At 27.6% G+C, this 475,465-nt stretch overlaps 63 protein-coding genes and 6 long non-coding RNA genes across 114 annotated transcripts; 26 read left to right on the top strand and 43 right to left on the bottom strand.

Moving 5' to 3' along the window:
* Nucleotides 1-17,135: 17,135 nt before the first annotated feature.
* LOC149032133 (uncharacterized) lies at nucleotides 17,136-18,878 on the bottom strand. Its single transcript, XM_089173992.1, has 2 exons — nucleotides 18,110-18,878; nucleotides 17,136-18,048 (listed from the first exon to the last, which is right to left on the bottom strand). The coding sequence occupies exons 1-2, from the start codon at nucleotides 18,876-18,878 to the stop codon at nucleotides 17,186-17,188; spliced, it is 1,632 nt and encodes a 543-aa protein (XP_089030118.1). The 3' UTR covers nucleotides 17,136-17,185.
* Nucleotides 18,879-40,470: 21,592 nt separating this feature from the next.
* On the bottom strand, nucleotides 40,471-40,874 carry LOC149032132 (uncharacterized). The gene is made up of 2 exons (XR_016176987.1): nucleotides 40,808-40,874; nucleotides 40,471-40,714 (listed from the first exon to the last, which is right to left on the bottom strand). It is a non-coding gene; the product is annotated as an uncharacterized LOC149032132 (long non-coding RNA).
* An 11,998-nt stretch (nucleotides 40,875-52,872) lies between these two features.
* LOC107067231 (uncharacterized) lies at nucleotides 52,873-56,825 on the bottom strand. The gene is made up of 6 exons (XM_089173991.1): nucleotides 56,820-56,825; nucleotides 54,970-55,113; nucleotides 54,718-54,873; nucleotides 54,470-54,628; nucleotides 52,955-54,382; nucleotides 52,873-52,881 (listed from the first exon to the last, which is right to left on the bottom strand). Exons 1-6 carry the CDS (start codon nucleotides 56,823-56,825, stop codon nucleotides 52,873-52,875), a joined length of 1,902 nt encoding a protein of 633 aa, XP_089030117.1.
* A 1,631-nt stretch (nucleotides 56,826-58,456) lies between these two features.
* Nucleotides 58,457-60,847, bottom strand: LOC107067247 (trehalose transporter 1-like protein). Its single transcript, XM_015322573.2, is given in 4 exon segments — nucleotides 58,457-59,262; nucleotides 59,364-59,700; nucleotides 59,703-60,239; nucleotides 60,658-60,847. Coding segments are annotated over 4 exon segments (1,530 nt in total). The 3' UTR covers nucleotides 58,457-58,796.
* On the top strand, nucleotides 59,847-61,187 carry LOC149032131 (uncharacterized). Its single transcript, XR_016176986.1, has 4 exons — nucleotides 59,847-59,986; nucleotides 60,066-60,182; nucleotides 60,763-60,946; nucleotides 61,050-61,187. It is a non-coding gene; the product is annotated as an uncharacterized LOC149032131 (long non-coding RNA).
* A 2,480-nt stretch (nucleotides 61,188-63,667) lies between these two features.
* pyd (zonula occludens-like protein polychaetoid) lies at nucleotides 63,668-82,115 on the top strand. 4 transcript variants are annotated; one of them, XM_089174021.1, is made up of 16 exons: nucleotides 63,668-64,163; nucleotides 71,496-71,665; nucleotides 72,209-72,411; nucleotides 72,536-72,964; nucleotides 73,041-73,107; nucleotides 73,195-73,345; nucleotides 73,460-73,611; nucleotides 73,726-74,020; nucleotides 74,111-74,282; nucleotides 74,369-74,594; nucleotides 75,233-75,407; nucleotides 76,869-77,078; nucleotides 77,161-77,502; nucleotides 77,570-77,811; nucleotides 78,084-78,330; nucleotides 78,417-82,115. In XM_089174021.1, the coding sequence occupies exons 1-16, from the start codon at nucleotides 63,972-63,974 to the stop codon at nucleotides 78,855-78,857; spliced, it is 3,714 nt and encodes a 1,237-aa protein (XP_089030147.1). In that variant the 5' UTR covers nucleotides 63,668-63,971; the 3' UTR covers nucleotides 78,858-82,115. The 4 variants fall into 4 exon arrangements, with proteins under 4 accessions (XP_089030147.1, XP_089030149.1, XP_089030148.1 ...); XM_089174022.1 differs by having other exon boundaries at nucleotides 63,678-64,163; nucleotides 78,398-78,558; XM_015322695.2 differs by lacking the exon at nucleotides 63,668-64,163 and adding an exon at nucleotides 69,964-70,101.
* On the bottom strand, nucleotides 65,292-70,327 carry LOC107067308 (uncharacterized). Of its 5 annotated transcripts, none has more exons than XR_016177045.1 (5): nucleotides 70,241-70,327; nucleotides 69,999-70,149; nucleotides 65,978-68,488; nucleotides 65,652-65,848; nucleotides 65,292-65,573 (listed from the first exon to the last, which is right to left on the bottom strand). It is a non-coding gene; the product is annotated as an uncharacterized LOC107067308 (long non-coding RNA). The 5 variants fall into 5 exon arrangements; XR_016177046.1 differs by having other exon boundaries at nucleotides 70,222-70,318; XR_016177047.1 differs by lacking the exon at nucleotides 70,241-70,327 and having other exon boundaries at nucleotides 69,954-70,014.
* Nucleotides 82,116-82,863: 748 nt separating the features above from the next.
* CycA (cyclin A) lies at nucleotides 82,864-88,112 on the bottom strand. Its single transcript, XM_015322562.2, has 6 exons — nucleotides 87,763-88,112; nucleotides 86,973-87,452; nucleotides 86,645-86,868; nucleotides 86,336-86,540; nucleotides 86,021-86,268; nucleotides 82,864-85,873 (listed from the first exon to the last, which is right to left on the bottom strand). Exons 1-6 carry the CDS (start codon nucleotides 87,919-87,921, stop codon nucleotides 85,801-85,803), a joined length of 1,389 nt encoding a protein of 462 aa, XP_015178048.2. The 5' UTR covers nucleotides 87,922-88,112; the 3' UTR covers nucleotides 82,864-85,800.
* A 620-nt stretch (nucleotides 88,113-88,732) lies between these two features.
* On the top strand, nucleotides 88,733-99,468 carry LOC107067360 (nuclear FMR1 interacting protein 1-like). Of its 5 annotated transcripts, XM_089174020.1 has the most exons (9): nucleotides 88,733-88,915; nucleotides 89,147-89,552; nucleotides 90,070-90,261; nucleotides 91,040-91,063; nucleotides 93,344-93,463; nucleotides 97,113-97,432; nucleotides 98,219-98,466; nucleotides 98,575-98,793; nucleotides 99,065-99,468. In XM_089174020.1, the coding sequence occupies exons 1-9, from the start codon at nucleotides 88,911-88,913 to the stop codon at nucleotides 99,430-99,432; spliced, it is 1,902 nt and encodes a 633-aa protein (XP_089030146.1). In that variant the 5' UTR covers nucleotides 88,733-88,910; the 3' UTR covers nucleotides 99,433-99,468. The 5 variants fall into 5 exon arrangements, with proteins under 5 accessions (XP_089030146.1, XP_089030144.1, XP_089030143.1 ...); XM_089174018.1 differs by lacking the exons at nucleotides 91,040-91,063; nucleotides 93,344-93,463 and having other exon boundaries at nucleotides 88,734-88,915; nucleotides 98,575-98,790; nucleotides 99,068-99,468; XM_089174017.1 differs by lacking the exons at nucleotides 91,040-91,063; nucleotides 93,344-93,463 and having other exon boundaries at nucleotides 88,734-88,915.
* l(1)G0020 (RNA cytidine acetyltransferase l(1)G0020) lies at nucleotides 99,455-104,916 on the bottom strand. The gene is made up of 17 exons (XM_089174016.1): nucleotides 104,721-104,916; nucleotides 104,265-104,528; nucleotides 104,019-104,177; nucleotides 103,701-103,937; nucleotides 103,419-103,623; nucleotides 103,210-103,331; nucleotides 102,990-103,126; nucleotides 102,603-102,884; nucleotides 102,451-102,532; nucleotides 102,267-102,380; nucleotides 102,021-102,197; nucleotides 101,779-101,932; nucleotides 101,123-101,267; nucleotides 100,799-101,016; nucleotides 100,434-100,606; nucleotides 100,083-100,331; nucleotides 99,455-99,934 (listed from the first exon to the last, which is right to left on the bottom strand). The coding sequence occupies exons 1-17, from the start codon at nucleotides 104,826-104,828 to the stop codon at nucleotides 99,695-99,697; spliced, it is 3,066 nt and encodes a 1,021-aa protein (XP_089030142.1). The 5' UTR covers nucleotides 104,829-104,916; the 3' UTR covers nucleotides 99,455-99,694.
* Nucleotides 104,917-105,301: 385 nt separating this feature from the next.
* LOC107067304 (uncharacterized) lies at nucleotides 105,302-136,677 on the top strand. 4 transcript variants are annotated; one of them, XM_089173785.1, is made up of 13 exons: nucleotides 105,302-105,445; nucleotides 105,517-106,003; nucleotides 108,129-108,277; nucleotides 108,364-108,519; nucleotides 108,642-109,054; nucleotides 109,134-109,611; nucleotides 109,727-110,067; nucleotides 110,277-110,482; nucleotides 110,623-110,908; nucleotides 111,031-111,167; nucleotides 111,253-111,402; nucleotides 113,467-116,439; nucleotides 129,351-136,677. In XM_089173785.1, coding segments are annotated over exons 2-13 (5,445 nt in total). In that variant the 5' UTR covers nucleotides 105,302-105,445; nucleotides 105,517-106,002; the 3' UTR covers nucleotides 129,506-136,677. The 4 variants fall into 4 exon arrangements, with proteins under 4 accessions (XP_089029911.1, XP_089029908.1, XP_089029910.1 ...); XM_089173782.1 differs by having other exon boundaries at nucleotides 108,349-108,519; XM_089173784.1 differs by lacking the exon at nucleotides 129,351-136,677 and having other exon boundaries at nucleotides 108,349-108,519; nucleotides 113,467-126,075.
* A 1,048-nt stretch (nucleotides 136,678-137,725) lies between these two features.
* Nucleotides 137,726-141,292, bottom strand: LOC107067368 (uncharacterized). The gene is made up of 2 exons (XM_015322817.2): nucleotides 141,029-141,292; nucleotides 137,726-140,945 (listed from the first exon to the last, which is right to left on the bottom strand). The coding sequence occupies exon 2, from the start codon at nucleotides 140,930-140,932 to the stop codon at nucleotides 140,135-140,137; it is 798 nt and encodes a 265-aa protein (XP_015178303.1). The 5' UTR covers nucleotides 140,933-140,945; nucleotides 141,029-141,292; the 3' UTR covers nucleotides 137,726-140,134.
* Nucleotides 141,293-141,376: 84 nt separating this feature from the next.
* LOC107067240 (Phosphatidylinositol glycan anchor biosynthesis class K) lies at nucleotides 141,377-142,851 on the top strand. Its single transcript, XM_015322558.2, has 4 exons — nucleotides 141,377-141,585; nucleotides 141,670-142,275; nucleotides 142,353-142,463; nucleotides 142,550-142,851. The coding sequence occupies exons 1-4, from the start codon at nucleotides 141,517-141,519 to the stop codon at nucleotides 142,784-142,786; spliced, it is 1,023 nt and encodes a 340-aa protein (XP_015178044.2). The 5' UTR covers nucleotides 141,377-141,516; the 3' UTR covers nucleotides 142,787-142,851.
* Nucleotides 142,852-142,977: 126 nt separating this feature from the next.
* Nucleotides 142,978-146,427, bottom strand: LOC107067370 (acidic mammalian chitinase). Of its 4 annotated transcripts, XM_089173796.1 has the most exons (6): nucleotides 145,890-146,427; nucleotides 145,209-145,237; nucleotides 144,746-144,809; nucleotides 143,973-144,640; nucleotides 143,607-143,899; nucleotides 142,978-143,513 (listed from the first exon to the last, which is right to left on the bottom strand). In XM_089173796.1, the coding sequence occupies exons 2-6, from the start codon at nucleotides 145,215-145,217 to the stop codon at nucleotides 143,084-143,086; spliced, it is 1,464 nt and encodes a 487-aa protein (XP_089029922.1). In that variant the 5' UTR covers nucleotides 145,218-145,237; nucleotides 145,890-146,427; the 3' UTR covers nucleotides 142,978-143,083. The 4 variants fall into 4 exon arrangements, with proteins under 4 accessions (XP_089029922.1, XP_089029923.1, XP_089029921.1 ...); XM_089173797.1 differs by lacking the exon at nucleotides 145,209-145,237; XM_089173795.1 differs by lacking the exon at nucleotides 145,890-146,427 and having other exon boundaries at nucleotides 145,209-145,540.
* Nucleotides 146,428-146,573: 146 nt separating this feature from the next.
* mRpL54 (mitochondrial ribosomal protein L54) lies at nucleotides 146,574-147,457 on the bottom strand. The gene is made up of 2 exons (XM_015322578.2): nucleotides 147,298-147,457; nucleotides 146,574-147,101 (listed from the first exon to the last, which is right to left on the bottom strand). The coding sequence occupies exons 1-2, from the start codon at nucleotides 147,377-147,379 to the stop codon at nucleotides 146,806-146,808; spliced, it is 378 nt and encodes a 125-aa protein (XP_015178064.2). The 5' UTR covers nucleotides 147,380-147,457; the 3' UTR covers nucleotides 146,574-146,805.
* A 141-nt stretch (nucleotides 147,458-147,598) lies between these two features.
* LOC107067250 (uncharacterized) lies at nucleotides 147,599-152,025 on the top strand. Of its 2 annotated transcripts, XM_015322574.2 has the most exons (7): nucleotides 147,599-148,085; nucleotides 148,180-148,334; nucleotides 148,432-149,070; nucleotides 149,145-150,448; nucleotides 150,515-150,888; nucleotides 151,230-151,469; nucleotides 151,542-152,020. In XM_015322574.2, the coding sequence occupies exons 1-7, from the start codon at nucleotides 148,056-148,058 to the stop codon at nucleotides 151,776-151,778; spliced, it is 2,979 nt and encodes a 992-aa protein (XP_015178060.2). In that variant the 5' UTR covers nucleotides 147,599-148,055; the 3' UTR covers nucleotides 151,779-152,020. The 2 variants fall into 2 exon arrangements, with proteins under 2 accessions (XP_015178060.2, XP_089029913.1); XM_089173787.1 differs by lacking the exon at nucleotides 147,599-148,085 and having other exon boundaries at nucleotides 148,207-148,334; nucleotides 148,440-149,070; nucleotides 151,542-152,025.
* Nucleotides 152,026-152,391: 366 nt separating this feature from the next.
* Nucleotides 152,392-154,032, bottom strand: LOC107067251 (uncharacterized). The gene is made up of 2 exons (XM_015322575.2): nucleotides 152,918-154,032; nucleotides 152,392-152,739 (listed from the first exon to the last, which is right to left on the bottom strand). The coding sequence occupies exons 1-2, from the start codon at nucleotides 153,405-153,407 to the stop codon at nucleotides 152,477-152,479; spliced, it is 753 nt and encodes a 250-aa protein (XP_015178061.1). The 5' UTR covers nucleotides 153,408-154,032; the 3' UTR covers nucleotides 152,392-152,476.
* Nucleotides 152,780-160,047, top strand: LOC107067254 (uncharacterized). 5 transcript variants are annotated; one of them, XM_089173792.1, is made up of 10 exons: nucleotides 152,795-152,813; nucleotides 152,879-152,985; nucleotides 156,338-156,374; nucleotides 156,474-156,536; nucleotides 156,719-156,748; nucleotides 156,852-156,893; nucleotides 157,009-157,095; nucleotides 157,225-157,277; nucleotides 158,122-158,828; nucleotides 158,898-160,047. In XM_089173792.1, the coding sequence occupies exons 6-10, from the start codon at nucleotides 156,869-156,871 to the stop codon at nucleotides 159,583-159,585; spliced, it is 1,560 nt and encodes a 519-aa protein (XP_089029918.1). In that variant the 5' UTR covers nucleotides 152,795-152,813; nucleotides 152,879-152,985; nucleotides 156,338-156,374; nucleotides 156,474-156,536; nucleotides 156,719-156,748; nucleotides 156,852-156,868; the 3' UTR covers nucleotides 159,586-160,047. The 5 variants fall into 5 exon arrangements, with proteins under 5 accessions (XP_089029917.1, XP_089029918.1, XP_089029916.1 ...); XM_089173791.1 differs by lacking the exon at nucleotides 156,338-156,374 and having other exon boundaries at nucleotides 152,780-152,813; XM_089173790.1 differs by having other exon boundaries at nucleotides 156,338-156,536.
* Nucleotides 160,048-160,192: 145 nt separating this feature from the next.
* DNAlig4 (DNA ligase 4) lies at nucleotides 160,193-169,931 on the bottom strand. The gene is made up of 12 exons (XM_089173789.1): nucleotides 169,830-169,931; nucleotides 165,232-165,405; nucleotides 165,002-165,159; nucleotides 164,634-164,908; nucleotides 164,221-164,535; nucleotides 162,790-163,099; nucleotides 162,577-162,706; nucleotides 162,263-162,511; nucleotides 161,995-162,183; nucleotides 161,607-161,930; nucleotides 161,288-161,530; nucleotides 160,193-161,212 (listed from the first exon to the last, which is right to left on the bottom strand). Exons 2-12 carry the CDS (start codon nucleotides 165,391-165,393, stop codon nucleotides 160,880-160,882), a joined length of 2,688 nt encoding a protein of 895 aa, XP_089029915.1. The 5' UTR covers nucleotides 165,394-165,405; nucleotides 169,830-169,931; the 3' UTR covers nucleotides 160,193-160,879.
* On the bottom strand, nucleotides 166,123-169,937 carry LOC107067255 (general transcription factor 3C polypeptide 3). The gene is made up of 5 exons (XM_015322580.2): nucleotides 169,830-169,937; nucleotides 168,872-169,311; nucleotides 168,601-168,801; nucleotides 166,711-168,506; nucleotides 166,123-166,561 (listed from the first exon to the last, which is right to left on the bottom strand). The coding sequence occupies exons 2-5, from the start codon at nucleotides 169,303-169,305 to the stop codon at nucleotides 166,281-166,283; spliced, it is 2,712 nt and encodes a 903-aa protein (XP_015178066.2). The 5' UTR covers nucleotides 169,306-169,311; nucleotides 169,830-169,937; the 3' UTR covers nucleotides 166,123-166,280.
* Nucleotides 169,938-170,073: 136 nt separating this feature from the next.
* Nucleotides 170,074-175,201, top strand: S1P (membrane-bound transcription factor site-1 protease). Its single transcript, XM_015322582.2, has 14 exons — nucleotides 170,074-170,318; nucleotides 170,621-171,180; nucleotides 171,262-171,393; nucleotides 171,466-171,675; nucleotides 171,744-171,928; nucleotides 172,009-172,306; nucleotides 172,386-172,537; nucleotides 172,625-172,905; nucleotides 172,964-173,075; nucleotides 173,176-173,434; nucleotides 173,529-173,803; nucleotides 173,886-174,178; nucleotides 174,277-174,553; nucleotides 174,618-175,201. Exons 2-14 carry the CDS (start codon nucleotides 170,635-170,637, stop codon nucleotides 174,967-174,969), a joined length of 3,372 nt encoding a protein of 1,123 aa, XP_015178068.1. The 5' UTR covers nucleotides 170,074-170,318; nucleotides 170,621-170,634; the 3' UTR covers nucleotides 174,970-175,201.
* Nucleotides 175,202-175,594: 393 nt separating this feature from the next.
* ND-39 (NADH:ubiquinone oxidoreductase subunit 39) lies at nucleotides 175,595-177,719 on the bottom strand. The gene is made up of 7 exons (XM_015322583.2): nucleotides 177,555-177,719; nucleotides 177,212-177,420; nucleotides 176,719-177,012; nucleotides 176,465-176,631; nucleotides 176,251-176,379; nucleotides 175,999-176,188; nucleotides 175,595-175,894 (listed from the first exon to the last, which is right to left on the bottom strand). Exons 1-7 carry the CDS (start codon nucleotides 177,592-177,594, stop codon nucleotides 175,715-175,717), a joined length of 1,209 nt encoding a protein of 402 aa, XP_015178069.2. The 5' UTR covers nucleotides 177,595-177,719; the 3' UTR covers nucleotides 175,595-175,714.
* Nucleotides 177,720-179,680: 1,961 nt separating this feature from the next.
* ctrip (E3 ubiquitin-protein ligase ctrip) lies at nucleotides 179,681-199,506 on the top strand. The gene is given in 27 exon segments (XM_015322585.2): nucleotides 179,681-180,183; nucleotides 180,733-180,957; nucleotides 181,786-182,124; nucleotides 182,247-182,552; nucleotides 183,748-183,834; nucleotides 185,400-185,760; nucleotides 185,894-186,087; nucleotides 186,185-186,358; nucleotides 186,513-186,889; nucleotides 187,235-187,519; nucleotides 188,233-188,613; nucleotides 188,752-188,924; nucleotides 189,004-189,178; nucleotides 189,259-189,481; nucleotides 189,566-189,803; nucleotides 189,926-190,331; nucleotides 190,429-190,617; nucleotides 190,728-190,913; nucleotides 190,978-191,169; nucleotides 191,360-191,518; nucleotides 191,520-191,566; nucleotides 191,986-192,408; nucleotides 193,319-193,571; nucleotides 193,671-193,916; nucleotides 194,309-194,638; nucleotides 194,977-195,295; nucleotides 195,991-199,506. Coding segments are annotated over 25 exon segments (6,231 nt in total). The 5' UTR covers nucleotides 179,681-180,183; nucleotides 180,733-180,957; nucleotides 181,786-181,814; the 3' UTR covers nucleotides 196,188-199,506.
* A 1,404-nt stretch (nucleotides 199,507-200,910) lies between these two features.
* LOC107067288 (transmembrane protein 256) lies at nucleotides 200,911-202,763 on the bottom strand. Its single transcript, XM_015322659.2, has 4 exons — nucleotides 202,540-202,763; nucleotides 202,048-202,201; nucleotides 201,818-201,933; nucleotides 200,911-201,232 (listed from the first exon to the last, which is right to left on the bottom strand). Exons 1-4 carry the CDS (start codon nucleotides 202,627-202,629, stop codon nucleotides 201,089-201,091), a joined length of 504 nt encoding a protein of 167 aa, XP_015178145.1. The 5' UTR covers nucleotides 202,630-202,763; the 3' UTR covers nucleotides 200,911-201,088.
* Nucleotides 202,764-202,933: 170 nt separating this feature from the next.
* On the bottom strand, nucleotides 202,934-203,869 carry RpS29 (ribosomal protein S29). The gene is made up of 3 exons (XM_015322660.2): nucleotides 203,709-203,869; nucleotides 203,200-203,299; nucleotides 202,934-203,113 (listed from the first exon to the last, which is right to left on the bottom strand). The coding sequence occupies exons 1-3, from the start codon at nucleotides 203,768-203,770 to the stop codon at nucleotides 203,105-203,107; spliced, it is 171 nt and encodes a 56-aa protein (XP_015178146.1). The 5' UTR covers nucleotides 203,771-203,869; the 3' UTR covers nucleotides 202,934-203,104.
* Nucleotides 203,870-203,967: 98 nt separating this feature from the next.
* Nucleotides 203,968-206,686, top strand: TTLL15 (tubulin tyrosine ligase-like 15). Of its 3 annotated transcripts, none has more exons than XM_015322663.2 (5): nucleotides 203,968-204,540; nucleotides 204,644-205,824; nucleotides 205,910-206,114; nucleotides 206,198-206,310; nucleotides 206,548-206,686. In XM_015322663.2, the coding sequence occupies exons 1-4, from the start codon at nucleotides 204,433-204,435 to the stop codon at nucleotides 206,297-206,299; spliced, it is 1,596 nt and encodes a 531-aa protein (XP_015178149.1). In that variant the 5' UTR covers nucleotides 203,968-204,432; the 3' UTR covers nucleotides 206,300-206,310; nucleotides 206,548-206,686. The 3 variants fall into 3 exon arrangements, with proteins under 3 accessions (XP_015178149.1, XP_015178148.1, XP_089029920.1); XM_015322662.2 differs by lacking the exon at nucleotides 206,548-206,686 and having other exon boundaries at nucleotides 203,968-204,229; nucleotides 204,312-204,540; nucleotides 206,198-206,385; XM_089173794.1 differs by lacking the exon at nucleotides 206,548-206,686 and having other exon boundaries at nucleotides 206,198-206,385.
* Nucleotides 206,479-207,025, bottom strand: LOC107067292 (tRNA-specific adenosine-34 deaminase catalytic subunit ADAT2). Its single transcript, XM_015322665.2, has one exon. It carries the CDS (start codon nucleotides 207,023-207,025, stop codon nucleotides 206,525-206,527), a length of 501 nt encoding a protein of 166 aa, XP_015178151.1. The 3' UTR covers nucleotides 206,479-206,524.
* Nucleotides 207,026-207,086: 61 nt separating this feature from the next.
* On the bottom strand, nucleotides 207,087-208,562 carry Smug (Single-strand-selective monofunctional uracil-DNA glycosylase). Its single transcript, XM_015322664.2, has 3 exons — nucleotides 207,760-208,562; nucleotides 207,509-207,658; nucleotides 207,087-207,367 (listed from the first exon to the last, which is right to left on the bottom strand). The coding sequence occupies exons 1-3, from the start codon at nucleotides 208,432-208,434 to the stop codon at nucleotides 207,257-207,259; spliced, it is 936 nt and encodes a 311-aa protein (XP_015178150.1). The 5' UTR covers nucleotides 208,435-208,562; the 3' UTR covers nucleotides 207,087-207,256.
* A 318-nt stretch (nucleotides 208,563-208,880) lies between these two features.
* Nucleotides 208,881-229,810, top strand: LOC107067293 (RNA helicase aquarius). The gene is given in 16 exon segments (XM_015322667.2): nucleotides 208,881-209,307; nucleotides 209,466-209,991; nucleotides 209,994-210,101; nucleotides 210,346-210,524; nucleotides 224,320-224,433; nucleotides 224,522-224,625; nucleotides 225,482-225,593; nucleotides 225,701-225,914; nucleotides 226,003-226,051; nucleotides 226,159-226,394; nucleotides 226,484-226,871; nucleotides 226,963-227,211; nucleotides 227,294-227,651; nucleotides 227,730-227,992; nucleotides 228,077-229,211; nucleotides 229,334-229,810. Coding segments are annotated over 16 exon segments (4,458 nt in total). The 5' UTR covers nucleotides 208,881-209,223; the 3' UTR covers nucleotides 229,673-229,810.
* mthl5 (G-protein coupled receptor Mth-like 5) lies at nucleotides 210,734-213,017 on the bottom strand. Of its 2 annotated transcripts, XM_015322670.2 has the most exons (3): nucleotides 211,739-213,017; nucleotides 211,402-211,653; nucleotides 210,734-211,323 (listed from the first exon to the last, which is right to left on the bottom strand). In XM_015322670.2, the coding sequence occupies exons 1-3, from the start codon at nucleotides 212,532-212,534 to the stop codon at nucleotides 210,998-211,000; spliced, it is 1,374 nt and encodes a 457-aa protein (XP_015178156.2). In that variant the 5' UTR covers nucleotides 212,535-213,017; the 3' UTR covers nucleotides 210,734-210,997. The 2 variants fall into 2 exon arrangements, with proteins under 2 accessions (XP_015178156.2, XP_015178155.2); XM_015322669.2 differs by having other exon boundaries at nucleotides 210,734-211,653; nucleotides 211,739-213,015.
* On the bottom strand, nucleotides 215,144-219,923 carry LOC107067296 (G protein-coupled receptor Mth2). Its single transcript, XM_015322671.2, has 7 exons — nucleotides 219,691-219,923; nucleotides 217,817-218,081; nucleotides 217,299-217,597; nucleotides 217,134-217,212; nucleotides 216,906-217,066; nucleotides 216,159-216,396; nucleotides 215,144-215,761 (listed from the first exon to the last, which is right to left on the bottom strand). The coding sequence occupies exons 1-7, from the start codon at nucleotides 219,749-219,751 to the stop codon at nucleotides 215,563-215,565; spliced, it is 1,302 nt and encodes a 433-aa protein (XP_015178157.2). The 5' UTR covers nucleotides 219,752-219,923; the 3' UTR covers nucleotides 215,144-215,562.
* Nucleotides 229,782-231,231, bottom strand: LOC107067348 (uncharacterized). Its single transcript, XM_015322776.2, has 3 exons — nucleotides 231,090-231,231; nucleotides 230,765-230,997; nucleotides 229,782-230,648 (listed from the first exon to the last, which is right to left on the bottom strand). Exons 1-3 carry the CDS (start codon nucleotides 231,123-231,125, stop codon nucleotides 229,946-229,948), a joined length of 972 nt encoding a protein of 323 aa, XP_015178262.1. The 5' UTR covers nucleotides 231,126-231,231; the 3' UTR covers nucleotides 229,782-229,945.
* A 590-nt stretch (nucleotides 231,232-231,821) lies between these two features.
* Nucleotides 231,822-233,887, top strand: LOC107067349 (mitochondrial inner membrane subdomain organizer). The gene is made up of 5 exons (XM_015322777.2): nucleotides 231,822-231,963; nucleotides 232,037-232,096; nucleotides 232,185-232,383; nucleotides 232,457-232,566; nucleotides 232,645-233,887. Exons 1-5 carry the CDS (start codon nucleotides 231,889-231,891, stop codon nucleotides 232,903-232,905), a joined length of 705 nt encoding a protein of 234 aa, XP_015178263.2. The 5' UTR covers nucleotides 231,822-231,888; the 3' UTR covers nucleotides 232,906-233,887.
* Nucleotides 232,696-237,105, bottom strand: LOC107067309 (adipocyte plasma membrane-associated protein Hemomucin). The gene is made up of 4 exons (XM_015322698.2): nucleotides 236,575-237,105; nucleotides 236,273-236,478; nucleotides 235,867-236,149; nucleotides 232,696-235,770 (listed from the first exon to the last, which is right to left on the bottom strand). The coding sequence occupies exons 1-4, from the start codon at nucleotides 236,682-236,684 to the stop codon at nucleotides 234,309-234,311; spliced, it is 2,061 nt and encodes a 686-aa protein (XP_015178184.2). The 5' UTR covers nucleotides 236,685-237,105; the 3' UTR covers nucleotides 232,696-234,308.
* A 147-nt stretch (nucleotides 237,106-237,252) lies between these two features.
* LOC107067310 (uncharacterized) lies at nucleotides 237,253-238,164 on the top strand. The gene is made up of 3 exons (XM_015322699.2): nucleotides 237,253-237,409; nucleotides 237,550-237,668; nucleotides 237,761-238,164. The coding sequence occupies exons 1-3, from the start codon at nucleotides 237,379-237,381 to the stop codon at nucleotides 237,983-237,985; spliced, it is 375 nt and encodes a 124-aa protein (XP_015178185.2). The 5' UTR covers nucleotides 237,253-237,378; the 3' UTR covers nucleotides 237,986-238,164.
* On the bottom strand, nucleotides 237,983-242,072 carry LOC107067234 (uncharacterized). The gene is given in 6 exon segments (XM_089173788.1): nucleotides 237,983-238,534; nucleotides 238,536-240,595; nucleotides 240,677-240,792; nucleotides 240,900-241,149; nucleotides 241,237-241,367; nucleotides 241,808-242,072. Coding segments are annotated over 4 exon segments (2,694 nt in total). The 5' UTR covers nucleotides 241,046-241,149; nucleotides 241,237-241,367; nucleotides 241,808-242,072; the 3' UTR covers nucleotides 237,983-238,162.
* Nucleotides 242,073-242,793: 721 nt separating this feature from the next.
* Rab1 (RAS oncogene family member Rab1) lies at nucleotides 242,794-246,877 on the top strand. Of its 2 annotated transcripts, XM_089173722.1 has the most exons (4): nucleotides 243,509-243,637; nucleotides 243,928-244,324; nucleotides 244,480-244,685; nucleotides 244,875-246,877. In XM_089173722.1, the coding sequence occupies exons 1-3, from the start codon at nucleotides 243,540-243,542 to the stop codon at nucleotides 244,678-244,680; spliced, it is 696 nt and encodes a 231-aa protein (XP_089029848.1). In that variant the 5' UTR covers nucleotides 243,509-243,539; the 3' UTR covers nucleotides 244,681-244,685; nucleotides 244,875-246,877. The 2 variants fall into 2 exon arrangements, with proteins under 2 accessions (XP_089029849.1, XP_089029848.1); XM_089173723.1 differs by lacking the exons at nucleotides 243,509-243,637; nucleotides 244,875-246,877 and adding an exon at nucleotides 242,794-243,064 and having other exon boundaries at nucleotides 244,480-244,711.
* Nucleotides 246,060-255,844, bottom strand: LOC107067314 (proteasome activator complex subunit 4B). Its single transcript, XM_015322706.2, has 12 exons — nucleotides 255,327-255,844; nucleotides 254,743-254,883; nucleotides 254,459-254,630; nucleotides 253,962-254,357; nucleotides 253,732-253,880; nucleotides 253,321-253,640; nucleotides 252,226-253,225; nucleotides 251,343-251,997; nucleotides 250,681-251,247; nucleotides 249,026-250,597; nucleotides 248,733-248,960; nucleotides 246,060-248,581 (listed from the first exon to the last, which is right to left on the bottom strand). Exons 1-12 carry the CDS (start codon nucleotides 255,560-255,562, stop codon nucleotides 248,438-248,440), a joined length of 5,580 nt encoding a protein of 1,859 aa, XP_015178192.2. The 5' UTR covers nucleotides 255,563-255,844; the 3' UTR covers nucleotides 246,060-248,437.
* A 395-nt stretch (nucleotides 255,845-256,239) lies between these two features.
* alpha-Man-IIa (alpha-mannosidase 2) lies at nucleotides 256,240-261,642 on the top strand. Its single transcript, XM_015322711.2, has 7 exons — nucleotides 256,240-256,919; nucleotides 257,017-258,371; nucleotides 258,450-258,788; nucleotides 258,960-259,268; nucleotides 259,335-259,866; nucleotides 259,938-260,090; nucleotides 260,175-261,642. Exons 1-7 carry the CDS (start codon nucleotides 256,791-256,793, stop codon nucleotides 260,754-260,756), a joined length of 3,399 nt encoding a protein of 1,132 aa, XP_015178197.2. The 5' UTR covers nucleotides 256,240-256,790; the 3' UTR covers nucleotides 260,757-261,642.
* On the bottom strand, nucleotides 260,609-262,957 carry Naa40 (N-alpha-acetyltransferase 40). Of its 3 annotated transcripts, none has more exons than XM_015322714.2 (4): nucleotides 262,817-262,957; nucleotides 261,873-262,269; nucleotides 261,576-261,734; nucleotides 260,609-260,907 (listed from the first exon to the last, which is right to left on the bottom strand). In XM_015322714.2, exons 2-4 carry the CDS (start codon nucleotides 262,244-262,246, stop codon nucleotides 260,817-260,819), a joined length of 624 nt encoding a protein of 207 aa, XP_015178200.1. In that variant the 5' UTR covers nucleotides 262,247-262,269; nucleotides 262,817-262,957; the 3' UTR covers nucleotides 260,609-260,816. The 3 variants fall into 3 exon arrangements, with proteins under 3 accessions (XP_015178200.1, XP_015178199.1, XP_089030161.1); XM_015322713.2 differs by having other exon boundaries at nucleotides 262,778-262,822; XM_089174035.1 differs by lacking the exon at nucleotides 262,817-262,957 and having other exon boundaries at nucleotides 261,873-262,505.
* Nucleotides 262,802-265,035, top strand: LOC107067319 (uncharacterized). The gene is made up of 2 exons (XM_015322712.2): nucleotides 262,802-262,940; nucleotides 263,347-265,035. Exon 2 carries the CDS (start codon nucleotides 263,372-263,374, stop codon nucleotides 264,305-264,307), a length of 936 nt encoding a protein of 311 aa, XP_015178198.1. The 5' UTR covers nucleotides 262,802-262,940; nucleotides 263,347-263,371; the 3' UTR covers nucleotides 264,308-265,035.
* Nucleotides 265,036-265,342: 307 nt separating this feature from the next.
* On the bottom strand, nucleotides 265,343-269,636 carry LOC107067359 (uncharacterized). 3 transcript variants are annotated; one of them, XM_015322797.2, is made up of 6 exons: nucleotides 269,498-269,636; nucleotides 268,974-269,107; nucleotides 267,729-268,527; nucleotides 266,981-267,621; nucleotides 266,758-266,878; nucleotides 265,343-265,618 (listed from the first exon to the last, which is right to left on the bottom strand). In XM_015322797.2, exons 2-6 carry the CDS (start codon nucleotides 269,104-269,106, stop codon nucleotides 265,399-265,401), a joined length of 1,914 nt encoding a protein of 637 aa, XP_015178283.2. In that variant the 5' UTR covers nucleotide 269,107; nucleotides 269,498-269,636; the 3' UTR covers nucleotides 265,343-265,398. The 3 variants fall into 3 exon arrangements, with proteins under 3 accessions (XP_015178283.2, XP_015178282.2, XP_089030155.1); XM_015322796.2 differs by having other exon boundaries at nucleotides 269,233-269,632; XM_089174029.1 differs by lacking the exon at nucleotides 269,498-269,636 and having other exon boundaries at nucleotides 268,974-269,194.
* Nucleotides 269,637-269,832: 196 nt separating this feature from the next.
* Nucleotides 269,833-271,286, bottom strand: LOC107067243 (uncharacterized). 2 transcript variants are annotated; one of them, XM_015322566.2, is made up of 4 exons: nucleotides 271,161-271,286; nucleotides 270,412-270,557; nucleotides 270,177-270,336; nucleotides 269,833-270,090 (listed from the first exon to the last, which is right to left on the bottom strand). In XM_015322566.2, exons 1-4 carry the CDS (start codon nucleotides 271,171-271,173, stop codon nucleotides 269,894-269,896), a joined length of 516 nt encoding a protein of 171 aa, XP_015178052.1. In that variant the 5' UTR covers nucleotides 271,174-271,286; the 3' UTR covers nucleotides 269,833-269,893. The 2 variants fall into 2 exon arrangements, with proteins under 2 accessions (XP_015178052.1, XP_015178051.1); XM_015322565.2 differs by lacking the exon at nucleotides 271,161-271,286 and adding an exon at nucleotides 270,643-271,153.
* Nucleotides 271,287-273,186: 1,900 nt separating this feature from the next.
* Tmem131 (Transmembrane protein 131) lies at nucleotides 273,187-284,110 on the top strand. Its single transcript, XM_015322719.2, has 23 exons — nucleotides 273,187-273,375; nucleotides 274,008-274,072; nucleotides 274,161-274,189; nucleotides 274,383-274,469; nucleotides 274,554-274,677; nucleotides 274,769-274,882; nucleotides 275,020-275,142; nucleotides 275,589-275,752; nucleotides 275,902-276,088; nucleotides 276,324-276,432; nucleotides 276,535-276,794; nucleotides 276,891-277,307; nucleotides 277,420-277,608; nucleotides 278,557-278,785; nucleotides 278,908-279,292; nucleotides 279,377-279,592; nucleotides 279,664-279,803; nucleotides 279,992-281,268; nucleotides 281,362-281,695; nucleotides 281,802-282,244; nucleotides 282,357-282,564; nucleotides 282,655-282,839; nucleotides 283,125-284,110. The coding sequence occupies exons 1-23, from the start codon at nucleotides 273,282-273,284 to the stop codon at nucleotides 283,212-283,214; spliced, it is 5,469 nt and encodes a 1,822-aa protein (XP_015178205.2). The 5' UTR covers nucleotides 273,187-273,281; the 3' UTR covers nucleotides 283,215-284,110.
* Nucleotides 283,211-285,903, bottom strand: LOC107067342 (uncharacterized). Its single transcript, XM_015322761.2, has 2 exons — nucleotides 284,949-285,903; nucleotides 283,211-284,462 (listed from the first exon to the last, which is right to left on the bottom strand). The coding sequence occupies exons 1-2, from the start codon at nucleotides 285,687-285,689 to the stop codon at nucleotides 284,379-284,381; spliced, it is 825 nt and encodes a 274-aa protein (XP_015178247.2). The 5' UTR covers nucleotides 285,690-285,903; the 3' UTR covers nucleotides 283,211-284,378.
* On the top strand, nucleotides 284,873-289,668 carry LOC107067340 (transmembrane protein 245). Of its 3 annotated transcripts, XM_015322760.2 has the most exons (10): nucleotides 285,925-286,065; nucleotides 286,150-286,783; nucleotides 286,871-287,303; nucleotides 287,433-287,827; nucleotides 287,942-288,106; nucleotides 288,198-288,396; nucleotides 288,469-288,653; nucleotides 288,756-288,856; nucleotides 288,953-289,255; nucleotides 289,354-289,668. In XM_015322760.2, exons 2-10 carry the CDS (start codon nucleotides 286,268-286,270, stop codon nucleotides 289,535-289,537), a joined length of 2,481 nt encoding a protein of 826 aa, XP_015178246.1. In that variant the 5' UTR covers nucleotides 285,925-286,065; nucleotides 286,150-286,267; the 3' UTR covers nucleotides 289,538-289,668. The 3 variants fall into 3 exon arrangements, with proteins under 3 accessions (XP_089030154.1, XP_015178246.1, XP_015178244.1); XM_089174028.1 differs by lacking the exon at nucleotides 285,925-286,065 and adding an exon at nucleotides 284,873-285,013 and having other exon boundaries at nucleotides 286,871-287,827; XM_015322758.2 differs by having other exon boundaries at nucleotides 285,927-286,065; nucleotides 286,871-287,827.
* Nucleotides 289,669-291,597: 1,929 nt separating this feature from the next.
* On the bottom strand, nucleotides 291,598-294,548 carry LOC149032130 (uncharacterized; the record flags this gene model as incomplete). Its single annotated transcript, XM_089173990.1, has 5 exons — nucleotides 291,598-292,202; nucleotides 292,319-292,381; nucleotides 292,478-292,915; nucleotides 293,303-294,109; nucleotides 294,185-294,548. Coding segments are annotated over 5 exons (2,073 nt in total), but the record flags the coding sequence as incomplete, so codon positions are not given.
* Nucleotides 294,549-295,925: 1,377 nt separating this feature from the next.
* On the bottom strand, nucleotides 295,926-307,231 carry LManII (Lysosomal alpha-mannosidase II). Of its 2 annotated transcripts, none has more exons than XM_089174026.1 (17): nucleotides 307,053-307,231; nucleotides 306,636-306,738; nucleotides 305,965-306,046; nucleotides 305,696-305,881; nucleotides 305,403-305,608; nucleotides 304,789-304,925; nucleotides 302,250-302,383; nucleotides 300,286-300,499; nucleotides 299,821-300,020; nucleotides 299,520-299,716; nucleotides 299,225-299,427; nucleotides 298,882-299,095; nucleotides 297,882-297,999; nucleotides 297,501-297,777; nucleotides 297,150-297,395; nucleotides 296,421-296,570; nucleotides 295,926-296,322 (listed from the first exon to the last, which is right to left on the bottom strand). In XM_089174026.1, exons 1-17 carry the CDS (start codon nucleotides 307,176-307,178, stop codon nucleotides 296,098-296,100), a joined length of 3,018 nt encoding a protein of 1,005 aa, XP_089030152.1. In that variant the 5' UTR covers nucleotides 307,179-307,231; the 3' UTR covers nucleotides 295,926-296,097. The 2 variants fall into 2 exon arrangements, with proteins under 2 accessions (XP_089030152.1, XP_089030153.1); XM_089174027.1 differs by lacking the exon at nucleotides 302,250-302,383 and adding an exon at nucleotides 301,363-301,496.
* LOC149032129 (uncharacterized) lies at nucleotides 302,398-304,344 on the top strand. Its single transcript, XR_016177049.1, has 2 exons — nucleotides 302,398-303,416; nucleotides 303,461-304,344. It is a non-coding gene; the product is annotated as an uncharacterized LOC149032129 (long non-coding RNA).
* Nucleotides 307,232-308,843: 1,612 nt separating the features above from the next.
* Nucleotides 308,844-321,231, bottom strand: LOC107067313 (uncharacterized). Its single transcript, XM_089174036.1, is given in 12 exon segments — nucleotides 308,844-309,461; nucleotides 309,584-309,826; nucleotides 310,565-311,079; nucleotides 312,234-313,062; nucleotides 313,874-314,048; nucleotides 314,126-314,244; nucleotides 315,144-315,303; nucleotides 315,407-315,447; nucleotides 315,624-315,803; nucleotides 315,973-316,057; nucleotides 316,634-316,910; nucleotides 320,849-321,231. Coding segments are annotated over 11 exon segments (2,574 nt in total). The 5' UTR covers nucleotides 320,872-321,231; the 3' UTR covers nucleotides 308,844-309,461; nucleotides 309,584-309,656.
* Nucleotides 321,232-322,644: 1,413 nt separating this feature from the next.
* Nucleotides 322,645-327,859, bottom strand: Noc2 (Nucleolar complex protein 2). Its single transcript, XM_015322704.2, has 12 exons — nucleotides 327,215-327,859; nucleotides 326,793-326,999; nucleotides 326,483-326,703; nucleotides 326,006-326,121; nucleotides 325,795-325,904; nucleotides 325,549-325,706; nucleotides 325,222-325,446; nucleotides 324,945-325,133; nucleotides 324,748-324,867; nucleotides 324,535-324,666; nucleotides 323,682-323,897; nucleotides 322,645-323,587 (listed from the first exon to the last, which is right to left on the bottom strand). Exons 2-12 carry the CDS (start codon nucleotides 326,980-326,982, stop codon nucleotides 323,000-323,002), a joined length of 2,265 nt encoding a protein of 754 aa, XP_015178190.2. The 5' UTR covers nucleotides 326,983-326,999; nucleotides 327,215-327,859; the 3' UTR covers nucleotides 322,645-322,999.
* A 2,093-nt stretch (nucleotides 327,860-329,952) lies between these two features.
* LOC107067364 (alkylglycerol monooxygenase) lies at nucleotides 329,953-334,299 on the top strand. 2 transcript variants are annotated; one of them, XM_015322805.2, is made up of 9 exons: nucleotides 329,953-330,456; nucleotides 330,939-331,069; nucleotides 331,298-331,449; nucleotides 331,565-331,668; nucleotides 331,773-331,935; nucleotides 332,220-332,365; nucleotides 333,113-333,247; nucleotides 333,389-333,502; nucleotides 333,608-334,299. In XM_015322805.2, exons 1-9 carry the CDS (start codon nucleotides 330,328-330,330, stop codon nucleotides 333,851-333,853), a joined length of 1,320 nt encoding a protein of 439 aa, XP_015178291.1. In that variant the 5' UTR covers nucleotides 329,953-330,327; the 3' UTR covers nucleotides 333,854-334,299. The 2 variants fall into 2 exon arrangements, with proteins under 2 accessions (XP_015178291.1, XP_015178292.1); XM_015322806.2 differs by having other exon boundaries at nucleotides 330,316-330,456; nucleotides 330,973-331,069.
* Nucleotides 334,300-334,547: 248 nt separating this feature from the next.
* On the bottom strand, nucleotides 334,548-378,327 carry LOC107067261 (uncharacterized). Its single transcript, XM_089174024.1, is given in 30 exon segments — nucleotides 334,548-336,673; nucleotides 336,844-342,757; nucleotides 342,760-342,918; nucleotides 342,921-346,373; nucleotides 353,122-353,271; nucleotides 353,637-353,916; nucleotides 354,647-354,785; nucleotides 354,873-355,062; nucleotides 355,858-356,062; nucleotides 356,284-356,492; nucleotides 356,604-356,749; nucleotides 356,930-357,154; nucleotides 357,570-357,587; nucleotides 358,578-358,665; nucleotides 359,568-359,687; nucleotides 359,829-360,015; nucleotides 360,370-360,666; nucleotides 361,053-361,208; nucleotides 361,469-361,609; nucleotides 362,054-362,203; nucleotides 366,128-366,274; nucleotides 368,150-368,347; nucleotides 368,878-369,174; nucleotides 369,818-370,015; nucleotides 370,566-370,694; nucleotides 370,829-370,984; nucleotides 371,186-371,349; nucleotides 371,467-371,599; nucleotides 372,117-372,218; nucleotides 377,041-378,327. Coding segments are annotated over 29 exon segments (13,725 nt in total). The 5' UTR covers nucleotides 377,089-378,327; the 3' UTR covers nucleotides 334,548-336,673; nucleotides 336,844-336,917.
* LOC149032128 (uncharacterized) lies at nucleotides 348,662-353,108 on the bottom strand. Of its 2 annotated transcripts, none has more exons than XM_089174030.1 (2): nucleotides 351,630-353,108; nucleotides 348,662-350,716 (listed from the first exon to the last, which is right to left on the bottom strand). In XM_089174030.1, the coding sequence occupies exon 2, from the start codon at nucleotides 350,537-350,539 to the stop codon at nucleotides 349,193-349,195; it is 1,347 nt and encodes a 448-aa protein (XP_089030156.1). In that variant the 5' UTR covers nucleotides 350,540-350,716; nucleotides 351,630-353,108; the 3' UTR covers nucleotides 348,662-349,192. The 2 variants fall into 2 exon arrangements, with proteins under 2 accessions (XP_089030156.1, XP_089030157.1); XM_089174031.1 differs by having other exon boundaries at nucleotides 351,634-353,108.
* LOC107067235 (uncharacterized) lies at nucleotides 374,365-388,618 on the top strand. The gene is made up of 26 exons (XM_089174025.1): nucleotides 374,365-374,992; nucleotides 375,718-375,831; nucleotides 378,322-378,435; nucleotides 378,544-378,722; nucleotides 378,803-378,926; nucleotides 379,050-379,171; nucleotides 379,312-379,444; nucleotides 379,524-379,703; nucleotides 379,844-379,983; nucleotides 380,025-380,075; nucleotides 380,201-380,279; nucleotides 380,371-380,429; nucleotides 380,620-380,735; nucleotides 380,824-380,997; nucleotides 381,106-381,164; nucleotides 382,448-382,744; nucleotides 382,847-383,187; nucleotides 383,324-383,416; nucleotides 383,513-383,660; nucleotides 384,496-384,868; nucleotides 385,082-385,216; nucleotides 385,621-385,755; nucleotides 386,237-386,371; nucleotides 386,839-386,973; nucleotides 388,340-388,379; nucleotides 388,453-388,618. Exons 1-26 carry the CDS (start codon nucleotides 374,978-374,980, stop codon nucleotides 388,529-388,531), a joined length of 3,570 nt encoding a protein of 1,189 aa, XP_089030151.1. The 5' UTR covers nucleotides 374,365-374,977; the 3' UTR covers nucleotides 388,532-388,618.
* Nucleotides 388,619-389,042: 424 nt separating this feature from the next.
* LOC107067277 (Jumonji domain containing 5) lies at nucleotides 389,043-391,933 on the bottom strand. Of its 4 annotated transcripts, none has more exons than XM_089174032.1 (9): nucleotides 391,846-391,933; nucleotides 391,707-391,758; nucleotides 390,861-391,029; nucleotides 390,632-390,773; nucleotides 390,287-390,467; nucleotides 390,055-390,216; nucleotides 389,758-389,975; nucleotides 389,504-389,662; nucleotides 389,043-389,418 (listed from the first exon to the last, which is right to left on the bottom strand). In XM_089174032.1, the coding sequence occupies exons 3-9, from the start codon at nucleotides 391,004-391,006 to the stop codon at nucleotides 389,161-389,163; spliced, it is 1,266 nt and encodes a 421-aa protein (XP_089030158.1). In that variant the 5' UTR covers nucleotides 391,007-391,029; nucleotides 391,707-391,758; nucleotides 391,846-391,933; the 3' UTR covers nucleotides 389,043-389,160. The 4 variants fall into 4 exon arrangements, with proteins under 4 accessions (XP_089030158.1, XP_015178123.2, XP_089030160.1 ...); XM_015322637.2 differs by having other exon boundaries at nucleotides 391,707-391,756; nucleotides 391,843-391,932; XM_089174034.1 differs by lacking the exons at nucleotides 391,707-391,758; nucleotides 391,846-391,933 and adding an exon at nucleotides 391,345-391,486.
* Alg14 (ALG14, UDP-N-acetylglucosaminyltransferase subunit) lies at nucleotides 391,079-391,739 on the bottom strand. The gene has a single exon (XM_015322555.2). The coding sequence runs from the start codon at nucleotides 391,737-391,739 to the stop codon at nucleotides 391,098-391,100; it is 642 nt and encodes a 213-aa protein (XP_015178041.2). The 3' UTR covers nucleotides 391,079-391,097.
* Nucleotides 391,934-392,336: 403 nt separating the features above from the next.
* Stat92E (Signal transducer and transcription activator Stat92E) lies at nucleotides 392,337-401,606 on the top strand. Of its 5 annotated transcripts, none has more exons than XM_015322627.2 (9): nucleotides 392,337-392,477; nucleotides 393,424-393,589; nucleotides 393,679-393,835; nucleotides 393,999-394,345; nucleotides 394,437-394,580; nucleotides 394,662-395,130; nucleotides 395,231-395,903; nucleotides 395,993-396,380; nucleotides 401,020-401,606. In XM_015322627.2, the coding sequence occupies exons 2-9, from the start codon at nucleotides 393,462-393,464 to the stop codon at nucleotides 401,195-401,197; spliced, it is 2,484 nt and encodes an 827-aa protein (XP_015178113.1). In that variant the 5' UTR covers nucleotides 392,337-392,477; nucleotides 393,424-393,461; the 3' UTR covers nucleotides 401,198-401,606. The 5 variants fall into 5 exon arrangements, with proteins under 5 accessions (XP_015178113.1, XP_015178111.1, XP_015178115.2 ...); XM_015322625.2 differs by having other exon boundaries at nucleotides 392,339-392,481; XM_015322629.2 differs by lacking the exon at nucleotides 401,020-401,606 and adding an exon at nucleotides 399,943-400,409 and having other exon boundaries at nucleotides 392,339-392,481.
* A 942-nt stretch (nucleotides 401,607-402,548) lies between these two features.
* On the bottom strand, nucleotides 402,549-409,948 carry LOC107067276 (uncharacterized). The gene is given in 7 exon segments (XM_015322636.2): nucleotides 402,549-406,367; nucleotides 406,438-406,706; nucleotides 406,824-406,949; nucleotides 406,951-407,074; nucleotides 407,613-407,936; nucleotides 408,018-408,295; nucleotides 409,134-409,948. Coding segments are annotated over 7 exon segments (1,404 nt in total). The 5' UTR covers nucleotides 409,215-409,948; the 3' UTR covers nucleotides 402,549-406,165.
* Nucleotides 409,949-410,343: 395 nt separating this feature from the next.
* Nucleotides 410,344-413,886, bottom strand: Pi4KIIalpha (phosphatidylinositol 4-kinase II alpha). Its single transcript, XM_015322635.2, has 6 exons — nucleotides 412,826-413,886; nucleotides 412,607-412,725; nucleotides 411,905-412,397; nucleotides 411,300-411,565; nucleotides 411,023-411,162; nucleotides 410,344-410,939 (listed from the first exon to the last, which is right to left on the bottom strand). The coding sequence occupies exons 1-6, from the start codon at nucleotides 413,112-413,114 to the stop codon at nucleotides 410,846-410,848; spliced, it is 1,401 nt and encodes a 466-aa protein (XP_015178121.1). The 5' UTR covers nucleotides 413,115-413,886; the 3' UTR covers nucleotides 410,344-410,845.
* Nucleotides 413,887-414,232: 346 nt separating this feature from the next.
* On the top strand, nucleotides 414,233-418,816 carry LOC107067274 (armadillo-like helical domain-containing protein 3). 2 transcript variants are annotated; one of them, XM_015322631.2, is made up of 12 exons: nucleotides 414,233-414,428; nucleotides 414,536-414,588; nucleotides 414,935-415,120; nucleotides 415,230-415,515; nucleotides 415,594-415,727; nucleotides 416,226-416,436; nucleotides 416,532-416,826; nucleotides 416,924-417,141; nucleotides 417,235-417,467; nucleotides 417,528-417,654; nucleotides 418,172-418,446; nucleotides 418,528-418,816. In XM_015322631.2, exons 3-12 carry the CDS (start codon nucleotides 414,968-414,970, stop codon nucleotides 418,618-418,620), a joined length of 2,025 nt encoding a protein of 674 aa, XP_015178117.1. In that variant the 5' UTR covers nucleotides 414,233-414,428; nucleotides 414,536-414,588; nucleotides 414,935-414,967; the 3' UTR covers nucleotides 418,621-418,816. The 2 variants fall into 2 exon arrangements, with proteins under 2 accessions (XP_015178117.1, XP_015178119.1); XM_015322633.2 differs by lacking the exons at nucleotides 414,233-414,428; nucleotides 414,536-414,588 and having other exon boundaries at nucleotides 415,069-415,120; nucleotides 415,230-415,307; nucleotides 415,453-415,515.
* A 60-nt stretch (nucleotides 418,817-418,876) lies between these two features.
* Nucleotides 418,877-420,251, bottom strand: Hmgcl (hydroxymethylglutaryl-CoA lyase). The gene is made up of 2 exons (XM_015322638.2): nucleotides 419,974-420,251; nucleotides 418,877-419,897 (listed from the first exon to the last, which is right to left on the bottom strand). Exon 2 carries the CDS (start codon nucleotides 419,890-419,892, stop codon nucleotides 418,897-418,899), a length of 996 nt encoding a protein of 331 aa, XP_015178124.1. The 5' UTR covers nucleotides 419,893-419,897; nucleotides 419,974-420,251; the 3' UTR covers nucleotides 418,877-418,896.
* Nucleotides 420,252-420,487: 236 nt separating this feature from the next.
* On the bottom strand, nucleotides 420,488-425,996 carry AspRS (aspartyl-tRNA synthetase). Of its 2 annotated transcripts, none has more exons than XM_015322734.2 (12): nucleotides 425,859-425,996; nucleotides 424,714-424,748; nucleotides 424,529-424,613; nucleotides 424,260-424,443; nucleotides 424,079-424,181; nucleotides 423,695-424,016; nucleotides 423,440-423,611; nucleotides 423,202-423,349; nucleotides 422,933-423,122; nucleotides 422,768-422,848; nucleotides 422,524-422,635; nucleotides 420,488-420,795 (listed from the first exon to the last, which is right to left on the bottom strand). In XM_015322734.2, exons 2-12 carry the CDS (start codon nucleotides 424,746-424,748, stop codon nucleotides 420,632-420,634), a joined length of 1,596 nt encoding a protein of 531 aa, XP_015178220.2. In that variant the 5' UTR covers nucleotides 425,859-425,996; the 3' UTR covers nucleotides 420,488-420,631. The 2 variants fall into 2 exon arrangements, with proteins under 2 accessions (XP_015178220.2, XP_015178219.2); XM_015322733.2 differs by lacking the exon at nucleotides 425,859-425,996 and adding an exon at nucleotides 424,977-425,247.
* Nucleotides 420,635-421,488, top strand: LOC149032127 (uncharacterized). Its single transcript, XR_016177048.1, has 2 exons — nucleotides 420,635-420,772; nucleotides 420,871-421,488. It is a non-coding gene; the product is annotated as an uncharacterized LOC149032127 (long non-coding RNA).
* On the bottom strand, nucleotides 425,889-428,166 carry Phb2 (prohibitin 2). Its single transcript, XM_015322736.2, has 6 exons — nucleotides 427,924-428,166; nucleotides 427,548-427,810; nucleotides 427,140-427,457; nucleotides 426,984-427,061; nucleotides 426,576-426,672; nucleotides 425,889-426,285 (listed from the first exon to the last, which is right to left on the bottom strand). The coding sequence occupies exons 1-6, from the start codon at nucleotides 428,051-428,053 to the stop codon at nucleotides 426,095-426,097; spliced, it is 1,077 nt and encodes a 358-aa protein (XP_015178222.1). The 5' UTR covers nucleotides 428,054-428,166; the 3' UTR covers nucleotides 425,889-426,094.
* On the top strand, nucleotides 428,126-429,936 carry LOC149032126 (uncharacterized). The gene is made up of 2 exons (XR_016177050.1): nucleotides 428,126-428,261; nucleotides 428,439-429,936. It is a non-coding gene; the product is annotated as an uncharacterized LOC149032126 (long non-coding RNA).
* Nucleotides 429,937-429,991: 55 nt separating this feature from the next.
* LOC107067355 (sialin) lies at nucleotides 429,992-435,585 on the bottom strand. The gene is made up of 9 exons (XM_015322791.2): nucleotides 435,447-435,585; nucleotides 433,306-433,493; nucleotides 433,087-433,217; nucleotides 432,897-433,002; nucleotides 432,572-432,656; nucleotides 432,135-432,502; nucleotides 431,903-432,035; nucleotides 431,564-431,805; nucleotides 429,992-431,455 (listed from the first exon to the last, which is right to left on the bottom strand). The coding sequence occupies exons 1-9, from the start codon at nucleotides 435,469-435,471 to the stop codon at nucleotides 431,222-431,224; spliced, it is 1,512 nt and encodes a 503-aa protein (XP_015178277.1). The 5' UTR covers nucleotides 435,472-435,585; the 3' UTR covers nucleotides 429,992-431,221.
* On the bottom strand, nucleotides 435,447-453,585 carry LOC107067311 (putative Rho GTPase-activating protein CG5521). The gene is given in 26 exon segments (XM_015322701.2): nucleotides 435,447-435,604; nucleotides 438,803-443,073; nucleotides 443,456-443,581; nucleotides 443,765-443,901; nucleotides 443,997-444,283; nucleotides 444,388-444,847; nucleotides 445,138-445,313; nucleotides 445,411-445,559; nucleotides 445,644-446,007; nucleotides 446,081-446,260; nucleotides 446,352-446,510; nucleotides 446,606-446,716; nucleotides 447,362-447,529; nucleotides 447,619-447,744; nucleotides 447,830-448,000; nucleotides 448,002-448,115; nucleotides 448,202-448,300; nucleotides 448,404-448,594; nucleotides 448,983-449,213; nucleotides 449,676-449,807; nucleotides 449,905-451,643; nucleotides 451,752-451,923; nucleotides 452,055-452,072; nucleotides 452,222-452,303; nucleotides 452,305-452,333; nucleotides 453,252-453,585. Coding segments are annotated over 25 exon segments (5,691 nt in total). The 5' UTR covers nucleotides 453,358-453,585; the 3' UTR covers nucleotides 435,447-435,604; nucleotides 438,803-442,909.
* Nucleotides 453,586-454,411: 826 nt separating this feature from the next.
* LOC149032125 (uncharacterized) lies at nucleotides 454,412-455,105 on the top strand. Its single transcript, XM_089173989.1, has 3 exons — nucleotides 454,412-454,577; nucleotides 454,645-454,888; nucleotides 454,979-455,105. Exons 1-3 carry the CDS (start codon nucleotides 454,412-454,414, stop codon nucleotides 455,103-455,105), a joined length of 537 nt encoding a protein of 178 aa, XP_089030115.1.
* The last annotated feature ends 20,360 nt before the right edge of the window (nucleotides 455,106-475,465 follow it).

Here is a 475,465-nt window from a genome sequence, read left to right as displayed (position 1 = left end):
GAACCAGGTGATTGGGATTATTTGGACACTGAACAAGTTCTTCGTCGCTCATCTTTATTTCTATAAAAAGAAATTAATTAATTAAAAATACAATGAAAAATTAATAAAACTAAAAAAAAATAAAATATTGTAGATAATTTCAAAAAATTACCTTTTTTATATGTTGTATAAAAGTATATGATATATATGTATATGTATTTGTTTATCTCACACTCTTTTTTTTTAAGCTTTTAAGTTCACAATAAGCATCGTATAATAAATATATATATAATATATGTATTTGATTCAATATACATGCATATATATATACTCAAAATATATATACATAAATATATCTATACATACATGTATATATATATTTATTTTTTTAAATAACTTTTCATGGATCTATATATCATATGAAATAAACCTAAAATGTGATAAAAGTTATTTAAATAATATTAAATAAAAACCTATTTGAAGAATAATATTAATTATAATTACTTTTTGTCACAGCATTAACGGGAGTTTTATGAAAGATAACTCTCTCAACTTTATTCCGCGTTTTTTGGTTTTTTGTTAACGTATTATTTAAAAGAGTACGAAAAATGAGAAAAACAAACAAAAATTAAAAAATTTTATACATATGATCAGATATCGTAAGATGAAACACGTATTTTAAAATGCTTTTTTGTTAATTGAATTTGAATAAAATTAAATTTGCACATTGTAAGTAATGCTTGTCTGTCAAATAAGCCCACCAACTGACAAGATCGAACAAAGAGTGATTGTTCAGTTGAAATTCATATGAAAATAATAATAAATTCAAATTAAAAAAAAATCTCGAATTTTTCGACTCTCAATTATCAAATCTCGAGAAACGATATATTTACAGAGATTATTTAAGAATAAGGTCATATTACAAATTATAACATATTAATTCGTTAAAAGTTAATCATACCATGTTTATATGATTTATTCGATAATAATTGGTTTAAAATAACAAAACACATATTATCGTTGAAAAATTACTTGAGAAAAGTATAAATTATTGTTTTTTCTTTATATTATATCTCGAGTCTAGAGTTTAGTATCGATTATTTGAAATACATCGAAATTCGTAATTAAAAACATTAATTGTGATATTGGTAACAATAAGAATAAACATTTGTTTTTATAATTAAATTAAAGTTTCGTGTAGTTTATACTCAAAATAAATAAATTCATATAATTAACGGCTTTGTCCATTAATATTATTATAATACATATATTTAATATATTTAATAAATATATATAGTAATATTTTATATTTAATTTAAAATTTTACATCATAAACATAAGGTGTTTAAAAAGGATATAGTAACTGAGGAAAGAAAATAATTAAAATATTCAAATTAAAATGTTATATAAAATAGTTTATTTAGTTCACACAGGTTACAATTGTATTTTTTTACAATAAAGAATTTTTATAAGAATATAAAAGCAAGACTAACAAAAAAAAATTAAAAATCAAACAATTAAAAAGTGTTGGTCAAATTTTTTGTATTCAATAAAATGTTTTTAATCGCTAAGTTTCATATAATTTATATTATATTTCTATATATATATATGTATAAATATAAGCCCATTTATATATCTCCTATAAAGTTGTTTCTATAATTTGTTCTTTTGAATAAAAGACAGTTTTTTTATATTCGAAGATGATCGTACATTAATTATCTTATAAAAATATATTATTATTTAATAATATATTACAGTTATTATCTAATAAAAATATAATTTACAATGTAATTGTTATAAATATATAAATTATATCTATATAATTAATGACAATATTCAATACATTTATAAAAACATTAATTTATCTAGAAGTATATATAATATATAACATAATTTAAACAAAACATTAACGCTTTAGGGGTATAATTTACATAGAAGACATTTAAATCTCCCGGACAAAAAATACGATCTACATTGTCTTTCTTTTTATATTCCTTACTTTTCATTTTAATCTTCATCTGTTTTTGAAGAAGAATCATAACGTCTTCTTTTTTCTAGATGTTTTTTTCCTTTGTGAACCATCTGCCTCTAGTGAAATATCTGATTCTGGTGAGCTACCTGCTTTTTGTAAATCACCTGAATCAATATCTGTGCTTTCACTTAAGGTTTCATGTGACCTTTTCTTTACTCCACTTGCTTCTTGTGGAACATCCAATTGATGTTTTGTCTTACGACGAGTAACAACTGCTTTTAATCGTTTTTTTGGAGAAGAGGAAGAAGGTTTTTTCAAATCAATCTTTTTACCTTCATCTTCATCCGTTGATGAAGAAGAATGATAACATCTTTTTATTCGTAGATATTTTGTTTCCATTCGTGAACCATCTTCTTCTGATGAAATATCTGCTTCTGGTGAGCTCCCTTCTTTTTGTAAATCATCGATATCCGTGCTCACACTTGAGCTTTCGTATGACCTTTTACTAACCCGACTTTCTTTTTGTGGAACAGTTAATTCATGTTTTGCCTTATCGTGAGAAACAACTGGTTCGGATTGTTTTTTTGGAACAGAGGAAGAAGGTTTTTCGAATTCTATCTGTTCACCTTTATCTTCATCTGTTGTTGAAGTAGAATCATAACGTCTTCTTTTTTCTAGACATTTTCTTTTCCTTGGTGAAACATCAGCTTTTGGTGAAATATCTGATTTTAGTGAGCTACCTGCTTTTTGCAAATCACCTATATCGGTATCCGTACTTTCACTTGAGGTTTCATGTGACCTTTTTCTTAGCTTACTTGCTTCTTGTGGAATATCTAATAGAGGTTTTGTCTTACTACGAAAAACAACTGGTTTGGATTGTTTTTTTGGAACAGAGGAAGAAGGTTTTTCGAATTCGATCTTTTCACCTTTATCTTCATCTGTTGTTGAAGTAGAATCATAACGTCTTCTTTTGTCTAGACATATTTTTTTCCTTCGTGAACCATCTGCTTCTGATGAAATATCTGCTTCTGGTGAGCACTCTTCTTTTTGTAAATCATCGATATCCGTGTTTTCACTTGCGCTTTCGTATGACCTTTTATTAACCCGACTTCCTTTTTGTGGAACAGTTAATTTATGTTTTGCCTTATCATGAGAAACAACTGGTTTGGATTGTTCTTCTTGTACAGATGAAGAAGGTTTTGAAGATCCAGTTTCTATTGAATCCTGATAACTCAACATATCTGACGTTTCTTCCCCCCAGATTTCTTCTAGTTGTTCAATATCTTCTTCTAGCAAACTACCTCCTTGTAGCAAGCTATCTTCTTGTGGCGAACTATCTTCTTGTAGCACAATACTTCCTTCTAGCAAACTATCTTCTGGTAGCGAACTAAATTCTTGTTGCGAACTATCTTCTAGTAGCGAATTACTTTCTTGTAGCGAACTACTTTCTTGTTGTGAAATATCTGCTTGTGGTGATTCATCATTTGTTGTGTCACTATGATCAGTAGCTATTATGTCTGGAACAGCTCTAGACGAAGAAGGTTCTTCCGTTTTAATCAGTTGTAAATTCGTCTCTGTTGCCAAAATATGTGACACTTCAGCATCCGCCATTTCTTCTTCAATATTTTCTGCATATTTTTCTTTCATAGAACTAATGTGCCGTTGTAAATCATCCGAATCATGTGTTGTTGCAGCTGGGAAACTAAAAGGTTGTGATTGTTGTTGTAGAACATCTCCAGTTGATGGAAGCTCTTCTAATTCAACTTCTGATGGAGTAGTCACTTCTGATAAAATATGTGACTCTTCAGCTACCATTATTATTTCTGTACCTATTTCTTCATGTTTCTTTTTGATTGTCTCTTTTGGCTGTTGTGAACTAACCCTATCATGTGTTGTTTCTGCAGGTACACTAAATGATTGCGATTGTTCTTGTAGAACATCTCTAGTTGATGGAGGCTCTTCTAATTCAACTTCTAATGGAGTAGTCACTTCTGATGAAAAATGTGACGATTGAATTACCCATCTTTCAACATCCATTTTTTTATTTATCTTTTCTTTTGAACTAGATTCTTGTTGTGGACAATCTGTTTGTTGTGAAGTAGATGCCAATTGTGTCATAAATTTTGAACCCATATCATATAGAATTTGTTTCTTGTTATCTGGCATAGTATCTACAAATGATAATGGAGATCCACTACCTGATGAAGAAGCTTCATCAGAACCACTGTCTATTTTTAGTTTCTTAAGTTCCTATTATATCAAATGAAATGATTTTTATTAAAGAAAAAGAAGAAAAAAAGAAATAAATTTCAAGTCATTCAAATTGATAATTACTACATTTACCTTCCTTTCTTTATTCAATCTTTTATAATATGATTGTATTCGCATTTCTGACTTCTTTGAACTTGACTTTTTGTCTTGCATTAATTTTGGTTTCCAGGATTTATCTGGGATATCTCTCTTTCTAAACGACTTCGGGTTAAGTCTTGGCTGTTATTAAATACATTTTATGTAATATATGTCTTATTTCATTTTAACAACTATTTTCATACCCTTTTTAATTTAGAAAGTGATGTTTTCTGTATTTCTGCTGGTTCTTGGGATTTTCTCCATTCTTGAAAAGATGGGCCTTGTAAATTTGGAAGTTCTGCTATTTGACTCTCCTCCTGTTGTGAACTCTCCTCCTGATGAGAACTCTCCTCCTGAAGTGAACTCCCCTCCTGAGATGACTCTTGGTAAGATGTTGAGGGTCTTGACTAGTGTTTGAAATCAATAATAATTAATATTTGTCATATATCACTTAATGAGAACGTAATTTTAAGAAACAAATCTAATATATTACCTCGTCGTGGGATGAAAATGTAATTTGAGTTTCTTGAGTAGGATCCATCAAAAATTTACATGTATTTTTATGCTCGTCTATTTGAGACCTAGGAACGTGGTGATTAGGATTATAAGGACATTGAACAAGATCTTCGTCGCTCATCTGTATTTTTACAAAAAAAAAATAAATTAATATATTAAGAATTCAATGAAAAATTAATAATAAAATTAAAGAAAGAAATTATTGTAGATAATTTCATAAAATTACCTTGCCTTTATGTTATATAAAATTATAAGATATATATGTATATGTATTGGTTTATCACACACTCTTTTTTTTTAAGTTTTTAAGCGAACAATAAACATTTTATAATAAATATATATATAATATATGTATTGTAGTCAATACATGCATATATATATATATATTCAATATATATATATACATAAATATATATCTATATATATATGTAGTTATTTTCATGGATTTATATATCATATGAAATATACCTATAACGATAAAAGTTATTTAAATAATATTAATTGGAAACACTGTGCATAAAAAAATTAATTATAATTACCTTTTGTGACTACATTAATTGTAGTTTTACTAAATATAACTTTCTCAAGCTTATTTTGTGTGTGTTTTTTTGTTAAAAAGGTCCCAAAAATTTATAAAAGCAAACAAAAATTAAAAAAATTCCATATATATGATCAGATATCGTAAGATGTAACACGTATTTTAAAATGCTTTTTTGTTAATGGAAATTGAATAAAATATAATTTGCACATTGTAGGTAATGCTTGTCTGTCAAATCAGGATCCTAACTGACAAGAACGAACGAGATTTGATTGTTCAGTTGAAATAAAATTGAAAGTAATATGAAATTCAAAATAAAAAAAAAATTTTCGAATATTTCAATTCTCAATTATCGAATCTCGATCTTCGATATATTTACCAACATCATTTACAACTAGTATAAGGACATATCATAAATTATAACATATTTATTCGTTATAACATTAATTATACCGAGTTTATATGATTTAATCGATAATAATTGTTCTAAAAAAAACAAAACACATATTTTCGTTGATAAATTACTTGAGAAAAGTATAAATGATTTTTTTTTTATTTAATTGATATCTCGAGTCTTGAGTTTAATATCGATTATTTGAAATAATTAATTCATATTTAAAAGCATTATCTGTGACATTGTTAACGACAATAATAAACATTTGATTTAGTATTAAAGTATTAAGAAGAAAATAATTTAATATTATTATGATATTTAAAGTATAGTGTAGTTTATATTTAACATAAATATATTCATATAATTAACGGCTATGTCCAATGATAATAATGTACTATATATATTAGGGTGGGTCAAAAAAGTTTGATGATGATTTGGTGAGAATTTTTTTAAGGTGTCTAGCAACCCATTTTTTCATGGAACTTGAAAAAAAAAATAAGTCATTTTTTTGACCCACCCTAATATATATACATTCAATATATTTAAGGGTTCATTCTGGTTTATACGCTAAAAAATGGCTATTTTCACGATTTTTTTTTAGGCATAGTAGGATACATATACATATGAAAGTTGTTGGGTATGATAAATACACTCTAGAAGTACGAGAAAAAATTTTTTTTTTATTATTTTTAACATATTTTGACATTCAAAATGGCTGACAAACGTGAACCCTTAAAAAGTAGGTATGCTGTTAGCGGGCATCGAAATTTGAGAACGGTTGATCTAAAACAAAAAAATTAAACGGTGTTAAATTCAGTATGACAATAGCTATCGGGTATGCTACAACTATCAATTTATATGAAAACAAAACAAAATGACGGCCATTTTTTGAAAAATAAAAAAAACGTTGATTTTTTTCGATCTTTTATACAAAAAAAATATAGTAAAAATTAATATTTTGACTTAGTTGTAGCATGCGAGATAGCTATTAATGTGTAGAGTATGTGGTTAAAATTTCAGAAGGAACGGTTGAGTAGTTTCGGAGAAATCATGCCCGCCAACCGAAAAAACGTTGTTTCGAGAAAAACGCATATAAAGTTTTTTTTTTTAAATTTTAAAAAAGTCTGACTTTACCTTATTCTGCGATGCCTGCCCCATACGGTACGCTTTCTGCTACTTCAAAGTACTCATTACCTTCTACTCTAACCTTTTTTCGTTGTCTTGGCCTTTTTTAAAGATTTGCCGCTCAAACGATTGGTTGAGCGCACACGCGTGTTGTGTCGTGGTTGCTAAAGTAATTAACTGCAACAAGGCCAAGTTTTATCCCCAAAATGTGCATTATTTTAAGTATTGGATCAAAACCTTCGTTGAATATACAACATGTCAATTTACAAGCTATTTCAACAATTTTTTTTACAATTAAATAGGTGTTTAAGCACAATAGGACAGACGCATTTGTTAAAGCACTCATTATTATTTTGAGTGTGGCCACCTAAACACCTTTCAAGTGATTCTGTTTTTGTCAGGTCAAAATCAACCTTTTGTTTTTTGCTGCTATATTCATGCTGAGACATATCCACTTACACAACCGCCAATGGTTTGTCTTCTCTATCAGTAATATCTCTATGTGTTTGGATCGCAAAATAATATACTTAAACTGCTCGGATCGTTCTAAAATGTTTGTATGATAATTCTACATATGTCTACTTTCGAAAAATGCACAAAAAAAGAATTGATTTTTTCAAAATGATAAACCAGAATGAGCCCTTAATGAATATATAGACTAATATTTTATATATAATTTAAAATGTTAAATCATTACCATGGATTCTATGAAAGAAGATTGGAGCTTAGGAAAGAAAATAATTTAAAAAGTCAAATTAAAATGTTATACAAAATAGTATAATTAGTTCACACATGTTATAATTGTATTTTTTACAATGAAGAATTTTTATAAGAATATAAAAGCGAGACTAACAAGAAAAATTAAACATTCAAAAATTGAAAGATGTTGGTCAAATTTTTTGTATTCAATAAAATGTTTTTATTCGCTAAGTTTTATTTAATTTATATTATATTTCTATATATATGTAAGCTATCATATATATCTCCTTTAAAGTTGTTTCTATAATTTGTTCTTTTTAATAAAAAAAGAAAAGATGATCGTACATTAATTATTTCATAAAAATATATTATTAATTAATAATATATTATAATAATTACATTATTATTACAAATTATAATGTAATTATTATAAATGTATAAAAAATATTTCTATCTAATTAGTGATAATATTCAATACATTTATAAAAACAATAATTTATATGAAAATATATATAGTATATAATATAATTGCCATAATACATTAACGTTTTAAGTGTATAGTTAACATAGAAGACATTTAAGTCTCCTATACAATAATACGATTTATGTTGTCTTTCTTTTTATATTCCTTTCTTTTTATCTTTATCTTCATCTTTTTTTGACGAAGAATCATAACGTTTTCCTATTTTTAAAAATTTTTTTCCTTTGTGAACCATCTCCTTTTGGTGAAATATCTGATTTTGGTGGGCTATCTGCTATTGGTATATCATCTACATCGATATCCGTGTCTTCACTTGAGGTTTCATATGACCTTTTCCTTAGTCTACTTGCTTCTTGTGGAACATCCAATTGATGTTTTGTCTTACCAGGAGAAATAACTGGTTTTGATTGTTTTGTTGAAGAAGAAGTAGAAGGTTTATCCAAATCAATCTGTTCATCTGTATCTTTATCTTTTGTTGAAGCAGCTTCAAAACGTCTTCTTATTTCTAGAAATTTTTTTTCCTTTGAGAACTATCTGCTTCTGGTGAAATAGCTGATTTTCGTGAGCTACTTGATTTTTGGAAATCACTTACATCGATATCCGTGTCTTCACTTGACGTTTCAAGTGACCTTTTCCACTGTCTACTTGCTTCTTGTGGAACATCTAATTGATGTTTTGTCTTACCACGAGAAACAACTGGTTTTGATTGTTTTTTTAAAGAAGAGGTAGAAGGTTTTTCCAAATCAATCTTATCATCTGTATCTTTATCTTTTGTTGAAGCAGCTTCAAAACGTCTTCTTATTTCAAGAAATTTTTTTTTCCTTTGAGAACTATCTGCTTCTGGTGAAATAGCTGATTTTGGTGATCTACCTGATTTTGGTAAATCACCTGAATCGATATCTGTGCTTTCACTTGAGGTTTCATGTGACCTTTTTCTCTGTCTACTTGCTTCTTGCGGAACATCTAATTGATGTTTTGTCTTACCACGAGAACCAACTGGTTTTGATCGTTTTTTTGGAGAAGAGGAAGAAGGATTTTCCAAATCAATCTTCCCATCTTCATCTTCATCTGATGTTGAAGAGGAATGATAACCTCTTTTTATTTGTAGAAATTTTGTTTTCCTTCGTGAACTATCTGATTCTGATGATATATCTGCTTCTGGTGACTTCCTTTCTTTTTGTAAATTATCGATATCCGTGCTTCCACGTGATCTTCTGGATGATCTTATCGTTAACCTATCTCTTCCTTGTGAATCATCTGTTTCAGGACTTGAACATTCACGATGAGTAAGTGGTTGTAAATCTTCGTCTTCTTCATATAGAGTTAAAATAGGTTCTGGAGAATCAATTCCTACTGAATGCAGAAATTTCCAAATATCTGATGTTTCTGGCCTCCTTCTTTCTTTTAGTTGTGAACTATCTTCTTGTTGCAAACAACCTCCTTGTAGCAAACTATCTTCTTGTAGCGAACTACTTTCTTGTTGTGAAATATCTGCTTGTGGTGTCTCAACATTTGTTGTTTCACCATGATCAGTAGCTATTATGCCTGGAACAGCTCTAGACGAAGAAGGTTCTTCCGTTTTAATCAGTTGTAAATTCGTCTCTGTTGCCAAAATATGTGACACTTCAGCATCCGTCATTTCTTCTCCAATATTTTCTGCATATTTTTCTTTCATAGAACTAATGGGCCGTTGTAAATCCTCTGAATCATGTGTTGTTGCAGCAGGGGAACTAAAAGGTTGTGATTGTTGTTGTGGAACCACTTCAAACAAAGAAGATTCTTTCGACTCAGCTTCTACTTGAATAGTCACATGTGATAAAGTATGTGACTCTTCAGTTTGTATTTTTTCTTTAGTATCCATTTCTTCATGTTTCTTTTTATTTATAATTTCTGACTGTTGTGAATCATCCGAATCATGTGTTGTTGCAGCAGGGGAACTAAAAGGTTGTGATTGTTGTTGTGGAACCACTTCAAACAAAGAAGATTCTTCCGATTCAACTTGTAGTTGAGTAGTCACTTCTGATAAAGTATGTGACTCTTCAGTCTCCATTTCTGCTTCAGTATCCATTTCTTCATGTTTTGTTTTACTTATAATTTTTGGCTGTTGTGAAACATCCGAATCATGTGTTGTTGCAGCAGGGAAACTAAATGGTTGTGATTGTTGTAGTGAAGCATCTGCAGCCAAAGAAGGTTCTTCTAATTCAACTTCTAGTTGAGTAGTCACTTCTGATAAAGTATGTGACTCTTCAGTCTCAATTTTTGCTTCAGTATCTATTTCTTCAGGACTCTTTTCCTTTGTCTTCTTTGGCTGTTGTAAACGATCTGAATCTTGTTTTGTCTCAGTAGAACTTACTGATTGTATTTGTTGCTGTGGAACATCTGCAGTAAGAGAAGGTTCTACCAATTCAACTTCTAATTGAGTAATCACTTCTGATAAAGTATGTGACTCTTCAGTCTCAATTTTTGCTTCAGTATCTATTTCTACAGGGCTCTTTTCCTTTGTCTTCTTTTGCTGTTGTGAACGATCTGAATCTCGTTTTGTCTCAATAGGAAAACTAACTGATTGTAATTGTTGTTGTGGAACATCTGCAGTTAGAGAAAATTCTCCCAATTCAATTTCTAATTGAGTAATCATTTTAGAAAAAGTAGCTGACGCTTTAGCCTTTTTTTTTTCTTCTGTATCCATTTTTTTAGGTATCTTTTCCTCTGTCTTTTTTGGCTTTTGTGAACGATCTGAATCTTTTTTTGTCCTAGTAGGAGAACTAACTGATTGTAATTGTTTTTTTGAAACATCTGTAGCTAGAGAAAGTTTTTCTAATTTTATTTCTATTTGAGTAATCCTTTCTGATAAAGTAGGTGAAACTTGAGCCTTATTTTTTTCTTCTGTACCCATTTTTTCAGGTATCTGTTCCTCTGGCATTTTTGGCTTTTGTGAACGATCTGAATCTTTTTTTGTCTCAGTAGAAGAACTAACTGATTGTGATTGTTTTTTTGAAACATCTGCAGCCAGAGAAAGTTTTTCCAATTTAATTTCTATTTGAGTAATCCTTTCTAGTAAAGTAGGTGACATTTGAGCTTTATTTTTTTCTTCTGTATCCATTTTTTCAGATATCTTTTCCTCTGTCACTTTTGACTTTTGTGAAAGATCCGAATCATGTGTTGTTTCAGTGCTTACACTAAATGATTGCGATTGTTCTTGTAGAACATCTCCAGTTGAAGGAGGCTCTTCCAATTTAACTTCTAATGGAGTAGTCACTTCTGACATAAAACGTGACGATTCAATCACCCATCTTTCAACATCTGTTTGTTTATGTATCTCTTCCCCTGTCATTTTTGGCTTTGGTGAACTAGATTCTTGTTGTGAACTACCTGTTTGTTGCGAAGTAGATCTCAGTTGTTCTAGAAATTCTGTACCCATATTATATAGAATTTTTTTCTTTTTATCTGGCATAATGTCTATAAGTGATAATGTCGACCCACTGCTTGATGAAAAATCTTCATCAGAACTACTGTCTATTTTTAGTTTCTCCAGTAACTATCATATCAAAAGAAATGATTTTTATTAGGAAAAAGAAAAATTAAATGAAGAAAATTTTTAATCATTTAGATTACTAATTACAACATTTACCTTTATTTTTTCATGTAATATTTTATAATATGATTCTATTCGCATTTCTGGCTTCTTAGAACTTGACTTTTTGTCTTGCTCTAATTTTTGTTTACAGGATTCTATTTCTGATTCAGCTAGGATACCACTCTTTCTTAACGACCTTGAAATAAGTCTTTGCTGAAATTATATAAATTTCATATAATATCTGTCTTATTTCATTTTAACAACTATTTTCATACCATTTTTAATCCGGAAGATGATTTTTCCTGTAATTTTGTTGGATCTTTGGGTGGTCTCCATTCATGAAAACATGGACCCTGTAAATTTGGAAGTTCTGCTATTTGACTCTCCTCCTGTTGTGAGCTCCCCTCCTGAAGTAAACTCCCCTCCTGAAATGAACTCTCCTCCTGAAGTGACTCCTGGTAAGATGTTGAGGGTCTTGGCTAGTGTTTTAAATCAATATTAATAATATTTTTCTTATAACACTTGATGAGAACGTAATTTTAAAAAGCAAAAGTAATATATTACTTCGTCATCCGATGAAGTTCTAATTTGCATTTCTTGATTAGGATCCATCAATAATTTACATGTATTTACATGCTCGTTTATTTGAGATCTAGGAACCTGGTGATTGGGATTATTCGGACACTGAACAAGTTCTTCGTCGCTCATCTGTATTTATAGAAAAAATTAATTAATATTAAAAATTCATTGAAAAATTAATAAAACTTAAAAAAAAGAAAATATTGTAGTTAATTTCAAAAAATTACCTTTTTTATATGTTGTATAAAATTATAAGATATATATGTATATGTATTTGTTTATCTCACACTTTTTTTTTTAAGCTTTTAAATTCACAATAAGCATCGTATAATAAATATATATATATAATATATGTATTTGATTCAATATACATGTATATATATGTATACTACAAATATATATACATAAATATATCTATACATACATGTATATATATATTTATTTTTTTAAATAACTTTTCATGGATCTATATATCATATGAAATAAACCTAAAATGTGATAAAAGTTATTTAAATAATATTAAATAAAAACCTTTTTTAAGAATAATATTAATTGTAATTACTTTTTGTCACAGCTTTAACGGGAGTTTTATGAAAGATAACTCTCTCAATATTATTCCGCGTTTTTTTTTTGTTAACGTATTATTTAAAAGAGTACTTAAGATGAGAAAAACAAACAAATATTAAAAAATTCTTTGTATATGATCAGATATCGTAAGATGAAACACGTATTTTAGAATGCTTTTTTGTTAATTGAATTTGAATAAAATATAATTAGCACATTGTAAGTAATGCTTGTCTGTCAAATAAGCCCACCAACTGACAAGATTGAACAAAGATTGATCGTTCTGTTGAGATTAAATTGAAAGTAATATGAAATTCGAAAAAAAAAAAATTTTTGAATTTTTCGACTCTCAAGTATCGAATCTCGAACAACGATTTATTTACAAACATCATTTACAGCAATCATACGGACTTATTATAAGTTATAACATATTAATTCTTTAAAAATTAATTATACCAAGTTTAAATGATTTATTCGATAACAATTTTTCTGTAAAAACAAATCATATATTTTTCCTGAAAAATTACTTGAGAAAAGAATAAATTATTGATTTTTATTTAATTTTTATCTCGAGTCTCGAGTTTAATATCGATTATTTGAAATACATCGAAATTCGTAATTAAAAACATTATCTGTGACATTGGTAACGATAATAATATAAACATTTGTTTTTATTTTTAAATTAAAGTATAGGAAAATAGAAAAACATAAAACATTATTATGATATTAAAAGTTTAGTGTAGTTTGTATTCAACATAAACAAATTCATATTCTATATATATATGTATATCAAAAGATATTCAGAGACAGAAATCAGTACACGTGAAAGTTTGATGATGAATATCTTTTGAACGCTTAATTTAATCGCCAAAACATAAGACACCATTTTTATAGAGCAGTTAATTTCCTACAAAAATTTATATTGTGTACTTTTTAATAGTCATGTATTATCGAGTTATAAAATTCATAATCAAAAATGAAATTTGTCTTTAAATAATCAAACTTAAATCTTCAATATCATTCAAATGGTGAGGTTTACGGAAAAAATATAAGATACCTTTTTTGTAGAGCATTAAATTTCCTAAAAAATTCATCTAGAACATTTTACTGTAAAATTAATTAATGATGAGGTATGAATTTTATTCTATTGGACTGAGAAAAATAAAAAAACTGCGATGCGGAGGATCTTCCTATTAAAATTAAGAGCTTATATTTGATGAGAATTGTTTTAAGGTTTCTAGCAACCCATTTTTCCATGACACTTGAAAAAAAAAATAAGTCATTTTTTTGACCCGCCCTAATATATATACATTCAATATATTTAAGGGTTCATTTTGGTTTATACGCTAAAAAAATGGCTATTTTCACGATTTTTTTTTAGGCTTAGTAGGATACATATACATATTAAAGTTGTTGGGTATGATAAATACACTCTAGAAGTACGAGAAAAAAATTTTTTTTTATTATTTTTAACATATTTTGACATTCAAAATGGCTGACAAACGTGAACCCTTAAAAAGTAGGTGTGCTGTTAGCAGGCATCGAAATTTAAGAACGGTTGATCTAAAACAAAAAAATTAAACGGTGTTAAATTCAGTACGACAATAGCTATCGGGTATGCTACAACTATCAATTTTTATGAAAACAAAACAAAATGACGGCCATTTTTCGAAAAATAAAAAAATCGTTGATTTTTTTCGCACTTTTTTACAAAAAACATATAGTAAAAATTAATATTTTGACTTGGTTGTAGCATGCGAGATAGCCATTCATGTGTAGAGTATGTGGTTAAAATTTCAGAAGGATCGGTTGAGTAGTTTCGGAGATATCATGCCCGCCAACCGAAAAAACGTTGTTTCGAGAAAAACGCGTTTAAAGTTTTTTGTAACAAATTTTTAAAAAGTCTGACTTTACCTTATTCTGCGATGCCTGCACCATACAGTATGCCTTCTGCTTCTTCAAAATACTCATATTCTTCAACTCTAACCTTTTTTCGTTGTGTCCTGGCCTCTTTTAAAGATTCTCCGCTCAAACGATTGGCTGAACGCACACACGTGTTGTCGCGGTGACTAGCGTAATTGACTGCGATAGGGCCAAGTTTTATCTCCAAAACGTGCATTATTTTTAGTATTGGATCAAAACCTTCGTTAAATATACATGTTGCCAATTGACAAGCTATTTCCACAATTTTTTTACCATTAAATAGATGTTTAAGCACCATAGCCCAAACGCATTTGTTGAAGCACTCATTATTATTTTGAGTGTTGCCACCTAAACATCTTTCAAGCAATTCTGGTTTTGTCAGGTCTTCGTACACTGGCTTTAATACTTCTTGGACATCTTTAGCGAGAGGAGAAGGATGTTTATAAGTATCAAGGGTTTTAGCTGCCTCAACTTTACGATACTTACACCAGTTGCTAGAACAGTATGTATGTTGCGGGTCATCATCAGTAGAAATTTTGTGATAGTACCCCGCCCAAATTTCCTTTCTCATGTTCTCAATTGAATTTTTATTTCTTTGAACAGCTAACCCATAGTTAGTTGACAATTCCTTCATCAACTTTATAGTCAATCGTTGAGTTTTAATCACTGGAACACTTTTTTTAATAACTTTTTCTTTTTTACAACTTTCTTCGGTCCTTTTTTTGCAGCAGGTTTCTTGGCTTTTGCTTGTTTCAGAGCTTTTCTCTTTTGAATCAGTGCTTTTCGTGCTTCATTAGCACGATTGGAAACTCGTTTGGCAACATGTAAAACACACTCTAATTTTTTGATAACAAAATCTTCGCCGTAGGGAAAAACATTTAGCAACATTTGAAAAGTTTTCGTGTCGCCATCGCCGATATAATAACCATATTTTACGGAGAACTTCTTGAGTGATCGAAGAAACATCTCCACGATACCATCAACCTCCATCTTCCCGGCACTACCTTCATGGTTTATCGTACAATGCGTTTTATGCTGTTCGTACCAGGCAAGATAGTTTACTTCCTTCACTTTTTTTTCCACATCTCACATCCCTTACAGTAAGTTGACCTTATAGAAACGTCGACAATTTTTCCACTATATTTTAAAATTAGAGAAACTATTCCAATCACCGAAGAGAATCCTCTTTTGGCCCAAGAGCCGCCGCCAGAAACAGACAGAATATCCTCTGGTTCTCCTCGTTTCTTGTTTTCGAGTTGCTCTTCGGTGACGGCTTTATGCGACACTACGTTAAAAACAGCATTGACCGCGATTACTATAGAGTCAACGATTCCATAATATGCAGAGATACTTAAACCTTTTCTGAGGTCCATAAGGTTGCAAACCATATTTATACCATGCACACCAATACCAAGTAGCCCTCCTAAACTTTCCTTTTAGTCTCTGCATAGAGTTTTCCTTTCCAAAAAAACAATATAGCGAAAAAAACTGAATACTAGTTTTGTTTTCCTACAGCATTCTGAATAATATGCAGAGACATTTCCACTTAAACAACCGTTTATGGTTTGTCTCCTCTCTCTGTAATATCTCTGTGTTTGGGTCGCAAAATAATATACTTAGACTGCTCGGATCGTTCTAAAATTTTTGTATGATAATTCTACATATGTCTACTTTCGAAAAATGAACAAAAAAAGAAATGATTTGTTCTAAATGATAAACCAAAATGAACCCTTAATGAATATATAGAATAATATTTTATATATAATTTAAAATGTTAAATCATTAACATAGATTCTAAGAAAGAAGATTGTAGCTCAGGAAAGAAAATAATTTAAAAAGTCAAATTAAAATGTTATACAAAGTAGTATAATTAGTTCACACATGTTATAATTGTATTTTTTACAATGAAGAATTTTTATAAGAATATAAAATCGAAACTAACAAGAAAAATTAAACATTCAAAAATTGAAAGATGTTGGTCAAATTTTTTGTATTCAATAAAATGTTTAATTCGCTAAGTTTTATTTCATTTATATTATATTTCTATATATATTTAAGCTATCATATATATCTCCTTTAAAGTTGTTTCTATAATTTGTTCTTTTTATTAAAAGACTTCATTTTAATAAAAAAATAAAAGAAGTTCGTACATTAATTATTTCATAAAAATATATTATTATTTAATAATATATTATAATTATTACATTATTATTATAAATTATAATGTAATTGTTATAAATGTATAAAAAATATTTTTATCTAATTAGTGATAATATTCAATACATTTATAAAAACAATAATTTATATAGAAATATATATAGTATATAATATAAATGCCATAATACATTAACGTTTCAAGTGTATAATTAACATAGAAGACATTTAAGTCTCCTAGAAAATTATACGATCTATATTGTCTTACTTTTTATATTCCTTTTTTTCATCTTTATCTTCATCTTTTTTTGACGAAGAATCATAACGTTTTCCTATTTTTAAAAATTTTTTTTCCTTTGTGAACCATCTCCTTTTGGTGAAATATCTGATTTTGGTGAGCTAACTGCTATTGGTATATCATCTATATCGATATCCGTGCCTTCACTTGAGGTTTCATACGACCTTTTCCTTAGTCTACTTGCTTCTTGTGGAACATCCAATTGATGTTTTGTCTTACCAGGAGAAACAACTGGTTTTGATTGTTTTGTTGAATAAGAGGTAGAAGGTTTTTCCAAATCAATCTCTTCATCTGTATCTGTATCTTTTGTTGAAGAAGCTTCAAAACGTCTTCTTATTTCTAGAAATTTCTTTTTCCTTTGAGAACTATCTGCTTCTGGTGAAATAGCTGATTTTCGTGAGCTACTTGATTTTTGTAAATCACTTATATCGATATCTGTGCTTTCACTTGAGGTTTCATATGACCTTTTCCTTAGTCTACTTGCTTCTTGTGGAACATCCAATTGATGTTTTGTATTACCAGGAGAAACAACTGGTTTTGATTGTTTTGTTGGAGAAGAGGTAGAAGGTTTTTCCAAATCAATCTGTTCATTTGTATCTGTATCTTTTGTTGAAGAAGCTTCAAAACGTCTTCTTATTTCTAGAAATTTCTTTTTCCTTTGAGAACTATCTGCTTCTGGTGAAATAGCTGATTTTCGTGAGCTACTTGATTTTTGGAAATCACTTACATCGATATCTGTGCTTTCACTTGAGGTTTCATGTGACCTTTTCCTTAGTCTACTTGCTTCTTGTGGAACATCCAATTGATGTTTTGTCTTACCAGGAGAAACAACTGGTTTTGGTTGGTTTTTTGAAGAAGAGGTAGAAGGTTTTTCCAAATCAATCTTTACACCTTCATCTTCATCTGTTGTAGAAGAAGAATCATAACGTCTTGTTATCCCCAGAAATTTTTTTCCTTTGTGAACCATCTGCTTTTGGTGGAATATCTGATTTGGGAGATCTAACTGCTTTTTGTAAATCACCTTTATCGATATCCGTGCTTTCACTTGAGGTTTCATGTGCCCTTTTCTTTGGTCCACTTGCTTCTTGTGGAACAACTAATTGATGTTTTGTCTTACCACGAGAACCAACTTGTTTTGATCGTTTTTTTGGAGAAGAGGAGAAAGGTTTTTCCAAATCAATCTTTACACCTACATCTTCATCTGTTGATGAAGAAGAATCATACCGTCTTGTTATCTCCAGAAATTCTTTTTTCCTTTGTGAACCATCTGATTCTGATGATATATCTGCTTCTGGTGACTTCCTTTCTTTTTGTAAATTATCGATATCCGTGCTTTCACGTGAGCTTCTGTATGATCTTATCGTTAACCTATCTCTCCCTTGTGAATTATCTGTTTCAGGAGTTGACAATTCACGAAGAGTAAGTGGTTGTAAATCTTCGTCTTCTTCATATAGAGTTACAATAGGTTCTGGAGAATCAATTTCTACTGAATGCAGAAATTTCCAAATATATGATGTTTTTTCCCTCCTTCTTTCTTCTGGTTGTGAACTATCTTCTTGTTGCAAACTACTTTCTTCTTGTAAAATAACTACTTGTAATACCTCATCATAAAAAGTTTCATCAGGTTGTGCTACTATTATTTCCGAAGCATCTCTAGACAAGGAAGGTTCTTCCGTTTCAACCAGTCGTGAATTCGTCTCTTCTGCAAAAATATGTGACACTGCAGCGTCCATCGTTTCTTCTTTTTGCGATTCAACTTCAACTTGATTAATCACTTGTGATAAAGTATGTGACTCTTCAGTCTCCCTTTTTTTTCATTATCCATTTCTTCATGTTGCTTTTTACTCATAATTTCTGGCTGTTGTGAAACATCCGAATCATGTGTTGTTGCAGCAGGGAAACTAAAAGGTTGTGATTGTTGTTGTGGAACCACTTCAAACAAAGAAGATTCTTCCGATTCAACTTCTAATTGAGTTGTCACTTCTGATAAAGTATGTGACTCTTCAGTTTGTATTTTTTCTTCAGTATTCAACTCTTCATGTTTCTTTTTACTTATAATTTTTGGCTGTTGTGAATCATCCGAAACATGTGTCGTTGCAGCATCAAAACTAAATGGTTGTGACTGTTGTAGTGGAGCATCTGCAGCCAAAGAAGGTTCTTCCAATTCAACTTCTAATTGAGTAGTCACTTCTGATAAAGTATGTGACTCTTCAGTCTCCATTTCTGCTTCAGTCTCCATTTCTTCATGTTTCTTTTCACTTATAATTTTTTGCTGTTGTAAGCGATCTGAATCTCGTTTTGTCTCAGTAGGAGAACTTACTGGTTGTATTTGTTGTTGTGGAACATCTGCAGCCAGAGAAGGTTCTACCAAATCAACTTCTAATTGAGTAATCACTTCTGATAAAGTATGTGACTCTTCAGGCTTCATTTCTGCTTCAGTCTCCATTTCTTCATGTTTCTTTTCACTTATAATTTTTTGCTGTTGTAAGCGATCTGAATCTCGTTTTGTCTCAGTAGGAGAACTTACTGGTTGTAATTGTTGTTGTGGAACATCTGCAGTTAGAGAAAATTCTCCCAATTCAATTTCTAATTGAGTAATCATTTTTGAAAAGTAGGTGACGCTTTAGCTTTTTTTTCTTCTTCTGTATCCATTTTTTTAGGTGTCTTGTCCTCTGTCATTTTTGGCTTTTGTGAACGATCTGAATCTTTTTTTGTCTCAGTAGGAGAACTAACTGATTGTATTTGTCTTTTTGAATCATCTGCAGCCAGAGAAATTTTTTCCAATTTTATTTCTATTTGAGTAATCCTTTCTGATAAAGTAGGTGACACTTGAGCCTTATTTTTTTCTTCTGTACCCATTTTTTCAGGTATCTGTTCCTCTGTCATTTTTGGCTTTTGTGAACGACCTGAATCTTTTTTTGTCTCAGTAGGAGAACTAACTAATTGTGATTGTTTTTTTGAAACATCTGCGGCCAGAGAAAGTTTTTCCAATTTAATTTCTATTTGAGTAATCCTTTCTAGTAAAGTAGGTGACACTTGAGCTTTATTTTTTTCTTTTGCATCCATTTTTTCAGATATCTTTTCCTCTGTCACTTTTGACTTTTGTGGAAGATCCGAATCATATGTTGTTTCAGTGCTTACACTAAATGATTGCGATTGTTCTTGTAGAACATCTTCAGTTGAAGAAGGCTCTTCCAATTTAACTTCTAATGGTGTAGTCACTTCTGACATAAAACGTGACGATTCAATCACCCATCTTTCAACATCTGTTTGTTTATGTATCTCTTCCCCTGTCATTTTTGGCTTTGGTGAACTAGATTCTTGTTGTGAACTACCTGTTTGTTGTGAAGTAGATCTCAGTTGTTCTAGAAATTCTGTACCCATATTATATAGAGTTTTTTTCTTTTTATCTGGCATAATGTCTATAAGTGATAATGTCGACCCACTGCTTGATGAAAAATCTTCATCAGAACTACTGTCTATTTTTAGTTTCTCCAGTAACTATCATATCAAAAGAAATGATTTTTATTAGGAGAAAGAAAAATTAAATGAAGAAAATTTTTAATCATTTAAATTACTAATTACAACATTTACCTTCATTTTTTCATGTAATATTTTATAATATAATTCTATTCGCATTTCTGGCTTCCTAAAACTTGACTTTTTGTCTTGCTCTAATTTTTGTTTACAGGATTCTATTTCTGATTCAGCTAGGATACCACTCTTTCTTAACGACCTTGAAATAAGTCTTTGCTGAAATTATATAAATTTCATATAATATCTGTCTTATTTCATTTTAACAACTATTTTCATACCATTTTTAATCCGGAAGATGATTTTTCCTGTAATTTTGTTGGATCTTTGGGTGGTCTCCATTCATGAAAACATGGATCCTGTAAATTTGGAAGTTCTGCTATTTGACTCTCCTCCTGTTGTGAACTCCCCTCCTGAAGTAAACTCCCCTCCTGAAGTGAACTCCCCTCCTGAGGTAACTCCTGGTAAGATGTTGAGGGTCTTGGCTAGTGTTTTAAATCAAATTAATAATATTTTTCTTATAACACTTGATGAGAACGGAATTTTAAGGAGCAAATGTAATATATTACTTCGTCATCGGATGAAGTTCTAATTTGCATTTCTTGATTAGGATCCATCAATAATTTACATGTATTTACATGCTCGTTTATTTGAGATCTAGGAACCTGGTGATTGGGATTATTCGGACACTGAACAAGTTCTTCGTCGCTCATCTGTATTTATAGAAAAAATTAATTAATATTAGAAATGCAATAAAAAATTAATAAAACTAAAAAAAGAAAATATCGTAAATAATTTCAAAAAATTACCTTGCTTATATGTTGTATAAAATTATAAGATATATATGTATATGTATTTGTTTATCTCACACTCTTTTTTTTTAAGCTTTTAAATTCACAATAAGCATCGTATAATAAATATATATATAATATATGTATTTGATTCAATATACATGTATATATATATACTCAAAATATATATACATAAATATATTTATACATACATGTATATATATATTTATTTATTTAAATAACTTTTCATGGATCTATATATTATATGAAATAAACCTAAAATGTGATAAAAGTTATTTATATAATATTAAATAAAAACTTTTTTGAAGAATAATATTAATTATAATTACTTTTTGTCACAGAATTAACGGGAGTTTTATGAAAGATAACTCTCTCAAATTTATTTCGCGTTTTTTTTTTTGTTAACGTATTATTTAAAAGAGTACTTAAAATGAGAAAAACAAACAAATATTAAAAAACTCTATGTATATGATCAGATATCGTAAGATGAGACACGTATTTTAAAATGCTTTTTTGTTAATTGAATTTGAATAAAATATAATTAGCACATTGTAAGTAATGCTTGTCTGTCAAATAAGCCCACCAACTGACAAGATTGAACAAAGATTGATCGTTCTGTTGAGATTAAATTCAACGTAATATGAAATTCGAAAAAAAAAAAAATTTTTGAATTTTTCGACTCTCAAGTATCGAATCTTGAACTACGATTTATTTACAAACATCATTTACAGCAATTATACGGACTTATTATAAGTTATAACATATTAATTCTTTAAAAACTAATTATACCAAGTTTATATGATTTAATCGATAATAATTGTTCTGAAAAAAACAAACCACATATTTTCGTTGATAAATTACTTGAGAAAAGTATAAATGATTTTTTTCTTTATTTAATTTATATCTCGAGTCTTGAGTTTAATATCGATTATTTGAAATAATTAATTCATATTTAAAAGCATTATCTGTGACATTGTTAACGACAATAATAAACATTTGATTTAGTATTAAAGTATTAAGAAGAAAAAAATATAAAATTATTATGTTATTTAAAGTATAGTGTAATTTATATTTAACATAAATATATTCATATAATTAACGGCTATATCCAATGATATTAATGTACTATATATATTAGGGCGGGTCAAAAAAGTGACCTATTTTTTTTTTTCAAGTGCCATGGAAAAATGGGTTGGTAGACAGCTTAAGAAGTTCCATGGGTTTCACGGATTCAACAAATCGATTTTTTTTTGTTGCTTATTAAAACCTACAACATCTCTAGAATATTATCCGAAAATTTCAACTTGATCCGAGTAATAGTTTCAGAGATACAGCCTTTTAAAGTTGCGCGCTCAAAGCTACCTGCTGGGCTCCGCTTGCCGTAGGTATAAAAGAGCAGCTGCTCGCCTATTGTTCATTCGTCCTTGGTTATTTTTCTCATCTTCTAAGGATAACTAGTTGAAATACTTCATTTGGTGATTACTTGTTGAACCACGAGGTTTATTTTGAGATTATAAGTGTCCAAAGTAAATTATATGAAAAAATGCCTAAAGTTTCAAGATCTCAATTAGTGGACGGTGCTAGTAGAAAAGATCAACCTAAGAAACGGAGACAGTCGTTCAATCCTAAAAATCCAGGTTCAGATTCCTGGTGTGCCTGGCAGCGAGCATCAGCAACAAACACTGTTTCATCGTTCAAACACGATTATACACCATTACCAGATGATGTTTTGACTGCAATAAAACCTATTTACGAAAATCTGAGTAAGGATAAGCTTTTGGAGCGATAAGTTCGTGGTTTTATACAAAATAGCAACGAAAGTTACAACCAGTTGATCTGGAAAATTACTCCAAAAATACTTCCAGCTGGTTCTAAGATCGTTGATATTGCTGCATTGACTGCTGCTTGCATTTTTAATGAAGTAACATCATCATTATTATTAATCATGCACTGTATGGACTTAAAACTTGGCCCAAATTCCCACGAATATGCCCGAAATGCTGACGAAAACCGTATCTGTGCCGCCGAGAAAAAATCTGCGAAAGAGACTCGTGAAGCCAGGATTCGTCATAGACAGGAACAAAAGGATGCCGAGGACATTGCAGATGTAGCAGATTCATTAGTTTATGGCCCAGGAATCGACGATTCAATGTAAGTCAAGAAAAACAATTTTTTTTCCTGTTCTATGGTCACTCAAAACTTTAAACGTGTTTTTCTCAAAACAATGTTTTCAAAGTCGGTTGTCAAGATTTCTCGAAGGCTACTCAACCGATCTCGATGAAATTTTAAACAGGTCTTCGAGATACAATTTACAAGGACTTGGACGAAGGATTTTTTCTTTTTTTTCAATTACAACAATTTTTTTTTTTTTTTAAATGCCGCGGAATTTTTACTGAATTCTGCATGTTTTTGTAAAAACCGCTGTCAAACATCCAATTTTCATTTTTCTTTCCTTCGTCTAATTTCTAGTTTAAAGCCTTAACTAAAACAAGTATTTTTTTTTTTTCACTTCAGATGATCCTGCTTGGAGTTCTGCTGTCAACGCGAATACACCTTTCTTCCGAGGGCTCGCCGGGAATGACATCACAATGGCGGAGTTTTTAATATATTTTTTTTTTAATTTCAGAAAATGTTTATTAAATATGTATCTTTAGGATAATAAAAAATTTGAATCAAATATTTCATATATTATATGAAAAAAAAAATCTTGAAAATACGCCGTTTTTACCCGGATGAAACCCATGTAACCACTTAAAACAATTCCCACCAAATCATCATCAAACATTCATGTGTATTGATTTGTGTTTCTGAATATCTTTTGAACGATTAATTTAATCGCCAAAACATAAGACACCATTTTTATAGAGCATTCAATTTCCTACAAAATTTGTCTAAAACATTTTTCTGTACAATTAATAAATAATGAGGTATGAATTTTAATCTAATGTTTCGAGGAAAACGAGTATACAGTATTTTTTAAAATTTTAAAAAAGTCTGACTTTACCTTATTCTGCGATGCCTGGCCCATACAGTACGCCTTCTGCTACTTCAAAGTACTCATTATCTTCCACTGTAGCCTTTTTTCGTTTTATCCTGGCCTTTTTTAAAGATTTGCCGCTCAAACGATTGCTTGAGCGCACACACGTGTTGTCGCGGTTGCTAGCATAATTAACTGCGATAGGGCCAAGTTTGATACCCAAAACGTGCATTATTTTCAGTATTGGATCAAAACCTTCGTTGAATATACAACATGTCAATTTACAAGCTATTTCAACAATTTTTTTTACCATTAAATAGGTGTTTAAGCACAATAGCCCAGACGCATTTATTAAAGCACTCATTATTATTTTGAGTGTGGCCACCTAAACACCTTTCAAGTGATTCTGTTTTTGTCAGGTCAATATCAACCTTTTGTTTTTTGCTGCTATATTCATGCAGAGACATTTCCACAACCGCCAATGGTTTGTCTCCTCTATCTGTAATATCTCTATGTGTTTGAATCGCAAAATAATATAATTAAACTGCTCGGATCGTTATAAAATTTTTGTATGATAATTCTACATATATCTACTTTCGAAAAATGAACAAAAAAAGAAATGATTTTTTCAAAATGATAAACCAGAATGAACCCTTAATGAATATATAGAATAATATTTTATATATAATTAATAATGTCAAATCATTACCATAGATTCTATGAAAGAAGATTGGAGCTCAGGAAAGAAAATAATTTAAAAAGTCAAATTAAAATGTTATACAGAATAGTATAATTATTTCACACATGTTATAATTGTATTTTTTATAATGAAGAATTTTTATAAGAATATAAAAGCGAGACTAACAAGAAAAATTAAACATTCAAAAATTGAAAGATGTTGGTCAAATTTTTTGTATTCAATAAAATGTTTTTATTCGCTAAGTTTTATTTAATTTATATTATATTTCTATATATATGTAAGCTATCATATATATCTCCTTTAAAGTTGTTTCTATAATTTGTTCTTTTTAATAAAAAAAGAAAAGATGATCGTACATTAATTATTTCATAAAAATATATTATTATTTAATAATATATTATAGTTATTACATTATTATTATAAATTATAATGTAATTGTTATAAATCTATAAATTATATCAATTTAATTAATGACGGTATTAAATACATTTATATAAGGAATAATTTATATAAAAATATATACAATATATAATACAATTTACATAAAACATTAACGATTTAAGTGTATAATTAACATAGAAGACATTCAAGTCTCCTATACAATAATACGATTTATATTGTATTACTTTTTATATTCCTTTCTTTTTATCTTTATCTTCATCTTTTTTTGACGAAGAATCATAACGTTTTCTTATTTCTAAAAATTTTTTTCCTTTGTGAACCATCTCCTTTTGGTGAAGTATCTGATTTTGGTGAGCTAACTGCTGATGGTATATCATCTAAATCGATATCCGTGCCTTCACTTGAGGACTCATATGACCTTTTCCTTAGTCTACTTGCTTCTTGTGGAACATCCAATTGATGTTTTGTCTTACCAGGAGAAACAACTGGTTTTGATTGTTTTTTTAAAGAAGAGGTAGAACGTTCTTCCGAATCAATCTTTTTATCATTATCTTCATCTTTTTTTGAAGCAATTTCAAAACGTCTTCTTATTTCTAGAAATTTCTTTTTCCTTTGAGAACTATCTGCTTCTGGTGAAATAGCTGATTTTGGTGAGCTACCTGATTTTGGTAAATCACCTGAATCGATATCTGTGCTTTCACTTGAGGTTTCATGTGACCTTTTCCTCTGTCTACTTGCTTCTTGTGGAACATCTAATTGATGTTTTGTCTTACCAGGAGAAACAACTGGTTTTGATTGTTTTTTTAAAGAAGAGGTAAAACGTTCTTCCGAATCAATCTTTTTATAATTACCTTCATCTTTTGTTGAAGCAGTTTCAAAACGTCTTCTTATTTCTAAAAATTTTTTTTCCTTTGAGAACTATCTGCTTCTGGTGAAATAGCTGATTTTGGTGAGCTACCTAATTTTGGTAAATCACCTGAATCGATATCTGTGCTATCACTTGAGGTTTCATGTGACCTTTTCCTCTGTCTACTTGCTTCTTGTGGAACATCTAATTGATGTTTTGTCTTACCAGGAGAAACAACTGGTTTAGATCGTTTTTTTGGAGAAGAGGAAGAAGGATTTTCCAAATCAATCTTCTCATCTTCATCTTCATCTGATGTTGAAGAGGAATGATAACCTCTTTTTATTTGTAGAAATTTTGTTTTGCTTCGTGAACCATCTGCTTCTGATGATTTATCTGCTTCTGGTGACTTCCTTTCTTTTTGTAAATTATCGGTATTCGTGTTTTCACGTGAACTTCTGTATGATCTTATCGTTAACCTATCTCTGGCTTTTGAATCATCTGTTTCAGGAGTTGACCATTCACGATGAATAAGTGGTTGTAAATCTTCGTCTTCTTCATATAGAGTTACCATAGGTTCTTTAAAATCAATTGCTACTAAATGCAGAGGTTTCCAAATATCTAATGTTTTTTCCCTCCTTCTTGCTTCTGGTTTTGGCCTACCTTCTTGTAGCAAACTACTTGCTTGTTGTGAAATATCTGCTTGTGGTGACTCATCATAAGAGGTTTCATCAGGTTGTGTTACTATTATTTTCGAAGCATCTCTAGACAAGGAAGGTTCTTCCGTTTGAACCAGTCGTGAACTCGTCTCTTCTGCAAAAATGTGTGACACTGCAGCGTCCGTCATTTCTTCTTTTTGCGATTCAACTTCAACTTGAATAATCACATGTGATAAACTATGTGACTCTTCAGTCTCCATTTTTTTTTCATTATCCATTTCTTCATGTTGCTTTTTACTTATAATTTCTGGTTGTTGTGATACATCCGAATCATGTTTTGTTGCAGCAGGGAAACTAAAATGTTGTGATTGTTGTTGTGAAACCACTTTATACAGAGAAGATTCTTCCGATTCAACTTCTACTTGAATAGTCACATGTGATAAAGTATGTGACTCTTCAGTTTGTATTTTTTCTTCAGTATCCATTTCTTCATGTTTCTTTTTAATTATAATTTTTGACTGTTGTGAATCATCCGAATCATGTGTTGTTGCAGCAGGGAAACTAAAAGATTGTGATTGTTGTTGTGGAACCACTTCAAACAAAGAAGATTCTTCCGATTCAACTTCTAGTTGAGTAGTCACTTCCGATAAAGTATGTGACTCTTCAGTCTCCATTTCTGCTTCAGTATACATTTCTTCATGTTTCTTTTTACTTATAATATTTGGCTGTTGTGAATCATCCGAAACATGTGTTGTTGCAGCATGAAAACTAAATAGTTGTGATTGTTGTAGTGGAGCATCTGCAGCTAAAGAAGGTTCTTCCAATTCAACTTCTAATTGAGTAGTTACTTCTGATAAAGTATGTGACTCTTCAGTCTTCATTTTTGCTTCAGTATACATTTCTTCATTTTTCTTTTCCGTTGTCTTCTTTGGCTGTTGTAAACGATCTGAATCTTGTTTTGTCTCAGTAAGAGAACTAACTGATTGTATTTGTTGTTGTGGAACATCTGCAGCAAGAGAAGGTTCTACCAATTCAACTTCTAATTGAGTAATCACTTCTGATAAAGTATGTGACTTTTCAGTCTCAATTTTTGCTTCAGTCTCAATTTTTGCTTCAATATCAATTTCTTCAGGTTTCTTTTCCTTTGTCTTCTTTGGCTGTTGTAAACGATCTGAATCTTGTTTTGTCACAGTAGGAGAACTTACTGATTGTTTTTGTTGTTGTGGAAGATCTGCAGTTAGAGAAAGTTCTCCCAATTCAATTTCTAATTGAGTAATCTTTTCTGAAAAAGTAAGTGACGCTTTAGCATTTTTTTTTCTTCTGTATCCATTTTTTCAGGTATCTTTTCCTCTGTTATTTTTGGCTTTTGTGAATGATCTGAATCTTTTTTTGTCTCAGTAGGAGAACTAACTGATTGTATTTGTTTTTTGAAACATCTGCAGCCAGAGAAAGTTTTTCCAGTTTAATTTCTATTTGAGTAATCCTTTCTAGTAAAGTAGGTGACAATTGAGCCTTTTTTTTTTCTTCTGTACCCATTTTTTCAGGTATCCGTTCCTCTGTCATTTTTGGCTTTTGTGAACGATCTGAATCTTTTTTTGTCTCAGTAGAAGAACTAACTGATTGTATTTGTTTTTTGAAACATCTGCAGCCAGAGAAAGTTTTTCCAGTTTAATTTCTATTTGAGTAATCCTTTCTAGTAAAGTAGGTGACAATTGTTCTTGTAGAACATCTCCAGTTGAATGAGGCTCTTCCAATTTAACTTCTAATGGAGTAGTCACTTCTGACAAAAGACGCGACGATTGAATCACCCATCTTTCAACATCTGTTTGTTTAAGTATCTCTTCCTCTGTCATTTTTGGCTTTGTTGAACTAGATTCTTGTTGTGAACTACCTGTTTGTTGTGAAGTAGATCTCAGTTGTCCTAGAAATTCTGTACCCATATCATATAGAATTTTTTTCTTTTTATCTGGCATAGTGTCTATAAGTGATAATGTCGACGCACTGCTTGATGAAGAATCTTCATCAGAACTACTGTTTATTTTTAGTTTCTCCTGTAACTATCATATCAAAAGAAATGATTTTTATTAGGAAAAAGAAAAATTAAATGAAAAAAATTTTTAATCATTTAAATTACTAATTACAACATTTACCTTCATTTTTTCATGTAATATTTTGTAATATGACTCTATTCGCATTTCTGGCTTCTTAAAACTTGACTTTTTGTCTTGCTCTAATTTTGGTTTACAGGATTCTATTTCTGATTCAGCTAGGATACCACTCTTTCTTAACGACCTTGAAATAAGTCTTTGCTGAAATTAATTAAATTTCATATAATATATGTCTTATTTCATTTTAACAACTATTTTCATACCATTTTTAATCCGGAAGATGATTTTTCCTGTAATTTTGTTGGATCTTTGGGTGGTCTCCATTCATGAAAAGATGGACCCTGTAAATTTGGAAGTTCTGCTATTTGACTCTCCTCCTGTTGTGAACTCCCCCTGAAGTAAACTCCCCTCCTGAGGTAACTCCTGGTAAGATGTTGAGGGTCTTGGCTAATGTTTGAAATCAATAATAATTAATATTTGTATTATAACACTTGATGAGAACGTAATTTTAAGAAGCAAAAGTAATATATTACTTCGTCATCCGATGAAGTTCTAATTTGCATTTCTTGATTAGGATCCATCAATAATTTACATGTATTTACATGCTCGTTTATTTGAGATCTAGGAACCTGGTGATTGGGATTATTCGGACACTGAACAAGTTCCTCGTCGCTCATCTGTATTTATAGAAAAAATTAATTAATATTAAAAATACATTGAAAAATTAATAAAACTAAAAAAAAAGAAAATATTGTAGATAATTTCAAAAAATTACCTTGCTTATATGTTGTATAAAATTATAAGATATATATATATTTGTTTATCTCACGCCCTCTTTTTTAAGCTTATAAGTTCACAATAAGCATTGTATAATAAATATATATATATATATATAATATATGTATTTGACTCAATATACATGCATATATATATACTCAAAATATATATACATAAATATATCTATACATACATGTATATATATATTTATTTTTTTAAATAACTTTTCATGGATCTATATATCATATGAAATAAACCTAAAATGTGATAAAAGTTATTTAAATAATATTAAATAAAAACCTTTTTTAAGAATAATATTAATTGTAATTACTTTTTGTCACAGCATTAACGGGAGTTTTATGAAAGATAACTCTCTCAATTTTATTCCGCGTTTTTTTTTTGTTAACGTATTATTTAAAAGAGTACTTAAGATGAGAAAAACAAACAAATATTAAAAAATTCTGTGTATATGATCAGATATCGTAAGATGAAACACGTATTTTAAAATGCTTTTTTGTTAATTGAATTTGAATAAAATATAATTAGCACATTGTAAGTAATGCTTGTCTGTCAAATAAGCCCACCAACTGACAAGATTGAACAAAGATTGATCGTTCTGTTGAGATTAAATTGAAAGTAATATGAAATTCGAAAAAAAAAAATTTTTGAATTTTTCGACTCTTAAGTATCGAATCTCGAACTACGATTTATTTACAAACATCATTTACAGCAATCATACGGACTTATTATAAGTTATAACATATTAATTCGTTAAAAATTAATTATACCATGTTTATATGATTTATTCGATAATAATTGTTCTGAAAAAAACAAAACACATATTTTCCTTGAAAGATTACTTGAGATAGGTATAAATTATTGTTTTTTCTTTATATTATATCTCGAGTCTTGAGTTTAGTATCGATTATTTGAAATACATCGAAATTCGTAATTAAAAACATTAATTGTGACATTGATAACGATAATAATGTGAACATTTGTTTTTATTATTAAATTAAAGTATAGGAAAAAAATAAAAATATTATTATGATATTTAAAGTTTCGTGTAGTTTATAGTCAACATAAATAAATTCATATAATTAACAGCTTTGTCCAATTAAATTATTATAATACATATATTTAATATATTTAATTAATATATATAGTAATGTTTTATATTTAATTTAAAATTTTACATCATAAACATAAGGTGTTTAAAAAGGATAAAGTAACACAAGATAGAAAATATTTAAAATATCCAAATTAAAATGTTATATAAAATAGTTTATTTAGTTCACACATGTTATAATTGTATTTTTTACAATAAAGATTTTTTATAAGAATATAAAAGCAAGCCCAACAAGTAAAATTACAAATCAAAGAATTAAAAAATGTTTTTCAAATTTTTTTCATACAATACCTTTTTTTTATTTTCTAAGTTTTATATAATTTATATATATATGTTTCTATAATTTGTTCTTTTTAATAAAAGACAGTTTTTATATTTGAAGATTATCGTACATTAATTATTTGATAGAAATATATTATTATTTAGTAATATAATTTAATATAATTAATATATTTAATAATATATTACAGATATTATAATAAAATTATAATTTATAATGTAATTGTTATAAATATACAAATTATATCTATATAATTAATGACAATATTAAATACATTTATATAAACAATAATTTATATAAAAATATATACACAATATATAATATAATTTACATAATACTTTAGCCCTCTAAGTGTATAATTAACATAGAAGACATTTAAGTCTTTTAAACAATAATACGATTTATATTGTCTTTTTTTTATATTCCTATCTTTCCTTCTTAATTTTAATCTGATGATGAAGAAGAATCAAAAACTTTTCGAATTTTGTTTTGTGAACTATCTTCTTTTTGTGAACTATGTGTTTCATATGAGCAACCTGGATCGTCTAAATTAACTATTTTGGACTCTGTTGCTTCATATGACCTTTTTCTTAACCTACTTGCTGCACTTTGTTGAACATCTGATTCATGTTTTGTCTTATCACAAGAAACAACTGATTTTGATTGTTCTGTTGGAACAGACAAAGAAGATTCTGCCAATTCAATTTCTGATTGAGTATTCACTTCTGTCAAAAGATGTGACACTTTAACCTCCACTATTTCTCCTGTATCCATTTCTTCATGTTCCATATCCCTTCTCATTCTTTGATTTTGTGTATCATCTGAATCATCTGTTGATTCAGCATAAGAACTAATTGATTCTGATTGTTCTTGTGAAACCTCTTCAGACAAAGAAGATTCTTCCATTTGAACGTCTAATGGAGTAGACACTTGTGGCGAAAAATGTGAGAATAGATCCATAGAACTTTCAACATCCATTGTTTCATCTTTCTTTTTTAATGTCAGTTTTGGCGGTGATAAAATAACTGCTTTTCTTGAACCAGCTACTTGTTGTGAACTAAATTCTTCTTGTGAAGTAGATACCATTTGTGCCTCGTATTCTAAACCAATTTTAGGTATAATTTTTGTCTCTTTATCTGGCAGAGTTTCATGAAGTGAAAATGTCGAGTCAGTGCTTGATGAAGAAGTGTCATCAGTACTACTGTCTAATATAAGTTTTTTAGGTAACTATCACATCAAAAGAAATGATTTTTATTATGAAAAAGAAAAATAAAAAAGAAAAAAATTTCAAATCATTCAAATTATAAATTATTACATTTACCTTGCTTTTTTTATTTAACATGTTATGATATCTTTTTTTACATATGTCTGTCATCCGTAATCTCACCTTATTGTCTAAAGAACATTCTGAACCACATAAGTCTATATCTGTTTCATCAGAGATTTCACTACTTTGAGGCGGCTTTGAGTAAAGTTTTGGCTGATATTAAATCATTTAAACTTATTACATTTAAACAATTATTTTCATACCATTTGTTATCTATTTTGTGATGTTACCTTTTTTTTTGGTTTGTCTGGTGATCTCCATTCTTGAGAATATGTACCCTCAGAAATTGGAAGAGTTGCCATTTGACTTCCCCCTTCATGAGAACTTCCCTCCTGAGATGACTCCTGGTAAGATGTTGAGGGTCTAGACTAATGTTTTAATTTAATATCAATTAATATTTTTCGTATATTACTTGATTAAGAACAAATGTAATATATTACTTCGTCATCGGATGAAGTTGTAATTTGCATTTCTTGATTAGGATCCATCAATAATTGACATGTATTTACATGCTCGTCTATTTGAGATCTAGGAACCAGGTGATTGGGATTATTAGGACACTGAACAAGTTCTTCGTCTCTCATCTTTATTTAGAAAAAAATAAATTAATAAATTAAAAATACAATGAAATATTAATAAAATTACAAAAATGAAAATATCGTAGATAATATTAAAGAATTACCTTCCCTAAAAATTGTTTAATATTATAAGATATATATATATATATATATATATATATATATATATATATATATATATATATATATATATATGTATATAGTTGTTTATTACACACTCTGTTTTTTAAGCTTTAAAAAGACCAATAAACATTGTATAATAAATAAATATATATATATATATATAATATGTATTTGATTCAATACATGCATATATATATATATATATTCAATTTATATATACATAAATATATCTATATGTATAAATATATATATATATATATTTATTTAATTAACTTTTCATGGAACTCTATATCATAAAATAAACCTAAAATGGTAAAAGTTATTTTAATAATAATAATTGAAAACACTTTGCAGAATAATATTTAATTATAATTACATTTGTCACAACATTAACTGTATTTTTATAAAAGATAACTTTCTTAAATTTACACCTTGTTTTTTTTTTTGTAGACGTATTATTTAATAGGTTCAAGAAAATGCATGAAACAAACAATATTTAAATAGTTCGATATTTATTATCAGATATCATAAGATGAAACAGGTTGTTGAAAATGCTTTTTTGTTAATTGAAATTGAATAAAATATAATTAGCACATTGTAAGTAATGTTTGTCTGTCAAATAAGCGCACCAACTGACAAGATCGAACAAAGATTGATCGTTCAGTTGAAATTCAATTGAAAATAATAATAAATTCGAATTATAAAAAATTCTCGAAATTTTCGACCCTTAAGTATCAAGTCTCGAGAAACGATATATTTACAAAAATCATTTAAGTATAAGGTCATATTACAAATTATAACACATAAATTCGTTAAAAATTAATTATACCAAGTTTATATGATTTCTTCAATAATAATTGTTCTGAAAAAATAGAACACATAGTTTCTTTGAAAAATTACTTGGAAAATGTATAGATTAATTTTTTTTTATTTAATTTATATCTCGAGTCTCGAGTTTAATATCGATTATTTGAAATAATTATAATTCATAATTAAAAACATTATTTGTGACATTTGTAACGGTAAGAATAAACACTTGTTTTTATTATTAAATTAAAGTATAGGAAAATAGAAAAACATAAAACATTATTATGATATTTAAAGTTTAGTGTAGTTTATTGATAGATATATAGATTTATTTATTGTTTCTCCGAAGGGTTACACTCCTTTTACAATTATATCCTTAACCTATCTTAACACTACCCTCTCCCTTATTTCCCCTTCCTCCCTTCCCCTTTCACCCATTCCAAACCACCACTTCATCCTCCTTTATTCCCAACCTTGTCTCTCCTTCCTCTCTCTCATACTCCCAATCCTCTTCATCCACTCCTCCCCCATTCCACTCTCATCCAAAATTTCCTTTATCCTTCTTCCACTCCTCTCCCCGTCCTCCTCACCTATCGCTCTACTGCAGCCCTGCAACACATGCTCCCATGTCTCTCTCTCCCATCCACATACCCTGCATCTTCTCTTCTCCTCCTCCTCCCAGTATCTCCCTTCCCTCATCTCATTCCCCAATCTAAATCTCGCCACTCTTCTTTTCCTCTCTTCACTCCACTTTCCTACCCAATATCCTGGCACCCCTTCCGCTACCACCATCTTGAACCACACTTTATACCTGGAATCTTGTATTTTCTCCCATCTCTCTACCTCCTGTCGACTTCTTTCCTCCTTCTCAATTTCTTCCTACCTTTCAACCACCTCCTCCCTGCCCTGCGCTATCCTCTCTTTTTCCCATTTTGACTTCTCTACTTCCTCCTCCCGTTCTCTCTCCTGCGCCTCCTTCCAACACTCTCTCGCCAGCTCACTTCCCTCTCCTCTCCTTAATTTCTCCTCGTACTTCCACGCTCTCTTCGCAGCCTTTATTCCCAATTTGTCTCTTTTCCCTTCTTCTCTAATCATGTATCCTGGTGTCCTCCAGTCTACTCCCAGCGTCCACCTCAAAAACCTTTCCTGCACCCCCTCGATCTCCTTCCTCTCCTCCCACCCCCCATATCTCCGCTCCATAGCTTAAAACCGTCCACACCAGTGTATCAAAGAGCCACAACCTCCTCACCCAATCCTTGCCGAACATCCTCCTTCCCAATCCCCAAACCTGCCTCATTGCGACCCCTGCTTTCTTCACCCTATGCTTCACGTGTGCATCCTGACCTCCATTCTTTTTAAGCACATAGCCCAAATACCTGAATTCCTTCACCTCCTCTATTCTCTTCCCCTTTCAATTCCAGTCAATTTCTCTATTTCTTCCCCCTCCTCTCCTAAATCTCACGATCTTCGTCTTCTCGACATTGACCTCCAATTTCTTCCTATCACAGTATCCCTCCATTCTCCTCAACATACTCTCCATTTCTTCCTCTCTTTCCGCCAACAAAACCACATCATCTGCATATGCTAGTGAGCCAATCCTCCTCCCTCTCACCTTTACCCCACCCCGTCTTCCTTTCATCAGTTCCTCCTCTAAGTCTGCAATCAAAAGGTTAAAGAGCATCGGACTAATTGGGCACCCCTGCCTGACCCCTCTTGCCGTCCAGAATCTATCCCCCTCCTCCTCGCCAGCCTTCACCCTACTCGCCGTTTCATTCAGCACTTCCTTCACCCTTTCTCTGAGCCCTTTTTTTATCCCTCTCTTCTTCATCCCCCGCAGCAGCACCACCCGATCCACCGAATCAAACGCCGCCTTCAAGTCTAGGAACGCCACCACCAGCTTCCCCCTCTATTTCTTGCCTTGTCTTCCCATAAGATAATTTAATGTAAATATATTATCTATCGTTCCAAGGCCTCTCCTAAATCCTGTCTAGTTCTGCGGCACCAGTCCCTTCCGCTCCACCTCTTCCTCAATCCTGCCCGCCAGGACTGCTGCGTACACCATATACAGTGACGGCATGAGTGTTATCCCTCTATAATCCATAGTGTAGTTTATATTTAACATAAATAAATTCATAAAATTAACGGATATGTCTAATTGAATTAATATAATATATACATTTAATATATTTAATTAATATATAGAATAATATTTTATATATAATTTAAAATATTAAATCATTAACATAAATTGTATGAAAGGAGATGGTAACTAAGGAAAGAAAATAATTTAAAAAATCAAATTAAAATGTTATATAAGATAGTTTATTTTGTTCACACATGTTATAATTGTATTTTTTACAATTTTTATAAGAATATAAAAGCGAGACTAACAAGAAAAATTAAACATTCAAAAATTGAAAGATGTTGGTCAAATTTTTTGTATTCAATAAAATGTTTTTATTCGCTAAGTTTCATATAATTTATATTATTTTTCTATATATATGTATATATATATAAGCCCATTTATATATCTTCTATAAAGTTGTTTGTATAATTTGTTCTTTTTAATAAAAGACTGTTTTTATGTTTGAAGATGATCGTACATTAATTATTTCATAAAAATATATTATTATTTAATAATATATTATAATTATTACATTAATATTATAAATTATAATGTAATTGTTATAAATGTATAAATTATATCAATTTAATTAATGACGATATTAAATACATTTATATAAGGAATAATTTATATAAAAATATATACAATAGATAATACAATTTACATAAAACATTAACGATTTAAGTGTATAATTAACATAGAAGACATTTAAATCTCCTAGACAATAATACGATTTATATTGTATTACTTTTTATATTCCTTTCTTTTTATCTTTATCTTCATCTTTTTTTGACGAAGAATCATAACGTTTTCTTATTTCTAAAAATTTTTTTTCCTTTGTGAACCATCTCCTTTTGGTGAAGTATCTGATTTTGATGGGCTAACTGCTATTGGTATATCATCTACATCGATATCCGTGTCTTCACTTGAGGTTTCATATGACCTTTTCCTTAGTCTACTTGCTTCTTGTGGAACATCCAATTGATGTTTTGTCTTACCAGGAGAAACAACTGGTTTTGATTGTTTTGTTGAAGAAGAGGTAGAAGGTTTTTCCAAATCAATCTTTTCATCTGTATCTTTATCTTTTGTTGAAGCAGTTTCAAAACGTCTTCTTATTTCGAGAAATTTCTTTTTCCTTTGAGAACTATCTGCTTCTGGTGAAATAGCTGATTTTGGTGATCTACCTGATTTTGGTAAATCACCTGAATCGATATCTGTGCTTTCACTTGAGGTTTCATGTGACCTTTTTCTTCGTCTACTTGTTTCTTGTGGAACATCTAATTGATGTTTTGTCTTACCACGAGAAACAACTGGTTTTGATTGTTTTTTTAAAGAAGACGTAGAAGGTTCTTCCGAATCAATCTTTTTATCATTATCTTCATCTTTTGTTGAAGCAGTTTCAAAACGTCTTCTTATTTCTAGAAATTTTTTTCCTTTGAGAACTATCTGCTTTTGGTGAAATATCTGATTTAGGAGATCTAACTGCTTTTTGTAAATCACCTCTATCGATATCCGTGCTTTCACTTGAGGTTTCATGTGACCTTTTCTTTAGTCCACTTGCTTCTTGTGGAACTTCTAATTGATGTTTTGTCTTACCACGAGAACCAACTGGTTTTGATCGTTTTTTTGGAGAAGAGGAAGAAGGTTTTCCCAAATCAATCTTTTCATCTTTATCTTCATCTGTTGATGAAGAAGAATGATAACATCTTTTTATTTGTAGAAATTTTGTTTTCCTTCGTGAACTATCTGATTCTGATGATATATCTGCTTCTGGTGACTTCCTTTCTTTTTGTAAATTATCAATATCCGTGCTTTCACGTGAGCTTCTGTATGATCTTATCGTTAACCAATCTCTCCCTCGTGAATCATCTGTTTCAGGAGTTGACCATTGACGATGAATAAGTGGTGGTAAATCTTCGTCTTCTTCATACAGAGTTACAATAGGTTCTGGCGACTCATTTACTACTGAATGCCGAAATTTCCAAACATCTGATATTTCTTCCGACCACCATGCTTCTGGTGGTGGACTACCATCTTGTAGCAAACTACATGCTTGTTGTGAAATATCTGCTGGTGGTGACTCATCATAAAAGGTTTCACTAGGTTCTGCTACTATTATTTCTGAAGCATCTCTAGACAAGGAAGGTTCTTCTGTTTCAATCAATCGTGAATTTGTCTCATCTGCAAAAATATGTGACACTGCAGCGTCCGTCGTTTCTTCTTTTTGCGATTCAACTTCAACTTGAATAATCACTTGTGATAAAGTATGTGACTCTTCAGTCTCCTTTTTTTTCATTATCCATTTCTTCATGTTGCTTTTTACTTATAATTTCTGACTGTTGTGAATCATCCGAATCATGTGTTGTTGCAGCAGGGAAACTAAAATGTTGTGGAACCACTTCAAACAAAGAAGATTCTTCCGATTCAGCTTCTACTTGAATAGTCACATGTGATAAAGTATGTGACTCTTCAGTTTGTATTTTTTCTTTAGTATCCATTTCTTCATGTTTCTTTTTACTTATAATTTCTGACTGTTGTGAATCATCCGAATCATGTGTTGTTGCAGCAGGGAAACTAAAATGTTGTGGAACCACTTCAAACAAAGAAGATTCTTCCGATTCAACTTCTAGTTGAGTAGTCACTTGTGATAAAGTATGCGACTCTTCAGTTTGTATTTTTTCTTCAGTATTTATTTCTTCATGTTTCTTTTTACTTATAATTTTTGGCTGTTGTGAATCATCCGAAACATGTGTCGTTGCAGCATCAAAACTAAATGGTTGTGATTGTTGTAGTGGAGCATCTGCAGCCAAAGAAGGTTCTTCCAATTCAACTTCTAATTGAGTAGTTACTTCTGATAAAGTATGTGACTCTTCAGTCTCCATTTCTGCTTCAGTATCCATTTCTTCATGTTTCTTTTCACTTATAATTTTTTGCTGTTGTGAGCGATCTAAATCATGTTTTGTCTCAAAAGGAAAACTTACTGATTGTATTTGTTGTTGTGGAACATCTGCAGCAAGAGAAGGTTCTAAAAATTCAACTTCTAATTGAGTAATCACTTCTGATAAAGTATGTGACTCTTCAGTCTCAATTTTTGCTTCAGTATCTATTTCTTCAGTTTTCTTTTCCTTTGTCGTCTTTGGCTGTTGTGAACGATCCAAATCTTGTCTTGTCTCAGTAGGAGAACTTACAGGTTGTATTTGTTGTTGTGGAACATCTGCAGCCAGAGAAGGTTCTACCAATTCAACTTCTAATTGAGTAATCACTTCTGATAAAGTATGTGACTCTTCAGTCTCAATTTTTGCTTGAGTATCTATGCCATCAGTTTTCTTTTCCTTTGTCGTCTTTGGCTGCAGTGAACGATCCGAATCTTGTTTTTTCTCAGTAGGAGAACTTACTGGTTGTATTTGTTGTTGTGGAACATCTGCAGTTAGAGAAAATTCTCCCAATTCAATTTCTAATTGAGTGATCATTTTTGAAAAAGTAAGTGACACTTGAGCCTTATTTTTTTCTTCTGTATCCATTTTTTCAAGTATCTGTTCCTCTGTCTTTTTTGGCTTTTGTGAACGATCTGAATCTTCTTTTGTCTCAGTAGGAGAACTAACTGATTGTATTTGTTTTTTTGAATCATCTGCAGCCAGAGAAAGTTTTTCCAATTTAATTTCTATTTGAGTAATCCTTTCTGATAAAGTAGGTGACACTTGAGCCTTATTTTTTTCTTCTGTACCCATTTTTTCAGGTATCTGTTCCTCTGTCATTTTTGGCTTTTGTGAACGATCTGAATCTTTTTTTGTCTCAGTAGGAGAACTAACTGTTTGTGATTGTTTTTTTGAAACATCTGCAGCCAGAGAAAGTTTTTCCAATTTAATTTCTATTTGAGTAATCCTTTCTAGTAAAGTAGGTGACACTTGAGCTTTATTTTTTTCTTCTGTATCCATTTTTTCTGGTATCTTTTCCTCTGTCACTTTTGACGTTTGTGAAAGATCCGAATCCTGTGTTGTTTCAGTGCCTACACTAAATGATTGCGATTGTTCTTGTAGAACATCTCCAGTTGAAGGAGGCTCTTCCAATTTAACTTCTAATGGAGTAGTAACTTCTGACATAAAACGTGACGATTGAATCACCCATCTTTTAACATCTGTTTGTTTATCTATTTCTTCTTCTGTCATTTTTGGCTTTGGTGAACTAGATTCTTGTTGTGAGCTACCTGTTTGTTGTGAACTACCTGTTCGTTGTGAAGTAGATCTCAGTTTTTCTAGAAATTCTATACCCATATCATATAGAATTTTTTCTTTTTATCTGGCATAGGGTCTATAAGTGATAATGTCGACCCACTGCTTGATGAAGAATCCTCATCAGAACTACTGTCAATTTTTAGTTTCTCCAGTAACTATCATATCAAAAGAAATGATTTTTATTAGGAGAAAGAAAAATTAAATGAAGAAAATTTTTAATCATTTAAATTACTAATTACAACACTTACCTTTATTTTTTCATGTAATATTTTATAATATGATTCTATTCGCATTTCTGACTTATTAGAACTTGACTTTTTGTCTTGTTCTAATTTGGGTTTACAGGATTCTATTTCTGATTCAGCTAGGATACCACTCTTTCTTAACGACCTTGAAATAAGTCTTGGCTGAAATTAAATAAATTTCATATAATATATGTCTTATTTCATTTTAACAACTATTTTCATACCATTTTTAATCCGGAAGATGATTTTTCCTGTAATTTTGTTGGATCTTTGGGTGGTCTCCATTCATGAAAACATGGACCCTGTAAATTTGGAAGTTCTGCTATTTGACTCTCCTCCTGTTGTGAACTCCCCTCCTGAAGTGAACTCTCCTCCTGAAGTGACTCCTGGTAAGATGTTGAGGGTCTTGGCTAGTGTTTTAAATCAATATTAATAATATTTGTATTATAACACTTGATGAGAACGTAATTTTAAGAAGCAAAAGTAATATATTACTTCGTCATCGGATGAAGTTCTAATTTGCATTTCTTGATTAGGATCCATCAATAATTTACATGTATTTACATGCTCGTTTATTTGAGATCTAGGAACCTGGTGATTGGGATTATTCGGACACTGAATAAGTTCTTCGTCACTCATCTGTATTTATAGGAAAAATTAATTAATACTAGAAATGCAATGAAAAATTAATAAAACTAAAAAAACAGAAAATATTGTAGATAATTTCAAAAAATTACCTTTTTTATATGTTGTATAAAACTATAAGATATATATAGATGTATATATTTGTTTATTACACACTCTTTTTTTAAGCCTTAAAAAGACCAATTAACATTGTATAACGAATAAATATATATATATATATAATATGTATTTGATTCAATACATGCATATATATACATATATATATATTCAATTTATATATACATAAATATATCTATATGTATAAATGTATATTTATATATACATTTATTTAATAAACTTTTCATAGATCTATATATCATATGAAATAATCCTTAAATGGTAAAATTTATTTAAATATTATTATTTAAAAACACTTTGCAGAATAATATTAATTACAATTACTTTTTGTCACAGCATTAACGGGAGTTTTATGAAAGATAACTCTCTCAATTTTATTCCGCGTTTTTTTTTTTTGTTAACGTATTATTTAAAAGAGTACTTAAGATGAGAAAAACAAACAAATATTAAAAAATTCTGTGTATATGATCAGATATCGTAAGATGAAACACGTATTTTAAAATGCTTTTTTGTTAATTGAATTTGAATAAAATATAATTAGCACATTGTAAGTAATGCTTGTCTGTCAAATAAGCCCACCAACTGACAAGATTGAACAAAGATTGATCGTTCTGTTGAGATTAAATTGAAAGTAATATGAAATTCGAAAAAAAAAATTTTTAAATTTCTCGACTCTCAAGTATCGAATCTCGAACTACGATTTATTTACAAACATCATTTACAGCAATTATACGGACTTATTATAAGTTATAACATATTAGTTCGTTAAAAATTATTTATGCCATGTTTATATGATTTACTCGATAATAATTGGTCTGAAAAAAATAAAACACATATTTTCGTTGATAAATTACTTGAGAAAAGTATAAATGATTTTTTTTTTATTTAATTTATATCTCGAGCCTTAGTTTAGTATCCATTATTTGAAATACATCGAAATTCGTAATTAAAAGCATTATTTGTGACATTGTTAACGATAATAATAAACATTTGTTTTTATTATTAAATTAAAGTATAGGAAAAAAAAAATAAAATTATTATTATGATATTTAAGGTTTCGTGTAGTTTATAGTCAACATAAATAAATTCATATAATTAACAGCTTTGTCCAATTAAATTATTATAATACATATATTAAATATATTTAATTATTATATATAGTAAATTTTTATATTTAATTTAAAATTTTACATCATAAACATAAGGTGTTTAAAAAGGATAAAGTAACACAAGAAAGAAAATATTTAAAATATCCAAATTAAAATGTTATATAGAATAGTTTATTTAGTTCACACATGTTATAATTGTATTTTTTACAATAAAGATTTTTTATAAGAATATAAAAGCAAGACCAACAAGAAATATTAAAAATCAAAGAATTAAAAAGTGTTGGTCAAATTTTGTTAATAATAGCATAAAAGATTTTTTCATTGCTTTAAATATGAAATATAACAAATGCAATATTATATTTAATACAGGATAGTTGTTAATCATTGATATCATATTATATTTTTTAATTATGATGTATCATATTTATCCATATTAAATTTATCTATATCTAATATACTTTTTTTATTCGCTAAGTTTTATATAATTTATATTGTATTTATATATAAATATGTATATATATATATAAGCTAATATATATATATATATATATATATATATATATATATATATATATATATATATATATATATATATATATATATATTCTCTTTTAAAGTTGTTTCTATAATTTGTTCTTTTTAATAAAAGACAGTTTTTATATTCGAAGATGATCGTACATTAATTATTCGATAGAAATATATTATTATTTATTAATATAATTTAATATAATTAATATATTTAATAATATATTACAGATATTATAATAAAATTATAATTTATAATGTAATCGTTATAAAAGTATAAATTTTATCTATATAATTAATGACAATATTAAATACATTTATATAAGGAATAATTTATATAAAAATATATACAATATATAATACAAATTACATAAAACATTAACGATTTAAGTGTATAAATAACATAGAAGACATTTAAGTCTCCTAGACAATAATACTATTTATATTATATCTTTTTTTTATTTTTATTTTTTTTTCATCTTAAATTTCATCTGATGATAAAGAAGAATCACGAACTTTTCTCTTTTTTTTGGGAACTATCTTCTTCTTGTGAACTATGTGTTTCATATGAGCAACCTGGATCGTCTAAACTATCTAATTTGGACTCTGTTGCTTCATATGACCTTTTCATTAACCTACTTGCTGCACTTTGTGGAACATCTAATTCATGTTTTGTCTTACCACAAGAAACAACTGGTTTGGATTGTTCTTCTGGAACAGACGAGGAAGGTTCTTCCAATCCAATTTTTTTACTTTTATTTTCATCTGTTGTTAAAGAAGAATCAGAACGTTTTCTTCTTTTTATAACTTCCCTTTGTGAGCTATCTGCTTCTTCTGAACTATCTGCTTGTTGTGAGCTACCTGCTTCTTGTAAACTACCTATTTCAATATCCGTTCTTGCATATGACCTTTTCCCTAATTTACTTGCCTTTTGTGGAAAATCTAATTCATGTTTTGTCTCAGTAGGAGAACTAACTGTTTGTAATTGTTGTTGTGGAACATCTCTAGACACAGAAGGTTCTTCCCTTTCAACCTCTGGTAAAGTTGTCTCTTCTGCAAAAATATGTGACACTTCAGTCTCCACTGTTTCTTCTATAGTAATTTCTGCATATTTCTCTTTCCTAGAACAAATTTGCCGTTGTGAATCATCCAAATCTTGTCTTGTCTCAGTAGAAGAACTAGCTGGTTGAGATTGTTCTTTTGATACATCTACAGACAAAGAAGGTTCTTCCGTTTCAACTTCTAATGGAGTAGGTTCTTCTGACGAAAGATGTGACCTTTCAGTCTCCTTTTTTCCTTTATATTCATTCTTGAATATCTCTGTTTAAAAGACTTACTTCGCTGTCGTGGTCTAACCGAATCGGTCTCCATTAGTTCTTCCTTTTTCTTTCTCCTAGACCTACTTTGACGAACTGAACCAACTGATTCTTGTGTTTTCCCAGCAGGAGAACTAACTGGTTTTGATTGTTCTTTTGGAACAGACGAAGAAGGTCCTGCCACTCCAATTTCTGATTGAGTAGTCACTTCTGATAAAGTATGTGACGTTTCAGCCTCTATTTTTTCTTCTGTATCCATTTCTTCATGTTTCTTTTTACTTATCATTTTTGGCTGTTGTGAACGTTCCGAATCTTGTTCTGTCTCAGTAGGAGAACTTACTGATTGTAATTGTTGTTGTGAAACATCTGCAACAAGAGAAGGATCTTCCAATTCGACTTCTAATCGAGTAATCACTTCTGATGAAGTAGGTGACTCTTCAGTCTCTATTTTTTCTTTTGTATCAATTTTTTCAGGTATCTTTTCCTCTGTCATTTTTGACTGTTGTGAACGATCAGAATCTTGTTGTGCCTCAGTAGGAGAACTAACTGATTGAAATTGTTGTTGTGGAACATCTGCAGCAAGAGAAGGTTCTTCCATTTCAACTTCTAATTGAGTAACTACTTCTGCTAAAGTATGTGACGCTTCTGCCACTATGTTTTCTTCTGTATCCATTTCTTCACGTTTCTTTTTACTTATCATTTTTGGCTGTTGTGAAACATCTGAATCAGATGTTGAAGCAGCATGAAAACTAAATGGTTGTGATTGTTGTAGAGGAACATCTTCAGACGAAGAAGATTGTTCCAATTCAACTTCTAATGGAGTAGTCACTTCTGCCAAAAGATGTGACACTTTAACCTCCACTATTTCTTCTGTATCCATTTTTTCATGTTCCATTTTCCTTTTTCTACTTAGCCGTTGTAAATCGATTGAATCATCTGATGTTTCAGCATAAGAACTAACTGATTCTGATTGTTCTTGTGGAACATCTTCAGGTAAAGAAGGTCCTTCCAAATTCGATGGATCAGACGGTTCTGGCGAAAAAGGTGACGATAGATCCACCGAACTTTCATCATCCATTTTTTCATCTTTCTTTTCCAACGTCAGTTTTGGCGGTTGTAAAATAGCTGCTTGTTGTGAACTTGCTGCTTGTTGTGAACTAGCTGCTTGTTGTGAAGTAGAAGGAGTTTGTCCCTTAAATTCTAAACCCATTTCATATAGAATAATTTTCTTACTATCTGACATAGTATCTTCAAGTGATAATGCCGAATCAGTGCTTGATGAAGAAGTTTCATCAGACTTACTGTCTATTCTGAGTTTCTTAAGATCCTATCATATCAAATGAAATGATTTTTATTAAAAAAAAAAAAGAAAAAAAAAGAAAAATTTCAAATCATTCAAATTAAAAATTATTAAATTTACCTTTCTTTTTCTACTTAATATTTTAAGATATGTTTCTTTACGCATTTCTAGCAGCCCCTTTTTCGACTGTTTCTCCGAAAACAAATCTGATTTACTCGAGGCTGTAACTGATTTAGCTGAGGTTTCTCTACTTTTAAGCGGCTTTGGGTAAGGTTTTAGCTGGTATTAAATCAATTTCAATTAATATATGTCTTATTTTATTTCAACAATTATTTTCATACCCTTTTTAATTTAGAAGGTGATGTTTCCTGTATTTCTGTTTTTTTTGCTGGTCTCCATTCTTGAAAAGATGTACTTTCAGAAATTGGAAGAGTAGCCATTTGACTTCCCTCCTGATGAGAACTCCCCTCCTGAAGTGACCCCTGGTAAGATGTTGAGGGTCTTGGCTATTGTTTTAATTTAATATCAATTAATATTTGTCATATATTACTTAATTAGGCACAAATGTAATATATTACTTCGTCATCGGATGGAGTTGTAATTTGCATTTCTTGATTAGGATCCATCAATAATTGACATGTATTTACATGCTCGTCTATTTGAGATCTAGGAACCAGGTGATTGGGATTATTTGGACACTGAACAAGTTCTTCGTCGCTCATCTGTATTTATAGAAAAAATTAATTAATATTAAAAATACAATAAAAAATTAATAAAATTACAAAAAAGAAAATATCGTAGATAATATTAAATAATTACCTTCCCTAAAAATTGTATAAAATTATAAGATATATATATATGTATATAGTTGTTTATTACACACTCTGTTTTTTAGTCTTTAAAAAGACCAATAAACATTGTATAATAAATAAATATATATATATAATATGTATTTGATTCAATACATGCATATATATATATATATTCAATTTATATATACATAAATATATCTATATGTATATATATATATATATATATTTATTTAATTAACTTTTCATGGATCTCTATATCATAAAATAAACCTAAAATGGTAAAAGTTATTTTAATAATAATAATTGAAAACACTTTGCAGAATAATATTTAATTATAATTACATTTGTCACAACATTAACTGTATTTTTATAAAAGATAACTTTCTTAAATTTACACCTTGCTTTTTTTTTGTAGACGTATTATTTAATAGGTTCAAGAAAATGCATGAAACAAACAATATTTAAATAGTTCGATATATATTATCAGATACCATAAGATGAAACAGGTTGTTAAAAATGCTTTTTTGTTAATTGAAATTGAATAAAATATAATTAGCACATTGTAAGTAATGCTTGTCTTTCAAATAAGCGCACCAACTGACAAGATCGAACAAAGATTGATCGTTCAGTTGAAATTCAATTGAAAATAATAATAAATTCGAATTATAAAAAATTCTCGAAATTTTCGACTCTCAAGTATCAAATCTCGAGAAACGATATATTTACAAAGATCATTTAAGTATAAGGTCATATTACAAATTATAACACATAAATTTGTTAAAAATTAATTATACCAAGTTTATATGATTTCTTCAATAATAATTGTTCTGAAAAAATAGAACACATAGTTTCTTTGAAAAATTACTTGGAAAATGTATAGATTAATTTTTTGTTATTTAATTTGTATCTCGAGTCTCGAGTTTAATATCGATTATTGGAAATACATCGAAATTCGTAATTAAAAACATTATTTGTGACATTGGTAACGGTAAGAATAAACACTTGTTTTTATTATTAAATTAAAGTAAAGGAAGAAAAAAATAAAAATATTATTATGATATTTAAACTATAGTGTAGTTTATATTTAACATATATAAATTCATAAAATTAACAGCTTTGTCCAATTAAATTATTATAATATATACATTTAATATATTTAATTAATATATAGAATAATATTTTATATATAATTTAAAATATTAAATCATTAACATAAATTGTATGAAAGGAGATGGTAACTCAGGAAAGAAAATAATTTAAAAAATCAAATTAAAATGTTATATAAAATAGTTTATTTTGTTCACACATGTTATAATTGTATTTTTTACAATAAAGATTTTTCATAAGAATATAAAAGAAAAACCAACAAAAAATATTAAAAATCAAAGAATTAAAAAATGTTGGTCAAATTTTGTTAATAATAGCATAAAAGATTTTTTCATTGCTTTAAATATGAAATATAACAAATACAATATTATATTTAATACAGGATAGTTGTTAATCATTGATATCATATTATATTTCAAAATTATGATGTGTCTTATTTATCCATATTTAATTTATATTTATCTAATATAATTTTTTTATTCGCTAAGTTTTATATAATTTATATTGTATTTATATATAAATATGTATATATATATAAGCTAATATATATATATATATATATCTTTTAAAGTTGTTTCTATAATTTGTTCATTTTAATAAAAGACAGTTTTTATATTCGAAGATGATCGTACATTATTTATTCGATAGAAATATATTATTATTTAATAATATATTACAGATATTATAATAAAATTATAATTTATAATGTAATATTAAATACATTTATATAAGGAATAATTTATATAAAAATATATACACAATATATAATATAATTTACATAAAACATTAACGATTTAAGTGCATAATTAACATAGAAGACATTTAAGTCTCCTAGCCAATAATACCATCTATATTATATCTTTTTTTATCTTAAATTTCATCTGATGATAAAGAAGAATCACAAACTTTTATAATTATTTTTTGAGAACTTTCTTCTTCTTGTGAACTATGTGTTTGATATGAGACACCAGGATCGTCTAAACTATCTAATTTGGACTCTGCTGCTACATATGACCTTTTCCTTAACCTACTTGCTGCACTTTGTGGAACATCTGATTCATGTTTTGTCTTACCACAAGAAACAAATGGTTTGGATTGTTCTTCTGGAACAGACGAAGAAGGTTCTTCCAATCCAATTTTTTTACTTTTATTTTCATCTGTTGTTAAAGAAGAATCAGAACGTTTCCTTCTTTTTATATCTTCCCTTTGTGAGCTACCTCCTTCTTGTAAACTACCTATTTCCATATCCGTTCTTGCATATGACCTTTTCCTTAATCTACTTGCCTTTTGTGGAAAATCTAATTCATGTATTGTCTCAGCAGGAGAACTAACTGGTTGTAATTTTTGTTATGGAACATCTCCAGACAAAGAAGGTTCTTCCATTTCTACTTTTAATGGAGTAGTTTCTTCTGTCGAAAGATGTGACCTTTTAGCTTCCTTATTTTCTTCTATATACATTCTTGCATATTTCCTTTTCCTAGACCTACTTCGGTGTCTTGGTCTAACCGGATCCATCTCCATTAGTTCTTCATATTTCTTTTTCCTAGACCTACTTTGCCGTTCTGAACAAGTTGATTCTTGTATTTTCTTAGCAGGGAAACTAACTGGTTTGGGTTGTTCTTTTGGAACAGACGAAGAAGGTCCTGCCAATCCAACTTCTAATGGACTAGTCACTTCTGATAAAGTATGTGATCTTTCAGGCTTCTTTGTTTCTTCTATTATTATTTTTTTCATGTTTCCTTTTACCAATCATTTTTGGTCGTTGTGAAACATCCGAATAATGTGTTGGCGCAGTAGAAGAACTAGATGGTTGTGATTGTTCTTGTAAATCCTCTTCAGACAAAGAAGATTCTTCCATTTGAACTTCAAATGGAGTAGTCACTTCTGTCGAAAAATGTGACATTCCTACATTCTTTGTTTCTTCTGTATACATTTCTTCATGTTTCATGTCCCTTCTCATTCTTTGATTTTCTGTATCATCCGAATCATCTGTTGATTCAGCATAAGCACTAATTGATTTTGATTGTTCTTGTGAAACCTCTTCAGACAAAGAAGATTCGTCCATTGGAACTTCTAATGAAGCTTGTTGTGAACTAGATTCATCTTGTGAAGCAGGAGCCATTTGTTCCATATATTCTTCAACCAAATTATGTGTAATTTTTCTCTTTTTATGTGGCATAGTGTCATGAAGTGAAAATGTCGAGTCAGTGCTTGATGAAGAAGTGTCATCAGTATGACTGTCTAATGTTAGTTTCTTAAGTGACTATCATATCAAAAGAAATGATTTTTATAAGAAAAAAAGGGAGAAGATCTCAAAACATTCAAATTATAAATTATTACATTTACCTTGCTTTTCTTATTTACCATTTTATGATATCTTTTTTTACATATGTCTGTCATCCGTAATCTCGCCTTATTGTCCAAACAACATTCTGATCCACATAAGTCTATATCTTTTTCATCTGAGATTTCACTACTTTGAAGCGGTTTTGGGTCAGGTCTTAGCTGGTATTAAATCAATTTCAATTAATATATGTCTGATTTCATTCAAACAATTATTTTTATACCATTTGTAATCTATTTTGTGATATTACCTGTTTTACTGGTTTGTCTGGTGATCTCCATTCTTGAGGAGATTTACCCTCAGAAATTGGAAGAGTTGCCATTTCACTTCCCCCTGTTGTGAACTTCTATCCTGTAGTGAACTCCCCTCCTGAAGTAACTTCTGGTAAGATGTTGAGGGTTTTGTCTATTGTATTAATTCAATATCAATTAATATTTGTCTTATATCACTTGATGACTACGTTTTTTTAAGAAACAAATTTTAAGAAACATATGTAATGTATTACCTCATCGTAGTATGTCATTGTAATTTCAATATCATGATTAGGACCAATCAAAAATTTACATGTATTTACATGCTCATCTATTTGAGATCTAGGAACCTGTTGATTGGGATTATAGGGACTTTGTACAAGTTCATCGTCGCTCATCTGTATTTATACAAAAAAATAAATTACCATATTAAAAAAAAAAAAACGAAAATTTAGTAAAATTACTAAAAAAAAATATCGTAGATAATTTCTAAAAATTACCTTGCTTATAGGTTGTATAATTTAAAAAAAATATATATATATATATACATGTTTGCTTATCACACACTCTTTTTTTTAAGCTTTTAAGTGAACAATAAACATTATATAATAAATATATATATATGTAATATATGTATTTGATTTAATAAATGCATATATTTATATATATATATATATTTTTATTTAATAAATATATGTAGATAGATATAGATATATATAATATATGTATTTGATTTAATAAATGCATATATTTATATATATATATATTCAATTTTTATATATACATATATATATATTTATTTGAATAACTTTTCATGGATCTATATATCATATGAAATAAACCTAAAATGGTAAAAGTTATTTTAATAATATTAATTAAAAAGCACTTTGCAAAATAATAATATTAATTATAAATACTTTTTGTCGCAACATTAACTGTAGTTATATAAAAGATAACTTTCTCAAATTTATTACGTGTTTTTTTTTTTGTTAAAGTATTATTTTTAAAAAAGTACCAAAAAATGAAAAAAAAAACAAAGAATATTTAAAAAATTCGATATATATGATCAAATATCTTCAGATGAAATACGTAATTTAAAATGCTTTTTTGTTGATAGAGATTGAATAAAATATAATTTGCACATTATAAGTAATGCTTGTCTGTCAAATGAATTCACTAACTGACAAGAACGAACTAAATTTGATTGTTCAGTAGAAATTAAATAGAATATAATATGAAATTTGAATAAAAAAATTCTTGAATCGTTCGATTCGCAAGTATCGAATCATTGAACTACGATATATTTACAAACATCATTTAGGTATAAGGTCATATTATAAATTATAGTATATTAATTCGTTAATAATAAATTAAATCATGTTTATTTGATTTATTCGATAATAAATGTTCTAAAAAAAGAAACACATATTATCCTTCAAAAATTACTTAAGAAAAGTATGAATTAGTTTTTCATTCAATTGATATCTCGTGTCTCGAGTTTAATATCGATTATTTGAAATAATTATAATTCATAATTAAAAATATTATCTGTGACATTGTTAACGACAATAATAAACATTTGTTTTATTATTAAATTAAAGTATAAGAAGAACAAAATAAAATATTATTATGATATTTAAAATATAGTATAGTTTATATTTAACATAAATAAATTCATAAAATTAACGGATATGTCCAATTAAATTAATATAATACATACATTTAATATATTTAATTAATATATAGAATAATATTTTATATATAATAAAAAATATTAAATCATTAACATAAATTGTATGAAAGGAGATAGTAACTCAGGAAAGAAAATAATTGAAAAAATCAAATTAAAATATTATGTAAAATAATTTATTTAGTTCACACATGTTATAATTGTATTTTTTACAATAAAGATTTTTTTTAAGAATATAAAAGCAAGACCAACAAGAAATATTAAAAATCAAAGAATTAAAAAGTGTTGGTCAAACTTTTTTAATAATAATATAAAAGATTTTTTCATTGCTTTTAATATGAAATGTAAGAAATACAAAATTATATTTAATACATGATAGTTGTTAATCATTGATATCATATTATATTATTAATTTATTATATATTATATTTATCCATATTAAATCTATATTTATCTAATATAATATTTTTAATCGCTAAGTTTTATATAATTTATACTATATTTATATATAAATATGTATATAAATATATATAAGCTAATATATATATATCTCCTTTAAAGTTGTTTCTATAATTTGTTCTTTTTAATAAAAGACAGTTTTTATATTCGAAGATGATCGTACATTAATTATTCGATAGAAATATATTATTATTTAATAATATATAACAGATATTATAATAAAATTATAATTTATAATGTAATCGTTATAAATATACAAATTATATCTATATAATTAATGACGATAGTAAATACATTTATATAAGGAATAATTTATATAAAAATATATACAATATATAATACAAATTACATAAAACATTAACGATTTAAGTGTATAAATAACATAGAAAACATTTAAGTCTCCTAGACAATAATACGATTTATATTATATCTTTTTTTTCATCTTAAAATTAATCTGATGATGAAGAAGAATCACGAACTTTTCTCTTTTTTTTTGTGAACTATCTTCTTTTTGTGAACTATGTGCTTGATATGAGACACCAGGATCGTCTGAACTATCTACTTTGGACTCCGTTGCTTCATATGACCTTTTCCTTAACCTACTTGCTGCACTTTGTGGAATATCTGATTCATGTTTTGTCTTACCACAAGAAACAACTGGTTTGGATTGTTCTTCTGGAACAGACGAGGAAGGTTCTCCCAATCCAATTTTTTTACTTTTATTTTCATCTGTTGTTAAAGGAGAATCAGAACGTTTTCTTCTTTTTATAACTTCCCTTTGTGAGCTATCTGCTTCTTCTGAACTATCTAATTGTTGTGAGCTACCTGCTTCTTGTAAACTACCTATTTCAATATCCGTTCTTGCATATGACCTTTTCCTTAATTTACTTGCCTTTTGTGGAAAATCTAATTCATGTATTGTCTCAGCAGGAGAACTAACTGGTTGTGATTCTTGTTGTGGAACATCTCTAGCCAGAGAAGGTTCTTCCGTTTCAACCTCTGGTAAAGTTGTCTCTTCTGCCAAAATATGTGACTCTTCAGTCTCCACTGTTTCTTCTATAGAAGTTTCGGCATATTTCTCTTTACTAGAACCAATTTGCCGTTGTGAATCATCCAAATCTTGTCTTGTCTCAGTAGAAGAACTAGATGGTTGGGATTGTTCTTTTGATACATCTACAGACAAAAAAGGTCCTTCCGTTTCAACTTCTAATGGAGTAGGTTCTTCTGTCGGAAGATGTGGTGCCTTAAACTTTATTATATCTTCTGTATCCATTTCTTCATGTTCCCTTTTCCTTTTTCTACCTAGCTGTTGTGAAACTTCCGAATAATATGTACTCTGACCGGGAATACAAGATGGTCGTGATTGTTCTTGTAAATCCTCTTCAGATAGAGAATATTCTTCCGTATGAATTTCTAATGAAATAGACATATCTGTCGGAAGATGTGACATTTCTTCCTCTGTTGTTCCTTCTGCATTATCCGAATCATCTGCTGTTTCAACATAAGAACTAATTGGTTCTGATTGTTCTTGTGAAACCTCTTCAGACAAAGAAGATTCATCCATTGGAACTTCTAATGAAGTAGACACTTGTGGCAATGAACTTGATGATGGAGTCACCCTACTTTTAACTTCCATTTTTTCATCTTCCTTTTTCAATGTCAGTTTTGGCGGTTGTAAAATAGTAGCTTGTGGTAAACTAGCTGCTATTTGTGAACTAGTTGCTTGTTGTGAACTAGATTCATCTTGTGAAGCTGGAGCCATTTGTTCCACATATTCTTCACTCAAATTATGTGTAATTTTTTTCTCTTTATCTGGCATAGTGTCATGAAGTGAAAATGTCGAGTCAGTGCTTGATGAAGAAGTGTCCTCAGTATGACTGTCTAATGTTAGCTTCTTAAGTGACTATTATATCAAAAGAAATGATTTTTATAAGAAAATAAAAAAGGGAAAAAATTTCAAATCATTCTAATTATAAATTATTACATTTACCTTTCTTCTTATATTTATTATTTTATTATATTTTTTTTTACGTGTATCTGTCATCCGTAATTTCGACTGATTATCTGAAGAACATTCTGATTCACATAAGTCTATATCTGTTTCAGCTGAGGTTTCACTACTTTGAAGCGGTTTTGGGTAAGGTCTTAGCTGGTATTAAATCAATTTCAATTAATATATGTCTGATTTCATTCAAACAATTATTTTCATACCATTTGTCATCTATTTGGTGATATTACCTGTTTTACTGGTATGTCTGGTGATCTCCATTCTTGAGGAGATTTACCCTCAGAAATTGGAAGAGTTGCCATTTCACTTCCTCCCTGTTGTGAACTCCCCTCCTGTAGTGAACTCTCCTCCTGAAGTGACTCCTGGTAAGATGTTGAGGGTCTTGGCTATTGTATTAATTCAATATCAATTAATATTTGTCTTTATTGATGACATTTACTTGATGACTACGTAATTTGAAGAAACCAAATGTAATGTATTACCTCGTCGTCGGATGACATTGTAATTTGCATTTCTTGATTAGGATCCATCAATAATTTACATGTATTTTCATGCTCGTCTATTTGAGATCTAGGAACCTGGTGATTGGGATTATAAGGACATTGAACAAGATCTTCGTCGCTCATCTGTATTTATAGAAAAAATAAATTATCATATTAGAAATACAATGAAAAATTAATAAAATTATTACCTTTGCTTATAATTACCTTGCTTATAATTTTTATAAAATTATAAAATAAATATATAGATTTATATATTATATGTATTTGTTTGAATATATATGCATATATATATATTCAATTTATATATACATAAATATATGTCTACATATATATGTATTTATTTTCGTGGATCTATATATATCATATGAAATAAACCTAAAACGATCAAAGTTATTTAAATAAAATTAATTAAATACACTTAGCAGATTAAAATATCAAGTGTAATTACTTTTTGTCACCACATTAATTGTAGTTTTATTAAATCTAACTTTCTCAAATTTATTTTTTTTTTGTTAACGTATTGTTTAAAAAAGTTCAAAAAGATGAATAAAAACAAACAATACTTAAAAAATTCGATATATATGATCAGAAATCATAAGATGAAATAGGTAATTTAAAATGATTTTTTATTAATTGAAATTAAATAAAATATAATTAGCACATTGTAAGTAATGCTTGTCTGTCAAATAAGCCCACTAACTGACAAAATCGAACAAAGATTGATCGTTCTGTTGAGATTAAATTGAAAGTAATATGAAATTCGAAAAAAAAAAATTTTTGAATTTTTCGACTCTCAAGTATCGAATCTCGAACTACGATTTATTTACAAACATCATTTACAGCAATTATACGGACTTATTATAAGTTATAACATATTAATTCGTTAAAAATTAATTATACCAAGTTTATATGATTTATTCGATAACAATTTTTCTGTAAAAACAAATCATATATTTTTCCTGAAAAATTACTTGAGAAAAGTATAAATTATTGATTTTTATTTAATTTTTATCTCGAGTCTCGAGTTTAATATCGATTATTTGAAATACATCGAAATTCGTAATTAAAAACATTATCTGTGACATTGGTAACGATAATAATATAAACATTTGTTTTTATTATTAAATTAAAGTATAGGAAAATAGAAAAACATAAAACATTATTATGATATTGAAAGTTTAGTGTAGTTTGTATTTAACATAAACAAATTCATATTCTATATATATATGTATATCAAAAGATATTCAGAGACAGAAATCAGTACACGTGAAAGTTTGATGATGAATATCTTTCGAACGCTTAATTTAATCGCCAAAACATAAGACACCATTTTTATAGAGCAGTTAATTTCCTACAAAAATTTTTATTGTGCACTTTTTAATAGTCATTTATTATCGAGTTATAAAATTCATAAACAAAAATGAAATTTGTCTTAAAATAATCAAACTTAAATCTTCAATATCATTCAAATGGTGAGGTTTACGGAAAAAATATAAGATACCTTTTTTGTAGAGCATTAAATTTCCCTACAAAATTTGTCTAGAACATTTTTCTGTACAATTAATAAATAATCAGGTATGAATTTTATTCTATTGGACTGAGAAAAAAATAAAAATCTGCGATGTGGAGGATCTTCCTATTAAAATTAAGAGCTTATATTTGATGAGAATTTTTTTAAGGTGTCTACCAACCCATTTTTTCGTGGCACTTGTAAAAAAAAAATAATCAATTTTTTTGACCCACCCTAATATATATATATAGTATTAATTATATTAATTAATATATTTATATATGAAATTAATAAATAATATATATATATATAATTATACTGCCATCTTTTAGAATCTTATCGAACTAACAGAGATAATCATGACTCTAATTAATTAATAAACAAATAATTCTCAATAAAATAATATTGTGATAATAAATTGAGATATAAACTATCCTATCTTTCAAGTTAGATGAAACTGCATACAGTGTGCAAAATTTTATTAAAATCGGTTTAGTAGTTTAGGAGTCCATTACGGACAAACAACGTTACACGTAATTTATATATATTAAGATAATATAATATATAATATATAAATATATATATGATAATAATAAATGTATAAATTTATATAAATATATTTACATATTTATATTTATTCAGTATTATTATAAATTATTTCAAATAATTATACTTTGAAGATTTTGTAATTATGCATAAAATATATTTGGTTTTCAATAATCTAATATATATACATATATATATTAGATTAGTCATGTTTTTTGTCTTATAATAAAAACAAAAAAAAATACTTTTTAAACAATTAAAACCCTAATATGTCAGATAACACATATATCTTGTAATTTAAGAAAAAAAATATATATGGCTTACAATAAAATACAACTTTCATAATAACCGATTCAAATATACAAGTTGAATATACCAAACTAAATGTATGATATCATTCATTTAATATTTACAGATATGATAATGCAAGATTATTATGTAGCCAGTGAATAATCTACTGTACTATCTTCATAGAGTACAGATTAATACGTTTGATTATGAGAAGTTCAATGACACCATTTTTTCCATCAAGGAAATTGATATTTTTTTTTTTTGCATAGACAATACATGAATTATAATAACATGTGATTAATACGAAGAAAAAATACATTTGTGCATATCAATGGAAACATGTAATTTATTCGACTAATAATAACTTAAGTTTCAAGGTCAATTTAAAAAATATCTAATGTAAGTATTAAAATAGAAAAATCGTTTCAAAAAAATAATCTATTATATCATGATAACATTATTCATCTTTTAATTTAAATTCTGTTTGTGTCTGTCTTTTTTTATATTTGATTCTTTATAGAAAAAACCAAATCTGTGTGTGTGTGTGTTTTTTTTTCACTTTTTTATAATACTTCATAATACAAATATCGATATTATGTACTTGATTTTAATGAATTTTATTGTAATTTTATTTTAATAATAATTATTATTAATTATAACAAATTTATAATATAATTGTATTTAATTTAATTATAAATAGATAGAGTATCTTTTTTTTTTTTTTTTGATATTACAAACAATTTCAATATACATGTAAACAATTATTTGTAATTTTATTGATTTATCTTTTTATTATCTAGTAATCTTAGATGTAATTATTTGTGTGTGTATAATATTATTATTAATTAGGTTATAACATGTGTTATTATATCTACGAATAATCATACAATATTATAAATAATATTACTGTATCTTTTCTGTACAAATAATTATAATCATTATGATTGTTTCATATATACAACAAAGTTATTTTTGTCGAAAGAAAGATTACATACAATAGCGTTCATCATTTATAATACTAATTAATGCGACGAATGAAAGAAATGAAATGAAATTAAATAATTAAATTATTCTTAATTATTACAACAACAACAACAATAAAATAAAACAAATACAAAATTATTTTATTCAATATAAACAAACGATAGATAAGAAAAATTATATTACAACTCATTAACTCTCTCTCTCTCTCTCTCTCTCTCTCTTTCTCTCTTTCTCTCTCATTCTTTCTTTTAAGTACTTTTACTAAAAATAGGCTATTATCATGTTCTCTCTCTCTGTCTAACCTGTTTTCAGAAAAAAAAAAAAAAACATAAAAACATAAAAACTTTAATCTCAGTGACAAATTGTATATCATATTTTTTGTTTGTTTTTTGTTTGCCGAGCACAAAGCTTCAGTATAATATGGTTGAGATAAAATTCCATATGAGAATGAGAGAGACAAAGAGATATAGACTTTTCAAACAGACTGTACGTCTTTGATTGACTTATGTTTTCGTTCCAGTTTCTTTTGTATATCCTGAAGAGTCTTTCCTTTCGTTTCAGGGACGAAGAAAAATGTGAATACAACTGACAAAGCAGTGAAACAAGCAAAGGTCCAAAAAGTAATAGCTTCACCCATGGTATTTTCCATCTTTGGAAATAACTTGGTAACAGCAAATACAAGACACCAATGTACCATGATTGAGATGCTACTTGCTACTCCTTTGGTCTCCGGTGGGAAAAGTTCGCTTATCATTGCGAATGGCACCGATCCGAAACCGATTGAAAATACAACATTGTATAAAGAAAGACTTGTTAATGGTAACCAGCCAAGAAAAAGTACATCTTCTTGATCGGCTTTTATTTTAAAGTAATAACCAAGGACACCTAGGCACAGTGTCATTGCTGTTCCAGATATCAGGAGTAATGGTTTCCTTCCAAATCTAGAATTAATTTCAAAATAAGTGTATGATGATATATATGTATATGTAAAATATGATTAATATTATATATTTTGATAGAGGATGTTGATCATCCCTCTTACCTGTCGATGATGAAAGCAACACATATTGTCATAATGACCTCGATTAAACCAATAATGATTGTTGCTACGAATGGTTCTATGGTGCTACCAGCATTTTGAAATATTCTAACGGTGTAAAATAAAACGGCATCTATTCCACACATCTGTTGAAACCACATAAGACCAAGGCAAGTAAAAAATGCTTTTCTTCCAGCTTTAGTACCAATTAAATCCATGATACCACCTCTTTTAGTCTCAACTCTGTCAGACTCGTCTTGCAACATTGAAATTTCTTCTTTAACGTCGTAATTAATTCCACGTAAGATTTGTAATACTTTAACTGCCTCAGATTTTTTTCCTTGTGTACCAACCACATAGGTGATTCCGGTAGAAAGATAATGATAACGAGAAAAATGATTAATACTGAACAACAAGAGACGTTGAAGATCGTGTATGAAAGATAGGCACCCATGACATATGAAAATAATATACCCATTGAAAATAATAAAGGAAAAATGATGCCAAGTGTTCCTCTTATCGATGCTTGTGCTATTTCACCGATATAAACCGGTACCAAAACGCATGCAGCACCAGAACCAATACCACCAATGAAACGTGCCACATATACACCAATAATATTTCTCGTAAATATCAATATAATCCATGATATTAAAAAGGGTATTGCTGTTAAGCCCATTGCTAATTTTCTACCAACAAAATCAGCTACTTTTCCAGCTGGCACTGCACCCAATATTGCTCCCAAAGCTAACAACGATGAAATCCAAGATGTTTGATCCTCCGTTAAATTAGGAATGAAGGATTGTTTTGAACCAAGGAATGGTAAGATTGGTGATGTCCATCCTAAATTCATTCCACTTTGCATACCCGTCAAGCTTGCTGAAAATAATTCATTGATATATAATTCACATTTATATTTTCTATATATATTAGGAATGAAACTAAAATCAGCTGATCAAAATTTGAAGATACAATGCAATTATATTTTGATATGTAATCTGTATTATTTATGTACATATATATATATATATAGATAGATAGCAATGCAAGAGTATGTAATGGAATAGTTTTTAGGAAACTAACAAAACTTTTGATAACAGAGATAAGTTTTGAATGCTAGAGAGATTCTCATTGAAATTGAAAAATATAATCAAACTATACACGACATTTTATCTCTAATTAAGTTTATTATAGTTCACGACTTGAAGGTATCTTTATTGGTTTGCATAAATCCAGAATGAGTTGGAAACTTAAAATAATAAAAAAAAAAAGTAAAACGTTGTTATACAAAACTCACCACCAAATGTGACAACGTATTGAAATAATTTTCTTCCCTTGTATGAATTTTGAATCTCCACATCTTCGTTGTTTTCATCATTAACAGAATTGTCATTTTTCACAGAACTATCATTATTTTTGCCAAGAAATGGTTCAGTTTTTAAACTCCAACCATTAACAACATCTTCTTTATTTGGATCCATGATCATCAAATTGACGAACAGTAGAAACGTTTTGTCATCGATGGAACTTACACGACTACTTACTTCAGTCTGTTTTATTTCAGATATATAAACCGTCTTTTAACAGTCAGTACAAAGTGTCAGAAACTTATGAACTGCATGTTCTTTACCCTCACCCAGTGGTATTGTACCTTATCTCAAAGATTTACACATTATATTTGTATCGTAGCACGCAACATCAATTCTGACGAAGATGATGATGATGATGATAATGATGATGATGATGAGGATGATGATGATTGTAATAATGGACTTTTCTCATCAAATATTATTATCTATATAGAAGGTGTTTCCGATATTTATTATTAGATAAGATCACAAATAATTTGATCATTTATTTTTCTAAAGGTTCAAACATTTGACTCATCAATTCAAGGCTATTTTTTTTTTCTATTTATATTTAACCATCATTTTTTTTTTTAATATAAAAATATAATATAACTTAATAGAAATGTTAATTAGAAAGATATTTGAGGTTATAATTAGTGTGATAATTTATTTTTTAAATTATTGAATAAATGTGAAAAAAGGGTGGGGGTATTTTATTTCTTATTTAATCTAATTGTGAAAAATGTAATATTTTATATTATTTATTAATAATATTATATAATATATGTAATATAGATATTATATTATTTATTAAATTAATATATATATATATATATATATATATATATATATATATATATATATATATATATATATTATTTTGAAAAATATTTTTGTAAATATAATTTATACCATAGATATGTATAAATGTTATTTTTTTTTTTTTTTTATATAACGGAAACTTAGATTGTGCTAACAATATTAATCATTCTATCGTATAATCTTATCTAACGATATTTGTTCTTCTGTTCACTTCAAGTAGCATTTGTGTATTTATATTCTTTTTCTTCTTCTTCTTCTTTTTTTTTTTTTGTTTTAGACTAAACTATATCTATAGAAATGTTCTTATCAAAAATTTACATTATTTTACACGAGTCATTAATCTATACAATTTGTAACAATATATATATATATATATATATGGAGCATTCCACGTCAAATTTGACGTGGACCCCGACTTTTGACCCCGACCCCTTTCGATTTGGCTGGAAATTTTTTTTTTATCCTATTCTACCCTGTGAAAAACAATTTTCAGAATTTTTTGCAAATTTTTTTACCAAACCCCCCAAAAATTATTAATTTTTGAAAAAATGGCTCTTTTTTTGTAAATGACTATAACTTTTTCAAAATTCAGCCTACTGGGACGTTTTTTTTTTTTTTGACATTTTTGTTTTTAAATGTACTTTTCAGAAAAAAAATACAAAATAATTTGAAAATTATATATTAATTCATAAAATTTTCGCATTTGTTTGAGAAAAGTCGTTATTTTCTCGAAGTTCGCCATTTTTCATTTTTTTTTGTTTTATTTTCTCAAAAAAAAACTTCGACTTATTCTGCGATTATCCCCGCCAATCCCAGAGTGGGCCGAGTTGATATTTTATTTTTTTTATTTGATTGAAAAAAAATTTTTCAATTTTCAAAATTTTAAATGTTTTCTTTTTTTTTTGAAAAACTTCGTTTTTTGAGACCATAAATTAAATATATAATATTGTAAAATTGTTTAATCGAATTGGTCGAAGTTTTTTTTTAGAAAATAAGAAAAAAAAATGAAAAATGGCGAACTTCGAAAAAATAACGACTTTTCTCAAACAAATGCGAAAATTTCATCAATTTTATAATTTTCAAATTATTTTGTATTTTTTTTTCTGAAAAGTACATTTAAAAACAAAAATTTAAAAAAAAAAATAAAACGTCCCAGTAGGTTGAATTTTGAAAAAATTATAGTCATTTACAAAAAAAAGAGCCATTTTTCAAAAATTAATAATTTTGGGGGGATTTGATAAAAAAATTTGCAAAAAATTCTGAAAATTATTTTTCACAGGGTAGAATAGGATAAAAAAAAAACTTTCAGCCAAATTGAAAGGAGTCGAAGTCAAAAGTGGCCGATTTTACGTGGAATGTCCCATATATATGTATATATATATATTGATTTTTTAGATACACGTGTGAATATAGAAAGAAATAAACAAGAATGAAAAGAAGAATAAAGAAATAATTAAAGAATGAGGGTATAGGAACATCATTCATGAACTATTATATACATAAGCATTCATTTAAGGCTTCTAATACATATTAACGTCTTCGATTTTAGTATTTTCTCGTGCTACCTCGAACTACAATCCTCTGTTTGGTGTTAGTCTCGTCGTGTTGTTTACACTCAAATCATATTCCTTCAATTTTATTCTTCTTTTCTTTTTTTTTCTTTCTTTCTTTTTTTTATTCTTCATTTTCTAATTACATTAGTATTTTCTAATGAAATTAGTACTATTAAACATCAATGTTTAGTAGTAAAGTTCAAGTTTCATTGAATGTAAATATCATTTGATCTTTGAACTCTTAAAACAATTCTTAAAAGATAAGATAGTTTAAAATAATCTTTATGAAGATATTAACAATTTATTTGTTAATATAATTGTTAATTTATAACAATATATAAATTTTAGTAAAAATACAAAATGATTAATGATTGAATATACATTGAAGTGTTCATTTGAATTAACATTCATTTTGGTTTCTTTTCTTTTTTTTTTTTTTTAGTCATTCATTAATTCGAATTTTTGTTTGATCTTATATCAAAAATTAATTTAATTTACACATTGTATAAAATATAATTGTACACGTATATATATATATAAATAAATATATTTACAATTTATATATTTTTAGTTTCAAACATATTTACAATATGGCTTCGTGTAAAATTGATTAATTGAATATACGTTATACGAATGGAACTAGGAATTACATAGAAGATTCAGTAAACGGGCTAATCTGATATAAACAACAGCAGACAACGTGCGATAAGCCATGATCGAAACCGCCCCCTAAACACGTATGGTAATCCAACTTGGCTACCAACGCCATGACTAACATATTTCAACGAAGATCAGTGCTGTTATACATCACAGTGTTCCTTTATGAACAATCAATAAATAATATATTGTTATAGTTAATAATAATAATATAATAAATAACACGAGTGATGAAAATATTTGACAAATTTTTTCAAAACAATCGAAGAAAACACGAGGTATCGAAAAGAATGAGAAAAATGACGACTAAGAAGAAAACTGTTGTTGGAAAACATTATTCTGGATTACAACATCTTCCTAAGGATGATTTTTTATTTGGTGATAATAAAAAAACATCAAAACGAATCAGACGAAAACGCACGGTACGTTTTTCTTCTTCTTCTTCTTCTTCTTCTTCTTCTTCTTCTTCTTCTTGTTAATAAAATGAACAATTTACAAATAAAATTAGAAAGATTATGAATCAAAGTATAATTATCAAAATGTTTAATCTTTTTTTATACAACTTGATTGTTATTCAATTAATGAATTTGTGTGATATAAACGATCGATTAATTTTCATTGTTTTTTTTTTTTTTTTTTTTTATTTGATTTACTTTCTTACATATTGTTGACGTTGATTTTGTATGTAAGATAACACTTAATTGGATGTACATATGAGGAAGCTCGTAATTTAATTGAATGCAAGTTAATTAGACGCATTATAAGAAATTCTTCCTCAGTTTTACTTTAAGAAATGATTGCAGTAATGAGGGAAAATTATATTTGCCAATCTTGATGGTAAATATTGCTGTTCTTTTAAATACTCGTAAGATAAAGTTCACTGATACATTTTTCAAAAGATTAATAGAAAAAACAATGTGTTAATAGAAACATTTTCTTGTTATTTTCATTCCTACGAATGATCAGAAAATGATAGAAATTAAATTGCAAATTTTTTTTATTATTTAAGATTAAATTATGGAACTAAAATTGGATTTTATTTCATTAATATTTTGAAAATATTAAAATAAAAATATTAAAGTTAAAAATTATAAATATTATTAATTTATAATTTAATATTAAAAATATTAATTTTATATTAATTTATATATTTATATTTATATTGATATTTAAAAAAAGTGAAAATATGAAAATATTCAAATAATACTTTTATAATTAAACATTTGTTTTATAACCTAACTTTACTCATAAATAAAAGGTTTCTTTTCTAATACTCTAGTTAGTATACCTTGCGAGATAAGCTGATTAAGGCTTTACCATAATAATACATCCGCATTCTTATGACAACGTAGAAGAAATAAAAAGAATAGTGCCAATTTATGTCACTTCTAACTAATTTATTACACACGAATTATTTTTCAACAAAAATTTCACACCTAATCTACAAACATTTTCTATGTGTAATTTATGTTATTAAAAAAAACAAAAATTAAGTTTACATTTTTACCAACAAATAATCAACGCAAAATAAATAATTTATAATTCATCGATTTGATATGCAAATTTCTTTTATAATTGTTTTGAATTGTTACAAAAACAATCGCCCACTTGACCATTTATATTCTTACGAAAGTTAAATGCGAGATATCGATCTGCAAAGTTGCAACACAACAGGTATTTGGCCTCTCAAGGACGTTCAGTGTTTAATCTGGTAGATACCGGAAGTTACTTATTATGATTGTATATAGGAAACTATAGTAAGTTTTCATTTGTCTGGCCTCTTCTAATAATTATTCAAATTTTGACAACGAAACGATGAAACGATGATGATACTAAAAAGAGAAAAAGAGACAAACATATAGGATTGAGCCTGTGAGAGAATGAGATAGAAGACATTATGCATGTGTTACTTATTTTCGTGGTCTCCTCTTTATGCGGTGCTTCGTAATCCCCACTCCTGATAACTAAGTGTTGCAGATGTGTGTGTTTGTATGTGTAGACTCATATTATCTCTCTCACACACACACACACACTTCAAAATATTAGTTAGTTCTTCAACTAGCCGCTAGACTATCCACGTTTCTCATAAACAAAGCTATTTCATAGTCTGTAAATAAAACTGCAGCATTAGAAAAATGTAAGGTTAGAAAGATTTAAGATAAAGAAGTAAGGAAGTAAGGAAGATATTTCAAATTCATAGAAAGACTATCTATACCTGAAAATATATTATATTTACCTAGGTTAGGTTAGGTTTGACAAACATCCATTTTTCTGTCCATTTTAATTGTTCAAATTTGGAAAGTGGTTTGTTTTTGTCAGCTACCCCCAGAATTTAGTTAAATAAATTTCGTTAAATCTTGACCCTATTCATTTAAAGGTTATTTAAGAGTAAAAGTGTTGAATTGTTTTTTTTTTCTTTTAGTTACAATTTAAGATACAAACAAATGGTTTTGGGTTAATTATTAGACTTTGTGTTAGGTGCATAGTAATAGATAAAAGATTAGAATAACAAAAGAATAGTATGATATAGACCAAAAAAAAAGGGAGAAGTATATTGAAAAAGGAGAATCTTCCAAGCAAGGGGGCTTCTCGTGTTACCTTAGATCATTTTACCTGCGACAGGAGAGGAATTACTACCTGCTGTGATAAATTCGTCTACCTGTGAATGGTTCACAATAAGAATTCCTCTACCTGCGGAAGGAAGGTTCGAATAGTTCATTGTAAAATGTATTCACACACACACACACACACACACATATATATATATATATATATGTGTACATACTAAGAAAAATTGAACTTATCTCTTTTTGGTCTTGAAACATTTCAACGTTTAGCTGAATTATTCAAAAGAAATATTTGAATGTTTAAATATTCAATATTTAATTATCATTTACTTTTCATTATCTTTTTTAGCTAGAATATTTATACATATATATATATATATATATATATATATATATATATATATATATATATATATACATACACATATATATATATATATACTGCAGAAGTGCGTAAAACTTGCAAGAGAATTCCAGTTTAGTTACGGACAACGTGATTTAAACGGCCCACTCTTGTAGTTTCCCCATTCTCCCTTTCTACCACACTCTAAAAAGAGAGAGAGAGAGAGAGAGAGAGAAAGAGAAAAAGAAAAAGTGAGAGAGAGAGAGAGAGAACCGCGTGAATCATCACTTTGGAAGGATCGGCGCGTATGCATTCCATGCCGTGTCCCAAGAAACCTATTCCAAACGAATTTCCTTCACAAGGTATATAATATGTTCAGATATTTCTCTGTGAACGGGAAACACAACAGGTAGAATAGAAGTATCTGATATATACAAGAAATAACATTTTTTTCTATATATATATATCAAAAAGTTTCTCTTTCCAAATGACTATTACTCAATAATGAATAAAATAACTACAAAAAATGATTTATAAATACGAATAAGAAAAAATTCTAAAATTCATTTAGGAATTATTTGAAGATACACGTGGGTAAATGTTACCCAAAATGAAGAAATTTTAAGTGATACAAAATATTAGAAAAAAAAAAAAGGATATTAAAGTAGAAAAGAGTAGATACATATATATATATATATTTATGGAAAAAAAAGAATAAAAGAATAAAGAAGAAGAAGAAGAAGAAGAAGAAGAAGAAGAAGAAGAATAGAGGAAGATAGAGATACGGAAGGGAGACACACCTAAGTGCGACATCGGAGAAGAGAATTCCAGCTGGTGGTGTAAGGTGTGTCATATTCACAGAGAGTTAACGTTTCTGATTTTAAGTTGGTGTATGTAAGAGAGACACTATCTTTCATACATAAATATATAAAATACATGAATACGTATAGAATAAGACGATGAGGAGGAGGAGGAGGAGGATGAAGAAAGCCATTCCTATAGTGGTGACCCCTAGTTGCAGTCTTGCCAACTACGGACAAGTAGAATCAAGCAAAACCGGTGTTATTCTCTCTCACTCTGACCCCCCTCTCTTTTCTCTTCTCTCTTATTTTCTCTTCTTTTCTGGCATATCCCGCATATCGTACTTTCTCGTTTCTCTCTCTCTCTCTTTCTTTCTTGCCTTCTCTTTTCTTCTCTTCTCTTCTCTTCTCTTTGAAGAGTATTATACAGATACACATACACAGTGTTATATTGTGTGTAAGTGTATTCTTTGCCTACACTTGGAGAGACCTCGTCCTTCTTCAACCGACCTGCTACGGACCAGTCTACCACTTCGATAGAAGAAACAAGACACGGCTTGTATAACCAGGATTCCTTATAACGAAAGAACGTCCTTTACCTTCCTTATTCTTTTTATTCTCATTTCTCAGTTATTTTATTCTTATTCTTATTCCTCAGTTGTTTCTTCTTTTTCTTATTCTTACTCCATTTCTTTTTATTGTTAAAAACTCCTTACTGATAAAGAAGAAAGTGTGTTGTTTATCCCAGTGATATATATATATATACTTGATTATAAACTAAAAATTAAAGAAGAAAGTATAAAAAAGAAGAAGAAGGATACTCATTTGTGATTTTTCGTGACAGTGGTCGAATACTTATCTTTCTATCTCTTTCGGGATCGTTCATTCCTTCAGTTTTCTATCTCTCTCTCTCTCTCTTTCTTTCTTCATTTGGAGATGAAGCGTGGAAGAAGAGATACTGATCTTTTCAACGTTTCCTTCGGCAAGAACGACATTAATACATCGAACTTTCGACGAAGACCATACTTTAAATAAATCTGTAATATTTTACAATTTATTTTTCGTTCATTCAAATCATCATTGAAAAGTAATTAAAAAGAAAAGAAGAGATTATAAATCGAATGAAGATAGCTCATTAAGATGTTGAAAGTGAAACGAATTAGTGTTAGTGTTGGAGAAACTAAGAGATAGGAAACTTCTTTTTTTTTTTTTATAAAGAAAGAAAAAAGTGAGAAAGAGATAGTGTGTGTGCGTGTGTCTACTACTATATGTATGTGTGTCCTGTGTGTGTGTGTGTGTGTGTGAGAAAAATAAATAAGAGAAGAAGATAAAAAAAAAAAAAAAAGAACGAATTGAAAGGAAGTGCATTAAAAGGGGAGGTGGATCAATGAACTGTGATGATTATTATTCTTTTTGAGATGATCGTATTTTTGTTTATTAAATAATTTCAGAGAATTCGAAGACTGATTAGAAGAAATTTACCTTGATATTTTTTTTTTAATTGTTCTCTTGAAAAAAAAAAAAAAAGAAAAAAAAAACATTCAAGAAATTTATAAAGAAGAGTATTTTTATTACTTGATTGAAGAAATAAACGAAAATCGGAAATACTCACTGCGCACGTTTCTGCGCATTGTTTAATCTGATCGAAAAAATTCAACGCGGGAATTCTGAACAAACAAATATCTTGAGAAATTAGACATAGTTAACGTGATTTATTATCGAAGCAAAGCAAATGCATTTATTGCGTGTTAAGCACGAAACTGAAAGTATATTTCTGCCATTTTTTTTTTTTTATTCTCTTTTGAAGAAATAAAAACAAAGAAGAAGTAAAAAAAAAGTAAAATATTTATGAATTGTGTGCACATACGTACGTGTGTATGTGTATATATATATATATTCAGTAGCCGGAGAGAAAACAGGATCAATTAGCAGCCTGCTGAAGAATAAGAATAAACGTGAATCTCAGTGTCCTTGAAAGTATTGCATATTTCATCATTCGAGAAATTTTAATATTTTCTTGATGAAAATAATAATAATAAATCGTTCATTTGTAACAACGTAAATATTTGACAATCGTGTGTGAATATCTCGTCATAAGAATTAATCGATTCGATCAATATATATTTCGATTTCGATAATTGCGTATGATAAAAATGTCCGGGAATTTTAAATATTTCCAATAAGTGCCATTTGTTTGTGTTTTGTTTTCATTTGATGCACGACAAAGATATTCGTTTAAAACAAATCAAAAAAGTATTAAGAAATACATTGTTTGTGTGGGTGAATAAAATATTGTGTTAGTATTGTTTACAAGTGTGTGAGTGTTGTGTGGAGGAGGAAGAAGAATAATTAATTAGATAGTGGGTTTAGAGGTTAATCATGTTTCTTGGATCATTCGTAAGAACGTCTTGACGTTGTCATCATCAACATAACCATTATCGTCATTGTTGTTATATCGCGATTTAAATTTTATTAATTAAATATAAACACACACACACATACACAACGAAAGATGGATAGAAACGATAGTAGTATTGGAAGTGGTACCAATGGGAATTGTCACGTCGGAAATTCAGGATCACCATTGAATTCCTCAACATCCAATCATCCACAAACCCTTCATAATTCTTCAACCGGATTGGACAGTCAGGTAGTTCGATTTAATCGAATATTTATCGAAATTGATATATCGTATTTTCTATTTGAAAATTTCACAAGAAAATATATATTTGTTTTGTTTTTTTATATTCCCATTAAAAATAATACGTACGATCGTAAATTGATCTTACAATTAGATAAGAATAAAGTCTAAAAAAGGGCCTAGGGTGGAATACAAAAGATCGTCGTGAGACCAAACTCCATTGTTTACGACTTTAAAAGCGAAACAAAGGAGGGCGGCGGCGGGGGGAGGGCGGCGGGAGACGGGGAGAGGGGATGCAACTCGTTAGCGTATTATTTTTACGCGGTAATTTTAAACAAGTTAACTCGTTTACAATGTGAACGTATATTTAAATGATTCATTTAAAATTAAAATATGTTCTTTCGTATCAATTTATAATTAACCAAAAATTAATTAGTATAGAAATTGTTTTCAAAAGAGAAAATATTTTTACTGACAAAATAAATAATTTATTTTCTAGAATAAAAAAAAAGAAAATAAGGTTCTTTGTAATTTTAATAATTGCATAACTAAAAGAAAAAGAAAAAAACTATGACCATATATATATAAATAAATATGTAAATATATATGCACGTTTAAATTCCTTTCGATATAACTTAAATCATTTTGCATTCCAGAAGAGAATCGTGTCGTAAATACTCCGCGTAGGAGAAAACCTTCGTGCTTGCAATTTAGAAAGAGAAAGACTTATTCGATCTATGTACTTTTAAAACTATGTGTACACACCACCAACTCTATTTACTTGCATGTTTTTACTACCAGCGCTATTTCGCTACGTGAAACTTTTTAAGGAATTATTTAACCATTAGCATACCGATGTGTACCGATTAGAAGTAAAAGAAAATAGAAAAGAAAAAACACATCCAACTAGGACACGGTCTGTACTGAATACTGTCAACGTTCTATTGAATTCTAAGAAAAGTATTATATATACTCCCTTTTGAAGTATATAAATTCCCTCATCCCTATGTCAGACGATACGCTTGAATCTTTCTTCGAAGAAAGTCCCTCATTATATTCCTCATTTTAACGCTTCGTAAATTACACTGTATTACTAGAACATTTTCAAAGATATTCAAGAAACTTACATGCACTAATTTTACGCTTTATTCCTGCTTAAAGTATCCTGTACATTATTAAATTTCAACAACGTTTAATTTCTTATATTACTTATTAAAAAAAAAAAAAAGAACCTCACGTTTATCAAACGATAGATATCAAGTAAATTTAATACCGTCGCAAATAGTTCGATTTAAATTTGAACGCCATCTTGTCGAATAACGCGCCAAATAAATTTTCAGATTTTCGCGCGATATTTGAAATGTTTATAATTTAATATTTTTTTTTGTTGTTCTTTATTTTAGAGTGGTGATAGAGGATGGGAAATTCATCAAGTGACCGTTACCAGGGTTCCTGGATATGGTTTTGGTATTGCCGTATCTGGTGGTCGTGATAATCCACATTTTACCAATGGTGACCCAGCTATTGCAATCTCCGACGTTTTGAAGGCCGGACCTGCGGAAGGAAAGTTGCAGTGAGTAATATTTCTTCTTGAGAAGAAGAAGAAGAAGAAGAAGAAGGAAAAGAAGAATAATAAGACTTACAAAAACGGTTGTTCACAGTCTAGCCTGAGGCAATCTGTTCAAGCTCTTTCATCTTGAACGAAAAAAAGTATAACAAAAAAAAAGAAGAGAAAGAAAACGTTTCTACAGACTCTATTTAATGTCTTCTTTCTCTTCATCATTCTATAAACCGTTTAAATTCTACGCCAGTTTGTTCAATAACGCGCCAAATTAATGTTTAAATTTTGGCGCGAAATTTGAAACATTTAAAAGATCGATGTGTGTTTTTTTGACCATAATAGATGCATTTAAATACTAATTAAATTATCGAACGTGAACACGTTGAAAATAGAAAGTGCAGAGTATTGCACTAGACGGTTTGAGTTTAGAAATTGTTACGATAGAATGTATGTTATCTCGTTTTATGGAGGATCGAGTTTCCATAAAAAGAATCAACGATGTTGTGTGTTGCGTTACGAATGATAAATATATACAAGTGGATTGTGTGTTTTTAGGGTAAACGATCGCATCATTTCCGCTAACGGAGTATCATTAGAAGGTGCTGATTATGGAGCAGCTGTCCGAGTTCTTCGGGACTCTGGATCGACCGTTTTATTGGTCGTTAAACGAAGAGCTTCGTCGAACTCATCAACTTGCCAAGGCAATTCTGCTCCTCAAACTCATCGGCTTACTCTCACGAGAAATAATAAAAAAGATGGTAAGAATAGGGTTGTAGAAAATTGAACAACTCAAAGTTTCTTTGTAAACCCTTGTCACAGTTAACGAGGATGATCATTCATAATGATTATCATCTAATACAAAATTTCTTTTCAATTTTGTAGATTTTGGTATTGTATTGGGTTGTCGATTGTACGTGAAGGAAGTTACTAGAGAAAACACCGGTGTTAAACCTGGTGATATTTTAACAAGAATAAGTGGTATTGCAGCTGATAATATGAGTTTAAAGGAAGCAAGAAAATTAATGGATCAATGCAAAGACCGATTGTCCATCGTTATTACAAGAGATTCTTCTTGTTGTCATGTCCAACAACAAGTTAAAACCGATAGCGGAGAGTATTTATCTGGTGCTAGTTATAGCAGCCAAAATTTATACGTTCCACCACCAACCAGACAACCGTTGGAAGATAAAAGTAATTTGGTACCAAGAGGACGTTCCAGAGGTCCTTTAATGGATGTTTCTTTGAGTCAATTAGATTTACCAGCAACACCAACGGTTGATCCACCTAGGCCACCTCCTCCAAGGCCTGAAGGTAAACTTCTGTTTTGACTTTTACTTAAATCTTTGTGTATTTTGGTAATTTTATAATATTAATCTTTAATTTATAGATTATTATAGTTCGCGAAGACAAATGTACGATGAAGATTCTATCACACATAGAACGAAACAACCAATGTAAGTGCTACCTTCATATAAAAATCATGTTAGGATTTGTTAGTATCTAATTAAAGAAATAATTATTAATAAAAATTCGATTTCTAGGCCGGATCCTCGATTCATTACATTCCAAAAAGAAGGTTCAGTAGGTGTACGATTATGTGGAGGAAATGAAACTGGCGTTTTTGTAACAGCAGTTCAAACTGGAAGTCCAGCATCTCTTCAAGGCCTTCAACCGGGAGATAAAATTTTAAAAGTAAGCTTTGTCCTCGAACCCTCCCATTAATCTGGGACTTGGGACAAATGTAATTTAAAAAAAAAAAAAGTGAATACCATTTCATACTGATATTTTGTTGGAATGATTAAATAGGTAAATGACATGGATATGAAAGGTGTAACCAGAGAAGAAGCTGTATTGTTTCTTCTTAGTCTTCAAGAACAAATTGATTTGATAGTACAACATCGACGTCAGGAATATGATCAAATTGTTGCATCTGGCAGAGGTGATTCGTTTCATATAAAGTAAGTTTACTTAACAAAAATTTCTTTATAAATATTTCTTAATTTAAACATTAGTAGAAAAAGAAAGTATTTAATGTAATATAAAAATTATTTGTGTGTGAATATTTTGATCAGGACACATTTTCATTACGAACAACCTGAGAAAGGAGAGATGAGTTTTCGTAGCGGTGATGTCTTTCACGTGATAGACACACTTCATAATGGAGTTGTAGGTTCTTGGCAAGTATTTAGAATTGGAAGAAACAATCAAGAAGTACAGAAAGGTATTATTCCAAACAAAGCACGTGCCGAGGAACTTGCAACTGCACAATTCAATGCCACGAAGAAGGAATTGAGTGCTAGCGAGAGTAGAGGTAGCTTTTTTCGAAGAAGAAGAAGTAGTCACAGACGTTCTAAATCTTTGGGAAGGGTAAGATAAGAAGAACATTGTTATCTTCTTAATAGAATACACGTTTAATAGTTTTCTTTTAAATAATAATAATTATTATTATTTATTTAGGATCATTGGGACGACGTGGTATTTTCTGACAGCGTCAGTAAATTTCCAGCTTATGAACGTGTGATACTTCGACATCCAGGATTCGTTAGACCTGTTGTACTGTTCGGTCCAGTTGCTGATCTCGGTAGGGAAAAATTACTCAAGGATTTTCCCGACAAATTTACCTCCCCACGTGAGTAAATCGAAGTGAGTCGTTAAATTTTCATAATACATATCATACATCATTATGACCTGAGAGATGCGGTTGTTATTTTGTAGAAATGGAAAGTCAAATGGAAGAAAGTGGTAGTAAAAATACTAAATCGTCTGGTATTATACGTTTGAGTGCCATTAGAGAAGTCATGGATAGAGGAAAACACGCTCTATTGGATATTACACCTAATGCTGTTGATCGACTTAATTATGCTCAGTTTTATCCCATTGTGATATTTTTAAAAGCTGAAACTAAACAAGTCATCAAAGAAATGCGAGCGGGTGTTCCCAAGTAAGTTTTTCAACTAATTAACCCTTTGCACCTGGTAGATTTAAATGGCAACTCGAGAGGCGCCGATACGGCACCCGCCGGCTGATTTCAAGTCTTTTGTTACTCTATCTGCTTTTTTACGATTTGTGATAAGATATACTTAAAGATAATACTTAAAGGGCCGAAAAGGGACTGTATAAGGTTTGCTCTGATCATAATACACGTGAAGGTAGGCGAGAAGCAACATATTATTGTCATACATGTCCTTATAAACACCTAGGATGCATCTTGAGTATATAATAAGTAAATTGTTGAAATTTGATTATTTGTATATACGTTTGTTTGTTTATAAATGATTTTAAAGTACATGTGTAAAATGTTTCCCTAATTTGGCCGAAATCGAATTAACAGAGATAATCATGACTCTTTGTTAATAAACAAATAATATTGCTATTATAAATTGAGATGTAAAGTATCCTATCTTTCAAGTTGGATGTAACTGCATACAGTGTGCAAAATTTGATTAAAATCGGTTCAGTAGTTTAAGAGTCCATTGCGGACAAACAACGTGACACGTAATTTATATATATTACGATAAGATAAGATATATATATATATATATGTTTCTATAAATTATGTTGTTATTTGAATATTTTCAGATCAGCGCACAAAAGTAGCAAAAAGCTTTTAGAACAATGTCAGAAATTGGATAAAATTTGGGGACACATATTTAGCGCTGTTATAACATTAACAACTCCTGAAGCATGGTATCGTAAATTAAGAGAATTAATAGATCGTCAACAACAGGGATCTTTATGGATGAGTCAAACAAAGGTATTATTTAATATTATTAATTACATTCTTGCTTGTAATCAAGATATTCATATTTGTTACTGTCAGATATTTAAATATATTTTGTTAATAATCATTTTGAAAATATCAGCTATATCTATAAAGTATCAGGGCTGGGGGTGGGGGGTTGAAAAGTAATGTCGTTACTACGCATGTCAAATTATTTCTAATATTTTAAATCAAAAAATCGATTGATATTAAAAATTTGTATACCAGATAGTAAAAAAAAGGTTGTTAATAACCTTTGTGATTAATTAATTTAATTATTGATTAATAATAAAAACTTTTGTTTGAATGTTGAGATTAACAAGTGACATTACTTTCTGGTCAACCTAACAGAATTAAAACTGACATTGACAAATTTTATGAAAAAAAAAAAAGAAAAAATGGGCATTATTTATGAAATTGATTGAAAGATTTGTTGATAAAAAAAAAAAAAAACAGATCTGCGTTTAAATAATATGAGTCTGTTGATTGTAGCCAATATGTAGCCGATTTACGAATTCAGATCTATACCTCTCACCTTATCCTTCGCATAATATCCCACAATCTCCTTTAGCATCATTTTTTGAAGATGAAGTATACATCGATCAAAATAAAAATAATACTTCCTTTTTATCACCCTATTCTTATATCTCTGCAATAGAACATAATTCATCATTCACATCCTTACCCCATACATCAGATGTCATCCGTGAGCAATTTTTCGGCTACATATAAAAATCCCATTAACATTCCCATTAGATATTATAACATATCAATTAACTTTTAATATTCTAAACTTTGTTTTTGTCTTAAGTTTTTCGTTGAAAACGTATGTTTTTAATTGTTAAATAAATATTGTGTCAACTTTGTGTGCCATTAATGATTGCCACAAATCTTAACAAGCATGCGCTCATTAAAATTATCATTGAATAAATAAATATATATATATATATATTTGAATTTAATGTAAAATGCCCAAAAATTTATTGTGAATTAATATACTCATCAATTAGTAGATCTATAAGATCTTAAAACAATTGCATAATACTTTTTTCATTATTATATTACAAATTATATTACATGCATACAAATGAATCATAATACCTTGTATGCATGTATTATTTTTTGTTTACTATGAACAACAACATTAAAATTATATTGAAATATTATATATAATCTTTTGTTATATTAAATATTAAATTATGCTGCACAAAAATTAAATATCACAAGTTTAAAAAATATTGATAGATATACGTCATCATTATAATACTAACCTATAAATGCACTATTAAAAAAATAATATACTTATGCAACTATATTATTATATTATTCTATGTTTATATATCTATCGTAATCGTTGTGATGTTACCTTATATTAAATTAGTTATTATAAATACACCTAAATGTGTAATGTAATTGTTCATGTAATGTTTTGTCCTTTGTGTCATATGATCGTAGCCGGAAGAAGCCCTCTCGGATGACTTCCTATTCCCGATGACATCTCGCCTCTCCTACGCTTCCTCTCCGGAGAGTGATCTGGAATTAAGCCCTGCACCTGCTCTTCCTGGAACATTGGGTCCACCTATACGCTTGAAGAGTAGTTCAGATCCAAGTATTGCTACGCAAGACGATACAACAGCACCACCTCCATATTCTACAAATTATCAAGTAAGTTTCAATTGTTGTTAATAATAAAGAATATAATTATGAACACATAGAATAATAACCAAGACAACATTTGTTTATTTAGCAATCTTTCGAACAACATAAAAGAAGATCTCAACAAGGTGGTGTTGGAGACAGCAAATATGGTTTTTCATTATCAGGACAAACAAGTAATCAATCTGGTTCCCCGGAATATCTTGGAACATCGTTTGAACCTAGATCACCTCATCACAGTCCACCAGATTTACCACCAAGAATTGATAGAAATATTAAACCAACTAATCAAACAACTAGAGGAACTGTACGCTCTACTCAAGAAAGACTCATCAGCAAAGCTGATTCCGTTTTGGATGTTGCTAATTATATTAACGCGTCACCTCACAAAGTCAATGCTACATCGTCCCTTGAAAGGACACAAACAAAAACGGTAAGTTTTGAAAATTCTATGGATAATATAAATGAACATTTTTAAAAATCATTTTGAACTTTTACAGGGAAGTTACGATAGTATGTCTTCATATGACTCGTATAATAACAACACTAATGGTAATCCAAGTTATGCTGGTGTGAATCTGAACACATCGACGAATCGTTTAGGCCCAAATGTACCTGATGATTTAAAAAGTAGTGGTATGTCGGCTAGAGCTCATGATCCGTACAGATTTACAAGATCTACAGCTCAACCTATTCCTACTCAAGATTCTCAACCTACCAGAACAGATTATGCCAAATATAGGTAAGTGAATCATGTGTTTATAATTTAAAAACAAATACAATATCTTTGTATGGAATTATAATAGGAAAATTCATGTCATAAATAAGCATTGTCTTCCTATAGGGTGATGGCACGAGCACCTCGTCCATTAAGAAGAGCTTGTAGAATATATATATCAAGTAGAGATACATTAGTTTAAATTAGAAATACCTACATGATAACCTAATTTTCCTATTAGTTATTTTCCTGCACCCCCAAGTAAGCTAGAAATGTGTTGCTTTGTATATTTATAGCAGGACGACAGACTACAAACCAATAACAATTCCACAAAACAAACCGGGTGGATCATACAAACCAGTACCACCGCCAAAGCCTAAGAATTACAGGCCACCGCAAACAACAACTTTAGTAGGAGATGAAAATAATGGAAGTAACAATAATAATGGAAATGCTGGTAACAATGGTGGTGGTAGTAACAGTTCTGCGAGTTATCAGCATACCAAAAGTTATTCTATTGCAACTTCGCACGTACATAATGGAGTAAGTATAACAATATTATTATCATTATTATTATTATTATTGATAGGTGATAAGAAAAATGTCATAGTTTTCAACTTCCATTTTAGGTAGAAAATAATAATAGCAACGTTAGACGCAACAACAGTCAGTATTATTATAATATTCCACCACCCACACGTCATAATGAGAATAATCAACCGGTTAATACGCATCATAATCACAGCCACATAACACCACCTATACATAGTCATAGTTTGAGTCATACTCATCCTCACTCTAGTCCTCCTGTGACTTCTCATTCTCATTCTAACAGTGCTGGTCAAATCAATCTCAGTTCAACTCATAATCGAAACAACGTTGTCAGTCATAATGGTTTCAATCATAATAGTAACAATCATGGAAGTGGAAACCAAACTTATGCTGCTTCTGGTGGTTCGAATCATAATAATAGAGAACCTAATGGTTTAGATTTAGCTGGAAGCAGGGAACAAAGAGGTAGTGCCTTTGAACTTTATCGTAAACCTGTACATCATTATAATATTAGGTAAATTTACGATGTTATTATTATATTCGTAATTAAATTCTAATGGTTTTTATTAATCTATAGATATATTAAGTATAAATAAATGTTATAGATAAATGATAATATTATTAATATTATTATTATTATAATTACAATTAATCACGCAATGATATATAAATGTAGTGAAAATTAAGTAAACAAAATAGAAACAATCACCACACATCTGCCTTAAAAACTACCTCTGTATAATAAAAGATTGGCGAAGAAATAGTTAGCAATGTATTTTATACAATTGGTTTTTATATATATATATATAATACATGTAATAATTAATTAAGGTATGGTGCGAGATAATCCTCTTTCCGCTTTGATTGATAGATTTATTTCAAATCTATATTTGTATTTTTATTATTATTATTATTACTTATAATAATCTATTCTACGCAATAATTGATTATTTCTAATGATGATGATGATGATCATGATGATGGATGACATTGCATTGATTGTTATTGCATTTAAATGATTAATTAATTATATATGACAAAAAAAAACCCTATGACATGTGATATATATAATTAAAAGTAAAACACATTGAGTGACAAATGATTCCATTGTATGACTTCGCTTAAACAAGTTTTATATGTTTATTTATTTTGAATGTTAACCAGTTAAGTGTGGCGATGATCTGAAGAGCCGCAGAGAGCGCGCTCTGGTGTGTGTTGCGATAATCAAGCGATGACGGGTATAGTCGTCAAACAGAGAGTAAGTGGCGCTCTGTTAAAATATTGGATAGTCAAAAAGGACGATTTTATTTTACAAAATGAACAATTTTGTTAATAATGTATACACACAGTTTCTTAATACGAACATATATTTATACATAACTAGATGACCCAACAAACGTTGTTTTACCATATAAATTATTACCTTATATCGCCATCTGTTAGAATCTTATCGAACTAACAGAAATAATCATGACTCTAATTAATTAATAAACAAATAATTCGCAATAAAATAATATTGCGATTATAAATTGAGATATAAACTATCCTATCTTTCAAGTTGGATGAAACTGCACACAGTGTGTAAAATTTTATTAAAATTGATTCAATAGTTTAGGAGTCCATTGCGGACAAACAACGTGAAGTTAAAAATTTATTCTCGACTTTTCTATTCATCTCTAAACATTTTTAACATATTAAAATTTACGAATATAATTTAATTTTCGTTATCAAAATTACAATTTAAATATCAAATTGTAACAAAATTTTACTCATGACGAATATAGACGTCAAACACGCTTAACTGGTTAAAAAATTCACGATGAAAAATCATATTCTTCTTCCAAAGAGAATTCTTCAAGTATTTTCTTTAAAAATAAAAAATAAAAAAATATACAAAACTTATCAAATAAAATTAAAATAATTATATATATATATATATATATATATTTATGTTTATATTATATAAATATTAGATCATCATTTTATAATATACTTTATAATGATCGCATAAATATCGTTGTATTGATTATAAAGTTATTATTGAGATAAATAAAATGATTAAAATTAGTAATGAAATTAAAATGAAAAGAAAAGAAAAGACAATGAAAACAAAAATACAAAAATACAAAAATCAATTATTCTCTGACAAGTATTAAAATGATTTATTATATATAATTAATTTATAAAAAAAAAAAAATTGATATGAATCAGCTGATAATATAATAAGTAGTTATTAAATCAACTGATGATTTATGACAATGTTGTATTAGTTTATTTTTTTATATTTGATTAAAAAAATCGAATTTTTTTTTTTTTCATAAATAGTTAGTTTACCATCTTAAAAATATGCCTGTAAATTTTTCGAATGAAATTCGCATTATTTATCGATTAAAAATTCATTTATGTGTTCCCCCTCAACTTGGCGCCAAATTCGAACGCTAAACTTTGAACACGTTTTTCTCGAAACGAATTTTTTTCAAACTGTGCTGTAAAGCTAACTCAAATAAGTTTCAACCGATTCTTATGAAATTTAGCACACATGTTCTTTACAGTATTAGCTTCTAGTTGAACTTTAAAAATGCCAGAAAAATTTTCCAAAATTGCCATTTTTGATCCAAAAACCGTTAAAAAAAAAAGGATCAAAAATCAGACTTTTTTGTCTGAGTCGTGTCAATTTACGATTTTGTGACTTTTTAATTTTTCCTTAGTTCAACTAGAAGATACATGTTTTATGAACGTGCTTCGACCCTTTTTTTGAAATTTTAGATTGCTGTAACTAAAGCTAAAAATCGCCATGATTGATGCGTTTCGTCGCGAGAGTCTCAGGAGATTAGTTACTACGGCAGCCATTTTGAAAAAAAAAAAAGAAAAAAAAAATCAGATTCTTATAATTTAATATGTAATGAATAAACATGCTGAGTTTCAAAACGATTCATTTATTCCTTCCATTTTAAATAAGCCTCTGAAAATAATACGGTCAAAATTTAGGCGTTTACATGTATCGCCGGCCTTAAAAAAGAGACAAACAAACAAATTTTGGAAAATTGATAAACAATAAATATATAATGAATTACCTGATGGTTTATTCACGTTTTATGTATATATTATTCAATTATATTATTATACAGTAATTTTTTTTTTTTGTAATTTACGTAAATAGTACAATTACACACACACACACCTACCCTTAACTCTTCACTTCTTTTTATTTTTTTTTTTTTAATTCATAGATAAAATTCTATTTTAATATTTGTCATTTTTATTATTATATTTTAAATATTTTATTTTACATTCAAGCTGATATATTTATATCCATTATACACATTTTTAATTAATTTAAACAAAAAAAAAAAAAAAACAAGAAAAAAAAGGACATTTCTTACATATATTAATAATCAATCACGTTTAACTGCTCTCATTTTTTTTTTTTTTTTGTATAAAAATACAAATTCATATATATATATAGATAGATAGATAGATTTATTATTTGAAACAAAAAAACAAGAAAAAAAAAAGAAGAAGAAGAAACCAAGCACGTGAAGATTAATAAAAGCTTGAACAAATAATAATAATAATAATAATAATAATAATTAAATTTGTAAAATTATTCGACATATTCATCGTCAATGTGTGAGAGATAGTACAGTTAGTGTCTTTTTTTTTTTCCCCAAATTTATCATTTCAAATAATACAAACTCAAAGATGGTGACAATAAAATTTGAACTAATGAGAGGGATCAAACAAAGAAAATAAAATCAATAAGAGAGAGAGAGAGAGAGAGAGAGAAAAAAATTAATTAATTTTACAAACTAATAAAATTGTCTTTACACATATTAATAATCATATTTAAATATTAAAAAAAAAAAAAAAAAAAAAAAATTTCTTCGTCAGTTTATTATGAATTTCTTTTTTTCTTTTTTTTTTTTTTAGTCAATATAATATTATATAATACAATTTTCTTTAAAAAAAAAAAAAAAATAATAATAAGAATAATATCTTTCCACCGATCAAATGAAATTAATTTTAAAAACAAATTAAATAAAATATAAATGGTATAATATAAACACATTTACTCTCGTCACAAGATAAAAGAACAATATGGTTTTTTTTTTTCTTTTTTTTTTCTTTTGCATAAGTTAAAATAATGTGCGTCGAATATATTTAATAATAATGAAAAAAAAAAAAAAAAAAAACCAAAAAAAAACAAATATATTAATTTAGATTAGATTATATTACTTAATTGTGTAATATGTCATTTAAAAAAAAAAAATAATAATAATAATAAAAAATATATATATATATATATTTATAATTAATTATGCACATTGTATGTGCATAATATAATCTTGTCCATTTGAATTAATAATAATAATAATAATAATAATAATAATAATTTATATTTAAATATACACTTCTCGTTGAAGATGTCGATTGTGTTACTTTTGTTTTTTTTTTTTTCTTTCTTTCTTTGTTCTCTTTTAAGTACAATAACATTACTACACGTCGTAAAAAATCGTAGACAGATTTTTTTCTTTTTTTTTTTTTTTAATGTTTTAGAATTTTTTTCCTTTTTTCTTACTTTCTTGCTTGCTATAACACAACTGATAATAATTGATCTTTTCTTTTACTTTTTTTTTTTTTGTTGCTTTTTTTCCTTTTTAATAATAATAATAATTATTATAATTACAATAATAATCATCATCATAATAATAATAATAATAATAATAATAATAATAATAATAACATAAAGCAGTGAAAGATAATTTCATATTTTGTTGTTGGGGGGGGAGGGGTTGTTTCTTCATTTTTTTTTCTTATTCTTTTTTTTCTTTTTACATACAGAGACAAAATGGTTTTTTTTTTTTTTTTTTTTTTTTTTTTTTTTAATATTAAATATTTTTGATGATAGGTAGAGTAAGTAAGTATGTATTATAAAATTAAAATTTACATCGACGTTTTTTTTCTGCTTAATACAAGTTATTTTAAATAAAAAAAAAAAAAAAAAAAAAAGAAAAAAAACAACACAAAGATGGTTTTTTTTTTTTCTTTTCATTTTGTACAATACACATTGAAGGGAATACTCGGGCAGTTTAGTGTTGTTTTTTGTTTTGTTTTGTTTTGTTTTCAAATACGTAGAAAAATACATTTGTTTTTTTTTTTTTTTAAACATAGATCTCATGTTTGTTTTATATAATATTAAATCGTGCAATATATTTGTTTCGTTAATTGATCATATTTTGTCGTTAGAAAATATTAATTTAAAACAAAAAAAGAAAAAAAAAAGAAAAAAAAAGTAAGAAGATAGATGAACAACATTTTGTATACTTTTACAAAGTAATCATTTGTTTTGTTTGTTTTTTTTTTCTTTTTCCATATTATCCATCGTTTTGATCATCATTTTCAATTGTAATATGTTTAATATATTACATCGTTAAGAAAAAAAAAAATAAGAATTATAAGAATAATTGTACGAATAATTGAAACTCTTTGAGGCACAGTGGGAATGAAAAGTGTCCCATTCCATTTTTTTGATACATCGGATAATGCATGGTGGTACATTTACAATACCATCTTGAAATATTATTGCAATTTGTACACCTGCTCATTAATAAGTTTCCATTTCATCTTATTTATGCATAAACAATTGCTTATTAAATTTTTCGTTATTAATTATTTTGTTTATGTTTTTACATTATGTTGAACGAAATAATTGAAACTCTTTGAAACACGGTGAGAATGAAAAGTGTCCCACTCCATCTTTTTGATACATCGGATAATGCATGGTGGAATATTTACAGTACCATCTTGAAATATTATTGCAATTTGTACACCTGCTCATAATAAGTTTCCATTTCATCTTATTTATGCATGGATAATGCATGGTGGAATATTTACAGTCCCATCTTGAAATATTATTGCAATTTATACACGTGCTCATTAATAAGTTTCCATTTCATCTTATTTATGCATAAACAATTGCTTATTAAATTTTTCGTTATTAATTATTTTGTTTATGTTTTTACATTATGTTATATATTTATTAATAATAATAATAATAAAAAAAAAATATATATATATATAAATTTTGTTACATTTAAAACGTAATGAAATTTTCTATAACAACATTGGAGACTAATATTTTATTATTATTATCTGAACATTCTGTTGTACCGCAAAGAGTTAAAATTTTCTTTGTATATAGACATGACTCATACAAAGTATCTGAACAATAATTATTATAAAAATTAAATATAATGTATTTATAAAAAAAAAAAAAAAAAAAACAGAACATTAAGCGGAAGTGTTAGTCCTTTTGTCAAAATTTGTATAATACAATTAATAAATCATCATGCATAGTATTATTTTATGATATAAAAAAAAAGATTCGGAATAGTTTAAAGTAACCTTTTTCTAAATTCACATTGTAAATAAATAACTGTACAGTAAAAAATAAGACAATTTTCATTTACGATTATTTAATTTTTTTCTTCTTCTTTTTTTTTTTTTTTTTTTTTTCTTTTTGTTCAATGACACATTAACGTCGTGACAACAACAAATTGTTTCACAACGATAAATAATCAAATAATAATAATAATAATAATAATAATAATAATAATAATTATAATTATAATTATAATAATAATAATATATAAACGTTTTTTTGTTTTTTTTTTTCATAATAAATACAGTTATCAATCTTACAATTCTTATTTGATATTATTTCATAGTCGTCAGTTGAACTGGCAATTTGATTTAGGACATGCATAAGTTTGAACAGAAAAAAAAAAGAAAAAAAAGAAAAACACCATAGAAAATTCGTTTGGTTAAGAATTATCTAGAAAAATATTTATTTAAAAAAAAAAAATTAAAAAAAAAGAAGGAAGGAAGGAAGGTAGGAAAGCATAGTGTCTAGATTAATGTAGTAATGAGAAAAAAGAAGCTTCCTCGTTAATATAATGATGAAGCTCGAATAATGAACAACAGAGTCCATCAATCCATCGGCCACCACAAATATTGTAAACAACAATTATTATTATTATATTACTAAGTGGTGGGACTAAGTTATATGAAATATGTTAATTGTTAATATGTTCGTTTAAAAGCTAATTAATCAGAAATTAAACGAACATATTCATTTCAATTCTTAGCAATCGATATTTCCATTTGTGGAATAGTTAATCAGTCTTGCCCTATTCCCCTCCTTGTAACTTTTGTTGTTGTTTGTTCTTATTTTGTTTCCTTTTTTTTTTTTTATTATTATATATATATATATTTAAATATATATAACGTGGACTGTATTACGGGAGGTTCGTTAATTATGTTTGTAAATTTGTATAATTATTATTATTATTGTTGTTGTTGTTGGTTGTTGTTCTTGTTTAAGCAAAACTCTATTCTATATATATAAAAGAAAAAAAAATAATAAAAAAAAAAATAATAATAATACACAACATTTTGTTTCTATGCGCTCTCTTCATCTTCATATACCAAACCTTCAGTACTACGTGGCAGTACAAGAGCTACATGTCCGTATCTATAAAAATATAATTTAAAAAAAAAAAAAAAGAAAAAAAAATAGTAAACGAATATATATATACATATACATATATATATCATATATATATATAAGAAAGAAAGAAATTAATGATAATTATTTTCTTACTTATATAATTGGACTTACTTGCTGCTCTTATATTTCTCCTGTATTGCTTGTTGTGGTAAATTAGGTGCATTCAAAAATGTCTTATTTAAATGTGACATACATTCTTTAAGTTCCGTCAAGCAATAACCCGTTGATAATTCTAATTCATGCGGCCATATTTCTTCTTGCAACGTATGTCGTGCTAATGCTATTGAAGATGCTGCTAAATGACTCGGTAAATATTGCAAATATGGATCAGCTTCGAGTAAAGATAATTCACACAAGTACTGAAAAAAATCATATATATATATATAATTCATATGTATAATAAAAATGATACAATAATATACTTACCATTGCTAAAAATTTGATCTTTTCTGACAGATTATTACTAATGCAATAATCTTTAAGAAATGCTAAAGGTGTTGGTACAGTAAGATCGAAGGACAATACCCTTAATATTAAATGTTCCATTCTCAATACTTGTTTGATGGTATACGTGTCATCCGTAATATATACAAACTCAGCAACATCCGGTGGATAAATTTCTTCATATTTTCTATTAAACATAGAAAACATAAATATATATAGATATATTCTTTTCAATCTGTAACATATTTTATTTGGATTACGGGTTTAATTATTTTATCAATTAAAACTTACGCAGCTATAAACATAGCAGCGGTACCAACAAGCTGCAACTTAGCCCGAACAACGCTCATATATGATAAGAATCTATCTATATAAGATACAGCCAAATACAACGTTTCCGTTTGTAGTCGATATTCTTCGGCTACTTCAACAAGCCAATCTACCAGTATCAACCTCATTAAATATGTTATGTCTGGTTGTTTTTTCATGTAACCAGGTTTAGGTCTATGTTGTATCTATACAAAAAAAAAAAATAACACAACTAGATGAAACATGTTAATTTGAAATTGAATATTATTATTATTAATACATAAATGATGATGTGTGTTAGGTTAGGTACCTCTGCAACACGTAAATAACTATATATATCCGCCCTATACTCTTCGACGTCGAAGAAATTATTTCTAAGTTCTCTAGATGATTCTTTATTAATTCTGTTTTCTTCATTGGAAGAACTAGAGTTGAATAAAAGTGGTTTATCCGGAAATATTGGTGTATCTTGTAACAAAGATTTGTCATCTTGCTTGCCATTTATTATCTCCTGAAGACTGTTGCATATTATAGGCACATCGTTGATAGATAACGAATTAATGTCTAACCTCGGCTTTTTTTGTTCCGATGGTACGGTAACTTCTTGATTTATTATCACATCTCTATCATCTTTAGAATCCCTTAATACAACGGAAGTTTCCTCTTCTAATTTGTCTTCGTAAACTTTAAATGCACCCTCTTCCTTCTTATCTTCATAAATTTTGAATGGTTCAAATGGCACTGTCACTATCGATTTAGCTTTCGGATGTTTTTCATCTTTGCAAATATCCTAAAAATGTGATCAATTAATGATAACCAGTCATCTTAATTTCATACCTGTTATGCAACAACATAAATGTCATATAAATTAATGTTAACAATTAACATTATTACGTTCATAAAAATGAACATTATTCAATAATAATATTGTTTAATTATAAACACGTGTAATACGAGATATGTTTAACGTTAATATACATAATTTAACTGATAAAATTGATTTGTCGGTATAACGCCGGGTACAAGAATGCAAAAAGTAAAGCATGAAAAGTAGAAGAGAAAGGTAAGTAAATAAGATATTAATAATTAAATATACATACTGTTTTAACAATTCGATGGCAGTTATTATGCAATACACCCAAAACCGCGCGTTTTGATTGTTGCAAGACTTGATTTTGGGCGGGCAAGATATTCTCTTTACCACGAAAGATATCGGCAATCCGGTTTTCTTGATCCTCGTGTACTCGAATAGTAGCCATTGTTTATTAGACTATTTAATAACAATTATAAAATATCTTATTTAATTTTATCGTTGGATGTTAATCTTTTGGCCTTTTAGGACACTACACGCGTGCCCGCTTATATTCCCTTAGTTCCGAAGATTATTTACAATCGTGCATGCATTGCACCAAACGGTTTTCCAAGCAAACCAACAAACTTCAGTTGCCGTTTGATTTTCAAACAAACGTAGCACCAACAGCTGGCTATACGTTACCACAGGCGTTACTTAAACGCACCAATCAGGATAACGTTCAAATTATAACTATTCTATCGACCAATCACGTATCCCCTTTTCAAAACTTTCATTTCTCACTTTATCAACAATTTAAGTTGGTAACACTAACTAAATACGAATTTACAACGTTCTCGTTTTGTTTTATTTCATTTGTTATTAAAAAATATAACTATGTCGTAACTAATAACGTTATAGTATTGTTTAAATATATTATTAACAATGCTTTAAGATGTCAATTATATATTTGTAACATTTATTATTATATGTAACTATCAAAAAGGTGTGTTTCTATTAAACTTACCAAAAATCGATTGTATAAAATCGTTCGATTTAGTAACTATTTTGTTTATTTTTCGAAAATATTTTTCATTATAAATCAATTCATTTGTTTTTCAATCATTGACAATGAAAATAGGCTTATCTTAAATTTAAACAAAAGATAACCGAAAATAGAAATTTCAAAATTTTATGAAAACAGTTAGAAATGGGTTTTATATATATATATATATGTTCGCGCATGCGTATTAAACTCATAGAAATTGAACCATTGAACGACGAGCTATGCTATTTACTTGTAACGCTTCTATTCATGAAAAACATAACTTCCGCCGTATCGTTGTGTGATCGCGAGAATAGTGCCGAAACTAATAAAATAGTAATCCATTCTTGAATGTAAATTAAATTGCAATTAAATACATGAAATAAGGATCGTTATTAAGAAGAATCGTGTAAATGACGTAAGTGTTTTAAAAGAAAACAAAAAACTATAATCGGACACGCGTACTTTGTCGTCCCGCGTATACAAAGTGCGTAAAGTCATAACCTCTAAAATTATAAAGGAGAACCTCCTAAAAAAAAAAAAAAAAAAAAAAAACAAACAAACAAACAAAAACAAAAATCATATTTAATCAATTGTAAATATATAAATATAGTCACAAATTTACGAGTGTGTTCTGATATTACTTTAGAAGAGGAAACATGAGTCCTGTTAACCGAAGTCCTTCGATTGGACCAAGAATTCCGCCACCTGGTGTAAGACCATTACCCCATCCAAGATTCGGTGCTATATTTCCACCAGGTATGCCTCCAAGAATGCCACTACCTCCAATGAGTGGAATTCTTGGACCAATGAGACCAAGATTACCTCCTCCTTGTGTGGCTCAACCTGGTGGACCACCACGACCACTTTTACCACCGGGTAGAGTTCCTTTACCTCCTCCCATGCCTGGACCACGTGGTCCTCCGATCATGTGTCCATGGCCTCGAAGAGTCTTACCACCACAAATGGTGCCACACATGAGACCAAGGTTTTCTCCTAGAAATGGAACCAAAAAAGCGACAGTATATACTGTCAAAAAAGTCGTCAAATATGAGGTATTTATTATAAAACGCTTCTTTTTTTTTTGCCTTTTATGTTATCAATTTTAACACGTTGCATTATGTTGATTCTAACCTTAGTTTAATATATATATATATTGCATGAGAGAGTTACCTTTTGAAACTATTTTATTGTTATTGATATAAATAGATTTTGTGAAACAATAATTCGAATATTTAACCATAAGAATTGCTTTAACACGTTAAGTGGCAAGTTATCAGTATTCCTAAAGGCATTAATATTTGTCCAATGGCTATTGATAAATCAAACAAAGAAATTCAATACAAAACATGTGCTTGGCACTTAATTTGTTAATAATAATAATAATAATAATAAAACAACGGTCAACACCACACTTTATTTTTTGTACCATCTGTTTTTAAATGAAAATTTTAAAGAACACAAAAGAGAAACAAAAAAAATTTATATATATATATAAACAACAAAAAAAGCAAAATTAATCATTAGTATTACCATTATAAATTGATATTATCAAAAAGTATTATCGTTTAGGACTTAGAATTAAAAAAGCCATGGATGACTGATGAAATTCGAAGCGAAATTCAAAAGAAAAATAAACTTTACGCTAAAGCAAAGAAGAATAAGGATGCTAAAGAATGGGGAGAATTTAAGGATATACGGAATAAAGTCACGAGAATGATAAGGGACGCTAAGAATGATTATCTTGCTAAACATCCTGAACAGGTATTTTTTTTTCCCCATTTTTTTTTTTTATTTTTTTTTTATTTTTTAATTATTATTATCGTTTATGTTCTATCAATTTTCTTCCTATTATTCTTTTGCTACTTTACCAATTTCTAATTGTTTTTTTTATTTTTTTAATTTTTTTTTTTATTATTATTATTGCATCAAATCCATTTTCTTTAAACGAACATATTTATTGAAAACAACAGTTTATAACAAATTCAATTAATATTATTAAATTAGATTATTAGTTGGACCACCTTTTAACTAGCATTGTATACAAATGTAACATTGTTTTATAAATAATATATATTTTATATATCTATATATATATTTATATATATATATATATATATATATATGTATAAAATATATTTTTTATAAACAATAAGCAATACAAAGCTTCCTCTTTCTTATTTTTATATTTTTCTTTTATTTTTTTAATATGATTGTTATTATTTCTTATATATATACATATATATGAGATAAAAAAGATTTGTATATAATAATAAAAATATTTTCGTAGATCGTAATGGATCCATTGCTTAAAATTCTAACATTTTTAAATTTAATATTACAAATTGATGAATATTAAAATTTTTTTTATTATGCTTTATGTTTATATTTTTTTTTTTTTTTTGTAAAGTATATATATTTTATTAAATATTATTTCACACATTGATATATGAGAGATTGTATATCGTTATTTGTTAATATACTATATATATATTTAGTTGAACTTTTAAAAGAATCTTTATTATCTCTATTTTGTTTAAAGTCTGACAATAATATCGGATGTAAGGTATATTCAATGTTTGTTACATACAATGAGGTTAGAAAATATTCGTACATTTATCAATTTGAATTAAAATCTTGTGAAATTGTAGATTTATTTAAAAATAATTTTATTTATAAAACAATAAATTCTACATATTCTTTTTTGAAAGTTTTTTTAGTAGATATAATGAAATAAGAAAATAATTAACCTCAAAATTTGTTAAGATTGAAAATTATTGTTTAAAAATGGTAGGAAAACAACGATAAAAAGAAACATTATTATTAACCCTTTGAGTGCTGAATACTTTTTATTTAAAATGTTTTGTAGAAACGGAATAATTTATTATTAATCAAATTCTAATAATAAATTATATTTAAAACTTTAATGGCCGCACGTGTACGCAGTCAAACGTCCTCATACGCCGGTATAATATTTTGGAAAAATTCATTTTAAAGAAACTTTATTAAATTCACGAAAAAATTAACATTAAAAAATAACAACAACAAATTTAATTTGATATAATTTTAAATATTTAAAAATAACGGCCAATAACGATTGTTTCGGCTATAAAACACATGTTGTGTGAGCGGCCGGTCAACAGTTTCCATAAATGGAAGCTGTTCCGACAAAGTGAGCCTGTGAGACAGATAATGTCACCTTCTCTATCCTCCGAGCTTCCAACTCAGTTCTGCGCATCCTTTGTGCGCATGCGGGAAAATGTCCAGTAATTCAAATAAAATATATTTTTATATAATAACTTTTTATATTTTATTTAAATATAAATAATACGAATTCACCATTTTTTTAATAATCAGTTGTTGATAATAAAATATTGATAAATTAAAATGACAAATTTTTAATAATTTAGCATTATTTTTCTGAATAATAATAATAATGAATAATACTGTAAACATAATTTTAACCACAAAATTATTCTCCAGTTTATGTCCCCCCCCCTCCCCCACTACTGATATTTTAGAGAAATTTCAAGCATGCGCAGATTGAACAAAGTGTTTTTGGAAGAGAGAGAAAATAATTATTGTCGCCACCATAATGTTGGGACATTATTTTCCATATTAGGAGTAGTTTATGTGTGAAAATATAATTGAATTTAATTAATATAAATATTACATTATATTTTACATTAATAATATTAACAAACACGTATATGCATCAAACTACTACGCTAGTAATTTTTATCAAACGCATATATGCGTCCACAGCACTCCAAGAGTTAATTTACAGATATAATCTATGTAAAAGTTAATTAGAAATATCGCGAATTAGAAAACAGATCTCCATTTCGATTTACTGGTACGAATTAAGAAATAACTGCAAAATAACTCAACAAAATGGACGCCATGAAAAATTAATCAAATCACTGAACGAGTTATCACAAGAATGATAAAATAAAAAACAAAGATAAGTGGTATAAAAATAGTCGAACGTCTTAAATATAATTTAAATATTGATATATCATCTTGTACTGTACATAATTTTTTAATTATGCCAAAAATCATGGTCAAAACAACTTCATGCAGCTTCAAACAAATACAGAACCCCTCCACCATGTTTCACTGTAATGGGTCACAAGTTTTCTGGTTTCAACTCTTCATTTTTTTTTTTTTTTTATACAGTACAGTGTCCATCAGATTCAAAAACATTCAATTTACTTTTGTCTGTAAAAATAAGTCGATTACAGTACTCCATTGATCTGTTAAAATTCCAATCTTTTCTTCTTACTCATTTCATTTACGAAAAACTTTTGACGAACCACTTGACCATGGTACCCTTCATTTCTCAAAAAAAAAAAAAAAAAAATTATTTACAGTACTAGAGAATATATTTTTCAAGATTTAAATTATTTTTTAAATGTTCAACTATTTTTACAGCACTTATTTTTGGATTCCACTGTACACACATTTTCATCAATCCCATTTTCCACCAATAATTTTCAATCTTAAAAAAATGTTGAGTTCTCAACTATTTTTTTTATTTCATTACACCTATTGTAAAAATTCTCAAAAATATTTAGAATTTATTGTTTTATAAAAAAAAAAAAAAAAAAAAAAATTGTGTTAATAAACTATAATTTGACAAGATTTTATTTCAAATTGATCAATTGTACGAATATTTGTCTACACCTACTGTACATTCTTTGATCTAATATACAACACATGTAATAAACAAAGAAAAAAATTTGAATTCTTTTTTTTTTTGTTTTTCATTTTTAAATATTAAAAAATTGAATTCAAAATTATTTTTTTATTTGTCCTCCTTACAGCTGGATTGCTTTGGTTACAGGGTGGTCAGAAAACGATTGACCAGAGTACGAATGAAACCGAGCGTGTTCAAATAAACAATGAGCCTGAGCAATCAGAGCAAAAGGATCAAACGGAGGAGACGCAGCCTTCCAGCGAACAGGCACAGTCTTAGAGCTTTCAGGCTACTCCTCCTATAAAGAAATTTGAACAATTTCATGACTTTTGTTTTTTTTTTTCTTCTTTATACTACACATAACAGTATTTCCGTTTTCAAATTTCAGAACGATTTAGATCTTACTTTTTTTCTAATATTTTTTTTTATTTTTTTTTTTTTCTTCTTCATTTTTGTCATTATCGTTTCTCCTCTTTGTCTTATTTTTCTTTGTGTTTTATCTGTAATTTTTTTTTTTTTTTTTTTCAATTTTTTTTTATTACTTATTACTATAAATAAATGTAAAATAATAATTTCGATATTTTTGTACACAATCGTTAGAGCAAGTTTAATTCTAGATGACTATTGTCTTCTCTATCTCTATCTCTCTATCTCTCTTTCTCTCTCCCACTCTTTCACTTTTTCTATCTCTCTCATTTGTTCTCACTCATACAGTCAATCACAAAAGTACATTTTTTAATCAGAATAATGTTAATACAAATCTTTTTTTCATTTACATCAATAGCTTAAGTATCTATATATAATTAAACACATATAAATATATATATATATACCCTAGTAGCACAAAATATTGAATAATATTGAATACATGTGTATTTATATTTATTCATACAAATCGTACATATGTGTGGATACATTTATATACATATGTATTCAATATTTTTCAAAATTTTGTGCTACTAGGGTATATTATACACATACACATACACATATATATATTGGGATCTCTAGCAGGGGCGTGGCGTAGCAATTCGACCTATCTACTGTAATTTTGAATTAAGCCACCAGATAGCGTATTCAAGTGCTAGAGATCCCACGTGGCGTAGCAATTCGACCTATCTACTGTAATTTTGAATTTAGCCACCAGATAGCGTATTCAAGTGCTAAAGATCCCACGTGGCGTAGCAATTCGACCTATCTACTGTAATTTTGAATTTTGCCACCAGATAGCGTATTCAAGTGCTAGAGATCCCAATACATATGTACATATATGTATATATATATACATACACATATATACGTATATATATATGCATTTAATTTGATTTAATTTTTTTTTTTTTTTTTTTTTTTTTTTGGTATGAAATATATATTTAAAAAATTCTTAGCATTTATAATATCAAAGAATATATATATGTATATATATGTGTGTGTATATATATATGTTATATTTTGATAAAATCATTGCAATTGAACAAAAAAAAAAAGAAACAAAACAAAAAAGTCACTTCAAAAGTTTGCTCTTATTAATAATTAATTTGTAATTGCATGAACATTTTAAAGCTTTATATGTTATAAAAAATAAAAAAGCAAACAAACAAACAAACAAACAAAAAATTAACGTAATCACACATTGGACATATTTGGAAAAACCTTTTTTTTTTTTTCTTTGCCATAACGTGTAGAAAAAAAAACAAATATACATATATTGAAATATAATTGAAATAAATTTTTACAACTTACTCATTAAATTGCTTTTTAACAAACAAACAAACAAACAAAAAATATTTAAAAATAAAAAAATATTTACAGTGCTATAAGCTATAATAATAAACAACAACATTCCTCATTTCCAAATAAGTTAATGGAAATAAACAAACAAACAAAAAATGTTGATAAGATTTTAATAACAATATATTTATACAAGATTTAATAAACAATAAGATCAATTATAAGCAAAACAAAAAAAAAACAAATAAATCAATTTCATTATTTAGATATAGCTTGTGGCTCTGTAGTTTCAGAGAGAAAAAAATACAACAAAAATTATGGTACAATTTTTTAGACTGGTTTGCCTATTAGTTTATATATATAGATAGATATATATACATGTATATATATCTATCTATCTATATATATATATATATATTTATCTACATATATATGTATGTATATATATAGATATCTATCTACATATATATATGTATGTATATATATAGATTATAGATATATTAGATATATATACATTATATGTTTATAAAATACGTATATTATATTCTTATATGTATAATGTACACATAAATATATATGTATGTATATACAGTTCCTTCCCTTTTTTACATATATAGATATACATAAAACTGTATATTATACACTGTACATGTATATATACAGTGTTATATATACAGTGTTATATATACAGTTCCCTTTTTTATTTATTTCATAAATGCATGACTTCCAAATTAACACGCATTAACTGGAAAAAAAACAAAAAGAAAAATAAAGCATAAATTTGTAACTAAAAATGCATAATACAACAAATAAATCATATTTCTACAAATAATAATAATAATAATAATAATAATAATAATAAATTTTGGTATCCCTATTTTACTCATTTTTTTTTAATTTTCTAAGAAATATCTATTTGTGTATATATATATATATATATATATATATATATATATATATTATTTAACGCACAATCGTTCTGAATTATGAAAATATTTTGATGTATATTTTTCGAATATATATATATATATATTTTTTTTTCAATAGAACAACAACAACAACAAAAAAAGAGAATATTTCATATGTAATTGTCAATTATGATGAAGAAAGTTTTTTCAACAATATTTATGATCAAATATACACATTTTTATATGTTACGATATTTAAATATATACGTTAACTTCTTTTAATTAAAAAAAAAAAAAAAAAAATACAAATAAAAGGTATTCAAAATACACACATAAATTGATCATTAAATAGAAAAACAAATTTTAAATAGATTCAATAGTTATTAAATTATATAAATAATTATATTTTTCAAGATTGTGTTTTGATATATATGTATATAGTTTTTTTTTTTTTTTTATAGTTATCTTTACGTGATCATTATAATTATCATTTTGGATGAAGTTACTATGGCTTTATATTTTTAATTTTTAAATTCTTCCTGTTAAAAAAAAAAAAAAAAAAAAAAAAAATACATTGAAATTTTTCGAATACTCTGAAAATTTTCTACGACGTGCAATTAGCTATAAAAATTGTTGAAAACAATAATTTTTATATATAAAAAATATTAATAGTGTTTGAATGTTACTAGAAATTAACTATAGCTTTATATTTTTAATTTTTAAATTCTTCCTGTTAAAAAAAAAAAAATACATTAGAATTTTTGAATAATCTGAAAATTTTATACAATGTACATAACTTGCTATAAAAATTGTTTAAAACAATAATTTTCATGTATAAACAATATTAATATTTAAATATTCGAATTTTTGAATGAACAAAATGACATTTTTATCAAATCAAACAATGTTCAAACGATAAGATAGTAATTGAAACTTTGAAAGTTTACAGGTTGGTCTAAATCATATATATTTGATATTACAAAAATTAAATATAAATATCGAATAAAATTAATAAACATAAATAATAATAATAATAATAAATAGATTTAGATCAATATCCAACTTTCAATGTATCAATAATAAAGGTAAATACAATATATATATATATAATACAATATATATATAATTTGCAAGAAAATAATTCAACGTGCTTCTCACTTGTATTTATATAAAAAAAAGTATATTGTTTACTAACTAATCAAACATATATATATATATATATTAAGCACATACATCATTGTTATCGAATACCTACCACCAAAGATCCAAATTTTTAGGCTCACATTGAAAGAAACATGGAAACCAAGGAATCAAACAAAGAATCATCGTGTGACAAAATAGATGAAAATAATGAAGTAAATAAAGTAGATAAAGTATACTATTGCGAAGTATGCGATAGAGAATTTAAAACGGAAGATAAATTAACAGAACATGTGTCTATGCATAAAATATGTGGTATAGATGGTTGTACATTTTCTGCTAATGTTTTACTCGTTGATAAACATATCAAAATGCAACATCGTACTGGATTATATGAAAGAATGAAAAATGTCTCGACACCTGAAGATATTACAAAATGGATCGAAGACAGAAAAAGGTAATATTGTTTTATTAATAATTAATATTATTATTATTATTATTATTATTATTATTATTATTATTATTATTATTATTATTATTATTATTATTTAATATTTTATGTTAATTCTTTTTGAGTGATGAATAATACTTTTACTTAAAATGTTTTACAGAAAACAGGAATAATTTATTATTAATCAGATTCTAATAAATAAATTATATTTAATAATTAATGTTATTGTTTATGAATATAATTTAATTCATTAAAATTAAACATTATATTATTTGATATTAATATTATCAAACACATATATGCGTCCATAACACTCAAAGGGTTAATATATATATTTAATATTATTTATTTTTATATCTTATCTTATCTTCATTCTTCTTAATATATATATAAATTACGTGGCACGTTGTTTGTTCAAACCTGGACCAAAGTGGACCACCGGTGGTACACGCCGCCCGATGGGACAGTCAAGCATGAGCCACCGGTGGTACGCGCCGCCCGATGGGACAGTCAAGCGCGGGCCACCGGTGGTACACGCCGCCCGATGGGACAGTCTAGCGCGGGCCACCGGTGGTACGCGCCGCCCGATAGGACAGTCTATCGCGGGCCACCGGTGGTACGCGCCAACGTGAACGTGTTAATAATTAAAAATCTACTTTTTTTTTTAATCTTTATTATTATGGTCAAGTTTGAAAAGAAAACGAAAGTATACTTTCAAAGTATATTTTCAAAATAAAAAAAAAATAAAAAATAAAAAGAAAGCATTGCTATAAAATTTATATTAAATTATAGGAAATATCCTACAAAAGCAAAAGCTGAGAAAAAACAAAAAGCTGATGATATGAAAAATATCGAACATGGTGAAACGAGCAATCGAGTGAATAAACCTATTATTCATTCGAGAAAAAATAAACAACAACAAACAAATACTAATAATGTTGTAAAAAAACCAAAACGAACATTTCGGATACAAAAAGAACAAAATACTACAACAACAGATGTAGAAACGTACAGAGGTCTTATTCAATTTCCTGGAACGGGTATGTTTAATTATCATTATTAATTATGCGAATACAGAGAGAGAGAGAGATGGGGGGGGGTGAATTTTCATATAACATAAATAAATATATGTTACATTGTTTTTATAGCTTGCTTAAAAGATATTAAATGTAACGAAAGTGAAAACACTAATGACGAACAATTGAAAACAACAAAATGTATTAATGAAAGTGAACAATTAGAAAATACATTTAATATTTCTGACGAAGAAGATACAACGATGGAAAATAATTCAATCGCTAATTTGACTAATCCAATGAAAAATAATTTTATGAACAGTTTAGTAGCGGATTATGGAAGCGAAGGTGGTATTTTGTAATTCGTGGTACAACCATCAAACAGAAGATGATTTTTCATGAAAAAAAAAAAATGCATCATACATATTTGATAAATTTTCAAATTTTTTGTTTTTGATCAAAACAAAATTTTATATGAAAATAATTAATTATTCAATTTAATTTTTCATGTATAATGAATCATCCTCTGCTTGTTTGTACATTCTATCAATTACAGAACTATATTGATATCAATGAAAAATAAAAACAGATTTATTTATCTTAATTATTTCTAATTTTATAGAAGAAGAAGAAGAAAAAGAAGATGATGAATGTCCAGAGGAAGTGCCAATAAAAAAATTTGCAAATCATTCAAATGAAACAAATATCATGGAAACAACAGTATCATCAAATAATACCAAATCTAATGATACTTCAAATAAATCTGATAAAAAGAAGAAGAAAAAGGAAAAGGAAATAGAAAAAGAAAAAGAAAAAGAAAATAAACCGTTGAGTATACAAAACAAAGTAATCGATAAGCAAAAGAAGTATAAAAACAGTAGTAGTATAAATTTATTACGAAAGTTGCTCGCTAAGCCTATCAAAAACGAACGAAATTTGATTTACCAATGTATAAAATATATTGAGAGCAATAATTTTTTGAATGTTTAAAAAATAATAGTATAATAGTTAATTCATGTATAAAAATGTATTTAATACTTCCTTCTTTTTTGTTTTTGTTTTTTTTTGTTTGTTTATGCATTAAGATAGGTATTGCATAGTTTTTTTTACAAATTGTTTTTAATCAAATTATATATATATATACACACACAAGATGATGTATATGAATTTATAATGATAATATTTATCAGTGAAATTTTTGATAAATTTTATAATTGAAAAAAGGAGTGTTTAATAATTAATTAATTTCTTATTAATTGTTAAACTTTTTATGTTTTTTTTGTTTCTTCTGTTTTTTCTGTGGTTCTTTTAATTCAGCATCATCATCACCATCTACCGGCCTTTTTTCCCCAGTTTTAACAGAAATCAAATTTTTACTTTTCTTTCCGGAAAGTGCATTATTCCAATCATCTTCACTTCCTTTTATTATGTATGGATCTAAATTTTCTAATCTTAATTTCTCAAACTCAGCTTCCTGTTTTCTTCTTAATTCCTATTATACAAAAAAGAAAACAAAATAATAATCAATATGTTATAATATTGAGAGAGAGAGAGAGAGAGAGAGAGAGAGAGAGAGAGAGAGAGAGAGAGAAATATATATATATTTTATTTATTAAAAAATTAATAATAGCATTCCAAACCTTAGCTGCAGTTTCTAATTCATCGTGTAAACTTTGTCCCCTTAATGGATTCAATTGTACATTATCACTTGTCATATTTTTATCCATTATCACAGTTTCAATATATTGTTCAGCAATCGAATTTAAATATTGTATAGATTTTCTAATAATACGATTAAATAAACCGAGTAATTGTGACGATTGTAACTTTAATTCTTCGGCTAATTTGTCAACTGTTTTATGTTGCAATCCTAATCCTAATAAAATTACCTAACGGACAATACAAACAACAAATATATTTGTATAAAGTTGAAAATAATTAGAAAAAAAAATAAATAACAAATGTAATATATAAATGAAATATATATTTACCAATTGTACTGGAGAAAAATTTAAATCTGTCATCATATTTAAGAAATATAAACGTGCCAAAGATGGTAATAAATCCATTATTAAATGATAGTCCGCCATATTGTTGCTATACATGTCTAATCGTTTTAAATCGTAAGATGTGAAATATGCGTCTAACATTTCTTTCGATAAAGCTACAAATAAATAAATAAATAAATAATTAATAAACAAATAATTTATACATGTAACATTAAAAGATAAATATTAACATTAGATATATCAGACCAGTTATTTTGTTGACTAGTGTGGTTAGAAATAATAAGGTATACTAAAAATGGTGGTATATCTAGCGTTAAATAATATAATACAAATTATATTATACGTACAATTAAATTCAACAGGAACAGATTTGTTATTTAAAATACTCAAAGATAAACATGCTGGATAAGTGTTAAATGGAAAAGAAAGTAGTGATATAAATCGACGACGAAAATCTTTCCAATATGCGTTCAACCAATTGTTATTAGTCCCTTCTTCTTCATTTGATTTGATTTTATATAACATTATACAAGAATTTTCTCCAGTTATATCGTTAGCAGTTTGTCTAAAAACAAAACCATGATTAATATGTGTTATATTAAAAAATAACATTATAAAATTATATTAATTATAAATATAGAATAATATTTTAGATATCTTTCAAATCTAACCTTATATAAACAGGAACGAATGAAGATCTTTTCCAAAATCTTAAAAGTTGTTCAGTGATACCATAAGATACGCCAATGTAATCTAATTTTTCTGGTCTTCTTTCAGACAATTTTAAAAGAAGAGGTGGAAGAGATGCACGTGGTTCTATAAAAAAACCATTTTGTTTCAAATTAACATATATTCGAATTAAAAAATAATATTATTAGGTGGATCAGAAAGTAATGTCGTTTTCTAACCTTAAATTCAAACGAATACATTTCTAATAAATTAATTAAGTAATCTAATAAAATTAAGTAATGACGCATTCTAACCTTAAATTCAAACTAATAAATTTCTAATAAATTAATTAAGTAATCTAATAAAATTAAGTAATGTCGCATTCTAACCTTAAATTCAAGCAAATAAATTTCTAATAAATTAATTAAGTAATGTCGCATTCTAACCTTAAATTCAAACGAATAAATTTTTAACAAATTTATATATTTAATCAATAACATAATCAATTTCGTTATCAACAACCTTTTGTCATCTAACATGCAAACTTTGAATACCAGACCGATAAAGTCAATTAATTTTAAATTACAATATAAGAATTGACATATGTAGAAACGACATTACTTTCCAGTTCCCCTAATATTATTATTATTATAATTACCAATAGTCTCTTCTAATAATCCAACTTCTTCGTCATTAACCGCATCAATTTCAGTTTGTTTTACTTCAGTTTTTTCAACTTCTTCGTTGACATCAAAAATATTCATTTCATAATAATGTTTTAAAAGTTCCAATGCTCGAGTACCGTAACCCATCTTTAAATTTCAATTTAAATAAATTTATCTTTTTACAGTGTTTAAAAAGAATGAAATAAATTAATGAAATATTTAATAATATACATACTCCTTGATAATCAGGATGAGTAGCTATGCGAACAATACGAGCACCTGCTAAAGTTGGAAAATCTTGATCTTGATATTGTTGACTAATTGTCCATGGTATTAAATCACCTGCAGCTCTTCGACCACGACCTAAACCATCGGCTATGGTAGCTTTGCTAACTTCACCTTCTAAACAAACCTAAACATAGATAATATAACATTTATTTATACATTCTTATTTATTTCTTTTGATAAATAATGTTATTACCTGTATAACAGCTAATATTTCAGGTAATGCTTTATTTGAAACAAGTGGACCTAACAGACAAAACAAATGATGAGCTGGTGCATCAGACATCATTTGCAAATCATTTGGACTATTCTGAAAGTATAATTTGATTTGATGTTTTAATAATATATTTAAATATGAATAAAAATAAATATAAATTTACCTTATAATGTGAAGCAACGTATAAAGCAACCAATCTTTGAAGAAACAATTCGGAAGCTTTGTGATAAGAGAACAACGTATCCCTAAAAGTATAATCTCATATAATCAATGCATTATTTAAATATATTATAATTAATATTTTTAAATAATTACCTATTAATGTAATACAATTCACATGTATCTGGTGGTGGACATCCAGAAAGAACTGGTGAATATGTAGTCACATTTAAACAAAGTAAATCTGTTAACCATTGTTCAACAGGATCACCAGGTTTATAACGAATAGATTCTTCTAAAGTCATCTCGTGTAATTGTCTTCCTATTAAAGTTTTTTCATTTTCATTACCATTTTTTCCATGACTATTAGAACCAACATTTTGTGTTCTTAACTGCTGAAGTAATTTTAATGACAAAGAACGTCCTGTTCCTTCGTAACTGTAATATAAAAATACAAAATTGTTTTTTTTTTTAAATTGTAAAAGGATAGATTATTTTGTTGTTGTTTTAAATTAGTATTTATTATTTAAAATATAAACGTACCCATTTATAGTTGATGCAAGAAATATTAAATATGGGCCTAACATAGCTTTAACGTATGGCAGAGGAATAGCTGCTGCTTCATCGATTACTAATAATTCTGCTTGATTTAATTTGTGTGTATCAGTTGGATGTATATACTATAATATCATAAAATATATTATAATTATCTTCTTTTTTTTTTGTAAAATTTTATTACAAGATCTATAAACAATTAGAATACCTGAATAGTTTGTCGGTGATCTTTAAAAACATTTACTCTTACTGTAGCTTTATTAAATTCAGGATTCGTGGATTGAACTAAACCATAATCAAGATGTTCTTGATATCCTAAAGCATCAAATCCTACAAATGTAAGCAATCATTTATTAATTATTATTACTTGATATAACTTGTTGATTTATTTATCATTAAATCTCTATTTTTTTATACCTTTGAAAATAAATTCAAAAAGTGTGTTTAAATTTTCAGGACTAGGACTAGATATGTAAATATTGGAATAACCAAATGAAATAGCACCAGCTATTGCTAATCCCAAAGCTGCAGATTTTCCACGTCCTCTTGCAGCAGTCAATGATACAGTTGATCTCAAAGTTTTTTCAGATATACATTCAATGAATTTTAACAGTGCTTTTCCCTACAAAAATTTGTTATTCAAATTATTTTCAATATACATTATTTAATAATGTAATTATAAAACAAAACAAATCATACTTGATCGATGGTCCTACAGCAATTAATAAGCGCAGAAATGGGTTGTGTATCTCTTAAACTTTCTTTCAATACATCCAAATCGGTCTGCGTTTCAGAAGAGGGTGCTTTTTGAATGGGCTCTATTTTTAAATTGTGAGAAGATATTGGTAAAACATTTAATTGATCGTCGACTACTAAACATCGATTACACGATGCAAGGGATAACAAAAACCTTTCATTGAAACGGCAAACAACATCCTAGAAAATAATTACATGAACAATAATATTAAGTGTAAGGATAAGATTATGTTTAATCAAAAGAATAGAATGGTAATAAACCTGATGTGCTTCTGTACGAAATCGTTGATGAACATCCATGTTTATGGTATACAATTGTTTCAATGAAGTAACAGATTGTAAAAGAAATACTATAATACCAGATCCTTCAACAGTTTCTATTGTTCTTGCTAATAAATTAGGAGTCAATGCTTCAAAATCCTTAACAATATAAAAAAAATTAACACCAACAATAAATATAAATATAGAAAAATAATCAAAATAATTCAATGGTTTAATAATACATACTTGTAAAACACACATTCCATATGTGTTACCTAAGATCTTATGAGTTTCATTATAATAACAATAACGTATATTAGTTGAAACAATGAACAATTCAAATGGATCATCCTCATTAACGTCAAGTTTACCAGATTTCACTTTTTTCTGTATACTCTTCATACGTTTCTTTCTGTGACTACTGAATCCTAATTCTTTTTTATAACACCATAATACAGAAGGTCTTGCTTTTATAACTGATTTTGATAACATGTGATGTAGTAAGACAACCTACAAAAAAAATTTAATATTTCTTAATATCACTTGATAATATTGGTGCATGTAAAATATATTTTTTTTAAATTAAATATTTTCATAGTAAGTGATTCATGAATAAATGATATATACAAATATTTATATATATTATTTAAAAAGAAAGAAAAACACGTGGTATAACCTCAAAATGTATATGTAGTAACGTACCTGATCTCGTGCTTTTTTTCCGACAACAATAAACATTGTTCTGTGTCCCGTAACAACGCCATTTTCTATTAATACACGTATCCGATTATCAATCTTTTTACGTACCATTTTTAATTTAATTCAATTATTTATTATTAAAATATTAGAATTAGAATGTGACGAAGTGAAAGAGACCGCTCGCTAAGACTTGTAACTACTTTTAGCTACTCATAGGTGGTGCCACTGTATGAGTAAAATAAACTATTTCCGACAGTTACAATCGATACGTCATTCGATATGTTGCTATCGATATTTGATAAATCGAATCATATACCGAATTTGAAATAATTATTTAAATAAACGATAATTACGTTTGTAAATATTGCTAAATAATTAATTCTAATCGTTCGTAAATTAATTGAAAAATATAAAAGAAATGATTTGTACCGAATAAAATGAATTTAAATTGTAAAAAATAGAAGATATCAAAATCTCGTTCGACGATTGGTCATTTGGACGAAAATAAATCGTAATCTGACCAATAGAAATAAGTTTTTCATTAATCAGAGTTCCCAATGGTGGGGATGGGGGTGGGGGGATAAAGATAGACAATAAGGAAAAGCTTTCTCCCCCTCCATTCGTCGATGCAGCTTCAGAGAGTTCGTACCGATTTATTCACGATCAGCTGATTGTTGTTTTTCTTTTTTTTCATCGTAAGAAAATAAAAGCTCTCGGTTAGATAAAAAGTAAGCAATGTCAATAAGAAATATCACGGTGTATAATAATTAACGATTATAATCCCTTTAAATATTTAAAGGCTTTACTGAAACACAAAAGGAAGAGGAAGTAAGAAAGAAAGAAAGAAAGAAAGAAGGAAATAAAAAGATAGATAAAGACAGACTGTCAGAAGAAGAAGAAAAAGAAGAAAAACAATAAGAAAAAGGAAAACAAATTGTACAAAAAAAAAAAAAGCAAAATGAAATAATGTGTCATTGACAAAGAAGTGCGTCCTATGTTAAACTACTGTGTAAAGAATTGTGCATATGAATCATAATTGCATTGTTGTTAATGGTGATAATATATATGCAGAAAGGTTTGCCTTGGATTAGGTCGAATCAGTAAAATAAAAAGTGAAAGAGAGAAAATAAAAAAAAAAGAAAGAGATTGACGTTGACCGCGGGTGGGGTGACATCACTGTTCCCTTGGCTCTGTTGTCAGTAGCTCGCAGAATGACGCAGTAGACGGTTGCGCGAGGGTGCCAAGCGCCTCGCCGAAAGAAAAAAAAAAACGGCTCTTGTCGCGAAGTAAGTTTTATAAGAAATAATCATCGTTTAATTTTAATCATTCGAATTATTTGTCTAAAACAATGATGATAAATATGAAAGTGAGAATTTTCTTTGTTACTATACAACTACACGAATCAAGACAATAATCATTTTTTTCATTTCATTTTCTTATCTATATTTCCATTCTTCTGTCTGTCTGTCTGTCTGTTTCTCTTATTCTTTGTCTCTTTCTCTCGTTCGTGTTTTATTTTATTATACGACAAAAATATAATTTTTCCTTTGTTTTGTCATGGTCACGTTACATATTATTACCTATCATCATATATTACAATATCAAATACGCCTACGATAATATTTGGATTATTCGAAAGCGTCATAATAAAAACGTGCGATCAAATCTAGTATATTTCACGGACAAAGACGACTTTTACTGTTTCTCTCTCTCTCTCTCTCTCTCTTTCTTCCTTCCTCTTCCCCCACCCCTCCACCATTTCCTCTCTGTTCCTCTACTTCGCTTGTATATATTTCCTTCTATTTCTCTCTCTCTCTATCTATCTATCTATATATATCTCTCTCTCTCTCTCTCTTGTTCTCGTTCTCCTCACCTTTCTTTTTTTGTCTTTCTCTTTCGTCGACCCTGAGTGCGTTCTCTGCGAACAGCTGTGTTGGATTGTGCAATGCCTGTGTTCCGACAAGCAAAATAGACCTCCCCACCCTTTCTACCATCTTTTACCAATGCACTTTCCCCAGTTAAGCATTAAATAATACTACAATGATGACGTATTATATATATATGTATATTACACACACACACACTTATAACTTTTGGACGTGTGAGGGAATATATTACATACTTCTTTAAAAAAAAAAAAAAAACAACAAACAAACGCATTTTATACGCAAAACTTTTTTGTTTCTTTCCTTTCATCGTGAATTTGTGCGATTCATACGTGTGTGTGTGTGTGTGTATTTTTACGTTAAAAATAAACATACAAAAAAAAAGAAAGAAAGAAAACAAATAATATGCAACTTATTACGAAGAGAATCGTGGTATATATAAAATAAAATATAATTTCTCATTTTTTTCACACACATAACCATTTCTATTATAATTCTCCGTTCCTGTTTACATGACGATGCACTTTCTTTCTTGTTTGTTGTTTTTTATAAGAAAAAAAGAAATAGATAAAATAATTAGCTAATTTTCTTTTGCAAATTATTTAATCTTTGTTTTTCTACGAATTATTTTTTATTTTGTCAAAATAAAAATGACAATAAATGGTTAATATTTTGATTCAGGTAGTGTGTTGTGTTGAATTGTGTTGTATGATTTGAACAGTTTCATATTATAATACGTTAACGTTTCATCTTATTTATTTATCTCATTTTATATATCAGTGTAATGTGTTTATTATTTGTTGTTGTTATTAAATTAATGAGTAATAATTTTTATATTTGATTAATTAAAAGAAATGTGTTCGTTATTTGAAGCTTTACGATTAAGATCATTGAACTCTGTGGGGAAATGAATTTATTCTCTTCTCATTGTGTTATCTATATCTCATGTTTGTTAGGTCAAATACAAATATGTTTCATAAATATAATCTTATGAGAAGAGAAAAATAAATAAATTCTTGATTGGAAAAAACAATTAAATTTAAAGCGTATATATATATATATATATATATATATATATATATATATATATTACCGTCGATCATTATATTGCAATTAACATTTAATTAGATATACTAAATTTCATCTATTTTTAAACTTAAGGAGATAATAAAAGTATATATATATATATATATATATATATATATATATGTTTTATGTAATTGTACTTGATTTAAATTTGGCGGTACTTTATAAATGTAACGATTTTAACATACACTTCAAGTAACTCCACTCTTATGTTTGTATATTATTTATAAATTATTATTTAATTATTTATATAAATTAATACATTTATATTAACGTAGTAATTTAGTAACTTAGTTTTACTACGTGAATCATATTATATATATATATATATAATTATAATTAAGATATTGTTTTGTTTTATTAATAATAGTATTAAATAAGAATTAATTATTTATATTAAGAGATTAATTATAATATTATATTTTTTTTTTCTCAACAGTGAAGATAATTGCCGATGAAAGAAAAATGTCTGCTGATTCACCAAGACGCAGCGTTCATAAAGGAGCCCAAGTTGTTACACCTCAACCGATAGTTGATCGGTCAATAATTGATAGCGTCGCTGGAATTATAAATGACATTGTTCCGCAGGTTGTATTATTTATCAGAAATTTTGAATTATTACATTAAACGGCTTCAATTTTTCATTTAATATGTATTAGAATTTCTTTTTCCAGTCGTATACTGCCCCCAACACAGATAACAAAGAATCCATTAGTTGGGCTAGATTTGAATATGCAGATGTAAATGATCCTGCGTTGTATACCGAATTTACTGAAGGATCAAGTACACCGCCATTGTTGTTAGTGCTTGGTTATTCTACGGGTGTACAGGTTTGTATTTTTATTACATTTTTTTTCTTTTTTTTGTTTTTGTATGATATGATATCTTTGTAATAATTACATACAAAATAATAACATTTAAGATATTAATATTATATTCTTTTTTCTTATAGATATGGCTAATATCTGCAACAGGAGAAGCAACAGAAATTCTATCATGGCGACAAGGAATAGTGCGTACTTTAAGAGTTATACCAAATCCGAAGACTGATTCCAAATACTTTGATCTATTTGAACCGAAACGGCCATTAGTAGCGATATGCGACTCGGCTGGACCGGGACCACAGTTTTGCAACATAAGCTTCATCTCGCTAAAAACTGGTGATCAAATAAAAAATATTAAGTTCAAAAATCCTGTATGCGACATTTTGGCCAATAGAAGATCCATAGTTGTAACATTTTCCGAGAAGATAGCAGTGTTTGATGCAAGAACATTAGAAGATGTAATATCAATAACTACGTGTTATCCCAGTCCTGGACCAAATCTGAATCCTGTTGCGTTAGGAACAAGATGGCTTGCTTACAGGTATACAATTTTTCTTCTTTTTTTTTTTAAATATTATTATTTACAAAGAAACGTATATTTATAATGTTATTAATTACAGCGAAAAGAAGTTATTACCAGCTAAAAGAAGCAGTGGCGGTTGTGCAGGTGAAGGCGTACAAAGTTACACAGCTACAGTTTTATATGCTGCTAAATCATTAGGAAAAGGTTTACGTGGTTTAGGAGAAACAGTAGCATCAAGTTTAACAGGAAATTCAGTGTCACCATTAGCCACTAATAATACGAGCAATGATGTCACACAACCAGGCTTAATTACGATATTAGATTTGCAAGCAGCAAAAGAGGCAAAAGATTTGGATGATCCAACCATAGAGACAGTAATAGCTCATTTCACTGCCCATACTGAAGCGATCGTTGCTATGACTTTTGATTCAACTGGTGCGTTATTAATGACCGCTGACAAACGCGGACATGATTTTCACGTATTTAAAATTCAGCCTCATCCTGGTGGTCCTACATTAGCAGCAGTTCATCATCTTTATATTTTGCACCGTGGAGATACCACAGCTAAAGTACAAGTAAGAATTTATATATATATATTTTTGTTGTCTCATTTCTAGTGTTCTTATTTTAACATTCATTATTATTATATCCTAAAAAAAAAAAACTAAATGTGTGTTTCTTTTATTATAGGACATGACATTCTCAGCTGATACTCGTTGGGCTGCTGTTTCAACAGTTCGCGGAACAACCCACGTTTTCCCAGTTGCGCCCTATGGTGGATCCGTAGGAGTGAGAACTCATTTAACTCCGCACGTAGTAAATAGACTTTCAAGATTTCATAGAAGTGCAGGCTTAATGGAAGATGGTACCAGATCCCATTCACCTATTTTACATTCTGAATTACCTTTATCCATCTATCCGTATTCCAATCCCAGACTTCCACCGTATCCTAACCCAATAAGTCTGGGTCCTTTGGCACAAATTAGACAACCTTCAACATTGAATCATACAAACAGTCAAACTCAACCAAGGTAATTTTTATACTCATTTGCATCGATATATATATATAAGCTCATTTTTATGATTTCAATGAAATACATAAACAATGTTTGTTTTTGTGTTATATTTATGTGAATGATTTTGTTAGAATATCATTAATATTAAATGAAATTAGATTTGTGTATTAGTATAACGTTATGTAAAATAGTATTGTGATTATTTATATTTATTGTTTCATTAGACCACAGCAAAGACAACGGCTTCATTCTGACGATAGTGGTACTTTACCTTTAAAGATATGTGCTTGCTTTGCTCCATCTAGAGCTTGGATTTATGCACAAAGAGAATCTGGTAGCAAAGTTGCTAAAAGAAAATTAGATTCTTTATTTATCATGGCATGTCATGGGAATTTGATACAATATGATCTAGAAGCTAAACCTTCTTCCGGTATGTTTTCATTTGTAATAGCAACATACATACATACATACGCATTAAAATATATTTTATTAAATTAGTATATGTTAACATAATATAACAATTGATTTTTAACTTAAAAAAAAAAAAATACAATACTGTTATACATACAGGAGTTGCAAGAGAAAAAATAAGCGATGATACAATGATAGAATTAGATGTCGAAGCTAAAGGTCAATGGCCTCTTCTAAGGTCACCTAATTCAACGGATATTCTACCACCAATACCATTATCAAGTCCTTTGTTTACCGTTCCTACGGTACCCGTTGAAGATAAACCTTTGGATAAAGATGAAGATGCTTGGTTAAGTCAAGTGGAAATGGTAACCCATGCTGGACCACATAGACGATTATGGATGGGACCACAATTTGTTTTCAAAACATATAACGCACCTAGCGGGTAAGTTTATTCATTATTAAAATCAATTGTGATTTTTTTTATGAAAGGTCATAAAATAATAAACTTTTTCAAAATATTTTTACTTAGAATAGAATATTCTAACAGTAGCAAATTATTATTAGGGTTTCTGTAAACTTGGTAGAAGCAGAGGCGGTTGAAGTTGGAATTACAGGTTCATGTTCGGCAAGGTCAAATCCTGTTAATATGCCACATGCAGCTTCTAGACCTTCAGTTCCACTTGTTATCGATGGATCAGGAAGTAAGTTCATTGAAAATATACACATATATACAAATTAGTAATGATTTTCAAACAATGTAACTTAATTAATTGATATGAATTTTAGGTAGTTACGAACAATCACCAAGATTTATGGAAGCTTATGGAGACTCATTAGATAATGAACATATTGGCGTTGGCAGTGGGGAAAGTCAATTAAGAGAAGATTTAGCAGATGCTATGTTGGAAACATCAATTGCTCCGCATCATGCTCCTGGTAAGTAATTTATTATTATTATTATCATTATTATTAAAAGAATAATATCTAATCTTTCACATTACTTGATAATTAAAATTGTTAGATCAATTTGATTGTTATTGTTGTTGTTGTGTAAATTGTTTGAATCATTAATTTTATTATACTTTTGTTAACTCTTAAGTTTTAAATATTGTCTGTCGTATTCAGTGTAGCTGAATATTTGAAAAAAAAAAAAAATATATATATATATATATATAAGCGTAGAAATAATATAATAGTAAATGTATGATGTGCATAGATATAAATTTTAGCATGTTATATAAAAAAACATTCATAATCATAGTTAAATTTAACAAACAATTCAACTATATAAAACTCTATTTATATTATATAATCTTAATGTTGTTGTTGTATTATAAATATGTTTGTGTTTGTTTAAATGATGCTCTATTTTATTTTTATTTATTTATTTATTTATTTTTTTTTTAAATAAAATAATCAATCATCAAATTAGTAAGCTTTGTATATATATATATATATATATATATATATATATATATATATATATATATATATATATATATATATATATATGTGTGCACGTTAAAAGCTAGAGTACACATTTTCACCATGTATTGCGTTCTCCTTTTCAACAAACAAACAAACAAACCAAAATGTTTCACACTTATTATATATACGTTACATTGAAAATTAATAAATATTTTTTTAAACATATATATATATATATATATATATATAAAAAGAAAAAGAAAGGAACAGGGGATTTGTGTTATATATATATATAATACTTTGGTAAAATTAACTAATATATCATATCACACACTCTCTCGATTGGATATAATTATTTGCGAACTAACGAATAGAAAGAAATGAACAATTATTATTAATAATAAACATTGTATTATGAAACAAAACAAAACAAAACAAAATAATAATAATAATAATAATAATTGACGCAATTCTGATCTCTGCACGGAGTGTTAAAAGGATGGTCGCTTGCATCATAAAAATTTGTGTGTACACAGAACTGGCCAGAGGCAGGTATCTTCTTCGTTTTTATCCCTCTTTTTTGTTTTTTTTTTTAACTATGTTTGATCACTAACATAATATCACAAACATGAAATTAAAAAAAAGGAAAAATGTCTTTCAATTTAATAAAAAAAAAAAAAATAAAAAACACACATATATATATATATAGAAAAAGAAATTCTATTCAAGCACTGTTGTACGTTAATTTTTTTGTTTTATTTTTTTTTTGTTTTTCACACACTAACTGTGTATATATATATATATATATATCGAAATAGTTTATCAAATTTTAGAAAGAGTCTCCGAAAAAAAAAAGAATACAAAGAAACAAAAATACAGACTCGTAAATTTGTAATATTATTTTATATGTTTCCTATTAAATATAAACGAGAAAATATACATCTTCTTGAAATGCTTCATTCCAGCATTATGGAAAGAGACACATCGAGATAACACTGATGTAAAATATTTCTTGCAATGTGCAGTGTGAAAATTAAAGAAATAAAGAAAAGAAAAAAATGTCTTTCAAATGAAAAAGAATCGAAAAAATAAATAATACAGTACAATTTTGTATTAGAAAATTTGTCCTTTTTTCATATTATTTATGCTTTGCCAGCACCACCGTTCGCTCTCGTCGCAGTGCTCGTGCTATAGTTTTTCCATCTAGTTGTTTTATTTTATATATATATATATATATATATATTATATTTATTTATTTATTTATTTTTTTTTTTTAAATATTATTTCAATAGATTTTTCTTTTTTTCTATCTTAATAAATTAACATATATTTATATTTATATATATACATATACATATATATATATAAATTTCTTTCTATTTCTCTAAAAGAAGAAGAAGAAAAGAAAACAAAAATCCCCAAAATATTGGATTAAAAAAAAAAAAAAATAAACGTTCAACTAAAAGAGAAAAAGTAACATTAATAAATAATAAAAAGCAAAAAAAAAAAAAAACAAACAAAGGAAGTACGTAACTCGATTTTGATACCTGCCAATGGCTTTTCTGTTATCAGGGAGGCGCTCGGTATTTGAGAGGGTGGGTCAGCCAGTAACTAAAGTCGTCAACCCTCTTGGCACCGTGATAACAGTGTCAGCTGACGAAGAGGATGTCAGCTCTAGTCAAGAGTTTGACTCCGCGGAGGAGAGTCTGGTTCCTGAAGCACCGAGGAGTGTTTGCGCAGAAGAGGGTCCTGCCTCGCTCGGTGATCTTGAGCCACCATCTTGTTGTCAGACATTACGTGATCTAACAGAAATATGTGCAGAAATGCGTTCGGCAAGCGAACCGGCTATTGACAGCGTATCGGATGAAAATATTTGTGATGTTAAAGAAAGAAAAGAACTTTGCGTAGAAGTAGCATCTATGAAATCAGCGGGAATAGATTTTGAGAGAGAGGATGCATTTCAGGATGTACCAAGTGGATTGAGTCTTTGTGCTGAACAAGGTGAGATACCAAGCAGTCCCATGACACAAGCCAAAGAGAGTACTGCTCGATCTAGAAGAAGTAACAAATATGAGCAGCATGCACATGAAACGCAAGAATTCAATTTAGCTAAAGCTAAATATGTCGTTAATTATGACGAAGAAAGTGTCGTATTAATGGAAAACAAATTGTCATCTGATAAAGTTAATCTAACGCGAGAAAAGGCTCAACAAACATCCTTCTCCTCCTTTCCCTCTTCTTCCTCCTCCGCTTCTTCTTCTTCTTCTTCTTCTTCTTCACGACATCAAAGTAGTAAGGATAATGAGAAAATTATTACCAAGAAACAATCTCATAAAGAATCTAAAATACGTATTGACAAATATGTTGTACAAGAAAAAGATGACAGCGTTGTCGTCAAGGATTATTCAACTCGGTGCGTTGATACAATTAATCATTGTATTGGTAAAAAACATTGTGATACATTGAAAAATAATCAATGTGGATCGAACGATGAATGCGTTTCAAAAATAGATCAGAAAATTACTACAGACAATTCCAAAATTAAATCGGAACATTCAAGTGGTAGTACTGATAAATCATTCGTAGAATTAGATAAACCTAATGTTAATACCGCTGATATTATGAACGTCGAATGTAAAGAAGAAAACGAAACAATTCCATCGGATGATTTTAATTCTATGGAATATCATTTGGTAGATAGTAATTGTCCTATCAAAGATACTATGGTGTCTGATCACTCGGATGAAGACATTGAACATATTCAACGTTCTGAATTATTACGTGTTCGTGAATCTGATAAAGAAAATTCGGAAAAATCCATAGATTTACCTAATTACTCTGATTCTTCACCTATTACTCAAAGGAAAAATAGTAAAAGTACAATATCCGATGACGATCTTGAGTATATACATATAAATGAACTTTCAGAGATGACAGATAATAAATATAATTTAGCAACAATGTCTAGCAACGTTGAAAAATCTGACGAGGATTGTTCTATGTCTTCTAAAGGACAAAGCAAACATACATTATCCTCCGATGATGATCTTGAACATGTACAACATTCGGATGTTTGTTCATCAACGTTAGAAATAAATTGTCCAAAAACCACAATGGATACCGAATTAAATTTAAATGTTAAATCATCCAGTCAAGAAACAATGCGAACTGTTAACAAATCAAAACCAATTAAAAGACGAAAAAATATTTTTGTCATTGAGGATAACACTACTGAAGACGTAGAAGTAACCGTTATGGTTGATCCTATGGATAATTGGATTCCATGGAATAATCCATGTTCAGATGAAAACATGACAGAAGAAGCACAACATTGGGCAGTCACCGATAAACGTTCCAGTTCTGTAGCTAAATCTTCAGAAACTATTCGCGGAGAGCAACCATCAGCTGTAGGAAGAAAATTAAAAGGTACGAAAAAACGTAAGGATATTGTAGTTATCAATGAAAAACCTCAGAGTAACATTGATCCTTCGACTGTTGTATCAACGTCCAACCAACAGACAAAAATTCCTAGTAATTTTCCAACTGTATTAGAGAGTAATCCATTAGAACAAGCAAGTAGTAAATCTAAGATTGTTAAGAAACCAAAAGATATTCCATGGGTTGATAATGGTAAACAAGCGTGTAAAATTAAAAGAAATAAAAATAAGAAGGATATTGAAGTAAAAGAAATCTGGGGATCTGAAGTCAATGAATTCTGGGGAACCGAACTAAATCTTGTTGACGAGGATTTAACTGAAGATAATGTAGAAGTAACACGTGGATCACAAAGTAATAATGATATTGAAATAATAGACATGGATTCAATGGACAAAGTAAGAATGATCTGGAATCGTAGATTACCATCTCGTATAAAATCAATGAGCACAATTGTAACCAAACCAAGAGATCCAACAATAAGAATAGCAAATCCGATAACCTCAACTAGTACTCTAGATGCAAAACCATTGTTTTGTTGTTCGCGAAAAGTAACCACAACCAAATTACAGGAACAACCTGAGGAATCAAGTACAACAACTCCTAGAGTTTTTTGGAGTTCCATACTTAAGAAAAAGAATACACCTTCTAGTGAGAGTGAAATTTCACGTAAGGAATCTGATCTTGAGCCTTTGGTAGAAGTCGAGGAAAAGTCAGAAGAAAAATTCAAAATTCAAAGTACATTGTCTACTGAAATCTATGAAAATTTAGATGACGATACAATAAAAAAAGATGAAGAAGATACAAAAGTTGAGGTTAATATCATGGAAGAAGATGAAGAAGAAGGAGGTGGAGTAGAAGGAGTAGGAGAAGAAAACGAAGAAGAAGAAGAAGAAGAAGAAGTAGTAGCAGAAGCAGAAGTAGAAACAGAAGGGATAAAAATGATGGAAAAAGTAGAAGAAACAACAAATGTTAATAAAACAACAGTGGAAACAATATTGTCCAATACTTCAGAGAGCGAACATCAACAAGTAGAGAAAAGAAGAAATGATTCGGATCAAGAAATCTTACCAGAACGTTCTGGTTCACCTGATGAATTGAATACTAATGGTAACGCAGCATCCGTGGATGTTCTCGAAGGAGAATTATCCGATAGAAAGGAATACGTTGAGAAAACTAGCAGCGTAGGTTGTGTTACATCAACCTTAGGTGCCTCAAAGAAAGGCATTAGATCAAAAAAGAAAAAGCGTAGATGAGTGGAGGATTGCGTGGATGTGCCCAAAGCTAGCTTGGCTCCTTTACATACTGTTAATGCAAGTGACCGGAGTAGATTAGCATCGGTTTCAAAATGCCTTAGGTTTTTATCATTCACATTGTATCATAGTTCACTCGGATAAATAATCTGATATTTCAAAATCAAATAAGACATAAGGTCGATTAAAATCATTTAATCAGGATTTTCAAGAACAGAATATTAGATCATTCGATAATGGTAGTAGATTTGCAATAGTGATATCTTTCTCTCTCTCTCTCTTTCAATCTAGCTATCTGTCTCTCTCTGTCTCTCACTCTCTCTCAAATTTTTAATTATTTCACTTAACAGGATTAAGTGGTGCTTAATATCAAAGTATTCTTCACAATTTAAAACATTACACACCTACTCTCATAGATTTTGTATTAATAACCTTCATTTGTTTTGAAGAATTTCTCAAGGGGGTTATCTACAAACGATGATTACCCTAATTTCTCAGTATATTTGATTTAATAAGTAGTCAACAATTGAACAAGTAGATAATAAATATTAACACTTTAATGGCCGGCACATCTATGCAGTCAAATATTGCCAGAGGCTAACGATATTTTTGAAGAATTAATTTAAATAAATGTGTGAGTGGGGGGAAGCTAATGGTTGGTTCAACACCATCACACACATATTGTGTGAGCGGCCATTAAAGTGTTAAAAGAATAATATTTGTAGTATAGATCAAGAGTTAATTGAATCATCCATCTAATTACGATTTTCATATTAACAAAAAAAAAAAAAAGTTAGTATTAATAATTAAATTCTATGAATGATCATCACATGCATACGTGCGCACGTGCGCGCGCGCGACCATTAAGTGTTCATTTACGGGGTAATTTGGCTAACTCGTAAAAAATTATCTTCTTGATCATACTTCTATCTCTCTCTCTCTCTCTTTCTCTTACATACAAATATATAGGATTTTTTGTTTTTGTTTAAACACAATAATTTAATCGTGTACAAGGTGTCCAGTTAAAATCATTGACCAAAAACAACTTAAATACCATGAAATGATTGCTTTCTGTGAAAGCTTTGTATAGATTACACTAATTCATATATATATATATACACATATATACATACACATATATACATATACACATGAGTATATATTATAATATTATATAAACAACGAGTTTTAATCGTTTTATTAACGATTTTGTTTCTTCTTGTCTTTTTTTTGTTTTTTTTTTGTTTTGTTTTGTTTTGTTTGTTAATATATTTAAGTATTGATAAAAAAAAAAAAAAGAAAGAAGATAAAAAAATCTTATCGCTGAGGAAGATATTAAATTTAATTAATTTTCAAATTAAATTTGGACAAATTATTACGAGAGAGTGTAAATTAGTCGAGAAGTTAAATATAACACGTTTATAAATATTATTACATATTTATTTTTATAAATGAATGATAAAAGTGATGATTCATCTTTTTTTTTTTTTTTAATTTTTTTTTTTTTAAATGATTTTAATGGTCACGCTGTACATATTACACAAGCGAGACATTTTTGAACTAAAAAAAGGTTATTTTTTTTTATTACAAAATTTATTATTAAATTTGAATGAGTTTCAATTAAATCTGTTAACCGGGTGAGACGTATAAATACGACAAGAGTATTTTTTACGTATTTTTATATATAAATAAACGAAAAAATATATATTTCATAATATTTTCATTTATTTTAAACATAAATAATAATAAATAATAAATCAATAAATAAATATATAAAAAACAATAAATAAATAATAATAAAAGTTGTGCAATTGAAAAGGGAATTCCCCGGTTAACAGGTTAATTTATTATTTTTAATCAAATTAACATTTATTATTATTTTTTTTTTTCTATTAAATTTGACTATTTCTATCAACGTATTTTTTTTTTTTTTTTTTTTTTTTTTTTATATATTAACCAGTTAAGTGTGGCGATGATCTGTGCGCCGCAGAGAGCGCGCTCTAGTGTGTGTTGCGATAATCAAGCGATGACGGATATAGTCGTCAAACAGAGAGTAAGTGGCGCTCTGTTAAAATATTGGATAGTCAAAAAGGACGATTTTATTTTAGAAAATGAACAATTTTGTTAGTAATGTATACACACAGTTTCTTAATATTAATATATATATATTTATACATAATAAACGGAAAAATTAGAGAAAAAAAATCGAATATATTTAATAGAAGTTACAAATTTATTCTTGACTTTTTTTGTTTTTTCAATTACAATTTAAACATCAAATTGTAAGAAACTTTTACGCACGACGAATATATACGACGTCATAACACAAAATTTTGTCACACATCTCGATGACGAATATAGTCGTCTCAACACGCTTAACTGGTCAAATTCGTCTATTTCTATCAATGTATTTTTTTGTTTGTTTGTTTTTTGTTTTTAAATTATTGTTCATATTTTCTCTTTCCACTATTTCTCTCTCACTCTCTCTCTCTCTCTCTCTCTCTCTCTCTCACATATTTTATTAAATCATTTATTATATTGATTAGAGTATTTATTATATCTTTATTTAAAGATAACACACACACACACTCACACACATTACTCAATAATATCTCGAATTGCACAGATTTTTTTTGTTTTATCGATGATATTTTTTTTTTTTAATTTTTATTTTAATTTTAATTGAAAAAATTGTATTATCTATGATCGAGAATTTTGTTGTTATAATTGTTATTATTTATTTGTTTTATTATTATTATTATTATTATTATTAATATTATTATTATTTTAATTATGAAGAAGAAAAAGAAAAGAATTATTATACTAATAAAATTTTATTTGAACGATTATTATCTAAATGAGGACAGATATCATGTGTCAATTATATTAAATCGCGTGTTTAATAAAAAAAAAAGAAGATAAATAAATAAATAAATAAAGATAATATTTGTTAGGACTCTTTATGATTAAATTTAAATGGATAATAAAAAGAATTAAAAAAAAAAAAACAAGTTTTAAAAGTAAATAAAAGTTGAACATAAATATTAAATGAAATTTAAATAAACGAAAATTAAATTGAATTTAAATAAAATGGAAATTATAAATTACATTTAAATTGAACTCAGTTAAAATTTAAATTAAACTGTACTAAAAAAAAAAAGAAAAAAAAATGGCGACGCGTCTAAATGTAAAAAATGGCAAAAATGAAAATAATAATACAACAAAAAATATAAAACAAACTAACCTTACTTTACAATTACTGACGTATCGATAAAAATATGATTATAATTTATTAAAATTAAAAAATAAAATAAACGGAAACTAAATTAAATTAAACTAAAAATTTAAACTAAATTGAACTAAAAAAAAAAAAAAAAAAAAGAATTGAAAACTCATCGAAATGTGAAAAATGATAAAAGAAAAACAAAATACAAAAAAATGTAGAACAAACTAACCTTAATTTACATTTACTGACGTATCAAGACAACATTTTTTAAAAATAATTAATTGAAAAAATAAAATAACTGAAAACTAAAGTAATTTAAATTAAATTGAACTAAAAAAACAAAAAAACAAAAATGAAAACGCGTCCAACTGTAAAAAATGAAAAAAAGAAAGAAATAAAACAAACTAACCTTAATTTACATTTACTGACGTATCGAGAAAAATATTATTAAAAAATTTATTTAAAAAAAATTATTTCCAAAATATTATTATTATTGAGCAATGTGTTTTCTTTTTTTTCTTCTTTTTAAGAAAAGCAATGAACAAATTAATAATAATAATAATAAAAACAAAAAAAAACAATAATTAAAATAAATCATAAAATAAACATGACATACTTCTCCATCTTTTTATTTTGTTTTGTTTTGTTTTTTATTTTAATTTTAATTTTAATTTTAATTTACTAAAAAGTTATATAATTAACAAAATATGTACAAAATTGTTCGCACAAAATTTATTATTATCATCATCATCATCATCATCATTATTATTATTATTAATAATTAATTTTTTTTTTAATTCTCAAAACTCGTCATATTGTATTAAATATTAAATTAGATATAGATTTATCAAATGATTTTCATTATTTATAATATTTTTCTCGACTCAGATTAGGCCAATTTTGTTACAGTATACATATATAATAATATACACATTATATACATATATATTATTATATACATATATACATTATAATATATAATTATTTATAATTATATACTATATCGTCTTTTATGTTTTTTTCTTCTTTATTTTCTTACTAAAAAGTTATATAATTATATATAATATATTATTATATTATAATATTGGGATCTCTAGCACTTGAATACGCTATCTGGTGGCTAAATTCAAAATTACAGTAGATAGGTCGAATTGCTACGCCACATGGGATCTCTAGTACTTGAATACGCTATCTGGTGGCTAAATTCAAAATTAGAATAGTTAGGTCAAATTGCTACGCCACGTGGGATCTCTAGTACTTGAATACGCTATCTGTTGGCTAAATTCAAAATTATAGTAGATAGGTCGAATTGCTACGCCCCATGCCCCTGCCAGAGATCCCAATATTATTATATTATATAATATATTATATATTATTATATATTACAATGTATATTGTATATTATATTAATTATGTATATTATATATTATATATTTTCTGTTTAGTTCATTAAATTCTAATTTGTTCATTTCTAATCAATGTATTAAAAAAAAAAAGTGATATCATCTGTATTTCTAAGTTCCTTAATTTTGATTTGCGAAAAGAAAAAAAACTCGGAGACTATATTTTATTTCTTTTACATCTTATGTATAGTATTATCTTATTAGTATACGTGCAATCTACATATATATGTATATAAACAAAATAGTATTTAAATAATTCTATTTTTAATTATTTTTTCTTTTTTTTCTTTAATAGTGAAAATTATTATTAATGAATGGTATACATATATGCATATGAAATGTATTATAATTTATTCTAACCTATATTAGAGCAAGAGCCCATGACGGACCTTCGTTATTTTATAAAAGCTGAAAGTTTTTTTATGCATGTTCCCTATACAGGTAAAAACGACCAGCGACTGTAGAGTTTGGGTTGTGGTTATTTGGGCAGGTAAGAGGTAGTAAAGGTGTATAAAATAGTACCTTGGCTCACAATCAGTCCGATACAAACGTCTTTAAGTCAACGAATTACCTTATACCGTCATCTGTTAGAATCTTATCGAACTAACATAGATAATTATGACTCTAATTAATTAATAAACAAATAATTCGCAATAAAATAATATTGCGATTATAAATTGAAATGTAAAGTATCCTATCTTTCAAGTTGGATGAAACTGCATACAGTGTGCACAATTTTATTAAAATCGATTCAGTAGTTTAGGAGTCTATTGCCGACAAACAATGTGACACGTAATTTATATATATTAAGATAAATTAAACTATCCTATCTTTCAAGTTGGATGAAACTGCATACAGTGTGGAAAATTTTATTAAAATCGGTTCAGTAGTTTAAGAGTTCATTGCGGACAAACAATGTGACACGTAATTTATATATATTAAGATTGAGCTTTATACTTTAACGAATTTAAGGTACTATTTTATACACCTTTACTACCTGTTACCTGCCCAATTAACCACAACCCAAACTCTATAGTCGCTGGTCGTTTTTACCTGTATAAGGGACTGGCACAGAAAAACTACTAGCAGCTTTTATAAAATAATGGTGGTCTGGCTGTCGTGGGCTCATGGGCTATATTTATTATCTTCTCTAATTTTTCTTTCTATTTCTATTTCTATTTCTATTTCTATTTCTATCTTTCTCTTTTTCTTTTTCTATTCATGTATAGACACTTAAGTAATGATCAAATCTATAATTATATATATATATATATACAGATATTTATGCACGTTAGGTTAATTAGCGTGCTTTTAAATTAAATTAAATTAAATTAAATTAAAAAAAAAAAAAAAACAATACATTTTTAAATGTTGCCGATAAATAATATTGCATAAAGCTCTCTATAAGTTGAATAGAAATGAAATTTACTCGATTATACACAAAACAATAAAAAAAAAAAACAATAAAAGAAATAAATAAAATATAAAATAACCTATAATATAACATAACCTATAATATAACATAATATATAATATAATATAAAATAAAAAAAAGAGGAATAATAGTTTAAAATGAGTTTGTATAATGTTCGTGTTTTGTGCTGTGTATTATATTCATTCACAAAAACGGTGTAAAACGGAAAGCTTAGAAAAGAAACCAAAAAAAAAGAAAGACGAAGAAAATGATAAAAATAAAAATAAATAAAATATAATAATAAATATGAAATAAAATAATAATAATAATAAAAGATAAATAAAAACATGTGTACATTATGTAGTTTGTAAAAAGAGCGTCGATGATAATCGTATTTCATATATATATATATTATTAATTGTGTTTAGTATTATTTATCAGAAAAAAAAAAAACATTCAGTGGGTGTGTGTTTTAAAAACAAACATGTATAAAAAGAAAAAAAACACAGAAGATAACAATGATGATTAATAAATCACAATGATGATTATGATGGCGAGGATGAAGAAGAAAAAAAAAGAAAAAAAAAAAGAAAAAAAAAAGTGGAACAAAATAATGAAAAAAAAAAAATGTAGAAAAAGACGATACGATTGTGTTTATCCTTTAAAAAAAAAAAAAAGAAAAAGAAAAAAAAAGAGAAAAAAAATAATTAAAAACAAGTTTATAGAAAAAAAAAAAAAAACAAGTCTTTCATTTCGTTGTGATAAAAAATTTGCTTTTGAGAAAATGTTCATTTTAATTTTAATTCGTTCGTATTTTATTAGAATCGTGTTCAATTGCAAAATTGCAAAAAAAAAAAAAAAAAAAAAGAAACATAAAATGAAAAGGAAACCAAAAAAGAAAAAAAAGAAACAAATGAAAAGAACAGAAAAAAAGAGATCATACAAAAAATTGTACATTTTTTTCCCTGTAAATTATTCAAAAAAAAAATCCGATCTATCGTACCTGATAACACACACATACACATTTTATTAAACTGTGTGTGTGTATGTGTGTACCGTGCTATAAATAAATATATAAATTAAAATTACACTTTCAAAACACATCCCACCATGTAATACAAAAACAAACGCATATCCGGTTGTTTGCAAACACACAAACAAACAAAAAAAAATGAAGAAAAAAAAACAACAAAAACTAATATAAAATAAATAAAATACTAAATAATTAATTTAAAAAAAAACAAACAAACAAATAATAATATTTAAATAAATGAAAATGAATAATTAAAAAAAAAAAAAAAAAAAGCAACATTGTTCGATTTTTGACATCGGTGGTGCGCAATAGCAGAATTAACCTAAAAACGAGAGAAGAAGAAGAAGAAGAAAAAAAAGAGAATAAAAAAAAAAGACAAAAGTACAAGATAAAATAAATTAAAAATAAAAATAAAAAATAAAAATAAAAAATAAAAAATGTCACTCTTAGATTTCATGCGAGTAAAAATGTGTGTGTAAATTTTTAAAAACAACAACAATAAATAACAATAAATTAATAATAATAATAATAATAATAATAATAATAATAATAATAATAAATATTAATCTCAGAGTTTGAATTATAAAGAAGGTTTTTTCTTTTTTGCGTTTAAATAAATTTAATATGAGAAAAATAAAAACAGACAAAAAAAAAAACACGATGAATAAAAAAATAAAGATTAACACAAGAATAAAATAAAAAATGAAAAACAAAAAACAAAATGGACACACAGTATATTATTACATGCAGGCATGTATTATTAGCTTCAATTTTTAGTGATATAATATTATTATTATTAATAATAATATAAATTATGCGAATCATATGTAGCTTATTCTAATAATAATAATAATAATAATAATAATAGGACACGAACAACAACAACAACAAGAAAAAATTGTTTTTCGTGTTACGTGCCGTCCTGAAGTTCGTAGAAATGAGAAAAAATGAAATGAAAAATAATTTCATTGCTGGATCACACATAGAATTTATACTATTTAAAATGAAGAAAATTATGCTTTATTTATTTATTTATTTATTTTTTTTTATTTATTGTTCAAAACAATCATTGATTTGGATCATTTTCTTTTCTAACCTCTATAACACATACATACAATACATATATATATATTATAATTAATTAAATTTATTAGTATTTTATTATAATTATATTAAATATTTTAATTTCATATTTATATATATAAAAATTACGTGTCACGTTGTTTGTCCGCAATGGACTTCTAAACTATTGAACCAATTTTAATAAAATTTTGCACAATGTGTGCAGCTTCATCCAACTTGAAAGATAGGATAGTTTATCTTATCTTAATATACATAAATTACGTGTCACGTTGTTTGTCCGCAATGGACTCCTAAACTATTGAACCGATTTAATTATAATTTTGCACAATGTGTGCAGCTTCATCTAACTTGAAAGATAGGATTGTTTATAATAATATAATTTTATTATATTATTATAATTTTTAATATATATATATATAATATAATATCACTTATAACAGTATTATTATTATTTTTATTAATTTAATAATGTTAATTAAAAAAATATATATATATTATTAAATACTTTAAATATGGAATAACAATGAAATTTGAATAATTAATATTTTAAACATATATATATATATATATACATATAATAATTATAATTTAAAGTTAAAATTGTGTTATAGAGGGTTAAATTATTTTATATTTTGTTAAATTGAATTATTTTATCATTTTCAACGTTACTTCTTAAAAATGGCGGCACATTTAGCAATTGATAATTTATATACATACATACATACATACATATATATATATATATATATATATATATATATATATATATATATATATATATTTATTTAATGAGAAAAATCATTTATTCATTCACTCATTCATTCATTCATTCGTTTATTAATCTCAAAAAAAAATATTTAGCGTTTCCCTATTGAAAATGCGAAATGTAACTTTAATCATTTAACCTTAATCGTGCTAATAATTGAATTACTTACTCACTTTACAAGAGTCATACTCTTGGTAAAATAAATAATAAAAAAAATATATATATATATGAAGTATTAGAAGAACGTGTGATGAAATATTATAATTATTTATTAAAAAAGAAAAGAAATTGTGCTCATGCGAAGGAGCCTCTGTATTTACTATACATACAAGCTATATAAATAATAGACAAAATGAAATTGATATGATGCTATATAAATTTTGCATAAACATGTGTTCTTAAACATAATAGATAATAATATTAACGCGAGATCCACATTTGATTATCGAACAAATTAGAATTATAGCGTAATTAATATATTGATGGTGCAATCAATACTCTCCTATAAATCTCTCTTTTAAACATAAGTTTGATGAACGAAGTCATTAAAATTTAAAAAGAAAAAAAATGAAAATTTAGCGAATTACCACCTACTTGAATTTATTGTTCAAATTATTGTTATTATTATCTTTTAAGCAAAAAAACAAACAAAGTTATTAGATAGTTTCATTTTGAAATATTTCCTAGTCCTTAATAAATGATTCAAAGGATCTATATATAAGAATTTTCAAAATGATATTTGAAATGATTGTTTTTTCTTTTTTTTTCTGTTTTTTTTTTGTTTTTTTTTCTCTTTCTAATATTATTAAAACATATATTACATTTAAACAATTTGCGTATATTTTTAATTAATTATTAATTGTGTGTCTTATGTAAGATCTATGAAACAACGTCTCATTAAAAATGATCTTTTATATATGATTTTAAATATTATAATGATTAGAAAATGAGTGATTGAAAAAAATTAATTGTTCAATCATTTTTTTTTTTTTTTTGAAATGATAAAACAGAAATATCTGATGATAATGCATGGTTAGTTTGTAACTTGTTTTCAACTTTTACTGGAAGATGGCGTTTCATTACTCGACAAGTGCTAATGCCAACTATCGGTAAATTTTGCAAGTTTTTCAGACAATACTATTGTCGATAATTATATGTCAAAAAACATTTATTCTATAATTTAATTTATAGTAGAGAATAAATCATATGATGAATTTTTTTTTTTGACATAATTTATTATCATAATTATGGACAATATGCATTATTATTATTAATAGTATTTTTATTAATAATAATTCAAAGAATTTTCAAAATACATATATATATATATATATTGAATATATGAATAATGAAATAAAATATATATATATATATATATATATATATATATATATATATATATGTATATATGTTTTTTAATATTATAATTAATTAATTATTAATCATTTTAATAAAAATATCTTTTAGTTTGTTAGTTCTTCTTCATAGTATAAAATCATCTAAAGATAATGAAAAAACAAATGTGATCCCTTAATGCCAAAGTTTGGTCTCAAGACTTGAGATAGTTATTTAATTAAATTCAATTATTTATTAATTGAAAATATTTAACTATAAATATGGAGGAACAATTAATTTAAAAGAAAAAGATAAATGCGAGAATAATATACTTTAACATAAACTACAACATAAACAATGTAGAATATAATTGTTATTCTTTCACAATAATTCTGATAATAATAATAATAATAACCTAGAAAATGAATGAGTCAAAATAGAAACTTTTGTCAAATGAAAAATAAATTAATAGAGAAAAAAATATAAAATAAAATAAAATAAAATAAAATAAAATAAAATAAAATAACATAAAAAAGAAAGTCAAGATGGCCGTAACACGAAAAGAGCTTACACAACATATTTTCCAGACATATATATATATCAAAATTGTAATTGATTTATTTATTGTAAAAAGAAAAGAAAAAAACATAAAAATGATAGCTAAAAAAAAAAAAAAAAATAGAAACAAAACTAAAGATGACAACAACAAAAAATATTAATATAGTACTCGTCAAATCTAAAGACAAAATATAAAAAGAAATTATTTAAATAAAATGAAAAAAAACATTTAAAAAATAAAAAAAAAATACAGAAAGGAGTATTAATGGCGGAAAATAATAAAATTAACTAGCCAGAAGAATCAATCGTATACGAGTATTATTTTTTTAATCTTCTTCACGTGTGTGTCTTTGTGTGTGTGTGTGTGTTTATCTGTATATATGTAATGAGTCCCTTCTATTTATTTTTTTATTTTAAATTATATGTCTTCAATGTTTTATTTCATTTTCGTTTTGTTTAAATCTAACCTTTTCGTTAACCCTTCTTCCTTTTACCTTCTTTCTCTTTCTCTTTCTCTTTCTCTTCTTTCTCTTCTTTCTCTTCTCTCTCTCTCTCTCTCTCTCTTTCTATTTTCTCTTCTATGTATTTTTAATGTATTTTAATCGTGATAAGATATAAAATTATTTTGATTAATATGTTAGTTATCAATTTTAATCTTATTATCTTTTTTTCTGTATCTTGATTTCAATTTATCTACATGTTATTTTAATTAAATAACTGGAATTTTTATTATTAATTATAAGATAACCAACAAATTAAAATTAAAATACAAAAAAAAAGCACGTTAACAATCAAACTGACGATTGTTTACTTTTACAATGTTAAAAACATAATTGTTAATTATTATTTTAATTATTAATTTAATTTTTTGTTATATATATATATGGTGTCCTTGATCATTGATAAAATCAATTAGATTGTAATTTATTATGTCGTGATCAAAATAATGTCTATAATTGTATCAAATAATTGTTTATAGTCTTTGTGTCAACGTATATCGAATTTATAAACAAACAAAAATATGAATACACCCGTTATATGTGAAATTGTAATGAAAGATTATTTTTTAACATGAAAAGTTAATAATTTGGCGTATTCAAAAATTACTAACAACAAAATTAATCAATTCAGCAACAAAAAATATAAAAAATAAATAAGTTGGTATATTTGAAAATAACAAACAAACAAAATAATTAATTCTAAATTTTGATATCGTTAAAAAAAATTGAACGAGTAAATAAAGAACAAAAATGGCGGTAATTATGGCAAAAAAAAAAAAAAAGAAAAGAAAAGATTTTGTTATTAATTATTTCTTTCTTCCTTTTTTTTTCTTTTTTTCTTTTGGTTGCTTTATTTTGTATAATTTCTTTTTAATTTTTCCTTTTTATTTTATAGGTTATGTTTTTATGGCAAATTATGAGAATACATAAAAAATGGCTTCTTAAGAAAAACTTTGGGATTTTTCATAGCGTACAATTTAAATAATTATTAAAATTATATAATTAGGTATGTTAGGTATGCCTGTATTAATAACAAATTAAAAAAAATATATATATATAAACATATTGGGATCTCTAGCACTTGAATACGCTATCTGGTGGCTAAATTCAAAATTACAGTAGATAGGTCGAATTGCTACGTCACGTGGGATCTTTAGCACTTGAATACGCTATCTGGTGGTTAAATTCAAAATTAGATTAGATAGGTCGAATTGCTACGCCACGCCCCCCCCTGCCAGAGATCCCAATATATAACAACAAAAGAAAGAAAAAAACGATATAATCGAAATATTATGTTGGCAATTAATTCATTGTTGATTTTAAAAAAAGCCACCTATCGACAAAATCCGCAATCATTTACTTGCCGACCCAATAGTTTTTTCGATCATTTAATTTATATTTATATTTATTTATTTATTTATTTAATAAATATTTGTGTTTGTATTTTCAGGTGGAAGCCAATCTGTCGCAAGTTACGAGGATTTAAGCTCGAGTAGTTTTAGTTCGGCCAGTAGAGCATCGTTGGATGCAAGAAGTTCACCAACCCCATCTTATGGTGCAGAAAATATGATGGTGTTTCCTGGTGACAGTAGCGGCTCCATTTGAGATTACTTGAGGTGCGCAGCACTTGTACCAAAGTGGTTGCGCTGCCTCAGATAAATCTCATCCTCTTCTTCTTCTTCTACTATTTTTTTCTTCTTTTTGTTTTATTTAGAACGAGATCTAACATTTTGTTTTCTTTTCTACGCGTCTTCAATTTAATTCTATCAGGTTTACAGATAAGTTTCCGCCATTTTTTTGTAAGCAAAAATTAGTTACTTATTGTTACAGAAAGGTACATTACATTTATTCAAAGTATTGTTTCATCACAAGAAACTATTTTTATCCATCTGTCAGACAACATTTAGAATATTACATCTGAAGAACTGTTCATCTTTTGAAACTATTTACAAATCAACCCAATTTATAGTATTTTCATATGATACAAAGCTCTGCTCAGACAGACCATGTGCTATTGATCAAAATAAATGATAGTCGGAAAGCTCAATGTCTGGTGAATACAGCTGATGGACAGTAACACTTCTGAATCAGATGTTTTTAAATAGTTTTTGACCGGACTCGCAATATGTTGACGACCATTATCATGAAGGTGAATAATATTTTCTTATCTGGAGTAGTAATTAGTACGTTTTTCTTTCAGAACTCGGCTCAATCTCATTAATTGTGTTCAGTAGAGGAGCTTCTGTAATTGTTTTGCTCGGATTGAGCAACTTTTAATACACGACACCCCTTGTTTACGTACGTTTTCGGCCTTCCACTATGATCTTTGTCTTCTACGCCAAAGTCACCAGTCTTTAAATTTGTGAAAACCACTCACAACCAAGTGCTTTCACTTAAAACAGTCTCATAATATGCTTCTACAAACAATGGATGTAGTTTCTCAGCTTCAAATTTGTTTCAATTGAAGAAGTCAATTCAAATTTCTTACAAATGATGCTTATTTCGAACAAATTAAGATATTTTGGTACAAAAAACAAATTATATGATGTTGATATGAAGTTATTAATACTTCAAAGTTACTAAATGACCAAACACTTACTTTATGCAGTCTTTCATTTGACTAAACTTGAGTAGACCATTGAGCAACCATCGTTTTTTTTTTATAAATGGCGGATACTTATTTGTACACCTAATATTAATTATAATATTAATATATATTATTAATGCATATTCTTAAAAACGAAAACTTGATTGGGAGGCTCATCGTTATTAGATGAGATTCAAAGAAAAATTATACAGTTGGTAACTGAATTTTTAATATGGTTTATGGAAAAGATCTCTGATTTTATATATTATATATATATATATCTTTCTCTCTCTGTCTTTCCTTATCACAGACTTTTTATCTATCTATCTATCTATCTATCTATCTATCTATCTATCTGTCTAATCTATCTGTCTTATTCATCCATCCATTTGTAACTTTTATCCAGTCTTATTTGTATTGAACAAACGAATTTTACTATTACGAGATAACGATGGGCAATCTAATAATATTTTTTTTCAATGAATTAATTACAATTGCATTTTTGAACCATATGATTAACTTCTTTTCTTTTTTTTTTTTTAAATAAAAGGCTAATAAGATTGTGAATTAGGATTAGAGTACAGTATAATTGCTATATCTATATATATATACTTATATGGATAATATATCTGTTTAAGGGAAAGATACTTTATAGGTTATAAATTGATCAAGTAAAAATGTTTTGCCAAAAGTTTTACTTTTTAGGTTATAAATTGATCAAGTACAATTATTCCTATTATCTTTTTTAATTTCTGTTTGTTTGTTAGTTTTTTTTTTTGTATTCTTTTTCTTTTTGAATAAAAAGTAATCAAACACATGTTTAAAAAAATGATAAATAAATATTGGAATTTGTTTCGTGAGAATATTTTTGTTGTTTATTTGTTTATTATTTAATTTTATATCAAATTGTCTCTTTTTTTTTTTTTTTTTTTTTTTTTTTTACTTGATCAATTTATTTCTATTTAAAAGAAACGAAGTATTACTTATGTTTGACTACCAAAACAGAATAATCAAATGCAAGAATATGATAATATGAAACTAAAATAATAATAATAATAATAATAATATTAATAATATTAATATTAATAATAATATTATTAATAAGTGCATAAGAATTACATAAGAAAAAAAGAAAAAAAAAAAAACATCGACGAGATCTTATACAAATAATCCTCTGGTTTTCCATACAATATGTTGCCTTTATTTTTGTTCATATTTTTTTTTTTTTTTTTTTTTTTTTTACACTCAATTAAATAAATAATTAAGTTTTTTTGGGGGGTTTCTAAAATCGCGCTATAAAATAATTCGGCATAATATTATTCGTGTGTTTGTTTCTAAGATAAAAAAAAAAAATTAAACAATAAAAAAAAAGATTAAAAATGCGCATTTCCGAAAATAATTTCGGCGCGTAAATTTAAAATTAAGAAGAAAAGAAAAAAAAGAAATAAATTTAAAAATTAAGGTAAAATTTAAAATTGATGAATATTTTTGAGAAGAGACGGAAATAAAAAAAAAGAAAAAGAAAAAAACCTTGTCGAAGGCCCGAATTTTGCATTTTTTGTTTTTTTTTTGTTTTTTTTTTGGGGGGGGGGTTTTTGTTTATTACAACGTACAATCCGTTTAAAAACCATCGTTTTCTTTCAAAGTGCCTCTAACTGTATGCTTTTTATATATCAAATTTTATGTTTCATATATATGACGTGTATATATAAAAAAAAAAAAAACAAAAACAAAATAAAACAAATAAAAAAATAATAACAATAATAATAATAATATTAATTATTACTATTATTACAAATATAAAATATTCGTGATATACATATATATATATATATATATTATTATTATTATTATACATTTAAAAAGGTAAAATAACAAAACAAAAAAAAAAACAATGTCAACGTTAAGTTGGTTCCTATTCCATTACACACGCTGATATTTTAAAAAATTAAAAAATAATAGCACGTTATCTTTTAAAGATTAGAAGAACAGGAATGCACAAACAATTTACGTATATATATATATATATACTCATAACTCAATGCGTTGGGCTCACGGACGTCAGAAATGATGTCCTTGGGACCACCGCCAACAACTTCGACCTAGTGGGCTCAGGGGCGGCCAAACTGTTGCGCTTTGCAAAGCAGTCGGGGCTACTCGCGGGACTGCTACGGTCATGGGGTTTTCCCGCAAGGGGCCCGGGCACAATGGTCCAGAGACTGAGCGCCCGGGTTTATATATATATATATATATATATAAATAAAATTTTTAAACATTTTTTCTAGTTAATAAATATAACCTAGAAAAATTCTATTTGACGAATGAGATTCAAAGATTTGAATGATTTTTCTTATATTCTAAAAAAAAAAAAAAAAAAAAAACGGCCATTTTTTTTCTCTCCAAAACTTGACATAAAAACTTAAATAAGTAAATAATTAAATAAATAAATAATTAAATTGATCTAATTATAGATCAAAGTTTGAGTATTCCTGGTCTAAAAAGTGGGAATTTGTGTGCATGACGAAGAAAGAAATGATTGTTGTAAAAGTGCATTTCGGTGTAAAGGTTATGATCCATTTTGATATATATAATTCAAAACAAAAAAATATTTGCAGCATTTATTAATTAATTATATACGAAAATTAATAAAATAAAATAAAATAAAAAACAAATTTACAAATAAACGAGATAAAAATGAAAGATGTTAAGACAAATGAATATTTAAATTTGATTTATTTATTTTTTTTTTCTTTTCTTTTTTATACAAAATTCCACCACGTAGTAATTTAATTATCACATGATCGATTATTAATTATTATCGATAAAAATTAATACGATAAAACTTTTGAGACGGAAAGAAAATTTAAACAAAAAAATTTGCTTAGAAAAGAAGATAATAGAAAAAAAAATTAAAAAAAAAAAAAAAAAACAAATAAACAAAATATCAGGGATAGTACTCAAGCCAAACATAATCACATGCATACTTTATTGCATAAATTGCATTATTACATATATATACATATATATGTATGTAATAATGTAAATAGGAACAAAACAAACACGAAATCTTTTTTAATTATGGTAAATATTAATATACGTCGATATACAAAATAAAATTGTAATTAATTCTATAATTTTAATGATTAATTTTTACGTACAAAATTTCTAACCTAAATTCTTTTTTCTTTTTCTTCTTTCTTGATCGATGATTTTGTATTTTTTTTTTTTTTTATATATAAATACGACGTATATGCATATTTACGTAAAAAAAAATAAGAAATAGTCGAATGATTTGTGCCCGCGGACTGCAAACACCACCACCACCAACCCCCCTAGCCCTAAACTAACCTCAAAACTAGATTAAAAAAGAAAGAAAGAAAAAAAAAGAATAAAAGAAAAATAAACAACGCATTGCCTAGAATAATAATCGGACGTTTGTTGCAACGTCTTTGTAAAATTTATTTTTTTTTTTGTTTTTGCGAGAGACAATAGACACGATAGAATAGTAATAAAAACTTGATATGTGAAATAAAAAAAGGAAGAAAATCAATTCCATTAAAATCTATTAACAGTTTTTGTTTTGATTTGTTTTTTTGTTTGTTTATCGAATTTTTCATTTAACATTCGTTTCGTTTAATTGAAAGATATATTAAAACAAAAAAATCATATCTAGATGTACCACCATTTTCAGTATACCTATTTCTACCACACTAGTCAAAATGATGACTGATGTTTAAAAAGAATTGCTTTTTGAGGCTTTCAGTCTTTATTTACTCTTAAAAAATAACAAAAAATTGTTTAACAATAATAATTTTAATAGATAATTGGATTTATAGACACTTTTAAATTATTTACAGTACTCAAATGTTACATGAAGTAGAAATTTGGAATTAAAATGGCGCAATCAGTCAAAATGGCTGGTCTGGTATATCTAGTGTTAAAATCTATTAACAGTTTTTGTTTTGATTTGTTTTTTTGTTTGTTTATCGAACTTTTCTTTTAACATTCGTTTCGTTAAATTGAAAGATTTATTTAAAAAAAAAATCATTTCTAGATGTACCACCATTTTCAGTATACCTGTTTCTACCACACTAGTCAAAATGATGACTGATGTTTCAAAAGAATTGCTTTTTGAGGCTTCCAGTCTTTATTTACTCTTAAAAATAACAAAAAATTTTTTAACAATAATAATTTTAATAGATAATTGGATTTATAGACACTTTTAAATTATTTACGGTACTCAAATGTTACATGAAGTAGAAATTTGGAATTAAAATGGCGCAATCAGTCAAAATGGCTGGTCTGGTATATCTAGTGTTAAAATCTATTAACAGTTATTGTTTTGATTTGTTTTTTTGTTTGTTTATCGAACTTTTCTTTTAACATTCGTTTTGTTTAATTGAAAGATATATTAAAACAAAAAAAATCATATCTAGATGTACCACCATTTTCAGTATACCTATTTCTACCACACTAGTCAAAATGATGACTGATGTTTCAAAAGAATTGCTTTTTGAGGCTTCCAGTCTTTATTTACTCGTAAAAAATAACAAAAAATTGTTTAACAATAATAATTTTAATAGATAATTGGATTTATAGACACTTTTAAATTATTTACGGTACTCAAATGTTACATGAAGTAGAAATTTGGAATTAAAATGGCGCAATCAGTCAAAATGACTGATCTGGTATATCTAGTGTTAAAATCTATTAACAGTTTTTGGTTTTTTTTTGTTTTTTTGTTTGTTTATCGAACTTTTCTTTTAACATTCGTTTCGTTTAATTGAAAGATATATTAAAACAAAAAAAAATCATATCGAGATGTACCACCATTTTCAGTATACCTATTTCTACCACACTAGTCAAAATGATGACTGATGTTTCAAAAGAATTGCTTTTTGAGGCTTCCAGTCTTTATTTACACGTAAAAAATAACAAAAAATTGTTTAACAATAATAATTTTAATAGATAATTGGATTTATAGACATTTTTAAATTATTTACAGTACTCAAATGTTACATGAAGTAGAAATTTGGAATTAAAATGGCGCAATCAGTCAAAATGGCTGGTCTGGTATATCTAGTGTTAAAATTTATTAACAGTTATTGTTTTGATTTGTTTTTGTTTTTTTTTTGTTTTGTTTATCGAACTGTTCTTTCAACATTCGTTTCATTTAATTGCAAATAATTCAATTATTGTTTGTACGCGTTATTTGAGAAACATTTTATCGAAACGTACATTCTAAAATTAATTAAAAATAAACCTACAAATAAATATAATGAAATAATTATATCTATTGAAAAATTTCACATATAAAAGAAGCATTTGTGGTGGTTTAGATAAAAATAGAGGAAAAGAAAAAAAATTACAAAAAAAAAAAAAATTGTCGCATTGTTTGAAACAAACAACAAAGCTTACAAAAGACTTTATTTATAATAATATTCGATAGGAGAATTGCTGAAAAAAAAAAAATAAGCAAACGAATATCATCATTTTATTACTTCTCCTACTCCTTCTCTTTCATCCCACAGTTGACAAAAAAAAAAATTAAAAAAAAAATATATATATATATATAAATAAAAAAGAAAGATCTCGGAGTGTGATATATCCACTTAAAAAAAAAAAGAAAAAGAAAAAAAAACAATTAAAATATAAAAAGATAAAAAAAAAAAGGTATTTTATTCTTAGAAAATTGAAGTAGACAGCAGCCCAGGGTAAAAGAAAAGGAAAAAAAAATGAAAAAAAGGAAGGGGAAAAAAACCAAAAACAAAAATAAAAATAACAAAAAAAAATAACAAAAAAAATATTAAAGATAAAAAGAAGAAAGAAATTCAATGAAGATTTCAACTTTGAAATAATATTTTTCGATACCTTAAAAAAAAAAAAAAAAAAAGAGTAAAATAATATTAAATAAAATAAAATAAAATAAAATAGATAAGGAATTTAATTCATTTTCAATAAATAAATCGCGTAGTAGCCTTTGCACGCCATGTTGTGTACATTTTGTAAAAAAAAAAAAAAAAAAAAAAAAAAGAAAAGAATAGAAAGAATTTTTTGACAATTTCATTCTCCAACAACAATAAACCACACAACAATAAAAATAAAAACACAGACAAAAATTGTGCATTAAAGAAAAACATTTAAGAAAGAAACAGAGAGAGAGAAAGAGAGAGAGAGAGAGAGACAGAGAGAGGGAGAGAGAAAAATTCAAAAATAAAAAAAAAAAAGAAGAAAACAAAAACAAATAATAGAACGTATATTTTTCTATCTCTTGTTTTTTAATAGCCCCAAACCTAACCTCAATCACCACCACACGTCAGTCCCCCAATCCCATTACTGCTGTGTGCGTGTATTAATTAATTATTCAATTAATTAATTAACAAATTAATTAAATAATTAATTCTATAATAATTAATAAAATTCTTTGATAATTAATTGAAACAAATTTATTTATTAATTAATTCTTAATTAAATCTATAAACGGACGAATTGCGAGCTTGCAATGGCTCCGGTCCGCGGCGCACAATAATAAAAAAAAAAATTAAATAAAAAAAAATAATTATAATCGAATCGTATTTTTAAGAAAATAATTATTATAATTAATTATACGGTCAATATATATTATATTATTATTATTATTATTATTATTATTATGATAATATCTTAATAGTTAATAGAGAGCTTATTATATACACATATATATATGTACACATATATCTCGCTTTTATTCGAAGCGTTTAGAACATCTGATATTCGTGGAATGCATCATTAATTTTTTAATTAATTCAATCAATCAAATTAATTAATTAATTAATTAATTAATCAATCAATTTAATGATTAAACAAATTGATAAACTTGAGCACAATTATTATTATATTCTTCCTCGATTTAATTGACGACGTTCTATACGTTTATAAATCTAATATCAACGAGAAATTATCAAAAAGATTATAAGAATAATAATAATAATAAAAAAAAAAAAATGATAAAAGATTAAAACAAAAAACAAAAAAAAAGTAATATACGAAGAGAATTAACAAGAATTATTATTGAAACGATATTTATGGTGCTTCAATCAAAAAAAAAATAAAAAATAAAAAAAGAAAGAAAAAGAATAAAAAGAAGAAAAAAAAATGATTCATAGTTAATTAATAAAATGGCGGCGTTAAATTCCCATCGTGTGTTGTAAAATAAATGAAATCAAAAGGGAAAACGTTAATACGACGTTTAGATCATCTTTTTGTTTTTTTTTGTTTTTTTTTGTTTTTTTTTTAAATCATTTTATTATAAAATAATAAATATAAAAGGACAATGTATTTGTTTTGACATCATTCTTATTATCATCGTGTTGTAATAATAAAAGTAAGGTTTAGGATCATAAAAAATACAACAACAACAACAACAAAAAATAAAAATAACAAGCCTGATGATTCATATGATTATGAAATATGTCATAACGGATCTAAACGTCAAAACGATGATGAGGATCACAACGTTCTCTTTAATTAAATAATCACTGTTATATCTTTTTCTTTTTTTTTTTTTTTACATTAACGAAAGATTTAATCTTGTGCGATTATAAAAATATATATTTAAGAATTATTAATATTAATAATTGATAATCATTTGAAATAGTTTGTTGTGTATAAAATGATATGTGTGGAGAATACGAAATGATTATTTAATTGCGATTATTTTTGATTTCAATTGGTGTTGTGTATGTGTGATAAATTAGTACAACGTCGCGTTGATCATTATTTTAACACACTCGTTGTTATGAAAACCAAAAAAAAAAAAGAAAAAAATAATTATCAGATTAATTTCAAAAAAAAAAAAAAGAATTGATTAAAGTTTTGCTATCGAGTGTTACGATTCACAATCAAAATTAATAGTTACAAAAAAAAATTGTAGATTGTTTTAATATTGTAACTGTAAAACTTGTAAAAACGATCATTACTTTTTATTTGTTTGTTTGTTTGTTTGTTTGTTTTCATTTATACAAAAGATAAACAGATATTAATTTGACTAAATCGTAAAAAACGTTGATCTTTATGTTTCATCTCAATTTATATTCTTCGATTTGCGATTTAACTTAACGAGTATAATAATTGCATGGGGCATAAACAATTGATTACATTCCATAAAAAGATTCATCGATTTATTGTTCGTATTGTCGTAAGAAAAAGATAAACACAAACAAAGAAAAACAAAAATGAAGAAAACGTACATATACGATGATTAACATATATGTGTTACTATAATAACTTATGTTTGATATATAAAAAGAAACGTATGAAAATATGTATGTCCTTGATTCTGCAGCTGTAGAAAAACAAATTTACGATATATATATATATACATATATATTTTTTTACTTCTTCAAGAAATTTTACAAATCATATTTGAAAAATATTTCATTTGTATATGACAACTTGATTTAACGATTATCATTATTTAAAAAACAAACCAAAAAACATACTGTGATCTATCACGAAACGTGAAATTTATCTTTGATTAATTAGAAAAAAAAATAAAATAGAACACTGCGAACAATTCGTTTTAATAAAGGATTCGTATTCTTCGCGGTCTTCTCTTTTTGAATTTTCCCGCTGGCTCGTGGCGCCATCGGTGTGTCTTTTAAATCGTAGCGCGCGAAAAGCATTTTTTTATAATATTTCGCGTTGTTAGTGAATTTAATATTCATTAATTAATTAAAACAAAAAAAAAAAAACTACAGTTGCGAATCGTATCTTGTGTATACGTATAATACGTCAAATTTATAAGCTTGTTATACCAATATTTATATACGAATTGTATTTAAATTATTCTCTCTTTACTATTACAATTATTTGGTATAATCATTTTTCACATGAACGTTTTCTCATCATATTTTGCATTTCTTTTGTTTTATTTTACGTTGTCATAAGTTTACTACTTTATTATATTCATTATAATATTTAATTTGATTTATATTACAGCCATTTTTATGCGACGTTTATTGATACGAACGGACAGATACTGTTTTAAATTTCATAATCACCGCCATATTGTTGATTACTTTTTTTTCCATTTACATCCATATTTTCATTTTTTATATATTTAAATATTATTGTATTACATATTGTAAGCTGTAATAATACACAGCTATTTATTACACATAAAATTATGTATATATATATATATATATATATATATATATATATATATCACACACACATACACGCATATATCATATGCATAGTTTTAAGTAAACATATACTAATTATGCATTATCTATACATTTTTACTAGGAAGCGATATTATTCCGTGTGAAATTGAAATGTCACATTGAAAAGTTATTACCTCGTGATGACGATACGATCTTTTCATAAAGATCATACAGATTACATTTTTAGAAGGTAACATGTGTTTTGTAATTGCTAATAACAAGGAGAATTTTCAAAATAAATACAAGATTTTTAATGATCACAATTCTAATAGAATAATAAATCAATAAAAATCCGTGATATATATCATTGAAACATTTCAAAGTTCGATCACTTTTTGGAATTCTTTAAAATTTATTTATTTATTTTTTTTTTTTAAATATTAATTATTTATTATTAATTTTATTTTTTTTTTTTCTAAGTAATAGGCCTGTGTCATCTTAATACAAACGCTCCTGGGCAATTTTCCTATATGTCCATATTTTAACTGGATTCAAATTTTTTTCCTTGCATTTTTTTAAATATAAATTATACATTGTTTGGTAATTTTGATTTTGATCCCAATTTAGGGATCTTAAGTGTTCTCTCACAGTATTTATCATTAATTCACTAGTTTTTCTAGAAGAACCATCCATTTTTCCACGCATATCTTGCGGAATATTCTCATAAACTTTTAAAATACGATTAATTCGTCCGGAAGATATTTGAAATGTATCAATGAAAAACTTTTTACATACTAAAATGTTTTCATCAGAAATCATTAGATAAAATTTATAAGTGTATGCCCTTATAATGCCCAAATTATTTCTAGGTCTTCTTCTATTGACAGTTTTACGTTGAACATTAGATTTGAGAAATACATTTTGTTTATTAAAATCACCCATATTCCAAAACTTATGAAAAATTGCTTTACGTTCTGTTTCATTAACACGTTTCATACATTCCTTCGAACAATTACAATTTATTGATTGAAATTTTTTTGCTTCAATGAATTTTCCTTTTTTTGTATAGTACCCTTGTCCAGTATTTCGTTTAATTTTGTTTACTTGTTGCATATATTTTTCTTTATATTGTTTTGCAGAATTTAAGTTCTCCGTAACAGTATTCTCATTTGATGAAGATGATCTAACGAAGGTCTCTGTTATTGTTGTTTTCTTTTTACAATTCGTTAATTTGTTGTTAATAACGGAATTATCTTCATCCTCTGAATCTGAGATTATTTTTTCGTTTATATTCATGGTCTTTATTATTCTGTGAATTTATTTCAAATTAAATTAAATAGAAATATTTTTTCAATTGTCATGAAATAATATTGATTTACCATTTGTTCTTACCTATATTACTATCTGATGTTAATATGAAATTATATATATTAGAAAAATAATAAAATAAGTAACCTAAACTATAGTAACTCTTGACACGTAATATAAAACAAATGTAAAATAACAGATTATTGATTGACAACCATCTGCTAAACAACCTAAATATGTCAGTTGAACTTACACAACTTTCAAAATAAATGGCCCATATCCTACTATATCATATGAAAATAAATAATATTTGTTGATAGTATTATACTGTCATGGCGTTAAGTACCTACTATCGCCCTCTCGTGGTCTCGATGCAAACTAAGATGAATCTTGTTAGATAAAAAACAAGACTTGACAGTTTCTATTTAATTCTGTATTTTTTGGTTATACTCTCTCCTTGTTTTTTAAATGTGATTTTTATAATATTCTAACTATTTCGATATTAATTAAAAAATGTATGTGAATTAGAATTTGATATATCAATACTGTATAAAAAAAAAAAAGTATACAAAATGCAATCGATTTATACATTGACAATAATAATCTTATCTGTGTTTACAATTTCATGTCATTCTTTAAAGGTTAGTAAGTTTCTATTAACATTGTGTGTGTGTGTGTGTTATTTATTGTGCTCTTTTTTAAATTAATAATTAATGAATTTGTAGAAATTGAATAACACCAAAGAAACAGGACACTCAAATAATTGGGCAGTGTTAGTTGATACATCTAGATTTTGGTTCAACTACAGACATGTTGCAAATGTGTTATCAATATACAGAAGTGTTAAACGTTTAGGAATACCAGATTCACAAATAATACTAATGATTGCCGATGACATGGCATGTAATCCTAGAAATCCTAGACCTGCTACAGTCTTCAACAACGTCAAACAACATATCAATGTTTACGGTGATGACGTTGAGGTTGATTACAGGGGTTACGAAGTTACTGTAGAAAATTTTGTAAGATTATTGACTGGTCGATTGGCACCTGAGACACCAAGATCAAAAAAATTACTCACAGATGAACGATCGAATATTTTAATTTATTTAACTGGTCATGGGGGCAATGGATTTCTTAAGTTTCAAGATTCTGAAGAAATTACTAGTCGAGAACTTGGTGATGCTTTAGAACAAATGTGGCAAAAACGAAGATATCATGAGATATTATTTATCGTAGATACATGTCAAGCTAGTTCAATGTACGAAAAGTTTTACTCTCCTAATATTTTAGCAATTACTTCTAGTTTGGTTGGTGAAGATTCATTATCCGTAAGTTTTTCAATTTCATTACATTGTTATATATATATTATGAGTTAACTAATTATTATTTTTTAATATTTTGTCAGCATCACGTGGATCCTGCTATAGGTGTATATGTTATTGATCGGTTTACGTATTATGCGCTTGACTTTTTAGAAAAAGTTGAACCCACCAGTACAAGAACATTGGGAGAATTTGTTAGTATTCATATATCATATAAATTCAATTATAATTAAATCATTTTTATTTAATTAATTTAATTAAATATATATTTTGATTACAGCTCAAAGTGTGTCCAAAACATTACTGTTTATCCACAGTTGGTGTAAGAAAAGATTTATTTAAACGAGATCCCGATAAAGTTCCTATAACTGACTTTTTTGGTTCAGTAAGACCTGTAGAAATAACATTAAATTTAATAAATGTCCTCCCTATGAAATCGAATAAAACAATACTGATAGAATCAGAAGAGAAATATCATTATGTTAAACAGTTTCCGGATATAACGCAGTACACGTAAGAACTGTTATTTGTATTAGTATTACTTGAATTAAATAGATTTTGAAAAAAAAAAAAATGAACAAATTTATTTGGTCAATAATATATATATATACTGTGTCAAAAGACAATATAAATGATATCTTATTATATTTGTATTATTATTATATAATAATATTATTAATTTATAGAATGTAAAGAAAAAGATGTGGATTGTGTATATATTTATATATTATTTATTTTTAATATAAGAAAAAAGGATTTTTCCTGTAGTCAAGTAAGAAAGTTAATTCTGCAAAATTCATCATTTTTATTTGGTCTATGGACATATAACTGAACTTGGGTAGTCGCAGCCTAATATTTTTGGATTGAAAACAAGACCATCAGGACAATTGAATTCAATGACTTGGAAGTGACCATTGACAAGAATACATTGATAGAATTTAGAACAGATATGAGGATCACGGACAAATCCTTCCTTGGTGCAAATACCCTCGTTTGGTGGTTTGCTAGTTGTTGATTCGGTTGTTTTAGTAGGTCTGGTTTGTGTAGTTGGTTCTGTTGGTTTAGTTGGTTTACCAGGTGTGGTGGTCTTTAAAGGTGGACCATTTAGCAAAACATTGTTCAAAACTTTCAGAAGAGGATATTTTTCTCCACATGCACCCCTGAAGTCATCAGTTTCAACACTCCACAACATAGCACCACCAAGACCTTTAGCTTTAATATATTCAGCTTTTTCTTTCAAAGATCTAGAAAATAATATACAACATAATGAATTTGTTCAGTTCTTCAAATAATATCATAATTCAATGAATGAACATGTAAAGTAATCATATACTTACTGAACATTGTCATAGCCAACCCATTGATTATCGCTATATGCATAAGGTACGCGTTGATCTTCGTCATAAACAACAGTCCATTTACCACTTTGTACTCTTGTGCAAATTTCATTGTATCCCAACATTCCAGGTTCACGAGTGTATTCTCCTGCCATTCCTGGTCCAGTGGTTGGTGCTCCAACTTTATTATTTTGAGCGTTTTGAAGAGAAAAAGATCTACCGTAGAAAGGTACACCGACAATCAATTTTTCAGCAGGGGCACCTTGATCTAGCCAATATTGTACTGCTGCATCCTAAAATGAATAACATTGATCTCTCAAAAAGGGTAAGTAAATATTACATGCAAATAATTAATGATGAACTTACAGTAGTGAGTTTAGCGTTGTTACCAGTTATGCCTTTTTGGGGATAGAGAGGTGCATTGATTCCAGTTGTTGATTCCCAAGAACCATGAAGATCGTAAGCCATAAGATTGATTAAGTGCAAATGTTTAGACATTTCAGGAATGATATAAGATTGAGAAGCAGAAGATTCAGCAGCACCAACAGCCGCGCTAAGAATGTATCCATGTTGGTCAAATGCTTCTCTAAGTTCTTTTAAAAGTAAAACATAGTTTTCTTTGTCAGCAGACTTGCCTCCACGTTGATTTGGATATTCCCAATCAACATCGAAACCATCGAAATGATATTTCTTTAAGAATTGAACAACGGAATCAACGAATTTAGCACGAAGAGCAGGATTTGCAACAACGTGAGAATATTTAGTCGAACCCTCGTTCCATCCTCCAATGGCAATGATAAGTTTAACGTCTGGATTTGTTTCACGGAGTTTGATAAATCTACCAAAACCATTCTTTCCGTAATCGTTTGGTAGATCTTGCCATGAATCTAATACTTTAACTGCTCCTTCTTCACTGATTCCAACAAATGTATAAATTACGTGAGTACAGAGAGTTGGATCGATGTTTTCTACTTCAAATTTGCCTGCATCAGGTCTGTAAGTTGACCAACTACCAAAATAGCAGACGATTTTGTCTATACAAAAAATATAATATATATATATGAAAAATATAAATAACATATGTCAAGTAATATATTTCTATGAGTAAAGATAAAACAAACAGAATAACATCTACTTACAATCTGCTGTCGCAGTTGCAGCAAAAGCTGCAAAAGCTGCTAGAAACACGATCCAAGTGTTCATCTGTAAGAAACAATTCTTACTATAAAAAATTTATATAATAATAATTAAATAATTAAAAAAAAAAAACAGTGAAATAATATAACAGAACTTGAAGTTAATAATCGATTTTCTTCTGATACAGTAATATCATCGAATGACTTATAAACTGTTTCAATCTGACAATGACTCATGGGGAGGATCTTTTTGTCAGTTATCAGAAATCTCTCTATATTCTTATCTCAAGGTCATTGAAATAGGAAATGTATAGTGACAGGTGTTAGAATCGATACGAGAATAAATGGCAAAATATATTTTTAAATATATATATATATATAATTAATGTATGTAATAATTGATAGAATATTCTTCTATTTCTTCTTCTTTTTTTTTTTTTTTTGTTTAAATACACAAATATCTTACCTTTGTCATAGAGCCACGAAAGATCTTGACTAATGAATGACAAATCTTATTAAATTTTCGTATTTATAGCTGATAATAGGCCAACAACACATACGCAAACATTCTATCATGCATACACTTATAAATTTTGGACACTCCTATCAAAATGACTTTAATCAGTGATTAATAGTGCACGTTTTTCACATAGATATCGTATTTATCTTTCACTATCATACATTATGTATCTATATATATATATAAATATATATATTAATATCGTAATTGAACAAAAGGTCTTTCCATGTATCTAATTTTTGATAATTTTGAAAACACTTGATTCCACAACAGATATGATCTATTTTTCATATATCTGTAACGTTTGATTTTATATATATATATATAAGGATTTGACGAACAAAAAAAACAAGAAAAATTCATTTACCATTAAAGAGTGATGAACAATAATAATTAATCGTTAGTTAAACTATAGATAATCATTATATACCAATTTTTTTCTATATTAATCTTTAGTCTTAAAAAAAGATTATTGTTGATTAAGTACCTTTGATTATTTATCCGATTACAGAAAGATTAGAAATTAAATGATTAAGAATTATCGAATGTTTCGTTTATAATCAAACATAATTCTCATTTGTTCTAATATTAATATAACGTAATAGAAGAAAATGATGAAAAACGTACCTGTGACTATAATTTTGATATTTTATATAAATGATACTATTTAACAGATATAAAGTTTTCTAAGTAACAATAGTTCTCTCGGTTACTCTTGATTATTAGAATATTGTTAGAATGAACGGACATATAACTTATATATATATATGCAAAATCAAAGTTAAACTTTTATCCGCATAATCTAAGAAAATGGATTAACAAGTCACCATTATCATAATCTGATTTTATTATTTTACTTGATATCAGACAACACCCAATGTGATTATCGTATAGTGATTAAACATTTTATGCGGCTTTTTGCTAATTGGTAAAATGACGCTCCCTTATATTGTCTATTTGCGAAAGACATTGTTCTTTTTTTTTTTATATATATTTTATTTCTATAGTTGTAATAAATCAGGAAAATTAGCTAATTCTTGTTGTAATCTATATTTACATAGGTTATTCATCGCAAACATAGAACCGGTGTGTGTAACTCTTTGCTAATTATTAATGATAGTATTTATTCTTTTTTGTTTTTGTTTTATTATATTATTATTTAATAATACCTAGAACTCGTCCAAAGATATTTGTAAAAATATCCAATCAAGATAATAAGATATAATTATAACGCTTGTCTTATTTCTAAGAATGTATGATAAGCTTTTATTAAAATAGGGAATGGAGAAATGCATTAATGTTGATTAACTGTTTTTTTTTATGTTCTTTCTTTGTAATTATTTTATTCGTTTTTAACAAGTTGAGCGTCATGTCAGCCATTGGTGACTGACACGTTCAAATATTTTTTTGAGTTACTTTTGAATTACTAAGAATTCGTCTGGCACTCAACGTGTTTAATAAAAGAGTTCTATTTACATAATTTTATTTAACAATATACATTTACTCTTGCACAGTTATTATTTAATTATATATCGACAATTATCTAAATTTTCTTTTTTAAATTATTATTTTGTAAGCCAAGTTTTCTTAAACGACGCCAATATTGTTTTGTATTTGGATCCATATCCTCCAAACGTGGTGGTGTCAAAGGAATAGTCCAAAGCCAATCGGGATATTCAGAATCAGGTTTTAATTTAATATCTTCTCCCTCTTTCAAATAATTGGATCCACAAACATAAGTCACTAATTTATTAGTATCTTTTTCGACAGGGTGTATTATCTTGTTTGAAGAAGCAACTTTCTTTGATGTTACACCTTTTCCAAGTGTTACTTTTGATCCTAGAGAAGGAAATAAAAAAAACACAAAATAACCTGGTTATTATGACGTTTACCATGTTTCTTAAGTTTATAGAATTTTTTATGATCTTTGAATATTATTTACAAACATTATTAATACTATTTTGATCTATTTATTAACCTATATTAAATGTACAACTTTTGAATAATTTTTACAAAATGAAAGAAACATTTGTACCTGGTGCAGCATAATTATTTGTTTGTATTTGATAACACGTAGAAATAATCTTTTTTGGTAATATTCGACACAATTTATTCATTATTTAATTAATTGTTTTTTAAAACTACGTAAACAAATTGACGTGATTCTTTGATAATAGTAGACAACTTCACGCTTCATATAAATGCACAACTTCAGAGAGAATATTCAAAATACTATCTTGAAATAAAATGTTTCAATTATTATAAATTATTTTTATTGCAAAATTTAAATATTATCATAACATAAATATTTAACAAATAAATTATTTCATTGTGAATATCTTTTTCATTTATAATAGTTGTTGTACTAAGTTACGTAGTAGATAGTGAAACGATATGAATTTGAAAAGTGCGCGCGGTATGATCGAAGTTAGAAGAAATATTAAAATAAATGAGTGATTATTAGAAAATAATATAAAAAATATTGAGAAATATTAAAAATATGTTCTTTTAATATTAATTAAAAATTATTCTTCGTTTTATACAAATAGTTTATTTAAATATAATAACAAGACAAGAGAAATTCAAATACAAATCATATTGTAGATAACAATCGAATGAATTGTGCTCTACCGCGCAATACCAAACACGAAACTAATGTCCTTGACTTCAAACATAAAACACGGTGGCGTAACATTAGAAATATGTCGATATTAATTAAATGATAGATAAAACAAATATTAGTGTAATTAATCAATTATTATTAAAACAATCTTTGTATGTTTCGGTTATGTGATGCCAGTAAGCAATAAGATAGAAGCACAGGTATTCATATATTAATATATTTTTTCAAATAATATTATAAATTAAAAAAAACACTTTTCTTTAAATTATTATTATTATTATTTTCTTTGTTTAGATAAAAACCATTAATTTTAATATCAGAGGAAGATCGGCCATTCAAACAGAATTTCAAGATGAGAGTAAATTTTTAACAATTGCACCAGCACTACCGGTTTTACCTGGAACACTTACACCACTTAAATTGTCCAAACGTTCATATCATTCTTTAAGGTAATCAACGAAGTTTCATATTAAATGTGTTTTATAAAACAACGAAGTATTTTATATCTGTAGGATTTTTGTTTGTTTTTTTTTTTTTTTTTTTTAGTACCGTAGGATCATCATTTAACTTTGAACCACCTGAAGTCAAAAGTTCTAATGCTGTTACGTTGCAATGGATGGGAGAAGGAAAAACAGTCAACGCAATACGAGCACCAGCAGAAAGAGAAAAAAATCCTGATAGAATATCCCTGGATAGAAGAGGTTTAACTGTATTTCCAAATATAATTGGAGAATCAAAATTACGATTGATATCATTGCAACATAATCTATTAACGAAGATCGATGGATGCAATTTTGAACAATTAAATAAATTAGTATTTCTTGACTTGTACGATAATCAAATAGAAAAGATCTGCAGTTTGGAATGTTTAGAAAACTTGAGAGTATTTTTAATGGGTAAAAATAGGATTAAAAAGATAGAAGGATTGATGCAACTTTGTAAATTGGAAGTGTTAGATCTGCATGGTAATCAGATACAACAAATAACAGGTTTAAATGGTCTGTCATCTCTAAAAGTTCTCAATTTAGCTGGAAATATTATTAAGATAGTTGGATGTAATGATTTTCATGGCTTGACATCTTTAAAAGAATTAAATCTTAGACGTAATAGAATAAAAAAGCTTTTGGGATTTGGTGATATACCACAATTGCAAAAATTGTATTTAAGTAACAATGATATATACAAGTAAGTATTAGACGATTATTCATATTGATATGTTTATCATTAATTTCATTTCATTTGGTAATTAATTGTTACAGAGTGGAAGATATTGGAAGCATAGTCAAAGCATTTCATATCAAAGAAATTTCAATTGATGGAAATCCGATAACTTTAAACAGCGATTATATATCTTTCCTTGTATCTTACTTACCTAATCTTCAAACATTATCATCAATGCAAATTACTGAACAAATTCGTAGAACTGCAATAGCTTGGAGAACTGCTAAGGAACAAGTTAATTCAGCTTTCTTGGATCTTAGTACACAAGTATGTATGAATGTACAACGAGAAGAGATCATTTCTAATGCAAAAACAAATTTCGAATTTTTAAGATCAAAAAACAAGCCTACTATCAACGACAATAAGATGAACAATTGTAAAGTTAATAATAATAATAATAATAATAATAATATACATAACAAACTTAATATTATTAGACCAAAAAGTTTAAGCAAAGCAAGATTAAAAGGATTTGGAAGTTTAACATCCATTAATGAAAAAGTTGAAGCTACCAAAATACAAATAAATAAAAGAAGCAATTCTACGGATAGTTTGCATAAATTAGAAGACACTTCTAAAACATATCCATTAGAATTTAAACTTCCACCTATTTTAAGTTCTATAATAGACAATTTAATGAATAACAAATTTAATGAAAATTTATTGAAACTTGGTAATAATTTAGGAACATTAAATGATGTTACGAGTAGTGCCAATAGTGAAACGGAGAGTTCGGAAAGTCATGAAAGTTTAAAAAGTGGTTTACGTTGTCATTTAATACATTCAAGTAGACGCACATCTTCAGTTGATTCTGACAAATATTCTGGAAATAATAAAATTGATATTAAAAAAGATGATGATTTATCTTCTACATCTAAAACATTAATAAGTATGACTAATAATGTTACTGAATCATCGGTTTACAAAAATCACAAAACAACGATACAATTTATTAATGATAATACAGAATCTAACATCAAGTTAGAAGATTCATCTACAAAATTTGATCACGAAGATGAAAATATTTCAAACGATTGTGAAACAATTCAAACTAAATCAAATAATAATCGTATTAAATATTATTCTATAAGTTCTAAGATTAATAGTTTAGATAGTAGTAGTAAATCAACATTAAGCGATTCGAGTTCTTCATCATTGAGTAAAAATATGACACATAAGAATCGTGATTTTGAAAAGGATAAGCAAAGAGTGAAGAGTGCGCATGTAAAAAAAATCGTTTATTATAAAAGTAACCGAGCAGCTACTGCTAGAGTAAAATATAGAGCTACAGTATCAACAAGTCCAATTCAACAACAAATTTTACCAAGAGAGAGAGAACAAGGTAAATGAAAGTAATATGAAAATTAATCAATTATTTTTATAATATTTTATATTTATTCAATTACAGGCAGTGATTATTTAATTGAAATAATTGGTCGTTGTTTAAACGTTTTTGGCCAAGGTGCATTACGTTTTATTGATCGTTCGTGGGATACATTAAAAGCAGAAGATGTTAACGTTGTTAAATTCAACTATGTTCAATTTAATAACATAGCATTGATTTTGAATAAATTGAAGAATCGTTTTCCAAATGTTGAACACTTTTTATTCAAAGAAACTAATATCAGTCATCTGGGACAGATCAATGCATTAGCTGAAGCACAAGGTCTTGGAAGTATTCGAATAGAAGCTGAAGGAAATCCAATAATATCTAAAAATTGGAGATCTTATGCTATATTTCGTTTAGCACATTGGGGACTTCATACTATCAATGGCAAAGAGGTATATATTTTAATATCTTCTTATCTTCTTAATATATATTACGTGTCACGTTGTTTGTTCGCAATGAACTCCTAAACTACTGAACCAATTTTAATCAAATTTTGTACACTCTGTGCAGTTTCATCCAACTTGAAAGATAGGATAGTTATTATCTCAATTTATAATCGCAATATTATTTTATTGCGAATTATTTGTTTATTAATTAATTAGAGTCATGATTATATCTCTGTTAGTTCGATAAGATTCTAACAGATGGCGATATTAAAATATAAATAACACATTTAATAAAATAATTGTAACACATATATTTAAAAAAACAATTTATATACAAATACATACAGATTACCGAAGAAGAAATTGAACAAGCAGATGAAGAATATGCCGGATTGATAGATATCGTAATACAATCACTGCCAGATTCTTTACTGCAACCATTATTGCAAAGATTACGTTTAGAAAAGGTGCAAAAACAAAATGGGGAACAAATCACTGCCAAACAGTTTTTATTTAACAGCGATCCTGCTCTCAGAAGTGTCGTTGGTAAAGAAGCTCTACAATGGAGAAAAGGAAACGTAACGCAAGTATGTTTATTTCATTATATTTGTAAATTATATTTGTTTTTAGAACAACAAACAAATATTTGTATATTGTAGGAGGATCTAATTTGGAGGCACAAAGGAAAAGTACATTTATTGAATTTAATTGATCTCACTGTCGATGCCATAGAAAAATTACAAATACTTGAAAACGAATGGCCAAGTATATTAAATAAAATCATTTATCAGGCTTTGTCTGATTTTTCAGATATGGATACGTACATGAAAAAATGCAGTAAAATGCTCGATATCGATAAATTATTTATTAATAATAATAATAATAATAATACATAATTATATCCCATTATTATGAGAAACACTTTGATTGTAATTGTTCAATATAATTAATCGTTTTATTATTACATATGTTTAATAATATATTAACATTATTTATAAAATGGGATATAATTAATATCGCTGAAATATTGTATAATCAATATTGTGGAAAGACAAGTCTGCTACATATATTATACAATTGTTAATTGTTCCTGTATTAAAGGAGTTTATTGTGATGTTATAACACAACAAAAATGAATTTTACATATACATATGTATATATATGTATATGTATGTAAAACTTAACATTACGAATATATAAATATTTTATAGATTACGAAAGTTTTTTCCATTTTTCAATTTGAAATCGTATAAATCATGATCACTGGTCGTAATATAAAATACTTGATTAATTCGTTACAAGTTATATCCTTTTATTTCATTAACATCATTAAGATTTTGAAAAAGAAAAATAAATGTAAATGTACATAACATAACGTAGATAACATCTATATATATATATATATATATATATATTTCATCGTCTATCATTGGTGATAGTTAATCAGAAAATAAATAACGAATAGATTACAATAACATTTGAAAAACTTAAAGTTATCAGTAAGTAACATTTTTTTTTGTTTTTTGATGAAAATTTTTTCTTTCTCTTTCCTATAATAAATTATATATATATATATTCCTCTCACTGTTATATATTACTTTGTACCTATAATCGATTCAACGCTAAAAGAAATGGCTGCTTTTTTATCTACACAAGTTTTACTTTTAAAGTCTTTAACAGTTGAAATGAAACCATCAAGATTGTCTTGTAATCTTCTGGGTTCTGTGATACGATTGAACCATGGAATCGTTGGATATAATGTACGAAATGAATGAAACCTTACGGTGGATTCGAGATCCTGTTTTTGCCCTTGAGATACTGCCGGCAAGGATGGAAGTAAACGATTATCCGAAGGAACTATAAAAAATAAAAAAAAACAAAACAAAACAAAAAAGAAAGAAAAAGAAGAAGGAAGAAGAAGAAGAAGATACGTATGTTAATTTAATTATCATCAATATTAAATTTAAAATAAATAAATACATATATTTAATTACAGATTCGTAAGAAGAAAAGTAAAACAGTTTGAAGAACTTACAAACTTCTGGTATGGTGTTATGATTACCACCACCTAGTCCGCAGAATCCTTGAGTGACGCTGATGCTGGTACGAGTGAAGTGCATTTGATGTTGTTGAAAATTTCTTTGAGATGTCCTTTTATTATTATTATTATTATTATTATTCATTTTCGCAACAGTTGCTAGATCGTTAAATCTAGGAATACCATTAACATCTACCGGCACTTGATTGTGCGACGATTGAACGAAATTATTATCAATGAAACAATTGTCACGAGCTTGTTGTTGTCTACGTAAAGCTACCTGCGCTGCCATTACCCTTTGTCTTTCAACAACCAATAAACAACAAGGACAACGGCAATCCTTCCAAGCACATGATCTTTTATGACCTTTCAATCCAGAAATGACACCATGATTTCGACACCTCGCACATTTTGGACTTCTCAAACGTTGGACGTCTAATCCAGCAGAATTTAATTGATTCGTAGCACTGTTGTTTTCTATCTTCATTATGACGAACTACTTTCTTTCTTCCTTCTTCTTTTGTTTTCTTTTCTTATTTTCGTCAATTAATATTTTATTAGATAAAAGTCTGTGTGTGATAAACTTCAGATATAAATGTGATCAGAAAATATTGTAAGAAAGTGCAAAAACACTATCTATCTATATCTATACATATTTTAAACATGAAAGATATTAGATAAGTGTTAATGCAACTTTACTAATCTTTTGATAATTCACTACTTTTCTCATCGATAATATTGTCACATAGTTTGATATATTTTGTTGTTGTTGTTGTTTGTTATTTCTTTAATTGTTTAATCGAAATTTTTATAATTGTACAACATAAGAGAAGTACATCTATCTTAAGATAATGTGTGTATAGGATCCGTTAAACTTGGTACGCAGTAGCGATATGCGATAAGTAATATACTTGGAAGGATCTTTCTGATCGTTTAGGAGAGAAGGAGGTGCTCCTTCATCTCCTCCTACTAATTCTAAATGTATTTTTAGAGATTTCAGATCTTCGGATTGGTCTGAAAGTCAATGAAACTCCGCCAGTTTCTTAGACTACAGACCAATGAGCCAAAGAGTTTTCTCTCTCTCTCTCTCTCTCTTTCTCTTTCTCTCTTTACCTCTTGTTCTCTTCTTCTATATCATCATCATCATCATCTTCTTCTTCTTCTTCTTCCTTTTTATTATTATTTTCTTTTACTCCTTCTTACTCTTGTTAACGATATGTTGTAGCAGCATTTTAACTTGAAGAGAGTAAGAAGAAGAAGAAGAAGAAGAAGAACTTGATAGCTTTCTGTTATAGTATAAACATATCTATCTCTCTGTCGAATGAAAAACATACATCTATCTATCCATCCATCCTATTTAAGCATTTTACTCACTATTCTCATTCTCTAATATACAGTAGTTTGATGTAAACCTTTTGGTATATATGATTCATTGAAATTAATTCAAATAAAAATGAGACAAATAATATCATCTCATATTCTCATTTCCATACAATTATAATTAGAATTCTTTTAAATTATATATATATATATATATATAAAGAGAAGAAACTTGTGAAGTATAGTAAATGTTATGTAAATGATACTCAAAGTAAGAAAAACAAAATAGAAATGGAAGAAGAGATCAAATAAAAGAGATAGAAGAGATAGATAGATATTAGTTAAAGAAAATTGTTTAAGAGGGAGAGGAAGTTGACGGTGTGTGCCACTCATGCGTTATGAAAACATACTCGAAACTAATATTAACTGTGTGTTGGCAACATACGAGAGAGGAGGATCGTATTAACGAGCTCTTAGAACGAGATCACAGAACGAATGCCATGTGTTTGCAGCTGGTGGGATATACCCTGTAGTTATAGTGCAAACCCGTACGAGATACTCTCTTTTCTATTTTCGCGGTTTGATGTTTAATATGTATACAAAAGGGAAAGAACAAAAAAAAAATGTTGCATTTATATATATATATATATATATACTTAACTTGAAAATACTCTAAACAATGGCATACATTTATCTTTATATTTCTTTCTTTTATAAATTCTTATAAATATATATATATTATTATTATTATTTGACTTGTAACATTAATGAAAAATCTTCTTTAAAACTAAATTTGATTTATGTTTGATATTTTATTTTTTGTTTTCTTTGAAAGTTGAAAGAATATTTCATTTAAGCGTGAACAAGAGGGTATATTATTTAAACGAGTTTAAATTTATATATATATATATATATATATCTATATATCTAAAAGAGTACGCGTGAAATGCGTCGAGGAATTTCGTCTAATGAGCGTGAAACGAAGGGGTGTCGTTCAAACGCTTTTTCTTACGGTACTCCCTCTTCTTCAGAACCAGAGAAGTCTTTGGCCGAGAGTGTGTTGTCAGTACGGCAAATATGTTGACAGGTCATTTAACATCTTTCTACATATCACCGCAATGAGAGACCAAACGAGAATGCATGACTAAAACACATATCATCGGCTAACACGTTTACATATTTTAACATTTATTTTCATTCTCTGTCTGTTTGTCTGTCTGTTTGTCTTCAAATTTTTAATCATTTTTCTTTTTATTTATTTTTTTTTTTTTTTTGTAATATACAGATCATGAATGTATATATCATCGTACATCATCTTATAATGAATTTATTTGTCATTTCAATTGATTGACAGATTTCTATATAATTTTCTTGGCTCAATTTAGTTTCATTGGCTGGCCCCAAAAGACGCGAGAATGAAAATAAGACTCTGAGTTAGTTTCGATACTTGTTTATACGTTTTTGACATTTGGATTACCGACAAATGTCGCATTTGTTCGTTTAAAAATATCCGTCTGATTTTATCTCTTTTTTTTTTTTTTTTTTTTTGGTTTTACATCAATATTGTTATAATCAATTATTTGTTAAAAGAAAATTTCTTGTTTATCACGTAAACTTTCCAAATGTTGACCTGAACAAGGAGAAACAATGCAAATTATACGGAATTACGAATATGTTGTTGTAAAGAAAATTCAAGATCTTTAAATGAAAAGTAACCAAATCTTGTTGTTACATTAAGAAAATAATATCATTGTGAGAAGTTTTATTTATAAATTATTATTAAATGTATCGGATTTTTTTTTTTTATTACATTAATTTTGTTAAATACAATAACTGCGAGATGTGACTTTTTTTTGTTTGTTTTTTTTTTTTTCAAAAAAAGAAAAGATTTATTTTTAGGTAAAACTTTATTTATCATGTTTCTTTTAAAGACGAAATTAAAGAAGATCTTTGAATATTCAATAATTTACAAAAAAAAAAAAAAAAATAAAAATAAAAAAAGAAAGAAAGAGAAAAATTGAAAAAGAATCTTTGCAATGCCACATTGTACAACAAATTTTGCCTGGTATCTTGGAAAATTTATTATTGGATTTACAGGAATGCTGATATTATATATGAGTTTTTTGAAAAACAAGTAAATAATAGATTTTTTCGTATACTCTTATTAAAGATTATAATAATAGATAAGACAATAAGATATTTACAAAAAAAATGAAATCAATATTTTTATCAGAGAATCCACTTATCCGTGTAAACCAGAAATGAGAGAACTCTTGACAGGAAAAAAAAGTGAAAAGTAAGTTCAATTAAATCATAAACGCGACGATCATATCTATTATTTACAATTACTTACAAACAAGATACAAATAAATAAATATTCCGTGTCGTATTGATAGTTTATTGTTGTTTGTTCATTGTTCATAATGATTACAATTTAAACAAAATTAATAATATTCAGTAACGATGTATGTTCAACAGGCAACCAGGTAGATGTGAATGCGAGAAAGCGTAAGTTTAATAATTAAATATATTTTATTAACAAATTATTTAATGACAAAACAATTAATTGTTATTCTTTATTTATTTATTTTATTTTATTATTATTTTTTAGAATGCAAGCTAAAAAGCATGGCTGCACATGTAAGGAACGGATGTTAGTAATTCACGTTTTTATCATGTGTTTACGCTAAAACACACTTTCGTAACGACTCCTTCCTCTTTTCCCTTTTTTTTCCTTCCTTTTTTTTTTTTTTATGTTCTTCCATTAGGGCACAAAAATAGAGGGAAATGTATTTGGAAAGAAAGATCATGTCCAATGAAGATTGCATCTAAACGTCTCGTTAAGAACAACAATGGTATTATCGTGCGTAAATGTGCAAATGTTTTCTATTAATCCCCTAAAAACATAAATATATATTTTACTCTAACTATAATCATTTTCATTTAATTTCATTATTTTTAATAATCAAACGAATTGTTTTTAGCTGTTAATACGAGGACAACGCTTAAATCTTTCTGTTGTAAAAAACAAGGAAAGGTAACAAACACTATTATGGGACGAGTGCCTCCATGCCCAAACATATCGGGCATTCGTGAGAAGGATTGATCGATGGGCCCTGGATAGCTCAATTGGTTAAAGAGCAGTCGCCCGGAGGGCAAAAGGATCCGTGGTTCGAGTCCTTGGTCCAGTCAATCCAGCGGTCCAATTTTTTTCACGAATCCCACACATGGGGGCTCAGCCGGGATGGAAGGTCTGTTTCGTAACACGTTCCACAGTCTTAATCTTTGTGAGAAAATTGTGAGAGTATTTGTGAGAACATTCGGGGTTGAATGTTGTTAAGGGGTGAGGAGTGGAATGTGGGACGAGCGCCTCCATGCCCAAACTTATCGAGCATTCGTGAGAAGGATTGATCGATGGGCCCTGGATAGCTCAATTGGTTAAAGAGCAGTCGCCCGGAAAATGAAAGATCCGTGGTTTCGAGTTCCCCGGTCCAGTCAGTCCAGCGGTCCAATTTTTTTCACGAATCCCACACATGGGGGCTTAGCCGGGATGGAGGGTCTGTTTCGTAACACGTTCGTTCCACAGTCTTAATGTTTGTGAGAAAATTGTGAGAGTATTTATGAGAACATTGTGAGAACATTCGGGGTTGAATGTTGTTAAGGATGGGGGGGGGGTGGAATGTGGGACGAGCGCCTCCATGCCCAAACTTATCGAGGATTCGTGAGAAGGATTGATTGGTGGGCCCTGGATAGCTCAATTGAATGAAAGATCCGTGGTTCGAGTCCTTGGTCCAGTCAGTCCAGCGGTCCAATTTTTTTCACGAATCCCACATTATTATTATTAACGATGAATGAATTTGTTTATTCTTTGAATAATTCAGTTTTCAGATTTATTAAATGATAAAATAAATTCTTGCAAGTGTCATTGGTATAATTTAATTAACGGTACTTGTATCAAACGTAAATCGAATAAAATGAAAAGACAACAAACGTGTTTACGCGTTTCGGAGGATGTCGTAGCTGATTTATGGAAGATGCAAAAAGTATGTGACATTGTAAAGTCGCAAGATGATAATCAAAAGAAATTATTTAATAATGACAAATTCATACAAGAAGAAACAACATCGAGTTCTTACGTCGATGCTAAAAATTGTTTCGTTCAAGATGCTTATACTCAATTTGTATGCGATAAAGAAGAACAAGAAATTTATTTGAAAAGAATTGAACGTAGAAATGAAGAAATAAATGATGACATCGATAAAGAAACGAAGAAATATGATGGTACTTTGTTAAATTGCAATTGCGAACATATGACTAATATTGACGCTGAAACTTTGACGTGTTTGAAAGAAGAAAATAAATCAAATACGTATAATGTCACAAATAATAATAATAATAATAATGATGATGATGATAATGATTTACCATACGTTCCTGAGCTTGAATTAGAAGAGGAAGATGATTGTAATTGCGAGTATACATTTTCGGAAGAACATTTTGGGGGTCGCAGTAAGAATCAAATTGAAATGTGGAAAAATTATGATTCAATTCGAAAGAAATTGAAACAAAATCCGATATTAAATATTAGGTAAACAACAAATTATCATTTGTTTTTCTATTAATTTAATAATAATGTAAAAACTGCTTATGTTTGTAGAAATCAAAATCATTTGAATGCAAAAATGAATAATAATTCTTATCGTGAAAATAATAAATACGTTTACAACGAATTAAGATCCAGTACAAGTACAGAATCATTGATTTCTCCAGAAACAAAAATGAAGATAACACGTAGCAATGATCGAGGTTATTTAATGCTTTTAAAACATTCCAAAAGGATCAACAAAGATTCTCGAAAAATGGCCGACAATTTTGTGCCGCCATTTTTTCGTAAAATTAATATTAAGGAAGATTATAGTGATCGTGATTACAGTAAACGATATTTTTGTCATTGTCAACATTGTAATGAAGATACAGAAAGAAAATTAATAATTGATGATAAATTTGATGAAGATACTGAAACAAATCGATCAAGAATTTCATTCTCATCTTCAACGACGAGTCTTTCATCTTACGATCAAGATAAATCATCTCGATCATATTTTGACGATAATAATTATAAATGTCGAAATTTATCAAGCTTTCGATCTAGCACTAGTAGTTGTAACTGTAATCAATCATCAAAAATAGAATATCAAAGATCTGTAAGATTTAATCCATTATCTTCAACAATAACTTATAAAAATAATAATAATAAAAATAATAATAATAATAATAATAATCCTTGTCAAAGGATATTATCTATCATGCAAAGAAGATTACAAAATCGTGAAGATTTTGATTAATGATTCACACGTAAAATAAAATCAATTTTAAATTATCACTGTAAATTATCAAACAAAAATGAAAGAGGAGTTAACGAAGATTGTAATTAACGTGATTAAATGTTATTCAATAGAAAAACTGAATTGTTAATGTATTGATAGTCAAAGATGATGATAATAATAATAATAATAATAATAATAATAATAATAATAATAAGAGAATGAATTGAATAACTAGACGACTGAGAGTTGTGTGTTAGTTGCTAGATCCTATGAATAAATTGGACATGCTTTAAAGAGATACGAGTAGAAGAGTCTGGTGTGTGCCCCGGAAAATGTGAAACTCAATTAATATGCGTCCCGTGTCTCTAGGTGAAGTGTCTATAAGTAGATCGGTTGCGGACACAACGTCACTCATAACCGTACATTATTTTCTGCTGTAATGCGTAGATAGTCTTCTTTCTGCTAACGAGACATTCTACACCCACACACGAATCATATACAAATCACACACACACACACTCAGAGCATACACATTCACATATTTATATGAACATGTTTTCTACTAGCATATTAATTTCAAATTTATTTCTTAAAATGCTATGTAATTAACATAAAAACACATATATTGATTATCACGTTAATTTAATCATTTGTATATTCATTCTAATTTTAATTAGTATTGTACAATTTTTATTTTTATTTTTATATAAACAATATATATATATATTTAAATTAGTATAACATATAAAACTCTATTATTATACAATAACAAATAGATAAAGGAGTTATAGTTTTGAAATAATTGTGCGCTTTTTTTTTTTTTTTTGGTTAAACTCTCGCATTGAAATATTTGTATTATTTGTGTGTTCTTTTTCATTGTGAAATTTTATTCGTTTCAATTCGTTTAAGAATCTTTCTGAAAGGCATCCTTTGTAAGAGAAACGTTGCAGCTGCGACCCTTACGCCTCATATTTTGCACGCACATTCTAATAAAATAAAAGGAGAGACGGAAAGGCTCAACTGAAGAACCATTTCGAAATGGGAAGATGTTAAATGAGCAAACTGTCTAACTGTCAGTCCACCTAGTATTCGGTTTCTCGGCGCTTAGTGAAAATACTAAAGCTAAAATGATTCCCGTAGTCTACTTTAACTTTGGTGTTTCAAATAAACACACACACATACACACACACATACACGCTATGCTATTTCCGTTTTCAGATAGACTTTCGATCAAAATTCTTTTTCTTCTTATTATTTTTATACATCAGTTCACTTCATTTACACATCACTCATTTATGTGTATATTAAATTATTATTTGATAATATATTCATCTATCGAATATAATTTTTGATCTTGAAAACATTCATCTATCCATTTACTATCAATTACTTTCATCGTTTCATTCATAGTTTCATTAAATTCAGTAATTAATGATTTATCTTCAATGAAAATATAATTAATATGTTCGTTTAAATCTTCATTTATTAAACCTCCCATAAAACGAAATTTCAATTTGATCAAATCGGAACATTGTTTGAAATATCCAATGATTTGTTTGAACACAGAAAATGGAGATATTCCATTGTCAAACAATTCTTTATCCAATTCTTGTTCTTCGATAAAAGTAAGTTCTATTTCTTTTATCTAAAATTAATATTATTTAATTAGATACAAATTGTATGTATTTTTATAAATGTATTTTTTATATGTTTGATCTACCATAGGTTCCATTTTTGTTAATGAACGTTGTAAAATTTCTTCGTCAACGTCCATCGTATAACTGTCATAATAATTATCATATTTTTCCATTAATAATTGTTTAGTCGTGTCACGAATAGAGAGAAAATCCCATGGTAAAAAATCTTCCAATGTACCCCAATTTTCTTCTTTGGTAATACGTTTGAACCAATCTAATGTAACCACGTCATATTTGTTTGTTTTAATAATATTATGTGCTTTTGCCTAAAATCAAATGAAACAAAGTCAGTAAATCATTTATTTATAAGATATTATATCGTAATATAATTTGTATTTATACTTTTTTATCATTTCCAACAATGATACAATAAGTTTCTTTTCTTGGATTTCGTACAACTTTTGCCCTATGCAATAAAAGTTGTTCTATTATTTCTTCATCGGATATTTCATCATTACCATTAATAACACAAATTTCTTTTCCATCTAACAGACGTGTTATCGGTACAATATTTTTCTTTAATTGTTTGTCTTTATACAAAGTTTCATCGAATATCGATAAACTTGATTTAGACATTTTCTTAGGTTTAATAATAGATTCCGTTGCAGTTTCAATATCAGCCATTGTTGCTTGTCTTTTAGTCAATTTATGAATAACTCCTGCATTCTAAAAACAAGATAAGTTAAATGATAATTTAAAACTCATGAAATTTCTTTACATTTTTGTCTACCTTTATCAATGATAAAAATTCTGTGATTGTACAAGCACTGTACCAAGGTTTATCTTCTCTAATTTTGATGATACGAGGAAAACGTAAAGTATAACCGATTGAATAATCATCACTTTTTGTTATTTCTGTTGCTCTAAGTGTTAAAATCAACGAGTGTTCAGGTCGAATCCATAAATCTGGAGGTTCTACCTAGAAATATAAATCACACATGTTTATACAATTAATAATATACAATTATAATTAAATCAGATGAATATATTTGAAATACTTTAGGTCCAATTATACAATTAGGACGATCTTTAATCCAATGCTTTTCAAATTTCTTATGAAGTTCATTCAATTCTTTCATTGTGATACCACTGCTCACTGATACAACAGAGGAAAATTGTTTAGGTTCTTCCCCTTCATTCTTAGATTCTTCAGCAACACCCATCATGAAACTGTTTATTGAACCACCTTCCCCATAATAACCTCCAAGTATAATCAAGTCTAGATCTTGTATCAGATCTTTTGAATACTAATATTTAAAAATAATATTAATTGTATTTGAATATTCATTGAAAAATATATATGTTTTTATACCTCGGCTTTTAATTTGTAACAACCAGTTCCATTGCGAACATTTGGTTTGTAAACTGAATCAGATTTTTTGATAACAATTCCTTCTTCCTCATTGACAAGACTTTTATTAAAAATATCCAATAGATCTTTGCTATATATTAAACAAATAATTATTAATATTTATAATAATATAATATAGTAACGTGTGTGTGTGTGTGTGTTTATATAATTTACCTGTTAGAAATAATTGTACTTTGGCATTTAATTAATGAACCTTCTTCATCTTCAAATGCATCTTTTAGTATATTCAATCTTTCTTTATAAGGTCGATTAATGAGTAAATTATCATTGTAAAGAATAATATCATACGCAACAAAACAAGGTTGAAAAGAACTTTTAGCTGTAAGCTTTTTAACGTCATAGCTCATACCCTTTGATCCAAATACTTTCCTTTGTTTATGCCAACCCATCATTTCGCCATCCAATATGATTGATTTGCATTGTTTATTTAAACGACGTGAAAGTTTACTACTCAGAAAACCATCTACAAGAAATTACTTAATAAGAATTAGATATATATATATGTGGGACGAGCGCTTCCATGCTAAACTTATTGGGCATTCGTGAGAAGGATTGGTCGGTGGGCCCTGGATAGCTCAAAATTGGTTAAAAGAGCAGTCGCCCGAAAAGCGAAAGATCCGTGACTCGAGTCCCCCGGTCCAGTCGGTCCAGCAGTCCAATTCTTTTCAAGAATCCCACACATGGAGGCTCAGCCGGGATGGAGGGTCTGTTTCGTAACACGTTTCACAGTCTTACAACGCCACGAGAAAAAATTAAAGACGAAAGTTGTAAAGTTGATGACAAAAGACGAAGTTGGTGACGAAGGGCGTCACAAAAAGAGGAAATGAAGTTGGGTGGCATAACATTCGGGGTCGAATGTTGTTAAAGGGGAGGTGGAATGTAGGACGAACACCTCCCCATGCTAAACTTATCGGGCATTCGTGAGAAAGATTGGTCGGTGGGCCCTGGATAGCTCAAAATTGGTTAAAAGAGCAGTCGCCCAGAAAGTGAAAATCCGTGGCTCGAATCCCCCGGTCCAGTCGGTCCAGCAGTCCAATTCTTTTCACGAATCCCACACATGGAGGCTCAGCCGGAATGGAGGGTCTGTTTCGTAACACGTTCGTTCCACAGTCTTAATGTTTGTGAGAGTATTTGTGAGAACATTGTGAGAACATTCGGGGTTGAATATTGTTAAGGAGAGGGGGGGGGTGTGGAATGTGGGACGAACACCTCCCAATGCCAAACTTATTGGGCATTTGTGAGAAGGATTGGTCGGTGGGCCCTGGATAGCTTAAAATTGGTTAAAAGAGCAGTCGCCCGGAAAGCTAAAGATCCGTGGCTCGATTCCCCCGGTCCAGTCGGTCCACCGGTCCAATTGTTTTCACGAATCCCGCATATATATACGTATATATATATTAGCCGTTTATTTTGAAAGTAGCTTAACTCCATTCTTGGTAAGAAAGCGCATATTATTCACTTAATAATAGCCACCATTGTAATTGGAACTATAAATTTAACATCCTTAGATACACTCGAACATAAATGGAGTTAGGTCACTTTCAAAATAAACGGTTCATATACAGTTACTGTATTTTCTGCATTCACCTGAATGACTTTTTCCATATCCCCAGTTATTTGTGATATCAAATCCTTGTCTCGTTAAGAATTGAAATATATTATCTTTCATATGTATTTGAGAACGTTCCCCATCAAATTTCGTTTGTACAAAGTACTCGTCCTTATTTTTAAAAAGTTTTCCCACATCCTTAATAGCAAATCTTTCTAATAACATTGGTTTGAAAAAAGAAAAAAGATGAATATGAAAATTAATTCTTTTTTTATTTCGATCTCTGAGATTATCACAAATTGTTCGCAGTTCAAAAGTTGTAGAAAAATATTCATACGCTTCCGGATGATAAGCTGTAAAAAATACAAAAGAAATTATTAATTTTAATAATATTAGTGTTTTACAGTAAAGCTATGATATAATAATATATTATTTCTTTTTTTAAACAAACCTTCCAACATTTTTTGTGTTCCAATGCCCAATTTTAATTTTTTTAAAATAATACGTGTCAACCATTTTAATTCTAACGCGCTTATCTGTCGAAATAATTCTTTGAATAATTCATCTTTACTTTTATTTTCATCACTTGCTTTTGATATATCATCTAAAAATGTATTTATTCTATCTATTGTAAATGATTCCTTTTGTGGTGACAATTGTTTTCGTACAATCGAATAAACTATTTCAGCTAGGTCACTTCCATTAGAATTATTTGATGTGGGTATTCTGAAATAGAAAATATATATATATATTAATATTATTGCAATAATAATAATAATAATAATAATTTTTAAAAAAATATGATATAAAAAAATGTACCTGTAATTTATCAATTTTTGAGCATCTTTACTCGACTTTCCTAAACAAAGTACACGAATGTAAATATTCACCAATAATTTCTGCTTTAAATTATATGATTTACGTTCACGATCGCAATCTGGTAAAAGCAATCTCAACACGGGAAATATCGAAATATTCTAATAAACAAAATATAAAGAAGTATTATTAATGTTTTAACAAAAATTCATTTACTTTTCTTTCTAACTCACAGCATTTGGATTTTCTTCTATTAATTTAGCACCATCCTTTTGATATTGTTGAATAAATTCTCGTAAAATTTTAATCTTTTCGGAAGCATTAACTTTGATAATTCTTTCCAAGATTTCACACAATTGTTTAAATTTAATTCTTGATGATAATGACACACTCATCTTGAGATAAATCTTTAAAGATATAAAATTACAAAGTTAACAAATTTATTGCAATTTTTTTTCTTTTTCATCAAATGGGTTTCTCAGAAATTATAGACAGATTATATTATATTTACAATTACTTTATTTTTATATACAAACTATTACTACTTTTGGTATAAAAATAAGCGTAGGAACTTGTATTAAATTAAACTGTATAACTTATACAGCAAGTGTATTTGTACTTATTGTATATAGTACTATAAACAATGTACAATATACAATAGTATATAATACATATAAATATTGTATATCGTACTTATACAGTAAGTGTATTTGTACTTATTGTATATTGTACAATATACAATATACAATAGTATATAATACATATAAATATTGTATATCGTACTTATACAGTAAGTGTATTTGTACTTATTGTATATAGTACAATAAACAATATACAATATACAATAGTATATAATACATATAAGTATTGTATATCGTACTTATACAGTAAGTGTATTTGTACTTATTGTATATAGTACAATAAACAATATACAATATACAATAGTATATAATACATATAAGTATTGTATATCGTACTTATACAGTAAGTGTATTTGTACTTATTGTATATAGTACAATAAACAATATACAATATACAATAGTATATAATACATATAAGTATTGTATATCGTACTTATACAGTAAGTGTATTTGTACTTAATGTATATAGTACAATATACAATATACAATAGTATATAATACATATAAATATTGTATATCGTACTTATACAGTAAGTGTATTTGTACTTATTGTATATAGTACAATATACAATAGTATATAATACATATAAGTATTGTATATCGTACTTATACAGTATATACTTAAATATACTATTTATTTTTTATACAGTAATATAATCTTCAAGATACATTCTAGCAAGTTGAAAATTCTCAGATTGTAGATATATAAGATGAAGATTAAAAGCAGCTTCTCTCTTCAAGTGTAAAAGTTCTTCATGTTGTTTAACTAATTCTCCTGGATCAGTATGAAGAACTAATTTATAATAATGTATGGCTGATGGAAACATTCCAATTTGATGAAATAAACGTCCTGTGTTATAATACGTTTCATGTCGACCATCCTCTCCTCGTAGTTGAGCATATATCCTTATAAATGCAAGAGCTACAATTTAATAATAAATAATTCATATATCCAATCATTTGTAATTTCATATATATATTATATATATATATATATATATATATATATATATATATATATATATATATATATTTCACATTTTGAAACTTTGATATAAATATATTAATTACCTTGAATTATTAACTGATTCTTTTTCATAGAATTCTTTTGGCAGGCCATTTGTAACATTGTTACAGAAATTAATAAAGCTAGTAATGCATTAGGTGTTACTCTGAAGAGTGATATATAATCATTGAGAGCATAAGTGTATGTTCCTGAGACGAGACAATTATTTGCATGCATTATATGCAATTGAGAAAATGCATCTTCTCGTCCAAGTAAACGCATTATGAATCTATTGTGTCGAGAATCTTCAGCTCTTTGAATAACTATATTAAGCAAATTGATTGAATTTGAACGTCGACAAACTTTGACTATTTCGCGAATAATATTGTATCCATGAAAGGAATCGTTATTGTGAATGCATGATATCAAACATAGGAATACGATATGAGAATTTCTCTTCTCAAATCTTTTTGATGTCAATGCACTAAAACATAATCTTTGAAGTAATCCAAATTTTTTAGTTGCGTAAGCTAATTTACACATTTGAATGAGTAAAAGAAATTCATTCTTTTCACTTGGTTCTTCGCTATTAATAAACGTTGGTTGATTTTCTTCTATAAGTTTTTCACCGCAAGATAATCTATGCAATTGTAATGATTCAAGACGTTGACGTACTCCAGTTGCTCTTGTTAAAGCAGTAAGTTCTGGTTTGGATCTAATATTACTACAATGTCTTGAAAGTAATAACATTCCTGATTTAAAATATTCGTCATATTTTTGATTTTTGTAAAGTAGTAGTGTTCTCATGTAAATAACATTAGGATCCAATGTGTCCAATTCTGGATCTTGTTTAAGAACTTCTGCAGCTTTAGCATATTGTCCTTTAAATTTATAAAGTTTAGCTAATGCTAATCTAGCACCTAAATGTTGAGGAGATAATTGTTTAACTACTTCATAAGATTTAATAGCTTTTTTTAAATCTTTACAACCAACCCAACATTCTGCGTGTCTCAACCAGACAGCTGCTAAACTAAAATTAGTACTTTCGACTAATGGATCTAATAAAAGAAGAGCTCGTTGAAATTCATTTTTACCCATAAAAGATTCGGCTACGTCTAAAAATAAATCTCCAGACATTTCTGGATCTTCCGTTAACAATTTAGGTAAAAGTTTATCCGCCATATTTATTTCATTAAGTTCGATAAGTGTTATAAGAAATTTGGCTTTTAAATCTACTACAACGTCATCTGGCATATCACAGGTTTCTATTACACGTACTTTAGAAGATTCGGAATCATTTTCATCCGAAGTTTCTTTAAATTTAACCCAAATACTGGTATACTTAATTAAAATGTCTAAACATCTGTCAAAACGTTTTAAACTAATTAACAATTCAGTCATAATATTAACTTCTTCTAATGTTATCAATTCAGGACATTTAACAAAAATACAATCCATAGCTTGGAACGCTTGTTCGTTATTATTCTCTTGCATGTGTCGTTTGGCTAATAATTTAGCATATTTCAATATATCTTGGCCTTGATCAGAATCCAAATGATGTAATAATCTAGTATAAGCTTTAATATGAGCTTTTTTATCACCATTCTGTTCTTCAAGTTCTATCAACGTTTCATACAAATGTACATCCTTTGGACTAGCTTGAATAGCTTTGGAATAACACATTATCGCTTGATTAATATTCCCACTCTCCATTGATAAATTAGCCAATCTGGTCCATTGATCTGCATCCTTTGGACTAAGATGTGCAGCTATTAATGCGTATTGTAATGATCTTTCAGGTTGATCATTTTCATATATCATTGCTAACGTTTGAAATGGTTCTGGAGCACTTGGTGCTTGCCTATAGAAGTAATTAATAATAAATTAAATCAACGGATACTCTTTGATTATTATTTCAAATCTTCTACAACTTGGATACGAAAATAAAAACTTGCCTAATTATTTCCATACATAATTTCTCCGCAATATCTATTTCTCCTCTAGCAAAACGTATATTAGCTTCACCCATTAGACCTTGCAAAACGGGTGGAAACATTCTTCGTCTTTTTCTTGGTCCTGACGATGATAACGTCCTTTGTTTTTCTTTTTTATTAACAACTTGTTGCGAAACTTCTTGCTCCTTTTCTGTATCTCTTCTAAAAATGATATTATCTATTAGTAAAAATTCATTAAATGCAAATGTGATATATTCCTTGTAGTACATACTCATTAATATCCATATCTGAGATTTCTGGGTCTGGAGTTTCAATTATTTTAGATGAATACTCGCTGAACGTTACTTCACCATTCACAAATTGTTTAGTCAATCTTTCTTCTTCAATTAATATCATATTTTGGTCATCAATCTCCATTAGAATATCGTTAACAGAACTACCTTCTTGAGAACACATGTACGATGAAATGATTGTTTCAGATACATCCTGCACTTTTAAAGCTTTAGCTTCCTTGAACTCGGTTATATCCACGTTCATGGAATTGATAGCATTTTCATCCAATTCTTCTATGATTATTGGAATAATAGCACTTTTATCGTGTTCAATGATCATTATGTTTTCTTTCTGTTCGTTGTTTGATTTAACTTCTGAATTTGTTTCAATATCCATGTTTGTTTCATTATTATCCACTGTTAATTCCTCCATTTTGCACTAATAACACAATGCAATTACTTTTTAATGAATACTTTTTGTTACTAATGTTTATTTATATTTTATAAAACAAGATTTAATTTACACTATTTAAATTGATATTTATTATTAAACACTTCACGCAATTATTATTATTATTATTATTATTATTATTATTATTATCATTAGATTTTATTAAATGAAAATTTAATCAAATTTGTGATTGATAAACATTATACACAAGTACACATTAAAATATAATTTAAATTAAATTTAATTAAAAATCGATTAATTTATATCAATTCGATATATTAAAAATTTGCATTACTAAATAAAAAAGGTTTTGTTGATAAAAAGGGTTAATTACGTTGTTGATTAAAAATAAAAATTTGTTAAAAAATATATTCTTTTGAATTTAAGGTTAGAAAAGTGACATTACTTTCTGATCCACCAAAAATATATATAAATGTTTTAAAAAAAACAAAGTAATAATTTACAATTTTAAAGAAATAATTAAAATAAAAAAATGAAATACTTACAAATAAATCGTCTACCTTGGTTTTCTTATTACTGCAACATTTATTTAGATAGAACTCTTACAAAAAGGGTAAACACTAGTCAAAAGCAATGCGACATTTTTAATCATTGAATACCAACATAGACAAGAAATTGATAACTAGAGAATTACTAAGTTCCTAGTAACTTATTTTTAATCTAGTATTTTATTTCTTTTGATTATTATCACGTGGTGTCAGCACTGAAATGTTATTTAACCTTATTTCGATACAAAGTTCGATACAACTTCCGTCTTTAAATGCGATGAAATTTGTAAACACCGAAGCATGGATATCGTGATATATATGATTTTATTATGTGCAAACTTTAAAATGTCTCTACAATCGAAAATAACTATGATTAACCTTTAATATAAATAATAAATAAATGTATATGTGCAATATTTCATAATGTCAATTTATATGACAAATAAAACTTGAGGTTATGACGTGAAAAATAAATATATTGTTACCGTAAGTTAATATTTATTCTCTTGATCGTTATCTTGAAAAGAAAATTAAACATAATAATAATCTAAGCTTTATTGACATACATTTGCTTTTGTATACAGAACAAATATACTGCACAATAAATCAATGACTCATCATGAATGCCTATATAATAATGTTAGATAAAGAAGTTAATGTGAATGAGATAGAATAAAATGGTTTATTTTAAAAACCTATATATTATTAACTTACTTTTTCATTAAATTGTGAATAATTTCTTTGTGTAATCATTCATATATATATATATATATATTTTGTTTTTTTAGTTCGTGCCAATAGTATGAAGTCGCCTATATCTTGGACGTATATTACTTTGGTATTATTACTTAGCTTTGGGAAAAACTCATGTAATAACCAATTAAACTGTACGTCAGAAGAAGAAGAACAGAATCATCATAACTCGGCACACAACAAGTCTCATGATACCTCAACGATATCATCATGTGATATGTATAATAATATGCATGAAGTTAAAATTCAATTTTCATCTAGAATTGTTAAAAATGAATATATCGTAGCGTTCAAAGGTTATTACACGCCAAATGCACGCCAAAATTATATACACGCTGCATTGAATTCATCCGGTGTTAATAATTGGAAATTACTAACCAGAAATAATTTGGCTAGTCATTATCCTAGCGACTTTGATGTAGTACTTTTAGAAGAAACTGATAATTTTCATGGTCTCAATGCCTTGATGGATCATCCGCTTATTAAAAGAGTAACACCTCAACGATTAGTACGTAGAAGTTTAAAGTATATTAATATCACTGAAGAAGGAGAATTACCTGAGTATAAAGTATTCAAAAGGAAAATTACAACCTACGTATGTTTTTAAATATTATTATTGATAAGATTCTCATTCAATAAAACTTATTTTATTACAGAAACATATATTTTGTTTCAGGGAAGTAACTTTTGGCAACCGATAAATCGTCATGCATCTCGTAGATTGTTACGTGCTATTCCAAGACAAATTACAACTACTTTACAAGCGGATGCTTTATGGAACTTGGGTTTAACGGGTCATGGTATTAAGGTAATTATTAAAATAATGATAAAAATGAATGTCATTTAAAATAAAACTTTAAAACGTATTATACATTTACAGGTAGCAATATTTGATACAGGATTAGCTGCCAATCATCCACATTTTAAAAAAATTAAAGAACGTTCCAATTGGACTAATGAAAAAACTTTGGATGATGGTGTTGGTCATGGAACATTTGTTGCCGGTGTTATAGCTTCATCTTCCAAAGAATGTCTTGGATTTGCACCGGATGCCGAATTGCATATTTTTCGTGTTTTCACTAAAACTCAAGTATGTATAATATTCTTAATCGTGTATAGAAAATTTAAATGATATTATTTTATATGTCCTTGTTATAGGTGTCATACACATCATGGTTTCTTGATGCATTCAATTATGCTATACTAACTAAAGTCACTGTATTAAATCTTAGTATTGGCGGTCCAGATTTTATGGATCATCCATTTGTTGATAAAGTTTGGGAACTTACAGCAAATGGTGTAATCATGGTATCCGCAATTGGGAATGATGGTCCTCTTTATGGGTAAATCTTAATTATTCTTATTATTTATATAATTGATTGATAAACAAATGTATAATACAAATTTCTCATATTTTGTATAGAACATTAAATAATCCTGCCGATCAAATGGACGTCATTGGTGTAGGAGGCATCAATTGGGAAGATCAAATAGCTAGATTTTCATCGAGAGGTATGACAACGTGGGAATTACCATCCGGTTATGGAAGAGTCAAACCAGATTTAGTTACATATGGATCAGGAGTTAGAGGTTTGGCATTGCCAAATGGTTGTAAAACACTTTCCGGTACTTCTGTTGCTAGTCCTGTTGTAGCTGGTGCTGTAGCACTTTTGGCAAGTGGCTTTGTTGAATCAAACAATTCGCTAAATATTAATAAGAAGGTAATTCTACTGTTCTAGAAAGTATATATATATATTGATTTTAACAAAATTTAATTATTTTTGTTTTGATTATAAAAAGATAACACCAGCTAGCATGAAACAAGCATTGCTCAGTTCAGCACGACGTTTATCAGGTATTGGTATGTTTGAACAAGGAGCAGGAAAATTAGATTTGTTGAGAGCGTATCACTTTTTAAAATTATATACGCCTATGTGTACTCTCAGTCCAAGGTAGCGAATATTTTATTAGTAAGAAATAAATAGAAATGACTAAAATACACTGAGATTATCTATGTTTAATAGATAATATAAATTCAGTTATATAGATCTAACTGAGTGTCAGTATATGTGGCCATATTGTACTCAAGCCGTTTATCACACCGGTATACCAACCATCGTAAATATAACTATAATTAATGGATTGGGTGTCTCGGGTCATATTACTGATCTGACTTGGCATCCATATACTGGTAATGGTAATGGTGAACGAATTGATATATCATTAACGCACAGCGATGTTTTATGGCCATGGTCTGGCTGGTTAGCCGTTTCTATAACCGTTCCATCAAGTTCTCGTGATTGGCAGGGTATAGCACAAGGTAATTTAATAATTATTATATTTCAAAAATCATGTTAATAATATGTTCAAACATATAGGTCATATATCTATAACTATAACGTCACCACCAAGTAATGGGGAAGAAGAACCACGTCAATCAACCATTGATTTACCATTAAAAGCCAAAGTTATACCAATTCCACCACGACAGTAAGTATATATCATAAATATTATAACTTATATATATATATATATATATATATATATATATATTTTATTGTATAATTAATATGATTATTATATTTAACAGCAAACGTATTCTTTGGGATCAATACCATAACTTACGCTATCCTCCAGGATTTTTTCCAAGGGATGATTTAAGTGTTAAAAATGATCCCCTAGATTGGAATGGTGATCACATTCATACAAATTTTAAACATATGTATCAACATTTACGCAATGCTGGATATTATCTTGAAGTACTCGGTCATCCATTTACTTGTTTCAACGCTAAAAATTATGGAACGTTATTAATAGTTGACGCGGAAGAAGAATTCTTTCCTGAAGAGGTTACTTAATGTTATTTATTTCATTTGATTTTGATTTTGATTTATCAATTATTAAACGAAAATAATCCTTTCTTTTTTTTGTTCTTTTTTATAGATAGCAAAATTAAAACGAGATGTCGAAGAGGATGGACTTTCTGTAATTATTTTTGCAGATTGGTATAATGTTACTGTTATGAGAAAAGTCAAATTTTATGATGAAAACACTCGCCAATGGTGGGTTCCTGATACTGGAGGTGCTAATATTCCAGCTTTAAATGATCTTTTATATCCTAATTGGGGAATAGCATTTAGCGATCACGTACAAGAGGGTCAGTTTACTCTTGGTCAACATTCACCAATATCTTTTGCTTCTGGATCAACTATTACTCGGTAAACAATCAAATGTAATAATTTATTCCAAGAAATTCTATAGGAATATTGAGATGTTATATTTTTACATGAAACAAACAAGATTTCCAAAGGATGGTGTTTTACTTTATGCAAAATTACGCGATCAAGGTGAAGAATTTATTTTGGAAACGGAACCGAAAACGTCCAAACTTGTACCAATACTTGGACTGTTACAAACCAAACGTTATGAAAATATTCAAGAAAATTATAATATTGTTAAAAATAACGATATTAAAGATTTGGAAGAAGATTTTCCGGATGACAATCATGAGAAGGAACATGTTAACGATATACCTGGAAGAATTGTAGTATACGGAGATTCAAATTGCATTGATGACAGTCATTTGCAAAAACGTATAATATTATTTTCAATTAAATCAAATAATTGTATGTATATATATATATATATTTATGTATTAAGTATATTGAAGAAAAATATAATATTTTTCTAGCTTGTTTCTGGATGCTCGATGCCATCTTAGAGTATACTACGACAGGTCGAATAGCAACCATATTTATCAATGAAAATTCACCACCGAATAAAGATTCAAATGAATTGGATCATTTCGAGAATAGTGTATTACCTAAACGAATAGAAAATAGTAATTTCAAACGTCATAGTAAGGTAATAGCATCCGAAGGAACTGGAGCTAATCGTTATCGGCCATTACCATTGTGTCCCATTCTAACATTAGCTGTACCAAAACCAGTTAACGAATCTGCACCGACGTAAGTATAATATATTTTGTTTCATTCGTTTATAATTATTAATTATACAAAATAATATTTACAGAAATTTATACAAATCACAAAAATTACTTTCCGTGGACAATGGAATAATAGCCGCCAATCCAATTCCACCAGAAGATTCATTGTGGTTTAAACGACATATTGGAGCTAATAATGTTCCTTTGTTATATAATAATGATTTAAACGGAGTCGTTCATAAAAAACAAAATGAACAAGACTTTGAAATGACTGTGAACGAATGGTATTATATAGGAATAATTATTATAATAGTTACATTACTTTTATGTTTTCTTAATCGCTGCAATTGGTTGATATTTAGAAGACACTCTAGAAGAAAACGAACAGTTGGTAAATTGCGTAGACTTATACAAACTTTTAATCCTATACGCAGGTAGCTTGGAAATGGTGTGTGATCTACAAAAAAAAATAATGCTTGTAAAGACAAATTTTATAAAATAGTTTTATAACATTTTTGTTTATAGATATATTTTATATAGACAACACAATCAATCTTATGGTATATATAAATATTCTATAAGCTAAATAACACTTTATCAAATTTCTCTCTATTAATTATTCAAAGATTGAGAACTAAAAAAAAAAAAAAACAAAAAAAAGGGTGCTTAATGTTGTGCCAAAAATTGAATATCCTTCGACAAATTCTTGATAAGAAAGATTATTAGAAAGTTACAAAACATATCGCCCCCCCCCCTCTCTCTCTATATGCTTTAAATTTCCTTTAAAATGATATCATTAAAAAAAAAAAAAAAAAAAAAACTTGGACAAAAATTTTAGAAAAGTATTGTGTATATCTTGTGATTTATTAATATTTAAAATATGTTTTATGTAATTACTGAAAGAAAATCGTTTAACATTAGAACGTGTTATTCCTGACCTATATTACACAAGTACTGGTAAAGTTTTCAAACTAATTGTGTCACATTATTACTCTTGTGTTTCATTTTTATAGGTAAGTTCGGTTATTTTTTTTTTTTTATTGATATGATAAATATAATATAATTTATTGGAATGGGAAGTTTAGAAATTTATTTAGATAATAACGAATTTACAATGTGTTCATCACATTTTCATATTTTATATCACGACTATGATATTATTATTTCAAATATTGATGTCAATTTAAATCGGTACAGTTTCTGGCGGTGGTATTGCTTTACATTCATCAAGAGTTTTATAATAATAACTGTATCTATGATATAATTTTATTTCCCATGCACCTTGTTCTTCAATGAGAGAAAGTTTAATACCAAGGTCCTCTAACGTAGGTAAATCTTTCGAAACAATATCAGTTGTGCTATCCTATAAATAACAGATAATAAAATACAAATAAATAATGAAATCTTCTTCTAATTTATATTATTACAAAAATATAAGGAATAATAAATGATCAAAATAATGTATACTTTTTCTATAGCTTCCCAATGTAAATTGTTATAACGATTTTTAAATCCAAAAGCATCGCATAAAGATACTTTCACTTTAAAAGGTATAGCTAGATTTAGATCTAATATTTGACCATAATTTTTATCCCAATCATCCAATATAGATCTTTGAATCCATTCAACTAAACTTTTCAATTTGTATCTTCTTGGTCTAAAACAACAAAATTAATTATATAACATAATTAAGTATTAAAATTATTTTCAGATACGTACCCAACAAATTGATAAGTTTTTCCAGCAGTATTAGGATCTAATACGATAGCAACTATACCAGCAGCTACATCGGCTACATGAACTGGTTGTTTCTCCGTTTGTTCACCCTTTTTCCAAAGTACTGGTAATCTATCATAATATAAAATGTATGAATAGAAAAAAAATCATATTTTCATTTGCATAATCATAGATATACATATTATTGTACACGTACGAAAATTGTTGATTCCATGGTTCACTGTAAAAGGTTAAAAATCTGTCTCCCATTCCATATACAGTCGCTGGACGAATTATCGTTGCTTCAGGAAATTCTTCTTTAACAGCGCATTCACCTTCCCATTTTGTTTTTAAAAATTGCGAACCCTCTTTCAATACCAACGGCTTATACAAATACAAAATAATTGATTTATTAACATAAACTTAATGATTTGTAATTTATCATATTAATTAATTCGTTTAATTAATTACCTTAGGGTTAGGTGATACATTTAATGAAGAAACATGAATGAAACGTTCCACACCGGCTTCTTTGGAAATCCTAGCAAGTCGTCTGGCTCCTTCAACGTGTACATCCTCATAAAAATAATTATTAGTTTCCCAATCTTTACCTATTAAATTAATGACTACGTTAGAATATTTCACGCATTTGCGAATGGCCTCTTCATCACGTAGATTGAATTCGTGGAAAAGTACTTGTCCAAGATCACCGCAAAGTTTAAGATGCCGAGTGAAATAATAATCTGAGCGATGTGGAAGAATCAACTATAAAAAAAAATAGAAAAAGTATGTATATTATTTAAACGGATAAATATTGGAAACAATTATATTCCTATTACAATATAGTAAATGTTGTTACTACGTAATAACTGTTGCTTTAATAATGGAACAATGATCCATTTAAACTATGACTATATCTCTTACTTATTTTGATACGCGTTGTACACATAAGAGTATGACATGCCTGTGTTCCAATCTTTCCAAGGCGATTGCACAAATAACGTCCAATGAAACCGTTATTACCAAAAACTGTGCATACTATTCCATTGAAGGAGGAACGTCCTCCGGTACCTCTTTTTAAAGAAGCTGTAGTCGGATTTTGAATAATACGTGGCTGATTAGAATAATTATTCCCTTGTACAACGACACTAGCAAAATGTATTGTTTGCAATCCTAAAATATCAAATAAATAGATAAAATGATTACTATTACATAATTATATACTAGAATATAATTTATGGTATGACAAAATAGATCAGTATTATGTGTTAATGATATATGTATTGTTCGTTAATTTTAAATCTTACTTGACGTCTGAAAGTAATTCTTTAAAATAACAGCTGACATTTTTGACTAACAATTGTAAAACACAAAGGTTAGTCTAAAAAAGATTACTGTTCAATATTTACAGACTATCCATTTTTTTTTTTTTAGTAGCAGAATGTCGAAAGTATTGCCAATGTGACGTCAACAAATCTTTTCACTATTGTTATTTAATAGCTTAAAATATTCGTTATTTTATCTATGAAAAAGTAACGTATATTATATTATTAGTTGAAAAATACGAATACATCTGTAATATATAAATATATAAATAATAATATAAATTAATATATTTAAATTTCGGTGTTGTATTTAAATGCTACGTTCTCGACGCTGATTGGTCGTTATAAACCAATCCATGAAAATTAACCCAAATGTTCATTTCTCTTAGTCGATGGAACATCTTGTATTTAATATAATCTATGATTAAAATATTTTAGCAGACGACACTCGAATCGACTTGACAGCTCACTGTGTATCTTCACGTGTCCCTTTGCGCATCGCATTGCGTAACTGGAGTCCGACTTCCAGGGAGGAGCTCCCTTTTTCGGTGAGTAAATGCAAGCTGTCAAAAAAAAAAAAAAAAAAAAAAGAAAAGAAAAAAAAATTAATGTGCTATCAAAAGAAAGATAAAGAGAGAAACATAAAAAAAAAAATAAAAAAGCAATATATAATATACATATATATGTATATATATATATATATATATATGTATGAAGTATGTATGTATGTATACATATGTATGATATATATATATATATATATGTATATATATATACACATACAATAATGTGTCATGTGTCGGTAATTAATAATAAAAGTTGAATTAATCGTGTGATTTACGGTACACAGCTGATTAATCTTAAGTTGTTATGATACAACAACTCGAGAAAACTGCTCAGTTTATAAGCAACCAATTGGGTACTACCAAATGAAGTTTTCAGCCAATCGTGGTTACTCTGTTCAACCCGAGGTCAAACAATAGAACCAGCATCCGACATCCTATTACAACATATCATCGTTGTCAAGTTGCGTGCTTTTTAACGAACGTTTTTAACTTTCGCGATTTAATTCGTCGATTTAATCTATATTTGACAATATTTTTAACGCGAATAATTAAAATATATTAAATGAGTATCAGGCAAGCATTCTACGAATGAAAAAAAGGTAAAACTCGACATGCAAATATCCGAAACAGTTACTGATTCCGCTTTGAACGTAACCTGAGCTAGCCAGCTGAATATCAATATTATACGTCTCCTTCGCTTTCCTTGCAATCGATGTGTGACTTCATATTTCATTTCAATTAGACGCGCGATATTAGTTTTCTTTATTCTTTTTTATTTATCTCTTTTATTACGCGAGATTGCATCGCGTATTCGTATTAAAAGAGTTTTGTGTACGGATTTTTCTTTTTTTTTTTTTTCTTTTAATTTTATTTTATTTTACATAATACATATTATCCAAAGATATAGGAAGAAAAGTGATTATTATATATTTGTGACGTATTCATTTAAATTCATTTACAATATGCATGGGAACTAATATACTGCGACAATATACAATACGTAATTTCTAATGGAAGTGTAGAAATGACGTTCCACGGTCTGTAAAAATTATCCATCATGTTGTATACAAATACATGAAATTTATTTTTAAAAAAGATAAGGGTTTTTTGTTTGTTGAAACATTCACGATTAAAAGAAATTATTTATTTAAAAACAAAAAATATATATATTTTTCTTCATTTTTGTGTATTTACATAGAGTATAAGTAAATGTCATTAAACGAATCTTCTATAACACATACAAACTGTTATTTCTATTTAATTACCGTCGATTTAAAAATGATTATAATAATCCTGATAACATTCCTATATTTCTAATTGCATCATTTTTCTTAACTTTGAATTATTCGTTGAATAGAAGTAATCAAAATATCAATATTTTTTTCTTTCTTTTCGTTTTATCTTCTCACTGTTATTTATTATACATTTGTTAACAATCGATAATTAACAAATCCTATATTATTATAAATATAAATTTGTAGAAGTATATATAAACAATAAATTATTTGCAATCGGTATATCGAGTATGAAAATAATCGATTAAATATCGTATTCCAATGAAACGTCAATCAGATGTCAGTAAGCAGTATTCAAATAATCGCGCGCAAGGAATTAATTTCGTTGCGCATCGCAGACTGTCGCTATTGCGCATGTGACGTTATCATTTTGATTGGCGGTGGGGGAATCAGAGGCAGGCAGAGTAATCTCTGTGCTTCCAATTCCAACCAACCCCGCTGCTGGTAACGAGCCTCGTCGCATTCTTCGTATAGAATCGTGCTTTCAGTTTACCACGGTGGTGCGCGTTTGGCGTGTATTTCGATGTGTGGCTTATTGTGCGCCGTGTAGAGAGGTGGGGAGGGGTGGGAGTGAAGGAGGTTGTGTGTAGTGATAGTAAAAGACGATGAGGAGGAGAAGTGGTGGAGAAAGAGGGATGGAAACACACATTGGTTGAAAACCGTTCACACTACATATATACTTTAGTCAGTTAGGTTTGCGTGCGCGTAAGAGAGTCGTCCTGTTCCCGGACTGTGGATAAACGTATGTATGTATGTATTCTAAGGAAGGACATAGACTGGCTACTATCGTGAAAGCTTTTCCCAGTCAGAGAGAAGAGAATTAACATTTCCTCGTAATTCCCTGGGCATGTTTTACCGACATTCAGGTAATACACACGACGACAATAGTCTCATCCCCTCAGTAAGGGCTGGGAAAGGGTTAGGGGGGAAGGGACCGGTCGTTTCTACCCTCATGCGCGAGAGATTTACTTTTTTGGTGTACCTGAGGTCATACAGCACGTATACACAGGCAGGCACGCACGCACTCACACATATACATATACATACATCAGGCTCCAAGAAAGAGAGAGAAAGAGGTGAGGTGGGAGTGGAGAGGGCTAGCGGGGTGGGGTGGGGTGGGTTTGATCGGGGAACGGGGAGGAGGAGGTAGTGGTGGAAAAAGAACTCGTCCTCCATTACTTGCTTGCAAGCAAATGGTGGATCGTGCTGCTTATATGAGTCTCTTTGTTAAATTCCTTTCTATCTATCTTCGATCATTTTCGTCATACTCATTTATCTCGCGAACGTTGTTGTTATTAGGACTATTCATCTCAAGCCTTTCACCGAGCCCCCATACAGATGATGTCAATGGCACAATTTTGCATTGTTACCCTTATCGCGGATGGACTTCAGTTACAGTGTTTGTTATGATTCTTCTGCCTTTACCATATTACTATCTCTTTCGCTGCGTAGGAAATACATTAATTGCGTGTTATTCACTAGTCACGGTCTTCTTCTTATCACCCTGCGCACCGATTTAACACGGTTTGTATATATTATATATTACATATATATATACATATATATATATATATTTTTAAGTCTACTATTTCCCCCCCCCTCCACCACCACCACCACCAAGTCCTCTTTTTCTTTTTCTTTTTTTTTCTTCTTTCTCTTTCTCTTTCTCTTTCTCTTTCTATCTCTCGTAGAACACGCTACAAGCAAAGAGCAAATTTTTTCATAATTAAAGCTCTATTTTTACCCCTTCCCCTCCCTTCCATTACCACCCTCTCCTCTTATTCCAAAAAAATTATAAAATAACTAGCAAACAAGCCTTATGGGATAAATTCTAAGAAAAAACGTATACGTATGAGTATTCCTTTTTCTTTTTTTCTTTTTTTTTCTTTCTTTGTATATCTCTCATTGTCTCAAGGAGTTATCATCATCCTTTTTTTTCTTTTTCTTATTTTTATTTTCAATATAACGATTTAGATTAAATAATATCGTTTGATTAGATAGTTGAAATGTTACTTGCTTTGTTTCAAAAAAGATTTCAAGTTCTTTATTGATATATATATATATATATATATATATCAGTAAAATTTCTTTGTCATTTGTAACGTTAATTGAGAACAAAGATACGTGTGTATTGATCCTCAGATTATACATTGGCTAATTTAGTTCAGATAACCTTTTTATTGTTTGATAGATCAAGTTTGATATGTTCACACCACGTGTTTTGGTTAGAATACAAATCATACATATTTCTTCATGTATATCTCAAATTTTATTATAATATTTTATAATAATACAATAATTATTTATAATAATAATAATAATAATAATAATAATTGATTACTTTTGTTATAGGCAGTATAGTGGCATGAGTCAATTAATCTATGGCAGATCAACAAGATCAGTTGTTGTCAGGGGGGTCTGTAGAGAAGGCCAGTGCTTCAGCGGGGACCTCTAAAACTAGAGAAAAAAGTTCAGGCAGTGGTACAAGCAGTTATAGAAAGCGACAAAGTAGTAGCGGTATTTCTGTGCCGGTAGAAGAGAAAAGACGTAGACAAACTATTGGCAATCCGCAACAAACTCAGGAAATTGACAACGCATCTACGCATAGACATTCTCTAGATACTTCTAAAGGAGAGGAGAAGATAAAGGGTGAAAGTAGAAATCATGGAAGTGGTTTAGGACCATTCCTAGGTAATTTATAAAATAATAAAATCAAATAAAGTACAAGACATATGTTCAATTAGGATTACAATGTTTGGTTATGTTTCAAACTTTGTTTTGATTCATTTTCAATATATGTCCTTTTCATTTAGATACAGATTGGAGACTGCAACACAAGGTACAGCAGTCTAATTGTGGTATTAGTGGTAATACAAGAGTACGCAACACGAGGACAAGTTTGCCAGAGTTAAATTTGACGGCTATAGATTGTGTGGCTTCCAGAACTCGTTCTCGTACTCCACAAAATTCGGCAGCATTATTGCAAGCAAACAATAGCTACAATTTATCATTAAATAGTGGCTATAGTAATCGAAAATCATCATCAACTTATAGCAATTTGGCGTCGTCGTCGAGCTCTTCTCCTGTTTCTAGTAATTCAACTACATCTAGGGAAAGAGGTTAGTTCATTTATTCTTTTATATTTAATAAGATGTTGATTGTAAAGATATATAAAGAAAAATAATAATTTAATATATTTATTGAAGTATTTTTTTAATTGAAATAATAATATTAAATATATTCTTCGTATACTTTGACAATCAACATGTATATTACGTAGATTGATTTTACTTAAGAGAAAGAACATTGATAGTTCTTATATAAAAGATTATATAAGATTTTAGAATTAGCCATTTTTATACTCTAATATTTATCAACTTATGAAGAGTATAAAGAGAATGATAGATAGATAGATAGATAGATAGATAGATAGGTAGATAGATAGATATACATATTTATTATATATATATACATAATATATACCATACATACACATATTATGTGGTGTGGCACAAGTGCAGCATATTAAGATCAATTTTATATATTCAATTTACATCTACCATATGTGTTTGGCAATGTGACCAACATGAGATGTTGATAACATGCAATAATTAAGTGACCTTTTTAAGAGCAATACGCATTTTAATTTTGAAAACATTTGATTTTATTTATATTAAATAATATTTCATTTAATATGAAATACTCTTACACTTATATATATATAAGTATAAAAATAATGTTTCACAAAGTGATTTTTAATATGCTTTCGTTTAATAGCTACACGCATATAATAAACATCTTTTGTTATTTTGATTTGTTCTAACTTATATGATAACTCTTTTTTTTTTATTTTTTATTTTAAATAATTAATACGATACATATCAATATTATATATCTCAAATTTGTATATTTTGACTTATAGAAAACAGAACTGCACGTACATTGAAATTAATTCTAAACATACGTTTAATATTAATTACATATATATATATGTAACAATCTTTGTTGTCTGATTTTTACTTTTATTTTAATTGAAACAAATATATCAATCAAAGTAATATCTTGCATGAACATTGCAATAACACATTGTACAATTACTTACATATAATATATTATAAAAATATAAATAAAAAAAAACGTATTAGGGTAAAAGATAGATTTGTGTTGTTGGTTTTTTTTTTCTTCTTTTTTTTTTCTTCTTTTTTAAAATTATTTAGAAAGAGAGATATATCAGAAATATCATTTAAAACAAAAATAAAAATAAAGAAGGTAGTGTTATTAAAATAAGAGTCATAGATCAGACTGTATCATTAGGCCTGAGGATGAGCGAATGTCTGGAAGGATTTGTGTCTGCTGTCAAAGCACTTTTTCCAATATCAACACAAACGTATCATCAAGAAGGTAAGCTTAAGGAGTACACAATTCGTACCACATTTTCTCTCTTCCCCTTATTTTCTCTTATAAATAAATAAATAAATAAAATAGGTGTAGATATTTTATAATGAAAAGGATTATATGCTATACTACTACTACTACTACTACATTTATTCAACTATATTATATATTATATAAACCTTCTTACCAATATTATACATGCAAGGTTTCTCTCTCATTCAAATACAAGATTTCAAAAAGAAATGATGTTTTTTTTTTTTCTTTTCTATTATGCATGAAATTATTTTTATATTTATAAAAAAAAAAGAACAAAAAGAGTGCAGTTCTTGTGTGCAATTATTTCAAATTCTTCCAAACTGTACATTATTAAATAAAAAACAAAATTATAAATTGTTTTTAGTTTGATTTTGATTTTTTTTTTTCTTTTTATTTAGTTTTGAACACACAATTTTTTAATTAAACCAAAAAAAAAAAAAAAAATAATCATTATTGATATAATCTTTTTATTTATACAAACATTTTCGTGAAGTTTCATATGATTTGATGATATTCCTATGAACAACAATTTAATTGACTGACTAATATTAAACTTTTGTTATCACATTATTGCAATTATAATTTAAAATTATAAACAATTGAAAAAGATAAATATTACACAATTATATATATATATATATACATTATATTTTAAACAAATATTGAAAGTGATTAAATTATTACAAAATGAATAAATAGTTCAAATATTTTAAATACAATGTATGGATTATATTTAATATATATTTTTTTTTAAAAAAGCGTATTGCTCTATTGTACATGTTAAAGAAATGAAAATAATATTGCAATCAATTTTCATCATGTATCCATTTATATACACATAATGAATATTTACAGTTACGTGACTTAGACAAATTGAATGTATAAATTATTATACATTATGTTGTTAATGTGTTAAATGATGAATTAATTTATGTTTGTTCAATATTTTTCTGTAAACATGCTTATAATATTTCATATTTTTATTTTATTATATTTCTTATCAAAAGCACTTCATTAAAAAAAAAACAACAACAACAACAACAAAATATGAATGCAAGAATTGAAAAAACAAATTTAGTATCTACATTTCTTTAAGTTACACATAATCTTCTAATTATTTATACAAAAGTACAACAACAACAACAACAAAAATGTATATTCACACTTTCAATATTCTTATTTTGATTTGATTTAGTTTGTGTAAATTAATTAACTTACGAAAATGTTTGAGTTTTATGATTATTCAGGAAAAGTTCAAACGACGAATGGCACAAAAATCTTTTTACAAATATTCACATGCACTGATATATCACAAAAAATAATATAATAAAAATATAATACACATGTTAAGTAGTATATCTCTGATGTGTAGGTAATTCAGAGAAATGAATTATGATGTGATAAATATTAAAGTTTAAATAAACTAATATCTGAAAATGAACATAAAAAAAAGAAAACTATATATATTTATATTTATATATATATATTTAATATAACAATAAATAATTGGATGTTATTTAAAATATATTTTATAGGGTCCAAAGCACACGGTGGTGCGACTTGCACAAGTAGCAGTACGAGTAGTCAAATCTTGGGTGTGAAGTCCAACGTCAGAGTGGGTAACACAGCTAGCAATTCTGTGGAGAGTGGCGGGGGGGCGTTGGCACATGACGGGGCAGGCACTAGTGGCATTACATCAACAGCCACTAATAATCAAACTGTGTCTGCCACCGCTACTGCCACCCCTGCACACCCTCATCCTTCTCAAAAAAATCCACTTCGTTCGCGTATCAAATTGTTAAGCGAACAACAACCTAAGGAACTGCCATCGAGTAACAAGACTTCAGGAAAACATCATAAAAAAGATTCCACAACGGGTTCCTGCTCTAGTTCAAGGTTTGTTATCAATTTGAACAACACTGTTCTTCTTGTATTGTTTATTTTTCTTTTCTTTTGTTTTTAACTATATTATTATTATTATTACTTATATGTAAATATATATTATTTGTGTTACAATAATTCAAAATAGACATCGTTCTTCGTCAAGAGTACGAAAATCAATGGTGGAAAGTACTTCTGGTGGTACAGGAAATATAATGTCAGGGAATGAATCTATAACTAGCAGTGCTACGCCAACATCCGTATCATCTTCTATTCCTGGTAGCCAATTGGTTACTACAACAGGCGAAGACGAGGCAGGATCAGCTGTTACGTCTGCAACCGGTATTATTTATTAAACAACAAATAAAGTTAATTTTAACTCAGTATATATTTAAACAATAATAATAATAATCAATAATATATTTACTTTTCAAACAAGCGAGCGGAGGACCATCTGGATTATCCGGTACAACAGGAGACAGTGAAAGTGATGACGGTGAAGTTGGTAGATTACAAGCGTTATTAGAAGCTAGAGGTTTACCTCCTCACGTATTTGGTGCATTAGGTTCACGAATGCAACATCTTTTAAATAGAAGTATGGGAGCAAGTTCAGGTATGTATAATTTATATTAATAACATTTGTATATGAAACAGTTCATTATATTTATATGTTTCTATATAAAATATATAAACAAATTTGACTTACTTACTTTTGATTATGAAATACGTTTATATATATATATTTATTTGTTGTTTTTTTTAATCAGCTGCTAAAGCACAACAACTTCTTGCTGGTTTACAAGCTGTTGATGACGAAGGCGAGCAATTACAAGCTGTTATAGGAATGGGAGAAATCCTTGTTATGGGAAATGAAGATACATTGACAGGTTTTCCTGTTAAACAAGTGGTAGCAGCTTTAATTAATTTACTTGGAATAGAACACAACTTCGTTATAATGACACACGCTTGTCGTGCTTTAACATACATGATGGAAGCTTTACCACGATCTTCTACCGTTGTTGTTGATGCAGTGCCAGTGTTTTTACAGAAGTTAGAATCAATTGAATGTATGGACGTTGCTGAACAATGTTTAACAGCTTTGGCTATGTTGTCTCGTCGACATAGCAAAACAATATTACACGCGGTATGTTTCTTGTTTTTCTTTTTTCTTTGTTTATTTATTTATTTGTACATCTTTAAAATATATTTGCTTGTTCGGTAAGTAATTTCATTTTTTTTTCTGACACAATAAAGGCATTAGTTAATGCAAATTGGCAAATAACAACACGTGAGTTCAATGAGAGGTTAAGTTTATCAAATTCAACTGTTAATGCACACTTAAAAGGCCTACGTTTTAGGTTAGGATGCGAACATTTTCTTCATTTTTACAAAAGAAAAACGAAATTACTTTTCCGAACAATCCAATACAATAATTGTGTTAACTTAAATGACAATTATATTTGTATTATTTGATTTACAATTTATAAAGGGTGGTGTGTCAGCTTGTTTGAAATTTGTTGATTTCTTCAATATCACGGCTCAACGCTCAGCATTAACGATCACAGCCAATTGCTGTCAAAATCTTCATCCTGACGATTTTCATCTAGTCGCAGAAAGCTTACCATTGTTAACAAACAGACTGACAAATCAGGATAAAAAAAGTGTTGAATGCGTCTGTCAAGCATTCAGTCGACTTGTCGATAGTTTTCAACACGATCCAGTTATGTTACATAAAATTATCAATGCGGAACTTCTGCAAAATTTACAACAGTTGGTAAGTCAATTTATTATATTATTATATTTTTACTAGGGGTGCCCCGGCCACGCGTTGCTATGGCTATTTACAAAATATTTTCCTTAATGTGATCGCAGCACCAACTGTCGGGATCGAATAACTTCGATTATCGACTCGAATATTCTCTATAACTCGAATATCGACTAACTTCAACCTATAAACTTTTCGCATAACAATTTATAAATAAAAAATTAATTAAATAAACAACTTCAATTGAACCGAATTGTAACGCTAAACCATTATCGAATCCACCTAAAGACACACACAAAATTTCATTAAAATCAGTCTAGCCGTTTAGGAGAAGTTCAATTACAAAAACGTGCACAGAAGAAATATATATATAAGATACTAGAGGTGCCCCGCGACGCGTTGCTGTGGCTCACAATCAATCCGATACACACATCTTTAAGTCAACGAATTACCTTATACCGCCATTTGTTAGAATCTTATCGAACTAACAGAGATAATCATGACTCTTTGTTAATAAACAAATAATATTGCTATTATAAATTGAGATATAAACTATCCTATCTTTCAAGTTGGATGAAATTGCACAGAGTGTGCAAAATTTGATTAAAATCGGTTCAGTAGTTTAAGAGTCCATTGCGGACAAACAACGTGACACGTAATTTATATATATTAAGATAACATTATTAGTGTGTATATTAAATATTTATTTAATAATATTTTAGCTGATGATTACACCACCTGTAAACAGTATTGGCAACTTTATAACAGTGCTACGAATGTTATCTGTGATATCAAATCGCTGTCCTGATCTGGCACAGCTGCTTTTACAACAAAATATAGCTTTCACATTAAGTTATCTTTTAACCGGATCTTTGGAAATAAAAACTGAAGATGTAGAATTAGTACCACGTTCACCACAAGAATGGTTTGAAATAACATGTTTAATTGAAGAACTTATGCCTCCACTACCAACCGACGGTATATTCAGTGTAAATAGTTTACTCGAAAGGACCAGTAGTCAACAAGAAACAGTCCATTGGGAGTGGCGCGATGAAAGACATTGTTGCCATCCTTTCAGCACTATTGATTCTAGGATTATTGAGGTATTATGAAATGTAATTATTGTCCGTACCAATTAAATACAATTAATTACTATATATAATATATATATACATATTTATTTATATGCAAAAATTCTATTAGCATTGTCATTCATTCAATGTTCAATGAATTATTTACAGATGGCATTTCAAAATGGAGAAGATGAAATATGTCTATCCACTTTAGGTAGAACATACACAATAGATTTAACTGTGATGAAACAGATCAATGAAGACATTGGAATGGCACGAAGTATATTTCGCAGAGTAAATGCTCATCCTGTAGAGGGTAAAAGTCCAACTTGTTCATCGAGGTAATTAACATTTTGTAATATTTATTAAGCACATATATACATGTGTTCTAAATAAAAAATCAATTGATTTATTTTGTAGTATGGATTTAGTACCTCCAGTAATTGAAACTAATGAATGGTTGGTATCTTTTATACGAACTTTATTCTCTGTACTCTATGAAGTGTATAGTAGTTCAGCCGGCCCTGCTGTAAAATGCAAATGTTTACGTGCACTTCTTCGTATGGTATATTATGCCTCCACTGAATTATTAAAGGTTAGTACAAATAATAATAATAATAATAATAATATAAAGTTTATAATTAATAATTTATGTAATTATAATTTTCATTATAGGATGTTTTAAAGAATCAAGTAGTATCATCGCATATAGCAGGAATGTTAGCGTCACAAGATTTAAGAATAGTTATAGGAGCTTTACAAATGGCAAGTATCTTAATGAAAAGATTACCGCAAGTATTTGGGGTCCATTTCCATCGTGAAGGTGTTTTACATCAAATACGACAATTGGCTGATCCTGAAATACCTCTTGGAGTTTCACCGCCCAAGTGCTCTTCTGGTTAGTTATAATAACAAATATATTTTTTTTAATTAAATGATTTTAATTGAAGTATACAAATATTATCATTTTTTTGGTAAATAGGTACATCATTACCAAGTCCACAACCAGGTCCATCTACACCTATTTCTTCCACCATGATGTTGTCCTCTAGTAGTGCTACGTCTCCTATTGCTTCTCCATCAACAAACGGTAATATATTATTTGGTGCAGTTGCGACATGTCAAATGAAACCTAACCTAACACCAACGATGGATACACATGGTAGAACCGATTTAAATACACCTGTAGATAATGCAACTACACCGCAAAGTGCTCATCTGTAAGTTCGAAATATTTTATCATAAACATTAAACAATATATATATATATATATATAAACAACGTTTATATTATAATTTTGATGTTGTTCATTTCAACAATATTAATACAGTTATTTTATTAGAAGGATCGGAGATGTTTTGAAACGAAAACGTCAGAACAAAAAAGGTCGGTTCTCAAGATTGGGTGGTACGACAACACAACAAACTCAACAACCGGAATCACTTTTCACCGGTTTTACACAAAAGAATAATAGATTTTTGGGAAATCTTAATCCGGCTAGATGGGGAAGAAAATCATCATCTTCAAGCAGTGTTAGTGATAAGAGAGACACAAGTTCATCGACCAGTTTATCTAAACCCCCAAGTAATCCAAATTTATCAGGTGGTAATCGGGATAAGGCTAAAGCATGGGTACGTGAACAAGCTGCACAATTCTTAACAAGATATCAGGATGATGCACCTTGCACACACCCTGCATTAACGGTTCTTGGGCGACTTACAGCCGCAATACAACGATTACAATCAAATGTAAGTAATAATCAAATAATCTAACAATAATCCTTGTTGTTGTTGTTGTTGTTGTTATAATTCAAATATTATTTGTCTCTTTTTTTGTGTTCAATAGTTATTAGATGAAATGTACTCAGCGCTTACCGAATTACGGGATATCGTATTAGAAAGTGATATATCTCCGTTTGAAATGAATTATAGTGGTCTTATAAAAGCATTGTTGAACTACCTCACAACCACTGACGCACCTGGAAGTCGTTATGATCGTTTACGGATGTTCTGGCAACGATTTGCGGAATCTACTGTAAGTAATTGTTTCTTTTTTTTTTTTTTTTTTTTTTTTTTTTTATTAACATTATGAAATATTAAAATCTTAATTTGATATTTATTACAAATGTTTTTTTTTTTTTACAGATAAAGCAAGACAACAATCTCATAGATCTTCAACCTGGAGCATTCGGTGCTCTTGTAGCAAAATTAAATAGTTGTGTTGCCCAATTAGAACAGTTTCCAGTAAAGGTTCATGATTTACCTGCTGGATCTGGTGCTGGACGTGGAGGAACTAGTGCTCTTAAATTTTTTAATACACATCAATTAAAGGTAAATCAAAAAGAAAAATAATACAAGAAGAATTAGGTATAATATAGTAATTGTTTCGTTATAGTGCAACCTTCAACGGCATCCAGATTGTAATAACTTAAAACAATGGAAGGGTGGTACTGTAAAAATTGATCCTCTTGCATTAGTGCAAGCAATAGAAAGATATTTAATGGTTCGCGGATACGGTAGAATACGTGACGCTGAATCTTTAGTTAGTGACGATGATAATAGTGAAGATGACATAGATGATACTTTGGTAAGTGTTCAAATAACATATCATTATTCATTTACACTACAAATTGTTGTTGTTTTATGCTTGTTTTCTTTATTTTTATATTTATTTTATCAAATTTATTTCATACCGGGTACGCTTTTTCATTTTCACTAAAATGTTAATAATTATTCGTTCTTGTCTTTTGTTTTTTATTTTAATTTTTAATTTATAGGCAGCAGTTGTTATAAGTCAAGGGTCTGCAAAACACAAGCTCCAATTTTTAATAGGGGATGAAGTATTACCTTTTAATATGACCGTATACCAGGCAGTAAGACAATTTGGTTGTTCTGGTATAGATCATTCAGAAGCAGAAGCAGATGGCGAACCACCTTTTGGGACACGATGCGGTATGGGTGCAAACCCATACGATATATTACAGGTATTGTTTAAGAATTTATTTTTTTTAAATATGGTTTTTAAGTAACCAACCCTTTTGGCAATAATTATATGTGGCTTATTTCTGAAGGATACTTGTGATCTTTGACTCACGTCTGAAATCATTGATGAAGTTTACGACAAGTGTATAATATACAAGTGAGATTTTTGCCTTTTTGATATTTAAAAAAAAAAAAAAAGAAACAAAAGGGATACATATGAGCCGTTTATATTTTGAAAGTTCTAACATTTGATATTTGTCCATGATTGATATACTGTATATTAACAAATAAATTTTACTTTTAGAATTAAAAAAAGAAATAAGAGAGAAAAATCACACAATTATTAAAAATAAAAAAAATTGTAAAACATTATTTTAATTATTATTAAACGTGTTGCCATTACATTTATATTTTTCTTTAGACCTGTGCCAGAGGACGAAGCAACAATGTCATCCAAGCCAGGATCAAGTTCGCAATGCGGTAGTAGAAAAGGAAAAGGCAAAAGTACAAAGATCAGTTCTAAACGAAAGGAAGATAGTCTTTGGTTAGAAGGAGTAGTGCCAGCTCAACGATGTCCACTTGCACCATACTTATCACCATCGTTGCCACCTTCAGTTACTATCGTCGATGCTTCCTTAGATGGCTTGTGTTTGTTGCGGCTTTTACATGCATTGAATCGTCATTGGGGTGTATTATTTCCTCATTTAAAAAGTATGAGTCTATTGTCACCTCAAGATTTTATTAATAACAAGATTGCGGCAAAAGCCAGCAGACAACTTCAGGATCCTTTAGTTATTATGACTGGTAATTTACCATCGTGGTTACAGCAAATAGCAACAGTATGGTAAGTTTTATTTATTTATTAATATTATTATAAATAAGATATGCATGAATGTTGGTGGAATATCTAAAATTGCAAATAAGAAATTATTGGATTATTTGTTTTTGTTAAATGGAATGAAATATTTAATTTAACACGTTCACGCTGGCGCTATAATTCATATTTCCCGCCACTAGGCGGCTGCGTTTAAAACTTTTCACTCTATCGGATGGGTCAATTAATTAATTAAATTAAAGTTATGTTTAGAATACGATATTAAATATATTATAATTGTTTATTGGATTATTTGTTTTTGTTAAATGGAATGAAATATTTAATTTAACACGTTCACACTAGCGCTGTAATTCATATTTCCCGCCACTAGGCGACTGCGTTTAAAACTTTTCGCTCTATTGGACGGGCCGATTAATTAATTAAATTAAAGTTATGTTTAGAATACGATATTAAATATATTATAATTGTTTATTGGATTATTTAGTTTTGTTAAATGGAATGAAATATTAAATTTAACACGTTCATACTGGCGCTGTAATTCATATTTCCCGCCATTAGGCGGCTGCGTTTAAAACTTTTCACTCTATCGGATGGGTCAATTAATTAATTAAATTAAAGTTATGTTTAGAATACGATATTAAATATATTATAATTGTTATTTAAAAATAAATGTTTTCTATTAATATACGTTAAATTTTCATTATTTTAATTTTCAACTATATAGTAACTTTTTTTAGTTACTGAACGATCTATATATATATATATATATATAAATTGTCACAATGGTATCACAGTCATATGTGAGCCACCGGTGATACACGTGAACGTGTTAAAGAAATTTTCAATACCATTTTCACATTTAATGTGTACTTATTTAATGACATTTGTTTAACATATTATTATTTATTATTTTTTACAGCCCATTTTTATTCCCATTTGAGACAAGACAGTTATTGTTATACGCAACATCCTTTGATCGTGATAGAGCTCTACAACGTCTTTTAGATTCTGCTCCGGAATTGTCAGGATCTGATAGTCAAGAACGTGTTACACCTCGTTTAGAAAGAAGAAAAAGAACTATTTCTAGAACCGATATTTTGAAACAAGCTGAACAAGTTATTCAAGATTTAGCTTCTAGTAAAGCTCTTCTTGAAGTGCAATATGTTAACGAGGTTCATTTTATAAACACACATATATATACATATACATATAATTAATATATATATGGTTTATATTTTTATTAATATTGTTGGTGTTATTGTTTCTTTTAGGTTGGAACCGGGTTGGGCCCAACATTAGAATTTTATGCGCTAGTCTCTAAAGAACTTCAACGTGCTGATTTAGATCTTTGGCATGGTAGTTCTAATCCTACAGATATGGGTTATGTTAATCCTGTACATGGGCTTTTTGCAACACCGATACCATGGAGTACTAAAGTATCACATTTGGCTAAACTTAAAACTAAATTCAAGTTTCTTGGTAAATTTATGGCAAAAGCAATATACGACTCTAGAATGGTACGTTTAACATTTCAATATTAATAATTAACACTTTAATGGCCGCACGTCTACTCAGGGACCAATCATTGGGTTGACAAGTAAATGATTGCGGATTTTGTCGATAGGTGGCTTTTTAAAATCAGTAATGACTTAGTTGTCAACTCAATTATTGAAACAAATTAAATCAAAATTTATGAAATAATACAACATGTGCGAATGTACACATAAAACAATAAATAATTGCAATTTAATAGTTTTCATTTAATTCATCACACACATGTTGTATGAGTGGACACTAACAGTTGGCCCGGCCATCACATGTTGTGTGAGCGGCCATTAAAGTGTTAAAATAAAAGTGTTAATTAATTTATTATATATATATATATTTATATACTGTTGTTATTTTTTAGTTGGATCTACCATTTAGTTTAACATTTTATCGTTGGTTATTGGGAGAAGAACATACGCTTACTTTAACAGATTTAATATATGTTTGTCCCGATATACATCGTACTTTAACAAAATTGCAAGAAGTTGTTAGACGAAAAGAATTAATAGAAAAGGATCAAAGTTTAAGAATAACTGAGAGAGCACAACGAATTGAATCGCTCGATTTAGATGGTTGTCCTATTTCCGAGCTTGGTCTTGTCTTTGAATTACCAGGTTACGAAAATATTGAATTGAGGAAAGGAGGAAGCGACGTGCCTGTCACCATTCATAATTTGGATCAATATATCAAGGTATATTAATAAATACAAATCAAAATAATGATTATTATTTATTAAGTTGTTCGAAAAGTTCGTGCCGATTTCTCCGATAGATGGCATTAAAGTTCTATTGCTAAAAAAAATAAACCTGAAAAGTTCTAAAAGGCAAAAATTTTGAAATTACTCTTAAAGATGGAGAAAGATTGTGAGACAGAATGACACTTATATATAATTTGATAAATATATACCAACAAAAAGAAACTTAAATTGCAAAATATCTTCCAACAAAATTGGCACGAACTTTCCGGACAATACAGTATATAAAATATTAATATAATGTTATATATATATTATTATTATTATTATTACAGTTAGTAACACATTGGTTCCTCTACGAGGGAGTTTTTAGACAAATGGAAGCATTTAGAGAAGGTTTCGAATCTGTATTTCCACCTGCGCAATTGAGATTATTTTTCCCTGAAGAATTGGAAGCAGTGTTTTGTGGACACACCCAAGGTGGTGGACAATGGGATACAAAAACCTTATTGGAATGTTGTCGTACCGATCATGGTTATACTCCAGATTCTCGCGCTATACGTTTCTTATTTGAAGTCTTATCAAAATATGATAGCGAGGAACAAAGACAATTTATTCAATTTGTCACTGGATCACCACGATTACCTGTTGGAGGTAGTATTATTTATTATTTATTTAGTTTTCTTTTTTTATGGTAATATTAGGTTGACCGGAAAGTAGTAATGTTGCTTTCTAACCTTAAATTTATTATTATTTATTATTTAGTTTTATTTTTATTTTTATTATAGTAATATTAGGTGAACCAGAAAGTAATATTACTTTCTAACCTTAAATTTATTATTATTTATGTTTTTTTTAATTATTCTTTTTTTTATAGTAATATTAGGTGGACAGGAAAGTAGTAATGTTGCTTTTTAACCTTAAATTTATTATTATTTATTATTTGTTTATTATTCTTTTTTTATGGTAATATTAGGTAGACTGGAAAGTTGTAATGTTGCTTTCTAACCTTAAATTTATTATTATTTATTATCTATTTAGTGTACTTCTTTTTATAGTAATTTTAGGTGAACCGGAAAGTAATGTTGTTTTCTAACCTTAAATTTAAACGGATAAATTTTGAATAAGTTTTTATTTTGAATCAATAAAATGTAATCACCCTTCGTTATCAACAACCTTTATGCACCTGGTATGCAAATTTTTAATACCAAATCGATAAATCAATCAATTTTTGATTAAAATATAAAAATTGACAGAAACGACATTACTTTTTGATCCCACTTAATAATAATTACAATAATTACACAAATAAATTGATTTATTTATTAACAAACGATTATATTTCACAGGCTTTAAGAGTTTGACCCCACCGTTAACGATAGTACGAAAAACATTTGATCCATCTATGAAAACCGATGACTTTTTACCATCCGTAATGACTTGCGTTAATTATTTAAAATTGCCCGATTATACTACGTTGGAAATAATGCGGGAAAAATTGAGAATAGCAGCACAAGAAGGTCAACATTCATTCCACCTTTCCTAGAAAATGGATTGGGAAAAAGAATCACCACCACCAATGCCGCCGCAGTCGCCACCACCACCAACACCACCACTACCACAACCACCATCACCACCACCAACGCAATGTCGTCATTCATCAATTAATTCATTCATTAATTCGTCCATTCGTCCGTTCATTCATTTAAGTCAATATTTTTTCGCTATCTCATTATTATTATACATATATATTCAGGTTGAGAGACCAAGAAGATGTTTTATCAAGTATATATATATATGTATATGTATATATATATAGATACACACATATATATGTATATATATATATATATATATTATATATATCAAAAAAAAAACAGAAGAATTTTGTTAACAAAATTTCTTTTCTTTGAGGAAAAAAAAAACAAAAATAATCAAATCTTTTTTAGCTCTGATAACTAAAGTAAAATAAAACTATTATTATTATTATTACTATTATTACTATATTTTTTTGTTTTTATATATATATATATGCATACAATATATATATATATATATATATATATTGTATACATTAGTTAACAATATTTCGTTTGAATTATTTTTTCATTATTCAGGACCATATATTATTATTATTATTATTGTTTATTATGAAATTTAAAATTTATATATTTATTATTAATTAATTATATTATTATTACTATTATTATTATTATAATATGTTTCGGAATGTGATATATCTAGAAATTCTTTTTCGTAGAAAAAAAAAAAGAAACAAAAAGAAGTGCAAGTAAACAAAAAACAAAAAAAACCAGAAGAAGAGAAACGAAATCAATCCAATGATAGTTTTTAAAAAGTCTCACACCACGAATATAGATTTTTTTGTTTTGTTGTTCTCTATCTCTATCATCTATATATATATATATATATATATACATACATACTATATATATATATATATATCTATCTCTCTATTTTTCTGTGGTGAAAATAAAAAAAAAAAAAAATGCGCTAGGGGATAAGCTTTTAAGTGCGCGCAACCTGAATTCTAGAAACTTTAATCTCTCTTTGGTGTGTGTGCGTGTGCGTGTATATGTGTGTGTGTGTAAAATGATGATAATAATAATAAAAAAGGAAAAAAAAACAAAAACCAAGAAAAAACACAAAAATGATGAAAAGATAAAGAAAGAAAGAAAGAAAAAGAAAAAAGAAGAAAGGAAGAAGAAGAAGAAGAAGAAGAAGAAAAAATGAGGAAAATGTAAATATAGTTTAATGTGAAATGATGCAACAAGTTTTAAGTATAAATACTTTATATTATGATAGTAAAAAAAGATACAAAAATAAGAATGAATATAAAGAAGAAGAAGAAGAAGAAAAACAGAAAAAAAACAGAGAAACCAACCATTCAACCAACCAACACAACAAGACGACAACCATCAACAACAACACAAAACAAACAAACAAACAAAAATTGATATTGCTATATAAAATAATAATATAACAATACAAAACCCACACACACACGTATATATATGTATGTATATGTATAATATATAATTGTATATATTATACATATAAATATGTATAAATATATTATAATAATATAATTTAGCTCTACCAAGAGGACGACGTGTACTAGATCTATAAGTAAATTTTATATCAGTGATGCATTTAAGCATCGCCATGTGTATCGCCAATCTTATATGCCTCATAATCTAAGAGGAATTTATGAGCTAAAATCAGTAAATAAATTAATTAATTAATTAATAATACAATGCTGCTGATCTGCTGATGATGTTACTACTATTACTGAAAAACAAAACAAAAAAATAAACAGTAAGTAGTAGTGGCACATGCTTCATCACTGCATCTTCATTGCAATGCCAACTCAATTTAAATAATGTCAATGTCTGTGGCAGCATAATTATTTTCATTATTATTATTATTATCATTATTATCACCAATTATTCATATTCTTTTTTTCTTATAATATTTTATATATATATATATATATATATATATATATATATATATATATATATATATGTATATGTATATACATATGTATTAATAATACATATTTATATACACATATAGACATAAAAAACTGATCTCTAAATTCATCACCGCTTTTATTTTATTTTATTTTATTTTATTTTATTTTATTTTTTTTAATCTAAAACGGCATTTGCAAGAAATTGCATTCATTTTGTGCAACAATCTCTTCTCCTTCTCTCTCTCTCTCTCTATCTCTCTATACATATATATAGACCTATATATACACACATATATATATATATACTATACTATATATATGTATATATGTGTGTACATATATATATATATTAAAATTTATAATTACTACCTATGTATCATTAAATTTAATTAATTAATTAATTAATTATTATTATTATTAATATATATATATTATTTGATATCATTATTCTAAGTAAGATAGTTAAATTATTTTACTTAATGAGAATAACTCTGTGTAAAAGGGTGCAGCCAGCATCATCGTTTGAAAAAAAACGAAAAAAAAAAAGAAAACAACATGTATTTCGGTTTTTGTTCTTCCCCAAGTGTGTTGTCCATAAAAACAGATTGGAAGCATATCCTTTACGTCCACTTTAAAGAAGCTCTTAAGCATCATACTACTTTGTCAGAATTAAAAGAGAAGAATAAACTAAACAAGAACGATGAATAATAATTAAAATAATAAATAAATAAACAAAAAAAAAAAAAAAAGGAAGGAAGAAAAAAAGCTCATAAAAATTGTAAGACTCTGTATAAAATAGTGGAGAAAAGATAATAAGTGAAAGTTTGGGTATATCAGACGGATCACATACAATGTATGTACATTAATATTAATTTCTTAAATTTGAAAACGCGTTCACATTGATGATGATTCTTACAAATGGGACAATTTTTGCGATATATGAGGTAATATAAAGTTGGGTGCTAAAATTTATAACCGTCGTACGTACGTACCTAAAATAAACCATAACATATTGTGCATCACTTTAAAACATTCTCTTTATCAAGAAGAAGAAGAAGAAGATGAAGATGAAGATGAAAATGAAAATGAAAATGAAGAAGAAGAAGAAGAAAAAGATGAAGAAGAAGAAGAAGATGAAGATGAAGATGAAGATAATTAAAGAAATGTGAAAAGTAATAATTACTTCGATCATATTATTACTACTAATTATTTACCATGTAACATTGCTATAATGCAGGCCATAAAATTGTTTATTTTTGTTTCCTTTTAGTATACCAATTATTTCAGTGCAATTATATAAAGGATCCACGTCTTGATCAATTAGCAAAAGTTGTGTATTCATTTCAATATATTATTATTATTATTATTATTATTATTATTGTAGTTTATTAAATATACTTTAAACAAATAAGAAAATGAACAAGAAAAGATAAATAGAGCTGTCAGATATTTCATGCCACCATATAATAATAATAATTTAAAATATGTGATTTATATTGTCGATGTGTGCATTTAAAAACACATAAAGTACAACATCAGGCAATGTTACATGTACACCACCATAATCAACATAATCTATAAGAGGTACATCCATTATTTTTTAATCGTGTCCTTTTTATTCCTACTATGCGATGACGAATAAGATAATACGTAAAAAAAAATACAATAATTGCATGAATAGGAGGTGAGAGGGGGGTGTATTTGAAAAGTAATTTAGTAAAATGAAAAATAAAAAATATGTTCGATCGACAAGTCTTATACGCATGCAACAATAACACACGTTATAAATAACGGGTAATACAATTCCAAACGCATTGTGTGTCATTAATATTATAAACAAAGTTATATTTATATCAATTAATTGGAGTATAAAAAGACTTCCTTTTTTTTTCTTTATAAACTATGCAACAAAATATTTCAATTTTTTTACTTTACTTTTCTTCTTTTTTTAGTTTTACAAAAATAATAGGAATACAAAGAACTCAATTGCCAAGAAAAATTATTTCTTTTTTTAAATTGGTAATAATATACTTATAAATATATATCATAATACGTGGCATATATAATATATGCTACAATCTTTCTTCTTAATATGTTTAAATTACGTGTCACGTTGTTTGTCCGCAATGGACTCTTAAACTACTGAACCGATTTTAATCAAATTTTGCACACCGTGTGCAATTTCATCCAACTTGAAAGATAGGATAGTTTATATCTCAATTTATAATAGCAATATTATTTGTTTATTAACAAAGAGTCATGATTATCTCTGTTAGTTCGATAAGATTCTAACAGATGGCGGTATAAGGTAATTCGTTGACTTAAAGAAGTGTGTATCGGATTGATTGTGAGCCACAACAACACATGGCGGGGCACCGCTAGTATCTTATATATATATTTCTTCTGTGCACGTTTTTGTAATTGAACTCCTCCTAAACGGCTGGACCAATTTTAATGAAATTTTGTGTGTGTCTTTAGGTGGATTCGATAATGGTTTAGCGTTACAATTCGGTCCAATTAAAGTTGTTTATTTCATTAATTTTTTATTTATAAATTGTTATGCGAAAAGTTTATAGGTTGAAGTTAGTCGATATTCGAGTTATAAAGAATATTCGAGTCGATAATCGAAGTTATTCGATCCCGACGGTTGGTGCTGCGATCACATTAAGGAAAATATTTTGTAAATAACCACAGCAAAGCGTGGCGGAGCACCCCTAGTATATATATATATATATATTTTTTTTACTTAAAACATTTATTTTACACATAGAAATATATTATTATAAACATTTTTATTTATATAAACAATTATTTTATGTTTATTAGAAGAAATTAATTTAACAGTAAATATCACAAACTTAATATACGTTCTTACATCTCGAAATATATCATAACATATATACATATATATATGTTATGATATTTAAATAAGTAAAAAGATAATCGTACATTTACAAGATTAAAGATAACCATCCCAATATTAGACACGTACCACCAATTGGAGCCATTCTTGAAAAACGTTTATCATTTGTAAAAGCTATATAATAACAATTACCACTGAACATTATTATTCCACTTAGGAAAAATATTGTGGCCTGTAAATTAATGAGAAAAAAAGATGTATATATATATACATAACAATTATTATTAATCTTTTGCATTACAACAAGGTGTTTGTCAACAATCTCTCATCTTTAAAAACACTAGTTCCCATAGGATCATTAAAGTTAAGCAATGATGGACATAAATACTAAGATGGATGAACATTTCAAAACACCATGTGTTGTTAACCCAGAAAGGTATGTTATCAAGATCTCAAACCCATAAAAAGAAACATAATAAAAATAAAAAATATAACAGTATATACAACTCGTGATACATCATATTAGGTGGACCGCAGAGTAATGTCACTTTCTAACCTCAAATTCAAATGAATAACTTTTTAACAAATTTGTATTTTTAAATCAATAATGTAATCAACTATTGTTATCAACAAAACCTATTTCATTTAGTAATGTAAATTTTTAATATCGGATCGACTAAAATTAATCGGTTTTTGATTAAAATATAAAAATTGACATATGTAGAAATGACATTACTTTCCGATCTCTCTAAAACATCCCAAACATGAAACACCGACTTTGTCATAATGCAAGAGGTTAATAAAATTGAAAATTTACCAATCCTGGCCTTCTGCAAAGAGGTGCACCAAGTAATGCTAATGTATGAAAAAAGTGATATCTATTAGCCGTATCAAATATTTTGGCTTGTTCTGGAAATTTTTCTGCATTAATGTCTAAAACCAAAGAAAATAATCATTTTTATATAATGTTATATTTTAAACATATTCATTTTTTTTTTATCAAAATAATGATAAAGGATTATATTTGATTACTGTGGTACAACTTACTGTGCGCTCCATAAGCACCCAAGGATACAGCGATTGCTCCGCTAAGACCAGCAAGTTTGACGTAAGGTCCTAAAGCCGATGATAATTTCCATAATTGAACTGTCTGTGGCATTTTTATTTCTTGTTTAGGTTCTAAGCCCATGTAATCACCTGCCTATAATATATATATATTTTAATTAATTGATATATTACATAAGTAAAAACTGATAAGTTTAATTATATTGTGCTTTAAGACAGTTAGTTTTGTTACATTCTTAAAATTTACTATTATTATTATTATTATTTTTATATACATAACTACATATATATATATATATACATATGAAGTTACCATACCTTTATGTTTATTGTAGGTTATATTTCATATGATTTAAGCACTCTAAATGAAAACAAAACTGATTATCTAATCAGCGTTTTGAAAATATAGGAGAAAATATTATATTTTTCAAATACTGACTCAGGTATTAAATCAATTTAAAAGATCTAACTCACCATTCTTGCTGTACCTCTAAGAAATAAAAATGTTCCAGAACTAATTGGGTTAGTAAATAGAATGTAATTCATTGCGTCTGCTATGCCCATTGTATTTAATTTCAATTATTTGTATAATGAATTTGAATAGTTTTTGCAATGTTAAACTATACTTAAATTCAAGCAATATTGCTTTGTAACTGATATACAATCCGAATGTACATACAAGATGGCTACGTTATCGGCATTCTACACGTTCTCTGATTGGCCGTTACGAGTAGCTAATCATTTCTATTGGCTAATACATAGAATATATTTTTTTCTTAATTGTACATATCCAATTTAAACCATAACCTATACACAAGACAAAATAAATAATAAAATAGGATAAATTAATTAAAAATAACAATAAAAATTATATCTGAATTGTCCTTTATTTTAGTTTTATCATTAATACAAATTATCTGTTTAGATGTTTTGATAATTTATAAAATTTTCAATGATTTAAATCAACGAATTGAATGGTGGTAGATAAATACATTGTTGGAATTTGTTTATCCTTATATATTAGTTTCTTTTTATTGGATTAATCCAACTGTAAAAGAAAACAGAAATTAATTATAAATATAAATTTGTATATAAGTATTTTGTTTTAGATGTTATAAAAGATTATATTTTTACCTTCTTGAAACCAATATCAGCTGCGTATTCTCTGAAACATTGTCTGCAAATGTTCAGACCATATTTACGGATAAGACCATGTTTGTTTGCACATGCACGGCTGTAAACAAAGTTAAAAGGAACATTTTCAAATGAAAGAAAGAAATACGTAGAAAATGTAATTGCATTATATATATATTTATATTGTTTGATATGTATATATTATTCTCCATGCTTGAATCACAACCTAACCTCTAATTTCATGTTCATCTATAATTACCTTTTTTTTTAGATAAGATTAACGAAATCATGGAAAATATGAATTCTATTATACATTATATAAATAATAATGATAAATATTGAATTATTTAGTATACCATTTGTTGTAAATATTACATAGCAACTTTAAATAGTAAAATGAAAAGTATATAACACGCGGTCGCGATGATTTCATATAGCAATAAAATGTAGTAAACAAATCTAAAAAAATCTAAACAAAAGAAGTAAATATATTTTATTAAATAACTTACCAGGATCTAGATCCTTGACCGTATTTGCGTGGATGCGAGTACCAAATATTTTGAAAACCCATTTTGTTAGCAAACCACTACTCAGTTGTTTCTTCACCGAAGTCTTTCAACGTAAAGGAAAGAGAAATTTCCTCAATCAGATGCTTATTGTATGTGAGGGCGCTCGCATTCGTAATATATTTTCGTGGCGCGAGAACAGAGGGCAGTAGTTGTATTTTTGAAATTAAAAAAAAAAAAATTAATTGAATGCCCTTGTAAATTGAAACAAAGATAATCATTACTATTACTTATACCAAAATTATTTATTTTATATAAATATATCTAGTAAATATATTAAATATATACATGTATATATTTCTATTAATAAATAATTAGGAAATAAGAAGGAATAAGAATATATTAGCTGATGTTAGCTAATAATTATGATACATATACACACACACATCATTTTGAAAAAATCCGTTTAATTATAGTGAAGGATATTCAAAGTGTTTAATGTAAGACGTTCTGTGAACGTAAAGGTAAACAAATCTAATTAACAATTCATTAAATTCTAATTATTTTCATCAGTTCGATATTAGAGAATTATTATTTTTATTATAGTGAAAACATACGTGACATACTTTTGCAGTAAGGAAGGAGGAATATATTAAAACGGTACTTTCACATTGTGTATTCTATTGATAGTGAATATACGTTATAGTGTAAAATCATCTAATTTACAATGTTATTTTATAATAAAATTTGTGGTAATGAGGATGCAAAATCAAATTTTAATCTAGATACAATTTATATGAGATCAGATACGAAAAGAATGAGAAGAAAGAGAAAGGTTTTACATTATTACATTTATATTTTAATATATAAATTTCAATTATACGAGTTATTAATAGAAAAGTATTCATTTTGTTTCTGTTTTTTTTTTCTTTTTTCAGCAAGAAATGGATAAGATATATTTGTTTAATAAAATACAATCAACATTTACATTATTTTTATGTTTTACGTCACTAATAGTGATATTACTTAGCATATTCTATTATTTATATATTCAGTCACCATTGAAAAAGATTGATAAAGAAAAATTCGACGATGAAAGACCAACGTATTATGTTCTTAATAGAAACAACGATTCCACCGATCATTTGGAGAATATATTTACGGTATTAAATAGTATCGGATTTAAACGTACTTACGATGAAGTTAATTGGAATCTATTGTGGTCGCATCAATATCCATTTGTAACATTTGCTCCAATATTACAAAATTTAAAACCACATCAATTAATCAATCATTTTCCTGGCTGCGGTTATATTACAAACAAAAAACATTTATCTACATCCGGAGCATACTATTTACCTCAATCGTATAGAATTCCACAGGATAAGAATAGATTACTCACACATGCCATTTTAAATCCAAATAAATTATGGTTGAAAAAGTCTAATAATCATCGTGGTATAAAGATTGTTAAAGCTTCTGATATTATTTACAATGATTCAGAATCTTTTATACAAGATTTTATAGATAATCCATTTCTCATAGATGGTTATAAATTTGATCTAGGTGTATATGTAGCATTTACATCTATTGATCCACTCAGAGTATATATTTACAAAGGTGATGTCTTACTCAGATTCTGCACGATAAAGTATGAACCATTTGATAACAGTCAAGAGGATTCATACATTATTGGCGATGACTATCGACCTATTTGGGAAGTACCATCTCTTAATAATTATTATATTCGTTTGGGATATTCGATGAAAGATTCATTATATGCATATATGAGATCAATTGGAAAAGACTTTGATAATATTTGGAATCAAATAATACAAGCAATTGAAGAAATAGCTATTATGAAAGAAGGTTTAATAAAAGAAAGTATTCAACGTCATGGTAATAAAAGAAATTATTTCGAATTGGTCAGATTTGATTTTATTATCGATGAAGATATGAAAGTACATGTGATGGAAGCAAACATGTCTCCCAATTTATCATCTGCTCATTATCCTCCTAATCAATTACTTTATCAACAAGTTTTATTTAATTTATTCTCACTCATCGGTATTAATTCAAGAATTAAAACAACTTCAATGGAAAAATCATTCGATATAAAGTAACTTAGATCATTTCTTTAATCATTTATTATTATTTTGTTATGTATAAAATAAAAATCAACAAATAATATATTTATTTGACAGAAATCAACTTTTACACGAAATTGAAGTAGCGAATAAAAATTTAGCAGTATTACCGCAAATTTGTACAACATGTCAAGATTGTTTCAAAGTTGAATGTCAACTTTGTATTTCATGTATGACAGAAGAAATTAAACAAATATTAATTCAAAGTTATAAAGAACATCAAAACAAATTGGATTTTCAAAGAATATTTCCACCTTCTCCGGTGAGTATTAATTTTAATTACAAAAAATGTGTATATTAATTTTTCTATATATATATATAATTTAAATCAAATTGTGTTTACAGCTCAGTCATATAGTACTTCATAAATATTCATTAAAAAATCAGTTGTTAATAAAATGGTATCAAGGTAAATGTGAAAAGGATCCCCTATGGTGCATGTCCTAATGTTAAATCAGGTATATATAGCAAAATAAATTTTTTTAATAAAATGCACGAACAAATATAAAAACACGTAAAAATAATGATTCTTGTTATTTATATTGTTACGTGCATTAATTTAAATAATATATTAATATATATATATATAAAAAGGATCATAAAAACAAATTATCCACACAATGAAATTTTGTATTTCAATTCGTTTATTATTATTATTATTATTATTGGTCTTCAATTTTTGAAATTTTTCTTAGCTTTCGACTCCGGTGCATTTGGGTTTGTACCTTCATAAAAATTTTTAAGTAAACTTATAGCTTCATCGCTTTTTATATCTCCTAATACAGTTACTTTAGTGTCATAAACATTAGGTACTTTGAATACACTAATACAACCTCCAAACCTATCATTTTTACAACCGTAAATAATACTGCGGACTCTTAATTGGTATAATGCTGATGTACACATTATACATGGTTCTACAGTAACCACGATGTCTATATTTGAGAATACTTCTTTATAATCTAAGAATTTCTCCTTAGAGTATGTTAAAACTTGATCAATGCAATTCATTTCTGCATGCCTAGTTGCATTACAGGTTTCATTAACAGTATTATTACTTTCTGCAATAATTTGATCATTATATATGAATAAACAACCAACTGGAACCTCGCCAACTTTCAATGAAGCTGCAGCTTTTTTCAAAGCAACGTCCATCCATGCGACTGCATTCATAGCGATTAAAATTAATGAAAATAGTAATATATTAAGTTTTTGTAATATAAAAGAAGTAATATTTATATATATTATGATAGTATATTAGTATAAAAGTATAAAAGGAAACAATTAACTATAATGTACAATGAAAACTAATGAATTTTTTACATTCACATATTATAATAGTCAATTGTTTTGATGAAAAGATAAAAATATTCCTTTTTTACTTATTACGATAATATTAATTATTTAATTGGTAAAATACTTTGCTAATTCAAGTTCGTGCAATCTTTGTTTGGTTTTCTCATCCCAGTTTTGATTTCCAACTGATCTTGGACTAGGATGAGTAATCCATAACACCTAAAAAGAATAGTTTAATTATATAAACAAAACAAAAAAAATGAAATATAACTTTATATATATATATGTATAATCATGTGCACACGTGCGTGTATGTGTAAAACAATGATAAATGATATTTTTGTTGTTTTTCAATATTACCTGAGCAGATAAATTATCCGCACTTACTACAGCCTGTGCCCTTTTCTCTGCAAATCTTCCTACACCAACTACAATCTTCACATCCAATAATTGAATTATTTTGGATAATGCTTGATCGCACAATTCGTGTATTAATTTTTGTTCTTCTTTCTGAAAAAAAAAAAAAAAGAAAGAAAATATTTATAACATTAGATATATATATATATAAATATAATAACGAGAAAGAGGAATAAAGGAGGAACAAGCATTGCCTTTAAATCTGCAGGTGTGATGTTTTTTCCTTTACGATCCATTAAAGCGATAGGACAATAATTATGTACATAAGAATGTTTAAAAAAGTTCTCCGGAGTTCCACATAATTCTTTAAATAATCCCCATAGCCTTTTACCACTAATTTCACTACGTTTACAATCAAACCCAGTTACTTTTCTATCCGGTTGTTCTTTAGATGGTTTTCCAACAAAACCCTGAATCTTTAACCAGTCGCGAACCATACTAATTTCACCAAATGGTACACCTGTTTGCGACATACCCCATGGACCAGGATTCATTCCAAGAAATAAAATTGTTTTTGTTTCATTGCAATAAGTTTGCACATACTTTGCGTGCACATCAAATGCATAGATTATTGGATTGTAAATATATTCAACTTTGGAAGGGAATTTGATATTTTTTAACTGTTGACATAAATCTTGTTCAATTAATAATAATCTTTCAGAAATTGGTAATTGTGTTGATGACAATGATGATGGTGATGTATTTAACGAAGCATTATTGTTATCCGTGTTATTTGTAATTTCTGATAAATCTTTGGATAATTCAGTATCATTAGAAATATTTGTATTATCGTCAGACTCTGTTGTTAACTTCAATTTTTTTAATTTTGAACTTGGTGATTTAGAATGAATCCTTTTTTTAGGGGGCATGTTGTATTATTTTGGTTAACTTATTATCACCCAATTGTTTTATTAGAATCAAATGCGTAAAATATTTATTCGTTTAAATAATTTTAATATTAGTACGAATAAATAAATAAATAGATAAAACGATTATCAAGTACCTTACACTTTGATGGAAAAAAACTTCGATAATAAATATATTCTTTTCCCACGTGTTTTAAAAGGAGGGAAATTTAAACGTGGCGCAATAATGTTCAGTCATCGATTAAATATAACCTAGATTTAACATTCAACCTAAGATATTATTATTATCAAAATAATAATAATTTGAATATGATCGATTTTTTAAATTAATTTTGAAAGTTAAATATCGATTATCGTTGCACCTGTGATAATCGAGAAAATTCGATTAACCAATTAAACGTATTCAATCACGTGACGTTAAATATTCTTCGATCTTGTTTATCATGTATTGACAAGTTTCGTGGTTAACTCGTTTCTTCAATTTAAAAAAGTTCATTAGTGTGTTTATTAATTTAATAATATAATAATAACTTGATAAAAAAAAAAAAGATAATTGAAATGATGATTAGTGTAGAAATATAATTTTTATAAGAATTCAAGTATCATTTTAGTTGTAATATTGTGTGTGTTAAGTTGTTATATACATTTATGCAATATGCATACATGTATACATGTAATATAACCAAACTTTGTGTGTGCGTTTGATGTTTTGAATAAAGTGCAGTAAATGTAAGCTTTCTTATATTGTAAACTGAATTGATATATATTGTGAAAAAGTGTAAAAAATTAAAAATGGAAAATCTAAATGTACCTCCCATTAAAAGTAATAATCCTGCTCCAACTGTTGAACAGATTAACGCAGATAAAGTAACTCAGGTATTTGATTTAATTTTCATTTATTTTATTGTGAAGTATAGTTTTCCTTATAATCAAATTAATTCTAACCTAAATGTTTCAATTATTTGATTATGAAATAGTTTTCTATATAACTCAATAGAATTCTAACCTAAAATTTTCATTCATTTATTTTACAGTTGGCTAATAAATATTGGGCACCGCATACTACAGATATACATCTACCATTTAATTCTCAAATAGTAGATGACATTTATATCCAAGAAATATGTGCTTCAAAGTTTTCCATTCGACGTATCATGATGTTAGAATTCAGTCAATATTTGGAAAATTTTCTATGGCCAAATTATCATGTGGAAACTGCTACTCGTGCACACACCATGTCAATCGTCGTTATGGTCAACGAAAAGTTTCGTGAACGTGTACAAGTTTGGGAAGCATTCGAAAAGAATCCAAAACAGTTCGCTGGATTCTTTCAAAAGGTTCTCGAAGCATGCTTGGAAGACAGTATTATGGATTTTGATCTTAAAGAACAAACAGCACTTATTGTATTTTTAAATCATTGCTTCAATTCTATGGAAGTACCATTGGTTAGAGAAGAAGTTAAAAGATTGGTATCGTTGTCCATGTGGATATCGTTGCAAGAAGGACGTAGAGAGTTAGAATTTAAGAAATATCCTAAATGGAGAAAATACTGGAAGGTTATAAGAAAAAAGATAATCCCGAATTGAAAGACAAATTAGAATGGGAACGTAAATTCTTACACAGACTTATGATCAAATTTATGACCATATTAGAAACTATTCCTCTTGAAGGTAATTGATGCACGAGTTCCTGACAGAAAAAAAGGTAAGCTATGACCTCTTGTCGTAGGACCAAATTATTGCAGATCAAATAGCTTCAAATATTAATATAATATATACAAAAATCAAGTTATCCCTACAATAGAGGCATATACATACCATTTTTTGCCTTTAGGAACTCGTGTTACTGTTTCTTCTTACATTCTTATATATATATATTTTGAAGAACAATATAATCTTAAATAATTTATTACAGAACCTGTTTTTCCTGACAAAATTCGTTACTGCGAAAGATTCTTGGAACTGATCATCGATCTCGAAGCTCTTCTACCAACTAGGCGCTTTTTCAATACCGTCATGGACGATTGTCACCTGGTGGTACGCTGTCAATTATCCAATTTACTACACCGGCCAGAAGGTGGACTATTCGGTCAGGTAAGTTAAAATAAAATACCAAAATATTAATAGAGTATACAAGATAGTTTATTTAATTATTTATATGCATGAACACGTAAAATGATTTTCTTTTTATCTTGTTTGTTTTTTTTCTTTACATAAAAAATTGCTATATCGTACAAAGAAATATTACAGTAATATTTGAAAAGCACATAATAACAGATGTTATAATTAACTTTGACTATATATACTAAAAATAGGTATTAATACTTTATTAGGTAATACATATATATGTATATATATATATTTATATAAAGATTTTCATTATTTAATTAACTAGTATTATGATTATATACACAGATCTATTATCAAAGGCACATACACAATTTACAATACATTTATCAAATATCTTAAAGCTAATGAAAAAAATTGATTGATATTAAATATTAGATATGTCTTTTATTTGGACAATCAGTCAGAGTTAATTATTTTAAGATCTATAAGTGTAAATTTTAATAACCGGCATTAATCGCTGTCATTTCTTCTCCCCAATCAAATCCTTCGAAATTATCGTCAACGTTACAACAACAATTGTATGTTTTTCCAAGTAAAAATTTGACTCTTTTTTGACTACATATACATATATAGACTATGAAACATGCTTGTAAAAAATTAGCAATAATGTGGAGATACACAAATGCCTCGTATTTTAATCCAGTTAATAATAACGTTATCAAACTAATATTCATCGTTGCAAACAGATAAACAAAGATTCGAAAATTGTATTTCATTTTATGATGTATCCTACCGTATGGTCTCATTCTTTTCATTTTATTTGCTGTTGTAAAAATGAAGGTAAAATTAATCATTATTATAAGAGCCATAGACATGTAATAAACTGAAAAACTTAACCAACCAATGGTTTCTTGAGCAGGATACAATGTACCACCTATAGTAGGTTTGTCAGTTTCTAATATAAAATGTGAAAAAATTGCAAGTGCAAAACTGGAAATGGTTGCTCCCCAAACGTATGCAGAATAATAACAATATTTTTTTCTATCAGTTGTATGTAAAAATACATTGCGAGAACTGAACGTTTTCCAAATATAGTAGCCCATAGCGTTGATCCAGAAGAAAGCAGCTAACAAGGATGTATAAGCGACTGTATCTGGGGAAGAAAAGGATGAAAACATTAGATAGAAGAAGACTTGATTTTGTATAAATTCATCAATTTAATTGGTATTTTAACTTACCAGCTACCATAAAGCTAATATGATTACCAAGTTCACTGAATAGTTTAACTGTCCTGGCGCATTGATTGACTATAAGACACAGCGCCATACTAGTTATCATATTACCAAAAAGATCTCTCAATTGTGGTAGAGCAAAATAAACGATTGCAACTATAAGATATATCATTATGTTTATACCATGAAAGGTAGGATCAATAGCATGTGTCATCACAAAATTAGTATCAGTCCATTGAACTGATACCTCAGGAACACATATCATGGCATAGGTAGCTACTAAATTATTGCTACTGAGTATAGCTTTATCCGCACAATACTGTCCAAAAGAATAATCATAATGAATGGATTTAGTTTGATCTTCTTCGTCATGTATTCTAATCGATTCAAAGGCACCAGCCTCTTCATTATCTTCACTAATTTCTTCATTATCAGCATAATGTCTGAGTTTACCCGATGGCAAAATAATAGCCAATCTGTCTGGTCCTGATGGATAATAATAAACATGCCATTGCTGTTCGTTACTAAGACATCTAGGTAATCCAATACGATAATCCGGAGTTACAGGAGTTTTCAAGTAAATATTGGAATCTTTGTCTTGAGTATATTCTGGTTGCCATGGTTTCGTTTCGTTCGTATCTGATAATGGTGTGCACGTGTCGTCCAAAAGTAGTTCATTCAATTCGCAACACTTAGCTATTTTAATCGTTATTGATTTTTCATTTGTATTTGTATTTCCACCGGCGAATCTCGAATGACTCGCTAGGAATGATACGAAAAGTAATGCCGTTGCAAGATGCATGTCACTCTTGTACTAACCCCCTTCTCTTTTCTTTCTTCTTCACCACACAAGCGTGTGCACACACTTTTTTCTCTCTCTCTCTCTCTCTCTCTCTCTCTCTCCGTTTCACGTTCACACTTTATTTCTTTATTTCTTCCTCTACCAACATATCACCATTTCACCTTCATTTTCCTTTTGTATACCTTCGTTAACTCAACATTTTATAATACAATAATATTTGTCATCATAGGACATTACTCAGAAGTATATATGCTAATCAATGAAATATTGATTTCCACTCACACGCAGCACACTCTATCCCTCTCTTTCTATCTTTCACATTAACAGGACGTTTAAGCTCTGTACACATGTGCGTCCAAATAACGCAATATTCTGGATTCATCTTAACTTTACCATACCTTTCCTTTCCTGTCTCTGTTGCTAGTTGAGACAAAAACGCTTGCAAAGAAGAGAACCCTACTCTTACTCATCCATACTTGTCCCCCCTCCTCTTCGTCCATTCTGGTTTCTTCTTGTACTCTCTTTCATACTTTGTTAGTCTTTTACTATTCCAGTCCTCCCCACTCCTCCATTCGTTTGACTCGTTCTTTTTGTGTGTATGTGTTGTTACGTGTGTGTGAAAAGAAGAGTAGAGAAGAGACAAGAAGGGTTTCTCTCACTATTACAAAAATTTAAAGCTCGATTCACACCGAACTTAACTTAACTAACAAGGGAATTTTAATTAATACAAATTGTACAATATCTGTTTCAAAGAATTATAATGTTTTCTATTAATCGTATCTACCTTTTTTGATTTCTCTTTTCAATATCTATTCTATGACGTTAGTTCTATCAGAATGATTCATAAGTTTGTTATGTTTCTTATTTATACATTACCTTTCCAGGTATTTGATATATAATGAGTAAGTGATGATACGTTTGTTAAATTCATGTTAAAAGATGAGATAAGAGAAAATGTATAAAAATTGTTTTATTAACTGTAAAAATATGAACTTATAAAAGTTAGGTGTGAATGATCCTTTAAAAACAAATAGAGCATCTTCTGTGTACTAGATTAGATCATTTTTATCATATTAAACGAATGTATCTTGTTCGTTGATGAACTAGTAACTTCATTGCCCTCTCGCATACTTTTTTGTTAATTGATAATACAAACGCTTCTTTCTTTTATCACGTATATCATAAATGAATGATGATAGTTAAATACGATTTCAATTTAATACTGGAATTAAGTTGAATTGTATAATCAATTTTAAACGTTCTTACGTCAATAGAGAATGTATTTAAATACATATATATATGTATTTAAAAAAAAAAAATTAATTATACTTCTGATGATTTAAAGTAGAAATAATTGATTTTGTTTTGTTATTTAATTTTTTTTTTTATTTTTTTTGAATTTTATTCAAATTTATTTCTGTATAAAATTAAAAAAAAAGAAAAAATAACTGTGTGTGTATAATTAAAATTATTTTTATAATTATATATAATTAATTTAACATTAGATATATCAGACCAGTCATTTTGACTGTTCGCGCCATTTTAATTCAAAATTTTTACTTCGTGTATCAATTGAGTTCTGTAAATAATTAAGCATTTTGTTATTTAAAAATGTCTATTACAATTATTATTGTTAAATATTTTTTGGTTATTTTTTAAGAGTAAATAGAGACTGGAAGTATCAAAAAGCATTTTTTTTTTATACACCAGTCGTTTTGACTAGTGTGGTAGAAATAGGTATTAAAAATGGTGGTACATCTAATGTTAATATTAAATATATATATATATATAAATTTATAATTAAAAATATATAATTAATGTCTGAATATATAGAAATTACGTATCACGTTGTTTGTCCGCAATGGACTCCTAAACTACTGAACCGATTTTAATAAAATTTTGCACACTCTGTGCAATTTCATCCAACTTGAAAGATAGGATAGTTTATCTTATCTTAATATACATAAATTACGTGTCACGTTGTTTGTCCGCAATGGATTCCTAAACTACTGAACCGATTTTAATAATATTTTGCACACTGTGTGCAGTTTAATTCAACTTGAAAGATAGGATAGTTTATATCTCAATTTATAATCGAATTATTTATTTATTAACAAAGAAGAATCATGATTATCTCTGTTAGTTCGATAATATTCTAACAGATGGCAGTATAAGATAATTCGTTAACTTAAAGATGTGTGTATCGGACTAGTATAATTATAAAATATAATTTATAATTATATATATTTAATATATTTTATAATTAAAAATAATTTGGTATCTTATTGACGATGAATCATCATACAATCATTTGATTGTATATGTCAAGGTATATAAATTTGGTATCGTCGTTAGTTAAATGCAAATACAAAGTCCGGTTTTGTATTATACTACGTGAAAGAAAGAAAAATAAAATTGAATGAGTCAATTCTTTGTTTTACATTCGCACACTCACACATATAGTGTGGAATATAAATTTTAAAAAATGAATGTTTTGCATTATCGTCATCATACTCAATATTTAAAACAGAAGCTGTATAAATATATATATACATGAAACAAAGTGATAGGTATAATTATAATAATAATAATAATAATAAAACACAATGTGTGTTTTTATATTTAGTTTTATACTTTATATATATTTTTACATTTGTTTTAGATGTTCTCACAATTTCTTAATATTTATAGTGAGATTCCTGTATAATAATAATAATAATCTCTCTTCTTCATTTACAAAACTACATGAAAGAAAAATACATATACATATATATATATATGTATAATTGATTTGTACATTAATAAAATCTCAATATTATTTTTTTTTTAATAATAATAATTAGCAGATAATGCATTTGTCAAATGATTTAAATAGAAATGAGATCGTTAAGATAATAACTTATTAATAATGCACACAAGTTTCATCTTCTGTTGTTGTTTTTTTTTAAAACAATTTTTAAAAAGTCATAATGAAGATGAATGAATAAATGAATGAACGAATGATTGGATGAATGAATGAATAAATTTCCTAGCCCTGTTGGGACAATTCCAATTCTTCTGGTAACACAACTTCACATTCCTCATCTTCATAGGCTATCCAAGATTTAGGGAAAACAATGCCACATGGTTTCTTTTTAGCCAAAAGTTTTCTCACTCTTTTACGGGATACAACCAAAAGAAGAAATATTATAAAGCCTTGTAATGAATTTAAAATATCCGTTGGTATCCTGAAAGAAAAAACAAAGTTTCATTTTAAGTATAAAAATCAAATGATGAGATAACATTGAAAGGAATATTAAACATTTAAGGTTGGGTTTTAGTTGATCAAAGAGAGAATTGAAAGAATAAGAAGTATTTACACGTAATAAAAAAAAAAAAAGAAATTAATATGAAAATTACATTTAATAATATGACGTCTGACGTATTTTTTTTTTTTTAGATATTTGAAAGAACAAGGAAGAATGTATTTACGCCAAAGGCTATAATTTTAATAGCCATTTGTAATGAATGTAGAAAATTTTCAAGAATTATTACGAAATAAACTTTATAATTGATCACACAGTTATAATAATAGATTTCAAAATGTGTTGAATAAATATGAAAATAATAATAATAATAATTTACCAATACCAGTCCGATGAATTGGCAGCAAATGATAATATCTCAAATATCCATGTTATACCCATAACAAGTACTAGCTTTGTATAAAGTAAACATTTAAATCTTAAAGCTCGTAATTTATTTCCACTATATTCACGATATTCGTGCCATAATCTCCAACTTGTCAGACCCAAATAGATAACATTTAGTGTCAATAGTATTGATATTGGACCATAAAAAAATACCCAGACTTCGTTTGTTCCTAATTCATCCCCAGCCCAAAGAAACATGTAAATTAATTTATTAAACATATGATGAAGATAAAGATGAAGCTAAAGATGAAGCTAAAGATGAAGCTGAAGATGAAGCTGAAGATGTAGATGAAGCTGAAGCTAACGATGAAGATGAAGATGAGGCTGAAGTTGAAGTTGAAGTTGAAGATGAAGATGTAAATGGAGGTGAAGATGAAGATGTAAATGAAGAGCTGCAGCTAACGATGAAGATGAAGATGTAAATGAAGAGCTACAGCTAACGATGAAGATGAAGATGTAAATGGAAATGAAGATGAAGATGTAAATGGAGGTGAAGATGAAGATGTAAATGAAGAGCTGAAGCTAACGATGAAGATGAAGCTGAAGATGAAGATGAGGCTGAAGTTGAAGACGAAGATGTAAATGGAGATGAAGATGAAGATGAGGCTGAAGTTGAAGTTGAAGATGAAGATGAGGCTGAAGTTGAAGTTGAAGATGTAAATATTAATTGAATATTTACCGCTAAACCAACACTTGGATTCACCAAAATGTGGTTTTATGTGAGTTCCATCAATATGATGAGTTATAAGTGTCGACAATAAGAAACAAGTCGGGAAGAATAATCCAAATACGCAATAAATTGGGAAAAGTATTTTATCGTTGATCACAAAATGTTTGAACCTAAAAATACAATTATATTTCGTTATAAAAAAAAACAACCATAAATTAGTTAAAATATTTTACTCACCAGACTGTTCGCCAAATATTAAATGCAACAATGTTTAACCAAAAGAATGCAATCATGAATGCATAGTACAACAAGAATGCTAAAATATAAAATAATTTTTAATATTTAAACAATGTTAATATGAGATACTTATATATGTATATGTGTGTGTGTATGTGTATATACCTAAAGTAACACATAAAGTTATGTCTTCATTGTACTCATCTCTGGTATTTTGGATACATAAAATAATATAACTGACTGCTAAAGAAGAAATTGAACCCATCATCGCTTTATCTTGTATCTCACGAAGTTCAGGAAGTATCAAATAAATAACAAGTGTTATGATTAAAAATATAGCCGATATCATACTGAGTGCCAAATATAATATATTTTTCCATGAATGTATCTGGTCAATGTAAGAATCCTCGAAACACATTAATGCCATTAATTTGTCAACATTATCCGTGGGTAACAAACAAAATCTGTGATAATTGAAAAGAAATTTTGATTAAAGTTTCAATTTCATTTAAATCCTTTACTACTTGTTTTTTTTTCTTAACAATTTCAATTATACTGATCTATGTTGGAAATAGATTAAACAAACAAAAAAATTGATAAACGCATGTATGCGTTTATAGCATTAAAAAACTTGTTGAAAAAATTAAAAATACAAATGAATTGAATAAAAGAGGAATGTTTACTTGTCTTGCATTATATCCTGGAAATCATTATCAATTAATGTCAATATCGCACCATTGCTGGTTTCCGTAATATTAAATTTCTCTTGTTCGGAATCAGTTAGAAACAATCCATTAGGACAATGGAGACGTATGTTACTGCCATCGCTGCAATTTTTTCCTCCTAACCATTTGGTGTCATTTTTACAACAATTAATGTCTTCAGCGGCATAGCTTAATGAACTGTTGATCCATGTCAACCAATTGAGGTATAATATCCAAACAAATACTAGGGGAAAAATAAAAGATAAAAAGTAATACAATTAATACAATAGAATATGAAAAAGTGTTTAATAAAATGAGTACACATCATCGGATATTATACTAGATCGTTCACTTGCATAAGATTAAATTAATAGGGCGAGTTGTGCTTTACCAACCTGTTGCTGCTGCTGTTGCATATATATATTGAGTATCATATATATATATATGAGTATCGGTTTTCCTAACGCTACTGAATAAATTGAAAACAATGAATTGATTAAAAAGACGATGGAAGCAAGATTAAAAGAGTGATATTTAATATATACACATGTATATACACACATTATTATTAACACAAGTTAACATCTACACATATATATATATATATATATATATATATATATGTTATATAACAGCATATTAATGCATATTTTGGTAATTGTACGTTCAAAGTCATGATTCATAGTAATAATCAATAATCATTTTCAATAGAGGAAAATAAAATCTATGAAAGACTATCTGCAAATATATAGATAAGAAACACGATAATCTTTTTACAACATAAGACAACACAACAACAACAACAACAATAACAATAACAACAACGTAATACTTTGATACTATGATTTACAATTTCGTATTAAAATGAATTATTTGAAAATATGAAATACTACTACTCTAGTAGTACAAAATATTATTTTAATTATATTAATAATTATATTAATTTAATATTAATAATAATTAATATTAAATATTAAAAATACATTGAATCTCCTTTTTTAATATTAAATACAACGTGTTGTATTCAATATTTTTCAATATATTTTCTGCTATACTAGGGATAATTCATTTGGTTATATTTAACGAGAAACAGAGATCAAATGAGAGATTGTTAAATAAATAAATAATAATAATAATAATAATAACCAATAAATATAAACGTTTACACGAGAATTATGAGAAATAGTGATAATGTATATTTTAATAAGATTATTCCGTTAATTAAAGATTATTTGTTTTTTTTTTATCGATTTTTTTAAACGCGTCATTGATCATACGATGATGTGTTACGATCGTATCTGATTTTTGCAAATCTCTTCTTTACGTGGTGACGTTAACACAATCATTGATTTTTTTTTTTTATCACGTTCTTTGATCGTACAAACATTGTGATTTATTTCTGAATAGAAATGATACTGTCTTTTTTAATTTCTTTTTAAAATTACCTGAACGACAGGTTTGTTTGATACTTTTTTATGTGTTTTAAATGTTGCCATTTTATTTTTATTTGATGACATCTATTTTACGTATGCACATTTATTTATATAATTATAGGTATGATATATATATATATATATATACATATGTATATATATATATGTGTTAGAGTATAGTTAAAAACAGAACGCAATTTTACGTGTTTTAAACGTGTGTATGTGTGTGGGTGTGTGTGTTAATTTGAATTACACGTAAAAACACATAATAAAACCACGCGTCGTTAACGTATATTTTTGAAATTATAAATATATGTACGTCATAATAGAAATATTAATATAAAAATATTTGAATATAATTATTAATTAAATATAATAATAATAATAATAATAATATATTAAATTATTTAATATACTTGCCATTGATTGGAAATAAACATGGTTGTTTTTGTTGTTGTTGTTTTCGTTTGTAATCATCCATATTTGAAATTTACGTATCTTCTATTTTCATTACTATTTTCATTACACTTTTCCTTTCATTAGATTAATATACGAATAACACAGATTAAGTTTGATCTTTGTCTCTTATTTATTCACTTTTTTATTTATTTGATTTAGAAATTATCAAAGGTCATTCAATAGTAGATTTTCATTCGTTTAATAAAATAATGAGTTCTGTATAAGAGTTAGATTTTACATTACACAACACTTTTATTGATTTTTCACAAATGTACATTTAACGATAAACAATTATTTAGAAATTATACAAAATTGAATAAAAATAAATCAACATGAGAGTGAATGTATTTTTTTTAAAAAGATTGTAAAAATATCAATGCAGTAAGATGAAAAGAAAAATAAAAAAACTATTCTTAACACTTTTAACTTTGTTGTGACTGACTTTCAACACTATATACTCAACTGTGGATTAAAAAAAGAAATGAAAACTGCATTCTCTTTCTCTCTATCTGGTTTATTTGTTTTATTTTTCTTTCTTATCTTTGTTTCTCATTCTCGTCACTATCTTTTTTTTTGTTTTTTTTTTTCTGAAAATGAATCTTATATTTAAAGATTTAATTTATTATTTATTATGTATACACAAAATAAACATGAAGATTAGTAATGTTAATTGATATTATATCAATTTGAAATGAAGTTATATATATATATATATATCTTACTTTTTATTATTTGTTTTTGTTTTGTATGTACTTTAATGTATTTGATATTATTTATTGAAGAAGGAAATAAGAGATAGAGAGAAAGAAAAAGAGATTATTCTAGAGGAACGTTATAACGCACACGCGATACGCACGATACTGAACTCATCGTACAAGCCATCATCGGACTTGATACTCCCGAACGCCCATAAATAGAGAATATATATATAGATATATATTCTCGAACAACGAATTACGTTTTTGTATATTTTCCTTTCTTCCAATTTCCGTTTTTTTTATTATTTATTTTTATTATTTGAAATTCAACAAATCATTGGATTGTAAAATTAAACACATTGAACAATATATATATGATAATTTGTATTCTTGTTGTTTTTTAAATTGGACATTGAGTTACGTAGTATTAGTTTGAATTATTTCAAATAAATCTTAAATTATATATATACCATCTATATAACAATATATATATATTTATATATCTATGTTGTTGTTGTTGTTGTTGTTTTTTAAATTGAACATTGAGTTACGTAGTATTAATTTGAATTATTTCAAATAAATGTTAAATTATATATATACCATCTATATAACAATATATATATTGTTTTTAATTATTATTTATTATATAATATATATATTGTTGTTAATTATATAATATATGATAATTTTTGTTGTTGTTGTTTTTTAAATTGAACATTGAGTTACGTAGTATTAATTTGAATTATTTTAAATAAATGTTAAATTATATATGTACCATCTATATAACAATATATATATATTGTTTGTAATTATTATTTATTATATAATATATATGTTGTTGTATTAATTATATAATATTAATATAATATTATATATAATTATAATTATATATAATATAATATATGATAACTTTTATTCTTGTTGTTGTTTAAATTGGACATTGAGTTACTTAGTATTAGTTTGAATTATTTCAAATAAATATAAAATTCTTTTAATTATAAAAAAGAATAAGCATGGAAGAATATTTTTGAACAAAATATATTTAATATATTATGTTTAAAATAATTTCTTTTTAAACAAATGAGAGATATACAAATATTTCATAACAAATGTAAATTTCATATGAAATATTTTTTACATAATAATTGTTATTATTGTTGTTTTTAAAATTGAACATTGAATTACGTAGTATTAATTTGAATTATTTAAAAATAACTGTAAAATCTTTTAATTATAAAAAGAATAAACACATGAAAGAGAATATTTTGTTGACAAAATATATTTAATATATTAATAAATTTAAAAAGAAAAAAAAATGAAAATATGAATCCCACTTGATATTGCTATATCAATATAATAAATTTATAATAAATAATAAATATAATAAAATAATAAAATAAAATAAAATAAATGATAGGAAATAAAGATTATTGAATATACGACATTAATATTGATAGTCTAATTTTAGAACTTAAATATGCGACGATAATAAATCGAGCTTATTTTTATTTGATCATTATATATTATACACGTGTGAAACGTTAAATTAATAACACGTGTTTCAATAATACCAATACCCAATGTCAACTGTTAATTCACTTTGTAATATACTTTATTATAAAATTATTATACCAAAGAAACATTAATATATATATTATTTTAATTAAACATTATACAATTAATTATTATAATTATACATTTAATTATACATTAATATACATATATACATATACATATACATTAATATTAATATTATATATTAAATATAATATATATATATATTAATTAACATTGTATATATATTTGTAATATGTATACAGTTATGTATGTATTACATTTTATGTAATATATATATATTAATTAACATATGTATATATATTTTTACATTTATATATTTATATATATATATTGATATTATATATTATTATTTATGTTTATGTTATGTAATAATTACAGTCATAATTAGTATAATATTATTACTAATACAGTATTACTATTACTATAAGTAGTATTTATTTTTATTATTATATTAATCATATATATTATATATATATATATATTAGATGGACCGGAAAGTAATGTTTCTTTCTAACCTTAAATTAAAAAAAAATAAATTTCTAATAAATGTTTATTTTTAGTCAATAACATAATCAACCTCGTTATTAACAACCTTTCTTCATCTAGTATGCGAATTTTTAATATCAAAATTGATACAAATCAAACGGTTTTTTGATAAAAATATACAAAATTTAATATTTGTAAAAACGACATTACTTTCCGGTTCACCTAATATATTTCTATATATTCTATTATAATATTATTATTATTATTATATTATTTATTACTTTATTACTGTAATAGTAATTACTTAGTAAGTATTATAAATAATAGTAATAATAGTACTATTACTATTACTATTATATAGTATTACTGTAAATATAGTAATAATTATCAATTAATATTATATATGATTAATATTGATATATATATATGATTGAATTTGATATATATATCAAATGATCATTGGTAGATAGAATATCACTGTAAAAAGATAATATATACAGATAATATTTAATCTACAATATATTAAAATAAAGAATATTATTTTTGTTAAAGCAAAAAAAAAATGTTATTTCGTAATAACGATCGTTAGTATACATCATATAATGTTTTTTTTTGTTTTTTTGCAAAAAATACTAAATTACAATCTCATACATAAATCAAAATGATTAATTATAATAATCACTATATATATATATATAGATAGATAGATAGATTATTGAGATTATTTATTTCAAGATTAATGGAAAACGTTCACTCGTAATTAAAAAACTGTGACGCGAATAGATACGAAAATAAAAATAATATCGAATCTTTCGAAATGTTTGAGAGGAAAAAAAAAAGAAAATATATTAAAACTAAGAAAAAAAAAGTAATAGAAAAGAATGATTAGCATATGTTATATTATTTTTATCTTTCATATTATTTTCAGTAATATTTAAATACAAATATATATTGTATATATAATCTTCTAAAAAAAAAAACACACACAATTAAGTTTAAAAATTTATTATATGAAAAAGAGTAACACGTGAAAACAAAAACACTAGGTAGTGAGAAAAAAAATAAATTGAAAAAAAAAACAATATATATATATATATATATATATATATATATATATATATATATATATATATATATATAGAACTATTATAGATAATAATTAATATTATTTACAGTTACAGTAAAAAAATTAATTTATATTATTACACTCTAATATAATTTATACATTATTTTAGTTATTATAGATAATAATTAATATTATTTACAGTTACAGTAAAAAAAATAATTTATATTACACTAATATAATTTATACATTATTTTAGTTATTATAGATAATAACTAATATAGATACATAACTATTATAGATAATAAATGTTATATATCTATCTATATATATATAGATATATAACAGTGAAATAAAGTAACTGGTACTAATTAGAATAAAAGAGAGATGTATGTGAAGATCATATCGAGTCCTTGAAATGAAAAACAGATAAAATATGTTTTCCTATGGAGTGTGTACTCACATCTATATTAATAACTAGTTCTAAGCTGATTATTTTGTATGAATAATTAGATATGATATCTACATATCATCCCACTATTTTTTTTTTCTATTCTTTTTTTTTTATTTTTTATTTTCTTTCTTTCTTTTCTTTTCTTTTTCTTTTTATATACGTGCACGTATGCAAACATTACACGTGCGCGTATTTTTACATGAGTCACATATTATATATATATATGTTATGAAATATTTAAATAAGCCTTTCACTAAATTCTTTTTTTATCTATTTATTAACCAATCACAAATTATTTTGTATGTTTTTAGCTCTTAGAAATGTTGAAATTTTACGCAAGATTTGAAATAAGCGAAGAAACTGGGGATCCCTTGACCGATCATGATATGACCCAATTACATTATGCCAAAATTACGTCTCTTCAGGTATAAATAATATTAAGATATATGATGTTATTTAAATGTTTATTAATTATATATTTAATTATATATTTTTTGTTATATTTTGATGCAGAAAGCGGTGTTCGCTAAATTTCGTGATTTAAGAAACTTTGCATTGGCTAATGTTGCAAGTGTTGATACCAGAGATGCTCTTAATAAACATTTTGGATCACTCAGGTACATATATATATATATATTTCTTTTATCATTGTTTTACAAAGTATGTTTGTTTGGTTTTCTAATGGTTTATCTAATGGATGCATAGTTTAATTATAAATGAAATTATATTATAATTAACATTTGCTTTTACCACACTTGGTCCAAAGGATCCAGACCTTTTTTGTAACTTGAGTCATTTTTCTCAATTGTACTCAACTTTGGTAATTTTTTAAACATATTTAAATTTAATTGAAAGCTATAAAACCTATATAGTCTTTTTAAATAAGTATTAAAGAAGTTTCAAAAAAATGTTGAAGTAGATCTATGCAATAGTTTCTTTTTTATAACGATTTTTCTAGCCCGGGTTCAAAAGACCCGGGTGTGGTAAGCGTGTTACGCCAGGAAGGGTGGTAAGAGCAAAGGTTAATTTATATTTACAATTATATTGTATTATAATTTATATTAATAATTATATTATATATTGTATTAATTATAATTATAATTTATATTAGTAATTATATTATATAAATTAAATTATATTATAATTAATTTATATTATATATTACACATAGTCATGTTTTACTTTAAATATCATTAAAATTAATTATAATATAATTTAATTTCTATAATATAATTATTTTTTTTATATAAATGTAATTAATATAAACTATAATTCATATATATAAATATATATCAATATATAAAATATAAATATAAATATAAATAAATAATATATATTAATTAAATATGAATTATATTTTATATTAATTACATTTATTTAAAAAAAAAAAAAATGAATATTTTTAAATAAATAATTTGCTTAATAATTCGTTTACAATGACAAATATATATTTCTTTTTTTTTTTTTTTTCAGTCCAGAAGAATTGAAATCCATTGCAAGTTATTTGAATTTGGTACCACCGAAGGAAAGAGAAAAAAGTGAGAATTGGTATCGTTTGGATATTGATTTTCTTCGAGAATTATTGGTAATTTTATAAACAATATTTATCATATATAGTTTTATCAGTAAACCTTTTTCTTGTTTTTTTTAATTTAATTTAATGTCTTTCGTTCTTTTTTCTTTTCATTTCAGATATCACGACACGAACGCAGAGCTTCTCAGCTCGAAGAATTAAATGAAATGCCACTTTATCCAACCGAGGATATTATTTGGAACGAAAGTATCGTACCAACCGAATATTTTTCTGGCGAGGGTTGTTTGGCTTTGCCAAAATTAAATTTACAATTTTTAACTCTACACGATTACCTTTTACGAAATTTTAATCTCTTTCGTTTGGAATCCACGTGTAAATATTTATTATAACATTTTCAATGTTTAATTTAAAAACCAAATAATACATTTTAACATTATTTAATGAAATTTTATATTTACAGATGAAATACGCCAAGATATCGAGGATGCTGTTAGCAGATTAAGTCCTTGGTACATTTTTTCATTTGATAATAGAACAATTAATCTCAATTGAAATATACCATTTGTATTAATTAAAATAATACATTATTAAACTAATAATCATATGTTTTTTACAGGCAAGCAGAAGACGGTGGTGTATATTTCGGTGGTTGGGCAAGAATGGCACAACCCATAACACAATTTGCAGTTGTTGAAGTAGCCAAACCAAATATTGGTGAAAAACGACCATCTAGAGTACGTGCCGATGTAACAATTAATTTAAGCGTACGAAAGGAGATCAAATCAGAATGGGAAAATCTTCGAAAACACGACGTTTGTTTTCTCATTACAGTTAAACCACAAAATCCAATTGGTGAGATTACAAATTTAGAAACATTACAATATTAATATTCAAGGATATATTTTAAATAAGATTTGTATTTGTTTATATTAACAACACAGGTACAAAGTACAGTCATAAGTTACCATTTATACCACAAGTTGGTTTAACCACAGTACGTGGTTGTGAAGTTGAAGGTATGTTAGATTCCAATGGAAGAGTTATAGAAGATGGTCCTGAACCAAGACCAATTTTACCAGGAGATACAAGGACTTACAGAGTATGGTTAGATTCAAATCAATATAGAATTGACATGGATAACGCTAGTCACGGTGGTGAAGACGTTTACGAAGGTTTCAACGTAATAATGAGACGAAAACCTAAAGAAAATAATTTCAAAGCTGTATTAGAAACTATAAGAGAACTCATGAATACAGAATGTGTTGTTCCTGATTGGCTTCATGATATCATACTCGGTTATGGTGATCCTGGTGCTGCTCGTTATTCCAGGTATTAATACTATTATTGATTACAATTTCATTGAAATTCTTTTACTATCACAATATTATGTGATTCAAATTCTGATCATGGTTCTTTACAGAATGCCTAATGAAATATCTACGATGGATTTTAACGATACATTCCTTGATATAAATCATTTACAATCAAGCTTTCCGCATTATGAAATTAAAGTTAAATGTGACGATGAAGAAAAACTTGTCAGGCCATTTAGATTGACGTTCGAGGATGTTATTGCTAAACAGAATAATGAACCTATCGAAAAAGTGATTATTGTTGAACCTCATGTACCTCCTAGTAGAGGCCCATACAAAGCTAATGAACCAAAAAAGTTTGTATTGAAAAATAATCATTTTCAAATGTATTCTTTACATGTTTTTAATCTAATCGTATGTGTTTAATATTTATTACAGAAATCAAATACCATTCACACCGACACAAGTGGAAGCCATCAGAGCTGGAATGCAACCAGGTTTAACTCTAGTTGTAGGTCCACCTGGTACTGGTAAAACTGATGTAGCTGTTCAAATAATATCTAATCTTTATCATAATTTTCCTTATCAAAGAACACTCATTGTTACACATTCGAATCAAGCGTTGAATCAATTGTTTGAAAAAATTATGGCACTTGATATCGACGAACGTCATTTGTTACGTCTCGGTCATGGTGAAGAGGCATTGGAAACTGAAAAAGATTTCAGTAGATATGGTAGAGTTAATTATGTCTTGGCCAAACGTTTAGATTTACTTATGGAAGTTCAAAGATTACAGGTAAATATATATATATAACAACTTCTATATTTATTTTATCTTTTGATTTGACTTGATTTAATTTGTTTTATTTAAAAGGAATCATTGAACGTGAAAGGTGATGTAGCATACACATGTGAAACAGCTGGACACTTCTTCATGTATCAAATACAAACACGTTGGGAACGTTTTGAAAATAGGATTAAACAAAGACAAGCTTCTGAAACATTATCTTCATCTTCGTCTACGTTTATTATTGACGAAGAATTTCCATTCCATAAATTCTTTGATAATGCACCACAACCATTGTTTAAACATAAATCATTTAAGGAAGATATGGAGATTGCATGCAGTTGTTTCCGGTACATATATTTATTTGTATATATTGTATATATATATATAGAATTAATTTTTAAATATAATTGAAATAATATTTTGTTTTGTAGGTATATCGAAAGAATATTTGCACAATTAGAAGAATTTAGAGCATTTGAATTACTTAGATCTGGATTGGACAGATCTAAATATTTATTAGTAAAGGAAGCTAAAGTTATAGCGATGACTTGTACACATGCAGCATTAAAAAGGCGTGAACTTGTTGATATGGGTTTCAAATATGACAACATATTAATGGAAGAGTCTGCACAAATATTAGAAATTGAAACTTTCATTCCATTATTACTTCAAAATCCTCAGGACGGTTATAATCGTTTGAAACGTTGGATTATGATTGGTGATCATCATCAATTACCACCAGTTATTAAAAATATGGCATTCCAAAAATATTCAAATATGGAACAGTCCCTTTTCGCAAGATTCGTAAGGTTAGGTGTACCGACGGTTGATTTAGATGGTCAGGGACGTGCTAGACCTAGTATTTGTAATTTATACAATTGGCGATACAAAAAGCTTGGTAATTTGTTACACGTAGAACGTAGTCCTGAATATTTAGTTGCCAATGCAGGTTTCCTTTATGATTTTCAATTGGTCAACGTTGAAGATTTCAATGGGGTTGGTGAAAGCGAACCTAGTGCTTATTTCTATCAAAATCTTGCCGAAGCTGAATATTGTGTAGCTGTATTCATGTACATGCGTCTTTTGGGTTATCCAGCTGATAAAATTAGTATATTAACTACTTACAATGGTCAAAAACATCTCATAAGAGATGTTATTAATATAAGATGTGCGAACAATCCATTAATAGGTCGGCCAAACAAAGTAACAACTGTAGATAAATATCAGGGTCAACAAAATGATTATATTATATTATCATTAGTAAAAACACGAGCAGTAGGTCATCTGAGGGATGCCAGACGTCTTGTTGTAGCAATGTCAAGAGCTAGATTAGGTTTATACGTCTTTGCTAGAGTATCACTCTTCAAAAATTGTTTTGAACTTACTCCCGCATTCAATCAATTGATGCAACGACCATTAAAACTTCAACTTTTACCGCAAGAAACTTATCCTACCGATAGATTAAATGACGCTGTTTTGACGACATCACCGATGGAAATAGAAGACATGCCACATATGGCTAAATTTGTTTACGATTATTATATGGAAAAAGTTAGCGGTATGAAGGTAAGGGATTGTTTGTAAATAATCTAGAATTAAGTTAACAACTTTGTTTTTATTAGCAAATTTTATTACTTATTTTGTTTTTCTTCTTCTCTTTTTTTTTTTTTTGTTGTTGTCAACATAAGGAATCACAAAAAATGTGGCGTAAACCAGGAAGTATGCAAATAAGTGGTAGTCCAGTACACAAAGTTCCTGCTCATCCTGGTGCCGATGATGATACTGATGATGATGAAGAAGATGAAGAAAATAAGGAAAATAAAGAAGAAGATGAAGAAGAAGAAAAAGTAGAAGAAGAAAAGCAAGAAGAAGAAAAAGAAACAGAAAAAGAAGAAGAAGAAGAAGATGAGCAAGAGCAGGTAACAGATAAACAAGAGATGACAAATGAAACGACAGAAAATCAAAGTGAACCAATACAAAATTTAATCGATGAACCAACATCTGAGACAAAAGAAAACAATGAATAAAATGTATGCATCAAATTAGTTTATTTTTTTACTGATAAACATTTAAGATCCTAATTGTAGATGTCAAAAAAAAAAAGGGTCGTAAAAGTCAAATCATTGATAATGCCAATTCGAAGAATATACATTTTATTAAAGTTATACAGTTATAATTATTTTTTTATTAATATTATAATAAAACTATTTATATATATATATATATACTTAAAAAATATTGCGTTTATCAAAAGTAATTTTCACGATGATTTTTTTTATACAAAATGAATTGAATTGATACTAAAAAAGTTGCGACTTCTTTTTACTGGTAAGTGTACCTTTTCTTCGTGACTTTAATTTATCTATCTTATGTATTCTTTTAACATCAACATCATTGGAAGTTTGTACAGAAGATGGTACATAACTTTCGTCAAATTTCATTAATTTTCCACGAAAATCCGGTTCGTATTCTTCGACAGAAGATTTAATACCTTTAGAATTTGGTACGTATTCTTCTACTAATTCCATAGAAGTAATGCTATGTGGTTCATAAGCTTCATAAGAGTTAGTGAAATTTTTAATAATGGAATTAGGTACATATGGAACATTGTTATCGGTAACATTGCACGTTTGCACAGGTGTATACTCTTCGCATGGTATTTGCATCCTTTGCAACGTACTTTTTCTACTTGGTATATACTTTAAAGGGGAAGAATTTTGTGTAATAAGAGCATCTGGCACGTACTCTTCTAATTCTTGACAATTAGAAGAATAATTGAATTGTTCCAATTGCGAATTGCTAGTACTGTCAGGCTTATCCAAATTATCTTTATCTTTCTTAACCAAACTATTTGATAATTCTTTAGAATATTGTTTCTCATCGCCAGAACTTTGTTCATGATTATCAACAACCTTGGTTAACTTTCTTTTTGCAGGCGACACATTGACTCTAATAGTTAACAACAAAGTATCTTTGGTATATTCGAACGATTCAATTGTACACCTAAAATTGTAATTTTTAACATTCATACAAAATTACATTATTTACAAAGGACATTAACTCGTGTCAAAGTAATTTCTTTCGAATGAAAATTGTAATATATGTTATATTTTCTTTACGTAATATCCAATTGTCTGGTAAATTTTTTCCATTGATTTCCTTCTAATTTTTTATAACATTGTTCGTTGATATTATTCTTGCAATTACGTAGAACAACTCTGTCCAACATTTTATAAACGGCTGCCCAATCTTCCAAATCAAGCCACTTGTTGGTTGATACCTTTTTCTTCTTAATTTCAATAATTCTCTCTTGCACGGTTACAACAACCGTCGCCACGCAATTGTCCCAAGCCTGAAAACACAGCTTTTGCCATTATACCGATGAATATTTGAAAAGGTGATAGTTTTGACAGCTGTCAACAGCTGTTAATAAATAAAATGTACCTTTATCACTTCTATGTATTGTCCTTCACGAAACATATTTTTCTAACGTTTATTATTTCGATTTAAATTTTACCAATTTATTTTTAATATAGAAAAAGAAAAATTTATTACAAAAGAATAACGAAAAAGAAATGAATCAAAACATTTGTTGTGAAACAGTTGACGATATTACACGACTTATTTTAGAAGGACGACGTGTGTCTTCTTCTTCTCTTTGGTCACTTTTCGCGCTACGTGTGCACATATTATCATACACATACACAACGAACAAAGTGTATACGTATATGTATCTTATGTACGCTAGGTTGATCAGAAAGTGAAATCAGTGAATGTATTCGGCGCATGCGCGTATCGCCCTTTAACCATGTGCGCGAACAAATCAATTAATATTTGATAAATCTTCGAATATCTCTTTAATATTTAATAATTAAATAATATATTATATAATTAATCAATATCAGATAATTTTAAACTATTAAGTAATGATTGGTTAGGTTGATCGATTAAAATGAGGTTATCATAAATTAAATTTAGATCTTTATTTATGATAGTATGACAGCTGTGTTATAAATTATTAATATTTCTTATCAGAATATTATTTTTTTAATAGTGTAATAATTAGACTTTGAGATTAATAAATTTGTAATCAATTGTTATTTTATATTACTTTGATATTTATATCACAAATGAGAAATGATAAATGTTATGAAACCGATATATATACATAGTGTACTTAACCTTAAAATTTGGGAAAGGTTACTTAATATTTAAAAATAGAAATAATAAATAATTCGAAATTATGGATAAAGAAAAAGTGCCTACTGTCTTCCAAAAGTTAACTAATTTTATGGAACAAAATAATCGAGCCGTTGAGGTAAAGTAATTTAATATTATATGATGAAAATTATTATAATATATGTTTTATTGACATTGACATTTTTCTGTAGTTTGTTAGTTATGGCATCACCGGAGTTGGTTTATTATTTGCGTTATACAAAATAAAGCCAGTACGTATAAAATAGTGTTTTTATGTGGTTTAATATCATTGCTAATTATATACATATATTTAATATTTATTCTTTTATTATCAACTAGTTTGCTAAATTTAAAAAACCATCCGATGTACCAAACCGTTTTCTGAAAACAACAGAATTAGAAGGGCGTGTAAAACGTATAGATCCAGCACACGGTACTTTACTTCTGGTAGATCACATACCTTTGCTACCATTTCCACGACTTGGCAGAGAGAAATACTTACCTATTAAATTAGCAGGAATTAATACGACTAATCATGGTAAGCGTTGTAATATATAATATATGTTTATAATATGTCTACGTTGTATACTATAAAATCTATTATATTACAGGCATTAGTTGGTTACAATGTTTGATTAGTGGAAAAAATGTTCAATTTCTTCCATTAGATAAAAATAAGAATTATTTAAATTGTATCGTCACATTTTCGGAAAAAGATCAGGTATTATAAAAAATATTTATACTACAATTACATTTCTTTATACTTATTAGTTATATAATTAATATGAATTATTTTTAGGAACGTACAAATATTGCAGAAGAATTAGTTAAGTTAGGTTTTGCTACGATATCTAATCAAGAAGATAATTTATTAAAGAATGAATGTACATTATTATATCATAAGTCTTTAATTCGAGCAGACAAATATGCAAAATTCAATAGAAATGGACATTGGCATTTTGTTAAAGATCCAACGCTCATATGGAAGATTAAAATATATTTCAGTGATAAATTAAAATCTTTATTGCCAATGTTTATAATAAAACAACTTAACATTTGAATCAGAGATTAATCCATACAGTACTTTAAATTTTTATACGCTTAATTACAATGTAATAGTAGTTCCGAAGTAACTTCATGTAAATCAATCGTTTATAAATATTATTATACAATAAAAAAAAATTAGTATCTATTATCATGAAAAGATAAATGTTTTATAATAATTATTTGAAAAAACATTATCATCTAATATAAACATGGAATAATAATTTTCTTGCAAAATATATCATTAAACGATATAATTATTATTTTAACATTATTAAAATGAATAGAAAAATATCGTATTCGTTTTATGCATAATAGTAATATTTAATATATGATTTAAAAATGAGACATGTATATATATATATATATATATTAACTATTTTAAATCTCAACGGGGTCTTTAGTTTCGTAGTTTCTCTTGAAACTACGTATCATCAATTACGCATCGCGTTTTAATAATTTGGCACAATAAACACAATCGCACTGCTTGCGATTCCAAAATGGTTATTAAAATATCACATATATATTTATACATATATATATTAAATTACTTCTACTGTTTATCATTTTACATTTTTGTTTGTTTGTTAAATACGCATTCAATTTCCTTGCATATTTTTTTTACAATAAAAATAAAATGTAAAATATTAATATCATTTAAAAATATAAAACATACATTCACATTTGATAAATATAAAACAATTCATACGGTAAATAAACAATGAAATTTATATGTTAATATTTCTGAAGAAATCTTTATAAATATTTAAAACTATATTTTCTTGACTAACCAACCAACATTATACAGTCAGTAGAAAATTAGAAAATATAAATCAACATTTATCTTTTTTTGGAACACATAACAGGTACGACGGATGTAATTCACATTAAAATTGTTAATGCTATGGTAAATATTCCTGTACAATGTTTAGTTATTTTTTTTCTCTTTCTAACTATTTCGTTCAATATTGCATATCATTTTTTTTTTTTTCTATAAATAGTTTTGCTTTTGACTAATGTAATCTTGCTTGTTGCGCAGCAGTTATGCTTATACATATGTATATATGATTTTTATGTATTACAGAGAAAAGTTTATAAAACAAAACACTTTCGCGTGCTTATTTTTCTTTTGTTTAAATATAAATCACAGTCTAAGATCATCTTTTGTCTTTTTCGTTTATTATACTAATATGGAATCATATATATATATATATATATATAATTAAAAAAATTAATATATTAACAATATTTTATGGAATGTTATTTAAGGGAATTGAGTACGTATTATTTTAAAATATCAAAATTTGTTTATAATTAAATCAACTTGAAACAAAAATATCAAATAACAACCCTGCCCAATTTAACTGTTTAAATAATATAATCTTAATCTTAATATTAATATCAGTATCAATATCTTATCTATTTTGGAATGTTATTATTAATATTATTATTATTATTATTATTATTATTTATTGTTTTAGGAGATTCATTATTACGAAGTTCTGGTGTTTGAACTTGTTGCTTTTGAGCTTCAGTTTGAGTATTTTGAACTGTTTGTTTGTTTACTTCTGGTTTTGTTTCTTTTACAGCTTCAGACTTAACGTCAGAAACTACTTTGTTAACTTGTACATTTTGTTTCGTGGAGTCTACTTGAATATTTGGTTTCGTTGCAACTGGCTTCACTGTTTCAGATTTAATTTCTTGATTGTTAGGTTTTGCACCAGTTTCAACATTTTGTTTTACAACAGGTTTAGTTGTGGTTACTTTTGGAGTTGAAGTTGTTTGAGATGCAGTACTTGGTTTGACAGTAGTAGTAGTAGTAGTAGTTGGTGCTGCTGTTTGTGTACTTGGTTTGACAGTTGTAGTTGGTACTGCTGTCGTACTTGGTTTAACAGTAGTTGTTGGTGCAGCTGTCGTTGTAGTAGTTGGTTTGACAGTAGTTGTTGGTGCTGCTGTCTGTGTAGTTGGTTTGACAGTGGTAGTTGGTACAGCTGTCGTACTTGGTTTGACAGTGGTAGTAGTTGGTGGTGGTGCCGTTGTACTTGGTTTCAAAGTAGTTGCTTTTTGCTGTTGAGTAGAGGCTTGAGGACTTTTTCCAGTTTCCATATTTTCAGCAGTTTTGGTTACAGGTTTAGCTGTTGTTTTAACAGTAGGAGTTTCTACAGGTTTTGGTGGTTTAATTGTAGTACTATGTGCTTTTGGAATTTCCTTTGTATCTTGTTGACTTGAACGATGTACTACTTTTTCCATTTGTGCTAAATGTGGAAAGGCTTGTTTCAATGGTACTCGAGCTACATATTTGCTATGTGGTGATCCAAGCCATAGATAACCATTGTGAACAAAAGCAGAACTTATCATTTTGATCCTTTCATCTGTCGCATATGCAGCATCAACAAGTTTTCCTGTCGCATCAAAATTCAATACTATCGACTTAGGTGGAAACAAGAAACTAAATGTTTCTAAAGAACCAATCGCATGAACTATTCTTTCAGCGAAAAAGTTTGGATAAGCATTTTGTATCCATTTAAATGGATATTCTATAATCGTTAAGAGTCTTACTATCATTTTTCTTATATTCGGGTGCGGCATTAATGTGTGTGCTAAATTAGGATTTTCCTCATCTATATAACTATATATACTAACGAAGAAGCCACCATTATTATCTTCATGTATATTATCTAATATACCAGGAAGACCTTCGTGTAATATTTCATGTTGTCCTGCTTTAGGTCCTTTCAAATAATATTTATTTATACGCGAAGATAACGATTCTACTACCAATAAAAAACTTTCATCTTTACTCAATTTAACTCCATTCGCAAATGCCAGATTTTCCATTAGTACTTCATTGGTCTTCGTAGCTGCATTATATCGAATAAGTCTGTAATTAATAATAACAATGTAAGAATATACACACATATACATATATTGATATATATATATTATAAAATATTATTAAAAACAACAAAAATTATACCTTCCGGATGGATTAACTAATGTTGTGTAGATTGCATCGTACAATGGAAAATCTGTGCTAGAATCTGTCCAATATATATCACCATTTTCTGCTATATCTAAATTATTAGGTATTTGTGGAACTTTATTATTTATTGGTTTAGATATGTCTACAATTTTTTGGTAATATCCTTTAGGATCAACCTTAAAAATACCCTTATAAGTATCGACAACGTATAAATTGCCTTTTTTATCAAACTTTAAGCCCAATATTTTACCACACTCGTGATACTTTAAGATTTCATCTAAAACGTTTTAATACATTTTATTAGATTTTGATATATATATATATATAATTATGCATACAAATAAAATAATATTTAAATACAATTTATTGGTAAAGGTAATGAAAAACTTGATCAACTTACCACACTTTCCACCAAATTCTACAAAAGTTTCCATTTTATTTTCATTAATTTTAACAACGTAGCCACCTTCCAAACCGGTATATAATTCTCCATTATATGAATCAAAGGCTTCGGGACCTTTTAACTTATCAACGTGCAATAATTCAGCTCCATTTAAACGATTATTAATATCTAATTTTCCACTTAGTTTAGTTGATGGTTTTATGCTATATAATACACATTATACACAAATAGATATATATATATATATATATAAAAAAAAAGAACAAAATATAGATATTAAAAATGAATGATATTATTACCTGTATTCAGAAAATGTAACATCTGGTGGAAGTCCAGGTAAAAACGTAATAATAGCTAAGAAAAGTGCGACATAAATGAAAACAGTACCCGTTTTTTTAAGGTACCCCATTATAGAGAAATGAAAATTAAAAGCAAAAAAAAAATGAAAAAAAAAAAATGAAAAAGACAACAACTAGAGTAAAGAACAAATTATATAATGTTACAATTATCGCCACGATATACTTTTTTTCTCTTTTAAAAAAACGTTTTATGATCCAGCATGCGTTGTTAAATTCTGCTTCTTAAGCCAATGAAATAAGAATTGAAAAAAAAAGGAGTAATTTATGTAACTGTTTCTTTAATCGTTCAGAATAACGGCATACTGTAGACTAATGGCGATAGGACATTTACCAACTCATAAAAATCTACTATTCATAAAAAAGATATTTTTAAAACTGCCACATTGACGGAAGTATCAATTAAATTGATTTCCGTTTGACGATACGCACACCTGTTATAATAAGAGACTTGTGTCAATATGTTTAAACAAATAAATGTAAAACTGTTATGTCATTTATGATACACGTTGGAACGTTTAAATAAGCCGCGATACGATTAAGCAATTATGTTCATTAAAAAATCATTATTCGGCAATTATTGTTACTCAATTAATTAATATAAATATTTATTAACGTTATGTCACAGTTTCGATATTATGCATATTAATTGTATTTTAATTATAATTGTGAAATGTATCACGTAGTAATATTATTTTTGTTGTTTTGAAAGTTGGCAACATTGCATCGATAGATATTAATAGAAAAATGGCGATTGAACAGAGTGACTTAATAATTCGTATGTTATTTGAATAAATTAGTGTACTAATAAGATTCTAATGAATTAATAATTATAATAATGAATAAATGCATCCAGTACATAATCTCTTTTTTTTTTTTAAATATATTGTGAAGTATTTTTATACGAAATAATTTCAGATGATTTAGAAGAACAATGTGAAGATGCAATTTTTGAAGTTTGCGATGCACGAGAACGTTATCCAATGTTATGTGCTGAAGAATTAGAAAAGTGTATTAGGTTAACCAATGAAATACAGGTTATAATTACTTGTTGTTTTTTTCTTAATACAAATATTATATGTTCATAAAATATTATTAAATAATTAATTTAATATGATACGTATTACAGACTGCAAAAGTTGTCCAAAATATTAAAAAATTTAACGACATAGAACCTTTGACGGAAGAACAAAACGTCATTTTATATAAGGAATCAAATAAACAAAATTATCCATTTAAATGTAAAGGTGTAGTGATAAAAAGGATGAAATGTAAATTTGACAATTTAAAGATGGTCGTTGAACAATTGAAAAGGGAAAAATATTGTGATATAAATAAACTATTAAATTCATAATTTTTATCATATAATTCATATTTCATTATAACAGTGTTTAAATAGAAAAACAAAAAAAAACTATTGTAACACAGGATATACATTTGTATTGAGTATCATTTAATCTTAATGTTATATAAGAAAAAACACTCTCTAATACATTTATTGAACATACTGCTATTAAAAACTATTGTTTTTTTAATGTTGACTACATTTCATTTTATTTAAATAGGCTAACGAGGAACTATTGCCTATAATACTGGAAATATTTTTTACGTTGATACGTTTGACAACAACTTTAACACCTCTTGTAATATCTTCTATAAACTTCAACATTTTAATCCGTGTATCGTTATTTGTAACTACATTATTAGTTTCTAAATAAGATCTTTTTGTAGAAGACAAAAATTGCTCATTACAATTATTACTATGCTCGTTGTTTTTATGTTGCATTAAATCCTGATAAAATTCTTCCGTAATATCTTGCAATTTGTTATTAGGCACGCGAGAATCTTTTATCTTAACTAAACCAGTAGACATCTGTGTATCATATTTACAATCTTTTTCTTTCCCTTTTACGTTTACCATTTTTCTTAATCGATGAATATGTTTTATATTTAATTAATGGTAACGTTTCATCATTTGTCATTGTTTCAAAACATTGTTTCTTAACGTTGTCAGTATCATGATTGTCAGATCTTTTTCTTTTTCTGTTTGGCATTTCTGTTTCTTTCACTACTGCAATATTCGAACATACGGTTGACGTATCAACATTATCCGTTGTTTGAATATTATCAGTCGGTGACGTTGAATTTTTGTCTACATTCAACGAATCAGTCTTAAATGTATTAACTTCTAAATTTGTCGATTCATTGGATGACATTGCAATTGTATTATCTAACGATGTATCCTTCAAATTAGACTTGCTAATATTTATAAATTCATTATTATTACGTTTTGATAATTTGTCTTGGACTATTTTTTGTAAGCCAACTGGTATTTGATCTATCGTTATAATTTGATCAGAAATGATTTTTGGAAAATTAGAAGTACTGTTTGAACTAGTACTTTCTATACTTTCAGAATTACTATTATTAACAATTCTATTATTAATAGCATTCTCCGAATCATCGAGAGTTGATTCTTCAACTATAGAATGATTTGTGTCATCGAGTCTTCCAGTAGAATTCAATGTTTCATTAAAATCATTGTCAGATTCGTTATTAGAGGATTGTATTTTAAAAGAAACATTATTTTCTTTCATTTTAATATTGTTCATATTTGATTTGTGTTCATCATCGTACTGTAAACATGATTTGCTCGATGTAGGAATATCTTGTAAATTAAACATAAACATGGACGGATGCATTGTATTAATCTTTGTGTCCATACATTCATTATTATCCAATGATACATTATTATTATTATTATTATTATTATTATTATTATTATTATTATTATTTGTATTGTGTACTGTACTTTTACTATCATCATTATTTTTAATAGTCTCTTCTTTAGGCATTTTAATCATCTTTACTAAATTTTTTAATTTCAATAAACTAGAATTTACCAAACACTTTTCTCCATCTTTAGTTTCAAATTTTTCCGAATTTTCTAATACTTCATCTGTATCCAATTTTGTTTTTCGTTCTACAACCGATACACTATCTTGATCCTGTTGAATCATAAGCATACGACCTTTCATTATTAAATCAGTAATGTTAGAAGATTTGATTACATTATCGTCCATCTTTTTTTCAGATTCTTTACATTTTTTAAATTTATTATTCTGATCTTTAATTGGATTCTTGTAAGTGTTGAATAATTTTGTTGAATCAATTGAAAGTTCTTCTTTTGTACATTGTTCTTCATTATTTTGTGCCATTTCAGGAACTTGATTTTTTGTACAATTCTTGAAATTTTCCGTTTTTACTTTAGTTATATTTTGAATATATTTATCTTCAGACTTGGTTGTAGAATCTATGGTTGATTCTTCATCTATTGTATTCGATGATGGACATTTAATTATTTTCTTCTTTGCACTTTCTATTTCTTTTTCTATTAAATATTGATATGGTAAGTTAGCGGAATCTATAATACCTTCATCGTTTGAATTAATTATACTACTTTCTTGTGTTATAGTATTATCATTAAATTCATTCTTATCTCTTGTTTTTGTCTTATTTGTTATCGAACAATTATTTGTTTTATTTACATCTTTGTTTTCAATGTTAATAACACATTCGCTAGTCGAAATATTATTAGATAATTTACTATCGTTACATTTGATTGTATTTTGTATTTTTGTCTTATCATTCGTAGTATTTTCATTATTTATGTTCGACAAAGCTAAATCATTTCTATCATCATTTATATTTGAATGATTTATATGTTTATTCGTATCCGTAGCATTGACTTTTAATTTATAACCATTTGAATTTATTCTTTCCGTTTTACTTTCGCTATCTATATATTGTATTTTATTTCCATTGAGTTTTCTCGATTCGTAAATTTCATCATCGATAATTTTAATGGTTAATACAATTGCTGGTGAAACTATAGAAGCTCCATCACGATTCTTAAATTTAAGAGTTGCAAACATTTTATCTTGACGAGTCCACGATGTATGATCTATAAAATAATTGTTAAAGAAACACGTAAATAATATTTGCTATTTCTTATTAATTTACGAAGTATTTATCAAAAGGATACTGTAAATAACGAGAATATTTTTGGTAACAAATTGTTGTCCTAGTGATGGTTGATTTTTAATAATTCTTCTAATAACTTTCATTAATTCTTTTCCATAAATGAATTCCTTAATATCTCTAAAATGAAGAGAGAGAAAAAAACAAAAAAAAAACAAACAAACAAACAAAATATAAATGTTAATAAAATAGAATCAATGTTATTCATTTACATGCAATTTATTTACCTCATCGTACGATGATACATAAAAGTAAATTTATAAATTTTATTTCTATGACATAGCCAATAAGATCCAGGTACAGTTAGTTTAGATTCCTCGTGTTGCCCGAGCAAATCAAATTCTTTAATTTTACGTATATGTACTCCAAGCATTTTCTCTCTGGCAATAGATTTTCAAATAAAGGAACCAATTTTATCTGATTTCTACCATTGACTGATTCCTTTACTATGAATGTTAAATAATATAAAACTCTTTGCTGTAAATAATAAGTACACATATAGTATATAATATTTTTGAGTATAGATAGATGTTTTATCAATTATTTATTATTATTATAACTTACTCTTATAATGACTTCGTTGATAAATAAATCTTCAATAGTATCCCAAGGTAAGAACGTGTACAAGTTAAAACTAGAGAATCTTTTCTCTATAGTTATGTGTATACCAATTGATGGTACTACCAATAATATATCTAAATCAAATCAAATGAAATATTTCATTGTGCATTATATATTTATACATTGAAGAGGTTAGTACACGTATTATAAATGATAGAATTAAACAAACCCTTGTTTGTTGAAGTAAGGTAATTTTTAACATACAATATTAAAGATAGAATTGATATAAGAAAAGGTATAATACTATCAAATGTTATCCACGATAATAACGTTATACAAACAAGTAAAATGCTGGAAATAACAACATTTACTGGCTCGTCATTGTATAATATAAATTTTATAACACCGTAGGATTTAAAGTTAGGGCTTGTACAGCCTTCGCTTAATCCTAATTTCTTTCCATCTACATTTCTAAATGAAAGCTTTGATGTATCAATGCTTTCTGAATATTTCAATGACATTAAAGATAACTTTTAATATTTTGTTTAAAGCATGGAATATATATATATCTTACAAAATTTGACAGTTCATCAAATTGATTTTTCTATAACAAATTATGTCAACACTTCAATTACATATTATTAATAACTCAACGTACTGTTATTTAAATTTTGTTAAAATAACTTATTTTACAATATTATTTATGTTTACAATTACTTAAAAACCTTAAAACGATTAAATGTATCACACAGAACATTATTAAAATCTATTGAAAAATGTTACTGTGAAGTAATCGAGTCGCCCATCTTGAATGTACAAAAACAAGGTTAGTACTGACAATAATTATCTCTATTTAATTTAATATTATAAAATATATGTTTCAATATTACAAATGAAAATGTTATTATATAACAAAATTTAGAATATAATTTTTATATATTTTTAATAAATAAAATATAATCTTACATGACTAATTTGAATAACGGCGTTCGCTGATTTGCTATTGGTAATTTAATGTAAAGTAGCCATAACGATTAAATGGACCAATGAAATCGTTCGGACGAATTTCAAACAAATGACAATCAAAAATAGTGATATATGCAATTAATCATGTCTTTTTTATTAACGAATAATTAGAAAAAAGAACATAACGGATATAAATAAAAATGGTATCATTAAGTGGGTGTATTTGTCTATTGATTATTTTATTTGTATTAACATTTTTATCGTGAAGTAAAAACAAAATAATACAACAACAACAACAAAAAAACCCAAAGAAAACGTTTAAGGACGATATACATCGAACATAGATTCCTTATCGCAAAATCATAGAGTTTCTATAGAAATAAATGAAAATGAGTAATAGAAAAAGAAAAAAAAAAGAAAACAAAACAAAAAAAAATAAGAATAGAAAAAAAAAGAAAAAAAGATAGATGCATAATAAATACAGAGAGAAAAGAAAAAAACAAGACAAGGACAGAAGAATATTATATGCGCAGACGTAAATGTTTTTTTGAAGTATCTCGATTCCCGTGACAGTAGAGGGAGTGAAACAGCACCTGCTGCCATTCTGGCATTACGTCAATGGTGGTCGTCTGATTCGTTCGTTTGGGAGGAGTTGCTGCGACCGCCATTGTTAAGAGTTCCTTCGCATTACTGAACGTGATTAGTGAATACGTAGAATTATTCTTATTTTCGTGAGGTTTTTTATTCGTAGGTTTTTGTTTTAACGTGAAACGTTATTAGATTAAAGGTGATAAATATATAAGTAAAATATATATTAGTGTACGTATTAATATCGACATAGTATGTCCACGATGAATCCGGAATAGTAAGTAAACTTCTCTTTCCTACGTAAGCATCGTAGAGACAGAGGAGGATATATAACTTCATCATTTTTTTTTTTTTTTTTTTTCAACCATAACCCACTTATTTTATTCTCTCTTTCTTTCTTTTTACTTGATAATGATTCTAACCAATTATACGTGATTAAACGTTAAAAAATCATTTTATTTCATTTCAATTATCGTCTTGTCCGATCATTTAAAAAAAAAAAAAAAATAATAATTCCAAGCTGAACTATCTGACAGATCCACCACTCCCCCCTGCTCTTCTCCTTTTTTCTTTTTCTTCTACCACCCCCCTTCTACCGTCCCCATTTTAGAAGTTCATTCTCTTTACGTTTATCATCATAGCTTTCTTTCTTTCTTTTGTTGCATTTCTCAATGTATTTACGTTTGTCCTTATTGTTAGGTATATTGAATATGTTTAAATTAATATATTACTAGTGTGTTAATGGTTTTTCTATGCGTCTATTTGAAGATATTATGAATCATTTGATTATATTTTTGACAGTTTATAGGAATGGTTCAATACCAAGTTGTATATTGAAAAACATATGTGTGTGTGTATACATTTTATAGTAATGTTAAACAACGAAATTTCATTGATTTTATACTTGAAAATTATTTATATTATTTTTAATATGTTTTACATTTAATTTATTAAATCAATATTGTATTTAATATGACATCAAGTTTAGATGTTTATATATATATATATATATATATATATATGTGTTTTCACAAAAACATGAAATGTGACGCAGTTAAATTATTTTTCATAAATATATGTGTATAATGTTTTGAAAATAATTGAATATATATTCTAAAAGGATTAAAATTTATATTTCAGTGATTATTTGTTCAAATTATTGTTAATTGGAGATTCTGGAGTTGGAAAGTCTTGTTTGCTGTTACGTTTTGCCGATGACACATATACGGAAAGTTACATCAGTACCATCGGTGTTGATTTTAAAATAAGAACAATTGATTTAGACGGGAAAACGATTAAATTGCAAATCTGGGATACGGCGGGTCAAGAAAGATTTAGGACAATTACGAGTTCTTATTACAGAGGTGCGCACGGTATTATTGTCGTTTATGATTGCACAGATCAAGATACATTTAATAACGTCAAACAATGGTTGGAAGAAATTGATCGCTATGCCTGTGATAATGTCAATAAACTTCTGGTCGGAAACAAATGTGATCTTCATACTAAAAAAGTAGTCGATTATACTACAGCTAAGGTATTTAAAAAAAAAAATAAAAAAAGTAAAAAAACAAACAAAGACAAAAACAATATCAAAATCATTTGTTAACCTTATTCTTATTCTTATACGTTGTTGTTGTTGTCAGGGTTATATATAAATTTTTTTTTTTATTATACATAACATTTGTTTAGGAATACGCGGATCAACTTGGTATTCCATTCTTAGAAACATCAGCAAAAAATGCTTTGAACGTAGAACAAGCATTTATGACAATGGCTGCAGAAATAAAAAGTAGAGTGGGTCCACCATCGAGTGGAGCTAGTGATCCAGCAAACAAGGTTAAGATTGAACACGGACGTCCAATTGAGACGTCTAAATCTGGGTGCTGCTGAGAAATGTAATTGTCATTCTCTTTTACCAAAAGTAAGATTTATTTATCTTATACACACACACAAAATTATGTGTACCATCCATCACCACCATCACTGTAAACATACACACACACACACACACATACTGCATTTATTTATTTCCATCGAAATTCTCTATTATTCGTTGATTGTTCAATTATTTGTCTTCTTTTTAGAAACACGCGTTGCAAAATGATTTAAAAAAAGAAAAAGAAAAAAAACAGAATTGCAGTTTTATATACTGCAAAATGATGATTAAACACATTACCCGGAGACAAAAAAAACAAAAAAACAAAACAAAAAGAAGAAAAATATGGGGAAAATGGAAACAAACAACAAATAAAAGGAAAAAAAAACAGAAAAAAACAAAAAAGGAAAAGTCTCTTCAGTTTAATATTAATTAGATACACGATGTGTGAAATATTGTCACGTAATGGACCACCAAAAAAAAAAAAAAAAAACAACAACAACAAAAAACAACTCTGGTGCAGAGTTACGCAACAATTGTTTGCCTGCCTGTCCCCTCGCCACCCTTTCGCCCCGCACCCCCTGTACCGCCCCTCTAAATTGTTTCTTTCTTTTGTAAAAGGGTGAAAATGATTAAACAAACAACATCATTTACTCAGCATATGATTTATATATTTAGTATAAAAGTGAACAATATGTATAGAAGAAATAACAAACTTAGTATTACAATGTTCAAAGAAACATGTTTTTAGAACACGTACTACTACTACTACTACACACACATACACATGTGGGCAAAATTTCCATTACAATAATAATAATAATAACAACAACAACACAAAAAAGAAGGAAAAATCAATTAAAATAAGTTTTTTTTCTGTATGAATATTAGAAGAAGAAAAAAAAAACAACAACAACAAAAAAAATAAGCACTTTGAGTTTCTTAGCTTAATTGTAACATGTACAATTTATAATTATTGGCCCTATATATATATATATATATACCCAGCTTTTCTCTCTCCCTAACTCCTCCCCCCAACCCCACCAACCACCCCCTCGCCTTTCTAAAATCCAAAAGAATTTTTCAAATGTGTCCCTAAGGATTGTCATTATTTTTCCTATTGAAAGTTTACCGTTCTGTTGAGTACATTTGTTCTTATTTTTTTTTTTCTTTTTATTTCTCATTCTATCTTTCTCTCTCTCTCTATCTCTTTCTCTCTCTCTCTCTCTCTCTCTCTCTCTCTCTCTCTCTTGATTAATAACGTAATTTAATATAATATTAATAAATATTTGAAAATGCATTAAAATAATATGCAGAGACACACACACACATACATACATACATATATACATAAAAACACATATGTTATATATACTTCTATAATAAGGTGGAACATAAATATATTTACAAAAAAAAAAGAAAAAAAAAATAACAATAAGCACCTGCACGCTTTTTAAATTGTATAATATTATTATTACATAATGGAAGATGCTTATTATTATTATTATTATTATTATAACATTTATAAAAAAAAAAAGAAAAACAAAGCAAAACAATTTCTTAGTAACTTGTATGTAACTTTGGCCTCGGTTACATATTTTTCAAATCGACATTTCACTAATATTCAAACCATACTACTATTACTATTACTACTACTATTATTACTATTACAATCAACAAGGATCATTTATATCTCATTATTGTTATTTATCTTATTTTTTGCGTGTGTGTATTTAAGTAGAAACTATAAATTCGTGAAATGTTGATTTAAATAAATATCTTTTCTTTTTGTTTTTCTCTCTCTCTCTTTCTCTCTCTTTCGAATTTTCATTTCTAGAAAGTGTTACCTCTCATTCCATTAGCAATTAATAATTTACAATAATATTGCAATGATATTTAATCAACAAAATAATACGACATATTATTATACACATAATTACGTTTTGTGTTGTAGTAGTGTTGTCGTTCGTTCGTTCGTTCGTTTTTTCGTTCAATTGCAATTTTTAATTTGTTTCTCATAAATTAGTGACATTGTTTAACGTAGTATTTTTCATTAGATACGTTCACATTATTATGAGAATTATAATTATTTCATTTTATTTTAATATTTACATTCAATATATATATATATATATTTATATGTGTAGATAATGGGAGAGAAGCGGTAATTTTAAACAAAATGAAGAAAAAGGATTAACAAATAATGCAAAATTTTAAAAATATAATTCTATAGAAGATAAGGATAAACAAAATGCACATTTAAACAACTTTTATACGTGTAATGAGGTGAAATTATAGTCAAATGTTTAATTATTAAAAACAAACTTAAAGAGAGAACAACGTATCTTTTATACAAAGATAATAAGGGTCACTGTAATTTGTTTCTTTATACATTTTACTATATATATATATATATATATATATCTAATGTGCATAAATAATATCGTCAATATATAAAAAAAAATACAAATTATCTTATTCGAAGATATATATATATATATATAAAATTTATATTGTGCTACTAATAACATTGTTATGTCAGCTAATTATTAATTATTAATTAATAATAATAATAATACGTATAAGAAGTTTTTAGTACTCGGGTATATACAATGGTGTAATTACAAAAAAAAAAAAAAAAAACAAAAAAAAACAATACACATTATTATACAATGTGTGAATAAAAACGGTATGTGTCAGTAAAATGTAAGTACCATAAATTACTTAACAAACATTTCCATAATATATCTTTCATTTTTTCTCTTATTATTATTATTGTGTGTTAGTTTTAATATATAAACTTGATACTACGAGATTGTTAATTATTATTTTATATATTACGTTTTTACATTATTGATATTTCATTTTTTACGATGAACATTTTCCAAAAGAATGAGTTGTGTATTTCAATAGTTACAATCTACAAGTATATCATTTCAAATTCTTACTTTTGTAATCTATTAGTAATCATTATTTATATGTGTTAGACATTATGGCGTATAAAAAAAAAAAGAAAAGGATTGAAATGAATTAAAATAGATATATTACGTTATACTTTGAATTATTTATTTGGTTTATTTATACAATAATGATATGTGCAAATTAGATTGCAAATTTAATATGCGAATCTAATTATTGTTCAATTTTTTTTCTTCTTTTTTTATCTTTGATCAAATCAATCGTCGAATAAGCTCGTAAGAAATTATTCACAATGAAATAATAATAATAATAATTAGAACGTATGATTTTCAAATTATCAAATTATCAAATATAAAATAATAAATAAATAAATCTTAACATTCAAATCAAATACAAATATATTAATTCAAGATGTTTTTTTTTTTTTCAAAGAAATAATATAATAATAATAATAATATATTCGGTGATTATTTTTCATTGATAATAATAATATATATATATAAATTTTTTATTTTAATAATTATAAACAAAGTCAGGTTAAAACAACATATATTCTTTGTAATACACACCACCTCTTTTGTTATTTTTTTTTCTTTTTTTTTTTTTCTTTTTACAAATAAGTAGTATAAGATATAATTTATTTATATCGTCAATATCATTTGTGTGACTTTAGTAAAATATCTCATAAATGAATAGTACATTTCATTTTAGATTTAAACAAAAATAAATATAAATAAATAGAAATATCTATATATATATATATATATATATATATATATTGTTTTTTTTTTAAATTTTTTTTTTTTAATGTAAATATCAAGAGAAAATATTTACTAAGTTATTATTTAACAGTCACGCGTAATATGACGGTGGTACTAATAAATCTTGCAGTATGGTTAATTGTCGTTCTGTAAAATGCTGCGCGTGTCCATTTATACCGTTCCATCCATCATAATGTGTCCTATTAAAATCACCTAGTACTTTTCTTATGGTTGTCTAAAAAAAAAGAAAAAATGAACAATATATTTCAATTATATAATCTATAACACTTTGTACTATGTTATAATTGATGTTTTTTTATGTTTTATTCCCATAAGATTTCATCTTATAGTGGAATAATTATATTATTTAGTAAATATATACTAACCGGTACAGGTTGAGGATCATTCAAATGAGGATCAAGATGTTCAAAAATGAATGGTAAATAATTAGGTACATCGTATGGGTGTGCACGAATAAATGCACAAAGTCCCAATACACCTGCATGTCGTAAACGTAATGCATCAGCATTAGCATTTCTCTCAGCTTCTGTTTGATTGTGCATCGAACGACCTTTCTTATGCAATTTAGTCTTGGCTTTAAGTTTAAATTGTTCCTAAAAATGAAATAATCATTATTAGTTGTTCATTAGATATTTATAATCTTTTAATATCAACTTACCAATAAAGCATTTTGATCTGGTATAAAACCACAGTGTAATAGTCCACCAAGTACATGTCCAGCTTTTTCTCTAACTTCCAAACGAATGTCTTCTAATAAATGTAAAACAACATCTTTGATACAATTAACCCATTCTTCTTTCATCAGTACTATACTCATGTTATAAAAAATGGAAGTTTGTAAAAATTCCAAGCAAGTATCTCTAGCGGACCATGATACATTTGTCGACATTTTGACAATTGCATTTAAAACTGTTGGCATGTCGTCTGGTAATATGATGGATTGTGCGAGAAATGCTAAAGAATTTGTACAGATTTGTACCAATTCGTCATCGGTCTCATAATTTTCCATTTGACAAATGATCGGAAACAATTGATAAAATTCTGGCAATGTACCACTTGGTGATTTGTAAACGAATTGTGCTACCCATTTACAAATAATTTTCAACAATCTAATAGTTGCCTCGCGTTCGTTAATATCCAATTGAATATTATTTACAGAATTATCATCGGACTTGAGATCATTGTTAACAGCAGCAGCAGTCGTTAATGATTGTTTATTCTCGTTAAACAATTGTTCGGAATTTTCTGCGAGTATTTGCAATTTTGGAATTACTTTGTCTATGAAATGTTGCGCTTGTGGTATAGCACGATTCGAATAAGATATCGGAAATCTAAGATCAGCTTCAAATACGACGAATAATAATGCACCTATTCGATCTCTCAAATTTTTAAATGGATTAGTCAATAATCTATTCTCTAAACGAATTAACAAACGTTGCATCAATTGTGTTAAACGCCATGGTTGAAAAATAAGAACACCTTGTAGTACACACAAACGTCCAGATTCTATAAACGATGATTCAAATTCTCCTAAAGTAGGTTCTTCCATCAAACATTCTAACAACCAATGTTGTCTATTTGGATCTCTACAATGCATAGAAAGCGATATACTCGTAGTCCAATCAATAATAGTTTCAACAGTTAAATTATCCAATGCCGATCTTATTATCGGTAATAATTCATTCCACATATCGCAAACCATTTCAAAAGGCCAATGTTTTGATCCTTGAATTATACCAGCAATTATTTCCGTTGCACATCGTTGTTTACTTTCTTGTTTATCCTTAACCAATTCATGTAAATGTGGTACGAAATGTTTCAAAGGAGTAATACCATGATTACGAAATATACTTTTAAATAAAAGATATTTGTAACAATTATATCTATCTTTATCCATTTTCTCTTCGATACTATAAAATTCGATAATTTTGTCAATATTTTGAGGATTATCAAAGAAACGTTCGACCTCCATTTCTTCATCAGTAAATTGACGAATTTTAGGATCGAGCGTTGGTTGTTCGCATGATGGTGCATAAAATTCGATTATTTTTGGCCACGTATAATAACCAATATTTGGACGATGAATATATCTTTGTTCATCCCATTGTTTTGACGTGGTTGGACGATTATTGTAATCGTATTGTAACCAAGTATTGTCTGCCCTTTCTCCTGGTATCACAGCATCAGATAACAATTCTTTTTTACATACATCTGTTATAGGAACACTTATCTAAAATAAATAAATAAATAATATTAATAAGTATTAATAGACATTTTATAATATATTCGTTAAATATTATCATTATCAATTACTTTTGGATGTTTTCTTTTCTGTTGTCTGAGTATATGAACAATAACACGTATAGCAATCTTCCTTTCGTCCAAAGAATCGTGAATCAATGCTTCTAGAAAATATCTCACTGCTTTTAACGAAAATGGATATTTTTCGTAAGTAAATATTCGTATAAATTCCATAGACATTAATCTATGTCTCCAATGAAGATTAGTTTCAAGAATAGCATTTAACAAATCATCACAAAGACCATAATACGATTCTAAATTGGCTCGTGAAGTTTCTTTCAATTTTTCTATACCCTTTTCTATCTCATTTTCATTAGGTTTAGATAACATTGGATGAGGATAATGTTCCCATAATTTAGATGCAGCTATAAGACATCTATCTGGTATTTCTAATTCAATAAACATATTTTGATATTTATTTTTCATCGTATCAATTAATTGTTCTTTTAATCGTATAACTGAAAGTTTCTCTGACGGTTTTGATAGAATTAATTTTGGTAATAACGATCGCAACATATGCCAATTACGTTGTGTTATAATAGGATCGTTTAAAGGACGATGTAAAATATACAACACTCCCTGTTTGTAAAAAGAAAAGAACAAAAACGATTGAAATAAGTAAACATAATTATTACTTATATATGATTATTATTAAATTGTGTGTGTGTGTATACCTTGAAAGCATCGTGATGTATTTCACTATCTTTTTCCAGAACGTCTATTAAATGTGGAACGATGAACGTATACGAAAATGGATATGTTAATATACCGGAAGTAAGTACAAATTGTGCTTTGTTTCTTACATTGGCATATCTGCTGGTAGCCAATGCAACAAGTTCTAACATTATATTTTTATGCGTTTCCGTGAACTTGTGCGATTTCAATTGAAGTCTCGTCTCATGATGAATAAAAGCTTGTTCCATTAAAATATGTTCCACGCGTTTTTTACTTTTCACCAATCTGTCATTCAACAAATTTTGAGTTCTTTTCATTTTTTTTTGTCTATCCTCGTAAAAATCTTGCATACGTCTATCGCCTAACAACAAGAACTCCCATAATAAGACCAAATTTAACAAACATCTCGTTTCATCTTCGACATTTTTTAATAACACGTTTTGCAGATTACTCAATATATTAATTAAGTATTTTTTCACGTTACTTCCATCGGGCATAACTATTTCATAATTGTCACCGGAAGTTGGATTAAACGGTGCCCATTCTAACGATGATTCGATACAAGTAAGCGGTGGTTCTTCCCAAAATGGTAAAAAATCTTCGCACCCTTTAACAATACAGTTTACAATTCTCAGTACGGCCAGGAGCTTCTCTCTATAATCATTTATCCATATTTATGTTATATTAGTGCAATGCATTTATTTTAGTCTAAATAAAAAAATGAAATTAAATTAAGTTAATAAAAGTAAGAAGAACAAAGGGGTTTTTTTCTTTTTTTTATATAAAATACATTTAACGTGAAAATACAAAAAATAAATATATATGGGCGGGGGGGGGAGGAGGATAGTAGACATTGTTAAAAAAAAAAGTAAGAATACGTACCTGGACAAACAATTCCAATCTTGACAATAATTTTGCAATAATTCTAATTGTTTAGGCAAATATCTGAAGAATAATTTTTGAACCATTAGAAATTCATCTTTACCAGGAATGTACCAATTAATTTGAATAGAATCAATATCAATTTCTTCTCCCCAATGTCTGGTATAAGGATATTCCGGATCATTGAAATCCCTTCCGTGTGTTTTAAATTTATCAATGTCCAATGTGCTCAACGAGGCAAGTAAACTTTTGAGTAATCGACAAGCATAATTAACTCCTTCTTTCGATTCTAATAATAATACTTTGTCGAGAATTTCAACGAATGTATTCATATGTGGTAATAAATAATTACCAGCGGTTTCAGTTATGGCGGATAACAAAAGCATTGCGTATAACAAACGATTATCCAAATTTTCTTCCTTTAATATATCATCATTTTCACCAATTACATCTAATATTGTTTCGGATAAAAATGGTACCAATGCTCGTAATGTCTCATGACCATTAATATTAGCAAAAACTTGACAAATAACCGCTACTAATTCGCCAGCAACCTTTGTCTCTAAAATACGTTCGCTAACGAATACGCGTAATTTGTGTAAAGCACTGAGAAATATCGTATCACTCGTTTTATGTAATAACGTTGAAAATACAGTTTCCAATACTTCTTCAGCCAATATTTCTAATTTACTTTTACCGCTGCCTTGATTATTTTCCGGTCTTATAAAATCTAACGAGCTTGTGTCAATGAATGTAAATATTCTATCTAAAAATTGTAAGATAAAATCTTCAAAGCGCGATGTCATTTCGCATATCATTTTTTCCTCTTCGTCAGCTATTGCTGATGATTTTGACGAATCGACGAAAGGTATTAAAAGTGCGTAAATGAAAATTAAACGTAATGTAACGACACATTTGCCAATATCATTTGGATCAATACCAGGTAGAAGTGAAAATAAAATGGGTACAACGTGCATTGGACCTTCCGCATATGTGTATCCTAAAAATAAACAACAATTAATATAATAAAATACATTTCAAACTTTCTTAATGTCATCATGATAACAATAATAATAATAATAATATATACATTACCTTTATTTATATTTCTAGATCCTTGTACCATAGGCTTAGCTACGGATATCATACCAACCATAGCTGCAGTGAGTTTATGAGGTTCTGTTAAAGAATCTAATGTAGAATACATTCTATCAACAACCTGTGGTATTACTAAATTAGGTCTCATATTAGCAAGATACTGTAAAGCTAAACAAGGATCTGAAGCATTTAATCTGGTGAACATTGCTGTCATAGCTAAAGGCATCATGCTTTTAACAAAAGTATCTATATCTTCATCGGTTAATTTGTACTCGTCAGGAATTGGTGTTTCCCATGTTCGTTTTGCATATCTCTCTCTACAATTACAAAATATTGTCTTAATGAAATCAATAATTAATTTTATACACAAAATCAATGTATTATTTGATTAATAATAAATATATTTACTTGTGTATACGTAAAATAAAACGATATGGTAATTTCATAAGAAATTCCCTCAATTTTCCAGACCATTTACCAACATTGGCAGGTTGAAAATATGTTTCTATACTTTTTAAAAATTTTTCAAGATATATTTGTGCACTAGATTTCTTACCCTGAAATATATTAATACAATAATTGAATTAATTCATTAATTAATCTAATATTAACGATTATCATATACAATAATATCTTACCAAAACGGATACTATCCATATAGCTATAGATAAAGTATCCATTTTATGAGTTTTCATATCTTGCGTTTGTTTATACGATACTGGTAAATTGAAACAGCGTACAAATCTAGCAAACATGAGAGGTATGTATGGTTCCCAATCGATATATCCAATATTTTGAGATGCTAATGTAGCCATTAACCACATCATTTCAGGTTCCCATGAAGCTCCATTACGACATACGTTCCATAAATTCATAAATTCATGGAACCATAATTGATGTCCAAGAGAATGATGTTGCGGAGGTAAATTCAATGGTAAAAAATATTCAATTTTTTTAAAGATATTCATAAAGTTATCATTGAATGGGCATATCATTGGCCTGAATTCATCTAAGATTTCTTGTGTTGCATTTAACTAAAAAAAAAAAATATATATATATATATATATATTTAAAATATAATTGTGTAATTATATAGATAATATAATTAAAAAGTTATTAAGATTGTCCTTCTTACTGGAAAATAAATTCTGCATAAACGTATCAAGGAAGATAACGAGCGTGGTAAAAGTGGATGAAAATGGTACATTCCTAAAGCTGTCGTTGCTCTGCATAATACTTTTTTATTTAATTCGTATAATGGTCTCCATGGAAGTGTCAAATCATCCGGAGAAAGTAATCTTATCTTTCTAGATTTAACATAACAAACAATTATATTTATATTATAATTAATGATTAGTATATTATTATTATTATTATTATTTATTTTTTGAACATATGGATAATTAAAGGAATACTTACTTTAATAATAGAATTAAAATATTTGCAAATTCTTTGATTTGATACGGATCGATATCTGGTATAGTAATTAATTCGTAATATAATTTAACAAAATATATATGATCTTCTTTGCTGAACTTGAAGCTATATAACTTTATATATCTATAATTAAAAAAAAAATATATATATATATATACAATTAAGATTATAAATAGAGTTGTTAGTAAAAATGATAGGAAATTTAATTTATGATATTTTCGTTTAACTGTTTGAATCCCAAAATACTGGTTTAACTTTTTTTTGTTTTTTCTAGAAAAATATAATGTTATTAAAATGTAATGTAACATATTGATCATTTTGCTTGTCATTCGTAGACAATTTTTAAAAATCTTAGGACTTGAACAGTTAACACATACAATATAAAATATATTATTATAAATATGATATATTAACATAAATATGTATTTTTTTTTGTTTTTTTTTTTTTTTAATAAACTGTAGATAATACAAGAACATAGAATAATTTAATAATAACAGTTTTATTATAGAAATAATAATAATAATATATAAATTGTATATATTATTTTGAATAGTATAAATCTCACTTATTTAATCTCTTCGTCCATAATAAACATCCAGGTTCTATTTCACGGTACATAACAGCTCGTCCTAAATTTCCTTTAATATCAGCCAACATCGTTTCAGATTCATTTTCTAATTCTTTATAATAAGGTAGTAATTTATTATAAACATATTCCATTTGATATTTCTTATTTTTATTTGAATTACAATTTTTATTCATATTTGAATCTTTCAAATCTTGATCGTTGTCAACCTCCATATTTGGGATGAATTTCTTTTTAATTCAAATTGAAAATTATTGATGATCTATTTCACAGGTCTACTCTTTGTTAAAGTTCACACAATACTATTGCAATATCACTGTATTAAATTAGATGAAATGTCTTTATTCTTACTCATTTTTATCAAGTCATGTTATTCATGGTAGGAACCATATTTGTTAGTTTAGGTTGGTAAAGATTTACCCTTTTAATGTGACATAATTGCCATCATACGAATAATAAAAAATTTAATATCATTGTACGTTTTTTTTTTTTATATCAACCTATATATACACATAATAATGTGTCATCATTCAAATAAATATAAACAATTTTTATAAGATGATTTAATTATTATTATATTTCATTGTTACAATCTATGAAAATATGCAACATATCACATATATTATTATAAATAATTATTTATAATTAATTAACAAAATAATTATATGTTTAAACAATTGAAATTATGAATATAAACAGGATTTATTTTGATTGGTCAATTTAATCCTTTATTCTGATTGGTTAATTTAATCCTTTATCCTGATTGGTTAAACGAGCTAGTTATTTTAATAGGAGGAGTTTTCAAAGAGAAAAATTGGACAAATTTTTTTAGTGAAAAATAATATAAATCCCGTTTACCGTTCATTGGCTGTGACATTAACTAGAAAACAAAATCATTATGAGAGAATCATATGAAACAAAAAGAAAAATAATATTTATCTATTATTTGACTACGTGTATCGAATTACGTAACTGATATTTGTATCTTTTTTTCTTAGATAATCAATTAACGATAGTGCAATTAAAAAAATATACATTATCTATTATCTAGAAATGTTATCTAATTTATATTTGTGAATTGGTGCAATGCGAATATGTATATATAATATACCCATATGTTATGTGTGTATGTGTTCGTGCTATCAGATGCAACGATAAACAATTTCTAGTTCTAAACACACTTGACATATAAGATAATATTTTAAATAAGTACTTCACGTTTTTATTGTTTAAACAATTGAATGAGTTCATTCTTTTATTTTTAATGTATATGCATCGCTAGTACTTAAATTTATAAATTAGTTTTTATACTTCGGTGAACAATTTATTATATAAACGTCAAAAAAGAAAGAAGAGGATAAAAAGGATTAACCTAAAAAAAATAAAGTTATATGACATTTATAAGTTATTTAATGTGAATTTATCATTTGAAAAATATATAATATGAAGACAAGAAAAACTTTGGCCATTCTTGGAGCAGGATTAATTCTTGCCTGCTGTTTAATGACATATTTAATGATGGATCTGACATTTTTTCCTCCAGGACAGGATACCAAATTGTCAATGCACAATGTAAGTTTATTACATGTTTCTTTTGTATTAAATATTTTTGTTCAATTTATATTTGTATGGAATACTAATGTAAATATAATTATCTTTTTCTTTTTAGAATCAATGGTTACATTTTGAAAGTAGATTAGCTAAATTAGAAAAAGATTTTAACAAACATCACGAAGCCATGAGTGCTCTTCAAGAAGCAGCTAAAGTTAATCCAAATTTACTACCGGTATTAAAAAAAACAAATAATCATGAACAATCGGGTCCAATCCAAAATAACGTAGAGAAATTATCCGAATGCAATTTTAATCTCAATCGTACACCAGAGGTGGATATACAAATGTTAGATTTATATAAAATATTGGATTTTGACAATCCGGACGGTGGAGTATGGAAACAAGGATGGAATATAAAATATAACAAAGAACAATGGCATCCTAATAGAAAATTAAAAGTTTTTGTTATTCCACATTCGCACAACGATCCAGGATGGTTGAATACTTTTGAAAAGTATTATACATCTCAAACAAGAAATATATTAAATAATATGGTTACCAAATTGGCTGAAGATAAACGTCGTAAATTCATATGGGCCGAGGTTTCATTCTTTAAACTTTGGTGGGACGAACAATCAAAAGTAACGCAAGATTTAGTCAGAAATTTAATTCACGATGGACAATTGGAAATAGTAGCAGGTGGTTGGGTTATGCCAGATGAATCTGTTTCTCATTGGATTGCTCAACTAACTCAATTAACGGAAGGACATCAATGGTTGAAACATAATTTGGATTATGTACCTAATTCAGGATGGGCGATTGATCCATTTGGACTTTCACCAACTATGCCATATTTATTGAAAGGAGCTGGGTTAAATAATTTGCTTATACAAAGGGTACATTATTCGGTTAAAAAGAAATTAGCGAAGGAAAAGAAATTGGAATTTCGATGGAGACAATTGTGGGACAACAACGGCTCTACAGAATTGTTTACTCATATGATGCCATTTTACAGTTACGATATACCTCATACGTGTGGACCAGATCCTAAAATATGTTGTCAATTTGATTTTTATAGGCTTCCTAATTTTGGTTTGACTTGTCCATGGAAAGTTAATCCACGAGCTATAACTAAAGCAAACATAGCGGAAAGAGCTACGTTGTTATTGGATCAATATCGTAAAAAGTCGCAACTTTTTAAAACAAATGTATTATTAGTACCATTGGGTGATGATTTTCGATATGCCCATGTTACCGAATGGGATGCACAATTCAACAATTATCAACATCTTTTTGATTATTTAAATTTAAATCAACAATTGAACGTTGAGATACAATTTGGAACGTTGAGCGATTATTTTGATGCCGTAAGAGACAAATACAATTTAGAAGAGTTTCCTACTTTGTCCGGTGACTTTTTTACTTATTCCGATAGGGATGATCATTATTGGAGTGGTTATTATACATCAAGGTATATTATTGTTTTTTATATTATTAACAAAATGTATATTTGTTTCTTTGTTAATAAATAAATCTTATTCTTTTATAGGCCATTCCATAAACGATTAGATCGTGTATTATTAGGTTCCTTAAGGGCCTCTGAAATTTTGTCAACGATAGCATGGGCCAAAGGCATTTATCATTTAGCTGAAGGCAACATAGCACTTAGATTAAGCAACGCTAGAATGTGGCACTCGTTGTTTCAACATCACGATGGTGTTAGTGGAACTGCTAGAGATAACGTAGTTATAGATTATGCTCAGAAAATGATATTAGCATTAAATAATACAGCACACGTGCTACAACAATCTGTTATGCATTTATTAAAAACTTCTGAAGGATCAACAATTGATCAAGAAGCCCACTACCTTACATTGGATGAGACTAGGTTCGAAAACAGATACTTATTCCTAGTTAGTATCTTTTGCTGTTTGTGTAGAGGTTGTAAGGTTCTTATCATATTAAATAATTTAATAGTTATATATATTTTTTTTGTAATTATTTTACTAAATCACACAATAACTTAAAATTCATTCAATTATTTATATTATTGTTAAAGGTCTCATCATACGAGTCCTGGAGAAAAACATATACTCATACTTGGAGATGAAAATCCTAAGAAAAAAGTTATAATATACAATCCTTCTCCAAGACAAAGAAAAAACATACAAACTTTAATCGTTTCAACACCTTTCGTCAGAGTTACCGATCATACAGGACAATACGTTAAATCCCAAGTATCCCCAGTTTGGGTTGGACCTGCTGCACCATCTGCTGCTAGATACGAATTATCTTTTCTTATTACTGTACCAGGATTTGGGATTAGTACATACGTGATACATGCACTTCGTCAACAAGTATTTCCTTCGTAAGTCAATATATATATATATATGAGAAAATAAATAATTTGTTAATTTATAACGTTATTTTTTAGAGATGTTTATGCAGCTAATGTCACAGTATTTAATACTGATCTACCACTAACAACGGTGCCAGGTTTTTCTCATATGCAAGTACAAACTCTCGCTCAAGAATTTTCCATATCTCAAAGAATAGAATTATCTGCGTCATTTGGAAAATCTGGTTTCTTAAAAGCTTTAAAAGTCGACAATGTTACCTACCCAGTTCATTTAGAATTTGTTAAATATGGCACTAGAGGTTCTGGCAAAGATAAAAGCGGTGCATATTTATTTTTACCTGACAAACCAGATCCAGATTTAATATTTATGGAAAATAAACATATTATTCATCTTGTAACTGGTCCCATTTTATCGAAAGTTTTTGTCGAATTACCATACGTACGCCATACTTGTATATTATATAATTCACCTGGTAGCGATGGTATTGGATTAAACATATTAAATGAAGTTGATATAACAGAGACACAAAATTATGAACTTGCAATGAGATTAAACACAGATATAATGTCTGGAGATCAATTTTTTACTGATTTAAATGGCCTTGGTGTAAGTATCATCAATATTTTGTCTAATATTTGTTAACAATTCATTATATATACAATTTTTCATGATCCCAGATAATTAGACGCCAAAGATTTCCAAAATTACCAACACAAGCCAATTATTATCCAATGGCTGCAAATGCATACATTGAAGATAAGCATAAAAGATTAACTATAGTAACTGCACAACCATTAGGGGTTGCTTCTATGGCATCAGGACAAATAGAGGTAATGTACACTTAATACGATTAATAAATAATTATAAAATAATAGAATAAATGTTACAAATATACTTTGATATTACATTTGTAGATTATGCAAGATAGAAGATTACTTCAAGATGATAACAGAGGATTAAGTCAAGGTGTAACGGATAATTTATTGACAAATCATTTGTTTACTTTAGTATTTGAAAGAAGGAGATTAAATTGTCCAGCATCTACAGCTACTGGTCATCCTTCAGGTTTGTTATCCGTAGCCGCGCATTTAGCATCGGAAGAATTATTGTATCCGATAATAGCAATGCATCCTCATAATTCATTGCCATATAATTTGCAACCGCATTTTACTCCGTTGCATTATGATCTTCCGATCAATATAAATGTTATTAGTTTAAGAGTATTATTCGTTCCTGAAGGAGCTGGCAAAGGTATTGGTATGGTTTTATACAGAACTGCATTAGATCTTTGTTGGGGTACAGAGACTTATTTGCAACAATTTAATATAACAAATACCGGAAAAATAAATTTATCATTTTTAAATCATTTGAAGGATATGACAATTAGCAAAGCTCCTCTTACATTTTATGATGTTGGCTCGTTTCTTAAATCATCTATCGTCAATTTGTGTCCCAATGAAATTTTGTCTATTTTATTTCATAAAACGCAATATTAAAATAAAAAAAAATAAAAAAGAGACATATTTAAATTAAATATAATATAAATAAAAATCTTTTCACGATGCGACAGGTATTAATACTTGTTTACTTAAAATAACATAATCTTTCTTCTCCGAATTCGGTGGGCTTGTGTTGTCCAATTTGAAACTGCAAATAAAAATAAAAAATAAATTATGATTGAAGAAATATATATATATATATATAAATATCAATGAATTTTGTATAAAAAACTTATATGCTTATCATATGAAAAAAAAAAAAAGAAAACTTATCTGATAAGAAAGAACATTTTTTTTTTTTTTTTAATGATAAGGCTGATTATATCTTTGAGCGAAACTGTAGATAGATATTTATAATTATTAGACACATTAAATAATTCAATGAACATTCTTGTACAATTATACTTAAAGGCAAGCTTTCTTTCTCTTTTTTTTTTTTTAAGTACAATTATTTAATTACTAAGTATTATTATAGATATAGATATAGATATATATATATAAATATTCTATGATTATATATAAATATATGTATATTTATATATACATACATAGAATTTATTTATAAAATACATGAAATAATTGATTAATTATTATTATTATACTGTATGGTTAAGTCTACCTCAAACCCTGTACTATTTTTGTCTTAAGTTATATTTTAAAAATAATATTTTTGTGATTTTAGTTGATACACGCCATTATTAGTCTTGTATTTTTATTTATAAAAAATTTGATTATTATTATTAATAATAATAAATAAAATAAGTAATAATTAGAATTAATATATACATATATATATATATATATAAATTTTATTACCCAAGCGCATAGAAGAAGTGTAAAGCAGGTGGATTATTTTTTAATACAGTCAATACAACTTTTTGCATTTTATGTTTCGATGCCATAGATTCAAGAGCTTGCATCATAAAACGACCAAGGCCTTTACCTCTCGCTGATTCTTCCAATTGTAATTCATAACTTAACAGATATAAATATAATATTTTGAACAAATACAATTTATCGTATGTTACATTGTAATAATAATAATTCATATATATATATATATATATATATATATATATATATATATATATATATATATATGTTTATACTTACCAATATAATACTTCAATTTGATAATCTATGTCAAAACGAAAATGAGAAAATCCAATGAATTTGTTATTGCAAGATGCTAACAAATACCAAGCAGTTGGTTCAGTTAATTCTTTTTGTTTAGCATTTGCATCCCATCCCCAATCAGATTTTTCATACAAATGTCTCATATTTCTTTCCATAATATCAAATATCCAAAGACGACATTCAGATGATGCTTCTTTTGCCTTAATGCAACTTAAATTTACTGTAAATTCATTGTTTCCTGTATACGTGTAAAACGTTTCAAGCATCTCCAATGGATCTTTCATGGAATTAACTTTATTTATAATACATTTGGCACGAGCTACTTTTTGTGATTTGGAACGTCGTTTCATTTTAATCGATGATCTATTGAACACTAACAAAACATATAAATAAATGATTTATAACATGTATGATTAATAATACATGCATGTAAAAATAAAAACAAATAATATTTCATTTATAATATAGTCAATATTTTTATACAATTATTTTGTTTTTTTTTTTGTTTTTTTTTTCATTTATCTATTTTATATTATAAATTTAACAAATTATTATATTGTGTGTATATATATGTCATGTGAATAAAAGGTTTATTTAATTAATTATACATGCATACACACATATACACAATAATAATAATAATAATAATATTTTATAATGAAAAACAAAAAAAAGAATTATTCAATAAGATAAAAATGTGTGTAATTTCATTGGAGTTAAGTCAAAGTATAAATTTTATTACGAAATAAGAAATATAGTAATAAATATAATAATAATAATAATAATAATAATCATGATGACGATCGTTTTATTAATAGAAATAATATAAAATATCTAGTTTGAAAATGAAATTTATCTTAAAATAAACAAATGCAATGTACCAAGGTACTTCGAATGGTATCAATTAATCATTAACTAACCTCTTCAAAATGTTAGTCTTCTAAGTTTTGTGATATCAACAATGTCGAAGTGAACATATTGTAATTGATCCTGTCAATTTCGTTCGTTTAAGTTATCTTATTATTTAGAGGAATATAAAATAAGGTTTGTTTAATTGAAATTAATATAATTAACGTTTAATAAAAAATATATTATTAACAATATTAATTAAACCAGTTAAATTAGAAGTGATTACGTGAGTTTTCAATTTAGCATGATTGTCAAAGTATGATAAAGAAATGTACATACAAGTTTTCAAATGAACTTTTCAAATAATTTAATATTATACATTTGATTATATTATTTTATAAGAAATATTTGAAAATATTACATTCGTTCATTTTATTTAATAAAATATATAAGTTATAGGTTATAGTTATAGGTTAAGAATATTTATGTTTATTCTATCAACTTTATTGATATAACTCAGTCGAAGATAGGTTTCTTTTTATTATTATTATTATTATTTATTAATATATTAAATATATATCGTAAAAATTGTATGTTTCAGGTATTCCTTAATTAAATAACAAACAATGGCAGAAAATGCTGCTAGTTCTAATTCGGAGGAAAATGCAATTTCCTCAGATATGACAAGATGTTATGAAAATTATATTATTGTTGATGTCGGTGCCAATTTAACCAATAAGAAATATAGTCGTGATTTAGATAGTGTAATACAAAGAGCTAAAGATGCCGGAGTCCAAAAGATCATGGTTACGGGTGCAAGTATTCGTTCCAGTAAAGAAGCTTTAAGACTGACAAGAATATATCCCGGTACACTTTACTCTACTGCCGGTGTACATCCTCATGATGCCAAGTCTTGGGAAAATCCAGATACTTTACAAGAACTCGAAAGTATAGCTACCAATCCGGAATGCGTTGCAATAGGAGAATGCGGTTTAGATTACAATCGTGACTTTTCTGATCCTGAGACACAACGTACTGTTTTTCATAAGCAAGTAGAACTTGCGTGTCAATTAAATAAACCACTTATAATACACGAGAGAGCAGCTCAAGCAGACGTATTGGAAGTTCTCAGTCATTACAAAAATCGTTTACCACCAGTTTTAATTCATTCGTTCATCGGTACCGCTGAGGAAGCACAAATTTATCTGGATCAAGGATTTTATTTAGGAATAACCGGTTATCTATGTAAAGATAAATCAGATAGCGGTATTAGACAGTTGTTGGAAGCTGGTCAAGCACCGTTAGATAAAATATTAGTTGAAACTGATGCACCTTTCATGTATCCCAATACGAGAGCTAGTAAATTACCTGTACGTGTTAAAGATGCTTTAACTGAAAGATCCATGACTTTTCTTCATCGTTATTGCACCTTTCAACGTAACGAGCCATGTGCCTTGCCAGCTATAGTAGAAATGGTAGCAGCGTTTATGCAAACAACTCCTGAAGAAGTTGCTTTAGCTACCGCTTTCAATGCTTTGAAATTATTTGGTCTAAATGCGTGATTTCAATTTGAACAATATCAACATTGTTATCTAAGGTGGTGCTAGTGTTGGTGCTTCACAAGATTTAGATATTGGTGCTAAATATATATGCTATATTCTATTTTTAATCTAATAATCTGACTTTAGAAAATTTATTCAATATTTAACATTATTAACGAAAAATAAATACACTTCGTTGTGTTATAATCAATGTAATGAAAATTGAGATATTACAACAACAACAAAAAAAAAAATAGTCATGAATTTCAGCACCAATATTTATGCTTAATTTGTTATTTTATATTTTATATTATATATTATATATATATATTTAATATTTTATTGTAATTTTATTTGAAATTTGATATTAATTTTAAAACTGGTCTTCGGAAACATTTAAACATAAGAAAAATAATAGTTTTTAACTAGGAACAAATAAACATATATATATATATATATATGTATACATTATGGATTGTTAAATTGTTACTCTTTCGTACTTTTAATTGTATGTAAATAAAAATAACACACACTCGAGGAGTATATCAACTCCAGATGAAATTATAAATATATATATACACATAGTAATGATTCTATCTCTCTCTATATATATAAGAATATATATTTTCAAGAAGACAAGTAAAATAGTCAATTTTTTCATATTATTCATTTTTCATTAAAATGATGACTATATATATATATAACATACGTTTTAAATCTACTACCGTTTTTTTTTTTTTAGTTTTGTTCAATGTATATACAGGAAACATTTTACCAATAATAATATGTTTATATCTTAAATGATATATCAATATTACAATAAGTTTTATCTCAAATATTATTAGCTTATAACTTTTGCTATGATATTAACCAAACTTTCTTCATTTTTATTACATCTTAATTAAAATTAAATTAAATGTTAAAAAATATATGTATATATATTTTTTTTTTAATTTTGACATATGTTTTTATAGTTGATAGTTTATCAAAGATAAACAAAAAAAAAATCGTACGAATTGTGTAAGTAATGTGAAAGAAATACGAAACTTATCAATATTTCTTAATTAAATCATTATTTAATATTCTAAAAAATTCATATATTATTATTATTATTACGTTAATTCAAAAATATCCGAACATTTATTTTTAATTTCTTGCATAATATACGTATTCTTTTCGTGCGTTGGCAAACTGATCCATTCATTTATATTTATCGCAACGCATTTATAACCGGTCCATTTTTCTAAAGACATTATTTGTGATTTCCATACACCCAATAATTGTTGTGTATTAATAGAATATGATTGGTAAGGATATGCTACAATGAGTATGCTGTAAAAGTAAATATATTTCAATGAACATTTGGAAAAAAAAAAAAAAAAAAGAATGAAAAAGACAATAACAAAGAAGAAATGTTATAAATATTTGATTCAAATATTAGGTCGAGTCATAAGTAACTTCCGATGCGGCTATGTAGTAGAATCTATTTTTCGTATTTACCTACTATAAGTCACCGAAACAAACGGATTTTTGATATCACTGTATAGATGAGGATTCAGTTTAGTCTTCTGTTAACTTTTTTATGCAGTCAATGTTACATTTAACCGTTTTTCTTAATCACTGAAATGGATAGTAAAGATCACACGTGTTAAAAGTGAAATCTTTAATAAAACTAAGTTTCGAGAGAATGAGACGAGTACAAAAAAACTGTATAGCTATATTCCGTCTCATTCTCTCGCAGGCTAAATCCTATATGTTTGTCTCTTTTTCTCTCATTATTTAGTATAGCAGACGTTTCATAGCTTCGTTACATAGCTTCGTTACACAGCTTCGTTACACAGCTTCGTTACATAGCTGCGTTACCGTTTATTTACTTTTCAGATCACTCCCATTCTAAAGAAGTTTTCACTTCAATAAAAATATCTGGTCTAGGATAATTGTATTCTCTTCTTATTTAATATCGCGGCTGTTTCATTGCATTCCACCGCTCCGTTACATAGCCGCCTACCACTCCGTTACATTGTTTCAAATCACACCCATTCTAAAGAAGTTTTCACTTCCAAAAGTGCATATTCAACATGTAATGCTTTAGGAATTGAAACAAAGCAAGTAGCACTAAGATGGCAACTGAAAAAATATACAGCTTATACAGTGTAGGACTGATAACTGATAGGGCAGTTAGAAATTGGTTTGGAAAATTCCGTTCTGGAGATACGATCTTAAAAGATGAACCGAGTGCAGGGGACGTATTTCCGACTTTGATGAACCTTTTAAAGGTAATATTGAGAGCAAAATCCAATAGATACGTTCAACAATTGTAAAAAGTGCAAAAAAAAAAACTCCATGAAAGGTGTCTTGTACTTATCAGTCGCAGAAACGCCATTCTTTTTGTCTCATCAAAAAACGGAAGTTATTTATGACTCGACCTAATATTAATTGAAAGAGATGTAACATAAAAGAAAATTACTTACGGTACAACGTTTGATTCATAGTTGAAATCTTCAACGTAATTATTACAATTTGAAAGAATTGTAGAATCACGTATATTAAATGCCATGGGATATCCACCTTTTCTCATAATTACCGCATGATCTATAAGAAAATAATTTAATATAAATTATGTTATTTAAGTTTTATTAAAAATTTTATTGAAAAAATAAAAAACAAAAAAGAATAATAATATATAATACTTACTAATGGTATGTCCTAATTTTGTTTTTAAATTACTTGCCACATATTGTGGACCACCCATTGTTTTTTCCATATGAAGTCTTAACGTGGTAGTAAATTTGGAATTAAATGGTTGATTTTGTAATTGAAGAAATATTTTATCAGGAAAAGGACCCGTATAATACGGATATAACGATTTGACGATTTGATACAAAAAAATGATTCTTTTAGAATGTACATTGTTTCCTGAATTAGAATATAATAAGTATTTATCCAATTCGGTAAAGATTTTCATCAATAATTTAGGATAAAATTTATTTAACGCTGCTAAATGAACGGCACATTTAAGTAATGCTTTGAATGGAGTATCATTTAGAAATTTTTCATCTAATAATTTAGATTCTAAGATAAGCCAAGGAACTGATTGATATTGAGCGTTAGATAATATTTGTAAAATTTCTTGTATAGAATATGCGTCTATTCCTAATATATATTCCTTGTCTAATATTTTATTTGTTAGAAATTCTATGAATGGTAGATAAACAAAATTGATACTATTTAAATATTTAGCAATGTTGCAACTAATAATGAAACTTGGATTTTTACTAATCAAAACGTTAAGTAATTCGTTGATGAATGTTGCATCGTAACTATGAGATATTCTCCTGTATAAACATAAAACATTATTATTATTATTATTATTATTATCATTTAAAAATAGTTTTAGAACGAGAGGATGTTTTAATAATATACAAAATTATATGATATTTACTTATCTATCAAGCTTTTAGATATTTCTTTTAAACATTCTTCTATATCTAATGGCGACATTTTATTAATGTTTTGAAAAAGTGCTTCGCGTACCATCACTATCGTCTTTCTATTTTCCGCAGAGTAGATTTTTTGTTCTGCCAGCATACTCAATGAAATATAAATATTTTTTAAAGTACGGACCGAAGGTGGTTTAGAATCGTTTATCAGTGCAGATTGTATGTCTTTATAAATTTTCATATATGTGTTTTGATCATTCGTTAATTTCACGTAATACAATGCCAATGATAATTCTTTCAAATCAGTATGATCAAGCTTATTTATTAAAATACTTTGAAGTAGCATTGGTAATGCTAACTGTAATGCTGATGATAACGGCGTTGGTTTCATTGTTTTAAATATTACCGTTAACAAATGCATTTGATTGATGTCCAATTGATTTAAATTAAGTTTTATAATGTGTAGCAAACTTTGCATTATCATTGTATTCGATGGTACATTTAAATAGTTCAAAAATTTCAGAGATTTGATAACATCAGCTAAGGTCATTTGTCTTATTTGTTCTTGCATACGATTGCAAAGCATTTTAAATCCTTTATATTCCCTTAACTCAAATTTGTTTTCTTCGGTAGCGGCTATCTTAGATATTATCGACAGTACATCAAAGATATCGGGTAATTGCATAGTTTGACATTCATCAGTAATTGAATCTAAGATTCGTTTGGTATCATCCGATGTCATTGTCAATGATTCATTCATGATTTTTTTCACTGGTTCCAGATTTGCCGATCTATAAATTTCTAAATATTTCCATAAGTATTTTTAATTATATCACAAAACATATTTATATGACAATAATAAGGAAAAGATCATTTTTTCAAATACTACGCAGCAGTATTGTAAGAAACGTGTTCTAAGAAAACAAAGAATGTTTTACGTTAAATGGAAAAATAAATTTACTTCTTTCTTTTTATAATATAATAATGTATATATTAGGTATACAACCGAAAAGTAATGTCTTTTCTACAAATGTCAAATTTTGTATATATTTTTAATCAAGAACCGATTTTGACTTTAATCAATTTGATATTAAAAATTGTCATACTAGATGAAGAAAGATTGTTGATAACGAGATTGTTTATGTTATTGATTAAAAATAGAAATTTATTCTTTTGAATTTAAGGTTAGAAAGCAACGTTACTTTCCGCTCCACCTAATATATATTTAATAATGTATTGTAAATTACCTCTAGGTGGGTTCCAATAATTCTGTGAACTATTTAGATAAATTCTATTTCTTACTTTATTACAATTTAAGAATAATGCTCGACTTCGCATAGTCCATGACATCCATATTATTTGTTTTAAACATTTATCCATGCTATAGAACATACATAAGAAAGTTTAAACACATTATTATTATTATTATTATTATTTTAGTATTATTTATAATTTTCAATGAAATACCAGAAAAAGAGATGGTTGTTATAATTGATCATATATTACCTGTATATTGTTTATTTTATTTTTTTTTAAATAATATATTAAAATAATTGTAGTAATCTAAGCTTTTTTTTTTATAAATATATATATATATATATACATATGATTATTTTATTATTGTTATCATTTTTTTTTAAATAAACTTTTATACGATATAACAGAAAATAATCTTGAGGTTAGAAAATATTAATATTTATATATTTTTAATATTTAAAAAGAAATATTTCATAATGTTATTTTAGGTTAAGTATAAATTAAACTCATATACTTTCATGTTTATCTTGTTAAAGGTATCAAATATGATTTATGTCACTTTCTTTTTTAAATTATAACCGTTTATCTGAATTTTAATTAAATACCAAATTTTTGATTTTATCTTACACGAGGTTATACAAGTTTATTATGTTGGTATGATTGATGTTACAATTTAAACGTTGGTTGTACTGTTTAAAGCCAAATTTACAAGTTGAATCATTTTTTTTTGCTTATTTTAATTAAATTTAACATGTAAAACAACTTTAACGTTTAAATCTAATTTATTTCTGTATTATTTCTAATCGATTTCAAACTTAGATTGATTTGTATTGATTTATTAACAGAATATTGTTTATTAGATTTTTATTTAGCAAAATAGAAAACAATACATTCTATTCTTACACAACTATTAATGTTTTCTCATTTGTTTTGGTTTATTACTTTCTCGTAATGTCAGAGATTTGTGTTGTTCATTTTTTTTATCTGTATTTTTTCTTTTTAATGAGGAATTGGAAGGTTTATTTTTATTATCGGTTTCAGTAATATTCTTTGACTTTTGATAAAGTTTCGAATTTTCAAGAACCCATCCGCAGGTAATCGTCCTACCTGCGTATAAAATAATACAAATTATTTCGAATTTATCTAAATATACAGAGAGATGAATTTAAATATATGATAATAAAATAATGTACCTAAAAATTCGATTTTATTTGTATTAAATATTGCTTTGGATGCATCTTGTATACGTTTAAAATCTATAAATGCACAACCTGGTAACGACTGACCAAAAAGAATTATTTTTTCTATTTCTCCATATTTTTTATACAACGTTCTAACCTCATCTTCTTTTATCTATTAATAATAATAATAATTATCATATAGAATTAAATTTATATATATATAGATAAAATCATTATCATTTCATACTTCAAATGGTAGATTGCGAACAACAATCCTTGTTGCAGTTTCATTTATTTTATTGATGGCTTCCTTTTTTCTTCGATTTTCAGCTCGTTTTAATTTGAGTTTTCTTTTATAAATCCAAGACAATTTATTGTGGTGATCATCACTTCCTATTAAACATGATAAATATTACATTAAAATAAATAATTTATACATAAATAAATAATTACATACATATTGTTAAATTTTTCTTACTTTTCTTGGTTCTATCCATTTATTTACAATTACATTAATTAAATGTAAATATTAATTATATTGTTGTATGTAACTATATACAAAAAATATTTTAATATTTAAACAAAATATTATTTTAATCAACTAGATATTTTTTTTTTTATAAATCTTTTCTTAACCACTTGCGGTGGAAAGACGTGCCACGCACGTCAACATGCTTTTGTTACCGGAACGCCAGCGACGTGTTACGCACGTCGTTGGGCGATTATTACAGAAAGATAAATGTCTTGTCTTTGAAAAGTATCACACCATGCAAGATTATGGATAAATAAATTTAATATTGATACAGATGTAATTTTATCCTTCTGCCTCTTTATTTTCTCTTCTGGAACCCACCCGCTGAGCGCTGCCTGAACGCACCGCGAAGTGATTCCCACTCGACTGTTCTGGCACGCGTAACCAAGAATTTCCTTGCACCGCAAGTGGTTAAAATACTACATCACATGCAACGCAACCTACAAATATATTATTTACCATACCATAATACGCCATTGTGGTTTTCCAAAAGCGCTTAATGCGAACACGGAGGATAAATAGCAGGAGTCCGAACGTAATGTTGAAAGAATGGTATTAATTTAGGGGACAAGATATTTTGCCGATAGGGCGCGCTGCTTTTCACAGAGTACTCGTTTAAATACTTACGCGGGAAGTCTTGTTGCTCTATTGACAGCTCTGAAAAAAAATATTTTAAGAAACGTAGAATTAATATTATTTAAAAATTACACAAATGTAATAATTAGTTATTTGTTAACATACAATTTTTAATATTATTCTGAGGTTACTTACTTTTGTTGCTTTGAATAAAGCTACTTTTCCTAAATTCTCACTTGCCTTTAGGCCACTAAGGCAACCATAAACGGCACAACACTTTCCCATTTTTTAATAAAAATAATTCTAAAAAAATAAATTAATATTTTATATTTAATTTACGTGTAATAATAATAATAATATCGGTACGCTCTAGAGACCCTATAGGAGGGACACGCCATGTGAATTACAAGGCTGAAAATGTGGGGGGACAGCTTCCGTTGCATTGCGCAGCCATGTTTATCTTTAGTATGTATTAACGGCTGTGGTTAGTTTAAGTTTGGAATACTTATAGTTTTTATTGTGATATTTATGTTTAATTATTCAGGGTTTTTTTTTAGTAGTTTTCTATAAGTGTAAGTTTAATTTACTCATTTAATAATTACAAGTATAAATGTACAAACCTAACCTATAACTTATCGTTTGTTTACAGACTTATTGCCTTTTATCAAATCAAACTTAATTGAATCTTTCCTATTGAATTTATAATAATTTTTGTGAGTAACCTATTCTATTTTAATATAAATTTTTAATTATCATTAAATATAGTTCATTTTTGTTTCTGTATTTGATGCAATTCATTATTTCATAATTATTTCAATGTTTGAATATTTCACGCGCAATCACGTGACTACACGAGTTCCTGTCCCCCAGAAATCTACATGGCGCGTCCCTCCTATAGGGTCTCTAATACGCTCTGAATACTTGCGCAGCCAGTGGCAAAAAAGAGAACTATGATCTGGGTCAAGAAATGACTACCACAAAAAATGTGAAAAATCCTATATCGTTGGGACTCCTGGTATTTATCCTCCGTGGTTTAATGTTTTAACTAGAGCAACGCTTCGCACAATCGAGCACTCTCAAAAGTATTGCTTTCGTGTGATACGTGCAATCGATACCAACTCAGTAGCAGAAAATAACCAAGTATTTTTTCTTTAAGTTGGCATTGATCGAAATTTTATTTATATTATCGTTAGTAATATTGTTTATTGTTGAAACAATTCTTAAAGCTTTCTTCTTGTCGTAGTTTTTTGGAAATAATCAAAAGTTAATTCAGACTATGTTAAAAAATAAATATAAGTATGGATGAAGGTATAAACATCGACTACTTTTTTTTATATTCTACACATAAAATGTGAAATACAATTTCATTTTAAAATTCAAAACTATAAATAAATTTATTTGACAGAAATATACTTTTGTCAACATTGCAATGGCTTGATCGAATCATTATTATTGTATACCACTTTATTAATACATTAATGAGGTTGCTAAATCTATGAATATATTTTGTTTCAACACTGAACTTAGCGCACTCTGCTGGTGCACTTGAAAACTAATTCACGTTCCAATTAAGCATTAGCACAATTCGGCATTGTACGCCACTGAGTCGCATTATGCTCTTTAATTGGAAAACCACACATACTTCCATAATACTACTTTGCTACACAAATATCAGACTACTTCAAGTAATTCTAAATTTGAACAAAGTGAAGTTAACCATAAGATCAATGGTAAAACGAATAAAACGATAAACGTATGAAACTTGAAGTATAAATAATTTCTTCAATTTGATTGGCCAAGTTTTAAACGATAACCAATCAAATTTGAGATTTACAATATAACGGTAAAATTGAATGCACTCATTGGTTATCGTTTAACTGCATACTTCAAATTAAACGATGATACAATCGATATCACGGTTAACTTCGATAATATAAAAGTATGGCCGAAAGCGCATTTTCATTTGTGCTCAAGCAAAATAACAAAACAATACGTTAAGATTTAATATTATGATTGAGTTAAAAGTATTTTATTGTTTATTCTTGTTATCATTTTTGGATTCAACCTCACAAATTCGACCCTCCTTACATGGACATAATAATGGTAAGCACAATTTCTCTTATGTTTTGACATCAACAATCTCTTACTATGCATTTTGTAATACTTTTTAATAGATACGCATAAATTATTCCTATATTTCTTTTTTTTAAACATTAATTATACATATTGACGTATCACAATTGTCATTGTTACGATTTAAATTATTATCTTGTTTCTTTTTTTTTTTTCTCTCTCTCTCTCTCTCTTCTTGTTTTTTTTTTTTCATCTTTTTTTGTGTGTCTTTTTTTCTTACCTTCAAGATTTTATAGATCTAACTAAAATATTCAAACAGCCATACTGCATTTTGATTTATATTTAATGTTAGTATGTAAATATCTTGTATATCGATTATTACTAACCTCTTTATAAGTTTCTAGTACTTTCGTGCAACATATACATATGCATCAAAAGAAATATTTCTTTTTCTCTATACTTTTAATGGAGTAATAATATAACCTTAATTTTTCTCTCTCATGATATGCATTATTTATATGCAACTGTAATATGATATATTGTTTGATGTTATGTCATTGAATTTTAAGAATATACATTTAATGCTTATTGAACATAAATATAAATTGATTTTTTTTTTTAATTAAATCATTATTATTAATAATAATTATTACTTTTAACAGCATTCGTTCAGGATGACAACGATGTTCAATATCTTTTGGATAATATACCATTACCTATGCATAAGGTAAATTTATAATAAATATATTTATTATTATTTCAATAATATTTGATATTAATTATATCATTATAATGTTTTTTTTATTTTTTTATAGGACTTTACTAATACAGTACATGGGGTTGGGTAAGCATGACCGTAATAATGGTAAATAGGAAAGATATTTAATATAAAGGGCAACTGAAATTTGACCAATCATAAATGTCAATAATGTGTGTGCAGTATAAAGAAAAATGATTTTCTCGATAAATTTATATTTTTCCTATTTTTCATTGAAATAATAATTCAATTATTTTAAATCATCAAATGATATTTAAAGGGATACTGTTGTACCGGATGAAGATAAAGTACAAGATACATTGTCCCATATTTATTTCCTACCCCATATTTTGGATTTTAAAGAAAGGTAAATTTATCTTCTTCATCTTATGTATACATTGTATTTATCTCATTTCAATAATTTGTTAATAATTCATTACAATTTTTACAGACAACTTGGTATACCCCATAAAGAAACTGTGATGTTAATTAATAAAGACCATAATAGGACAATTCATTTATCATCCATTTCTGGAAATACTCGTCATTTTCATTCATCATTTTTCCAAGATAAAGTTAGTATAAATAAGTTTGTTTCTTTTTTTTCTAAATATCATTTTTATATTTAAAATAATTTATTTCTTTTTTTTTTTTTTTAATTTTCAGGTAATACCACCTCTTAGAAATACGACATTTAATGTAATATTTCTTGGTAGAGAAGAAGGTGAGATTGATACTTACCTCTTTATACACACATCAGAGGGTACTATAAAGTATCAAGTAACGTATAACATTACTCTAATACTTTTCTTATTATTATTATTATTTATTTTTCTTTTTTGTTTTATATTTTCTATATTTCTTTTAAATAAATATTTCATATTCTAACCTATAATTTTATTGTTTTTATATAATAGGTCAGAGGAGTGAGCATTAGTAGTCCGTATCGATTAAGACCTATAATCGATGTAAAGTTACCATTAAACGCATCATTTACTCCACTAATATACATGCATAATCCACATCCGGAATCATTGCAAGTAAATACTTTATAATCTATATATATATTATCTTTAATTATGTAATATTTTAAATTGTATTATTTCATTTATATTTTAAATTTGATATTTATATTTTATTTTTGTTAATATTAATAATTACAAAAAATTAAATTAAATATCAAATTTAAAATATAATTTAATTGATATTATTATTATTATTATTATTATTATTATTATTATTATTATTATTATTATTATTATTATTATTATACTGGCATTAGGAACTAGAAAATTCATTGTCAATTTAATTGATATACTTTTGTATTATTATGTACTACTACTATTTTATACTACTATTTTTAATTTATATTATTATGTACTTTTACTATTTTATTATTATTTAATAGATTACTTGTTATTATTACTATTTTTATGATAAACATATATATATATGTATATATGTTTCAAATTATTTTTAATTTAAGGTAGTAGAAATATATAGTAGTGGAGAAGAATTTCAATTGGAATTACCATCAGGAGAAGCTGAGGGTTCTCGTGAATTATGGGAAATACCACCTTATCAAACGAAACCAATTATAAGGCTTTATTTTAATGCTTATACAGAAAAAAATCACACCGCATATATTAGGTTTGTTTATTTATCATCAATTTATAATGTGTGACTTAAAGTATACGTTTTGGGTTTTTTTTTCTTTCTTTTTCAAACTTCATTGATTATTAATAACCAAGATTTGTATACATTTCTAATGACTATTATATATTTATTTTTCTTTTTAGAGTTAAAATAAATAATACTGCTGAGATATTAATTGTAGCAGTCGAAGTAGAAGTTAAGAGTGGAGCTGGTCTTCATTGGGGTGGAAGTTCGGGAAGAATTAATTTTGGTATGGGAGGTTCATTACAACCACCCACATATCATATAATTGCTTTAAAAAATTCAGCTAAAAAAGCAGTTAAAGTTGTGGTAAATTATCTTCTATCCATCTATTTGTTTATATTTAGACAATCTTATATATATATATATAAACACACACACACATATATTTATTATAAAATTAATCATTTAAGTTCCAACAAAAGAGACAATTCTTGTTCAAAATTTCTTCTAAAAATTTGTAAAAAGATTTCTGAAACTTCAATGATTAATATAATATAAATAATATTAATATCTTATGATTGTATTATTTTTTTTTTTTTAGAATATTATTAGCACCCCCATATCGAAAGCATTAGGACTCCAATTTAAGCCAACTACGATTCCTGGGGATACAGATATCCCAATTGCTATTGGAACATTATTTTATGATTGTAAATAATATTATTATTGAAATATATTATGTATTATATTTATTTCCAATTATTTTTCATATGATTTATATATATATATATATATATATATATATGTTACAGGGAAAGCTGGTTTAGAATTGCAACATTTTAAAGGAAAATTAATGATTAAAGCAATGGGGCCTGGTGGTACTAGTCAAAAATTAGCCATACCATGGATAGCACAGGCTTTACAAGGAGGATTAGAAGTAAATGCATCTATTACTCATTATTGTTCTCTGCAAACTAGCCAAGTCCAAAATTTTAGCGTTGTAAATAAATTTAAATTACCATTAGCTATCACACATGTTACGATGTCACCTAATGTTAAATCTCGTTTCTTGGTAAGTTGAAAGAATAATTTTACACGTCATTTTATATTATTTATTATATTAAATATTATCATTGTGATTTTTTTTTTTATATATATATTTTTTCAGATAAAAAATTTTACTCCTAGAGTAATAAAACCAGAACAAAAAGTTAATATATTTTCTTTACAACTTACCAAAGAAAAGAAAAATGATGACGTAGAGATGGAATCATCTATATTAATACATTCAAATGTATCTATTACTAACGTACCATTACTAAGTTATGACGGAAAAGTAAGGAGAATTGTTCCAGGAGAAAGGGAAGATGATAAAGGTACCATGAATTTTGGTACTGTTAGTAGTGGAACTGAAAACGAAGCAATATTTGCATTGGAAAATCAGAATCCAGTTAATATTGATTTACACGATTGGGGAGTAAATATGCCTGGAGCAGTTTTGGAATTGATGGGTTGTCAAAGTGGCCCTGCTAATTTATTAGACGAGGAGCTTAAAAATGTAACTGTATGTAGTAATACTGGCACTGTAAGTATTGTTAATCTTATCGTTTTTAAAATTCATGTCTCATATTAATATATATATATATATATATAAATTTGACAATATTTAAATACAATATAAATATTATTAATTACAGCAATTTATAAAACCTGGATTTTTAGCTATTTTTAAGATCATAGTAAAAGCCCCTATGATAGATGAGGATACGATAGTCGGTGATGTTTTTGTTAGAACCAAATACGAAAGATTTATTTTACCTGTATTCATGCGAGTTGCACATGGAAAAATAACTGTAAAGAAACTTATATTTACAGATTGTTTTCCTGTAAGTATAAAGATAGTAATATAGAGTAATACTATATATTACTATATATTAGATTCTATTTATATTACTTATATATACTTTTATTATATTATTATAATAAATAGTATATATAAGTAAATATTTAGTAATATATACAGATTATTTTATTAATTATAGTAATATATATATATATATATATATACTTATACTAGTATATAAACTATATATACTTAGTGTATACTAAGTATACTAGTGCATAATACGATAGTACGATGCATACGATATATGCATACGATAGTACGAAGCATAGTACGATAAAGCTTAAGTAAAATACTAGTATACTATATAGTACTATATACGTTTACTATTAGATTCTATTTATATTATTTATATATATATATATACTTCTACTAGAATATACATTATATACTTAGTGTATACTAAGTATACTAGTGCATATTACGATAGTACGAAGCATAGTACGATAAAGCTTAAGTAAGATACTAGTATACTATATAGTATACTAGTATATAGTACTATATACTTTTACTATTAGATTCTATTTATATTACTTATATTATATATATACTTATACTAGAATATACACTATATACTTAGTGTATACTAAGTATACTAGTGCATATTACGATAGTACGATGCATACGATATATGCATACGATAGTACGTAGCATAGTACGATAAAGCTTAAGTAAAATACTAGTATACTATATAGTATACTAGTATATAGTGTATACTACATAGTAGTATATAATACTAGTATATAGTACTATATATTCTTAGTATTAGATTCCATTTATATTACTTATATATACTTTTATTATATTATTATAATAAATAGTATATATAAGTAAATATACAGTAATATATATCTATATATACATATTATTTTATTAATTATAGTAATATATAGTAATACTAGATACTTTTATTATATAATTATATTTCTAGGGATCAATATGTGTACAACAAGTTAAAGTACATTCTACGTTTGCGAGACCTATGGAAGTTACTGAAATCATTTCAGTTAATAAAGATGATAGAATAAAATATATACCTTTAGAAGAAGCATCGTTACCGACAATATCCAAAGGTGATAATCTGATAGGAACCATAAAGATTAATCCATCCATCAATTGTAAACAACGGTGCTATCTTGACTTATTATTAGATACAAATGGTATTTTATAATTATTATTTTTATTAAATAATTTACATGCATGCAATACACACACACACATATATATATGCATGCATAAAATATATTAAAGATAAACAGTTATGTTATGTTATTATTTACAGCTGGTAGTCAATGGTTAAATACAATGAGCCTTCCTTCTCACACACGTGATACAGATTTAAATTTATTAACTACGCGTTACATGCGTTTCATTAATTCTACTGGAGGAGGTTCTTGGGATAATGTAACAATGCGTTTAAATACTAATGAAGTACGTGGTTATAAATTTGATGTCAACATTAAACCACATTGGCCAAGTTTATTGACCAGTTCTGGAAATGCTAGTAAAAATAAAAGTATAATAATGTTTCCTTTAACACAAATTGGATATACGTCGCATAAAAAAATTAAATTACACAATCCAAGTAGAAATCCTTTAATAATTCAATTAGTAATGGATTGGAGTTATCCTCAAGGATCAAGATTATTTCATTCTTTACCTAGCAAGTATGTAATATTAATAAAATAATCATTTTGTTGTAATATTGATAAATGAATTTTACTTGTGACGATGATATCATTTATAAATAGGTTCAAACCAATGTGTACAGAATGTTTACCTACGGTAAAAGAGGAATTTAAATTGGAAGACAACCCGGAGGAACGAGAATCGTTTGAAAAACAATGGGACGTTAAGGTGGCTTCACAATCATTTCCTTTCTATTTAAATCCTTCTGAATCCAAAACTATTAAAATAACATATTCACCTTCTTCTGCATCACTTTCATCTGCTCTTATATATATTAGGTATGTATATATATATATTTAAAAAAAAAATGATTTATATAACATTAAACATTAACTTAAAATTATTTTAGAAATAATATGACCATCCTAGAAGTGTTACGTGTAATGGGACGAGGAGCAAGTGCACAATTTAGGTTTGGAAATCGTAAACCAGGTTCTACTACACCTTTATTATTTGAACTTGGAGATAAACACCTTAAAGATTGTGAACGTATGTACGTTCCCTTATCCTTATTCTATCGGCTTAGTATGAAAAAACGTAGTTCAAATATTTAATCATTTATTTTTATTTACAATCGTTCAAATATTTCTATTTAATTTAATATAAATAATATGAAACATTGAACATTTGTCTAAAGGTATAATTAAATATGATGAATTGTGTTGATTTTTGAATAGGTGAAAGATCGAAAAGAAATTCAATTCCAAATCTAACGGTTAAAAGATCATTCACTGCGAGAAATACTGGCGAATTATTGGTACATATTTACGATTTTTACATAAGCGGTTCACGTTGCGAAGGATATGGTTTTAAGGTACTTAATTGTGCCCAATTTGTATTGCTACCAAATGTTACGCAAAAAATAGAAATAGCGTTTACGCCGGATTTCACTTTGTCACGTATTGAAAGAAAATTATTAATATTGACGAGTTTAGGAACTGAAAATCAGACTAGTACGATAAAGCTTAATCTATTGGCAACACTTCCTATGCATTCATTGGAATCTTGTTCAGCGATATTGGTTAGACCGTCATGGGAAAATATATTACATTGGGCAGCTGTATTTTTATCATCGATATTATTGATATTTGTATTAGCCGTATCTTTTCTTGAATCGGAACAAATATTAAAAGGTACTTTGGTTAATTCGTCACGAGAAAGTTCTGTTCAACCGCCACTTGATCTTAGACTATTGTCATATGTGCCGGCACAATTGACGGATATTAATAATACATTGAAAGAGAAAATAATGAACGATGATAAAAATAATAAATTTCATAATAAAAAGGAAGACGTAACATCGGAATGGATGTTAATTAATAATAAACGTTGTAAGGACAATAAAGATTTGCAAAAGACATTGAAAATTTCTGATTGGACTTCTGAGGAAGAACAACGTTTTAAATTGGATACAGAATCGAAAGATTTGTTAACATTCAAATCGTGCGAAGATACGCTTGATAATTCGAATAATATCAATAATATTTCACTTGGTACGAGAAAGAGAAATAATAAAAAACAACAAATCGTTCAAGAAAGTCAATCTGATAATAATTGTCACATTGATAATACATTTACTGAAATTATTCAGCCGGTACAAGAAAAAAAATATAGAACCCATTCTTTAATTAAATCTAGTAGTCCAGTTATAAATAGAAAAACTAAATCGAACAATGTTGCAAATGGAAAAGAAGAATCGTTAAAGTCATTGGATAATGAAAATCAAGGAGATAATATTTATTTAAATAATAAAAGTAATAAATCGGAAAATAAAAGAAAACAATTAACTGGAGGTAGTAATAATAGTACCGGTGGTGGTCATAGTAATCATACGTTAAAGAAACTTGAAATATCATCGCAACAGAAAAACAATGTTCAACAACTTTCAGAAGAAGAAACTTCATCGACGACGACGGAAAGTTCTCTACAGGATGATTCCTCGTCATTATGTAAAGTAAGTTTTTATTTATTGAAATCTCACACACACACATACACACATAAAGTGTGTTGTTTATACTTAATTTATCAAATATATATTATTTTACAGGGACATGATCAAAATTGTATAAAAACGGATAAATTACAAAGAAAGCAAGGAAATAAAAAGAACAAATCACAAGCAATCATACCGTCGGTACCTTGTGTTGATTACAAAGACAATTACGAGGGTGATTGTGACGATGACGAATACGACAAAGAAAGGCATAACAATCCGAACAGATGGAAAACAACAAATACAAATAGATCCAGTACGAAATATCACATTCATGGCTCGCGTACAGTTGAATCGTCATATAAATTACCACGACAGAGTAAAAATCTTCCAAGGAAAGATAAAGCATCGCAAAAACGACGTGGAACTGATAAAATTCATACCAAAAGTATATATATATATATAGATACATACATACATATATATTCATTTGTAATTAACAAATTTATAATCATACATATGTGTTATACTGTATAATATATATATATTTACAGATTCATCTTTAAATGGTAATACAAATGCAAAAGATGATGGAATACGAAATTTAGGTACAACATCTACGATATCACCACCACCACCACCTTCTGGATGGGGCGAACACAGAGCTAAATTTAGTGACGTTGTTGCTCGTAATCAAGAAAGCAGTATACCAACTTTTTCTAATTTATCAAATTTACATAAAAATCAACCGGTATCACACAATTTATCATTGGTATTTAATAACGATAACAAAGATATTGAATATATGAAACAACAGCCGAACAGCCATAATGAATCGATAGAATCTACCAAAGAATATGAAGTAATGCCAGAAGTTTTACCACTTTGTATACCATCAGTTGGAAGGAATAAATTGATTTGTCAGGATCATTTAATGACGCAAAATAATATCCCACTTACAAATAGTTATTTTATTAATAACTTTATAGATCCTTCAGTACGTAATTATTTATATATATATATATATATATATATATATATATATATATTATAAATTGGATTAATTTGAAGGAGATCTATTTTTGTATCTTTGATTTGTCTTATTGTAGTTCGAAAGAGAATTGGTACCGTATGATGATCTTCCAGATACGGATGAATTATTGGTCGAATTAGAAAGTCCCGAGGAAGATACGAGATGTGAATTTTGGAATGATAATAGAACTATGGTAGATTTATTATCGGATAGTACAGGTTCTTTTCAATTTGATTCATCTAATTCCCCAGAAAATGGCACAAATTTAACAGATTCTTTGAGAGGTAAAACAAAACATATGTTATGTTCATGTCATTCATTATCGAGAATAATATATATTTTATATACTAATTATATTTATTAATTTATCGTAGATAATTGGGCAAATGTAGAAACTAATTGGGAACCATTATACACTAGAACAGCAGTCGGAGAAGAACGAAGTGGTGTATGGGGTGTTAATACGGGGGGTGTTTGGGCAGCTGCACCTTGGGGTGCAACTGCACAACCACATACTACGTTATCTGTGCCACTACAATTATCAGAATCAGATGCACAGGTAATGATAATTTTTAACAATTATATTGAAATAATTGATATTAAAGAAAATTGAAATAATATTAGGTGGACCGGAAAGTAATGTTTATATTTTAATCAAAACTTGATTGTGACTTTATCGGTCTGGTTATTAAAATTGATTCAAAATAAAAACTTATTAAAAATTTAAGGTTATAAAACGACATTACTTTCCGGTTCATTTAATATATTATGCAATTAAATGAGAATAACGAGTTAGATACAAAATTAGAGTTAAATACGAATTATAACAAAGTTATTATTTTAGGATGGAACTGGATTTGATCCGTTTCGTTCTTTAAATACAATATGGACGCCATCATCAACAGAGTCTTGGAAAAAAAAGCATGAGGATTAATAACTTTCAAACGTTACTAATCTTATCTCGTGAAGATATATTGTTGGCTTGTTTAAACAAACAAATTTTTTTTCTTTTTTTTTTTTTTTGTGAAGAAGTGAAAGTAATGTATTAAAAAAAAAAAAAAAACAACCAAAAAAACCAAAAAGATACGACAAAGTTATAAAAAAAAAAAAAAATTAATTGCAATTGAGATCAATCGACTTAATCAAGTTCGCTGCGCGACACATTTCGATTTAATTTTGACTCGAATTAAAGAAATTTACTGAAGGCAATAAAATAATTAAAGAAAAAAAAAAAGAGATTCTCTTTTTATATGATATTATGAAATTTTGTTTCTATTTACAAATGCGTATTTTCAAATTTGATTTGACAAAGCTGATATTAATTACATTGTATTGAAAATATATACATATATATATATATATATAAATTAATTTTTATTAATTTGATTATGATTAATAGTACGTGATACATTTATTATATCATTGAAACAATTGAAAAATTAATTATATTTAAATTTCCTCAGTAATTTGATTCTCAATTGCATTGTTTTTCGTTTTCATTTTTTTTTTTTTTATTGTATATTTATTGTAAAAGTGAGAAATTATTGTTCACGGTACTCAATAATATCTGAGAATATTGTTATTTTGTTATTACAGAGAAAAAAAAAAAGAAAAGAAAGAAAAGAGAAAGAAAGAAAGAAAGAAAGAAAAATATGAAATGATAATTAAGTTAATTAAAAAAAAAAAAAAAAGAAAAAAGTGAGAGAGAACTGTGATTTTTATAGTCTTGACTCTTCTTGTAGAAATTTCTGTAGTCAAAGTTTTCAAGACATTTTACAAAGTTGTGATGTATACAAAAGGAAAATAAAAACATATGTACCTACTCTTCAAGACTGGTAATTATTGTTTTCATTTCAAAATCTCTTATAAAGAGTATTATAATATAATAATTATCAATCTTCTTAGAGACATATATATATAGAAGAAAATTGAATATTCAGCCATATTAAGATGAAATATAAAAAACATTTTATACATTTTTAGAAATATATATATATATATATATATAGAGAGAGAGAGATTTACCCAATAAAATCTTAATATAAATATATATATATATACCAATTATAAATCATTCTTATGCTAATTAATTTCATAGTCATATAAAAGTCATTCTATAACCCGGTGTAGTCGATTTTGATATCACACATGGTTTCGCTTGTTGTATTCTACGAAGAAGCACCTGTAAATATTGTTAATAAAATATTTACAAAATGCTAACATATATATGCTAATATTAGCATTTATTATATAGCATTATATTATATAGCATAGCATTAATCATAGAGATACTACACATAAAGCAGACAAGTCAGCATAAAACCTGTCGGCAAAATAAAAAGAGATAGAACATGGGAGGTTGATGTTGTCTCTCTCTAACTTGCGCTGAACGGCGCATGCGCATTAGTCTGCTAGTAGAGGTTAAGATAGCTGGTATCGTATACATACGTGTACGATAAGCACGACAAGTCTAATGCGCATGCGCCGGTACTGCAAGAGTTAGAGAGAGACAACATCAACCTTTCGTTTTTTGCTACATTCATGCAGAGACATTTCCACTTACACAACCGCCTATGATTTGTTCTACTCTATCTGTAATATCTCTATGGCATTAATATAATTATTATTTAGATGATATATTCTGATGCATAGATATAATAATATATACCATGTTATCTCCTTCGATCTTCTTTTGCAGTTTTTTTCTATTAATAGCAGAACTACTCATTTTAGGTAAAGTACCTTTTTTAAGAACTTTATCACGAGGTTTATGCTGTGCCATAATTTTTCTCAACAAAAGTTCATTCTCACGTTCAATTTTTCGTACCTCGTCATCTGTAAAACTCATGTTCTTTCTTCTAGTAGTAGTTCGTCTTACAAATTCTAAATTCTTTTCGCTATTATGTCGTATTCTTTCAATTCTTTCTATGTTAATACTTCCTTCAATGTCTTCGTTGTAATCAATCTCTTCTTCTTCTTCTTCTTCTTCTTCTTCTTCTTCATTCTTTTTGTTATTTAAATTTTCCAATTTACCATCATCCTCACATTTATTATCATCAATGTAAAGTGAACAAGAACCACTGACTAAATACTGCGATGGAGTTTTCTCAGATTCACTGCAAGAATCATCAGAATAAAATGATTCATTTGTATAAGCGTATTCATCATCGAGTGAATTCTTTTCTTTATCTATTATAGTTTCATGATCTTCATCGTTGTCATTTAAATTATCAGAATGAACAATATCATTTTCACAATTATCATCATCATCATCATCATCTTCATCTATTTCATGTATGTTGAAATTATCTTTAGTTTCAGATATTTGTTTTGGTAAAATTTCGTCTGTGATGGAAACAGTACATTGACATAAATAATTACTTTTGATATCTTGTAAATTAGTAGACATTGTCACATATTTCAAATATTATTCAATCAAATGTACAAGATAATACATGCAATATAATTCAAATTGCATAATAACGAAAAAGAAACAAAAGTAAAATAAGCTTTAATGAAAAAATAAGCCTTATTTTAAATGTACTGTAAACAATAACTCGGTTTCCATAACAACCATACTACAAACATTATATATAATTTACAGTGATTGGTAAAACAAAAAAAAAACAAAAAAAGAACTATTCTTAAATTTAAATAAAATACGCATGCGCGATTAATCTATAAATGTACACTTACATACTTTATATTTAATGTTATTGCCTAATCAATGTTTATAAATAGAAATTATTTTTATATACATGTGTGAAAGAACTTATACATAACAAGTACATAAGTTGATATATACATATACATACATATATATATACACATATATACATGTTTCTTATACAGTAATGATTATATTGCAGAGTGAACTCAAAGAAGTATGTCCTTTATATATCTATGACTCATTGTGATCTAATTCTAACCTCAAAATAAATGTCAAACGTTAATTCAAGAAAGAAATAGAAGATTCAAAGTTAAATAATGGATGTCACTAAATCACCGATGGACAATCTGTTCAACATGTTATCCGGATTTAATGCGAGCCACGAGAAAGCTTTAAAACAGGGTATTTATAATGCGGTAGCACTTTTTTTATTGTCCTTGGTGCTTGCCGCAGGATATGGATTATACATTGTATTAAGCCCATTTTTAAAACCACTCATTTGGGCCTTGTTATGCGGTGCTGTACTATTTCCATTTAAATATTCTTTAACGACAAGAGGAAAATCATGGTTCGATAAGACAGAATCAACTAACAAACCTTTGTTTTTGAACATTATAATATTACCCCTTCATATAATAGATAATACAGCAGAAACGTTGGGTACTGCGTTATGGGATTACATAAAATATATTGTTGGTATTATTTCAATGGCGTGTATAACTATGGCAATTTATAGTTATACGCCTAATATATTGTCTTGCCTAATATGGCAGATATTTAACGCTTTTAGCATTATCTTTGGCTTTTTCATATCAACTTGTAATATTTATATGGTAAGAATTAGTCTTAAAGATATCAATCATCATCATGCTCATAAGAATTTTGTTTCCTAATTAATGTCATATTATTATTATTTACAGATTACTATTCTATTAATTGGTTATTTATCCGTATTATACATTTATTGGTCACACGAGAATTCGAAACATTTTCGTTATACATCATTCGTCTTATGGTTCATGATAAGTTTGTATATTTCAAATATACTCGGTGCATATCAAATATTGATATTCATCACATTGCAAGTTTTGTATTTGATCGGATTTATATATGAAGTATTATTAATTATGGAAGCTCAAGAAATAGAAGGTCATCAAATAAAACTTACAGAAGCTATTTGTTTTGTAATGACTAATAGTACATATCCAAAATGGGAAGAGGGTACGATTATTGATAAAAAAAGGATTGATGATACCAAAGAAGATGTTAACAAAACTATTATGGAAAGAAGTATACCTACAATGTCGGACAAAATAATGAATAAATCAATGTCGTTAGATTCGGATGCAGGAGGTGTGCTTTATTCAAAGATCGAACAAGAGAAAACTAAATCTATGTCTAATATAACTTCTAATACCAGTCATACTGCACAAGAGCGTTTCTTTTTAAGAAAATTAAAAACAGAATTACGAATGTCTTTAGATATCGAGGAAGACAAAGTCGACACGGATAAATATATGTATGGTGCACTTTACGCATGCATCGGAATGATATTATGGAAGCACAAATGGATAATACAATTATTAATCATTCCTATAGCATATTATTTTGCTAAAAAACTTGGCAGTTATTTCGGTTTATGGAAATTAATATGCAAACAATGTAAGTACGTTGTAGGAATTATTAAAGATTGGTCTAAAGAAAGAAATCAAGCACTTTTACCAGCCAATGTTAGAGGATTGTATAAAGTTGCTATAATTGTTGACGAAAAGTTACAAAAAGCATTGGTAGGATCTATCGATGCAGTAGCAACAACTGCTGTTATAGTTGGATTATTAGTATTCACCATTTGCACATCAATATTTATAACAATACAGGTATAAATAATTCATTCATTATATATATATATACAGTTAATTTAGTTAGTTCCTGAAAATATATTAATACATTTATTATTATTATTATTATTGTTATTATTATAATCATAACAGGTATATGCAGAGGGTATGCATTTAATTCAAGTAACAGCTGAAATTGTTAATTCTTCATTAATAAATAATCCAGATATAGATTGGGTACCTCAAGAATGGGAAGAATCTGTTAATAGCGTATTGGATAATGCATATACTTATGGAAGAAGTGCTATTTCTGATGGGGTAAAATATTCATATGTGTATACATCTATATACATATACATATGGAATCATCGGAATAGATTTTCATTAGTGTATTTAATTTATGCATCAGATAAGGAAACTTGTTAAAGATTTAGATTCTGCTAAGACTGAACAAATGGAGACTAAAGTTTTAGAACTTTGGGATAGATTTTATCAAGCATGGATGATGTCCAACGAGAAACCAGATTTAATTGGACCGACGGTTGACTCAGCTGCGGTTTATTCCGTATGGGAAAATTTCAGAGATAATTATGGATCTTTTCCTTTTCGTATGTAGTTTACATACACTTTAATGTATATATCATTTTAAAATACTTCATTTTATTATTAATTGTTTTTAGATATGTTCGATGTAACCGGAATACAAAACTTTGCTAAAGAAAATGTTGGAATTCTTATGTCTTTATTAGATTCTGTTTGGAATATAGTTAAGGGTAACATGTCTGTGATACTTACTGTTTTTACTGAATTATTTTATATTATTCTTACGAGTGGAACTGCAGTATTAAATTTTATACTCAGCATGGTATGTGGATAATATTTTTCTAAATAAAAAAAAAAACAAAAAAAATGAATTTCTTTCTATTAAAATATTATATTTCATTTTTTTTTTTATAAATTGTTACAGATTGTTTTTTTTACCACATTGTTTTATCTATTAAACTCCAGTGGTAAAACGTATAAACCCATCGAATTAACCACGTTATTTAGTCCTATTAATTGCGACAGGTTAATATTATTCATTTAATTATTATAATTTATTTTCTTAATAAATATTAATATGAACCTTCTTAATGAATATTAATATGAAATATTTTTTAACAGATTTGCCGTAGCACTTCAAAAAGCTGTTATCGGTGTATTTGCAGCTACGTTCAAACTTGCCACATTTTTTGGAATGTGGACATGGTTCGTGCACAATTTGTTTCAAGTTAAAATCATATATTTACCATCGGCATTTGCTACGGTCTTAGGTGCAGTACCATTTTTGGATGCATACATTGCTTGTATTCCAGCAACTTTAGAACTTTGGTTTACACGTGGGCCTACGATAGCTATCCCTTTCTTTATGTTCCATTTCTTACCATGTAATATCGTGGTAACGGAATTTTATAAAGAAATAAAAGGGTATTATTTTGATATATTAATTTTTTTTTATAATAAAAAGAAAAGAAAAGAAAAGAAAACAATGTTGATATATGAATTTGAATTTATTGTTATTTTAGCGGTGGTCATCCATATCTTACCGGTTTGTCCATAGCCGGTGGAATATTTTGTCTTGGCGTTGAAGGTGCTATTTTTGGACCATTACTTCTCTGTTGCATCATGGTGGTAATTAATTTGAGTCGTCATTATCTTAATTCACCGTCCATGGAAATGATTAAGACATCTCAACAAATGTCTTCTTAATTTCAATGATTATTCATTATTTCAAATGATAGTTTGAAAAACACATTGCTTCCATGTTTAAAACTCCAATTGACTTAAATGCAATGTATTTTCATTTTCATTGTATTTAAAAAAAAAACAAAACAAAACAAACGTTTTCAATATTACTATTAATAATATTGCATATATACAATAACTTATAATATTTTATATAAGCAATTTGATAATTAATTTATGTTTATAAAATATCTCAGCGCGCTTACGCTTATTAGAAATTAGGTATACAATTTAATTGTTACAAATTGATACTAAAAAGAAATTATATATATATATATACATTTGTTAACGTTCCTGTACTAATACACTAAGAGAAAATTATGATAATTATCTTTAAGATCTGATAATAATAATAATACGCTAATATAAATCTCTAATTATAATCAAAAAGAAATCTTGTGACTTACATGAAAGTTATTGCATCGTACACTTAATATTATCATAATTTTTATATATATATATATTTAATTTTATTCTACGCAAGTTTGTTTAAAACTTGATAATGAAATACAAAACAAAATGTGAATTGTATCATTGAAGTTGTATGTTATTAATAACTTTTTCGTAGCTTGTTTTATTATTTATTAACTTCAAGTAATACTTTGATAATATTTAAATTATAGTTTTTTTTTTTTTTTTTTTTTTATGTATATATAAATGTTTTTATTAACATAAATCTAAGTATATTCCTTTTTCTGTATTATTTTTTTTTAGATTACTTTTCGTTTATAGAAAATTATTGAATATGTCCGATAGTATTATTGTTATATCTTTAATCATTTTAATAATATTTATATTTCTCATCGGATATGAAATTTATTTGCATTATGATATTTATTTTCCTTCATCTAACCAATAAATGTATTAGTATTTTTATTAACGATCATCACCTGTTTGTAAACGTCCGAGAGAGTTGTAATTTATATATATATATATATTTTTTTTTTTTTTAACATGTCCGGCGTAGTTGCTTCATACGCATGAAACTTTATATACTTTTTCTTCTGGAAGACGTGAAAGCCATTTTCTGAAAACCGACCATCTATCGATTTCACTTCCAATCAAACAAAAAGTATTACTTTATTAATCATTAATTCTATTTCATAATCTGGACAATTAGACAATTTTTTCTGGTAATTGATTTACATTAATTTTAATCTAAAATATAATAAAGTTTTGTTGTTGTATTATTAATATTTTATTAATTATTTTATTTATTATGCTTAGATCAAATTGACTTACTTGGTGAGAAAAATTCTGTTGCATAATAATGAAGCATTTTCTATCTTCCTCCATATTATAAAAAAAAAAAAAAACAAGGAAACACACAAACACATGAGAAATACTTCAGAAATTGAGAAAAAAAGAAAAAAAAAAATTAAAATTCATAAACAATAGAGGACCACGAAGGAGCTTGTCAAACATCGTTCAATTGCCAATAAAGTGCACCCATCGTTAATCCTTCACCTAAATCATTCAATTCTGATCTGGCTTGAAGATACGATTCAGTCTGTATTTTAACAGATACAGCTTGATTTATTTGACTCTAAATATAGAAAATTTGTGAAATCTTTGACCCGTATCGTTTGACTTTGGTATAACAAAATTATTCGAAATGAGTAGTCAATTCATAAATTCCGTAACAAATGGTAAATGTTGACGATTTTTCATAATGTCATTGGCTGTACGTAAATCATCAAAATAATTTATAATTTTGGAAATTATAAAAATAGATGAAAACTATTGAAAATCATATTAAGACATAAATATTGAACGAGGGTATTGATAAATGTCCCATCAATTGTTTCAATAATTGTAATAGTCAGCTGTAAATAATGAATTTCATACAAGTCATTATTACATTACAATTCATATAATCAAAAATGAATGAATACCATCACCATAGAAATTAGAATATGGATTTTGTCCAGTATGATTGTATTCTTAGGTATATAAACCAATGATAGGTTAAAGAACAAAAAAATAAATAATAAGCTGGAATTATAAACACAAGCACTCAGAGATCCATTTGCAACAATTTTTTATTTTATTTTTTATTTTAATAATAAAATCTATCTTTGTCGTCAATTTTGATACTTATCATTATACGTTTTCTTTATGTATTATCAATGATATTATTTAATTTCAAATTTTACTGATCTATTTCATAACTTTAATTAATTTTGATTTCTTTATTTACGTCTTTACTCTCTATACGAAACTGCTTCTCATGAATTAAATTGTATAGGTATTATTTTGAGTTTACTGGAATGATTATTTTTAGAAAATTGATTCCAAGTATTCAGAAAGTAAGAAATATGACAAAAACAATTATCACTTTCAAACAATTTGTTATCAATTTTGTTATCTGAAATATTACTTTCATCTCGAACATTATCTTCGTTTACGTTCAAATCTTTTGTCTTTGAATAAAAGTATGTATGACAACTTGAATTCATATTGAATTCATTAATCCCTTGACACGATTTTTGTTTTAATTTTTCCACCACAGACATTGGACAAGTATCTCGAATACAAAAAGTACTTTTCAAAATTTGCAATACTTTCATAGTTTGCAATGTTAATTTGTTTTTGGATCCTTCAGTTCTATCTGTTTCACTCAATGAACCTTCGTATGAAAAAAATCATTTAATTACTAGAATGTTTAATATATATATATACAATATAACATTTATATATATATATATATTAAATGTTATATTAGTTATTCATAAGATAATTTACTTGTAGGAGACCATGGTATAGTCAAAGCAGCATCAATTGCACGAGTCCATCCTTCGATAGAATCTTATTAATAATAATAATAATAAATAAATATTTTTCTATTAAATATTAAAAAATATATTCAAATGAGTTTAAAAAAATATTCAAAAATTGTATTACCAGTAATATTTATTCTCTCTTTTGGTTTGAATGCAACATTGATCGTTGCTACTGATTCTGAACTAGTATCATTAAAACATTCTATTGTACTACTTGTTTTTGACTTTTTTTCTGTATCGCTAGAAGATACTTGATCAACTTTTATATTGAATTGACTATTAACAGTATTACATGGCCTATAAGCTAATAGTATATCCTGTGTACGTAACATTTGTAAATTATCTTTCATATCTTTATCACTTGTTATAGCATTACATATATAACATTGAGAATGTTTTAAACAAATGCAATGACAATTATCAATAAGTTTATCAAGTTTTGTTACTTCATGTATTCCTGATATACTTGTCTGTGTAAATACAGTCATTGTTTTCTTTTTTTCCAACATTTTTGCTATCCTTTTTCTTCTTTTATCTAAGAGCTGTTCCATTAGTTTATCTATCGAAAAAAGAAGATTTTTTTATTATGCAATATTAACACTTTAATGGCCGCTCACACAACATGTGTGTGATACCTGAAATATTGGCCGTTATTTTATTTATATTAACTTTATATATATATATATATATATATATATATATATATATATATATATATATATATGTATAAAATTAATTTTATTGTTTTTTGTTTTATGTTAATTTTTTCGTTAATGACAATAAAGTTTCTTTTTTAAATTAATTCTTGGAAAATATTACGGTCGTCTCTGACGACGTTTGACTGCGTTTACACGTGCGGCCATTAAAGTGTTAATAATAAAATACCAATATTTTCTACGATTATTTTCTTCATTAATAATTATTATTATAAAAAAAAAAAATTAACCTTTCGATCGATTATTCTTTATTTTTTCTATTTCTAAACCAATGTTTATGGATTTTGAAATCGTATCGTTAAGAATAGTTTGAACAACTTGTTGAGAATTGTTGGATACAATTTCATTAATTGATTTTAACAAATCATCGATGATTTGTAAAACAATGATAGACGATTCCAATGGGTCAACGACAATTGTCAATTGTAATTTACGTAAAACATCATCTTTCTTTTCGTCAACCTTGTAACTTGCCAAAGTTTGAATAATTTGATCCCTTGGAGGATATCTGACTATTTCAACACCCCTTTCAACAATTTCATCAATAATATCGTCAACTATGATTCTCGTTTCAATAGCATTGTTCAAACATTCATTTAAAATATCACAAATCATGTTTTTAATAGCATGATAATCTGTTAATAATTCGGTATTCGAATGTTTAGGTTTACAGGTTAATTCAGTTTGAGTTTCATTGTCCATAATTACGTGATCCATAATCAGATTGTATTTTATCAAAGTTTGAGCATAATTTTCTTTAGTAATGGGATACGAAAGACTCGTAGGATCTAAAATCCAAAATGTACGTTCTTGTAAATAATAAATAATATCAGATATCAAATCATTCATCTCGGTTTGCAAATAATCATCTTCGTTCCATACGAAAATTGTATCATCATTGATCGTTTCGTTATCATTAATATCAATTTTTAAACTTTCCGTAACAATTTGAACATTTGTATTTGGATGAAACGTAAGTTTGGTTTGTATTGTACGTGTATTTTTGAATTCAGGTATTGGACCATCTCTCATGGATGCTGTAATCAATAATATATCGTATTTATTCGTTAATTTCGTTATTTAATATTTAATTAATATTCATTATTATTTACTCATAATATCTTTGTAATATTTTATGGTAGGACATGGTGCACTCATATACAATGTTTGTGAAATTTGATCCTTGTATCGAATTGGAATATCAACGACAGATAATCCTTGCAAATATGTTTGAACTTCTGCATGTGTTACATTTTCATCTTCCAATTCGTTAACATCGACGAGATATTTTGGTGTTAAGGGTCTTCTGTAAATAAAACTATCGGTGTTTAAATCCAAAGATGTACTCGCTTTATCAGAAACCGTGACCTTTGTTTTAATTTCTCTCAATACAGCATCATCTTCCGGGGTTATGGTTATCAACGTTTGAGCCCATGAATCATCTTCATTTTTTTTGGAAAAGTCTACGTTTACATTATTATTATTTATTTAATTATACGTACATTTAATATAAATAAATAAATAAATAAATAAATATTATAATAATATATATTAATTATGAGAAATATAAATTATTAATTCAATCATTTTTTTTTAGTTTTTATTTGTTTCATTACTTCCGCTGAATGACCATTTTTATTTTTATTACGTGGCATCGTATTAACTTTTTTAGAATATATATATAAGAAAATTATTACAAATTTATACAGAATTTTTACTTTTCTCTGAAATACAAATTTTCAAAATGAAATATCATTTGTTTACATTTTTATTGAGGTTAGAATAAAGAAAAATCTATTAATAAATTGACGTATATTTTTATTGGTCTTCGTATAAAAGTGTATCGATTTTTTATTGGATATATACATTGATTAATAAAATATTTTAAAAATATATTAATCGATAAGTAAGATGGTCTACAGTAGGGACCCTGTAGGAGGGACGCGCCAAAGAATTTTGGGGGACAGGAACTCATGTAGTCACGTGATTACGCGCGAATTAATCAAACATTTTAAATAGTATAAAAGTTGTATATAGTAATAGTGAATAGTGTAGGGGGTAGAGTGTTGATTTGGTTTGAAAAAATTATGAAATAATGAATTGCATCAAATACAGAAACAAAAAATGAACCATATTTAATGATAATTAAAAAATGTATATTAAAAATAGAATAGGTTAGACAAAAAACCAATTATAAATTCAAATAGAAAGATTCAATTTAATTTGATTTGATAAAAGGCATTACAGTATTTTGAAATTTCAAAACAACTTGTAGAAATTTATACAATTTTGATAAATACAATTATCTACTATATATATATATTATATTTACAATTATTTTAAACATTCGTACAAATTTGTTTTTAATTTCCAATATTAATAAATCAGCTAGGATTTCTGGGTATTATATCTTCATAACTAACCACAGCCGTTATTTATACATACTAAAGATAAACATGGCTGCGCGTTGCATCGGAAGCTGTCCCCCAAAATTGTCAGCCAATAGCAACCCCAGCAATATGTATGGCGCGTCCCTCCTACAGGGGGTCTCTAGTCTACAGTTGAACGGGACAACACAATTGTTGACATACGCGGACGATATTGCTTTGTTAGAGGACAATGAACAGGCATTAATTAATAACGCAAAAATATTAATAGATAGTACTACAGATCTGGGACTGCAAATAAGCGAGGAAAAAACCAAATATATGGTAACCGATAGAGTTCAGAATAATCCTAATACTGGAACTTTGGTCGTCCGAGATCAAACTTTTGAGCGGTTCAGCAACTTTAGGTATATTTAGGATCAATCATAAATCAGACGAACGAAATTAATTGAAATAATAACAAACATTATCTAACATTACATTTTTGACAATTTATTCAGTTTAAAATACCTAATGTGGTTTGAAATAATTGATAAATTCATTTTTCTTTTTTTTTTTTTAAATTTTGACTTAAACCACTTGCATAATTATGAACACATATATTGTGTATACGTAAATAATAATAATATAATTGTAATTTAATTAAATGATACTTCTAAAATGAAAGTACGTATTTCCATTGGTTTCAAATGTATATTAATAGCATCTTTTTGAATTTTGACAGGATAAAATGTATCTTCCATATTATTTAGAATATCGTTCACTTCAGAATTCCATTTCAAACGATTATTATCTTCTAACCATTGATTAGCACCTAATGTTGTTTCCTTAATCGATATTATATTGAATGATGTGAACAAATCCTGTTAAAAAAAAAAAGAATTAAAAAAAGGTTAGAAAAAATCGTATGAAAATAATTATTAACAAATAAATATATCTTATTATGAACATATTTACATACTTTAATATTAACATCTACGGGTGCAGATAATTGCACAGCTTCACCAGCTTCGAATAAATGTTCAAGTCTTAATAAAATAGTACCATTTTTCCAAGGTTCCAATGTAAGTACATGAACATTTGGTGGTAATGCTTTGGCCAATCCTAATTTCTATAAAATAATATATATATGTAGTATACTAAGTTCACGAATTATCTTATACCGCCATCTGTTAGAATCTTATCGAACTAACAGAGATAATCATGACTCTTTGTTACGAAACAAATAATTCGCAATAATATAATATTGCGATTATAAATTGAGATATAAACTATCCTATCTTTCAAGTTGAATTAAACTGCACACAGTGTGCAAAATTTTATTAAAATCGGTTCAGTAATTTAGGAGTCCATTGCGAACAAACAACGTGACACGTAATTTATATATATTAAGATAAGATAAACTATCCTATCTTTCAAGTTGGATGAAACTGCACACAGTGTGCAAAATTTGATTAAAATCGGTTCAGTAATTTAGGAGTCCATTGCGAACAAACAACGTGACACGTAATTTATATATATATATATAAATTATATGTTTAGTATAATTTATAATATATAATTAATTATATTATATTAATTATATTAATATAATATAAATTATTATTTATTATATTATTAGTATAATTAAATATTTAATTAAAATGATTATCACACGTGAAATAAATAATAAATATTATATTTAACTTACTTTCAATGAAGTAGTATTACGCCAATTATCAATATTTTTTTGCATAAAAGGTATAACAAGTATAGTTGGACGAAGTGTTTGTTCTAACATTAATTTTTTCTCTTTCAATGTGAAAGCATCAAGATTTTTGGTATTACCACCATAAACGTAATGAATACCACGTACTACAAGACCAGTATTGTAAGCAACTTCGTTCAAAGCTTCACCAACACCGAATGCATCGTCGTTTAATAATCTTCTATGAAGCTGTAAACATTTATTTTTATTAATTAATTATCAAAAGTTGATTTATTATTATTATTATTATTATTATTATTATTATTATTATTAGTAATTTATTTTAATATTTACCATTAATTCCAATTCTCCGTCTTTCATACTGGTACCACCTTGTGAACGATCAGTAAATACGGATAACTTCAATGGTTTATTTTTATCCTTCAAATATATTTTCGTAGTTACAGGATAATAATTTCCAGCAATTGGTTCGTATAATTTTAAATTCCAAGTTGGTCTGTAATCCCGTTTACGTTTTAATGTTTCACGACCATTGCTATCCGTATAAAACTCACCATCGGAATTCAAATTACTCGTATATTTCGTTACTACTTCTTTACCTATTTTGTCTCTGTTAGAAAAAAAAAACCAAAATTTGTATTATTAAATCGGTTATAAGAATAAAATAATAATAATAATAATAATCTTTAAGTATATTAATAAATTTTGTTTTACTCGACAGGAATAGGACCAATGAGCCATTCAAATTCAATACGTTCCTCTTCTTTATAAACTCTGACAACTTGGCTGATCCATTGATTAACATTTTGATGAATTTCTTCTACTAAGGGACCTGTGAAACCAATTTTTTAGAATTAGTTTCAATTTTTATATATATTTATTCTTTTTTTTTCATCATTATATATCTGTAGATGCATTCATTCATAATGGTTGCTTGTCGTCAGGGGTTACATGCATTCCTTTATAATGGTTGCCTATCGTCAGGGGTTACATGCATTCATTCATAATGGTTGCCTATCGTCAGGGGTTAAATGCAATCATTCATAATGGTTGCTATCGTCAGGGGTTATATACATTTATTCATAATGGTTGCCTGTCGTCAGGGGTTACATGCATTCATTCATAATGGTTGCCTATCATCAGGGGTTATATACATTCATTCATAATGGTTGCCTATCATCAGGGGTTATATACATTTATACATGATAGTTGCCTATCGTCAGGGGTTATATACATTTATACATGATAGTTGCCTATCGTTAGGGGTTATATGCGTTTATTCATAATGGTTGCCTATCGTCAGGGGTTAAATGCATTCATTCATAATACATAGTTACTTATTTTCAAGGCTTATATGCATTCATACAATTATATATGAGGATTGCTTATCATTAGGAGTTTGTTACTATTTTGGATTAAATTTACTAATTGTGTCCATAATTATGAAAACAGTCAAAATCAAAATTACAAAAACAAAAAAAAATGAGTTTATTAGTTATTTCACATTATATTAAGCTAAATTAATTGAATGTAATTTTAACGATATTGTCAAAAATGAACAGTTACATGGTGTTTTTTATTTCAAACATTATTTTGAATTTATTTAACGTTTAAATGTAATCTTTTAAATATGTCGAAACAAGAGATATATTTGACTTTAAATTACTTTTATAATTATGGACATAAATTAATGTGAATATTTAAAACAATTTACCTTTAACTATTGAATAATCTCCCTCGTATACAAAATCATGAATCTCTGAAGTTTTTGGTCTAAAGATATAAGCACCGGATGATCGATTTTCAAATACTTTGTTATTACCTTCCGCTCCTTCATAATAATGAAAAGATTGAACAAAATTCATGTCATTTTGATTGTTATATTGTACAGCAATATGACCAGATTCATCAACGGTTATTGTGTATAACTAAAAATAATTGAATATATTTCACATTTAATAGAAAATATAATGAAGAAAATATTCAAAAAAAAAAAAGATAATTGTTTTGTCAGTAGAGAAAAAATAAGAAAAATGTGAACACATTTGTTAACTCACGTCTCCTCCTATGAAATTAGTTGATTCAGAAGGAGTTTCTTCATACGTATTAGGTTTTTCAGTAACTTCATACACTTTGTAACCTAATGGTGGTAAATCATTAACGCGAAATACTAATTCATTAGTAGCTTTACTTTCTCTTCCAGGTATTTGTAAAACTCTTTTGGGTATTGGTACAATTTGCGATAAAATTGAAATATCTTCTGTTAATTAAATTACAAAAATGATATCAATCGTAACGTATTTCTCATACTAAGGATTAGTTTAACAAAAAAGAAATAAAAATTGTTTATACCTGCCCAATCAAATACTTCATAAGAACTTCCATTTACTGGTAAACGAACGTACGTAGAAACTGGTTGACTTTGTGGATTGTATATTATCAATGTAAACTGTCTACTATTTTCTGTATAAGGGCAAGAACTTATGTTCAATTCTAAACAGGAAGACACTATCAATTTTGTCGTTGAATTTTTCTCATTGGCCCATTTGCTGTTAATAGAAAGAAAAATACAATAAATAAATTAGATTTGAGTTTATGTGACAAGGAATGTTAATTGATAATGAATCAAATGAAATTTGTAATGATTAATTACTAAATAGAATTGGCAACGACGATGTTGTTATTGACCAAGTTCTCGTACAATAAACGAGCATAATCATTTGCAACCAATTGTTTTTCCGTTCCGGTAACTGCATCGTGATGTTGCATGACTCCCATAGCTTCACGGAATTTTTCTAAATTTTCTATTTCCTTATGATCCAATTTTGCCCATACGGCCATTTGTTTGGTCATCTGTTTAAATTAATGTATTCTTATAACTGACATATATATATATAATTATTGCGTTTTGTTAATGAAAAATGTCTATACATCCATTTATTTATTAAAATTATTATTGTTAAACATTTTTTGTTATCTTTCTTTTTTTTAAAAGTAAATGAAGACTGGAAGCAAAGCTCAAAAAGCATGCAAAATGGCGATATATCTAGTGGTGATATATCTAGTGTTAAACTGAGAAAAATGATTGATTGTAAAATATTTTTCTTTTATGACTTACTTGTAACAAATTATTTCCCATTCTTTCGAAATATTTAATAGTTGGCCTTGAAGTAAAATATCCTGTCCAATAAGCATGAGGATCACTTGCATAAGGAAAGAAATCATCGGATTTTGACGGCCAAGTAATATTTGCATCGTGTAATGCTTTCAAATAACAAGATGGCGTCGAGTAAATTAAATTAACCGTTGATCCATTTAATTCATTTCCGTATCTACAACATATTATAAATAATTTCAATATTTTTATATATATATATATTATATAAATATTGATTTAATTAATTATTTAATTATAGTATATAATATTCTAATTTATAATATACAATATATATATATATATATATATATATATATATATATATATATATATATATATATATATATATATATATACAGTTATATTATAATATTAATATATTAATATTAATATAAATAAATATTATATAATATTATATGTGTGATAATATTATAATATATAAAATTAATAAAAATAATATTATACATTAATAAAATAATATTATATACAATAGTTTAACATAATATTTACAATAATATATATATATTAATATGTAATATATATATAATATAATAATATATATAATAATATAATAAATTATTAATGTATAATATATATAATATAAATAATATAATAATATATATACAGTACAATCTCACTAGTCCGGCACTATTAAAAATCAGAGGGTGCCGGATTATTGGAATGTTCGGATTACTGGAATGTTCGGATTACTGGATTATAGAGAAAAAAGTGATAAGTTTTGAAGTTAGACTGCTAGACGACGACGCGGCGATGGAGCGCATAGGCGTAGAGAGAGCGAGAGTGGCGCAGGCAGGGGGTGCCGGATTATTGGACGTATCGGTCTATTGAAGTGCCGGATTAGTGAGATTATACTGTATATTATAATATTATTGAACATGCAATATAGAATAATTAAATTTTGTTACCTTGTATATTTGATTTGTAACAATCAGTTTTTTGTTTTGTTTGTTTTTGGTTGTTGTTGTTGTTAATAAAGCAGGATTAACAGGATGAAATTGAATAATAAAACAAACTTACTTGATCAATTTGTCTAAATTGTCGAACCACATTTCTGCTTGTTGATAATTAAAATCGTCTCCCATGGTGATGATAACATTATTAGTATTGTAAAATCTCGATTGAAATAGTACATATGCCAAGAAGTACTCCACCTGTTAATGTACCCATGATTTTTGTTTACTTACCAAAGGTCAGTGGTTTTACCAAAGGTCACAATGTTTTCCTTTCCAAATGCAATATTTTACTAGATTTTTTTTTTTTTTTTACTTGTTTTCTTTTCTTTCGTTTTGTTTTGTTTAAACATTTATTCACAAACGTTAACGTTACGAATCATTTTTATTATTTGACAATTTTGTACTTGAAATTACTATTGGAATAATTGTTTCTAACATAATTTAAACAAATATGAGACAATAATTTTGATTAAACAGACCCATCATTTCACCGCATGCACATGCATTTGTACATAAAACATTGTTTTTCATTGTAAAGTTTGTTTTAATAATTGTAAAATTGCAAGGATTTGTAATGAAAAAATTTGTGAACGTTGTTTAAAGTTTATATGTGTGTGTATATGTGTGTAATTAAAAATCTCTTAAACAAATTTTAGCATATTTAACAAATTTTGTTTAAAAATAAACTATTACATTTTGATCTTATTGTTTTTTTTTTTTTGAAGATTTTTGTAAAAATAATTTTAAATAGCATTAAAAAAAAAAAAAAAACATAATAAAATGTGTTATGCGTTAAACAGATTGATAAATCGTAAAAAAGTAACAGAAAATTGTGTCAATCGGTATGAATAATTTACACACATACACACATATACATGCACACAGAGAGACACGCATATCTCAACATACACAACAAGCATAAGTATAAATCTGTAGAAGTTGTGTTAGTACCTTATCAACTTATCCAGATTCGTGAAGTACATTTCCGCCTGTTGATAAGTGAAATCTCCTCCCATAGTTAATATAATATTATTTGTACGAAAATGTTCTGCTTGTTCTTTCGCGTATTCTAGATAATCGTTTATCTAATTTCAAAAAAAAAAACATAAAAAACAAAAAAAAATGAAGAAACAACAAAACAAAAAGATATATCGTTATCATCTTTAGTGTATCTGTTGTATAAGAAAAATTATATAAGATAAAAGTTAATTTGTTGTTTTTTTTTTTTTTTTATATGCATATATCTTGCAACAGTCATTGTTAACACAACAACAAAATATATATAAATATTCTAATTGTTTTATTTTATTTATATATATATATATAAGCAGAAACCAAAAAATATAATATTTTCTATTGCAATAATGTTGATCATATTATTATAAAAAACAATAATTTTAATATAATATTTAAATTATAAATATACAGAGTGTGATTTACCAGCTCACTTTTTAGCTTTTTTTATTGGATCATTGACAGGTTTTGTATTTAATGTTGCACTTCATTGAATTCGTCTTGTCAACCGCTATTCGAAAATAAGTATTAAAATGTAACATTGTATTTAAAAAAACAAAATTGATCAATAAATCTTGAAAATGACTCAACCTAGCAAGAAAATACTAACGTCATGTTATAGTCCTGAATTTTTCATGCAACTTTTTTCTTAGCCACTTTTTTATTACTATCATACTTTTACAGCTATTTAAGTGACAAGAGCTAGTGAATCAACCTGTATACATTAGGTCGAGTCATAAATAACTTCCGTTTCTTATGAGACAAAGAATGGCGTTTCTGCGACTGATAAGTACAAGACACCTTTCATGAAGTTTTTTGAAGTGAAAACTTCATTAGAATGGGAGTGATCTGAAAAGTAAATAAACGGAAACGGAGCTATGTAACGAAGCTATGAAACGGCTGCCATACTAAATAATGAGAGAAAAAGAGACAAACATAGGATTTAGACTGCGAGGGAATGAGACGGAATATAGCTATACAGTTTATCCTATTCTCGGTCTCCTCTTTATGCTATGCTTCGTAGTTATCGCTCCTGGTTGTATATGTGTGTGTTTGTGTGCGACTGCATACTACAAAACGTACCCACATACGAAAAGTAGTGAGGTTTTTTCCGAAAAGTAGTGAGGTTTTTTCCGAAAAGTAGTGAGGTTTTTACTAGACTAACAGAGGTGTTTTGTTACCATGCATTTTTAAGTTACCAGAAGCAATTCGTTTCATTTCTTTGAATTGAGAACTTGCTTACTGTGTAATATGTTATCTATTTATATATGTTTTCAATAAAACGTATAATTATTTTTGAATTTGATAACAATAATATAATATTAATATTATAACAAATAAACCTAACAATTATCCTACTCTTGATATTCTGCAGTCGTCCTTTTCTCTCGAAACTTAGTTTTTTGATGTTTCACTTCAAACACATGTGATCTGCCCACATGATATTTTTTTTTGCACTATTTGCTTCTGATGGACGTATTTATTGGATTTTGTTCCAATATTACCTTTAAAAGGTTCATCAAAGTCGGAAATACGTCCTGCAATCGGTTCATCTTTTAAGATCGTATCTCCAGAACGGAGTTTTCCAAACCAATTTCTAACTGCCCTATCAGTTATCAGTCCTGCACTGTATAAGCTGTATATTTTTTCAGTTGCCACCTTAATGCTATTGCCTTGTTTCAATTCCTAAAGCATGACATGTTGAATATGCACTTTTGGAAGTGAAAACTTCTTTAGAATGGGTGTGATTTGAAACAATGTAACGGAGTGGTAGGCGGCTATGTAACGGAGCGGTAGGCGGCTATGTAACGGAGCGGTGGGAGGCGATGAAACGGCCGCGATACTAAATAAGAAGAGAATACAATTATCCTAGACCAGATATTTTTATTGAAGTGAAAACTTCTTTAGAATGGGAGTGATCTGAAAAGTAAATAAACGGTAACGCAGCTATGTAACGAAGCTGTGTAACGAAGCTATGTAACGAAGCTATGAAACGACTGCTATACTAAATAATGAGAGAAAAAGAGACAAACATATAGGATTTAGCCTGCGAGAGAATGAGACGGAATATAGCTATACAGTTTTTTGTATTCGTCTCATTCTCTCGAAACTTAGTTTTTTGAAGATCTCACTTCTAACACGTGTGATCTTTACTATCCATTTCAGTGGTTAAGAAAAACGGTTAAATGTAACATTGACAACATAAAAAAGTTAACAGAAGACTAACTGAATCCTCATCTATATAGTGATATCGAAAATCCGTTTGTTTCGGTGACTTATAGTAGGTAAATACGAAAAATAGATTTTACATAGCCGCATCGGAAGTTACTTATGACTCGACCTAATATATTTTATGATATTTCAATGAATACGAATATTTTGTAGTTTCTACTTTTATGTTAGTACAATTATTCCAATAGTTATAATTAATAAAAATAAAATAATATAATAACATAGATAAGGAATAATTACGTACTTTCTTAGGAACGTTATAGTCAGGGCTATCAGGGTCATCAATCACTGGTTCATCGTCGCATAATACATCAAAGCAAAAACCAGGCGGTGGACTGTAAGTGTTAAACATAGCAGCAGTAAACAAGTTGGCACGATTACCTAAGTAAAAAAGACAAAAAAAAAAATATATATATATATATATATCTCAAATTGTTGATTAGTTATTTTTACAGTTATAATATAACTTTAAGACAAGTTGATAAGGTACTAATAACTATATATATTATAATATATATTAAATTAAATATATAACAAATTATAATATGTATTAGTTATATATATATTAGTTAACTTATTAATTAATAAAATTATTATTATTATAAATTATATTAATTAATATAAAAAATTAATAATATATATTATAAACCATTTATATATTTATATAATATAATAGGTGTACAACTTTGCTTCGGTCATTTTTTCTCTAAGTCATTTGTAGGAAATTAGCGGAAACAAAGTTGTACAATTAATATATTTTTATATATTAAATATTATATAATATATAAATATATATAAAAAAACATTAAAAATAACTTAAACATGACTTATAATTAGAATTAACAAATTTATTATTACCAAGACTAGAGCTAGCCTTCCAAATAAATTCCATACTCTTGTCCTTCAAACGTTGTGACTTATCTTGATAATCCAAACGACCAAACAACATCCCATCAAATCCCATTTGAGCAAATAAAGATGCCTGTTCTCTCGAATGACCAAAAGGATCTATTTGCCAACCTATGTGTGGTCTTGCACAATTACCAAAAGTATCGTTCAACCTCCTACATAAATATATATATTTTTTTTCATATTAATTACATTTCAAATTAATTTCAATTATAATTTTCATTTGTTTTTATTGTGTGTACCTAAATCCCCATGTAAATTGATCAATGATGGATTGATAATGAGTAACAGCTTCATCGTTCATACTCCAAGCACCACCAATGAATTCTAATCTTCCTGTATTTATCAACATTCTCACATCTTTTTTTACATTTTCGTTTTGTCTTAACCACCATTTCCAAAAGAATGCAGTTTCAACGTATATGAATCTAAGATATAGTTTTTTTTTATATATATTAGAATTGATTGTATATTGAGATAAAATATTATTTCATAATGATCAAATAATTACCTTCTTTCAGGATTTTTTAATAATGCTTCAATTACACTGTCAAGTATGTATTGAACACCGGCTTTTTGTATTTTAGATTTACCTTTAAAAAAACAACAATAATTAATCATAATAAAATAGAAAGTTTTATATATATATATAATATTAATATAATATAATACAGTATAATCTCACTAATCCGGCACTTCAATAGACCGATACATCCAATAATCCGGCACCCCCCTGCCTGCGCCACTCACGCTCCCTCTACGCCTATGCGCTTCGTCGCCGCGTCGTCGTCTAGCAGTCTAACCACAAAACTTATCACTTTTTTCTCTATAATCCAGTAATCCGAACATTCCAATAATCCGGCACCATCCGGTTTTTAATAGTGCCGGATTAGAGAGATTGTACTGTATACATTATTATTATGTTTATATTGTGTGTATAATTTATATATAATATACTATAGTATAATAGTATGAATGTAGTATTATATATATATAGTATAGTATATACTATCCTATATACTATAGAATATATGCTGTATAATTAATAATACTTTTAATACTAACACTATATATTTATACTATAATATAATACTATATACTATAATACTTAATATTATTTATTATTATTATATATATATACTATTTATAAATGAAAAAATGATAATAATTAAAATTACTTACTTCCAAAATAATATTGATCAACTGTTTTTAACCATCCAACATCATCGTGAGTATGAGGTACCAGATGAATATTTAATTTGTTTGGTTGTATAACTGGACATGACTAAATAAACACGCACACAAAAACACACACAAAACAAAAGAAAATCTATCAAAACTATGTTCAGATTTATTGATAAATAAATTGTATAACGTTATTTGATACACACGTGTGTGTGTGTGTGTGTGTGTTATATTGAAATTAAATTTGAAAACAAAAAACAAAAAACAAATGAAAAAAATACAACGTTAGTCAGTGCGGGATATGAAATAAAATAATAATAATAATTTAAAAAAGATATATATAAAAAAAAAAATAGGAATATTATTTATAAAAATTAATATTTCTTTTTCTTTTTCTTTTTTTTTACAACTTACTTCATATCCACAAGTTATTTTCTCTTCTTCTAATAATCCTTCTGACGTAGGATAAGCTTTTGTAATTAAACATAATTGATACAAGGTTAATGAAAGTAAGAATAATAAAAATACGTTTCTCGACATAGCGTTATGTCTCTTAAGGAAATCTCGTACACAACTAACAAGATAATACGTTGGTTAGCTACTATTATACTTATATCTGGCTTCAAATGACCGTTGGAACCTCGAGACGTGTTTATAGATAAAAAGGAAGTAGTAGGGGATTACATCTTTACTTACACTGTACTTTCTTATATTTCATTTGTCCCTATTTAATACACACACATATATATTCATTTATTATTGTAATAATTTCATATTATACATAAATGTGTGTGTGTTTGGTTTTTTTTTATTATTGTTTTATTATATTATCAATTTCCATTTATTTAGATTTACATTGTACGATTATTATTATTATATAGAATAATAATAATAATAATAGAATAATCTCCATTAGCTTCCCCAAAGGATTACAATCCTTTGACATTCCCTTCAACCTTCTCCTTTCCTTCTTTACCCTCATCTCCCACCTTTAAATCTCCGTACTCTCCTCCTTATATCAAACTTTGTCCCTCTCCTCCCTCTCACCAACTCTCCACCTTCTTTATCCATTCTCCCCTCCTTCCACTCTTATCCAATATCACTCTTATCTTTTCCTCTATTCCTCTCCCGTCCTCCTTACTTTCTGTTCTGACACATCCTTTAATCAAATGCTTCTATCACTCTCCCTCTCCCATCCACAGACCCTGCATCGCTGGCTTTCCTCCTCTTCCCAATATGAAAGTGAATGAGAACCAATATGAAGGTGAAATCTCGCAATTCTTCTTCTACTCTCCTCGTTCTACTTGCTTTCCAAGTACTTAGGTATCCTTTCTGCCCTCACGAGACTGTATTATCTAGTGTACCTGGAGGTTTGCACCTTCTCCCATCTTTTGACTTCCTGCTGCCTTCTTTCTTACTTCTCTATCTCTTCCCAGCTCTCTTTCCTCTCATCTTCAATTATTTTCTATTATTTTTAATTACATGTACATATATGCATTTGTTAAATATAGGTTAAATAATCTTCAGTAATTATTTTAATAACTAAAGTAATAATTTGACTAACAAATATATATATATATATATAAATGTTAGTCAAATTATTACTTTAGTATATAATATCATTTATTATAAATTATATATATAATACAATATATAAATTATATTTATAATATATCATATATTACATTTATTTTGTATTATTATTATTATTTAATATATATTGTTTCTTTTCTTTTTAATTAATATCTACATATATGTAATTATTAAACATAGGTTCAATAATTTCCAGTAATTATTAATTTTTAATCAATTATATATATTATATATATATATATATATATATATATATATATATATATATATATGTATAAACGAATGGGAGATAACTATTATTTTGTAAAATATAATTATGTGTAGGTTTTTAAGTATTATAAGATTATAATCGATAAATGATATATTTATCATTGATAAGGAAGAACTCGGTTACAAATTGCAAACAAAACTGATTAAATAAATAAAATTTAATTGGAACATGTTGAAAAAAACAAATAAAAAGGAATTGTTAATTAAATAACATTATTATATTATTTAAAGATAATAACGCGATAAATAATTATAATCAAATCATATATTATATTTATATTTGTCGATTAATAATCATTGATTTATAATCAATATTAGAGGATATAATAAATAATCGTACGATTATTTTATGAAAACAACATTTATTTTCGCATAATATAATAAAGAAAACTATGCACAATAAATGTAACACTGTCAAAAGCATAATAAGCATAAATAATGTAACCTTTTTTTTTTTTTAAATAATAAAAGGAGAGAGATAGAGAGCGAGAGAGGTAGGTATACATATATCAAGGATCATAACAACTGTTTGACAATAATAATAATAATAATAATAATAATAATAATAATATTAAATCGAATTGCAATTATTAAATAAAGGATTCTATCTCTTTTTTTTTCATTCTTTCTTTTTAATTTCTTTCTATTTTTTTGTTCTCTCTCAATCAATGTAGATTTTTTTTTGCAAATTTTATTTTATATGTATATATGTATATATGTATATATATTATGTCTTCATTATCGAGCTAGAGCAACAAAAGACCAAAAAAAAAAAAAAAAAATAATAATAATAATAAAATACAGCGGATTCACAATCCATAAGGAACAAAGTTAAATTAGGTTATGTTTTTTTATTTTTTGGCGGGAGATTTTTTTTTTTTACTTTTCTTTTCTTTTCTTGTCTTCTTATCAATTTTTCCACAGAACAATTTCTTTTTTATAATCGCTTTGTACCTATTACTGTAAACAAAAAAGTCAATGAAAATATTTAATACATGTCAAATAAATATACAGATATTTTTGGTGAGATGATATAAAATTAAAAAAAAAAAAAACAAAACAAAAAAGAAACAAAAATATACCGTTATAATAATAATATGACTCCATTTGTCAGAGCATAAAAGATCATAAAAGAAAACGTCGTGGTAATAATAATTAAAAATCGGAATACACAATGGTGTCCTGTGATTTTTCAAATTTAATTGGCCGATAATACGTTAATGATTGATCCCAACCACGTGGTGCAGTATTATAATTAGTTAAATTATGAACACTGGCCAATTTTGGTCCTTTATACGTATCATTATCCTCATACAATTTCGTACCTGTAAAATATCAAATAATAATTATAATAATAATTATACAAAAAAAACAAAAAAATAATAATAATAATAATAAGAAATATTACAATTGAAGAAGGAAATCAATTTTCAAGAACCCCATATTAAAATATAACATGTATAAAATTATATAATATTTTTTTAATTTTACAAAAATACTTTTTTTGTTGTTGTTGTAATTTATCCTTGTTTAATTATACATATAATAATAATAATGTAATATATAATTTAAGAAAAAAAAATGAAACTATAAGTAATATTGTTATTTTTAACACTAGATATACCACCATTTTCAGTATACCTATTTTTACTACACTAGTCAAAATGACTGTTGTATACAAAAAATACTTTTTGAACTTTGCCTTCAGTATTTATTTACTTTTAAAAAATAACAATAATAATTTTAATACATATTTTTAAATAACAAAACGCAATAATTATTTACAGAACACAAATGTTACATATACAGTAAAAATTTGGAATTAAAATGGCGTCAAAACCAATCAAAATGACTGGTCTGGTATATCTAGTGTTATAATTTGGTTAAAGGATACAAAAAAATATAAAGCGATTAGCAAAATTAGCTTAAACAAATGTTTTTAACAAACAATTAAAATAAGAAGGAGAGGAAAGAATTAAAAAAAAATAAATAAATTACAAAAATACAGTGGTGGTGGTGGCGGTGGTGGGGTTATAATTAAAAGCGCATGCTTATTAACTTGCCTACTTCCGGACAGGAGTCAGTAAATTTGGGTTCTGGTGTGATAACACCGCCAGGTAAAAGATTATCCAATACAGGTGTATTCCGAAGATGTTTAATTTTTTTTAATATATCATCTTGCGATGCAACCATGGATAATAAAAATGATTTTGCTTGTGCCGGTAATACAGAATCATCGTTGACAAATTTAACATTTCCATTACAATAAGATTCTAATTCTTGTGACGTTTCTGATCTTCGTCGTTTTTGTAAATATTCTTCGTTAATAATATTAGACGAATATTGATCATCATTTCCATTTTGATTGGTAGTTATTTGTTCGTAATGATACATCTTAGTCTCGTCCTTGTTATAATCCTTATTGTAATCCTTGTAATCATAAGTACGTAATGAATCCGAATCTGAAGTGTATTCAGTTTCATCGGTTGATAAATATCCATTGTCGATACGCAATTGACGATTAGGTGGTTTATTTATCATTTCCTGTTTTTCCCTTCTAGTCTCACGATTCGTTCTTCTGCTGTATATATTTTGTATATTTTTTTTTTGTTTTTTTTTTTTTTTGGTTAATTTATTTAATTATTTATTAAAACAATAATATAAAAGTAAAATATTAAAGTAATAGGATTTGATGACAATTAAATCCTAATACGAATAGGATGTTATGAAAATAATTTAAAAAAGAAATTAAAATGATTATTTGACTGTATAAAATTCTAAATTAATATGAATACAAGTTTATAACCTAATACGAATAGGATATTATCAAAATAATTTAAAAAAGAAACTAAAATGATAATTTGACTGTATAAAATTTTAAAATAATAGCAACAATAATAATAATTTGACTGTATAAAATTCTAAATTAATATGAATACAAGTTTATAACCTAATACGAATAGAATATTATCAAAATAATTTAAAAAATAAACTAAAATGATTATTTGACTGTATACAATTTTAAAATAATAGTAACAATAATAATAATAATAATAATTTGACTGTATAAAATTCTAAAATAATATGAATAAAAGTTTATAATCTAATACGAATAGGATATTATGAGAATAATTTAAAAAAGAAATTAAAATGATAATTTGACTGTATAAAATTTTAAAATAATACTAACAATAATAATAATTTGACTGTATAAAATTCTAAATTAATATGAATACAAGTTTATAACCTAATACGAATAGAATATTATGAAAATAATTTTAAAAAGAAATTAAAATGATAATTTGACTGTATAAAATTTTAAAATAATAGTAACAATAATAATAATTTGCCTGTATAAAATTCTAAAATAAAATGAATAAAAGTTTATGACCTAATACGAATAGAATATTATCAAAATAATTTAAAAAATAAACTAAAACGATAATTTGACTGTATAAAATTTTGAAATAATAGTAACAATAATAATAATAATAATTTGACTGTATAAAATTCTAAAATAATATGAATAAAAGTTGATAACCTAATACCAACAGAATATTATCAAAATAATTTAAAAATGAAACTAAAACGATAATTTGACTGTATAAAATTTTGAAATAATATAAATAAAAGTTGATAACCTAATACGAATAGAATATTATCAAAATAATTGAAGAAAAAAAAGACTAAAATAATAATTTGACTGTATAAAATCCTAATATAATATCTCACCGTATATATTTATCCTCGACTTCATCTTCATCATCTTCTTCATCGTCTTCGTCATCGTCATCATCATCATCATCGTCGTCGTCGTCGTCCACCTCATCTTCCACATCATTTCTTGTTACTTGCTCATTATATTTAACATTATTAGTTCTAGTTTGAAAGAAACGTGCTATGTTGGTGTCAATAGGACATTGTTGAACAATAGGAATAACTTTGGGACTTATTTGTTTGTATTGTAATACCGGTCTACAGGTTTTTTCAAATTCTTGAATCAATTGTTTAACAGGAACAGGTGTATATTCATTAGCAGCATCACTGTCTGACAATCTTTCGATATCATCTTCTTCATCGTCATCGTGTTGTTTAATGGCATGTGATTTATTCCATAATTTGTTTGTCCTATCGTTGATAAAATTATCTTGAGAAAAATGATTGCTAATACGTTGTTGTTTGACAGTTTCTCTATTGTTCTTGTTGCTGATATTGTTGTTGTTGTTGTTGTTGTTGTTATTAATAATTTTCATTTCTTTGTTATTAGTGTTAGATATTTGCTGCGTTGCATGGTTAGAGTTAGTTTTGTTACCAAGCAACTTGTTAAAGCGCCTTTCAACATTGTTAACAGCATTGTTGTTTGATTTGATGCCATTGCTCAGGCCGCTGCTGCCACGACGCGTTGTTAGATCCTTTTTTTTTTTATTAAATTCATTTTTATTTTCTATCGTTGGAAAATCTGTGTCTGTTGTACCGACTGCAACTTCTCTCAGATAAATTTTTTTTATTTTTGTCGAATGATTGCAATCGTTTGTTAATTGACATGAACGATGACGATGTTGTTGTTGTTGTTGTTGTTGATGATGATAATAATGATCATTATGATGATTATTATTATTATTATTATTACTATTGTTATGATGAGACCTGCCTAAAATGATTAAACGAATTCATTCGAAATAACGATGATAAATAATATGAATTTTGTTTAAAACCGAATCTACAATTATTTTCATTAATTTCACTTTAATATTAAACAAAAAATGATAATTATTTTAAATTAAATATATATAATATACATATATATATATGTGTGTGTATGTTGTGTAAGATCAGGCAAACAAAATAAAACTAACATAAAAATAATGTGATGATAAAATGAAGATAAAAATATAAACAAATCAATTATTTATAATTATGGTTAATTAAATATATATATGTATATGTAAGACGAGGCAAATAAATAAGAAAAAAAAAAATAACTACGAATGTTGGTACCGATTAAATAACATTTTAACGTAGTAGCTTGCCAATTGGAACTCAACGGGTTGGTGAACTTTTACCTAAGTGATTTTAATCCAACATAGTCTAACATTGATCCCTACAACGACGAAGTAACAAGGTATCAAGTGCCTAAGGAATTCTAGAACGTTTCTTCTTTTGCATTTAGACCCGTTGAATTATTTATAAGTGATCGATGCAACGTAAATAGCAAAATCAGATGGGGGTTATACTACTCTGATGCAAATGCTTTAGCATTAGAAAACTAGGCTTCTGTATGTGTGTTCTTTCATTTTGTTTTTTCGTTTCCTATTCGTTGAATTTGTTTTAACGAATGATATACGATGTATTATTGTTCATTAAAATGAAATGATGATGTTGTAAATGATGAAATTAGAAATTGTTCTAATTAAAAACATACTTACCCGTCACTGGAGGATTGATGTTATCTAAACTAAGATCCACTGCAAATGGATTATAAAATGATTTATCCGTTTGCGAATAAGGTGATTGCAATGTAGAATATTTGCTGTTACCGTTCATTTCCTGTTAATTAATAAAATTCATTTAAAAAAAAAAAAAGGATTTCTTTTTTTGTAATTGTTATAATTTTCTAATCTTACCGATTGATAGGGATAACTAGGTATTTTTGTTACAGTTGGTGTACTAGGTGTTTTAACTTGTTCCTGATCAACGACCCATTTTTCTGACCTTTTTCGACGTTTAGCAAATATTTCAGCACCTATCATTAAAATATCATTATTATTATTATTTTTATTCAATTATTCATATTATTATAAATTAAGAATATAGTTAATTATGTATAAAAAAATATATATATATAACTAGGGGTGCCCCGCAACGCGTTGTTCTGTGGCTCACAATCAGTCCGATACACACGTCTTTAAGTCAACGAATTATCTTATACCGCCATCTGTTAGAATATTATCGAATGAACAGAGATAATCATGACTCTTCTTTGTTAATAAACAAATAATATTGTTGTTATAAATTGAGATATAAACTATCCTATCTTTCAAGTTGGATGAAACTGCACACAGTGTGCAAAATTTGATTAAAATCGGTTCAGTAGTTTAGGAGTTCATTGCAGACAAACAACGTGACACGTAATTTATATGTATTAAGATAAGATAAACTATGCTATCTTTCAAGTTGGATGAAACTGCACACAGTGTGCAAAATTTTATTAAAATCGGTTCAGTAGTTTTGGGGTCCATTGCGGACAAACAACGTGACACGTAATTTATATATATTAAGAAGATGTTTAGCAAATATTTTAGCATTTACAATAAATATCAATCCGTCATATTATTATAAATTAAGTATATATATATATTTAAATATCATTGTTATTATTTTCATTCAATCTTTCATAATATTAAAAAATTAAGATGATCAGATTAAGTATTGTCTTCTTAAACATTATCTTATCAAAGATATGATATATATGATTTAATAACATAACATCAAATCATATAAAGATTATTTTTATCATACTTGACATAGATATTTGATTTTTTGTTTACTTCTTAGAACTGTGTTACCTGTTTGATGTTTTTATATATTTTAAAAGTAAAAAAAAATAAAAAGATATCACAATGTTTGTGTAATACTTCTTACCACGTCCTCTTTGATTGTTAAGATCACGAACAATGTCGAAGAGTTTTTCTGGATGGGTGGGCATTGGCTCGATATTAACTTCTTCACCAAGAGCCTGAATCCCATGAATATCCAATACTTTCCCATGTGGATTCATTACACACTTCAGAGGTACTTTATCCTATTTATACATTTTTTTTGTTTCACTATATATAGCAGTACAATCTAGTATGATTTTCTTCTATTTTTATTTTTCTTTTTTTTTTTTTCTTTATTTTCTTTACCTTATGCATAGGGGAAGATGGTTCCTCTTCACCTTCAGTACCTGTATATAAAAAAAAAAAAAAAGAAAATGAATTATTAATAATATAATAATTAATTGAATTTACACGTTGTGTAAGATTTTTGAATTTTAAATGAAAGAAAGGAAAAGAAAAGAAGAAAAAAGAAAAAATATATAAGACACTTTTCAACATTGTTAATATAAACAATTTAATTTACCATTGCCATCGTGAATCCATTTGACGGATCTTTTCTTTCTGTTTACATACATGGATTGACCTTTGCTCTTCATATTTTTAACATCGCTCAATGATAAAGAAATTCTACGTGCCAGTTCAACTTGATCCTCGACAGTTGGATGAGTTGGTGCATAAAAATACGAGGATGCAAACATTTTTTCTAAAAACATACAACAACAACAACAACAAAAAGAAAAGAGAAAAACACACTAAAATATAGATTGTTTTTTTTTTTTTTTTTTTTTAAATATATACAGTATATTCATTTTTATTCATTAAAAATATACTGTTGTATAGATTCAATGATTGAAAAATCGTCAAATACGCACTATTTTTTGCATGCAGAGGTTCTTGCGAATCTGAAGCCGGTGTAAGCAGTTTTTGAAGATTCATTGGAGTTCTTTCCCCGCTTTCCTATTAAAAAAAAAAAAAAAATAAAATAAAATAACAAAAGATATTAAAAAAGAATTAATTTGATTCATTTTAATTTCATGGAATATTTATATATATTATACACGTAATTTATATATATTAAAATAAGATAAACTATCCTATCTTTCAAGTTGGATGAAACTGCATACAGTGTGCAAAATTTTATTAAAATCGGTTCAGTAGTTTAGAAGTCTATTGCGGACAAACAACGTGACACGTAATTTTTATATATTAAGATAAGATAAACTATCCTATCTTTCAAGTTGGATGAAACTGCACACAGTGTGCAAAATTTTATTAAAATCGGTTCAGTAGTTTAGGAGTCTATTGCGGACAAACAACGTGACACGTAATTTATACATATTATGCATTACAATAATACAAAGTTTTCAAGTAAACAGAAACGTGCCTGTATATATGCCAAAATAATTATTCATAACTTATTTACATGTGTGTATGTGTGTGTGAATGCATATGATTTATATATTTGTTGTTAGTCATAAACTTATATTAGAAATAAGTATTATTCACATTGTATTTAAATAATAATGTTCTTACCATATCGAAATGAAGTATTTTCGAAGTTAAATTCTCGAGAAAGTTTCTTTTGACGGGATCGTGCCTGTCTGAGGGTTTAAATCCACGTGATCGTATTACATTGTCCGCAGAAATGCTCCTTTGTAAATAATTCTTTTCTTGCAAATTTTCGTAACAACTTTGATAACTGCTGATATATTTTAGATTCACATTATTTAAATTGTTACTATTGTTAGGTGTTAAAACGTATGACGTATTTGTTGTTAAAACGTTATTACGTTGCTTGGCGTTGTTAAATCTGAAAAGTAAAAATACAAAAAAAAAAAATAGATAAAACAAATTAAGAAGAAATTAATTCGTCAGAAATTATTGTAAATTTAATACTAATTTATTGTATTAACACTAGATATACCAGACCAGTCATTTTGACTAGTGTCGGGCCATTTTAATTCAAAATTTCTACTTCACATGTAACATTTGTGTTCTGTAAATAATTATTGCATTTTGTTATTTAAAAATTATTATTGTTAAACATTTTTTGTTATTTTTTTTATAAGAATAAATAAAGACTGTAAATCTCAAAAAGTATTTTTTTTTATATACACCAGTCATTTTGACTAGTGTTGTAGAAATATATTAAAAATGGTGGTATATATCTAGTGTTAAGTAAAAAATCTTTATACTACCAACTTTGTACGATAATTCAAATTAATTGATACACATTAATTAGTAATTTATCAAAAATATTTAATTAATCTTTCATTTTGTTTTGTTTTTTTAAATAACAAAACAGAAAGAGAAAGAGAGAGAGAGAGAGAGAGAGAAAGAGAAAGAAACAAAAAGACCTTGATAGTAAATTAATTAAATAAAAATAGTAAGATGATATTTCCTCCCATCCCATTTGTAGGATTACGAAATGAAATGGTTTTGAGTTAATTAAAAGTTAAAAAGTTAAAAGATAAAAAGTAATAATTAATAGAACCTTGAACATTGGAATAATGGGGTAGACCTTGGATTTTAGTTAACAGAATTTAATGTATATACTATTACTACTATGTCTCTTGGATGAGTTAGTTAGCCAAACAACACAGTTTTAAAGACGGGGAAAAGTTCGTACGATGTGATACTGAGGACAACTATACTGATGAAGCTTTTTTGGCGTCAAGAATTGGTTCCCTTCCAAGCGGCCAATTAATTCCGCGTTGCGGTATTGGCATCGGTACAACGAGACGACGTTCTGTCTAAAAGAAATGCTAAATTTATCTGTTGTAACGTAATACGTTGGTAACACACAGGCCTAGCAAAAGCTTTTACTAGAAGAACTTTTTCTTCTATTTCTCACATCAACTATCTACTCTTTTACATATTTATCATTAAATTATTTATATATATACATTTTTTCTTTTATTTCCTTCTATTTTTCTTTTGATTAACAGGATGTGTATAATAAATGAAATATAAATGTCATCGTGTAACATTTGTAAGAAAAAGCAAACATGAAATTTGTCTTATTGAGAACAGGTGTTTCATAATGGGGAAAGCTAGTAAATTTTATAGAAAATTATAATGATATGAAATGAATAAAATATTAAGAAACGTAACAATAGGAATAAGAATAAGAAGAACAAATAATAAATAAAATAATATAAACGAATATTAACACGTTGAACGCCATGTTCTTCCCCAATAGTACAAAATATTGAAAAATATTGAATACATGTGTATTTAATATTAAAAAGAGATTCAACGGTAATTTTTGCTACTAGGGATTTTTAAGGAAATCCCCGTCAGCCACCGATGACTGACGTGACCTAAACGCAAAGTCTAATGTCACTCACCGATGGCTGACGTACGTGGGACGCTCAACGTGTTAAATACTCAACATGTTCATCCTTAATAGCACAAAATATTGAAAAATATTGAATACATGTGTATTTAATATTAAAAAGAGATTCAACGCTATTTTTTGCTACTAAGGATTTTTAAGGAAATCCCCGTCAGCCATCGACGACTGACGTGACCTAAACGGAAAGTCTAGTGTCAGCCACTGATGACTGACGTGGCCTAATCGAAAAGTCTAATGTCACTCACCGATGACTGACTTTTTGTTTTTTTTATTTTGTTTCACATTATTATTATCATTAAATAATTCTTCTTATTTTTCATCTTCTTCTTTTTATTAAGGATTTTTCGTTCTAGTTATATTAAAGTATTGTTAAGTTTTGAAAAAAAGAAATTTGTAAACAATGACATCAATATTGATGATAATAAAAAGTAATAAAAAAAAAAAAGAAGAACTAGGTGGCACTAGGTTTAAAAAAAACAAAAAGAAAAAATAGAAAAGATAGAAAAGAAATAAATCATTTGAAAAAAAAAATACACTATGGGTGATAGAAAGACACATGTGTTAAGTAACTGTCGATTTCCGTTGGGAATTTCCTGGTTATTTTCACTCACCTAAATCCTTTCATTCAGGTATATATATATATATATTTCTACTTTTCAAACTACCAGTTTTCTATTACAATATGTGTACAGATGTTATGCTTGTATGTATCAAATGATATAAAAATACAAATGTATATAATAAAACATGTATATAATTTGAATTAATTAATATTATATTAAAAATACATAAAAACTCATTTTATTCGAGTATTAAAATGTAAATGTAAATGATTGATCCTCTACTTCATGTTTTTCTATTGTTTTTTTCTCTTTTTTTTTTTTAGATAAGTTGAGTTCAGTGAAGAAAATCGGTGATTGATTTTTATCATGAAAAAAACAAAAAAAAGAAGAAATTATTTTCTATTATTACAGTACACAGATAATATTATGTATTTATCCAATGATAAAAATTGTTTTATAGTTCGCGTTTAAAATCCAAGGAAAATCTGGGATGTGTGATCGATACGTAGCTTTAAATAGACCTTGTTTTGCTAGAAGTTTGAGTTTCTAACTGGAGCCAAGTAGAACGAACCGAATGTTCGAAAATCGAACTACTCGAATTCGAATTTTATATTCAATAATAATAATAATAATAATAATAATATTAATGTATATATTTGAAAGGAAACAAATAATATTGTTATTACGTTATTGTTAATAACAATTATTACATATGATGGATGACATTGTTAATGTAGATTACTTTTTGTTTGGTTTTCTTTTTCTTTTGTGGTTTACAAAACAATAATAAACAAAGAAAACAATATTATGGTGTTAATTACAAAGATAATAATTAATCAAATCCATTTATCAGATCTCAACCGGTTTCAACACTAGATATACCAGACCAGCCATTTTTAATGATTTCTGTAAATAATTAAGCATTTTTGTTATTTAAAAATGTCTATTAAAATTATTATTGTTAAACATTTGTTTTTTTTCTTATTTTTTAAGAATAATTAAAGACTGAAAGTCTCAACAAGCATTTTCTTTTTTTTTCTTATACACCAGTCATTTTGACTAGTGTGGTAGAAAATGGTGGTAATATCTAGTGTTAATAAATTAATATTTCTCATAATATAATAGCAAATGAAGAAATATCGAAACAAAATATTGCCAAACAAAATGGTGGAGGAGATTGCACATTTAATATTATTTTGTAGGAATTTTTAATAAGATAAATTATAATAAAACAAAAAAAAAAAAAAAAAAAAAAAAAACCGTTATTACATTTATATGATCCATTTCAAACGTTTCTTCTTTTCTTTCATTCTTTTTACAAAAATAAACTTAAACTAAATTAAACAAAAACAAAAACAAAAATCATTTCGTAATCTTCGTATTGCTCTCTTACAAAAAAAAAAACAGAATAATAATAATAATAATAATCTATTCTTCGTTAAAAAAAGAAAAAGAAAAAGAAAAAGCAAAATGGGTAAAGTAAAAAAGTAATTTGAATTTTTACGTGAATTTTTTTCCAAACTTTGACGCAACCCAATAGCAACACAGGTAACACAGATACAATGAACAAACTGTAAACATAGTTTACAGATAATTCTAAAAGAAAAGAAAAGAAGAAAAAAAAACCTATACAAATAATAACATCCAAAACTAAATCTTTTACTTTTAACGAATCCAATGATTTTGAACAAAAAGAAGAAATAGAAAAAGAACAAGAAAAAAGAGCAAGAGACTTATATAAATCTTCTCTCTCTCACTCTCTCTCTCTTTCTTTCTCTCTGTTATCTTCATAATTATTTAGACAAGAAGGATTGTAAGAGCTTTTACTTATCATACGATGATTTCCTCATTTTGATGTTGACGTACAAGGTGGTAGTCGGTGGTTTTTGCTTTCCTATCTATCTCTCTTTCTCTTTCTCTCTTTCTTTCTTTCTTTGTCTATCTTTCACTCTTCACTTATACATTTATATTATACTCTCTTTTAAAAAGCGGTCTTTTCAAAACTTCTCTATTAATAATAATAATTCTTTCAACTTTACGTAACTCGCGCTTTACTTTAGTATGGTTACACAAGTAACGAACGAAATAAATTGAAGAATACGCAATATTACTCGGCACGAATTCAGCTCCCTCAAACGTTAGAGCTGAATTCGCATCTTGCAAAACTCTGTTACTCGTCTCTGGCACGTACGAGGCGCCGACGAGAAACATTTCAGAAGAAGAAGAAGAACAAGAAGAGGAAGAAGAAGAAGAAGAAGAAGAAGAAGAAATAGTAATAATAGTGAGTATAAAGATTGATTTGAAATTATAATAATTAATATTGAATAATTACTTAAGATACTAACAAAAACAATCAACTTTAATCAATTTAATTATACTTTCAAAATCAATAATATATTTTTCTCTTCTTCACGATAGGGACAAACACAACATTGTTTCTAATATTTTATAATTAATTTATTACTCATACGTATGTGTATATGTATTAAACGAATAGAAACGTAGAGAGAGAAAGAGAGAGAGATAAAAAAGAAGGGATACAGAAAGTAAAAGAGAAAGAAAGAGAGAGAGAGAGAGAGAGAAAATCAAATGTATTTTTATATCAAACAGAAACACCCACCCATCGTCTAACTTCTTCTTTCAATATTTTCTGTTATGATTAATCTTAAAAATAAAACGTAGAGAAAAAGAGAGAGATAAAGATTATTCCAATGATTTATCTTTACATATGTATATGTATATATATATATATATATATTGACTTTACAGATGAATGAGATTATCTTATTTGAAAAAAATGAAGAAATAATATTGAATTCCAAGTAAGATGATTATTTATCACCACAATGTAGAAATGAAACGAATTTTTATCCTATTTTTTGTTCTTTTAGATGTATGCCAAGTTACTCTACTAATTTCTTCTTCGTTTTCCACGTGATTATGGTGATAGATCATCTTCTAATCTCTTTCTTTAACTATGTTTAACTTTCTCTCTCTTTCTCTCTCTCTCTCTCTCTTTCTATCTATCTCTTTCTCACCCTTACTTATTAATATTTGATTTTGTATATTTTTTGTTTTTGCTTTTTTTTTTTATTTCTTTTATGAAATAAAATATCCCACAGCGTGTCTCTTAGAACACAGCGCACTTACATGCGGTGAATTACAACACGCTCGACCCGGTGCTTTATAATAGCGACCAACCGTCGCTATACCAACTTCCCGACTGCCTTGGCTCGTCTTCGGTAAAAATAGACCATCGAAAAGCGACACCTTAGGAATCGGCCCCCGTTCCTTCCTTCCTTCCTTCGTTCGTACGTTCGTTCGTTCGTTCGTTCGTTCGGTGCCGTCACGACAGATCTCTCTTGCTTTAGTTTTCCTTTATATCTCTTTTACTCTTTCTTTCTTTCTTTCTTTCTTCATCTTTCTCTAAGTTTCTCAATGTTTTCTTATTCAACTAACTACAGACATAATCATCTCTCTCTCTTTCTCTTTAAGAAAGTTTATAATCCCTCTGGGGTAGTTGCCCTTGATTCACCTCACGTTAAGTTAAACACACGACTTGAGTAATATACTTTTGTAATTGTTCTATTATAATATTTGTTTGTTAAATAAATAGAATTGAGTTGGGATTATAAATGTCTTTATACGAATTGAAAATAAAAGATTGTTATTTATTTTATTGAAAAATTATTTTGTATATATATATATACCTTAATTATAGATGTGTGTAATTATTATTATTATTATTATATTAAATGTCCTTTCTTTTTTTACTTTTTTTTTTACATTCACATTAATTATCCCTAATAGCACAAAATATTGAAAAATATTCAATACTGTATTCAATATTTGTATTGAATATTTTTCAATATTTTGTGCTATTAGAGTATTATTTATACAAAATAGATATTTTGTATATTTTTGTTTTGTTTTTTTTTAAAAAAAGCAATTAGATTTGAGAAAATTTATTAAATTTTTTTAATAATCTACTTCATTAGGATCTATAATATCCGTGACAATATCTTCTTGATCGTCGTCATCTTCCTCGATCAATTTTTGATTAATCGCTGAACCTTTTGTTGATGATTTTTTCGTTGATCTATTTTTCGTTTTTAATTTTTTCTTTTTTGATTCTTTTACAGATACATCATCATCATCATCACCATTTTCTACACTATCTCCTTTTATTCGTAATTCAAAATCACTTTCATCTTCGCTATTCATCGCATCATCATCATCATCATTATCATCATCATTGGATGATTTCCTTTTGGATTTTGTTAAATTGAGAAAATCGTATTTACCCAATTCATCATTTTTCGTTATTTCTTTCATCTTTTGATTTTGATGAATCTTAATCCAAGAATCATAAAATTTGGCCAAATTTGTACCCTCCACTTTAATACCATTTTCCCAATTTTTAATCTCACCGATGTCTTGTAAATTAAATACTTTCTTTGATCTTTCATTTGTTATGTATTTCGAATTTTCTTCTATTTTTTCCAATAATTGTTTCATTTTTCTACAATAATTTGCTATGTGACATTTCTTTAAAAATGCTTTCAACTGTAATTCAAATATTTTCAAAATTAAAATAACATTATGGTGTATTAAAAATTAAAAAAAAAACAAGAAATATAAAAGATATATTAATACTTACTTCTATTATACATGGTAGATATAATTCTGGAAATGATATCAAATGACTATCTTTAGCTGCATTTTCTAATATTAATCTATAAATATTATCAATTATGGTATCCTTAAAACCATTTTCTACTAATTGAGACTTTGACATTCTCAATATACAAGTAAAAGATATTGGCTTCATTGATACACTTTTATGTTTTTTATTAAAATCATAAGTTGATAAAACCTGAAATCAATATAATATATTTATTATATATAAATATATAAATTACGTGTCACGTTGTTTGTCCACAATGGACTCCTAAACTACTGAACCAATTTTAATAAAATTTTGTACACTGTATGCAGTTTCATCCAATTTGAAAGATAGGATAGTTTATCTTATCTTAATATAAAAAATTACGTGTCACGTTGTTTGTCCGCAATAGACTTCTAAACTACTAAACCGATTTTAATCAAATTTTGTACACTGTATGCAGTTTCATCCAACTTGAAAGATAGGATAGTTTATCTTATCTTAATACATATAAATTACGTGTCACGTTGTTTGTCTGCAATGAACTCCTAAACTACTGAACCGATTTTAATAAAGTTTTGTACACTGTATGCAGTTTCATCCAACTTGAAAGATAGGATAGTTTATCTCAATTTATAATCGAATTATTTGTTTATTAACAAAGAAGAGTCATGATTATCTCTGTTAGTTCGATGAGATTCTAACAGATGGTGGTATAAGATAATTCGTTGACTTAAAGACGTGTGTATCGGACTGATTGTGAGCCAGAGCAACGCGTGGTAGGACACCCCTAGTTTATTATAAATAATTCTAAATACATGTATGAATTAATGAATTAATACTATACCTCTAATAAAAATGGTAAAATAGGTATAAATGTATTAGTTCCTTTAGAAATGTTAATTAACATTTGCACACAATGAAAACGTAATGGATAATATTGTTGTGTTGGTATTACTTTAATTGTTCCAATAATAATCTGCAAATATATATGTAATATAAATTTGGAATCAATTAACCATAAATATTGTTTACGTATAATTAACACAATCATACATACCTGTACTAAAGGATACAATAAAGTAGAAAGGCTTGATTGTTTTTTTGACGTTGCTATTAATTTAGCCCAGAAGAATAATGAATTTATATATTGCCAATTATAAACTGCTTGAAAATGTTCCTACGAAATAATAAATGATAATACTATTATATTAATTCCATTAATTTAGAATAATGAAAAATGATAAAACAAATTACCTGTTTCTTCAAAGTTATTGCATTTCTTAAATAAATAGCAAGCTGTCTGATATATACGAATGCATATTTGTATGCAAAATCTGGATTCAGTAAATATATCTCCGTTAATGAATGTCTCATAAAATTAATTCCAGCCAACGTGTTGGGTGATACGAATTTGGAATTTTGTACGTATTTAAAATACATAGTCTAAAGAAAAAAAGAAAACAATGAATATAATTTTGAAAGAGTATTTATTTTTTTTTTTTTAGAGGAAACAGATAAATCTGAACTTTACCTTGTGCAGTGTTTCCAATATAGAATCTTTTTGATTCAATGCCATACGTAATATGCATAGAAATGCAACAACTCTGATAGATTCATCACTGGTTGACCAAAAATTTAATAATACTCTTAATAATGGTTTTTTCAATGAAGAAAATGATTGAGTGTACGGCAACATATTATATAAATGTTTTAAAATGATTATTTGTATATTAGCCGATGTAACATTTCGTAAGATCTAAAAAATAATATAATATTTTAATTTTTCAAAATATTATTATTATATATATATATATTATAAAAATAATTTGTATGTGATGAACATTCAATTGATACAAACCATGATTAAATCGGTTAAATACGATTTTAAAGAGCTTTTTATTTTGACGAATTTTTTACATTTGTGTGCCTCAAAATATGTATCGGTGTTCAAATTTAAAAAACGTTTTAGCGCATCGGATAAATGTAAAATGCATAATTGAATGACTTCATTAAATACTGAAATTAATTAAATGTTTTTATGATTATAATATTGTTTATTATATTACATTGTAAGTGTATTGATTATAGATATAATAATACTTACTCGCACTTCCTTCTACTTTAAACGATGTAACTTTTTCATCAGGAGTTTCTTGCACGGTTTGTAATGCTGCATGAAAAACTTCAATTGCAATTTTAATAGTCTTCGATGTTCTACAAAGATGATGTTGTAAATGTTAAACTTTATAAAACGTGTTCACATATAATCAATACAATTATTTTCATAATTAAAAATATATATATAAAAAAATTACTTGTCAGTTTGAATATCATTCTGCCATGTTTTTAATAATTGTAGCGTAACTTTTATTTTATTACTGGTTGATACAGTTTGTTCTTCTTGTTCAAAATCACTTTCATCACTGGCCACCTATAAATATTATAATAATTATAATAGAAAGATTAAATATTATAACATATTGATATTTAACCCTTAAAGAGTGCACACTTGTTGAAATTACGTTAAAGTGCATTGTGGGTGTTTGACACCCCAACCTCCTGAAGTTGTTTTTTAATATTAAAACCTCGCAATTTTTTTTAAAGTAGTTTGATACATCTTTATTAAAATAGAATATGTTTTATACCCATCTGAATTAACACTAGATGGCATTAGACAAATAATCCATTTTTTCGAATTCAGTACCGTTTTCGAGAGATCATAAATTTGTTGGGGTGTCAAACACCAAGTGTGTACTTTAAGGGTTAAAAGGTACAGAATATTTTGATTATACCTCTAACTTATCATTAGGTTTATGACATAATTCAGATTCATCGTTATCAGAATTGGAATCACTTGACATTTCAAATTTCAATAGATTTTCATCATTCTCTTTTAAATAAGAATAAAATGAGGGATCTATTTTTTTTAAATTCTTTAACGTTCTTTCATATTCTTCTAGATCCATATCACTATCACTTTCATCACTATCATGTTCTACAATTTTTTCTTTAACTGATAAAAAAAGAAAAATGATGCATCATAAATAATCATAGTTTAATACATAATAGTATCTAAATATATGTATATATAAAATTAAATACCTTTCTTTTTATTATGTCCTTCGCCATTCAATTTAACATCATCGTTTTTGAAAGATTTTGTAGAAGATTTTGTAGAAGATTTTTTAGTAGATTTTTTAATAGATTTATCTTTAATCAAACCAGACATTCTTCTCATTGCAACAGATTCATTAGAATCTTTCTTTAATTTCTTTGATTGATTTTTTTGCATTGTGTTTATAATCACAACTAAATATGCAAACAATAAATTAAATTGATTAAACTCATTGATATATTAACATAACCTAAAAAATTAACTAAATATATATATATATATATATTTTTTTTTGAAAATATAAATTATAATAAAATCAACAATACAGGAAATACATAACCTCATAGATATATTAAAATAACCTAAAAAGTAAACTAAATAAATATATATATGTAATACTTAGTCTTACCTGAAATTTATATTAACAATTTGTATATATTATATATACATATATATTTTTGAAAATATAAATTATATTAAAATCAACAATACAGAAAATCCAATACCACGTGCGATATTTTGTATTACACTGTTACACTGTAATCGTCTAACCAAAAGGAACATGTGCAGTAGCAGTAGCAGCAAGTTTATGATGCATCTGCTGTTTAGAAGATGGCACCACTTGCATTGAAACTAAACCACCAATGAACTAACAGTACGGATGAAGCAACCAATAGAAACGTGTATTCTTTTAGATACAAAAAAGTAGAAAAGACGAATGAAATTCGTAGATAATAAAAGAACAAATGAAAACTTGCTAAATGATTTCCACCAATCAAATAATTATCTTATCATTAGTTAACTTTTCAAATTATGTTTATGGTTACAATCATTTAATGAATTTCTTATTTTAAGTGTCGTTGAACTATGGCCATGTTTAGAGATAAGAACAAATTCTATTTATAAATAATATTATATCCAAATAATAATTATTCGTAACATTGTGTTTAACAGTAATTACAACATTTTACATTAGAGAAAAATATTATATAAAAATAGTGAATAATTAAATAACTTGGAAGAATACATTTGAATGTTGGTTACATTAAGGATGTATTATTACAAAATACTGTTTTATTTATTTAGGTATATTCTTCATTTATTTTTATACACATACATTGCACTTTATTTTGTTGTAACAAAAGTGTTGATTATTACTAAACTTCAAAATGTATAGTTCGTATTAAAAATTGGTTATATATATATATGTTCGTATGTATGTATGTATGTATATATGTATATATGTATGTGGATAATGAACGTAAGAAAATGAATATTACATTCGTTCGTTCTATTTCTTCATTTTGTTTTTTTATTTCTTTTATATTCTTTATATAAGTCATACTTACATATTTTTAAAGTAATTTCATTAAAGGTCGATTTAATAGTGCGTATCTTTCATATTGGATTTTAAATACGATAATTGTTAGAACGGAAGTTGGAGGACATAGAAAAATTACCATTTACTACATAATCATTTCAATAATCATTTAATCAACGTCAAAGTGTATTTTTTCCCGTATATATATAAAACAAGAAGAAGAAGAAAAACAAAGATATTTAAATATAAGTAAATTTTTAAATATAAATAAAAAAACAAAAACAAAAGAAATATCAATTCGATAAAATCGATTGACATATATATTTTATTATATTTATTAGAGTAGTATCGGGGAAAAATGAATCGACGAGTTTGAATTTATTGAAAATAAAAATTCCTTTGTTTTTTTTTTTTTAAATTAAATTATAATCGATAAACAATTATTATACTCGACGTATTAAAATTATTCACATTATGTAAACGTAATTCCCATTATGTAAATAAAGATTAATGAAGCTATAAAATTTTTCATTTGAAACGCTTATCTCATGTAGAAGATACGCTTATACTTAGCTACGTAAGATACGTTTCAAAGTATCCATAAATAAAAATGAATTTACCAGATAATTTCAATGGCGGGAGGTTATGTTTTTCACTTATTCATTTTCTAAGAAATATATTTATATCATTATATGAATATAACTAATTATAATTATTATATGTTTTAGGTATTTCATATTTCAATGTGTTTATCTTCACACAACAGAAAATCACAACAGACTTCACAAACACCAGAATCTTCGCAATTATATATACATATATATATATATATATATATACATATTTATTAATTTATTTCAATAAATTTTCAAATAATATTATAAATATATAACATTGTTAATATTGTTTTTTATTATTATTATTATTATTATTATTATTTTCAGATGGTAACCCATATATCCATAATGTTATATAATTCATAATTGTTGTGCGTATGGTTAGTAAAAATGTTTTATGCTTATCTTGTTTATCACTCAAATTGACTTTACAGTTTATCATATTATTAAGCACCATTATGTTTATTTTCATTTGTCACTCTTTTTTTTCGTTTTCTTTTTCATATTATTTCAAATGTTAAAAAAACAACATAAAAATATATATATGTATATATATATGCATCTTGTTTCAGGACTGATTAAAACGTTAAATACACTTTTGGATAAAATTCATGAAAATATTGGAAATATACCATTATATATAATATCATTTATCTATCGTAATATAAATAGTTAACACGCGTTATGAAACCATGCATATTATGTCGACAGCATAAAGTGTCAAGCATATTGCTTGAGCAAATATAACAGTGGTGTACCAGAATATTGATACATTTACACCTATCTCTCTTTATCTTCTTGTTTTATCTATATATATACATATACATATATATATATATTTATATATAAGTTATAAATTAATTATAATATATACGAGTAAACTCAAGTAATATCAAAATTAGTACACACACATTAGAAAAAGAAAATGAATTTGTCTTTTTTTTTTGTTATAAATTATTATTTGTATTATACAAAACAAATTATGATTTGTTTGACTTTTCTATATATAAACATTATTTTTAATTGTTTTTTATTTGGTTTTTTTCTTTTTTTTTTGTAAGTATGATAATATTCAATGATAAATTATGAAAAACAGAAAGAAAAAAACAAATGAAAATCAAAATTGTACAATTTATAATATCAAGTGAAAATAATTTGAATGCTGGATGAATTGATATATGAATGATAATATATATATATATATGTATGTATAAAGTACCTGCAGCTTATACGGTCATGCATAAAATATAGTGGTGTGTGGCGTATGTATATTCGCTCGTCCTCACACTCGTTCCATGTTATATAAACGATGCGTGCACCCAGTTCTCAACGACTACGTATTCTGTATTCGATAGTGCATTTGGCATAGCTAATATCAGTTTACTCATATAAACTTCATTTCTTACAAGTTTACTTTGATTTAGTTTAAAGTTTAGTTTTTGTTTTGTTTGTTTTTTTGTTTTTTTTGAGAGAGAGAGAAAGAAAGAGATAAACGATCAAAAATAATCAAGTGGTTCGTGTGACGAAAAAAAAAAAAAAAGAAAAGAAAAGAAAAGAAACAAAAAAGAAGGTAATACTATAAATATGAATGAAACTTCTTCCATTGATATAATCGGTCGTCAACTTAAAAATGCCGGCAAGTTTTGGTACATCGTCAACCCTTTCGAAACAACTTTCGAATTTCCACACCAAGTGCCTGATTATTATCAACAGGTAATTTAGATTATTATTATCAACTGTTAATCAATTTGTTGTATCAATTTCTAGTTGTTGTTGTTGTTGTTGTTGTTGTTTTTTTTTTTTATTGTTTTATTATCTTTATATATCAATTTCAAAATTAAATTCAAACTAATATGTAATCTTATCTACGAGTATTTATATATATATATGTAAATGTACATATATAATTTTGTAAATTTTTCATTCAAACAAGAGAGTAATAAAGTTGAATGTTTAACAAATTGTAATGATAACAAATTTGTTCAATGAATAATTTTGACAGACAAGTCTTCACAAATTAATTGATCGTAAATATTATTGATTTAAATATATCTCGTTTGGAAAATAATATTATCTTATCTCGATAAAGAGATAAGATAATGTATGAAAAATTATTGTTGTTGTTGTTGTTTTTTATTTTTTTTTTTTTTTTTTTATAAACATTATCTATTAATATTAATAAATAATTTTTAAAGATTTGGATACCATTCTTCTTTCTAATCGTCTTAGAACAAATGATATTAACTGCAAAGTATAAGAAAAAATCATTTCAATTGGATGATCAAGTGACGTCATTTTCTCATTGGATATTTCAAGAGTCTGGCCGGTAAGCATAGGTAATGCTTTTATTTTCCATTTTGTTTTTAGATTTAAATTTATTTACCTATGTGGGAATGAAAAATAAAAAAAAAAAAAAAAGACCAAACATTAAACGAAAACGTATTACATCCAATTCAAAATAACAAAATAGTAATATAATAATAATAATAATAATAATAATAAAAAAAAAAAAAAAAACAAGAAGAAACTCCATAGAATTTGTACAATTTTTCAGCATATTTTTTCGCAGTGCAGAATATTACGCTTACATTCAAATTTATGATAATTATCATATATGTAATTTACCATGGAATTCTATTTGGACATGGTACATCACCGCATTGGGGGTAGATTTTTGTTATTATTGGGTACATCGTAGTAATCACGGTTAAGTATCACAATTGCAATTGATTTTTAATTGAAATTATTTATTATTCATTATATAATATATATTATTTAACTTGATTATATATATATATATATATTACATATGATTTTATAGAAGTACACTTTTTGTGGGCACACCATCAAGTACACCACAGCAGCGAGGAATTTAATCTCGCGGTTAGTCTGCGTCAATCTGTACTACAACATTGGTGTAATTTTGTAAGTAAATAAAAAAAAAAAAAAATAGAACAACAACAAAAATGCACACATATGTAATATATATATATATATATATATATATATATAACAATTATATCTTACAGATCTTCTACTTACCACTTGCTTTCTTCATACCCCCATCACACTTTATTGCACATCATCAATTTAATTTAATATATCAATTTTGGATACACACGACAATTGTTGACCATCTTGGACCATTGGAATTAATATTTAATACACCTAAACATCATCGTGTACATCATGGTAGATATTGTAATATTTTTTTTCTCTTTCTCTCTCTCTCTTTATCTTTTTCTGTTTCTTATATCATCGTAAGATTGTCTCTCTCTCTCTCTCTCTCTTTCTCTTTATAAAATTAGTTATAACATTTGTTTTTGTTTTTTTTTTGTTTTTTCGTTATCTATGGTGATTTTGAAATAGATTCAAAAAAACTTCACGTATATTTCTCTGAACATGTTTATTATCGACACATTGCAAAAGTGTATTATATGTCAGATTAATTTATATATAACTATCTTGTCATACAGGATGCAATCTATACTGTTTGGATAAAAATTATGGTGGAGTTCTTATTATCTGGGACAGATTATTCGGGACCTTCATGGAAGAGAAGGATGAAATTATTTACGGTTTAGTAAAAAGTCCACGTTCATTTAATCCTATTTATTTACAGGTATTAATTATTATCATATATTAATGTAATAATGTTAAATATTAATGTGTAATCATTCTTTCTCTTTCTCTCTCTCTCTCTCTCTCTGTCTCTCTCTTTCTTTCTTTTATTATTACTATTGTTGTTGTTGTTGTTGGTATTGACTGTTTTTCTTTAACAATATAAGTATGGGTCCTCATATATAATCACAGATTATAACGGACAATTATACCGTTATATAAAATTGCAATATGTATTATTATGCAGATTAGTAGTCGATTAACAAGATTGTTAAATGCAATATTATAATGTAACATTTATTCAATGTGTAACTTACGGAAAAATAAGATGAAAAAAAAGAAATAAACATAAAGAAACATAAAGTACAATGATACAATATAATACGGTTTGTTTCACATTTGAAAGTAATCAATAATATCACATTCTCGTTTATTTTATATAATAATAGGAGGAGAGGGGTGGGGTGGGAGGAGGAAGAGGAGGAGGAGGAGGAGAAGGGAAGAATCGTATCGTGAAGCTTAATTTTCATTTTTCTTTTTCTTTTTTCTTCTCTTCTCTTTTAATTATCATTCGAATAAGTATGTACATGTTATTATACGATTTTTGCATAGCAATTAATTCAATTACACAATTTCAGTTATTTAATGCTTCTCTTGTTGTAAGTGCGCACGAATAGAAATGATGATGCTTTTTTTTTTGTTTTTTTTTTCATTTTTTATTTATTATCAAATTTGCATATTGTTATAGACGTTTTATACGAAAGATATGATAAATAAGAGTAAACAGATGAAATCTATGGAAGATAAGTTATCTGTTTTATGGAAGGGTCCCAGTTGGTATCCAGGTGGGCCACGTTTAGGTCTTGATAAATATAAAATAAACGTAAGTTATTTGTTAAATAATAGAAACAACAAAATATATAATTTTTTATTAAATAATGTGAACAATGAATTATGACATAAAAAAAAAAAATGGTTATTTGTTATATCATTTTGTTGTTGTTGTTGTTGTTTTTCTTTTTAGGTAACATCTAGAATCAAATATAACGTTCTTATACCAACCTGGCAAAGTTTTTATATTATTGTGCATTTTTTAATAGTATTTTATAAACATTTGCAATTATACAATGAAAAACAAGTAAGTGATATAATAATTTTGTATTAAGTTTGATTTTTGTTTTCTTTCTATATATATATATATATATATATATATATATAAACATTATATGTTTTTTTTTCGCAGGATTTAAATAATTCTTTAGGAATAACAATATTGAACAATATATTTGCTCTCATTACTATCGGATTATTATTCGATAAATCGGAATATGCCGGATTGGTTGAATTAATACGTTGTATCGTATATTTATCTATTTTAAATCAAGATCATATTATTAACGTTCTGATACATTATGTTTATATTATATCATGCCTTATTTGGATTTGTCGAATTATAAATCAAATGAAAACAAATTTCTTCAGATCATGATGTGACTTTGTAAAGATACATTAATCATAACAATTTCGAAAAAAGAAAAAGAAAATTAAGAATATTATCGTTACTTATTTAATTGTAAAATACATTTTAATTCGAAATAAGTGACACAAACATAATAATAATATAACGAATAATAATAATAATAATAATAATAATAAAAATATGTATTGATTATAAATCAATTTAAATGAAAAGAAAAAAAAAACAATTGTAATGTAAAATATTTAATAACGAATCGTTCTTTTTTTTATTATTATTTATTTATTTTATTATTCACGAAAGAAAACGAAACACAATTGTACAAATAAAATGATCGTAATGATTAATAATTTGAAATTTGGCGCGTATTTGAAGAATCACCGCCATATTCAATGTGTCAATTTATTGATTAAGTAATAAATTGTTAAGATACGTTAATAAATAAAATTTATTAGATATTTTTACTATTTTCTTATATTTTTACGTTAAAAGTTATTCCATTATTATTTTTATTCAGTTTAACATTTAGTAATATACAAATGTAAATATATAATACGTCAATTGACTAGTTAAAAAAGAAACAAAAAGAAAAAGTGTGTTGGCAGCATTGAAATCAAGCTTGGCATTTTCCGAATATAGTTTGTTGAATCCCGCGAAATCATAGTTCGTTGAAATACTTCATTAAAAGAGTTACACAAGTTCTATATTGTCATTTTAATAATTATATTTATTTATTTAAATCAATTGTTTCTTGTCGTGTGTGTGTTTATGTGTTTTTAATGAGGTTACAAATAAATTTGACGTAATATTCGTAAAATCATTTGAACATAACAGCCAACAAGGAAAAGGACGTTAACAAGGAAAAAGGTGAACGTTATTTCTTTTCTTTTCTCTCTCTCTCTCTCTCTCTTTCTTTCTATCTCACGGTTTTTCTCTTATACCGTATTTTAAATTATTACTAATTTCTTTTGTTCTTTGTTAACTTTCATATTTGTTAAAATGATCTATTATTTATTTTATATGAAATAATAATTGATAAAATTATATTATACATATATATATATATATATATGTAGGTATATTATTAAGGATTTTAAATGATGAGATTTGTGTGCTGTTAGGATAACAACAACAAAAAATTGTATATATATATATATATATATATATATATTTAAAAGTTAAGTGGAAGCAAATTGTAATAATTAATAATATTTCATATTTAGGCATATTCTTTTATATTCTTTTTTTTCTATTGTTTATTTTATCTTCTTTCTCTCTCTCTCTCTGTGTTATGTTGGTAACATTTTGAATGCAAGATTATAATTTTAAATAATAACGTATATGTGTTGTTGTTGTTGCTTGTAATATATAGTATATAAATTTACAATACATATAAGCATTTTTTTAGTAACATTGAATTAACATAAAAAAAAATAATTTGTTTTGTAATAAAAGAGGTTTTGTTGTATATAAAAAATTCTTGATATTTAAGGTGTTGTTGTTACATAGATTTATATTTTTCATTTAACAAGAACGTAGGTAGCTTTTTTATTTTATTTTTTATTTTTTTATTTTTTTTTTTCAAATGTGATGATCAAAAAGATTATTTTAGGTAATGTATATGCAAATATAATCTGTGGGTTTGTTTTGTTTTTTTTTTTTGAAATCTAAAATCATTTAAATATAATATAATTAAAAACTGTAAAATTATAATCACAATTTATACTAATGAATAATTAATAATAATAATAATAATTTTCCTTTTTAAATAACATTTATAATATCATATTATGTTGGCCTTGAAAAAATTCCTCCTGTCTATATATATTATTGTAAATATCTAATTTTTTTTTGTTTTTTTTTTTCTTCTTGTTGTTGTTATTGTTGTTGTTATTGTTATTGTAAATTCTAAATATTACATTTGCATATAAAATTTCCTATTTAAATCTTAAATATTTCGTTTGCTTATGAGTATTCACAGAAGAATATTATAATAGCGCTATGACGACGTATATTATATTATAACATATTCAAAAATGTGTCTTTTTTTATTTTTTTTTTTTTCTTAAATAATAATACAAATTTGCAAGAGATATGTAAAATTTTGTTGAAAATTTTTCTCTTCTTTTTCTTGTAATAATTTGTTTTTTTTTTCCTCTTTGTTTTTTTTCTTCAAGAAAAAATTATACCGCAATAATTATATCATCATCATCATCATATACATATACATATATATGTGTACATATATATATATATATGTATATATATGTATTTTTAACTTATCATTTAAATACGCTCTTCTTAACTATAATACAAGATAAATTTATGTAAAATATATAAATTCATAAATGCAACTAGATAACTTAATTGAAAATCTTTAAACAATGTATTTTAATTTACTTAAAAAAAAAAAAAAAAAAAAAACAATTTTTAGCATTATTATTATTATTAAAACAAGTACATTATTTCATTATTAATAATACGTTATTATTACATATTTAAATATTAAACAAGCAAGCATCTTTCACTCTCCTATCTCATTTGCACAACAACATTATATTCTGAATATTGTAACTATCTTATTTAAGCATATTATTATTACAAATATTTTTTAGAAGATGCTACGAAAAAAACAAACAAACAAACATAAATACAATGTTTTATTATGTTCACAATGCACAAGTTCTGCAATATATATATATATATATATACATATATATACATGTGTATGTATATATATGTATATATCTCATGTTTTACATGTAAAGCATCTTGAATTATTTTGTAGTATATTTATGAAGTCTTGTGAAATTCATCACCATAGTCATCTATCTGCAATGAATCAATATAGGTATATATATATTAAATAATTGTATTTAATATTTAATAATTAGAAAATAATATTTAATTAAAAAAGCATTATTATTATTATTATTGTTATTATTTACTTTTAAAGTGATGAAAATGAATGAAAGTGAATCTAATTATAAAATTATACATACCTATATATATATATATTATAAATATATATATATATGGATCATATATATATTATTTTTTGTATTTATGATGTTTCTTATGTTTTACTACTTGATGGTAATTCAGATGTATCTTGTTTAGCAATATTTGTATCCGTCGATGAACTTTGTTCTACAGAATGTTCGGTTGTTAATCTTTCATGACGATTATTACTATCTTCGTGTACATCATTATCGGTTTGACCAATTATCGGTACATCTAATGAATCTGACGACATACGTCTCCCATTGCTAAATTGTTCAGCTACGTCCAATTGTGCATCTCTGGTATCTCTTACATTGTTCAACGAATCAGAACTTAACGATGGAAAATCTAACGTTGTTTTCATTTCCAAAGAATCTGAACTCTGACACAACGGATGATGCTTTTTATCCGCATTATCTTCCAATTCTAAGGAATCCGTACTTGTTTCCATGATATTAGTATCTTTGGCACGTTGTTGTAAGTCCTCGGTCTCTATTAATACTGGTACAATTGCTTCAGAACCAGTTTTTTCAATATCGGTTATTTCTATTTGTGAAATATCTTCCGTAGTGTCATCCTGACGATCTAATCTTTCTACGTTTGACTGTGCTATACGTATAATTTCATCAATTTCTTTGATTCTCTTTTCATAATCATCTGAACCCGAAGTACTTGGATTTATTGATCCGGCAGCACTAGTTTCTGATTTACGTTGAATACTTTCCAATTTGTAACGATTTTCAGGACTTTCGTGTTCCAATAGATCCTCTTCTTCCCTGGCACGTAGTTCAATCAAATGTGCTTCCCTACATGCCCTTTCCAAACCTTCAAAATCTTTCAACGAAGACAAAGATATATCGTCACCGTGACCAGATCTACTGGTCATGTACCTTCTTGGAAGACTACCATTGTTAATGGAATCCTGAGAACCGCATTGCAATCTTCTTAAATTTTCTGCAGCTACGGCACTTTCCAAATGTTCGAATTCCTGTAATGAACTTAACGAAACTGTGTCATGATCAGATGGTTTAGTGAAATATTTCTTTCCAGCTAATACATCGTAATCTGGAGTACTACCAAAACTACCACGCATACTACCAACGCTTCCTATCGATTCTTTATGACTTCCTAAACTTCCAAATCGACTACTACCAGCTTCGAAATCAGTGATCTCTTCTTCTTTGATATCTTCTAACGGGCCACGATCGTATTCGATATCGTAGACCCTTGCATCAGCGTGAAATTGCATTTCTATCCATTTCTTACCAGTTTCGTATGGTTCCTCGTCAGAATACGATTGTGAATATTGATCGTCGTTTGATGCTTGTGGTGGACTTTCTTCAGATTCAAAATCAAATAATTCATTGTTACGGGAAGCTTGACTCGTTGATACTTGAGAATCTTCTTTACTTTCGGTTATCAAATTTTCCAAATCTCGATCATATTGTTTACTACTTATTTGTGGTATTGAAGTAATACGTATACTTTTACCTTCAGAATCAAATTCTTCTGCTTCACGACCAACTTCTTCTATTACTACGAAATCGTCTATGATGTCAGGTTTATCAACGAGTTCAAATGAATCGCTACCAGGTGATTCTGAACGTTCGGATTTAGCTTTTTCCACAACCGTATCGATAGACAATCCGGAAGCTGATGATGTTGACATACTTGCTTGTTGCAACATTGAATGAGTTGACGTTTTCATAGCCAACGTTTCAGCACTTTCCTCTGGTGTACCTGGTAGTTCAGATTTAGGTTCCAAAGAATCTGGTTCCATGCTTAACATATCAAGCGACTCGTCTGATGGTTTATCTTCAATTTCGGTATCCCCCTCGATAGTTTTCATCGTAATTTGTTCACCAGGTATTTCTATAGTCGTGTCAATAACCTGAGTAGAAATAACTTGTGTCGATACACTTTGAATACCATCTTCTGTAACCCTAGCCGTCATTATATCAACCGATTGAACTGCACCAGGTGTTACGACAAATGCAGAAGTAGCGAAATCAATTCCCTTGGTATCTTGTTCCAATATAGGTTCGTCTACGTCAGTGTCAAGTGTTGCATTATCATCAACGATCTGTTGGAATATCATTTCGGATGATCTCTTCATTCTACATGGTATATTACCATCGATTGTATCCATGACAGCAGCAGCATCGTCTATGGGTATATCGCTACCCGATGAATCGGATTCAACATGTTCCAAATCTACGTGTTCTTCTTCTTCTTCCACCATCCCCTTGTTGTCGTCGTCGGCATCACCTTCAGATGCTACCAATGTTTCTGATAATTCGCTGGTACTATCGATACTACCAAGATGGCCTGAACTAAACGAACTTAAAGATTTCATAGATTCGCGAGAACTTAATGTACTCACGGCAGTTTGGTATTCTTGGGAGGTTGGCCTTGACGTTGTTGCTGCGGTCGTTGAATGTTCAGTCGACATCATGGCAGTCTCATACTCGGATGTTGTACCAGATGGCGGCATCGTAGTAGCAGATTGAAGAGCTTCAACGTCTGATGAACTTGGTCTACTACCGCTACCAATTTCGTAGTCGCATGATTGATAATTGCTACTCTCACCGGAACTGGAACCAGGATCTACCTCACTCTCGGATGTTACTTTTTTCGATGACCTAGCTGGTTTGTGACGTCTCCTTGGAACTGGTTGAGGTGGGTGCAACGACGATGAACTCTCATCTTTGTATTCTACGTCTGAGCATGATCTGCTGGCTGGTACGGGACTTGGACGCGTATCATCGTCATCCTCTTTGCTTTCTTCTTCATGAACGGCAGATAGAGTTTCCGTTTCAGATTTTTCTAGTTCCATCTCAATATCCATACATACCTTTTCTTTATTAATATCCATTTCATCGTCACCGGATGCTTCGAATTCGATATCTTCCGAACCACTTTCTTCCGTGGCCACAGTTGTTATTTCTTTCTCGTATAATTGTGATTGGTCAACTTTTTCCTCGGCCAATAATGTTTCTTCTTCTTCTTTTTCAACTTCTTCTTCTTCTTCTTCTTCTTTAGTAATCTTCGTCGTTTCTTTATCTACGGTTACTCGTTCTAATGACGGTGGTCTGTATAAAAAGGGTAAATCATTTGGTATTGATTCAGTTTGTAATTTAAATTGAAATTCAGAAGGAGAATCTTTGATTTGTATTACAGTCTCACTGTTCTCACTGAGTTCCTCTATCAAATCTTGTCTCGCTGCCTCTAACGATTCCTTAACTTCTGCTATTTCTTTCTTAACAACTTGATCTAATACCGTAATGGCGTATCGTGCACTTAAATCAACCTCAGGAAGATCTTCTTTCTTTATTTTAAAGGCACATGTATCGGAAGAAGATGTAGATGAAGTTATCGTACTAGCTTTTCCTGCTGCAACTGCAGCAGCAGCAGCTGCTGCTGCTGCTGCTTTGTCACGTTTTTCAAAACCTTTCTCAATATGTCTTTTATAATCATCGCTAGAAATTTTGATTTTGGTTATACAAGTTTCTGTTGATTCTCTTGTAACACTGTGATCATCAGTCTTTTGGGTATCCTCTTCCAATGGAATCCCAGCAGCAACGTATTGTTTTTGAATTTCTTCCAAAATCTTAACACTTTCATCCAACGATTCTAATTTTTCTTCCGTTACTTTTTCTTCAGTGATATCTTCTTCCAACTGATCTTCTTTCTTCTCCATTAACGATTTATCTTCGATGTCTTCTTCAACTTGTTCAATCTTCACCGTAACTTCTGCTTTTATTTCAGATTTTTCTTTGTCAGTGTCGAGTTTTTCTTTATCTGTAATTACATCGAATCTACTGGAATCGGCTATTTTCATTTCGCTCAATTTTATTTTAGCTTCTTCCAATGATAAAGATGTACCTTTGGTCATTGTTAAATCTTCAGTAGGTGTTTTAGCTTCATATTCGCGTTTTAACGTATCAACTAATTCTTGACAACTAATTTCTAATTTATTTTCTATCAATTCACTTTCAACGTCTTGATCGGCAACAGGAATGACGGTAAACTTAGTCTTGGTTATAGTAATCACCGTACCATCATCAATGACGGATTCTTTAACAGATTCTATAACGCTTAAATCATCGGAAGATTTCGTAGCAGATTCTTGTTCCAAATCAGCTGAATCACTTTGAGATGATAATCTTTGTTTCTTAATGGTAGTCTCGTATTCTTCCAATTCTTGATTAAAAACTTGTGATGGTTGTAACGTCTCAGATATTTCAATCTTTTCATCACCTATCATCCAATTGACCGGTTTTATTTCAAGATCGTGTTTTAATTTTAATCTAGGTGATACCAAAGGTGGACTTTCAATTTCAAAACTGTCAGCTCTTTTAACACCACTAATCTCATATTTTTCTGTCGTAGTGATAGGAATTTGTTCGTGTACCAGAGAATAATCAACATTGATGTCTTCCGACACTGTACTAGGACTAAATGTCATGTCACGTTCTTGAGCAATCCTTTCCAATGAATCTACTGCTACACTTTCGTGCAACGATGAAATAGTTTTACCAGTATCCTCAGAAATCTTATATTCGTCCATTTCTAATGATGGTACGTCTACGGAATCTTGTCTGGATTGACTACCAATACCTGGTTCTAAGATTTCCAATACTCTGGCACCAGAAACATCGTACATTATTTGTTTATCCTTTGACAAACTTATGTCATATTGTGGTCCAAACGATTCCCTTTGCAACGATTCAGCTTGAGCGCTAGATCTATCTGATGGTAATTTTTCTGATTGTTGACTAAACGTAGTTGGTTTGGTTATATCCTCGAGTTCATTCGTATCAACATCCATTGTCTCTTCTAATTCTAATTGATCTTCTAATTCTATTTGATCAGATATACTACTAGAACTCAAGGTGATATCTTTGAGAGCTGATTTGCCATAAGATAACATAACCTCTTTATCATGATACGAAGATAATTCATCTTTCGTCAAATCCTCGCTAATACTGGTCGATCTTTTATCATCTTTTGATATTTCTGATTTAAATTTGATCAGTTTGTCAATCTCATTGGTTGATTCTTGTTGTTGTACATCGCTACTTTTTTTCATAATACTTTGAAATTTTTTCGTCAAATCATCGGCTAATTTTTCATGATCAGTCTCAATGACACTTTCTTTAACCAATTGTTTTAAATAATTACTATCAACGATACCACCAGATTCTGTAATTGATGATCTCTTTTTGATTTCACTTTCAATAGATTCTATCAATGATTCGACTATCTGTTTAGCTTCTATTTCTTTAGCTGCACGTAATTGTTGATCCTCCAATGTTTCTTCCATCTTTTCATCCGGTTTTTTCCATTCCTTTTTAACGGATACCAATTTTTCATCAATTTTACTGTCACTCGGTATAAAGTGTTTAGCATCGAAACTTTCAACAGTTTCTTTATGGGATTCCCCTTTGCTCACCATTTCTACTTTACCCAAATCTTCGAATATTTTAAATTTAGATGATGTTGGTTCTTTACTATCTTTGACTTTATTTTCCTCTTCTTTTTGTTTACTAATTCTAACAGCTATATCAACGTCACTTTCCTTCAATTTACTAACACCAGATTCCTCGGTCATGATACCTTCCTTGTCTTCCAATTTCTTCAACAATTGTTCTTTCTTAGCTTCAATTCTACTTTGTTTAGCACTAGCATCTATAATTTCTTGTCCATCCGTCAAATTAATCGACAACTTTTGTACACCAGTTTCATCGATTTTTTTCATTTTACTTTGTTCCATTTCCATCGTTTCACCGGAAGTTTCTCTTTTCAATTTTGTCTCGGACAATTTTTTACTTTCCAATTGTTCCTTTTCTTCATGTTGAATAAATTTATCAGTACCTTTGGAAATTTCTGAAGATACTATTTCTTTTTTTCCAATTTGCTCGATGCCTTGTGATCAATTTTAGATAATTTGATCGTATCTTTTTCAGTTGTCTCGTCAGGTGATTTAAATCCTTTTTGTGGATCTGTATAAGTTTGTGAAAACGTTTGTGTTTCACTTTTCGATGTTGTTTCTTGACTGGATGATTTTTTTCTGTTACAGTACAAGTTTCCGTTTCTGTTTTAACGTGATAACCCTTTTTAATATCTTTTTCTGATTTCATCGTTGAAGTATCTATGATACGTTTAGGAATACGTGATTCAAATTCTTTTTTCTTATCCACAGGTGATGTAATACTGTATTCTTGTTGTTGTTGTTGTTGTTGTTGTTGTTGTTGTTGTTGTTTAGATTCGATTGTAGTAGTTTTACTCTTGAGTTCTTTGTGATTTCTATCCTTTTCAACTTTAGCCATTGAAATTGGTATACGTGATTCAAATTCTTTTCTTATTATCTTTGTATTATCACCTTCTATAATGATTTTTTCATGTGAAATTTGATCATCATCTTTTTCTAAATCATCAGTCTTGACTTTTTGTACTTCTGAAATATCTTTTACACTTGTTATCATTTTTTGATCATCTATCAATTTGTCATCCAAATTGGTAGAAGGAATGAAATGTTCTTCGTATAATACTTTTGGTTCTAAACTAGTTTCAGGAACATTTATTATTTCAGTAGTTACAGGCACATCTTCGTCACCTTCAATTTGAACAGTTTTCGTAACCTTTTCTTGTACCAAACTACCATCTTCCTGTACTTTCCATATTATTGTTGTTTCTTCTTTAATAACACGTCTACTACTACCAGTTGACGATACATCCTTAACCAAACTTCTATCCTGCAACGAAATATCTTCCTTCTGTTCCAATTGTTTAGAATGTAATTGCACTAATTCCATTTCCATAGTTCTTTTAGGTGATCCCATAGATAATGAAGTTTCACCGTGTTCCATTAAATATTCCTTTTGTAATTCCAATTCGTGTTTTTCGACAAATCTATCCATGTGTTCTGGTAATTCTTGTTGATGTATTTCTCTAGCTTCCTCGATTGATCTTTCCAATTGTTCCGGTAAAATTTGTACCAATTTAACCTCTTCTTCCATTTCTTTTTCCAATTTCTCGTATTCATCTTTTTCAATGTCCATCTTTTCTTTTTCCTTTAATTCAGCTTCCTGTTTTCTTTGTAATTCTTCAGCTGCTTTCCTTTTAGCTTCTTCCTCTTCTTGTTTCTTCTTTAATTCTTCAGCTGCTTTTCTTTTAGCTTCTTCTTCTGCCTCTTGTTTCTTTTTCAATTCTTCAGCTTCCTTTTTCTTCCTAGCTTCCTCTTCCTCTTGTTTCTTTTTCAGTTCAGCTTCTTTTCTTTTAGCTTCTTCTTCTGCTTCCTTTTTCTTCCTAGCTTCCTCTTCTTCTTGTTTCTTTTTTAATTCTTCAGCTGCTTTTCTTTTAGCTTCCTCTTCTGCTTCTTGTTTCTTTTTCAATTCTTCAGCTTCCTTTTTCTTCCTAGCTTCCTCTTCTTCTTGTTTCTTTTTTAATTCTTCAGCTGCTTTTCTTTTAGCTTCTTCTTCTGCTTCTTGTTTCTTTTTCAATTCTTCAGCTTCCTTTTTCTTCCTAGCTTCCTCTTCCTCTTGTTTCTTTTTCAGTTCAGCTTCTTTTCTCTTAGCTTCTTCTTCTGCTTCCTTTTTCTTTCTAGCTTCTTCTTCTTCTTGTTTCTTTTTCAATTCTTCAGCTGCTTTCCTTTTAGCTTCTTCTTCTTCCTGTTTCTTTTTCAGTTCAGCTTCTTTTCTTTTAGCTTCTTCTTCTGCTTCCTTTTTCTTTCTAGCTTCTTCTTCTTCTTGTTTCTTTTTCAATTCAGCTTCTTTTCGTTTAGCTTCTTCTTCAGCTTCCTTTTTCTTCCTAGCTTCCTCTTCCTCTTGTTTCTTTTTCAGTTCAGCTTCTTTCCTTTTAGCTTCTTCTTCTGCTTCTTTTTTCTTCCTAGCTTCTTCTTCAGCTTCCTTTTTCTTCCTAGCTTCCTCTTCCTCTTGTTTCTTTTTCAGTTCAGCTTCTTTTCTTTTAGCTTCTTCTTCTGCTTCTTTTTTCTTTCTAGCTTCTTCTTCTTCTTGTTTCTTTTTCAGTTCAGCTGCTTTTCTCTTAGCTTCTTCTTCTGCTTCTTTTTTCTTTCTAGCTTCCTCTTCTTCTTGTTTCTTTTTCAATTCTTCAGCTGCTTTTCTTTTAGCTTCCTCTTCTTCTTGTTTCTTTTTTAATTCTTCGGCTGCTTTTCTTTTAGCTTCCTCTTCTTCTTGTTTCTTTTTTAGTTCTTCAGCTGCTTTTCTTTTAGCTTCCTCTTCTTCTTGTTTCTTTTTTAGTTCAGCTTCTTTCCTCTTAGCTTCTTCTTCTGCTTCCTTTTTCTTCCTAGCTTCTTCTTCTTCTTGTTTCTTTTTCAGTTCAGCTGCTTTTCTTTTAGCTTCCTCTTCTTCTTGTTTCTTTTTTAATTCTTCAGCTGCTTTTCTTTTAGCTTCTTCTTCTTCTTCTTGTTTCTTTTTCAGTTCAGCTTCTTTCCTCTTAGCTTCTTCTTCAGCTTCCTTCTTCTTCCTAGCTTCTTCTTCCTCTTGTTTCTTTTTCAATTCAGCTTCTTTCCTTTTAGCTTCTTCTTCCTCTTGTTTTTTCTTTAATTCAGCTTCTTTTCTCTTATTCTCCTCTTCCTCTTGTTTCTTTTTCAATTCAGTTTCTTTTCTCTTAACTTCTTCATCCTCCTCCTCCTCCTTCTTCTTCTTCTTCTTAAATTCAGTTTCCTTTCTCTTATTTTCCTCTTCCTTCAATTTTCTCTCTAACTCAGCAGCCCTCTTTTTAATATCAACACTATCCATCCCTTCATCCTCTTTCCTCTCATCCTCCCTTTTTTCTCCAACCACCTCACGAACTGTTGATTCAATCCTTTTATGAATTATTCTCTCCTCGTATTCTTTCTTAACAATTTCGTGCACCTTAATCTTACGTATAACTTCATCCTCAATTTCATATTCTTCCTTTTTCAATTCGTCACTCTCATCCTCATCCTTTTCCTCAACGTGACTAGATTTAGATTCTTTTCCCTCATGTTCAACATCAACAGATTTATCTGAACGTTTAATTTTAACACCTTTCACATCTTTGTCAGATTTAATTGTATCCTGTTGTTGTTGTTGTTGGGGAGTTAATTTAACAACAGCAGGTACCTTGCTCAATTCCTTTTGTATTTGTTCTTCAAAATAATGTGCCTTTTCTGCTACAGAACATTCCGAGATATCCGGTATATTAACATTTTCCATAGTATCAGAACCCACCGATGTTACTTCAGTTATTTCTTCCTCCGATACAACATTTTGCATATACTCGCTGTCACTTTCGTTAACCGTTAATTGTGATGTCCTTGATACTTCAGATTCTGAACGTTGATAACTTTCCCTCTTCTTCGATATATCCTCCCAAAATTTTCTCTTCTCCGAATATGTTTGTTTTTCAATGCTAGGCGACAAATCGTAATCCTCATTTTGCCCTGATATTTGTTTAGTGGGATAACTAGCATCTACGGATGATTCTAGGGGATAAGAAGAAGCCGCTTTTTGTGCAAGGGATTCGTGGATAGTAGCGGCATCTAGAACAACCAAGAAATTTATGCGAATATTATTTTTCTTTATTTTTTATTATTTTATTTTTTTTTATTTTTTTCTTTTTTTCTATTTTTATTTGTCAAAACATCAATTTTATAATCAATTGGGTTACATCGTGTTTTTATTTTTTGTGTTTTCTTTGATTTGTTTTTTGCAGGGGGTGTACTTTACAATTCTTCCCTCCCCCCTCCTTTTTTTCTATATTCTCGTCGTTTTTTTTTTACTCACTCACACACTCTCAATTTTCTATATTTTTTTTATATTTTTTGTAATTGTTATTATTATTATTTTATTTAACTATCGTCGTCTCGTGCGATACGTGTAAACATTTTTTTTATTTTTTTAAATTGCAAAATAAAAAGCACATTATTTTCTATGTATATATATATTATTGAATTTATTCATAAACTTTTTTTGTTAACTGTACATTTAACAACCAACACCGTTATTCTATAATTAAATAATATATATATATATATATTTATTGTTTTTAACAACAAAAAACGAGAACTATTAATTAGTCATCAATTTCTATTTTTTTTTTTTTTTTTTTTAACATTTAACGTGTTTATATTCTTTTAAATGTATAACGTTGTATATATATATATATAAATTGGGATCTCTGGCAGGAGCGTGGCTTACTCTAGCGGCAAAAATATGAACTAGAGTCTGGAGGTTGCTCTGTGCATTACTTTTATAACCAAAATAGAGAACAACGTTTATAACATTATCATTGTTGTTTGTAATTAAATGAAATAAAATGAAACTTACATTGTAAGAAATTTTTAAATTTGCTTGCACAAAATCAAGCAATAAAAATTTTGTTCTGTGATGAAAGCGTATTAAATGCTGGACATGTGATTAAGTGTGGACAAGTACCAAGTCGTGTAATTTTAAATCAGCTTTGTCAGCAATTCGACCTAACGACTCTAGTTTTGAATTTAGCCACCAGATAGCGTATTTAAGTGCTAGAGATCCCAATCAGTGAAGCCAGATTGTGGAACATTTCTACCCCTTCTCTCGAGACCAGCACGCCTCGCACACAACAAAATGTTACGTGTCGGTGTGTCGGGAAACCGAAAGAAGCCGAGGGAAGTCGAGATTAGCTGCGCGACAGAGGAGAAATAATACCCCCACCACGCGCCGCGGAGAAATACATGGACACAATACACATTGTTTTACACATTGTTTTACACATTGTTCAAATATGTTTGTGTTCATGTATTTCTCCGCGGCGCGTGGTGGGGGTATTATTTCTCCTCTGTCGCGCAGCTAATCTCGACTTCCCTCGGCTTCTTTCGGTTTCCCGACACACCGACACGTAACATTTCATTGTGTGTGAAGCATGCTGGTCTCGAGAGAAGGGGTAGAAATGTTCCACAATCTGGCTTCACTGATCCCAATATATATATTTTGTTTATATTTCTTTTTTTCGGTTTTCGTTTTTTCTTTCTCTCTTTTATAATTTGTTAACATTAACGTATATATATATATATATGCATGAAATTTGTGTTTTGTTTTTTATTTTCATTTTTTTTTTTAAAGAAGTTGAAGAGATAGGTTATGTTCTGTTTATTATCCTATATTTATATTATTATTCCATACGGTTGTCTATGATTATGTTGACGACGGCAGTTTTTTTGCCTGCAATTATAACAAATTGATCTATAATAAAAAATGTCGCATTATTTTAATCACCATCAAAAAGAAAAAAGAAAAAAGAAAAAAAAAATCAAAAATCAAAATTTGAAAATATAATGTAATATAATATTTCTTTTTGTTTTTTTTTTGTTTCGAATAAAACAAAAATAATTAATACAAAATGTAATTTTAATTTTAATTATAGTCTAATTGCAAAATAAAATGTCCGTCGCATTTTTTTGGTCTTCATTTTCTTTTTTTTTTTTTTTTTTGGTTAGAATAAATTATGATGAGAAAAAAAAAGAAAAGGAAAGATTATTGCATAAATAAATAAATAAATAAAACTATATTTTTATTCACGAGAACGACCAATGTAATGATATTTTCCTTTTTCCCGCCAATAAACAACATATTTCTCAATCGTTTAGTATTAGTATTATTATTATTATTATTATTCAATTATTATATTCTCAAAAATAAAATAAATTAATCAATTATTTTATACAGATATAATTTTTTGCATGGGTGCAAAAAAGAAAACTACATATATATATATGTATAAATAAATTCTTATAACCCCCCACCCCAATCTCCAATGAAAACATAAGTCAAAAAAGAAATTTAAAAAAAATATAAATGAAAGATATAAAATTAAAATTAAATTAACAAATAAATTTCAAACAATAATATACAATATCATAATCCTTTTTCAACAAAAAAAAAAAAAAAACTATTCAATTAAAAATTAAATTCATATACAGTATAATCTCACTAATCCGGCACTTCAATAGACCGATACGTCCAATAATCCGGCACTTCAATAGACCGATATTTCCAATAATCCGGCACCCACCGCCAGCGCCACTCTCGCCCCCTCTACGCCTATGCGCTCCGTTGCCGCGTCGTCGTCTAGCAGTCTAACCTCAAAACTTATCACTTTTTTTCTCTATATTCCAGTAATCCGAACATTCCAATAATCCGGCACCCTCTGGTTTTTAATAGCGCCGGATTAGTGAGATTGTACTGTATATTATATAATATATCCACATATCCACATATTTCTCGTATTTGTCTGTATCTGTATCTGTGTGTGTATGTGTGTGTAGTTTTTCTTTCCCATTTTTTCTATAAATACAATTATTAATAATATTATAAATAAAATTCAATCGACATCTTCAACATCGGTATGAGAATCAGCAATATTTAAATCATCCTGATTATCCTTAACACCAAGCATGTTATCAGTTTTATTAACATTTGTCATAATTATTTGACTAGCTACTAAAACATCCAAATCATCGTATAAAACACGTTGACTAGAAGAAGCTTTTGGTATATCATCATTATCATTATCATTATCATCAGACATTTCCATATCTTCACTATCAGTATTTGGTAATGTAGTAGGGTTATCAAACGAATTATAATTTTCATTGTCATTGGATTTCAATTCCTTGGACATACGATTACGTATCTCAATTGAAAATGGTCCATCACCTTCCTTAGTTGTAATAGTTTCACCACCTAATCCATATAACAACGTATCATCCATCCTAGGTGTCAAATAAATAATTGGTTGTTCAATTATTTCATCATTTGACAAATCTTCAATGTCAGTATCAATTTGACAATTATTAATTTCATTTATTGTCAATTTTTTTCTATCATCATCCGACAATGTTTGATGATTATTATGTTGTTCAGTTTCAAGGTCACTGCTATAAATTTCATCAATGTCGGTTAAATTTTCAACGTAACTACCACACCTTGATCTGTTGATAACAGGTGTCGATGTTATCGTTAAATTTTCTTCATAATTTCGATCAGATTTATCAACATTTTCTATATCATCCATTGTTACTGAAATAATGGGACCTTTGGATAATTTAATTGGACTACCACCAGGAAGTGGTGGTGGTGCTCCTGGACGACCATAATTTTCCATAATTACCAATTCACCTTCCGAATCTGTGTCGGAAAAATGCATCGATGAATTATTTATCATTGCGTTCAAACGTTTTCTCGTTGACCTTGATTTACGTTTTTGTTTCGTACAAGTAACACCGCTGGCTGTTTCTTTTGATTTTGAATGAATACTTTGACATGATTTTTTCTTTACATCTTCCAAATTATTATCTAAATTGCAACATTCTTTGATTATTGTTTTTTGTTCTTCATCATGTTCGTTGATTAATTTTTGTTTGCATTTATCAACATTTTCTTCTTCTTCTTTTTCTTGAGATTCTTTTAACGTGTTGTTTGATTTATTTTCATCGTTTATTATTTTGCATTTCATGTTGCATTCATTTTTTAAACAACATTCAGACGTTTTAACATTTTTTTCACCAATCTCACAATTGATCTCTTTCAATTCGCACAAATTGTTATCAATTTTATCGACAGACGTTTCTTCCATATTTTTATCATCAATTATTTCTTTCTCTTTGTTAACTTCAATCGTCAAACTCGTCGTTTCAGTTATAGCATCGGTTTGATCCAATTTTTCCATAATAAGTTCAATTTTTGATTCTATTTTGTGTTGCACGTATTTAAATATATATGTATATATGTATATAATAATAATAATAATAATAATAACTATTATAATATTATACTTTTTATTATTTTTTTTTTCAACGTGCGTATTTTAAGTGCAAACTACTAATCAACTTAAAAAAACCTGCAACTGAAAAATCATAAAAAAAAAAAAAAAGAAAAAGAGAAAAATTAATACGTGGACAAAAAAAAATTAAAATGAACAACAACAACAACAACAACAAAGATCAAAACTCATTGTGCAAAGATAAATACAGTATTATTTTTTTTTTTTATGTGAAATTATTATTCAAAAAAAACTATATAACAAAAAAATATACATGTGTGTATGTAAGAAGAAAAAAAAATGGTCTAAAGGACATTTAACCAGTTAAGTGTGACGATCTGTGCGCAGAGAGTGCGCTCTGGTGTGTGTCACGATAATCAAGCGATGACGGATATAATCGTCAAACACAGAATAAGTGGCGCTCTGTTAAAATATTGGATAGTCAAAAAGACGACTTTATTTTAGAAAATGAACTATTTTGTTAATAATCTACACACAGTTTCTTAATATGCACATATATTTATACATAACTAGCAAAACGTTGTTTTGCCATATAAATTATTACCTTATACCGCCATCTGTTAGAATTTTATCGAATTAACAGAGATAATCATGACTCTTTGTTAATAAACAAATATTGCGATTATAAATTGAGATATTAACTATCCTATCTTTCAAGTTGGAAGAAACTGCACACATTGTGCAAAATTTTATTAAAATTGGTTCAATAATTTAGGAGTCCATTGCGGACAAACAACGTGACACGTAATTTATATATATTAAGAAGATAAACGGAAAAATTAGAGAAAAAAATCGAATATTTAATAGAAGTTAAAAATTTATTCTTGACTTTTACGCATGACGAATATAGACGTCATAAAACACCAAATTTTGTCACATCTCTCATGACGGATATAATCGTCAAACACGCTTAACTGGTTAAAAAGAAGAAAAAAAAACAACAAATTGAAGGAAAGAAAAAAATGGAAGAACTCACTCACGTTTTTTTTCTTTTTTTTTTCGTAGAATTCAAATTGAGAATATTACTCAAGCATATAATATAAACATGTAAGGGTTTTGTTTTTGGGTCTTAAAGAAAGTAAAATTATTTATATAATAATATTTTGACTGTGTTCTCTCCTCGACGATTAGGTTAAAACTAAAGAAGAAAACTGTCTCAGCACCTTCCTAGAGCATTTGTTGAGACTCTTAAACGTATATAATTAAATTATGGAAGCCTCAGCACTCAATCTTTTTAAGCCATAAGTGGATTGTGACATATTTTATTATTTTTACCTTAAATATAACAAGTTAAGATAACAAAAAAAATACATTTTTAACAAATATACAATTAAAAATGAACAAGAAAAAAATATTATCAAATATAAATAATATTTATTTAATTAATAATAATAATAATTATAATTATTATTATATTTGTTAAACGTTTGATTTATAATAAACTTAAAATATGAATGTTATAGCTCGGGAGAGCCAGTGACATTTTTTTGTCAGTCATTTTAACCCTGACCATAATTTGTAGAATGTTAAATTTAGTTGCGCTTTAAAGTATAGTGACCGTCAGCTGGCGCATTAGCGGTGGGTAGGCCAACGGGAGCACCGAAAACACTTTAAATAAAAAAAATCGTCAGCTGGCTGTATGTCGGTGGAAAAGCCGTCAACTAGCCATGATGAAAACGCGTAAAAAAAGTTTTAAGTTTATCAAATTCTTTTCTTTTTTTTTTTTTATCAACTCTATGAATTTCAGCCGGGTTAAAATGACTGAAACTCAAAATTTTTTTAAAGTGTTTTCGATGCTCCCGTTGGCCAACCCACCGCTAATGCGCCAGCTGACGGTCACTATGCTTTAAAGCGCAACTAAAATTAACATTCTACAAATTATGGTCAGGATTAAAATTGGTCGCCAAAAACTATCACTGACTTCCGGGCTATTACTTTCTTCCTATTCGTAGAAGAAAACAAAAACAAACAAATAGAAAATAATAATTATATTTTGAAACGTTTTCTTTTTTTGCACCTTGCATTGCAAAACATAAAAATCCCCCTAGTTTTTTTTTCCCCAGTGATTAACTTAATTCTTATGTGTGTTAAGTATGTGAGTGTGTGTTTAAATATTTTTTTTAATTTTCTTACTTATTATAATTAACACTAGATATATACCACCATTTTCAATATATTTCTACCACACTAGTCAAAATGACTGGTGTATGTAAAAAATACTTTACGAGGCTTCCAGTTTTTATTTATTTTTACAAAATAAGAAAAAATGTTTAACAATAATAATTTTAATAGATAAATGGATCTATAGATATCTTAAAATAACAAAACACTTAATTATTAACAGAAATCATTAAAAATGGCTGATCTGTTATATCTAGTGTTAAATAAATATATATTATATATTTTCTATTATATTATTATATAATGTAATATATAAATAAATATATATATATATATATATATCGTACCTGTTTGTTCTTTCTGTAAATTATCAGCAATGAATTTTTCTTCAGATGGTGAAGTATCTTTTGGTTGATCACCTTTTTCCTTTTGTTCCATACCATATTTTGATTTGTAAAAGTCCATTTTTTGACTTATTATATTTGAATCTTCATAAGCTGCAACCGAAAGAAAACAAATTACTATAATTATAATACTTAAAAAAAATATATATACAAAATAAAAAGTTAACACAATATATAACAAGTAAAAATAAAAAGAAAAGCAAAAATATTATCAAATATATAAATAACATTTATTTAATTAATAATAAATAAAACAAATAAAAATATATTTCAAGTTTAATATTTCAAGTTTTATTTAAAATATTAAATTGTTCAATTGACTTAAATCCATTTTTGTTTTGTCTTTTGTTTTTTCCTCCAAGTGGAATACGTTAGTAAAGTTAAGAACAAACAATTGACAAAAATGGATTTAGATCAATTTCAAAATTAATAAATTGTCTTAATAAAATATGTATCACCTGTTAATTTCTTCTGTATTTCAATTTTGGTGGTAACCTCTGGTAAAACGATATTCAACACGCAAATTGGTTGTTGCGGTGGTTCACCTTTAGCAACTTTTGGTTCACGCATAAACAACATTCTTGCAACGGGATCCAATAATGGATCTTTAACTTTAACGTGAAACGATAAACGATTTTGTCGGAATGCTTTGAATGTAAATTTCAATTGTACTCCTGATTTTGTTATTGGTGTTAGGTTACCACTGAATTCTATGTAAAGATCCTTTCCATGTAAAGCCTGAAAGGTGTAAAAAATGTTAGGGAATTTTACAACATTGAGGTGTCTTCTTCAATGTAATACTTGTCTTGATTTACTTCAGTTTACTTCAAATACAAAACCTGATCTCATCAACAAAATATTACAAAATAATAAGAAGATAATTTCAAAAATTCGTCAACAAACATAACCCCTAAATTGTCAATACTTCTTCAGAAATCTATACTTCACATTTTAGACATAATTGATAGGAATTAGGATAGGTCTAGGACTAGGAATAGGTACTAACAAAATACTAGGAAATAATAAGAATATAATCCCATCAATTGGTCAAACCTACTTAACAAACATAACCCCTAAATTGCCACTACTTCTTCAGAAATTCATAGGTCCATATTTAAGACCTAATTGGAAAAAATTAGGATAGGTCTAGGACCAGGAATAGGTACTAACAAAATACTAGGAAATAATAAGAATATAATCCCATCAATTGGTCAAACCTACTTAACAAACATAACCCTTAAATTGTCAATACTTTCTCAGAAATCCATACTTCATATTTTAGACATAATTGATAGAAATTAGGATAGGTTTAAGTATAGGAATGGGTATTAACAAAATGCTAGAAAATAATAAGAAAATAATCCCACAAATTCATCAAACCCATTGAACAAACATCCAGGAATGAGTGTACTAACAAAATATTAAAAATAAGAAATGACAAAAATGAATAAAAGAAAATAAATTTTACCTCAACGTCACGACTTTTAACAATTTCTAAAAATTCTTCTTGTCTTTCCAATGTGTGCATTCCTTCTTTACCATCGGTCATGCACAATATCCTTAAAGTAGCTTCAAGAGTGTCCATTCTCTTCGAATATATTACGAAACTGTCAATTTAAAAATAGAAAAATCAATCATAGTTGAATATTTTGTTAAAAAAAAAAAAAAGATATATCCATAAGAAAAATACGTACTTCGTTATGTAAGGTACAAACAATGATTCCTTGTATAATTCTGTCGCCATTTTTGGAACTTCACTAATATTTCTACAATCCATTAACCAAAACCTAGCTGAAACTGTTGTCGTGAATGAGACACGATCGTTCATAAATGTCAATGGTGTTGAACCAGTGACATCTTCCCATTGAGCTTCACTTGTACCACCTGACAATTAATAGTTATTTAAATTTGTTCCAATTAATCACATTAAACAATACAATGGCAAATAATATTTTAATATTAAATTCAAAGTAAAGTATTCAATTCACAATTACAAAACAATATTATATCATATTAACACATTGACAGCCGGCCCCGCAAAATCGCCGGGTTTCTGAGTCTGTCGCTTGAGCGCCAGCCCCGCGAAAACGCCGGGTTTCTGAGTTTGTCGCTTGAGTAGCTGCCCCACGATGATGTGGATTTCTTTTTTTGTTGGTATGAGTGTCTTACACATCGATTTGTATTTACTTGCCATGTTTACGTTGATCTTTTTGGCTAATCAGTGATCAGAAACAAATGAATAAGGCCGGCGTTCAGGGTTTAACACGTTCACGCCAGCGCGTACCACCGGTGGCCCGCGCTAAACTGTCCCATCGGGCGGCGCGTACCACCGGTGGTCCACCTTGGTCCAGGTTTGAACAAGCAAAAATCACGCGCCGCCAGATGAAGCGCATCTTAGATTCGAGTGCCGCCCCACAGCACAGACACTGAAAATCGGCGCCGGCGTCAACGTGTTAAGTGGCCACTACGTTACCGGCGCTCAGGCTTTAAATGTCTCTTAAGTCGCCGGCTGGTAATGTGTTGTTAAATATTGAAACAAAAATCAAGATATGTGACCAAATAATCATTATCACATAATCAATATTAATTAGTAATCAAAGAAATTAAACTAATTGATCATTTTAATAATTAATATCATAATATTTATATAACATTAGATACTGTAATTGTATATAGTACCAGCAATGCTGCAAAGTAATCGTAAAGTTGGTGTTTCTCCGCCATATTGATTAATCATTCCTTTGTTTGCAGCTTGTGGCACCGGTATAGTCAAAGTTATCGGCTTGTGAAACTTTCGTCTTCTTGGCTCAATTGTAATTACCGGTGATACTGCTACGCAATTACCTAAAAGTTTAGCCGTAAGTTCTGCCGGGATGACGTGGGCCTGCGAAGAGGTAAAAACATATGTTTTTTTTTTTTTTTTAACTAGTCAATACAATGTTTGTATATTTAATAATCCCTCATGACAAACACAACCTAACTTTTTGTGGCTTCACTAGTATCTGATTTGACTAACGCTAATCTAAGTTATGTATATATATTACTATAATATTACTATAATATTACTATATATATTAAAAATAGAAAGAAATTTGTTTTGCTTACTTGTAATCCAACTTTGATCTTTTTCGTTAATGCACCAGGTGGAAATACAGCTTGAACGTCATTTGCCACACTTGACATTAAAATACCACCCTCGGATCCTATTACATGTACCTCTTGTTTGATTCTAGTTACTATCGCAAAATATTGCGGAAAATCGGTCGTTATTATTCGTGTTATTCTACCAGAATGTGCTGCGTTCATTTGAGGATCTGTTTTTTGAATTGAATTTTTTTTATTTTTTTTTTTTTTATTTTGTTAAATCAAATTATTCAATCGTATTAAAAAATAATCGTATAAATATTTAAAATATATTTTAATACCGTGTGGTGTATTTAACAAAGTATCATCGTTATCTATAGAATTATCGTGTTCCTTCCATGTTTCACCATTTTCACTTCTTAATATAATTATTTCCCTTTCTTTTCCACGAATCGATGCGAAATGTGGTATGTCGATTAAAACAGGTCTGTAAAAAAAGAAAAATAAAAAAAAAAAATAATAATAATAATGAAATTTAAAGTATTTAATATTGGACATCTTTGTTTGTTTGTTTGTTTTTTTTTTTTTTTTAGTTATATTTCAACGTAAAATATTATTTCATAATTATTTTAATTTTAATATTATTTCATCGAGAAATTTATTTTACCCTAAAAATGTTGCACCAACTGGACCCATTTCAATGATTCGCGTTGCCAAAGCTTCACCTTCCATCAAAGGTGGTGGATTAGCTACTTTACTAGGTTTAATTAATCTACATGTAACCCTTAATGGCATAGTTGCTCTACGGGGTGGTACGATTATTCTAACACCACTGTGTCTGCAACCCTTCATTGCACCACCACGTGCATCCACGAGGAAACTCACTAAAAATCTGTAAATATGAATTATCATAATATATATATATATAAACATATTGTTTTTATTTTCATGTAAAATTATAGATGTTAACCCTTTCGCTGCGAACAGTGCCATTTGGCGCTCGGGGTATAAACGCTTTCTCTCAGCGAACAGCGCTTTTTGGCGCTCGACTATGAACACTTCCCCCGAGCGAACACGGGCCTTGGGGCGCCGTAAATTTGATTTACGAAAGTTACGCGTATCGTGTCGTCCGTACAAACAACCTACTATTGTGCCCCGACTGCTGAGAGGGCATTTCATTTTTAAGCGCTCCGCAGCAAAAGGGTTAATATTAACATAACCTATATAGATATGTATTTATTTTTCAAATTTTTTCTATAAATTATCTACCAAATTGGGATTTACTTATTAAAAGAGGATTTACTTACGATCGGAAATGAAGTCTCCTAAAATCAAAATACATTTATTCAGTCAATTATTTTTTCTAAAGAATTACTGTATATATACATATATATATATATACTTCTAAAAACTACGACGGACCAATTACGAATTATTTACAAATTAAAAAATAAAATATATCTTTTTTACTCTGCAATTATTTACAACTATATAAACTAATACTAGTTTTGAATATTATTTTCAATATGAAAATAATCTAAAGTAGCTTTTTTCAAATATGACTACATTAATATTTATTAACCCTTTGCACTACGCTGTCTCACCGTATGAGACATTTTGATTCTAACCTATCACTTTAATGTCTCAACGTATGAGACATTAAAGTTTATTAGTTATTACGAGGAATTAAGTTATTTCAGCACAACTTTTTGACACATGCATGTTTCCCTGATGTTTTCTCTTAAAATAGCACAAGACATCTAATCAAAATATAGTCAAATAACAAAGATATATAATAAAAATTGTCAGCAGATTTTGTGTTCTAAGAGAATGCGAGACGCGTGTTTAACGACGGATCCGAGAACTTTTTGACGAAACTTGAGAAAAGCGATAAGAAGAATTTGTAGAAGAAATGTTTTTATAAAAGCATATCTCGCATTTTATAATGAGATTTATAATGTACAAAGAAATATTATCAAATAGTGTCACATTTCAAATACAATGTAACGCGGTCGCCCTTTTTTTTCAATTGCAACGCTATTACACACATACATTCTCTTGATAAATAAGTTCTTTTGGTAAAAGTTCTTTAGGTAAATATGTTCCTTGATGTTTACAGATTAATATAAGTCCAATATCATTAGAATCAGTTATTTGGTTCCAAAGTTATACTAAATAATACGACGGTCTGTAAATGTGCCATTTCTGTGGCGCGGTGTAGCTGCTACTTCAACGTCGAGAATCGTGCGAAGTGCAAAGGGTTAATATAATTTCCATTATATGAAAAAATATATAGTAATTAATTTTTTACTTACCCTAAATTCAATGCGTCATTACTGTCAAAGTTTTCTGCCAAGCAATAATTATTACTTTGAACGAATTCTTGTTTTTCTTCTTTAGTAACTAAAAATAAAAAATAGATCATGTTTTAATAAGCTCTGATTATAACATATATATGTAAGATTCGTGTAAAAAAACTGGACCGCTGGACTGACTGGACTGGGGACTCGAACCACGGATCTTTCGCTTTCCGGGCGACTGCTCTTTAACCAATTGAGCTATCCAGGGCCCACCGACCAGTTCCCTTCCACGAATGCTTATCAAGTTTGGCATGGAGACGTTCGTCCCACATTCCACCCCCCTACAACAACAACATTCGACCCCGAATGTTCCGTCATAACCACCCCTCCCTTGGTGACACCTTCGTTACTCGCTACGTCTCTACTCGTTACGTCTTTACTCGTTCCGAACACGTTGCCGAGGCTCCGTAAGACCGTCTTGTCTAGTTCCTCGGCCAACCGTTCGCGTCGCCACTATCGGCCAAACTCTTTAACTCTTTTGAAATTATTTATAAATAATTTCTTCTCGTGGCGTTGTAAGACTGTGGAACATGCTACGAAACAGACCTCCATCCCGGACGAGCCCCCAAATGTAAGATTCGTGAAAAAAACTGGACCGCTGGACTGACTGGACTGACTGGACCGGGGACTCGAACCACGGATCTTTCGCTTTCCGGGCGACTGCTCTTTAACCAATTGAGCTATCCAGGGCCCACCGACCAGTTCCCTTCCACGAATGCTTATCAAGTTTGACATGGAGGCGTTCGTCCCACATATATATCAGGTAGACCGGAAAGTAATGTCGCTTTTTAACCACTTCGGGGTGGCTGGGACCCACCCACCCCGGGGACCACTACAAACTAGTTTTCCTTCCCCGAGACTAACAGCTAATAATAATAATAATATATATATATATATATATATATATATATATATATATATATATATATGTTATATATGACCTACTTTGTCTATGTATTGGATCATCTTTAGTAACATCGATTGGCAATGAATCATCTCTTAAACTTTTCATTAAATCCGCTGTAAGATATTTGTATGGTTGTTCGCTGATCAACGCATCGGAAGCTAAACAAAACACGTAAATTAAATTAATTAACGAATAATATTAATTAGAATTACTAGCAATGGGATGGAAAAGGGGTTTAGTTAGGACGAAAAAAAAATAGAAAATTGTTATAAGTGTAATATTATTATTATTATTCTTACCACCCTCGTCATCGGAATCAGACATCAGACTTGTTTCTTGCAAACTTTCCGGTGCTATTACTTTGTATTTTTCTTCCCAATTTTTATTGTCAGGTGCTGCTAAATTGTCATAAGGCATTCCTTTTAATACTTCCATTACCGATATATATCCTAATTTTTGAGCAATATTTAATGCTGTCAAGCCATCCTAAAAAAAACAAAACAGTTAAACAAACAAACAAATATAATATCATTAAAAAAAAAAAAATCATCAAACACAACCAACAAACTTGAAAATAAATCGATAAAAATTGAATCACATGTCTGACTCGTGTGGTTATTTTCTAAACACGTGTCAGCCATGTTGTTTTTAAGATAAAAAAAAGGGGTAAATATATGAATATGAAGAAACCAGTAGATATAAAGAATTATTTGTTAACCAGTTAAGTGTGGCGATGATTTGTGCGCAGAGAGTGCGCTCTGGTGTGTATCGCGGTAATCAAGCGATGACGGATATAGTCGTCAAACACGTTTAACTGGTTAAGCAAGTTTGTGTACTTACATTTGTACGTGCTTTATGCGATGCATTTCCTTCTAAAAGTGCGCTAACAACGTGAGCATGACCCTGTTGTGCAGCCTGATGCAAGGGTGTATAATTTTGTGCCGTTCTAACGTCAATTTCAGCATTGTGTTTTAATAAAAATCTTATCATCGAGAGATTTCCAAAATGTGCTGCAACGTGAATCGGTCTGTAACCAGTTTCGGTTTGACTTTCTACATTGGCATCATTTTTAACGAGAATCGATGCAACTCTGACGAAATCTTCTTGAGCACATAAGTGCAATGCTGTTAAACCATTCTAAAAACAAACAAAAAGAAAATAATTCATCCAATATGTTAAGGTGTATCAAAAGTTCTTGTGTGTATGTGTTTTTTCTTTTAAATTAACATATCAAAAGTAACAAATTTACAATAACAATAATTCATTATGCAATTTCAATCTGCTTAAATTTAAACACAATAAATGTACGAATTTTTGATTCATCTTAACACGTTGGCTGCCATGGGGCAGCGCCGTAGGGGCCACCGATGACCAGCGACGCATAATGAAAAATTCATGTTGGCACCTTGGGCAAGTCACGTAAAATTCGCGCGAGCAGCCAACGTGTTAATTATAATACTATAATTATTATTATTATTGTTAATTTGTTTAAAAAAAAAAGAAGAAATAATAATAATAATTACCTTAGCTTTGTGATTTGGATCAGCCCCGTGTTCAATAAGTAAATTCGTCATATCGTAATGGCCCTTTTGCGAGCTCAAATGTAATGGGGTAAATCCTGCTTTAGATTCGGCATTAGCATTCGCTCCGCCTTCTAACAGAGTTGAAGCAATGTCCATCTATATTAAATGAAAAATATATATTCATATGTGGGGCGAACGCCTCCATGCCAAACTTGTTAAGCATTCGTGGAAGGAAACTGGTCGGTGGGGCCCTGGATAGCTCAATTGGTTAAAGAGCAGTCGCCCGGAAAGCGAAAGATCTGTGTTTCGAGTCCCAGTCCAGTCAGTCCAGCGGTCCAGTTTTTTTTCACGAATCTTACATATATATATTTACTTAAATATTATTATTATTATTATTATTATTATTATTATAATACCTGATTTTTACGAGCAGCAATGTGCAAAGGTGTATGTCCGTTTTGTGATGCAAGATGTGGGGATGCACCCTTCTCCAATAAAAGATTTGCAACATTTGGATGATCGTAATGGCAAGCCAAATGCAACGGTGTAATATCGTTCTAAAAATGATTAATTAATTAATAAATTAATTAATTTTCTATACATGTAATATATAATATAGAAACTAAATTATAACCCCATTCGTTTAATCATATGTTTTAAAAATATATATATATATATTAATTTAGTAATAGTATATAATAATTTAGAGTAATAGTTATAAATATATATAATTATATACATATATTTAAATACAAACTAATACAATTATAAGTTTAATATGAATAAAATGAATCCCACCGTAACAAAGTTGACCACCTAAGTTGAATTCTCAATGTTGAATTTAAAAAATAATTAAAACGTTACATGTAGATATAATTTATACCGATTTCTATTTTTTTTTTTTTGAGGGTGACGAAGTTAAAGAGGTGGTTTCGTTATTCATAACATTCTATTTTCATAATGAAATATTTAAAAAAATGAATTGTCTCATTTGTGCTAACCTTTCCTTGTGCATCAAGTTTGCTGTCCTTTTGCAAAAGTATCTTTGCCACGTTCATATTGCCATACTTGGCAGCTATGTGAAGTGGAGTAAAACCATTTTTCGTTGTTGCTTTTACAGATGCATTATTTTCCACTAGAATTGCAGCTACCTGTTTATCATAAAGTTTCTCTTGTTATATTAATAATTATAAATATATATATATATATAACTATAGATATGAAATGATGATACAATTACGTTTATAATATATCACCTGATACAAATAACTTGATTTATACATATATATATATACATCAAATATTACAGTTGGTTATTTCTTAATTGCAATTGAATATAATTTGTAATGTGCATCAAATATTAAAATTGGTTGCCTACTAATTATAATTAAAAAGAATTATTTAATAATTATAAAAATATATATATATATATTATTATTATTAAAGTTGGCTATCTTTTAATTGCAATTAGAAATAATTTAGTATAAATATATAATATAATATATAGTTATAAATATATGTAGCTATATACATATATTTAAATACAAACTAATACAATTATAAGTTTATAGTATATCACCTAATATAAATTATTTAATTTATATATATATATATATATATATATATATATATATATATATATATATATATATATATATATATAAATTATATATATATATTATAATATTTGATACATATATATATATATATATATATATATGTATCAAATATTAATATAGGTTATCTCTTAATTGCAATTAGAAATAATTTAGTAATAGTTATAAATGTATGTAGCTATATACATATATTTAAATACAAACTAATACAATTATAAGTTTATAATATATCACCTGATATAAATTATTTGATTTATATATATATATGTATCAAATATTAATATAGGTTATCTCTTAATTGCAATTAGAAATAATTTAGTAATAGTTATAAATATATGTAGCTATATACATATATTAAAATACAAACTAATACAATTATAAGTTTATAATATATCACCTGATATAAATTATTTGATTTATATATATATATATATATATATATATATATATATATATATATATATATATATATATATATGTATCAAATATTAATATAGGTTATCTCATAATTGCAATTAAAAATAATTTTTCAATAATTATAAACATATATATAGCTATAGATACAAACTGATACAATAATATGTTTATAATATTCCACCTAATATAAATAATTTCATTTTTATACATATATGCATCAAATATTAAAATTTGATTATCATTTTAATTGCAATTAGAAATAATTGCTTACCTATTATTGCATAATGAAGATAAATCAGTTGACTAATGACGTATATACAGTACATAACAAGAATTACGTTAATTCTAATTTTTAATATAAATACATTGTGCAATAACGTTAATTTTTATAATATATAAAAACACCTACATTGGAGAATGATATGAAATTTATCTTAAAAAGAAAAATTTGCAAAAAAAAATGACTTATTTAATGCGAGTGAAATTGAATGAAAAAAAAAAAAAAAAAAAGAAGAGGGACAAACAAAAAATAAAACAAAAATAAACACTTTCCACACAGCCAACACGTTTTAACTATAATAATCATATGCAGGAATTAAGTATAATATTATATAATAAAAAAAGAAAAAAAAACAAGAGAAAAGAAAGAAATGTTTAACAACACATATATATACATATATGTATGTATAATATTTATGTATGTGCATACGTTTTTACCATAAAAATAAATTTGAAAAAAATATTCATTTCTCTTCTGTGTCGTACTTCTTAATATTCACTTTGAAATATTAAAATCGTTAATTAGTAGCATAAAATAAAAATATTATTTACATAACATAACATTATGTACATATAATATACATACAATTATATATACATACATACATACATACATCTAACACATACTAATTATACTATATTGAAAATAATATATTAACACGTTCGTCGCCCAGAGCCCGTTTCAGTTGAAACGGCTCTGGCTCAAATTCGGCCATATTCGGCCCCCGCCAGGCCCAACATTCGATTGTCGACGCGCCGTAACGTAAAGAAGCGATAAGTAGAAATATCAACAATGCACACAACCCAAGTATTATGGTTATGTTATATTATTATATTTTATTTACCAACAATAATTATGTTTCGAAATGGGAAATGTGAAAGGTTTTTCCAACTAAAAATACTAGAACTTCAACAAGAAGAGCGTCACCGTATACGGTGACGGGGCTCCCGGAGAAGCTTGCCCGTTTTCGATATACAGTGCCATGGGGACGAACGTGTTAAGTGAACCGAAAAGTAATGTCACTTTTTAACCTCAAATTCATAGAAATACATTTGTTTGTTCTAACAAATTTTTATTTTTAATCAATAATGTAAATTACTTTCGTTGTCAACAAATCTTTTTTGAAGTGAAAACTTCTTTAGAATGGGTGTGATTTGAAACAATGTAACGGAGCGGTAGGCGGCTATGTAACGGAGCGGTAGGCGGCTATGTAACGGAGCGGTAGGCGGCTGTGTAACGGAGCGGTAGGCGGCTATGTAACGGAGCGGTGGGAGGCAATGAAACGGCCGCGATACTAAATGAGAAGAGAATACAATTATCCAACACCAGATATTTTGTATTCGTCTCATTCTCTCGAAACTTTGATTTGAAAAAATGTAACGGAGTGGTAGGCGGCTGTGTAACGGAGCGGTAGGCGGCTATGTAACGGAGCGGTGGGAGGCAATGAAACGGCCGCGATACTAAATGAGAAGAGAATACAATTATCCAACACCAAATATTTTGTATTCATCTCATTCTCTCGAAACTTAGTTTTATTGAAGATTTCACTTCTAACACGTGTGATCTGCAGACATGTTTCTTTTTTTTATTATTTCAATATTTTTATTTTTATTCTTTTTTTTTTTTTTTAATGGGGAAGAGGAAACTAGAGTAAGGACTACGTAAAACAAATATCAATTGAACAATTTTTATAACAACGCAATATAGTAGTTGCATGCAATAAATATTATATCTATTTTGAGTTTTATTTAAAATTCATGCTTTACAAAAAATAAAAATAATAATAATAATAATAATAATAATAATAATCATAATCATAATTATAATGAAAATGTGCAGTGAAATGAGGGAGAAACATAAAAACGGATAAAACCAATGTAACGAAAATTTTATTAAATCGACTAACGAATACATAGAGAAATAAATATATATATATATATTTATATAACGTAAAATTATAAATAATATTTTTTTTTTTTAAATAAGAAAAATAACCTTTTTTTTAGAATCGCGTTGAATGAAAAATAAAACGTTTATATAACATGTGTGCAATTTATATGTATAGGGTGATCTAAAAAAAATGGTCCAAGATTTTTATATATACACATGCTATGGCTAACAATCAGTCCGATACACACGTCTTTAAGTCAACGAATTACCTTATACCTCCATCTGTTAGAATCTCATCGAACTAACAGAAATAATCATGACTCTTCTTTGTTAATAAACAAATAATTCGATTATAAATTGAGATATAAACTATCCTATCTTTCAAGTTGGAAGAAACTGCACACATTGTGCAAAATTTTATTAAAATCGGTTCAGTAGTTTAGGAGTCCATTGCGGACAAACAACGTGACACGTAATTTATGTATATTAGGATAATGAAACATTAATAAAAATAACAAGTAAGACCATTTTTCTTTAATAATCACCATTAACATATATTTAAAAAACTAGTGCATGGTGAAATAAAATGTTACGAAATAAAATGAAAAAGAAATGTGTTTGAAACTAGATTAAAACGTCGCGATTTACGTGATCTTATTTACATATTTAAATAATTCTTCGAATAAATTAAAAATATGAATTGTTCTTTTTTTTTCTTTTCTTTTTCTTTTTCTTTTCTTTTTCTTTTTATGGGTGCGTGAGTATAATGCGTGTTTTCACATAAGATATTCACGACGACGTGACCAAAACAAATACGACCTATTTTGTTTGTCGACGTATTCAGCTATTTTTGCGATTTCTTTGTACATTACCTCCTCCTGACCTTCCTTAGCTGCAATATGCAATGCAGTGTGCATATCCTTCGTCGTAGTATCGACAGCTGCACCATGTTGCAAAAGTAACATAACTATATCTATGTTACCCAATCTTGATGCAATGTGCAACGGTGTTTGTTGTTCCTACAAATATACAATTTCATTTTCTACGATTCGCGCCATTTTATTTAAAAAAAAAAACAAACAACATAAAAATTAACCTCACTTTTTCCCTCTCCAAAAAAATTATTAATAATAATAATAATAATAATATAAATAACAATAATAATGATGTTCAATCGAAGAGTGTATTTTAAACAAAAAAATATTTCGTATACGCCATTTTCCAGTAGGATGCACCACTATAATGGTTTTCGCGGATTACATCTTTTAACACTAGATATATCAGACTAGTCATTTTGACTGGTCGGGGGCCATTTTAATTCAAAATTTCTACTTCATGTAACATTTGATTTATGTAAATAATTGAAAAATGTCTATAAATCCATTTATCTATTAAAATTATTATTGTTAAACATTTTTTGTTATTTTTTAAGAGTAAATAAAGACTGGAAGCAAAGCTCAAAAAGCATTTTTTTATATACAACAGTCATTTTGACTAGTGTGGTAGAAATAGATATACTGAAAATGGTGGTATTGGGATCTCTAGCACTTGAATACGCTATCTGGTGGCTAAATTCAAAATTAGAGTAGATAGGTCAAATTGCTACGCCACGTGAGGGATCTCTAAAACTTGAATACGCTATCTGGTGGCTAAATTCAAAATTAGAGTAGATAGGTTAAATTGCTACGCCACGTAGGGGATCTCTAGCACTTGAATACGCTATCTGGTGGCTAAATTCAAAATTAGAGTAGATAGGTTAAATTGCTACGCCACGTAGGGGATCTCTAGCACTTGAATACGCTATCTGGTAGCTAAATTCAAAATTAGAATAGATAAGTCAAATTGCTACGCCACGTGGGGGATCTCTAGCACTTGAATACGCCATCTGGTAGCTAAATTCAAAATTAGTGTAGATAGGTCGAATTAGGGACCTTATACGAGGGATGCGCCATGTACATTGCTAGACTGAAAATGTAGGGGGACAGCTTGCGTTGCATCGCGCAGCCATGTTTATCTTTAGTATGTATTAACGGCTGTGGTTAGTTGAATCATTCGCGCGCAATCACGTGACTACACAAGTTCCTGTCCCCGAGCAATTTACATGGCGCGTCCCTCCTATAGGGTCCCTAGGTCGAATTGCTACGCCACGCCCTCTGCCAGGGATCCCAATATCTAGTGTTAAAATATATCATACCTAATTGTATTATTAATTATTAAAGTAAATTGTTAAAATTAAAGTATATATGTAATATATTTTCAAGAAAAATTATAATTTAATTATTAAATATTTCATTTTAATATCTGTTCAATAAAAGACGGCATTGTCTGTTGAACTCTGCTGTACAAAAAAAACAGCTTAACAAAAAAAAAAAAAAATTCAGCAGTGCCTAAGAGGTTAAACGAAGCTAAGAAAAGCGTAACTAAAAAAGAAAAAAGAAAAAAAAAGAAAATTAAGTAAAAAATAAAAAAAAGTACAATTATATTTTCACCCGTATAATAATAATAATATTATTATTATTATCACAGAGGACTGGTTAATGGCTCATGCGTTTTGAGCAATTTATTAATAATTATAATTTCAATTTACTATTGATCATTGTCTAGTGCTTTTTTTCTCTCTCTCTCATCTGCGAATTCTGCTTTTACAAAAATTGTCTATCTTTGGGTTTTTATTTGATCTTCTTACAAATTGATGGCGGCGATAAACGGGGATAAAGGTTAACGGTGGTTGGTGGGTGGTGGGTGGTGGTAATGGTGGTGGGGAAGAAAGGAAAAGGTAAAGACGAAAGATCAATATATACGTTTAAGGGTTTATCATTTGATCGGTAGAAAAAGGGAAGGGAGGGTAACCCTTTTTTTTGTTTGGTTTTTGTTTTTTTGTTTAATTTACTTACCCTAGCACGTGCATCAACTTTGGCTCCATTTCTTAACAAAATTCGAATAATATCGGTTTGATTAGCTCTAGCTGCCAGGTGTAAGGGTGTTTCTCCCCTAACAGTTGGCACATCGGGATTGGCTTCGTGTTGTAGTAGGAATATCACGATATTCATGCATCCCATAAAACTGGCCACGTGTAACGGAGTCAGTCCGGACTGGAAAATATTTTTTTTTTGTTTATTTAAATTATTTATAATTAACATATTTTTTTTGTTTTGTTTTATTCCAATTTCAAGAAACAATTTTCAATTATTTTCCGTATAATCTCATTCTTTTTATTTCATATCCGACTCGCATAATCCGTTAACCAGCCTTTCCAATTATATCTCATTTTTTATTTCTCATATTTCAATATTTAATTTACGGTTTGAACGTAAAAAAAAAAAAAGAAGAAGAAGAAGAATAAAAAATAGAAGAAGCAGCATGACCAAAAATATCAAGCAAAATATTTGTTTTTTTTTTTTAAATGAAGTAAGAAAAAAAGAAAGAAAAAAATATATAAAATATTGATAGAATCTTGTAATAATTTCTTTTATATTTTTCTTCAAATAATTCTTTTTTTTTTTTTAATTTTATTTTTTTATTTCATTTTAAATTAAAAATTAGAAACTATATATATATATATATTTAATAAAAAAAATAAAACATCATCATCATCATCATCATCATCATCATCATCCGTTACCTCAGTCGTAGATTCGATCGATGCGCCATGTTTCAGCAATAATTCGACGACCTTGATACGATTCTTCTTGCAAGCAATGTGCAACGGTGTAAAACCATTTAATGCTCTTGCATTTGGATCGGCTTTTCTGTCCAAAAGTAATTTAGCTACTCTAACGTGACCGCAGTGTGCGGCTACGTGTAAAGAAGTTAAATAATCGATGGTCACTTCGTCAACTGGTGCACGATGATACAATAATGCTCTAGCAGCATCAACGTGATCACCTTGCGAGGCCATATGCAAAGGTGCTAAACCATTCTACAACAAACAAATGTTATAAAAATAGATATTATTATTATTATTATTTTATATCTTTGAATTACGTGCGCCAATATTATCCCCACTCCAACCGACTTTATCCCTACTTCAATTCATTTCATCCCCACTCCAAGCTACTTCATCCCCACTCGTATCTTTTTGATGCTCAAATATTGCACGGTGAGACTAATTTGAGTATAACAACAAATAAACTTTACTTAATATTAATTATATTACGTTATTATTTTATTAATATTTAAATAAATGAAATTTACTTAAATTCATAATAATTATTCAATTAATAAATCAATCAAAAATATTGTTATAGTGTAATTTATCAAAAAGAAATCTAAATTTTTCTATAACTTTGTATAAGTGGGGATGGTGGATGAACCATATCTGATTTTATTCAATTATTTATCTCAAACTTGAATATATAATTGCAATATTAATAGTTTTTGGCACGACAATTTTATAATAAATCCAAATTATTGTTATAGTTAAATTGAACAACAATAAAATACAAATCTTATTACAATGTGGTCGAGTTTCATTTGATTTTTTTCAATTTTATATCTCATCTACTTGAATAATATTGCAATATTGATATTTTTTGATTATACTTGACAAATAGAGTTTTTACCTTGGAACGAGCACTGATAGGTGCTGAATTTTCAAGTAACGTGTTTACAACTTCCTCGTGTCCGGATCTAGCAGCACAATGCAACGGAGTCAAACCGTCCCTCGTTTTTGCATCGATTTGTGCCGAATTTTCTAACAGGATTTTGACGATATTATTTTTACCCCATTTAGCTGCCACGTGTAAGGGACTTATATTGTGCTGAAAAAAAAAAACATTTTAATATAATTCATTGAATTCTTAAATAAATTAATAATATATTAATAATAATTAACACTTTAATGGCCGCACGTAATCTACGCAATCAAACGTCGCTAAGAGCCGATATAATATTTATGAAATATTAATTTAAAGAAAACAACAACAATTTAACAACAAATTTTTCATTTTATATAATTTTAAATATAAAAAAGAAGTTATATATAAATAACGGTTGTTTTGATTATCACAGACATGTTGTGTGAGCGGCTATTAAAGTGTTAATATTAATATTATTTATATTAGGGGTGCCCCGCCACGCGTTGCTGTGGCAGCTCACAATCAGTCCGATACACACAAAATAATATTGCGATTATAAATTGAGATATAAACTATCCTATCTTTTAAGTTGAATGAAACTGCACACAGTGTGCAAAATTTTATTCAAATTGGTTCAATAGTTTAGGAGTTCATTGCAGACAAACAACGTGACACGTAATTTTTATATATATTAAGATAAGATATATAAATAAATAATTATTCATAGTGATACCTTAGCCAAATAATTAACGTCAGCACCACGTTTAATTAACAAACGTGCTATCTCTTCGTTACCATAATGAGCAGCAATGTGTAAAGGTGTAAAACCACTTTTAGATGTGACATCAGGTTTATGATCGTTCTGTAAAAAATAAAAATAATAATAATAATATATAAATTAATTAATTAATTAATTAATCGTTACATTTACAGAATGCAATAATTAATACGTCAATATTTGAAATGTAACGCGTTTAAATAATTCATAATTATTACTTGTAAAAGTAAATCGGCTGCTTTGCAATCGTCTTTTTTAGCGGCAATATGTAATGCCGGTAATCGAACTTTTCCTTTGGAATCATTTTCCAATAGTACACTGACGACTTTGTCGTGACCTTGCTGCATTGCCACAGCAAGTGGAGTAAATCCATCCTAAAAAAAATTGAAAAAAAAAAAAAAGTAAATTAATTAAATAAAAGATAGAAGAAGGAAAAACAATTAAAACAAAAGGTTTAAATAATCAATACGATCAACACGATACTTGTGATATAAAATAAATTTAATATTCAATAAATGTTGAATTAATATTATTCAATAAATGTTGAACATATTGTTGTTGTTTTTGTATTTTACCTCCGTAGCGAGACTTTGATTGGCTCCATTGCTAAGCAATAATTTGACGACTTGATCATGATTCTCTTGGGCTGCCATATATAATGGTGTAAATCCATTTTGTGATTGAATATTAACCGCGGCACCATATTGAATAAGTATACTAACTATTTCTGCTTGGCCAGCTAAATAAAAAAAGAAAAAAAAATCATTTAGATAACAATTGATGAATGTATTAATATCGTATAATAAATAATAATGTCTTGAGAATGATTAATATATAACTATGCGGTATAATTTACCTAAAGATGCTATGTGCAATGCGGTATTGCCTTTCTTTGTCGCAGCGTCGACCTTTGCACCCCTTTTCAAAAGTTCCGTTACTATCTCAACGTGTCCATCTTTCGATGCTAAATGCAATGCGTTTAGACCGTTCTGAAATTTATATATCAATTTTATTCATCATATCATTTATTAAACGTATATATATATATATATATATTTGAGAACATGTATTCAACCCTTAGCATTTTACTATGACATTAGTTTTTTTCTTCTTGTTTTTATTAAAACAACAATTTACATTTATGTTTTTGTTTATTTATTTATTTTTTTTTTTTTTTTTTTTATCAAAATTATATTGAATTGATTTTATTTTATTTCCTTCTTTTATATATATATATATTTCTTTTTCTTTGGCAGTTGAAGTAAACTTAATAATCTTTTGCTAACTGTGATGGTTAATACACAAAATTGAAATATATATATATATATATATATATATATATTCAAAAATATATTTAAATAATATATATATCCTTTGTTGTGGGATATATTTATTTATGAATGCAAAAAAATTGGCTTTTTCAAAAATGTAATACTATATATATATATATATATATATATATATATATATATATATATATATATATATATATTAAATATTTTTTACCGAATTTGCTGTATTTATATCTAAATCGGTGTCGAGATATTCGATGATTTTTTCAAGATTCCCAGATCGTGCTGCGCGAAGAAATGCGGTTGTATCGTCAGCCTGAAAAAAAAAAAAATTAACACACACATACACACAAAAAATAAGAAAAAGAAAAAGAAATAGAAAATGTCAAGTCAAATTTTTTTAAATAGAAGAAATTTAAAGAGAATAATGGAAAAGAAGAGAAGAAGAAGAAGAAGAAGAAGGAAAAAAAAAAAGGACGAAATATATCATTAAATAATATTGATACAGCAATGAACTTATTATCGTCAAGTTTTATTTATACTTTAAAAATATGCGTGAGTACATAATTCTATTTTTGATCTAATTAAATCTCATCTCTACTGTAAAATCTAGTTTACTGCAGTTAATGGTTTGTCACATCTTCTTCTTCTCCTTCTTTTTCTTCTTCCTGTTGTGTACATTAAACGCTTCGATTACGATATTTATTTTCGTTATAGCTTAGAGAAATCGATTATTACAAGGTCTGTAAAAAGGGTGATAAAAAGGATAATAAATACAAAATGAAATATATATATATGTATATATATATATATATCATTTATCATATGTTCTTTGTAAAATTGACCATGTAATTTGATAAATGAACACAAGTTTTAATAAGAAAAAAAGAAAAAAGAAAAAAGAAAAATCACTAGTGAAATACAGTTTAATAAAGTACTGTAAATTATGTTTGTGACTATGCATAATGATATCAAGTCTATATATATATATACACAAATAATTCGCAATAAAATAATATTGCGATTATAAATTGAGATATAAACTATCCTATCTTTCAAGTTGGATGAAACTGTATACAGTGTGTAAAATTTGATTAAAATCGGTTCAGTAATTTAAGAGTCCATTGCGGACAAACAACGTAACACGTAATTTATATATATTAAGATAAGATAAACTATCCTATCTTTTAAGTTGGATGAAACTGTACATACTGTACAAAATTTTATTAAAATCGGTTTAGTAGTTTAGGAGTCTATTGCGGACAAACAACGTGACACGTAATTTATATATATATATATATATATATATATATATATATAACGCGCGTAAAAATTCATTCATAGAAACTTTGTCTTTTTTTTTATTTTTATTTATTTATTTTTTTTTCTATTGTAATTAACAAAACAAACAAAATTCTTACAAATCACACACACACACACACGTTTATTTCAATAACACGTGACGTAAAATATAATTATTAATTTTAATTAATTTAATTAATTATTTATTATAACTTTCGAATAATTCAAGTGTATCTCAAAATGATTCTCATTAAAAAAAAAAAAAAAAATAATAATTAATTAATATCATCAATCACACGTGTAACTTAACTATATATCATTGTTTATAATAATTTAATATTACCGGCTCATTACTTTTCTTATTAAAAAAAACAAAAACAACAAAATAAAACCAATCCTAATCAATTAATAATTAATATTAAATATAAATCAATTACAAATAATAAATATAAAAAAAAAAATAGAAGAATAATAATCGAACAATCGAACATCGTAAAAAATAGGATTCGATACTATCGATATTAATTACGAGAGAGAGAGAGAGAGAGAGAGAGAGAGGCAAAAAAACTTTACAGTATATTTGCGCACCAAAAAAAAAAAAGATCGTATCACGTATTCATATCAAACCACCCCATATACCCAAACTTCAGGCTCACCATATATAACCCAACACCCTAATTTTTAATCGTAAAACCCTAAACGAAAGTATATTCCTTAAGATCCTGATAAACCCCCATCGAATTTACAAAAAAAAAAATAAAATGATTAAATATCAAACAAACATACAAATGAAAATTCTCCCAAAATTTAAACATTGAACAAACAGCAGACGAATATAAAAGCCTCCAAAATTGAAACATCAAACAAACAAATTAAAATCCTCAAAAATAAATGTTGTTCACAGTTAACGATCTTCCTTTCCTATCCTTTCCTTTCCTTTTTTTTCCCTCTTCCATCCCCCTTTCACCCTCTCCTTCTTTCCTTCACTCACTCACTCACTCACTTTTCCCATAACTCATAAGAAAATTACTTAACATTCACCAACGTTTAAGACTATCGCAAAATTCAAATCTGTCAAAGATCAAAAAATGTTGATTAATAATGAACATTAAATAAAAATGGATCCTTCATACCTGATTAGTATTGTCCGTGACCATGATGTCGTGCCGGAGAACCAGGAAACGTCCTTGACGAAGTGTTCTCTCCGGCTCGACGATTCGAGTGATTCGAGAATCGTTTGTTGAACAAAAAAAAAACGAACCCACCCAATTACCAAACTACCCGATTTAGGGATGAATGAAACGACAACTAGAGGGACTAGGATGACGACGACGACGACGACGACGACGACAAAGATTAAAACCCACCACCCGCGTCAATCCACCATTCGTGATGCCGCCCGGGTAAAGGTAACGCCAGGAAAGGTACACGGATACGATACGATACGATACGATACGATACGATACGATACGATACGAACGAACGAGTAGAACGAGTTAGAGTAAGAAAGATTGTGGGAGTGCAAATGAGAAAAAGAGAGAGAGAGAGAACTCCGAGCTCCGAGTGAACAGGGGTGGGGGGTTGGGGTTGGTGAGGTTGGGGTGGAGAAAGAACCTAAACCCAAGATAGGAGCCGCCCTTGTGCCTTCGTACAAAGCGCAGACTCGAACCTACCAACGATTCTCCCCATCTACGAATAAAACAAATACTACTTGTATATTAGTAATAGTAATAGTTTGTGAGATGGTAGTAGTGGTGGTTAGTAGTAGTGGTAATGGTAGTTGGCGGGGTAGTAGTATCGTTTTTTCTTTCTCCCTTTTTACTTTTATTTCACTTTTCTCTTTCCAATTTTCTTTCTATAACTCTCGTTGGTTCATTCCACATTCTCATTCGTTCAAAGCACATAACTTCCGTGTTAGATCACATCCGGCAATTCGAATGATAAACTCTCATTTTATTCTTTTTTTTTGTTTTTGTTTAAGAATGTTTATAGGAATCATTTTTTTTGTTTTGTTTTCTATTTATAGATTGATAGGGTTGGTATTTAAAAATTCATAAGAATTATTTTATTATATTAATAATAGGAATATATAATAGTGTATTCAATTGATTAAATTGAAAACGTTTTGGTTTATTTCATAAAGAATTGAGAAATGTTTATTTAGAGAATGATTTTACAGGAATTTAACTTTATTCGAAAAACTAACCCCTTTCAGAGGTATCTTCTATTACAAAGTTCTTGATAAAAAAAATAAAAAATAAAAAATAAAAATGAAAACTATGTTTATTACAAAATTATAGGAACAACAAATTAAATTAAGATTTGTCATATATTTATTATATATATAAGGATTATTAAATATATTAATAGATCATTCCTACATATACTATCAAAAAAAAAAAAAATTCAACTTTGTAATTCATCATACACATACATATATATATATATATACCTACCCTCGAAAAAAAGATTATAACATTGGATTATTATTTTTGGATAAAAAATATTGACAGATGAAATATAAATATATGAACAAAAATAAAAATGTATTTCCATCGATCGATTTGGTCATTTTAAGAGGGACAACCAACCAACCAACCAACCAACCAACCAACCACCAAAGTAAGGTAACAAAAACAGCAATGACGTTAAAACATGGTTGGTAAGTAGATAGGAAGAAGTAGTAGTGGAAAATGAGTCAGACCTTTGGCAATAACACGTTGTGTGTTATGCGTCGGCGTCCTAAATCGGTTTGTTATATGGTGGTCTAGAAAAGCGTCACCTGTAACACACATAGTGTGTGTCTGGTCCCCTTGGCGGCATATATGACGATCAATAAAACACTTCTCTCTCTCTCTCTCTCTCTCACACACATACATACATATACACTCTTTCTATCTCACTCACTCTGTTATGTGCTAATCAACATTGAAATAAGAAACACAAATGCACTTCCATGTATATAACCAAAGGGGTTGCGTGTAAAATGCACCTTACATACAATGATCTTTTCTTTCTCAAGGCTTTCATCACTCACACCATTTTAAACTTACCCTTCTTCTTCTTCTTCTTCTTCTCTTCTTCCATTCTATTATACTACCTATTCAAGTTTTTCCTTAATCTTTATCTTCTTTCTTTTCTCTTTTGTATTTTTTTTTTTTTTTTTGGGGAGGTTTTCTTTTATTTTTACCTTAGTCTCGTATCATTCTTACGTATCAACGATAATGAATATTTAATAGTATGATTGTTATTTTATTGATTTATTTAAAAAGAAATTAGTTGTTTGTATTCATTTTTCAAACGTTTCCTTGATTATCAGGATTTAAATTTCGTAACGTTTCGCGCGCTATTGTTGCCAACCAATCGTATAGACGTACCGCCAAATTTGAATCGAATTAAAAAATGATTATATATGTATACATATGTATATATGTATTATATATATATATTGTAGATCTATTTATAAATATAGAAAAGTAAAAATTTCAAGCTATAACGTTTTACTTAAAATATTATATGAATAAATATAAAACTATACACGTGTGATATATATCGAATTACGTCAATTACGTAAAAATAATAATAAAAAATAAAAAAACTGGTTAGTTTTTTAATTTTTCAATTAACAAAATCAATTGACAATTATATAAATAAATACTAAAAAAAAAAAAGGATAAAACGTGTGTTACAATTGCATCGAATTATAATCAAACTTTTCAAACATTTTCAATTTGAATTGATTAGAGAGGTTAATCGATGAAAGAGAAAAACAAACATTGGTCAGTTTAAATATTAAAATGATAAAAATTGTATGTTTTTTTTTTTTTTTTAATTACCTCAAGTCTAAGCCTAATAATGGGTAGAAATTCAGCCTCAGTCGTCATTCCTAAATTATAAAACTGTGTACTATGTTTGACAAAACTTGATGTTCATGCATGTGTATGTATGTATTATTATACTCTCCATGCTGAAGACGTAGGTCATTGGATATTTATAGAATTCCTTGTTATTCTCATCATAACATCTTCTTCTTCTCGTAACTTTTAACAAAAGATATTTACATAACCCCTTAGATATTACATTGATCCTTTTATAAACTCCCTTCCCTATAAATGATCAAATATCTTATTAGAAATTTGTCAATTCAAACCTCTTCAACGTTTTTCGATTTTTCAAATTAACTCTTAAATCGTTCCATCAAATTTTATACTACTTTTTTTCTTTAATATAAATATATGTATAAAATAATATTGTTTTTTTTTTTTTAATATTTATTTTATTAAACATCGTTCGTATACAATTTCCTCGTATAAAATCGATTGCAAAATTTAAACAAATCAATTTGGCGGCAATTATTCGAACTGTCAATACAATCGATCTTCTTACGAATATTATTTCGATTTATATTTCTAATCGATTTTAATGTATTATATTATATATATTAATTGTAAATTTGTATTATTTACAATCACATTTGTATAAATTATTTTCATTTAAATGCACTTTTTGTTATAACATGATATATATTTTAATTATAATAATACGTAAGGGTAAGAAAAATATTTGAATATAATTGTGTTGACGTTAAAATTCAGCGATTGGTAACCATAGAGATATTACAGATGGAGGAAACAAACCATAGGCGGTTGTGTAAGTGGAAATGTCTCTGCATGAATGTAGCAAAAAACGAAAGGTTGATGTTGTCTCTCTCTAACTCATGCGGTACCGGCGCATGCGCATTAGACTTGTCGTGTTTATCGTACACGTATGTATACGATACCAGTTACCTTACTTCTACTAGCAGATTAATGCGCATGCGCCGCTCAGCGCAAGTTAGAGAGAGACAACATCAACCTCCTATCTTCTATCTCTTGTTATTTCGCCGACAGGTTTTATGCTGGCTTGTTTATTCCTACGTGTAATATCTCTATGTTGGTAACACTGTTTTTAAATTGGCGCCAAATTACGTCACATTGAACGCAATATAATTGATTGACATACTGTCATTATTATTTTCTTATTTATTAGTATTAATTATTTATTATAACGTGATAAATTGTTGAAATTATTTCATTTCTTTTATTTTTTGTTTGTTTGTTTGTTTGTTTTTATATTAGAAATTACTTGAGCTAATAGAAAGTGGTTCAGAACAATTTTTATATCAGGAATATGACATAGCACTTAATAAATTTAATACAGCATTACAATTATTAGAAAAATCAAATTCAGACGTAAGTTATTAAATAATTCATATTTTTTAATAAATATTATTAATTATACATATTATTAATCAAATATTATTTTTATACATATATATATATATATATGTATAATTTCAGGATAAAAAAGATGTTAAATATATGGTAAAGTACTTGATATCTAATACTTTATTGCAATACAATCAATTTGGTGATTTATTGGAAGCATTAGACATTTTAATTGATTTAGAAATAAGTATGGAAGGTAAATATCCAATTGTTTATTATGGATTATCAAAAGCATATTATAAATTATACAGGTAATTATATATACATTTTTATAATCAATACATATTATTTGTAAAATATTTCATATTCTAATAAGATCAATGTGTTTTAGGTTTCAATTTGCTGCCAATACAATTCAACGTGGTATTGAAATATTAAATAATGACGAACATTTAGAAACATTTACTGCACCACCAAAATGTATTCGAAGGGAAACAACAAATGATGGATTACTAGTATGAAAAGAAATATTTTTTTTTAAATCATATTTTTTTAAAGATCATAATATATATATATATATATATGTATGTATGTATGTATGTATGTATAATTAATATTACATATTATTATAAAAATAGCTTAGTTTATTGGATTTACGAGAGAAAACATTACAATGGCGTTATCCAGATGCAAAATGTGCCTTAGATAAATGTCAAAATGTATTTCGAAATTGTCCTCCCGCCAAAGATATATATTTCAGGTAAGTAAGTAAATAAATAATTAAAGAAATAAATAAATATAAATCTTTTTATAAATAAATTGTATGAGTATATATATATATATAATCATAAATTATTTTTCTTTTCTTTTTTTTTTTCATCATCATCATTTTATTTATAGTGATCCATCTTTCACTGGTTTCGTTAATGTCACATGTAGCAATAAAAATAATCCTTGTAATTTAAACTATCATCCAAATTGTTGGAAATTTATTAAAGACAATATAGATCCGTCTAAAGATATTTCAAATTTGGTAAACAAAACAAAAATAAAATATATATATATAAATGTATATAAAAATATATTTGTATAATAAATACATCTTTGAATAGGATATGCTAAGTCGCTTATGTCTTAAACCTAACTGTAAGAATCTAGAAGAAATTTGTCTAATAACAAAAATTGAAATCTATAATGATCAGGCTAAAGTTATAGAAACTATCGAAGATTCCTTGTTATTAAAATTAACAAAATCTAATTATCCAGCTAGTAAAGGTGCTGTTAAAAAAAAAGTACGAACATAAACGTTAATTTTTTTAATATTCAATTCTTTTCTTTTCTATCTTTCTTTTTTAAATAATTTAACGTTGATCATTATTATATATATATATGTATATATATATATTTAATTGTTTATATTGATTTTTATTAGAAACAAATATTACCATCAATATCTTCAATGTCAATAAAAGAAATTAATAAGAAAACCGCAGAAATTAAGAGAAAAAAGGAAGAAATTAAGAAAAAAACCGTAGAAATTAAGAAAAAAGACGAAGAAATGAAGAAAAAAGACGAAGAAATGAAAAAAAAGACGAAGAAATGAAGAAAAAAGATGAAGAAATGAAGAAAAAAACCGAAGAATTTAAGAAGATAAATAAAGAAATGTAAGAATAATATTTATTATAATAAATAAAACTTACTTAAATATTTAATGATCACAAAAAGTATACATACATATATATATATTTTTTTTTATTAATATTTCTTGTGTGTATTTATATATTTACAGATTGGATAGAGAAAATTCGTTAAATAAATTAAAAGAATTAAGAGAAAATTATTTTTATCCGCTTATAGGTAACATTGAGGTATGATATTTATTTTAATTTATACAAATTTATACATGTTATTTTACATATTATTTTTATAAATAATATGTATATATTTTTGTTATTACAGACAGATTGGGAATGTAAAAAGATAGAAGATGCAGATCAATTCAATGGTTTTTTATTGGAGTGAGTAATTAATAGAAAATTAATAGAAATATAAATAAATAAATATTAATTAAGAACAATATAAAAGATTGTATTTTAATGTTTGATCAAAATATTCTTTATAATATATTTTTATTATCTATATTATATCTTATAATTCTTATATTTTATTATTTAATAATTTATTATTATTTATTATATATTTTATTAGGATTTTGTATGAATATATTAAATCAAAAAAAGTACTAAGTAAAGCGGTATTAATAATTAAATGGCATGAAACAAAATTATTGTTCCCTGATTCTCCAGAGATAAAAACAATTTTAGGTAAATAATCTCATTGTATTACAATTTATACAATATTTAGTGTTATATATTTTTTTTAAATTGTTTCTTTATTATATTATTATTTTAGATTCAGATATAATAGATCTTTTACTTAAACACACACAACTTATAATGATTGGAGATTTTATATGTATTCCACAAGACTTAGAAAAAGCGCTCTATTTATTTGAAGAGGAAGTAATTGAAAATTATGAGAAATTAATAATCGACAACTTTGACACAGAAATTGCAAAATCAGCAAGTATATAATCAATTATTAATTCATAAACATAATCTAAAGTTGTTTGATATTAATATAATATAAATAAATGAAATAATTAATAATGTTACTTTAAACATTTATTTGCAGTTGATAAAGTATTATCGAATTACAATCCTGAATTTGAAAATATAGAAGATGAAGAAGAGGTCTGTATATAAATATGTAAAAAAAAATAAATAATTTATTTTTTATTTGGTCGAGTCATAAATAACTTCCGTTTCTTATTTATTTAATAAATTTTTTAGACTCTGAAGCTGAAGCTTCCTAAGAGTCTTTGTACAATAAAGTATAATAATTCATATAAACTAGAGGTTAAATTATAAGTTGAGAAAAAAAATATATCTAAACAATAATAATAATAATGGTAACATTGATTTTAAGCATCACAAGCCTCGCTAAATGTCTCTGTTAATAAAGAAATTATAAGACATGGTTTTGAAAACACAATAATCAAATGATAGTCACAATCTATTCAGATAGTTGATTCCAGATTTTTACCGGCGTAATTAAGAAAGATTTATCATAAGTTACAGTTCTTACAAATGTTAAGCTTAACACTTGAAAATGTCTCTCAGAACGAGCACGAACAGTAGTCATAAAATTGAAGTTAATCCTCAATATTTCTTATGAGACAAAGAATGGAGTTTTTTTTTTTGAACTCTTTGCAATAGTTGAACGTATCTATTGGATTTTGCTCCAATATTACCTTTGAAAGGTTCATCAAAGTCGGAAATACGTCCCCTGCACTCGGGTTCATCTTTTTAAGATCGTATCTCCAGAACGGAATTTTACAAACCAATTTCTGACTGCCCTATCAGTTATCCAGTCCTGCACTGTATAAGCTGTATATTTTTTCAGTTGCCATCTTAGTGCTACTTGCCTTGTTTCAATTCCTAAAGCATTACATGTTGAATATGCACTTTTGGAAGTGAAAACTTCTTTAGAATGGGTGTGATTTGAAACAATGTAACGGAGTGGTAGGCGGCTATGTAACGGAGCGGTAGGCGGCTATGTAACGGAGCGGTGGGAGGCAATGAAACGGCCGCGATACTAAATAAGAAGAGAATACAATTATCCTACAGCAGATATTTTGATTTTGTATTTGTCTCATTCTCTCGAAACTTAGTTTTTTGAAGATCTCACTTCTAACACGTGTGATCTTTACTATCCATTTCAGTGATTAAGAAAAACGGTTAAATGTAACATTGACTGCATAAAAAAGTTAACAGAAGACTAACTGAATCCTCATCTATATAGTGATATCGAAAATCCGTTTGTTTCGGTGACTTATAGTAGGTAAATACGAAAAATAGATTATACATAGCCGCATCGGAAGTTACTTATGACTCGACCTAATATTTCCTTCATATTATATATATATATATATATTTTCTTCTATACAATTGTTAATTATATTTTAATCTTATAGAATAATATGAACATTTCGTCAGACTCATCTGATAAGATTAGCAATGCAAGTAATAAAGCAATTGCTGATACTTCAGTAGATGCTTATTTAAAATCAGTTACCGAGAGTAAATATATTGATAATAATAATGATGATATAAATGACGTAAAAAATTATATTGATGATATAGTAAAATATGATGTAATATATTCAGAAAGTGCGCAACTTTGTGTAGATCATTTTTTAGAAAAATATTTTAATAAGTCATCAGTTGCATCAAATGATGTGCCACCTGATAATATTAACACAGTCTTGTCTGTAAGTTATCTTAATGTTTATTAAAAATTGTGTTTAAATTCAACAACAAAAAATTGAATGTCCATGTTATATATTTATTTATTTTTTTTTTTAAATTTACAGTATATAATTCAAAATGATGAAATGTCCACAAAAGATAAGCAGGATTATTTAGAAGAGTTTTATTATTTAACTTTAAAAAATGGTATTAAATTGACACAACAATATATGCAAGGAAATGATGATATTTTAAAATCAAAATTAAATCACAATCAGTCTGAAGTATACAAGGAACTAAATTTAGAAAAATTACTAGAAGAAGATATAACAGATGTGGAACAAGGTTATTCATTAATAAAAAAATATAAACAACAAACAAAATCATTAAAAATTAATACTAAGAATTTTAGTAGGAGAATAACACAACTTGACAAAAGTATGAATGAAATAAAAGAACAAGTTGCGTAAGTATTTTTAAAATTTATTCTAAATTCATCTAAAATCATTAAATATTCATAAAAATATATATATATATATATATATATATATATATATATATATATATATATTATATTTATTTGTAATATTATTATTATTTAGTGTTTTGAAAGTAATGAATTTGGAATTGAGAAAGCAAAATGCTGTACAAAAATTAGAACTGCAATATCTAAATAACAAAAATGTTTTAAGCGAGTAAGTAAAAATTTCACATGTATATATATATTTAAACATTGTAACAAACTTATTTATATTCTATTAAACGTTTTCTTTTTTTTTTTCTTAATATAGTGTCCTCCATTGTAGCAACGCAGCAGTAGAAATTTTATCAAAAATAAATAATATGATTGAAAGCTATTGTGGATCGAATATTGATTCAGATTATAACGAGTGGAGGTCAATATTAAGTGAAGTATTGCATGCAGCTCAAGACCTTGAGGTACAATATAATAAATTTTATAATTATATTTCTTTGAATATATTAATCCTTTGCACTCCGCACGATTCTCGACGTTGAAGTAGCAGCTACACCGCGCCACAGAAATGGCACATTTACAGACCCTCGTATTATTTAGTATAACTTTCGAACCAAGTAACGGATTCTAATGATATTGGACTTATATTAATCTGTAAACATCAAGGAACATATTTACCTAAAGAACTTTTACCAAAAGAACTTATTTACCAAGAGAATGTATGTGTGTAATAGCGTTGCAATTGAAAAAGAAAGCGAACGCGTTACATTGTATTTGAAATGTGACACTATTTGATAATATTTCTTTGTACATTATAAATCTCAATATAAAATGCGAGATATGCTTCTATAAAAACATTTCTTCAACAAATTCTTCTTATCGCTTTTCTCAAGTTTCGTCAAAAAGTTCTCGGATCCGTCGTTAAACACGCGTCTCGCATTCTCTTAGAACACAAAACCCGCTGACAATTTTTATTATATATCTTTGTTATTTGACTATATTTTGATTAGATGTCTTGTGCTATTTTAAGAGAAAACATCAGGGAAACATGCATGTGTCAAAAAGTTGTGCTGAAATAACTTAATTTCTCGTAATAACTAATAAACTTTAATGTCTCATACATTGAGACATCAAAGTGATAGGCTAGAATCAAAGTGTCTTATACGATGAGACAGCAGAGTGCAAAGGATTAATAATAATAATAATAATGAAACAGATCAAATATTTGTAATATTGAATCTAATATAATTATATAATAATTATATATTAATTTTGTCAATGATTCGTTTGTTGTAATAGATGGAATATGCGACACAAAAATCGTTGGTAGACTTAATGAAACAAAATGATTTGCGTGAGATTAACATGAAATATATACAGCCACCTCTTAGCCCAACGAGAAATTTATGTACTTGTGTAACCGAAGCTTTTACATTGTTATATAGAAATTTAACAGACTTGACGGGAGAATTTTCGGAACTTTTTTCTATATTGTTGTCCTATTCACCATCAGATATTTCTCAAATAATACCATCCCATCTAGTAAAATTGAAGGATTTTCTTTGTCGTAAGGAAATTGGTAATAAGAATATTTATGATAATAGAATAAAAGCAACAAATGACACCAAACAAAATTATAAAACAAAACTTGAAAATATATATGAAAATATTGGTAAATTTTTAATATATATATATATATATATATATATATATATATATATATATACAAAATTTTATTAAAATCGGTTCAGTAGTTTAGGAGTCCATTGGGGACAAACAAATATATATATAAAAATACAGTATAAATGTAGTTAGAATTCATATAAAAACATAATAAGGAGAAGACATTTTTGTTTAATGATATATAATATAAATAAATTTACAGAAAGCATCGATAAAAAGTTACAATCAACTGCTATTGAACAAGTGGAATCAGAAGATATTCAAACTAAAGATACAGTTGTCAATGATAATGTCATTGAAACATCTAACGATAATGAAATACATTCACCGCTATTAGGTATGTTTATTAAAATAAAATTTGATTTATTTATGAAATGTGAAGATTCCATGGGAAATAAAACCCAAGGAACAAATAATACTACGATAAAAGATGATAATACGAATATTGAATGGTAAGAACAAAAAGACGAAAATTGATCTTATTGATGAATTAATAAATAATGAGTATATGTATATTATTTCAAAACTAACAAATTAATTGATAATATTTTGGGTAATTGCAATTATCTTAAATTAATTGATAATCAATTTCCCATCATTTTGGTTCGTGTAATCATCTTTTTGAGAACTTCAATGTCAAATTTGATAAAAGATCATAGATTCATATGAAAATATTGATAAATTTTTAATATATCTATATCCATAAAAATACAGTAAGATATATAATAAATAAATTTACAGTAAGCATCAATAAGGCGTTACAATCATATGATACTGAACAAATGGTAGCAGAAAATATTCAAACTAAAGATAAAGTTGACTGTAATAATGTCATTGAAACATCTAACGATAATAAAACACATTCACCGCTATTAGGTATGTCTATTTAAATAAAATCTGATTTATTTATGTAATGCGAAGATTCCATGGAAAATAAAACCTAAGAAACTAATGATATATATATATAAATAAAATAATATTGCGATTATAAATTGAGATGTAAATTATCCTATCTTTCAAGTTTGATGAAACTGTACATAGTGTACAAAATTTTATTAAAATCGGTTCAGTAGTTTTGGGGTACATTGCGGACAAACAACGTGACACGTAATTTATATATATTAAGATAAGATAAACTATCCTATCTTTCAAGTTGAATGAAACTGTACATAGTGTACAAAATTTTATTAAAATCGGTTCAGTAGTTTTGGGGTACATTGCGGACAAACAACGTGACACGTAATTTATATATATATATTCATAAAAATACAGTATAAATGTAGTTTAGAATTCATATAAAAACAAAATAAGGAGTAGAAATTTTTGTTAATGATATATAATATAAATAAATTTACAGAAAGCATCAATAAGGCGTTACAAATATATGATACTGAACAAGTGGTACCAGAAAATATTTCAACTAAAGATAAAGTCGTCAATATAAATGTCATGAAAACATCTAACGATAATAAAATACGTTCATCACTATTAGGTAAGTCTATTTAAATAAAATCTGATTTATTTATGCAATGCGAAGATTCCATAGAAAATAAAACCCAAGAAACTAATGATATATATATATATATAATAATATTGCGATTATAAATTGAGATATAAACTATCCTATCTTTCAAGTTGGATAATACTGTACACAGTGTACAAAATTTTATTAAAATCGGTTCAGTAGTTTTGGGGTACATTGCGGACAAACAACGTGACACGTAATTTATATATATTAAGATAAGATAAACTATCCTATCTTTCAAGTTGGATGAAACTGTACACAGTGTACAAAATTTTATTAAAATCGGTTCAGTAGTTTAGAAGTCCATTGGGGACAAACAAATTATATATACATATATCTGTAAAAATACAGTATAAATGTAGTTTAGAATACATATGAAAACATAATAAAGAGAAGAAATTTTTGTTAATGATATATAATAATTAAATTTACAGATTGCATCGATAAAAATTTACAATCATATTATATTGAAGAAGTGGAACCAGAAAATATTCAAACTAAAGATGAAACTGACTGTGATTGTGTCATTGAAACATCTAACGATAATAAAATACGTTCACCGATATTTGGTACGTCTATTAAAATAAAATCTGATTTATTTATGAAATGTGAAGATTCCATGGAAAATAAAACCCATGGAACTACTAATGATACAACGATAAAAGATGATAATACGAATATTGAAGGAAAAGAACAAAGTGACGAAAATTCATCTTATTGATGAATTAATAATTATATCATTAAAAAATAATGAGTATGTATATTTATGTATTATTCAAAACTTACAAATTAATTGATAATATTTTGGGTAATCGCAATAATCTAAAATTAATTTTTTAATTAATAACCTATCTTTTTTTTTGTTCGTGTAATCATCTTTTTGAGAATTTAAATGTCAATTTTGATAAAAAAAAAATCACATCAAGTATTGTATTTATTTATAATTGATGTATTATTCAAAATATTAAAAAGTCAACATTATCAAATAAAAGAATCTGTAAATATGCACACACAATATATATATATAACTTACAAATTATATTATGTACATATTACATAACTCAACATTACATATAACACATTAATATATATACAGTAAAGAGCATAACTGAACCAATAACCACTACTTTTGTATAAATCTTAATTTATTGCTAAGAATGTAAATGAATATTAAAAAATGGACGTTATAGTAAGTTTTTATTTCAGTTAGAAGTAACATTACTAATTTAATTATTTAATTAATTTAATAATTAAAACTTCAACTACAACCAGTGAACCAGATGTGACAAATCGTATAATTGTTCGTACATCCTACGGTGATAATTTTTTGAGTCTTCCTCCTAACATTTAATAACATACTTTTACAGTATTTTTTTTTTTTTTCCTATTTTTTGCAATGTCGACTAAATAACACTACAATTTTTCACTAAAATAACACTACAAAGAAATTACTTTTTTTTTAAACAATTTGTAGCAATTGCCTTCATATTTGCTTTAATTTATTTGCGTACTTTTCTGTTCGACTGATTGCGAGAAATTGAATGCTTAGACATAAACGTAAACAAAAAATATATTTTGTAAACTATTTTGTAAACATATCAAACTGTTAGATGTAAAAATACTGCTGAAACATTCCACGTAAACAACACATTTATTTTACAGACCGGTGAAAAACCGAGTCAATCCATTTTGTTTATAAGTGCTAAACGAGGAGACATTAATTATTGAAAAAATTAGTGATGTTACTTCTAACTGAAATAAAACTTACTGTAATGTACATTTTTTAAATATTCATTTACATTCTTAGCAATAAATTAAGATTTATACAAAAGTAATGGTTAATTGGTTCAGTTATGCTCTTTATACTGTATATATTATAATAATAATAATAATAATAATAATAATATAAATATATTTTTATATTTTGAATTATAGCTAAAATGAAAAAAGATTTCGGAACTTTTTTAAAAAAAAAGGTAAGAATATCAATGAATTAATGAATTAATTACAAATGAATTATATAATTAATATTTCGATATGAATATTTTAGATGAAGACAATTCATCAATTGATTCAAATGATGCAGATTTATCTCCAATATCGAAACAAACATGTTCTTTAATATAACAATTTAATATAATATTATTTTAACAATTATTGACAAAAAGAAATTTAATTTGAAAATAAACAGAACAACTTTTTCGTGACAAAATATCTAACGATAATCAAATTATTAATCAAACCAATTATTTATAATGAATCTAATATGTCCCATATACAATTAGATAATAAAATTATTCATTATAACAGAATGTGAAGATAAATTTCATTAAATGGGTATGGTATATAATATTAAATAAATATAAGATATAATAATGACATATTACAAATATTCTAAATAGAAATAACATATGTTTCAGTTTGTATTAAACAATGGTTTTAATTATCATTAGATTGATAACAAAATATTTTCTTTTCAAACATATATATTTTAATAACGAAAGTACATTATTACTGAATAACTGTAATTTGTGACAAAGTAAATTTATATAAGTTAACGATATGTTAACATATTTTTACATGTGAACTATATATTATTAATTTTGACATATATTGAATTGTTAAAAAAAAACTATCATTTTTACACACAATAGAAGATATATTTAATACAACAACATTTGTACAATATTTTTATTTAAACGCAAGATTGTATACTACAATTATTGAATAATTCAAACATGTTAATTGTGTGGTATTTAAGTCCACCAAAAACTGACAGAAAAACTTGTTGTTAGTGCTGTTACATGATGCCACCATTTAGGTGGAATATATAACATTTCACCTGGTCCTAAATAACACATATAACCTTTGGCTTTTTTCAAATTTGGCCATTTTACGTAATCTGGTTTTAAAGGATCTACTTGTGCTGTATTATTAAGTAATTTTGTGTCGTAGGGATATAAATTTATGGAATCAGATGGATTATATAAAAATATTCTTTTATAACCGAATACCTGAACACACACACACAAAAATATTATTTATATAATATATTAATAATAATAATAATAATAATAATAAATAGATATTACTTCGTACCTGACATAATAAATTATTTTTTATATCAAAATGTAATGGTGACACTGTTCCAGCTGGTCCAAACCATGCATTTATATCTGGTGGCTCAACTTCTACATCCTCTTTATCAGAAAACGAACAATAATCTGGTATAACGATATCATTTTGTAATTCTGGTATCTATTTTAATGAATAACAAATATAATAGAAGAATATATATATATATTATTTCATAAAGTTTGTGTTAGACGATATTTTCTTTCTTTAAATAATACCTGATCAAAAAGCTGATGTTGAGCCAAATAAGCAACCTTTTGTGTACCTTTAATTATATGCGATTGTAAAAATTCTGAAAATGTAATTAAACTTTGACTCCAATCTTCTTCTGTATAACGTGATCCTATTTCAATAGGCACTGTACGACTTCCTGCGATTTTATTCAAATAATCAATATCTTGCCACAAATGTAAAGCATTCCAATGTTTCATAGAATCTAAAAGGAAAGATATTTGTTTTTTTTTTATAAATATACTTATATATTATTTCTATTTTATTAATAATAAACAATTTACCTGTTATTATAACTGGAATTTTGGGTATAAAGATGTCTTTGTAAAATAATTCCATAGATGGTACCTTGTATCGATTAACTTGTACAAATTCAGGTAACAACGATTGAGAAACTTGACTATAATCAATTTCGATTTTTTGTACATTAAGTGTTCTCACAAATTCTAGAAAATAAAAATAAAAATAATACCTAATTCGATATAATGATTACTTTGATAAATAATTTATACTTACTATTATAATAATTATTTATTTTGGAAGCAATTGTTGTTAGTAATGATGGCTCATTAGGTAAAGGTGCACCTAATAATATACCTTTATCAATTTGTTGAATTATTTCTTGCAATACTTTGATCTCTGTATCTGATGATTTTTCTTTATTTTCATGTTTTTCTTCTATTTCTAACAGTATTACCTAAAAAAAAAAAATATAAATATTAACAATTAATAAAATACATACATACATACATACATACATACATACGTATTGCTTACTTTAGTATATAAAACTTGATCAACAAAAAAAAAGAATTACAGTAATATTATCAAATCATTTTTCATAAATTTGTTTGTCTATACCTTTATGAGACTACAAAAAGAATAACTGTATCTGTAAGATATTGGAACATCTTTCCAATGTCCTGAATTTAATATTTGCCAGGTACGATCTAAACAAGCTTCTATTGTTATTAAAGATTTGTTTATCCATTTTGTCTCCACGCTTTAATCAAAAATACAAGAAGAAAAGCATTTTATATGTATTAACAGACAAGAGAATATTGATAAAATAATGTAATTATATATTTACAATTTGTTTAAATTAAATCCTCTTAATACATCAATAATAGATATTAAATGTACTTTTATTTCATTTGGCAAATATTTCAAATCTTCTTTCAATAATATCCAATCAATGAATTCATTGATTAACTGTATCTCGCAAGCCATCATCATTAATAATGTTTTATAAACAATTTCTGAAATTGACATAGGTTAAATAGGTTAATTAGAAATAATATTAATTGATGATAATAAATAAGTAGATTTAATTATGACAAGTAAAAACTTTGTCATACAATGATTTATTTACAAATGGCCATCTTACGATTGTATGATCTACAAAATAATACAAAATAATTGCACTCAATGAAAATGTTTTAACTCGACAATAACTTTCTATAAATACGGTAGTTATGTTAAGAGTGTAGAATATTTTAAATACAAATGTTACAATACATAAAGGAACACATGTTCCTGGACCATTGCATAAAAGTAATTCTGGTTTTTCCGACCATAAAATAGATGTTGCTTCTAACGTTGCCATAAGTGTTGTCCATACAGAAGAAATATACGATTGTCCAACTTCTCTGCTTCTAGTGATTCTTATTATTTTATAATCATTTTGATTTTCTTCTATAACTTTTACTTTATCAATACTAATATTGTCAGTAGAAGCAGAAACATATATTCTAGGTGTATACATTTTATAATCCATTAATTTAACAATTCGCAACATTTCTGCTGTATGTCCTCCCGATCCTAATATTATCATAGTTTTAGCCGGTGTTTCTCTCAATTTCTTCTTAGCACTTGTTTTCTTATCTTTCATTAATATTAAAAATACAATTCTTAATATAATGATCAAGGGACATACAATTAATATAATATGAATATACGTCAAGACCATTTTGTCCTTGCATTAATCTGAAATCAATTATATATAATATAATATCATTTCACAAAAATTATCATCACACAATTATAAATATTCCCAACAAAAAAAATCAAACCCTTCATCCATAGAATTAAGATGTCCAAATAATAATTGAACAAAAATATTGTTTACTGGTGTACAATTCAAATGTAACAATATCGTGTTTATGATAATATAACAACAATCCCAAATGTTGACAAATTTATACACAAAATAATATACTTGAAAACTATTAATTAATAAATACAAAGAGAAGGATTGAAAAAAAATATGAAGAAAATAAAGAAGAAATGTCGGTAAAAAAAAAAAAAAATCATAATTATTGGACATACATATGTTATCACCCAAAATTATATTTCGTTGATACGCTCCTGTGTAATCTCGGCACCTGCGCATGCTTAATCTGTCTTTCGGTCACGTGACATTCCCCTCCACTTCTCCCCGCGCCATTAACGGTTTTGAATTCTCGGAATTCCTCATCCATGAGGAGGCACTTCGACGTTGTTGGGTGCAACGAAAAGAGGGGAGATTACTTATTGATGAGATTCTCGTGTGTGGCCGGTCCCCGCTTCGTTATATTCGTTTATAAATATATCGTGGGGGTAGATTGCATTATCAATTTAAATATTATTTCGTAAATCATCTACGAGAAAAGGGTGGACAGTGATACGTGAAGTGAACATCCTGGAGGCTCGTATTTTTGGACCAGCAGTAGGTGAATAAAACGCATTCTATTAAGCACCAAGGAAACCTTCCTTTTCTCTCTCTCTCTCTCTCTTTCTCACTCACTCACTCACTCACTCACTCTTTCACTCATTCTATCTGTCTCTCTCTTTCTTTCTTCCTTTCCCTCTCTTTCTTTCTTCCTTTCCCTCTCTTTCTCTCTCTCTCTCTCTCTCTTTCCGCTTATCTATTTACGCGTTATCGTTATACGTCATTCTGTACGCTCTTAAGATCCGAAATTATCATTAAGTATTGATATCTTTCTTCTTCGTCTGTTAAAAATGGTATTATATGTATAATATTTTAATGGAAAATAATTCTTCATTGCGATAATCGAAAAATTTCGATAATTTGTTTGTGCCAAGTGAAGAGAGTGTCTATCGATATACGAAAAGGTAATTCGATATGTTTAGAGAGACATATACGAAGTTTTTTCTTTCGATAAATGTGTGAGCGCCTTGAAGTTATTCTTTCGTTCATTTTCTTCTTATTTTTTTCTTTTTTTTTTTAAATTTTAAGCATACATTTTATTTAAACATTTTTTCTGAGTATGTAGTATTTTGTATAATATATATATGTATATATATATATATATATATATACATATTAGTATTTATTTTATTTTGATAAAATTTAAAATACATTTATAATATCGTAGTTAAGTTAGATTGATATGTGTATTGAACATTTCTCAAAGAGGTTAGGTTTTGTTAGATCTTTGTGATCATCGATCGATGATGAGGGTTATCTTTGGGTAAAAGTATTTATATAACTTGTTTTATATTTGGAATACCATATTTTATGTCGTAACAATGGCGCTTCTCAAATAATAACTCGTTAACATTTTTATTTTTATACAAATAATTTATTTGATGAAATATATATATATTTAATATATTATTTTAAATATATTAATATTATTTTGTTTTATTAGGGTCCTGAGAGCTACGAGTCCAAATTACTGCTTCCAGAATGGCCCTGTGGACCAAAGCACAGCAATTACCACAGGAAGCACTGCAACAAGTGCGTTCTGTTTATGGTGAACATTTTCCTATTGAAGTACGACACTTTCTTTCGTCATGGATCGAAGAAAAAATGTGGTAAGATGTGGTATCAAAGAATTATTAAATATTCTTCTTTTTTTTTTTGTTTTTTTTTTGTTTCTCTTTTTCACTTTTTCATTTTACAGGAACGATATAGAACCTGATAATCCGCAATATGAACAATATATAGCTAATCTAGTTGGTTCTTTAATACAAGAATTAGAAGTTAAAGCGAGTACTTTAAACAACGAAGATTTATTTTTAACTAAAATCAAACTCATGGAAGCTGCTAAAATGTTCAGAGTAAATATATACATTGAATATATATTTTCTTTTTTTTTTTTTTTTTAATTTATTATGTGTGTATATTAGTTTGAAGTTTTTTTTTACAAAAAAATATATATATATATATATATATATATATATAATTATCCTTACATTATTTCTTATTTATTTGTTGTAACAGCATAGATACACCGATAATCCTATCACCCTTTTTAAAATAATTAGACATTGCTTAGGAACAGAAATGAAACTTGTCGCTCAACTGGATAATATAGGAAACATTATGACAGTGAGTGCAAGTCGGGTTGGTTTAATGGTAGGAGACTCTGTCGCAGAAATAGCACAACAAGTTGAAGTTATAAGACGTAAAACGCAAGAAAGTGGAGAAGAATTGCGTAAAATGGAACAGGAACAGGAGGCCTTTGCTATTAGTTACCATGAATGCACAAAAATAAATGCACATTTGCAACATCTTGCCACACAACCGAAAAATCAACAAATTAGTGATTTGGAAATGAAAATAAGACGGTATTATTATTATTAATTCAAATGATATTATTTAAATTCAATAGATCACTTTTTATTCGTGTACTTTAATATTTATTTATTTATTTTTCAGGCAAAAAGAAACTCAAGATCAATTGTTGAATCAAAAAGCTACGGGTTTAATGCAATTACGCTTATCACTGGCAGATAAATTGAAAGATACTATTGCCAGATTAAATACATTACAATCGAGAGTTCTCGATGACGAATTGATCAGGTATAAATTATATATTGAAAATTGATAAATACAAATAATTATTATAATAATAATATAATTTATAATTTATAAATAAATTAGGTGGAAGAGGGATCAACAATTAGCTGGAAATGGTGCACCATTTAACAGTAATTTAGATTCCATTCAAGAATGGTGCGAAAGTCTTGCAGAATTAATATGGCATAATCGACAACAAATCAAAGAAGCTGAACTCTTGAAGCAAAAATTTGGCCTGGATCCACCAGGAATACAAGATATTCTTCCCACTTTAAATTCACAGATCACGCAACTTCTTAGTTCCTTAGTTACTAGTACATTTATCATAGAAAAACAACCGCCGCAAGTTATGAAAACTAATACACGTTTTACAAGTACAGTACGTCTCTTAGTTGGAGGAAAATTAAATGTTCATATGACACCGCCTCAAGTAAAAGTAAGCATTATTAGTGAAAGTCAAGCAAATGTTCAATTGAAAAATGGAAAAATGGCCAAGTGTGGAGAAGTTAGCGGTGAAATTTTAAATAACAGTGGAACGATGGAATATCATCAAGTAAGTATAAATAATAATAATAATATAGGTGTTGCATTATCTTTATATTTTTTAATCAATAAAAATAGATTTGTGTATAAACTCTGTGCTTTCATTTTAGGCCACACGACAATTATCAGTGAGTTATCGAAATATGCAATTGAAAAAAATTAAAAGAGCCGAAAAGAAGGGTACTGAATCAGTTATGGATGAAAAATTTTCACTTCTATTTCAATCTCAATTTAGTGTTGGTGGGGGTGAATTAGTATTTCAAGTGTGGACATTGAGCTTACCAGTCGTAGTAATTGTACATGGAAATCAAGAACCTCATGCATGGGCTACAGTTACATGGGACAATGCTTTTGCAGAACCTGGAAGAATTCCTTTTGTTGTACCTGACAAAGTACCATGGGGACAAGTAGCAGAAGCATTAAACGTTAAATTCAGATCAGCTACTGGAAGATCTTTAACAGAGGATAATCTTCATTTTCTTGCGGAAAAAGCATTTAGAGGTGGTAATCCTGGTGGTCAAGAATATTCCAATTTACTTCTTAGTTGGGCCCAATTTTGTAAGGAACCCTTGCCAGAAAGAAACTTTACATTTTGGGAATGGTTTTATGCTGTTATGAAATTAACTAGAGAACATTTGAGGAGTCCTTGGATAGACGGATTCATTCTTGGATTTGTTAGAAAAAAACAAGCTGAAGAAATGTTAGCTAACTGTGCATCGGGGACTTTCTTAATGCGTTTCTCTGATTCAGAACTTGGTGGAGTTACCATTGCTTGGGTTGGAGGTATAAAATACATTATAATATTAATAATATATAAAAGACATTTTTTACACAAATTTATAATTAATTTTCTCCTTTTTTTTGTATCCTAGATCAAACAGAAGTTTTTATGCTTCAACCATTTACAAGCAAGGACTTTGCTATTCGTAGTTTAGCAGATCGTGTCTCTGATTTGCAGCATCTTTTATATCTGTATCCTGATATACCGAAAGATCATGCTTTCTCTAAATACTATACACCAGAAAACCGATCAACATCGGCTAATGGATATGTTAAGCCTTTGTTAGTAACACACGTACCTGGATGGGGTGGTCCAGTTGTAGGAAGTCAAACACCTTCACATTCTTCAGTGGTCGGTATTAGTAGTAATAATGGTCAAAGTTGTCCAAGTGGAAGTTATCCTGCTACACCTTCTACTATATTCCAAGCACACAGCCCAGATCCATCTGTAACACGTGATACTCCATCTGTTGCTTCCAGGTCAGTTTCTGGATATAGTATTTTTTAAATTCACACGAAAAGATATAATATTCGTTAATTATATACTGACATAGATATTTCATAGAAGATGTGCAAAGTTCAAATTTAACATTGAGACTGAATCTCAGATATTCTGATATTATCTTGAAAGAATATTAAAAAAAAAATAATAATTATTTAAGATTTATGAAGATAAATTAACTTTTCTACTATGCTTTTAAATGCATGAAAGAATATTTCAGATTATAAATATGAAATTAAAATCCGTCCTGTATATAAAATACACACGGTATTTATAATTAAAAAAAAAAGTTGATTCGAAATCTATTTAAAATTATATGAAAAAATTTATGCTAGTTGTTCGATTAAAAAAAAAAATAAAATAAAAATAAAAAAAAGATAAATTTATAATGCAAGATCTCTAATCAAAATTTAATATAAATTGTTATTGCATTTTTAATTATAAGTAAAATAAAATAATTACGTTTCATTTTATTTTATTTTTTTTTTTTTTTTTATTTCATTCGATTTAGAATTTATATTTGTTTGTTTTTTTTGTTTTTATAGATTTTTAGTAAAAGATATTTACTTTTTTTCATTTATTATGATTCAATTGAAAATGTAAAAAAAAAAAAAAAAATGAAATTTCGATAATTGAAGATTTTAAAAAACAAACTATTATTATATATTTATAAGAAAAATAACAAGTTACTTTGATATTTGACATTTTCTTTTTTTTTTTTTCTTTTTTTTTTCATTAACTAAATAATATATTTTGTTCAAACAAAAAAGATATACAAGACTGCTGCTTAAATAAAATGTAATATTTTATCAAGAATATTGATGTATCAAAATCCAATTGTTTTCTAGTAAATAGAATAAATACGTAGGTTGGAACTTAAATAGTGGCAACTATTTATTCACAACCGATACAAAAGAGTTACATAAAACATGATGCAAACGCACCTGTTATTGTCCTTCAAAGTGGTCACCAGTGTTGTGTAGAACCCATTGCCAACGATGTGGAAGGCATAGTATACCGTCAGCAGAGCCTGTTCTGTTGATGGTGCGAATGAAGCGATCTACTGCCATGTCTCATCTAGTGTTAACACTTAGCCGACCGAACGCCCTACAGAGACCTCTACAGTTTCCACTGTGCTCGGGAAAGCTAAACCTAAGCTCTTCACCGTGCATTATTCTGAAGTAGTGTTCTAGAATAGTATATTACATACCTAGGACGGTAAAGTAAGAAATGTCTCAGAGCACATGTAATGTCCGAGCAAATGTGTTGTCCGAGGCGAAGCCGAGATCAATAAACATGTGCTCTGAGGCTTTCTTATTTATTGTCCATGACGTGTATACTTTTTGTCTGCTCGACATAGACGGAAAGCCGCAACTTCGTTTTGCACAGGATGATGGTAAAAAATCATTTTATGGCTGGCTAAGACTAAATCGGAAATCCCCAAAATAAAGAGCTGTAATAATGAGCAATGAAAGATCTCAAAAATTGGTGCATTTTATTATATGTTGTACCCTATATAAATAAGCTTTATAGAGAAAGAAGCGTTCCTCAGATGAAAAGGGTAGATCTACTTAAGCGGTGGGCAACCGACGACTAGCTTGGAAAAGGGTAGATCTACCCGAGTGGTCGGCTGAGTGTTAAGATACGGCTTAAGAAAGTCTTTTATTTGCGCTCCTAGTACTTCAAGTAAGTCTGAGCAGCGTCGTAACGCATCCATTTCTACATTTCCGTCAATACATGCGGAACCCATCGTGGCATTCGCTTCAGAACATTGTTTCAGAGGATTCGACAGACAGTAGACTGCTCCATTCGCACCATCAACAGAACAGGTTCTACTAACGGGTTCTACACAACGCTGGTGACCACTTTGAAGGACAATAACAGGTGCGTTTGCATCATGTTTTATGTAACTCTTTTGTATCGGTTGTGAATAAATAGTTGCCACTATTTAAGTTCCAACCTACGTATATATGTGTTATAATACACATTGACGTTGAATTAAGTGAATTCTAAATGAAAGTTAAAATTATGTGACATTCCTAATATATATATATATATTATTATACTTTGCATATCTTCTGAATTTCTGTGCAGAAACTATAACAGTATTTTTTTTATGTGCATTTTTTTCTTATTCTCGAATTATACACACACTTTTTTTAGATCTTTATTAAAATAAGATATGAAAAGCCAACATACACACACACACACACACAGTATAAAAGAAAAAAGAAAAGAAAAAAAAATACAGGGGAAAAAAAAACACAAGCAATTACATTATAAAAGAAAGGGCTATTAAAATTAAATGAATAACATTTTTTGTTGTTATCTTCAAATATTTTTCGTTCGTTCTTATAATAATAATAATAATCTATATTTTGATGTTAACTTTATTATCGCAGCATTTAATTTTTAAAAATATCTCTTATATCATAAGATGTTTGATTTTTTTTCTTCTTTTTCTTTTTCAGTATATTTAAAAGGTTAATATTATTATTATCATTTTTTTTTATTTTTTTTATTTTTTTATTTTGAGTATTAAGAAACACATTATTAATACGCGTATATTTTTATTAATGATCGTTAATAACAATTATTACAGATAGATCGATATTTACAATGATCATTTTCAATCAATAATAATACACATTTATAATGACATTAATAATTATTCATTAAATTTAATTAGTATTTACAATTTTTGATTGTGAAATACTTTGCCATCGATTTAAGGTTCTACAAGTTCTAATTAATCATTAAATAAATCATATTATTATTATTATTATTATTATTATTATTATTATTATTATTATTATTATTATTATTTTGTTATTATTATTATTATATTAACGTAAAGATAGAATATACTTAGATGTTATTTGTACTTTTATATACAATTATAAATATAATATAAATTAATATTTTTCAGTATTATTTTTAATATTTTGTAATATACTAACACATTGAAAGCTATAAACGTTCACTAATGAAAGAAAGATCATAATAAGATGATTTATACATTTATTAACACTAGATATATCAGACCTGTCATTTTAACAGGTCGCGCCATTTTAAAAATCCAAATTTCTACTTCGTGTATCATTTGAGTTCTTTGTAAATAATTAAGCGTTTTGTTATTTAAAAATGTCTATTGTTTAAAATTATTATTGTTAAACATTTGTTTGTTTTTTTCTTATTTTCTTAAGGATAAATAAAAGACTGGAAGTCTCAAGAAGAATTTGTTTGTTTTTTTTTTTGTTTGTTTATACACCAGTCATTTTGACTAGTGTGGTAGAAATATATTGAAAATGGTGGTATATATCTAGTGTTAAGATTGTGATAGGGACTTCTGGAACCTTCCTTCGGATATTATGTGAATTTTTTGTTTGTTTGTTTTTTTTTTTTTTTATTTTATTACGTGAAAAGCTTTAAAGGGATTGTTTAAATCTCGTTAAAATATACATCGATAAAAAATAAAGAAAAAAACAACAACAAAATTAAAAAGTACTTAATGGTATGTATTCTTGTACTTCCATTTAGTGTGAAAAGAAAAATGAATGAAAATAAGAGGAAAAATAACAAGAACTCAATTAAACGGCTTATCCATGGCTTTAAACAGTATTTTGAACTTTCTCAATTTTGATATATATATTATACACAAATATTTAGAATTGTATGTACATACTTATTTCTATACATATCTATCTATATACACATATATAAATATATGTATGTTCACATGTGGTATGTTAATACAGATACAACAATGTTAAATCTAATGATCGCTTTATTACATATAATTGATAATTTAGATATAATAATAATAATAATGAATCTCGATATATAAAAATAAGAAGAAGAGAGTAATAAAAGGCCTGGAGCAAGTCGGTACAACCACAATGGAAAATATTTGTAGATTTTTCAAGCTACCACTGCAAAACACAACTCCAATTATCATATATAATCCATTATCAAATTTAACTGGCAATTAATTTAATTCTTTACGTTGATAACAAACTTACATTGCATCTGCCATGTATAATTATATTAGTTTTTTGTTTTGTTATTTCTCTCTCTCTCTCTCTCTCTCTCTGTCTCTCTCTTTCTCTTTCTTTCTTTTCTATTTCTTTTTCTAATTTTGTTCAATATCCATATAAAATGAGATATCTGTAATAAATATTAAAATAATAACATCATTAAACTATTTCTTCACGCATTGATAAAATATGAATGATAAAGGGTTACAATACTGGTTTGTTTGTTTTTTGTTTTTTTTTTTTTTTTTTTTTCTATTTTAAACTATTAAACTTTCTTTTTCTTGACAAACATAGTGATGACAAATTCAAAATGTTGGTTGGGTGGGTGTTTTGTGGCTTGTACTATCCCTTGCCGTGTTGTACCGGCTATCCAGCTATATTCGGTTTACAAAATTTAAATGAATCCTATGCAAAAAGAAAAAAAAAATAGAAAAAAAAGAAGAAGAAGAAGAAAAAGAAGAAGAAGAAGAAAAAAAAAAGAAAAGTAAACTTTAGCTGTTTATGCTTTTACGTTAAAATATATTTCAATAGTTGATGATGAGATTGCCAGTGATTGGAGTTGTGTTTTGATTTGTGGTAGCTATGCTTCGGGTCTCGGCCACTCAGGTATTGGGCGACCAAGCTCGGACATGGACTATGTGGTTTTGATGGGCAATGGTGAACTATCCGCTATCGACGAGAATCTCAACTTGGACCAATTTAATAGTTTTAATTTTTCCGAGTTAATACAGTCGTCGTACAACACCAAACCGCAGTAGGTATATTGGTGCAAAACAAAACAAAACAAAACAAAACAAAACAAAACAAAAACAAACAAACAAACATTGTAGGTATTGCCATTCGCATATACCTTCATTTTCGATCTCTATTCTTCATGGATTATTATAAATATCCATGTAATATATATATATATATAATCCGAGATCAATTGTTATTTAAACAGGGGAGGGATTTATGGTAGAGGCAGATCATACTTATCTTAAAAAAAAAAAAAGAAAAGAAAAGAAAAAAAAATCTATATTTAACCAGTTAAGTGTGGTGGCGATGATCTGTGCGCAGAGAGTGCGCTCTGGTGTGTGTCGCGATAATCAAGCTATGACGGATATAGTCGTCAAACACAGAGTAAATGGCGCTCTGTTAAAATATTGGATAGTCAAAAAGACCGACTTTATTTTTCAAAATGAACAATTTTGTTAATAATGTACACACAGTTTTTTTTTAATATGAACATATATTTATACATAACTAGCTGACCCAGCAAACATTGTTTTGCGATATAAATTATTACCTTATATCGCCATCTGTTAGAATCTTATCGAATTAACAGAGATAATCATGGACTCTCTTTGTTAATAAACTAATAATTCGCAATAAAATAATATTGCGATTATAAATTGAGATATAAACTGTCCTATCTTTCAAGTTGAATGAAACTGCACACAGTGTGCAAAATTTGATTAAAATCGGTTCAGTAGTTTAAGAGTCAATTACGAACAAACAACGTGACACGTAATTTATATATATTAAGATAAGATAAACTATCCTATCTTTCAAGTTGGATGAAACTGCACACAGTGTGCAAAATTTGATTAAAATTGATTCAATAGTTTAGGAGTCCATTGCGGACAAACAACGTGAAGTTAAAAATTTATTCTTGACTTTTTTTCACCTCTAAACATTTGAAACATATTCAAATTTACGAATATAATTTAATTTTCGCTATCAAAATTACAATTTAAACATCAAATTGTAAGAAACTTTTTTACGCATGACGAATATAGACGTCATAACACCAAATTTTGTTACACATCTCCCATGACGGATATAATCGTCAAACACACTTAACTGGTTAATATCATAATAATATATCCTTCGAATTATCATCTATCGTATTATTATAAGTGCAATATTTCTTAAAATATGATGCATAATTATATTTATGCAAAATTTATGATAGAATTTTAAATACTGTTATGTTAAGTAATAAACTTATATTATTATTATTATTATTATTATTATTATTATTATTATTATTATTATTATTATTATTATTATTATATATTATTAGAATTATTTAAATGTAATTAATTAATTTTAATATTACAAACCTTTTTTTTTGTTTATTTGTATGAATTTAATTGATGAATATTCCATTGAAAAAAAATGACGAAAGGGAATTATACTTCAATATGATATATAACAACGATTATTATTATTATTATTTTTTAAAGATACGTATTTTTAATTGTACTGGGTATATTTTTTACATAGTTTTTTTTTGTTGTTTGCTTTTTCACATTAACCATTTATAATTTTAGTTTTTAAGTCTCTTTGTAAAATATGAAAGAAAAGAAAAAAACACTGGGTACAAACAAAAAAATTGATAAATAATGATCTATATATATATAGGATATGATAGAAACAACGATTAAATATGAGCAAATTTATATTTTACGTAATTAATGAAGAAAGACTATGAATTGATTCTCATCATTTATATGACAATAGATTTTCTTTTCTTTTTAATCATTGATTTCTTTCATTTTTTTTTTTTTTTTTTTTGTAATTAATACAAAATAATTATTCAGATGTTTATTCATGTATTACAAATTGAATTTTTTGTTGTTGAAATATTTAATATGAAAGATGATAAGATAATAATTTTGTTTTTAATGAAATATATTCTACAAATGATTATTCGTGTAATATAAACATATGTCAGATTCAAAAGAAAGAAAAAGGTCTATTGACAAATATATAGATTTGAAAAAGAGTACAACAGAAAATATATAAAATATGGGACAATCATTTTTCCATTTTTTTTATTAATCATCATGAAAACATGTAGAAAATTGTTAAAGCTTTCTTATAATAACTTTCTGTTAAATATCTGATGGAATATTATGTAAATTTAATAAAGTAGTACAATATATAGAATGAGATAAATGCAGACTTATATATATATATATATATATGCATATGGTAATGTTAATGTGATCTAAATATGTGCCTTACATTTCAAAACTTCAATATTTATAATATAATGATTTGCGAGTTTTGAAAAGTATTTACAAAAGATGATTATTTTATTTTTAAGTATATTTTTATTAAGATGTCTCAGATCATATAAAACATATGTATGATGGATGATATATAAATGCTTGAATATATATTTTAATGATGATTACCATTAAACTCTAATATTTTTTAACAACAAAATCTAAATTTTTATAATCTAACATTTAAACGTTTGTATGTGGTATATATATATAATTATGCTTATATTTGTAATAACTGATATAAAAGAAATTGCGTTTGTGCATAATGATGACAAAAGATTTTCTTTTTTGTTGTTTTTATTTATCAATATTTTCTTTAGGCACACATAATACACACACACATATACGTGGAAAGAAAGATATATATATATATATACTATCCTATCTTTCAAGTTGGATGAAACTGCACAAAGTGTGCAAAATTTGATTAAAATCAGTTTAGTAATTTAGGAGTTCATTGCGGACAAACAACGTGACACATAATTTATATATATATTAAGAAGAAGATTGTAGCTTAATTAGTTGTGTTTCATACTCAAGCTCTGCAATCTCTCCCCTGTCTTATACGTATTATTATTAAAGAATTATCAATTGTTATTCATATGTAAAGCACCATTAAATACATATTATATAATATACTGAATTTTGTCCCCATTAGGACTGCACACATTGTTGTCTCTTTTTATATTTATCATTACATAAGTCGAATCTTTAGGCAAATGTACGTTAATATTGTCTATTGATCATTTTTATCAAAGATTAGAGTTTATTTTATTATTGAGAATAATTTTAACCATTGTAAAAGATAAATATAATAATATTGCGCTCTTTATAATATTAATCTCCTCTGTATACAGTATATAATTATAATATAAATGTAACATAAGTAGCGCTTATGTATTTATGCGCAAACAAATGTTGTTGTTTTGATCCACAAGCCCTTACAAATCTCATCATATGAAAATATATATATATATATATATATATATATATATATATATATATTAAGTACACAATGATGTTATTAGTCCTATCAGTGCAAGTTAAAAAGGTGCTGCAAGTATATTTTAAGTGTATTATATCTTTTTATGTATATTGTGATGAAAGAAAATTGCTTTAAAAATAAAAATATCATTTATCAAAAAAAAAAAAAAAGAAAAACGAAAAAAACAAAGTAACATACTTTCAGAATTAATGAACACATGGACTGGGAAGTCCCGGTCCTAACACATAAATGGCGCTAGTTTTATTGCATTCACCTCATTTTCAGTTAGTACTAACTTTCAAAAGACAGCTGTACAAAATTTCATTACACTGTTGCAGTCTGCACAGCGTCTGCACTGCACTGGTGGGGTGGTCTGTCTGACCAGAGCAGTCTGCACTGGTGCAGACACTCACATTAGTTTGTGAGTTATTGTGCTAAGAGTAATGCTACTTTTGTTATTTTCAAAACAATGGATCAAAAACAATTTCGTGTTTTAATTTTTACACTGTTTCTTGATGGGGAGAAAATACCGTTCAAACGAAGCAATGGCTTGAAAAGTGTTATGGGGATTTCGCTCCATCAAAAGCAACAATGAAATGTTGGGTTTGCTGACTTCAAACGTGGTCGTAGAAAGACACCAATAATGCAGAACGCAGTGGACGTCTAAATGTGGTGGTAACACCAGAAAACATCAAAAGAAATCCACTAAATCATTTTGAATGATCGGAAAGTGAAGTTGTGTGAGTTAGCTGACATTGTAAAGATATCAAAAGAACGTGTTTGCTTTATATTGCATGAGCATTTGTCCATGAGAAAGCTTTGCTCAAAGTGGGTGCCGCGTTTGCTCACTGTTGACCAAAAATAACAACGTGTTGATGATTCTGAGCAATGTTTGGCCACGTTTAAACGTAACAAATCGAAATTTTGGGGCCAATTTGTGACAATGGATGAAACATGGATCCATCACTTCACTTCGGAATCAAAACGATTGTCATCTGAGTAAAAAACAACTGATGAACCTCGTCCAAAGCGCCCGAAAGCACAACAACCAGCTGGAAAGGTTATGGCCTCGGTATTTTGGGATTTGTGTGGTATAATATTCATCGATTATCTTGAGAAGGGAAATATCATCAACAGTGAATATTATATAGTGTTATTTGGAGTGTTTGAAGGCTGAAATTGCAAAAAAAATACCAACCGCATATGGCAAAGAAACAAAATGTTGTTTCATCAAGACAACGCACCGTGTCACAAGTCAATCAAAACAATGGCAAACCTACATGAATTGAACTTCGAATTGCTCCCACATCAACCGTATTCTCCAGATTTGGTTCCCAGCGACTACTGGCTGTTCGCAGACCTCAAAAAAAAAATGCTCACCGGTAAGAAATTTCGCTCGAATGAAGAGGTTATCGCTGAAACTGAGGCCTACTTTGAGACAAAAGATAAATCCTTCTACAAAAGTGGTATTGAAATGTTAGAGCAGCGCTGGAATGATTGTGTTGCTCTTGATGGAGTTTATATTGATGAATAAAGTCAATTTTGATCGAAAAAAAAGCGTGTTTTCTTTGTTAGGCCCGGGACTTTTCAGCCCATGTGTTACAATATATATATAAAACTAGACTTGTTGAGATTTCGATGTAAATTATATTATTTTAGAAATATTGATATCATCAACATTTTTACTCCGCACATGGACACTCATTTTCAATATAATATCCTGGTAAAGGATAACTCATCTGATAGATTGTATCTGTAATCATTGGATCTTTAGGAACTTGATACGTAGTTCGACGTGCCCATGGTATATCCATTTTAGGAATTGGTGTCCAAGCTTGATACGATAATTTATTTATCGTCTCAGAATCTATCTTAGCAATAGGTCTACAAAATAACAAATGAGATAATTTTAAATGTTAATTAATTATCGATTAATATAATGTTATTAAAATACCTGCAATAATGTGTATCAGGTTTAAAACTTTTCGCACGTTCCAATTGACCAGGATGTATAAACGATAAACCAGTTGTTGTCTTATCAACAATAGGATCTTTAGGAATACGAATATTAGTACATGGAATAATCATTTTTGTAGGTATACCCATTTTGGGTGTAAAATCAATACGATTTGTAGTTTCACTTTGCATTGAACCTTCTATCTTTTTTCTACTATGTGGTATGATTGGAGAACGTTTTTTACACCACACAGGTTGATAACTCAACTATAACATATTAGTAGTTTTTTTTTTTTGTATTATATACAATAAGAAAGTTTTTATTTATGATATTTTTGTCTTCCTTTTTATATTTATTAATTATATTTTATTAAAATTTCTTACCTTGTTTGTTGTGTCAGTAGATATTTTTTCACTTGATATAAAAATATTAGACGGAGGAACGATTTTCTTTGGTTTTTCTATATCACAAGGTAAATAACTTTCTTTATAAATAGTTTTATCAAAAAAATTCTGCTTTAATAGGTAATATATTTGTTACGCATGGAATAAATGGTTTCATCTTTTTGTATACTTCATTTTCCAAATAACTGTCGGAATAAATAGTCTTCCCACACATTGCAACGCTTGGAGACCTTACAGGAAAAAGTAATATATTATGGGATACGTGAACAAAATTAGACCGCTGGACTGACTGGACCGAGGACTCGAACCACGGATGATCTTTCGCTTTCCGGGCGACTGCTCTTTTAACTAATTGAGCTATCCAAGGTCCACCGATCAATCCTTCTCACGAATGCCCAATAAGTTTGGGCATGGAGGCGTTCGTCCCACATTCCACCACCCCCCTGAATAACATTCGACCCCGAATGTTCTCACAAATACTCTCACAAAGATTAAGACTGTGGAACGTGTTACGAAACAGACCCTCCATTCCGGACGAGCCCCCATGTGTGGGATTCGTGAAAAAAGCTGGACCGCTAGACTGACTGGACCGGGGATTCAAACCACGGATCTTTCGCTTTCCGGGTGACTGCTCTTTTAACCAATTGAGCTATCCAGGACCCACCGATCAATCCTTCTCACGAATCCCCGATAAGTTTGGCATGGAGGCGCTCGTCCTACAATATTTTTGTATCCTTCCTAAATACAATAATATAAGTATATACATACTTATATGTAGCTTTCTGTGCCCATGGAAACTTTTCTTTTTTACCAACAGCAAATGGTTGATAACTTAATTTTTGAGTAGTATCCTTAGAAACTGAATGACTAGGTCGTTGATATTTTGTTATGGGTTTAAAGCTAGTAACAGGTTGTACTACGCCAGGATTTACATAAGAAAGTGCTGATGTTGTATTAGCATCTAATGGACTTCCACTTATTCTTATACTTCCACAAGGTATTATCATATCTAATTTTTCTGTATATTTTGGAATATAATCGCATTTAGTTGTAGTGGCACTTTCAAATGTTCCAGTACGACCCAACACAGATCTACAATTGAAATAATATTTATGTCATTTAATTGAAATCAAATCTTTTCAACGTCAATTCAAAATAAACTAATACAAAAACCTAAACTTAGGTTTAATTGGTTTTCTTGTAGCCAAACGCCAAATAGGTTGATAACTCATTTTACTTGTTGTTTCACTTGCAAACTTTTCATCCGATTTAAGAAGAGTTTGAATTGGACGATATGGTTGAGCTCGAATAGATTGTGCTGTTCTTGGATCCAAATTTATATATGAAAGATCATATGTTGTATAAGCATCGAGTGGTTTTGATGGAGGTCTGTAGCATTGTTCAGGAGCAAATGATTTAACTCTTGGTGGTTGTACATATCTTCGCATACTCTAAATGAGAAATTACATATTTAAATTTCATTATATTTAAGATCATATACTAATTTGTTTAACCCTTTGCACTTCGCACGATTTTCGACGTTGAAGTAGCAGCTACACCGCACCACAGAAATGGCACATTTACAGACCCTCGTATTATTTAGTATAACTTTGGAACCAAGTAACGGATTCTAATGATATTGGACTTATATTAATCTGTAAACATCAAGGAACATATTTGCCTAAAAAACTTTTACCAAAAGAACTTATTTACCAAGAGAATGTATGTGTGTAATAGCGTTGCAATTGAAAAAGAAAGCGAACGCGTTACATTGTATTTGAAATGTGACACTATTTGATAATATTTCTTTGTACATTATAAATCTCATTATAAAATGCGAGATATGCTTCTATAAAAACATTTCTTCTACAAATTCTTCTTATCGCTTTTCTCAAGTTTCGTCAAAAAGTTCTCGGATCCGTCGTAAACACGCGTCTCGCATTCTCTTAGAACACAAAACCTGCTGACAATTTTTATTATATATCTTTGTTATTTGACTATATTTTGATTAGATGTCTTGTGCTATTTTAAGAGAAAACATCAAGGAAACATGCATGTGTCAAAAAGTTGTGCTGAAATAACTTAATTCCTCGTAATAACTAATAAACTTTAATGTCTCATACGTTGGGACATCAAAGTGATAGGCTAGAATCAAAATGTCTCATACGGTGAGACAGCAGAGTGCAAAGGATTAATTTGTTTACAATTCCCTTTGAAATAAATGATTAATATAAATAAATCTAATTGAAGAAATATGATTATTATATTTTTATAGAAAAAAAACTTTACTTTATTATGGCCCAATTGTAAATTTTCCTTGGATGGGGCTACACAATGTTTCCTTTCAGTACAAACTTCTACTACTTCCATTTTATCAATGGATTTGATTATAATTAAATGTAATCAAATATATTATATAACTTTATATCAAATATATTCTTTAAATGTAAAATCTTGTATCTATATATATATATATGTATAAAGAATATAAAAATGTAATTAAAATAACCAAAGGTGGGTATATGTAAATGTCATATTATATGACATTTAAAAAATTTGGATTAAAGGATTAAATGTCATGTTAAGTGTTTTTTTTTTTTTTTTTTTTTTTTTTTTTTTTTTTTTTAATGGATTTTAAATATCCAAGATTGACCAATTAAATTTAATGATGATGATTAACACACAAATAAAAACGAAAAAAATATAAAATTGTCAGCATATATTTTGAAGTATATAATAAGCAGCATATTATAGCTGATTATTTTTTATATACAAAACAATTGAACTTATTGACTCATCTTATTTTTCTTTTTTTTTTTTTTCTTTACATAATTCCGCACAATCAATTTATTTAATATACATGAGCATAAAAAAACTCATTGCAAAAAGTGAGCCATACTTTTTCTTTATTTTAATTTATAATTGTTCAATAAACAGTAAATTAATTAATTAATTAATTAATAAATAAAGAAGGAATCTCTGATATTATTTATTTTATATAGTATCATATATAAATTGTATGATATATTTACAGCTAATAATATAGAGTGACTTTAACTAGCAAAAGTAACTTTTTCTTTTATTTTCTTTTTTTTTTCTTTCTTTTTTAAATAAACAAACTATTTGTTCTAAAGGGAAGAAAAGAGAAACATGTACAAGATAATTCTTAATTTTTACAGATAATGATGATGATGATGATGATAATAATAAATATCTCAGAAAAAAAATATAAAAGGCGTGAGATAACAATATAGTTTTTTCTTTTTTTTTCTTCTATTTTTAATATTACATTTAAAAATGTTTGTTCATTATAATATCAACTGTGATTTTAATTTCACTTTCATCACAGTTAAAATAATAATTTGTTTATTCTCGCAATAATTAAATATATGCACACAAAGGCACATGACACAGACACAAACATGTATCAGTGCACTTTGTAATTAAGTGATTGGCACAAATTATACTATATATAACATGTATTTGCCAATAATGCATGTTTATGTGTTCATGTATGAGCAGTTTCTCTTTTTAAATTGTAGAAATGTATTATCATTTTTGTTGTTGTTATTGTTATTGTTATAAATACATATTAAACGATATATCCTATCATCCAATTGTACTCATTATGACTCTGTTTTATTTTCGTATAATGTGTCTATTTAAAAAAAAACGAAAAAAAAAAAATTCTTCTCAATATGAATATATTTTATACTGTTTATAATATTTGTATACGAATGCTAGTTATGCCTTAATTAAAATGAGATATTATAAATAGAAGAGATAGATTAAACGTAAGAAGTAAGTATTAATCAATTAATTTTCAAAAATAAAATTATTTAGGAAAATTCAATTCTTATGATGACAAAAGATGAAAATAATCTGAATAAAGAAATAATTCAAGCTTTTACAACAGTGCACCATAGGAGTTCCTTTCTTTTTTTTTTTCTTTTAGTTGGTACTGCTATTAACACTGAATTAAGCACTTTTTATATAAATGCTTAACACCAAGAGAAAAAGGGACTCTTATTTTGGAAGCGCTGCGTGAATGTATCAGAAAATAAGAACAAACTTCGTGTGCCATTTCCCTTGGCTCTGAAAAAAAGTTCATATTATTGTTATTATTATTATTATTATTTATAATATTATTAATGTTTCAAATAAATACGATACTATACTTTTCAACTATAACAGCAGGCATTTGAACTAACTGCACTGGACTTTTTGCATCTTTCAATGCCTGTTGTAAATTTAGTATTTGTCCTCGCATTACGCTCATTTGCCTGTCAAAGTGATGTCTGTCGAATCCTTTATCTTGCTGTACCAATAATATAATAATAATAATAAATTGATAAAGTAAGCAAATTTATACAGTATAATAAATTAAACAAAAACAAAAAAAAAGAATAAAAAACAAACAAATCAAATCAAATAAAACTCTATCTATAAACTCACTTTGAATAATTGATACAAATCATCGCAAAGATCTTGTACAAAATTTTGATCAGAAAGCTGTGGCAATACCAATGCGCGTGTATCTTCGCTGAATGGTTGTTTTGCTTGACTCAACCATGCCCAATGATAAGGATAAGCACGCCAAGAATCAGGATGTTTAAATGGAAATGCCAAACCATTATCTATCGCTGCTATTTTAACTTCCCCACGTTCTAATCCATTTTTTTCTGCCCCATTGTCATACTTAATAAGCCAATTATCATTACCTACAAAAAAAGAAAGGAAAAACATTTATTATTTTATTTACACAACGTTAGGAAAATTAATATTAACACTTTCGCTACGGCAGTGTCTTCCGTAGGAGCGTCACCGCTGTACGGGCCCGCGTGCCGCCGAAGTAGCGCCACTGAACGGACCACTGCGCCGAAAAATGTGCACATCGTGCTTACGTGGTTGACGTCGTCTATAGACGACGCTCGTACACACAGGACATCGCGCGGATGTCGCCTATAGGCGACGCTCGTAGCGAAAGGGTTAATAATAATATTATTATTATTTGTTTGAATTGTTTTTAAGTATATTATATAGAGGCCATAGAAATTTACCTCTATCTGTATTTCTGATAATATAATCTAAAATAACCAAACGTTCAAATTGATGCTGAAATTTAAGACTCAAGTGTGGCGGTAAAGGTTCATGTTCCCATCTTCTTAGCCAATAATCTGCATCTTTATAAGCATCTACAAATACTTGGAAGGATCCAACTTTAGGTGGTAAACTAATACGATTGAAATGCGAACCAACTGTAGGAAACTGATCCATTATCGCTTGTTTCATACGTGCTTTTTGACGATCTAAACGTGGATAGTTAAAAGTTTTACTGACAAGTTTAACTACTCTAGTATTCGGCACAATGCCAAGGCCTAATTTGCGGTCAACTAAACTGGCTCCAGCCTCGCTTAAATATCCTTGATTTGGTATCAAACAACTTCTTCCAAAACAACACGGACAACAAAGTTTGTGCATCCATTTCGTCCATTTTGGATTTAATCTTCCATAAGGTTCTTCATCTTTTGGTTTGAAAACACCTATTATCTTCTGTAATAATATATATAATATAACAATATTACAAATTGATCTTTTATATATTATATACAGACAAATTATCATTAACAAACATTCGCAAAACAAATGTATGTATATATTACCTTATTATTTAGTAATATTACGACATCTTTATATAATTAAATATATATATATATATATATATTATTTTAAAAAAAAAAATCTGAAAAATTATACCTTACCCCTGCTGAATTCTTTACAAAATAACTTCCACTTGAACCTTGATATATTCTTTCAGGAAATATTCCATTGTCTATCGCACATTCTGCTTGCCATACTAATTCTGAAAATTGTGGATCATCTACAAGGAAAAAACAAAATCATGAATCACGTTTATTAAATACTATGTATACTGTTATCTAATAATTATATTAATTATTATAAAAAAAGAGAAAACATACCAGGGAATCGATTAAAGGTAACATCAAGTTCCAAACGACCAAGGAGAGGCTGGCTCTCCCGGTCTATTCCGGTTGAATCAATGGCTATAGTTTGATCGCTACTTATGTTTGGAACAAATTCTACGTCTGGTAGTAGTTCTGTAGATAAATTGCGTGATACACAACTATTGGATGTTACTGACAGATCAACTAATGCGTCAGTTTCAATCAAAGCAGGAGGATTGGTATTGTTCTGACTGTGATATTCTCGATAAGGCACGTGCAGTTGCCGCTGTTCGGAGTCACTCATCACAGCCGTATCTTCTTAGGATTGGAAATTTATTCAAATGCTAATTCAATAATGATATAATTGAAAAAAAAAACACCAATTTTATGTATTTAACTGCATTCCTGCACCACCACCTGTCAGTGACGCAGGTTACAAAATCTGTTCCCTTTAATTTCTGTCAACATTGGATATTATTATTATTTAGATTTATTTTTACGTCATGGGGAAACACAATCATTCAATATTTTTCTACAATTGTGAATCATAGAAAAATAATCATCACTAAATGTAATACTTGCACTAAAACGACTGGTCTAAACAGACCAGTTATAACCAAATTGTAATCCGTCATTCCAGCAGACGGTATCAGCTGATAGGATTACCGCCATATTTAAATTTATACTATCTTTCTAACTACGATCCTGTATAGTTCTTTATATAATCTCTTCACGTATTAATCAATTTGTTTTTTTTTACAAACAGTTTAATATTTGATATTTATATATATTTCGGATAACAGACAATCTATTATGAAGATTATCAAGAAGTATTATTCATACGATTGATAAATAATGTGTACCGGATATTACGTAAACAATTGCGCGGATCAACCATGTTCGATAAAATAACTAATCATTAGAATCGCAATAAAAAGAAACATGAAAATGTTTTATATAAAGTTACTTATTGCGTCATGATATCTATAAGATTATATCCTTTTTTTTTGGATTCATATTACCATATAAACTGTAAACAACATCGATATAAATAACAAAACATGAATTCATGCAATTAATTATACGAACCTACTTGTTTACATGTAATTCGATTATCGATTATTCCATTGACATATTATACGATTATTTCTTTTTTTTATAAATACTTTTTTTCTATTTTATTTTATCTATTTATATAATGTATATTTATTTATATATATATATATTTTTTTTTGTAATTAAAACTAATAGAATATTTAGAAATGAAATGTTAATAATCTGTTTACAATTGACCAATAAATTATCTAATATGCGTTCATAGTTGTGACGTCATTAATTGGCGGTATTTTTAAATGTCGCCATTATTAAAAAATATTTATAAAATATATGTATATATATGTAAAGTGTTTTTTTTATTTATAGGATTACAATGAAAAAGATGTTTTATGATGGCAACACGATGATCGTTTAATTTTCTATTTGTTTTTGAACGAAAATCAATATGAAATGTATACTTAGCAAAGTATGCACTTGAAAATATTCTGATAAGTATATTTATGGCGATTGGAGCCGCTTCATAGCGGTCTGTCATTATTGTAGGAGTGGTATTTTTATAAACGTATGTATTGTTTTCATAAAAGAAAATCACATTCGAAAATTAATCATTTATTTGTCCACACGTCAAATATTTTATTTATAATATTATATACTATATTTTTTCCCTAGAAAAATCAAATATACAAATAGTTAAGACAGAGATAATATTTCAAGTTATGTTTGTAAGTATACACCTTTTAATTTATATATATTTACTGTAATTTGATTTATTTTATTACTTATGTATATTTAATTAAATTACATTTCTATTAATGTGTAATTTATATAAATATAACCTCTAAGAGATTTGTATGTATTATATAAAAGTGAGGTTATAAATGGTATTACATGTGCATCAATTTGACAAGAGATATACAAGTTGCATTTGTCAAGATTAGATTACTGATTGTTTGTATTATTATTTTTTTTTTTTTAATGCAACTTATTCTTTACTATTTATACTATAATTTGTATAAAGTATTTAATATCGGTATTCTTTTTTATTAATAAACAATAATTGTTTCTTAGATAAGAGGTATGATCAAAGAAGAATAAATCATCATGACAATGGCAATGCGTAAACGGAGTGGTTCTGGTTCTAAACGTCAACACAAAGGAAAGCTTGTACCTATTTATGAAAGTTTTTTTAAAGGAGAGGATTTAACTTTGGCACATCCTAATTTTTGGAATGAATTATTTCTTATTAAACCTATGGTAAGTAATTTAATATAAAAAGAAATATATATATATAAATAAAATTAACAATACTTATCAAATTATAAACTATCATAATAAATTAATCTTAATAATTATTTGTTTATAGGTTCCTCACATAGAAAGTGAAATTCTTCATATGACGTTAGAACAATTGAATGCAAGCAGAGAAAATTTAAATGCTTTAGTATGTCATTGCGTAGATACATTAGTTGATGAACATCCATTTAGAGTAGTATATGCGTTACAAACTTTAGCAGCTGTTATTCAATCTATGTATAAAAAGGCTAGTCAGGGAGATTGCGGATTTAATTTAATAGACATCCTTGTAGGTTTTAATTCCGCTGAACAAAGAATGACCACATTAATGCAACATTGTAATAATTTTTTAACAGGTAATTTCAATGAATTACTTATATATTTAGATATATATTAATAATTGTTTCTATCTATTTTATAATAATACTCTTTAGGTGAATATCCTGATAGTTTAAAAGCATTGTGTTTAAAATTATTACTCATTATTGTTACCGGAATGGATAACGTAAGCCAGAATACATTACTGGAATATGTGATGCTTAATAGTGTTTTCGAGTCTTTAGTTCAAGTAAGTGTGTTGATACACAAGAGTTACATGTTTGCATCTATTACTGTCCTTTAAAGTAGTCACCAGCGTTGTGTAGAACCCGTTAGCAGAGCCTGTTCTGTTAATGGTGCGATGGCACAAGCGGTTTACTGCCTGTCTAATCTCTGGAACCAAAACTGAAACGCCAATCCAATGAATAACGTCATTATGGGTCACCGCAAAAGTTGAAAGTGCGTCAGAGCCCCAATACGGTGAAAGTTATGGTGATTCCACCATTTCCATTTCATGGCATTCATTTCAGAACTGTTCCAGAAATTCGACCATTCCATTTTCACCATCAACAGAACAGGCTCTGCTAATGGGTTCTACACAACGCTGGTGACTACTTTGAAGGACAGTAACAGGTGCAAACATGTAACCTCTTTTGTATCGGTTGTGAATAAATAGTTGCCACTATTTAAGTTCCAACTTACGTATAATTATATTTTTATTAAGTATCACCAATCATATTTGTTCTAGTTATTGAGAGATACAGGTGCTAGAAATCGTCATGGTCATGATGCAGTTCTATTGTTAACACTTTTAGTTAATTATAGAAAGCATGAAAGTACAAATCCTTATATTGTTAAATTATCAATTCTTGATGATGAGTTAGCGCTTAATGGATACGGACAAGTAATATCCAGTTCATTGACTGAGTTTTGTAGACAATTTGCTCAACAAAGAACAGGTAATATATATATATATATATATATATAGAACTTAATTTTATTCAATTTAGATATATATATAAAATTATTTTCTTATAAAATAATGAATTTGTAGAAATACAAGCGTCATGGTTATCATCATTAACGAGTATTGTTGGTAGTATGTTTGTTGGAGAAGAGGAAGCTAAAACGCAACAAGTTCGTGCAAATAATGCATTATTATTAGCTTTATACGAGGCGACACATTTAAATCGTAATTTTGTAACTACATTGGCATATACACAAAGTGATACGAGTGCTCCACCTTCGCCAAATAATACTCTTGGTCCTAATGCCGTAGCTCCTGGTGCTCAACCACCAGATGTTATGGCACAGCCATTTAATTTACTTGCTACATTTTTACAATATTGGTAATGTATCATCTCCCAGTAAGAAAAAAAAAGAAAACAAAGCATCAATTTATTTAATATGAGTTTAATATCTTTGAACAATTTTGTATCATTTCAGTTCTATAGTTATGCAGGTCATAAGAACAGAGGCAATAATGAATAATGTTAAATTATGTTTCCTAATATTAAGCTGTATTGCGGAAGATCAATATGCAAATAGTTTGATGCATGATGCTAATTTAGCATTTAGAGTACAGTTACACAGAGTACCAATGCATCATAGAAAGTTACAGGATAAAATAGCACCTGCACAACCTCTTGCAGCTACATTGCTCGGTACAATTATTATCTTATCGTTATAGTCATGTATTTTATGAAAAATATTTTATTAATTAATATATCATTTAATTTTTTTTTCTTTCTTTTCAGATTTATTAGTCGAATTTATAACATCGCACATGATGAAGAAATTTCCTCTTGAATTATATCACCAATGTATCGGTGTATTGCAAAGACTTTTGTGTTATCAAAAAAGATGCAGAGTCAGACTTGGATATCAATGGAGAGATCTTTGGACTGCCTTAATTAATCTTTTGAAATTTCTTACTACTCATGAGAGTCATCTGATTAAAAAAATGAATATTTTTCCATTAGCTATTCAGGTAAAGTGACCCAATGAAAGAAGCTTTCTAAAAATTATAATATACTATTGGCTTTCATAGGTTGCTAATATTTTGAACTTTTTCATTACATATGGAGATACATTTTTATCTTCGTCGAGTAGTTACGATGAATTATTTTATGAAATTATACGAATGAAACTTATTTTTACTAATTTAAATGCTATGGGTAAATATATATTTTTTTATTTATTTTTATAAAGGTCCTGTCATAAATAACTTCCGTCTTTTTTTTTTTTTTTTGAGACAAAGAATGACGTTTCTGCGACTGATAAGTGCAAGACACCTTTCATGGATGTTTTTATATGTATTCTAAGCTACGTTTATACTGTATTTTTATAGATATATGTGTATATATATATATATTTGTTTGTCCGCAATGGACTCCTAAGCTACTGAACCGATTTTAATCAAATTTTGCACACTGTGTGCAGTTTCATCCAACTTGAAAGATATGATAGTTTATATCTCAATTTATAATCGCAATATTATTTTATTGCGAATTATTTGTTTATTAACAAAGAGTCGTTAACCCCGCGTGGCGGGGAACCCTAGTAATAGGTAAATACGAAAAATAGATTCTACATAACCGCATCGGAAGTTACTTATGACTCGATTCAATATTATAAATGAACAAAATAATTAGTTATATTATAAATATAATCATATTATTTTATATATTACAGCATTAAGATATTCAACTAGTGAATCATATGAATATAAAGAACATGCACTTAAATTAACTAATTCATTAGTTAATATGAGAGATATTGTTAATCATTTTTCACCAAAAATAACTGCATGGTTAACCAGCGAAAGCCTATCTACTCCATCCGAACAACAAATTATGTCTATTATAATACAAAATTATGATAGTCTTACTTTAAAATTACGAGATAATTTGGATCAGTACGAAAGATATTCGGAAAAACCTAATCATACAGCTTTTTTCGAAGATATGGTAAATATATAATATATACATTTAAAATGAATAATATTAATAATTAAATTAATTAATTAATCAAACGTACAAATTTTACAGGTAACAGGTGTTGTCATTGACACTCGAGGATCAATTGATCTCAGTACATTAGATACACAGGCTATATTACAAGAATTATCAAATATTTCGTAACAGGTTGAATGTACATGGTTAATTCTCTATATATATATATATATTTTTTTTCTTGTGTATTATTTTAATATTATGTATGTATTATAATGTACTTTTTAAATATTTACTTGTATACTTGTATATTAACATGTGATTGATATTCTGGATTTGAAATATAATATATATATATGTACACATATATATATATATATAATGATCACAATTGGTATTATTAAATGCACTTATAAATATGATTTAAATAATACAAACAAACACAGTTTGTATATATATATATATTTAAAATTGATGACTTTTTTTGGCAAGTATAGCAAGTCCAGCTTTAGATTGATTCTTTCTATCTAATTCATTACAAATATAATTACCTATTTCTACTATTTTATTTACATTTACTCCAGTTTCTAAGCCTTGTTGGTGTAAAAGATACAACAAATCCTCAGTCGCAACGTTTCCTGAAGCACCAGCAGCATACGGACATCCTCCAAGCCCAGCAATGGAAGAATCAAATACTCTAATACCATTTTCAAGACCAACATATATATTTGCTATTGCTTGACCATAAGTATCGTGACAATGTAAAGCAAATTTAGACATATCATCATTGGACGATATCATCTGTAACTCTTTCAAAAGTTTTTTAATATATTTGGGTGTTCCTACACCAATTGTATCTCCTAAAGATATTTCATAACATCCAAGATCTAACATTAATGAAGATAAGTTAACTACAACTTTGGGTTCAATGTATCCTTCATATGGACAACCAACTATACAAGAAACATAACCTCGAACTTTTACATTATGTTCTTTAGCTTGTTTGATCACTGCTGTAAAATTTGTTACACTTTCTGCTATAGTACAATTAATGTTTTTCTTTGTAAATGTTTCTGACGCTGCTCCAAAAATTGCTATTTCCTTAACACCTACTTTCAATGCATTGTCTAATCCTTTCAAATTTGGCACTAGTACTGGATACGATACATCAGGATTCTTTTTTATTTGTTTATATAATTCAACATTATCTGCCATTTGTGGTATCCACTTTGGTGATACAAAACTTGTCGTTTCAATTGTACGCAAACCTGTTTCAGATAATTTATTTATTAATTGAATTTTTGTATTAGTTGATACAATCTTTGATTCATTTTGTAATCCATCTCTTGGGCCTACTTCAACAATTTTAACAAAATCTGAATACTTTCTAACATTATTAATCTTAATATTATCTTTAATATGAATCTTCAACTTTGATAATCGTAAACTTAACTTGATCATTTTATCTGTAAAAAAAAAAAAAACATTATTCAAAACTAATAAATTTCAAAATATATATTATATATTAAAAAGTACACTTACATATAAAGAATACTTTGTGTTAATAGAAAAAATATATTTAAAAGAATAACACGTTTTAAATATATTATTAATAAACGTTTGTATACATCAAATCTTTCAAAAGAATGTAATGATATTACATTAAATTGTGAATCTTATTATCTTCTAAGATTCTCCCGCATAACCTAAAAATAAGGTTAGATTGGGTCAAAGTTATAATGTAGATAAGTAGACTGATATTATACGTTTCTGTACTTTTGTTTTTTTTTTTTAAATATAATTGTTATTGTAAAGATAACTCGAATCTCTAGATAAAATAAATAAATAAATGACAGTGGGTAGAAAAAGATGTCAGAAAATAAAGATAATATTAATTAAACAATTAAAGCAAACAAATAAAAATAGATAGATATATTTCTACATATTTTCATAACTAATAAATCATAATTTATTAACTTATTTAATATTTTCTTTGATTGTAAACAATGTTTAACTGAATGGCTGTTTAAGGTAGGATATAATAATTGCATTTAACTTTTTATTATAAATTTACTTTGGTTTTTTTTCTTCTTCTTCTTCTTCTTCTTTTTATATTGTAAAGACTTGAAAAATGTCAAACATACAAAGCCAATATGATCACTATACATATTTAGTAAATATAGTATGCGTAAAATATTATCTATGGTGTAAGACGTTTAGGATCACGAGGAAACATGGAAGTTTTTCGGATATTATCCAGACCAAGATACAACATCACGACACGTTCTAAACCAATACCACCACCGGCATGAGGAGGACATCCATATCGAAATGCATCGATGTATGATTTTATTTTCTCAATATCTGCAATACAAAATATTCATTATATTAATTTACAATATTATTTACAATATAATATATAATTTATAAATGTGGTAGGAAAGAAGAAGTTCTGGTCATTGGTATATGCGGACGATATGGTGTTGGTAGCAAATGAGGAAAAGGATATGAGGGCATTGATGAAGAGACTGGAAAGATACTTGAATAAAAAGAGAGTCAAGCTGAAAGTGGAAGGGGCAAGAAATAGAAACAGTAAAAGAGTTCGTGTACTTGGGGATTTGTTTCCAAAGAAACGGAGATTTGACGAGGCACGTGAGGGAGAGGACGAAGAAAGCGAATGTTGTAATTAAACAAGTATGGGGGATTTTTTTTTTTCCTTGAGGTTTGTTTACCCGGGCGCTCAGTCTCTGGACCATTGTACCCAGGCCCCTTGCGGGGAAAAACCTATGACCGTAGCGGTCCCGACTCCCTTGCAAAGCGCAGGAGTCTGGCCGCCCCTGAGCCCACTAGGTCGAAGTTGTTGGCGGTGGTCCCAAGGACATCATTTCTGACGTCCGCGAGCCCAACGCATTGAGTTATGAGATGGAGGGGGGTATCCTCTCCTTCGCCGCACCTGCCGCAGACCGAGTCTTGTGCAAGGCCCAGTCGCGTAAGGTGCTTTCTAAGGTGCCAGTGCCCGGTGACCAATCCTACAACCAGCCTCAATTGGGCTCGGTCCAGGTTGATCAACTCGGTACCTAGCTCCTAAGTATGGGGGATAGGGAAGAGGAAATTCAAGGACGACTTCAATAGGAAAATGATGATGTTTGATTACCTAGTTAGAGGAGTTATGCTATACGGAGCGGAGCTTTTCAGCTGGGCAGAAAGGGCAGAGCTAGAGAGGATTCAGCTAAAGTATATACGTTGGTATCTGAGACTAGAACGTTGTACTCCAGGGTACATCATTCTAGAGGAAACAAAGAGAGATAAAATAAGGATAGAAGCAGGACAGAGAGTGCTAAGGTTCGAGGACGGGGTTAGGAAGGCAAGGGGTAGGACATTGAAGACGAAGGACAGCAAAGAAAGGGATGGATTAAGTCAAGCAGGTTTAGAGAGATGAAGGCAGTAGGAGGAAAATGTAAGTGCAATTATAAATGTAAGACTGAAGGAAAGGGACAGAGAAACACAGGGCCAACTGCAAACCAACAAGATAGATGAAGCGAGGTACAACAGGAAATATAAAAGGATAAGATCGGCCGCAAGACCAGAATACCTCAGCAGGTGTGAGAGAGGAGAAAGCCAGAGATTAATAGCGAGGGCTAGATGTGGAAATCTAGAAGAGTTCAATAAGTATTGGCTAGATAAGCGTGAGAGGAGATGTGGACTATGTGGCGTTAGAGACTGGGACACTGAGGCACCTGATGGAAGGCTGCACGAAGCTTGAGAAAACAGACCTGAAGGAAGAAGAAATTTTAGAGGGGAAAATGAACGAAAAAGTGGAGGGATGGTTGAGATATGTGGAGAAACAGAGGAGGATTTGCAGAGAACATAACAAAGGGAGAAGAAACGAGACAGGCCTAGGGATAATGCAAGCAGGAGAATCAATAAGGAATGAGTGGGATGGATGAATGAAGAGGAGTTGTGGACCAAGTCACACCACATGGCTGTAAAGTTGGGTTAAATAAAGATTATCTATCTTATAATATATAATTTATAAATAGATAGAGATAGATACAAAAAAATAAATAAGTATAAATGTAAAGAGTAACTTACCAATACCATGATGTTTGGCACGTTCTGTTAAAAAGTCTGGGTCATGAATACGTTGAGCACCAGATATGATTTCTTCGCCACGCATAAACATGTCATAAGAATTTGATGCTTTCTGTTATATACAAAAATATAATTATATTATTATTATTATTATTATTATTATTATTATTATTATTATTATTTTGTGATTTCATTATGGATAATATTATAAAGAAATAAATGTTAAAAATGTGATCACACGTACAGGATTATTCGGATCAGGCATAGTGTAGAATGGTCTTATTGCCAAAGGATATTTATCCAAAATATAAAAATCTGTGTCATACTACAAAAAAGAAACATATTTTTTTGTTATAATAACGTTAAAAATATTGTTCAAAGATATTTATAAAAGGAGAATATAATTTACTTTAGCTTTTACTAATTTTCCCAATAATTTTTCATCTGGTGTTGACAAATCATCCTCCTCTCCTAAAATTACACCTGCTTCTGCCAATAATTCAATTGCTTCGGAAAATTCTAATTTCAATGGTGGATCTAAGAATTTAAATGGTTCTACTGGATATTGTTGATGAACAGCTGCTATTTCATTGGCATAACTAAAAATTAATATTTATTAATTATCTCTTACAAAAATGTTTTATTATATTTGATATTTATTTTAAATTCAATACTAACTTGTCGCGTAAACCTTTGAATAATTCTGTAAACATTTGACCAATGGTATCAACAACTTCATGATAATGATATTTAAATGCCATTTCTAAATCAACACCAACAAATTCTGTCAAATGTCTATGAGTATTAGAATCCTCGGCTCTAAAAACTGTTCAAATTTGTTACTTTATTATTAATGATTTTTTACTTTACATGTAGATAATAATTATTATTTAAATTTTGTCATTATTATTTATACCTGCACCGATGGTAAAAACTTTATCAAAGTCTGCTGCTATTGCCATTTGTTTGTAAAGTTGCGGTGATTGAGCTAAATATGCATTTCCTTTAAAGTAAGATACAGTAAATACATTTGCACCACCTTCACTAGCAGCAGAAATAATTTTTGGTGTATGTATTTCAACAAAACCCTATAAAACAAAACACATTGATAGAGAGTAGTTACATTTCAATTGATTAACGTTTATATTGATGAAAGTAAAGAAATAATTACCTTGGCTGTTAAAATATCTCGAAAAAGTTTACATACTGCAGCTTCGACTCTAAATATAGCTTGATTAGCAGGAGTACGTAAATCCAAAATTCTATTATCCAATCTGGTATCTTGATTAACTTTTATATTCAATCCTGTATCATCAAATTCATTAACAACCCTAGCAGCATCCTCAATTTGAAGTGGTAATTGAGGTTTTGCAGCGCTTACTACAAAAATTCTTTGGATGTGTACTTCTACGTCTTTTTGTGTACATGATTCAATTACAGCGGGTACTGTTTTTACAATAGCTTCAACATCTATTATAGATTCCTTTGTTATACTATAAAACAGATATTATATCTATCATATTAAATAATTTGATAATTTTAATCAAAAACTTACTTTGATATAAATTTAATCATTTGTTTGCTTATTTGTTCATTAACCGCAGCTAATCCTTGTACAGTATAAGACTGTTGTCTTAATACAATGAAACATTGTTTGCCTAAAAGTTTATATTACAAAATATTATATATTTACATATATTAGGATAAAATCTATTTTATTAAAAAAAAAAATATACCTTTAGCTCTACTTGTATGCAAGCGGCCTCTTAACCATATTGTTTGATTTTCTAATTGTTTATTTAATTCTTTCACATGAACAAAAATTCTTTCCTTATGCGCTTCATTGCTTTGTATCATAGTTAATTGTCCATATTTGCCAACCGATACATCCTCTTGTTCTACTGCATCTTGTTGCGTTTGCTATTTAATAAGAAAAATGTATTTATTAATTTATTAAATTTAAATACAATCAACAATAAACAATAAACATTGATTTCATACTTACAACTTGAGCTTTACGTTCAGCTTTCTTTGCTGCTTTTTCAGCTTCCTTTTGTTGTTTCTTAAGAGCTTTCTTAGACAATTCTTCTCTGTATAATAAATAAATAATAAATAAAAATAATTTAAGTTAATAATAATAATAATAATAATAATGATGATGATGCAATCATATGAAAAATGTTAACATACCCAGCTGTAACTTCTGTTGGCTTATCTTCACCCATCTGTGTATAAATAACAATTAAAAGATATATTAAACCTGTAATAATTTCATTCTTACGAGATATTAAATTAACTATTTTCTCGATTAACCTTGAAGAATTCTTGTTATTCATAATAAGCCCCTTATCAGTTGAAATGATTTTTTTTCTTTTTTTTTTTTTTTTAAGGTTAACTTTATGCATATAATTAAATATTTTTAAATGAATTTATTATATGAACCATATACGAACCTTGAATAATGAACCATTCAATTACAAATAATGAGAAGGAAAATGTTTATTTATATATTAAAAAACAGCAATGTGTATTATAAAAAATCAACAGATTTTTAAATACTATTTTTAATGGTGGTCAAAGGCAAATGACATATATATATATGACGTACTACTACTACTACACTAACGCCGCACAGTTATGTCTATATATAACAAATTTATGAAATACATAGAGATACTACACATAGAACAGGCAAACCAGCATAAAACTTGTCGGCGATATAAAAAGAGATAGAACATGAGAGGTTAATGTTATCTCTCTCTAACTTGCGCTGAGTGGCGCATGCGCATTAGTCTGCTAGTAGAGGTTAGCAAGATTCGAACTCGTGCCGGTACTCGTGCCGTACTAAAATCAGCTACCTTAACCTCTACTAACAGACTAATGCGCATGCGCCGCTCGCGCAAGTTAGAGAGAGACAACATCAACCTTTCGTTTTTTGCTATATTCATGCAGAGACATTTCCACTTACATAACCGCCTATGGTTCGCCTACTCTATCTGTAATAACTCTATGGATAATAAAAACATTTTCTTTTATTATTATTTATTATATATGTTTTTCTTTTTACATCATTTTAATAAAAATCCCCTCATTAATATTTTTATTAATTCAATTGAGTAAGAAATTAAATTTGGATTTATAGCAACAGCTGATGCAAGCCTTTTAACATTTACAATTGATTATGAGAGTTTTACTCATACCTAACATATACTCATCAAACTCTGATAAATTTATAAAGAAAAAGAACAAGATTCTAACAATTATAATTTCAAATACAAATTATCGCTTTTTAACGTTTACAGAAATTAATTTGTAATTATTACAATATTACTTACTTTTATTCTATATCGTGTTGTTTCAATAAATTATTATTTATTTCAAAATATTTGATTTTATTTTGATTCTAGTCTTTTTATTGTGTTGATTCTATGTATAATAACAGTATATAAAATTATATAAACTACTAACGTGACACATATATTATATATAAAAGTTTGATTGATATTATTTGTTAGAAGCTCGCTGCGCAAACTCATAGAAATAGTTTATTCAATGTAAACAAATGTTACATTTAAGAAACAATCATTTTAGCACCATCTTCTGCAGAATCCAATACAATAGAAATGGAATCTTCAGGATTAGTTGTTGTAAGCTCGATGTAAGATTTATCTGCATTATTTACTGCTTGAGGACCAGATTTTAAGACATTAACCGCATGCTGTGTTGATTCATTCCAACTGCTCCGGTTCAAGCGTTCGTTACCTGAAAACAGTTTACCTCGAGCTTTGCGAGCGAGCCTTTGTGCAATATGGGATAAAAAGGACATGAAGATTGTACAGAGAGAGAGAGAGAAAGAGAGAACAAGACGATAATGATTATCTTAAGTCTTATTGACAATATATGTATCTATGGTAAGAACAATAAGATACATGTGCTTTGTACTACATATATACATGTAATGTATAATATATTTATAAGCGGTATTAAAAATATCATGAAAAATAATGAAAAAAGTAAGCTCAACAGAATTTTGTTCCCATTTTACTTCTTACTTTTTAATTTATCCGATGAGTCATCGAATGAAGGATCTTGAATGTTCAGCATAAGACTGTTTCCACTAAGATACACTCTGTTTTGAGATTGGGCGATCTACAAATTATTTTTCATTTTATTAATATATATATATCAATTAAAATCTATCTTTTTTTAAATATTTATATATACAGTACAATCTCACTAATCCGGCACTATTAAAAACCAGAGGGTGCCGGATTATTGGATTATAGAGAAAAATAGTGATAAGTTTTGAGGTTAGATTACTAAACGACGACGCGGTGACGGAGCGCATATGAGTAAAAGGGCGAGGGTGGGGGTGCCGGATTATTGGACGTATCGGTTTATTGAAGTGCCGGATTAGTGAGATTATACTGTATATATTTATATTATGATTAATTATTTACCGTGCGAGCAATTCGTCGTGATGCACGAATCTTACGTAACTTCAAGTATCCTGGATTTTGGCTTAAAGCTAAACCAAGGTGCAATGGAGTTAAGGATCACTTTCATTAGAAATATAAAAATATTTAATTTGAAAATTTATCGTTGTAAAAGGATATCATTTTAGCTGCTTCTGCTTCTCCTTCCGCCTGTACAATTTTCTGTTGTCTTTCCTGTTTAGCGTGTTCTACCACAAATGCAGCCCTTTGTGCTTCCTGTTGGGCAACTTGTTTGGCTTCAACTGCAGCAGTATATTCTTTACCAAAACTTAATTCGGTTATTGATACATCATCCAACACAATATTAAAATCACGAGCACGTTCCGTCAATTCTTTACGTACTAAAATAGAAACTTGTTGTCTTTGTGTTATAAGCTGTGATGCATTGAATTTAGCGACAACTGATTTAAGCACTTCGTTGCATATACTTGGTAATACCTGTCAAAGTATTTCAAATTATTTAAATAAGATGTTTCATTATAGTATATAAATATTATAAATAATTGAATTGAATTAATGTTAAATCACCTTTTCATCATAATCAAGACCTAATTGACGGTACATGGTTGGTAACGCAGTTGCATCAGGTCGTGACAGAACTCTAAGAGATATATTAACCATTTGTAAATCTTTAGATCCAGTTGGGGATGAAATTTTTCTTGGTTTACTTCTAATATCGTATATTATGGGATAATGAAACCATGGAATACGGAAATGTAAACCTTCAGGAAATATATCTTTTTGGATACCATTGATACGAGAAAATATAATTGCTCTATGACCAGCTTCAACTGTAAAAAAAAAACAAAAGTATTATTTTAATAACTTGTTGTTTTTATTTTCCAGTATCTATAAAATAATCTATCGATAAATACTAATTAGTAAAATTTAAATGAAGTCACACCTGTGTACATAGATTTAGCTACTCCATAAGCTGTTACGCCGGCTGCAGCAAGAAGCTTGAATCCTAGTGATAAACTATTCGGACTTTTATTAAATCTTGACATAAAATCGTTTAATTTATTCTGCGTCATTTTATCGACAAATAATTATAAACTCGATGATTATTTAATTGAAATAACTTTACTACAATGACCGGCACATGAAAATAGGCTATCAAGTTAAGATGGAGTTACAAAATGGCGTTGGACATATAATCGAGAAGTAGAAAAAGATAAAAAAGGCACGCGTCGCGCCATCTGGCGGAATAATTTAATAATTAAATACCAATAATATCTGATGGTAATTTATTAAAGTGATATCTTGTCAAAATATTGTTAGAAGAAAATCTATTGTAATTCTTAAAATAATTATGTAATGTTTTTAAATTTATCTTATATATTTTACATTATGTGTAATAATCAAGAGTTTATAATATTTTTAATTATAATTTAATTTTATATGATTTTCTTTTTACAGTGTTCACATCAATTCAGCATCAAAATAACTTTGACAAAACAACTTATAAATATTTACATTGTAGACTCTTACAAATTATAATAAATTCTATGCAAATTTATAAAAAAAATATTTAATAGCTTGAAAATATATTTATCAATGTATCTATCAATAAGTTCAATTATATTCATATATATATATACTGTGGGAAAAATAAACATCACCCTTGAATCCAAATTTTGATGCTTTTATCCAATTTTCAAATAGAAATCATTTTCTGAAATAGTCATTTTGAAATTACCCACCCGGTATAAGGGATTTAAATTGGTTTCTCTCGGTGCAAAAATCAGACAATTATAAGCGGAGATCATGATGATACAAGAGGTATTCGAAATACCGAATAGAGGTATTCGAGTATGGGCGGTTCCAAAACTAGAACGTTCATTGGTTGGTTATTAGCCTATAAGTTCTTAGTGGACGCCTACCATCCTAGGTATTGGTCAAATATTAAATAATTAATTTATATTACTTCTAGACATATATTATAAACATTTAAATACTTAAAATATTTAAAAAAATCTAAGGAATAGTTTAAAATTATAAAAGTTCATAAAATATGCTTGAAAATACATTATTTTCAAAATAATCGTTATGGCATACTTGTCATTTTTAAACATTTAATTTATTGAACTTTCAGACATAAATTATAAACATTTGGATACTTGGCGTATTCTATAGACTCTATAAAATATTTTAAAATCATAAAAGTTCATAAAAAAATTTGTAATTATTGAGAAATCAATTATTTAAATGTTTATTAATTAAATGGTTAGATCCGTACAGTACTGCCATCTAGCGGTTAAATCAGCTTACTAGTGCCATCTAGTGGTTAGAAAGTTTACTAAGTTTTGATACCTCCTGTATCATCATGTGTTCCGCTTACATTTTCGGCCACTTAGTGACAAGACTGTTAGACATTTATACCGGGTGGGATATTTCAAACGGAGTACAAGAAAAACTCGATTTCTATTGATAATTGAAACAATTCGAAATTTACTTGGTTTTTGAGAGTAACATTTAAATTGCTCACCCGGTATATATATATATATATACATAATAAGATGTATTTATTCATTCATATATTCGATCATAGTTAATCTAAGAAAATGTTACAATAAATTGTTGAAATTATTGCAACTTCGTTTTTTTTTTTTTTTTTAATTTATAATGTAAAGTTACATTTTGTAATTATTGAAGAGACTGTACACAACATTGCAACAACAAGATGATTTTTTATTTTATATGTAGGCAGTATTTTTCATTTATCATGTTTTTTTTTGTTTTGTTTTTTTTGAGTATTACATATATTATATGCAAATAATATGATTTAAGCAACAATTATATTACAGAAGATTTTTCAAGTATTTTTAAATGTATAATAATATTGTTGTTTCTTTTTTTTTTGTAAATATAATTTTCAGCTTGTTTTTATAATAAATACATGAAATCTACTATAAAATACATTATTGCTAATATCTCAGATATAGTTTGTAATTTTGAAGAAATACAGAATGGAAAAGTTTTTCTACGTATAATTATAAAATACAAGTTACAAAATATAAAATACAGTAGTATAATAATAACTTTTGTAACAGATTGTATCATATATTTTTTAATTGATAATAATTGTCAAAAGTTTTCGAATAATTTGTCGATAAAGAAAAATGTGTTATTTGATTAAGAAAAAGGCATGGATAGATAGATAAAAAATAATATTACAAAATTTGTCATTTTTGGTATTCACTATTAAATAGTTTAAAGATCACCCCCACACATTCACTTGTAAATCAATAAGAAAATATTATTTTATAAATACTTATAAATAAGTATGCTTATGGTACTCAGTAATAATTTTACATATATATATATATATATATATATATATATATATATATATGTAAATTACGTGTCACGATGTTTGTCCGCAATGGACTCCTAAACTACTGAACCGATTTTAATCAAATTTTGCACACTGTGTGCAATATCATCCAACTTAAAAGATAGGATAGTTTATCTTATTTTAATATATATAAATTACGTGTTACATTGTTTGTCCGCAATGGACTCCTAAACTACTGAACCGATTTTAATCAAATTTTGCACACTGTGTGCAGTATCATCCAACTTGAAAGATAGGATGGTTTATATCTCAATTTATAATCGAATTATTTGTTTATTAACAAAGAAGAGTCATGATTATCTCTGTTAGTTCGATGAGATTCTAACAGATGGTGGTATAAGGTAATTTGTTGACTTAAAGAGACATGTTTATTGGACTAATTGTGAGCCACAGTTATGTGTGGCGGTGCACCTCTAGTATATATAGCAAAATCCATGTATAAAATCTACATTTTTGGTCAGAGATAAAATATAAAAGTTAAAATTCAGATAATAAAAAATAAACCCCTTTGTAAGATAATTCTCATTGAGATTGAAATACTTAATAGATAACGAATGAATATTAAATATGTATAATAATGAATGAAATTATTCATTTGTAATATGTAAATTGTGCATCATGACAGACAGTCGTCAAAGAACGTGAGTACACTTGTATCTTAAAAAAAAAAAAAATAATAAAAATAAAATAAAATAAAATATAAAAATAACGTAGACAAGAAAAAAAAAAAAGAAATGATGAAGATACAAAATGAGAACTTAAAAATTAATTACCCTAATAAAAATGTAATTCACAAATTCACACACTAGATTGTAAATCATCATCAAATTGTTAATACATCATTTTACAGACGTTCGCTTTCAGTTGCATTTTCAGTAGTCTCAGTCTGTAATTCTTTCATTGGTAATTCTGTTACATTTATTTGTTTCTCTTCTTCCGATATGTCAACAGGTTTAACATTACTCAAATCGTTCCACGGTTGTATTTGTGCAGATCCAAATATCCAGAACAAAATAGTTGCTGAGATAAATACACCAGCTGATATCCAAAACATAACACGCCATTCTTCTATTCCATTCTACCAAATGTAATCATCAAATATTAACAACAAAATTTCTCTCAAATATAAATAATATAATATATATTTTTGTGAAGAAGATTACTAATCAATTATTACATTACTTACTCTTTCATTAGTTAAAGCACCGATAATTGCTGGAATAATAAATCCAGGAAAGCTACCAAATGTATTCATAACACCGTATAAAGAACCAGCAAAGTTTGGTGCAAGATCTTGATGATTAACCAAATTAGTTTGACATGCGGCACCGTTGAAAGTCAATGCTAAGATTAACATAACAATTGCTGTTGTTGAGTCACATCCAGCATAAGTCATAACGAGTAAGGCAAGAGCTGGACCCACGTGTGCTAATAAATAAATAAAACATTATTATTAATTATTATTATTATTTTTTTTAAATAAATAAATAAACGTAAACAATGTAATATCAAATATGATACTCACAAGAGAGCATAAATATATTACGAATCCAACCTAATGTTAAAATATTTTTCCTTCTAATATAATCACCCAAAGCAGCGAACAATACTCCAGCACCTAATCTGGCTATGTAAGGTAAACCTGTAAGAAATCCACCCTGCAAAATAAAACATCATCATTAATAACAAAAAAAAAACAATACAAATTGCAATATCTGATTTAATTATATATATATTTATTAAAATAAAAAGCCAACCGATTTCATATTGAATCCAAGTACTTCCAAAGTATACTTTGGACCATTGGTTGCGATGAAATATATTCCCCACATGTTTGCAAAATGTGCCCATAATAAAACTAAGAATGGTATAGACGTGGCAACAGATTTAACGGGTAATGGATTCTTTTGTTTCGATATTGAAGTGCCTATTTGTTCTTTTATATGTGCTTTTTCTTTTGGAGTGATTCCTGGATGAACATCAGGTGTATCATAAATTAAATAGACCCAGAGTGCATAGAAAATTAACATAAGTCCACTGGTAACGTAATAAGCTGCTTTCCAACCAAATGCGCTGATCACTTGTCCGCATAATGAAAATGTTACAACCGTACCAAAAGGTCCACCTAAAACAATAATTAATATTTCTAGTTTTATTATTATATATATATATAATTAAATGATTGAGATATAACCTTGCATTGTCCAAACAAACATTCCTTTCTCGCTAGGTGGTACCCATCTTGCTATCATCGCATGAAGAGCAGGATAAACAGCACCCTATAATAAAAATTTTAATTGGCTTATCATATATTATTAAGTGTTAGCTACTACAATTGATATGGTATATAGCAGGAGATAATATAAAGTGTTATGAGATTAAATAGAATACTTTTGAGAGTGTTTAATAAATACATTAAGTATTATACACATGGATAAGAAACGCATTATGATTAATCATTAATCATTGTTTTATTAATTGTTAAGAAAACAAAAATAAAAAAACAAACAAAAACTTACACCAAAAAATCCCATCATAAAACGAAGCACGAATACAAAGCCATAATGAATACTAGAAGCCCATGGCATCAGAAGATTTAATACTGCAGGAATTAACGTGGCGAATCTGATAATAAATAGTAATACGTGTAAAGTTTACAAAGTTAATCGATGTAATAATAATAATAATAATAATAATGTTAGAACTTACGCTACAACTTTAGAACCTCCATATTTTTCTGCTAAAAGTCCAGCCGGTACGCTAGCTGGCAAAACACCATAGAAATATCCAGATAGTAATAAACCTTGTATATGTTGATTCCATTCATAACGTTCACCATACTAAAATTCATAAATCATTTATATACAATGTAGTAAAATTGCTAGATATATAAAATTAAAAATGTAATATTAGTATAAAGGATATTACATCTTTCAGCTCGACAGTTTGATTACTTGTAAGAGAAGTTTCGATACAAACAGGACCACCTTTTCCAGTTTTACTTGTTGCATTTACCATAGCAACGATAGTAATCGACAAATTTGTGCGTATCACGTATGAAAACATACAAGCAAAAAACATCATAGCACCCAGGATACCTCTGCGAGGTATTTTTTCTGTTAAACAAAATATAACGTATGAATATGTAATTTACAAAAGACAATTATTTAACAAACAAAAGTCAGCCATTTTAGATTATTTTGATATAAATGACATTAAACGTTTGTGTGATGTTTTTTTTTTTATTAAACGTTTAATTATAATTAATGAAATATATTTATTTTATTATTAAATATATCTTAATATATATATAAATTATGTGTCACGTTGTTTGTCCGCAATGGACTCCTAAACAACTGAACCGATTTTAATCAAATTTTGCACACTGTGTGCAGTATCATTCAATTTGAAAGATAGGATAGTTTATATTTCAATTTATAATCGCAATATTATTTTATTGCGAATTATTTGTTTATTAATTAATTAGAGTCATGATTATCTCTGTTAGTTCGATAAGATTCTAACAGATGCCGGTGTTAAGTATTTCGTTGATAGAGACCCTATAGGAGGGACGCGCCATACATATTTCTAGGCTGAAAATTTTGGGGGACAGCTTCCGATGCAACGCGCAGCCATGTTTATCTTTAGTATGTATAAATAACGACTGTGGTTAGTTATAAAGATATAATAATACCCAGGAATCCTAGCTGATTTATTAATATTGGAAATTAAAAACAAATTTGTACGAATGTTTAAAATAATTGTAAATATAATATATATATAGTAGATAATTGTATTTATCAAAATTGTATAAATTCCTACAAGTTGTTTTGAAATTTCAAAATACTGTAATGCCTTTTATCAAATCAAACTTAATTGTATCTTTCTATTTGAATTTATAATTGGTTTTTTGTCTAACCTATTCTATTTTTAATATAAATTTTTTAATTATCATTAAATATGGTTCATTTGTTTTTTCTGTATTTCATGCAATACATTATTTCATAATTTTTTCAAATCAATTCACCACTCTACCCACTACACTATTCACTAATACTATATACAACTTTTAGACTATTTAAAATGTTTGATTCATTCGCGCGCAATCACGTGACTACACGAGTTCCTGTCCCCCAAAATTCTTTGACGCGTCCCTCCTACAGGGTCCCTAATTCGTTGACTTATTTATATATATATATAATTATATATTAAAATAAAACAATAATATTAGTATTACAATGATACAGAGATAAACATTACAGTGATATTATTATTTGCATTTCATTTTTGAATATATAAAATATTATTAATCCTAATCGTCAGCCTTGAATGTTTTAAAAACAAAACTAAACAACTTTGTTGATGATAACACACGCATCAGACGTTTATGTAACATGTATATTACTATGATATAATGTGTTAGTTGTTTTATCTTTTTTTCTTTGACTAAATAAAAATGTCTACTTGTTGTTTTTTTCTTTTTTCATTTTGTTTTTATCCGTTAACAAAAAAAAAAAAAAAGAAAAAAATAATCAAAGGTTATGGTCTATTTTTATTAGATGACCTTGACTTAATACACAACATACATTTCTTCTAATCTATTTTTATTCAAACATTTGCATGTATATATATATTCTTTAATCAAATAAATTCGATTTACAAATGATTTGGAATGTAAATTAAATGAAACTGAAAAAAAAAATAAAATAAAATAAAATACAAATATCATTATAAATGACATTCTGATATGATGAAACTGCCATTGTCATTTGTATTAAATTAATTGGTTGTTTATTAGAAAAAAAAAACAAAAACAAATTTCATATATTTATGATAATACTTTTGAATTTCTAAACTTATTTTCATATTCAAACGGAAAGATATTAGAAACGTAGACTTGTGTTTCTATAAATAAAAACGTATTTACGTCAGATATCATTTTCATAAACAGAATGATAAAATATCATAAATATATTATATCAGGATAAATAATGATTAATATTTCATTATTTATCTTATAACAAATTGTTTTTTTTTGTTAATATTAATTTATATCAAAAATTACTTACCATTGTATTTTCTAAAGAGAGTCATTTTTCTTTTTTTGTAAGATGACAATAATTAATCAAATTTTCCTTAGTATGATTAAATTAGTTTCACTTTTCAAAATCCTTTAATATTTCTTCGATCGATGAACGTTTCTTTTTCTTTTTTTTTTGTGAATTATCTGTAATGCATGATTGATTAATTAATTTATATTAATAAATGTGATTAATATTTAAATAGAATTACACAACATGTATAGAGTTAAAATGTGACACATTCCGGAAATACTACGTTACCAAATCTACTAATATTATTTAAAATACACATTAACTTTATTAATTAATTATTAATAAAAATAATATATTATTGTATATATAATTATTATAAAAGTCTTTTGGATATATAATTAGAAATGATATATGTATATATGCATAAACAAAAATGACGTGATAAATGTTTTTAGAATCGTACTTTCGTATCACGTAGTCTCAATCAAAAAAAAAGGCGCGGGTGTGCCCGCCATATTTGAAATCTATATTTACGCGGGAACATATTTTAAAATTTTCTCTCACGTTGCTCACGTATACGCAATGTTATTTTTATCGATTGATTTTATCCCAATGTTATAAAGAACATAATAAATTAATCTGAAACGTATAAATATATATATATATATATATATATATATATATATATAATTCGTATATAAAAATTGAACATAAAATGAAACAAAGTTTATCCTTGAACTACGTATACAATAAATATTATTGAATATTTACATATATGTGTGTTAAAGCAAATAAAATCTTATATAATCTTTCCTCGTTGATTTCTTAAAATCATTATCATAACAAATACTAATACAATAAACTAACAGTAAAAGTTAGAACGTGATTATTTACATACACAAATTCTATTAACCACATTGGTCAATAATGAGAAAGAAAAATATATTTTCTGTTTACAAATTTTGATTGAATTTCGTAGAATCATATGAGAGTTCGTTAAAAAAAAAAAAACGTAAGAAGAACGTAAAGAAAGAAAATGGAACAAGGATAAATAAAAATTAACTCTCAAGATTAAATGTATTGGTTTAAATCAATGACGAGTCATTGGTTTCATTTTGTTTTTTCTTTTTTTTTTAAATACCTCGCGCTTGGAATTCGAAATAAAGATAAATGAATAAAAAAAAAACAACAAAAAAAAACAATGAAAAATAAACTACGTAACATTTCAATGAATTTGAAATTTTAACTATCGTTTTAAAATACAATTGATTATATCTATTATTTCTAATTGGTTATCATTAGCTTAATATCACGTTTACAGATAACTGTGGAATGACGTTATTGTTTAACTCATTGTTTCATATCACTCATTAGTATTGTTTAAATGTGGTATTATTATTATTATTATTATTTCTTTTTTTTTTTTTATAACATCCGATATATGTTTGCATGCATTTTCTGTTCGTTTAAATTGTTTCACATTACTAATCAAAGAAAAATGTACTTTTTAATTTGACAGTTTACGTTTCAAGGTCACACGCAAACGTACAATATATTCTAAGAAAAGAAAATTAAAATAAATAAATTACACGAGTGATAATAAATTTAATTGAAACGTGACCAACACGTTTAAATACAATATTTCAAGATAAATAAAATAAATGAAAAATTGAAAAAAAAAGTGTATTTTAAAAAAATACGTTAATAAGTTTTACAATCATGTAATAACGCGATATTCTTGTTTAAATTTTATTTGTTTATTCGAAAGATTTATCTTAAGAAGTGATAAACGTAAATTAAACAAAATGAAAACTGAAATTAACCAAATATTTATTCATTGATTATAACGACATTAAAATGTAAACAAAGTTTTATTTATTTATTATTATTATGATTTATTAATTAATCATTTTTGTTCCATTTTCTATTTTCTTAACTGCACTTAATGGTTAGAATGCACTTTGGGTTTATTAAAAGGTTAAAAGATACTTGAACTATTTTATTTCAAGAATTATCTGTGGAAACTTTCTTTAAATGTAACTAACAAAATGACACATATATATATATATGTTTACTATGATAAGTATGTTTGAATGCACTCGTTTTATCTGTTGCAATATTTTTTAAGGTTACTGTACGTCCTAATTCTAATTAAATCAGTTATTTCAGAATTCATGTGTAATATTTGAATAATGATAATTAATAATTGTAATTTATTTGAACTGATGTAATACACGTGAAATTTGAAATAATGTTATAACACTAGATATATGTATATATATATATACCACCATTTTTAGTATACCTATTTCTACCAGACTAGTCAAAATGACTGATGTATAAAAAGAAATGCTTTTGGAGACTTCCACCGTTTATTATTATTTACTCTTAAGAAAATAAGAAAAAAATGTTTAACAATAATAATTTTAATCGACATTTTTAAATAACAAAACGCTTAATTATTTACAGAACTCAAATGATACACGAAGTAGAAATTTTGAATTAAAATGGTATGACCTGTCAAAATGACTAGTTAGGTATATCTAGTGTTAAAATACATAAGCAAAAAAAGAAATGAGAAACTATATATATATATATATATATATATATATATATTGTATTTACATTACATTCTTATCTTATCAAAAAACATTTCGCAATATGCAATATACGCGTCTATATATTTAATTTGATTTTTTTATTTATTAATTATTTCACGTATGAAATTATACGATTAATTATATCGATATTAATATTACGTGCAAATTAATGATCGATATTCGATATTTTATCGATTATCGAAAATACTTCGTAAAAATAATTTCAAACATTTATTGTATGACGCAATAATTGAAACAAAATATTACATAGATCATATTATGATCTATAAAAATCGTATATTTTTTTAATTATGATAAAAAAAAAAATAAACAATTCGATAATTATTACGAAAATGTGTATGAAATGATTAATAAAATAATATTTAATTTTGTAAATAAAAAAAAGAAGGTAGTGATCACATAACGCGCCAAAAGTGTCTACGTGACATTTCAATGCAATTTCAGCAGAAGCACATTAATTCAATTTTATTCGTTAAAAATCAACGATATTAAAGAGTAAAATAATTTTTATTAATAATTATATATTTTAAAGTATCAAATATATATATTAATATTATACGTATGCGTTAGTAAAAATATTAAAAATATATTAAACAGAAGGTATAACGTTGTAACGTAATTTGTACTCGTGTATGTGTCATTTCTAACATCTTTATACAGAATATATATGTGTGTATATATAAGTGACGTTATTACAATAAAATACACTGATACGAAGATAATTTGATATTAAATGCAATAAAAACTAACCTCTTCTTTTTTTTCTACACGTGCACACCTTTCATTCTTCTTCAGATTATTAAAATTAATTTAAAACTGTGAATAAAACTTTGCAATCAATATATTGTTCGATTCACTACTATTATTACTATGAAATTTCACTGCAATTGTTGTATTAATTTTTTCGTTGATTATTAAATGAACATTAGATTCTTCCTTTGTCGTCATTTGTTTTATCAATGCAATACATACAAAGAAATGCTTACACAACTGAACACACGTTGTTCAATGAATTCTTTTCACATTCTTCAAACAGTATGTACTAAAGGATCAAATGATTATCCATTTACAACGATGTCATGTTCCCGAATGCGTTCAAGCTTCTCTCTACCAAGCTTTTCTAAAAATTCTTTCCTTTTTTTTTGTCCTCCTGTTGTATGCACTGTCACCTGTTGAACGATCAATGTATCGATGTACAGATGAAAACTGATGGAAACTTGCTACGTTATTATTGAGACGAATTTTTGTACTACATTATCGACTGTGGTTATAGAACTGTGTCGGTAACATTATCGACTGTGATTACAGAGCCCTGTCGATAAAATTATCAACTAATCTAAATCTGTATTACCGACATTGATATATTCAATATAATTCAATTTATCAAATGCATATACAAATATTATAATTGATAATAAGATGAATTAAATTAATGAAAAAAAATATCTGAAAAAAAAAAGAAAAAGAAAAAGAAAAAAAATGATCTCACGAGTACGTTCGTCTATAATCAAGATAGAATCATCACAATTTTATTGTGCTGCAAGACATACAGTCAAATACAGAGATATATAATTAACACTATGAGAAAAAATCTTTGGGTATAACAAGTTTTCATTACAATAAAATATTATTTTTTTTTTTTTTTTTTTTTTATGTTTTTGCAAATTTTTTGTTTTAAATATCATATGTTTATAACAGTTCCAATCTGCGCTTGATAATTCTCAGATCAATCGTATTAATTAAGAGTACAATATATTCAATACTCTTTACAGAATAATATGTATGTGTGTATGTATAAAGAATGTTAAGTTAAATATATATATATATATATATATATAATTATTATGTTAAACGTACAAAATAATCAATATGTTAGAATTATTATTATTAGAATATATTTTACATTTTTTTTTTTTTTTATATAATAGTGTTCATAATCGTGCAAACGAATATTTGCAATATATATATATATATATATATATATATATTTTTATTTAATAAGCAACATAAATACCTCTCTCTATTTATTTTTTGTAATACGAAAAAAAGAAGAAGAAAAATTAACTTGTTTTATAATACATATAAAACATTTTGCATATATATATATAAAGAATGATAATACATACATATATATCCTGCATATAAACAGTAACATAAGTAAATATTCTTAAGCGTATGTGTAGATGTAATTAGAATTTGTAATATTTGTATATATATAAAAAGAAAAAAATAAAGTTTAAGAGCTTTCTCATAAAGCTCTATATATATATATATATGCATTTATATATCTGTTTTTGTTAATACCTTTGTCATAAGATTAGCTTATACATATATATATATATATATATATATTATGTATGTATAATCTTATAACAATAATATAACAAAAATTATATCATCTAATAATGAATAATAACACTAATTATAGAACAATTAAGTACAATATACAAATACAATTCACAATAGTAATTTGAATGATCAATAATAAACAATTTGAATTGTGTATATGTGTGTTGTGTTATGTTGTGTGTACATACTGTGAGATAGTGCATGTACGTTATTATAGAATCAGATTAATAATACAATTTAATAATAATACATCTCATAATAATGAATTATTCAATGAAATAATTCAACCAACATCATTTCTATCTATCTGCTTGCTTTAGCACAATTTATGTACAAATACATACATTCCACTTGATCATCATTCTTTTTATCAATATAAATTAGTGAAAAAATAATGCTGCTTTGGCCATGATCTATCCATTGGTAAATTACTATCTAAATTTTTGTTTTTTTTTTTTTTTTTTTTTTTTTCAATCGCTTCTACTAATGTCTACAATTTTTGAATGTGGTGTGTGAATTTTGTATGTGTGTGTATGTGTGTGTGTAGGTGTATGATTCCTCCTTTTTTTTTTTTAAATATTTTTCTCCTAGATTTTTCTTAAATGTTTCAAAAAAAAAAAAAAAAAAAAAAAAAATTCTAATCACACAGAGAAAGAGTCTCAATTATTCTAATTGCATTAATTTGAAAAAAGTGTCTTTATTATACGCAAACAAAGATATCGGACACTTGTATCGTAGCATAATCTATTTTAATCATTCATCATTTCTTTTCGTTATTTTATTATTATTATTATTATTATTATTATTTTATTAATAGCATTGTGAGAATAGCATTAATACTTTTAAATATTTATCACTAAGTTAATATTATTTATAATATATTAAGCAATTACTTATTTGATAAATGTTGACTTCATTATTATTATTATTATTATTATTATTTGTTTAGTCAATATTTTGTTTTCTTATTATTTTCTTTCTACTATATAACTTTTTTTTGTTTTCCATTTTGAATTTATACATAGAAGTACTTACATGTGATTCGACATTACAAAAATTAAGCACCCTTCTGGACTTTGGTATGAAAAAAAAAAAATATATATATATATATATATATTTAGTAAACAGCTTTTCATACTACTCAACACTTTTTAATACTATTTATAATTATATTATATTATAGACAATAATTTTCTGTAAAATTGTATTTTTCAAGGAAGTACATACAAAAAAACAAAAAACAAACAATTCATTCAATATTATCAAACTGTAGAAAAAGAAGTAATTGGAATGCAATAATTAAGAGTATTGTTTGAATAAATTCAAAATGCGTATGAAAAATAGAAAAATTGCAAAAAAAAAAAAAAAAAGAAAAACACGTGTATTTGTGGAATGTGCAAAGAGTTGTTTCGAATAAATTATTTTTTACAGAATTCTCTTACTTTTGGAAAACAAAACAAAAAAAAGAATCTAGAAATATTTCATAATTACACAACGTTGCCAACATAATTGTAAGTTGCTTATTTACAACTTTTGCTTTTAATATACTTTTATTATAATATTTATATATATATATATATTATCTGTTTTTTATCTCATTATTTTTTTCTTTTTTTTTTTGCTTTTTTTAAATAAAATTATATTATTTACTTATAACACTTGAAAGATTTGAAAGAAATGATTATTTCAAAACTACATATTGTCATGTTAGATTTTTTCAATCAAGTATTCGATTATTATAATCATCATCATCATCATTATTATTATTATTATTATTATTATTACTTGAAATGCAATAAAAGATTTCTATATTGTATGAAAACATGTTCACTCAATATCTATAAGTAATGTATGTGTGTTTGTGTGTGTGTGTACTGTATATAACTTTCTTATTTCAAATAATCAATCAAATAAAATTTCTGTAAATTGCTGTACAATCATTCCAGTTCATATTTCAAACTGGTATAAGTGTTATAAAGAAAATATATACTTATTATAATATATATATATATATATCTATGATATACACAATATATACTTTTATATGAAATTATATTGTAATAAATTAATATTTTGATATAGCAACAAATAAGTAATAATAATAATCATCATTATCATCATCATCATCATCATTATATGTACAACTATTATATGAAAAATTAAACCTAAGGACGGAAAACAGAAAACACTAAACCTAATCATGAAGATGTTCAATTCCCTATATATATATCTCTTTCTCTCTTTCTCTTTCTCTTGAAATCAAATATTTAAAGTTTAGTGTAAGTATATTAAGTTTTACATTTTTTCTCTTCTTATTAAAAGACACCATCATCTCATCCTGTGTCTATTAACTAGATTAATTGAAAGATTTCCATCATAAATATAATAGAAATGAAATGAGGCATACCTAAATAACAATCACCCAAGTTTTGTTTAGATTTGTTATCTTTGTGCAAAAACATTGTGGTTTTTTTTCTTTTTTTTTTTTTTTAAATTAATGTCCTCAGTTTATTTATATCTTGGACTATCCGGCGGTGTAGGCTGTGTATTTGTTCTCTGCTTTGGGCCACTTTTGAAAGACATCTTTTTAACAGGTCTTGGTGAAATTCCATGCAAAGCAGTATTTGTATCCTGAGCATCGGTACTGAACCATACTCTGCTTCCGTCAGAAACTACAATTCATATTTATACATTTTATTATGTTTTTTTCTTTAAACAATTTTATATATTACAATTATATTTAAATAAAAATACAAAAAAAAAAAAATATATGTGAAAAAAAGAAAAATATAAACGAATGAGTCAAATTTAAAATGACGAAGTCATATATAAATAATTAAATGAAATTAAATGAAATGAAATTAAAATGATTATGAACAAAAATGCGTATAATTTTTATTCAAATATATATAATGAAATCAGATAAAAGGGATATCAGATAATTTGTTTGATATTAACACTGGAAGACAGCACAGAAATAATATTTAACTAATAATACTACCTTGTTGGATGGTGTTACAAGGTGGATGGGGGTTAGTGGACTGAATTAGTCACCTCTATTTGCACGAATATCATTGCTTGTTGCTGAAGTACTGCGCAGACCAGAACGACCTTGATGGGAATCTATAAGCGCTGCTGCTAGGTTTGACGATGCTGTGGATTGCACGCTTGTTGTAGATCCTGATAGTATGATATTAATAATAATAAATTCAAAATAAATCAAAATAATTGTCTATTCATGCCACTGAGTGTTGTTACCGATATGAACTTAATCTTTTTGTTTTTCACTTGAAACTATCTCACAATTAATAAATAAATAATAAAAATAATCATTTGTTATCTGTTAATAAAATCAAAACTAACCAGACACAGAAGACGTTCCACTGAATGGACTTGCTGGTTGTACAGGTGAATAAACATTAGCTGTAAACTCTTCAAAAGTTGTTGACTCTTTATGATTTCTCATAACAGTGTCGATAGATCTTGCACGTTCTTCGTAACTGAAATATATATTCAATTATTTTAATATTATATCGTATAAATAATATTGTTACGAAATATAATATATTATTATTATTAATAATAATAAACATACTAATGTTGATATAATGTAAGCGTTGATCTTTTAGCTCTGCTAGCAGCCAATGCTGTTGTTCTAACCAAACCAGGAAGAACTTTATCTTCAACAATACATTCATCGAATAATGGACCAAAAAATGGAATTTCTGGCTTTCTAGATATTTGTATTCTATATAATTTATTGTGCAATGGATAAATAACTATTAAAACATCACAAAATTCTGTTGGTATTATATCTCTACGGTAATCTCTCCAATGTTCTGACCAAACAATATGGACTTCATCATTGCCGAGATGTCGTGTCTAAAAATACATTTATTTCAGAATTAAACATCAATATATATTTATATAATTAATAATAAATACTTTTAATGTGATAATATATATATATAGATAATTTGATCTACCTTTTGTAATAGACTTTCTGTACTATCGGATGGCATTCTTGTTGCTACATGAAAGAGTACTTCGGTGAAAGATGTTGCAAAATAAGGTGCTGTTACACCAGATGCTTTTCCAGGTACAAGACCACCAAGAAAGCCTGTATGCGATTCAAGTTCAACTTCCCAAGCTAATCTGGCAACAAAATTTTCATACTCCTTGCTAGCGGTGACATTGCTCAATATCGAATTTTTATCTTCTTGTCCTTGACTAACATAAATCACTGCGATCTTATGCGTTTCTCTAGAACGTTGACCATCAAGATTTCGTAATTCACGTAAAAGTTTTTCATTCTTAGTAAGCAAATGTAATTTTCTGCGTTGTTCCCAACCAGACAAACCCAAATGAGAAAATAATAGCCGGCAGTGATGAAATGGTGCTGGTGGTTGACGGCACAATGGTGGATTGATTGGTGTTGCACACATGCTATATAAGGGACATACATAAAAAGTTAGTCTAATCTCGCAAAAGTATAATCTTATTTTAATATATATAAATTACGTGTCACGTTGTTTGTTCACAATGGACTCTTAAACTACTGAACCGATTTTAATCAAATTTTGCACTCTGTGTGCAGTATCATCCAATTTGAAAGATAGGATAGTTTATATCTCAATTTATAATCGCAATATTATTTTGTGTGTATCGGACTGATTGTGAGCCGCAGCAACGCGTGGCTGGACACCCCTATATAAATATATAATAAATTTAATAACCTTATATGTTGGCTCCAATTATTAAGATGTTCTTGCTCTGCATTTCTTTGATTTAAAATAGTTGCAATAGTTTCACTTTCAAGGTACAATCCATGTGGTGGATTAGCTGGTGCATTTAATGCTATCTCTGGATTACATAAAACTTCAGGACTTGTATGTCCTATGTATTGAAGAAGCTACAAATTTGAGAAGTACTTTAATTATAATCTCTGTTTCATGATATAATCAAATAAAATAATATAAATGAAATAAAATGTATATGTGTATATTTACATCATCTAAATTATCCATATCACTAGCACCATTTGCGTATGTTGGTAAAATATGAGGCTCACGATGCCTTATAGTGTGTCTTGAAACACAACTATGTTGTGTTATAACACTATTTAATTCTTCCTTATGAGATTTTATATTCCAATCGACTAAAATTTATCATCAAATTAAATCAAAAGATAATATATACTAAGTTTATACAATTACGTAAAGAATGAATACAACGAATATACCTGATTTTGTAAAAGGTGTTTGAACTTCATCGTCGGCAAATGGTTGACTGTATAAAATAGAACTATCCCAAGATGCCTTTCCAGCTAAATCACGTAACAAAACTCTAACTAAAGAAGGAGCTGTTGTTAATCCAGCAGTAACTCCTCCTCCAGGTGCATCAAGTGCAGCTAATTCAACGAGAGACATTATAATTGAATTGGATAACATTAATAATTGTATATTTGGTGCTTGAAATATTGCAGAGGAAAGTTCATCTCCTTCAATTCCTGGTACATCATCTAACTCGACGACTAATGAAGAAAGACGTGCTGCACCAATACCCATTGGAAAGTGACCCAAATGATTAATCAAATGCATCATTACCTGTTAAACAAATTTGTTTACATACATCATATAAATGTTTAAACAAACATATAACATATAGTTTAGTTTTTACCATTTTGGCTGCAAGCTGAACCGAATGAACATTACCACGATGTGGAGATTTAGAGCACACTTCATCGGTTAAATTATCCAAAGTGATGTCGGGATCAAAATCATCATTTTCATCTTGATGACACTTGTTCATTTTTGGCAGATCTTTGCCTCCTTTATTTTGTGCTATGTTATCTAAAACCTAATTACACATAGAAACAGTATTAATCAAATTCAAAGTATATCACGTTAGATATACGATATTATAACAAAACTTGTATATCATTACTAACTGTAAATAGTGTCATTAAAAGTGGATGTCCTTGATATACACGTAATAATACAGTTGGACCCAAATTCATAGCCCATTCTCCTAAACAAAATATCATTGATATTGTCAATGAACCACGTCTTTCTCGTGCAGTCATTCGTCCAAGAGTTTCCGAAAGGATCTGTGTCAAATATCAATTTGTAAGATTAATAATATACAAGACAATTTCTTTTTAAATGGAAAAGAATTAATATAAATTGATACAATGATACATACGTAAGTGATTTTGCATGGCACATTGGGATACAACTCTAATAAAGTGTCTGCTTTATCGCACAAAAGTAAAAGTGAATCGCATGCCACCTGAGCAACCGTCACATGTGTAGCCTGAAAAATATATAATAAACAAATATTATTATATATATTTTATTTAAACAAATAATAAACATAAAACATTAGTAATATATATATATATAAATATACAAACTAAGCTATCAAGTATTTATAAATTAAATTACTAAGCACATAAAAATTACAAAATTTGAATGCATTACATCATGCAAAGATGACAACATCCTGTAAAACGTAGACACTAATCTCAACAGAGAAATACTGGAACACCACACAATAAGAACACAATTGTATGCTCTTATCTATATATACATACATAGATAAAAACAAAAAAAAAAAGAAAGAGAGAACTACCTGTTCTACAAAAGGAAAATAGAAACCAGTCTTGTACCGCTTGATCCTTTGCATCTTCTGTCAATCAAACTTGATGGAACATATATCTACTTACATGTTATTATCTTATACCTATTATATATATATATTACTAAAATTATATTAATAAATTTGTTTATACATTCCTTTCTTTTCTATTATTCAAAGCACAATTTTTGGAACACCCATTTGCAAGCAACTAAGATCCATATAAACATTCTTAACACATGCATAAATAATAATAAAGTTTAAAGTCTATGTATAAACCTATTTCATCATTTGACTATTAGATAAAATTAATGAACTCACTCTCAGAGCAAGAAGAAGGACAGTAACAGCCTCTGGAATCCGTGGATGTTGATTTTTATAAGATAATTCTCTGTATACAAACATAGCTATACTGGAAAGGGCTAAACATCTTGCTATACCAGTTGGTTCACGTCTACAAATTCTCAGAAGAATATTCACTATATGTTCCTACAAATTGAATGATTAATCTCTTTAATTTATTATATATATATATATATATTGTAAATGTCTACATTGTAAAATTTCAATTCAAATACCTTTGCATCAGGGCATACTTTAGTTAAAATATCAGATCCATTTGGTTGCAACAAAGGTAATTTAGCTACAGTTGCTGGTAATGATAATAAAGAACCAATAATAGAAACTGCTTCTGTTCTGGGTGCCTTAAATAAAAATGATTATGTATATCTGTAATGTATTATATATGTATGTATAATAATATTAATATATATTATATATGAAAAGTACCTCAACATCTTGACTACTTAATATTACATTTGCTGCATGAATATAATCCAAAATAAGAAGACTAGAACCAGGTAGATTTAAACTAAATAATCGAGGCCCAGTGTATTTGACTAATACATGGAGTACTTTACTATCGTTACTGGCAATGCCATTGTGAACGGCACGATAAAAAAAGATTCAAATGCTGTTTCGGTAAATTTATATCCAATGGTTGAACAGTCAATAGACATATAAGACGATACGCAGCTAATTTGCCTACTTCGTATTGAGCTGGTAATTGTATTGCCTATGAAATAAAAGTATTCTTATATTAATGAACATGTATTCGTAAAAAAAAAAAATAATATTATGTTATTATAATGATAAATTTACCTTAAAACACCATGGAGCAATAACGGTTAATGGTGGAATAAGTTCTGGTGCGGGAGGTGTTACTTGATTGTCACCAGAAACACCTTGATTTAAGCGAATCTATTAAATTGAAAAATAATCATTCACTATTTGTACAAAATATAATTGTTTTGTCAAGTTACCAAAAAAAAAAAAAAGAAAAAGAAAAGAATAAAAAATTGACCTTTATAAGAGTTTGCGTGAGTTGTACAAGATAATCCATAACTTGACCGTGTAATAATGGATCTTGAATATTATTTACATCTCCCAAAGCAGATAACATTCGCCTCCATAATACAACAGCAACGTCTGGCAACCATCCTCGTACTCCACCACCTGCCATTACAGATCTTCTTTCTGTTATATCATTCGCATCTGTAAAATTTCCAATGAGAGGAATATTACTTATTTCTTATTAATCTTATATTTAATATATATATCCTATATATTATGGATAGAAAAGATATACAAATTAATTCATAGTATAAGAAGAGCAGCAGCAATAAAGATTGATTTAAATGAAATTAATCTATCATCAGTATGTAATTCTATCTAATCTTTCTATTTTGTAATAATGCAAATAATGTTGTGTAGTAATGCTAGTTTGATAAATGAAATATCAAAGTTTAATAACATAATTAATAGAAAATCATACTATACTATACTATACTATATTATAGTGCAAGTAGTAGTCAACAAAAATGTATGTTTAATGTACAAACACAACATGTACAAAATGGAAAGGAAAATAATAAATACATACCAATACTGCTGCCATCAATGTTTTCTATTTGTATTGGACTATCTTTATTGCTGTCAACGCCACTGCTTGGTGTTGGAGAGGGACAACGTGGAGATGGTGGTTCACTATCAACTATGACAATGCTATCCAACGATTTAGCACGTCTGTTTGGTAGCATTTTTCCAGTTATTGATGATGTAGGACCACTTGATAGTAATCGTGCCATATCTTGTTCTATTGATAGGGGAAGTACTGCACGCGAGGAAATTATTTACACTTAATACAAAAGCCACAGACACTATGAAAGGTTATTGATAGTTTAAAATAGATCTTTTCTTTTTTTTTTGTTTTATCTTTTTTTTCCTTCTACTAAGTATTCAGGAATCAAGATTTGTAGATATAATTAATGACAAATAAATTGATATATTGAAAAGTATGATGTATAAAAATGTGATTATTAATTATCGTGAAAGATGTCTACTACTGATAACAAAATTAAAATGGCATAACGTCTGACACAAGAATAGTTATTTTTAACCCGGTGTCAGTAGTAAAGCAACATAAAAAGTATAAAGTTATAAATAAATTGCACACAGTATAAGTAACATAGATGGCACTACTAAGAGGAGATTTAACATGTGAAATTTAAATTTTATAAAATAAAATATCAGTCAATATATATATATATATATAATGAATTATTTTTAAACTCACCAGGAATACCGGTATGTACAGTATGGGTACGACTTCTTTGAAATTTCGTACGTGTTTTTCCATTATAAATAGTATTATCGCTAGCACTGCGTGGTAATAATCGTCCTTTTCTTAAATCTGGTAGTGGATGGTCTATTGTAAAAAAAAAAAAAATAATATAATTATATACATCTATATTAACTCACTCATGGATATAATAAAAGAAAAATTGTACAATTGAAATTAATACCTGTTACATTTTCTTTCGACGTGGTATTACTCTCTTGATCGATACTTCCTCCTTTACATGGTGGTTGAACGCTTCCAATAGATGCAGCACGACTTCCAATTCCACGTCGTCGTTTAGTTTTTTGTTCACTTAATCTATCTAATGGTAGATCATTTAAATCTAAGTTATATACATGCCTAGCAAGTACTCGTGTCAATGTATCCAATGTTTTAGCCCATTCTCGAATCAATTCTTCCCATTGTGTTAAAGAAGACAATACTTCTAAAAATTGATCCCAAAGTTGGGTAGATATCACTACATTTAAATTAGCTTTTATCCAAGTAACAATAAGAGTTTGAAATATTGCAGGTGCCAATTTGCTTCCAATAGTTTCGTGGTGTTTACGACGAGATGAATTTTCACTCAATACCAATGAAGTAATTTGTAGAAGTACTCTGAGCAATTGTTCCCACGTTGCAGGCTCTAATCTTGAATGCATGACGACGTATCGATATACATTTAAAACTCTTTTACAACTATCCGTTTGTTCTTCTATCAATGCTGCATTTGAATTAATACCAGAATATTCGAGGAAAAATACGTGAGATGCTTGAGTAATAAATACTTGGAGTACATTTTGTAATCCTGCTCTAATAAATAAATTTTCTCTATGTATAGCACCTAAGTATGAATCGTTTCTCAATCTAGGTTGTCGATAATTTTCAGATGGACTTTTATCCGTTTCGTTAAAATCTTTCTTGAGACTATCATCGTAGTCTCGTTCCTTATGACCATCCAATGGTTCTAACATAAATGGAGGTGATTCATTCATTTGTATCCAATCCTTATATACAGCTATGGCTTTTCTTATTGCTCCCGCATGACTGAAGTCTAATAGAAATGCTTGTCTATAAAGTTCATGAACAAAATTAACATTATCTCTATTCCCATAGAGAACCTCTCTGACTAAAGTAATAGCTGATATAGTGTTATCCTCTTGATTTTGATTATCGTGTTGAGAGAGGGCGGATTCAGGTGAAAGTAAATTGGAATCACTCGAATGTTGAGTAACTGAAACACGGCGTAACTCTGATTCTGGATTTTCTTCATTGGGCGTTGTGCTTTGTGGAAGATTCGTGAAAAGGCTATCCTTTCTTGCGACATGAGTAAAATTTGCAATCCATTTGATTAGGGCAACTTTACATAGAAGATAATTATTTTGACTTTGATTAGTTGGTTTTCTCACCGTAGGCAATTCTAAATTAGGCTTATATAAAGAAAAATTGTCATCGAATTCTGGACAAATATAACGGAGGTATGTTGATTTAAAACGTTCTAATAAAAATTGAAATGTCTTGTGCTGTCTCGTTGCTTTATCTCTCCATTCTATCTTGACTACCTGAGTTACCATAAATTCCAACAATGCTTCTAAAAATCTAACAGTCTCATTGTCTAATGGCTTTTCTCCACCTTGCGGAGGTAAAATAGGTCCACCATCCACCTGACTTACTGGACTCTGATTATTCGAACCATTATCATGAAAGTTACTCTGTATTACTTGTGCATCATAAAAGTCTCTTTTCTCTTTTTCATCCGACGTGCTTGTTTTCGTTGTTTTTTCTTTTTTATTATCAATTTTGCGTTCACATTTGTAATGGGAAAAATGTGGCGGTGGAAAACCTGGGACCAAACAGGCAAACATTTGATGAATAGGTTCAGGAGCATTTTCACCCAGTGCTTGATACCATAAAATGAAATATCTAAAAAAACATACATACGTAAAAATTAATACTGTTGTTTTATAATATTATATTATTATTATTGTCTGTATAATATATAATCTTAGATAAATTTATACTTATTATTACCTTATGGCTTGTCTACGAAGTTTCCAACTATTTCCAGGGTGTAATAATTTTTTGAGAATTCTTGCAAGACTGTGACATTGCCATCGTTTATTTAAAAGTTCAGGAAGGAGAGTTAAAACTTTTTCTAATAGATGTAACACTTGTTCCAATTCCTCTCTGTGTGCCTTGTGTACTAAAAATAAAGTTCAACATTAGTCATTTATAATTAAACAAAATTATGAATATTTCATTAAATAACTATATCTAGATTTAATACTAGGGCGATACAAATTATGATTATTTCTATTTACCAATTTAACTTACCAATATGAAAGGAAAGTTCTGTCAGCGTAAGAGAATAAAATTACATTTAATTAAAGAATTAATATGTAAAAATTACAATAGGGTAATGTGGATAAATAAGTATAATTAAAAATACAACTTTTCATTATATTCCTATAAAATGTAATTCAAATTAAACGCAATCTTACCTCGTTGTCGTAGATTTGCTTCCGCTGACACAAAGCAGTCGTATAATATAAAATAAACATGACTAAAATTTCCTTCAAAAAAATCCTTTCGCTTCGTCTGTATCCACATTTTCTAAAAAAAAAAAAAAAAAAAAAAAAATAAACCAAAAAACAATCAAATAGAATTAGAATTCAATGTTAACTTCATTATATATCCTAAATCTTTAACAGAGATTATATTTATAGTTAATAATACATATTACAAAGCGATCTAAAAATATTTTAAACAGTTCTGGAATTTCTATACAGATGAGTATACAATATATTATCTGTATATAATGAAAGTGTAATTTTAGCTGGAAGTGGAGGCCACTATGAGTTGGTCGATGTGGTCATGTGGTTTTGTGATTAGATACCAACTACTTGCAACGTAGTATAATTACAATGTATCAACTATGTATTACATTTTTTTTTATTTTATTTTAAATATAAACACCAAAACCAGTCAAGATCAGAAGAATCTTATTAGTATATATATATATGTATGCTAGAAGATTATATAAATATAATTAATCTATAAACACTGACATATTCAGTGCAATTAGATATATCATTTGTATATAAAACGTATGTCAATTTTATTGATCGAATAAAAGAAAACAACATTGTAACAAGTTTTAAAATAAGAGATATTTGTAATTGTTACAACGTAGTAAGAAAAATATTTAATTCTCATCGAGTAGAAGTTAATTGATGCTAAGAATATTTGCCCACTCCTTTACTCTCTCTTTCTCGTTCTATCTACCTACTTTACTCTATGTATCTACCTACTACAATCTAACTACATATCTATTTGACTGTCTTATTCTATTCATTCATCATCTCCTTCTCTCATACATACACTCACACAATCCTTTTCTCTCTCTCTCTCTCTCTCACACACTCCTTTCAATGCACCCACACACTTGCTAAAAAGACAAGTAAATTTTGAGAGATGACCTAAACCAATGATATAAGCAAAGTTCGACGTTCGAAGATATTGAAAGCTTACCTAGCACTATTTTAAGATGTTTAAATCGGGTCGCACTGTCCTTCTTAACATCCTGAACTTTGAGTGTTGATTTTTTGACGTCTACATGAAGTTTTTTACCGAACATGGTTCAATGCGAGCCGTAGCCGGCCGCGAATGCAGAAAATATCATTGAGAGCAAACGAGCTAATCCTCATCGATAAAGATGTAACTAACTGTACACTATCAACATGTCAAAGCCTCGAAAAAGCGCGGCACCTCTATCATGAAACGCCGTCACAATTTTTATGAATACGTATAACTATCATCAGATGTACGTAGCGGCCATCTTGATGTCTACGGCGCGCACTCTTCATAACCTGTCGGGGCAATGACATCATACTCTTTAGTCGTGTTATTATTTTTTTGTTTTACTTCCTTATATTGAATTTATTTGATTAAATAATATTTCGTTAGATTTGTATTAATCTATTAAAACAATATGATCATTTTATATTAATTACCTTACTTATTTAATTATTTTCAATCATCCTTCTTGACAAGAGACATTGAATTATTTTAAATATTACCGCTATCACAAACTGTTTTATCTACCGACGTTACGTTAACGTTCTATTCAATTTAGATTTCAATATTATATTATACGATGATGTGAAAAATCTATGAAATTAATTTTGATATTATATCCAAATAAGTAATTAAAAAAAAAAAAACCAACAAATTGACAATTTACGATTCACTACGATATGACATTTTGAATTTATAATTTTAGTACGCAATTAAAAATAAAACTATAAGTGGCGCTGCTTGTATGTTCTCGACGTCACATTAAAAAAACCATATACATATTATAAAATTATAAAGTTATATTTATTTAATATAAAATCACGTGTGTGTTATATATATTAAATCAAAAAAAGATTTGATTTTCCAAATTTGTGTAACATAAATAATACATTAATATTATTAATTAAAAAAAATGATATTATGTGCGTTTATAAGAATGCGACTTTATCGACTTCGAACAGTAGCCAATCAATAATCGAAGTTACTAGACATTAATTTACAATTATATTTTCGATATTTACATATTTCGATTATCGAAGTAAAGGAATTATATCGATAATATAAATTTGCGAGATAAAAAAATAAAAATAATTATTACAAATTATTTTGAAACAATGTCGAAATTAGGCCAATCGAACATTTCAATTGAAGAAAATAAAAACAATAACGACGAAATTATATTTACACAAAGTACCAATGATCAAGAATTACAGAAAATAAAGGAATTATGGGAGTTGTTAGATTTGCAATCTAACTTGAAACCATTTATACCATTAGAATGTATGCATTTACTTCATTATAATATTAATTTATTTTGATGATCTTTTTAATATAAATTTTAAAATAGCAAGAAAAATGGATGACAAATCATCTTCATGTACCTCCATGTATGATCATACTGATGAAGAATATGAAAATTCTGATGTGTTTTCTAATTTAAAATCAACGTCTTCATTATGTAAGAATGAAGATGATTCAGGTAAAAAAAGAATTTGGTATAATGGATTACGATTCTTTCAAAAAATTGGCTTGGACAAGGCCATTCTCTTCAAGGATAAATGTAAATTTTGTCTTATGGAAAGAGATCTTAAGTTAGTTTTGATAAAAATCTCATAGTAACTAAAAAAAAATCGAATAATTCAATGAAGAGACACCTTTCCAATTATCATTTTGATTCTTAGAGAAAGTAATTTGGATTATGCTGATACAGTAATTCCAACGTATGATGAATTGAAAGCAGAGATGAAATCGTTTGAAGAACGTTTAACAAAACGTGCAATTCAAAATTCGAATACCTTGGAAAGTTAAAATTGATGGAATTGTTAAAAAAAAAAAAAAAAAACAGTTAAATTTTTTCTTGACAAATTTAAGTAAGCATTTAGAAATTATTTATATTAACTGTGTGTGTGTTTTAAATATATAAAATGTACATATACTAACTTGCAATTACTAAAACTATTACGTAGTGTTACTGTTATATATTTATGTACATATGTACACCATTATGGATTAGATTATATATGTACAAAATTGACACACAGTTTTTATACATATGTACATACTATTAATCTAATTATGTAATTATGAATTACGTAATACGTATATACTATACCTTTAATGAATCAGTATATAACATATATATATAATTACTTTTAAATATCTATTACTATATATATTATTTCTTACTTAATTATAATAATTTACATTTGATAAATTTTTCAATAAATTATTTTTTCTATAGAAATACTTGATTTACACAAAGCTGAATTTAACAAATGCAAAGGGATACATTTGATTAATAAAAGGATTAATTTGAAGTACAAAATCTATATGTATATATAGATCCATCTCTAAATATATACACATAAATGAAAATTACCATAAAATGAAAATAATATAATCAAAAGAAAAGCCCGGAAAGTTGACCTAAAAAGATTAGGGTTGTATCAACTAAAATAGAAGAAGGAACAGTGATAGATTAAGGAAATAAAAGAGAAAGGTGTATATTAAATAAGGAGGAAGAGGAGGAGAGAAAATAAGAGAAGAAGAGAGACAAAGTGAGTTGAAGTGAAGTGAAGAAAGAAGAGGAGAGGAGAGGAGAGGAAAAAGCAGTCTCGTTGACGGAGATTCGACGAAGCAGCGATGTTTAATCGGTGTTGGCCCGCATCAGGTTGATCGAGGACCCCCCCAGTCGGGTGTTTGAGGACGACGACGGCGACGTGAGGCACACACTGTGGGGTACCATGGAGCAGCACACCGTCCTCGGGGTGGGAGAGGAAAGGACGCGAGTAAAAGCAAGGAGGGTACCCGGGCTAGAGGCTACGCTCTCCTCTGTGCCGATGAAGCGAACAATGGAGGCGGGATGCTCATTTGTCTGCGGGTATTGTTGTTCACTCGGCCGGAAACACGAGAGCTCTACGTACTCTCTCTCTCCTCTCCCTCTCTTTTTCTCTATTTTTTTCTTGCTGCTTCCCCTAACCCTCCCCTTCATTGTCCTTCACTCTATCCACGTCTCTTCCTCTTCTTTTCTATATTTCCTTCATCCTAGTTTCTCTTCCTCCTCTTCCTTCACCTTTTTTTCTACTTCATCGTATCTTCCTTTCTATCATTAGCCAATTAAATTTGTCTATTTATTGTCACATATTTTTTTTTTTTTAGTTCATAATTATGCCAATTTTTTGTTCTACTACTATGACATTATTTTAAGGAAGAAAATTTATAATTACAATTAATTGTATTGAAATAATATTGAGAAATATCCAAACCTCATTATATTATTTAAATGCTTCAAAAAGCTTTTGTAACATAAACAAAATTACACACACTATTGGATTATAGACCTGTAATAGAACGTGTAACAGTTTAAAAATGACACGTATTTCATTGTATCGATATTGTGACGATAAGTCCCAAGATAAGAATAGAACGAGAGGACCTATTTTTATCATAATCATATTAAAACAACAGTCCCATGTACAACGAATAAAAAAAAAACCTTAGGTATTACGTATATAGGACGAATGAATGGAGGGGTTGGTTTAAAATCTTTGTTGGATATTAAACTTCTAATCTCTATGAAAGACGAATTAAAAATCGTTTGATGTTTTCAGAAGGTTTTTTTTTTTTTTTTAGAAAGACCACATAACGTTCGAGGACCATTTTTGGAACTATATATATGTATATGTATAGTTTAAAAAGAGCAACGTTGGACAAAGAAGTTGATCTGAAGATCCTTTCGATAGAAATACGATGGGGTCTCTCCTTCTTCTTCTTCTTCTTCTTCTTCTTCTTCCCTTGTGCCGAGTTTGCGTTCGATGACCACCGATGCGGACAGTAGCCATCTTGAAAACAGGGTCCCGTTTCGTGGCTTCTTCTTCTTCTTCTTCTTCTTCTTCTTGGGAAGACGTGCTTGTATTTGTATACACGCGTATATATATATATAATATAAGAGAAAAGCGTGCAAAAGAGAGAACAGAAGAAAGAGAGAGAGAGAGAGAGAGAGAGAGATAGAGAGAGAGAAAGAGAATGAACGATGAAACACGGTGAAAGGATGTGGGGGTGCATTCTGGCTCATTGGGCAGATGAACAAATTCGTCACGACGTACCCGTGGATTACGTGCAGGCCCACGTTGGTCCCCCGAACTTCGGGGCCCTGTGCATCGAAGAATGGAAGGAGAGAATCAGGGTAAAGGAGACACGTCCCCTGTCTTATCTTCAACATCGTTCTATCTCTCTCTCTCTCTTTTCTCTTTCTCTTTTTCTTACGAGCTTCCTTCTTAACGGCTGATCGGACACACACATCGACTATGGTTTATATATAAGCATACTTTGTATGAATTTGTTTGTAAATTACATATTAGAAGATCAAATTTATTTTTATTCGTTGAAATGATGGATAGAGGTAGAGGGGTTGAAGACTTACTACTATTACAGTAATTACAGTTTAAACGTAAACCCTCTCCTCCCCCCCGACATTATATACAAAGTATATATAAATTGTATATAAAGATTATAAATATCTGATTAGATTATTTTAAGAATCGTTATGTCTTTAAATAACATTTCGTCAAATATGATGTCACAAATTTATAATATAATGGCATTTCATTATTACCGCCGGATGTTATTATTTAATTAATACGTGCCTTATCGATGCTTACAGGATACTTTTCTGTCTCTCCATTATAAGATGCGATGTCACATACACACACACACACACACACACATATATATATATATATATATATATATATATATATATACCGGAACTCGATGCTTTCTTATTGAGTAACATAATCAGAGAAACTTCGAGGAATTCGAATTTACAATGGCGGGTGCAAGGAGAACAATGATAAAAATTCAATATATTATATAAATATAAGATATATTTGAAAATAATTGTAGAAAGATAAAAAAGAAAAAAGAAAAAGTTCAAAAACAATGAAAAAAAAAAAAAAAAAAAATAGAAGATAATAGAATAACGGATGGTTACATATTGTATGGTTATCGCAATAATCATCTACAAAGTTCTTTAAAAGAGAAAGAGGAAATGATTTAGTCTACTCGGGACAATTTGTCATGTAAATTCGAACTTAGCATGATTACACGGCTTGACGATCGGCCTCGAAGTAGAATAAGAATAAGAAGAACGTTTTATGAAGTTAGGCCACGTTTTATTTTCGCTCGAACGATCACGATCGATATTTTGATCCATATATATATATATATATATAGGATCATGCCAGATGGCCTATGGGATATCGAACAGAGAAGGAGCCCATTATGAGGCCGTTCGAGCATCCGTAATGAAATTAAAAATTATGATGGAGGGTGGGTAAGGGAGGGGGGAGGGGGAGGGGGGAGGGGGAGGGGGGAGGGGGAGAGTAGACCACCGGTCAAACGATGGACTACAACGCAACATGTATAAAACCCGTACACACCACGTCGGTTTAGTTTGGAACACACTTGAAAGAATTTTCAAGGAACATACGTTGATAGTTTATGTTTTATAATTTTTGTTTCTTTTTTTGGGGCGAGGGGCGAAGGGCGGGGGCGGGGGACCGGAGGACGGGCAGGGGGAGGGGGAAGAGGTATATACGAAATTCCAGCATCCACCGAGAGTTCCTGTTTTTTTTCTTTTTCGTTTTTTTAATTCAAAAGAAAAAGAAAGAGAGAGAGAGAGAGAGAGAGAGAGAGAGAGAGAGCTCACTTTACATATCCAAAATTTGTTCACATATGATCGAGCAAAATTATAATGAACATTGAAAAGACCTAACTTATAAAGTTAAATTAAGGAAAAACGTGTCGTAAGTCTTACAAGAAATGAAAAATGGTGTTTGTTGGTAATAGTAGTAACAATAGTAATAGTAGTAGTAGTAGTAATAGTAGTAGTAGTAGTAATAGTAGTAGTAGTAGTCGTCTTATGTGATTACTACTCTGGTGACTTAGCTAGACGGAACGAATTATTCTAATTCGTTCTGTATTCGGACTGGCGCGTCACTAGGAAACGTCCATTAGGCTCTTTTAGACTTAGCCTAACCGGACCTAGACAATGAGTTAATTAGCAAATAGCGATTCTCACCGTACGTAATCACTGAAAGGAGTAATCCGTCTTCGGTTCTCTTTTGAAAGCTACTGTAAAAACGAAACACTTAACGTATTTATTTTTATTATTATTATTATTATTATTTAACCTTAGAAAATTAACATTTAAACGCATATATACGTTTTGTAAAAATTATCAGAGTTGTCACGTATCGACACATATACGTGATGTTTGTTAATATTAATGTAATTAATATATACACAAAATTAATAATATTAAATTATTGTTTATATTAAACCCTAAAAAAGGTTGAAAAATATATTACCAAAATTAACATATACAAAAAAAGGATAATAATAATTGGGTTATTCGATAAAAATGATATTTGCATTGGGGTGGTGAAGAAGATAGGGGGTATTGGAGGAGGGAGTAATAGTTTGCCTAGATTAGAAGGAAAAAAAGGAAAAGAAAAAGGGGGCGAAAAGGAGAGAAGAAAAAAGAAAAACAAATTAAATAAAAAAAAAAAAATGGCAATATAAGTGAGAAGTTTGGTCACGTCCTCGTCATGCTGTTCGTTCCGAGAGAGGAAGTGGAGGAGGGGTGGTGGGTCGAAGGGGGACAAGTTAAAGTATTAAGTAGCCGTCGCTGCGTCCGCTGTCAGTCTCCGCTCTAATTAATTGTAATTGACGGCCGCGCGAAGCCTCGCACATTGCTAACACTGTGTCCCCCCCTTCACCCCTTCATTTACATCTCCACCACCACCACCACCACCACTACCACCTTTTTCCTCGTTGATCACTGCATCGTTGTCGTACTGCATAATCGTCCTTAGATGATGATTTTATTTTTGTTTGTTTATATTTCAATAATCATAGATCATCCATCAATGTTCAATAAACATATTCCAATTTTCATTTGGTGGATTAGTATATTTATTCTTTTAGAAGAAGAAGATATACCTGTTATACTTGTCAAGTTTAATAATTGTTTCATATTTTTAATTAATATTCTGATATTTTAATTATTTATAAATCTAATTTATTGTATTATTAATTATCTATTACAATCAATTTGTATGGTTGACTAGAGTATATTTCTTTTGTAAGATACTAGTTACTAGTCAAATTTAATATTTGTTAATATTTTAAATTAATATTATGATATTATAATTATTTATAAATCTAATTTATTGTAATATTAATTATATTTATTATTATTAATTATCTATTGCAACCAATTTGTGTGGTCGACTAGTATATTTCTTTCGTAAGATACTAGTTACTAGTCAAATTTAATATTTGTTAATATTTTAAATTAATATTATGATATTATAATTATTTATAAATCTAATTTATTGTAATATTAATTATATTTATTATTATTAATTATCTATTACAATCAATTTGTATGGTTGACTAGAGTATATTTCTTTTGTAAGATACTAGTTACTAGTCAAGTTTAATATTTGTTAATATTTTAAATCATAATTGACATTTTAATCTAATAATTATTAATATTTAAAATGCATAATATTAATTAATAATTTATATAAACATATATATCTTAATAATTTCTGCTAAATGTATTTCAATATTTAAAATTGGTCTTTGATTTTAAGGGTTAATCCGTGATAGAAGTATCGATGATAGAAAAAAGTAAAAACATGATGACGAAAAGAACAAATGATGTAACCGGTCGCCCAATTTGCATGATTAGCACTGGCCCTCTTTTTTACTTTTTTTTTTTTTTCTTGCTTACGTTAGCCAGCGGTTAGCTGTTAGCTAGTTGGTTCGCATGAACGGGGAGGACCACGCGCTAGATACTTGGATTCTCACGGTATATACGGCAATTGGAGTCAACTCATCTAAATACTCTCGTACTCTCTACTACCCACCCACCATTCGTCGTTTTCTGCATGCGAGTATCTAAGTACAGACCTATTATGTAACAACAGAGAAAGAGCAGAGAGAGAGAGAGAGAGAGAGAGAGAGAGGAGACTCAACATTGCGTAGACAATTTTGCCCTGCATTCATCAATTTGTCTCTGAGAGTTCTCGTCAATTTCATCTTTCAAAGTTAACAATTATTCACATTTATCTGGGACAATCTATTTTAGGGATTACAACCCATTTAACAGTTACCCCAAACAACAATTGAATCAACAAATTTCAAGTATTATATAAAATATATATATATATATATCAACAATTGAATAAATAAAATGTGAGGAACAAAAACAAAAAAAAAAAGATAAACCAGTTAGAATAATGAGCATGGGATGCATGTAACTCAATAGTCTAGGAAACGTTAGGTAAATGAGCGACAACAAACGTGGATTTCTTTTGAAGAGAGAAGACGGTTGTTTCTCAACGGCAAAAGAAACTTGGATTTAAAAAAATATGCCAAGTAGTAGTCGAGGTTTAAATAGGGAGTACAAGAGGACTGAGGGGAGGGAAAAGGGTAAGAGTAAAAGTTGGACCACGTGGAGTACAATTTCAGTGGTTGGACCTGCACGCGATATGGCGCCTACCGATGCACACTAACACTTAATATCACCTGCAAGTGTACTTACAAATGTATTTGTAAAAACACATACAACTCTATTTAACTATCTGCATATGTAGGTGTTTACTATTCTTGTTTCTCGCTTGTACACTGCTATTTGCATTCTTCGATATGTTTCTATAGGACAGAATGGTTTTTTTTTTTGTTTTGCCAGAGAGTTTTGTAGGATGTGTGTATGTAATTCACATGCAATACCTGAAGAACAAAACACAAGAGTAAAGGAAAATATACAAAAACTCTTACGCTTACGTACTATTCGTATTTGTATATATGTATTTGTATGTATGTATGTATGTATATATATATATGTATGTATGTGTGACCGACGAAACGGAGCTTCAACGTAATGATATGGTTTTCGGTTTCTGTATTGAAATACGATTCTCAGTGGGGTAGGTCACGCTGCGCTAACACCCAGAATGTGTTTGTACTTACTAACGTGTATATATGTATATAAACATAAAATGGACTCAAGTATAAATGTTGTAATTTATCCATAGAAAAGTAATGTCCTTCGATTTTTATTATTCGGTTTATTATATATTTATTTAAAAAAAAAAAAAAAAAAAACAAAGAAAAAGGAAATCCCGTACGAGGTCGTACTACCTTCCTATCTATGTGAAAATAATTATTAATATTATTAATATCAAGAAACTGGAGATGAAAATATTTGAGATATCAAAGTGTAGTATCAGGTTTTAGATAAAATGAATACAATTAATTGGGACAAGGGGGTTATACTGTATAACATAACGATTAGAAGGATTTTAATCACAGAAAAGAGAATACACTTTGATAATGATTAAAGGAACCAAAAAATATGACGCAATTAATATATATATACCTATATATATATATATATCAGTATACTAGGTGAAATAGTCTAATCTATATCCAATGGATCAGGTGATAAGTGCTATCATCACGTTACAAAGTTATCCTTTCGACGGTTACGAGACAACGAAGAGAGAGAAAAAGAGAGAGAGTGTGAGAGAGAGAGAGAGAGTATACCCTGTGCACCGCTTTAATTCTTGTCTAGGATTACGAGCAACCAACGATCGAACTCTTGATAGTCACTCACCTGACACTTCGACTTAAGTGCTCTTTGTTCTCATGCATCCTACTTTCTTCCGTTCGTTTAAAAATATTTACTTTTTTATTCAACTCTTAGCTTGTTTTTTTTTTTTTTTTTTTTTTTTTCAACAAATCACATATGAAAAAGGTTATAAACTATTTTCTATAGTATTGATTCACAATAAAGTTAGGTTAGGATTTTATAATATATATTATTTTCTTCGATAAAATATGAAAAATAATTTCAAACGTCAATTGAACAATATTACAAACAATATTATACAATAAACTATTTTGTATAGTATCGATACAATAAAGTTAGGTTAGGATTTTATAATATATTATATTTTCTTCAATAAAATATGAAAAATTATTTAAAACATCAATCGAACAATAGCATAAACAATTTAATAAACGATACAATAAACTATTTTGTATAGTATCGATACAATAAAGTTAGGTTAGAATTTTATAATATATTATATTTTCTTTAATAAATAATTTGAAACGTCAATCGAATTAACATATTGGAAATAAATATAAATCGACTAGGGTATATAACATAATCCACGAAACATATGTCGAAGGTTTATTTTCTCACATTTTAAGTTCCCTCCCCTAACGCCAATAGACACCAAGGAATTTCGTTAACACGATTGGTCGAGACGCCGTCCAATGAGACACGTCATTGTGTCGTGGTTTGAAGGGCGGCCACGCGAGGGTACTACCCTTAACGTTAGGGGTGAGTTTCCTATTCGATTGTCGTTGACGCAGACTTAATGCCGTTTTACAAGAAATTATCCGATAAGGGATGACGTTTTGATAGACTTATGATAATCCTTTAGACGGATCAATTCTAATACATTGAAATACAAATGTTATTTTATATTTAATTCATGATTACAATCTTTGTAATATACTTTACATCGAATAATAATCATATGTCACATATATTCTGATGTATATATATATTTTATAAAATTATAACCATAAAATTGATTAAATATTATTTTATTAAAAGGTCATATGTGTGATGAGGAGACCTCTTGCATCCTTTTTCAATAGGATCTTATTGTTCCGTTGTTGACAAAAAAAAAAAAAAAGAAACTGCAGTAAAAGAGTAACTCAAAGTTGAACGATCAGGGAACATCAAGTAGGCTATTGGGGAGGGTGTTCTCAAGTGTTACGCACGAAGGGTTCTCGTTCTTATCTCCTGTATCAATCGGTATATAAAGGGTCTCTTTCTCTCTTTCTCTCCTGGTGACTGTAGGAATTCGATTCATAAATGTCAAGGAGCCCGAACTAACGGTTCTCTTACTAGTTCTCGCCGTTCATTGTCCCTTATAACACCCTATAGTATAAACGAAAATCATCATTATCATAGTTAGGATCATATACACCACCGATGGTGTTGTGTTGTTATTGTTGTTGTATGGTGTATTATAGTATGGCGCGTGTGCGAGAAAGAAAGAGAAAAAGAAAGAGAAGAAGAAGAAGAAAGAAAAAAAGGGCTGAGAGAGAACTCCGAAGGGTTTTATCTACCGATTTGATCGGTAGTTACTTAGCACTTCTCCGACGCTCGTTCGATCCTTATCGGAAGCTCGCGAGCGAGTGAGCGAGCGAGCGAGCGAGCAAGCGAGCCAGCCCTGCCCCCCTAGTTGCCCTGTTAATTTATTGCAGGACCCTGCGGAAAAGGGCTGACGGCCCCACTGCATCTGCATCTTCTACACACCATCCCCCACAATCCCTTTCCATGGGTTCACCGTGATCCAGACACACATTCGAAGATCTACCGACCTTACCCACCACGACGCTCTTTTTGTTTTTTTTTTTTTTTTTTATTTCATGTTGCTTGAGAGATTATATGGTACTGATAAAATGACAAAAATGAATTAATTATCGGAAAGAATGTTTTTTTCCTATGTCCTTTTATATATTAGAATGCGTTTTAAAAAAAAAAAACAAATTCGAATAATTCACTGATAACATTCCAATATGGTTCTTTTTTCTTTTTAGATATCATTGTACAGTTTTCAACATAATGGAAGGATTTCATGTTAATATTATTGATTTAAAATATAAATTAATATAATTTATTGAACAATTTCAGATACATTATAAATTTGCTCAAGTGCTGCTGATGTTCAACTATGGGTCTAATTATTAGACCCATTATTTGATAAGAAAAGTACTAACAACTCCAAAAAGATGTATTAACGCTAGTAGGAAGAGGACATGGGTTTAAAAAAAAATGGAAACAATATATATATATAAAGAAAAGAAAGGGTGGCAGAGCAGTGGCGGCAGCGGAGACGTTACCTCGGAGGGATGTGTAAGGTGACACCTTTCGGACAGGTCTGGCTTCTCGTCAAGAACCCGTCCGAGATAATCATATTCATAATTCGCGAGTTCGCGGAACATTCTACGCGGTGCACCGAGCTGAGGAAGAATGTACAAAGTCTGAGGAAAATAAGAACAAAAAGAACAAGAAGAAGAAGAAGAAGAAGAATAAAAAGGAAACAAAAAAAGAAAACAAATAACAAGGTGACAGATATCTTTATACTTTCATGCCGACACAGTAGAGAAACCACACTTTGTCTCTTTGTAAATTAATTTTATCTTTTATATTTCTTTTTTTTTTCAAGATGTTCAACGTGTTATTATTAAACGCGACAACAAACACGAGAAGAATTAACAATCCTAAATGTGTAAAACAAAATCAGAGAACAATGAAATACAATGCAAATACAATGAAATGAATAATTGTTCACAGTACAATAGGAAAGTGGGGGTGGGTTGTAGGATAGACAAAGATAAAAAAAAAACATTGACAACAAAATGATGATGAAGATGATGATGGGTTAAAAAATAAAGATAGAAGAACACTCGTATTAAAGTAAAAAATCCAAACTTCAGAATTGAACTCAACTAACCTACCTACCGAACAACTTACCTACCAACCACCACGTGCACAAAAGTTTCAAAGAGAGCGAGAAAGAAGGCACGTATGAAGAGATGTTAAAGAGAAGGGATAGGTTAGGAGGGAGGGTTAAGGGCTGCTACGTAGAAGGGACACGCGTGATCGTAGTTGAGTGCGTTTATGCAGCACTCATACGTATGCTTAAAGGGATCCCGACCGCGTGTGGGTCCCTGGATAGGAGAACGTGTGGATGTTCCAGGCGGGGCCCTGGATGAGATGTAACCCGACACTGTGAGATGCCCTCCTTTCCCTCCCTTCTCTTCTGACCGACAGATCCCCCCTCCCCACCTCTATTTCTCTCTCTCTCTCTCTCTCTCTTTTACTTTCAGTTTCTCTTTCTTTTTCTCTCTTTCTATTCGACAACGTTTTCTTCTTCCTTCAAGCTCTTATCCTCACGTCCCAAACTAAATCATAACCGTATTATGCCCCTCGACAATGGGACCCGCTCTGGTATACGCCGAAAGCCGCCTCTAATCTGCCACTACGTAGACGTCTTGCTTTCCTTCCTTCCTATCCCTTTTTTTCATTTTTATTTCTTCTTCTTCTTCTTCTTCTTCTTCTTCTTGGTGTATTTCAGTTAACATTTGAGTAAAAAAAAAGAAAACATGTTCAAACATTTTAACGATTCAATTTGTTTTAATTTTGATTGTTTATTATCATTTTAGATCACGTTAATGTGTATTATTTCTGGGTATACAAATTATAGTATTTTTTTAATAAAAATGAAAATCCAAAAGATGAAGAAGAACCTGTAATAGCAACAACAGCAGTTAGCAGTTAGCAGTTAGCAGCAGTTACCTAAAAAACAAAACAAACAAAAAAAAAAAAAACAAGAAAGAGACGAGCCTAGCGGCAAAAGACGTCGGAGACGGAATTTAAAATTCACAAATTAGTCCGTCCATTACACCCTCGATCTAATCAGGTCGGTTGATCTCGTTGAGACCACCCTCCCACCCGCAAACAGGTCTCCCCCCTTTCCCGTTCACCTTTCTTTTTTTACGTTCCTTTCTTTCTCCATCTTCAGAACCATTTTAATACTAAACTTTGTTCTCTTCACGACCTGGTGTACCAAGTCAAGGAACGGTGTGTGTTGCTTCTTCTTCTTCTTCCTGGAAAGCGTGGGTGCTTCTTCCACTGAACGGACACACAGGAGGGAGAGGAGATGATCCAGGATCTAACCTTCCACAAATCATAATGTGGCTTCTAGAGATTAAACCTTAGAGATTTCTTAAATCTTTCCTTAACTTTTTTTCTTTTTCTGGTAATTTTCCCTTTTTTGACTTTTAAAAAACATATTCCTATTTCTTGTTTTATATACACCTATCACATTATTCGTTACATTTTATTGGTCAAGTATTATACAAAAATTTACAGAATTGTATATTTGTATTGTATGCAATGCATGCAATGTATGCAATGGCCATGTACTTTTACGTTCTATGTTGGAAGGACGATAGGGAGAGAGGGCGGGCCGGCCCTTCGTGCTCGTTTCTAATGGCCCAGGGATTTCCTTACACACAAAAGCCAGTGGAAGAGAGTGACTGATCGTCGCAAGCACCGCGAATAAATTACGTGGCAGCCTATGCGGCTGCATAAATTAATTTTAGCTGGACTGCCCATAAATATTTCCCCCTTCGAAATCATACATCCCCCACTACTCTCCTCACCACTCCTCTCTTCTCCTTCTTCTTCTTCACCACCTCATTTTCTATCCTTTTCTTTACTCACTCCTCCATCTTCCTCTTCTTCTTCTTCTTCTTCTTCTTCTTCTCCTGTCCTCGCCTAACTTAAATCTCAAGGTGTGTTATATTCCCTATGATCCACTGTCCAATACCTGTAAACTGTAATTTACCTTGATAACGAATCCAGTTTTTTAACATCTATCATATGAATCATTATTCGATGAATCTATGATCAAATAGTCAAGTAAATTGTTACTCCGAACGAATAATTGGGTATCATCATTTTCATTTTAACCTCAAAACATTTATTCTTGTTAACAACGAGACAAACCAAGAAGACAGGATACTGCAATTTTTCTATTATTATTATTATTCTTATTAAATAGTTGACATCAATTTTCATAATCTTTCAAAAACCTTTGAACAATCATAAAACCTTACCTTAAAAGTAATAATCTATTTTCAATTATATTACTTTTTTCTTAAATATACAATTAAAGCTATTACTTGAATAATACATTTTCAAAATGTGATCTAAATTTACCACAAAATAACCAGAGAGAAAAAGAAACAAGAAAAAAGAAAACCATCAAATATAATACTAAGAAGAAGTTAAAGGCGTTGTACCATGTTGAGAAGGCACGTGAAAGATTTCTATTTGATTTTTTTTTTCTTCTTCTATCTCTATTATATAAAGGGAGCACACACGTAATCGTTGAAAAGCAAAAGGTGAGAAGTTGAACGGAAAGAATTCAGCTTTTCTATATCTTCTGTTTGGTGCACTTTGCTAACAAGTAGCCATTGTCAGGACCAAGAAGCGTCAAGATGCTACTTGACGGAATATACCCTTCAAATTTAGACCCTTCCTTCCTTCTTCTTCTTCTTCTTCTTCTTTTTCAGAGAAGACCGTATGATGAGGCAGAACAAACCAGTGAAACCTTCCTTCCTCTTTCTTTTCTTCTTTTCTTTTTTTTTTTTTTTTTCATCTTCACAAGCATATACCACTTCAGGATAACTATACCCCTACTTCTATTTCTTTCATTCTTTAACATGGTGGTGGTGCACGTGAAAAGAACAACAACAACAACAACAACAACAAAATAAAATAGACGAAATATATATATATATATATGGAAATACACTCGCTCATTCACTCATTCTTCTGTATTTTACAGTTTACTGTATATATGTGAGTATGTGCTAGCTAGATAGAGAGAAGGGGAAGGGGGAAGAAGGGGCAAAACACGCACGAGGGAATCTGTGCTACCCTCCGTGGGGTCCAGAGGCTTAACTTTACGATCTCTAGAAATCCCTTAAGGGCTTATGGTCCCGCTACGAAGGTTAATAGAACCAAAATTATAACAGGCCGATGAGCATGCGTCGACTGCTCTTATTCCGCCTGGCTGACGGTCACGAAAAGAGAATCCAAATGGATATTGTCAAAAGATAAAGAAAGAGAATGTAATAGTAAGTGTAATAACTGTCTCAAAATTATCATTTAAAATATATCTTTTGTTATCTCAATGTTTTATCAATTTTCAATTCATTTTAACAATTGTGCAATATATGCCATAACATGTGTGTGAAATATTCATTTGTATGGAAAATATGAAACAAATATGGAAGGAGAGTAATTTCAATATAAAAGATAAAAAAGACAGAGAATGAAATATTAAGTGTAATAATTGTCTCAATTTTATCATTTAAAACCTATCTTTTGTTATCTTAGTGTTTCCATTTGAATTTTCCTCTTTTTTTTTTTTTTTAGAAAATTTATTATAAAATATGTTCATAATAAATGTGGAATAATTAAAGGGGGGCGGGGTAATTTTAGTATAAAACAGAAAGAGAGAGAGAGAGAAAGAAAAAGAAAAGTAGGTGTAATAAATATCTCAAATTATCATTTAACATATTATCTTTTTTTTTTGTTTATCTTAGTTTTTGTATCAATTTTCTTTTTAGAAGATCCATTATAAAATCTTTCATATTAACTATGAAGAATTGAAGGGATAATTACAGTATATAAAATACAGTAAAATAACAAGTGTAATAACTATCTCAAATTATCATTTAATATATTATCTTTTTGTTTATCTTAATTTTTGTATCAATTTCTTTTTTAGATAATTCATTATAAAATATTTCATATTAACTATGAAGAATTGAAGGGATAATTACAGTATATAAAATACAGTAAAATAAAAAGTTTAATAACTATCTCAAATTATCATTTAAAATATTATCTTCTTTATTTTATTTTAATTTTCTATCAATTTTCTTTTTGAAAAATCCATTATAAAATCTTTCATACTAACTATGAAGAATTGAAGGGATAATTGTCAGTATATAAAATACAGTAAAATAAAAACTAAGTGTAATCATTATTTTTCAAATTATCATTTCAAATATTAACCATCTTTATCTTAATTTTCTATCACTTTTTTATTTAGAAAATAATAAATGTTAAATAATTGAAAGGATAAATATTGAAGGTTATATACATATCAGTATATAACCTACAACTGTTAAACCTACCACCATGTTCCTGTTATTAATGATACAAATTTTCAAACGAAAACGTATATACAAAGTATATATTCATTTATAAAAAACAAAACAAAAAACAAAACAAAAACAAACAATTTATACATCATCTAATAATGAACTAAAATCTCATTCCACGTTAAAACCTAAAATGTGTGTATTTTTTTTTTTGTTTTTTTTTTTTTTAAAATCAATCAATTGACTATTTACTGTAAAAATATATTTCAAAAATATTGTTCTCGAAAGGTTTTATAAAATTCAAACACAATATATCATCGAATAAATCATTAAATTCATTAATTGTATACAGTAAATTCAATAAATTCATTGAATTCGCTGTATAATACAATGTATATATATCTACTGTATATATACTGTATACACTGTATACACTGTATATATATCTACTGTATAAAAAAAAGAAAATAATACTTTTACTTCTATTTTACATACGTAATACTTATTACAATAATATTTTTGTTCACTTTAGGGATTTTCAAAATTTAAAAAATAAACAAAAAAAGAAAGAAAGAAAGAAAGAAAACAAAAAACAAAAATGGGGGAAAAGATATAAGAAAAGAATTGAGATCGACACACAAATACAAAAGGGAGGAAGGTGGAAGTAAAGGAGGGGGGCAGGAGGGAGGGAGGGAGGGAAATAAGGAACTCACTCTTGGAGAAGGCAGATGCTCGTTTTAAGGATCAAAAAGCAAAGAAGAAGAAGAAGAAGAAGAACAGATGAACAAAGAATACAACAAAACACGAAGAAAAAGAGAGAGAAAGAAGACACACACAACACACACGTTGTGTAAGGCCCCGTTCTCGTTCTAGTTTTCTTTAACAGGGGCACAAATAAATATATATATATATATATATTGGTGTACGTATAAAGAAAGAGAGAGAGAGAGAGAGAGAGAGAGAGAAAGAGGACAACGAAGACGACCAGTTTTATCTATCTCATCGCTGATCACTGATACAACTAATAGAACTAGACCGGTGCTCGTTTTGAAATAATTACCAGCACCTCTATCATTTCCCCTCCATCTTTTTTTTTTCTTCTTTTTTTTTTTCTTTTACCTTTTTTGCTATTTTTTCTATTTTTTTTTTTTGTCTTTTAATGCTTCTTCTTATTCTTATTCTTCTTCTTCTTTTTTTTTTTTTTAAAGCTTTGTTCAGAGACAGTTGACGAGAGAGAGATAAGAAAGAGAGAGAGAGAGAGAGAGAAAGAGGAAACAAAAAATATAGCAGCCATGTTTTTTTTTCTTCTTCTTCTTCTTCTTCTTTGTCAGTAGAAAAAAAATAAGAAGAAGAAGAAAATCAAAGTACCGTTAAGTTTATTTTCACTCTTCCTTTCTCTTTTACTTTCCTCGATGATGATGATGATGATGATGATGATGATGATGATGATGATGATGTTTCTAATAATTTTTCGAGGTTATATAAAAATAATGGCGGATCGGAAGAAAAAGACATTATAAGCACACAACCAACACGTATATGTGAACCGTAGATAATAATTTCTTTTTATTATTATTATTATTATTATTATTACTACTATTATTAATAATATTATTATTATTATTTCGTAATTATTTTTGACGGCTTTTTTTTTTTTAAATAACATCAACTTACTTGTTATTACTATTACTATTATTATTATTATTATTACAGTAGTACGATCGTACAAGTTGGTGGATTTTCTTTTTTTGTTTTTGTTTTTGTTTAATAATTATCTTTTTTTTTATTTAACCCCCCCCCCGTACCCCACCCCACCCTCCACACTAACTCCCCGTTCTTTTTTTTCATTCACGTCTTTTATCATTCTTTATTTATTTATTCACATTTTCTCTTCTCACTTTTCATTCATTATTATTTTTATTTTATTTTTTTTATTTTTCTACACACTCGGTGTTCACTTCACAAACAACAACACATACCGCACATCACACGTACGATATTATTTTTTGTTTATTTATATTTCATTGTATTATTTTCTACAACACTCCCTCCTCCCCAGTCCCTCCTTTCTCATCGTTTTTTTTTTTCATAATTGTGCAATTTGTTGTTGTTGATTGATTGATTGATTTGTTAGGTTAAGTTAGGTTAGGTTTGTTTTTATAATTGTTAATATTATTTGTCGTATGTAGTATGTGTCTCACTTGCAATTATTTGCTGTGTGTGTGTGTGGATGTGTGTTAACACTAGATATACCAGCAGACCAATCATTTTGACAGATCAGGCCATTTTAATTCAAAAATGTCTACTTCACATGTAACTTTTGAGTTCTGTAAATAATTAAGCGTTTTTTTTTATTTAAAAATGTTTATAAATTCATTTATCTATTAAAATTATTATTGTTAAACATTGTTTGTTATGTTTTCAAGAGTAAATAAAGATTGGAAGCGTCAAAAAGTATTTTTTACTGGTATACACCAGTCATTTTGACTAGCGTGGTAGAAATAGGTATAGTGAAAATGGTGGTACATCTAGTGTTTAATATATAATTAACATTTTTCCTTTCGTTGCATTAACCTTTCATTATTGGTTTGTAATTTCATTTTTTTGTTGTTTATATTATACATATGCGTATAGCTTTTATTTATATTTTTATTTATATATATATATATGTATATATTGAGTGCGTAAATAAATGTATTTTGATGTTTTTGTGCAAGAGTAAAATGTTACTCTAGAATTTTTAACATGATAGAAATTAAATCATTAGCTTTGGTCGAATCGTAGCATTTTTTGTTTTGTTTGTTTTTTTTCATTTGTACAAATTTAAATATGCGTGTGTGTATGTATATCTATATATATATATATATTTTTTTTTTCACTGTATTTTATTATTTACTCTTATGTATACAACGTTCTGGACTAAATTCTAAAAAGATATTTCGAAAAAATTGGATTTTGACTTAATTTTTATTTTATTATTATTATTATTACTATTATTATTATTATTATTATTTATTTTTTATTTTGTTAAACGAAGATTAACACGTTTTTATTCTTTTTTTACATTTTCACTGTTTTTTTTTTTTTTTTACAGTGTTTCTTTTACTCGTAAATGTTTAACAAATTATAAATAGGTATTTAAAAAATTATTTATATTTATTTATATGACAAACCTTTTTTTCTTTTTTTTGTATACGTTTAACGATTTCCTACTTTTGTTTTTTTTTTGTTTTTTTTTTTTTTTTATTATTATTTATTTCAATAATATTTTTATACAGTAAAATTTGAATTTTTCCGAATTTCGAGTGGTAATTTGAAAAACGAGATTTAAATTTAAAAAAAAAGAGTGAGTGAGAGAGTGTGTGAGAGAAAAAAAGAAAAAAAAACACAAAACACAAAACAACCAAAAAAAATTTCAAATCTTTCATTTCATATATTTATGCAGCGAGAAAAAGAAATAAAATATTAATTTTAATTATTATTATTTAGTTTTGTTCGATTTTTGTTATAAATATATATATATATATATATATATATATATATATATATAATGTATATAACCATATATATATTATATATATATATATATCATATATAAATATATAATGTATATAGCCATATATATATTATATATATATATATATATATATCACGTGTTAATTAATTGTTAATTAACATGAGATATTTATTCGGAATGTACGGTGACAGTGTGTGCAGTTTTTTGTTGATTTTTTTTTTTTTTTTTTTTAAATGTTGTAGCGTACAAAGCATTTTTTGTTTGTTTCATTTCTTGTATATATATTATATATATATATATTTGTGCGTTAATCGAAAATATTTATTTCGCTGCAAAAGTGTCTTTTTTATCTTAAATAATAAAATAACTGTAAAAGAAGATCTTGCGACTGATCAATAATCGTTGCTTTTTTTTTTTTTTATTTTATTTTAAATATTATTATTAATTGTTATTATTATTGTTGCGACCACATGATTAATATAAACGTGTTAATCTTGAAATAATTAACAAAAAATAATTAAAATAATTTTTGTTAAATAAAAACAACTAAAAAAAAAAAAAAAAAAAAAATGTGAACAAAATCAATCTTTTTTTTTTTTTTTTTTTTTTTAATTCTCGATCAATCGCATTTTCTCTAACATCTGACGTCACAATCTTCTTATTGATTTATCGAAAATTAAAACAATGTATATATATATACATTCATGTTTATTATATATACAGGATGTTGTGCAATTGATGATACATACATGCATCTATATATATAACAAAATAATAAACAAGTTCTTTAGTTAAAATAATAAAAAAAAAAAAAAACAAAGAATTAAAATCACAATATACAACATAACCTTTTCGTGTGTAAATTGAAAAACTGTAAACGTTAAAAAGTATAGGTTATATTTTAATTAAATATTTTCATTCAATTATATAACTTATTTGAAAAAGTATCAAAATACTGTATTAATGTATACGAGAACTCAATGATATATATATATAATAACAATAATAATTGTTATGTTATTGAAGTGTATATTATACATATACAGTAATAAAACTGTATTTATTTTTATTTTTTATTTTTTATTTTTATAATATTTATATTCATTTTAAATGGTTTTAACAATTAGCAAAAATATTTTTCAATATATATATGTATATATAAGGTTTCTTTTAACATACTGTATAAACGTAATGAACAAACCTGGTGTACAATATAAAGATAAAATAATAATACAAAAAAAAAAATGAAATAAAAATACAAAAATAAAAACTATAATGAAACTTTAATCATTAACACTAGATACACCAGCAGATCAGTCATTTTGACTGTAATCGAGTCATTTTAATTCAAAATTGTCTACTACTTCATGTAGTAACATTTGATTTCTGTAAATTATTAAAATTATTATTGTTAAACATTTTTGTCTTATTTTTTAAGACTAAATAAAGATTGGAAACCTTAAAAAGCATTTCTTTTTTTTTTTTTTTTTACTATTTATTACTGTAAAAATTTACAGTTTTTTTTTTACTTTTTACTGGTGTACACCAATTATTTTGACTAGTGTGGTAGAAATAGGTATACTGAAAATGGTGGTATATATCTAATGTTAATCAGTTATATTACATGCATTTGAATAATTAATCACCAATGATAGTAAATTAAAAAAAAAAAATACAACATCCTGTATATATATATGTATATATATATATATATATATATACACATATTATTTAAAAAATTCACGCCAGTGTTTGTGTGTGTCTGTTTGTGTGTGTATTACACCCAATAATATAATCTTACATT

Source organism: Polistes dominula, unplaced genomic scaffold, assembly GCF_049000335.1.
Source record: "Polistes dominula isolate Pdom_NZ unplaced genomic scaffold, Pdom_raw_medaka contig_75, whole genome shotgun sequence".
Taxonomy (NCBI): Eukaryota; Metazoa; Arthropoda; class Insecta; order Hymenoptera; family Vespidae; genus Polistes; species Polistes dominula.
The sequence above is the reverse complement of the archived record's forward strand: the minus strand, read 5'-3'. Positions and strand labels throughout refer to the sequence as shown.

Bases quoted from the DNA above. Each gene is read 5' to 3' on its own strand.
- LOC107067360 (XM_089174020.1), top strand. The intron at 90,262-91,039 runs GTATTTTTTTTT...TTTTGTTTAAAG, and splicing joins TTGCTAAACATCCTGAACAG to TCTGACAATAATATCGGATG. The intron at 97,433-98,218 runs GTAATATTGTTT...ATTAAATTATAG, and splicing joins TGGATCGAAGACAGAAAAAG to GAAATATCCTACAAAAGCAA.
- LOC107067340 (XM_089174028.1), top strand. From the start codon at position 286,268: ATGGATGTCACTAAATCACCGATGGACAATCTGTTCAACATGTTATCC. The intron at 288,397-288,468 runs GTATGTAGTTTA...AATTGTTTTTAG, and splicing joins TTATGGATCTTTTCCTTTTC to ATATGTTCGATGTAACCGGA. The intron at 288,857-288,952 runs GTTAATATTATT...ATTTTTTAACAG, and splicing joins AGTCCTATTAATTGCGACAG to ATTTGCCGTAGCACTTCAAA.
- LManII (XM_089174026.1), bottom strand. From the start codon at position 307,178: ATGTCGAGAAACGTATTTTTATTATTCTTACTTTCATTAACCTTGTAT. The intron at 297,396-297,500 runs GTAAATATTAAA...AAATGTTTACAG, and splicing joins ACGGAGAATTGGAATTAATG to CTTCATAGAAGATTATTAAA. The intron at 296,323-296,420 runs GTATGTAAATAT...TTTTTTTAACAG, and splicing joins CCGTAGATGTTAATATTAAA to GATTTGTTCACATCATTCAA.
- ND-39 (XM_015322583.2), bottom strand. From the start codon at position 177,594: ATGTCAGCTGTTATTTTAAAGAATTACTTTCAGACGTCAA. The intron at 176,632-176,718 runs GTAATTAATTAA...TATTTGTATAAG, and splicing joins ATGTATCACCTAACCCTAAG to CCGTTGGTATTGAAAGAGGG. The intron at 176,189-176,250 runs GTACGTATCTGA...TTGTTGTTTTAG, and splicing joins AAAACTTATCAATTTGTTGG to ACCAAGAAGATACAAATTGA.
- pyd (XM_089174021.1), top strand. From the start codon at position 63,972: ATGAAAATATTTGACAAATTTTTTCAAAACAATCGAAGAAAACACGAG. The intron at 72,412-72,535 runs GTAAGAATAGGG...TCAATTTTGTAG, and splicing joins GAGAAATAATAAAAAAGATG to ATTTTGGTATTGTATTGGGT. The intron at 78,331-78,416 runs GTAAGTATAACA...CTTCCATTTTAG, and splicing joins CTTCGCACGTACATAATGGA to GTAGAAAATAATAATAGCAA.
- Phb2 (XM_015322736.2), bottom strand. From the start codon at position 428,053: ATGACGCAGAATAAATTAAACGATTTTATGTCAAGATTTAATAAAAGT. The intron at 427,811-427,923 runs GTGTGACTTCAT...TTTTTTTTACAG, and splicing joins AGCTAAATCTATGTACACAG to TTGAAGCTGGTCATAGAGCA. The intron at 426,673-426,983 runs GTAAATAATTAA...AATAATTTGTAG, and splicing joins CACGACGAATTGCTCGCACG to ATCGCCCAATCTCAAAACAG.
- Hmgcl (XM_015322638.2), bottom strand. From the start codon at position 419,892: ATGATCAAGTTAAGTTTACGATTATCAAAGTTGAAGATTCATATTAAA.
- LOC107067255 (XM_015322580.2), bottom strand. From the start codon at position 169,305: ATGGAGGAATTAACAGTGGATAATAATGAAACAAACATGGATATTGAA. The intron at 168,802-168,871 runs GTATGTACTACA...TATCATTTTTAG, and splicing joins TCAGATATGGATATTAATGA to AAGAGATACAGAAAAGGAGC. The intron at 166,562-166,710 runs GTAATTAATATA...ATTAAATTGTAG, and splicing joins GAATCAGTTAATAATTCAAG to CTCTTGCATTTATAAGGATA.
- LOC107067251 (XM_015322575.2), bottom strand. From the start codon at position 153,407: ATGAAGATAGAAAACAACAGTGCTACGAATCAATTAAATTCTGCTGGA. The intron at 152,740-152,917 runs GTAAGTTCTTCA...TATTTTTTATAG, and splicing joins TAACACCATACCAGAAGTTT to TTCCTTCGGATAATCGTTTA.
- LOC107067319 (XM_015322712.2), top strand. From the start codon at position 263,372: ATGGCAGAAAATGCTGCTAGTTCTAATTCGGAGGAAAATGCAATTTCC.
- mRpL54 (XM_015322578.2), bottom strand. From the start codon at position 147,379: ATGAATAAATTGTGTCGAATATTACCAAAAAAGATTATTTCTACGTGT. The intron at 147,102-147,297 runs GTACAAATGTTT...TTCCTTCTCTAG, and splicing joins AAATAATTATGCTGCACCAG to GATCAAAAGTAACACTTGGA.
- LOC107067348 (XM_015322776.2), bottom strand. From the start codon at position 231,125: ATGTTTCGTGAAGGACAATACATAGAAGTGATAAAG. The intron at 230,998-231,089 runs GTACATTTTATT...CTGTGTTTTCAG, and splicing joins AATACATAGAAGTGATAAAG to GCTTGGGACAATTGCGTGGC. The intron at 230,649-230,764 runs GTAAAGAAAATA...TTACAATTTTAG, and splicing joins ACCAGACAATTGGATATTAC to GTGTACAATTGAATCGTTCG.
- LOC107067240 (XM_015322558.2), top strand. From the start codon at position 141,517: ATGCAATCGATTTATACATTGACAATAATAATCTTATCTGTGTTTACA. The intron at 142,276-142,352 runs GTAAGTTTTTCA...ATATTTTGTCAG, and splicing joins TTGGTGAAGATTCATTATCC to CATCACGTGGATCCTGCTAT. The intron at 142,464-142,549 runs GTTAGTATTCAT...TTTTGATTACAG, and splicing joins CAAGAACATTGGGAGAATTT to CTCAAAGTGTGTCCAAAACA.
- LOC107067368 (XM_015322817.2), bottom strand. From the start codon at position 140,932: ATGAATATAAACGAAAAAATAATCTCAGATTCAGAGGATGAAGATAAT.
- LOC107067310 (XM_015322699.2), top strand. From the start codon at position 237,379: ATGGCGATTGAACAGAGTGACTTAATAATTC. The intron at 237,410-237,549 runs GTATGTTATTTG...AAATAATTTCAG, and splicing joins ACAGAGTGACTTAATAATTC to ATGATTTAGAAGAACAATGT. The intron at 237,669-237,760 runs GTTATAATTACT...TACGTATTACAG, and splicing joins GGTTAACCAATGAAATACAG to ACTGCAAAAGTTGTCCAAAA.
- LOC107067231 (XM_089173991.1), bottom strand. The intron at 54,874-54,969 runs GTAATACATTAC...TTAATACAATAG, and splicing joins CAATGTCATCCGACGACGAG to CCAAGACCCTCAACATCTTA. The intron at 54,629-54,717 runs GTAATATCACCA...ATTTAATACCAG, and splicing joins CAGACATACCAGTAAAACAG to CTAAGACCTTACCCAAAACC.
- LOC107067370 (XM_089173796.1), bottom strand. The intron at 144,641-144,745 runs GTAAGTAGATGT...TTTTTTGTATAG, and splicing joins TGCAACTGCGACAGCAGATT to ACAAAATCGTCTGCTATTTT. The intron at 143,514-143,606 runs GTAAGTATATGA...ATTATTTTCTAG, and splicing joins GTTGGCTATGACAATGTTCA to ATCTTTGAAAGAAAAAGCTG.
- LOC149032133 (XM_089173992.1), bottom strand. From the start codon at position 18,878: ATGGACGCTGCAGTGTCACATATTTTTGCAGAAGAGACGAATTCACGA. The intron at 18,049-18,109 runs GTTCACAAAGGA...CTTCTACAACAG, and splicing joins TATTCCACCAAAAGCAGATG to ATGAAGATGAAGGTGTAAAG.
- DNAlig4 (XM_089173789.1), bottom strand. From the start codon at position 165,393: ATGAGTGTGTCATTATCATCAAGAATTAAATTTAAACAATTGTGTGAA. The intron at 164,536-164,633 runs GTTTGTTTAAAA...TATTTTTTACAG, and splicing joins AACACAAAAAATGTTGGAAG to CTTATCATCCGGAAGCGTAT. The intron at 162,512-162,576 runs GTATAAAAACAT...TTTAAATATTAG, and splicing joins GTTACAAATTAAAAGCCGAG to TATTCAAAAGATCTGATACA.
- LOC149032128 (XM_089174030.1), bottom strand. From the start codon at position 350,539: ATGGAAAAATTGGATCAAACCGATGCTATAACTGAAACGACGAGTTTG.
- LOC107067250 (XM_015322574.2), top strand. From the start codon at position 148,056: ATGCCAGTAAGCAATAAGATAGAAGCACAG. The intron at 148,086-148,179 runs GTATTCATATAT...TTCTTTGTTTAG, and splicing joins GCAATAAGATAGAAGCACAG to ATAAAAACCATTAATTTTAA. The intron at 150,449-150,514 runs GTAAATGAAAGT...ATTCAATTACAG, and splicing joins ACCAAGAGAGAGAGAACAAG to GCAGTGATTATTTAATTGAA.
- LOC107067277 (XM_089174032.1), bottom strand. From the start codon at position 391,006: ATGATGATGGCTTGCGAGATACAGTTAATCAATGAATTCATTGATTGG. The intron at 390,774-390,860 runs GTAAATATATAA...TTTTGATTAAAG, and splicing joins GGATTTAATTTAAACAAATT to CGTGGAGACAAAATGGATAA. The intron at 390,217-390,286 runs GTAAGTATAAAT...TTTATTTTCTAG, and splicing joins AATAAATAATTATTATAATA to AATTTGTGAGAACACTTAAT.
- LOC149032125 (XM_089173989.1), top strand. From the start codon at position 454,412: ATGTCGAAATTAGGCCAATCGAACATTTCAATTGAAGAAAATAAAAAC. The intron at 454,578-454,644 runs GTATGCATTTAC...ATTTTAAAATAG, and splicing joins ACCATTTATACCATTAGAAT to CAAGAAAAATGGATGACAAA. The intron at 454,889-454,978 runs GTTAGTTTTGAT...TTTGATTCTTAG, and splicing joins CTTATGGAAAGAGATCTTAA to AGAAAGTAATTTGGATTATG.
- LOC107067243 (XM_015322565.2), bottom strand. The intron at 270,337-270,411 runs GTATGAAATGAT...TATTATTAATAG, and splicing joins TTCGCAATCTACCATTTGAA to ATAAAAGAAGATGAGGTTAG. The intron at 270,091-270,176 runs GTACATTATTTT...TTTTATACGCAG, and splicing joins AAATAAAATCGAATTTTTAG to GTAGGACGATTACCTGCGGA.
- CycA (XM_015322562.2), bottom strand. From the start codon at position 87,921: ATGGCTACTATTCGAGTACACGAGGATCAAGAAAACCGGATTGCCGAT. The intron at 86,869-86,972 runs GTACCTAACCTA...TTTTTTGTATAG, and splicing joins GTTATTTACGTGTTGCAGAG to ATACAACATAGACCTAAACC. The intron at 85,874-86,020 runs GTAAGTCCAATT...ATATTTTTATAG, and splicing joins GAGAAATATAAGAGCAGCAA to ATACGGACATGTAGCTCTTG.
- RpS29 (XM_015322660.2), bottom strand. From the start codon at position 203,770: ATGGGTTTTCAAAATATTTGGTACTCGCATCCACGCAAATACGGTCAA. The intron at 203,300-203,708 runs GTAAGTTATTTA...CTTTGTTTACAG, and splicing joins GGTCAAGGATCTAGATCCTG to CCGTGCATGTGCAAACAAAC.
- Tmem131 (XM_015322719.2), top strand. From the start codon at position 273,282: ATGATTGAGTTAAAAGTATTTTATTGTTTATTCTTGTTATCATTTTTG. The intron at 274,470-274,553 runs GTAAATTTATCT...CAATTTTTACAG, and splicing joins ATTTTGGATTTTAAAGAAAG to ACAACTTGGTATACCCCATA. The intron at 279,293-279,376 runs GTATGTAATATT...ATTTATAAATAG, and splicing joins TTTCATTCTTTACCTAGCAA to GTTCAAACCAATGTGTACAG.
- Pi4KIIalpha (XM_015322635.2), bottom strand. From the start codon at position 413,114: ATGAGTGACTCCGAACAGCGGCAACTGCACGTGCCTTATCGAGAATAT. The intron at 412,726-412,825 runs GTATGTTTTCTC...TTTTCCTTGTAG, and splicing joins TACCTTTAATCGATTCCCTG to ATGATCCACAATTTTCAGAA. The intron at 412,398-412,606 runs GTAAGGTATAAT...ATATTATTACAG, and splicing joins TTGTAAAGAATTCAGCAGGG to AAGATAATAGGTGTTTTCAA.
- LOC107067359 (XM_089174029.1), bottom strand. From the start codon at position 269,118: ATGTTCTATAGCATGGATAAATGTTTAAAACAAATAATATGGATGTCA. The intron at 268,528-268,973 runs GTAATTTACAAT...GGAAATATTTAG, and splicing joins TTATTGGAACCCACCTAGAG to AAATTTATAGATCGGCAAAT. The intron at 266,879-266,980 runs GTAAGTATTATA...ATTTTCTTATAG, and splicing joins AAAATTAGGACATACCATTA to ATCATGCGGTAATTATGAGA.
- S1P (XM_015322582.2), top strand. From the start codon at position 170,635: ATGAAGTCGCCTATATCTTGGACGTATATTACTTTGGTATTATTACTT. The intron at 171,181-171,261 runs GTATGTTTTTAA...ATTTTGTTTCAG, and splicing joins AAAGGAAAATTACAACCTAC to GGAAGTAACTTTTGGCAACC. The intron at 171,394-171,465 runs GTAATTATTAAA...ATACATTTACAG, and splicing joins TAACGGGTCATGGTATTAAG to GTAGCAATATTTGATACAGG.
- alpha-Man-IIa (XM_015322711.2), top strand. From the start codon at position 256,791: ATGAAGACAAGAAAAACTTTGGCCATTCTTGGAGCAGGATTAATTCTT. The intron at 258,789-258,959 runs GTTCGAAAACAG...TTATTGTTAAAG, and splicing joins CTTACATTGGATGAGACTAG to GTCTCATCATACGAGTCCTG. The intron at 260,091-260,174 runs GTAATGTACACT...TTACATTTGTAG, and splicing joins TGGCATCAGGACAAATAGAG to ATTATGCAAGATAGAAGATT.
- AspRS (XM_015322734.2), bottom strand. From the start codon at position 424,748: ATGGGTGAAGATAAGCCAACAGAAGTTACAGCTGG. The intron at 424,182-424,259 runs GTATATTTTTTT...ATAAACTTTTAG, and splicing joins GCATACAAGTAGAGCTAAAG to GCAAACAATGTTTCATTGTA. The intron at 420,796-422,523 runs GTAAGTTACTCT...TTTGTATTGCAG, and splicing joins TGCCAAACATCATGGTATTG to ATATTGAGAAAATAAAATCA.
- LOC107067309 (XM_015322698.2), bottom strand. From the start codon at position 236,684: ATGGGGTACCTTAAAAAAACGGGTACTGTTTTCATTTATGTCGCACTT. The intron at 236,479-236,574 runs GTAATAATATCA...TGTATTATATAG, and splicing joins GTTACATTTTCTGAATACAG to CATAAAACCATCAACTAAAC. The intron at 235,771-235,866 runs GTATAATTTTTG...TATTAATTACAG, and splicing joins TTAGTTAATCCATCCGGAAG to ACTTATTCGATATAATGCAG.
- LOC107067274 (XM_015322631.2), top strand. From the start codon at position 414,968: ATGACAATGGCAATGCGTAAACGGAGTGGTTCTGGTTCTAAACGTCAA. The intron at 415,516-415,593 runs GTAATTTCAATG...AATACTCTTTAG, and splicing joins TTGTAATAATTTTTTAACAG to GTGAATATCCTGATAGTTTA. The intron at 418,447-418,527 runs GTAAATATATAA...CAAATTTTACAG, and splicing joins CAGCTTTTTTCGAAGATATG to GTAACAGGTGTTGTCATTGA.
- LOC107067342 (XM_015322761.2), bottom strand. From the start codon at position 285,689: ATGTCTACTAATTTACAAGATATCAAAAGTAATTATTTATGTCAATGT. The intron at 284,463-284,948 runs GTATATATTATT...CAATATTTACAG, and splicing joins AGATCGAAGGAGATAACATG to GTGCTTCTTCGTAGAATACA.
- LOC107067364 (XM_015322805.2), top strand. From the start codon at position 330,328: ATGAATGAAACTTCTTCCATTGATATAATCGGTCGTCAACTTAAAAAT. The intron at 331,070-331,297 runs GTAAGCATAGGT...ACAATTTTTCAG, and splicing joins ATATTTCAAGAGTCTGGCCG to CATATTTTTTCGCAGTGCAG. The intron at 333,503-333,607 runs GTAAGTGATATA...TTTTTTTCGCAG, and splicing joins AATTATACAATGAAAAACAA to GATTTAAATAATTCTTTAGG.
- LOC107067235 (XM_089174025.1), top strand. The intron at 383,661-384,495 runs GTACAATATAAT...TTGTTGTAATAG, and splicing joins ATGCAGCTCAAGACCTTGAG to ATGGAATATGCGACACAAAA. The intron at 385,756-386,236 runs GTATGTCTATTT...ATAAATTTACAG, and splicing joins AACACATTCACCGCTATTAG to AAAGCATCAATAAGGCGTTA.
- Smug (XM_015322664.2), bottom strand. From the start codon at position 208,434: ATGCCCCCTAAAAAAAGGATTCATTCTAAATCACCAAGTTCAAAATTA. The intron at 207,659-207,759 runs GCAATGCTTGTT...TTTTTTTTTCAG, and splicing joins TCACACCTGCAGATTTAAAG to AAAGAAGAACAAAAATTAAT. The intron at 207,368-207,508 runs GTAATATTGAAA...TATTCTTTTTAG, and splicing joins CGGATAATTTATCTGCTCAG to GTGTTATGGATTACTCATCC.
- mthl5 (XM_015322669.2), bottom strand. From the start codon at position 212,534: ATGCATCTTGCAACGGCATTACTTTTCGTATCATTCCTAGCGAGTCAT. The intron at 211,654-211,738 runs GTAAGTTAAAAT...TTTCTTCCCCAG, and splicing joins TATTAGCTTTATGGTAGCTG to ATACAGTCGCTTATACATCC.
- LOC107067292 (XM_015322665.2), bottom strand. From the start codon at position 207,025: ATGAATGCAGTCGCATGGATGGACGTTGCTTTGAAAAAAGCTGCAGCT.
- TTLL15 (XM_015322663.2), top strand. From the start codon at position 204,433: ATGTTATTTTATAATAAAATTTGTGGTAATGAGGATGCAAAATCAAAT. The intron at 205,825-205,909 runs GTAACTTAGATC...TTTATTTGACAG, and splicing joins GAAAAATCATTCGATATAAA to AAATCAACTTTTACACGAAA. The intron at 206,115-206,197 runs GTGAGTATTAAT...TTGTGTTTACAG, and splicing joins GAATATTTCCACCTTCTCCG to CTCAGTCATATAGTACTTCA.
- Stat92E (XM_015322627.2), top strand. From the start codon at position 393,462: ATGGCCCTGTGGACCAAAGCACAGCAATTACCACAGGAAGCACTGCAA. The intron at 394,346-394,436 runs GTATTATTATTA...TTTATTTTTCAG, and splicing joins TTGGAAATGAAAATAAGACG to GCAAAAAGAAACTCAAGATC. The intron at 395,131-395,230 runs GTAAGTATAAAT...CTTTCATTTTAG, and splicing joins GAACGATGGAATATCATCAA to GCCACACGACAATTATCAGT.
- LOC107067304 (XM_089173782.1), top strand. The intron at 110,483-110,622 runs GTATGTTTTCAT...TTATACATACAG, and splicing joins AGAAGCTAAACCTTCTTCCG to GAGTTGCAAGAGAAAAAATA. The intron at 116,440-129,350 runs GTAACGCAGCAT...TTGTATTTTCAG, and splicing joins TGATGAATTGAATACTAATG to GTGGAAGCCAATCTGTCGCA.
- Noc2 (XM_015322704.2), bottom strand. From the start codon at position 326,982: ATGCAAAAAAATCAATCAAAGAAATTAAAGAAAGATTCTAATGAATCT. The intron at 325,134-325,221 runs GTAAAGTTCAGA...TTTTTTCTTTAG, and splicing joins TATTGGAAACACTGCACAAG to ACTATGTATTTTAAATACGT. The intron at 323,588-323,681 runs GTAAGTATTAAT...TTTGAATTACAG, and splicing joins ATCTACCATGTATAATAGAA to TTGAAAGCATTTTTAAAGAA.
- LOC107067355 (XM_015322791.2), bottom strand. From the start codon at position 435,471: ATGACTCTCTTTAGAAAATACAATG. The intron at 433,218-433,305 runs GTAATATCCTTT...TATGAATTTTAG, and splicing joins AAACTGTCGAGCTGAAAGAT to TATGGTGAACGTTATGAATG. The intron at 431,806-431,902 runs GTGAGTATCATA...TTTATTTATTAG, and splicing joins TAATATATTTATGCTCTCTT to CACACGTGGGTCCAGCTCTT.
- LOC107067288 (XM_015322659.2), bottom strand. From the start codon at position 202,629: ATGGGCATAGCAGACGCAATGAATTACATTCTATTTACTAACCCAATT. The intron at 201,934-202,047 runs GTAAGTTGTACC...CTTTGGTTTTAG, and splicing joins GGGTGCTTATGGAGCGCACA to ACATTAATGCAGAAAAATTT. The intron at 201,233-201,817 runs GTAAATTTTCAA...ATTAATTTACAG, and splicing joins TTTGCAGAAGGCCAGGATTG to GCCACAATATTTTTCCTAAG.
- LOC107067296 (XM_015322671.2), bottom strand. From the start codon at position 219,751: ATGGATGATTACAAACGAAAACAACAACAACAAAAACAACCATGTTTA. The intron at 217,598-217,816 runs GTAAACATTCCT...CAATTATCACAG, and splicing joins CAGGATATAATGCAAGACAA to ATTTTGTTTGTTACCCACGG. The intron at 217,213-217,298 runs GTATATACACAT...TTTATATTTTAG, and splicing joins AACTTTATGTGTTACTTTAG to CATTCTTGTTGTACTATGCA.
- LOC107067254 (XM_089173793.1), top strand. From the start codon at position 156,277: ATGCCACATTGTACAACAAATTTTGCCTGGTATCTTGGAAAATTTATT. The intron at 156,537-156,698 runs GTAAGTTCAATT...AATAATATTCAG, and splicing joins ACAGGAAAAAAAAGTGAAAA to TAACGATGTATGTTCAACAG. The intron at 158,829-158,897 runs GTAAACAACAAA...TTATGTTTGTAG, and splicing joins AATCCGATATTAAATATTAG to AAATCAAAATCATTTGAATG.
- LOC107067314 (XM_015322706.2), bottom strand. From the start codon at position 255,562: ATGGAGGTTGACAACGATCAAGATTTGAAAGATTCAAATATGAATAAA. The intron at 254,631-254,742 runs GTAAGTATTCCT...TGTTAAATCTAG, and splicing joins ATTTTAATTCTATTATTAAA to AAAGATAAGATTACTTTCTC. The intron at 251,998-252,225 runs GTACGTATTCTT...AAATGATTATAG, and splicing joins GATTGGAATTGTTTGTCCAG to AGAGAAGCTCCTGGCCGTAC.
- Rab1 (XM_089173722.1), top strand. From the start codon at position 243,540: ATGCGTCTATTTGAAGATATTATGAATCATTTGATTATATTTTTGACA. The intron at 243,638-243,927 runs GTGTGTATACAT...TTTATATTTCAG, and splicing joins ATATTGAAAAACATATGTGT to TGATTATTTGTTCAAATTAT. The intron at 244,325-244,479 runs GTATTTAAAAAA...ACATTTGTTTAG, and splicing joins TCGATTATACTACAGCTAAG to GAATACGCGGATCAACTTGG.
- LOC107067349 (XM_015322777.2), top strand. From the start codon at position 231,889: ATGGATAAAGAAAAAGTGCCTACTGTCTTCCAAAAGTTAACTAATTTT. The intron at 232,384-232,456 runs GTAAGCGTTGTA...ATTATATTACAG, and splicing joins AATTAATACGACTAATCATG to GCATTAGTTGGTTACAATGT. The intron at 232,567-232,644 runs GTATTATAAAAA...AATTATTTTTAG, and splicing joins CATTTTCGGAAAAAGATCAG to GAACGTACAAATATTGCAGA.
- Alg14 (XM_015322555.2), bottom strand. From the start codon at position 391,739: ATGGTCTTGACGTATATTCATATTATATTAATTGTATGTCCCTTGATC.
- Naa40 (XM_015322714.2), bottom strand. From the start codon at position 262,246: ATGAAACGACGTTCCAAATCACAAAAAGTAGCTCGTGCCAAATGTATT. The intron at 261,735-261,872 runs GTAAGTATAAAC...ATATCTGTTAAG, and splicing joins CAAATTGAAGTATTATATTG to TTATGAATTACAATTGGAAG. The intron at 260,908-261,575 runs GTAATAAAATTT...TTTTATTTGCAG, and splicing joins CACTTCTTCTATGCGCTTGG to TTTCAAATTGGACAACACAA.